This window comes from Anolis sagrei, chromosome X (genome assembly GCF_037176765.1).
Source record: "Anolis sagrei isolate rAnoSag1 chromosome X, rAnoSag1.mat, whole genome shotgun sequence".
In the NCBI taxonomy this organism is placed as follows: Eukaryota; Metazoa; Chordata; class Lepidosauria; order Squamata; family Dactyloidae; genus Anolis; species Anolis sagrei.
Genome location: NC_090034.1, coordinates 100,700,840 through 101,199,125, shown reverse-complemented (window position 1 = coordinate 101,199,125; position 498,286 = coordinate 100,700,840). Strand labels below are relative to the sequence as shown.

The following is a 498,286-nucleotide window of genomic DNA, read 5'->3' as shown; positions in this document are numbered from 1 at the left end:
GAAAACAAGCTTGCTCCCTCATCCCTGTGCTTTTCATCTTAAGAACGGACAAGCATCTCGAGCTCTGAGGATGACCTGGGAAGGAATCTCACTGAAACATTGCAGCACACCCAAATACTTGGGAGTTACCCTGTGGACTGCACTGCTTGAATATCAAGCAAAAAGTGGGCACTAGAAACGATATCATACGAAAGCTGACTGGCACAACCTGGGGATAACAGAGAAAAATACATGTAATAACATCGAGACATGCTAGCCGATTTCATCAGTTGCTTTTTTAAGGAAGAAAGGGGGAGTTCGTTCTTTTTCCGGACGAAGCTGCTTCTCCATATTTAGAGGAAACGGCACGGAGGTGGGCCTCATCCAGAGAGCGTCTATTCACGTTCTATTCTAAATATGTGCTGAAAATGTTCTAAATTACCACTGACACATCCAGCAGTAAGTCGAGTGGCCCCAGAGACATTCCAAAACCGGAGTCTGGCGTAGACAACCTTCCAGTAGGAACCAATTAATTCCATCCACCTGGACAGAGGTTCAGGGCTGGAGCAGCACATTCCTTTCTCCTGGCTCAGGCATTCCATTTTGAGGGATCACACCATCCATCGATTACTTGGACGGGACGGATTCACAAGGAAGAGACTGCAAAGCTTCCCATGCCTTCCAGATCCAATCACGTCTGCAAGGAGCTGTAAAGCTTGAGTGTTTTAGATGCTTATGAGAATATTGGTTTGATTAATCCTGCGGTGGAAGGCATTTAGGAACAGGGCGTAACTCGATTTTTGTGCAAAAACAAAAACATCCAAATTCTAGAGTAAACCAGATATTTTGCCAAGATGTTATGCAAGGTGCATGCAAGATGCAATCTAAAGGCCTATAAGCCCATGTTTTGTTTTGAGTATTTGTAGTAAACCCCAAAGATCTGGGGATGTTCCCAGAACTTCTGACAACTGGAAATAGTTGCATCTATGGCAGGCATCCTCAGAGGTTGTGAGGATGCCTGCCATAAATGCAGGGGAAATGTCAGGAGAGAATGGGTTGTTGTAGGTTTTTTCGGGCTATATGGCCATGGTCTAAAGGCATTCTCTCCTGACGTTTCACCTGCATCTATGGCAAGCATCCTCAGAGGTAGTGAGGATGCTTGCCATAGATGTAGGTGAAACATCAGGAGAGAATGCCTCTAGACCATGGCCATATAGCCCGAAAAAACGTACCACAACACAGTTATTCTGGCCATGAAAGCCTTCGACAATACGTCAGAAAACAATGCTTCTGGAACATGGCCATAAAAGCCAGAAAACACACACCAACCCGATGGAAATCTAGAAGGTGAGCTTGAGCCTGGCCCACTCTCTCAGCCTCAGGAAAGCAGTGTCAAAACACCACTGAAATACATTTTGCGTATTTATTTATTGTGTCAGGAGCAAACCAAACAGTTGTATTGCATTTTTAACAAACAAACAAAACACAAAGTTTGCAAGCTTGGTAGTTGATTAGATGTCCTTTGACCAGTAGCTGGCTACTTGGAGTGTCTCTGGTGTTGCTATAAGGAGGTCCTCCATTGTGCATGTGGCAGGGCTCAGGTTGCATTGCAGCAGGTGGTCTGTGGTTTGCTTTTCTCCACACTCGCATGTCGTAGATTTCACTTTGTAGCTCCATTTCCTAAGGTTGGCTCTGCATCTCGTGGTGCCAGAACGCAGTCTATTCAGCGCCTTCCAAGTTGCCCAGTTTTCTGTGTGCCCAGGGGGGAGTCTCTCATTTGGTATCAGCCATTGATTGAAGTTCTGGGTTTGAGCCTGCCACTTTTGGACTCTTGCTTGCTGAGGTGTTCCAGCAAGTGTCTCTGTAGATCTTAGGAAACTATTTCTTGATTTAAGACATTGGCATGTTGGCTGATACCCTAACAGGGGGCGAGCTGGAGATGTCACTGCCTTGGTCCTCTCACTATTGGCTGCTACTTCCCGGCGGATGTCAGGTGGTGTAATACTGGCTAAACTGTGTAATTTCTCCAGTGGTGTGGGGTTCAGACACCCCGTGATAATGCAACATGTCTCATTAAGAGCCACATCCACTGTTTTAGCATGGTTAGATGTGTTCCATACTGGGCATGCATACTCGGCAGCAGAGTAGCATAGCGCAAGGGCAGATTCTGTAAACCACTGCCTCCTGAGAAAAATGTATAATATCAGCTACCTCATAGGAAGGCTACTACAAAACAGGAGCTTTTTGGTTGAGTTCCAGGTCCAGAGAAGCAGGTGGCGAAAACAGAAGAACAGCTTGCCTCAGGGGAGCATGCTTGCTCCATCCATGTTCAACATTTACACAAATGACCAGCCACTGCCAGAAGGGACAGAGAGCTTCATCTATGCTGATGATTGTGCCATTACTGCTCAAGCAGGGAGCTTTGAGATGGTTGAACAGAAGCTCTCCGAAGCTCCAGGTGCTCTTACTGCCTCTTACAGGGAAAACCAGCTGATCCCTAATCCTTAAGAACAGACAAGCATCCCAAGCTCTGAGGATCACCTGGGAAGGAATCCCACTGGAGCATTGCAGCGCACCCAAATACCTGGGAGTCACTTTGGACCGTGCTCTGACCTACAAGAAGCACTGCCTGAATATCAAGCAAAAAGTGGGCGCTAGAAACAATATCATACGAAAGCTGACTGGCACAACCTGGGGATCACAACCAGACACAGTGAAGACATCTGCCCTTGCGCTATACATTTTTCTAAGAAAGCACCTTTGTTGCTGTCATAAGTGAGAAATGACAGCAACAAAGCATCTAGTTGTATTCTAGCTTCTGAGGTTTCATTTGGCATTATCCAAATACTTTTAAGATCATCTCCTCTTAAGAACTAGAAACTCGCACTGTTGTTGTTGTTAAGAGAGAGAACACCATAAAATAATCTGGGTTTTTGTTATTATTGTTGCTGTGTACCTTCAAAACAAATTATTACTCAAGACCACCAAGTGCATAAAAACTCTGAGAACAAACCTTACCATGTAAGTGAGAGGTTGCCCTAAGTTGGAAAAAAAACAATTTGAAAACACACAAAACCAATAATTTAATAAGGTCTCATCTTATAATTGTACATGTCATTTTACACTGAGGTATCACTCAGTTATAACTGTAGTGATTCTCTCATTATTAGACGAAAATATGGCAATTATGCATCCATAACTCGTGACTTCAACCTCTGAGCTGCTTGCCCACCCAGTGTGAGTATCTGCTGTAAGCGCCTAAGCTGTCAGTTCTTGTTCCATCTCAACGGAGACAAAACTATCATTCCTTTGGGTGGTTAGTTTTGATAGACTGCATTCCACAGTGACTTTCCCTGGGTGTTGCTGCTCGTCTTGCAACACCCATCTTGTGTGCTGATGGATCAATGCAGCATGTGGGTATCGTATGGAATGCTAGCTGATGACGCAGCACTGCCCATAACTACCCCATACGCCCTCCTCTGCCTTGTCTTTCTGGATATTTCTGTTCACTCCCTAACTCCTGTCGAAGGCAAAACACACCTGACATGGCAGTGTCAATCTCAAATAGGCAAGTCACCGGCATATCATCACAGGTTTCCTGTGATGATGTATAAAGCTGATATATGGACTCTAGTGGGGGAGGAAGAAGTTGGGGGAAAACATCAGTCTAGAGTCTGCCCCCAGTAGTGCAGCAGGTTAAACTACTGAGCTGCTGAATTTGCTGACCAAAAGGTTAGCGGTTCGAATCCAGGGAGCGGGGTATGCTCCCGCTGTAAGCTCCAGCTTCTGCCAACCTAGCAGTTCGAAAACATGCAAATGTGAGTAGATCAATAGGTACTGCTTCGATGTCTATGGACAACAGCAACTTTTTGGCTTAGAAATGGTGATGAGCACCACCCCCTAGAGTCGGACACAACTATATATCAAGAGGAAACCTTTACCTTTACCTTAGAACAATGATGGGCAATCTTTTGAGCTTGGTGTGTCAATACTCGCCAAAAAACTGAGCATAACTCGAGTGGGGTGTCACTTCGAGAAAAAAACCATAAATTCATGATATTTATAGTTTAATAACAAAAAATATTATTTTAATATATAACTGTATTTAATAATCCAAAAACTAATTATTTAACTTCCCTGCTTTTTCTATAATGCCACATATCTCGGCATTATAGAAAAATGCTGGTGTAGGAGCCAAGGATGAAATGTCCTTCTTGGGATGCAGCCCCATCTTCTCTGTATGTGGCCGCATGCGGCTCTGTGTCATCGAAAATGGCTACGCGTGTCAGTGCTGACACACGTGTCATAGGTTTGCCATCATGGCCTTAGAGTCTACCATGATTAGGGTTACTATCCAAGAGAACATTCACTACCACCAAGGTCTGGGTTTCGACTTAGGCTTATATGAAAATCATGGACCATCAAGTTCAACCCCTTCCTGCCATGCAAGAAAAGCACAATCAGGCACCCCAGGCACATGACCATCCTCTGCTCAAAAGCTTTCAAAGAAGGAACATCATCCACCCTCTGAGGCAGAAAGTTCCATTGCTGAACAGCTCTCACAGCCAGGAAGTTCTCCCTAAAATTCAGGTGGCATCTCCTTTCCTGTAATTTGAACCCACCGCCCCAAGTCCTAGACCTCAGGGCAGCAGAAAACTAGCTTGATCCCTCTTCCTTGCCATCATTTAGGGCAGTGGTTCTCAACCTGGGGTCTCTAGATGTTTTTGGCCTACAACTCCCAGAAATCCCTGCCAGTTTACCAGCTGTTAGGATTTCTGGGAGCTGAAGGCCAAAAACATCTGGGGACCCCAGGTTGAGGACCACTGATTTAGGGTCTTCACTGGGCCTTAAGTTTGGGCTGGGAAACCTGAGTCTGGGATGATCCTGAACTGGCAACCCAGTAGACAATGAGGACTTTGGCACTGGTATAAAACTAAAGTTGCCATACTTTGGCCATATCAGGAGACTGGAAAATAGAATAATGCTTGATAAAGTATAAATCAGTAGGGAGAACATGGAGACTGAACGAAGTAAAAGTGGATTGATTCAGTCAAAGACCTCGAGTTTGTAAAATCCGAGCAGGGCAGTTGATATCTAGGCATTAGTGGAGGTGTCTCATTCATGAGGTTACCATAAGTCAAAATCAACTTGACAGCCAATAACAAAAAAAGCACAAAAAGAATATCCCCCACCATTGGTTTCCAATAGATCAGTGGTTCCCAACTGTTTTGTTTACAAGGGACCACTTGACCAGGGACCACTTTGCCCAGGGGCCACTTGAACACTTTGACCAGGGTCTACGCTCCAACATTAGTAGCAAAAGGTTTATGAATCAGTTTTTGGTCAACTTTAGAGTCAATGTATTGTCGAAGGCTTTCATGGCCAGAATCACTGGGTTGACTGGGTTGTTGTAGGTTTTTCAGGCTATATGGCCATGTTCTAGAAGCAGTCTCTCCTGACATTTCGTCTGCATCTATTTCAAGCATCCTCAGAGGTTTCACAACCTCTGAGGATGCTTGCCATAGATGCAAGTGAAACTTCAGGAGAGAATGCTTCTAGAACATGGTCCTATAGCCCCCAAAAGACCTACAACAACCCAACTTTAGATTCGGTTTGGTTATTTAGGGTGCTGATTCAGAAAACTGCATTGGATAGATTCTGATACAGAACATAGACCATCCAGTAGTCTTCATCTGCTTGTCCACAGAAAACCATATGTAATCATCTAGATCTGATGTGGAAGTAGTAAGCATTTGTGGGTAGTTAGCCTCTCCTCTCCCAACATCCCCATTGCTTTGGCACTATAAGAGGGTTTTGCGAGATCAGTCACTCTCGTTGTCATCCATGTCTTCATCATTACTACACAGGCAACTGTGTAGTAATGATGAAGACATGGATTAAGTTGTTGAACGTAGAAGTCAGACTTGACATGCCAACTAATTTAATGCATTGTCGAAGGCTTTCATGGCTGGAATCACTAGGTAGTTGTAGGGTTTTTTCGGGCTATATGGCCGTGTTCTAGAGGCATTTTCCCCTGACGTTTCGCCTGCATCTATGGCAAGCATCCTGAGAAGTAATGAGGTCTGTTGGAACTAGGAAAACCCACCAGCTAATTTAATTTGCACTATTTTAAATGGTTTTTAATCTAATTTTAATGTTTAATATTTTTACTTATTATGTATTATCTTGTATATGGGGGCATCAAATTGTTGCCGGTTGTAAGCCACCCTGAGTCCCCCTTCAGGAGTGGAGAAGGCCGGGGTGCAAATATTTGAAATAAATAAATACATAATGTACCATATTTTTGTTCTTGTGGACCATTGGCGGTCCACGGACCACAGGTTGGGAACCACTGCAATAGATCCTCATAACTCTTTAGCAGTCCCAAGGCATCCTCAAGTAGATGGTAGCTGAAGTATCTAGGTGACAGCCGCTCGTCTATGGAATCTGGTTCCAGCTCCCAGTGCATTTTTGAACAAGGAAAATAGCCCCCTGCATTGAAGGATGGGTGAAATCCCAGTCAACATCTAAATATCCGCACACAAATCTCTGGAATGTTCAGTATCTCCGTGGACAGGAAAAGAGAGGGCACGACCCTGGCTGGACCACTAAGTGGAAAACAGCAAAAGGGAGGGGAGAGCGGCGCAGGAAAGCAAAAATGTTGCTGGAATTACAAGCAGCGAAGAGGGAACGAGGACCGGCAGCCAAGTTCAAAATGGCCCAAGATGTGCACATCTGGTCGGCTGCCAAATTCCCAGCCTTACACTGGAGAATCTCTGCATCTGGAGTCGGGCTTTATATGGCCGCCTTCTGGAACTCGGCTTCCCTTTTGTAATCGGCGGAAATTTCAGACACACAGCTCCGACAAGCCAGACGGTCTGGGCCTGCACAAAGCAACCCAGGGGGTGCAGCAGCGGCATGTGTGCCTGGATGGCTGCATCTGATCTATGGCCATTTGGCTGCCGGCAGCAGACCCCCTCCCCACATCCAGAGGCACTGCATTCACACAGATACAAGGGGGAAAGCGTTGCATTCACAGGCAGCAACCTTCATAGGAAAGAAGCAATTTTTCCACTTCGCTTTCAGCTTGCATACCAAGGACATGTGTGGCCAAAGAACATCAGAGTATGCCCAAGATTGCAATAGTTTGCTTTTTCCTGGACCTACAGAGAAAGGTGGATTTCAGCGGTGCCTCTCCTCTTCTCCTTGATAAGTTAATCGAGAGCAAAGTTGTGCTGTCGCACGCCGGGCCTGTGCATCAGACTGTAGACAGGACATAAATTCTGTGTGCCCAATGGGACGCCGGGGCTGCCTCAGATTAAAGGCCTTTGGATTTCCTTAAAACAGAGTCTCTAGATAGCTCAAAGGTTCAACAAAGTTCTTTATTAATGAAAACGAACAGGTACTTTAAGGCTTTCTTAACAGTCTATTGGCTCTCTCTCAATCTTGTCCACAGGGAACAGGCACTATCTTCACAACTGTAACTAATGGGGAAATCCTTAACTTCTAATCTGAGCAGTCTGTCTTTGCTTCTGTTGGCGTGGAGCCCCTGCACCCGGTACCAACTGCTTCTGGCTTCTGCGAGTGACCCTTACCAAGCAGAGCTTTGTAGACTTCCAGGGGAAAAAGAATTCAGGTTTCCGTGATGGCTGACTGAAGTCCTTCAGCAAAGAAGCTGTAGGGCTGTATAACCCCGGTCAAGCTGTAGGCTGTATATCTCCCCGGCCAAGCCGTAGAAGACGGAGCTTTCTACAGGAGCTCTTGGTATTATGTCCTGCATGAAAGGCTTCTCTGTGTGGACTGAACCCAAACAGGCTCCTATTCCCTCCAAAACCCAAAAAGGGGGCGGGACCAGGGAGCCTAACTATAATTGACAGGTGGCTTGCCCTATGATTGCAGCCAAAAGAAGCCACCTATCTGCAGAATCCCTGAAACTTAGGACTATAACAAACATTCAATGCAAAGCAAACAAAATTGGAGCTCCTGGTACAACTGTACCTGCACAAAAGTACTTCTACATGTTGAACTTAATTTAAAGCAATTTAAACAGATTGAGGATAAATGGGGAAAGTGGAAAAGGGATGCAACTGTTAAAATTTGGAAAAGGACGCCATGATATGGTGGGTTACCTGGAGAGAGATGTGTCAGCAGCCGATTGGCTGAGTGAGCCAGGGACCAGGGTTCTGATTGGCTGCAGCCTCTGGCTAGCTGCTGAGGCCAACGGTTCTAACTGTCATTCTGCCATTTGTTCTCATTTAGGACAGTGAAGAGAAAGTGCTGGCTGCCAACTATCTTAAGGACTGATCATTTTATGGCATGAGGCAATATGCCCTCAAAATGCACTTTACCACTAATTTAGGACTGACTGTGTTCCCTCATTTCTCTTTGAAAACCCTATACCAGTTATATCCTACCTTTTCCATGCCCAGCGTTATTTTTTAAATTTTAAACTATTACATTTGGCCCAGCCATAGGTTTTTAAATCCTTGTGTGTTAATGTTTATTGTTTATTGTTTATGTGATTTATATTAATTGTATTGTATGGAGCTCCTGGTGGCGCAGTGGGTTAAACCCCTGTGCCGGCAGGACTGAAGACAGAGAGGTCGCAGGTTCGAATCCGGGGAGAAGCGGATGAGCTCCCTCTATCAGCTCCAGCTCCTCATGCGGGGACATGAGAGAAGCCTCCCACAAGGATGATAAAAACATAAAATCATCCAGGCGTCCCCTGGGCAACGTCCTTGCAGACGGCCAATTCTCTCATACCAGAAGCTACTTGATCCTGACACGACAAAAAAAATTGTATTGTATTGATTGTTTTTGTTATTGCTTTTGTTATTGATGTATTGTGGGCTCGGCCTCATGTAAGCCGCACCGAGTCCCTTGGGGAGATGGTAGCGGGGTATAAATAAAGTTATTATTATTATTATTATTATTATTTCAAAGACTATTTAAGAAGAGTATTTTATTCCTCTGCTCCCTGCCTGAATTCAAAGAGCCCGATGTATATATTGTTACCATGTTTGAATCTTTGAACTAAAGTAAAGATACTGTTGCTTGTTTCTCAAGCCTGAGTGACATTTTATTATACAGAAGGATATACCTTGGTTTAAATACTGTGGTGAAGCTTCTACTTATTCTTCTTATTCATATTTACCAACCCTCACAATAACAACAAATGATAGACATCAGATCTCTTTTTTTGATTGGGTAGATGCAAGGAACGCCGTGGATGTGGCATATTTGGATTTCAGGAAGCCCTTCGAAAAGGTCCCCCATGACCTTCTGGCAAGCAAACTAGTCCAATGCGGGCTAGGCAAAACTATGGTTAGGTGAATCTGTCATTGGCTAAGCGAACAAACCCAGAGAATGATTCTCCCCAAGGCTTCCTCTTCATCCTGGAAAGAAGTGATGAGTGGAGTGCCATCAACAGGGCTCCGTCCTGAGCCCGGTCCTGTTCAACATCTTTATTAATGACTTAGAGGAAGGGTTAAAAGGCAGGATCATCAAGTTTGCAGGCGACACCAAATTGGGAGGGAGAGACAATACTCCAGAAGACAGGAGCAGAATGCAAAACGATCTTAACAGATTAGAGAGATGATTGACCAAAACTAACAACAGGGACAAATGCAAGATACGCCACAGGCAGAAAACATGAAATGCAAAGATATGGAATAGGGGACGATGCCTGACTCGACAGCAGTACGTGCGGAAAAGATCTTGGAGTCCTTGTGAACAGGAAGGTGAACATGCGCCAACAATATGATGCAGCCGCTAAAAAAGCCAATGGGATTTTGGCCTGCATCAATAGGAGTCTAATGCCTAGATCCAGGGAAATCTATTCTGTCTTGGTCAGGCCACACCACACCTGGAACCACACTGTGTCCATTTCTGGGCACCACAATTGAAGGGAGATGTTGACAAGCTGGAATGTGTTGAGAGGAGGGCAACTAAAAGGATCAAGGATCTGGGCAACAAGCCCTATGAGGAGCAGCTTAAGGAGCTGGGCATGTTTAGCCTGCAGAAGAGAAGACTGAGAGGAGACATGATGAGGGCCATGTATAAATATGTGACAGGAAGTCATAGTGAGGAGGGAGTAAGCTTGTTTTCTGCTGCCCTGGAGACTAGGACATGGAACAATGGCTTGAAACTACAGGAAAGGATATTCCACCTGAACATTAGGAAGAACTTCCTCACTGTGAGAGACAGCTGTTTTCCAGTGGAACTCTCTGCTCCGGAGTGTGGGTGAAGCTCCTTCTTTGGAGGCTTTTAAGCAGAGGCGAGATGGAACAATGGCTTAAAACTACAGGAAAGGATATTCCACCTGAACATGATGAAGAACTTCTCCACTGTGAAGGAGAGCTGTTTATCAGTGGAACTCTCTGCTCCGGAGTGTGGTGGAAGCTCCTTCTTTGGGGGATTTGAATGCAATATTCCTGCTTCTTGGCAGAAGGGGGTTGGACTGGATGGCCCATGAGGTCTCTTCCAACTCTAGGATTCTATATTATGCGTTAGCTTCAGTATATATTTAACCTCTTATATTTTAAAAATGTGTACTAGTACAAACTCAAATGAAACAACCACAATACTTTTTTGACACAGCCTTAACTCATAGGAGACAATTGGATATGTACCGAAGCTTAGGTTGAAGTGTATGAAGCCTTCCAGATATTGTTTTGCCACTGAGACATAGTCAAAATAGACCTCACTACCTCTGAGGATGCTTGCCTGGAATTCCCCTGTTTATTTATCTGTGGAATGTTCTGGGTGGGAGAAATCCACATTTGATGGCCTGGCAGTGCCTGGGGCAATCTTTTGTTGAGGTGATTAGATGTCCCTGATTGTTTCCTCTCTGTTGTTTTGCTGTTGTGATTTTATAGTTGTTTTTAAAATACTGGTAGCCAGATTTTGTTCATTTTCATGGTTTCCTCCTTTCTGTTGAAATTGTCCACATGCTTGTGGATTTCAATGGCTTCTCTGTGCAGTCCGACATGGTGGTGGTTAGAGTGGTCCAGCATTTCTGTGTTCTCAAATAATATGCTGTGCCCCCATCATTCACACCTACCTCCAACAGACAAGAGTTCTTTGTCCCACCCTGGTCATTCCACAGATATATAAACCCATTTTCCTAGTTCCAACAGACCTCACTACCTCTGAGGATGCTTGCCATAGATGCAGGTGAAACGTCAGGAGAGAATGCCTCTAGAACATGGCCATATAGCCCGAAAAAACCTACAACAACCCAGTGATTCTGGCCATGAAAGCCTTCGACAATCGTCAAAATAGCCCATGCTCAGCAATGCTGGGAGCTGCAATACAAAAGCATTTGCACAATGCACAGCATCATCTGAGAGCACCGTCCCTTTTTTTTTTTCATAAGCGACTGACAAAGCAAAGTTAAAAATAAGTGTTACTCCATGGTGTCACAGAGAGGCTGCCAACACCGAGAAAACATGCGCACACATATCACAGAACTGTCAGTAGGATCAAAAATGTGTCAGTGTGTTCCGTGACTGCTGACACAGCAGGGTGGGAAAATGCTTAGGTCAGATGGGCAGCACTCATAAACCAACTTGGGACTTTTCCCCTGGAAGCCTTTCTGAAAGGAGTGCCTTCATCCTCTCTTGCATTGGCTCAGGTAGAGTTATCTTACAAGAACAGTGAAGTGTTTCTTTCCTATTCCTGGAGGGATTCACAAAGTTCTGGGCCCAGTTCCCAGTAGCATGGCCAGCCAGAGAGAAACTCTATTCAGGCGAGTTCCCAGACAGATTACAAAATGAGTTCGACGGGAGGGGGGGGGGGGGTAGGGAGAGCGTGTCTTTGATTTCCAGTCCAAGAGTTGAGCTATCCAAATGGACTTGAGAGGGAAGGGAAAAGGGACAGATCAACAAGAGACAAGAGAACTTTGTTGGAGCATGCAGGGAATCAGTTAGTGTGTGTCAACTGTAAAATAAGATGCATGAAGCTCATTGCTTGGGCAATGTCAGGAAGATGGCTGAGCCTGGGACTTTTGGAAACTGTTACATTTTTGCTCAGGCTTGAGCTACGCAGGTGCAGAGAGAGATAGTTTGAAGAGAGAAGCAGAGACAACGTTTGGAGTGTGCTAATTGTTTAAATTGATATATCTATGTTTATTTTTATGTGTGTAGTGCGGCATTGTATGCCATGGTCTGTAAGCCGCCCTGAGTCCCCCATTGGGGAGAGAAGGATGGGGGTATTAATGTAGTATAATAATAATAATAGTAATAATTCATCTACATGAAGAAAGAAAGACCATTTTAGATCTATATAAATAAAAATGTAATGTTAGTTTGTGGGATTAACATAACTAAAAAACCACTGGATGAATTGACACCAAATTTGTACACAATACATCTACCAAGCCAATGAGTGACCATCACCCATAGAAACAATGAAAAACACAACAGAAGAGACTTTAAAAGCCAAAAAACAAAAATTACATTGCAACGCATGCGCAAAACCACATATATATACGCAAACACACATATATGCATATAGGTAAAGATAAAGGTTTTCCCCTGACATTAAGTTCAGTTGTGCTCGTCTCCATATGTGCACTGGGACTGTGGGACAGCTGGCTGGGAGTCAGCTGCATTAAGATCACTACTGACCAAAAGATCATGAGTTCGAAGCCAGCCCGGAAGTGAGCTTCCGACCAATTTGTGTAGCTTGCTGTCGACCTTTGCAGCCTGAAAGACAGTTGGATCTGTCAAGTAGGAAATTTAGGTACCGCTTATGCATGGAGGCTGTGGTGAAGCATAAATTTTTATCTACAGTTATGTATTGTTATAGATAAGTGTTTGTAAGGGTAAGTATATAAAGTATTGCATAATATTGGGGGATGGTAGCCAGGTTAGCTCGCTTTGAGCTGAGTTGCTATGGAGATAGGGGCGGAGCCAACTGCCACTTGGCAGAACAGCCATTTTAAAGCAGTCAGTCTGTGGTTGGTGAACTGCAGAAGTGGCTGGTTCTGTTGTGTCTGTTGAACCAGTGAGGTATCCTGTAGTTAAAGAACTTCAGGGGAAGGCTGATTATTTGGTATTAAGAATCAGGAAGGTTTGGGTTTGAGCCAATATAGTTTAGATAAGTTGAGTGACTTATTTATATTAAAAGTAACGTTGTGGAAAAAGAGGGGAAGCCCTAGTAAGCATCTTTATTGTAACAGAACCATCATAAAGGAAGGGTAAGCATGTGCCTGACACAATCTGTTAAAGAAAGAAACATCTTTTTGAAGGAACTAAGTTTGAGACCTGTTTGTTAGAAGAATTAGACCTCCTGAGAGTTATTTAAGAACTGTTATGAATGTAACCATTGAAGATCTGTACCTCTAAGAGAAAGGAAACTTTGAAACCATCAAGCTTCTGTATCTCAATAAACTTGTTACAGTTTCTTATGTTACCATTCCTTTCCAAGTCAAGTCACCCTACATATTGAAGAAAGACCAAAGCAACATTACAAGCTCTTGGTTGTGTCATCAATATAATAAGCCCTCACAAAGAAGTGGCTCCTTTTACCAACTCTCTACATATTGATAGTAGTTATAGTTATTCATCCTTACAATTTGGTGGCATCATTACAAATTAGTGGCCAAGCCTTCACAGTTAGTAGCAGTAATATACGGGCTCCTTGACAGAGGCTAATTTATGATGCCATAAAAATCTCCAGCAAGCATGCAAAGAATGAGGAAGTACTTCACAAATGACGGTGAAGCGACAGCTCCCCTGGTGGCCAGAATACCCTCATTAAAAAGCTGGAATGTTAAATAGCCTCTGTGTGTCTGTCTATATATGTTGTGTCTATGGCATTGAATGTTTACCATGTATATGTACATTGTAATCTGCCCTGAGTCTCCTGTGGGGTGAGAAGGGCAGCATATATGTACTGTAAATAAATAAATACACATATACACAAATATATACACACACAAAACACATATACACAGACTAGGCCACAGCAACGCGTGGCAGAGGATGGCTAGTCTCTCATAAACGGTCATTATGTGAGTTGATACAACTGATCACATTGTATATATGTTGTTCTGAGCTACAAAGAGTAAACTATTTGTTCTTTACCATTCACCTGCGTGGCATATTTTCTTTCTCTGGCAAGGCAGTGTGCAGGCTGATCAAATGTGAACTACTTTTCACCTTATCTACCTCTTTTTTTAATGCTTTCCTTATATTTTGCTAATTACATCTCCTGTTTCTTTCTTTGGCTCAGTCTTTGAAGTATTTAAGCTCAGTTCCTCTTCTGAATCGACTCTGGACTTGCAGAGGCCTCTTGCTCCCATGTCCCTCCCTTGCATGAAAGCGCACAAGATACTCAAGTAAACAACATGGCTCTAGGATTATTAGCAAAGATAACTGCAGCTGTGGGTATGAAAGCAACATCCCAGGCCAGAACAGGATACCTGATTCCTTCCTTGACCATCGTAAAGGTGGGAAATGGAAGCGAAGCCGTAGCCAGAGCTATTACAAGCCAGGGAAGGGCAAACTGACTCACCTACAGCCTCAAAGCTCACCAAATGAAGGCAGGTGCAAAGCAGGGCTTGGAAGGTGGAGTCCGTTTATGCCTACATCCAATGAGTCATATGTTTAAAGAGCAAAAGGCAAATATAAATTTGTATCTGAGGATCTACAAATTAGAGACGCTTCTAATTTGTGAAATGATGCTGCTAATAGAAGATGTTGTAACACAGCCCCTCTTTTTTTTCCTGCTGTCTTCTTCTGTTGTCTTTTTCCAATGTGAGTCATCCTTAATGCGCCCAAGGCATGATAGCCGCGGTTTAGTCGCCTTCATTTCTTAGAAGAGTTCAGGTTTCATCAGTCCTAATATCTATTTATCTGTCTTTTTAGCAGCTCGAGGTATTTGTAGAACTCTTCTCCAGCCCATTTCAAATGCAGTTTTCTTCCTGTCAGCATTTTTCACTCTCCAGTTTTCATAATAGACCAGGCATGGGCAAACTTGGGTCCTCCAGGTATTTTGAACTTCAACTTCCACAATTCCAAGTAGCCTCAGGCCCCTTCCTTTTCCCCCTCAGCCGTCTTTCATCTGTGGCAGGCTAGACGGCTTTTTTTTTCCGTGTCAGGAGCGACTTGAGAGACTGCAAGTTGCTTCTGGTGTGAAAGAATTGGCCGTCTGCAAGGACGTTGCCCAGGGGATGATTCGATGTTTTTATCATCCTTCTGGGAGGCTTCTCTCATGTCCCCGTATGAGGAGCTGGAGCTGATAGAGGGAGCTCATCCGCCTCTCCCTGGATTTGAACCTGCGACCTGTCGGTCTTCAGTCCTGACGGCACAGGGGTTTAACCCACTGTGTGGTGCTGGCCCCCTACTAGACAGCTGGCCCCCTACTTGTCCAGGGTTGACCTAGCTACGGTGATCCAGGCCACGGTCATCTCAAGACTAGACTACTGTAACAACCTCTACATTGGCCTTCCTCTGTTGGTGATCCGGAAGCTCAAGTTGGTACAGAATGCAGCTGCTCAGCTTCTTACAGGAATTCCAATGAGATGCCACATCACACTAATCTTCCTGCAGCTGCACTGGTTACCAATTGAGCACCGGATCACTTTCAAAGTGATAGTACTCACCTTCAAGGCCTTGCATGGTCTGGGGCCAATGTACCTGAGGGACCGCCTCACCCCCTACCAACCCCAGAGATCCCTCCGTTCAGAGGACCAAGATTTATTGGAAATTCCCAATGTTGAGACCTTGTGTCTAACAGCAACCAGACGCAGAGCCTTCACAGCAGTGGCACCATCACTCTGGAATACTCTGCCACCTGAAGTCTGTGCCTTGCGGGACTTATCAGCTTTCCACAGTTCATGTAAGACATATCTTTTTTGACAGGCCTTTGAGCTTTGATATTGTTGTTTTTTCATTGTTTTAAATTGTTTTTAAATTGTGTTAGATTTTAGCCTGTTCTTGTAAGTCCCTCCGAGCCCCAGGGGAGTGGCGGCATATAAATTTGAATTATAAATAAATAAATAAGTCCAAAACACCTGGAGAGAGGGTCAAAGTTTGCCCATGCTTGCCATAGATGGTGGCAACACTATAGCAGAGACTATCCTGACTTTATCAATAACATTACGTAACACAATTTTTGTCCCTAGGTTATAAATGTAATTTCTTAATTGGTTCTGTCATAAAAACATGGGGGAAAAAGTTTATTAAACTGCAAAAAACTGTTTCTGTGGGACATCCTGCAACACATTTTGCTCTAGTTTTTCCAATGAGTCTCAACTAATTCAACCTAGTTTGTGGCAGCCACAAAAACTAATTTTCTGGAGTAGAACAACTACTTTCACATTAAGTACCACATAGTTAAACAGGAAATCACACTTTCAAACCGAGAACAATTTTTTTCCAAATGTTATTACATAGTGTAATCTAACTTTACATAGAACACATTAAAACAGGTATGGGCAAACCCTGTCATGGGGGCCAAATGTTGCCTGTTGGGCACTTTTCTCAGGCCCTCCTCGCTCACACTATCCTTTCCTTCCTCCCTTTTCTCTTTCCTTCTTTCTTCCTTACCTCCTTTTCTCCTTCCATCCTTCCCTCTGACCCTTTTAGTCCTTCCTTCCTTCTTTCCTCCCTCCCTCCTTCTCTCCCTCTTTCTCCTTTCTTCTCTTCCTCCCTTTCTTCCTTCTTTCTTCCCTTTCTCCTTCCCTCCCTTTCTTCCATCCTTCCCTCCTACCCTTTCATCTTTCTCTTTTTCCTCCCCCTTCATTCTCTTCTTCCTTCTCCTCGCTCCCTCCCTTCCTTCTATCTTTCCTTCCTCCTTCCGTCCCTCCTTTTCTCCTTCCATCCTTCCCTCTTACCCTTTCATCCTTCCCTCTTTCTTCCATCCTTCCTTCCTTCTCTCTCCCTTCCTTCTCTTCCTCCCTTCTTTCTCTCTTTCCTTCCTTCCTCCTTCCCTCCCTTTCTCCTTCCATCCTTCCCTCTTACCCTTTCATCCTTCCCTCTTACCCTTTCAGCCTTCCCTCTTTCCTCCCTCACTCCTTCCTTCTCCCACCCTCCCTTCATTCTCCTCTCCCTTCCTTCTTTCTCTCTTTCCTTCCTTCCTTCCTTCCTTCCTTCCTTCCTTCCTTCCTTCCTTCCTTCCTTCCTTCCTCCTTCCATCATTCCCTTATCCTTTCATCCTTCCCTCTTTCCTCCCTCCCTCCTTCGTTCTCTCCCTTCCTTCCTTCTCTTCCTCCCTTCTTTCTCTTTCCTTCCTAATTCCCTCCCTCCCTCCTCCCATCATTCCCTCTTACCCTTTCATTCTTCCCTCTTTCCTCCCTCCCTCCTTCATTCTCTCCCTTCCTTTCCTTCTTCCCTTCCTCATTCCTTCCCTCCCTCCCTTACTTCCCTCTCTTTCTTCCGATTGCACCTAGATTAAAGTCAATGTATGGACCCCCCCCCCCCCCCCGGGTGTGTGGTGGAGTCTCCTTCTCTGGAGGCTTTTTAGCAGAGGCTGTCTATTGGGAGTGCTTTGATTGTGCCTTCTTGCATGGCAGGGGGTTGGGTTGGATGGCTCTTGGGGGTCTCTTCCATCTCTAGGATTCTATATCAGGAGTAGGCAATACAAAGTCTCGTGAATACACTTTCTCCTTTCCCATCCACCATCTCATCCTGACCAAGGCCAACCCTTTTGGGATCCAAACGTTTCCATGTTCCCCTAACTTCCTGCTTCCTATTTATCCTCAATCTGTTTAAATTAATTTAAATTAAGATCAACATGTAGAAGTACTTTGCTCCTGATTACTTACTTACTTTACTTACTTTTACTTAGGCGATACCTCGTTGGACAAGTAAGATGGTCTTCCATGATGGGTTTCCTTGTGGATTTGTAGGTGGCTGTGAAGCCCTATTCTTGACCTGCATCTTCTCCCGCAGTGAGGGCATTGGTTTCCAGGTGGAAGGCGGTCTTGGTCGGGGTTGGCTTGAATCGTCTTCCTCTTGGCACGTTTCTCTCTTTCACCCTCCATTCGCGCCTCTTCAAATTCTGCAGCACTGCTGGTCACAGCTGACCTCCAGCTGGAGTGCTCAAGGGCCAGGGCTTCCCAATTCTCAGTGTCTATGCCAGAGTTTTAAAGGTTGGCTTTGAGCCCATCTTTAAATCTCTTTTCCTGTCCTCCAACATTCTGTTTTCCGTTCTTGAGTTCGGAGTAGAGCAACTGCTTTGGGAGATGGTGGTCGGGCATCCGGACAACGTGGCCAGTCCAGCAGAGTTGATGGGGAGGACTATCGCTTCAATGCTGGTGGTCTTTGCTTTTTCCAGCCCACTGACGTTTGTCCGCCTGTCTTCCCAAGAGATTTGCAGGATTTTCTGGAGGCAGCGCTAATGGAATCGTTCCATGAGTTGCATGTGACATCTGTAGACAGTCCACGTTTTGCAGGGATATAGCAGGGTTGGGAGAACAATAGCTTTATAGACAAGAACCTTGGTATTCCTTTGAATGTCCCGGTCCTCAAACACTCTCTGCTTCATTTGGAAAAATGCTGCACTCGCAGAGCTCATGCGGTGTTGTATTTCGGTGTCAGTGTTGACCTTGGTGGAGAGGTGGCTGCCAAGGTAGCGGAAATGGTAACTTTTATTATAACCAGAGGAAAACCTCTGGAAATGTCTAGTGCTTAATCTCTGCAGCATCAGGTGGGGAAGGGTCCAGGCAACACCTGCTCACATCTCCAGTGAGGGAAAAGAGATAAGCACATCATGGGCTAGGAATCTCAGTAACCTGTGCAACACCTGATGCCACCTGGTGTGGAAAGTCAATAAACTAGTATAGAATTCGGCTTCCTGTGTTGACTCTTGAGCACCACCTAGTGCTCAAGATAAGAACAGTTTTCTAAGATCTGAGTTTCCCATTTATGACTCTGTATGCAAATCCATAGCATTTTAGTTTGGCATGGATGGAGAAGCTTCACTCTCTCGTTCAGTTACTAATTCCGCTGAAGATTTTAAACATTTGTATCGGCATCACATATTGGGAAATGCTCCCCATCACATATTTGCAAAAGGAAAGCTACAATGTACATAGCTTGAGCAAGAAGCTCTCCCAAGGAATTTGCTAGGTCCTCCAGGCAATTCTTCCATTGAAAGGTACCATCGAGTTGTACACGAGGACCCAGCAAACTTCTAGAGGATAGCTTTCTAGGTCCTCCTGAGAGCACACAATAGCACGTGCCTGTTTTGCTGGAATTGGAAGCAAGCTAGTTTAATGTTGGTTGATTTGGCTTTGGTTAGACCACACCTGGAATATTGTGTCCAATTCTGGGCACCACAATTCAAGAAAGATATTGACAAGCTGGAATGTGTCCAGAGAAGGGCGACTAAAATGATCAAGGGTCTGGAAAACAAGCCCTATGAGGAGCGGCTTAAGGAGCTGGGCATGTTTAGCCTGAAGAAGGGAAGGCTGAGAGGAGACATGATAGCCATGTATAAATATGTGAGAGGGAGCCACAGGGAGGAGGGAGCAAGCTTGTTTTCTGCTTCCTTGGAGACTAGGACGCAATGGAACAATGGCTTCAAACTACAAGAGAGGAGATTCCACCTGAACATGAGGAAGAACTTCCTGACTGCGAGAGCCGTTAAGCGGTGGAACTCTCTGCCCCGGAGTGTGGTAGAGGCTCCTTCTTAGGAAGCTTTTAAACAGAGGCTGGATGGCCATCTGTCAGGAGTGATTTGAATGCAATTCTCCTGCTTCTTGGCAGGGGGTTGGACTGGATGGGCCATGAGGTCTCTTCCAACTCTTTGATTCTATGATTCTATGATTTTAGGTAACTGCATTCAGTTTGGGAACACATACTTACTTAGGTGATCCCTCGTAGTCCAAGGATGATGGTTCTGGTGGTGGGTCCGTAGGTGACTGTGGAGCCCTGTTCCTGATCTGCATCTTCTCCCACAGTGAGGGCATTGGTTTCCAGATGGGAGGTGGTCCCGGTCGGGGTTGGCTTGATGCGCCTTCCTCTTGGCACGTTTCTCTCTTTCACCCTCCATTTGCGCCTCTTCAAATTCTGCAGCACTGCTGGTCATAGTTGACCTCCAGCTGGAGCGCTCAAGGGCCAGGGCTTCCCACTTCTCAGTGTCTATGCTGCAGTTTTTAAGGTTGGCTTTGAGCCCATCTTTAAATCTCTTTTCCTGTCTTCCGACATACTGGTTTCCGTTCTTAAGTTCAGAGTAGAGCAACTGCTTTGGGAGACGGTGGTCGGGCATCTGGACAATGTGGCCGGTCCAGCAGAGTTGATGGTGGAGGACCATCGCTTCAATGCTGGTGGTCTTTGCTTCTTCCAGCACGCTGACATTTGTCCGCTGGTCTTCCCAAGAGATTTGCAGGATTTTTTGCAGTCAACGCTGATGGAATCATTCTAGGAGTTGCATGTGACGTCTGTAGACAGTCCACGTTTCGCAGGCATATAGCAGGGTTGGGAGGACAATAGCTTTATAAACAAGCCCCTTGGTTTCCCTATGGATGTCCCGGTCCTCAAACACTCTCTGCTTCATTCGGAAAAACGCTGCACTCAGAGCTCAGGTGGTGTTGAATTTCAGTGTCACACATTCCCAATAGGAAAGGGTGCCTTACTTTATATATTAGCTGCCTTAAAATTGGCCCATTCACGGAATGAGGGACACTCTAAATGAAGAGCCAGCTAATAGCAGCACTGGATATCACTTTTGCCAATTGTCAGGTCTATTTGTGTTGTGGGAAGATTTGGCAGGCTTTGGAGGGTCAGTGGAAGCAGACTATTTTGAATTGAGAATGTTTTTGGAAATTTTGTTGTTAAACTTAGTTTATAAACTTTGGCGGCTCTCAGAGGCTGCATTTTGGATACCCCCGATGTACACTCACACTCAAAAAATTATGCATAAACAACATTGGCAATAGGCTTGACAAGAGGGCCATTCCAGTGTGTGGCATTCAGAACATTTAAATAATTAAGAAATGTGTTATTGAAGGCTTTAAAGACCAGAATCACTGGGTTGCTATGAGTTTCCCAGGCCATATGGCCATGTTCTAGAAGCACTCTCTCCTGACGTTTCACCTACATCTACAGCAGAGGTTGTGAGGTCTGTTGGAAACTAAGCAAGTGAGGTTTATATATCTGTGGAATAATGACCAAGGTGGGAGAAAGAACTCTTGTTTGCTTGAGGCAAGTGTAAATGTTGTGACTGGCCACCTTGATTAGCATTGAATAGCTTTGCAGCTTCAAAGCTTGGCTGCTCCTGCCTGGGGGAATCCTTTGTTGGGAGGTGATTAGCTGGCCCTGATTGTTTCCTGTCTGGATTTCCCCTACTTTTTGAGTGTTGCTCTTTATCTACAGCCCTAATTTTAGAGGTTTTTTAAATTAAAAAAATACTGGTATCCAGATTGTGTTCATTTTCATAGTTTCCTATCGAAATTGTCCACATGCTTGTGGATTTCAGTGGCTTCTCTGTGTAGCCTGACATGGTGGTTGTGAGAGTGGTCCAGCATTTCTGTGTTCTCAGATAATATGCTGTGTCCAAGTTGGTTTATCAAGTGCTCTGCTATGACTGACTTCTCTGGTTGAAGTAGTCTGCAGTGCCTTTCATGTTCCTTGATTCGTGTTTGGGCAATCCTGTGTTTGGTGGTCCCTATGTAGACTTGTCCACAGGGATGTGGGTGAAACATCAGGAGAGAATGCTTCTAGAACATGGCCAGACAGCCTGAAAGACTCACAGAAACCCATTAAGAAATCTTCTCTGAAATCATCTCCTTCCTTTAGTGGCAAACCCCATAGTGATAAGTGATGGGGAGGATGAGGGGAAACGTGTTCTTCCCACTGAAGGCAACCTTCATTTTGTCAACCTGCTGTATTCTCATTTTTCTCTAGCCATAATACTTTCAAACTCCTAAGTGGCAGTGACCTCTCTCTGCTGTGTCATGGCACTTCTCAAAGTTGCAAATGATTGGTAGATACCATAGGTGAGACTGACTGGAGCAAAGCAAAATCACAGGGCATGTTAGAGTCTTTTATTGACCAATGTTTTGAAAATATTTCAAATAAATCCAATGAGCAACAAGTGAGAATCTGTGGAAGGTGCTTTCTTACTGCGAAGATGCCATGATACTCGAGACACCTGGAAGAAAACAGGCAAAGATTCAGAAAAGGTGATGCTAGCTCCAGTTGAATTCAATAGAGCTTGGAAAAGTTACATTTTGGGAGTATATTTCCCAAAATTCTCAGTTAGTTTGGCCATGCTGTTTGGAACATTTCGGAGTGATACACCAAACCTCAATTAATCTTAACAGCAGTGGGCAAATTGCAGCTTGCAGGCATTAAGATATATATATTTTTGCTCAATCGTGCCCTTTATAATAATAATAATAATAATAATAATAATCCTTTACTTATACCCCACTACCATCTTCGCAGGACTTGGTGCAGCTTACAATAGGGCCGAGCACAAATACATCAATAAAACACAACAACAATACAACGATAAATAACTCATAACAAAGCAAAACAATAACAATAATTTTACAATGAGCAAACTCAGGTCTGTGTGCATGCTTTATATGTAAAACACAGAAGCTGGGTTTCTTTGATATTCAGTTTTCAACTGCAGGAAAGACAATACTGTTTGCAAGTCAACTCCTGTTTTGTTTAGAGAAGGCATCAAAATACAGAAACAAACATGGCTGCCAAGGATGTTTAAAAAGGGTGAATGAGGGGAGACACTTACTATCAAAGTCTATCTTCTCCACAATGTTTTTGGGCTTGATGCTCTCCTCCTGGTTGCAGATAAAGATCGTCCCAGGCTCTGACTCTGTCCAGCCATATTTGCTCATCCAAGACTTGAGTTGGTTGTCTGCAACAAAGAGAAGGAGTTGTGGGTCAGCCTGTGATTGTATCTGATCTTCTTGCTGATGCTCATGGTGGAAATGATGTTCATGATTGGAATGGGGATGGCGTTCCTGATGATGGGCCTGGGGATGAGGGTTTGCTCAGACCTGAGTTTGGTCGTGTCAGGAGCAACAAGTCGCTTCTGTTGTGATAGAATTGGCCGTCTGCAAGGACATTGCCCAGGGGACGCCGGGATGATTTGATGTTTTTATCATCCTTGTGGGAGGCTTCTCTCATGTCCCCGCATGAGGAGCTGAAGCTGAAAGAGGGAGCTCATCCGCCTCTCCTCAGATTCGAACCTGCAACCTGTCGGTCTTCAGTCCTGCCGGCACAGGGGTTTAACCCACTGCGCCACCCGGGGGCTCAGACCTGAGTTAAGTTCAGAAGAGAGGCCTGAGCAAGGCCACATTCCTGGGAGGACCTTTCACCACTTTTCTCAGAACAACAGTTTGAAAACGATGCTGAGATTGATTTGCCAGGTGCAGGAGTTAACGAGGGAGAGGATAGTGAAATCTTGGACAGAAAGCAAAGTTTTAGTAAACAAGAGGCAGAGCTTTCAGAGACTGAGGCAATCGGTTCATCTACAGCAAAAGAAAGATAACAAACGTTTGGTGCAGTGTTTCTCAACCTTCCTGATGCCGCGACCCCTTAATACAGATCCCCATGTTGTGGTGACCCCCAACCATAATATTATTTTCGTTGTTGCTTCATAACTGTAAATTTGCTACTATTACGAATTGTAATGTAAATATCCAATATGCAGAATGTATTTTCATTCACTTGACCAAATTTGGCACAAATACCCAATACACCCACATTTGAATACTACTGGGGTTGGGCGAGGGGTTGATTTTGTCAATTGGGAGTTGTAGTTGCTGGGATCTATAGTTCACCTAAAATCAAAGAGCATTCTGAACTCCACCAATGATGGAATTGAACCAAACTTGGCACACAGAAGTCCCACGACCAACAGAAAATACTGGAAGGGTTTGGTGGGCACTGACCTTGAATTTGGGAGTTGTAGTTCACCTAGATCCAGAGAGCACTGTGGACTCAAACAATGATGGATCTGGACCTAACTTATTATGCCCAAATGTGGCATGTGGGGAAAATAGATCTTGACATTTGGGAGTTGTAGTTGCTGGGATTTATAGTTCACCTACCATCAAAGAGCATTCTGAACCCTATCAATGATAGAATTGGCCCAAACTTCCCACTCAGAACCCCCATGACCAACACAACATACTGTGTTTTCTGATGGTGTTTGGCGACCCCTCTAACACTCCCTCGCGACCCCCTCAGGGGTCCCGACCCCCAGGTTGAGAACCACTGGTTTGGTGGGAAAGTCAAAAAGAATGCTTTCCTTTCAGTTTTGGGTTCTGGAAAAGGTTTATAATGATTCATGGGAGTCAGTTGCCTCAGTTGAGTCAACGTTGTTATTTTATCATGGTCTTGCTTTCAAGTGCTCTGTGTTTCATGTATTATTTATTTATTTATTTACATTTATATACCTCCCCTCTCAGCCCAAGGGCGACTCGGAGCGGTTAACAACAGGCAACAATTTGATGCTAGTGCAGTGACAGCAAAATTTAAAAAATTAAAACAATCATTAAAACTTTAAAATACTAAGAGCAATATAAAACATAAAAATTGTACACAGCATTTAAAAACATTATCAAAGCTTCTCCATATCAAATCATTGCCCGGTTGCATCGTCACTTGTCCGTAATATTATATATCCATGCCATATCTTCGAAAGGACAGGAGGGAGAGGGCCAATCTTATCTCTCTAGGCAGGGCGTTCCACAGTCGAGGGGCCACCACTGAGAAGGCCCTCCCTCCCGTCCCCACCAAACGCATCTGTGAGGAAGGCAGGAGCGAGCAGGGCCTCCCCAGAAGATCTTAGCGTTAGCAACCTGCCTACCGCCCGTTGGACCATTTGAAGCTTCCGAGCAGTCTTCAAAGGCAACCCCACGTAGAGAGTGTTGCAGTAATCTATTCGGGATGTAACCAGAGCGTGGACTACCATGGCCAAGCCAGACTTCCCAAGGTACGGGCGCAGCTGGCGCACAAGTTTTAATTGTGCAAATGCTCTCCCGGCCATCACCGAGACTTGGGGTTCCAGGCTCAGCGATGAATCCAGTATCACACCCAAGCTGCGGACCTGCGTCTTCAGGGGGAGTGCGACCCCATCCAACACAGGCTGTAACCTTATGTCCCGTTTGGCCTTGCGACTGACCAGGAGTACCTCTGTCTTGTCTAAATTCAATTTCAATTTGTTCGCTCTCATCCAGACCGTCACAGCGGCCAGGCACCGGTTCAGGACCTGGACAGCCTCCTTAGTAGCAAGTGGGAAGGACTGATAGAGTTGGACGTCATCTGCGTACAAGTGACACCGTACCCCAAAACTCTGGATGATCTCCCCCAGCGGCTTCATGTAGGTGTTAAACAACATGGGAGACAGCATTGAGCCATTAGAAACCCCACAAGACAACGTACCAAGTTTTTGCCAAGTTTTAGTTTTGCCTATGGAATTTTCCTGCTGTTTGCTTCGTGGTTTCAAGTGCCTTGTCTCATGGATTTCTATGTACTCATGGACCTTGCTATCCTTTGAAGCTTATGGATTTTGGGCTTTTACTGTTTTACTATTTTTACTGCTTTGCCTACATATAACCTACAATAAACTGCTTGCTGATCTTACCAAGCTGGTGTGGTGTTTGAGGTCAGAGGTGTTCCTGCTCTGGTACACGACAGAAGGTCAAGATGGGGGCAGGAAGGGGAGACAGAGGCAATTCTGTGTATTGTCAAAGGCTTTCATGGCCGGAATCACTGGGTTGTTATAGTTTTTTTCGGGCTATATGGCCATGTTCTAGAGGCATTTTCTCCTGACGCTTCGCCTGCATCTATGGCAAGCATCCTCAGAGGTAGTGAGGTCTGTTGGAACTAGGAAAATGGGTTTATATATCTGTGGAATGACCAGGGTGGGACAAAGAACTCTTGTCTGTTGGAGCTAGGTGTGAATGTTTCAATTTGATTAGCATTTGATGGCCTGGCAGTTGTTTGGTGTGGCTTGTTGGTGCCTGGGGCAATCTTTTGTTGAGAGGTGATTAGATGTACCTGATTGTTTCCTCTCTGTTGTTTTGCTGTTGTAATTTTAGAGTCTTTTAATACTGGTAGCCATAGGCAATTCTACTTCACCCTTCAAGGAAGTTACTGTGATAGGAAAACTTAAACACTGTTTCTTGATATCATACAGACTGTTCAAGTCATGAGCTTATACAGGAACAGTTTAGAAAGGGAAGCAAGCAAACACCTGACCCATCACATTGTGTACCCCCTTGCAAACAGGGGTGGATCAGTGGGGTGTGCTTACATACAGAAGTCACTCACCTGTGAGGTCACCCAACATCTTGGCTAGAAGCCAGTGGTCGATGTGTTGGTACGTGATTCCAACTACGTGACAGATAACTGCAAAAAAAAAAAAAAAAAAACAAGACAATAGATACTGGCATTTCAGAGTCTGAAGAAGGAGAAAGAATCATACAATTGTAGAAGGAAGTACACTTACATTTCCTAACAGAGTCCTCAAATCCCGTGATCCCATCCAGGAGAGCTATGTTCTCATCCAATGCTTGCTACCAAACAACAATAACAAATATTTATAAGCATCTAAAATCAAGAACAGAGCATCATATTTGCTATAATTCAGGGCCTTGGAATGAGAGATAATGCCTTTCACTCCACCTTGGTATCACTGAGGGTAACTCTGTTTTATTTTATGAATTAGGGAGTCTTTCTGTATTTTTTTTACTTCCTTAAAAATGACAATCCTATTGTCGAAGGCTTTTATGGCTGGAATCACTGGGTTGTTGTAGGTTTTTTCAGGCTATATGGCCATGTTCTAGAGACATTTTCTCCTGACGTTTCGCCTGCATCTATGGCAAGCATCCTCAGAGGTTGTGAGGTCTGTTGGAAGTAGGAAAATGGCTTTATATATCTGTGGAATGACCAGGGTGAGACAAAGGACTTTTGTCTGCTGGAGCTAGGTGTGAATATTTCAACTGACCACCTTGATTAGCGTTTAATGGCTTGGAAGTGCCTGAGGGGAATCTTCCAAGGAAGAAACCATGAAAATGAACAAAATCTGGCTACCAGTATTAAAAAAACTCAAAAATCACAACAGCAAAACAACAGAGAGTAAACAATCAGGCACATCAAATCACTCTTAACAAAAGATTCCCCCCAGGCACTTACAAGCCATTTAATGCTAATCAAGGTGGTCAGTTGAAACATTCACACCTAGCTCCAGCAGACAAAGGTCCTTGGTTCCACCCTGGTCATTCCACAGATATGTAAACCCATTTTCCTACTTCCAACAGACCTCACTACCTCTGAGGATGCTTGCCATAGATGCAGGCGAAACGTCAGGGGGAAAAAATGCCTCAAGAACATGACCATATAGCCCGGAAAAACCTACAACAACCCAATGACAATCCTGCTTGTTGGAAAGAATCTAACTTCTAATTTCAGAGGAATGCCCTTTCATCTGAACAAAAATAAAGGAAAACACATACAAATGTGATTTTAGAAATTCATCACTCAAAAGGTAAGGCAGACAGCACTGTCTGTGCACTTACTGAAATGTAGAGATCCTTAAAAAGACAACTGTAAAGGGTGGCACTTTTGAGACCGAGCAAACTGAATGAGACAGACATCATTAGGAGTGTGTGGTGTCTAAAACGGTTATAAATGCAAAGAACTTCTGGTTAGAGGTAGAGGCTTGGCTTACCCAGAAAGCCTGAAAGTGGCATGTCTCCAACAGCTCACCCAAGTATAAGATTTGACGGATTGGTTTCTCTTCTTGCTGGAAGAAATGGCATTAAGGAAACTGGATATAAAAGAATTAGGTTTCGTAGAACTTCCGATGGAAAAAGATAATTCCGGGGATTACAGGAACTTTTAAACTGCTTTTTGGTGTTAACTGTTGGTCCTAATCAGTGCTGCCATTATCTACTGTTACCTTTAGTAGCTTCCTAAACAGATAGCCTAAACCAGGAGTCCTCAAACTTTTTAAACAGAGGGCCAGGTCACAGTCCCTTAAACTGTTGGAGGACCTGATTAAAATTAGAAGAAAAAAAATCAATGAATTTCTGTGCACACTACACATATCTTATTTGTAGTGCAACAAAAACCACTTAAAAACAATACAATAATTAAAATGAAGAACAATTTTATAAATATAAACTTATTAGTATTTCAGTGGGAAGTGTGGGCCTGCTTTTGGCTGATGAGATAGGATTGTTGTTGTTGTGTGCTTTCAAGTCGTTTCAGACTTAGGTTGACCCTGAGTGAGGGCTGTTTAAATGACCTTGGAAGGCTGTATCTGGCCCTTGGGCCTCAGTTTGAGGACCCCTGATCTAGAAACTTAAGATCGTCTGGGGATGCCCTGCTCTTGATCCCGCCTTCCTCGCAGGTGCGCCTGGCGGGGACGAGAGATAGGGTCTTCTCAGTGGTGGCCCCTCGGCTGTGGAACTCCCTCCCTAGGGATATTAGATCGGCCCCCTCCCTCCTGACTTTTCGAAAAAGTAAAAACTTGGCTCTTCGAGCAAGCGTTTGGAAATACAGCGCAATAAATAATTATGAACTATGAAGAATGAACATAGAACAGCTAGACCAGGGGTCCTCAAACTTTTTAAGCAGAGGGCCAGTTCACAGTCCCTCAAACTGTTGGAGGGCCAGATTATAATTTGGAAAAAAGAACACTTTAAAACCATATAATAATTAAAATGAAGGACAATTTTAATAAATGTAAACTTATTAGTATTTCAATTGGAAGTGTGGGCCTGCTTTTGGCTGATGAGATAGGATTGTTATTGTTGTGTGCTTTCAAGTCATTTCAGACTTAGTTTGAGCCTGAGTGAGGGCCGGATAAATGACCTTGGAGGGCCGTATCCGGCCCCCGGGCCATAGTTTGAGGACCCCTGGCCTAAACTAATCCTGCTGAGTAGAGATAATGTTCATCACAACCCTTTAAGCTCCACTGATTTTGCTATAATAATAATATATTTTATTTCTATTCCGGGCTATCTCCCCAAGGGGACATCTACGGCAAATACTCAATGCCATTATACAATTAACAAAGACAGACAATACATAAACAAAGGCAAAGACTTTCCCAATTTTTTCCATTTCTGGCACCTGGAGGCTGTGCTCAACTCTGGCCATGGGGAGTTGGGGGGTGCTGCCACTCTATCTTCTAGGCTGAGGAGCTTTGTCCTTCCAAGATGGTCTCCCAATCAAAACCACCGGTACATCCTTAAGGGCACCTTTTATTACCTCCCCGCTTTAAAGTGATACCTATTTATCAATTCACATTTCTGTTTTCGATCTGTTAGGTGGTCAGGGAACTGGGCTGATGGCAGGTGCTCATCCTGACCCGAGCTTGAACTGCCAACCTTTCGATCAGCAGGATTTTCTGCAGCTCAGTAGTTTAGCCCACTGTGCTAAGCAGCGCTAACGTGTGTTCCTGCTTGTTAGGGTTGTGCAGCTTAAGGGTAATGATGATTCGGAGGTCCTAACATTGGAAGATTTACTATGGTAGGATGGTAACAACCTGCTCTTCCCTTCAGCTTTCTCTGCTATGGAATACTTTCTCTTCGGGGGCCTAAAGTGCGCTGCTCCCCTTATTCCAAGACCACGTGAAAATATTCATCAAAAGTTTTTGGAGTCTAACTGTTTTTATATCAAACCTTCATTTTAAACTATTTAACCTGTTTCAATCTCTATTTTTTTAAAGTTCCTAAGTATCAAAGTTTGTCTGAAGTTCATGGTTGAGTAAAATTGAAAGCCAGCCACTATTGGCACACTGCAGTGCCTTCCCCTTGGATCAAGGATACATGCGCTTGGTCAATCATACATTTGCAGAGTGTGAAGTCTGTGTGGGGCAGGTTGGTCAGGGCCTTCAGGAGGATCTGGGCAGTCACTGTGGTTTGGAATAAGGCAGGGTTAAACTGATACCTGGAAGAGAAAGAGAGTATCTTGAGACTCCAAGAAGATGGGATAGGAACAATTCCGTAGATCTTTTGGCCCAACAGGTATGGCTTTTCCACTTCAACTGCACTTGTAATCAGATATATACTAATAAGTTTTCCAGCCTCTACAGTTTTGTACCACAGCTGTGAGGCTGTCATTCATAGACCCACTTTATAGGAGAATCACTAAGCTCAAACAAACCACAGCTGGGCCAAGACTAGAATATGACAGTCCACCTTCTGTAGCAAAATTGGCAAACAGTACAAATATCTGTCCAACATCTAGTGTGCCTTGAGCAGCATCATTCTGAGTTTTTGCAATGTCAGGGAAGCATACAGTAACACTTACAGTTTGAGCACAGCCAGGTTGGCCTCCAAGTCATAGGCGTTCTCTTTGGCCTGGGTCTCCACATAGTGCTCCAACGTGGCCAGGTTCTCTGGGTTATATCTGAGGAAAGGATGACAACAACATGAAGAAGCATCTAGAGCAAAGTACTGAAGAACGCCAAACAAACTTTGTTCTAGAGTTATGGAAAGGTTGGGTCCTGCTGCAAGAGAGACCCTGGGGCCTGAGTACTGCCATCCAGCTTTGCTACCTGCTCAGCCCTAGGTTTACCCAGGAGACCTGCAGCCACACCCTCATTCCAGCCAGCTGGCCCAGCAGCCTCCAAGGAGAGAACATGGCCCCCGCAGCCTCACCGCATGGCTACTTTAATGGCCGTGCCACCCATTGCCCGGCTGCCGGGACACCTGCGTGGGGTGCCTCCATGGCCACGGCGCCCATCATTTGGACATTGGAACACATGTGCCAGTTCTCAATTTCGGGGTTCCCCTGCCTCGCCTGTTGCTTCTGGTCACTTATTCCATCAGCCCATTTTGGCTGGGATTGAATGTTTACTTTTAAGCTTTTTCAATGTATTTATATTTGAATTGTTCAATTATATGTCATGTTTATTACTGTATGTTTAAATTGATATGTCATGTTTATTATTATACTAGCTGTGCCCTGCCACGCGTTGCTGTGGCCTATAGTAAAACTTATCAAAGTTGAGGTAGATATCTGGACTATTATGAAAGAGAGGTCCCTACCCATTCCTTCCCCCTTTTCCTCCCCCTTTCTCTCCTTTCTTCCTTCTCTACCTCTTTCTTTCTTTCCTTCTTTCACTCCTTGGTTTCATCCTTCTCTCTTTCCTTCATTCCCTCCCCCTTTCTTCCTTTGCCTTCCTTCCCTCCCTGTTTGCTTCCTTCTTTCTCTTTTTATTTCCTTTTATTTCACCACCATCATAACAATAACAATAATGCAATGCATTGCCTCTGGGACCTGACACCTCTCCCATTCCCCCTAAAAGGGTCTCAGAGGAAGAATAGCATGATAATAATCATAGAAATAACAACCTTTACCCGCCACGTGTTGCTGTGGCCAATCTTCCCTCTTTCTCTCCTTCTTTCCCTCCCTCCCTCCTTCCTTCCTTCCTTCCCATCTTTCCTTCTCCTCTTCTTTCTCTATCTCTTTCCTTCCTTCCCCCTTTTTCTTTCTCTTCTGCTGTCTCTCTTTTCTTTCCTTCCATCTTTCCTTTTCTTTCCTTTTCTTCTTCCTCTAACTTTCCTTCCTTCTCCCTTTTTCTTTACCTCCCTTTCTCTTTCTTCCTTCTTTCCTTCCTTCCTGTCTTTCCTAGATTTTGACAGGGCGGGAAGGGGCGGGGTGGGGTTTGGAGGTGGCCTGAAGTAAAAGGAGGTAAGATTGGGGCAGGGGAGTGATGGAGCGTGGGGTTGCGTGTGTGTGTGCGGCAGCGGGGGGAGTGATGGAGCGTGGGGTTGCATGTGTGTGTGCAGCGGCGGGGGGAGTGGGGTTGCGTGTGTGTGTGCAGCGGCGGGGGGAGTGGGGTTGCGTGTGTGTGCGGCGGTGGGGGGAGTGATGGAGCGTGGGGTTGTGTGTGTGTGTGCGGCGGCGGGGGGAGTGATGGAGCCTGGGGTTGCGTGTGTGTGTGCGGCGGCGGGAGTGGGGTTGCGTGTGTGTGCGGCGGTGGGGAGAGTGATGGAGCGTGGGGTTGCGTGTGTGTGTGCGGCAGGGTGTGTGTGTGTGTGCGGGAAGCGGCGCGGCTTGGAGTGGGCATGGTTTCCGCAGAGGGAACGTTGGCCGGAAGGCCATGTGCGCGCGCAATGGAACTTGCGGCTGGGCGCCAATGCACATGCTCAGTTGTTTTGCCGTTTTGTGAGTGTGTTGTGTTGTTTTTCATTTTGAGTAGATATGTTTGTACCTTGTGGGTTGTGTTATGGGCATGGGAATTTTGGTTAAGTTTCGTTGGGGTTTTTTTGAGTTTTGTTCTTTTGCCGTTTTGTGAGTGTGTTGCTGTGTTGTTTTTCATTTTGAGTAGATATGTTTGTACCTTGTGGGTTGTGTTATGGGCACGGGGATTTTAGTTAAGTTTCGTTGGGGGATTTTTGAGTTTTGTTGTTTTGCCGTTTTGTGAGTGTGTTGTTGTGTTGTTTTTCATTTTGAGTAGATATGTTTGTACCTTGTGGGTTGTGTTATGGGCACGGGGATTTTGGTTAAGTTTCGTTGGGGGATTTTTGAGTTTTGTTGTTTTGCCGTTTTGTGAGTGTGTTGTTGTGTTGTTTTTCATTTTGAGTAGGTATGTTTGTACCTTGTGGGTTGTGTTATGGGCATGGGGATTTTAGTTAAGTTTCGTTGGGGGATTTTTGAGTTTTGTTGTTTTGCCGTTTTGTGAGTGTGTTGTTGTGTTGTTTTTCATTTTGAGTAGATATGTTTATACCTTGTGGGTTGTGTTATGGGCACGGGGATTTTAGTTAAGTTTCGTTGGGGGATTTTTGAGTTTTGTTGTTTTGCCGTTTTGTGAGTGTGTTGTTGTGTTGTTTTTCATTTTGAGTAGATATGTTTATACCTTGTGGGTTGTGTTATGGGCACGGGGATTTTAGTTAAGTTTCGTTGGGGGATTTTTGAGTTTTGTTGTTTTGCCGTTTTGTGAGTGTGTTGTTATGTTGTTTTTCATTTTGAGTAGATATGTTTGTACCTTGTGGGTTGTGGGCATGGGAATTTTGGTTAAGTTTCGTTGGGGGGTTTTTGAGTTTTGTTTCCTCGTTGGATGCCCCTAACAAATTTATATATATAGATGTGTAATGTGGCATTGTATGCCATGGACCCCATTGGGGTGAGAAGAGCGGGGTATAAATGTATTATTATTATTATTATTATTATTATTATTTATCATCCAGAATATGTCATCTCATATTTTCACTAAAAAAAACTACCATGTCTACAAAGTATGTACAATATGTCATTACGGTTGCCACATAAATGTTCATTATCTTTTTTTCCTGTACATCTCATGTTCCATTTCCCCCCTTTTAAAAACAGACTATAAGTGATAGCTTATTAACTACAAACAGGCCCTGAGTTTCAAACATCCAATTAAATTTTTCAAAATCCAATTCTCACAGGGACAGAAAGTGAGGTAGAATCTTCACAACAGGGACACAGACAGCAAAACAAACAAAACAGCGGTGTTGACCCTATACTAAACAAAGTTATATATATATTTGGATGGAGTTACACTTTAAAAATGTACCTGTTCTGACTTATATGCAAATTCATCTTAAGAACAAACCTACAGAACCTATCGTGTTCACAACTTAGGGACTGTCTAAGTCAGGGGTCCTCAAACTTTTTAAACAGAGGGCCAGGTCACAGTCCCTCAAACTGTTGGAGGGCCGGATTATAATTTGAAAAAAACATGAATTAATTCCTATGCACTCTGCACATATTTTATTTGTAGTGCAAAAACACTTAAAAACAATACAATAATTAAAATTAAGAACAACTTAAACAAATATAAACTTATTAGTATTTGAATGGGAAGTGTGGGCCTGCTTTTGGCTGATGAGATTGTTGTTGTTGTGTGCTTTCAAGTCGTTTCAGACTTAGGTTGACCCTGAGCAAGGGCTGGGTAAATGACCTTGGAGGGCTGCATCCGGCCCCCGGGCCTTAGTTTGAGGACCCCTGGTCTAAGTTATGAACAAGATTAAAAAAAACAGTTTAGTGTGAGAACCTCCAATGCAAAATTAATAAAAAAAACAGTCAAAAGGGTCAAGTAACATGGAATCAGAGCTGGAAGAGATTCCCCCAGGGCTATCCAGTCCATTCCCATTCTGCCAGGCAGGAAGACATAATACAAGCATTCTTAACCTCTTCCAACTCACATACAAATTCAACTTAAGAACAAACCTATAGTACCTATCTTGTTTGTAACTTGGAAACTGCCTGTATTCTAAAGAACCACAGTTTAGCGTCAGAACCTCCAGTGCAAAAAAACCAAACCAAACCAAAAACAGACAAAAGCATCAGGTAACATAGAATCAGAGCTGAAAGAGACCCTTGGAGTTATCCAGTCCACTCCCATTCTGCCAGGCAGGAAGACACAATAGCATTCTTGACAGATGGCCATCCAGCCTGTTCAAAAACCTTCAGAGGAGACTCCACCAGGCAGCCTCTTACAAGTCTTTCTAATGCTTAGGTCAGGCATGGGCAAACTTTGGCCCTCCAGGTATTTTGGACTTCAACTTCCACAATTCCTAACAGCTGGTGAACTAGGTTCTTGTGGGGGTTTTTTCGGGCTATAAGGCCATGTTCTAGAGGCATTTCTCCTGATGTTTCGCCTGCATCTATGGCAAGCATCCTCACTACCTCTGAGGATGTTTGTCATAGATGCAGGCGAAACGTCAGGAGAAATGCCTCTAGAACATGGCCCTATAGCCCGAAAAAAAACCCCACAAGAACCTAGTGATTCCAGCCATGAAAGCCTTCAACAATAAGTTGGTGAACTGTTGGGAATTGTGGGAGTTGAAGTCCAAAACATCAGGAGGGGAGGCCGAAGTTTACCCAACCTGTTTTAGCATTTTGATCGCCCTCCTTTTAATCAATTTCCTTCTTGAAACAGAACAGTGTAAGACTGTAACTACCCGGTAGGCTGTTAGGAATTGTGGGAGTTGGAGTCCAAAACACCTAGAGGAAGGGGCGAAGTTGGCTCATGCCTGGCTTAGGTAGAATCTCTTTTCCTATAACTTGAATCCATTGCTGTGTCCTAATCTCTGAAGCAGCAGAGAAAAAGCTTCCATATCTTGTATTGTTGAAGGCTTTCATGCCCGGAATCACTGGGTTGTTGTAGGTTTTTTCGGGCTATATGGCCATGTTCTAGAGCAGAGTTTCTCAACCTGGGGGTCGGGACCCCTGGAGGGGTCACGAGGGGGTGTCAGAGGGGTCACTAAAGACTATCAGAAAACACAGTATTTTCTGTTGGTCATGGGGGTTCTGTATGGGAAGTTTGGCCCAATGCTATCATTGGTTGGGTTCAGAAGGCTCTTTGATCGTAGGTGAACTATAAATCCCAGCAACTACAACTCCCAAATGTCAAGTCTGTTTTCCCCCAAACTCCACCAGAGTTCACATTTGGGCATATTGATTTTCATGCCAAGTTTGGTCCCAACCCATCATTGTTTCGATCCATCATTGTTTTGAGTCCTCTCGGGATGTCGATGAACTACAACTCCAAAACTCAAGGTCAATGTTCACCCAACCCTTCCAGTATTTTCTGCTGGTCATGGGAGTTCTGTGTCCCAAGTTTGGTTCAATTTCATTGTTGGTGGAGTACAGAATACTCTTTGATCGTAGGTGAACTATAAATCCCAGCAACTACAACTCCCAAATGACAAAATCAATCCCTTTCCCCATCCCACCTGTATTTAAATTTGGGCGTATTGGATATTTGTGCCAAAATTGGTCCAGTGAATGATAGCACATCTTACATTATGCTTCATAACAGTAGCAAAATCACAATTGTGAAGTAGCAACGAAAATAATTTTATGATTGGGGTCACCACAACATGAGAAGCTGTATTAAGGGCATTAGGAAGGTTGAGAACCACTGCATTAGGAAGGTTGAGAACCACTGTTCTAGAGGCATTCTCTCCTGACATATCGCCTGCATCTATGGCAAGCATCCTCAGAGGTAGCTATCATTCAACTTTGAGTCTCGGATAACAGAATCAAAGAGTTGGAAGAGACCTCATGGGCCATCCAGTCCAACCCCATTCTGCCAAGAAGCAGGAAAATCACATTCAAAGCACTCCTGACAGATGGCCATCCAGCCTCTGTTTAAAAGACTCCAAAGAAGGAACCTCCACCACACCGCAGCAGAGACTTCCACTGGTGAACAGCTGATTCAGGGGAAGGGAAGGGGAAAGATGTAACCACAGCAACCACAAACTAAAGCCCACCCCTTCCAACCCGTCAATCACTCCCTCTTCCCCTCTCTCTCTCTCAGGACTCTACCTATCGATGCCCTTCAGCAGCTTCCCCACATTCGCTCGCATTTGCTCGAAGAGCGCCATGGCACGCGGAACCGGGAGAAGGAGGAGGAGGAGGAGAAAGGATGCAACAACCACGTCGGAAGCGGAAGAAGCCGGAACGCAACGCACTTCCGGCCCGTTTTCCGCCGAGACATCTCTATGGTCAGTCGGCCATAGAGATTCGGAAGGAGAAGTGCGCATGCGTTGGGAAGACCGCTTTACGTCATCAAAGGGGGTGGAGCTTCTCTTGGGCCAGCTCATTGAGCAGGAAACACAGTGTGCTCGAAAGGCCACCTGGTGGTGCTTTTGAGACAAAGTGTAGTATTATATTTTTAAAAAAATATTTTAGTAATATTAAAATTAAATGCAGTATTATATTTTTCAATAATTTTAATATTTTTTAATAATTATTATATCATCATAATCACGCCTTCCTCTTGGCACGTTTCTCTCTTTCGCCCTCCATTTGTTCCTCTTCAAATTCTGCAGCACTGCTGGTCACAGCTGACCTCCAGCTGGAGGCTTTCCAGTTCTCAGTGTCTACGCCAGAGTTTTTAAGGTTGGCTTTGAGCCCATCTTTCAATCTCTTTTCCTGCCCAACAACATTGCATTTTCTGTTCTTGAGTTCGGAGTAGAGCAACTGCTTTGGGAGACGGTGGCCAGGCATCCGGACAACGTGGCCGGTCCAGCGGAGTTGGTGGCGGAGAACATTGCTTTGATGCTGGTGGTCTTTGCTTCTTCCAGCACGCTGACGTTTGTCTGCTTGTCTTCCCAAGAGATTTGCAGGATTTTACAGAGGCAGCGCTGATGGAATCGTTCCAGGTGTTGCATGTGACGTCTGTAAACAGTCCACATCTCGTAGGCGTACAGCAGGGTTGGGAGGACAATAGCTTTATAAACAAGCACCTTGGTATCCCTACGGATGTCCTGATCCTCAAACACAAGACCAAGAACAAACCATGAGCGTAAAGATGAAGATCCACCCAGAGGAAAAGTGTTCCTGTCATACATCAAGGGAACCACTGACCGCATAGGGAAGCTGATGAGGAAACACAACATACAAACAATCTACAAACCCACCAAGAACATCCAACAAATGCTACGTTCAGCAAAGGACAAGAGGGATCCTCTCACCTCTGCAGGAGTCTACCGTGTACCATGCAGCTGTGGACAAGTCTACAGAGGGACCACCAAACGCAGCAGCATTGCCCAGACACGAATCAAGGAACATGGAAGGCACTGCAGACTACTCCAACCAGAGAAGTCAGCCATAGCAGAGCACCTGATGAACCAACCTGGACACAGCATATTACTTGAGAACACAGAAATACTGGACCACACCAACAACCACCATGTCAGACTACACAGAGAAGCCATTGAAATCCACAAACATGTGGACAATTTCAACAGAAAGGAAGAGACCATGAAAATAAACAAAATCTGGCTACCAGTATTAAAAAACTCTAAAATTACAACAGCAAAACAACAGAGAGGAAACAACCAGGCACAGATTAACACCTCCCAGCAAGAGATTTTCCCAGGCTCAGCCAGGCGTTCAAATGCTAATGAAGGTGATCAGCTGAAACATTCACACCTAACTGCAGCAGGGAAGAGCTCCTTGCCCCACCCCAGCCATTCCACAGATATATAAACCCATTGTCCTAATTCCAACAGACCTCTACCTCTGATGATGCTTGCCATAGATGCAGGCAGAACGTCAGGAGAAATGCCTCTAGAACATGGCTCTATAGCCCGAAAAAATCCACAAGAACCTACTCTCTGCTTCATTTGGAAAAATGCTGCACTCGCAGAGCTCAGTCGGTGCACCATCGTAGGTACAGTTAGTGAAGAGTCAGGCCTATCTATTTTGGGGTTTACACTGATGTCTATGCAACCTGCCTTCAGATCTTAATATAGGGTGATACGTAGTTCTATAAACAACTCAACTAAAAGGTACATATTGAGGCATTGTTGAAGATGCACAAACCCTGTGTCATCACAACATTCACGCTAATGTAGATCTTGTGGTTTGTTGGCTCCTCTACTTTTGATTAGCATAGAATCACAAAATCCTCAAGTTCGTAGAGATCCCCGAAGGTCATCCAGTCCTTATTTTCTTAGGAATATAGGCGAGATATAAATCTATATAAATAAAAATGTAATGTCCGTTTGTGGGATTAACATAACTCAAAAACCACTGGGCGAATTGACACCAAATTTGGACACAAAACACCTAACAATCAGACGAGTGTCTATCGCTCATAAAGACACACACACACACAACCCCAGCGGAACAGACTTAAAAAATCCCAAAATACACCCCATATATACACACACACATACATTCATATACATATACACATGCACACATTCATACACACGTGTATATATATGCACAAACACACACAAATATACACATATACATACATATACACATGCACACATACATGCACACATATATATATACATATCCACACACACAAATATGGATATAGACAAGCACACACATATACATATACACAAATATACATATACACATGCACATACATATCCACATACACAAATATTCATATAGACAAGCACACACATATACACAATATGCATGTACACATATAAACACACAAATACACAAATATATACACACACATATATATACACACATATATACACCCACACACACACATATACACGCAAACACACATATATACACAAATATATACAAACACATATACACACACACACATATATATATATGCAAAAACACACACAAATATACACATATATACATATACGCATGCACACATACATGCACACATGCATATATACATATACACATGCACAGACGTATACATTTCCACATACACAAATATGCATATAGACAAGCACACACATATACACAATATGCATGTACACATATACACACAAATACACAAATATATGCACACACACATATATATATATACACATACATATATATATATATATATATATATATATATATATACATATCCACATACACATATATGCATATAGACAAGCACACACATATATACAATATGCATGTACACATATAAACACACAAATACACAAATATATACACACACACATATATACACACACACACGTATACACGCAAACACACACATATACACAAATATATACAAACACATACACACACACACACATATATATATGCAAAAACACACACAAATATACACATATACATACATATACACATGCACACATACATATATACATATACACCTGCACACACTTATACATATCCACATACACAAATATGCATATAGACAAGCACACACATATAGACAATATGCATGTACACATATAAACACACAAATACACAAATATACACACACACATATATATACCCCCCACACACACATATACACGCAAAGATATATACACAAATATATACAAAATGTTGTGTGTGTGTATATATATACACACACATATATATACACACACATAACACATATACACTGACTGGGCCACAGCAACGTGTGGCAGGGGATGGCTAGTAGTTCAATAAATAAACAACTCCACTAAAAGGTACCCATTGAGGCATTGTTGATGCACAAACCCTATGTGATTACAACACACACACCCCAGTATAGAATCACAGAAGGTCAAAGGTCATCCAGTACAACCCTCCCTCAACAAAAACACAATCCAATCCTTCCCGACAGATGGCCCTCCAGCCTCTGCTTTAAAACACAGAAATGGAGACGCCACCAAATTCTTTTTGGGGTGTTGTGTGATTTCCGAGCTGTATGGGTGCATTCTAGAGGCATTTTCTCCTGACGTTTCGCCTGCATCTATGGCAAGCATCCTCAGAGGTAGTGAGGTCTGTTGGAACTAGGAAAAAGAGTTTCTATATCTGTGGAAAGACCAGGGTGGGACAAAGGACTCTTGTCTGTGAATGTTTCAACTGATCACCTTGATTAGCATTTGATGGCCTGGCAGTGCCTGGGGCAATCTTTTGTTGAGAGGTGATTACATGTACCTGATTGTTTCCTCTCTGTTGTTTTGCTGTTGTAATTTTAGAGGTTTTTTTTTTTAATACTGGTAGCCAGATTTTGTTCATTTTCATGGTTTCCTCCTTTCTGTTGAAATTGTCCACATGCTTGTGGATTTCAGTGGCTTCTCTGTATGGTCTGACCTGGTGGTTGCTGGTGTGGTCCAGCATTTCTGTGTTCTCAAATAATATGCTGTGTCCAGGTTGGTTCATCAGGTGCTCTGCTATGGCTGACTTCTCTGGTTGAAGTAGTCTGCAGTGCCTTTCATGTTCCTTGATTCGTGTTTGGGCAATGCTGCATTTGGGGGTCCCTATGTAGACCGTATACCATGCAGCTGTGGACAAGTCTACATAGGGACCACCAAACGCAGCACCCAATCTGGGACATCTAATCACCTCCCAACAAAATTGCAACAGCACAACAGAGAGGAAACAATCAGGGACATCTAATCATCTCTCAACAAAAGTTTGCTCCAGGCACAGTCAGGCCATTGTATGCTAATCAAGGTGGTCAGTTGAAACATTCACACCTAGCTCCAGCAGACAAGAGTCCTTTGTCCCACCCTGGTCATTCCACAGATATATAAACCCATTTTCCTAGTTCCAACAAACCTCACTACCCCTGAGGATGCTTGCCATAGATGCAGGCGAAATGTCAGGAGAGAATGCCTCTAGAACATGGCCATATAGCCCGACAAAACCTACAAAAACCCAGTGATTCCGGCCATGAAAGACTTCGACAATACAAAGGCCTTTTTATTGAAGCAGGCCTATTTATTGGATTAAATTGGGATATAAACAACTCCATTAAAAGGGACCAAAAGAGGAAGAGCCGAAGGTGCACAAGCCCAATATGAACTCCACATCCCTCTCATCGAGATCTTGCGCACTCCTCTCGGGGCTCGCATAAAACCAATCATGCTTCAAATCAGGAAGCAGAGCACTGAGAAATTTATCAGCGGCTCTGACCACATTGCTTCTGACGCCTACGCCCGAAAAGGCATCAGCCCTGCAGCCTCCGCTTCGTCAAGCTGAAGAATGGATGCCCAAGAACGAGCCGCTCTAGATATTTCCACCAGAAACCCTCAAGAAGACTTTGAACTTCTGCAGAGAGTTGGCGGAGGGACCTATGGGGAAGTCTTTAAGGTAACCACACACCCTTCTTGCCTGGAAAGTTTGTCTCAGGTAGCACATTGGGGCACACTGGGCTGTATCGTTTTCTTTATGGGTTAATCAAACTCACAACCTCTGAGGATACTTGCCATAGATGCAGGCGAAACGTCAGGAGAGAATGCTTCTAGAACATGGCCATATAGCCCGAAAAAAATCTACAACAACCCAGTAATCAAACTGTGTTTCATTGTGGGACATTGGAGCACATTGGACTGTATCGTTTTCCTTGTGAGTTAATCAAACTCACAACTTCTGAGTATTCTTGCCGTAGATGCAGGCGAAATGTCAGGAGAGAATGCTTCTAGAACATGGCCATATATACAGTAATGGCCATATACACAGTAATCAAACTGTGTTTCATTGTGGGACATTGGAGCACATTGGACTGTATCGTTTTCTTTATGGGTTAATCAAACACAACCTCTGAGGATTCTTGCCGTAGATGCAGGCGAAATGTCAGGAGAGAATGCTTCTAGAACATGACCATAAAGCCCGAAAAACCTACAACAACTCAGTAATCAAACTGTGTTTCATTGTGGGACATTGGAGCAAATTGGACTGTATCATTTTCTTTATGGGCTAATCAAACTCACAACCTCTGAGGATTCTTGCCATAGATGCAGGCGAAATGTCAGGAGAGAATGCTTCTAGAACATGGCCATATAGCCCGAAAAACCTACAACAACCCAGTAATCAAACTGTGTTTCATTGTGGGACATTGGAGCACATTGGACTGTATCGTTTTCTTTATGGGCTAATCAAACACACAACCTCTGAGGATTCTTGTCATAGATGCAGGCGAAATGTCAGGAGAGAATGCTTCTAGAACATGACCACATAGCCTAAAAAACCTGCAACAACCCAGTAATCAAACTGTGTTTCATTATGGGACGTGGCAGATGATAATAAATAAATATGAGGTTTAAAACAAAGGAGAGTAAGAAAATACATTAAAAAAACACACACAATGTGTGCCGTGGAACTCACAGCCACATGATAAAAGCTGAAAAGTGAGTTTGCGATCACATTTCTTTGTGTTGTCTTTGTGTTGTTGGACACTTTTATGGCCGGAAGCACTAGATTGCTGTAAGTTTTTCGGGCTGTATGGCCATTTTTTTGTCGTATCAGGAGAGACTTGAGAATCTGCAAGTCGCTTCTGGTGTGAGAGAATTGGCCGTCTGCAAGAACGTTGCCCAGGGGACGCCCGGATGATTTGATGTTTTATCATCCTTGTGGGAGGCATCTCTCATGTCCCTGCATGAGGAGCTGGAGCTGGTAGAGGGAGCTCATCCGCCTCTCCCAGGATTCGAACCTGTGACCTGTTGGTCTTCAGTCCTGCCAGCACAGGGGTTTAACCCACTGCGCCAATGGGGGTTGTATGGCCATGTTCCAGAAGCATTGTCTCCTGATGTTTCGCCCACATCTATGGCAGGCATACCTCAGAGGTTGTGGGGTACGTATATTGGAAACTAAGCAAAGGAGTGGGTTGTTGTAGGTTTTTTCGGGCTGTATGGCCATGCTCTAGAAGCATTCTCTCCTGACGTTTCGCCCACTTCTATGGCAGGCATCCTCAGAGGTTGTGGGGTACGTATATTGGAAACTAAGCAAAGGAGTGGGTTGTTGTAGGTTTTTTTGGGCTGTATGGCCATGGTCTAGAGGCATTCTCTCCTGACGTTTCGCCCACATCTATGGCAGGCATCCTCAGAGGTTGTGGGGTACATATATTGGAAACTAAGCAAGGGAGGTTTATATATCTGTGGAATGTTCTGGGGGGGAGAAATCCACAGATATATAAACTGCTGAACTTGCTGACCAAAAGGTCACAGGTTCAAATTTGGGGAGTGGCGTGAGCTCTCATTGTTAGCCCCAGCTTCTGCCAACCGAGCAGTTCCAAAACATGCAAATGTGAGTAGATCAATAGGTACCGAAGGTAACTGCACTCGATGCAGTCTGCCAACCTAGCAGTTCCAAAACATGCAAATGTGAGAAGATCAATAGGTACCGCTCCAGCGGGAAGGTAACAGCGCTCCATGCAGTCATGCCGGCCACCTGACCTTGAAGGTGTCTATGGACAACGCCGGCTCCTCGTCTTAGAAATGGAGATGAGCACCAACCCGCAGAGTCAGACACAACTAGACTTAATGTCAGAAGGAAACTTTTACCTTTACCTTACTCACATGCATGAAATGGAAGGGCTGTGGGCCAAATGCAGCCCACCGTGTCCTTTTATGTGTCTCTCCAAATGGTGGACTTCAACTCCCCTAATCCTCATCATTAGACATCATGACTAAAACTGATGTACGTTGGGATGGAGGGACATCTGGAAGTTTGCAGTTTATTGAGGAGAGTGAGATTTGAATGTTGATTCAAAGCTTGTAGATTGGATGCCTGACTTTAAAATGTCCTTTCAACTTTTCCCAACTTCAGAGCCACAAGGGCTGTTGGGTCGCAATTATGATCCCCAATCCACATAATTAAAAGTGATGGGAGTTGTCATTCAATAACATCTGGGGACCCAAAACTGGGTAAAATCTAAATAATACCAAGCACTATGTATCTCCATTATTATTTAGTAAAGAGGCCTGGAAATAAACAAACAAACAAACAAATACATCTATTTATCTTTAGGTCTATTTAATAATTCATAATAATAGTAATTATTATTTTTATTTTGCAAACAATACTTATGTTAATACATAAATAATAGTTGTCATTATTATTATTATTATTATTATTATTACTAGCGGTCCCCTGCCACACGTTGCTGTGGCCTGGAAAATAAAGTAATGAGAAAGTGTTGGTTTCTAATATATGTAATTTATTTATGCTTGTGGGTAAACAGTATTTCTTGCTGTTTCTTTGTCAGTGTTGATGTGGAGATTGTCTGGTTTGCCCACCCTGGAACATGCAACATATCATTGTCCTTCTTTAAGGGTCCCTTTCAAATCTATGATACTATATCTGTCTCTGTGTGTGAGGATCATATCTATCTATCTCTATCTATCTATCTATCTATCTATCTATCTATCTATGGCTGAATGGCTCTTTGTCAGGAGGGCTTTGATTACGTTTTCTTGCCCTGATGAAGGGAATTGGACTGGATGGACTTAAGTATTTTCTGTTGGACATGGGGGTTCTGTGTGGGAAGTTTGCCCCAATTCTGTCATTCATGGGGTTCAGAATGCTCTTTGATTGTAGGTGAACTGTGAATCCCAGTGACTACAACTCCCAAATGTCAAAGTCTATTTCCCCCAAACTCCATCTGTGTTCATATTTGGGCGTATTGAGTGCTTGTGCCAAGTTTAGTCCAGATCCATCATTGTTTGAGTCCACAGTGCTCTCTGGATGTAGGTGAACTACAACTCCCAAACTCAATGTCAATGCCCAGTTTCTAGTGTTGTCTATTGGTCATGGGAGTTCTGTGTGCCAAGTTTGGTTCAATTCCATCGTTGATGGAGTTCAGAGTGCTCTTTGATTGTAGGTGAACTATAAATCCCAGCAACTACAACTCGCAAATGAAGAAATCATAGTTTTTGAGTGATGGTCACTCCTTGTGTTGTGAGATGTTTTGTTGCCAAATTTGGTGTGATTTCGTTCATTGGTTCTTTTGTTTTTAAGGTACTAATTATGCACTGAACATTTTAATATATATAGATTATTATTATTTAGCAAAGAGGCCTGGAAAGAAAGAAAGAAATTTATTTATTTATTTTTATATCTCTTTGTCAAATATTATTATTATTGTTTTGCAAATAGTAGCAATTATCTTGGAGGATCACATTATTTTCAAGCAAATCATAGTAATTATTTTTGTAATAGCAATTATTATTTAGCAAATCATACTCATTGTTATATAACAAATAATAGTTATTATTGTAATAGTTGTTATTATTAAGCAAATAATAGTTATAATTATTATTTAGAAATTATTATTATGTTATGTAATAGTAATTATTATTATTATTATTATTGAGCAAATAATCATAAGTTTTATAATTACTTAGCAAATCATAGTAACTATTATTTATTTATTTATTATTTGCACTTGTTAACCGCCACTCTCAGCCCGAGGGCGACTCGTGGCGGTGTACAAAACATAGAACATAGAAAGGACAACGGTTTACAGTAGATCAAGACCATAACACAACATCTTACGAATACACAACTAATTAAACTAAAAATCCGCTTCGTCTTGTTTGGGGTCATAATCAATCTCATAGTCATAGTCCATTCCGGTGGTCATTCCAAAAACATAGCACTTAATTGAAGGCCTTTTCGAAGAGCCAGGTTTTCAGGCCCTTGCGGAAGGCCATGAGGGAAGGCGCCTGTCTGATTTCAGCAGGGAGGGAGTTCCATAGCCGGGGGGCCACCACCGAGAAGGCCCGCTCTCTCGTCCCCGCCAGGCGTGCCTGTGAGGCAGGTGGGACCGAGAGAAGGGCCTCCCCAGATGATCTCAAGGTCCTCGTGGGCTCGTAGGCCGAGATGCGGTTCTCAAGGTATTTTGGGCCGGAATCGTTTAGGGCATTGTAGGATAACACCAGCACCTTAAATTGGGCCCGGTAGCAAATCGGCAGCCAGTGGAGCTGGGACAGCAAGGGCGTTGTGTGCTCCCTGCGTCCCGCTCCGGTTAACAACATGGCTGCCGCGCGCTGGACTAGCTGGAGCTTCCGGGCCGTCTTCAAGGGCAGCCCCATGTAGAGAGCGTTGCAGTAGTCAAGGCGGGATGTGACCAAAGCGTGTACCACCGTGGCCAAGTCAGACTTCCCAAGATACGGGCGCAGCTGGCGCACGAGCCGAAGCTGTGCAAATGCTCCCCTGGTCACCGCTGAAACCTGGGGATCCAGGCTCAGCGATGAGTCCAGGGTCACACCCAAGCTGCGAACCTGCGCCTTCAAGGGGAGTGCGACCCCGTCCAGCACAGGCTGTAACCCTATATCCCGTTCGGCCTTGCGACTGACCAGGAGTACCTCTGTCTTGTCTGGATTTAATTTCAGTTTGTTTGCCCTCATCCAGACCGTCACAGCGGCCAGGCACCGGTTCAGGACTTCGACAGCCTCCTTAGTAGCAGGTGGAAAGGAGTGACAGAGTTGGACGTCATCTGCGTACATTATTATTATTATTGACACAAAAGCACAGTATGTCATAGCAAATGAGATCTATATGCTGGATTTCGTATCACAAAATCACAAGTCGAACCCTTCCCAAGCGTCTAGGACTGTGTGATGTATTTTTGAATGATACGCGCAGATCCAAGTCAGGTAGCCTTTTGCAATTGACAGATTGCGATTTTGTCATTGTTTATTGTTTCCAAATGCCGGCTGAGATCTTTTGGCACGGCACCCAGTGCGTCAATGACCACTGGGACCGCCTGTACTGGTTTATGCCAGAGCCTTTGCAGTTCAATTTTGAGGTCTTTATAGGGACTGAGTTTTTCCTGTTGTTTTTCCTCAATGCTACTGTCACCCAGAATGACGACATCAATAATCCAGATTTTTTTCTTTTCCACAATCGTGATGTCTGGTGTATGGTGTTCCAAAACTTTGTCAGTCTGGATTCAAAAGCATTATTATTATTGTTATTATTATTATTATCACAAAAGCACAGTATGTCACAGCAAACGAGATCTATATGCTGGATTTCATATCACAAAATCACAAGTCGAACACTTCCCAAGCGTCTAGGACTGCGTTATTATTGTTATTATTATTATTGTTGTTATTGTTATTATTATTATTATTATTATTATTATTATTATTATTATTATTACTATTTAGCCAAGAGGCCTGGACTATATTTTGGAGGATCGCCTTTTTTCCTATTTCATAGGAATTTAGCTTTCTTTTCCTATTTATATTTTGTATGTTTTTAATTATATATATAAATAGAGATTGAGTTGGCCTTTTGTGTCTGTGGCTTCAACGGCTGATATGGCTTTCAATGAAAGCAAATTTTGACAGCCCTGTCCTAGCGGATAACGCTCACTTGGGTTAATGGGAAGAAAAGAGGAGAGAAATATGATGAATGCAAAAGATAAATACAACCAGCTGGTGAATCCTGAGGGGACCAAGTTGAGGGAAACCCTTTTGTGGCTTTTATAGGAATATAATTCTCAGGAAATGTCGTTTGCCTACATGTCATTGACATTTCGTCTTTCTTTTCTGAAGAAAGGAAGTTTGGGCAGAGTGGGTGGCTATTAAACAAATGTGTCAGCTATTTAAAAAAAAGGAAAATATCTTGCTTTAAGAGAGCACATCTGGACGATAAATTCAAAATATGCTGACGGTACGATCTCATTACTGTCCAGGTTTCCCTTTCCCCCATTTCCTTATTCTATCTTGTGGAGATAAAAAGCAGGGTATATAGAAACAATATATAGAAACTAGTCCAATGTGGGCTAGGCAAAACTACGGTGAGGTGGATCTGGAATTGGTTAAATGGACGAACCGAGAGGGTGCTCACCAATGCTTCCTCTTCATCCTGGAAAGAAGTGATGAGTGGAGTGCCGCAGGGTTGCATCCTGGGCCCGGTCCTGTTCAACATCTTTATTAACGACTTAGATGAAGGGCTAGAAGGCAGGATCATCAAGCTTGCAGATGACACCAAATTAGGAGGGATAGCCAATACTCCAGAGGACAGGAGCAGGATTCAAAACGATCTTGACAGATTAGAGAGAGGATTGGCCAAAACTAACAAAATGAAGTTCAACGGGGACAAATGCAAGATACTCCACTTAGGCAGAAAAAAACGAAATGCAAAGATACAGAATGGGGGATGATGATGCCTGGCTCGAGAGCAGTATGTGTGAAAAAGATCTTGGAGTCCTCATGGACAACAAGTTAAACATGAGCCAACAATGTGATGTGGTGGCAAAAAAAGCCAATGGGATTTTGGCCTGCATTAATAGGAGCATAGTGTCTAGATCTAGGAAAGTCATGCTACCGCTCTATTCTGCTTTGGTTAGACCACATCTGGAATATTGTGTCCAATTCCAAGCACCACAATTCAAGAGAGATATTGACAAGCTGGAATGTGTCCAGAGGAGGGCGACTAAAATGATCAAGGGTCTGGAGAACAAGCCCTATGAGGAGCGGCTTAAGGAGCTGGGCATGTTTAGCCTGAAGAAGAGAAGGCTGAGAGGAGATATGATAGCCATGTATAAATATGTGAGAGGAAGCCACAGGGAGGAAGGAGCAAGCTTGTTTTCTGCTTCCTTGGAGACTAGGACGCGGAGCAATGGCTTCAAACTACATGAGAGGAGATTCCATCTGAGCATGAGGAAGAACTTCCTGACTGTGAGAGCCGTTCAGCAGTGGAACTCTCTGCTCCGGAGTGTGGTGGAAGCTCCTTCTTTGGAAGCTTTTCAACAGAGGCTGGATGGCCATCTGTCAGGGTTGATTTGAATGCAATATTCCTGCTTCTTGGCAGAATGGGGTTGGACTGGATGGCCCAGGAGGTCTCTTCCAACTCTTTGATTCTATGAAATAAATATCTGATATGCAGGATGAATTTTCATTCACTGGACCACTTTGGCACAAATACCCAATACGCCCAAATTTGTATACTGGTGGGATTGGGATGGGGGATTGATTTTGCAATTTGGGAGTTGTAGTTGCTGGGATTTATAGTTCTCCTACAATCAAAGTGTATTCTGAACTCCATCAATGATGGAATTGAACCAGACTTCGCACAAAGGTGTCCCATGACCAACAGAAAATACTGGAAGGGTTTGGTGGGCATTCACCTTGAGTTTTGGAGTTGTAGTTCACCTACATCCAGAGAGCACTGTGGACTCAAGCAAGGAGTAAGTATTTACTTACTTAGGCGATCCCTCGTTGGCCGAGTAGGATAGTCTTCCAGGATCAGTATTTTTGTGGGTCCGTAGGTGACCGTGGAGCCCTATTCTTGATCTGCATCTTCTCCCGCTGTGAGGGCATCAGTTTCCAAATGGAAGGGGGTCTTGGTCGGGGTTGGGTGAACATGCCTTCCTCTTGGCACGTTTCTCTCTTTCACCCTCCATTCATGCCTCTTCAAATTCTGCAGCACTGCTGGTCACAGCTGACCTCCAGGTGGAGCGCTCAAGGGCCAGGGCTTCCCAGTTCTCAGTGTCTATGCCAAGAGTTTTTAAGGTTGGCTTTGAGCCCATCTTTAAATCTCTTTTCCTGTCCTCCAACATTTCGTTTTCCGTTCTTGAGTTCAGAGTAGAGCAACTGCTTTGGGAGATGGTGGTCAGGCATCCAGACGATGTGACTGGTCCAGCAGAGTTGATGGCAGAGGACCTTCACTTCAGTGTTGGTGGTCCTTGCTTCTTCCAGCACGCTGATGTTTGTCCGCTTGTTTTCCCAAGAGATTTGCAGGATTTTCTGGAGGCAGCGCTGAGGAATCATTCCAGGAGTTGCATGTGACATCTGTAGACAGTCCATGTTTTGCAGGCATATAGCAGGGTTGGGAGGACAAGAGCTTTATAAACAAGCACCTTGGCATCGCTACGGATGTCCCGGTCCTCAAACACTCTCTGCTTCATTCGGAAAAATTGTGCACTTGCAGAGCTCAGGCGGTGTTGTATTTTGGTGTCGATGTTGACTTTGGAGGAGAGGTGGCTGCCAAGGTAGCGGAAATGGTCAACATTTTCTAATGTTACACCATTAAGCTGTATCTCTGGCATTGGAAAGGGGATGGCTGGTGACTGCTGGAACAGCACTTGGTTTTCTCAATGTTCAATGACAGGCTGAGCTTCTCGTAAGCTTCTGCGAAGGTGTTTAGAGTGGCTTGTAGATCTTCTTCTGAATGCACACAGACAACATTGTCATCAGCATACTGGAGTTCTATAACAGATGTTGTAACCTTAGTTTTGGCTTTCAGTCTGCTGAGGTTAAACAGCTTGCTGTCTGTCTGATAGAGTTCAGAGTGGGAAGTGGTGGGAAGTGTCCCATCAACAAGGTGAAGTATCATAGCGATGAAGATGGAGAACAAAGTTGGCGCAATAACACATCCCTGTTTGACACCTGATTCCACCTTAACTGGGTCACTGCTCTCCAAGACTGTTGCCATCATGCCATCATGGAGGAGCTGCAGGATGTTCACAAATTTGTTTGGGCCCCCGATTTTTTGGAGGATGGTCCAGAGAGCGCTGCGATTCACTGTGTCGAATGCCTTTGCAAGGTCAATGAATGCCATGTGCAGAGGTTGATTTTGTTCCTTGCATTTTTCTTGGAGCTGTCAGATATTTACATCCTGCATATCAGATATTTACATTACGATTCATAACAGTATGAGATAGCAACAAAAATAATGCTATGGTTGGGTGCAGGGGCGGCTCGTCCTTTACGCGAAGTAAGCGGTCGCAGAACACATTTTTTTGCCAGGGGCGCAGAGGCGCCTCTGTAAATGCCCCTCGACTGCCACTTGAGGAGCGCCCCCTCATCTTACAACAGCCCTAGCAGTCCAGGGGGAGCCTCGGCTTTCTTGCCTCGCTGCCGGGCGATCCTCTTCCCAAAGGGGCCGGGCCCTTGAGCCTCGCCTAGCCCCTCTCGTTCCTGCTCCACTCGGCCACCGGGTGCGTGAGCAGAGCCGGTGCTCAATCGTCCTCCGCGTTCGATCCCTTCCCCATGACCGGCTCCCTTTCCCGATCCCCCGGCGCTCCACCCGCCTCCTCTCCTCTCCCCAATCCGCGGGTGGGCCAAGGGGCGGAGCCACCACACCTGGCCCGCTTCGGGTGCGGAGGCGTGTCTGAAGACCCCAGCGTGCACACCAAAAGGCGCCTCTTCTCCTGACTTTCTCTTCAGCCATTGGGACCAAGAGAGAGAGAAAGAGAGAGAGAGCCCCTCCGGCTGGAGGTATCTCCCACCTCCGCTCCCTCATTTGTTTTTGCACCTACCTTCAGGAAAGGTTGACATCTCCATCTTCAGCCATTGGGACCAAGAGAGAGAGAAAGAGAGAGAGAGCCCCTCCGGCTGGAGGTATCTCCCACCTCCGCTCCCTCCTTTGTTTTTGCACCTACCTTCAGGAAAGGTGGGCATCTCCATCTTCAGCCATTGGGACCAAGAGAGAGAGAAAGAGAGAGAGAGCCCCTCCGGCTGGAGGTATCTCCCCCCTTCGCTCCCTCCTTTGTTTTTGCGCCTACCTTCAAGAAAAGTGGGCATCTCCATCTTCAGCCATTGGGACCAAGAGAGAGAGAGAGAGAGAGAGAGAGAGCCCCTCCGGCTGGAGGTATCTCCCACCTTCGCTCCCTCCTTTGTTTTTGCGCATACCTTCAGGAAAGGTGGGCATCTCCACCTCTCTCTCTCTCTCTCTCTCTCTTGGTCCCAATGGCTGAGGAGAAAGTCAGGAGAAGAGGTGACTTCTGGTGCACACGCTGGGGTCTTCAGGCACGCCTCCGGACCCAAAGCGGGCCAGGCAAGGGAGCAAGTGCGGCAAGTGTAGTTACTGGGATGTATAGTTCACCTACAATCAAAGAGCATTGTGAACTCCACCAAGGATGGAATTGAACCAAATATGGCACACAGAACTCCCACGACGAACAGAAAATATATATCAATGATTGGTTGGGGGGGGGGGGGCGGCGCCAAAATACTGTTTGCTTACCTTTGAAAATTACCTAGGGCCGCCTCTGGTTGGGCGTCACCACAACATGAGGAACCATATTAAGGGGCTGCGGCATGAGGAAACGTGAGAAACACTGATTTAGGGGTTAGGTCACAATATAACTAAAAAGGGAAATTTTGTTTCAAAATAGTATCCTGGCCGCTGGTGGCTTTTGCAGGGCTCCTCCAGACCGTCGATCATCGACAAAAATGGATTTTAAAATAGAAAAGGATTTTGCTGGTGACATCTTGTCCCCATCACTATCCCAGGGAGAGAATTAGACATATTTCGAACTTGCCTTTCTTCATAATTGTGAAGGAATTGTGAGATTCCTGTCAGCCATTTTTACCTCAGAATTTTAACTCAAATCCATTTTTTCTAGTGAAATTGAGTTCTGTTTTGACAATTTTAGACACACAACTGGGTCAAAACCTCTCTTTGTGAATATATTTATGATGAAGCATGCTTTTCTTTTATGTATTTTTCAGGCAAAAAACAAAGAAAGCGGGAAATTGGCTGCAATTAAGATTGTCAAGATGGAAGCTGGTGAGTTGAGAGGAAGAAGAAGCCACAAAATAACAACAACGACAGAACACAATTGGAAAATATCCAGAGAATTGGGTTTAATGGGAATCTTTATTTACATGAAAAGTACAGAAAGTGGCCTCATGGATCGTTTTTACCACAAAAATTCAAATTTTGTTTGAAAACACTGACTGGAAAACTCCATATATTTGCCACAGATCTAATTTGAGTCTCTTCATGTACAAAATGGAAGTGTTTTGAATATGTTCAGGAGAATATTAGAGGCAGCAAACATTATTTTTGGGTGTCATACTCTATTGAATTTTGAGTTAAATTATTATTATTATTATTATTATTATTATTATTATTCTGCTTTTTCCCTAAGGTTTGCATCCCAAAGTGGTTAACAACCTTAAAACTATACTATTAGAAACATGCAAAATATGAAAATAGAATTAAGTGTTACAATTATTAAAATAATTCAGTTAAATTGTTATTAAATAAGTAAAAAAATGTGAGGATTTCCCCCCCAGAAGCAATGTAGAAGAAACTGTGTTGTTGTAGGTTTTTTTCAGGCTATATGACCATGTTCTAGAGGCATTTTCTCCTGACGTTTCTCCTGCATCTATGGCAAGCATCCTCAGAGGTAGTGAGGTCTGTTGGAACTAGGAAAAAGGGTTTATATATCTGTGAAATGACCAGGGTGGGACAAAGGACTCTTGTCTGCTGGAGCTAGGTGTGAATGCTTCAACTGACCACCTTGATTAGCATACAATGGCCTGACTGTGCCTGGAATAAACTTTTGTTGAGAGGTGATTAGATGTCCCTGATTGTTTCCTCTCTGTTGTTGTGCTGTTGCAATTTTAGAGTTTTTTAATACCGGTAGCCAGATTTTGTTCATTTTCATGGTTTCCTCCTTTCTGTTGAAATTGTCCACATGCTTGTGGATTTCAATGGCTTCTCTGTGTAGTCTGACATGGTGGTTGTGAGAGTGGTCCAGCATTGAACAAAATGGGCATACCAAATCACCTTATCTCTCTCCTGAGGAATCTGTATAAGGACCAAGTCGCAACAGTCAGAACTGACCATGGAACAACAGACTGGTTCAAGATTGGGAAAGGCATACGGCAGGGTTATCTACTCTCACCCAACCTATTCAACTTGTATGCAGAACACATCATGCGATTTGCGGGAATTGTCAAATGCAAGGCTGGGGTGAAAATTGCTGGAAGAAACATTCACAACCTTAGATATGCAGATGACACCACTTTGATGCCCAACAGCGAGGAGGAGCTGAGGAGCCTTCTAATCAAGGTGAAAGAAGAAAGCGCAAAAGCTGGGTTGCAGCTAAACATAAAAAAAAAAACCTAGATTATGGTAACAAGAATGACTGACAACTTGGAAATAGAGGGAGAAAACGTGGAGGCTGTGACAGGGTTTGTATTTCTAGGTGTGAAGATTACTGCAGACGCAGACTGCAGCCAGGATATCAGGAGACGATTCCTTCTTGGGAGGAGAGCAATGTCCAATCTCAATAAAATAGTAAAGAGTAGAGACATCAGACTGGCAACAAAGACCCGCATAGTCAAAGCAATGGTATTCCCTGTAGTCACCTACGGATGTGAGAGCTGGACCTTAGGGAAGGCTGAGCGAAGGAAGATCGATGCTTTTGAGCTGTGGTGTTGGAGGAAAGTTCTGAGAGTGCCTTGGACTGCGAGAAGATCCAACCAGTCCATACTTCAAGAAATATAGCCCTACTGCTCATTGGAGGGAAGGATAGTAGAAGCCAAGATGAAGTCCTTTGGCCACATAATGAGAAGAAAGGAAAGCTTGGAGAAGAGAATGATGCTGGGGAAAAAGGAAGGAAAAAGGAAGAGGGGCCGACCAAGGTCAAGAGGGATGGATGGCATCCTTGAAGTGACTGGATTGACCTTGAAGGAGCTGGGGGTGGTGACGACCTACAGGGAGCTGTGGCGTGGACTGGTCCATGAAGTCACGAAGAGTCGGAAACGACTGAATGAATGAACAACAATTTTTCAAAACATATATAAAAGGTGAAAACAAAGTGTCACTTTGTAGTCACTTTTAAAGCTTACTTTATATGGCATGTTTAGAGGCACCTTGAGGTGGGTTGTTGTTGTTTTTGCTATTCTATACATCCTAAGAAAGGAGCTCCTGGTGGTGCAGTGGGTTAAAGCGCTGAGTTGCTGAACTTGCTGACCGAAAGGTCACAGGTTCAAATCCGGGGAGCGACGTGAGCTCCCGTTGTTAGCCCCAGCTTCTGCCAACCTAGCAGTTTGAAAACATGCAAATGTGAGTAAATCAGTAGGTACCGCTCCAGCGGAAAGGTAACAGCACTCCATGAAGTCATGCTGGCAACATGACCTTGGAGGTGTCTATGGACAACGCTGGCTCTTTGGCTGAGAAATGGAGATGAGCACCAACCCCCAGAGTCGGACACGACTGGACTTGGTGTCAGGGGAAAATCTTTACCTTACATCCTAAGATGTCTCATCTCTGCTTTTAAATATAATGAAACAATGAGCAACGAGTGAGTTATTTTTTAAAAATAGTGGAACAAATGATGAGTGATAAACATAATACCAAGTCAGAGGGGAAAATTACTTTTAAGACTTTCCAGGCTCTGGGAAATAACTAGCAAATAACAGGGGGGAAATTTAACATTTCTCAGGCCTGGTGTTTCTTACAGAACAGGGCAAAATACAGCTACATTCAAGAGAGATATTGACAAGCTGGAATGTGTCCAGAGGAGGGCGACTAAAATGATCAAGGGTCTGGAGAACAATCCCTATGAGGAGCGGCTTAAGGAGCTGGGCATGTTTAGCCTGAAGAAGAGAAGGCTGAGAGGAGATATGATTGCCATGTATAAATATGTGAGAGGAAGCCACAGGGAGGAGGGAGCAAGCTTGTTTTCTGCTTCCCTGGAGACTAGGACGCAATGGAACAATGGCTTCAAACTACAAGGAAAGGAGATTCCATCTGAACATGAGGAAGAATTTCCTGACTGTGAGAGCCGTTCAGTAGTGGAACTCTCTGCCTCGGAGTGTGGTGGAGGCTCCTTCTTTGGAAGCTTTTAAACAGAGGCTGGATGGCCATCTGTCAGGGGTGATTTGAATGCAATATTCCTGCTTCTTGGCAGACTGGGGTTGGACTGGATGGCCCATGAGGTCTCTTCCAACTCTTTGATTCTATGATTCTATGGTTTATGGAGGAAAGATGGGTATACCTTAATTAAGTAAATAAACACACATTTTCTCCAACTGTGGCAATGGTACATTTCATAGAAATCTAGAGTAAAGCGCAATTGTGAGAGCAAGTTTTGTCTCAGAATAATATGTTTCAGAGTCATCCTATCTGCCCTTTTCTCCCTTTTTAAATATCATTTCCTTTCTTTCCCTTTCGCGCGCACACACATATGCTTGTTAATTTCCTCTTTTCTCATTTTTCTAAATTAAGAAAAAGGAAGAAGAAAGATACCCTCTACTTTCCAAAGAAGATACTTAAAATGTTTATGTTTGAAAAGATGTGCACATCTATAACAATTTATGCCAGGATTAGTTTGGCCCGAAAAATATAATTGAACTAAAAATATAATTTCAATATTCTTCTTTTTCCTATTCAGATGATGATTGTGCCATTATTCAGCAGGAGATCCTGATGGTGAAAACGTGCAAACACCACAACATCGTTGCCTACTATGGAAGCTATATCCGGTGAGAAAAGAAAAAAAATCCCTCTGAATGGGGCCAGCCTGTTTCATGGCACCATTCCATTTTAATGTTTGTATTTTTTATGTTTTAATTGCATTGTGTTGATTTTTATTGTATACTAGCTTGGGAACCTGGCGGGGCCCGGGTTATTTGAGAAAGGCATTTTCTGTTTTGAGAAGTTTGGTAATATCAGTTTGGGAATGTGGTCTTTGGAAGTGAATGAAGGTACTGCAAGTCCCATTATCCATGGCAAGTTTGGTCCAGATCCATTATAGAATCATAGAATCATGGAGTCAAAGAGTTGGAAGAGACCTCATGGGCCATCCAGTCCAACCCCCTGCCAAGAAGCAGGAATATTGCATTCAAATCACCCCTGACAGATGGCCATCCAGTCTCTGTTTAAAAGCTTCCAAAGAAGGAGCCTCCACCACAGCAGAGAGTTCCACTGCTGAACGGCTCTCTCAGTCAGGAAGTTCTTCCTAATGTTCAGATGGAATCTCCTCTCTTGTAGTTTGAAGCCATTGTTCCGCGTCCTAGTCTCCAAGGAAGCAGAAAACAAGCTTGCTCCTTCCTCCCTGTGGCTTCCTCTCACATATTTATACATGGCTATCATATCTCCTCTCAGCCTTCTCTTCTTCAGGCTAAACATGCCCAGCTCCTTAAGCCGCTCCTCATAGGGCTTGTTCTCCAGACCCTTGATCATTTTAGTCGCCCTCCTCTGGACACATTCCAGCTTGTCAATATCTTTTTTCAATTGTGGTGCCCAGAATTGGACACAATATTCCAGATGTGGTCTAACCAAAGCAGAATAGAGGGGTAGCATTACTTCCCTGGACCTAGACACTAGGCTCCTCTTGATGCAGGCCAAAATCCCATTGGCTTTTTTTTGCCGCCACATCACATTGTTGGCTCATGTTTAACTTGTTGTCCACAAGGACTCCAAGATCTTTTTCACACGTACTGCTCTCAAGCCAGGCATCCCCCATTTCGTATCTTTGCATTTCGTTTTTCCTGCCAAAGTGGAGTATCTTGCATTTGTCACTGTTGAACTTCATTTTGTTAGTTTTGGCCCATCATCTCACTAATCTGTCAAGATCATATTGAATCCTGCTCCTGTCCTCTGGAGTATTGGCTCTCCCTCCCAAATTTGGTGTCGTCTGCAAACTTGATGATCCTGCCTTCTAGCCCTTCATCTAAGTCATTAATATAGATGTTGAACAGGACCGGGCCCAGGATGGAACCCTGCGGATGGCACTCCGCTCGTCACTTCTTTCCAAGATGAAGAGGAACATTGTTGGTTGTGTTCACAGTGCTCTCTGGATGTAGGTGAACTACAACTCCTATAAATCAAGGTCAATTCCCCCAAACCTGGTCATGGAGGTTTTACATGCCAAATGTAGTCCAGGTGTATTATCAAAGTGTCTTGGACCTGCTGGACCACATCAAGTGCTCTCTGTGTCTTGATGTAGGGTGAACTACAACTTCCATCCTGTTTATTATTTATTATTATTTATTTAGAGCTTTTATAACCCGGTCTTCTCAACCTCCGAAGAGGGACTCAGGCCGGCTAACAGCAGAAAATTAATACACAAATAGAATAAACATAATAGCAACATAATACATTAATGCAAAAATACATTAAAATACAGATCATACAATTACAAAAGCCAGGTCGTCAAAGTAAAATCACAAATTCATCACCATCCGCCAGTGTGGTCAGCCGTTATTGACTTGATCATCATTCTGCAAATGCTATGTTCCAAAGCCAAGATTTTACCAGCTTTCTGAAAGTCAAGAGGGAAGGGGCAGATCTAATCTCCAACGGGAGAGAGTTCCATAGCCAAGGGGCCACCACCGAGAAGGCCCTGTCCCTTATCCCCACCACACGCGATTGCGAAGGTGGTGGGACTGAGAGCAGGGCCCCTCCAGAAGATTTCTGGGAGTTGTAGGCCAAAACACCTGGGGACCCACAGGTTGAGAACCACTGGTTTAACCCATTGTGCTACCGGGGGTCTCCAATAATAATGATGATGATGAAGGTTCAAATCTCTGCTCTGCTGTGAAACCCATGGGATGATTTTGGGCAAGTCACACACTCTCAGTCTCAGAAGAAGGCAATGGCAAACCTCTTCTGAACATATCTTGCCAAGATAACCCTGTGATAGGGTTGCCATAGTCCAGATGTTGCTTGTAGGCATACAAGAAGAAGAAAAGCGGAGTTATGTCAGAGTCAGAGGAACCTACAATGTCATAGGGAGCATTGTGTGCTAAAATGATTTTAGCTTGGTGCAGCTGTTCAAGCCTCGTTTCCCTCCTTGCAGTCTTATCCTATACACCTGGCCCTTAATTCAAAGCATTTCCTCTGTTGTTTCACCAGATCGAACAAACTGTGGATTTGCATGGAGTTCTGTGGGGGAGGCTCTCTTCAAGATGTCTACCAAGGTAAAGCTGATTTTGTACTTCCTTCCTGTGAATGGACAGATTTGGATGCTCAGTCCTTCCTATCCTTTCTACCATACTCTGTAACATTTTGCACATGATGAAGTGTGGCCAAGGTAACAAAAAAAATTTAATGAGGACAGCAAGGAAAGAGTGCAGAGGTTTGCTTTTGCTGAGTCTGTCAGGAAGGACAAGATTTTGTGTGTCACATGATCCCAGGCATATTGGGATATAAAATTGACATAAAAATCAGTATTTACTGATAATAAATCATAAAGAAATGTATTTGATGTTGCAGCACATAAATCGTGCCTGCTGGCATGCATGGTTTGCAGTCTCAAGTGCTAGAATATACCCCATTGCCTCTCCTTTTTTTCTCCACTCAAGGTGGCAAGCTTCACAATTTTTCGTAACTCCCACATTCAGTTAGGGAATCCCAAATGGGATCGCAACCCACTGTTTCAGAAGCTTTAGAATCATAGAATCAAAGAGTTGGAAGAGACCTCCTGGGCCATCCAGTCCAACCCCATTCTGCCAAAAAGCAGGAATATTGCATTCAAATCACCCCTGACAGATGGCCATCCAGCCTCTGTTTAAAAGCTTCCAAAGAAGGAGCCTCCACCACACTCCAGGGCAGAGAGTTCCACTGCTGAACGGCTCTCACAGTCAGGAAGTTCTTCCTCATGTTCAGATGGAATCTCCTCTCTTGTAGTTTGAAGCCATTGCTCCGCGTCCTAGTCTCCAAGGAAGCAGAAAACAAGCTTGCTCCTTCCTCCCTGTGGCTTCCTCTCACATATTTATACATGGCTATCATATCTCCTCTCAGCCTTCTCTTCTGCAGGCTAAACATGCCCAGCTCCTTAAGCCGCTCCTCATAGGGCTTGTTCTCCAGACTCTTGATCATTTTAGTCGCCCTCCTCTGGACACATTCCAGCTTGTCAATATCTCTCTTGAATTGTGGTGCCCAGAATTGGACACAATATTCCAGGTGTGGTCTAACCAAAGCAGAATAGGGGGGGGGGGGGTAGCATGCCTTCCCTAGATCTAGACACTAGGCTCCTATTGATGCAGGCCAAAATCCCATTGGCTTTTTTTTGCCGCCGCATCACATTGTTGGCTCACGTTTAACTTGTTGTCCACGAGGACTCCAAGATCTTTTTCACACGTACTGCTTTCGAGCCAGGCATTGTCCCCCATTCTGGATGTGGAGCAAACTAGAAGTTTGGATGTAGGAGGCAGAGGCTTGAGGTTATACTTTTGGGTGGTTGGCAAGGAGGTGTGATATTGGGCAAGATTTGTGTTTGTGATCTTCAGTGTGTGCATATGTTGGAAGGGTTTGATGCTGCTTTCAAGGCTGGTCTTATGCAGGTGCTGCAGAGAGCAGCTGTTTAAAGCATGGCTGGACCTAAGGCAGACTGTTAAGCGGGCCTATTCAGGCTTGCATCCTGCTTGCTTCCAGATCAGTAAATGAGAGGCAAAAACATCCCCTGGGCTTGTAGAGATGCAAATATAGGCTTAGTCCTTCCTTCTCTCGTGTGATGGACTCCGTTTGTGGTGCATTTGATTAGTGGGGCAAAAGAGATTTGGAGTGAGTAAAACCTCCAAAAAGTCTCAAGTTGGAAGTCCTGATTAATCAGTCTTTCATCATCCCATTTTCTGTAAAAGGGGAAAACCTGTGCCTTTGGTCCTGATTTGATGGGGACGATCTTGATTACTCCTTCACTTTCCCTGCTTTTTCAGTAGTTTTAACATGTCCCAGTTTCTTTGTTATTTTCATCTTAATAACAACACTTTATTTATATTCCACCCTTCTCCCTGAGGGGACTCAGAGCGGTTTACAAACACAGGCAAACATTCAATGCCTTGGGCTGTTGTAGGTTTTTTCGGGCTATATGGCCATGCTCTAGGAGCATTCTCTCCTGACATTTCACCTGCATCTATGGTAAGCATCCTCAGAGGTTGTGACCTCACATATGTGAATATGTACAAGATTTTTGGCAGATTATACAAAATGAGTCAAATCAAATACTAGGAAATGAGTGGGTCATAACAAAGGAAATGGCGGTATTAGGGAAAAGAGAGGAAATGGGAAATAAAAGGGAAATAAAAGAAGCAATAATAGAATGTGCACAAGCAGTAATAGTATTAGGGTGGAAAGATAAATCAAAATGGACAGTAAATAAATGGTACCAATATGTGGTGGAGCAAATGGAATTTGAAATTATGAATATGAAATTAAATGATTTAAAAATCAATGAAAATAGAATGAGAGAAATAGAAGATAGATGGAAAAGGGTAAAGAACTATATTATGAATCATTCCGGAGATCAAGCCATAGAAAATAAGATACAAATGTTATATAGTATGCAGGACGGAAATGTATAAAAAAGATATAATGATTGTCTCAAAAAGAAATGAATATGTGAAAGAAAATAATCCTCGAGTTGGTGGTGGGAATGGTAAATGTTTTGTGGGTGCACGGTATGTATTTTTTGTATTGTAAAAATAAAAATTCGTTTAAAAAAAAAGACCTAACATATAGCCCAAAAAACCTACAACAACCCAGGGATTCCAGCCATGAAAGCCTTCGACAATACATTCAGTAACTTGTTACAATGAAATACAATGACACAGAAATGCACAGGAAAAGGCTTCTCCTTTCATTTCCGGTTCTGGAGGTAGTGCTCATCTTCATTTCGAAGCCTATGAGCTTGCGTTGTCCATAGACGCCTCCTGGTTGTGTGGCCAGCATGACTGCATGGAGCGTCTTTTGCCTTCCCTGCCAAGGCGGTAGCTATTGATCTACTCACATTTGCATGTTTTCTGATTGCTAGGTTGACAGGAGCTAGGGCTAACAGCAGGAGCACACCCCGTCCTGCGGATTTGAACTGCCAACCTTCAGGTCAGCAGTTCAGTAGCACAAGGGTTTAACCCAGTGTTTCTCAACCTTCCTGATGCCGCGACCCCTTAATACAGTTCTTCATGTTGTGATGGCCGTCAACCATAAAATTATTTTTGTTGCTACTTCACAACTGTAATTTTGCTATTGTTATGAATCATCATATAAATATCTCATATGCAGGATGTATTTGATACAAATATGTGATATGCCCAAATTTGAATACTGGTGGGGTTGGGGGGGGGGGGAACTCCCATGATCAACAGAACATACTGGAAGGGTTTGGTGGGCATTGACCTTGAGTTTTGGAGTTGTAGTCCACCTACATCCAGAGAGCACTCAAACAATAATGGGGCTGGACCAAACTTGGCACAAATACTCAATATGCCTAAATGTGAACAGTGGTGGAATTTGGGGGAAATAGACCTTGTCATTTGGGAGTTGTAATTGCTGGGATTTATAGTACACCTACAATCAAAGAGCATTCTGAACTCCACCAACAATGGAATTGAACCAAACTTGGCACACAGAACTCCCATGGCCAACAGAAAATACTGGAAGGTTTTGGTGGACACTGACCTTGAGTTTTGGAGTTGTAGTTCACTTACATCCAGAGAGCACTGTGGATTCAAACAATGATGGATCTGGACTAAACTTGGCACAGATACTCAATATGCTCACATGTGGACACTAGTGGAGTTTGGGAAAAAGAGGCCTTGGCATTTGGGAACTGTAGTTGCTGGGACTTATAGTTCACCTACACTCAAAGTGCCCCTTGAATCCCACCAATGATAGAATAGGGCCGAACTTCCCACATAGAACCCCCATGATCAACAGGAAATACTGCAGGGATTTGGGAGGAATTGACAGTGATTTAGGGGAGATGTAGTTCACCTACCTCCGGAGAGCACTGTGTTCCTAAGACCATTAGAAATATGTGTTTTCCGATGGTCTTTGGTGACCCCTCTGACACCCTCTCACGACCCCCTCAGGGGTCCCGACCCCCAGGTTGAGAAATGCTGGTTTAACCCATTACACCACCACAATGCATTAGTTGCTTACATGAGCTGAAAACGCAAACTAATTTGCACCTTGGTAACTCAGGAGATGGAAGAGAAGGGGAGAGATGCTGAATTCTGGCTTTTCCTATTACTAAACTGTTGCATCCTCTGCTAGCTTGTGGGTTATTTCTCGTGGATAACTTTTGCTATTTTGATTTCACTCTGGTATCACTCTGTGCCGCAGTGTTCATCTGTGAAATGTTGAAAAGTGTGAAAAAAGCTTTACTTATTTCTCTTCAAAGGTTGGGGAAAATAGTTGAGAATTTACATCCGTAATCCTTCTCCTCTTCCACTTTTATACGCTCTTGATGAAGTCTTGTGTGGTTGGAAGTGAGGAGGTTGAATACCAGACAGACAATTTGGAAATGGAGAAATGAAGCTGTGTGTGGTCAAATCACATTCTCTACCAAATCAGGTGACACCTATCTCAAAGGAAGGAATGCCTCTGCCTAGAGTCCTGTTCCGTCTTCCAGGAGCATAGTTTGCATTACCTTTTAGTTGCATGGGATAGTGTTCCTTTGCATTTCCCCAGGGCTGCTACAGAGCCAGCAGCACCCTGGAAGTTAAACAGTATCAGAGTCTGCAAAGCCAGCCTGCAGGCCCCTTTGCAGCTATTGGTTTAGAAAAGTATCTCTTTGGGTCTAGGGACCGCCTTTTTTCCTGGGTTGAGATCTCCATTTTGGAATCTCCCCTGCCTCTTTCAGTGTAGAGAAAGAAAGCTTCAGATGTGCTGTTGGTCAGGCAGGGAGCTCTGAAAAAATCATTGTAAGTACAATTGAGTCTTAATTGAGGATTGAGTTATATAGATAAAGAAGCTAATTGAGATACTATAGAAAGAGAGGCAGATGTGGAACAAAAAGTTAAAATATACGTATGCTATGGACTTGAAGGAGAACTGGTTTAAAATGTTCCACAGATGGTACATCACTCCAAAAGAATTAAGCCATGTGTATAAAAATACATCGGACAAGTGTTGGAAATGTGGTGGAGAAGTAGGTACATTCTGTCACATGTGGTGGACTTGTATGGAAACAACCAAATATTGGTCTTTAATCCATGAGGAAACACAAAAAAAATTAAACAAAAAGTTTAAGAAAAAATCAGAATACTATTTGTTGGGCTTTACTGACTCAGAACTACAATTGGATGAAAATGAAGATAAATTACTGACTTATGTTACAACAGCGGCTAGAATTATTTTTTGCAAAGTTTTGGAAGAAAGAACAAATTCCCATGGTGGATGAGTGGGTGGACAAGGTAAAAGAAATAAGAGACATGGATGAGTTAACTTTTTTGTTAAAGAAAAATACCGGGAAATCTATAAAAAAGACAGACTGGGTTCTCTTTTATGACTATGAAAAGAATAGAAAAGAAACAAAGAAGAGGTAAATAATAATGAAACAAAAGACAACAAGATCCTGAGATTGGAATGGAAGTCATTTTATTTTATTTTTATTTTTTTGTATTTTTGTATTTTTTTTTCCTTTCTTTTCCTGCTGTTTTATTTTTTTCTCTTTTTTCTTTAATTAACTGTATTTCCTACTTTTCTATCTTTTTCTTGAATATTCTCCCTCTTTCCATGTATGTATGTTTTAAACTGTTTAATAAAAATCTATTTCAAAAAAAAAAAAAAGAAAAGAAAGAGAGGCAGATTGAGTACATTGTTTTAAATTGTTTTCAATTGTGTTCAATTTTAGCCTGTTCTTGTAAGCTGCTCTGAACCCCAGGGGAGTGGCGGCATATAAGTTCAAATAATAAATAAATAAATAAATAAATATTGGGTCTAATTGAGAACTGAGATAAAGAAAAGCCATTGAGATATAATTGAGTTATAGATAGCAACTGAGATATAGAAAAGTTAATTGAGTAACTAAGTCATATAGATAGAAAGAAAGATAGAGAAGCTTATTGAGTCATAGATAGATATTGAGTTATTGAATATTATTGAGCATTACTTCCTCTCCAAAGCTAACCTTGAGCTGTAGATAGGGAAAAACCTGTTTTTTCTAACCATAGCAGCTCAGTGTTAGGGTGAAAGGATCCCAGGATATTTTCTACCATTTGGGGAAGAGTTACCTCAGTAACTGAAGGAAAAAGAAAGAAAGATCATCTCTATGGTTTCACCAATTGACTGTTTTGTTTGTAACTTTGATAAGCTGTGCCAAGTCTGCAAGGACTTTGAGAAATAAATATTCTGTTTTGATGTTCCAAACCTGAAGTGGCCTCATTTGCTGAGAATCTTTGAGCTTCTAAAGAAAGACCACCGCAGTCCACCCAGACAAAGAGAGAAGCACGTCTTAGTTTTAATTTTATAGGATCTGGGTGTGACGTCACAAGTCCCCTCCCACCTCCATTTGCTGATATGAGTTTGCACTGTTGAGTCTGTTTCTACTACTTGCAGAAAATCCCATAATATCTGCTTTGAACTGGAATATATGGCAGTAATTTGAGTGTGTTGGCTCCCATCTCCCTTCCGTCTCATATAACACAAGCAGAGTATCAACAGCATCACAGTAACCCACCAAGAACCAAACACTGACCACAAACCTCTTTTCTCATTTTCATTTGGGTGGTCTGTTACTTATTTACTTCCTCCTTTCCGTTTGCAAGCTTCTTCTGTCCTAGGTGATCAGTAAAGATCAAAATACGTGATTGTGGCTGCTGTGACCTTCTAAGCACAAAACATGTAATGTTGCACTCAGCTACTGTTAATTTCCTATGAGAAAAGCATCACCATTTGCTTACTCTTGTGTCATTTGCCTCTATAGCTACTGGACCCTTGACAGAGCTGCAAATCGCTTACGTATGTCGAGAAACATTGCAAGTGAGTAAGACAATATCGATCTGCCTTGTACAAGTCAGAATTATGATCTAACTAGTCCAGGTAGGGGCTAAATGTGACCAAGGGATACATGAATGCATATAATGAAAAGTATGGGACAGACAAAGTGTGTTTCAGAATTGTAGCAAAACATCTCACATCATAAGACAGACCTTGGCCATTGTACGAGGCTTGAATGAAAAGTAATGCCTCCACCTTTGTAACTCCTCAACAGATGGCACTACTGGTATGCGTCAGGTACTGGTTTGTTCAGTAGACTCTCCTCTACAGTTCCATTTTGGTGGGAAGCCTTAGCATTGAATGGCTGTGTAGTTAAGGTAGTAAAGATAAAGGTTTTCCCCTGACATGAAGTCCAGTCGTGTCCAACTCTGGGGAGTGGTGCTCATCTCCATTTCTAAGCCGAAGAGCCGGCATTGTCCATAGACACCTCCAAGGTCATGTAGCCAGCATGACTGCATGGAGTGCCGTTACCTTCCCGCCGGAGCGGTACCTATTGATCTACTCACATTGGCATGTTTTCGAACTGCTAAGTTGGCAGAAGCTGGGGCTGACATGGAAGCTCACGCCGCTCCCTGGATTCAAACCTGCGACCTTTCGGTCAACAAGTTTAGCAGCTCAGTGTTTTAACCCACTGCGCCACTGGGGGGCTCCTAATCCAATTCAAATCAGATAATGTTGATTTTTTTTCAGCTTTGAGAAATTATTTGGCAGTCTCCCTGGGATCTCTCCGGGGCAGAAAACCTGTTGATCCCTAAATAGCCTCTCGGGCACATAGGGGGCATTTTGGCCAAATTTTAAATCCCTTTCTTCAGGTCATTTTAGGTCTGGAAAAGGCCTGTGAACAAGAGGGTGCCCCCCCCCCCCAAACCCACCTCTCATTTCATGGTTGGTAGAATGTGTGGTGTGGTAATGAAAATCATGCATAGTTCACATTTTATCAGTCCACACACTGTCTTGCCAGAAAAAGAAAAGCCTAGAGAAGACAATGATGCTGGGGAAAGTGGAAGGTAAAAGGAAGAGGGGCCAACCAAGGGCAAGATGGATGGATGGCATCCTTGAAGTGACTGGACTGACCTTGAAGGAGCTGGGGGTGTTGACGGCCGACAGGGAGCTCTGGCGTGGGGTGGTCCATGAGGTCACGAAGAGTCGGAGACGACTGAACGAATGAACAACAAAATGCAGAGCAACACATACAGCCATGTGAACAGTTACATTGACTCACACAGTGTCCTTTTGAGAGAGATTCAAAATGGTCTTTTGGTGTCCATGTGGAAAATCCCCTTCCAGAAGCTCATGAAGCAAGAACTGTCTCTCTGTGCAAGTACCTGCACAGATCAAGCCTAAAAATGTAACTGTTGCCAAAACTCCCAGGCTCAGCTAGCTCCCCAGGCTTTGCATTTTACAGTTAACACACTCACCAAACTGATTTCTTTATATGCTCCAACAGAGTGAGCTGCAGGTAAGTATGTAGTCAGCTCTTTTCTTATAACTAGACTCAAAAGTAGTGACATTATTTGCAGGAGCAAGAAGGTCCAAGCCATATGAAGGGTATTGGGTCTAGGAAATTTGTAATAACAGTTTCCTTGACTGTTTCATCAGGTGGATTTTAAGAGCAGTTGGATACATGATGTTCTTTTTCTTCTAGGGTCTTTCTTATCTTCATAACCAAGGGAAGATCCATAGAGATATCAAGGTAAATAAGAAGATCCTTGGAAATTTCATAATTACTGTATATACTTGAGTATAAGCTTAGTTTTTCAGCCCCCTTTTTTAGGCTAAAAAATCTCCCCTCGGCTTATACTCGAGCCAAGGTTATTTATTATTTTACTCTGCTATTAGTATTATTTTTATTATATTTATTTTATTACTCTATTATTATTTTATTATATTTATTTTATTATTCTATTGTTATTATTATTTTTTTTACTCTATTATTATTGATATTATTGGGCTGAAAAGGCTCACCTCGGCTTATACTCGAGCCAAGGTTATTTATTATTTTACTCTGTTGTTAGTATTATTTTTATTATTCTATTATTATTTTATTATATTTATTTTATTACTCTATTGTTATTATTACATTTATTATTTTACTGTATTATTATTGATATTATTACATTTAAATTATTTTACTCTATTATTTTTATTACATTTATTATTTTGCTCTCTTTATTATTATATTATATTATATTATATTATTATATTATTATATTTATTTTATTACTCTATTATTATTGCCTTTATTATTTTACTCTATTATTGTTGATATTATTACATTTATTATATTACTCTCTATTATATTTATTATTTTACTCTATTTATTATTGTTACATTTATTATTTTGCTCAATTATTATTAGAAGGCTACGTAAGCACATTTACATTGAAGAAGGCTAGAATAATGGTTTAATCAGAGTTGGGCAGTCGTATGTAAATATTCAAATACTGATGCCTCAATTAATGTAATTTTATTGGTATCTATTTTTATTTTGAAATTGACTAGTATCTGCTGCATTTCCCACCCTCGGCTTATGCTCGGGTCAATACATTTTCCCAGGTTTTTTGGTAAAATTAGGTGCCTCAGCTTATATTCGGGTCGGCTTATACTCGAGTATATACGGTATGTCTCTGCTTACTGAAGTGGTTTCCAGACCACTCCAGACCAAATGCATCCAAGCATTTTGGTCTTCAGAAGCCCTTGCTAGTCCTACCTTTCAAAACATCTGGAGGACCAACGTTTGGCTTCTTACACTTTCTCAGTAACACTAGCAATTGGAAGGGGACCTTGGTCACCCAATTAAGTTGATTAGCCCACCCTAAAGTTGATGACAAATGAAAACATCCGTTGTTGTTTACCCTTTACAGGGGAATTAGTTTCTGTGGTTTGCCACATGAGATGAGGCAGTGGCAGCCACACGGTTGTTTTTGGAGTTTTCAAAAGAGAACTGAATCCAGAAAAGGGAGAACTAGCAACGAGCGTGGAGAAGAACCTTGTTAGATTCCACAATCTTAATTAAAGTAGTCATTTTGCACCTCCGCAGTGTCAAAGCAAGCTGAAACATACTTCACCTTAAAAATTGTCACATTTAATTTGGAGACACGATGATGTGTATCATATAATGTGGTCATAGTGGTTCACGCCCTTGTTACATCTCGAATAGACTACTATTTATTTATCGTGTCAGGGACAACCAGACCATTGTATTACATTTCTAACAGAACAAAACAAACAAACAGATTAAAAAAAACACAAAGTTTGCAAGCTTGGTAGTTGATTAAATGTCTTTTGACCAGTATCTGGCCACTCGGAGTGCCTCTGCTGTTGCTGCAAGGAGGTCCTCCATTGTGCATGTGGCAGGGTTCAGGTTGCATTGCAGCAGGTGGTCAGTGGTTTGCTCTTCTCCCCACTCGCATGTCGTGGATTCCACGTTGTGGCCCCATTTCTTAAGATTGGCTCTGCATCTCGTGGTGCCAAAGCGCAGTCTGTTCAGCGCCTTCCAAGTCGCCCAGTTTTCTGTGTGCCCAGGGAGGAGTTTCTCATTTGGTATCAGCTATTGGTTGAGGTTCTGAGTTTGAGTCTGCCACTTTTGGATTCTCGCTTGCTGAGGTGTTCCAGCGAGTGTCTCTGTACATCTTAGAAAACTATTTCTTGATTTAAGTCGTTGACGTGCTGGCTGATATCCAAGCAGGGGATGAGCTGGAGATGTCACTGCCTTGGTCCTTTCACTATTGGCTGCTACTTCCGGGCGGATGTCAGGTGGTGCAATACCTGCTAGGCAGTGTAATTTCTCCAGTGATGTAGGGTGCAGACACCCCGTGATAATGCAGCATGTCTCATTAAGAGCCACATCCACTGTTTTAGCATGGTGAGATGTGTTCCACACTGGGCATGCGTACTCAGCAGCAGAGTAGCACAGCGCAAGGGCAGATGTCTTCACTGTGTCTGGTTGTGATCCCCAGGTTGTGCCAGTCAGCTTTCGTATGATATTGTTTCTAGCACCCACTTTTTGCTTGATGTTCAGGCAGTGCTTCTTGTAGGTCAGAGCACGGTCCAGGGTGACTCCCAGGTATTTGGGTGCGCTGCAATGCTCCAGTGGGATTCCTTCCCAGGTCATCCTCAGAGCTCGGGATGCTTGTCTGTTCTTGAGATGAAAAGCACATGTCTTTGTTTTAGATGGATTAGGGATCAGCTGGTTTTCCCTGTAATAGGCAGTAAGGGCACCTAGAGCTTCGGAGAGCTTCTATTCTACCATCTCAAAGCTCCCTGCTTGAGCGGTAATGGCACGACCATCAGCATAGATGAAACTCTCTGTCCCTTCTGGCAGTGGCTGGAATAGACTACTGCAACGCGCTCTATGTGGAGATTTACTTATTTAGGGCTTTTATATCCCGTCCTATCTCAACCTCCGCAGAGGGACTCAGGACGGCTGACAAATGGGCATCTGTGGTGCCCGCATCAAAACATGAATATACAATTTAACAACAATATAATAAAACAGCAATATAAGCAGTATAAACAGTATAAAACCATATGAAAAAATAAAAGCAGTATAAAAACAGACAGCAGTCAATGGTCACCGATTTAAACATTATCCAGGGGCAGTTCATCAGTTCTATATAGCTCAGCACGTTAGCAAGTCAGCCTACTCTCCAAAAGCCTGATCCCATAACCAGGATTTTACATGTTTCCGGAAGGACAAGAGGGATGCATCCGATCTAATTTCACTCGGGAGGGAGTTCCATAGCCGAGGGGCCACCACAGAAAAGGCCCCGTCCCTTGTCCCCGCCAAACGGGATTGCCACAACGGGAGGACAATGAGCAGGGTATCCTCAGATGATCTTAGGGCCCTAGGTGTAGCGTAGCGGGAGATAAGTTCGGACAAGTAAACTGGGGGGACTCAAAGTGGTTCACAACATAATAAAAGGCAAAAATTCAATACAAGACATATATAAAAGTAATACATAACATATTGCAGTCAGACTTCTGGAAACTATAATTATAAAAAGACCAAACTTTGAAAGGTTTTGCTCAATTTATTGTAGAGGAAGATAAAAAAAAAGAATACTCTCTGCTTTGCGAGAGAGACTCCTCTCCCCAGATCACGCCACCTGACTGCTTCTCACTTTCAATTTGCGTATGTGTGTCACACACAGTTCACCAGTTGAATATGTCTTTTTGTGTTTCAGGGAGCCAACATTCTCCTCAATGACCATGGGGAAGTAAAACTGGGTATGTATAAGTATGTGAGCCATGTATACGTATAGGAGAGGAAGTCATAGGGGGGAGGGAGCAAGCTTGTTTTCTGCTGCTCTGGAGACTAGGACGTGCTTTGAACTACAAGAAAGGAGATTCCATCTGAACATTAGGAAGAACTTCCTAACTCTGAGAGTTGTTCAGCAGTGGAACTCTTTACCCCGGGGTATGGTGGAGGCTCCTTCTTTGGAGGTTTTTAAACAGAGACTGGATGGCCATCTGTCAGGGGTGCTTTGAATGCAATTTTCCTGCTTCTTGGCAGAATGGGGTTGGACTGGATGGCCCACGAGGTCTCTTCCAACTCTATGATTCTATGTTTCACAGGGCTGATGCACATTTGGGTGCTTCCTTCATTCACTCACCTAAATATTGTGAGGTCTTGATTGTGGGCTGAATGAAGCCTCTAGGATGCCTTTGTACATTTGACACCCTGCCCCCTTCATACACAGAGTGATTCCCCAAATAAAGCATCCATCCTGCTCAATACACCTCAATACTCTCCAACAGGTGGAACTGATTCACGTCCTGTACGAAAGGCTTCTCTGTGTGAACTGAAATAGAGGTTCCCTTTTCCCCTCCTTAACCCAGAAAAAGGGGCGGAACTAAAGAACATAATGATAGTTGATGGGTCATTGGCCCCATTATTGCAAACCAAGGGAAGCCACCTTATTGCAAAATGCTTGGAACTTTGGAATACATGCGAACACTCAATAGAAAGGAAAAGAAGTTGGAGCTCCTGGTACAGCCGTACCAGCACAGTGCTTCTGAGGCCATTTGTCCTGAGGCCATTTTCTGAGGCAATTTATGCAATGCTTTTGATAGGAAATAAATAAACAAATCCACAGTATCTGCTTTGAACTGGGTTATTTGAGTCGACACTGCCATATAACCCAGTTCAAAGCAGATAATATGGGATTTTATACAGCTGTGTGGAAGGGGCCCCAGTGCACTCAGGCAAAAGCAAACAGCTGTTGCCTTTCCTAGCTTTTGTGTCCTTTCAAATTAATACCTTTTGCACTCATGGCTACATGTGCCTCTCTAGGCATGGGCAATCCATGGTTCTATAGTACTTACAAAACTAAAGTTCTGGTGGTGAAAACTAGGGGGCGCTGCTGCTTTGCTTCCACAGTGTTGCTAAAGTTCTGGTGGTGAAAATTTCAGAACTCGAACAAAACTTTCAAAATTTCATTATTTTGTTATTTGCAATTTTTATGATAGAATCAATTAGGAACTGACATTAATAATGACATTTTGAAAGTTTTGTTTTGAGTTCTGAAATTTTCACCACCAGAACTTTAGCAACACTGTGGAAGCAAAGCAGCAGCGCCCCCTAGTTTTCACCACCAGAACTTTAGTTTTGTAAGTACTTTAGAACCACAGATTGCCCATGCCTACTATTTACCATATTTATATCCGTCCTTTTTCAACCCTGGAGGGGACTCAAGGTGTCCTTACAACAGGCAGCAATTTGATGCCATACAGACATATAGCAAATAAACAATTACAATTAAAACCAATTATTATTAAAATCACGCCATCCAAAACAGTTCCATTTGTCAATCACATTGATTCGTAGTCACATATTGCACTTTTCAAATCAGTCTTGTATTTTCATAGGTTTTTTTTCAGGGCCACGATTGAGTTGTTTCAGTGGAAATGGGGGTGGCGATGCTTCTGTTTTTGTATAAAATATAGACAGATTAAGTATGTCAAAATGCAGTGTTTCTCCATCTTGGAAAAGCTACCTTTTTGAACTACAACTACCAGAATTCTCCAACCAGTATGGTCAGATTTGTTGGGGGATGTTCTGGGAGTCATAGTCCAACCTGATAACTTTTCCAAGCTTTTGAGGCCTATCTTTGACATCTAACACTGTTTTGTGTTGAGAGGTTTCCCCAATCTTTCTCATGTTCTCTGTTTCTCCTTACATGCCAGCTGACTTTGGTATCTCAGCTCAACTCAGTGCTACCTTTGCCCGGAGGATGTCTTTCATCGGTACACCTTACTGGTAAAAAAAATAAGAAAAACATCCAGCTATTTGTTTCCTTTTCCAAACTTAGCAAGTGCTGTCTGTAAATCGGGTGTGATCATTGATATGAGGGCAATCTTGAGATTGGATGTTTCCAAATTGATTATTACCTTTTGCAAATATTAGAATCTCATCGCACTAGAGCAGTTTCTCAACCTTCCTGTGCTGTCACGCGCTATTATCTATTAACAGGACGTGCTCTCTATATGCCCAGCAGGATGCCGGGGTGCCTCGGCTGAGAGGCCCTATGAATTTCCCCATACAACGTCTTTAGAAGCTTAGAAAGTTTAACGAAGTTCTTTACTGGTGCTTAAATCTTCAACAAATCAATCAAATACTTCTTCGATCTTCAACATACAGACTAAACACTTTAAAACTCCGGAAAATTGGTGGCTTTCTTAACTTGCCCACAATGGACAGGCAACTTGCTTCATGAACTGTTTCTTTCTTCTATAAGGGAAATCCTTTGACCCCTCCCTGGGCAATCTGATTTTTTGGCTTTACTGGTGTGGGGGCCCTACTCCGGTTCCAATTTGCTTTATGGCTAGCCCGAGTGGTCCTTACCAGGCAAAGTCTCTGTGTAGATTTTCCAAGACAAAGGAAGTCCTTTTCCTTCCAGCAAGGCTGGCTGTTGAGCTGTGGAACTGTATTCCCCAGCAAAAGCTGTAGGTCTGCTTTCCCCAGAAGCTGTGAGAAACTAAGCTTTCTACAGGTGGGAGAAATTCACACATCCTGTAAGAAAGGCTTCACTGTACAAACTGAACTAAAGGTCCCTTTCCCCCTCCAAACCTGGGAAAAGGAGGCAGAACTAAACTTAACAATCATTGATGGGTCGTTGGCCCTATGATTGCAACCTGGAGGAAGCTGCCAGATTGCAAAATGCATGCCCTAAAGGAATTCATGCAAAAAAGCAAAGAAAGGAAAAGGGAATTCAAACCCCTGGCACAGCCATGCCAGAACACTTCCTAATGCCGTGACCTCTTAATACATTTACCCATGTTGTGGTGACCCCAACCATAACATTTTCATTGCTACTTCATAACTGTAATTTTGCTACTGTTATGAATCATAATGTAAATATCTGATATGCAGGATGTATTTTCATTCACTGGGCCAAATTTGGCACAAACACCCAATGCTCCCGAATTTGAATATTGGTGAGTTTTGGGTGATTTTGTCATTTGGGAGTTGTAGTTGCTGGGATTTATAGTTTGCCTACAACCAAAGAGCATTCTGAACTTCACCAATGATGGAATTGAACCACAGAACTCCCATGACCAACAGAAAATACTGGAAGGATATGGTGGGCATTGAGTTTGAGTTTTGGAGTTGTAGTTCACCTACATCCCGAGAGTACTGTGGACTCAAACAATGATGGATCTGGACCAAACTTGGCATGAGTACTCGATGTGCCCAAATGTGAACACTGGTGCAGTTTGGGGAAAAGAGACCTTGACATTTGGAAATTGTAGTTCCTTGGATTTATAGTACACCTCCAATCAAAGAGCATTCTGAACCCCACCAATGATAGAATTGGGCCAAACTTCCCACACAGAACCCCCATGACCAACAGAAAATGCTGCATTTTCTGATGGCCTTTGGAGACCCCTGTAGCACCCCCTCGCAACCCTCACAGGGGTCGCGACCCCCAGGTTGAGCACCACTGCACTAGAGAGTGAATTCACTTTAAATCTGGTTGCTGCCTCCTGCAGAATGTTGGGGTTTGTAATTTAGGGAGGAGCCTTTAACAGCCTCATTAAACTCTAAACCCCAGAATTCTGCAGAAGGCAGAAATCGGATTTAAAGTTGATTCATTCTTCAGTGTGATGAAGTAGTAAGTCAACATTCAAGGAATATTTGAAGAGTCAGGATGGTGTAGTGCAATGTTTCTCAACCTGGGGGTCGGGACCCCTGGGACGGGTCATGAGGGGGGTGTCAGACGGGTCGCCAAACACCATCAGGAAACACAGTATTTTCTGTTGGTAATGGGGGTTCTGTGTGGGAAGTTTGGCCCAATTCTATCATTGATGGGTTTCAAAATGCTCTTTGATTGTAGGTAATCTATAAATCCCAGCAGCTACAACTCCCAAATGTCAAGGTCTATTTTCCCCAAACTCCACCAGTGTTCATATTTTGGCATATTGAGTATTCATGCCAAGTTTAGTCCAGATCCATCATTATTTGAGTCCAGAGTGTTGTCTGGATGTAGGTGAACTACAACTCCTAAACTCAAGGTCAGTGCCCACCACATATACCTTCTGTCATGTCCTGAGAGCTTATAGAGATCCTATAGGACACAATGGAAGGCATGCATTTTTCATAAGATGTGTTGGGTTGAGGGCACTTCACCAAGGACATTTTCTCACTGTTTCAGGATGGCTCCAGAAGTGGCAGCGGTGGAGCTCAAGGGAGGATATAATGAACTGTGTGATGTGTGGTCAGTGGGGATCACGGCCATTGAGTTGGCAGAGCTTCAGCCTCCTCTGTTTGATACACACCCTTTACGGTAGGTTGTTTTGCAGAAAAGTTATTCACTCCTTGCTGTTGCTTTGCCCATCTAAGAGCAGTGTAGAATTGTAGAATCATAGAGTTGGAAGAGACCTCATGGGCCATCCAGTCCAACCCCCTTCCAAGAAGCAGGAAAATTGCATTCAAAGCACCCCTGACAGGTGGCCATCTGTTTAAAAGCCTCCAAAGAAGGAGCCTCCATCACACTCTGGGGCAGAGAGTTCCACTGTTGAACAGCTCTCACTGTCAGGAAGTTCTTCTTAATGTTCAGATGGAATCTCCTTTCTTGTAGTTTGAAGCCATTTTTCTGCGTCCTAGTCTCCAGGGAAGCAGAAAACAAGCTTGCTCCCTCCTCCCTGTGACTTCCTCTCACATATTTATACATGGCTATCATATCTCCTCTCAGCCTTCTCCTCTTCTTCAGGCTCTTTAAGCCAGTCCTCATAGGGCTTGTTCTCCAGACCCTTGATCATTTTAGTCGCCCTCCTCTGGACACATTCCTCTGGACATATACTGCCTTTCTCACCCCTGAGGGGACTCAAAGTTTTCACTCCAATGGAATCTGCTTTGTGCCTGTTACTAAGGACTCAGTTCATTTCCTGCTGCTTGATGGAAGACTGATGTTTCTTTTGGGGCTTTGTAAGAGACTTTAATTTGTGTCTGGATTAAGACTTCCTTGTTTTCTTTGCACTTTTCAATTGCAGTTACTTATCCTTTGTGTTTGCTGAAGTAAAGCATTTTTCTTTTCACCTCACTACCTCTGAGAATGCTTGCCATAGATGCAGGCAAAACGTCAGGAGAGAATGCCTCTAGAACATGGCCATATAGCCTGAAAAAACCTACAACAACCAATTTTTCTTTTATTTTCAACATTGGCCAAATGCTGTTTTTGGAGGGCAAGTCAGGACAATATTTGATTTATATTCCATGTTATTCCTTGGATTGGAGACTGCCAATAGCAATGGCATGTAAATCTCCTCAGTGGGTTCCAAGCTTTGAAAGCTTGCGGGGATGTCCAAAGTTGGCATATTGCAGGTGAAATATAACCTCTGGTGGTTGAAGAAGGGGCTTTAATCTTTGGGCCCTATATCCCAGAATATCAAGGCAGAAAATCCCACAATATCTGCTTTGAACTGGGTTATCTGAGTCTACACTGCCATATATACCAGTTCAATGCAGAAAATGTGGGATTTTCTGCCTTGATGTCCTGGGATATAGGGCTATTTGGAAAGGTCCAAAGTCTTACCTTACAATTTGTTGACATCATGTAAAATAGAGGAAGTGGCATAAATCCGTAGTCTTTATATGAATTACGCAGCTCTATTTTGTCTGTATGTAATGTAGAATGTTTAAATGGTTAGCGTGGTAGAGTTACATGGCGTGGAGGCTGCTCAGCAGTACATGTGTTGACTACTTTGCCTCTTTCTCCTGCCTTCCAGGGTCTTGGTCTTGATGACAAAGAGTGGCTACCAGTCTCCGAAGCTCAAGGAGAAAGGCCGGTGGTGAGCCCCGCTAATGAGTTGGCCTTCTGTCGAATGGGTTTTGGAGTCATTGTTTTTATCACGGGCAAATGTTGAAGTTTATCCAGGGCTATAGAAAGAGTAAATTGGGTTGTCATTATTATTGATGATGATAATAGGTTGAGTATCCCTCTTCCCAAAGCTTAGAACCAGAAATGTTTGGGATTATGGGGAAAATTTTGGAATCCCATCTTGGAGATGGAACCCAAATTTAAACATGAAATGTATCTCTGTTTCCTATATACCTTATTTATACATACAGCTTGAATTTTATAGCCAACTAGCTTGGGTACCTGGCGGTGCCCGGTTTTTTTTTTAAGGCATTGTTTGTTTTGGGATGTTAGGTAATATCATTTAGTTAATTAGTAACACTATTTATTAGGAAAAAGCCAGAATGTAATTTTGTTTTTTGTTAATGCTCCCATTAGAAAATATATAACGATATGGAGGAACTACAATTCCCAGAATCGTGGGTCAGTCCTCCTCAAACCAGGCCTGTATGCACAGTTGACCATGTTGGGTCTCTGTGCCAAGTTTGGTCCAGATATGTCATCGACTGGGTTCAGTGCTGTCTGGATATGAGTGAACTATAACTCCCAGATTCCTTGGGTAATTACCCCCAAACCCAGCCAGGTGGGTCAGGGTACCAAGTGTGGTCCAGATCAGTCATCAGCTAGGTTGGGTGCTCTCGGGTGCTCTTGGGATGCAGGTGAACTACATCTCCCAAAACCAAGGTCATCACTCTCAAATGTTGAATTTTGTGGAGAGTTGGCTTCCAAGGGAGCGGAAATGGTCAACATTTTCTAATGTTATACTATTAAGCTGTATTTCTGGCATTGGAGAGGGATTGGCTGGTGACTGCTGGAAATGCACTTTGGTTTTCTCAGTGTTCAATGACAGGACGAGCTTCTCGTATGCTTCTGCGAAGGTGTTTAGAGTGGTTTGTAGGTCTCCCTACCAATGAACCTACAGACCTCACTACCTCTGAGGATGCTTGCCATAGATGCAGGCGAAACGTCAGGAGAAATGCCTCTAGAACATGGCCCTATAGCCCGAAAAAACCCACAAGAACCTAATGAACCTACTGTTCCCACAGGACACCAGCTTTCCACAACTTTGTCAAGGTGACACTAACCAAGAACCCCAAGAAGAGACCCAGTGCCTCCAAGATGCTTACTGTGAGTATCAGAATCTCTCTCCTTTCTGCCTCTACTCATCAGACAACCCATGCCAGGATGTATTGTTGAAGGTTTTCATGGCCGGAATCACTGGGTTGTTGTAGGTTTTTTTGGGCTATATGGCCATGTTCTAGAGGCATTCTCTCCTGACGTTTTGCCTGCATCTATGGCAAGCATCCTCAGAGGTTGTGAGGTCTCAGACTGAGGATGCTTGCCATAGATGCAGGAGAAACGTCAGGAGAGAATGCCTCTAGAACATGGCCATATAGCCCGAAAAAACCTACAACAACCCATACCAGGATGGTTGGGGAAATGCCATCTTCTGGCCGGCACTGTCCCCTAAGTCCTGTGGGTCTGGCCACCTCTTTGTAGGCATAATTAGGGGGCAATGGTTCTTAAACTGCTCTGAATTAAAAATTTGGTTGGTTTGCCTCCTGTTTGTGAACTACCCCATTTTCTTTAGAATGCGGAGATTGAAAAAAAAAGTCAAAATGCACATAGAATCATAGAATCAAAGAGTTGGAAGAGACCTCATGGGCCATCCAGTCCAACCCCCTGCCAAGAAGCAGGAATATTGCATTCAAATCACCCTTGACAGATGGCCATCCAGCCTCTGTTTAAAAGCTTCCAAAGAAGGAGCCTCCACCACACTCCGGGGCAGAGAGTTCCACTGCTGAACGGCTCTCACAGTCAGGAAGTTCTTCCTGATGTTCAGATGGAATTTTATATTTTATATTTATATTTTTCTATATTGGCTTTGTTTTATGGACATTCTTTTATATTTATTGTTAGCTGTCTTGAGTCCCTATATCTGGGGAACGGTGGGATAAATATAAAGGAAATACTGGCTTGTGAGTTTTCTGGGCTGTATGACCATGTTTCAGAAGCATTCTCTCCTGACCTTTCCCTGCATCTATGACAGGCATCCTTAGAGGTTGTGAGGTCAACATAAGGCATTGAATGTTTACATATATATTTGTATACTGTAATCTGCTCTGAGTCCCCTTGGGGAGATAGAGCGGAATACAAATAAAGTGTATTATTATTATAATTATTATTATTATTACCATCATCATTATTATTATTAGACCTCACAACCTCTGAAGATGCCTGCCATAGATGCAGGTGAAACGTCAGGAGAGAATGCTTCTCCAGCACGGCCATAAAGCCTGGAAAACTCAAAACAAACCAGTGATTCTGGCCATGAAAGCCTTCAACAATACATAAAGGAAATAAATAAATAAACAAGAAATAAATGTGCAAGCCGCAATCAGTGGAGATCTTTCTTTCATGTTTCTCTTGCCATGCTCAAGTGACAAGCAACATTTTCAGTTTTATGGCTTGCCTCTTCAGCATTTGCTGGGAAGAGAACTCACCACTATCACCGTAGCATCTCATGTGGCTCTGTCACCAGGTCAGAATCTAGTCACTTCCAGTTGATCCCTTCTTTCCTCAGCATCAGTTTGTTGCCCAGCAAGGCCTCGGCCGCAACCTGACCCTTGATCTACTTGAGAAGCTACGCGATCCTGACAAACTCTCCACCTGCCGATGTGAGACAGAAGAAGAGGAACAAGAGGTGAGAGCTGATAAACTGAGATTTGAGAAAGGAGATGGGTGAAGGAACTTGTATTGGGTTGTTGTAGGTTTTTCAGTATGTATGGCCTAGAAGCATTCTCTCCTGACGTTTCACCTGCATCTGTGGCAGGCATCCTCAGTGGTTGTAAGGTCTGTTGAAAACTAGGAAAATTGGGTTTATATATCTGTGGAATATTGTCCAGGGTGGGAGAAAGAACTCTTGTCTGTTGGAGCTAGGTGTGAATGTTTCAGTTGACCACCTTGATTAGCATTTGATGGCCTGAGCTTTTTTTGGTGTGGCTTGTTACTGCCTGGGGGAATCCTTAGTTGAGAGGTGATTAGCTGTCCTTGATTGTTTCTTGTCTGGAGTTCCTCTGTGTTTGAGTGTTGTTCTTTATTTACTGCTTGGGGGAATCCTTAGTTGATAGATGATCAGCTGTCCTTGATTGTTTCTTGTCTGGAGTCCCAATGTGTTTGAGTGTTGTTCTTTATTTACTCTTATCATTTTAGAGTTTTTTTTAAACTGGTAGATTTTGTTCATTTTCATGATTTCTTCCTTTCTGTTGAAATTGTACTCATGCTTGTGGATTTCAATGGCTTCTCTGTGTAGTCTGACATGGTGGTTGTGAGAGTGGTCCAGCATTTCTGTGTTCTCCAATAATATGCTGTGTCCAGGTTGGTTCATCAGGTGCTCTGCTATGGCTGATTTCTCTGGTTGAAGTAGTCTGCAGTGCCTTTCCTGTTCCTTGATTTGTGTTTGGGCAATGCTGTGTTCGGTGGTCCCTCTGTAGACTTGTCCACAGTTGCATGGTATACGGTAGACTCCTGCAGAGGCGAGAGGATCCCTCTTATCTTTCTCCCACCCTGGACATTCCACAGATATATAAACCCAATTTTCCTAGTTTCCAGCAGACCTCATAACCTTTGAAAATGCCTGCCATAGATGCAGGCGAAATGTCAGAAGGGAATGCTTCTAGAACATGGCCATACAGCCAGAAAAACCTACAACAACCCAGTGATTCTGGCCGTATTATTTCTTTATTTATCATTTCAGGAACGAACCAAAACAGTTGTATTGCATTAAAAAACAAACAAACAAATAAATAAAACACAAAGTTTGCAGACTTGGTATTCTATTAAATGTCCTTTGACCAGTATCTGGCCACTTGGAGTGCCTCTGGTGTTGCCGCAAGAAGGTCTCCATTGTGCATGTGGCAGGGCTCAGGTTGCATTGCAGCAGGTGGTCTGTAGTTTGTTCTTCTCAACACTCGCATGTCGTGGATTCCACTTTGTGGCCCCATTTCCTAAGGTTGGCTCTGCATCTCGTGGATCCAAAGCGCAGTCTGTTCAGCGCCTTCCAAGTTGCCCAGTCTTCTGCCTGCCCAGGAGGGAGTCTCTCATTTGGCATCAGACATGGATTGAGGTTCTGGGTTTCAGCCTGGCAGTTTTGGATTCTCGCTTGCTGAGGTGTTCCAGCGAGTGTCTCTGTAGATCTTAGAAAACTATTTCTTCATTTAAGTTGTTGGCGTGTTGGCTGATACCCAAACAGGGTGTGGGCCAGAGATGTCACTGCCTTGGTCCTTTCACTATTGGCTGCTATTTCCCGGCGGATGTCAGGTAATGCAATACTGGCTAAACAGTGTAGCTTCTCCAGTGGTGTAGGGCGCAGACACCCCGTGATAATGTGGCATGTCTCATTAAGAGCCACATCCACTGTTTTAGCGTGGTGAGATGTGTTCCACACTGGGCATGCATACTCAGCAGCAGAGTAGTATAGCGCAAGGGCAGATGTCTTCACTGTATCTGGTTGTGATCCCCAGGATGTGCCAGTCAGCTTTCGTATGAAGGCCGTGAAAGCCTTCGACAATACATTGAACTTTGTCATTATGTTTGATTTCTATGTTTTATGTTTTTACTGATGGGTCTATGGACCGTAATAAAGGTTGTTGTTTGTTGTTTGTTTGGTCTATATATGTAGGGGAAGCCTATTTCCATATATGTAGGGAAAGCCATACATGATTGGGAAAGGCGTACGACAGGGTTGTATACTCTCACCCAACCTATTCAACTTGTATGCAGAATACATTATGAGACGTGTGGTGCTTGATGAATGCATGGCTAGGGTTAAAATTGCTGGAAAAAACATTAACAGCCATAATAATAATAATAATAATAATAATAATAATAATAATAATAATATAATACTTTATTTATACCCCGCCACCATCTCCCCAAGGGGACTCGGGGCATCTTACATGAGGCCAAACCCAACAACACATAAGTAAAACAACAAAGCAATAAGCAAATAAAACAATATATATAGAGAGAGAGATTGGCTGGAGTTACACTTAAAAATATACCTGTTCTTACTTACAAACAAGTTCAACTTAAGAACAAATCTACAAAACCGACTTGGCGGGTGCCTGTACTCAAGTTTGTAGAAGTTGAAGTAATCCAGGATGGGAGTGAGTGGAGTAGTTAGAAGAGATAGAAACCTGGACATTTAAAAAGCAGCTGGAAAAGTAGAATGACAGGATCCTCCAAAATCAGGATGACAGGATCCTCCAAAATCAGAAGAGAGCACCAATGGACAATAACACGGGTCAACACATTCCTCCTTTAGTAAAGTATTATTTCTTCCTTTTAGCCCCCTCCTCCTGTTCCTCGAAGAATTCGTTCCAGCCAACGACAAGCTGTATCCTCTCCTGGGTATATTGAACCCCAAGGTATGCCTGGCCTGTTCTCTCCCCACTCTTGTTTCTTGCCCAAGTTTTTGTAGCTGCCCGTCTTAAATGAAATCAGCCTTTCTCTTTATTGCCTTTCCTGTTATCATAAGACACTCTAGAATCTATCTCTCTTTGAAAGCGGAGTCACAGGGACTGTTATGAACCCCTTTCTTCTAATCTCATTGCAGCTCATCATTTTGGCCTTGATCGCAGAAACCGGCGGAGTCTAGAGTCTCCAAATTTCACGGTATTTCCTTGCCTTCTCATTTCTTCCTGACATGGTGCTCCTGTACCTTCCTCTCCTCAACCTCTTCGTTCTGCTCCCACTGCAGCAAGGAGGTTGCTGGATTGATAATTTATACTTGTGTTTTGTCAAAGGGTGGCTGAAGCATTAGGCGAATAACGCATTTGTGTAGAGCGCCAATCCCCAAGGGGCGCTCTCGCTAAGTGTTGCCTTTCCTTGTCTGGGCTCCGGGGGAAAGGGAGCTTTGCAGCCCTTGGCCTTGCTGGCCCCTGCACAGAGTGGGTGGGAGGCGCTTTTCAAGTTGGACCTCACTCGTCCTGCATCGGCCCCTTCTTTTTTTCTGCCGCGGCCGTGGGACACCTTCCTGCCTGTTTGGCAGGTGGGCGCACAGGCGGGGTCACGTGAAAGGAGTTTGTTAATTAAATGTGCCTTTCACACACCCTGTTTGCACGCCCACCTGCCAAACACACGGGAAAGCAGAAAAAAGTATGGACCTGCACTGGTCTTGTCCTTCTGTATGATTCCTCTGCATTCTCAAATTTTGCAATATTGCTCAATCTGCGGTGTAGCTTCAGCTTATAATAAAGGTAAACATTTCCTCTGAAGTTAAGTCTAGTTGTGTTCAACTCTGGAGGGTGGTTCTCATCTTCATTTCTAAGTTGAAGAGCCGGCGTTGTCCGTAGACACCTCCTAGGTCATGTGGCCAGCATGACTGCATAGAATGCAGTTACTGCAGAAGTAGTACCTATTGATCTACTCACATTTGCATGCTTTCAAATGGCTAAGTTAGTAGAAGCTGGGGCTAAAAGCAGGAGCTCACCCCACTCCCCGGATTTGAACTGCCAACCTTTTGGTCAGCAAGTTCAGCAGCTCAACGGTTTAACCTGCTGCTCCACCAGCGGGCCCTTTAGTTTATAATAATATATATAAATAAAATGTAATGTTCGTTTGTGGGATTAACTTAACTCAAAAACCACTGGACGAATTGACACCAAATTTGGACACAATACACCTTACAATCCAATGAGTGACCATCACTAAAAAAATGATTTTGTCATTTGGGAGTTGTAGTTGCTGGGATTTATAGTTCACTTACAATCAAAGAGCATTCTGAACTCCACCAACAATGGAATTGAACCAAATTTGGCACACAGAACTCCCATGACCAACAGAAAATACTGGAAGGGTTTGGTGGGCAATGTCCTTTGGTTTTGGAGTTGTAGTTCACCTACATCCAAAGATAACTGTGGACTCAAACAATGATGGATCTGGACCAAACTCTACAAGAATACTCAATATGCCCAAATGTGAACACTGGTGGAGTTTGGGGGAAACAGAATCTTGACATTTGGGAGTTGTAGTTGCTGGGATTTATAGTTCACCTACAGTCAAAGAGCATTCTGAACCCCACCAATGATAGAATTGGGCAAACCTCCCACACAGAACCCCCATGTGGCCACAGCAATGTGTGGCAGTGGACGGCTAGTATATGTATAAATGTAGTAAATGGAAAGCAATGGGATTCAGAGAGCTGTTGCATACCAGAGAGTTTCAGAAGTTTTATATTTTCCATATATCCCTCCAAAGAAACCCAAGAATGATATTTCACTGAGGATGAAGAAAATTCCATGTTGAAGATCACTAGGCATGCCCTGTGTTTCCTGCACATGACCCTGTTTTTTAGGGGGGGGGGGTGTCAAAACTATAGGAGAGGTTTACAGTATATACAATAGTACATCGAAAGTGCCCTGGTATCAAATGCTAGACTCTAGGAAAGGCGTGGGCAAACTTCGGCCCTCCAGGTGTTTTGGACTTCAACTCTCTAGATAGGAGCTAGAGCAGTGTTTCTCAATTTGGGGGTCGGGACCCCTGAGGGGTTGTGAGCGGGTGTCAAAGGGGTCACCAAAGACCATCAGAAAACATAGTATTTTCTGTTGGTCATTGGGATTCTGTGTGGGAAGTTTGACCCAATTCTATTGTTGGTCAAGTTCAGAATGCTCTTTGATTGTAGGTGAACTATAAATCCCAACAACTACAACTCCCAAATATCAAGGCCTATTTTCCCCAGACTCCACCAGTGTTCGCATTTGGGCATATTGAGTATTCGTGCCAAGTTTGATCCAGATCCATAGCACTCCTCTGGATATAGATGAACTAAAACTCCCAAACTCAAGGTCAATGCCCACCAAACCCTTCCAGTGTTTTCTGTTGGTCATGGGAGTTCTGTGTGCCAAATTCGGTTTTAATCCATGGCTGATGAAGTTCAGAATGCTCTTTGATTATAGGTGTACTATAAATCCCAGCAACTACAACTCCCAAATTACAAAATCAATCCTCTCCCCAACCCCACTAGCATTCACATTTGGGCATGTTGGGTATTTGTGCTCAATTTAGTCCAGTGAATGAAAATCCAACCTGCATATCGGATATTTACATTATGATTTATGACAGTAGTAAAATGACACGTAAAACAATATTATGGTTGGGGGTCACCACAACATAGGGAACTGCATTAAGGGGTCACAGCATTAGCAAGCTTGAGAACCACTGAGCTAGAGCAACCTCCCTCAACCAGTAGGTAACCATTGGTCACCTTCAGCTAATAACACTGTTATCACTATGGCTTTTCCTTTGGAACAAAAGCAGGTAAACAGTTCCTCAAGGTATTGTCGAAGGCTTTCATGGCTGGAATCACTAGGTTCTTGTGGGTTTTTTCGGGCTATATGGCCATGTTCTAGAGGCATTTTCTCCTGACGTTTCGCCTGCATCTATGGCAAGCATCCTCAGAGGTAGTGAGGTGAGGATGCTACCTCTGAAGATGCTTGCCATAGATGCAGGCGAAACGTCAGGAGAAAATGCCTCTAGAACATGGCCATATAGCCCAAAAAAACCCACAAGAACCTAGTTCCTCAAGGCCCAGATGCTTCTCTAGTAATGGATTTTCCCTTACTCTCTTTCTCCTTCTCCTACTTTTATTTTGTTTTATTTTATTATTATTATTATTATTATTATTATTATTATTATTATTGCTATTATTGCTTTCTGGCTGCAGGAAAGCTCCACAGACCCTGGTTATGGGACTGGCAGCGACCTCTACAGCTCTCCATTCAGCAGCAGGTAAGGGTCCTTGGAGAGAGCCTCATCTCCGTGCTAGCTCACCTTAACAACCACCAGATAGGTCTCTTGAATGAGAACATTTGCCGTTGTCAGTGCTCTCAAAATGTGTAATTAGACCTTTCGGTAATTAGCTAGTGATTCCCAGATGCAGAATGAGTTTTATCCATGCTGCTCTGGGGTGGAGGGGGGCAATATCTAGCCATAATTTTCAATTATATTTATTGTAAATTCATTTATCTCTGTGTGTGGGCTATATAGTACTGTGGGTATGTAGAAAATTAGAATCATAGAATCAAAGAGTTGGAAGAGACCTCCTGGGCCATCCAGTCCAACCCCCTGCCAAGAAGCAGGAATATTGCATTCAAATCACCCCTGACAGATGGCCATCCAGCCTCTGTTTAAAAGCTTCCAAAGAAGGAGCCTCCACCACACTCCATGGCAGAGAGTTCCACTGCTGAACAGCTCTCACAGTCAGGAAGTTCTTCCTCATGTTCAGATGGAATCTCCTTTCTTGTAGTTTGAAGCCATTGTTCCACGTCCTAGTCTCCAGGGAAGCAGAAAACAAGCTTGCTCCCTCCTCCCTGTGGCTTCCTCTCACATATTTATACATGGCTATCATATCTCCTCTCAGCCTTCTCTTCTTCAGGCTAAACATGCCCAGCTCCTTAAGCCACTCCTCATAGGGCTTGTTCTCCAGACCCTTGGTCATTTTAGTTGCTCTCCTCTGGACACATTCCAGCTTGTCAATATCTCTCTTGAATTGTGGTGCTCAGAATTGGACACAATATTCCAGGTGTGGTCTAACCAAAACAGAATAGAGGGGTAGCATGACTTCCCTAGATCTAGACACTAGGCTCCTATTGAGGCAGGCCAAATTCCCATTGGCTTTTTTTGCCGCCACATCACATTGTTGGCTCATGTTTAACTTGTTGTCCACGAGGACTCCAGGATCTTTTTCACACGTACTGCTCCCGAGCCAGGCATTGTCCCCCATTTTGTATCTTTGCATTTCGTTTTTCCTGCCAAAGTGGAGTATCTTGCATTTGTCACTGTTGAACTTCATTTTGTTAGTTTTGGCCCATCTCTCTAATCTGTCAAGATCGTTTTGAATTACCTGTGGTTCATAACATTAGGAATACAGACACCCTTCTTGGGGATTTTTTTAATCTTATATGGGACACGAATCAACCCCAATTCTGAACTGCAATAGAGTTTACTTTGTGTTGTCGAAGGCTTTCATGGCCGGAATCACTGGGTTGCTGTGAGTTTTCCGGGCTGTATGGCTATGTTCCAGAAACGTCTCCTGACGTTTTGCCCACATCTGTGGCAGGCATCCTCAGAGCTTGTGAGGTCTGTTGGAAATTAAGCAAGTGAGGTTTATATATCTGTGGAATAATGTCCAGGTTGGGAGAAAGAACTCTTGTCTGCTTGAGGCAGGTGTGAATGTTGCAATTGGCCACCTTGATTAGCATTAAATGGCCTTGCAGCTTCAAAGCCTGTCTGCTTCCTGTCTGGAGGAATCCTTTGTTGGGTTGGGAGGTTTTAGCTGGCCCTGATTGTTTGAAGCTGCAAGGCCATTCAGTGCCAATTGCAACATTCATACTTGTCTCCAACAGACAAGCGTTCTTTCTCCCACCCTGGACATTATTCCACAGATATATATACCTCACTTGCCTAGTTTCCAACAGACCTCACACCCTCTGAGATGCTTGCCACAAATGTGGGTGAAACGTCAGGAGAGAATGTTTCTGGAACATAGCCAGACAGCTCGGAAAACTCTCAGCAACCCCTATAGTGTTCTCAATGGACTTTTTAAATGAAGTGCTCCCACATTAAACCAGAGTTTACTTTGTCCACCTCTAATCATTAAATATAGTTGTCTGCTGTTTTTGTCTTTCTTTTTAGAGAAGCGACAACAGACTCGGACAATGATTATGATGACGTGGACATGTAAGTGGCGACATGGAAAGAGCCAGTCCGCTCTACCATGTGTCATAAACACACCCTTTGATGGCATAAAACACTGCCTAATCTCTTCAGTTTAATTATTTTTAACCTCCTGGGACTCTACAGATTAGATTCTTTCAGTTTCATCTGGCTGTGGCCGAGAGGTCATGTGCCCAGCTACATTAAATCACTACTGATCGGAGGTCATGAGTTCGAAGCCAGCCCGGGTTGGAGCGAGCTCCTGACCATTAATAGTCTAGCTTGCTGTTGACCTATGCAGCCCGAAAGACAGTTGCATCTGTCAAGTAGGAAATGTAGGTACCACTTTACGTGGGGAGGCTAATTTAACTAATTTACGACACCATAAAACCTTCCAGCAGCGTGCGGAAGAATGAGGAAGTACTCCTCATAGTAAAATGTCTCAGGGGCTCTTAACTCACTCTTCGTGAAAATTTATTTTATAATGATGTCTCCTTGAGTTCATTCTCTCAGCTTATCCCTATTTTCCTTTTTTTTTTTTTTTTTGGCGTGGGACATATCTTCATTACTGTCTTCTAGCCCCAGCAGATGTCACGCAAGCAGGTAACTCTTCTATTTTTTTTTTAAAAAAAATATATATATATAAATATAGACCCAGAAGACACAATTTCCCCTCCAGGCAAGTCAAAGATCAGCATCTCAGGGTCAGATTTTCTTTTGTTGGTGTGTGGGATGAGGCTCGTTGCCACTTTGTCTCTGGAAGTGGGTAGGTCAAGGTTAAGGTTTTCCCCTGACATTAAGTCCAGTTGTGTCCGACTCTGGGGTTGGTGCTCATTTCCATCTCTAATCCGAAGAGCTGGTGTTGTCCATAGACGCCTCCAAGGTCATTTGGCCAGCATGACTGCATAGAGCACCGTTACCTTCCCGCTGGAGCGGTACCTATTGATCTACTCACATTTGCATGTTTTCGAACTGCTAGGTTGGCAGAAGCTGGGGCTAACAGCGGAAGCTCACACTGCTCCCCATATTCGAAAATGTGACCTTTCGGTCATCAAGTTAAGCACTTCAGCGGTTTAACCCACTGCGCCACTGGGAGCTCCCTTAGAAGTGGGGAGGGGGCTATTTCAATTTTATACTTTTCTTTGCAATGTGGCATTTTACTGGAAAAGTTACGCTAGTCTGGAGAGAAAGGCTGGCAATGTATTCATGATTTTGACCTCTTTTCCCTCCCAGTGAATCTTTATCTGTGAATGTCCCGCCTCCACTGCCTCCAAAAGTAAGTAACTGTTGGGAGCCAAGTGAGATATATTAATTGAAGTCCAAAACGCCTGGAGAGCCGAAGTTTGCCCATGTCTGTCTTAGAAGCATGGGAGTGTTTCACCATTGTTTGAAATGAACCATCTCTGTTTCCATGTTTGCAGCCTAAACTCCGGACCACATCAGATGAGACAGTGGCGGGGCGATCGGCCGCAAGGTGTCCTTCCAAGCCCATATTCCGGGGAAGATGTTCCAGTGGACCTGTCACAAGCAGGCCTCCACAACTAATGTCTCCAATGGCAGCCGAGGGATCCCACATCTCTGCCAGATCAGGTACAATGTCCCCAAAGGCAGCGGAAAAAGTACCATTGTTGTTAAACATTGATCAGGGTTGTAATTCTCATATATCGGTAAAAGTATGATAGCTGGGACCCAGTGCGCAACGCAGCTCTGAATTAGAGAAGGCAACACGTGCGTGAGACAGCGCACCAAGTGATAGACGCAATGATAGACCCAATTTATTTGTCGTGTCAGAGCGACCAGTCCATTATATTACATTTCTAACAGAACAAAGCAAACAAACAGAAAAATACAAAACTTGTGAGTTTGGTAGTTGGTTAAATGTCCTTTGACCAGTATCTGGCCACTTGGAGTGCTTCTGGTGTTGCTGCAAGAAGGTCCTCCATTGTGCATGTGGCTGGACTCATGTTGCATTGCAGCAGATGGTCAGTGGTTTGCTCTTCTCCACACTCACATGTCGAGGATTCCATTTTGTAGCCCCATTTCTGAAGGTTGTCTCTGCATCTTGTGGTGCCAGAGCGCAGTCTGTTCAGCGCCTTCCAAGTCGCCCAGTCTTCTGTGTGACCAGGAGGGAGTTTCTCATCTGGTATCAGCCATTGGTTGAGGTTCTGGGTTTGAGCCTACCACTTTTGGACTCTCGCTTGCTGAGGTGTTCCAGCGAGTGTCTCTGTAGATCTTAGAAAACTATGTCTAGATTTAAGTCGTTGACGTGCTGGCTGATACCCAAATAGGGGATGAGCTGGAGATGTCTCTGCCTTGGTCCTTTCACTATTGGCTGCCACTTCCCGGCCGATGTCAGGTGGTGCAATACTGGCTAAGCAGTGTAATTCCTCAGTGTAATAGACCCAATGAAGTAATGTAATGCAAGTGGGACAGGATAACAGTGAAGTAATGTAAGAGTGAGTGGATTTGATTCATTTTTCACCACTCCTTGTATTTCTCCTCTCCTTTTTATCCTTCCTTCCAATGCAACGTTTTTGAATATCTCCAGATAGCCTACATCAGTATGCTTGGCTGTCCCCCCCCCCCCTTTCTACTGAACTACCTTGTCGACTCTGTCATAGCTGTGTCTCTCACTGCGTGTGGTCTCTTGCGCACGTGGTGCTGTCTCTGGCACACGTGTTCCCTTCTCTATTTCAGAGCCGCGTTACGCAACCAGTGTAACACTACCGCCACTGGGTCCCAGCTATCATACTTTCACCAAACTATCTTTGATCTAAAGCAGTGGTTCTCAACCTGAGGGTCGCCAGATCTGGCCTACAACTCCGATAAATCCCGGCTAGTTTACCAGCTGTTAGGATTTCTGGTAGTTGAATGCCAAAACATCTGGGACCCACAGGTTGAGAATCACAGATCTAGAGTCAATGGTGTGATAAATCTGGGCTAGCATTGTTCTAGGAACCAATACCTTGGGAGGTGACATGATTTCTTGTTGCTACTAGAGCAGTGGTTCTCAAGCTGTGGGTCCCCAGGTGTTTTGGTCTACAACTCCCAGAAATCCCAGCCAGTTTACCAGCTGTTAGGATTTCTGGGAGTTGAAGGCCAAAACATCTGGGGACCCACAGGTTGAGAACCACTGTACTAGAGGTTTACAACAGGCCTTCTCTAAGTAACAGGGAGGATCAGAACCTTTTCTGTTTCAACTGCCACAAGTTAATTGGGTGTGTTATCTGCTTCAGCATATAACAAGGTACTAGGTTTGCAAGCTTTGAGCATTTGCAAGCTTTGCATTTGGTTTAGCTTGATGGCTTGCTTGAGCTGAAGAAACCTTTGGCTGTTGCTGGGAGCGGTTACGCAGTGTCTTGAAGCTGAAAACTGAAGCTGTTTGGAGTGGCAAGGAAGCTGCTTGTTTATGGCAAAATATTTATTTGTTGTGTCAGGGCAACCAGTCAATTGTATTACATTTCTAACAGAACAAAACAAACAAACAAACAGACAAAACTCAAAATTTTCAAGTTTGGTAGTTGATTAAATGTCCTTTGACCAGTATCTGGCCACTTGGAGTGCTTCTGATGTTGCTGCAAGAAGGTCCTCCATTGTGCATGTGGCAGGGCTCAGATTGCATTGCAGCAGGTGGTCAGTGGTTTGCTCTTCTCCACACTCGCATGTCATGGATTCCACTTTGTGGCCCATTTCTTGAGGTTGGCTCTGCATCTCGTGGTGCCAGAGTGCAGTCTGTTCAGCGCCTTCTAAGGCTTCCAGTCTTCTGTGTGCCCAGGAGGGAGTCTCTCATTGGGTATCAGCCATTGGTTGAGGTTCTGGTTTTGAGCCTGCCACTTTTGGACTCTCGCTTGCTGAGGTGTTCCAGCGAGTGTCTCTGTAGATCTTAGAAAACTATTTCTAGATTTAAGTCGTTGGTGGGCTGGCTGATACCCAAACAGGGGATATGGCAAGATAAGGACATTTTACTGGTCACTAAGTAGAGAGACTGTATTTGTTTGCATATTCCCATGTAAAGAAGAGGACTCACCGGAGATATTGTGTGTTGTATATTGGTGAGAACAATTCTTCTGTTTTGCTTTGTGTTTTTGATCTACAGTGAATAGAAATATATTTTTTGTTTCTACTTAAAGCAACAGACTCGTGTAGTTTTTGAGTTTTTATCACATTGAGAGTAAAAGGGGCTGAGACATTCTGTGGGCTACTAACGCTATTCTGACATTTCTTACTTTGTCCCTTTCAGTCCCTGAATTGCGCCCCATTCCCCCAACTGAAGAGCCGCCCATCCTTCCACCCAAACCGGAGAAGAAAGAGAAAGCAGTGAGTGTATTGAGCATCCATATTTGTATTTATCACACATCTGTTCTGAAAGGGAGCATCCTTTCCTTATCAGCAAAATCAACTAGCAACAGAAGGGCATTTTACTCCAGTAGCCCAACAGGTTATTTCAAGGACAACTTTGCAAATATAGTCTCCAAAGTTACAGGCTGTGGTTTGTTTGTTTGACTACTCTATACAGAAATTTGCAGTAAGTTGTGGTTTTCTGCTGATTGCAAAAGCGAAGGAGCCCAAACCTTCTACTCTATGTCTGCATAGAAATGTAGGGAGGAGAGCAATGTCCAGTCTCGATAAAATAGTGAAGAGTAGAGACATCAGACTGGCAACAAAGATCCTCCTAGTCAAAGCCATGGTATTCCCTGTAGTCACCTATGGATGTGAGAGCTGGACCTTAGGGAAGGCTGAACGAAGGAAGATCAATGCTTTTGAACTGTGGTGCTGGAGGAAAGTTCTGAGAGTGCCTTGGACTGCGAGAAGATCCAACCAGTCCATCCTCCAGGAAATATAGCCCGACTTCCCTCATTGGAGGGAAGGAGACTAGAGACAAAGCTAAAGTACTTTGGCCACATCACGAGGAGACAGTAAAGCCTGGAGAAGACAATGATGCTGGGGAAAGTGGAAGGCAAAAGGAAGAGGGGCCGACCAAGGGCAAGATGGATGGATGGCATCCTTGAAGTGACTGGACTGACCTTGAAGGAGCTGGGGGTGGTGACGGCCGACAGGGAGCACTGGCGTGGGCTGGTCCATGAGGTCACGAAGAGTCGGAGACGACTGAACGAATGAACAACAACAAAGTAACATAAGGAGAGCATGTGTTTAAAACCTTTTGCTAACTAGACTGAAGAAGAGGTCTAATATTGAGATCTTCTTTAATCTAGAAATGGCTCATCTCAAAAAAAATTATTATTATTATTATTATTAACTTAATAATAATAATAATAATAATAATAATAATAATAATAATAATAAATGCAGTTACGCAGGTAGGATGGTCCCAAACCGCTCAGGGCTTTGTAGGTAAGCACCTGCACCTTAAATTGGGCTCGGAAAATAAACGGCAGCCAGTGGAGCTCCTTGAACAGAAGGGTTGACCTCTCTCTGTAAGGAGCACCAGTTGCCCATTGGACCAGTTGAAATTTCCGAGCCATTTTCAAGGGCAGCCCCACGTAGAGCGCATTACAATAGTCCAATCTAGAGGTCACCAAGGCATGGACCACCACGGCCAAATCAGCCTTCGCGAGGTACGGTCGCAGTATCTCGCGAAGGCTATGCAATATTTACAAATTGCATAGATTTCAAAGATTGATTGCAGTTTAGGACTTATTCTGCACAAAAATTTCATGTAGGTATTTTGTGCAGAAAATGATTTTGTGCAGAAAACGATTTTGTGTGCATGAGATTGTCTCCTGTGAAAACAGAACATCATGGATTAAGAGTCAAGAAACAACACATAACAAAATCAGCATCACAATCTGCAAGTTATCGATTTATGTAACAATGCAAGGTGTCAGATAATGAGATGGTGGTGGTGAATACAATAGGGTGGTGGTGGTTGGGTGCGTCCATCTTGGACACTCTCTTCCCTTGTATGACTGTCGCCTTCCTCTCTTTGTAGGACCGAGCACTGTTCAAGAAGGTGTTTAATGAATGCCCTTTACACATCACCTCAGCTACTACTTGGACACATCCAAACACCAACGGTAAGGGGAGGCAAGGCAAAGAGGGAAAAGTCAGTTTTGAGACGTTTTCCCCAGGACAGATGTTGCTCTACTTCTTGTTGTTTTGGTATACCTTCAAATCACTTTGGACTTGTGGTGATTCCAAGGCAAACTTTTCATGCTGTTTTCTTGGCAAGATTGTCTTCCTCTATTTATTTATTTATCGTATCAGGAGCAAACCAAGGGTACAGTTGTAATGTATTTTAAAAAACACAAAGTTTTAAAAACTTGTCATTATATTAAATGTCCTTTGGCCAGTAGTTGGCCACTTGGAGTGCCTCTGGTGTTGCTGCAAGAAGATCCTCCCTTGTGCATGTGGCAGGGCTCAGATTGCATTGCAGCAGGTGGTCAGTGGTTTGCTCTTCTCTACACTCACATGTCATGGACTCCACTTTGTGGCCCCATTTCTTAAGATTGGCTCTGCATCTCGTGGTGCCAGAGCGCAGTCTGTTCAGCACCTTCCAGGTTGCCTGGTCTCCTGTGTGTCCAGGAGGGAGTCTCTCATTTGGTGTCAGCCATAGATGGAGGTTCTGGGTTTTAGCCTGCCACTTTTGGACTCTGGCTTGCTGAGGTATTTCTTCAGGTATCTCTGTAGATCTTAGGAAGCTCTTTGTTGATTTAAGGTAGTGCTTCCCAAACTTATTTGGCCTACCTCCTGGAAATCAACTCTAATGAACCACCGCGGAGATTAAGCTCTTCTGGGGAGGCCCTGCTCTCAGTCCCACCACCATCTCAGGTGCGTTTGGTGGGGATGAGAGACAGGGCCTTCTCAGTGATTGCCCCTTGGCTATGGAACTCTCTTCCTAATGAGATCAGGTCAGTCTCCTCCCTCTTGTCCTTTAGACAGATGACAAAAACGTCTCTGTGGGACCGAGCCTTTGGGATTGTGCAATGAGGCAGTGATAGGAACTCTTAGTATGCCAACCAAATTGGATATGGTTGTTGAGACACTTTTAACTAGAGGATTTTAACGTCAAGATAAGTGCTTTTAATACTTTTATGTGTGTATGGTCTAGTATGTTTTGGCATTGAAAGTTTGCTGTTTATATGTCGTGCTCCGCCCTGAGTCCCCTTAAGGGTGAGAAGGGTGGAATATAAATGCTTTAAATAAATAAATAAGTAAATAATGTCTTTTGATGTATTGTCGAAGGCTTTCATGGCCGGAATCACTGGGTTGTTATAGGTTTTTTAGGGCTATATGGCCATGGTCTAGAGGCATTCTCTCCTGACGGATGCTTGCCATAGATGCAGGCAAAACGTCAGGAGAGAATGCCTCTAGAACATGGCCATATAGCCCAAAAAAACCTACAACAACCCAATGTCATTTGAGTCAAAAATAATGGCCAATGTGATGTCCACTTCCCTTGCCAACACAACCTGTATTTCCTCCCTGCTTTACAGAACTGCATTTAATTCTGGGTGCAGAAGAAGGGATCTTTGCCTTGAATCGGAGCGAGCTTGAGCCCACCCTAGAACTGGTGAGAACAATAGATCTATGCGAAGTGTATGAAGGACACAAACAATCAGGAAATTAATTCTAACTTTAGGTGGAACTCTTACATTACTGTGAAGTCTGTGGATCTGATCTTGTGTATAAAGGGTATGATTAGATTCCATGCTGTTTCGAAATATAAATAATCTATACGGCTCTGGCCCAGCGTATCTGTCCGAACGCATCTCTCTCTACGTCCCGCCTCGGAGTTTAAGATCTTCTGGGGAGGCCCTGCTCTCGGCCCCACCTCTATCACAAGTGAGATTGGTGGGGACGAAGAGCAGGGCCTTCTCGGTAGTGGTCCCTCACCTGTGGAATTCACTCCCCGGAGAAATTAGGTCATCGACATCCCTCCTCTCTTTTAGAAGGAAATTAAAAACATGGATTTGGGACCAGGCGTTTGGGTAACCTGGCAGACAGATAAAGGGCAATGACGACTAGAATTGATAGGAACTGACAATGTGGAATGAATTTACGGATTCTGAGCTGACGAACGTTGAGCATGAGATTGATTTTATTGATTGTGACATATAATTGATTGTTTTAAATGTTTATAATTGTTTTAACTGCTGTTTATATATGTTTTATTTTTATTGTTTGTGTAGGCATCAAATTGTGCCTTTTGTAAGCCGCCCTGAGTTCCCCCTCGGAGGTTGAGAAGGGCAGGGTAGAAATACGCGAAATAAAAAAATAAATAGTTTCATTATGAATTTGGGGTAGATGGGTGCAATATGAAGGGGTCTAGGAGAAAAACCCACCCAAGTTTAGTGGGGGAAGAATGGGCTCACCCGAGTCTGTAAAATGGCCTTAAAGCAGCATTTCTCAACCTGGGGGATCGGGACCCCTGAGGGGGGTCGCGAGAGGGTGTCAGAGGGGTCGCCGAAGACCAACAGAAAACACAGTATTTTCTGTTGGTCATGGGGAATCTGTGTAGGATGTTTCGCCCAATTCTGTCGTTGGTGGAGTTCAGAATGCTCTTTGAGTGTAGGTGAACTATACATCCCAGCAACTACAGCTCCCAAATGTGAAGGGAGCAAGCTTGTTTTCTGCTTCCCTGGAGACTAGGACGCGAAAGAATGGCTTCAAACTACAAGAGAGGAGATTCTATCTGAACATGAGGAAGAACTTCCTGACTGTGAGAGCCGTTCAGCAGTGGAACTCTCTGCCCCGGAGTGTGGCGGAGGCTCCTTCTTTGGAAGCTTTTAAACAGAGGCTGGATGGGGTGATTTGAATGCAATATTCCTGCTTCTTGGCAGGGGGTTGGACTGGATGGCCCATGAGGTCTCTTCCAACTCTTTGATTCTATGATTCTAAGGTCTTTTCCCCCCAAATTCCACCACTGTTCACATTTAGGCATATTGAGTATTTGTGCCAAGTTTGGTCCAGCCCCATTATTGTTTGGCTGCTCTCTGGATGTAGGTGGACTACAACTCCAGAACTCAAGGTCAATGCCCACCAAACCCTTCCAGTATGTTCTGTTGATCATGGGAGTTTTGTATGCCAAGATTGGTTCAATTCCATCATTGATGGAATTAAACCAATCTTGTTCAGAATGCTCTTTGATTGTAGGTGAATTATAAGTCCCTGCAACTGCAACTCCCAAATGATAAAATCAATACCCTCCAACCCCACCAGTATTCAAATTTGGGCATATCTGGTATTTGTGCCAAATTTGGCCCAGTGATTGAAAATACATCCTGCAGATCAGATATTTACATTATGATTCATAACAGTAGCAAAATGACAGTTATGAAGAAGCAACGAAAATAATGTTATAGTTGGGGGTCACCACAACATGAGGAACTCTTATTAAGGCAGTGGTTCTCAACCTTCCTAATGCCGTGACCCCTGAATACAGTCCCTCATGTTGTGGTGACCCCCAACCATAACATTGTTTTTGTTGCTACTTGATACTTGTCATTTTACTATTGTTATAAATCATAATGTAAATGTCAGATATGCAAGATGTATTTTCATTCACTGGACCAAACTGGGCACAAATACCCAATGCACCCACATGTAAATGCTAGTGGGGTTTATTATTTATTTACTTACTTTATTTATATACCACTTTTCTCAGCCCTCGGGGTTGGGGGAGGGCTGACTTTGTAATTTGGGAGTTGTAGTTGCTGGGATTTATAGTTCACCTACAATCAAACAGAATTCTGAACTCCACCAGCGATGGATTTGAACCTAATTTACCATACAGAACTCCCATGATCAATGGAAAACACTGGAAGGGTTTGGTGGGTATTGACCTTGAGTTTGGGAGTTGTAGTTCACCTATATCCAGAGAGCACTGTGGACTCAAACAATGATGGATCTGGACCAAACTTGGCATGAATACTCAATATGCTGAAATGTGAACACTGGAGGAGTTTGAGAAAAATAGACCTTAACATTTGGGAGTTGTAGTTGCTGGGATTTATCGTTCACCTACAATGAAATAACATTCTGAACCCCAGCAACGATAGAATTGGACCAAACTTCCCACACAGAACCCATGACCAACAGAAAATACTATGTTTTCTGATAGCCTTTGGTGACCCCTCTGACACCCCCTCGCGACCCCCACAGGGGTCCCAACCCCCAGGTTGAGAAACACTGTATTAAGGGGTCATGGCATTAGGAAGGTTGAGAAACACGGCCTTAAAGAGAGTCTGCACTGAATGAGCCTGGCAGTCTTCCCTTGGGAAAGAGAGGTAGGAGGCAGAAACCATTACAGAGAAATCTACGAAATTATTTTGTAGGGATTTTGACTTCTTTCTCTTCATTCCTCCCTCCCTCAAGCTCTATCACAGCCGCACAACATGGGTATACTGCATTGGGAATGTCCTCATGTCACTTTCTGGTGAGTTGATCATATTCAGGGCCGGGGTTTAGCATGTTGCGCTAAGCGTATTTCAGTCAAGTCCAATGCAGAAGACACAATAACATTGCACCCAGGCAAGAGGAAAAAGAACAGAACTTTCCTCTTATCAGCAGAGTTAAAACATAAACTTGCAATGTTGCAAATGTTACATAAACTTGAAATGTTGCAAATGTTGCAGCAGTGCAACAAACTTACACAGTCCTTGTAAGCAATACAGAATAAGGCTTCTTGATCTTCATCCAAATGAGAGAGCAGAAGAAATGGTTGAGCAAAATGCCTGAGCAAAGGCTCCTCAGAGAAAAAGCTAAACTGTATTCCAAAACCCATACAGTTATACCTCACCGGTTGTGGTCCAAACTTACTAGTTGACATACCTTAGCAGCTGCACATAATAATCAACAGTATAAGGTTTTCTTTAACACACACACACATACTTGATCCTGTTGCAACTTACTGTAACATAGCACAGCTGGTAAATCACCAGCAATGATGAGATCTACCAAATCAAAAATTACTAGTTCGAAGCCCCGGGTTGGCGTGAGCTGCTGACTGTCAAGCCCAGCTTACTGTTGACCTAAGCAGTTCGAAAACAGCTTGTGCTGTAATTAGAGAAATTAGGTACCGCTAAAACAAATGGGGAAGGTATTTTATGACACCACTAGCTGTTCCCTGCCATGTGTTGTTGTGGCCCAGTCTGTGTATATGTGTTTTTTGTGTGTATATATTTGTGTATATGTGTATATATGTAGTTTTGTGCATGCGGTGTTATGCATTTTTTATTTTTTGGCCTTTAAAGTTGCTTCTGCTGTATTTTTCAGTGTTTTTATGAGTGATGGTCACTTGTTGGCCTGATAGGTGTATTGTGTCCAAATTTGGTGACGATTCGTCCAGTGGTTTTTGAGTTATGTTAATCCCACAAACGAACATTACATTTTTATTTATATAGATAAAGAAAAAGATCAGAAAATACTGGGTGGCCAAAAGGGAGGAGGAAGTCCTGATGGCTCTTTGTGATGGAGCGACAGTACCTCGCTCCTCCCCCGTGGCTGGATTTCGAGCACAAACCTTCCAAGGCACCAAAAAGTTGGGTGTTGGTCAACACAACATCCCTCCTTCTGTTCTGTCTGTTTCTGTATTGTCTGTCCAAAAATGGCATTGAATGTTTGCCGTGTATGTGTATTGTGATTCAACCTGAGTTCCCTTGGGGAGACAGGGCGGAATATAAATAAAGTGTGATTATTATATTAGTGGAAAATAATAATAATAATAATAATAATTCAAAAATACATCACACAGTCCTAGATGCTTGGGAAGTGTTTGACTTGTGATTTTGTGATACGAAATCCAACATAGAGATATCATTTGCTGTGACATACTGTGCTTTTGTGTCGTAAAATAATAATAATAATAATAATAATAATAATAATAATAAACAACAACAACAACTTTAGGTTCTTGTGGGGTTTTTTGGGCTATAGAGCCATATTCTAGAGGCATTTCTCCTGACGTTCCGCCTGCATCTATGGCAAGCATCCTCAGAGGTTGTGAGGTCTGTTGGAAGTAGGAAAAATGGGTTTATATATATCTGTGGAATGGCTGGGGTGGGGCAAGGAGCTCTTCCCTGCTGCAGTTAGGTGTGAATGTTTAGCTGATCACCTTCATTAGCATTTGAAGGCCTGCCTGAGCCTGGGAAAATCTGTTAGGTGTTAATCTGTGCCTGGTTTTTTCCTCTCTGTTGTTTAGCTGTTATAATTTTAGAGTTTTTTAATACTGGTAGCCAGATTTTGTTCATTTTCATGGTCTCTTCCTTTCTGTTGAATTTGTCCACATGCTTGTGTATTTCAATGGCTTCTCTGTGTAGTCTGACATGGTAGTTGTTGGTGTGGTCCAGCATTTCTGTGTTCTCAAATAATATGCTGTGTCCAGGCTGGTTCATCAGGTGCTCTGCTATGGCTGACTTCTCTGGCTGGAGTAGTCTGCAGTGCCTTTCATGTTCCTTGATGCGTGTCTGGGCAATGCTGCGTTTGGTGGTCCCTATGTAGACTTGTCCACAGCTGCATGGTACACGGTAGACTCCTGCAGAGGTGAGAGGATCCCTCTTGTCCTTTGCTGAACGTAGCATTTGTTGGATTTTCTTGGTGGGTTTGTAGATTGTTTGTATGTTGTGTTTCCTCATCAGCTTCCCTATGCGATCAGTGGTTCCCTTGATGTATGGCAGGAACACTTTTCCTCTGGGTGGATCTTCATCTTTACGCTCATGGCTTGTTCTTAGTCTTGCAGCTCTTTAACAACAACTTTAATTATAACTCACCCTATCTCCACAGAGGGGCTCAGGGCAGTTTCCAAACAAAAAGTGGGAAACATTCGATGCCCTCATAAAAAACAAACACATAGATGGCTGAATTAGAGGAGAATCGGAAAAACTTGTGTGAGGATGGGAGGGTGGGAGCATCAGATTTAATACATGAAGTCATTGAGATAGCAGTGAGCTGAGATTAAGGGGCTGCTTTATTCTGCATCCAGCAGCCCTTGTCTGTCTGTGATAGGCAGTAGTCCCTTTAAAGAGGAGGGGGAATCTAGATCTTCCCAGGAGACTCAAGCAATAACAAACTGCTGCCTCTTTCCCTCGTTTGTGTGTTCTTCATTGATAACATTTGCCATGTTGATCGCACGCTGATTTTCTTGACTGCATGTATTCTGTGAAATGGGAGCTGGGCGGTATATTTGTCCTTTCAAGTGGGACACAGAGGCAGTGGGGCTCAGGATGAAGGAACAATCCTCTATGAGCCATTATTCATTTATTTATTTATTATTGACGACATTTATATGCCGCCCTTCTCACCCCGAAGGAGACTCAGGGCGGCTTACAAGATATATATACACATACACACACATACAATATATTATATTATTAGCATAGTACAATATCAGTATTAAATATTACTATATTGTACTATACCATTATATTGTAATATTATTAGTAATATTACATGTAATGTAAAATATGTAATTATATTATCATATTATTATTAGTATTATATTGTATTACATTATAATATTATAAATATTATATGTATATACAATATATTACATTACATTATATTATATTACTAGCCGTCCCCTGCCACACGTTGCTGTGGCCCAGTCTGTGTATATGTGTTGTGTGTGTGTGTATATATGTGTGTTTGCGCATGTGTGTGTGTATATATATGTGTGTGTTTATATGTGTACATGCATATTGTGTATATGTGTGTGCTTGTCTGTATGCATATTTGTGTGTATATATGTGTGCATGTTGTGTATATATGAGTGTATGTATGTGTATATGTGTGTATATATGTATATTTGTGTGTGCATGTGTATATATGTGTGTATGTATATGTATGTGTGTATATGTGTATATTTATGTGTGTTTGTGCATATATATATGAATGTGTGCATGTGTATATGTATATATGTGTGTATATATGTATATTTGTGTGTGCATGTGTATATATGTGTGTATGTATATGTATGTGTGTATATTTGTGTGTGTTTGTGCATATATATATATGAATGTGTGCATGTGTGTATATATATGTGTTTATGTATATGTATGTTTGTATATTTGTGTTTGTGCATATATATATATGAATGTGTGCATGTGTATATGAATATGAGTGTATGTGTGTATATATATGTGTGTGTATATATGTATATTTGTTTGTGCATGTGTATATGTGTGTATGTATATGTATGTGTGTATATTTGTGTGTTTGTGCATATATATACAAATGTGTGCATGTGTATATGTATATGTGTGTATGTGTATATGTATATATGGTGTTGTTAAGCTGTTGTTAAGCTGCACTCTTCCCTTGCTCTGTCTCTCCCAATGACTCCTGTTTTTCTCCCATTCAGGAAAGTCCTCCCAGCTTTTCTCGCACAGTTTGCTGGGCCTCTATGAGCAGAGCAGACGAGACCAGCGGCCCGGGATGGCCATTTCTCCCCACAGACTGTTACCTAGGTAAACCCATTCTACTGGTTGTTAGGAATTGTGGGAGTTGAAGTCCAAAACACCTGAAGGACCTATTCGTTGGCCCATGCATGTCCTAACAGGACCACAGCTTTCAAACCATGTTACCAAAAAGACACTCTGGCATCCCATCATGCATCTTCCCTCTATACACCTAGCTAATCGTGTTTTTCTCTGCCATTCAGGAAAAACATCATCACCACAAAGATCCAAGATACCAAAGGATGCCAGAAATGTTGCACAGGTGAGTGCTATTCCTACCCAGACCTGCAGAGGGAGGGGCAGTTCCCGCATCCCTTTGGCTTTCTTTTGGCCACCCAAATATCCACTCCGAATGTGCTAGATCAGGAGTCGTCAATTTTTTTAAACAGAGGGCCAGTTCATGTCCCCCCAGACTGCTGGGGGGCTAGACTATAGTTTGAAAAAACATGAACGCTTTGGGTTGTTGTAGGTTTTTCGGGCTATATGGCCATGTTCTAGAAGCATCCTCTCCTGACGTTTTGCCTGCATATATGGCACGCATCCTCAGAGGTGTGACCTATTTGCCCTTTCCTCGCAGCCATGAATGCACAAAGCAACTGCCACTATCTATGTGGGGCACTGGAGGCTGGTGTGGTGCTGCTGCAATGGTATGAACCCATGCAGAAATTCATGCTGGTCAAGGTAAGGTACCCCTTTTCTCTGATGAACCCTTGCCTCATCAAGGTCAATGTGTGCATCCCCAAGGAAAGAGGAAATGGCAAAGGAAATGAGTCTGGTAACATCCACTAATTGGCTGTGTGTGTGTGTTCTGGGATAGGGGAAGGATCCCGAACTTTGTTTCTTAGGGGCACATGGCTGCCATAGTTCTCTCCTACACGTTGCTTTGGCTGGAGCTGAATTATTGAATTTTATTTATTATTTATTTGTTTAGAACTTTTATATACCAGTCTTCTCACCTCCAACGAGGGACTCAGGCCAGTTTACAACAGAGGAATTCATACACAAGTTAAAACATCACATCCAATAATACATTAATAAAACACATTAAAATACAATCCTATAATTACATAAGGCCAGAATAAAAATCACAATTCATCCCCATCCGTCCGTGTGGTCAAGAGTTATTGACTCACTCATCAAATGCCAGATTCCAGAGCCAGGTTTTCACCAACTTTCTAAAGGTCAGGAGGGAAGGGGCAGTTCTAATCTCCAATGGGAGAGAGTTCCAGAGCCGAGGGGCCACCACCGAGAAGGCCCTGTCCTTCGTCCCCACCAGACGCGATTGCGAGGGTGGTGGGACCGAGAGCAGGGCCCCTCCAGAAGATCTTAACAACCTTGATGGTTCATAGGGGAGAATCCGTTCGGACAGGTAAACTGGGCCGGAGTCGTTTAGGGATTTATAGGTCAACACCAGCACTTTGAATTGTGCTCGGAAGCTAATTGGCAGCCAGTGGAGCTGGCGCAACAGAGTAGTATGCTCCCTGTACCCCACTCCTGTTAGTAATCTGTCTGCCGCGCATTGGACTAATTGCAGCTTCCGGGCAGTCTTCAGAGGCAACCCCACGTAGAGAGCGTTGCAGTAGTCTATACGGGATGTAATTTTGTCTCTCTCTCTCTCTCTCTCTCTCTCCCCTGCCTTCCCTTTGCCAGTATTTTGACTTCCCACTCCCCTCCCCACTGCCCGTCTTCGAGATGCTTGTGGCCCCTGACCAGGAGTATCCTTTGGTTTGCATTGGAGTGAGCAAGGGACCCCCAGGGCAGGCGGTCCAGTTCCAGATCATCAACCTCAATTCACTTACCTCCTGGTTCATTGACGACAGCAGCGGTAAGGCCACTCAAGAGTGTCTCGATGGGTTTGTGGACAGAGGTTACGCAGAGTTATCCTCAAAGAGGAAAAGCTGGATGACAGAAAGTGATGCTGCATTGGCAAGACCAAAGGTGGTCCAGCTCCTGCCATTTATAAAAGTATCTTTCCAAGCACATCCTTGGATGTACAAATAACAAGTATGCCCTGCTCCACATGCTGCATTTCAATGGGGATAAGAAACCTCAACCAGTCAAAATTCTCAGCTGGGATCCTGCATGGGAGATGTAACTATAATGATGTAGATGTAATCCATCCTCTGAGCTGGCCCCTCAAAGCCCACACCAAGCAAAGGAGTCCAGCATCGGTGAAGGAGGTGCTGAGAGATGGTGTGTATAAGCTGTGCCGCTAGCACTCTGGCACAACATTCATGAAGTTAGGGGGTCTGAAAATAGGCACCCAAACCTTGAAAAAGAGGAAAGGTAGTTTAGCAACAAATTGGGAGGGAGAGCCAATACTCCACAGGACAGGAGCAGGATTCAAAACGATCTTGACAGATTAGAGAGATGGGCCAAAACTAACAAAATGAAGTTTAACAGTGACAAATGCAAGATACTCCACTTTGGCAGGAAAAACAAAATGCAAAGATATAGAATGGGGGACAATGCCTGGCGTGTGAAAAAGATCTTGGAGTCCTTGTGGACAACAAGTTAAACATGAGCCAACAATGTGATGTGGCGGCAAAAAAAAGCCAATGGGATTTTGGCCTGCATTAATAGGAGTTTAGTGTCTAGATCTAGGGAAGTCATGCTCCCCATGCTCTATTCTGCTCTGGTTAGACCACACCTGGAATATTGTGTCCAATTCTGGGCACCACAATTCAAGAGAGATATTGACAAGCTGGAATGTGTCCAGAGGAGGGCGACTAAAATGATCAAGGGTCTGGAGAACAAGCCCTATGAGGAGAGGCTTAAGGAGCTGGGCATGTTTAGCCTGAAGAAGAGAAGGCTGAGAGGAGATATGATAGCCATGGATAAATATGTGAGAGGAAGCCACAGGGAGGAGGGAGCAAGCTTGTTTTCTGCTTCCTTGGAGACTAGGACGCGGAACAATGGCTTCAAACTACAAGAGAGGAGATTCCATCTGAACATGAGGAAGAACTTCCTGACTGTGAGAGCCGTTCAGCAGTGGAACTCTCTGCCCCGGAGTGTGGTGGAGGCTCCTTCTTTGGAAGCTTTTAAACAGAGGCTGGATGGCCATCTGTCAGGGGTGCTTTGAATGCAATATTCCTGCTTCTTGGCAGAATGGGGTTGGACTGGATGGCCCAGGAGGTCTCTTCCAACTCTTTGATTCTATGATCTTCCTGTTCTAAAAATAATGATGCATTTCTCCACAGAACCTGCATGCTCTGACCCTGTTCAGGTGACCCAGCTGGACAGCAAGAGAGTGCTGGTTCTGATGCACAGTAAGTGTGAATGAATTGGTTGAGGGTGTGTCAAGGTTGAGCAGGAGTGCAACTTTTTGTTGGTGCCCAAACAATTGGTTTTTGTTTCCTAGAAAGCATCCAGTTTGTCACCCTCCAAGGGCTGCTGCTTCAGTGCCCTCCGCAACTGACCTGTGATGTGGAAGTGGAGTCACTTGGTGAGTTCCTTTGGCTTGTTCTTCTCAGCATTCACATCTCATAACCTCTGTTTGCTGCAGCCCAGGCCTCCCTCCCCGTATTATTGCAAGCTATTGTGCCCTCCAGTTGTCCTGATTTAGCAGCAGCAGTCCCGGTTGATCCTGTCATTGTATTGTCGAAGGCTTTCACGGTTGGAATCACTGGGTTGTTGTAGGTTTTTCGGGCTATATGGCCATGTTCTAGAAACATTCTCTCCTGACGTTTTGCCTGCATCTATGGCAAGCATCCTCAGAGGCTGTGATGTCTGTTGGAAACTAGGAAACATTTTCCTAGTTTCCAACAGACCTCACAACCTCTGAGGATGCTTGCCATAGATGCAGGCAAAACGTCAGGAGAGAATGCTTCTGGTACATGGCCATGCAGCCCAGAAAACTTACAACAGCTCAGTGATTCTGGCCATGAAAGTCTTCGACAATACATCTCTGCTGAAATTGGAAAGCTCCGCTAAATTCATTCTTGTATTTCAAAGGCTGATTACTTTGTGCACAGCATGCATGTTTTGTGTGTATGAGGGTTGAATGAAAAGTAATGCCTCAACCTTCGTTATTTGGATTTGGATAGGAATATTTTAATAAATCAAACGCAGAAATAATCCTCAGAATATGCTCTTTAACTACCACTATTCGCTTTTCCACATAATCACCAGACAATTGGATACATTTCTGCCAACGATGAACAAAACCGTCAGAGAAGTCGACACTCTGTTTCCGCAACCAGTGTCTCACAGTTCTCTCATCCTGGGTACCCATCATGCGCAGATCTTCCAATAGCCAAGCAAAGCAATAATGTGACCCACACATTCTTGTGAAATGTCAATTATGCTTGAAATTTCTCTCTTGAGTGATACGACGATCGTCCTGAATCAGTCTGTCAACCTTTTGCTTGTGAAACTCGGTGGTTGCTGTCACAGGATGTCCAACTCTTTCTTTGTCACACAAGTCAAATGTTCCCACCTCAACATCTTTAAACATACTCACCCAATGACACACATTACTCACACCAACACAGTCATCATAAACAGCTTGCATTCTCTTTGGGGTGACACCTTCTGCTGTCAAGAATTCAATGACTGCACGTTGCTTAAGCTGCATTGACTGACCGTCTGCACAGGGTTCCATACTTCATACTTTAACAACACAACCATTAAATGCTAAGGCTTCCCGCCAAAATGGAACTGTAGAGGAGAGTCTACTGAACAAGCCAGTACCTGCCACATAACAGTACTGCCATCTGTCGAGGAGTTATGAAGGTGGAGGCATTACTTTTCATTCAACCCTCGTATATTGGAAGCTTGTCTGTGTAAGATTTGGATGTGGGATGGCCATGTTGGATTTTGTCTGGGCTGAAGGATTAAGTCCCCCTTTCGCCAAAGAACACATGTCTATTTTTTTGAAGGATTTGCATCGCCTGGCTCGAGAGCAGTACGTGTGAAAAAGATCTTGGAGTCCTCATGGACAACAAGTTAAACGTGAGCCAACAATGTGATGTGGCGGCAAAAAAAGCCAATGGGATTTTGGCCTGCATCAAGAGGAGCATAGTGTCTAGATCTAGGGAAGTAATGCTACCCCTCTATTCTGCTTTGGTTAGACCACATTACCTGGAATATTGTGTCCAGTTCTGGGCACCACAATTCAAGAGAGATATTGACAAGCTGGAATGTGTCCAGAGAAGGGCGACTAAAATGATCAAGGGTCTGGAGAACAAGCCCTACGAGGAGCGGCTTAAGGAGCTGGGCATGTTTAGCCTGAAAAAGAGAAGGCTGAGAGGAGATATGATAGCCATGTATAAATATGTGAGAGGAAGCCACAGGGAGGAGGGAGCAAGCTTGTTTTCTGCTTCCTTGGAGACTAGGACGCGGAACAATGGCTTCAAACTGCAAGAGAGGAGATTCCATCTGAACATGAGGAAGAACTTCCTGACTGTGAGAGCCGTTCAGCAGTGGAACTCTCTGCCCCGGAGCGTGGTGGAGGCTCCTTCTTTGGAAGCTTTTAAACAGAGGCTGGATGGCCATCTGTCAGGGGTGATTTGAATGCAATATTCCTGCTTCTTGGCAGGGGGTTGGACTGGATGGCCCATGAGGTGTCCTCCAACTCTTTGATTCTATGATTCTATGTCTGGCAAGGGCCTTCTGACTGCTCTTCATTATATATGGGGGAAAGGGGAAATAACACCACCCCATGTTCTGAATTTCCTCTTTTCTTTGCAGCGGTAGTGCACAACACTGTGTATGCATTTTGGCGGCATGGAGTGCAGACGTGGCTTATTGGATCACGACAGGTAAAGGGGGACCTTCTTCCTTTCCCTTGGGTTGTCATGTCAAAGACAGGATTGGTATTGGGAGACTCAGAAGGGATTTTGCAGATTCCTTCGAAATGTAGCCTACAACACATGGAGGTGAGCTGCCATCCAAGTACCAATCAGACATCCTGTTTAGCTCCTAAATTTCGATGCAAACTGATACCTTTAGAGGCGATTCCCATTTTATAGCGCCCAATACAAATATGGTTGACAGATTTGGGTGCCTATCTGTAGGAGGAGAGGGCTGGCCGGCCCTTTGTTGCAACTCATCCTTTCCTTAGGTGGCACAGGATCTGCGGGATCAGCGATGGACCTTCCGTCTACTGGGAGCCTCCAGGTATGAACAGTGATTTCCAAGTTCTTTTCAGTTCTCTTGTTTTCAAGACATTTTTGGGGGGTTTTTTGGCCTTTGCTTTGCACCTCGCTTTATCCATCCTGAATCCCCCAGGGGAGATAGAATGGAATATAAACAAAGTGTTGTTGTTGTTGTTATTGTTGTTGTTATGTTCTGACACCACCTCTAAAAAATTGGTCATGGCCAGTGTGCCCTCTCAAACTGATATCATTGTATTTTTGGGCTTGGCCTCATGTTAGCCCATTGGGGAGATGGTGGCGGGGTATAAATAAAGGCTGTCCAAGTCCTGAACCGATGCCTGGCTGCTGTGACGGTCTGGATGAGGGCAAGCAAATTGAAGTTGAATCCAGACAAGACAGAGGTCCTCCTGGTCAGTCGCAAGGCCGAGCAGGGTATAGGGTCGCAACCTGTGCTGGATGGGATCACACTCCCCTTGAAGGCACAGATTCGCAGCTTGGGAGTTCTCCTGGATTCATCACTAAGCCTGGAATCCCAGGTTGCAGCGGTGGCCAGGGGACCATTCACACAATTAAAACTTGTGCGCCAGTTTGCCCGTACCTTGGGAAGTCAGATTTGGCCACGGTGGTCCTCACTCTCGTTACATCTAGAATAGACTACTGCAATGCACTCTACGTGGGGTTGCCTTTGAAGACTGCTTGGAAGCTTCAAATAGTCCAATGAGAGGCAGCCAGGTTAATAACTGGGGCGGCATACAGGGAGCACTCAACTCTCATGTTACACCAGCTCCACTGGCTGCCAGTTTGCTACCGGGCACAATTCAAAGTACTGGCTTTGGCCTATAAAGCCCTAAATGGCTCCGGCCCAAATTACCTGTCCGAATGCATCTCCCCCTATGAACTATCATGGAGATTAAGATCCTCTGGGGAGGCCCTGCTTTCCGTCCTGCCATTGTCACAGGCACGATTGGTGGGGACGAGAGACAGGGCCTTCTCGGTGATTGCTCCCCGGCTATGGAACTCCGTTTCTGGTGAGATCAGGTCGGCCCCCTCCCTCCTGTCCTTTAGAAGGATGGTAAAAACTCGGCTGTGGGACCAAGCTTTTGGGACAGGGCAATGAAGTGGCAGTGGGAAAGATGACAGGGCCAATTGGATTTGATGCGGATGGCTAGGACGGTTTTAAATGGTGTATTTTAATATTTTGATAAATGTTTTTTAATGTTTATGTATTGTATGTGAATCTGTGTCCTGGCATTGAATGTTTGCCGTGTATATGCTGTGCTCCACCCTGAGTCCCCTTCGGGGTGAGAAGGGCAGAATAGAAACGTTTTAAATAAATAATAAATAATAATAAATAAGATGATTACTACTACTACTACTATTGTAAGTGACAGGAAATGTAAGTTGAGATTTGTGCTGTTCATTGTTCTCTTCCTTCCTTCCGCCAGCACTGTTGTATTAGAGACGCGGCCTGTGGATGAACCCAACTCCACCAGCAACCTCTATGTGCCAGAATGACCCTCGCCCAACGTTTACCTACAAGGCATTTGTACATACAGACTCTGGCAATTGTAGCCCTCTTTTTTGAGTCCCTTGGGCTGCCTCTGTATCTTCAACACGGACAGCCTTGCAGGAGGCATGGGAGGACTAAGAGCAACGCACCTGTCACATCCCTCGGTGGTGCCACAAAAACAGTAAGAGAAGGACTGGGTTGGAACACCCACTCTGCATTTCAATTGGTTCGGCACAAGTCCAGAGAGGTGTTGGTTTCCTGGTTTCCCTTTACATGCAAGCTTCACCTTAGTAAAGAATGTGCTCATTTCTCCCTGCCCTCCTTTTCAGTTAGTTCTTTGCTCTTTTTACATGTGTGTCTGAAGCACCTCTTGGTGTGGCTAAGCTCTCTTATCAGTGCCTGGTTTATTATCCTGGTGCTGGCTTGGGCTTAATGAAAGCAAAGCTGTTCAATACAACCAAGAGGCATTTGGATTGAGAGTATACGGACTGAGCAATTGTGCACAGTGCCCCAGAGAGGAAAGCTTTGAAAAAGATCTTGGAGTCCTCGTGGACAACAAGTTAAACATGAGTCAATAATGTGATGCGGCGGCAAAAAAAGTCAATGGGATGTTGGCGTCTAGTGTCTAGATCCAGGGAAGTCATGCTCCCCATGCTCTATTCTGCCTTGTTTAGACCACACCTGGAATATTGTGTCCAATTCTGGGCACCACAATTGAAGAGAGATATTGACAAGTTGGAATGTGTCCAGAGAAGAGCAACTAAAATGATCAAGGGTCTGGAGAACAAGCCCTATTTTGGTTGGTCGTGTCAGGAGCAAATCGCTTCTGGTGTGAGAGAATTGGCCGTCTGCAAGGACGTTGCCCAGGGGACGCCTGGATGATTTGATGTTTTTATCATCCTTGTGGGAGGCTTCTCTCATGTCCCCGCATGAGGAGCTGGAGCTGATAGAGGGAGCTCATCCGCCTCTCCCCGGATTTGAACCTTCATTCCTGCCGGCACAGGGGTTTAACCCACTGCGTCACCGGGGGCTCAACAAGCCCTATGAGGAGCGGCTTAAAGAGCTGGGCATATTTAGCCTGAAGAAGAGAAGGGTGAGAGGAGACATAATGGCCATGTATAAATACATGAGAGGAAGTCATAGGGAGGAGGGAGCAAGCTTGTTTTGTGCAGCCCTGGAGACTAGGACGCAATGGAACAATGGCTTCAAACTACAAGAAAGGAGATTCCATCTGAACATGAGGAAGAACTTCCTGACTGTGAGAGCTGTTCAGCAGTGGAACTCTCTGCCCTGGAGTGTGGTAGAGGCTCCCTCTTTGGAAGCTTTTAAACAGAGGCTGGATGGCCATCTGTTGGGGGTGGATCGAATGCAATTTTCCTGCTTCTTGGCTGGGGGTTGGACTGGATGGCCCATGAGGTCTCTTCCAACTCTATGATTCTGTGTTGCCCCTGCATGTACAGATTGGAATGAGAAACGTGCGCATCCCTAGGTATAAGGTAAAAGAGGACACCAACACAATGGCTGCAGCAGTCTATGGTTTTATTGGCAGGTAACCAAGCTGTGCTCAGAGAGGATGCGGGGAAGCACAGAGGTGTTTGGATCCAGCTGTCCCCATAGCAGGCCCCACTTATGATTTTGTATGGAAGTAGGACACGGTGGCGGACAGGACAGGAGTAGAACGGAGCATAATGCTCGCTCCGTTCTGGCTCCTTATGCACACACAAACACACATGAGGTTGGATGGGATGGGCTTCACCGGTGCCTCCCCAGCTCCACAGAAAAATTGTAGCACAGAGAAGTCCCACCATCACCATCACACAAAACCCCAAGCCCCACAAAATGAGACACAGCTTGGAGCGGAGTAGGCCCATACTGCAAAGGGGATTGATTGGGGGGGGGGGCGCATTAGTACCCCCCCCCCCCCTTTTGGGACTGGCTCTAGAAGGCCAGCACCTTTCTCCCTCTGCCTGCCCTCCTTACAAGCCAATGTGAGATAGCAGCAAAATAACTCTCCTCTTCCTCCTTAACCCAAAATAGCATCTAGCTCCCACCCACAAAGGGCCCTCTTGTCCTAGGGCTAAGAGTCTATGAAAGGCACTTGAAACTGGGGGGGTCCTTTGTCCCAGGAAGGGAAGTATTGCATGGACACCCCCACGGGACAGGGAAGGGGCGGGAAGAGTTACTGGCCAAGCGTTACACTTAATTGCCGCCGTCCAGCCATCAACCATCAAGTCATTTTTCCTAAGGGTGGGTATTCCACCTCTTTCGTCCAGGGTTGGGTTGCATGGGTGTTTTTTTGGGGGGGGGGGGGGAGAAGAAGCAGCAGGACACACAAGAGACGGCGGCAACGACAGGGGGGCAGGTGGACAAGGCAGCTTCTCCCACTGCTTTCCGAAAGAGAAAAAGCCAGATCCGGTTTGCCACCCTGCATTGGCTGTGCCCCCATCTGCCCAGGGCCAAAGAAAGAGGGCCAGGAAGGTGGAGGCTGGGCAGGCACTTCCCTCCTTCAGACACCACCACAGGAAGCACCTAGCCGAGCTGATCCTCGTATTGCTTGCGGAAACAGTCGCCGGCAGGGAAGAAGTCCCAGCAGCGCTCTTGGTACATCTTCCAGACATAAGACTCCTGTGGGGGTTGGAGAGACAGAAGGTGGGTGAGAAGAGGACAGACTATGGGCTGAATCTAAGCACCAAAAGGAGAATGGGTGGCTCCATCCCACCAGAGTTGCCTCTTTATTCTACCGCTAGCTGTACCCGCCACGCTTTGCTGTGGCCAATCTTCCCTCCCTCTTTCTCTCCTTCCTTCACTCCCTCCTTCCTTCTTTTCCTTTCCTTCTTTCCCTCCTTCCTTCTCTACCTCTTTCCTTCCTTCCTTCACTTTTTGTTTTCATCCTTCCTTCTCTCTTGTACCCGCCATGCTTTGCTGTGGCCAATCTTCCCTCCTTCTTTCTCTCCTTCCTTCACTCCCTCCTTCCTTCTTTTCCTTTCCTTCCTTCCTTCCTTCCTTCACTTTTTGTTTTCATCCTTCCTTCTCTCTTGTACCCGCCATGCTTTGCTGTGGCCAATCTTCCCTCTCTTTCTCTCCTTCCTTTGCTCCCTCCTTCCTTCTTTTCCTTTCCTTCTTTCCTTCCTTCCTTCTCTACCTCTTTCCTTCCTTCCTTCCTTCACTTTTTGCTTTCATCCCTCCTTCTCTCTTGTAACTGCCACGCTTTGCTGTGGCCAATCTTCCCTCCCTCTTTCTCTCCTTCCTTCGCTCCCTCCTTCCTTCTTTTCCTTTCCTTCTTTCCTTCCTTCCTTCTCTACCTCTTTCCTTCCTTCCTTCACTTTTTGCTTTCATCCTTCCTTCTCTCTTGTACCCGCCACGCTTTGCTGTGGCCAATCTTCCCTCCCTCTTTCTCTTCTCCCTTCACTCCCTCCTTCCTTCTTTTCCTTTCCTTCTTTCCTTCCTTCCTTCTCTACCTCTTTCCTTCCTTCCTTCACTTTTTGCTTTCATCCTTCCTTCTCTCTTGTACCCGCCATGCTTTGCTGTGGCCAATCTTCCCTCCCTCTTTCTCTCCTCCCTTCACTCCCTCCTTCCTTCTTTTCCTTTCCTTCTTTCCTTCCTTCCTTCTCTACCTCTTTCCTTCCTTCCTTCACTTTTTGCTTTCATCCTTCCTTCTCTCTTGTACCCGCCACGCTTTGCTGTGGCCAATCTTCCCTCCCTCTTTCTCTCCTTCCTTCACTCCCTCCTTCTTTTCCTTTCCTTCTTTCCCTCCTTCCTTCTCTACCTCTTTCCTTCCTTCCTTCACTTTTTGCTTTCATCCTTCCTTCTCTCTTGTACCCGCCACACTTTGCTGTGGCCAATCTTCCCTCCCTCTTTCTCTCCTCCCTTCACTCCCTCCTTCCTTCTTTTCCTTTCCTTCTTTCCTTCCTTCCTTCTCTACCTCTTTCCTTCCTTCCTTCACTTTTTGCTTTCATCCTTCCTTCTCTCTTGTACCCGCCACGCTTTGCTGTGGCCAATCTTCCCTCCCTCTTTCTCTCCTCCCTTCACTCCCTCCTTCCTTCTTTTCCTTTCCTTCTTTCCTTCCTTCCTTCTCTACCTCTTTCCTTCCTTCCTTCACTTTTTGCTTTCATCCTTCCTTCTCTCTTGTACCCGCCACGCTTTGCTGTGGCCAATCTTCCCTCCCTCTTTCTCTCCTTCCTTCGCTCCCTCCTTCCTTCTTTTCCTTTCCTTTCCATTTCTTCTCTCCTTCCTTCCTTTCCTTTCCTTTCCTTCCTTCTTTTCCTTTCATTCTCTACCTCTTTCCTTCATTCGCTTTTTGCCTTCATCCTTCCTTCTCTCTCTATTTCTTTCTCCCCTGCAGTCTTATTTCAGGCTCTTAAACCAGGAAGATCTCTGTGTGACTCCCAGGCTACTCTTCCCACTGCCCCATCTCCAGGGTGGCTTCTTACCTGGCCAGTGTGCTCCGTTTCGTCTTTGTTGATGAGATACATGAGGAAGAACCTGTAAAGGGGAAAGAGGCAGACGATGATGTAGGACCAGAGGCTTTGATAATGGGAGCCTCTCTTCCTCGCTTGAGGCAGGAAGTGGGCTGTATTAAAAAAGGAAGGGTCTCTCTGATCCCACTCAAATGTTATAGGAGAGCTGTCACAAAAAGGTCAGTGGAGAGGCTACCAGTTCATGCTAAGCCTAAGCAAAACAGAATATTGAACAGAGAGGGTTAACTGCATTTTCATAGTGGCTATCCTGTGCTCCTTATCATTGCTGCCTTCATCCCGCTCTGGGTGGATGATATGGGCATCTTCTGGGTAGCATGTGCTTAACATGTACTTGTTTGTTTTTTGGCATGTCCCTTGGCAACTTCACATCCTGAGTCGCCAGAGGGCTGAGAAAAGCGATATATAAATATCGTAAATAATAAATAGTAAATAATATCGAGGGGAAATCTAATCCAGTTCAAAGCAGATAAATCCAGATTTTATATGGTAGTGTCACTGAGGTTCCAGGTCTCCCAGGTCCCTTCTATACTGCCACATGATCCAGATTATTAAATCAGATAACCCGCATTATCTCATTTGAACTGGATTATGTGAGACTACACTGCCATATAATCCGGTTCAAAGATGGCAGTGTGGTAGAAGGGGCCTCAAACCACACTGAGCGTTATATACACTTCAAAGCCAGGCAACAAAATGTCCACCAAAGCAAGTCCTTCGTGAGCATCAGTGCTCTGCTGTTTGTGTAAACCCCATCCCAGCTTCACACTGGTTTTCCTATGTAACCATCCACACACACAGCGAAACCGCTTTGAAACTGCATGAAATGATCAGTGTGGCTGTTTTCCTCCCTGGCTTCAGACCAATGCCCTAAAGCGAAAGCCTTCAGAGATACAAATATCTGTTGGTTTTGATCCCAGCAGCGCATATTCCCTGCTCCAAATCGGATGGCAGTTCTACAATTCCAAATGTGGTGGAAAACAGTTATGTAGTATTTACAACTCCCAGAAGAGCCCAGTCCCAAGCAGCGAGGATGAACTGCATTAAATTGAGGGGCGACTGAAGCAATAGGCAAGTTACGCATTTGCGTATAGTGCAAAATCCTTGAGGGGTGCTTACACTTAAAAATGTCCTAGGGCCGGCCCTGAAAATCTGCTGATGAGAATTCCCACAATAGATGGCTTTTATATCAACCTCAGGGACAACACTGTTATTGGAAGGCAGACAGGGCACTCAGCATCATGGCAGCATGACAATAAGCATCTTGGCAGCATGACTCATAGAGTTCTCCCACTGTAATCTGCATCTCAGAGGGATTCACACAGGTTTATATAGATCATGCCATGGTTTTCAAGTGGTCTGTATGACTTGAAAACCATGGCATGACCTTTATAAGCCTTTATGAATCCCTTCCCATCCCTCTGAGATGCAGATTACAGTGGGAGAAATCTATGGGTCCTTTAGAACATGACAACAAGCAGTGGGTCACCCAATTCCCAGAAAGTTGCTTACATATAATTCGCCAGGTTGTGCTCCTCCAATGTGTGGGTCTCAAAGCCGTGCGGCGTCGTGTCAAAATAGTCACTCCCGATTCCACAGATGAAACATTTGGTCTGTCAGGTCAAAATGGCCATGAGAAAAAATGGTAACACCAACTCAGAGCTTGATTTCTAGTTCCTCCTGAGAGCCTCCATCTTGGTTCCCCTCCCAGCCCTCAAACCAGTGCCAGACAGACCTCTGCAGCATTGATCAGCCACCCAATGTTTTGATTAATTTATCAATTACAGTTGGCAACATAGAGTTGGAGAGTTCTTGGACTAGAGAAGGAGGTGGCAAGGATCTGAGCCAGCTTACCTCCATGTCTTCCTTCACCTGCTCCTGCTGGTCTCTCAGCTCCCCAAAGGCATCAATGATTAAACCTGGGGAGAGGGGAGAAGGTCACAGAGAGAAAGGAGAAAATGCCCTCAGTAGTGATGCCCACCTCCACCTCCCACTGAAACACCTCCCTGAGTGTCCTATAAGAGGTACCTGTCCAAGTGAGGAGATCACATGACTCACCTTGTATAATGGCCAGCAGGATAACAATGACAAAGAAGAAGAAGGTGATATCAAAGATGACGCGGTACAGCTCGTATTCATCACCTGCTGGGTCCTCAATCTCATCACCGATGCCCCCACCAGCCCGGACCCCAACATACATGTGAAACAGGTAGCACTGTATTGTGGAGAGAGAGGGGGAAAGATTCAGGGGGAATACAAGACAAAATCAGGGATCAATCCCTACAACAAATCTTCCAAAATAACTTAATGTTTTCCCCTACCCTTAATCATTGGTGTTATTAAGTGCCATCTACTCATAAAACCTGAAAAGCCCAAGGAGAGGGAGAACTGCTCTATTAAACACCCCTAGTCACAATGGGTAGCTGGAAACCCTGTCTTTAGACATAAAATATATTTATGAGGATCAGAGGCTGGGAGATATAAGTTGAAAAAGTTATTCTTCCAAGCTATTTTTATCTCGCTCCTTCACCTTGAATCTGACAGGACAGGACATCTCCTGTCAGCAGCCTATGATACTGTGAACCACCGCCTCCTCCTGAGAAAAATGTCTAATATCACAAAGGACGACCACCTCACCCGCCTCATAGGAAACCTGCTACAAAACAGGAGCTTTTTTGTTGAGTTCCAGGTTCAGCGAAGCAGATGGCGGAAACAGAAGAATGGCCTGCCTCAGGGGAGCATGCTTGCTCCTTCCATGCTCAACATCTACACAAATGACCAGCCACTGCCAGAAGGGACAGAGAGTTTCATCTATGCTGATGATCGTGCCATCACCACTCAAGCAGGGAGCTTTGAGAACAGAAGCTCTCCGAAGCTCTAGGTGCTCTTACTGCCTATTACAGGGAAAACCAGCTGATCCCTAATCCATCTAAAACACAGACATGTGCCTTTCACCTTAAGAACGGACAAGCATCCCGAGCTCTGAGGATTACCTGGGAAGGAATCCCACTGGAGCATTGCAGCACACCCAAATACCTGGGAGTCACTCTGGACCGTGCTCTGACCTACAAGAAGCACTGCCTGAACATCAAGCAAAAAGTGGGCGCTAGAAACAACATCATACGAAAGCTGACTGGCACAACCTGGGGATCACAGCCAGACACAGTGAAGACATCTGCCCTTGCGCTGTGCTACTCTGCTGCTGAGTATGCATGCCCAGTGTGGAACACATCTCACCACACTAAAACAGTAGATGCGGCTCTTAATAGACACGTTGCATTATCACAGGGTGTCTGCGACCTACACCACTGGAGAAATTACACTGCTTAGCCAGTATTGCACCATCTGGCATCTGCAGGAAAGCAGCAGCCAATAGTGAAAGGACCAAGGCAGAGACATCTCCAGCTCATCCCCTGTTTGGGTATCAGCCAGCACGTCAACGACTTAAATCTAGAAATAGTTTTCTTAGATCTACAGAGACACGCGCTGGAACACCTCAGCAAGTGAGAGTCCAAAAGTGGCAGGCTCAAACCCAGCACCTCAAGCCGTGGGTGATACCAGATGAGAGACTCCCCCCTGGGCACACAGAAGACTGGGCGACTTGGAAGGCACTGAACAGACTGAGCTCTGGCACCACGAGATGCAGAGCCAACCTCAAGAAATGGGGCCACAAAGTGGAATCCACGACATGCGAGTGTGGAGAAGAGCAAACCACAGACCACCTGCTGCAATGCAACCTAAGCCCTGCCACATGCACAAGGGAGGACCTTCTTGCGGGAACACCAGAGGCACTCCAAGTGGCCAGATACTGGTCAAAGGACATTTAATCAACTACCAAACTCACAAATTTTGTATTTTGTCTGTTTGTTTGCTTTGTTCTGTTAGAAATGTAATATAATTGACTGGTTACCCTGTCAATAAATAACCTTGAATCTGGGGAGAAGATCACTGAGAATAGACAGATGTTCTTTCAGAGTTTATGGAGGGATGGTCATTGTTTTTATGATATCACACTTTGGCTGCAGTCCTTGTGTCAAAAAACTTTATCAGCAACAGTGGGATACAGTAAATTTTGGATGTGCAAAAGAAGACCACATTGAGCTTTCTCCGAAATTGTTCCATGCTCCAGCCTGTCACAACATCTCTCTCCCTCCGTCTCACCGTCATCATGTCGTCACATTTCATGTCAGGCTCGTCTTCATCCTCGCTCTTGTTGTAGAACTTGCGGAAAAAGTTGAAGGCGACTACAGTATAGAGGTACACAACCACCGCCAGCAGCCCCACCGTCATCATCAGCTAAGGAAAAATGATATATGCACAAAAGGAGTTTAGTGGAATTTCTTGGCACCATTTGTTGAGAGGGGGGTTTGCCTTTGTTCTCCTTCTGCGGGATGAATTTTCATTCACTGGGCCAAATTTGGCACAAGTACCTGATCTGCCCAAATTTGAATACTGGTGGGGTTGGGAGGGGGATTGATTTTGTCATTTGGGAGTTCTAGTTGCTGGGATTTATAGTTACCACAATCTACAATCAAAGTGCATTCTGAACCCTCTTGCGGCAGAAAGAATACGACTTGCCTAAAGTCACTCAAAGTTTCCTTTGGCTAAGCAGGAATTTGAACCCTAGCTTCCTAGTATCTTATGCCAGTGTTCAAACCACTACACCTACCTGCGTGACTGCATCTCTGTATACGAACCCACATGATCTCTTCGATCATCTGGAGAGGCCCTGCTCGCGATCCCACCTGCATCGCAAGCGCGATTGGTGGGGACGAGGGACAGGGCCTTCTCAGTGGTGGCCCCTCGACTCTGGAACTCACTCCCCAAGGACATCAGGCATGCCCCAAAGGCTGGCAGTCTTTAGAAGGAGCTTGAAAATGTGGTTGTTCCAGTGTGCCTTCCCAGAATAAGGAAACTCCAAGCAATATGTCCCAAATGCACTTTACTAGAGATCTAGAATTGCTTGCATGCCCCACCTATCCCTAAAATATTTATCCTATTTCACCTGATCATGCCCAGCACTTTTAAAGATTTTAAGCACTACATTTGGCCCTGCCACAGGTCTTAATGCACCACGGTGTTATTGTTTATGTTTTTTGCTTTGTTTATGAGTTTTTTAATTATTGTATTGTTGTCATTGTGTTTTACTGATGTGTTTGGGCTCGGCCTCTTGTAAGCCGCACCGAGTCCTTCGGGAGATGGTAGCGGGGTATAAATAAAGGTTTATTATTATTATTATTATTATTATTATTATTATTATTACACCAAACTACTAGAATACATTTGCTTCAACCCAGCATGGTTTTCTAAAGTTCCTATGGTTTGCTTTTTCAATTTTCAAACCATGGATGCAGAATTTGTGGATACAGAGGGCCAACTAAAATCCAAAAAAACAACTTTCCTGAACACTGTTCCAGAGTGCTTCTCAAAGATGACCCAAGTTCACCTTTTGGCATTAAACAGCAAAGGGTTAAGGGTGCTCCCCAATCGCATCCTACCTGTTTGCCATTGTGAGTGACAGAGGAGAGGATGGTCCGCAGTGTCTTGACCCCCATGGCGATGTCCAGGAGGTGGCAAGCAAAGAAGAAGTTGTTGTAGTGGCCGAGGGCAGACATCACCATATACCAGAAGAGATACAGGAAGGACTGCAACGAGAAAGGGAGAGGATGTTGCAACGGAGGCCAGGTGGACAGCCAAGTGAGTTCATCAATGGCGTATTTGTGTGTGGAGGATTCTTCAGTGACACAAGTCAGAAGGTTCCTCAGAAGGTCATCATATGTCAACAGAGCAGGTGACACTGAGAGGAATTGTCATCCTTCAGAAATCAGCAGCCAGACAAATCTGGATGATGTTATCTGGACCCTCAACTGCCAAGTCCCAAGGAAAAGAGGATGAGTGAGTATCACTTGGGACAGTAAGTCATAACAGGAGGCCACTGAGGGGACTGGCTTCCTCTACATGCCAATTTGCTAAAATGAGGCACCAACTCGTATAAGTAAAGGTAATCCCAGTGCTTGACGTCCTACATTTAAGCAGCTATCTGGCCTTCAGCTGCATCTTTCCACTCACGTTGTCTGTGAAGATCACTCCAAACTTCCAGATCTTGTATTTGAGGTCAATGGAGGTGATCCTGAGGGAAAGAAAGGAGATGGGTGAGGCGGAAAGCCCATGTATACAAGCACATATACATATGTATGTTTTATTATGTACTAGCTTGGGGACCCGGCGCTGCCCAGGTTATTAGAGAAAGGCATTGTTTGTCTGTGCTCCAAGTTTAGTCTAGATCCAGTGTCAACTGTGGTCAATCCTCCTCCAAACCATAATAGGATGTAGAGTGGGTCATAGAGGCTCTGTGTGCCAAGTTTGGTCTTTATTGGTCATTGGATAACAGTCACAGTGCTCTCAAGAAGTGAGTAAAGGTACTCCAAGTCCCATCATCCATTGTCCATCCTCCCCCAAATGGTACCAGGATGTAGAGGGGTCATGGGGGCTCTGTGTGCCAAGTTTGGTCTTTATTGGTCATTGGATAACAGTCACAGTGCTCTCAAAAAGTGAGTAAAGGTACTCCAAGTCCTATCTTCCATTGTCCGTCCTCCCCCAAATGGTACCAGGATGTAGAGTGGGTCATGGGGGCTCTGTGTGCCAAGTTTGGTCTTTATTGGTCATTGGATAATGGTCACAGTGCTCTCAAAAAGTGAGTAAAGGTACTCCAAGTCCCATCAACCATTGTCCATGCTCCCCCAAACAGTACTAGGATGTAGAGTGGGTCATGGCGGCTCTGTGTGCCCAGTTTGGTCTTTATTGGTCATTGGATAACGGTCACAGTGCTCTCAAGAAGTGAGTAAAGGTACTCCAAGTCCTATCATCCATTGTCCGTCCTCCCCCAAATGGTACCAAGATGTAGAGTGGGTTATGGGGGCTCTGTGTGCCAAGTTTGGTCTTTATTGGACATTGGATGAGGGTCGCAGTGCTCTCAAGATGTGAGTGAAGGTACTGCAAGTCTCATCATCCGTGGTCCACCCTCCTCCAAACTCCAATAGGATGTAGAGTGGGTCATGGGGGCTCTGTGTGCTACGTTTGGTCTTTATCGGTCTTAGTTGGAGGCCACAGTGGTCTGTGGGAACCAAAGGGTTTGAAAGTACGACAAATCCCATAATCCATTGTCCATCCTCCCCAAACCTTACCAGGAGGTAAAGGGAGTCATGGGGGTTATGTGTCAAGTTTGGTCCAGGTCCGTCACCCTTGATGGTCACAGTGGGCTGTGAAAGTGGCAGCCAATCCGAAAGCTGCCACATAGACCTCCCTACGTCTGCCCTCCACATACATACATACATACAAACATTCACTTTTATTATATAAATAGATTGACCAAAAATGCAGCACAGAGGCAAGGGGCGTTGGATATGATTTGGGACAGAGATCATGGTTCAAGTCCCTACTGAGCTGTGAAACTGATTGGTGATCATTTAATCTGGCCTGGAAGTGGCTCTCTGCTGATTGGGCTTTTGGGCGCAAACCAACATGTGCATGTAAAGAACCTATAGTTAGGTACATGTGTAACTTAAAGCTATGACACTTTTTCTGCTTAACTAAGAATGGGACCAAGATTTTTGCTGTGCTCAAACAACCTCTGCCCACCCACTTTCCCCAGGTGTGCCGTCGCACCTGGGGGCTATAGCTCTTAGTGAAAGAGGCATGGACGTGGCATCTTTCCCCGGGGATTGCTTCTTGCCCTCCTATAGGAAACTAGAACTCTCAAAGACCCAAAACACTGAAAATAACTCAAAATAAGATGTATTGTTCACAAAGAGTTATTTCTTTAAAGAAGTGAGCTGGAAGCTTCAGAGGGGTGAAGGAAAATATATGTTACAGTCTCAGTTAGTCCTGGGTCCAAGGAGTTTGAAGCTGAGAAGCTTTTCCAAGTTTCCTCAATGGCTGTGAATGCCGGAGCAATCCACAACCCCAGTTCAAATGGCCTATGTTTGAAGACTCAGGATCTTCCTCTGGTGCCAAAAGAACCGGTTTGAAGGCGCTTGAGACTTCCAACGTCGTTCAGGTTGGTCTGAACATGAAGTATAAGTCTCAAGGGTAAAAACCTCAGAATTGGTGCTGAGAGGTAATTTAATCAGGGTCTTTTAGAGTCAAGTCTCTTACTCACATCCATCTGATAGAAACTGATGGCAGAATGAAAAAGGGAAGCACTCCCCTCCCCCAGGAAGAGGTGGGGCCAAACAATTGAGCTGAGAAAGCAATTCAACTGATGCAAACCACATTGATTGACAGCTATAAATAACCAATCAATCCAACTATACATAAGCAGGGTAAAAAGGCAGGATTAAGCATGATATAACAGTTTAAATCTTGCAACTAACAGTTCTAGACATAGGTGGCGCCACTCGCGCCGTCACACCAGGGGTATCACTAATTTTGCCCATCTTTCTCACCAAGTAAGAAAAGACTTGTCCGGCTCCGTTTTTTTCTCGTTCTGTGCTGAGATTTCCAGACTGGCCAAATCCATCCCCAGCAGTTCTGCAATTCTCTCCCGTCCGTAGATGTCTCCGTACTTATCAAGCACCTGCAGAGACAAAACACTTGGGATTTTGGAAAAAGCTCTCCTTGACTCCCCAAGAGAGGCTCTTGATTAGATTAACTACCTAAACATGAACCATTCCCTCCACCCCACTTGTCCACACATTCCTCACTAAAGATGCGGATGAAGGCAGAAGGGTTGGACTAGATGGCCCTTGTGGTCTCTATGATCTCACCTTTCTCTTGATGAATTTATCCCAATAATTGCTCGGGAATGACCTGGCAAAGGAAAGAAATGGAAAAAAACATCAAAGAAGGTATATTACCACCTTCCACTACCATCTAGGTATGCCATCCTGCCAAGAGCTTGTTCCGCCTCAAGAAGAGCATCTTTCCCTTCTATGAATCCAGGTAGTTTCCCTTCCTCATCCCTCTGCAGATATCCACAGCTGAGTTTCATACAAGACATTCACATGCTATGGAATTACCTTCTCAAAACACACACAGGTGGATAGCCATTTGGATAACTTTGGATAAACCTATCAACAGCCCCTAACCATGATCACATATGTAATCAATATCGACAAAGGTGTATTGTCGAAGGCTTTCATGGCCGGAATCACTGTGTTGTTGTAGGTTTTTTCGGGCTGTATGGCCATGGTCTAGAGGCATTCTGTCCTGACGTTTCGCCTGCATCTATGGCAAGCATCCTCAGAGGTAGTGAGGTCTGTTGGAACTGGGAAAGTGGGTTTATATATCTGTGGAATGACCAGGGTGAGACAAAGGACTCTTGTCTGCTGGAGCTAAGTGTGAATGTTTCAACTGACCACCTTGATTAGCATTAGGAGACTACACAGAGAAGCCTTTGAAATACACAAGTATGTGGACAATTTCAACAGAAAGGAAGAGACCATGAAAATGAACAAAATCTGGCTACCAGTATTAAAAAACTCTAAAATTACAACAGCACAACAACAGAGAGGAAACAAACAAGGACATCTAATCACCTCTCAACAAAAGATTGCCCCAGGCACTGCCAGGCCATTATATGCTAATCAAGGTGGTCAGTTGAAACATTCACACCTAGCTCCAGCAGACAAGAGTCCTTTGTCCCACCCTGGTCATTCCACAGATATATAAACCCACTTTCCTAGTTCCAACAGACCTCACTACCTCTGAGGATGCTTGCCATAGATGCAGGTGAAACGTCAGGAGAGAATGCCTCTAGACCATGGCCATATAGCCCCAAAAAACCTACAACAACCCATTGACAGAGATGGTTGGCTTTCAGTTCCAGGTGTAGCTTTTTTTTTTTGGTCATGTCAGGAGTGACCTGAGAAACTGCAAGTCGCTTCTGGTTTATTTTGGTCATTTATTATATTTCTTTGCATTTGATATATTTATGTTTTGGTATTGTTATGTTTTTGTATTACAATGTATGTACTGCACTGATGGGCTTGGCCTCATCTAAGCTGCACTGAGTCCCCTTGGGGGAGATGGAGCGGGGTATAAATAAAGATTATTATTATTATTATTATTATTATTATTATTATTATTATTATTATGGCTCCTCAGCTCCTCCTCGCTTTTGGCCATCAAAGTGGTATCATCTGGTATATCAGTTTTATACTAATTTATGCAATGCTTTTGATACGAAATAAATAAAATCTGCATATCTAAGGTTGTTCATGTTTCTTGCAGCGATTTTAACCTCAGCCCTGCATTTGTCAAGCCCCGCAAATCGCATGATGTGTTCTGCATACAAGTTGAATAGGTTGGGTTATTTTATTTATTTGTCGTGTCAGGGCAACCAGTCAATTATATTACATTTCTAACAGAACAAAGCAAACAAACAGACAAAATACAAAATTTGTGAGTTTGGTAGTTGATTAAATGTCCTTTGACCAGTATCTGGCCACTTGGAGTGCTTCTGTTGTTGCTGCAAGAAGGTCCTCCCTTGTGCATGTGGCGGGGCTCAGGTTGCGTTGCAGGAGGTGGTCTGTGGTTTGCTCTTCTCCACACTCGCATGTCGAGGATTCCACTTTGTAGCCCCATTTCTTGAGGTTGGCTCTGCATCTTGTGGTGCCAGAGCGCAGTCTGTTCAGCGCCTTCCAAGTCGCCCAGTCCTCTGTGTGTCCAGGGGGGAGTCTTTCATTGGGTATCAGCCATTGGTTGAGGTGCTGGGTTTGAGCCTGCCACTTTTGGACTCTCGCTTGCTGAGGTGTTCCAGCAAGTGTCTCTGTAGATCTTAGAAAACTATTTCTAATAGGTTGGGTGAGAGGATACAACCCTGCCGTACGCCTTTCCCAATCTTGAACCAGTCTTCCACTACTAGTTCTTAGTCTTTCTTTCTGCCCCTGTTAGCCTCTCAAGGCCTGGATCCTCTTTGCCATTTCTGAAAGTAAGGATTCTGAGGGCAACACTCCTGCCTTGAAAGTGTGTGTCTGTTTGTGCCTCATTTAGTGTTGTTGTTGTTGTTCATTCGTTCAGTCGTCTCCGACTCTTCGTGACCTCATGGACCAGTCCACGCCAGAGCTCCCTGTCGGCCGTCACCACCCCCAGCTCCTTCAAGGTCAGTCCAGTCACTTCAAGGATGCCATCCATCCATCTTGCCCTTGGTCGGCCCCTCTTCCTTTTGCCTTCCACTTTCCCCAGCATAATTGTCTTCTCTAGGCTTTGCTGTCTCCTCATGACGTGGCCAAAGGACTTCCAGTTTGTCAACTTTGCCTCATTTGGTGGCCTTAGTTATTTAAACATTCGAATGCTCCTTATAACCCCACCAAGCCTCATTTCCCACGACATCATATAGGGTTGTCTCTAGGTCTCCACATCTGTCCCTGAGCTCCCAGGGTCTTGACCCGTCCCCCCTTCCCTTCCCCATCCCGCAAAGGGACTCACGGGGCGTTGAGCACCAGGCGGTCCCACTGGCCTTTGATATCGTCGTCTTCGGGCTGCTCCGTGATGTAGAGCCCATCAAACTCCAGCTTGCGCGCCAGCTCCTTCTCCCGCTTGAAGATGACCAGGGGCACTTTGAGGCAGTTGTAGCCGATGATGCAGAGGAAGGCGACGAGGGTGTGGACGATGGACAGGAACTGCAAGGCCGGCTGCATGTAGCCCGTGCTCTCCTCCAGGAAGTAGTAGACCACGCTGTCCTCATCGTCTTCATCCCCGTTGCCGTTCCCATTGCCATCCCCACCATCATCGTCCCCGCCAAAGCCTGAGCCGCCGCCTGAGCCTCCATCCAGGTCTCCTTCAAGGCCAGAGCCTTCAAACTCCTCCTCGCCTGGAGGCGTTTCGGATACCTGAGCAATACAAGCAAGAAGAGAGGAAGTTAGGCCAGAAAGGAGACTATTTTCAAGCCTGATTGATCCACTGAGTTGAAAAATCCTGACTCCCCCCCCTCTTGTGGCTACCGGATTCCCATCATTGTCATGAATGCCCTCCCAGAGGTGTCACTTTCCCGCCTGGCAATGGTTTCATTCACAGATTCCAACCAGCCTCTTTGGTTTGGCATGTTTGTTTACAAAAACGCTTTGCTATAAAGTGCAATCAATGGGCTGCACGTGCTCCCCCCTTGCATCATGTTTGTGGCCACCAAGGATAAAAAAATATTGGGTTGTTGTAGGTTTTTTCGGGCTATATGGCCATGTTCTGGAGGCATTCTCTCCTGACGTTTCGCCTGCATCTATGGCAAGCATCTTCAGAGGTAGTGAGGTCTGTTGGAAGTAGGAAAAGGGGTTTATATATCTGTAGAATGACTAGGGTGGGACAAAGGACTCTTGTCTGTTAGAGCTAGGTGTGAATGATAAACAGAGGCTGGGTGGCCATCTGTCAGGGGTGATTTGAATGCAATATTCCTGCTTCTTGGCAGGGGGTTGGACTAGATGGCCCATGAGGTCTCTTCCAACTCTTTGATTCTATGATTCTATGATAGCCATGTATAAATATGTGAGAGGAAGCCACAGGGAGGAGGGAGCAAGCTTGTTTTCTGCTTCCCTGGAGTCTAGGATGCGAAACAATGGCTTCAAACTACAAGAGAGGAAATTCCATCTGCACATGAGGAAGAACTTCCTGACTGTGAGAGCCGTTCAGCAGTGGAACTCTCTGCCCCGGAGTGTGGTGGAGGCTCCTTCTTTAGAAGCTTTTAAACAGACGCTGGATGGCCATCTGTCAGGGGTGCTTTGAATGTAATATTCCTGCTTCTTGGCAGAATGGGGTTGAACTGGATGGCCCATGAGGTCTCTTCCAACTCTTTGATTCTATGATTCTATGAACTGACCACCTTGATTAGCATTTGATGGCCTGGCAGTGCCTGGGGCAATCATTTGTTGAGAGGTGATTATATGTCTCTGATTGTTTCCTCTCTGTTGTTGTGTTGTTGTAATTTTAGAGGTTTTTTTTGTATTAGTAGCCAGATTTTGTTCATTTTCATGGTTTCCTCCCTTCTGTTGAAATTGTCCACATGCTTGTGGATTTCAATGGCTTCTCTGTGCAGTCTGACATGGTGGTTGTTGGAGTTGTCCAGCATTTCTGTTTCCTCAGATAATATGCTGAGTCCAGGTTGGTTTATCAGGTGCTCTGCTATGGCTGATTTCTCTGGTTGAAGTAGTCTGCAGTGCCTTTCGTGTTCCTTGATTCGTGTTTGGGCAATGCTGCGTTTGGGGGTCCCTATGTAGACCGTATACCATGCAGCTGTGGACAAGTCTACATAGGGGCCACCAAACGCAGCACCCAATCTGGGACATCTAATCACCTCCCAACAAAAGATTGCCCCAGGCACTGCCAGGCCAACAAATGCTAATCAAGGTGGTCAGTTGAAACATTCACACCTAGCTCCAATAGACAAGAGTTCTTTGTCCCACCCTGGTCATTCCACAGATATATAAACCCATTTTCCTAGTTCGTGTTTGGGCCACGCTGTGTTTGGTGTTTCCTATGTAGACTTGTCCACAGCTGCATGGTACACGGTAGACTCCTGCAGAGGTGAGAGGATCCCTCTTGTCCTTTGCTGAACGTAGCATTTGTTGGATTTTCTTGGTGGGTTTGTAGATTGTTTGTATGTTGTGTTTCCTCATCAGCTTCCCTCTGCGGTCAGTGGTTCCCTTGCTGTATGGCAAGAACACTTTTCCTCTGGGTGGATCTTCGTCTTGACTCTCATGGTTGGTTCTCGGTTGTCTTGCAGCTCTTCTGATGTCTGAGGTGGAGTCTCCATTGGCCTGGAGAGCCCAGTTGAGGTGGTTCAGTTCATCTTGGAGGAGGTGGGCTTCGCAGATTCTTTCTGCACGGTCTGCCAAGGCTTTAATGGTGCTTCTTTTTTGACTTGGGTGATGGTTGGAGTTTTTGTGTAGATATCTATCTCTGTGTGTGGGTTTTCTGTAGACGGTGTGACCCAATTGTTGATCTGGTTTACGGATGACTAGGACGTCTAGAAAAGGCAGTCTTCCTTCCTTTTCTTTTTCCATGGTGAACTGGATGTTTGGGTGGATGCTGTTCAGATGGTCCAGGAACCTGTTGAGTTCTTCTTCTCCATGGCTCCAAATGGTGAAGGTGTCATCCACATATCTGAACCATATCATGGGCTTTTTTGTTGCTGTCTCCAGGGCTTGTTTTTCAAAGTGTTCCATGTAGAAATTAGCTATGACTAGAATGCCTCTAGAACATGGCCATATAGCCCGAAAAAACCTACAACAACCCAATGATAAAAATACCTCCACTCCTTAGAGGACATTGTTATAACATGGCACATTTCCCCAAACTATAGCAGAGGGGTTAATGGCCTGACCTTCACTTTGGAAGTAGCCAGACTTTACTGAATATTTACCCCCCTTTTAACTTTTCCGTTCCACCCACAACCCTGCTCTTTTTCCCCCACAACACATTTTCAAGTTTATTACCTTGTAGAAAAGCAAGATGAAATTGATCGCGAAGGCCAAGAAGAGGGCAAGGAAGCGGAGGTTGTAGAAATTCCTAGACAGATAGTTCTGAAAAGAAGGGTGAATCACGGTAAGATGGACCATCCTTCGACACACTCAAGACCAAAAACTTTAGGGAAAGAAAACCTGCGTTTTGACTCTTCCCAAGGAAAACTAGGTCTCACAATACATAAAAGTGTGCCATGGTTGCTGACTCTGCAATGAATATTACAGAAAGGGGAAAATGCAATAGGCAATCGACTAGGTCTAATGGGTGTACCTGTGCTCATTCAGTATCCTGGCTTTCTAACAGTAGGAACATCATAGCTTCTTCCCATGTATTCTGGAAATTGCAGTTTGGTGGGGTTGCTGATACCCACAGAACTAATAATAATCTATATAAATAAAAATGTAATGTTCGTTTGTGGGATTAACAGAACTCAAAAACCACTGGACGAATTGACACCACATTTGGACACAAGACACCTAACAACCCAATGTATGTCCTTCACTCAAAAAAAATGATTTTGTCATTTGGGAGTTGTAGTTGCAGGGATTTATAGTTCATCTACAATCAAGGAACATTTTGAACCCCACCAACGATGGAATTGAACCAAACTTGGCACACAGAACTCCCATGGCCAACAGAAAATACTGGAAGGGTTTGGTGGGCAGTGTCCTTTGGTTTTGGAGTTGTAGTTCACCTACATCCAGAGAGCACTGTGGACTCAAACAATGATGGATCTGGACCAAACTCCACACGAATACTCAATATGCCCAAATGTGAACACTGGAGGAGTTTGGGGGAAAATAGAATCTTGACATTTTGCAGTTGTAATTGCTGGGATTATAGTTCACCTACAATCTCAGAGCATTCTGAACCCCACAAACAATAGAATTGGGCCAAACCTCTCACACAGAACCCCCATGTGGGCCACAGCAACGCGCGGCAGGGGACGGCCGCCACCATCTCCCCAAGGGGACTCGGGGCAGCTTACATGAAGCCAAACACTGGGTTGAGAGGGCATGGTAATGTATCTGGATAGGGAATCCACTCTTCCCAGGGCGATTTGAGGGAAGAGAGGAATAGCCAAGTAATGCCTACTCTGGATTCCCACATTTTCCAAAGTTCAATAGACCCTACCAGAAATTTTATCCTCTGGATTTCCAGCTCGTTCCAAAATTCTGAGCCTGCTGCCTCGGACTCCTTCTTCTCCCGCTGTGTCACCTTCTTCTTCTCCTTCACTGGTTCTGTGGGTGTTTCTTCTTTGGGCTCATCTTCTTTCTCCTCCTCTTTCTTCTTCTCCTCTTCCTCCTCCTTTGCTGCCTTTTCACCATTCTCAGCACTAGATGGGAAGGGAAATAGTCATGATTCACCTACTCCCATAGCGTTTTTGACCACAGCATTACATTTACAGTGAAAAATCCTGTTAGAACTTCAAAAAGTTGGTGTTTGGAGCAACTTCATAGGAACTCCCAGCCAGTGTGAGCAGCTTTGACTCTCCTATTCCATCTGGAATTGAAATTCTGGGCACCACAATTGAAGAGAGATATTGACAAGCTGGAGGGTGACTAAAATGATCAAGGGTCTGGAGAACAAGCCCTATGAGGAGCAGCTTAAAGAGCTAGGCATGTTTAGCCTGAAGAAGAGAAGGCTGAGAGGAGACATGATGAGGGCCATGTATAAATATGTGAGAGGAAGTCATAGGGAGGAGGAAGCAAGCTTGTTTTCTGCTGCCCTGGAGACTAGGACGCAATGGAACAATGGCTTCAAACTACAAGAAAGGAGATTCTATTTGAACATGAGGAAGAACTTCCTGACTGTGAGAGCCGTTCAACAGTGGAACTCTCTGCCCTGGAGTGTGGTGGAGGCTCCTTCTTTGGAAGCTTTTAAACAGAGGCTGGATGGCCAACTGTAGGGGGTACTTTGAATGCAATTTTCCTGCTTCTTGGCAGAATGGGGTTGGACTGGATGGCCCATGAGGTCTCTTCCAATTATATGATTCAATGATTCATCATTAGGAGCTTTTCTAACGAGGTTACCCATACACTTCCAATAATCAGGGCTAGACACTTAATAGTTTTCAAAATAAACAATAATATTTTTGTTCCTACTATTTGTGGGCTTGTAGGATACACGTAAGAACCACGAAGGCTCTTCCCACTGCGTTCTCTCTCATACGTACACACCACCCTCACTCACTCAGCTTTCTCTGCTTCTACAGGAGGCTCTTCAATCTTCTCTGGCTCCACTATTTCTTCCTCTCCGTCCACCTGCAGAGGAAGAAGAAGTCAAGTCAGGGATTTATTACAGCAAGAGAGGGGAGGACAAAACACATGCACATGTGCTCAGCCAAGAAGGGGAAATACTGTAAACTAGCTGTACCTGCCACGTGTTGCTGTGGCCAACCTTCCCTCCCTCGTTCTCTCCTTTCCCTCCTTCCTTCACTCCCTCTTTCCTTCCTTTCCTTTTTTCTTTCCTTCTCTACCTCTTTCTTTCCTTCTCCCCCTTTTCTTTTCCTTCCCTCTTTCTCTCCACTCTTCCTTCTCTAACTTTCTTTCCTCCCTTTGCTTTTTGCTTCCATCCTTCCTTCTCTCTTTCCTTCCCTCCCTTTTGTTCTCCTTTCTTCTCTCCTTCCTTCCTTCCCTTTTTTCTTTCCTTCTTTCCTTCTCTACCTTTCTTTCCTTCTCCCCTTTGTCTTTTCCTTCCCTCTTTCTCTCCTTTCTTCCTTCTCTAGCTTTCTTTCCTTCCTTCGCTTTTTGCTTCCATCCTTCTGTCTTTCTCTCCTTTCTTCTTTCTCTACCTCTTTCCTTCTTTCACTTTTTGCTTCCATCCTTCCTTCTCTTTTTCCTTCTTTCCTTCCCTCCCTCTTTTTCTCCTTCTGTCCCTCCTTCCTTTGCTCCCTCTTTCCTTCCTTCCCTTTTTTCTTTACTTCTCTCCTTCCTTCCTTCTCTACCTCTTTCTTTCCTTCTCCCCTTTTTCTTTTCCTTCCCTCTTTTTCTCCATTCTTCTTTCTCTAGCTTTCTTTCCTTTCTTCGCTTTTTGCTTCCACACTTCTGTCTTACCTTCTTTTCTCTCTCTCTCTCTCTCCATTCTTCCTTTTCTAACTTTCTTTCCTTCCCTCGCTTTTTGCTTCCATCTATCTTTCCTTCCCTCTGTCTTTCTCTCCTTTCTTCCTTCTCTACCTCTTTCCTTCCTTCCTTCGCTTTTTGCTTCCATCTTTCCTTCTCTCTTTCCTACTTTCTTTCCCTACCCTTTTCTCCTTCTTTTCCTCCTTCCTTCACTCCCTCTTTCTTTCCTTCGCTTTTTCTTTCCTTCTCTCCTTCCTTCCTTCTCTACCTCTTTCTTTCCTTCCTTCGCTTTTTGCTTCCATCTTTCCTTCTCTTTCCTACTTTCTTTCCCTACCCCTTTCTCCTTCTTTTCCTCCTTCCTTCACTCCCTCTTTCTTTCCTTCGCTTTTTATTTCCTTCTCTCCTTCCTGCCTTCTCTGCCTCTTTCTTTCCTTCTCCCCTTTTTCTTTTCCTTCCCTTTCTCTCCATTCTTCCTACTCTAGCTTTCTTTCCTTTCTTCGCTTTTTGTTTCCATCCTTCCGTCTTTCCTTCCCTCTCTCTTTCTCTCCATTCTTCCTTCTCTAACTTTCTTTCCTTCCTTCACTTTTTGCTTCCATCCTTCTGTCTTTCTCTCCTTTCTTCTTTCTCTACCTCTTTCCTTCCTTCCTTCGCCTTTTGTTTCCATCCTTCCTTCTCTCTTTCCTTCTTTCCTTCCCTCTCTCTTTTTCTCCTTCTTTCCCTCCTTCCTTCGCTTCCAACTCAAAATGTGTATAATATGTCTAGTTGGAGACAATGAACATTGCAGACTAAACATCTGAAGGCCACCAAGTTAAGGAAAGCTGATCTCTAGCCCAAAGCATAAGAATTCCTGCCACCACCCAGATACCATCTCAAGCCCCAAACATACTCCTAGTTTCCTCTTAAGGATGGGCGATCCTTCAGGCGTAGGTGGTTCCACAGGGGTCGTATCTCCCATATCTCCAAGCCCACCAGGTGGGTCAGCACCCATGGGCCGGAAATGCTCTTTCTTGTCGCCTTCTCCTTCGGCAGGTGCCTCCTCCGTGCCAGGTTCAGCCATCTCTATTTCTTCCCCTTCTTCTGCCGCTTGTTCCACCTCTTCAGACGGAGCTACGTCTCCATGCACCTCGTCCTGCGTGGGATCAGGCATGCTGGCCAGCAGCTCCGTCACCGTGATCTTCTTGGCCTCTTCCACCAGGCCACCTCCGAAAAGCGTGTTCCAGATGAGGAGGAAGATGCCCTTGAATATGTTGTAGAGGAAGAAGAGGATGCCCATCAAAATGGTGTAGACGAAGGTGGCAATGCCCATGGCCATCTCCTTCACCGTCATCTTCTTGACTTTACGGAACTGCCGGCGGATGTTGCGGTACGTGAACATCCGGAAAAAGTTCAGGACACTTTCCAGAAACTCCCCAAAAGCCGAAGAAGCCTCTGCCGGCGTCGATGCCTTCTCAGCTTCCCCTGCGTCGGCCCCTTCTTCTTCATCCTCCTCTTCCTCCTCCTGCCCTTCCTCCTCAGAAATTTGTGCTGCGATCTGCATCTCAAAGATGGTGTCCTCACAGAAGTTGATGAAGAGCTCCATCTTCTCTGACTCTCCTCCTTCATTGACCACATCGAAGATGAACTGCCGCTTGGACTCCTTGACTTGTGGCATTTCCCACTGGGTCTTGTTGGTCTCGCTGATCTCAAAGTAGATGCGCTCAATGCGCTTGCTGGCCCCCATGATCTCAATGCGGCCAAGGTAGGGGCTGAAGTAGTTGATGATGCACTCCGCCAGTTCCAAGAAGGTCTTGAGGCGGTTGTCGTGAGGCATGTGCTCAGAGAGGTTGGTCAGCAGCACAGCGATGTTGAAGCCAATGTCTTTGGCAGGCTCCTGGAAGCGGTTGGCAAACTCCTCGTAATCAATCATCTCATTCTCATCGGCCTCCGAGCAAGAGAGCAAGAACTGGATCTCAGATGGGGTGTACTGCTTCTGACTGTCCATAGCTTTCTGGAAATCCTTCTTTGATATGAGCCCGCGAGGATCTGTAATGTAATCCCGGAAGGCGTCCGAGGCCACAATATCCTTCAACTTCAGGAACATATCAAAGAACTTGAGAATCATCTCTACGTTGCTAGAGGATTCTACCAACATGTCCACCATCTGCCGGGCGATGGTGCCATTCACCACATTTCCTGAGTAGATACACAAAAGAGTAAGAAATTAGGCATGGGAAAGAAGAATGAGGAAGAAAGAAATACAAGTGGCAGATGGGATGGTGTTGAGCCTCATGAGATGGATGCATGGAAAGATGGGTAGTGTGTGTCCCTTAATTGGACATCCTGAGAATTAGTCCTCAGACCTTACAGATGTCAAACATGTCAGGATTATTGAGTTATGCATGTGTGTTTTTCAATGTGTTTCTACATAATTCAAGATGGATTAAGATGTATTTCAAGATGGATTCTATTCTGTTCAATTGTGTATTAGAAATACTGTGAGAGGCAGTGAAAATGTAACCTTGACAGAAATGAGATAACATGTTCTCTGGCTGGGAAGAAGAGGGAGGATCTGGTCTCAGCCAGAAGTCAGATAAGCAGATGTTCAGAGACTGTTTGTAGTTCCTGTCTGTTGCTCGATGTGAATAGACGTGTGTAGATGTACTTAGTAAACTTAGTTTTCTGTTGTAACTAAAAGCTTGCAGAATCCTGATTTTTGAAAACAGTGTCTGCTGATCTAGCAATCCTTCCGCTGGCAGAGTTTCAGTACTCTGAGATGTGAGATGGATGCATGGAAAGATGGGTAGTGTGTGTCCCTTAATTGGACATGATGAGAATTAGTCCTCAGATCTTACAGATGTCAAACACATGCAACACTATTGAGCTACGAGTCTCCCCTGAGAAGCTGCCATGGGATATGGAGACCACAGTTCATTCAGACCAGTATATAATAATAATAATAATAATAATAATAATAATAATAATAATTCTTTATTTATATACCGCTCCATCTCCCCGAGGGGACTCAGAACGGTTCCCAGGTAACATCACAAAACATACAGAGTAAAAACAACATAACCATAAGATTAACAAACAAAATATAAGCATAAAAAATTGTCGCCATAACACACATATATTAAAAGTAATCCTGCCTGTTCAAGGCAATTAAAAATTTAAAAGGCCAGGCCAAGATTTGTGCAAGCCCAAAAATTCTAGGGGCCCTGGGAATTAAGTGCAATGCTATGGCAGGAAACAATCATATTAGGAACTGGTCTGTGGCTGTTCATTCCGGGGCCGATTAGAGGAAAGAATCTGGGTAATTGGTAGGAAGAATAAGGCCGTATTTGACAATGTGTGGGGCTGAGTTAGAACTGGTCATTTTCAAAGGTTTGTTGAAACCACCAGGTCTTCAAGCTCTTACGAAAGGAGGGGAGGGATGGGGCCTGTCTTATTTCCCTAGGAAGGGCATTCCAGTGATGGGGGGCCACCACTGAGAAGGCCCTTTTTCTCATCTCCACCAACGGCGCTTGAGACGGTAATGAGACTGAGAGGAGGGCCTCCCCAGAAGATCTTAGAGCTAGTGCCGGTTCATAGAAGGAGATGTGATCGCGGAGATAGGTGGGGCCTGAACCGTTTAGGGCTTTATAGGTCATGACCTGCACCTTGAATTTGGCTCGGCAACTTATCGGCAGCCAATGAAGCTGTTTTAATAGGGGTGTTGTATGCACCCTAGAGTTTTCTCCAGTAATGACCCTGGCTGCCGCCCGTTGTACCAGTTCAAACTTCCGGGCCGTCTTCAAGGGCAGCCCCACGTAGAGCGCATTGCAATAGTCCAGTTTGGATGTAACCAAGGCGTGGACCACCCTGGCCAAGTCAGACTTCTCGAGGTATGGTCACAGCTGGCGCACAAGTCTGAGTTGTGCAAAGGCCCTCCTGGCCACCGCTGACACCTGAGCATCAAGCGATAGCATTGAGTCCAGGAGGACCCCCAAGCTATGGACCTGCATCTTCAGGAGGAGTGTAACCCCGTTGAGCACAGGTTGCCACCCAATACCCCGGTCAACCCCGCGACTGACCAGAAGGACATCTGTCTTGTCTGGATTAAGCTTCAACCTGTTAGCCCTCATCCAGTCCATTACAGCTGTCAAGACACTGGTTCAGGGTCTGGAAGGCTTCCTTGGATTCGATGGAAATAAGTAGTAGAGTTGGGTGTCGTCTGCGTACAGATGGCATCCAACTCCAAAACTCCGGATCACCTCACCCAGCAGTTTCATGTAGATATTGAAAAGCATGGGGGATAGAATGCAACCTTGCGGGACCCCACAGGTCAAAGGCCAAATGCTCACCTTCCAATAGGGACAGCAGCATTACTACCATGTCCTTCTGCAGATCCAGCAGCTCCTTCAGGAGGCCAATTTGGCTTGCATCCTGGAGTGTAGGGGAGCAGGAGATATTGAGCATCACGAGACAAATCCACATCTCCTCTCATGACTTCCTAATCATCATTTGAAGGCCTATCTCACCCTTCCCCAACCTGGAGTCTACTTTTCAGCCAAGGTAAGGGTGGCCTCCATGCACACCTCTTCCCCTTTCAATTACACCCCACATCCATATCTATGCTCTTCCTCCCTTCCCTACTATGCTTTCCAACAGAGATAGGAAACCAGGCCCCAGTTAAGGAAGCTCCTACTTCAGCCTACTATAGGGTGAAGTTCTCCGCTTGCAATGTACAAGGGAAACATGACAGTCTTAATATAGCTAGCCTCCATTTCTAGCCCTCCATCCTCTTTGGAGGAGAACTAGCTGACTGAAGATCTACTCCAAAGAGCTGTGGAACGGGTTCAGAGACGAGGCATGTTTCCTTCCGTTGGAGAAGGGGGTGACTCCCGTCTTACCTCGGGGTAGGATTCACTCCGAAATTGATCCTCATGGGCAGCGCAACAAAGAGATAATTTTGGTGAGGGAAGCAAGTACATCCATCGTGCTTCCAACTGTTGAGACCCAAATGCTAGATCTAACTTCACCCCAGTCTCACCTCCTTGTGAGCTAAGAGAAAGCTGTAGTAGAAGACCTCTCCCTACTTCAGACCATGGAAAAGTTACAGCTGGCTTGGACGGTTGGGAGATTCTGGGGTCTACGGTTCAAAAAACAACATCTCCCAGCTCCATAGTTCACTTCCATTCCTCTCCGGTCTCCAGGAACCAATATCCTTGGTATACCCACCCTGCAAACTCCTAATGGGCTTAAGCCAGTCCTGTCTTTCCCCCAAAGATTTTTGGGAACTGTAATTTAGTTAAAATATTCTGCTCAGATCCCTTCCGAGAGAACTACAGTTCCCAAGGTGCCATGGGAGAGACAAGGACCATTGAACCAGTTCAGTTCTGGAGTACAGAAATGCTTCAACTATCAATATAAGTAGTAATCCTATTGTCTTTTGTTTTGTTTGTCTTTTGTTTATTGAACAGGGACTTTACCAGCTGCAACTCCCAAATGGTTTGAGTTGAGAATCAGGCTGACCTCACGTATCTAGACGCACTCCCTCCCTCTTGGCCCCCCAACATCCACAGTATGACAAAATGAGCTAGGATGGGGCATGAGCCAACAAACTAAAGCAATGGCCATGCGTGGCGCTTTTGACAACCCGCTTAATGAGGATGGTCATTGGAGTAGGTGGGACAGAGAGTTGGAAGAACATGGAGAATCAGAAAGGAAAGGAAAAGAAAGGAAAGGAAAGTCTGGGAGATGAGCAAGCACCAGCCATGGCAGCGACAGAGAAGTAAACAGACCAGACCAATGGCTATGTTTCTATGCTGTGAAGAACCTATGGCTCTTGTTTTCCTAGCTCTCCCTGCAGGGATGAAGGCAAGAGGCCATAAAAGGTCCTGCAGAAGGTATTGAGCAACCACCCTCTCGATTACCAGGCATGCTGATGTGACTTGGGATCCCAGTAACTGTCAGGATTATGTGTGTTTTTCAATGTGCTTCTATGTAATTCAAGATGGATTAAGATGTATTTCAAGATGGATTCTATTCTGCTCTATTGTGTATTAGAAAATACTGTACTGAGGCTGTGAAACTGTAACCTCGACAGAAATGAGAGAACGTGTTCTCTGGCTGGGAAGAGAAGGGAGGAACTGGTCTCAGCCAGAAGTTAGATAAGCAGATGTTCAGAGACCGTAGTTTTTGCCACGGAGTTCCTGTCTGTAGCTTGCTGTGAATAGACGTGTATAGATGTACTTAGTAAAACGTAGTTTTCTGTTGTAACTGAAAAGCCTGCAGAGTCCTTATTTTAAACACAGTGTCTGCTGATCTAGCAATCCTTCCGCTGGCAAGCGTCAATACTCTGATAGTAACATCTGGAGAAAAACAAATTTCACACCTCTGATCGAATACAACCTCTCTGAAGCCACGGAGCTCTGTGTGTGTTTGTGAGATATCCAGCAGTGGGGGAACTAGTGGAGGGTTTCATTATTCTCCATAGCTTTTTGCCTTTCTCATAACTGGGAAAGCTATAATAATTAAAATTATTCCACATTCAATAAATTATAGACACTTGCAGTCTTTAAAATTATGCAAATCTACCTCATGCTCATGATTGATACTGGTCATAAAATCCATCTCTCGCACTTCCATCTGTGCTGAATTTGGACTGCCTGGCTGAAATTTTTTAATTTGGCCTGGCCTTAGAGGGAACTTTGGTCTTCATCACACTTGAACATTTATTTATTTATTTGCAGTATTTATATTCCACCTTTCTCACCCCGCAGGGGACTCAGGGCGGATTACAATGTACATATACATGGCAAACATTCAGTGCCATAGACACGCAACATATATAGACAGACACACAGAGGCTATTTAACATTCTAGCTTCATGAGGGTATTTATTATTATTATTATTATTATTATTATTATTATTATTATTATTAGCTTTATTTCTATACCGCATTTTTCAGCCTGATTAGGTGAAAAATGGCCACCAGGGGAGCTGTTGCTTTGCTGTCCATTTGTGACACTGATGGAGTACTTCCTCATTCTTTTGCTTGCTTGCTGGAGATTTTTATGACGTTGTAAAATTTGTTAAATTAGCCTCCCTGCATAAGCTGTACCTAAATTTCTTACTGACAGATGCAACTGTTTATTGGGCTGCAAAGGTGGACAGCAAGCTATGCAATGGTTGGAAGCTCACTCCGACCTGGGCTGGCTTCGAACTCATGACCTTTTGGTCAGTAGTGATCTTAATGCAGTTGACTCCCAGCCAGCTACACCACAGTCCCAGTCGACTGTGCACTTTAATCCACTTTAAATGCTATGATTGCCTCCTGCAGAATTATGGGGCGTGTAGTTTAGGGAGGGGCCTTTAAACTGCTCACCCGGAGAAGCCCTGGGCCTCCCTAAACTACAAACCCAAGAATTCTGCAGAAGGAAGTAACAGCATTTTAAGTGGATTCAAGTGGAGAAATGCTCAAGTGTGATGAAGCCTAATTTATTTTGGCACTAGTTTTCCAGGATGTAGCTATCATAGTCTTGCTTTAATACCATAAGGAAATGGGAGAAACTGTTAGGGATTCCTCATCTTCGGAGGAGGAAGGGGAGCAAGGAAGTGCTCAGGAATTGGAGGGAGAAGAAGAATCAGATGATGAGGGTTTGAAAGTGCCCATGTTTCTAGAGAGACGAAAAGAGAGAGCACAGACAGCGTTCTGCTAGGATAGCTGCTACAAACACTGAGCTAATTGGGAGAGGCCCTAGCACCTCCTGCATGGGGAATCAGGGCTATAAATCAGTAGCAGGAGTAGTCAGCTTTTTCTGGTAACAACAACCCTGATACTGATGCTTTCACTCCAATGGAATGTTTTGTTTCAGCTGCAAAGAACTTAGTTCATCGTCCTTGCTTCCTTGCTCCCCTTCCTTTGGAGGAGGAAGGGGATCAAGGAAGTGCTCAGAAATTGGAGGGAGAAGAAGAACCAGACGATGAGGGTTTGAAAGTGCCCACATTTCTAGAGAGACGAAAAGAGACAGAGTACAGGCGGCGTTCTGCTAGGATAGCTGCTAAAAACACTGAGCTAATTTGGAGACTCCCTAGCACCTCCTGCGTGGGGAATTCAGGGCTATAAATCAGCAGCAGGAGTAGTCAGCTTTTTCCGGTACCAACAACCCTGATACTGATGGTTTCACTCCAATGGAATCTGCTTTGTATCTGGTGCTAAGAACTTAGTTCATTCTCCTTGCTTCCTTGCTCCCCTTCCTTCGGAGGAGGAAGGGCATCAAGGAAGTGCTCAGGAATTGGAGGGAGAAGAAGAATCAGACGATGAGGGTTTGAAAGTGCCCACATTTCTAGAGAGATGAAAAGAGACAGAGAACACACGGCGTTCTGCTAGGATAGCTGCTAAAAACGCTGAGCTAATTGGGAGACTCCCTAGTACCTCCTGTGTGAGGAATTCTGGGCTATAAATCAGTAGCAGGAGTAGTCAGCTTTTGCTGGTAACAACAACCCTGATACGGATACTTTCACTCCAATGGAATCAGCTTTGTGTCTGCTGCTAAGAACTTAGTTCATCGTCCGTTGTCTGATGGAAGACTAGTGTTTCTTTTGGGGCTTTGTAAGAGACTTTAATTTGTGTTTGGATTAAGACTTCCTTGCTTTCATTTGCACTTTTCAATTGCATTTGCTTATCCTTTGTGTTTGCTAAAGTAAAGCATTTTTCTTTTACTTTCAACGCTGTGTAAAGGCTGTTTTTGGAGGGCAACTTAGGACAGAAACAAATACACAAAATGGAATCTGGCACAACCTTTGCATTAGCAATACATCTGTTTCCCAAAAGCCAGTTCTCTTGAAGTTATTCTTATAGGTAACACTAGATCCCACCTCTCCAATTTTTGTTTTTGTTTTGTCACTGTTGACATCTCCTCGTCATTACACCCAAATGTTGGAGACCTAACCTAAATGCGACAGCAGGAGAGAGAAGACGGAAACAAGTTACTAAGTTAAATCGCAAAGGTTGCAGTGCATGGCTTTATTTTTTGGAGAGAGGGCTGAGGAGTGTGTTAAGACTGGTCTGGTCCAATCAAGAGGAAGGTAGAGAAAGTGGGTGGGAAAGCAGTAAAGAGTAAGCAAGAGAGAAGAGGAAGAGTTAGAAAGGAAGGAAGGAGGATGGAAGGGAAGGTGGGCGCAGCCAGAGTGCGTTGGCGTGGGATGGCCACATACTACATAAAAGGTTCTTACGCCATTTCGAAGTCCTGGGGGTTGGGTCATCTGTCACACATCAGAACAAAAATGTTATTTAGAAACATTTTCCAGAACATTTTTGTATTTTTGCCAGGTTTACCATCCAGCACATTCCTTTATACGGTTCGGAGTGGGGCTTGGCTGCCTTCCCGCTGTGGGAAGGAATAGCGTGGACAGGTGGCAATAGGATTGGATCACAGCAATGGGATGTATTGTCGAAGGCTTTCATGGCCGGAATCACTGGATTGTTGGTTTTTTCGGGCTATATGGCCATGTTCTAGAGGCATTCTCTCCTGACGTTTCACCTGCATCTATGGCAAGCATCCTCAGAGGTCGTGAGGTCTGTTGGAACTAGGAAAATGGGTGTATATATCTGTGAAAAGACCAGGGTGAGACAAAGGACTCTTGTCTGCTGGAGCTAGGTGTGAATGTTTCAACTTACCACCTTGATTAGCATGTGGTGGAGGCTCCTTCTTTGGAAGCCTTTAAACAGAGGCTGGATGGCCATCTGTCAGGGGTGATTTGAATGCAATATTCCTGCTTTTTGGCAGGGGGTTGGACTGGATGGCCCATGAGGTCTCTTCCAACTCTTTGATTTTATGATTCTAATGGCCTGGAAATGCCTGGAGCAATCTTTTGTTGAGAGGTGATTAAATGTCCCTGATTGTTTTCCCTCTGCTGTTTTGCTGTTTTAATTTTAGAGCCAGATTTTGTTCATTTTCATGGTTTCCTCCTTTCTGTTGAAATTGTCCACATGCTTGTGGATTTCAACAGCTTCTCTGTGTAGTCTGACATGGTGGTTGTTAGCATGGTCCAGCATTTCTGTCTTTTCAAATAATATGCTGTGTCCAGGATGGTTCATCAGGTGCTCTGCTATGGCTGGAGACCATGAAAATGAACAAAATCTGGCTACCAGTATTTAAAAAACCCTCTAAAATTAAAACAGCAAAACAGCAGAGGGAAAACAATCAGGGACAGCTAATCACTTCTCAACAAAAGATTGCTCCAGGCACTTCCAGGCTATCAAATGCTAATCAAGGTGGTAAGTTGAAACATTCACACCTTGCTCCAGCAGACAAGAGTCCTTTGTCCCACCCTGGTCATTCCACAGATATATAAACCCATTTTCCTAGTTCCAACAGACCTCACGACCTCTGAGGATGCTTGCCACAGATGCAGGCGAAACGTCAGGAGAGAATGCCTCTAGAACAGTGGTTCTCAACCTGGGGTCCCCAGATGTTTTTGGCCTTCAACTCCCAGAAATCCTAACAGCTGGTAAACTGACTGGGATTTCTGGGAGTTGTAGGCGAAAAACATCTGGGGACCCCAGTTTGAGAACCACTGCTCTAGAACATGGCCATATAGTCCAAAAAACCTACAACAACCCAGAGCAATGGGATGTTTGCACTGACCTCTTCTTCCAGTGGAAGGATCCCCCCACAAGAGGAGCAAGACCATCAGGGGCCTGTCTGGTTGTTGCTGGTCCACGAACCCCGTGAAGCCTGGGCTTACAAGACCTAGAACCGTGTGGCTGTATAATCAAGAGAGCATTTGAATTCTCTCCCTTAAGCTCTGACACTTCTCTCTCCTACGGAGTATATGCAGAGGACACTATCTTGCAGCCTATATCCCAGCAGGTGGAAAGCTTTGGCAGGAATGCTGCTGCATTTCGCCCTTGCTTCCTTCCTTCCTTCCTCTGTTTAGATTTTGTGCCTTTTGTCAAAACAACAGAGGTCTGGAGCCCACGTTTATCCCCTGGTGCCTCCCAAGGGCCTCACAGACAACCCGAATTTTCTCAAAAATTAGTATGTTTGATGTTAAAACAGTACAGGGAAGATTTAAAAGGTAAATTGTGGCACATGGAGGCTTTCGGAAACCGCGTTTGGGACAAAAGGGGGATTCTGGAGGGGGTCGGGAGCCACAAAAAAAAAACATCATGCTTTGCCTGCCTCTGCTTTAGCATCACAAAAAAGGTAAAGGAACAAGAAACATCTGCATTCTTTGTGAAATTCCAGGTGTTTTCCAGGGTGGAGGGGAAGCATTCATAATAGAGGGGGAAGGAACGAGGGGAGCACTTGCGCTGGTTCGGTCAGGTTGAACGGTAGAGTTGTGGAATAAAGGAAGGCCAGATGGTGAAATACAAAAATGGTCCTTTTCAGGGGAAATGCCCAAAGCCGTTGCTAAGGTCGGGAGGAGGGCAAGGACGGGGAGGCACAGAGCAGGCGAGCCTGAGGTTAGTGCAGAGATTAAAAGGGAGACCGCACCCCACACGACCCTCTTTCCCAGCTCATGCTTCCGGGTATCTCTGACCTCTCTGCTTGTCACTCTCCCAATAATTCATGAGAAGACAGGAAGAGCTTGGACCCAGATCCCAATCGCCCTGGGGCTACATAAGAGTGAGCAACTCTGATGACAGGTCCAGATTTTGACCCCCCAGTTGGAACATATTCCATGGTAAATGCTTGGTTTCCAAATTAATGGCATAGCAACACAATGCACAACCTTCTTGCAGCAACACCAGAAGCACTCCAAGTGGCCAGATACTGGTCAAAGGACATTTAATCACCTACCAAGCTTGCAAACTCTGTGTCTTTTGTATGTTTGATTGTTTGTTCTGTCAAAAAATGTAATACGACTGTTCGGTTGCCTGACACGATAAATAAACACAATGCGTACGTTCTTAGTTTTCCCCTACTTCATGGCTGTTGGGTAACCACTCCATTCCCGATACCTGGAGTTTCTTGGATGCCGTTTTAGAAAAGCTAACCCTTAATAACGCATTTACGGGAGGAAACGTGGCACAACTTTTCCTCTGTAAAGACCAATATCCACTAGTTTCAGTAATGCAAATGTATCTAAACAAACCCAATGTATGCATACAAATACAAATGACAATACTAGATAACAAGGACTTGTTGTGAGTATTATTAATCATTTTTGTTTAAGAGCTGACTAGCACAACCTGGGGATCACAACCAGACACAGTGAAGACATCTGCCCTTGCGCTATGCTACTTTGCTGCTGAGTACGCATGCCCAGGGTGGAACACATCTTACCACGCTAAAACAATGGATGTGGCTCTTAATGAGACATGCCGCATTATCACGGAGTGTCTGCGCCCTACACTTTTTTATTTATATTAAAAGTAACGGTTGTGGAAAAAGAAGGGAAGCCTTAATAAGCATCTTTATTGTAACAGAACCATAATAAAAAAAGGATAAGCGTGTGCCCGAAACAATCTGTTAAAGAAAGAAACACCTTTTTAAAGGAACTAAGTTTGAGACCTGTTTGTCAGAAGAATTAGTCCTCCTAAGAGTTATTTAGGAACTGTTAGGAATGTAACCATTGAAGATCTGTACCTCTAAGAGAAAGGAAACATTGAAACCATCAAGCTTCTGTATCTCAATAAACTTATTACAGTTTCTTTTTAAAATCAAGCTTATGTTACCATTCCTTTCCAAGTCAAGTCACGCTACATATTGAAGAAAGACCAAAGCAACATTACAAGCTATTGGTTGTGTCATCAATTTAATAAGTCCTCACAAAGAGGTGGCTCCTTTTACCAACTCTCTACATATTGGTAGCAGTTATATTTATACATCCTTACAGTTTGGTGGCATCACTGCAAATTAGTGGCCAAGCCTTTACAATTAGGAGCAGTATTATACGGACTCCTTCACACTGTGTTTGTTGTACTGATTGGCGTGGCTTCATGTAAGCTGCCCCGAGTCCCCTTGTGAGAGATGGAACGGGGTATAAATAAAGTGTTATTATTATTATTATTATTATTATTATTATTATTATTATTATTTCTGTTTAAGGTGAATGTAACAATCCTATGTTTTATTGTCATTTGTATTTGTATGCATACATTGAGTTCGTTTAGATACATTTGCATTACTGCAATGAGTGGATATTGGTCTCTTCAGTTCCAAGGGAACCCATTTTTCTTTTCAGTATTGCACAACTTTTCCGCCCTCAGCTCTCCTTGTGTTCTCGTGAATTATTGGAAGCGAAGCTAATCCTGACAAACCCATTAATGGAGGAAACGTGGCATTGTTTACAGCTCTCCAATAAGTCTGCCTCCTGGTATTCCTCTCCTCAGTGATGTGATTCCCCGCAAAGAGGGACCTCCGAGACCCTCCCTTCCACCCTTTGCTGGGGCACAGCCTCTTCACGCTTATTTTTACCTGAGCCAATTTCATCATCATGTGAGCAAAGACATGAAGAAAACCAATGACAGCGTCCCACAGTCTGCTATGTGCTAGGCTCTGCTGGTTCCCAGTGCACGGTCCCTGAGGAAGAAGGAAGGAAGAAACACAAAGTGCACACTTTCATATCAGGCAATTATTGCTGCATTTCCAAACTGTTTGTTTGGACTGTTTTCGCAGCATGTATTGTCGTGTTTTTATGCACGCGGATGTGATTCCAAATCGTTCGTAGACTTATGGCAAACCCATGAATCTCATAAAGGTTTTCTTAGGAAGAAATACCTGGATATACTCGGTAAGGCTGTTGAAGACCTGCTTGGCCACCGCCATGGCTTTGGAGAAGTTACGTTTGCCTTGCTCATCGATCACATCCTTGCCAGAGTAATACCAGTAGAAGTCACTGATGGACTCCTGAGGAGGGAAGAGGTCAAGAAGTAACTTTGCCTGCGCTGCTTTCATTTCATTTCAGCAATGTTACATACAAAGATCTTAACTCCCGATGGAGAGTGTGACCCAAGAGCAACCCCTTGCCAATTCCCATTTTACGAGGGTTGAATGAAAAGTAATGCCTCCACCTTGGTTACTTGGGTTTGGATGGGAATGTTTTAATAAATCAAACACAGAAATAATCCTCAGAATGTGCTCTTTAACTACCACTATTCACTTTTCCACATAACCACCAGACAATTGGATACATTTCTGCCAACGATGATTCTGAAGCCATCACAGAAGAAGTTGACACTCTGTTTCTGCAACCAGCGTCTCACAGTTCTCTCAATGTCTTCATCAGTAGCATAATGATGTCCCCACAGATCTTCTTTCATTATCGGGAACAGATGAAAGTCAGATGGTGCTAAATCTGGACTGTATGGAGGATGTCGTATGGTGGTGAGATCCAGTCCCTGAAGTTTCCAGTCTGTGCGCTTCCATTTCAGGCATCAGCATCCTGGGTACCCATCGTGCACAGATCTTCTGATAGTCAAACAAAGCAATTCTTGTGAAATGCCAATTATGCTTGAAATTTCTCTCTGAGTGATATGATACAGCTAAGCTTTATACCTTAATTGTTCCAGTTCTCTTAAATAAACATCATTGTTTTGTTGTTCACAACAAATGCCTCACGTGTGCCTCTGTGGATGAAGTTTTAAAAACAGTTCTGCTTTTGGGATTTTTTATTTTTCTCAAATAAATCCTCACTCCTTTATACTGTCACAGGACATCCAACTCTTTGTTGGTCACGCAAATCAGATGTTCCCACCTCAACATCTTTAAACTTGCCCATGCAACGATGCACAGCACTCACATCAACACAATCCCCATAAACAGCTTGCATTCTCTGATGAATCTCCTTTGGGATGACATCTTCGGCTGTCCAGAATTCAATGACTGCACGTTGTTTAAGTTGCATTGACTGACCGTCTGCGCAGGGTTCCATACTTTTCATTTTAACATCACAACCGTTCGATGCTAAGGCTTCCCGCCAAAATGGAGCTGTAGAGGAGAGTCTATTGAACAAGCCAGTACCTGTCGCATACCAGTACTGACATCTGTTGAGGAGTTACGAAGGTGGAGGCATTACTTTTCATTCATATTATGTATGCCAGGGATACACAACCTGCAGCACAGGGGACAGAATGTGCCTTATGGGATCCCTGCAAGTTTCTTCTACTATTATCTCCAATCAGTATAAGAGGTATTTAATGCCCTGCATACTGGACATACTGACCACTTTGCCCTCGAGAAAGGAATCAGATCCTGATCTAAAAGCAGACTTTCAGGACACAGAGGTACCAAGGGCACCATGGATGGACTTCTGGACAGAAAGCCACCTTATCTCCAGAATTGGGTTGGTGTGAGGCTTTGCCCATCTCCTGTGCTCAGACCAGCTCACCTGAAGACGCAGAAGGTAGTCAACAGTGCAGATGATGATGTTGATTGTGGTTGTGTTTCCCGTCTGTGTCCGCAGGTAGTTTTGAAAATCTGGGATAAAAGGCAGCATTGTGAGAAGCTGGTATTGGATTCTACTGACCTCATTTCCCAGGCTCCCTTTGTTCTAGGCTATCCTTACTAGGCTAGGCTTTGTTCTAGGCTGTCCAAGGCTATCTTCACAATAGCCTTGGGTTGGGTGGGGAGGGGGTTGATTTTGCCATTTGGGAGTTGTAGTTGCTGGGATTTATAGTTCACCTACAATCAAAGAGCATTCTGAACTCCACCAATGATGGAATTGAACTTGGCTCACAAAACACCTATGACCAATAGAAAATACTGGAAGGGTTTGCTGGGCATTGACCTTGAGTTTTGGAGTTGTAGTTCACCAACATCCAGAGAGCAATGATGATGGATTTGGATCAAACTTGGCACAAATACTCAATATGCCCAAATGTGAACACTGGTGGATTTTTGGGGAAAATAGACCTTGACATTTGGGATTTGTAGTTTCTGGGATTTATAGTTCACCTACAATCAAAGAGCATTCTGAACTCCACCAATGATGGAATTGAACCAAACTTGGCTCACAGGACTCCTATGACCAATAGAAAATACCGGAAGGGTTTTGTGGGCATTGACCTTGAGTTTTGGAATTGTAGTTCACCTACATCCAGAGAGCACTGTGGACTCAAACAATGATGGATCTGGACCAATTTTGGCACGAATACTCAATATGCCCAAATGTGAACACTGGTGGGTTTTGGGGAAAATAGATCTCTCTGGGGAGCGAATTCCACAAGCTGGGGGCCAACACTGAGATGGCCCTGTCTCTTGTCCCCACCAGATGCGTTTGTGACGCTGGTGGGACCGAGAGCAGGGCCTCCCCAGTAGATCTTAAATTATGAGGTGGAATGTAGAGAGATATACATTCGGATAAGTAAGCTGGGCCGGAGCCGTATAGGGTTTTATAGGCCAAGACCAGCACTTTGAATTGTGCTCGGAGGTGGACCGGCAACCAGTGGAGCTGGCATAACAGGGGGGCTGGTGTGCTCCGGTGAGTAATCTGGCTGCTGCCCGTTGGACTAGTTGAAGTCTCCGAACAGTCTTCAAAGGCAACCCCACGTAGAGTGCATTGCAGTAATCTATTTGGGATGTAACCAGAGCGTGGACCACCATGGCTTTGCTGTCACCCACATCACAAACCTACCGTTGTTGTGACCTTCACATAGGAGCTGCAGGAACCGAAAGAGGTCCTGTGTGAACAAATCGTCGGCCATCACCTTCTCTCCTAGAGCAGGGAAAGGGTCAAGGGAAGAGACAGAACTGGCCAACATTAGCAGGAACAACATAAGGGCAAAGGAGAGACAGAGAGAGAGAGAGGAAAGAAAAGGGGGTTCGGGTTTCCAGGGTGAAGCAGAAGGAGAGTGTGCGTTTAGTACACAATTAGGATCTCCAAAGCCCACAAGAGCAGGAGAAAGGCAAACCCACACAGCAAAACGGTTGCGGCACACAGGGCACGGTGAGCTCCTGCAGGCCTCATTCGGGACCAAGCTCTCATTCGGTTGTTCCAGACCCAAACTGAAACCAAGGGCTGAAATCCTTTGTCTCATCTGGGCAAAAGCAAAGGAAGAGCCAATAATATTCATTACACAGAACAAACTGGGAAGATGTGACAGAATTCCAGGACTTATCTCTCGTTTAGTGAATTCTGGAGAGAGGGCAAGATATGTCTCTGCAACCAGACACAGAACAACAAAAGTATCGTCAGAGTTTTCTAGAGGATGAAGTCCTTGTTGTGCATCTGGTGACAGGGGCATGGACATCAAATTTGGACACTATACCCCTAACAGACCAACGAGTGACCATCACTCATACCTCCCCCCCCCCAAAAAAAAAAACACCAGAAAGGACTTAAAAACCCCCAAAAGCTAAATGACAATACAGAAAAAAGGGAAGGAAGGGGAAAAGGAAAGAAGTTCTTGTTTTACATCTGGTGACATGGACATAGCCAGACACCCCACTGCTCTCATTCTCCATCAGCCACTTTATGGCTTGTGGTGGAAGGTGAATTCTGAGAGGTGTGTCATACATAAGAGTTGTGTGATATGTCTCCTGATGCAGGATCTCAGCCAACATTTGGGAATGCTCTTCAGCATTATAAGCAACTCAAAAGTCAACTCCAGGCATTTAGAAATCTAGCACAACAGGGAGAAGACTTTAGTCTCGTCCCATCTGCTACATGGAAGGAGATTTTTTTTACACTTGGTACCAAATTTGGACACTATACCCCTAACAGACCAATGAGGAACCATCACTCCTAACCACCCCCCCCCAAAAAAAACACCAGAAAGGACTTAAAAATCCAAAAAAGCTAAATGATGAAAAGCTAAATGATGATACAGAAAAAAAGGGAAGGAAGGGGAAAAGAAAGAAGGGGGAGGGGAGAAAAAGAAAGAAGGAAGGAAGGAAGGAAGGAAAGAAGGAAGGAAGCATGGAAGCAAAGAGTAAAGAAAGGAAGGAAAGAGGTAGAGAAGGAAGAAAGGAGAGAAAGAGGAAGGAAAAGGAAAGGGGAAGGAAAGAGGGAGAAGAGGAAGGAGGGAAAGAAGGAGAGAAAGGGAGGGAAGGAAAGAAGGAAAGAGAGAAAGAAGATGGAAGCAAAAGGCGGAGGAAGGAAGGAAAGAGATAGAGAAGGAAGAAAGGAGAGAAAGAAAAAGGAAAAGAAAAGGGGAAGGAAGGATAGAGGGAGCGAATGAAGGAGGGAAAGAAGGAGAGAAAGGGAGGGAAGGGAAGAAGGAAAGAGAGAAAGAAGCATGGAAGCAAAGAGTGAAGGAAGGAAGGAAGAAGGGAAGGAAGGAGGGAGCAAAGGAAGGAGGGAAAGAAGGAGAGAAAGGAAGAGAAGAAGGAAAGAGAAAGAAGGATGGAAGCAAAAGGCAAAGAAAGGAAGAAAAGAGGTAGAGAAGGAAAAAGGAGAGAAAAGAGAAGGAAAAGAAAAGGGGATGGAAAGAGGGAGCGAAGGAAGGGGGAAAGAAGGAGAGAAAGGGAGAGAAGGAAAGGGAGAAAGAAGGATGGAAGCAAAAGGTGAAGGAAGGAAGGAAAGAGGTAGATAAGGAAGAAAGGAGAGAAAGTAGAAGGAAAAGAAAAGGGGGAGGAAGGAAGGAAAGAGGTAGAGAAGGAAGGGAAGGAAGGAAGGCAGGAAAAAAGGAGGGAAGGAAGGAAGGAAAGAGGGAGCGAAGGAAGGGGGGAAAGAAGGGAAGAAAGGGAGGGAAGGAAAGAAGGAAAGAGAGAAAGAAGGATGGAAGCAAAAGGCGAAGGAAGGAAGGAAAGAGGTAGAGAAAGAAGAAATGAGAGATAGTAGAAGGAAAAGAAAAGGGGAAGGAAGGAAAGAGGTAGAGAAGGAAGGAAGAAAAGAGAAAGTGAAGGAAGGGGGAAAAGGGGAGAAACAGGGAGTGAAGGCTGGCCACAGCAATGCGTGGCGGGTACAGCTAGTCAGTTATATGTTTCAGAATTCTGCACCTTCTTGTGTGTAATATATTAGTTGGCTCTAAAGTTCACGAGAGGAGAACTGGTCAGCACTTTATTGGATTTCCAAAGATAATTGAACAGAATGGACAAAACAAGGCAAGAAATGCTATTTAGTAGCAATTCTTCCATTGCAATCCAAACGCCACCAGTAGTTGTTGCTATGTTTACATGATGAAAAGCAGAAAGGACACAGATGAAGAGTCAACATTGGAAGTTTCCATCATATGCTGAAAAGGCATGTCTTTCAAACATGAAGTTGAAAAGCAGCTTGCCTCTTCAGCAGCCCAAGAGTGGAAATGATAAAGAAATCATTGAGGGCACTACAGATTTCTCTTCCATGGGCGTGCTTCATAGCTCCATTGGAACGAATGAAGACAAATGCAGCAGTTGACCTTTCATGTAAAACTTTTCACCAATATCCCTTATCTCCAACCTGGTGGTCATAAATATCAGGAAGGGACATATGGTGGGATATAATACAAGCAAACTAGAACTGGACGAAGGTCAATAAGGTCTTCCAAATTTGAAATATTTTCAGAGCAAAGGGGAATTGACCAGAGGAAAGGATACTGGTGTTGCCCCTTAACGTGGGAGCTGAGCTGGAATGAGGACTGCAGTAGTTGACCCAGAGTTAATAAGACAACAGACATGCCATGCATTTAGTTCCTGGATTATATGGCTCCATTGGGATTGTAGATATTCTTGGTCAGGAAAAAAATATTCCCTCTAAGATTCAGCATCAAATGTTTTCTAAATACTTATACATCTAATGATAGAATTACAGTGGGGGAAACAAAAAAGACTAATCAAATATAAGTAGACTTGAGTTTTAACTGATTATTATTATTTTGTGTCAGGAGCGACTTGAGAAACTGCAAGTTGCTTCTGGTGTAAGAGAATTGTCTATCTGCAAGGACATTGCCCAGAGGATGCCCGGATTTTTTTGATGTTGTGGGAGGCTTCTCTCATGTCTCCACATGGGGAGCTGGAGCTGACAGAGGGAGCTCACCCACGCTCTCGCCAGATTCGAACCTCCGACCTGTCGGGCTTCAGTCCTGCCAGCACAAGGGTTTAACCCACAGCACCACCCGGGGCTCCAATATTATTATAATTATTATAATATATTATTATGGCTGGAATCACTGGGTTGCTGTAGGTTTTTTTCGGGCTATATGGCCATGTTCTAGAGGCATTCTCTCCTGACGTTTCGCCTGCATCTATGGCAAGCATCCTCAGAGGTAGTGAGGTCTGTTGGAACTAGAAAAAGGGGTTTATATATCTGTGGAATGACCAGGGTGGGACAAATGACTCTTGTCTGCTGGAGCTAGGTGTGAATGTTTCAAGTGACCACCTAGATTAGCATTTGATGGCCTCTACAAAAGATTTCCCCAGGCACTGCCAGACCATCAAATGCTAATCAAGGCTGTCAGTTGAAACATTCACACCTAGCTCCAACAGACAAGAGTCCTTTGTCCCACCCTGGTCATTCCACAGATATATAAACCCATTTTCCTAGTTCCAACAGACCTCACTACCTCTGAGGATGCTTGCCATAGATGCAGGCGAAACGTCAGGAGAGAATGCCTCTAGAACATGGCCATATAGCCCGAAAAAACCTACAACAACCCATTATATATTATTATTAGAATAGTATTATTAACAACTAGTTCCTTCTAATGTATACAAATGCTATAGTTCAAGGCAAAGATCTAAGGAAGGGAGGGATAATGGAGATCGAATCTATGCAAAATACAGGTAGTGTGTGAAGGAGGACTTGGCACGGTACATAGAAATTCCAAATATTACGTCCAAGTAACAAACAACAGAAACAGAAGAGGTAAATCTAGAATACGACAATCAGCCGGTGGCCCTCTAACTTGGAAGGTTAACGGATTAGTTGCAGAAGGGTCATCATTCCACTGATCGGTTCACACCATCCGTTTTGCGGCATTGGTCATTAATGAAGATATGAATCCAGCGGTGTTAGGGAGGCCAAGGAGGATAAGTGAATGGGGTCGGCCCATTCGCAAGAACCCGGGTGGATCCATATTGTCTTCGCCTGGCATTAATGACCAGCCCCTTTTCCATTGTAGGTCCGCTTCGTGGACGAAGCCCAATCATCCCCTGATCGCTTTCCCCTCTTGCTTTGTGGAGGAGTGCAAGCGTTGTCGAGGGGGGTGGCTGTGGTGCTTGGGAAGGACGGGCTCGGGGAACGCACAGGGAAGGGAAGGGAACGATGCTGCCCAAAGTCATCGCAGTAAGATCTGTTTTGGTCTAAGACTTACAGCTGGAATTAGAACTCTTCTAGAGCATTGACCTGGAACAGAAGCAGCGACACAGAACGACACAAGGATACGAGAAGGAAGGCGCATGCGTGGCAGAGAGACCCGGGAGGACAGAGCAAAAGGAAAGTACTACAACAGGGCTGGGCAACTCATTACCCTACACAACTGATTTACCCAGAATTTCCACTTCTGAATTTGGCACGACACCAATGAATTCATAGAATCATAGAATCATAGAATCAAAGAGTTGGAAGAGACCTCATGGGCCATCCAGTCCAACCCCCTGCCAAGAAGCAGGAACACTGCATTCAAATCACCCCTGACAGATGGCCATCCAGCCCCTGTTTAAAACCTTCCGAAGATGGAGCGCCCACCACACTCCGGGGCAGAGAGTTCCACTGCTGAACGGCTCTCACAGTCAGGAAGTTCTTCCTCATGTTCAGATGGAATCTCCTCTCTTGTAGTTTGAAGCCATTGTTTCGCATCCTAGTCTCCAGGGAAGCAGAAAACAAGCTTGCTCCCTCCTCCCTGTGGCTTCCTCTCACATATTTATACATGGCTATCATATCTCCTCTCAACCTTCTCTTCTTCAGGCTAAACATGCCCAACTCCTTAAGCCGCTCCTCATAGGGCTTGTTCTCCAGACCCTTGATCATTTTAGTCGCTGAATTTGGTGTCATTCAGCTTGTAAAGGCTACATATTCATTCAAAACCAATGCAGGTAGAAAGCCTTTGTCTTTGTTTATACCAGAATCACACAAGATGATTCTGATTCATGACTTCTTTTCTCCTGTGCTATTCTAATAATAGAATATAATATTTATTTATTTACAGTATTTGTATACCTCTTTTCTCACCCTGACGGGGACTCAAAGTGGTTTACACATAAGCAATGGCAAAAATTCAATGCCAGTACAAACAAATACAATTATACACTACAATTAGACATAAATCAAATTAAAAAATACATCCATGAGCAATAAAACAATCGTTAAAACAATAAAACTGTCTATATATACCTATAATATTGTATATACATATAATATTTATAATATTATAATGCAATGGAATATAATAATAATATGATATTATGAGTATTATATTTATATTACATGCAATATTATTAATAATATGATATAGCGTTATGGTGCAATATAACAATGTTTAATGCTGATATTGTACTATGCTAATAATATAATATATTGTATGTAATATATGCCTTTGGGGTGGGAAGGGCAGCATATAAATGTTGTAAATAAATAAGTAAATAAATAAGGTGGATAATATGTTTTTGAAAGCGATAGAATCATAGAGTTGGAAGAGACCTCATGGGCCATCCAGTCCAACCCCATTCTGCCAAAAAGCAGGAAAATTGCAATTAAAGCACCCCTGACAGATGGTCATCCAGCCTCTGTTTAAAAGCTTCCAAAGAAGGAGCCTCCACCACACTCCAGGGCAGAGAGTTCCACTGCTGAACAGCTCTCACAGCCAGAAAGTTCTTCCTAATATTCAGATGGAATCTCCTTTCTTGTAGTTTGGAGTCATTGTTCCATGTCCTAGTCTCCAGGGAAGGAGAAAACAAGCTTGCTCTCTCCTCCCTGTGACTTCCTCTCACATATTTATCATGTCTCCTCTTAGCCTTCTCTTCTTCAGGCTAAACATGCCCAGCTCTTTAAGCCGCTCCTCATAGGGCTTGTTCTCCACACCCTTGATAATTTTAGTCATCCTCCTCTGGACACATTCCAGCTTGCTCCCTCCTCCCCATGACTTCCCCTCACATATTTATACATGGCTATCATGTCTCCTCTCAGCCTTCTCTTCTTCAAGCTAAACATGCCCTGCTCTTTAAGCCGCTCCTCATAGGGCTTGTTCTCCAGACCCTTGATCATTTTAGTCACCCTCTTTCTCTGGACACATTCCAGCTTGTCAATATCTCTCTTCAATTGTGGTGCCCAGAATTGGACACAATATTCCAGGTGTGAGGCTTCCAGATAAGTTTCACTGAAATGCAATGATGCTAAACTTAACAATTATAGCAGTGGACATTGTCCCCTGGCACCCCTCTACCCCTTGACATTGTCCACACAACAATGATATCACATTGAGGACAGAAGGACCGGGATAACAGGACGCTAAGCCACAAAGAGAGGAGCTAGAAAGAGAAATACAGTTGAAACTGACTGCACGGATATTTTCCAATGACGTCTCCAAGAGCATTAAACATGAATGAAGCAAGCGTATTTGCAAGGCTTCCCAGTAGGACAGTCCCATCAGTGAAAGAGAATCGCCAAGACAGACCTGACAGCATGAAGCAAGAGTTTATGATCGATAAGAATGTCTACAAGCATAGTAGGTGCAAGACTAGAAGGAAGCAAGTAGTTATACAGAAGCACATCTCGTTGTCCTTTTCTGGAATACCTTTCACATTCCTTGTATATGTGGTCTAGGACGGGGTGGGCAAAGTGTGGCTCTGGGGCCAAGGAAAGATATTTGGGTGGCTTTCAGGGCTTCCCATATCCCCGAACCAAAGTAAGACAATGAATTGCTGCTCATGGAAGAATCTCAAGTGCAACTTGACCTGTTAAGTAGGTGTATCATTTAGCATAATAAAATATCAATATATTGTTGAAGGCTTTCATGGCCGGAATCACTGGGTTGTTGTAGGTTTTTCGGGCTATATGGCCATGGTCTAGAGACATTATCTCCTGACATTGTGTCTGCATCTATGGCAAGCATCCTCACTACCTCTGAGGATGCTTGCCGTAGATGCAGGCAAAACGTCAGGAGAGAATGCCTCTAGACCATGGCTATATAGCCCGAAAAAACTTACAACAACCCAAAATATCAATATTTGAGAACTCAAAGGGAGCATCCATCCACTTTGGGATTTTTGCTTTAGTGTTTGGGAGTTCAGGTGGCTCCCAGACCTGCCACCCTTTGCCCGTCCCAGCTCTAGAATGCATTCGAAAAATCATTAAGGCCTTCCTTACAAAATGGCCACATTGCTCATAAAGCTGTTCCCATTACCAGTTATTCTAAATGCACATCGAAGTATGACTTTGAACACCTTTACTCAAATCTAATGCTCACTTTTTTGGCTAAATTACCTCACCAAATTTAGGGTGCGCATTATTGATTTATTTTATTTTTATTTACGATATTTATAACTCACCTTCTCAGCCATACGGCGGCTCAAGGTGGGTTACAGATTGGCATTCATAAAATTGCCATTAAAAACATTGCCCAGAGGGATCTAAAATCCTTTCCTTGTCTCATATAAAGCTTTTCCTATCTCATGAAGCGAAAGGAAAACATTCTGTTTACCTTTTCAACCAGATAACGATTGCTTTTCTTTTCTAATAAATGGGCTTGGGAACTCTCTCTTAGTTTATTTATTTATTTTATGATATTTATAGCCCACCTTTCTCAGCCATACAACGACTCAAGGCGGGTTACAGATTGGAACTATTCGAAGTCAGGCATTCATAAAAGTGCCACTGAAAACAATCAATATTACAATATAAAACATATATAAATACCATTAAAGCATATAATCATTGGTGTCATCTTGTTAAAAACGTTATCCCAGTGGTTCTCAACATGGGTCCCCAGATGTTTTTGGCCTACAACTCCCAGAAATCCCAGCCAGTTTACCAGCTGTTAGGATTTCTGGGAGTTGAAGGCCAAAAACATCTGGGGACCCTAGGTTGAGAACCACTGCGTTATCCAGTAGCATTGTCTGGCCATTCCATGTCCATCATTCATAGTTCCGTGTTATCTATCCCGCTGCATTCTCAAAAGCTTGCTCAAAGAGAAAGGGCTTTACTTTTTTCGGAAAGTCAGGAGGGAGGGGGGCAATCTAATATCCCTGGGGAGGGAGTTCCATAGCCGGGGGGCCACCACTGAGAAGACCCTGTCTTTCGTTCCTGCCAATCGCACTTGCGAGGCAGGCAGGATCGAGAGCAGGGCCTCCCCAGACGACCTTAAGTTCCTAGATCAGTGTTTCTCAACCTTCCTAATGCCACAACCCCTTAATACAGTTCCTCATGTTGTGGTGACCCCCAACCATAACATCATTTTCATTGTTACTTCATAACTGTAATTTTGCTACAGTTATGACTTGTAATGGCCATTTAGTCCAGTCCATTCAACAATGTGAAATATGCAGTGTTTCTCAACCTTCCTAATGCCACGACCCCTTAATACAGTTCCTCATCTTGTGGTGATCCCCAACCATAACATTATTTTGTTGCTACTTCACAACTGTAATTTTGCTCCCGTTATGAATTGCAATGGAAATATCTGATATGCAGGATGCATTTTTATTCACTGGACCAAATTTGGCACAAATACCCCATATGTCCAAATTTGAATACTGGTGGAGTTGGGGAGGATTGATTTTGTCATTTGGAAGTTGTAGTTGCTGGGATTTATAGTTCACCTACAACCAAAGAGCATTCTGAACTCCACCAACAATGGAATTGAACCAAACTTGGCACACAGAACTCCCATGACCAACAGAAAATCTTGACAGGGTCTGGCGGGCATTGACCTTGAGTTTTGTAGTTTGCCTACATCCAGAGAGCACTGTGGGTTCAAATAACGATGGATCTGGACCAAACTTGGCACAAATACTCAATATGCCCAAATGTGAACACTGGTGGAGTTTGGGGAAAATAGATTTGACATTTGGGGGTTGTAGTTGCTGTGATTTATAGTTCACCTATAATCAATGAACATTCTGAACCCCACCAACCATAGAATTGGGCCAAACTTCCCACATAGAACTCCAATGACCAACAGAATATACTGTGTTTTCTGATTATCTTTGTTGACCCCTCTGACAACCCCTCGTGACCCCCACAGGGGTCCTGACCTCCAGGTTGAGAAACACTGTCCTAGATGGTTCAGAGGAGGAGATACGTTTGGACAGGTAAGCTGGGCTGGAATCGTTTAGGGCTTTATAGGCTAAAGCCAGCACTTTGAATTGTGCTCGGTAGCAAATTGGCAGCCAGTGGAGCTGACGCAACAGAGGAGTAGTGTGTTCCCTGAGTGCCGCTCCTGTTAGGAACCTGGCTGTCACCCTTTGGACCATTTGAAGCTTCCAAACAGTCTTCAAAGGCAGCCCCACATAGAGCGTGTTGCAGTAATCTATTCGGGATGTAAAAAGAGCATGGACCAAGTCAGACTTTCCAAGGTATGGGCACAGCTGGATTAGATTCACAGAATACGGTAAGCTTAGTACTGCTTCAAGAGATACACCAATAGACCTCACTACTTCTGGGGTTGCTTGCCATAGAAGCATGCGAAACGTCAGGAGAAAATGCCTCTAGAAGATGGCCATATAGCCCGAAAAAACCTACAACAACCCCAAGTTTTATTTTTCCATTACTGAGAGCTTTGGTGTTGTGACTGCACCTTTAATGTCCAAATTATAGAGTGCACATTTTGCTGCTGCGCATTATATACTTTTTTTTTGGCTTCAGGGTTTTGAAAATTGAGGTGCGCATTAGATTCGATGGTGCATTAGACTCGAATAAATGTGGTTATAGATACATATAAATCGCACAAATACAAGACTGTGCTATAAATACTACATTGCCACAAGATTGCGACGTTTTCATAGCAAATTGTTACAAAAAGGCCACATTGCTACCAAAGAATTCATTGCAACAGTGCAGCAACAGAGTTACACTTACATCCTGAATGGTTATTGTTTCACAGTGTTACTACACAGATAATATAAAGACAGAGGTCACATTTTGAGGGATCATTGTGCTTGTGACGAAGCGTGAGGGCATGTGGCCAGGTGTCAAGTGGTGCGTCTACACTCGAGACTTGACTGAGGATCCACAGGGAGTGCTTCCTTAATTTGATGCTGGTGGTGCATGTTTGCATGTCTAGAGAAGTGTAAGCTGTCTTTCCATCCAATGGGCAGAAGCCCACCAAGCCCCTTTCGTGGAGGGCTCTGCAAAAGGATGTGGGAGGCAGCACCACCTGCAAGAGCATAGCTCTGGAGACCAGAATTGAAACCTTTGGGTGGGTGAACGGTATGCGGTTAGTGTGCTCAGCACCAGCCTGACAGCTTGAGGGCAGGGCAATAAGATATAGCTCTGAGGAGGGCTTTTTAAAAAGCTGAAGGTCATGCGCCAAAATGGAGTTGAAGACTCTTTGCCAGGCCCACAAATCTACCCCCTCCCCCAAAACTGATCAGAACCCCGTCCAATGAAGCAGGCGGAATGGAGCCTGAAATGGTGCAGTTGGTACTATCAATACCTGCAACTATCTTATCAAGGGGAGCGTTTGCTCTAAGTATAATGGAGCATAAATTCGTCTTTTCCCATACTCTGCTTTTAGTTAAGAAGAAGAGGAGACAAATTCAGGACTGTGGCGCAGCTGGCTGAGTGTCAGCTGCATTAAGATCCCTTCTGACCCAAAGGTCATGAGTTCGAAGCCAGCCCTGGTCGGAATGAGCTTCCGACCAATTGTTTAGCTTGTTGTCGACCTTTGCAAAACAAAAGACAGTTGCATCTGTCAAGTAGGAAATTTAGGTACCACCTATTTTACGAGGCCATAAAGCATGCGGGGAATGTGGAAGTACTTCATCAGTGCCACAGATGGACGATGAAAGCGACAGCTTCCCTGGCGGCCAGAAAAGTGGAATGTTAAATAGCCTCTAACTAGGTTCTTGTGGGTTTTTTCGGGCTAAAGAGCCATGTTCTAGAGGCATTTCTCCTGACGTTTCGCCTGCATCTATGGCAAGCATCCTCAGAGGTGTGAGGTCTGTTGGAATTAGGACAATGGGTTTATATATCTGTGGAATGGCTGGGGTGGGGCAAGGAGCTCTTCCCTGCTGCAGTTAGGTGTGAATGTTTAGCTGATCACCTTCATTAGCATTTGAGGGTCTGCCTGAGCCTGGGAAAATCTGTTGCTGGGAGGTGTTAATCTGTGCCTGGTTTTTTGAGAACACAGAAATGCTGGACCACACCAACAACCACCATGTCAGACTACACAGAGAAGCCATTGAAATCCACAAGCATGTGGACAATTTCAACAGAAAGGAAGAGACCATGAAAATGAACAAAATCTGGCTACCAGTATTAAAAAACTCTAAAATTATAACAGCTAAACAACTGAGAGGAAAAAACCAGGCACAGATTAACACCTCCCAGCAACAGATTTTCCCAGGCTCAGGCAGACCCTCAAATGCTAATGAAGGTGATCAGCTAAACATTCACACCTAACTGCAGCAGGGAAGAGCTCCTTGCCCCACCCCAGCCATTCCACAGATATATAAACCCATTGTCCTAATTCCAACAGACCTCACACCTCTGAGGATGCTTGCCATAGATGCAGGCGAAACGTCAGGAGAAATGCCTCTAGAACATGGCTCTTTAGCCCGAAAAAACCCACAAGAACCTAGTGATTCCAGCCATGAAAGCCTCTAACTGTCTGTCTATATGTGTTGAGTGAGCTCCCGACCAAAATTGCGTAACTTGTTGTTGACCTTTGCAGCCTGAAAGACAATTGCATCTGTCAAGTAGGAAATTTAGATACCACTTATGTGAGGAGGCTAATTTCCATAAAAATCTCCAGGAAGTATGCAAAGAATGAGGAAAGTACTTCATCAGTGTCACAAATGGACGGCAAAGCAACAGCTCCCCTGGTGGCCAGAAGCTGGAATTGTAAATAGCCTCTGAGTGTCTGTCTATATATGTTGTGTGTCCTTGGCATTGAATGTTTGCCATAGATGTGTACATTGTAATTTGCCCTGAATCCCCTGCGGGGTGAGAATTGCGGAATATAAATACTGTAAATAATAATAATAATAATAATAATAATAATAATAATAATATAAAACTTTATTTACTCCGACCCGGGCTGGCTTCGAACTCTTGACCTTTCGGTCAGTAGTGATCTTAATGTAGCTGACTCCCAGCCAGCTGCGCCACAGTCCCGATGCTGTGCACCGACTACCACATGTGTGCATTTCACAGAGACCACGAAGGAGAAAAATGAGAATCCCTCTGCTAATACTCTAGGAATTCAATCCCACTATTAAATCTTTCTCAGGTTCTTGTTCCAAAAAATGCCAGACAGACTGTTCATAGAGTTGCCATTGAAAGGAATGCGACACCCCAGTCATTACAAGGCAACATTAACATAGTTCTTCAGGTAAAGCTAGGAAGTTGGACTGGTCATTTGTTTCTCAACTGAGGTCCCATCCACTTTGTCATATAATATAGTTTTTATTGTTTGTATGGTTTGTATATGTATTATGATGTAATGATGAGATATGTATGTATATATTAGGCATGTGCAACCCATGGTTCTAAATGGTTCTAAAGTACTTACAAAAACTCAAGTTCTGGTGGTGAAGACTAGGGGGCGCTGGTGCTTTGCTTCTACAATGTTGCTAAAGTTCTGGTGGTGAAAATTTCAGAACTCTAACAAAACTTTCAAAATTTCATTATTGGTGATTTTTATGACAGAACCTATTAGGAATTCCCATTTATAATGAAATTTTGAAAGTTGTGTTAGAGTTCTGAAAGTCTGAAGTATTTCTCTAGCACAGGGGTCCTCAAACTTTTTAAACAGAGGGCCAGGTCATAGTCCCTCAAACTGTTAGAGGGCCGGATTATAATTTGAAAAAAATAAAAGAATTAATTCCTATACACACTGCACATATCTTATTTGTGGTGCAAAACCACTTAAAAACAATACAATAATTAAAATGAAGAACAATTTTAACAAATATAAACGTATTAGTATTTCAATAGGAAGTGTGGGCCTGCTTTTGGCTGATGAGTAGGATCATTGTTGTTGTTGTGTGCTTTCAAGTCATTTCAGACTTAAGTTGACCCTGAGCGAGGGCCGGGTAAAAGACCTTGGAGGGCCGCATCCGGCCCCCGGGCCTTAGTTTGAGGACCCCTGCTCTAGCAGATCAATATATCCGCAGGGAGATGATATTATGGCTGTTTCCGGCAATGCAAACCACCTGCCTCCATCCCTTTCTGCAGCCTTTCTGATTCCTGGCCTTCATCCTTGCCTTGTATCCCCTCAAAGACCACAGCCCTGGATACGCAGCCCATTCCCCAAGCCTTGTGGTGCTAAGCCAGAATGGGGGGTTCTGATCAGTTTTCAGTCTTAGGACCCGTTGGGTTAGAAAGAGCCATTAAAATAAACAAATACAGTAGCTGACCATTAAAGAAAAGGAAAAAAAAGATTAAACTGAACCAAAGCAAACAGATTATTTACCATTTTCACGACTGATGACTGAGGGAAGGGCATCAGTGAGACCAGGAGAGGGGGAGGGAAGGGAGGAGAAGAAGGAGGGAGGGAGGGGAGAAAGGAGGTGAGTGCAACACATCACAGCAAAGAAGGAAAAGGAGATGATTAACAACAACAGAAAAGGAAAAAAAATCCAAAAACCCAGCATGTATTAACACAACATTAATGTGGAATGAAGAAACGGATGGGACCAAAAAAAAAAAGGCAAAAAAAGGTGGAGAGCATGAGAATCCATTATTGATTTTTAGGAATATCAATGAATCCACGTCTCACCAGGAGGAAGCTGTGAACACAAAAAGAAGAGGCAGAGCACCAGGGGAAAGGAAGCCATGACGTGGTCCGTGTGATCTATGGCCAGGATTGTGGCAAGGGAAGCCCTGTTTACAAGCAGCCTTGGACTGCAAAGCCCCTCTTCTGCTCCTTCCCAAAGAGGGAGGAAGAGAAGCCAAACTATGCATCCCACTGTGGCCAAAGGTCAAGAAAGGACCCAGAAAGCTAAGTTCCCAAACTGCCCCATTTCTTGGAATCATAGAATCCTAGAGTTGGAAGAGACCTTGTCTTCTGCAGGTTAAACATGTCCAGCTCTTTAAGCCACTCCTCATAGGGCTTGTTCTCCAGATCCTTGATCATTTTAGTCACCCTCCTCTGGACACATTCCTGCTTAGAGTAAATATCTCCTTTAAAATGCGGTGCCCAGAATTGGACAAAGTATTCCAGGTGTGGTCTGATCAAGGCTGAATAGGGGGGTGGCATGACTTTCCTAGATCTAAGCACTAGACTCCTATTTATGCGGGCCAAAATCTCATTGGCTTTTTTAGCTGCCACATGATGTTGTTGGCTCATGTATAGCTTGTTGTACACAAGGGCTCCACATGTACTTCTATCGAGCCAGCGCCCCCCATTCTTTACTTTTGCATTTCATTTTTTTTCTGCCTAAGTGGAGTGTCTTGCATTTGTCACTGTTGAACTTCATTTTGTTAGTTTTGGACCATCTCTCTAATCTGAAGCAGGGAGAAAGTGGAGATGAGGAGGAGAGTTGATAGAACTGAGCATTGACTTTGTGCCTGGACCACTATCACTCTAGAGCAGTGGTTCCCAACCTGTGGGTCCCCAGATGATTTGGCCTTCAACTCCCAGAAATCCTATCAGCTGGTAAATTGGCTGGGATTTCTGGGAGTTGTGGGCCAAAACACCTGGGGACCCACAGGTTGAGAAGCACTGGCCTAAGTGGAGTATCTTGCATTTGTATCTGTTGGACTTCACTGTGTTAGTTTTGGTCAATCATCTCTCTAATCTGTTAAGATCGTTTTGAATTCTGCTCCTGTCTTCTGGAGTCTTGGCTCTCCCTCCCAATTTGGTCCTGTCTGCAAACTTGATGATCTCTTCCCACATCATTCACAGCTTGCCCTGTTTCCAGAGGCAGAGAAGATGGAAAGAGATCTCTCCAGCAGCTTATTTGGAAATTAAGTCAGATTTCGGTAATTGGCTTCAAAGTGGTATTGGAAAAATACCTGGCAGCTGGACAGCCTCACTGTAGGAGGCAAACAGACAGGTAAACATCTTTAGGGCAACAGTGAGAGGGACAGGATGGGCTGAACTAGAGGGTAGGAGAGCTGATAGGGACAACATGGGCCTAGAGGACTCCTCACAGAGGCTCAAAATGGGGCAGAAGGAGACTTACTCGTTCCATCTTCTGTCACCATTCCCAGTCCTTCGGCTTTGTTTTGTCGCTCAAAGGCGTTGAGATCCAGCACACTGTTGAGTGAAGGAGAGGATGGAAAACAGGGCCAGGAGAGCAAAGGAACAGAGCTTAAGAGGGGATAGAGCAGGTATGGGCAAACTTGGACCCTCCTAGTGTTTTGGACTTCAACTCCCACCATTCCTACCAGAACTCCCACCATTCCTATCAGAAGCGTGTCCTACTTGAGTTCCTCCGCCCACACCCTGACATCCACGCCCTTAGTGTCAAGCCCTTGGCCCTGAGCCCCACTTCTTTGACTGCGGATACAGGAAGGGGCTTACCTGGTACAGGTGAGGAGGAGGGGGCATGCAAGACTGGCCAAGGAAGCCAAGGAAGGCACACAGGTGGGGGCGCCTCAAGAGCACCCCTCAGGGATTTGCGCTATATGCAAATGCGTATCTTGCCTATTGCTTCAGCCGTCCCTGGATAGCAGGACAATGGAAGGCTGAAGGTGCAAATGGTGAAGTGGCCCACAGAAGAAGCCCCCGATTCTTATTTCTCTTGGCCAAGAAAGATGCAACTTCCCACCTGTCAGTCATAATCACCCCCAGAAGTGGAACCAGTTCGTCTTCACATCAGATCAGCACTCCAACAGGGTAGTATTGATGCCAGCCCTAGAGCCCCATTATCCCCCCCCCCCCCAATTTAGGCTGAGTGACTATATTGATTTCCTACAATGTCACAAATGGTGCTGGTTCTGGGAAATGTAAAAGGGGAGCTTCCCAAGACATCCAGTGCAAGTGGCCCTGCATTTAGGACAGTGGTTCTGTGGGTCCCCAGATGTTTTGGCCTTCAACTCATAGAAAATCCTAACAGCTGGTAAACTGGCTGGGATTTCTGGGAGTTGTAGGCCAAAACACCTGGGGACACACAGGTTGAGAACCACTGGTTTAGGGTAACTCATGCCAGAGTCAAGTCTGAATGCAAAGCAACAGCTTTGCTCAAAAGTGCCCTTTGGCAACACAAAGTAACCCATGGTGGAATGTCCCATCAATTGCCTTCAAAGCCAGGAGGATCCAATATCTTACTGGGTTCTGATTGCCAAACGTAAGAAGCAAGGATGAGAAGGTACAACAGAAAGCAGAAATATAGAGAGGGGGAAGAACAAGATTGTCGCAGCTACAAACCTGCATGTCTGCATTAGTGCTTGGATGCTCTGGAAGAACCCCACTTCACGTTTCTCCTTCAGATAATCCAGCATTTTCTGAAGACACAAAGAAATCAATTATCAGTAGGGAAGATAGCCTCATTGCTATTTATTTATTTACTGTATTTATATTCCACCCTTCTGACCCCGCAGGGGACTCGGGGGGGGGGGGGGGGTTACAATGTACATATACATGGCAAACATTCAATGCCATAGACACACAACATATATAGACAGACACACATTCCAGCTTTTTCATGAGGGTATTCTGGCTGTTGCTTCACTGTCCATTTGTGGCACTGATGAAGTACTTCCTCATTTTTTGCATGTTTGCCTGCTTAAGCTCCAAATTATTTACAGCCACATCACATGGCACTTCACGCTTTGTTTGCTAATGAGCTGAATGCTCTGCCGTTTTAGTATCCTGTTTGATTTTTGGATGCTTTGCATGCTCTGCCCTAACAAGAGCAACTTCCCAAGAATTATTTTTTCCTTTCCTCCATACCTGCTGCACTTCCTCGTTGCCGCCATTCAGGATGGAGATGCCCAGTTTCAACGTGGAAGACACCATGGCACCAGGCTCCCCTAACAAGATTCAAAGAGAGGAAAAATTATGGCTTCTATCTTGAACTTGAACTTCGTAGCTAGTATTAGTCTAGGTATCTCCTTTCCCCATTGAATGATTCAAGCTGTACAGTCTAAATTGGGAGTTGATACAGCCTTCCCACATCTGTTCCTCCTTGAGATACAGTGACCTACAATCCCCACAATCCCAGCCAACACAAACCAAGGCATGGGGAGAGAAAGGGTTGTCTCTACCTTTGCAGGCGCTGATCATCTGCAGAACCATCTCGGCTGCCCCTCGGTTGTGCAACCGGGATTGTTGATACAGAAGCTTCTGTTTTTCCATCTCCTTCTCCTGCAAGGTGGCAAAAAAACATGAAGTGATGGCTAGGAATCAATGACAGGTTACCTAGCTATATATTACCTGCAGGAGGAGAGTGCTAGGATAGTTACAGTGGTACAACATGCACTTTTGGCACTGTTAAAATAGTGACAAAGATTTCAGTCTGGAGCATCTACATAGCAACTCATTCTCTCTCTGGTCTGGGAAATCATGTGACCTAATGATTTATATCTCAGCCCGTGATGTAAAGCTTCTACAGTTCTGCCAGCCTTCAGGCCCAGCTGCCTTCAGTTCTAATTCTACCTTCTTTTTAAAGTACTAATGAATGGTGTGTACTGCTCTGGGATCCATAACACAACTTTTGAAATGTACGTATAGCATCTATCTATCTTGAAACTCAGGGCAAGTTTGCATGCTGCAAGTCACTTCTGGTCACTTCTGGAGTGAGAGAATCAGCTGTCTACGAAAACATTGCCCAGGGGACGCTCGGATGTCTTGCAATCCTGCGAGGAGGCAACAGATCACAGGAGCTGTCTTCATAGACCTGTCAGTGGCTTATGATACTGTAAACCACCACCTCCTCCTGAGTAAAATGTATAATATCACAAAGGACTACCACCTCACCTGCCTCATAGGAAACCTGCTACAAAACAGGAGCTTTTTTGTTGAGTTCCAGGCCAGAGAAGAAGATGGCGAAAACAGAAGAATGGCCTGCCTCAGGGGAGCGTGCTTGCTCCATCCATGTTCAACATTTACACAAATGACCAGCCACTGCCAGAAGGGACAGAGAGCTTCATTTATGCTGATGATCGTGCCATTACTGCTCAAGCAGGGAGCTTTGAGATGGTAGAACAGAAGCTCTCCGAAACTCTAGGTACTCTTACTGCCTATTACAGGGAAAACCAGCTGATCCCTAATCCATCTAAAGCACAGACATGTGCTTTTCACCTTAAGAACAGACAAGCATCTCGAGCTCTGAGGATTACTTGGGAAGGAATCCCACTGGAGCATTGCAGCGCACCCAAATACCTTGGAGTTACCATGGACCGTGCTCTGACCTACAAGAAGCACTGCCTGAATATCAAGCAAAAAGTGGGCGCTAGAAACAATATCATATGAAAGCTGACTGGCACAACCTGGGCATCACAACCAGACACAGTGAAGACATCTGCCCTTGCTCTGAACACACTGCGCTCTGGTACCACGAGATGTAGAGCCAACCTTATGTAGAGCCAACCTTAAGAAATGGGATTACAAAGTGGAATCCACGACATGCGAGTGTGGAGAAGAGCAAATCACAGACCATCTGCTGCAATGCAACCTGAGCCCTGCTACATGCACAATGGAGGGTCTTCTTATAGTAAGACTAGAGGCACTCCAAGTGCCCAGCTACTGGTCAAAGGACATTTAATCAACTACCAAGCTTCCAAACGTTGTGCTTTCTTTGTTTCTTTGTTTGTTTCTTTGTTAAAAAATGCAATACAACTGTTTGGTTTGCTCCTGACACGATAAATAGGGCAAGTTTGCAAAGAAAAGACGCACAAATGGCTAGGTTTTATGGACAGGAAGAAAGTTTTGACGAAGGATGGACATAGCTACGCTGAAACATTGGAAGAAGCTGTATGCAGACGCCGTACTTACCTCAAAGGAAAGTTCGGATTCTTCCCCTTCTTCTCCCTCTTCTCCCTCTTCACCTTCATTTAAGTGGCAACTCTGGAGTTCGGCACCAACATATGTGGCAGGACATTAAAAAATCAACAACATATTGTTACTGATGGAGAAGAAAGTGTCCCTGCCCTCCACACAGTTGCCCATCTCTGCTTTATTGGCTCTACTTGCACACAGCTAACAACAGGCTTGTACATAGAAAGAAAGCAAGAGCAGCATGTCCTCTCCAGCCTCAAAAGGAAAGGCTTTGGTTTTGTGTGTTAAGATACCGTACATACTCGCGTTTAAGTTGAGTTTTTTGGTCCTTTCTTAAGGCTGAAAAAGCCCCCGTAGCTTATATTCGAGTCAAAGTTATTATTTTACTCGTTCTTGTTGTTGTTCTTATTATTATTGTTACATTTCTTATTTTACTTTATTTATTATTGTTATTATCACATTTATTATTGTACTCTATTATTATTATTATTATTATTATTATTATTATTATTATTTTACTCTGTTATTACTTCAAACACGACAAGATGAGTCCATAGCAGACAAGATCACTCTGCTGGCTGTTATATTGGATCACACATCGGACACTTCCCAAGTGTCTAGGACTGTGTGATGTATCGGCAAATAATGCATGCAGATCCCAGCAGGATGGCCTTCTGCAGCTGGCAGATGGTAATCTTAACAGCGTTGATTGTGTTCAAGTCCAGGCCAAGGTCTTTAGGCACTGCACCCAGTGTACCAATCACCACTGGGACCACCTTTACTATTATTATTATTACATGTATTATTTTACTTTATTATTGTTGTTATTATTACATTTGTTATTATAACAATTATTATTTTACTCTATTATTATTGTTATTATTGGAAGGATACGTAAGCACATTTACATTGGAAAAAGGTTAGAATAATGGTTTAATCAGAGTTGGACAGTCTTGTCTTCAATTACAGTTTTATGTAAATATTCAAAAACATTTAACGTATGGATGCCTCAATTAATATAATTTTATTGGTATCTATTTTTATTTTGAAATTTACCAGTAGCTGCTGCATTTTCCACCTTTGGCTTATACTCAAGTCAATTCATTTTCCTAGTTTTTTTGTGGCAAAATTAGGTGTCTCCGTTTATATTCGGGTCAGCTTATACTCGAGTATACTGCAGGAGATTGAACTGTGTGGCAGTCCAGACCCATTTGAATTGCAACTTGCAGAATTTTTACCATGTTGGCTAAGGGGCTGTTGGAACATACAATGCCACTATTTTTATTTATTCATTTATTTATTTTATTTAGACCATTTATACTATTTAAACCCTATCCTTCTCAACCTCTGAGGAGGCACTCAGAGGGTTCAGAAAAAAAAGTGGCATCCCCATTATGTATATATATAATATAAAAAGTACAGTAGATTCTCGCTTATCCAACATAAATGTGCCAGCAGAACACTGGATAAGCAAAAATGTTGGATAATATGGAGGGATTAAGGAAAAGCTTATTAAATGTCAAATCACGTTACAAATTAAGCACCAAAACATCATGTTTTACAACAAATCGACAGAAACAGCAGTTCAATACAAGGTAATGTTATGTAGTAATTACTGTATTTACGAATTTAGCATCAAAACATAGCAATGTATTGAAACAGCAGTGGATCTAGGCAGGAGGCAAGCTACGTTGGATAATACAGAATGTTGGATGGGAGAAGGTTGGATAAGCAAGACTCTATTGTACAGATTTTTTTTTGTTGCGTCGGGAGTGACTTGAGAAACTGCAAGTTGCTTCTGGTGTGAGAGAATTGGCCGTCTGCAAAGACGTTGCCCAGGGGACGCCCAGATGATTTGATGTTTTTATCATCCTTGTGGGAGGCTTCTCTCATGTCCCCGCATGAGGAGCTGGAGCTGATAGAGGGAGCTCATCTGCCTCTCCCCGGATTTGAACCTGCGACCTGCCAGCACAGGGATTTAACCCACTGCACCACTGTACATCTACTGTACATAGAATCATAGAATCAAAGAGTTGGAAGAGGCCTCATGGGCCATCCAGTCCAACCCCCTGCCAAGAAGCAGGAATATTGCATTCAAATCACCCTTGACAGATGGCCATCCAGCCTCTGTTTAAAAGCTTCCAAAGAAGGAGCCTCCACCACACTCCGGGGCAGAGAGTTCCACTGCTGAACAGCTCTCACAGTCAGGAAGTTCTTCCTCATGTTCAGATGGAATCTCCTCTCTTGTAGTTTGAAGCCATTGTTCCACGTCCTAGTCTCCAGGGAAGCAGAAAACAAGCTTGCTCCCTCCTCCCTGTGCCTTCCTCTCACATATTTATACATGGCTATCATATCTCCTCTCAGCCTTCTCTTCTTCAGGCTAAACATGCCCAGCTCCTTAAGCCGCTCCTCATAGGGCTTGTTCTCCAGACCCTTGATCAGATGTAGACTGTATGATGAGGGCTCTGAAACTGCTTGCGTAACACAATATTTAAAATGAGAGCGACTAAAATAGATTTCCCAGGGATAAGCCCCCATCTCTTGCTCACCTTTGCCATGATGTCAGCATAGGCCATGTACAGATAGTCTACCTCCAATTTGCTGAAAGAAAGCAGAGTGGGGTCAGGATTTAAACAATGCTGAAATTCTCTCTTCTACACAATAATAGAACACACAGTCTATCGTTTTTGCTTTAGCAATCCTAGGTCTCTAAGAAACAAACATGCCTCTCTGGTGAAAAAGTCAGAATGGTCTCTGCTTGGTGTTTTTCGAGTGTGTTGTACTACTTCTATCACCTCCACCTCCCTGACGCTGCATCTGAGAAAAAAGAGTTGCTCCACGTCCTCACTACCTCTGAGGATGCTTGCCATAAATGCAGGCAAAACATCAGGAGAGAATGTCTCTAGAACATGGCCATATAACCCGAAAAAACCTACAACAACCCAGTGATTTCGGCCATGAAAGCCTTCGACAATACAATTCTTGCATCTATGGCAAGCATCCTCAGAGGTAGTGAGGCCTATTGGAGGTTGCAATAGACCTCACTACCTCTGAGGATGCTTGCCATAGATGCAGGTGAAACGTCAGGAGAAAATGCCTCTAGAACATGGCCATACAACCCGAAAAATCCTACAACAACCCAGTGATTTCGGCCATGAAAGCCTTCGACAATACAATTCTTGCATCTATGGCAAGCATCCTCAGAGGTAGTGAGGCCTATTGGAGGTTGCAATAGACCTCACTACCTCTGAGGATGCTTGCCATAGATGCAGGTGAAACGTCAGGAGAAAATGCCTCTAGAACATGGCCATACAACCCGAAAAATCCTACAACAACCCAGTGATTTCGGCCATGAAAGCCTTCGACAATACAATTCTTGCATCTATGGCAAGCATCCTCAGAGGTAGTGAGGCCTATTGGAGGTTGCAATAGACCTCACTACCTCCGAGGATGCTTGCCATAGATGCAGGTGAAACGTCAGGAGAAAATGCCTCTAGAACATGGCCATACAACCTGAAAAATCCTACAACAACCCAGTGATTTCGGCCATGAAAGCCTTCGACAATACAATTCTTGCATCTATGGCAAGCATCCTCAGAGGTAGTGAGGCCTATTGGAGGTTGCAATAGACCTCACTACCTCCGAGGATGCTTGCCATAGATGCAGGTGAAACGTCAGGAGAAAATGCCTCTAGAACATGGCCATACAACCCGAAAAATCCTACAACAACCCAGTGATTTCGGCCATGAAAGCCTTCGACAATACAATTCTTGCATCTATGGCAAGCATCCTCAGAGGTAGTGAGGCCTATTGGAGGTTGCAATAGACCTCACTACCTCTGAGGATGCTTGCCATAGATGCAGGTGAAACGTCAGGAGAAAATGCCTCTAGAACATGGCCATACAACCCGAAAAATCCTACAACAACCCAGTGATTTCAGCCATGAAAGCCTTCGACAATACAATTCTTGCATCTATGGCAAGCATCCTCAGAGGTAGTGAGGCCTATTGGAGGTTGCAATAGACCTCACTACCTCCGAGGATGCTTGCCATAGATGCAGGTGAAACGTCAGGAGAAAATGCCTCTAGAACATGGCCATACAACCCGAAAAATCCTACAACAACCCAGTGATTTCGGCCATGAAAGCCTTCGACAATACAATTCTTGCATCTATGGCAAGCATCCTCAGAGGTAGTGAGGCCTATTGGAGGTTGCAATAGACCTCACTACCTCCGAGGATGCTTGCCATAGATGCAGGTGAAACGTCAGGAGAAAATGCCTCTAGAACATGGCCATACAACCCGAAAAATCCTACAACAACCCAGTGATTTCGGCCATGAAAGCCTTCGACAATACAATTCTTGCATCTATGGCAAGCATCCTCAGAGGTAGTGAGGCCTATTGGAGGTTGCAATAGACCTCACTACCTCTGAGGATGCTTGCCATAGATGCAGGTGAAACGTCAGGAGAAAATGCCTCTAGAACATGGCCATACAACCCGAAAAATCCTACAACAACCCAGTGATTTCGGCCATGAAAGCCTTCGACAATACAATTCTTGCATCTATGGCAAGCATCCTCAGAGGTAGTGAGGCCTATTGGAGGTTGCAATAGACCTCACTACCTCCGAGGATGCTTGCCATAGATGCAGGTGAAACGTCAGGAGAAAATGCCTCTAGAACATGGCCATACAACCCGAAAAATCCTACAACAACCCAGTGATTTCGGCCATGAAAGCCTTCGACAATACAATTCTTGCATCTATGGCAAGCATCCTCAGAGGTAGTGAGGCCTATTGGAGGTTGCAATAGACCTCACTACCTCTGAGGATGCTTGCCATAGATGCAGGCGAAACGTCAGGAGAAAATGCCTCTAGAACATGGCCATATAGCCCGAAAAAAACCTACAACAACCCAGTGATTTCGGCCATGAAAGCCTTCGACAATACAATTCTTGCATCTATGGCAAGCATCCTCAGAGGTAGTGAGGCCTATTGGAGGTTGCAATAGACCTCACTACCTCAGAGGATGCTTGCCATAGATGCAGGCAAAACGTCAGGAGAGAATGCCTCTAGAACATAGCCATATAACCCAAAAAAACCTACAACAACCCAGTGATTTCGGCCATGAAAGCCTTTGACAATACAATTCCTGAATTGTGAGTCATCCCTGAAAAGTGACATCTCCAGGGACTTTCTCAAAGCAGGAGAAGATGGCAAAAATGACATTGTTGCTCCGATCCGTCCCTCTCTTCCCATGACTCACATCTTCTCTGTCAGGGCTGTCCTGCTGAAGTGCAGGATGAGCTGGTGCAGGGGGTCAGGCTTCTTTTCGGCCTCTTCCTCTTCTTCCTCCTCCTCCTCTCCTGGTTTCTACATCCCATTCGCCAACACAGGAAAGAGAGAGAGAGAAGCATTGCCACATTATACATTAGCTTGGACTCACGGGCAATGGCTGCATTCGGTTCAGTTGCAACCTGTTCAGACCTGTGCATCACTGCAAAGCAGGTATGGGCCAACTTGGGGCCAACTTGGGGCCTCCAGGTGTTTTGGACTTCAACTCCCACCATTCCTAACAGCCTCAGGCCCTTTCCTTTTCCCTCTCAGCCGCTTAAGCGGCTGAGAGGGAAAAGGAAGGGGCCTGAGGCTGTTAGGAATGGTGGGAGTTGAAGTCCAAAACACTTAGAGGTCCCAAGTTGGCCCATTCCTGCTTCAAACCCTTTCTGATCTCTACCAGGTCCTCCAATACTTACAGACAGGTCGTCAATCATCCTGTCTTCAAAAGGATGCTCTTCAGTCAGGATCCAGGAGATCTTGTAGCTCTCCAAGAACATATTGCAAGCCCGGTGCCTGGAAAACAGACCATCCGTTAAACCAGTCACCTGGTGGTCTTTGTATCGGTGTTGAGGGATGTGTAGATGGATGAAACCAGAGACAAACTGGTGGACTGACAGGTAAAACCTTCCCCTTCACCTCCACTCACCTGGGCAGGTTGTATAGAGGTGTCATGCGGAAGCAAGCCACCACGGCACGCCGGCGTTGCTTGGAGAGCAGTTTGTGCCACACGGCCTTCTTTGACTTGTATGGGTGCTCTGTCTGTGGGGCACAGGAAATGAGGCTCATTGAGGAGGGAAGGTGATGTGTGGGCCACTGCTTGAGCTTCCCATCCAATTCCCCCACCCTTCTCCTCCTCTCTGAACCTACACTATCTATCTATCTATCTATCTATCTATCTATCTATTTACAGTATTTAAATTCCACCCTTCTCACCCTGTAGGGGACTCAGGGCAGATTACAATGTACACATATATGGCAAAGATTCAATGCCAAAGACACACAACAGATATAGACAGTCAGAGGCTATTTAACTTTTTCTTTCGAAGAAGCATTTTGAGTCTCTCAATTCTAGTGTTTCCCAGTTCCTACTGCGAGGAGGTGATCAGAGTGGAGAGAAAGCACACGCTGCTGTCGTGTGACAGGAGAGTAGAGGGAGATTTATTGTTTATTTCTCTGAATTCTGCCACCAACTGGTATAGTGGAGGCCAATTGTTATATGTAATCTATGGTAACTGCCACCAACGTGAGATATGAGGTATTACTGTGAGATATGGCAATGCAGATGCAGAATGGATGGAGATAAGACTGTCTCCAACAAAAGATAACTGGTTTATTGAGTACAAAGCGTGTGGTTACAAGTTGTAACTTAATTTATAGAACTTGGAATAATACTTGGTTAGTTAAACATTTCACTCTTCCAGGTTACACAGTATCTCACTGAGGTGAAGCTCTTATTACTAAACAATGTTTCAGTACAGGAATATCTTCCCTATTTGATCTTTCCTTGATCAAATAAATTAACAAGCTTATCCTTTAGCCTTTTCCTTGACTAAAGAAAACTGGCTATGTTTCTCCTTTCAGCCTCCTTAGACTGAGGAACCTCCAGTAGCTATTCAGGCTCCCCAAAGCCACAATTCTTTGCTTCACACTTCACTCTCCCACTCTACTCTTCACTTCCACTCTTTTACTCCTCTCAGATACAAAATCAACTCCTAACTGACTCTCCAACTGTCTGTTTTCAAAACTCTCTCCACTTGGCTCCTCCCACTCCTCCTTCTGCCAGCTTGCCTTGGTCTCCATGGTAACGCTGATTGAGGATCTCTGAAATAGGCTGCTCCAGTATTACTGTAGCTAACCCAAACACATATATATACAGTTTAAAACATGCAAAGTATTAATAACTTCTGCACACCTACGTTTTAAAATGCTAAGTGTCTCTCCCCTTCTCTGCTCTAATCTCCCCTGATATTGGTATAATCAGTGGGATATATTTCATCAATTAAAATAAAGAGAAATTTAAATATACATCTGTTTCAACAACCATACTCCCTCTTCCTTTTGATGGCTTTATAATTTTATTGAGCACGCGTTCATATTTTAGGTGGTGCCTGTCGTTATAGGGTGCAATTTGAATGAACTCCTCCATAAGGACAAGACTGTGACTGTAGTGAAGACCCCCAACAGGACTGGGGAAGATCGTCCTGCTTGTTAGCCCGGCTTGCTCCTTTTATTTACCAGCTCCAAGTGGTAGAGTACAGCGGAAACCTCCTGAACCCGCTTGACAATCTTCTCTGGGTTGTTTGAGTCCTCAGCTTTGCCAGACATCTCTTTGTAGAGAGCCATCTGCCAGCGCATGGACGAGGAGTTCTCACACTGCAAAGCAAAGGCGAGCATCAGTGCAACAGAGAAATATAGAGAGCAGATTTCCCACCCTCCCATTCCCTCTGGCACCAGGGCACACACTTGGCAAACTCAATGAACTCCTTGAACAACAACAAAACTACAAAGGAAGACTGGGAAGAAAAACGATTCAGGTCCCGCCTATCACCATTGGGACCACCTTGACTGGCTTGTGCCAGAGTCTTTGCAGTTCGATCTTTAAATCCTCATATTGTGTCAGCTTTTCCAGTTGTTTCTCTTCTATTATTATTATCTCCTTCTATGAACCAGTGCAAACTCTAAGATCCTCCGGGGACGCCCTCCTCTTGCTCCCACCTCCATCACAAGCACAGTTGGTGGGGACGAGAGAGAGGGCCTTCTTGGTGGTGGCCCCTCGCCTCTGGAACACCCTTCCAAGGGAAATAAGACAGGCCCCATCCCTCCCCCCTTTTCGTAAACGTTTGAAGACTTGGTGGTTTCAACAAATCTGCGAGAGTGACCAATGCTAGCTTAGCCCAGATACTGTCTGGACACAATCTAGCCCCCTATATACAGCCCCCTGGTCATTCTCCTAACAGGCCCCTGGAAATAGTCCAATCCCACTTTTGTCATTTACCTATTACAGTACTGGGCAGTTCAAAATGCCCTATCCAGTAGTAAAGCAATAATTCGCTTTTTTTACACCAAAGGTGGCCAGTATATACCAGCTGCAACAAAGGTCTTCCAAGCAAAGGTAACAGCCCAATTATTATACGCAATTCCGGTATGGATCACAGGCTTCACATCTAAAGTAGAACAAGTTCAATCAGGGTTTCTTAGAAAACTGTTTGCTGTCCCCAGTTGTGTTCCATCTGCTGTTTTAAGACTGGAATCAGGAACAGCCTCACTCAAATCACTGGCTTGGAGAAGGGCCCAGGGATACTGGATGGAGAGGGTGCACAAAGGGCCTGAAGCGGGATATACATATCTGATTCAAAAAGACCTCTTCAAATCCCACCGAATCAAAGCGCTAAATCAGAAACTCAGGCAGATGGGCCTCTCAGAGAATATACTGAGCAGTTTTGAGCATAAAAAGAGAATGCAGATCTTAGCGGAACGAATCAGTGACATAGACAAACAGGACTCAATGACTCTGGCGTGCTCCACATGCTCTCCATTGAGTTTAGGCCTAACATTTAATTCTTTGGGAGGTGCCAAATACTTAGAAAATTTAAACATCCCAAAATTTTGCCTTGCTTTCAGTTGGGCCAGATTCAATACCCTCAAATCAGCCATACTAGAGGATAGAGGGACTGATTACGAACACAGAGTTTGCCCATGTGGGGAGGGTAAAATTGAGACTGTAATACATGTACTTTTTATTTGCACAATTTACAAGGATGACAGCCTAAAGTTAATATCCCCTCTACTCACCAAGTGGCCAGGAAGATCCCTAAGTTGGTACTACACTTATTTGCTGTCTGATCTTGATAAAAGGGTAACGGAACAGGTGGCCAAATTTCTGTTTGCAGCGGCAAAAAGCCGCAAGTGCTTCATGAATAACTTGTAAAGGCTGAGTGTAACAAAGAGTACTCGGGAGACTTATTACTAATTTGCAATCAGTTCCTGTTTTAGATTATATAGACAGTCATTCATCCGATAGCGAATGGTGATACTTGTTTTTATTAATTATAAGCCAAATGTGATGTTATTAATTGTTCAGGCTGAGAGGAGATATGATAGCCATGTATAAATATGTGAGAGGAAGCCACAGGGAGGAGGGAGCAAGCTTGTTTTCTGCTTCCTTGGAGACTAGGACGCGGAACAATGGCTTCAAACTACAAGAGAGGAGATTCCATCTGAACATTAGGAAGAACTTCTTGACTGTGAGAGCCGTTCAGCAGTGGAACTCTCTGCCCCGGAGTGTGGTGGAGGCTCCTTCTTTGGAAGCTTTTAAGCAGAAGCTGGATGGCCATCTGTCAGGGGTGATTTGAATGCAATATTCCTGCTTCTTGGCAGGGGGTTGGACTGGATGGCCCATGAGGTCTCTTCCAACTCTTTGATTCTATGATTCTATGATTCTATGATTCATTGTTGTATTTCATCATCCTACTTTCACTTGACTTAGCCGATGGTTTGTTTACCGAAATAAAGGCTACTGACTGACTGACTGACTATTACAGTACTGTACCCAAATGCTGGTCCCATCTTATTTCAATTTGTGTCTTTTAATTGTTCTGACCCATTCCTTTTCCATGCCCTAACACAGGGATCCTCAATCACAGGGGTCCTCAAACAGAGGGTCAGGTTCCAGTCCCTCAAACTGTTGGAGGGCTGGATTATAATTTGAAAAAAAATAATGAATGAATTCCTATGCACACTGCACATATCTTATTTGAAGTGCAAAAACACTTAAAACAATACAATAATTAAAATGAAGAATAATTTTAACAAATATAAACTTATTCGTATTTCATTGGGAAGTGTGGGCCTGCTTTTGGCTGATAAGATAGGACTGTTGTTGTTGTTGTTGTTGTTGTTGTGTGCTTTCAAGTCATTTCGGTTGACCCTGAGCGAGGGCCGGGTAAATGACCTTGGAGGGCTGTAACCGGCCCCTGGGCCTTAGTTTGAGGACCCCTGCCCTAACAAATAGATACGAAGAGCAGGCAGGATTTTTCCCTTTAATATTATGTGTTGTTGGGTAATTCCATGCTTATGTTGCTGTTACTGTTATTTTTTGTTCATGTTGTGACTCTGTATGTTTTGATGTTGTTGCTTGGAAACCGCCCTGTGTCCCCCCGGGAAGATAGAGCAGTATACAAATAAGGTTTATTATTATTATTATTATTATTATTATTATTATTATTATTATTATTTTAAACACAACAAGATTATCCACAGCAGACACTCTGCTGGCTGTTGTATTGGATCACACGTCGGACACTTCCCAAGTGTCTAGGACGGTGTGATGTATTAGTGAATAATGCGTGCAGATCCCAGTAAGGTGGCCTTTTGCAGCTGGCAGCTGGTCATTTTGTCAGCGCTGATTGTGTTTAAGTGCAGGCCAAAGTCTTTAGGCACTGCACCCAGTGTGCCGATCACACCTGGGACCACCTTGACTGGCTTGTGCCAGAGTCTTTGCAGTTCGATCTCTAAATCCTCATATCGGGTCAGCTTTTCCAGTTGTTTCTCTTCGATTGTTGTTGTTGGTTATTATTATTATTATTATTATTATTATTATGAAAAACGGCCAAACTGGAATACATCCACAATCTCCAGTATGTGGAGTTTGTGGAGACAATGGTTTTCTGGCAACCTACACATTTTGTAACACTAGCTAACACCCCAGCCTCTTGCGTGCCCTCACGGCCCATTTGTCACATCTCCTGAAAGCTGAGAGCATTGACAGATTTGGAATTGACACCCAAGATCTCATCACCACATTGGCCCAGAAAGTACAAACTAGCTTGGTTTGTATAGTAATCTCATTAGCATATTATCAAATCGCTCATGTATTCCTTTACACAGCACCAGCACCCACCTTGTCCTGAAGGTGTAGGTTGTTGTTGAGGAACTCACGCACCTCCTCATCGGTGTCTTTCTGAAGAGAAAAGAGCATTCACTTGAGCAAAGGAACATGACAACCGTCCCACCTGAACTAAGCTGTTCACAGGACCCCTGGTTAAACCGCTGAGCTGCTGAACTTGCTGACCAAAAGGTTGGCGATTCGAATTTGGGGAGCAGGGTGAGCTCCCACTGTTAGCCCCAGCTTTTGCCAACCTAGCAGTTCGAAAACATGCAAGTGTGAGTAGAACAATAGGTACCGCTTCTGTGGGAAGATAACGGTGCTCCATGCAGTCATCCTGGCCACATGACGTTGGAGGTGTCTACGGACAACGCCGGCTCTTCGGCTTAGAAATGGAGATGAGCACTACCCCCAGAATCAGACACAACTAGACTTAATGTCAAGGGGAACACTTTACCTTTACTAAGTTGTTCACAGAAGTGTTTGAAATTGTTGGCTGGTTTTTTATTTATGGACACTGTTATTACTTTAGAAAGTCACCGTGGAAAGAACGATATCCTAAAGAGGTGGTCTAGAACCAAACGAAATATCCTGTTAACTCAAATCTAATGCTCACCTTTTTGGGCTAAATAACTTCACCAAAATTAGGGTGCGCATTAGATTCAGATAATACGGTAATCTTAGTGCTGGGCCAAAGCAAAAGGGGAAGCATTTGGATTTCTTGCTTGAGGGATGTCATCTCTAATTTAATGGCCAGGGCTTAATGCAATGCAATCCTGGCATTTGCAGTTTGGTGAGGCATTTGTCAGGGAAGGCTCAAGACCTTGTAAAACTACAGTCCCCATAATACAATAGCATTAAGCCACCCCTGCAAATCTCTTGGGAAGACAGGGACAAACGTCAGTGTGCTGGAAGAAGCAAAGACCACCAGCATTGAAGCTCCGCTGGACTGGCCACATTATCCGGATGCCCGACCACCGTCTCTCAAAGCAGTTGCTCTACTCCGAACTCAAGAACGAAAAACAGAATGTTAGTGGGCAGGAAAAGAGATTTAAAGATGGGCTCAAAGCCAACCTTAAAAACTCTGGCATAGACACTGAGAACTGGGAAGCCCTGTCCCTTGAGTGCTCCAGCTAGAGGTCAGCTGTGACCAGCAGTGCTGCAGAATTTGAAGTGGCATGAATGGAGGGTAAAAGAGAGAAACATGCCAAGAGGAAGGCACGTCAAGCCAACTCTGACCGAGACCGCCTTCCATCTGGAAACCGATGCCCTCACTGTGGGAGAAGATGCAGATCAAGAATAGGGCTCCACAGTCACCTACGGACCCACCAAAACACTGATCCTGGAAGACTATCCTACTCGGCCAACGAGGGATCGCCTAAGTAAGTAAGTAAACCACCCCAAAGTTTTCTTTTTCATCTTTTTTTTCATGTCAGGAGCGACTTGAGAAACTGCAAGTCACTTCTGGTGTGAGAGAATTGGCTGTCTGCAAAGACGTTGCCCAGATGTGTTACCATCCTGTGGGAGGCTTCTCTCATGTTCCTGCACAGGAAGCTGGAGCTGACAGACGGAGCTCACCCCACTCCTCAGATTCAAACCAGTCTTGGGCAGGACTTGCTGCCTATTGTGTTGTGTGACTTTATAAAGAGCCACGTAAACAGATGTCAAGAGATGGTGCTACATTCATCTATAATGCAATCTATGCCCAAGCCCCCTCACCAGGGAGTAGCGTATCTTGGCCAAGTTGATCAGCTCCTGGTCAGTTGGGGAGCACATGTTCAGGCCGATGGGCAGCATCTTCTTCAGAGTGGCCACAATGAGCGAGGTCTGGACAGAGTAGCGGTCCCCACGACGCTTCTTCTTCGTCCTCTCCTGGTCTGAGCCACCCGACTGGAAGAAAGGTGTTAGGAGAGAACAAAAGACATCAGTACAAGGGAGGGAAGTCCTCCTGCTCGGGCCATTCCACAGCAGAGCAATAGGTCAGCTGGGCAGAAAGGTAATGGCCAAACACCCCCTTGGCTTGGGAGTCAGCCATGTGAGGGCAAGGGAAGGGTAGACTTGGAAAGATTACGGGAAGGTTCCTTTGAAGGAAAGAAGAGGATGAATAGTCAACTGTTGGGTCCAACCTCCAGGGAAGCATCCAACGAAGCTGAGTTGTGACTCTTAATACAGGCATGGGCAAACTTTGGCCGTCCAAGTGTTTTGGACTTCAACTCCCACAATTCCTAACTGCACACTGCACCTGGGGTTGCTTACAAGAAGGGTACGTCTTGGCCAGATGAACTGATGGGCTTGAACCCAACCCAACAATCCTTTAACACAGGCATGAGCAAACTTGGGCCCTCCAAGTGTTTTGAACTTCAACTCCCACAATTCCTAAGAGCCTCAGGCCCTTTCCACTTAAGTGAGAAAAGTAAGGGGCCTGAGGGTGTTAGGAATTGTGGGGGTTGAAGTCCAAAACACCTGGTGGGCCCAAGTAGACCCATTCCCGCTTCAAACTCTTTCTCATCTCTACCATGATCTCAAACACAGATCATTGATCATTCTGTCTTCAAAAGGATGCTCTTCTTTAGGATTCAGGAGATCTTGTAGCTCTTTAAGAACATATTGCAGACTTCAATACCCACAATTCAGGATTTGTGGGAGTTGAAGTCCAAAATACCTGGAGGACCCAAGTTGGCCCATTCCCATTTCAAACTCTTTCTGATCTCTACCATGTTCTCCAACACTGACAGACAGGTCTTCAAAAGGATGCTCTTCAGTCAGGATCCAGAAGATCTTATAGCTCTCCAAGAACATATTTCAAGCTTCAACGCCCATGATTCAGGATTTGTGGGAGTTGAAGTCCAAAACACCTGGTGGGCCCAAGTAGACCCATTCCCGCTTCAAACTCTTTCTCATCTCTACCATGATCTCAAACACAGATCATTGATCATTCTGTCTTCAAAAGGATGCTCTTCTTTAGGATTCAGGAGATCTTGTAGCTCTTTAAGAACATATTGCAGACTTCAATACCCACAATTCAGGATTTGTGGGAGTTGAAGTCCAAAATACCTGGAGGACCCAAGTTGGCCCATTCCCATTTCAAACTCTTTCTGATCTCTACCATGTTCTCCAACACTGACAGACAGGTCTTCAAAAGGATGCTCTTCAGTCAGGATCCAGAAGATCTTATAGCTCTCCAAGAACATATTTCAAGCTTCAACGCCCATGATTCAGGATTTGTGGGAGTTGAAGTCCAAAACACCTGGAGGGCCCAAGTTGGCCCATTCCCACTTCAAACTCTTTCTGATCTCTGACACTTACAGACATGTCATCAATCATCCTGTCTTGAAAAGGATGTTCTTCAGTTAGGATCCAGGAGATCTTGTAGCTCTCCAAGAACATATTGCAAGCTTAAACACCCACAATTCAGGATTTGTGGGAGTTAAAGTCCAAAACACCTGGAGGGTCCAAGTTGGCCCATTCCCACTTCAAACTCTTTCTGATCTCTACCATGTTCTCCGACACTTACAGATAGGTCTTCGATTATCCTGTCTTCAAAAGGATGCTCTTCAGTCAGGATCCAGGAGATCTTGTAGCTCTCCAAGAACCTATTGCAAGTCCTCAGCGCCCACAATTCAGGATTGTTGGGAATTGAAGTCCAAAACACCTGGAGGACCCAAGTTGGCCCATTCCTGCTTCAAACTCTTTCTGATCTCCACCATGTTCTCCGAAACTTACAGATAGGTCATCGATCATCCTGTCTTCAAAAGGATGCTCTTCACTTAGGATCCAGGAAATCTTGTATATCTCTAAGAACATATTGCAAGCTTCAATGCCCACAATTCAGTATTTGTGGGAGTTGAAGACCAAAACACCTGGAGGGCCCAAGTTGGCCCATTCCCACTTCAAACTCTTTCTGATCTCTACCATGTTCCCTGACACTTACAGACAGGTCTTCAAAAGGATAATCTTCTTCAGGATTCAGGAGATCTTGTAGCTCTTCAAGAACATATTGCAAGCTTTAACACCCACAATTCAGGATTTGTGGGAGCTGAAGACCAAACACCTGGAGGCCACAAGTTGGCCCATTCCTGGTTGAAACTCTTTCTGATCTCTCCTATGTTCTTCGACACTTACAGACAGGTCATCCAAGAACATATTCCAAGCTTCAATGCACACAATTCAGGATTTGTGGAAGTTGAAGTCCAAAATACCTGGAGGGCCCAAGTAGGACCATTCCTGCTTCAAACTCTTTATGATCTCTCACACTTACAGATAGGTCATCGATCATCCTGTCTTGAAAAGGATGCTCTTCAATTAGGATCCAGGAGATCTTGTAGCTCTCCAAGAACATATTGCAGACTTCAATGCCCACAATTCAGGATTTGTGGGAGTTGAAGTCCAAACACTTGGAGGCCACAAGTTGGTCCATTCCCGCTTGAAACTCTTTCTGATCTCTACCTTGTTCTCTGACACTTACAGACAGGTTGTCCATCATCCTGTCTTCAAAAGGATGCTCTTCTTCAGGATTCAGGAGATCTTGTAGCTCTCCAAGAACATATTGCAGACTTCAATGCTCACAATTCAGGATTTGTGGGAATTGAAGTCCAAAACACCTGGAGGGCCGACGTTTGCCCGTGCCTGCTCTAACTACAGTATCTTATTTCTATCCTGCCATTCTCCCAGAAATGGAACCCAAGGCATCTTGCATTGAATAATGAAAAGTACAACAAAAAGATAATGAATAAAAAGCATGACAAATTCAAAAGCCTTTTAGAAGACATGAAACACAAAAGTGCATTAAAGAAGGTCTTCTAGGTGTATTAAAAACATCTTTAATACACATGTAAACACACAGAATCTTGCACTAGGAAAGAAAGAAAGGATCTGTTCATTGTCACTTCTGAGATATTTCTGCTGGAAGTACACAGATCCAAACCACCATCATGCACCAGCTACTGGCTCCACTAACTGAAGACAAAAATAAATACCGGACTTCAGAAGCAACAATACACATGTTTTTCCTATAAAGAGTTCTCTCTGTAACAGCCTCCAGAAATAATACTTTTAAAAATAGCTGTGGGATGGGAAGAAGAAAAGATGATGAGATCCAAAGCATGGCAGCAAACAACTGGAGGACAAATGTGAAGTGGATGGATGATGGTGACATGGAAGGGGAAGTCCAAAAAGGGGATGAGGCATTCAGTTGAGGAAAGAGTTATGTTTTTGAGGGATTTTTGAGAAGGCGGTAGAAGTCAGCAGACCTCAGACTGTGCTTGGAAAACTTACTTTTGGCGGTTACAGTTCTTTGAATCCCCCAACCAGCATGGAGGATGGCTGCACTGAGGGGAGGGATGTGGTTCAAAACCACAATTTTTCCAAGTACGAGTCTTGGAAAAACAAGACTTGTGCTTGTTAAAAAATATTAGGAGGCCCGCTCGAACTATCAGGAAAGGCGGGTAATAAATACATTATTTTTATATTTTTACTAGTATTGGGATCTGGCGGTGCCTGGGTTATTTGAGAAAGGCATTGTTTGTTTTTCAGAGTTTAGTAATATCAGTTTGGCTGCCGATCAGCTTCCGAGCACAATTCAAAGTGCTGGTTTTAGTCTTTAAAGCCCTAAAAGATTCTGGCCCAGATTACCCGTCCAAACGTATCTCCTGTTATGAACCATCACAAGATCTCCAGAGGAGGCCCTGCTCTTGATCCCACCACTCTCACAAATGCCGTTGGTGGGAACGAGAGACAGGGCCTTCTCGGCAGTGGCCCCGTCTGTGGAATTCCTTCCCTAAGGACATCAGGATGGCCACCTCCCTCCTATAATAATAATAATAATAATAATAATAATAATAATAATAATAATACCTTTATTTATACTCTCTACCATCTCCCGCAGGACTCGGTGCGGCTTACAAGAGGCCGAGCCCAAATACATCATAAAACAAAACAACAACAATACAATAACTCATAACATAGCAAAACAATACAATAATGACATGACGCAATTAAAAACCTGTGGCAGGGCCAAATGTAAGAATTAAAATTTTGAAATGCTGGGCATGTCCAGGGAAATAGGTTGGATATTTTAAAGATAGGTGGGCGTGCAGACAGTACTAACTCTCTCATAAAGTGCGTTTGGGACATATTGCTTGGGAGTCCTTATTCTGGGAAGGCACACTGGAACATCCACGTCTTCAAGCTCCTTCTAAAAACTGCCAACGTTGGGGCCTGCCTGATGTCCTTGGGGAGGGAGTTCCAGAGTCATGGGGCCATCACCGAAAAGGCCCTGTCCCTCGTCCCCACCAATCGCGCTTGCGATGCAAGTGGGATCGAGAGCAGGGCATCTCCAGATGAATGAAGAGATCGTGTGGCTTCGTATACAGAAATGTCCTTTAGAAGACAATTGAAGACTTGGCTGTGGAGCCAGGTATTCGTCTAACGGATAGCAACAATTGGAGTCAGGACATATGCGACATTGGATTTACCCAACTTGGTCATGGTTTTAACTAGAATCTATAATTTATTGTTTAATGAACTTGGTAATATATCTGTATATTGTGTTTTAATGATTTTTTTACTGTTTTAATTGTAACCCTTGTTGTTTATATGCTGACAGCATCATATGATGCTGATGTGAGGCCGCCCTGAGCCCCCCCTTGGGGGGAAGAAGGGCGGGGTAGAAATGCATGAAATAAATCAATTAATCAATAAATAATAGTACAACAATGCCTGGAGTGTAGCTGAAATCTAAAAGAAGCCAGGGCTAGAAAACCTTTGCTGGTTTCTTGGACTGCAAATTCTCAGGTGCCCGAGTGGCCAAGCACCTGGGATTCTTGCGGCCGCATGAAAGGCAACGAAACATGGAATCTCATGAGGAAAGAGAGGCTTGGACTAGTATAAAGTTGGGTTTCCCTCCCTCTTCCCCACCCCTCCTTAGAAGGAAAAACAAACAACAATAAAACCACAACCAAGACATTTCCCACTCAGCACGGTCTAGGCCCTCCCTCCCCGAGTCAGCCTTGCAAGAGAGAGCCTTTCTAATCGCTACGACATAAACCACACACGAGACACACAGCGCCATTGGTAGCCAAGGCACATAATCTGCCACATGTGGCATCGCGGGCACCTCCTCCCTCCCGCAAAAGATGTCACAGCAGTTGGATTATGGGCTCTGGAGGGGAAGGGTGGAGACTGGGATGGCCGACAGAGAAAGGAACCCAGACAACGTGGGTCCAGGTTATAGGGAGGGGGTTCTAAGGCATGCTGGGAGAGGAATGGGATGTACAAGACAGAAAAGGTCAGTTTTCAAGGTGGGCCTCCAAAAACCTGGGGCCCTAAAGCAACCCAGTCCGATAAGGAGAACGTAGTGTTGCCAAAAACAATAATCTTACAATTCATAATATGGACTGGCAAGTGGGAAATAGCTATTAACAATGTCATGTTCTACCTATGGACCAAATGAGAAGTACGGATTGAGTATCCCTTGTCCGAAATGCTTGGGGCCAGAGATGTCCTGGGTTTCAGATCTTGACTGGGAGTCAAGTCAAAAGATGACATTCATTTACACTTCATATACATCTTATAGACATAGATAGAAGGTAATTTTATGTATTATATATTCACAATAATTTTGTGCATGAAACAAAGTTTGTATCATGATCTCGGCCATCCATGTGGACAATGTTGGAGCATTTCAGATGTTGGGAGAAGGGATACTCAGCCTATATTGGTATCAGTTAACTTGGCCATGTATCTGTAAAATTAACATTTTGTTTATACTCATAACTTACTGTATATACTTGAGTATAAGCCAGGTTTTTCAGCCCCCCTTTTAAGACTAAAAAAGCCTCCCTCAGCTTATACTCGAGTTAAAGTTGTTTATAATTTTACTCTGTAATTATTATTATTTTATTACATTTATTATTTTACTCTATTTATTATTATTGCATTTATTATTTTACTGTTATTATTCTTATTGTTATTACAAGGGTTGAATGAAAAGTAATGCCTCCACCTTCATTACTTGGGTTTGGATGGGAATATTTTAATAAATCAAATACAGAAATAATCCTTAGAATGTGTTCTTTAACTACCACTATTCACTTTTCCATATAATCACCAGACAATTGGATACATTTCTGCCAACAATGAACAAGTTTTCTGAAGCTGTCACGGAAGAAATCGACACTCTGTTTCCACAGCCAGCGTTTCACAGTTCTCTCATCCTGGGTACCCATCGTGCACAGATCTTCAGATAGCCAAGCAAAGATAATGTGACCCACACGTTCTTGTGAAATGCTGATTAGGCTTGAAATTTCTCTCTGAGTGATATGATGATCATCCTGAATCAATTTGTCAACCTTTTGCTTGTGAAACTCGGTGGTTGCTGTCACAGGACGTCCAACTCTTTGTTTGTCATGCAAGTCAGATGTTCCCACCTCAACATCTTTAAACTTATTCGCCCAAAGACGCACAGTACTCACATCAACACAATCACCATAAATAGCTTGCATTCTCTGATGAATCTCCTTTGGATGACACCTTCTGCTGTCAAGAATTCAATGAATGCACATTGCTTAAGTCTCATTGATCGACCGTCTGTGCAGGGTTCCATACTTTGCACTTTAACAATACAACCATTCAATGCTAAGGCTTCCCACCAAAATGGAACTGTAGAGGAGAGTCTACCGAACAAGCCAGTACCTGCCGCATAAAAGTACTGCCATCTGCTGAGGAGTTACGAAGGTGGAGGCATTACTTTTCATTCAACCCTCATATTACATTTCCATTATTCTACTCTATTATTATTTTTATTACTTTTATTATTTTACTATATTTATTATTATTTTACTCTATTATTACTGTTATTATTACATTTCCATTATTTTACTACTACTACTACTACTATTATTATTATTATTATTATTATTACATTTATTATTATTTTGCATTATTATTGGAAGGACATGTAAGCACTAGGGCTGGGCGGTTTCGTTTCGTTAATTCGTAATTCGTTAATAATTTGTTAATTTTTTTAATTACAAAACGATAACGAACCATTCTGGAGCAATTTTTTAAAAAAACGAATTTTTAAACACGTTTTGTAAATGCTTCGTATTTTGTTATTGTATTCGTTTCGTTATTGTTCCGAGGTCGTTTCGTTATTATTTCCGCATGTCTGGGCCAGTTTTATGGTTTAATTAGTGAAAAAAAATTATAATATCACACCAACAGTCAACAACAGAGGGAAGCTTCAGAAGTTTTTGGAGGTTTTTTAGCGTATTTCGCGGTCGCGTCCGCCATTAACGAATCGATTCGTTATTGTTTCGGAAATCGATTTGTTAATGTTTTGTAATTTTTTTTCACATTTACGAAATTTCGTAAATATCGAACTTTTTAAGAGGAAAATTTTGTAATTATTTTAAATAACGAAACGCCCAAAAAACCCCCAAAAAACGAATCGATTTTAGAAACAAATTTTTCCGTTGTTACCCAGGCCTAGTAAGCACATTTACACTGAAGGAGGTTAGAATAATGGTTTAATCAGAGTTGGACAGTCTTATCTTAAATTACAGTTTTATGTAAATATTCGAAAACATTTAACCTACAGATGCCTCAATTAATGTCATTTTATTGGTATCTATTTTTATTTTGAAATTTACCAGTATCTGTTGCATTTCCCACCCTCGGCTTATACTCAAGTCAATACGTTCTCCCAGTTTTTTGTAGTAAATTTATGTGCCTCGGCTTATATTTGGATCGGCTGATACTCAAGAATATACGGTATATATGGTGCACACATTTCTGTCTTTATGAAGGGCTCACATACTTAAATATGGGATTTTTAGGCATCTTGTTTGGAGTGTAAAAAAGGAAAAGCTTTCCAGCCATCATAATCAGACATCTCTTATATGAAAAGACAAACTTTCTGCCCCTTAAATAAAGGACAGCCCTTGTAACAAGGAACAAGCTTCCCATTCCTCAAATAAAAGGCATCCCTTGCAATAAGGGACACCTTTCAATGCTAAGGGAATGGCATGAGAGACTCCAAAAACGCAACGTTGCCATCTACACAACGGAGTCTTGTTTAAGTGCGTGAGAGAAAGTCAGCCCTGCCAATGGGGTGCTTGATGGCTCATTGGTGCCAACCCATCGGATGCATGATGCGTTGCTGCCAGAGCTGCGGAAAGCCATTGTGCTCTCGCCATGGTTCATGCAGCCACGTCCCCTTCCCTCTCCCCCTGCCTCGGAGGGTTTCCCGCTTCATTTTCCAGCAAGGAGAGAGGGGAGGGTCCCGGCAGAGATGCGCATTGCGCCATGCGGTCTCCACGTGGCCCAAAGGACGACAACAAAAAGGGCCGTTGTTTCTCTAACCTGGCCTTCTCCAGACTAAACTCACACACGGTGCAGGGGAGAAGAGGGAGACAAGACAGAAGAGGAGAAACAAAAGGTTAGATGGAGTTGTACACCCAGGATGGATGCAGAACAAAGAACCCGCAGGCCCAAGATGGTATCAAGATCCCCACCACCAGCTTCTTCCTTCTCTTCCCTGCATTTCAGCTAACCGATCAAAGGAGTAAGAAACGCTGCTCACACAAAGAGGTTAAGCACTGGGCAGAATTGGGCTGATACAGAACATATGTGTTGCTTACCTGTAACCGTAGTTCCCCAAGTGATCACCTGTGAATTCGCACGTATGGTAATTTCTGCGCCTGAGCAGACATATGTGCAATTCACAGGGACCACGATGGAGAAATACAGGCTGCTTACCTGTAACTGTAGTTCCCTGAGTGGTCACCTGTGAATTCGCACATATGGTAATTTCTGTGCCTGAGCAGACATATGTGCAATTCACAGGGACTACAATGGAGAAATACAGGCTGCTTACCTGTAACTGTAGTTCCCTGAGTGATCACCTGTGAATTCGCATATATGGTAATTTCTGCGCCTGAGCAGACATATGTGCAATTCACAGGGACCACGATGGAGAAATACAGGCTGCTTACCTGTAACCGTAGTTCCCCCTAGTGATCACCTGTGAATTCACACATATGGTAATTTCTGCGCCTGAGCAGAAATATGTGCAATTCACAGGGACCACGATGGGGAAATACAGGTTGCTTACCTGTAACCGTAGTTCCCCGAGTGCTCACCTGTGAATTCGCACATATGTCTGCTCAAACGCAGATATTACCATATGTGCAATTCACAGTGACCACGATGGGGAACCTGTCATTTCCACCCAGTGTTCACAAGGGGACAACTAAGCTCCTAGTTTTCGTTCCTTGGAAGAGTTTAAAAATATGTAGGCGGTCATCTGAAACCAGTTGGCATTAAGAACATTTTAGTGGTTTTGCCCCTGATCTGCTATTTGCTCCTTTATCCCACCATTCCCTCCTCACTCCCTCACTCTCTACCACTGCCAATCCTGACCCACATCTCTGAATGCTGCAAAGAAATTAAAGAATAATGAATTATGCACATGTTGCATGAGATGAGGGGATACACTCAATGATGGGCCAAAGACCGAGCCTGTTCTTCTCAGATATTCCCAACTGGTCAGCTGCAAACCAGGTTTCAAAAGATGGGTTGTTAGTCTCTCAATTGATTATGAATGGGGTGGTAGAGTTGGAGGGTTGAGTGAAATGGATTTGGGTCTTGCAAGCTGGCTTGGGTAGAGGCCACCTTCATTCAAGAAGAAAAGAAACACCCCACAAGGAAAGGCAAAGAACAGTGCTAATAATGTTACTCAGGAAATACTCTAGGGAGTTTTCACACAAAGCATTTCACAAACAGTACCGTAGCAATTCATACAAGTACTGTTCAGAGTAGGCCAGCATGACTACTGTTATGTTAGCTATTAGACAGAGTGAAAATTGAGCAATAAGGGCTTGCCCAAAAACACCCAAAATAGTTCCTAATTGTGTTGGGATTGGAACTGAGGACGTTCTACCTCACAAGCTCAAACTCTCACTCAAGTGCCATGCTCGTTTATAGACCAATGTCCTGAGGAACTCAAACTTAATAGCTGTTGGTACAAAGGTTCTTCTGTCCTGGAGGGATATTATGGCTCCTGGCAAGAGAAGACTTGTGTCCTCCATCCCATCCATCCCTGGCTAAAGGGTGTCCCTCACACACTCTCTGGCACGCCTCTTACCTTGGACATTTTGCTCTTGCTGTCGGCTGTTAGGAAAGACATGTTGTTGATTTCGTTCTGCACGACAAAGTTTTGCTCTTCTCGTTTGAAGTTCTACCGAATAAAAGGAAAAAAATAAATTGAGTCCTGTGCAGCAGGGAAGCGGGAGATCCGATGAGAGGAATGAGTTACGCCTTATTTACCAAAAAGGGAAGAGACTGGGGCCTCTTCTTGGAGCCTAAGTAAGGAAGGGATGTTCTCCCTCCTAGCAAGGTTTTCTTTGTAGTAAAATAATATGGTTGCACTAGTTACAAGAACAAGGTTTCCATAACACAAATAAAGTTCTTTATGTATTGTCGAAGGCTTTCATGGCTGGAATCACTGGGTTGTTGTAGGTTTTTTCGGGCTGTATGGCCATGGTCTAGAGGCATTCTCTCCTGACGTTTCGCCTGCATCTATGGCAAGCATCCTCAGAGGTAATAAGGTCTGTTGGAACTAGGGAAAAAAGGTTTATATATCTGTGGAATGACTAGGGTGAGACAAAGGACTCTTGTCTGCTGGAGCTAGGTGAGAATGTTTCAACTGACCACCTTGATTAGCATACAATGCCCTGACTGTGCCTGGAGCATACTTTTGTTGGGAGGTGAACAAAACGAACAAAATCTGACTACCAGTATTAAAAAACTCTAAAATTGCAACAGCACACCAACAGAGAGGAAGCAGGCAGGGACATTTAATCACCTCTCAACAAAAGTTTGCTCCAGGCACAGTCAGCCCATTGTATGCTAATCAATGTGGTCAGTTGAAACATTCACACCTAACTCCAGCAGACAAGAGTCCTTTGTCTCACCCTGGTCATTCCACAGATATATAAACCCTTTTCCTAGTTCCAACAGACCTCACTACCTCTGAGGATGCTTGCCATAGATGCAGGTGAAACGTCAGGAGAGAATGTCTCTAGACCATGGCCATACAGCCCGAAAAAACCTACAACAACCCAAAGTTCTTTATACTTCCTTCTTTGCTTCCACACTGGGCTTCTTTCTCATGAAGATAAATAGCGTCACTCTCACACTGAAGTAACACAGGAGCTTCACACAGTATTTTTTTACACACAGCAGCCTTCACACAGGATGGTGTTCAATCTGGAGCTTCTCTCAACAAAGCTTCTCACACCAGATCTACTCACACTGAGGCCTACCTCACACTGAGACCTTTCTCCCACTGAGGGCTCTCTCATACTGAGGCCTTTCTCCCACTGAGGTAAACTAACACTGAGGCCTTCTCATACTGTGGCCCTTCTCCCACAGGGACCTCTCATAGACCAAGGCTACTAAGCTACAGGCACACCTGCTTATATTTAAATGCAGCTTTTGCTGAGCCATTGCATTCATTTAACCTTTTCAGTGCTTGACTCACATTTTTGTAATTAAAAATACCTAGCTAATTTTTAATATTTCTGACTATTGCTGATGTCATTGTTGGAGTACAAAAGCATGTAGTCTTCGGCCTGTGCAACACCTCAAGGGGTTCCAAGTTCCACCTGTGAGATAGCTTGTTTCACGAGAACTCACCTAAACACTATCCTCTATTAAAAAGTTCACTCACGTGTGACTTTGACCAGTAAATGAACACTTCCCCAACCATCCGAAACAGCTCCTCGGCGTCCGAGTTTGGTTCCGTCAACCAATTGGCTCTGAAAGTGCAAAGAACTGTAAGTAGGTATCTTTACCTGCTAGCATACGTCAGGCATATAGGGCCAATTCTGTCTGTTTACTCTTCTCCCTCCACTTTTGGTAATCTCCCATTCTTAAAAAATATCTTATTGTCAGGTTTTACAATGTATTGTAATGTAATATAGCTGAGTCATGCACTGCTAATAGGCTTCTATTGGAAATGCTGAATCATGCATTAACTGTATATAGGGAATCATTTGGGGAATGTGTTCTGGCCTAGTCCAGGTGATTGTGAATTATGTAATCCTGGGTTTGAGTTAAGTCAATGAGTTGGGAACCAATCAGAGATTGCTATGTGTAAATGTATAGAATTGTATATAAGGAAGTCATGTAGAGTGTATACTCTCTCCTTGTGCTGTGATGCTGTTCGTCGAAGGCTCTATGTTATTGATTAAAAGAACCTGTCTGCTAAGACAAGATATAACCGTGTGCTGTGGTAAGTTTGTAGTGTCATCTAGATTGGAGGGGAAAACAATAATAAAACTGACAATGGCCGGGCATGTGCTCAAGTGTCTGTAAAAGAGTTCCAGAGTGACTGCAGTTTGTGGGAGCAGTTGACTGAAAATACTGTGCAGGAAGAAGCTATTGGAAAGCGTTGAAGTTGTGCGACTGATCTGCTGCTGAATTGTGAAATTAATCTCAACACTTATTATAAGAAGGAGAGAGTGACAGCAGCTAAGGACACTTTGATCTCCACAATACCTGTTGTTGTCAACGTATCGGATGAGCAAGGGGTAGAGGGCATAGAGGTCCCGGCAGAGCACCGAGAACTCGTCCCGAATAAGCATCTCAGCATCCTCAGACTCTGTCTTCGCCTCCAGCCGCAGCTGCTCCTCCTCGGCTACTACCTTCCCCGAGCGCTTCTTCAGCTTCTCCATGGTGGGAATGAAGTGGGAGCGAAGCAGTTCAGGCTTTGCCTTGCTGACAATGGGCTGTGCAAAGACTGCATGGAAGAGATTGTGAAGGAAAGGACATCAGTCAAGAAACAAAATAATCAACTCTCCCTCCAGTGCTGCCAACATGCACTTCCTAAGACTTTTTGCCAGAAACTCATCATAGAATCATAGACTCCTAGAGTTGGATGAGACCTCATGGGCCATCCAATCCAACCCCATTCTGCCAAGAAGCCGGAAAATCGCATTCAAAGCACCCCTGACAGATGGCCATCCAACCTCTGCTTAAAAGCCTCCAGAGAAGGAGTCTCCACCACACTCAGGGGTTTAATTGTTCTTGCGGGGCCTGTAATGTCCACATTGGGAAACTTAAATGAGTTCTGGAACCTGCGGATCTAACTCCTTGGACTTCGATCATCCAGAGAGGCCTTTCTCGCACTCCATCGCAAGTGTGACTTGTGGGTATGAGGGAAAGGGCCTTCTCTGCGGTGGCCCCTTTGCTCTGGAATGTGATCCACAGAGAAATTAGGCAAGCCCCCACCGTGGCAGTCTTTAGGAAGAGCTTGAAAACTTGGCTGTTCCAGTGTGCCTTCAAGGAATGATGAACTGATTTATAACCCCTGACCTGACCAAACCTTGCAAAAAAAATGCCCTCGGATGGTGGCGGGGTATAAATAAAGTGTTATTATTCTGATTCTGATTCTTATTATTCCAGGCCTATGGGAGCAATGATCCTACATCTCCTCAGTAAAGGGTAAATATCTATACACTGCAATATATTAGGCCAGCACTGAATAAATCCCATGCTGTAAAACAACACTGCACAACACATATTGATGACTAAGGGCTACTCTGTTGCAGATGCAACTTTGCTTCTGCAGAATCTATCCACTGCACAATAGCAAATATTTCACTCTGAATACGTAATGCAACTTATACATAACAACAGCAATAACAACAATTCTTTATTGATTAGTCAATTTTGACCATATCAAAACATGCAAAACATACAAAACATACACATACAGTAAAACCATATATGAATACAAGGCATCATGGCCTACTGGCCTGTCGACCCACTCCTAAATAATTGAGCAACTACAAGATAAAGAGTTTAAAAGATTAAAAATTGATTAATTCCTTAAAATAAGGTTAGGGTGGGGGGCAAGGGTAGGTAAAACTAGTGGCGTGTCCATATTAAGTTTTTAAGTTTGAGTTTTGTTGATGGCAGCAAGGTCGCCTCTCTCTGCTTCCATCTTCTCACGGATGGCCAGCGCTTTTTGGGTAAAAAGGGTCAATTTTAAAATAGAGTTTTTATCTGAACCCCAAAGAAGGATGTGCAATTTCTCCTTATTCTCTGAATAAGTATGGTTCTCCAGCAGGGGCTCTAGGTAGTAAGACCGGATCCTGTTGTACTGCAACTTATACATGTGTATGTCAGGACTATGGCGCAGCTAGCTGGTAGTCAACTGCATTAAGATCACAAGTGACTTCGAAGCCAGCCCGGGTCAGAGTGAGCTTCCGACCAATTTGTGTAGCTTGCTGTCGACCTTTGCAGCCTGAAAGACAGTTGCATCAAATAGGAAATTTAGGTACCGCTTACGTGCGGAGGCTAATTTACAACGCCATCAAAATTCTCCAGCAAGCATGCAAAGAATAAGGAAGTACTCTATCAGTGTCACAAATGGATGGTGAAGTGACATCTCCCCTGGTGGCCAGAATACCATGAAAAAACTGGAATGTTAAATAGCCTCTGTATCTGTCTATATATGTTGTGTGTCTATGGCACTGAATGTTTGCCATGTATATGTACATTGTAATCCGCCCTGAGTCCCCTGCGGGGTGAGAAGGGCGGAATATAAATACTGTAAATAAATAAATAAATAAATAAATAAATAAATAAATATGTCACTATTTATTTATTTATTTATTTATTATTGGCATTTGTTAACCGCCACTCTCAGCCCGAAGGTGACTCGTGGCGGTGTACAGAACATAGAACAAAAAGACAACAGTTACAATAAATTCAGGGCTAAACATACATCATACTAACACATAATTAATTAAACTAAAACTAAAAATCCGCTTCGTCTTGTTTGGGTCATAATCAGTCTCGTAGTCCTAGTCCATTCCGGTGGTCGTTCCAAAGCATAGCACTTAATTGAAGGCCTTTTCGAAGAGCCAGGTTTTCAGGCCCTTGCGGAAGGCCATGAGGGAAGGCGCCTGTCTAACTTCAGCAGGGAGGGAGTTCCACAGCCGGGGGGCCACCACCGAGAAGGCCCGCTCTCTGGTCCCCGCCAAACGTGCCTGTGAGGCAGGCGGGACCGAGAGAAGGGCCTCCCCGGATGATCTCAAGGTCCTCGTGGGCTCGTAGGCCGAGATGCGGTACTCAACATGATGCCAATGTAAGGATGCATTGGACTGAACCCTATGCTGGTAAAAATAGGATACAATCTTTTCTGTATTTCCCAGGATTCCTTAAGGATTCTATTCCTTGGCAGTTCCATTAGTTTAGCCAAGATCTGTCAATTACTGGCCAATCGAAGTGTTACTTATGGGACCTCATTGAAAATGACCATATTGACGGCTGATCAATGTGAGGTACTAACAATTGCATCACAAAGAAGACTGGGGCAAGGGAAACCCCCAATTTGCCACGGTTTCGCCACTCCAATAGCAATTCTTCACTACAGCAGACTAGAAGCCCAGGCTATATGTCGACCTGTCCTTTACTTAGTCTCCTTCTATCCAGGCTTCAGTACTCCTTGGAAACCGATCCCTCCTTCAAAGATAAAAGCTCCTCCAAATCTATCCTCACTCTGACCGTTGACCCTTTGTACCTGCCAACCGCTTCATCCAGGAAGCTTCATCTATGCCCAGGTTGTTGACAATGATCTTCAGGATGTTGCCTAGCAAGGTGTTGAGTTGATCGGACGTCACATCGGTGCACCAAGGGCCCTGGGGGTTGGTTTCAGGGCCCCGCTCCCACCAGCGAGGGAGGTAGTTGCAAAGCATTGGCAAGGTGATCTCGATGACATGGGGCATCTCAGTGTAGCGGGCTCCCGACTCAGCCAGTCCGCTAATTTCCTTCATGAGCTTCTCCAGGACGGGGATATCTGGGCACATCTCCTCCACTCGGTTTGGTAGGCCCAAGACTGGGGATATGAAAGAGAAGGCATGTATGACAAAACACGTGCTACGCTCACCAAAATATAATAACGCTCACAGTGAGGAGTAGTAGAGAAGAATAAGATTTTAATTAAACTATTTTAGTCAGGGAAATATATAAAATAATCCCAAATGCTCGCTGCTCAGCCAAAATTAAGAAGCTCACAAAAGGTAGAGGGAGTATGGTTGTTGAACCAACTGTATATTTAAAAGTGAGGAACTGGGAACCACTGGAACTGAGAGTCTTAAAATGATTCTTCAAAAGATTTCCGCTGCCACCATTTCTGTATTAATCAAACAGGCTGAGGTAATATTTGAGAGTTTCTTCTGTGACACACACTGTGCCACTATTTTCTTAAAGGCTGTTGTGAAGCTGACTTTAGCAATGCTTTGACCACAAAGGTATTCACACTGAGGCTGGTCTAAGTTGATGAAAATAACTAGAATGTTTATTGAGCAGGCTTGAATAATTCAGGTACAAATGCTTAATGGTTTCAGTAAAATACTGGCATAAAAAGCTTATGTTTGCGTTAGAGTCAAGATCTTAAAAGCTTCTGGGTTACAAGTCTTCAAAGTTCCACCACAGAAAATTACTTCAGGAAATGACTCTCTGAAAGTAACTCCCAAAAATGCTCCTTAGGAATCTAGCCAAAAACCCTGAATTCCTTAGGAATTGAACAGTCCACTAACGCGGTACTGCTCCACACAGTATTCTAGCTATATTCTCAATATTTACCCTGAATACTTCACAAAAGACTGACCCAATCTTCTCAAACCCAAACCTGCCTCTGACTAACACCCACACTTCTTCTCTCTAACAGTTCCAAACTCCAACTCCAACTGACTAAAAAGGGACCAAACCTCAGATTAAAAGACACTTTCCCCCCCCTCTAAACCACTTAGGCTCCATCCCCATCTTTCTAGCCAATCCTAGCCTTCTGATTTTCCCTCTAAGACTGGAACACGCACCCTCAAGGCAAACCTACCTAAGATGGCTTCTCCCTGTTTCCCTTTCCTAAAATGGATGCCATGGCTTCGCCAGGCCCACTCCCTTAGGCTAGCTAAAGTAAGGGATTCATTACAGCACGCCATTTAAGCTTTGTAATCAAGCAACAGCAATCTTAAGATAATGTTCCCACAACACCCCGAAGGTGCAAAATTCTGCCTGGTTTTGGGCATTAAACAGGATCACCTCTTGGAGGGAAGACCACCAACCAATACCAGGTGCTGCAGGGTATATTTCAGATGAAGGAACTGGCAAACATTAGCTTTAGAATTAAGGAGTAGCAATCTTAAGATAATGTTCCCACAACACCCCGAAGATGCCAAATCCTGCCTGGTCTTTCTATATGTTTTATATGAAGGATCAGCTCTTGATGGGAGGCCACCAACCAATACCAGGTGCTGTAGGGTATATTTTAGATGAAGGAACTAGCAAATCGACCTCTAAGGAAACCCTATAATCTCCCCCCATTCCTTCTGAACTCACTGGCTCGCTCTCTGGGTGATTTGGTGGTGTAGACAGAGTACGGGTTGTATTCGTTGATGTGGGGCTCCAAGAAGGCCACAGGCATCGCTGCTGCTAGTCGTGCCAAGCATTCCCCAAGTTGTGGCCGTTGCCTGCAGAAAATGGACAAAACATACAAAGCAGTGACTGCCACGGCATGCATATAGCCCGAAAAAACCTACAACAACCCATGCTAAGGAAGCCCTGCTGGCATGGCATCTAAGTATCACATCCTCCATCACTTTAAATAAATGCTATTACTCTGATAAACATGGAATACATAGAGCTAGGAAGCATTACTTTTGAGGACATCATGTACTAGAATCAGGGCTAGCAGAGAATCATGGAAGCACTGAATAATGGACTCTGGAGTCACCGGTAAAAAGCAGGATTCAGCTTTACTTGAGCAGTTCATAAATCCAACATACACCATGAGCAGACAGACATTAAGAACACAGAACAAAGAGATAGACTCTTGAAAGCAAAACTGGAGCTGGAAGGGAGTTATCTCAGACACTCCCTAACTCTTCACACACCAAGAACTCAGGGTCACAGGGCCACATTCTCACAGCTAGTTACTTTGCTGTTTTCAACTCTATTGTGTAAACATACATCCTGGCAATACAAATCTATTTCAATTACTATTCTTCTACATGAAATTACATTTAAACATACATCATACATGAAATACACACTGACACCCACCATATCCAAAAATAGAGAATTCTCAGAAGAGTTGTCCAAAATTAAGCTTTCCAAACTCTGGAAAATGTAACTCTTTGAAAACAAAAACAAGAATGAATCTTCCTTTTGTTGGAATTGCCCAAGTCTCAAATCCTCAACAAGGAGCGGTTAGTTAGTTTAGTATAGTTTAGTTTAATATAGTTTAGTATATATACACAGGTGGAGTCTATCAACTTTTGTATCCTGTATGATTTTTGGACACTCTGTTATATATTTTAGAGTAGTTTTCCCCTAACACGTTTAAATCTCCCATTTTCTTGCACTCACCTCTCCACATAAGGATTTTTGGTTGTGCCCAGGGAATAGATACTGCACAGAGTTCGGTAGCAAGAGACCTGGACATCATCCACTGTAGAGAAGCAAAAAAATAAAATAAAAATAAAATAAGAGGGGTTGTTCACACCGAAAACATACATTTCCTTCTTTACATAGTCTTGTGGTAGTTGGCACTGCTCTGTATCATTGGCTAGTAGGCATGTGCAATCCATGCTTCTAAATTATTCTAAAGCACTTATAAAACTAAAATTCTGGTGGTGAAAACTAGGGGGCGCTGCTGCTTCTCCAGTGTTGCTAAAGTTCTGATGGTGAAAATTTCAGAACTCTAACAAAACTTTCAAAATTTCATTATTATTTCATTACTGATAATTTTTATGACTGCCATTTATAATGAAATTTTGAAAGTTTTGTTAGAGTTCTGAAATTTTCACCACCAGAATTTTAGCAACACTGTAGAAGCAAAGCACGAGCGCCTCCTAGTTTTCACCACCAGAACTTTAGTTTTCTAAGTACTTTAGAACCATTTAGAACCATGGATTGCACATGCCATTTGGCTAGTATGTGTCCCTCCATTATCTCAATGGAGCGCTAGAAACAATATCATACGAAAGCTGGCTGGCACAACCTGGGGACCATGACCAGATACAGTGAAGACATCTGCTCTTGTGCTATGCTACTCTGCTGCTGAGGATGCATACCCAGTGTGGAACACATCTTACCACATTAAAACAGTGGATGTGGCTCTTAATGAGACATGCCGCATTATCACGGGGTGTCTGCGCCCAACACCGCTGGAGAAATTACACTGTTTAGCCAGTATTGCACCACCTGACATCCGCTGGGGAGTAGCAGCCAATAATGTAAGAACCAAGGCAGTGATATCTCCAGCCCAACCCCTGTTTGGGTATTAGCCAAAAAGTGGGTGCTAGAAATAATATCATACAAAAGCTGACTGGCACAACCTGGGGATCACAACCAGACACAGTGAAGACATCTGCCCTTGTACTATGCTACTCTGCTGCTGAGTATGCAAGCCCAGTGTGGAACACATCTCCCCATGCTAAAACAGTGGATGTGGCTCTTAATGAGACATGCCACATTATCACGGGGTGTCTGCGCCCTACACCATTGGAGAAATTACACTGTTTAGCCGATATTGCACCACCTGACATCTACCGGGGACTAGCAACCAATAGTGAAAGGACCAAGGCAGTGACATCTCTGGCCCATCCCCTGTTTGGGTATCAGCCAACATGTCAATGACTTAAATCAAGAAATAGTTTTCTAAGATCTACAGAGACACTCGCTGGAACACCTCAGCAAGCGAGAGTCCAAAAGTGGCAGGCTCAAATCCAGAACCTCAATCCATGGCTGATATCAAATGAGAGATTTCCCCCTGGGCACACAGAAAACTGGGCGACTTGGAAGGTGCTGAACAAACTGAACTTTGACACCATAAGATACAGAGCCGACCTTAAGAAATGGGGCTACAAGGTGGAATCCACGACATGTGAGTGTGGAGAAGAGCAAACCACAGACCATCTACTGCAATGCAACCGGAGCCCTGCCACATGCTCAATGGAGGACCTTCTTGCAGCAACACCAGAAGCATTTCAAATGGCCAGATACTGGTCAAAGGACATTTAATAGAATACCAAGTCTTTGTGTTTTGTTTGTTTGTTTTTAATGCAATACAACTGTTTTGGTTCGCTCCTGACACGATAAATAAATAAATCCCAATGAGAACTCCGCTTCGACATGTTGCAGCTCCTTTCAGGTATTATTGCAGTGCAAAAATTTCCAGACCACCTTGGCTTGCTAATTCAAACAATAGCAAGTCTAGACACAAACTGAGGCACCATCCCATTCCATCCCACTTTCCCCTTGCTTGCTTACACATGACGTCGTCCCCAAACTGGTGCTGGGCGATGTGCTCGAAGAGGGATGTGAGCACGGGCAGCAGTGCCACGGTAGTATAGGTGATGTTCTGGCCCACACCCTTGACCTGGGTGCGTGACTGCGACACTTTGCCCAGCTTGAGATTCTCTACCATCTTCTCAATGTCGTCTGAGGCACCTTCAAAGAACGAACGCAGCCCGGCCTTCACAATCTCAGGGCCAGACTTCATCACAGTCCTAGTGAGTGGGACAAAGAAGAAAGATGTCCAAGCTTCTGCCAGTTGATGCAAATGGAGGGAAAGCAGAAAGGGAAGCTACTTTCTCCCTCCTCTTTTTGGGTGTGGAGATGGTTTGGAAGACGGTCTTGCTCTCTCTTCTGCACGAGAGGAAGGAATATTTGGGTGATCTACTCACCTGGCATCCAAAGAGCGGGCAAGGATATGCAGGCAGTTAATCACGGCAGCAGCATCTGTGCCTGGAGAGAAAGAGATGATCATAGAATCATAGAATCAAAGAGTTGGAAGAGACCTCATGGGCCATCCAGTCCAACCCCAGTCTGCCAAGAAGCAGGAATATTGCATTCAAATCACCCCTGACAAATGGCCATCCAGCCTCTGCTTAAAAGCTTCCAAAGAAGGAGCCTCCACCACACTCCGGGGCAGAGAGTTCCACTGCTGAACGGCTCTCACAGTCAGGAAGTTCTTCCTAATGTTCAGATGGAATCTCCTCTCTTGTAGTTTGAAGCCATTGTTCCGCGTCCTAGTCTCCAAGTCTTTGCTAAAATCTTTGCTAAAAGACGTAACGTGCCATTGTGAAAAGCTACAGGCATACATTAATTCCCTGCAGGAGAACTTGGATGGCCACAATCCCATCACACCTATCCACTGGCAATTTTTAAAAGTGACCTCCTAGAACGTATGGGGTATTTTTGCCAGGTATTTAATCCATCCCTCTGAGCATTTCAGGACCAGAAAAAGTCTTTAAAAAGAAGCAAAAAGTGATTGAAGTTACCGTATATACTCGAGTATAAGCCAAGTTTTTCAGTACTTTTTAAGGCTGAAAAAGCCCACCTTGGCTTTTACTCGAGTCAAAGTTAGTGATTATTTTACTTTGTTATTATTATTATAATGACTACATTTATTATTTTATTCTATTTATTATTATTTGAAACACAACAAGATGAGCCCACAACAGACACTCTGCTAGCTATTGTATTGGATCACACGTCGGACACTGCCGAAGTGTCTAGGACTGTGTGATGTATCGGCGAATAATGTGTGCAGATCCCAGTAAGGTGGCCTTTTGCAGATGGTAATTTTGTCAGTGCCGATTGTGTTTAAGTGCAGGCCAGGGTCTTTAGGCATGGTGCCGATCACCACTGGGACCACCTTGACTGGTTTGTGCCAGAGTCTTTGCAGTTCGATCTTTAAATCCTCATATTGTATCAGCTTTTCCAGTTGTTTCTCTTCAATCCTGCTGTCACCTGGGATTGCGACATCGATGATCCATACTTTGTTTTTTAACACGATTGTGAGGTCAGGAGTATTATGCTCCAAAACTGTCTGTCTGTCTGAATCCGGATAATAACTATAATAATAATAAACTCTATTTATTATTATTATAGGTATTATTTTACTCTATATATTATTAAATTTACATTAATTAGCTCTATTATTACATTTATTTCACTCTATTTATTATTATTATTATTATTATTAAATTTACATTACTCTATTATTATATTTATTATTTTACTCTATTTTTGTTATTACATTTATTATTTTACACTTTTATTATTGTCATTTATATGCCGCCCTGAGTCGCCTTTGGGCTGAAATGGGCGGGATAAAAGAGATGTAAATAAAAATAAATAAATAAACAAATCTACATAATTATACTCTATTATTATTAATTTATTATTTTACTTTTTATTGTTATTATTAATGCAACTAGTTTATTATTGTTATTATTACATTTATTATTTTACTCTTTTATTATTGTTATTTGTATGCCGCCCTGAGTCACCTTCGGGCTGAAATAATAAAAATAAATAAATAAACAAATCTATATCTATATTCTACATTTCCATTATTTTACTCTATTATTATTACTTTTATTATATTTATTATTTTACTCACTTTATTATTATTAGAAGGATATGTAAGCACATTTACATTGAAGAAGGTTAGAATAATTATTTAATATTACTTTTATTACATTTATTATTTTACTCTCTTTAGTATTATTGGAAGGATACATAAGCACATTTACATTGAAGAAGATTAGAATAATTATTTAATCAGAGCTGGAAGTCTTATCTTAAATAATGTAAATATTAAAAAACATTTAACTACTGATGCCTTAATTAATGCCATTTTATTGGTATCTATTTTGATTTTGAAATTTACCAGTAGCTGCTGCATTTCACACCCTTGGCTTATACTCGAGTCAATACGTTTTCCCATTTATTTGTGGTAAAATTAGGAACCCCGGCTTATATTCAGGTCGGCTTATACTTGAGTATATAAGGTATTCTGGGCCTAAAATGGCCAAGGTGAGAAAAAGTGGTGAAAATATCCCCAAAGGATATAAATGTCGTAAATAAATAAATAAGGCCCTCTTATGCATATTTGAGGAGGGAATATGATTTTTACAAAAAATAACATTTCACTTTTTTTTAAAATCCTTGGGCTTCACAAGCAGCTCAGGTGTCCATTGCTCACCCTTGGTTGAGAGAAGACCTCTTCAACCTGCCGCCCTCTAGGTGTTTTGGACACCTGAATCCCAGAATTCCTGACCAATGAATGAGCTGGCTAGAACTTCTGGGAGTTGGAGGCTGAAACACCTGGAGGTCCACACGTTGAAGAGGTTTAGGTCAAGGAACACAAAGTATGTCTACAGCAGTGGTTCTCAACCTGTGGGTCCCCAGATGTTTTGGCCTTCAACTCCCAGAAATCCTAACACCTGGTAAACTGGCTGGGATTTCTGGGAGTTGTAGGTAAAAAACATCTAGGGACCCAAGGGTGAGAACCACTGGTCTACAGGATAAGAGAAATACAGTTTGGTGGCAGGAAGGAGGCGTAGAGGGGAAGCAGGTTGGTCCATGGCTAAGGAGGCACAGTCAGGATGCAGGATGGACAGAGGTTTGTGGGGCGCTCGGACCCCACTGAAACAGAGACAAGGGGTAGAAAATAAGAGGTAAGGGAGACACACAGAGACACAACAAGGACAGAAGTCGAGGAAAGATGCTGCTTACCAAAGAGAGAGACCCGGTGCCTGACCAAGGCTGCCAATTTGCAGAAAAGGCTGAAGGATGGAAAAGAGAGGCACAGAGAGAGAATGAAAGATGTCGTTGGAAGGAGTAGGGAAACACAATGGAGCAAAGGGACTAGGTAGGAGCTGGGTGAAAAGGGCATCTGGGTCTCACAAAGGATATGAGAAACAAGGAAGTGTATGGCAGTCCTTCCTAAACTGGTACCCTTCAGATGTGCTGGACTAGAAATGTCAGGAGTTCTCAGCTATATATCTTGGGGGGAATCAGGCTGTTGTTGTTCCTGCTCTTCTCTTATTCGCACATACAGTGTTCTCTCACTTTATCGTGGGTGTTCCATTCTGGTGCTAGAAAAAATATCATACGAAAGCTGACTGGCACAACCTGGGGATCACAACCAGATACAGTGAAGACATCTGCCCTTGCGCTGTGCTACTCTGCTGCTGAGTATGCATGCCCAGTGTGGAACACATTTTACCACACTAAAACAGTGGATGTGGCTCTTAATGAGACATGCCGCATTATCACAGGGTGTCTGCACCCTACACCACTGGAGAAATTACACCGCTTAGCCGGTAATGCACCACTTGACATCTGCCGGGAAGTAGCAGCCAATAGTGAAAGGACCAAGGCAGAGACATCTCCAGCTCATTCCCTGTTTGGGTATCAGCCAGCACAGCCTGTTCTTTCCCTCCTCTTGTCCCTCTCATTCGACTCGTGCTGCTTCCTCAGGAGCTGCCGCACTTCAGCCAGGTCTCCTCCGGCGGCAGCCCAGTGCAGCCTGGCCAGCTTTTTGCACTGGACTTTTATGCCCCCGCCAGCCCCAAGGGCAGTGGCTCCATCCGTTTCCTCCCCAACCCCAGCATCTTTTTCTTCCTCCTCCTCCTCTTTCTCCCACAGCCTCAGGAGGGAAAGCGGCAGAGGAAGGAAGGCAAGGAGGGAAGGATGGCGGGAAGGAGAGGAGGAGGAGTAGGGTCCTGCAAGCAAAAGAATCTACTGGCTTTACTGGTAGGTCCACTCGGTGCTCAAGACGCAGTTCGACCCGGTAGCAGAGCCCACATCAGTAAGGCTTAGATTACAGTCAGCCTGGGAGAAGTTAAGGGAGGAAGGGAGGGGAAAGAGGAGAGGAAAGAGAAGGCAAAGTGAGAGAGAGGGAGGAAGGGAAGGGAAGGAGGAGGAGGGCTGTTCAGGGAAAACCGCGAAACAGCAAGTCCGCGATAAGCGAACCGCAAAGGAGCGAGGGAACACTGTATACACAACACCCTACACCAGTGGTTCTCAACCTGGGGTCCCCAGGTGTTTTTGGCCCAGAAATCGTAACAGCTGGTAAACTGGCTGGGATTTCTGGGAGTTGTAGGCCAAAACACCTGGGGACCCACAGGTTGAGAACCACTGCCCTTCATTTTGAGCAAGAAGCAGAATTTCAGAACAATGGGGAGAACTTTCTAGAGAGGAGATCCAGAGGGCATCTGGGTACTCAGGTGAGGTCCAGGCTATATTATAGCATGAACCATATGCAGCCCTTGAACTTTGTAACAAAGCAACTTGATCTCAATCTTAAGAGTCTGTTTACATTTTGCAGGCAGTCAAATCTGTCCCTGAATACAGGATATTTCAGAGAGACTGTAGGGAACCACAGGTCATTTTTGTCTCCTTGTGTAACAAACATGTTTGCAAACAGAGATTTGTTCCCATTTCCTTCTTGCAACATACTGGTGAAGGAATATAATTAAAAATGTAATCTGCACAGCCCTTTGTGGGGAGCTCCTGGTCCTCACCTGGTTATCATCTCCTTCTCCTTGTTGGAAGCATGGCCCCCACTGCCCAGGACTTTGGCTGGTGTGGACAAGAAGTAGAGGCAGTGGTTGGTGAAGTACTGGTTGATGAGAGGCAACAGGATCTGGAAAGTGAAAGAAAATTAGCAGAGCTAGAAAGGTCGTTATCTCAGATTCCTTGGGATACAGGAGAATATAGCCAAAGGAAATCCCCCAAGAGCTATCCTTCTCTTCCTTTTTTGTGCCACAGCATCTCCATTTAGGGAAGTCTTCTCTGATAATCTTGTGCATTCTAGGTAAACTGATCCATTTTGGTGTCCCAGATTTCAGTGAGGTTCTTATCCATTTTTTGGGAGCCCCCTGAATTTGGGATGGCATATATATTTTTTTGCTCTGGGGTGCCAAAAGATTTGTTTTCTATCAAGCCCATTATGGGGAGGAGGGGCTTCCACTTCCCATCATTTAAGCTGTTTCTACTCTAGAGGAGAATGGGGGAGGTACTGCAGGCAGGCGCACACACTTTAAGGAGGATTTAAGGCTCTTTACTCTAGAGGAGACTGGGAGAGGAGCTGCAGGCAGGCATGCACGCTTTCAGGAGGCTTTAAAGCTCTTTAGAGGAGACTGGGAGAGGTGCTGCAGACACGCAGGTGTGCTTTAAAGATGCTTTAAAGCTCTTTACTCTAGAGGAGACTGGGAGAGGAGCTGCAGGGAGGTGCACACACTTTAAGGAGGGTTTAAAGCTGTTTACTCTAGAGGAGACTCACAGAGTTGCTACAGGCACACATGCGTGCGCTTTAAGGAAGCTTTAAAGCCATTTACTCTAGAGGAGACTGGAGAGGCACTGGAGGCAGGTGCACGTATTCTCTCCAGGACCTGCACCACATCACACATTACAGCTGTTTCTACTCTCTACTCTAGAGGAGAGGCAATTGGTAGTAGTTTTCAGGGAATGAGAGTTTTCTTTTAGTTTGCATTGCTAGGATTAATAAAAAAGATTAAACTGTGATACCGAGGAGGAGCCGAGATCAGCTTCCGCTTGTTTTTACTGCAAGCCCTTACCATTATGTGGTAATAATAATAATAATAATAATAATAATAATAATAATCTTTATTTATACCCCGCCACCATCTCCCCCAAAGGGGACTCGGGGCGGCTAACATGAGGTCAAGCCCAACAAATTACAACAGATCAAAATCCTCAGAGGTGGTGAGGTCTGTTGGAAGTAGGAAAATGGGTTTATATATCTGTGGAATGACCAGGGTGGGACAGAGGACTCTTGTCTGCTGGAGCTTGGTGTGAATAACAACAGCAAATAATAACATCGAATAATAACAACATAATAATAATAAACAGCAACATTAATACAGAGTCACACACAGGAAATGAAAATAAAATATAACAGTAAAGTACTGAAGGAAAACAGCCTATTCTCTGATCCATGTAGGAAGCCCTCCCCACCTCGGCCCATTCCTACCACAATAAATAGCAGTACACAAACAGAAGTTGAGACCGACCTTGGCAAAGAACTTGATTTCTTGCTCATGGGGAGATTTTTCTACCCGTCCGCTGCTAACCACAGCCTCTGAGGTAGAAGAGAGTTCCAGTGAACACCACCAAGAAATGGAAAGTGTGTGTTAATTACACAAATACACACTCTGTCCTTTACCTAGCCTGGGCAACTGAGGATGTGGCTGTTTGATCTTTGTCCAAGCTCAAACCCTTCACTTGCATTTGACAGTGGAAGCCTGGAGTCCTGAGTGCTATTTAGCCACTAGGCTTTCCCACACACGCAAAAGTTCTAGTTCAATTGGCTGCTACTTTACTTGGTTGACCATCCCTCAACCAAGTGTATCAACCAAAGAAGGGGTCTGAATCCCAAACCTCCTCCTTTCCTCTGCTACAGTTCCCTCCCTGCTCCCAGGGTCTTCAGAGGAAGGAACTGTGGAACTCCATGCTGAGCAGGAGAAAGAGCAATCCCTTTACCTAAATGGGCAATGAACTCTTGAGAGATGTCCATCCACTTCAGCAGCTGTAGCAGGAACCCATAGGCAAAGCGTTTCTCAATGGACGATGTGTCCAGCTCCATGTCCTTCAAACCCCTGTGAGAAATAATAGCAGTGGATGAGTAAAATAGGTTAAAATCCGCATTCGAGTAGACTGATTTGAGACTGTGTGTTTTCAGAATGTGCAAGGCCATGTAGGTCCTAAATACTCAAACGCAATAAGATAACAATGGGGAGAACTTTCCAGAGAGGAGATCCAGAGGGCATCTGGGTACTCAGGTGAGGTTCAGTCCTGTCTATATTATAGCATGAACCATATGCATCACTTGAACTTTGTAACAATACAGTTTGAAGTAACATACTCTCAGACAAAGTTGTAGAAATTATATCCTAGTTACATCATTTACTAGTAACATACACCCAAAGAAGTTTACAACGAAACAAGGGAAACACTGGAACTGCGGCGCAGCTTGCTGGGAGTTAGCTGCATTAAGATCACTACTGACCAAAAGGTCATGATTTCGAAGGCAGCCCGGATCGGAGTGAGCTTCCGACCAAAATTGTGTAGCTTGTTGTCGACCTTTGCAGCCCGAAAGACAGTTGCATCTGTCAAGTAGGAAATTTAGATACCACTTATGTGGGGAGGCTAATTTAACTGATTTACGAGGCCATAAAATTTTCCAGGAAGTAGGCAAAGAATGGGGTAGTACTTCATCAGTGTCACAAACGGATGGTGAAGCGACAACTCCCCTGGTGGCCAGAAGCTGGAATGTTAAATAGCCTCTGAGTGTCTGTCTATATATGTTGTGTGTCTATGGCATTGAATGTTTGCCATGTATATGTACATTGTAATCTGCCCTGAGTCCCCTGCGGGGTGAGAAGGGCAGAATATGAATACTGTAAATAAATAAATTGTGCAGCAATTACTATATGTGCGAATTTCACAGATGACTACTCAAAGAAATATGATTACAGGTAAGCAACCATCATTTTCAAGCCATGGGTTGGTTAAGTATGCATAGGTTGGTGCTCCCCTGGTGGCCAGAAGCTGGAATGTTAAATAGCCTCTGAGTGTCTGTCTACATATGTTGTGTGTCTATGGCATTGAATGTTTGCCATGTATATGTACATTGTTATCCGCTCTGAGTCTTCTGCGGGGTGAGAAGGGCGGAATATAAATACTGTAAATAAATAAATAAACAACTCGGGAGACTTTGTTGTGTTCTGGTTCTTGATTTTGCAAGCTTTATGAAGATTCTTTTTTGATGGAGTAGTCGTTATTTGGAGAGCTGCATTTCTTTACTACAATTGTATTTGGTCTCAAGACTTCAGGCAGCTTAAGCGGCTGAAGGGGAAAAGGAATGGGCCTGAGGCTGTTAGGAATTGTGAGAGTTGAAGTCCAAAACACCTGGAGGACCCAAGTTTGCCCATGCCTGGTTTACACAGACTCCCTTAGTTGTGTGTTGGCATCAAAGCTAGTGTGCTTCCTGCCCCATTCATGGACCCCTTCATGTTCTGTGCATTCTCCCACATCTTCCAGGCGCACCTTGTCACCGCATAGCCATTAAGCTGCAAGAACTTCAGCAACTCCTGGGCCTTTTCTCGGTCCCGTGCCTTCTCTTTTGCTGTCAGAGTATCGTAAGGCACCAGAAGAGGATGGGTTCCTCCACCTTCAGGAAGAAGAGAGAGAAAGCTTGCAATGTGATTTTGAAAAAGGGAGAAATGTCAGTACTGTGCAATGAGAAGAGAAGAAAGATGCACAAAGGAAAGAGGCACAAATTCACCTTTGGCTTCTAGCTCTAGCTTCTTCTTGCGTCCCCAGGTGTTGTGGTAGTTCTCAGCCAGCTGCTCTGCCATGGCCTGCGGAGGAAGAATAGGTAAAGGTAAAGGTTTCCCCTGATCCTTAAGTCTAGTTGCGTCTGACTGGGGGTTGGTGCTCATCTCCATTTCTAAGCCGAAGAGCTGGCGTTGTCCATAGACGCCTCCAAGGTCATGTGGCCAGCAAACACATGTCCTATCTTATAGTTTATTCTGATGTCAGCATTTTACTTTGCAATTCTTCTAGGAGGACAAGTTTGTTGCAGTCACATCCCATAGGCTGAGTTATGTGTTTGCTTACCTGCAGTTCTCTAGAGAGGGTTACTCCCGAGATATCTATGGGCTGAGGATTGTAGCCATGGCTAGGGTCGTACGTCTGCAAGAGAACATAAAAAGAGAGACTGGTGTCAGTTGGTTTCCATGCCTGCCACAATATTTCTTTTGCCTGGGCCTGCAATTCCTCTCTGAATGGTTTTCTAAGTGAAATTGCCCTTCCCACAAATTCCTTTTGCAGTTTTAGAAGCTGTGATCTTGCTAAAATCAGGATGCACTTGCAAACCTATATGTGGACAGCAAGCAGGAAAAGACAACAAAGATAGGTAGCAGAAAAGATGCAAAGAACACCTTCCTGCTCGAAACCACAGTCTCCAAAGCTGCTTTTGATTAAAAACAAGTCCCTAATGGGGCACGCCATGAGCCATTCCCACTCCAAACCTGTGTCTGTGAGATCTTGCGGGTCTTTTTCTTCTCAGTCTTCTCCTCCTCAGCCTCACGAGCCTTTTCCATTGTCCACTCCCAAGCAATCATGGCCTTCAGTGATTCCTTGATGGGCCACCGGTAAATTTCCTTATCCTGCAGGAAGAAAACAAGTACTTTGGGAAGTCTGATCTGGCTAGGGTTGTCCACGCTCTGGTTACACCCTGAATAGATAGATTACTGCAACGCACTCTACGTGGGGCTGCCCTTGAAAACAGTTCAGAAACTTCAACTAGTCCAACGGGCGCCAGCCAGATTACTAACTGGAGCGACATACAGGGAGCATACCACCTCCTTGTTATGTCAGCTCCACTGGCTGCCGATCCACTTCTGAGCTCAATTCAGATAATAATAATAATAATAAAACTTTATTTGTACCCTGCTACCATCTCCCCAAGGACGCGGTGCGGCTTACATGATGCCAAGTAAACAAAAGCGATAACAAATAATCAATGTTTTTTATTGTTCATTCGTTCAGTCGTCTCCGACTCTTCGTGACCTCATGGACCAGCCCACGCCAGAGCTCCCTGTCAGCCGTCACCACCCCCAGCTCCTTCAAGGTCAGTCCAGTCACTGTTGCTACTTGGTCCTTGTACAGATTCCTCAGGAGAGAGACAAGGTGGCTTGGGATGCCCATCCCACCAAGAACTTGCCACAATTTATTATGATCCACACAGTCAAAGGCTTTAGAATAGTCAATGAAGCAGAAATAGATGTTTTTCTGAAACTCCCTGCCTTTCTCCATTATCCAGCGGATATTGGCAATCTGGTCTCTCGTTCCTCTGCCTTTTCTAAACCCAGCTTGAACATCTGGCAACTCTCGCTCTATGTGTTGCTGGAGTCTTAATCAATACAAAACAGTTAAAATAAAACTCAAAAACAGAAAACACACAATAAGCAATAAGCAATAAACAATAACAATAACATACATGCATGCACAAAGTGCTGGTTTTGACCTATAAAGCTCTATACGGTTCTGGCCCACCTTACTTGTCTGAAAACGCATCTACCTCTATGTTTCACCTCATAATTTTAGATCATCCAGAGAGGCCCTGCTCTTGCTCCCGCCAACATCGGAGGGAATGAGAGACAGGGCCTTCTCGGCTGTGGCTCCCTGCCTGTGGAACACACTTCCAAATGAACACACTTCCACAGTCACCTACAGACCCACCAAAATACTGATCCTGGAAGACTATCCTACTCGGCCAACGAGGGATCGCCTAAGTAAGTAAGTAACCGGAAATAAATAAATAAAATAAAATAAACCTGAATGAAAGCTGAAGAAGGGTTAAAAATCAGGCCTAAAGTTGGATATCTTGGGTGGGATATCCTTTCTAGATTTGGAGGACCTAAAGATGGTTGTGCACGCATGGTAACCTCGAGGTTGGATTCTGCAATGTGTTTTACGTTGGGCTACCTTTGTACCAAGTTTAAAAACTCCAGCTAGTTCAAAATCCAGTAGTCACATTGGTTACAGGAATGTTATAGATTGGTTACAGTTATGTTTCCCTTCTTTTATGGAGGGAAGAGTAGAATGAGAGCATTACCTTTTCTGAGAACGTTTTATATGGCCGCAACATGGGGCTCGTCTTGGCCTCCTCGTCATAGGCCTCTCCAAAAGACCAGTTATTCTGAATCTGGAAGAAGAAGAAGAAGAGAGCATGATTTCTGTTTCCTGTGACAAACTAGGATGCAAAAGTTTATGGAAATCTCCTGGTCATGGGACTATGCAGTTTTAGTCCAATACATCTGAAAGTCACCATCTTGGAAGAGGTGAGTCTTTGTGAAGGGATTCTTGAGAGCCACTTAGGCATGACACATCAATCCAGAAGGTCAAGTGGAGGCTCCTTACCTTATCAAAGGCCCATTTCTCATGAGTGTATTCAGCATACTTGTTGATGAAAGCATCCAGTCTCTCTGGAATTATGACACTGCAAGGAGAAAAAAAAAAAACAGGCTGCCCATCAACAGGAAGATAGTGTTGTAGTACAGACTGAGGCTGATGGGTCCACTGATAATTTAGAGAATTGTGGGATTTTCTAGGGCACAAAGTCATGAAGATTCAAGTCAGGGAAATGATGCTTCTCTCTGGGAGGAACCTGACTCAGAAAGTGCAGGGCTTCAAGGTCAGTCAGAGGAGCCAGAAACTGCAACATTAGATAAGGAGTTTGGTGAAGATCTAAGTGATACGGAAGGCTCCCTGGGAAAAACACCTGGAGCTACGTAGATCACCAAAAGTCTTTGTTTACAGATTAGAGCAAAAAATAGGCAGAGTTGGTCAGAGCAATTATGTGGGAAAGTTAGGGAGAAAAATCATGGTGACCATAAGTTCTTGCTCTACCTTAGCAAACAACATCCTTCCAAAATGCATTCAGGGGACTTTAGGTTCCTAGCTTATGTGGGAAAATTGGGGAGAAAATTCATGGGAAAAGAAATGACTACATGGGTGTCTATTAATTAGCAAGTAATTTACCTAAGGGTTAGTTCAGGCAACGTAGTGTTTGAGTAAGAAGCAAGGCCTGAGTTATCTGGTTTTTGTTTCAAGTCAAGCCTTGGTTTCGGATTTAAGTATCCTGGAAACTTTCTATGTTCTTGTTTTTGTATTCCAGCTCAAGTTTTACTAAATATACCTTTTGCTTGTGGACTTATGTTGCTCCTCCAAACCGCGGATACGGAAACCCCTCGGGTCCCCGTATCTGCAAGATGGCGGATCGCCTCCATTTTGATGGCATATTTTTCCTGGCTAAATTCTAACACTATCTGCTATCTCGCATTTTGTAATTTGGGCTTCTACGACTGCAGGCCTTCTTGGAATGCCTTTTTTTGCTATTCATGGGCTGTTTTACTTTGGGATCTGCATGAGACATTTGTTTTACAGTTTGGTTATGACCTTCTGCTAACCCTTTTTTGGATCATACATCTTCTTTCTTTATTTTTCATATAGTTTCATGTGCTTTTACAATAAACTGTTTGCTTGTACTCTGGACTCTTGTGTGGTGCTGTGGTCATAGGTGTTTCCAGGCCTGGGGTGCAACAGATTAGTGCTCTGCTGAGAACTATTGATCCAGTTTAAGTTTTCAATTCCATCGTTGGTGGAATTCAGAATGCCCTTTGATTGTAGATTAACTATCAATCCCATCAACTACAACTCCCAAATGACAAAATGGCATTAGGAAGGTTGGGAACCACTAACCCAAAGGACCTGCAAGTATCACTCACTTGAGTATCTCCACAGGTTTGGGGTCAACTATAAATCTCAGCAACTACAACTCCCAAATGTCATGGTCTATTTTCCCCCAAACTCCACTAGTATTCACATTTGGGCATATTGATTATTCGTGCCAAGTTTGGTCCCGATTATCATTGTTTGAGTCCGCAGTGCTCTCTGGATGTAGGTGAACTACAACTCCAAAATGCAAGGTCAGTGCCCACCAAACCCTTCCAGTACTTTCTGTTGGTCATGGGAGTTCTGTGTGCCAAGTTTGGTTCAATTCCATCGTTGGTGGAAATCAGAATGCCCTTTGATTGTAGGTGAACTATAAATCCCAGCAACTACAACTCCCAAATGATAAAATGGCATTACGAAGGTTGGGGACCACTGACCGAAAGGATCTGTAAGTATCACTCACTTGAGTGTCTCCACAGGCTTGGGGTCAAAGTTGCCTTCAGCATCCACAGATGCCTTCTTCTCAGTCTTGGAGGAGTAGCTGGCATCCACATAGTCAGGTGGGATGGCCCCTGCAATTGCGCACAGGCAGGGCATGGCGAGCTTGTACAGCTCAGAGTCATATTTCTGGGCAGCAGGATAGAGAAAATTGGGAAGAGAAATGGGTTAGAGAGAAAAAAACCTCAATGAGATAAAACACTTTGGCATCGGAAAGCTTGGTGCCTAGTCATCTTGAAGGCTGTCTATCCAACAGTATAGAAAAGAGGAGTGGTCTGTCTTGCAAACTGCTTTTGGTCTATAGTTCCAAGATTCAACTAACTAGAACTAGAGTTGATATGCTGGTTTGGGGATTTTGGATTTGTAATCCAGACAGAGACATCATACTGGCAACGAAGATCCAGATAGTTAAAGCAATGGTATTCCCCGTAGTCACCTACGGATGTGAGAGCTAGACCATAAGGAAGGCTGAGTGAAGGAAGAGAGATGTTTCTGAACTGTGGTGTTGAAGGAAAGTTCTGAGAGTGCCTTGGACCTTCAGAAGATCCAACCAGTCCATACTTCAGGAAATAAAGCCCGACTGCTCATTGGAGGGAAGGATGTTAGAGGCAAAGAGGAAGTATTTTGGCCACATCATGAGAAGACAGGAAAGTTTGGAGAAGACAATGATGTTGGGGAAAATGGAAGGAAAAAGGAAGAGGGGCTGACTAAGTGGAGGATGGTATCTTTGAAGTGACCGGCTTGACCTTGAAGGAGCTGGGGATGGTGACGGCTAACAGGGAGCTCTGGCGTGGGCTGGTTCATGAGGCCATGAAGAGTTGGAAACAACTGAACGAATGAACAACAACAATCCAAACAGAATGTAGGTGACCATAAGTCCTTCCTCTACCTTAGCAAACAACAGCCTCCCACAATGCCTTCAGGGGACTTTAGGTTCCTAGTTTCCCTTTCCCAATGATTAAGGTCTACAAAAAGAGACCAACTTCCAAAATACTGTAGGCCCACCCTCTTTCTCCTATGCCTAGCTGATCCCGGATGATTTACTTGGGAATTAAAAGTAAAGTGCATGGCTTACCTTGTGGGACAATGACTCAAAGATACCCCAGAACAGTTTGCGGGTCAGGTGAAGCTCTTCCTCAGAGGAGATCCCATAGTTGGCCCACCCAGTAGGAAGGCAATAATACTTCCAGCAGCGTTCATAATGGTTAGTCAGCAGCTGGGCAAGAGGAATTGAGAGAAGAGTTTAGCTAGCCAGAAGACTGGCCATTGCAGAGACACACACATCCATGCAGAGAAAGAGGGAGAGATAGGGATGGAAACAGATATAAACAGATAGAGGCTTCCTGGCATGAACACAATTCTGACATCCTTGGAAATACTACAGTGACTGTGAGTCCCAGAATTCTCCATCCACCATGATAATAACCATACTGATAGGGAATTCTGGGCATTCTAGGAGGGAAAAAAGATTACATTTTCCAATGCCTGGTTTGGAAAATTGGGAAAAACTTTAGGAAGAACTTCCTCACTGTGGGAGCAGTTCAACAGTGGAACTCTCTGCCCCAGAGTGTGGTGGAGGCTCCTTCTTTGGAGGCTTTCAAGCAGAAGCTGGATGGAATACTCTGAATGCGATTTTCCTGCTTCTTGGTAGGTGGTTGGTCTGGATGGCCCATGAGGTCTCTTTCAACTCAATGATTCTATGATACAATCTGACATATTCCACATGAAAAAAAATGCCTCCCTCCACGTCAAATACAAACACACATGGCTCACCTTCAGGGACATCTTGGCAAACTCATTCAAGATGGGCACATCAAACACCAGCCGGCGCAAAAGGTGTTGCAGCATGGAGGGCCGGATGTATCTAGAAGGGCAGTGAACCAAAACGTGAACAGAAAGCCACAGATGCAGGCGAAACACTAGGAGAGAATGCTTCTAGGACATGGCCATACAACCCGAAAAACCTACAACAATCCATTATTTATTTATTTAACACAGACTGGAAGTGATGCTCCATCACTTTTGGTTGCCATTTTGAGAGGGGACTCAAAGAAAAACAAAGGCGTTGAGAGTAGAGGTGGATGGCAGATGGAAGTTGTGGCAATTGTCATGTGTTTGGGTGGCAATCTATTTTGGGTGAAATTGCTCCAAATTGTGGATATTGGGGGAATGTCAGGGGGCTCCAGGAGTCACCTGCTGCCTGCAGGCTCTATTTCCCTCGGTCTATGTTTGCAGTCCTCCTGAGTACCTGCACAGTGCCATGAGGCACTCTTCAATGACGTCACGCTGAGCCTTGGTGAGGGAGCGTCCGCGAGACAGCCGGTAGACCGTGTGCAGCATGGAGTCCACCATGATGGCCCGGTGCTCAGTGCCAGCAAAAAGAGGGGCGCACTTGGTGATGAGCGGCAACACAGCCAAACAGAGGTAGCGATTCATGGCTAGAGCCATCTCAGTGGTACTGAAGGCAGCCTGCGGTAGAAGGAACAAGTAGGAAGGTTTGAAATACAGTAGAGTCTCACTTATCCAACCTTTGCTCATCCATCGTTTTGTATTATCCAACGCAATCTGCTTCCCGCTCAGATCCACAGCTGCTTCAATACATTGCAATGTTTGGGTGCGAAATTTGTAAATACAGTAATTACTACATAACGTTACTGTGTTCTGAACTGCTTTTTCTGTTGATTTGCTGTAAAACGTGATGTTTTGGTGCTTAATTTGTAAAATCATAACGTAATTTGACGCTTAATAGGCTTTTCCTTAATCCCTCCTTATTATCCAACATTTTTGCTTATCCAACATTCTGCTGGCCCGTTTATGTTGGATAGGCGAGGCTCTACTGTAAGAAGAGGAATCATGGGCCACTTCATTCCACCTGAAGCATACACTGATGCAAGTACAGGTTGAAAGCCTGAGAGGTATGTCCTTTGGGTAGTGAGCCTGCATAGTTAGCCCACTGGTGGGTGGACCATTCCAGACAGTTGAGAAAGATAGTCTCCAAACCTGAGACCCAGCAGAGATACTGTCAGTTAAAGGAGATAATTCTAGGCAAGAAGAGCAGATAAAGTTGGCTTTCTCTATTTCCTGAATGACACTTTGCCAGAGGGTGTTTCTACACTAAGAAACTAAAGTGGGGAAGTCAGAAAGTGATCCCCAAAGCAGCAGTTCTCAACCTGGGGGTTGCGACCCCTAGAGGGGTCTATTAACCATTCAGAGGGGTCATGTCGCTGCCTTTTTGGGCCCCACCCCTCTGCCTCCCTGGAATGGCTACCGGGCCCCTGGTGCCTAGCTCTCGCCGCCTGCCAAGCTTCTGACAGATAAAATCATTATGAGAATGTACATCAGATCTATGCTATAGTACTACAGCATAGATCTGACGTACATACTCATAATTATATAACTGCATTACTTTTTGTGTATAGTGGCCTTTTGCCCTTGTACTTCAGGGAATCCTTTCTCTCTATAGATAAAATAATGAAACAATAAATAAAAGAAGGATATTGCATTAATTGTTTTGCTTGGACCATCAAAATTATGCATGTCTCTTCCCGTCATGTCCCAGCACTCACGGTGTCCAACGAAGCAGCAGCTCTCATGTCAGGCAAGAAGCCCACTTCCAGCACGTGGAGAAGGAAGTCCTGGTTGTCAATGCCATACACCCGGTCCAGGAACAACACCATGGGGGCCTTGTGGTCCGGCACAAAGCTGGCAGACATTTTGGGCTCGACAACACTGCCATCTAATGTAGGCAAAAGGAGACTTAGCTTAGGAAATGCAATATCCTAGAATGCTACTCTGCTCGGTCCCTGTCCACTTGCCATACCTTTGCCAAATGAAGGGATCGCCAACGGGAGGCTAATGACTCCAACAAGGTCTTCGATGGGCACCAAAGAGCGCAAGATGGCTCTGATTCGGAGGGCTTCACCTTTCCCGGCCTGGATGAGCTGCGCAAAGGGAGCCAAGGTATAAGATGTGAGATACCTGGAAAGATACCTCAACCAAATGCCAGTTAGGGAGAAAAGAAAGCAGCCAAAGACTGCTCTGGAAAAAAAGTGGTCCCAGTGCTGGGTGAGATGCACCAAATGATAATAGTCATGCAAGGGTTTTTTTTTCTACAGTGAAGGGAGTGGAGTGGTGCTTACATGCATTTCGGGGGCACAACGCCCCAGCAAATCGATGAGGGCGGCATAGAAGGACATGATTGCATTGCCCAAGTGAACCCGGTTCTCTTCGTGAGTTTCTTCTCCCCCAAACCTGGGAGAGAGAGAGGGAGAGAGAAGGAGGGGAAAGGGAGCATCAGCCATCCATGCAGCAAAGGTAGAGGATCATAGGGAACTAATGAGGTCCTATCCTGAAATACAATGGGGAGAGAAGGTAAAGGGAACATGTGCCAGGAAGTGTAAAGTGCAGCTATAATGAGGGAACGTAAAGAACTGCTTCTGTTGGGCTTCATCCCTGGATTGCACAGGTTTCTTGTGTCATCAAGTTTCCAGACCACAATGAGTAGCTACGCTAGAGACAGGGCCAGGCTGAGGGATTCCTCCCCCTACATTCCTATGCATATCTATATAAATAAAAATGTAATGTTCATTTGTGGGACTCTGTGTGCTCTGTGGTGGTGTTGGGATAATAGTTCCAAGCCTTTTCACATATCTATATATATAAAAATGTAATGTTCGTTTGTGGGATTAACAGAACTCAAAAACCACTGGGGAAATTGACACCAAATTTGGACACAAGACACCTAACAACCAAATGTATGTCCTTCACTCATAAAAACACTGAAAAACACAGCAGAAGGGACTTAAAAAGCCCCAAAAAGCTAAATGACAATACAGAAAAAAGGAAAAAAGTGGGAGGGAAGGGAAGAAGAAAAGGGAGACGGAAACATGGAAGCAAAGAGAGAAGGAAGGAAAGAGGTAGAGAAGGAAGTAAGGAGAGAAAGAGGGAGGGAAAGAAAAAGGGGGAAGGAGGGAAGGAGAGAAGTAAAGAAAGGGAAAGAAGGAAAGAGGTAGCGAAGGAAGTGGGGAAGATGCAGAGAAAGAGGGAGGGAAGGAAAGAAGGAAAGAGAGAAGGAAGAAAAGAGAGCAGAAGAGAAAGAAAAAGGGGGAAGGAAGGAAAGAGATAGAGAAGGAAGAAGAGAAGGAAAGAAGGGAAGGAAGGAAGGAAAGAGGGAGTGAAGGAAGGAGGGAAAGGAGAGAAAGAGGGAAGGTTGGCCACAGCAACGCGTGGCGGGTACAGCTAGTATATAAATAAAAATGTAATGTTTGTTTGTGGGATTAACATAACTTAAAAACCACTGGATGAATTGACACCAAATTTGGACACAAGATACCTGTTAGGCCAACGAGTGACCATCACTCATAAAAACAACAACAACAAAAAACAAACGCACAACTCCCGGCGGCGATCTTTCTTGACTGTGGGCCCATCACGGGCAGGATCCTGGGAGATCTGGATGGCCTCCTCTATGGCAGCAAGTAGGCCATTGCCACCTTCACCCCGTAGGGCTGGGCCGAAGCACTCGGGCCGCCGGATCAACAGGCGCACAACCACATTGGCATTCTCTTCCACGCTCTCCCCTATGGAGAGAGAGAAACGGCAGATTATGAAGACAAAAGAGTTATCTGTGTTTGTTTATTTATTTATTTACAGTATTTATATTCCGCCCTTCTCACCCCGCAGGGGACTCAGGGCGGATTACAATGTACATATACATGGCAAACATTCAATGCCATAGACACACAACATATATAGACAGACACAGAAGCAATTTAATATTCCAACTTTTAATGGGGGTATTCTGGCCACCAGGGGAGCTGTCGCTTCACCGTCTATTTGTGACACTGATGAAGTACTTCCTCATTCTTTGCATACTTCCTGGAGATTTTTATGGCATTGTAAATTAGTTAAATTAGCCTCCCTGAGTAGGCGGTACCTCAATTTCCTACTTGATAGATGCAACTGTCTTTCGGGCTGCAAAGGTCGACAGCAAGCTACACAAATTGGTCAGACACTCACTCCGACCCAGGTTGGCTGCGAACTTATGACCTTTCGGTCAGTAGTGATCTTAATGCAGCTGACTCCCAGACAGCTGCGCCACAGTCCTGGTGCTATGTTGGGGTTCAGCTCCACATTGTCAAGTCTCAAGTCCTCAATGAGGAATAGTTTAGTTAGCTTAATATAGACTAAGGGTTTCCCTTTCCCCATGTCTCCTGAATGACGTTGGGAATGTATCTTTTTTTTCTCTCTTTCTTCTCATTCTGATTTGATTTTTAAAATTGATACCTTATTATTATTATTATTATTATTATTATTATTATTATTTCATGCATTTCTACCCGTTCCAGGGCGACCTCACACAAGCATCATATGATGCTATCAGCATATAAAAATTAAAAATTATATTTAAATCATTTAAAATAATTAGAAACACATTATAGAATTTATTAAACAATAAATTAAACATGTCAATTAAAACCAAATCCAAGTGAGGGTAAATCCAATGTCGCAGACATCCTAAGTTTTCTTTCCAATTGCCACTGTCCACTAATCGGACGCCTGGTCCCAAAGCCAAGTCTTCAACTGTCTGCTAAAGGATAGGAGGGAGGTGGCCAACCTGATGTCTTTGGGAGAGACTTCAACAGACGGGGGGCCACTGCCAAGAAGGCCCTGTCTCTCGTCCCCACCAAACGCATTTGCGAAAGTGTTGGAATCGAGAGCAGGACAATCTTAAGCTTCATGATGGTTTGTAGCAGGACATATGTTCAGACAGTTAATCTGGGCCAGAACCATTTAGAGCTTTAAAGGTTAGAACCAGCACTTTGAATTGTGCTCGGAAGCTGATCGGCAGCCAGTGGAGCTGGAGTAACAGAGGAGTCGTACGCTCCCTGTACATCGCTCCAGTGAGTAACCTGGCTGCCAACCATTGGACTAATTGAAGCTTCTAAGAGGTCTTCAAAGGCAGCCCCACGTAGAGAGTGTTGCAGTAGTCTATTTGGGATGTAACAAGAGCGTGGACCACCGTAGCCAAGTCAGACTTTTCTACTGCAAACTTTTTGAATCTGACTTCTGCCTTTTTACACTTTAGTATGGAGAGTATGCGCTGTGTGCTTTGAGATCTCTCTCTGCTTGTGTGTCAGGAGAGATGTCGTGATTGGTTTTTTCCCTTTCTTTGAAACCTTAGAAGAGATGGGTGTTAGAGTAGTTCAGACCCAGTTCTTCTGCTTGTCTGCCTTCTAAGCTCTGAATTCTTTACAGCCACATCACAGGGCACTTCACGCTCTGCTCGCTAATGAGCTGATGCTCAACTTTTGTATCCTGTTTGTTTTTGGATGCTCTGCTTTATTTTAGGGTAGTTTTCCCTAACAATCTGGATGGCCAGGAAATGGCTTCAGGAAAGTACAGTGCTAAACTCACCATTGACAAAGACAGTGAATCGCAGGAAGTCCAAATAACGCTCGCCTCCACAGGGGTTCCAGCCAATGTCAGGATAACCCTTGGACAGCAGCATAGGGCAGCTCTGGAGGCCAGCTCCGGCCAGATAGGTCACCACCTTGGAGGCAAAAAAAGAAGCTTTCTAACTGCAAAAGCAGCTCCAGGCAATTCCTATAAAGGCCAAATCCCATTGCTCCTCTCTTTCAGGTTCCTCTTTTATTATTATTATCATATTTGTTCTGGTACAGCTGTATCAGGAGCTCCAATTTTCTTTGCTTTGCACTGAATGTTTGATTGCAGGGTTTCAGGGACTCTGCAGATAGGTCCCTGCAGTCTTTTGGCTGCATTCATAGGGCAAGTCACCTGTCCATTATCATTAAGTTTGGTACCGCCCCTTGCTCAGGGCAATTGGGAAGGGAAGGGAGCCATTTTTAGTTAGTCTCAGCAAGGAAAGCTATGTACAGGATGTGTGCAAGCTTCCCCTGTACAAAAGCTTCAACCTTAAAGAATTTCTGGGGGAGAACAGTTTCAAGAGTCTCCTAAGAACTTCCAGGAAAACAGCCCTAAAGACCAAAGAACTCCAGCTGGAGAACATCTAAGCCTTTACTGGTAGGTCCACTTGGCGTTCGAGAAGCAGTTCGACCCGGTAGCGGAGCCCACATCAGTAAGGGTTAGATTACAGTCAGCCTGGGAGAAGTTAAAAAGGGGATTTTCCTTTAAAGAAGAAGTTATTGAAGACAGTTGCCTGTCCTTCGTGGGCAAGATTAGGAATTCACCAGTTGCCTAAAAACTTGGAATCATTTGCTGACTTTTACTGAAGACAAGAGAAGTTTTGTTTGATTGTTCGTTAATAAAAGACTTTGTTATACTTCACAAGCCATCTATTCGTGGTGAAACCCTCTGAGAAGTTCTCTTTGGGCCCCCTGGCATCCCGCTGGGCAAAGGTTGCACATCCTGTTCTAAAGACAATTATTTACAGGCCCAGCGCGCAACAGAATAATATTACTGATAAACCAGCATTTGCAAGGATTGCTAACCTAGCTGATTTTTGTTTTATGAAGAGCAATGGAAGCATTTTTTGCAGAGTTTCTTATAAATACTGCAGGTTGCTGTCAACAGATTTGTGTAAATGTCTAGGTGGTTTTCAGAAATGTTTTACTATTTTTAACGACCCCAACATTGAGCTAAGGAGACTGCCTCTGGGGTCAGGACCCACATTTTAAGAAGCAGTGCCTTAGACCAGCAATTCTCAGCATTACACTATTTGCGATACCTTTTCCAGGTCTTGTTCCTGCAAGGCCAGGGCCAGCTCATTGTTATCGATGACAGAAGCAGCAGCCACGTCCAAGGGAGTGGATCCACGCATCCCTGCAGAGAAGCAAAGCAAATGGTAAATGGACAGCACAGAAAGTTCTAAAGGCAGACAAGCTGTTATCCATAAATCAAGAGCCTCAGCAGTGCCCCAGAGACTGATAGTGTCCAGAGGAGGGCGACTAAAATGATAAAGGGTGTGGAGAACAAGCCCTATGAGGAGCGGCTTAAGGAGTTGGGCATGTTTAGCCTGAAGAAGAGAAGGCTGAGAGGGGATATGATAGCCATGTATAAATATGTGAGAGGAAACCTCAGGGAGGAGGAGGGAGCAAGCTTGTTTTCTGCTTCCCTGGAGACTAGGACGCGGAACAACGGCTTCAAACTACAAGAGAGGAGATTCCATCTGAACATGAGGAAGAACTTCCTGACTGTGAGAGCCGTTCAGCAGTGGAACTCTCTGCCCCGGAGTGTGGTGGAGGCTCCTTCTTTGGAAGCTTTTAAACAGAGGCTGGATGGCCATCTGTCAGGGGTGATTTGAATGCAATATTCCTGCTTCTTGGCAGAATGGGGTTGGACTGGATGGCCCATGAGGTCTCTTCCAACTCTTTGACTCTATGATTCTATGACATGAGTGGTCTGTGCTGGAGGCAACATTTAATGTCAACGTAGGAATAAATCAATTCAAATTTTTAATTTGGCAGTGCTGGATTTCAGGTCATTCCTTTCTGGCTACATCTCAGGTTGACATCAATATATTTTACATAGCTGTCATTCAAAATTTCACAGCAGATCTACCCAGATCTATTCCTTAACAGAAACACCAGACTTCTAAAAACAGGGGAATGTATTTTATCTTTATGAAAAGAACATTTCTATCCCCTATTCTTTAAAGGTTAAATAAATCTGCCTTCTTTTCCTATGATATAAATTTCTTTTGTCCCATAGAGCATACAACACCCCTATTAAAACAGCTTCATTGGCTGCCGATAAGTTGCCGAGCCAAATTCAAGGTGCAGGTCTTGACCTATAAAGCCCTAAACGGTTCGGGCCCCGCCTATCTCTGCGATCGCATCTCCTTCTAAGATTTTCTGGGGAGGCCCTCCTCTCGGTCCCACTACCGTCTCAAGCGTGGTTGGTGAAGACGAGAGAGAAGGCCTTCTCGGTGGTGGCCCCCCGCATCTGGAACGCCCTTTTAAGGGAAATAAGACAGGCCCCATCCCTCCCCTCCTTTTGTAAGAGCTTGAAAACCTGGTGGCTTGAACAAGCCTTTGAGAATGACCAGTTCTAACTCAGCCCTATACATTGTCGAATACGGCCTTATTCTTCCTACCAATTACCCAGATTCTTTCCTCTAATTGGCCCTGGAATGAACAGCCACAGACCCGTTCCTAATATTATTGTTGCCTGCCATAGCATTGCACTTAATTCCCGGGCCCCATATAATTTTTGGGCTCGCACAAATCTTGGCCCGGCCTTTTAAATTTTTAATTGCTTTGAACAGGCAGGATTACTTTTAATATATGTGTGTTTTATGGCGACAATTTTTATATTTTGTTTGTTAATTTTATGGTTATGTTGTTTTTACTCTGTATGTTTTGTGATGTTACCTGGGAACCGCTCTGAGTCCCTTCGGGGAGATGGAGCGGTATATAAATAAAGTTTTGTTATGGGTTGTTGTTGGTTTTTTCGGGCTATATAGCCATGTTCTATAGGCATTCTCTCCTGATGTTTTGCCTGCATCTATTGCAAGCACCCTCAGAGGTAGTGAGGTCTGTTGGAACTAGGGAAAAGGGTTTATATATCTGTGGAATGACCGGGGTCGGACAAAGGACCCTTGTCTGTTGGAGCTAGGTGTGAATGTTTCAACTGACCACCTTGATTAGCATATAATGGTCTGACAGAGCTTGGAGCAAATTTTTGCTGAGAGGTAATTAGATGTCCTTGTTTGTTTAGTTCTAAACTAAACTTTAGTTTTATTATTATTATTATTATTATTATTATTATTATTATTATTTGCCAAGCCATTTTGGCAGGTCTTCGAAACACTAACAGCAACTTGGGAAACTCATGTACCAATAACAAAATTAAGATACTACTGTGAGTATCCACCTTTCAAACTGCCTGCAGTCTACAGCAGTGGGTTCCCAATTTTTTTTTTTTGACCAGGGACCACTCTCCAGCATTAGTACCAAAAGAGTTAAGAATCAGTTTTTGGTCAACTTTAGATTCGGTTTGGTTATTTGGGGTGCTGATTCAGAAAATTGCATTGGATAGACCCCATCAGCTCTAGTTTTGGATACAGAACATATGCCATCCAGTAGTTGCCATCTGCTCGCCCACAGAAAACAATATTTAATAATCGAGATAATAATTCCTGCCCTCCCTCTATGTCTTGCCTCGCAGTTTAAGATCTTCCGGGGAGGTCCTGCTCTCGCTTCCGTCAGCGCCGCAAATATGTCTGGCGGGGACGAGAGACAGGGCCTTCTTGGCGGTGGCCCCCTCGTCTATGGAACTTGCTTCCCAACAAGGTAAGATCGGTTTCATCTCTCCTATCTTTTAGGGCCCTGTGGAATGTTTTGTGTTTGATGTTTGATTTTATATTGTTGTGTTGTTTTTATATTGGTTTTTGCATTTTATGTTTTGTGTATAGCGTGTCTATTGTGTTGATGGGCGTGGCCTCATGTAAGCCGCCCCGAGTCCCCCTGGGGGAGATAGAGCGGGCTATAAATAAAGTATTATTATTATTATTATTATTATTATTATTATTATTATTATGCGGTCGTAGTAATCTTTCATGGGTAGTCAACCTCTCTCCTCCTGACATCCCAGTTGCCTTGGCACTACAAGAGGGTTTCGTGAGACTAGTCACACTTGTGCCGCATGGTTTCGAGGCAACAGTGTAGTAATAGTGAGGCTGTGGACCATATTTTTGTTCTTGTGGACCACTGGTGTCCACGGACCACAGGTTGGGAACCACTGATCTAGAGGAAAGTGCTATCACTCAGGCTATGGGTTGTCACACCTAGGTTCTGCTGTCTACTCTTCCTCACATGGATAATGCGTACCCTTAGACCCGATGTGTTTGTGCGGGACTGTGTCCTTCTTCTCATGAGCTGGTCATTGACCAGATCATGAGAAGTGAACTTGAACTAATGCATATCAGTTTATGGGCTCTGGTCCCTTTTGGAGATGAGGCATTTGCTGTGACCAATCCCACCCCAAACTTCCCTGTAAGCACATTGCTTACCCAACCCAATGCCACTGTTCTCCAGCAAATAGCTCAGGTGGTCAAACATGGAGCGCTGATTCTGGCGGCTGATACGGCAAAAGTAACACAGGAAACGACAGCAGTTGGTCACCATCTTAGGGAAGCGGATCTCCTACTCAGAGACAACAAAAGGTTTTCTCACATTTTTGCAGGGAACATATGTGTCACATTAACAGACTTTGAATGGACCTTTGCTGACAGAAGGCCAAGCTTGCTTACCTTTGAATCTCCTCCTCCCAACACATTCACCATCACTTCCATGACGGTTTCATGCATGCCGAGGGCTCTCATCAGGTTGGGATGCTGATAGAAGACTTTGTTGTTCATAATGTTGCTGCAGGAGGAGACATATTGATTACAAATTGTGTTAGAGAATAGGACGTGCAATGTGAAGGCTTTAGGAGACTGAGTACAATTTAGGAAATTCCAGATAAATACTTCGTTGAGCAAGGAGGATACAAGTTTGAGAAGAACCCCAAGATGAAACTTGCAGGTAACTGATATCTATCACTTTGGGTTGGTGCCAGGTGGTGGAGGAGAGAAGTGGTTAACATTCTTCCTCCACCACCTGGCACCAACCCAAAGTGGTAGATATCAGTTACCTGCAAGTTTCATCTTGAGGTTCTTCTCAAACTTGTATCCTTCTTGGCCAATACTAGGCAGCAATATGGGACTCTGAACTCCCTTAACAATATGACACATACTTTGTCAAGAGCTCCCAAAGATAGAAACACTAAAGCAAAGAAAAAGAAGAGGGCAGAGCAAAACATTAAGCAGAACTGGCAATCTGAAGATGTTTGTTGTCCAGCCTATGAAGTTATGGGGCATAGTTAAGCCGTACGAACAGATGTGCTGGAGACAGAAACTTCAATTCACAGCATCTCAATGCAGGGGAACATTTGATAGCAACTTTGTCTAGGGCAGCATTTCTCAACCTGGGGGTTGGGACCCGTGGGGAGGTCACAAGGAGGGTTCAGAGGGGTCACCAAAGACCATCAGAAAACACATTTCAGATGGTCTTAGGAACCCCTTTGGCAGAGAAAACTGAAGATCTCTCCACCTGTCATTCTCTTCTATTTTTGAAACAGATTGTTCATTCCAGACCAGGAAAAGCACTCTGACTTTAAACACCATGCAGTTGAACAATCCTTTTATTGAAGATAATTAAAAAGCAGTAAAGTAAAAAAGCACTTTAAAGGAATAGGTAAATCCAATTAGGTACGAAGATAAGCCGGAACAAAATAATCCAGGGTAATAGTCCATCAAAGTCATGAAAACAAAGGCAAAAACTTCTCTAATAAAACCCAAGAAACAAGGAAACATGGATCCAAGGCATGAATATAAAATCCTAGAATCCAAGAATCAAAACCATGAAACAAAGGCACTTAAGCATTAATCTTTCCAAGCAAAGCTTCCAAGAAACAAGGACGAGAACTTGACTTGATTCCAAACGATGCTTCATCTGACAACATATCCTGTACTTTTATCTCCTCGTTAAGGTATGTCCCAAGCACTCAGAAATTGGTTTCGCTTTAGCTTTGAGTCTCTTATCTTTCTCTCTCTGAGCCTGGTAGAACGCTGAAGCCACGGTTCTGTTTTTACTAATCTCCTCACGTCAATCTATTTGCTCATTAATTTCTGCAGCTGGGCCAGGTGCCGAGCTGTTTTCAAGCTTCAAATCATGGGAATTCTCTGGTAGAAATTCAGGGAGCACACCATCATCCCCACACCCTTCAGGGACATTCTCATGAGATACCCCACTCCATCTCCCCCAGGGGGACTCGGGGCGGCTTACATGAGGCTACGCCCATCAGTACAATAAACACAATATTACACAAAAACATAACAAAACCAGAAAATAAAATACATAAAATGCAAAACCAATATAATAGACGACACAGCAATATAAAATTAAACATTAAAACACAAAGGAATTACACTGGTGGGGGGGCAAATTCAAAGATAAAAATTTTAAAACACTGGGAGATAGGGCAATATAAAATTGTCGGGAAGGAGGATCTGGGGATGAGGAAGGATTTAATTGCACGAACCATAAAATAAAGTGCTTTTGAGGTCATTTATGCAAAGTTTGGTCAGGGAGTGTCTTACATTCAATCATTGAAGGCACATTGGAATAACCAGGTTTTCAGGTTCCTCCTGAAGATTGCCAGTGTGGGGGCTTGCCTAATATCTCTGAGGAGTGAATTCCAGAGCCGAGGGGCCACCACAGAGAAGGACCTCTCTCTCGTCCCCACAAGTCGCACTTGCGATGTGGGTGGGAGCGAGAGAAGGGCCTCCCCGGAAGATCGAAGAGGTCATGTGGGTTTGTAGATGGAAATGCGTCGCGCAGGTAGGCGGGTCCCAAACCGTTCAGGGTTTTGTAGGTCAAAACCTGCACCTTGAATTGGGCCCGGAAAATAAATGGCAGCCAGTGGAGCTCCTTGAACAGGAGGGCTGACCGCTCTCTGTAATTCGCACCAGTTAATAATCTGGCTGCTGGACGTTGGACCAATTGGAATTTCCGGGCTGTCTTCAAGGGCAGCCCCACGTAGAGCGCACTGCAATAGTCCAATCTAGAGGTAACTAAGGCGTGGACCATCATGGCCAAATCCGACTTCACGAGGTACGGTTGCAGCTGGCACACGAGCTTTACTTGTGCAAAGGTCCTCCCAGCCACCGCCGAAGCCTGAGCTTCAAACACTGAGTCTAGGAGGACACCCAAGCTGCGGACCTGTGATTTCAGGGAGAGTGCAACCCCGTCAAGCACAGGTTGCCACCCTATACCTCGATCCAGCCTACAATTGACTTGGAGGACCTCAGTCTTGTCAGGATTGATAGAAAACAGGCTTACAATTGCATGAATAAGGAAACCACGATTCAGAGAGAGAAGGAGAGGAGCGTTGAAAGAGTCCTGTGGAATGGAAGCACATACATACCCAATGCTCTGGATCATCAGGTTCTCCTCCTCGGGCCCCATTTGGACGATGAGCAGTGAACGGATCTGGCCCAGGCACTCCAGCAGGCTCATGGTATCCTCAACAGAATTGGCATTGATGGTGTAGGCCTTAGGCATGGCACGGATTAACTCCCCAAGGCCATCATACTGCCGATGGAGAAGGCTGAACATGACCCGCACCAGCTCAGGACTTTGAATGAAGGACTCTTGGGCCCAATGAATCATGGTGTGGGAGATCAGCTCCTGCAGCGTGCCTATGCAGTTGCGGAAAGCAAAAATGGCATTTCAAAGAGAGCTATAACAACAATTGCTACTGGGTTTAGATCAGGGGTGACAGCTACATATTTTTCTGCTACCTGCCCAGTGAGCCACATAGATGTGTTTTGTCACATCCAAAATACTGCAATGCCATTTCTGGCTGCCACTTTGGCCAATTTTTTTGGTTGATTTCTTTTCTTTGGCTTTTTTGTGCATAATGTGGGGCTGTAGGAGGTATGAGAAGGCAAACCACTGTACTTTCAGGCAGTTTTGTGGCAAAGAAAACCACCTATATGTCTAGAGAATGCCTCTCCTGACGTTTAGCCTGAAAAAACCTACAACAACCACCTAAGTTGTTGTAGGTTTTTTTGGGCTAAACGTCAGGAGAGGCATTCTCTCCTGATGTTTCACCTGCATCTATGGCAAGCAGGTCACAACCTCTGAGATTGCTTGCCATAGATGCAGGCAAAATGTCAGGAGAGAATGTCTCTAGAACATGGCCATTGTAATGATTCTTACCTAATAGGCCAGAACAGAAGCCTGGGAAGACAGTAGGGCAAACCTCCATTTTGAGAGTGTATGCCAGGGAAGCAGCCATCTTGAGGGTAGATGGATAGAAGATGGGAGGAGTTAGAGGTCTCCTGGGATTGGCTAGAGTTGAGGAGGAGAAGCCAAGTCTTGAGAGGGAAAAAGATTTCAGCTTTTGAGAGAGAGGAGATTTGGGAACCGAAGGGAGAAGAAGTGGTTTGGAGACTGGGTTTTTTCTGAGAGAGAGTATTTGAGTCAGGAAGGGCTGGATAGTTGATAAGAAAGGTCAAGCAGCATCCTGATTACTTGTGGGAGACAGCACAAGGGATTTGCTCTCTAATTTGAGTAAGTTAGCCGTAAGGACTCTGGGGAGAGTTAGCTGATTACTCAGTAGACAGCCTGGGTTAGGTTAGTCAAGAACTCATTGCTATTTCGCTGAAGTAGAGTGAGGGTTTGTTTTTGTTTTTTGTATCCAGTAGCTATATCGGTGATATTAGCTCTGTTTGTAACCAAGTCAAGAAACTCTTTTTAAGCAACCATTAAGATACTGTGCTATAGTAACAAGTCAAGTGTTTGTGCCTCTCAAAAGAAGAAGTCAGTTGTCTGTTTGTTTTTTATAAATAAATATTTTCTCTGTTTGACTTTTAAGAAGCCTCTATCATTCCTCAATCTATCTGTAGTCCTTTGTGATATTTCTAGTATCTTTAACATCCTAATACCACAGAAAGGTCACTTATCCAAACAGTCATTTTGGGAGCTAAGGGAAGAGCTGTGTTGGCAGAGAAGGGGAAAAGTTTACCTCAGAAACTCACTTTAAAAATCCTAAGACATCTTGGGTTGGTGGCAGCATTAAACCAAAAGACTGAAGCAGTGTTCACTCTACCATTACACATTCTATCTAACATCAACTCGCTACCATACTAGTGTCCAGTAGTATGATATTACATATAATCCTTTATAGTGGTGTTCAGCTGTGGGATATATTATAGTATATCGTTTGATCTTTTATATTGGTGTCCAGCGGCGCGATATACATATTTGGTGTTAGATAATTTTGGGGGGATCCTTTCCTTTCCTTTACAGTCATATAGCACAAAAAAACCTACAACAACCCAGTGATTCCAGCCATGAAAGCTGTGAAGATCCCTTACCTTGCCAAACTGGGTGGCAGGGCCTAGGAGAGGCAGGCTAGTTAGTTTCAGCCTTAGAAGGCCTGGCAGAGGGCAGCAGGAGCCATCTTAGTTTAGGGAAAACTCCAGTTCAGAGAGGGGGAGTGGCCTAGGCCTGAGCCAGCCTTGGAGCAGCCAGGATTGGTTTGTTAAAGGGGGTCGGAGTTGGACTGTTTGGAGGGAAAGAAAGCAGCTTCTTTAGTCAGAGGGAGTCTGGTTGATGTTAGAGTTAGAGCAGGATTACAGTTTTAGGAGTTCGTGATTAGAATAGGCAGTTTGCCTGAAGTTTGCCAGCCAAGTGAGCTGTGGCAAACTGATTATAGCTATTTAGGGAAGAAATAGCTGGGGTTTGTAGGAGTAACTGTAACAAAGAAAGAACCATTCTCATGCAACCGTTACGCTTTTAAGTACAAGAACCTTTTATCTGTAACAGCCAAGCTTATTAAACTGCATTCACTTCATTCTGTACTTCTATCAATAAACTTTCTTGTTTATTTTGAAACTTAAGCCTGAGTCAAGTGCACATTTGTGGATTTAGTCCCTTTTCCTTTTAAAACAACCTCACCTGTTTTCTTTCAAATTAGCCATTTAAAAGAAACACAGTGTTTGGTGGTCCTAGAAGCCCTTTTCAATAGTTTAACCAGCTAGAGGGTTCCTGTTCATTTGGTTTATGGTGGCAGCGAAAGTTTAAAGAGAGAGACATCTCCTCAAGAGTTATATAGGTGCCAGTGAATTCTTTATTAAAGGAGGGACAGTTGGTGGGATCTGTTGGCCCCCCTGCCCAGACAGCCGTAAAGAAGTTATTATAAAAGCCTTCAACAATACATTAAAACCAGCTAAAATTGACCTGGAATTTTTAAAAAGTTTTTTTGAGGAGTCTGTGGGCTTTTGAAGCACTTTTAAAGGTTTTCTTTGGGCAAAGGGAAAAGTCCCTTTGCCCATCATGATCTAGATGGTTTTGCCTGTTGCTGAATCTCTCAGTGGAGAAACTCTTAAATATTCTCTTTCCCCTGCAGCTCTTCTGTTGCACCTACTAGGTTTTGGCTCCTCTTCTGGAGGCTGATCTTCTTCGGTTTCTTCCTTCTTCTTACGGAAGCTCACCACCTTTTCCACCAAACACATCAAACGTCGTCGGAGGGACGTCTCTTCCTCCTCCTCTTCTTCCTCACCCTCTGCCTGGATACCTATTAGATTTGTAAAGCAAACAAGCACATGGTTTAAAAAAATGAAAGCACCTTGCTGTTAGATTTCGTGTTTGAGGACATATTGTGCAGAATGTAGTTACAGTTATGGAAAGCAAACATTGTTGTACTCCAGACCTAGAAACACCTATGACCACCACACCATACAAGAGTCCAGGAATATAAGCAAACAATTTATTGTAAAAACATATAAAAGGCATATAAAAATCAAGAATTGGAGCAATATATGAGAACCAAGAAGCTAAAATAATAATAAACAGACAAGAAACTAAAACAATAGAAATACAAAAAGGAACAAGACAGGGATGCCCCCTCTTGCCATTAATTTTTATTCTGACATTAGAGGTATTGTTAAACAAGATAAGGGAAGAAAAAGAACTCAAAGGTGCAACCTTAGTACATTTGCGGATGATATAATCTGTATAATTGAAGACCCCACTAAGAATCTATAGAAATTGATAGAAAGAATAAGAAAATTTGGAGAAGTCTCAAGAGTTTCAGGATTCAAAATAAATATGGGAAAAACAATGGAAGAATGGGAAGACATTTGGAATAAAAAGCTAAAATATACATATGTGGCCGATGTAAAAGAGAATTGCCTAAAAATGATGTAAAGATGGTACATGACACCACAGAAATTGGGAAAGTGTTACAAAAATATAAATACAAATTGTTGGAAATGTGAAGAGAAAGAAGGAATTTTTTACCACATGTGGTGGTCATGTAAAAAAAAAGAAAGTGGAGAAACTCTTAAATATTCTCTTTCCTGGAAAGAAATCCAGGAACAGATACAGAAGGTGTTAAAAACCCAGATTTCAATGAGCCCAAAAACGTTCTTACTAGGGATGCATGAACAAAAATTAGATAAAATAAGAACAAACTCTTATTCTTACTGATGACAGCAGCAAGGTTATGGAAAAGGAAAGAAATCCCTGAAGTAGAAGAGTGGCTGATAAAATTTTTTAGAAATAAGAAACATGGATAGACTTACATACCAGAACTCCAAAAGCAAGGAGAACCCATTGTAAGAAATGGATTGGAGCCTAATTACGGAATACTTTAAACCAGATGATAGGATGATACTGATATGAACAAGAAGAGAATATACACTTGAACAGAGCACTAGAGAACACGAGGAGAACTAAATAAGAATATATAAAGAAGGAAAAGCAGAAACCTCAAGGAAGTTGATCAGAAGTCAAGACCAGACAAAACTATTTTTGCTTGTTCTGTCTTTTGATTTTCTTCCTTTTTTCCTTTTCTGTTTCTTATTTTTTTCCTGTTTTTATCTCATATGAAAATATTTAATAAAGATGCTTTTTTAAAAAAATCAGGAATAAGAAAGAAAAATATATATTCCAAAAAGGTTTAGCAACAGTTGATAACCAGACAATAATCCAAATGTCTCATAAAGTTCCAGAGATGACAAAGTCAAGGAACAGCCAGAAATCACAGGTACAGCATAAGTCCACAACCCAGAAGGTATAACTAGTAAAACCTAAATGGGAGTACATGAACAGAAACATAGTAAATTCCAGAATATATTAAATCCAAAATCTAAACTTGACTTGAACCAGGAACAAGAGAACTCAGGCTTAACTTCTCACTCTAATGCAGCATTGCCTGAACTGACCTTAAGGTAAACAACTTCTTGTCTAATAGACACCCATGAAATCATTCCACTTCTTGTGAATTTCTTTCCCACCTTTCCCACGTAATCTCCCTGAACAACACAATCTATTTTCGGCTCTAATTTGTAAATGAAGACTTTTGTTGATCTCTGTAGCTACAAGTGGATTCTCATGGGAACCCTCCTTATCACTTAGCTCTTCACTCGATTCCTTATCTGCTGTTGCTACTTCTGACTCCACTTAATGCCCTTGAGGCCCTGCACTTTCTGAGCCAGTTTTCTCTCAGAGACATCCAGCGTTTCCCAGACTTGAATTTAAAAGACTTGAGAGCCTATCACTTTGTACCACAGGAAAGCACACAATCCTCTCAAAATCAACAGTTATGTCATCGGCTTCTGGTTGATCTACAACAAACATAATATGAAGCAAGCTCACTCATAATTTCCTTGTACACTTACTACTTTCATCTACTGCAGAGATACGGAACAGAAACCCTCATTAGCCTTAGCCAGGTCAGGGATGATGGAAACTTCAGTCAAACAACACCGAGAGAACCAGATGTTCACTACCTTTGACCTCTTTATCATATCATGCTGTGTAATGTGCAAAGCAACCCTCAGTACATGAATGTGGTGGTGCTCCTTACCACAGTGAGTCAACAGGTCAGCATGAAACTCCAACAGCTCATCTCGGACCTCCTCTGGAACAGGGCATTCCTCCTGATCAGCCCCGTTCTTGAAGTTCAGCAGCATGTTAATCTATTGTGAAGGCAAGGCACAGGTCAGAAGATGCAGGTTATAGACTGAATTCCCCCCCTCCCAAAGTGTTCTTCAGAAGGGTCTCTCAGAACAGCAGTAGTTTATAAAATGTGGGCACATGAAAATGCTGCAACTGCTTCATTACTTATAGTCCTTCTGAGCACCTTTTCTTCTTGTCCTCGTAGCTGCCCTGAATACCTGCTCTTGTGGTGGGGATCGGAACTCCCTGGTGCGGCGCGCTGTCTCAGCGGCTGACATGGTGAAGGCCAGCATCAGTGTGTTGTAGCGCTGACGCTGGTTGGTCTGCAGGTTGTCCATATAGCGCTCTGAAAAAGCGATGATGGCTTCCACACGGTGCTGCAGCTCCCGGTCACAGAAGAACTGCAGTAAGTGGCACATCTGTGGAGAAATGGGGAAGAGGAGATGGGCAGCATTTTTTGGATCAATCCTGTCCAGTCTTGGGAGGAAGGACCTGAGAAAGATGGCTAACCTTGACAATGGGGTTCTGTCATACATTTTTTTTTGGAGCTGCCCTGAGGGGGCTTCTGTCATGTATGTTGTTCTGCAGTTGATTGTGGTTGGTGATGGAAGGGTTAATGTATTAATTCTAAAGGGTTGAGTAATCTGTAAGTAAGAGTTCATGGGTGAAAGCAATTAAGGGTAGAGGTATACAAGAGATAGGTTGTTTCTGGATATAAAGAACTAGCCTTGGGACTGATTTTTGGGAGAAAAGTATTTGTTTTATCTTGGTGGTAGATGCTGCTGCTTTTCCCCCAGGCTTGTGGATTTTTGGTATCTTGACCTGCCTCCTGAACCTTTGGAATCCTGGAACCTTGAATCTTTGGACTGGCTTTTGACTACGGTAAAGAATCTTGATCCCTGGACTTTGCTCATTGAACTCTCGGCATTTGACCATTGGACTGGACCCTTTGATTACGGTGTAGCGTTTGCTATCAGTTTTTGTTTATTCTGTGGTTGAGTGCTATCTTTATGTTTTATATTTTGGACTATTAAAATAGCCAGAAAATAAGTGCTGTTTTAATTAAATTGTTTATACAAACTGGGTTTTTGTTTGGTTCATCTCTGCCTCTGTAAAGGCAGAGCACTGGCATCGTGACAAAGCTTCAAAGCTGCAGCAAGCACGGAATGTAGCAATAAGGACATTGGCTGGGTTGCTTTACAAATACTGGTTAAATTAGAGATGTCTCTACTCCAGCCCTCTGTTTCCATGGCACAAGTACAGAAACCAGGCATAAGTGTATTAGCACCTGTTATGAAATATGATATATTGTTTGAATGGAATTGTATGAAAGATTAATGAATGAGAGCTAATAATTTTGAAAATGCCATTCTAAAAGGAATGAGGCCTGGAAAACAACTACACTCAGGAACTGTAATTAAAAGTTGCTGAACTGCTGATATTGATGAACTGTGACAATGATTAACTGCTGAACTTTTGGGGGAAAATGTGTTTACATTATGAGAGACAATGGTTCTTTCGGTTAAGGAAATGTTTACAAGGTCCTTTACGTTAAAAAGGAAGTCAACAGAAGCCTTACATTTACCAACACCAATTATGCAAAGTCAATATCTGTCCAGGAACTTGAAATGAAGCCAAGATGTTTCAGGCTCGAAAAACATCTATCATTTATTTACAACTTTGGAACAACATCAGCAGAAATATTCCTATAAAAGACTCAATCTAATAATTCTCAAGTGTGACAGACAGCAGTGCTGTTCGACCGCCATGCTTTGCTCCTTAGGAAGGAGACAGATGGTGTATGTATTTGGGAGTGACAGATCTGCAATGGAACAAAGTCCTTTCACTTGCCTCCTATTCTCAAGAGAAGAGAAAGGAGTGCGTTTTGGAGTCATGGTACATTTGGGAGTCAGTTTCTGCTGTAGAGGAAACTGTGATCTGATCCTTAGCATTGTTCTTTGAAGTTTTAGAAGTTTTGGGGACTATGCATTGACAGATTTGTAAGGAAGTGTTGCTACTAGGGGATTGCAATGGGCTTTTTCTACGTCTTAGAAAGGATCAGGGTTTTTTTTTCTGTTACAGTTGTTATGGATTGAGTGTGATATTGTTTCCTGTGTATAGTAAAGCACTAAGTGTTGGAAACTTTGAGCACTGCATTCTAAGCTTTGCTTGAGGGCTCGTTTTGAGCTGAAAAGCCTTTGTTTGATGCCGAGAGCAGTTCTGCAGCGTCCTGAAGATAAAGTTTGTTTACTGCAAGACAAGATCACTCTATGAACAACTAAGTAAGAGAGACGGTATATTATTTTGTTACAAGTCTGCATATTGCCGTTGAATGAAGAGGACTCATTGAAGATATTGTTTTTGTTATGTTTTGGTGAGAGCAATTCTTCTGTCGTGTTTTGTATGCAGTGAATAGAATAGAGTGTGATATTGTTTCCTGTGTATAGTAAAGCACTAAGTGTTTGGAAACTTTGAGCACCTGGTTCTGAGCTTTGCTTGAGGGCTCATTTTGAGCTGAAAAGCCTTTGTTTGATGCCGAGAGCAGTTCTGCAGTGTCCTGAAGATAAAGTTTGTTTACTGCAAGACAAGATCACTCTATGAACAACTAAGTAAGAGAGACGGTATATTATTCTGTTACAAGTCTGCATATCGCCGTTGAATGAAGAGGACTCATCAAAGATATTGTTTTTGCTATGTTTTGGTGAGAGCAATTCTTCTGTCTTGTTTTGTATGCAGTGAATAGAACTTCATTTTATTTCTACTTAAAGCGAAAGACTCGTGTGTTTTTATGAGTTATTTTTATCACACTTAAGAGTTAAAAAGGGCTAAGTCGTTATGTGGGCTACTAACACTAACACTGACAGGAAGCAGTCTGGACTAAGAGATGTTCTTCTCCAGGAGATAGCGGGAGAAATGGTGATGAAGGAATGAAGATGAGTGAATGTTTATATGGGTAATATGAATGCTGAGTAAAAATGTAATTCCCCTTTGTTTGTTTGTTAGCCAATGTAATTGTAGTTATTTGTGAATTACATAGAATCTGTATGTCTGCATGTCTAAATGTTGTTCTGTGAAAGTTCTGATACCCTTTCTCTTACTGGGAAATTGCAATAAAAAGAACAAATGCGTCAAACTTAATGAAAAGCTATTCATAATACACCCTCTTGTTCATGTTTCCTTGTAACTGGTATTGATGTGGAAATGTCAGGGGTTGCCATACGACCAGGTAACCCAGCCGACTCCTGAGTTATATGTTGTTTTATGCTGGACAGATTTTCCAAAAGTGCAGGAAGTGGTTAAGCTATAGGTTTGCTTCAATGTCCTTTTGCTCCCTCTGAATGCTAGACACCTGGGTTTGCATGCTATTGAATAAACAGCTCTTTTCAGTTCACTAACATTTCCATTCTTGAGCCAAAAACAGCAGGGGGCAATTTTCTGCTACAGTATTCTGAAGCACATCGCCTTTGAAGCTATGGGAAGCAAAACATATAATGTATGAGGGTTGAATGAAAAGTAATGCCTCCGCCTTCGTTACTTAGGTTTGGATGGGAATATTTTAATAAATTATACACAGAAATAATCCTTAGAATGTGCTCTTTTAACTTGCTTGAAATTTCTCTCTGAGTGATATGATGATTGTCCTGAATCAATCTGTCAATGCTTGTGAAACTTGGTGGTTGCTGTCACAGGACATCTAACTGTTTGTCACACAAGTCAGATGTTCCCACCTTAACATCTTTACACTTACTCACCCAATGATGCACAGTACTCACATCAACACAATCACCATAAACAGCTTGCATTCTCTGATGAATCTCCTTTGGGGTGACACCTTCTGCTGTCGCTCCCAAATACATACACCAAATACATACAAGTACATTCAATGGATGCATGTTGCTTAAGTCACATTGACCGACCATCTGCACAAGGTGCCATATTTTGCGCTTTAACAATACAACTATTCAAGGCGAAGGCTTCCCGCCAAAATGGAACTGTAGAGGAGAGTCTACTGAACAAGCCAGTACCTGATGCATACCAGTACTGCCATCTGTTGAGGAGTTACGAAGGTGGAGGCATTACTTTTCATTCAACTCTCGTATCTCCGTTATAATGAGTTGCCTCACTGAATTTGTTTAATCTCTCCTTTTTAAAGTGAGAGCTGCTACTAAAGGATTTCTGTAACCAGATGATCACCACATCTTTTACCTGTAGTTTGACAGATTCGGGAAGCTTCATCTGTAGCAGGCCTTCCTCCAATCCCTCCTCGTCTTCCTTTGCTTCTGCCTCTCCAGCCTCGATGGCTTTCAGCTCCCTCTTGTCTCCTTCCTCCTCCTTCTGTCCCCCTCCAGCCTCCTTCTCCATTCCGTCACCTTCTTCCTCCTCCTCCGTAGCCACCATCTCCTCCTCTTCCTCTTCCACCGGTTCTTCCCCTTCTTCAGCGCCCTCTGGTGCTTCCTCCTCCCTGGACTCCCCAAAGACATAGGGCTCGATCATTTTGAGGATGTGTCTCACATCCTCATCTTCAAAGATGCCCATGATGAGGAGGGTGCAGATCAACTTGAGGACGGGCACAAATTGGAACTCCACGCTGCCTCCGACGGGGTCCCTCGTGTGCTGCCCACCATCTTGGACGGCCTCGGTCAGCATGGTGATGGCCTTCACCTTGAGGATATCCAAGGGGATGGAAGGGCTCAGCTGGTACAGCTCAGAGTTGGTGCTAACAAAGAAGGTGTCTGAAAAGTGCAGAGGAGGACGCAAACAGGTGCTCATGCCCACGCCAGGCAAGCCAGGCTTTTTGGTGTCATCCGGGAACAGAGTGATGCTCTTAGTTTGATCCGTCATGGGGACAATGAACTCGCTGTTCATCATGAGGCGGGAGCGTTTGGCAGACTCTAAATGCATGCCGATGAGCAGGTCATAGTAACCGCTGCGCAGCAAGCCCGGCAGGTGATTGCTCTCTATGGCGTACAGGAGTTGCGATTCATCCACATGGCTACACAGGGCATGTGCCACCCGGTTGTTGCCCAAGGCACACACCGCACAATAGAGCTTCAGGGAGTGGGAGTGGAACTTCAGGAGGTCCAGGCGCTCTGAAAGCTCCAGGATGTCGATACATCTGAAAGAATGCAGAAAGGTGACACAGATGGACATTTAGACACAAGTAGATAGTTTGTGGGCCCTCAATTCAAGTTTAAATGTCAGCATTCAATTTTTTTGGCTTCCTGAGATTTGCAATTTAGGGAAGGAATATTTAAAATTCTTAGCCAGAGCACTCAAAGTACAAAACTCAGCTTTCCACAGATGCTACCATGGCAGTTAATGTGGAACCCTAATGCTATAATTGTAGGTAAGTGCAGGTAACGACCTATAAAGCCCTAAACGGTTTGGGCCCCACCTATCTTTGCAATTGCATCTCCTTCTATGAACTGGCACAAACACTAAGATCCTCCAGGGAGGCCCTCCTCTTGCTCCCACCGCCATCACACGCACGGTTGGTGGGGACGAGAGTGCCTTCTCGGTGGTGGCTCCTCACCTCTGGAATGCCCTTCCAAGGGAAATAAGGCAGGCCCCATCCCTCCCCTCTTTTTGCAAGAGTTTGAGGACTTGGGTGGTTTCAACAAATCTTCGAGAGTGACCAGTGCTAGCTCAGCCCAGACACTGTCCAGACATGACCTAGCCCCTTATATATAGCCCCCTGGTCATTCTCCTAACAGGCCCCTGGAAATAGCCTGTCCCTGCTTTTGTCATTTTACCTACTGCAGTACTGTACCCAAATGCCAGTCCTATCTTATTTCAATTTGTATCAGTCTTGACCTAGCCTTTTAATTGTCCTGACCCATTCCTTTTCCATGCCCTAACAAATAGACACGAAGAGCAGGCAGGATTTTTCCTTTTAATATTATGTGTTGTTGGGTAATTCCATGCTTATATTGCTGTTACTGTTATTTTTTGTTCAATTTGGGACTCTTTATGTTTTGATGTTGTGGATTAGAAACTGCCCTGAGTCCCTCCGGAGAGATACAGCAGTATATAAATAAAGTTGTTGTTGGTATTTTTATTATTATTATTATTATTATTATTATTATTATTATTATGCAACAGTGGGGACAATCAGGGACAAATACTGTTATGGACCCATGTCAGTCACCTAAGTTCCTTTTCTAATGCAGTGAGATTTTGTATAATTTCAAAATAATGAAGACAGATAAGAAACTAATACATGAAGCTATACCAAAAACAATTAGAATGGTCAACAGAAACAGAACAAGTTAAGGACTGCGTGGTCAAATTGGCTACAAACATTGGACATCCAATCAAACTAGAAGAATGGGAAAAAAGTATGGAACCAGAAATTAAAATATACATATTCATATGATTTCAAACGAAATTGGTATAAAATGATGCACCCCGCCACAAACACATGCACACTTTTTCCAGGGGGAGTGTGTGTGTGGCATGGGGTGTGCAGGCACTGACAGGTGTGCACACGTTTTCCAGGCCTGCCTGCGCCCCCACCACACACACACACTCTCTTTCCAGGGGGAGTGTGTGTGTAGCATGGGGTGTGCAGGCACTGACAGGTGCACACATGCTTTCCAGGCCTGCCTGCACCCCACCACACACACACACACACACTCTTTCCAGGGAGAGAGAGTGTGTGGCATGGGGTGTGCTGGCACCGACAGGTGTTCACACGCTTTCCAGGCCTGCCAGTGCCCCACCACACACACACACTTTCCAGGGGGAGTGTATGTGTGGCATGGGATGTGCAGGCACTGACAGGTGCACAGAAGCTTTTCAGGCCTGCCTGCGCTCCACCACACACACACTCTCTTTCCAGGGGGAGTGTGTGTGTGGCATGGGGTGTTCAGGCACTGACAGGTGCGCACACGCTTTCCAGGCCTGCCTGCGCCCCACCACACACACACTCTCTTTCCAGGAAGGAAGGAAAGAAAGACAGAAAGAGGGAGGGAAGGTTGGCCACAGCAATGCGTGGCAGGTACAGCTAGTAGTACATAAATAATAAATAAATAAAACGGAAAAGGTTTGATTTCTCTTTCTAAAAGGGGGGTGCAGGAAACTCACCGACTTTCTTCTGGGATGTGAAGGGCCATCATAATATTGGGATCTGTGCACTCCACCATCCAGCCGTGCCGATCACTGAAGCGAGCCACATCCACCCGCAGGAACTCGTTCGGCATTCGGCTCCAGGTCATTGGCGTCAGCATCTGGATAGCAAGCCGAGGCGGGCACTGGGGTTCCGGGTTCTTCCGCTCACTGCGGAACATGGCGGCTGAGATGGGCATGATGTTCTGTCAGGGCAGAAGTGGAAGAAGAACAAAGACTTTCTGAGTCATGACTGCAAGCTTCTCTTCATTCGAGGATGCTGCTAGGACGGTCCTTACCTTCAGTTTGCCCAGCTCAAACTGGATTACATTCTGGCTCGTTGGGAGAGCAAAGACAGCAGGAAACAGCTTTGTGTTGGGCTCCACCTGGAATGGAACAGGTGGAAAACACATAGAAAGGTCATGTCCTCTAGCAAAACAGTGACTTTTACTTTTGGGGTTCGAATCATCATGTTTTAACGACTTCTCAAGCTCATATGAAAACTACAATTCTTCCCTTCCACTGGTCCCATGCCTCACTGTTTAGATGTCGACTGTCTCTAGATATGGAAGTTTGATTTAGAATAATCATGTTTGAAAAGTAGAAAAAAGGGGGACCTTTTAGAAAAATAGTTTCAAATTAGGTAAAAGTCAACTTTTTGCAATTAAATTGTAATATACAACTCTTATGGAACGAATTTTTACAACACCACAAGTGTTTCTCAACCTTCCTAATGCTGTGACCCCTTAATACAGTTGCAATTGTTAGGGAAAACTACCCAAAATATAGCAGAGCACCCAAAAACAAACAGGATACTAAAAATTGAGAATTTAGCTCGCAGCAAACCGAGCATGATATGCCATTGGTTGTGGTTGTAAATCAGTGTTTCTCAGTCTTCCTAATGCCTCGACCCCCTAATACAGTTCCTCATGCTGTGGTGACCCCCCAACCATGAAATTATTATTTTCGTTGCTACTTCATAACTGTTATTTTGCTACTGTTATGAATCGTAATGTAAATATCTGATCTGCAGGATATATTTTCATTCACTGGACCAAATATGGCACAAATACCTGATACACCCAAATTTGAATACTGGTGGGGTTGGAGGTGGGGGGGGGGTTGATTTTGTCATTTGGGAGTTGTAGTTGCTGGAATTTGTAGTTCACCTACAATCAAAGAGCATTCTGAACTCTGCCAGCAATGGAATTGAACCAGACTTGGCACATAGAACTCCCATGATCAACAGAAAATGCTAGAAAGGTTTGGTGGGCATTGGTCTTGAGTTTGGGAGTTGTAGTTCACCTACACCCAGAGACCACTGTGGACTCAAACAATAATCAATCTGGACCAAACTTGGCACGACTCCTCAATATGCCTAAATGTGAACTCTGGTGGAGTTTGGGGAAAATAAACCTTGACATTTGGGAGTTGTAGTTGCTGGGATTTATAGTTCACCTACAATCAAAGAGCATTCTGAACCCCACCAAGGATAGAATTGGGCCAAACTTCTCACACAGAACCCCCATGACCAACAGAAAACGTATATTATGACGGTCTTCAGTGACCCCTCTGACACCCACTCGCGACCCCCCCCCCAGGGGTCCCGACCCCAGGTTGAGAAACACTGGTTTAGATGGAAGTCACCAGGACAATTATTATTATTATTATTATTATTATTATTATTATTTTACTTGTATTTTTATTTCTATTTCTCTCTCTCTCTTTTTCTATTTTTAATTATTCTATCTCTTCCATTATATCCTACTTTTTCTTCATATTATTGTTCCACCACTTTACATATAAAAACAAAATACTTTTCTTTTTCCTCCCCCCTCCCTTATCCCAAATTAAATATATATAAGAAAAAAAAAACCACAATGGTAACTGGTCATTTTTAGTTATAATATTTAGTGGTTATTTAGACCGCCTCTACTAGTTTGAACTTTGTAAGAATACCCAGACATTAAAAATTCCGACCTGGACAAAATTTTAGCTCTTAGAGTACATGCCTAGGAAAAGATGGACATATGGTAACCTTAACTTAGTAATCACAGTTAATATTAATTGCCATATACTGCCCAAGTCCATTTTTAAATAATGTGGCTGTTGCCATATCTCATGACAAGGGATGTCTCATAATTATGTCTTCTGTGAACTTGGTTTTTTTTTGTGATGTGGGACCTACACAGACCACAGACTCTAGGGAAATGTGCTCTACCTGGAAGAAAGTGTTGACCTCTTTCCCGTTGGCTGTGAAGGTCATGAGGCCTGTTGCCAAGTCAACAAGGCAACCAATTACCAGATCCACAGTGCTGACACGAGTCTGCTGTGTGTTGCTGACAAAGTCTCCTCCCCAGACCATGTAGCAGTTGCTTCTCTTGATGCTGTCAAAGGGAGAAACATGGTTGAAATTTTAAATAAACAAAGTCTTTCCTAAGGTACTCACATCTTCCGGAACAGGAGTGGGTTCCCTGTGGCTTTCCATATCTTCTCAGGTTGCAATTCTCATCCATTCCAGCCAGTAGAGCCAATGATGATGAGAACTTTGGCTCAATGATATCTGGAAGGTCACAAGTTGTCCATGCATACCCTAGAGCACATCTCAAGTACCTCCCCCCCCCCCCCCCCCAGTTAGGGATTTATTTTAACTCCTGTCTACTTCCAGTCATATCTGGAAGATAGCAAGTTGTCCACGCCTACTCTAGAGCACGTCTCAAGTGCCTTCCCCCCAGTTTAGGATTTATTTTAACTCCTGCCTACTTCCACTCATATCTGGAAGATCACAAGTTGTCCATACCTACTCTAGAGAACATTTCAAGTGCCTTCTCCCCAATTTAGGATGTATTTTAACTCCTGCCTACTTCCAGTCATATCTGGAAGGTCACAAGTTGTCCATACCTACTCTAGAGAACATCTCAAGTGCCTTCTCCCCAATTTAGGATGTATTTTAACTCCTGCCTACTTCCAGTCATATCTGGAAGGTCACAAGTTGTCCATACCTACTCTAAAGAACATCTCAATGCCTTCTCCCCAATTTAGGATGTATTTTAACTCCTGCCTACTTCCACTCATATCTGGAAGATCACAAGTTGTCCATACCTACTCTAGAGAACATCTCAAGTGCCTTCTCCCCAATTTAGGATGTATTTTAACTCCTGCCTACTTCCAGTCATATCTGGAAGGTCACAAGTTGTCCATACCTACTCTAGAGAACATCTCAAGTGCCTTCTCCCCAATTTAGGATGTATTTTAACTCCTGCCTACTTCCAGTCATATCTGGAAGGTCACAAGTTGTCCATACCTACTCTAGAGAACATCTCAGGTGCCTTCTCCCCAATTTAGGATGTATTTGAACTCCTGCCTACTTCCAGTCGTATCTGGATCGTCATAAGTTGTCCATACCTACTCTAGAGAACATCTCAAGTGCCTTCTCCCAATTTAGGATGTATTTTAACTCTTGCCTACTTCCAGTCGTATCTGGATCGTCATAAGTTGTCCATACCTACTCTAGAGAACATCTCAAGTGCCTTCTCCCAATTTAGGGTGTATTTTAACTCCTGCCTACTTCCAGTCGTATCTGGAAGGTCACAAGTTGTCCATACCTACTCTAGAGCACGTCTCAAGGGCCTTCTCCCCAGTTTAGGATTTATTTTAACTCCTGCTTACTTCGTCATATCTGGAAGATCACAAGTTGTCCATGCCTACCATAGAGCACATGTCAAGGGCCTTCCCCCAGTTTAGGATTTATTTTAACTCTTGCCTACTTCCAGTCATGCAAGATTTAGGTCTCAGAGACCAATTTCAAGAGCACCACAATGCCAAGTCAGGTTTTTTTTCAGTTACATCTGGAAAACGAAAAAAACCACACTTGCTCCAGAGTATGTCCCAAGTGTTCCCATTCCTGGTTAGGCCACATTTAAACTTTCTCCTTCGAGTTAAAGAAGACAGGCTTCACAGACCACACTCAAGAGATCCAGAATACAGCAGAACGGGCTCTCACCTGTCGTGGATGTTTCCCTTGTCGTCACCCATGGTTACTGTGACATTGCGCACTTTGGTGAGGTCAAAGTTCATATCGTATTGATGGTAGTCAGGTGTGACCCAGCCTACCCATACACAAGTGGGCTCCTGGCCTGCAAAGATCCGTACTGAGTAGTAATACTATGAGGATTGGAGGGAGAGAGAAAAAAAGTATTAATATCTTGTGGCATATGTCAGAAAAGAGATCTCTGCTCCCTATCAGACTCAGTTGTTCACAACTGGTTTATGATCCAAACTTGATAAACAAAACCATGTATATGATTTTTTTAAGGTGAAGCAAGATTTTTTTAAGCTATACATATTTCTCAGTTCAAACTGTGGGGGGAAAATGATACACCTGATACTTATCAGCGTCATCCTCTGAATGGGTTTGGTTAGATACTTCCTAACACACAACGGTAAAGTCTCTTCTGCTGTGTTTTTCAGTGTTTTATGAGTGATTGTCACTCATTGGCCTAATAGGTGTCTTGTGTCCAAATTTGGTGTCAATTCATATAGTGGTTTTTGAGTTATGTTAATCCCACAAACGAATATTACATTTTTGTTTATATAGATACTAGCCATCTTCTGCCACGCGTTGCTGTGGCCTTGTCTGAGTATATGTGTTTTGTGTGTGTATATATGCGTTTATGTGAGAGTATATATTTGTGTATATGTGTGTTCGTATGTATGTATGTATGCATATAAATATATGTGGTTGTATAAATGTGTGTGTATATATTTGTGTATTTGTGTGTTTATATGTGTACATGCATATTGTGTATATGTTGTGCTTGTCTATAAGCATATTTGTGGGTATATGTGTATATGCATGTGTATATGTATATGAGTGTGCAAGTATAAGTAAGTGTGTATATTGGTATATTTATGTGTGTTTGTGCATATATATACATGTGTGTATGAATGTGTGCATGTGTATATGTATATGAGTGTATGTGTATATGCATATATGGTGCAATTTTGGGGTTTTTAAGTCTGTTCCGCTGGGTGTGTGTGTGTGTTTAGGGGGGATGGACACTCTTTGGACTGTTAGGTGTATTGTGTCCAAATTTCATGTCAATTCTTCCAGTGGTTTTTGAGTTATACTAATCCCACAAACAAATATTACATTTTTATTTATATAGATTACACTAAGCCTTCCAAATAGCTCCCTAGTACCGTTGTGGTGTTGATGATGATCTCGGGATCATCTCGGTCATCTGGGACCACTTCTTCTTCCAGGCGGGGTACTGTGGGAACCACAGGCTGTGGGGTAAGTAAAGTGGTGGCCTTCTTGGCTTTGAACAGGAACCTGGAGAAAAGAATTCGTAAGGGGTCAGAAAGTGCACCTCATGCTCTATTGAAAGCAACTGGGTCTCAGTTTCTCTAATTCAGAATCAAGTGATTCTGGAAAGCTAAGCAGATGGATTAGGCCCAAAGGAGACCTTAAACTACTTATTTACCTGCTCTAGTGGACAGGAGCAGAAGCATTTTCACTATGTGTCTGGACCTTCATTTGAGGCCAGGGACCTTCATTTTAGTCCATTTTATGCTCAGAGAAGGCCTTTTTAGCACTCGGAAGTGAGCAGAAGTGACATCTTATTTCAAAAAAGGCCTTCTCTGAGCATAAAATGGACTAAAAGGTGGTCAAAATGCTTTCCACACTTCCTAGAGAGTATTTGGGGTCAGAGACTTACTCTTCCTAATTGTAGTACCAGCTTTCCTTGCCTCTAAGACAGTAGTTCCCCACCTTTTTTTTTTGACCAGGGACCACTTGACCAGGGAACACATTGACCACTCTCCAATATTAGTACCAAAGGGTTACGAATCAGTTTAGGTCAACTTTAGATTCAGTTTGGTTATCTGTGGTGCTGATTCAGAAATTTGCATTGGATAGACCACATCAGCTCTAGTTTCTGATGCAGAACATATGCCATCCAGTAGTTGCCATTTGCTCACCCACAGAAAACCATATTTAATAAGTCTCAGCACTATAGGAGGGTTTCACGAGACTAGTTGCTCATGTTGCGACAGTGTAGTAACAGTGAGGCTGCAGACCATATTTTGGTTCTTATTTATTTATTTATTTATTTGGTACGCTTATATACCGCTAATATCTCAGCCTATGCGGCGACTCATTGCGGTTTACAGCATATTTAAAACTACAATATTCCAATTTCAAATATAAAGTTAAAAATATAAAATACATACATATACATACATAAAAGTATTGGGCCACCAATACAGACCAGAACATCTCATAATTAAAGTCACAATCCAAATTCGTTGTCCGAGATTGCTAATCCATGATCAAAACATCATCAGGTCGGGTTAGCCGAAAACTTGCTGGAACATCCAGGTTTTCAGTTTTTTCCGAAATGCCATTAGCGAGGTGGCTGATCTTATTTCAGTAGGGAGGGCATTCCAAAGCCGCGGGGCCACCACAGAAAAGGCCCTATCTCTCGTACCCGCGAGCCGCACCTGTGAAGCAGGCGGGATGGAGAGAAGGGCCTCTCCCGAAGATCTTAGGGTCCTGGTGGGCTGATAGGGCGAGATGCGTTCGGATAGGTATGTAGGGCCAGAACCGTTTAGGGCTTTAAAGGTCAAAGCCAGCACTTTGAATTGGGCTCGGTAGCTAATCGGCAGCCAGTGGAGCTGGTACAGCAGAGGAGTTGTATGCTCCCTGCGCCCTGCTCCTGTTAATACCATGGCTGCCGCCCGTTGAACTAGTTGGAGCTTCCGGGCCGTCTTCAAAGGCAACCCCACGTAGAGAGCGTTGCAGTAGTCAAGGCGGGATGTAACCAGAGCGTGGACTACCGTGGCCAAGTCAGACTTCCCAAGGTACGGTCGCAGTTGGCGCACGAGTCTTAACTGTGCGAATGCTCCCCTGGTCACCGCCGAACCAGTGGTTCTTGCGGACCACTGGTGGTCCATGGACCACAGGTTGTGAAACACTGCTCTAAGACAACAAATGTTAGATCAACCATATAGGGTTGATCTACAAAAAGTCAACATTGACACTGACATACAACACTGCCTGAGCTCTGCGAGTGCAGCATTTTTCCGAATGAAGCAGAGAGCGTTTGAGGACCGGGACATCTGTAGAGATACCAAGGTGCTTGTTTATAAAGCTATTGTCCTCCCAACTCTGCTATATGCCTGCGAGACGTGGACTGTCTACAGACGTCACATGCAACTCCTAGAACGATTCCATCAGCATTGCCTCCGAAAAATCCTGCAAATCTCTTGGGAAGACAAGCGGACAAATGTCACCATGCTGGAAGGAGCAAAGACCACCAGCACTGAAGCGATGGTCCTCCGCCATCAACTGCACTAGACTGGTCATGTTGTCCGGATGCCCAAATATCACCGTCTTCCAAAGCAGTTGTTCTACTCTGAACTCAAGAATGGAAAATGGAAAGTTGGTGGGCAGGAAAAGAGATTTAAAGACGGGCTCAAAGCCAGCCTTAAAAACTCTGGCATAGACACTGAGAACTGGGAAGCCCTGGCCCTTGAACGCTCCAGCTGGAAGTCAGCTGTGACCAGCAGTGCTGTAGAATTTGAAGAGGCACGAATGGAGGGTGAAAGAGAGAAATGTGCCAAGAGGAAGGCGTGTCAAGCCAACCCCGACCAGGACCACCTCCCACCTGGAAACCAATGCCCTCATTGCGGGAGAACATGAGGATCAAGAATAGGGTTCCACAGTCACCTATGGACCCACCGCCAGTACACTGATCTTGAATGACAATCCTACTCGGACCACGAGGAATCGCCTAAGTAGGTAAGTATCAGTGATGCTGCAGACCATATTTTAGTTCTTGTGGACCACTGGTGGTCTACGGATCACAGGTTGGGAAGCACTGCTCTAAGACAACAACTAGATCAACCATATAGGGACTGTCAAGACACGTACCAGGCCTGGTACTCCTTGGACTAGGGTCCTTCTCTTCCAACTTAAGCCAGTTTCTTCCCACTTGGCCTGCTGTCATGTATCATGTTCTACAGTTGATGATGGTTGGTAGTGGCAGGCCTAGCAGTTGGTGATGGAAGGGTTAATGTAAGTCTTAGTTCTAAAGGGTTGAGTAATCTGTAAGTAAGAGTTCATGGAGCTAGCCTTGGGACTGATCTTTGGGAGAAAAGTATTTGTCTTATTTTGGTGGTAGGTGCTGCTGGTTTCCCCCCAGGTTTGTGGATTTTTGGTATCCTGACCTGTCTCCTGTACTCTTGGAACCTTAAATCTCTGGTCTGGCTTTTGACTACAGATTAGACACTTTATCCCTAGACTTTGCTCACTGAACTCTCAGCGTTTGACCACTGAAATGAACCTTTTGACTACAGTGTTATCTTGAACCTGCAACAGTGTTTGCTGTCAGTTTTGTTTTATATTCTGTGGCTGAGTGCTATCTTTATGTTTTATGTTTTGGACTATTAAAACAGCCAGAAAGTAAGTGCTGCTTTAATTAAATGGTTAAGCATAAACTAGATGTTTGGTTCATCTCTGCCTGAATACAGCAGAGCCCTGGTATCGTAACACCTGCTACAAGACAATCCATAGTCAAAAAAGCTAGTCTCCATGGAATGTTGCCCATAAAAATACTCTATGACACACATCTAAAGATCTTTCTCATGATGTGGGTTGTGTGCAGTAACTCCATGGGTCTTGCCCATTTTCTCCACATGGTCCCGAATTCTTTCCAGAGGACACCTGGTGCATGTAAAGGGAGAGATCCCACATATCTTTATCCCATGAGTCCCTCACCCTCGTTTCTTGCTTTTTTCTGTGGAGGCATCCTTATCGTTCTCAGCCTTGGGGGGCTCTTTGGGAGGCTCCTTGGGAGTGCCAGGTGGGGGAGGGCCTTGTTTCTCTTTCTCGGCCTCCTCGGCCTCTTTGCGGCTGGCAGTTTTCTTCAGCTGTTCAAACTCCGAATCCAGGTCAATGTCCTTGACCTCGTCTTCAGGGATGGTGAGGGCGTGGGTGAGAGGGGTGGTGCCAGCAGTGATTTTGAACTTCTCATGGAACTCCACTGGCATGCTAAGGCGCAGGAAGAGGAGCTCCACAATGGCATTCTGCGAGCCAAATGTCCGGTGCGTCAGTTTGAGACATGGTGGGTTGTCTACGGTGCCATCAATCCTTGACACCTGTAGAGGAAGGGGGAAAAGTTGGGGTGGATCAAGGTCAAAGCTTCACAACACTTCTGGAAAGTTGAGCCATGACTACATTCTTAGAAATTCTGGGGTTCTGTGGACATTCATCAGACGTTCTTATATATTAAGAGATCATTAACTCTAGATAAACTTCCTTGAAAGACTGCTTGCTCACTACTACTGATCTTTCTTTGAAAACACCAGACAGAAGAGCACTGGATACAAACTCTCAGAAGGCAGGAAGTTTGAAAAACCACTGTCCTAGATAGCAAGGGTTCTTCATTGCCTCATGAATATGCATCGCTCTGAATTAATTTCTCATCACAGGTGTCTTGCTCTTAACCACAGCACCCCCCCCCCCCACCACGACTACCCATTATCACACAGACCACTATTTGTTTGTCTGGCTCCATAAAAAGTAATCTCCTTTATTATCGAAGGCCCTGACCTCTCTTCACTGTGATGGACCCAAATTAATAAGAACATCAGCCCTAGCCTTGTCTTACTCCACTGCTGAGTATGCCAGCCCTGTTTGGCATAGGTCTGCCCATGCAAAACAGGTGAACATAGCATTGAATGAAACATGCAGAATAATCACAGGATGTCTTAAACCTACACCTATCCGAACGCATTTCCTACAAACCCACCAGGAACTTGAGATCGGAGGAGGAGGCCTTGCTCTCGATCCTGCAGGGACGAGAGACAGGGCCTTCTCTGTGGTGGCCCCTCGGCTGTGGAACTCCCTGCCTAGGGATATTAGATCAGCCCCCTCCCTCCTGACCTTTCGAAAAAGAGTAAAAACTTGGCTCTTTGAGCAAGCATTCCGAACCTTGGAATAAATAGACAAACTTGAATCGGAAAATGACCCAGGAATGGCCAAGACGATGGAACGGATGAGGATTTGAATGAGAGGGCATAGTGTTTACATTTTTATTATTCACTAGCCGTCCCCTGCCATGCGTTGCTGTGGCTCACATGGGGGTTCTGTGTGGGAGGTTTGGCCCAATTCTATCATTGGTGGGATTCAGAATGCTCTGTGATTGTAGGTGAACTATAAATCCCAGCAACTACATTTCCCAAATGACAAAATCAAAATTTTTGAGTGAAGGACATACATTGGGTTGTTAGGTGTCTTGTCTCCAAATTTGGTGTCAATTCATCCAGTGGTTTTTGAGTTCTGTTAATCCTACAAACGAACATTAAATTTTTATTTATATAGATTGTCTTTATGTTTAAATGTATTGTAATGTTTCTTTTTGCTTTATCAATGTATGTATTGTATGGCATCGAATTGTGCCGACTGTGCATGCCGCCCTGAGTCGCCTTTGGGCTGATATGGGCGGGATAGAAATAATGTAAATAAATAACAAATAATAAACTCTACAAGCTAGCTGGCACTGGCCCCCCGATGTGCGATGGGAAGTTGCTGCTAACTGACTGATTGTTCCTTGGACGATGACTTAAACTGGCGACTGTTGACGTTTGATTGTTTTATACTGTTTTATACTGTTTTTACTGTTTTATTGCTATATTGTTATTTAAACTGTATATTTATGTTTTGGTTGTGAGCACCATGGGGTGCCGGTTTGTTAGCCACCCTGAGTCCCTCTGCGGAGGTTGTGAGCTTGATTTAAACTCCAAGGTCATCCAGAGTCCGACATCAAATCTATTGTTTTCCACCAAGCTATTCCTTGCAAATATCTTTCTAAGTCAGGGGTCCTCAAACTTTTTAAACAGAGGGCCAGATCACAGTCCCTCAAACTGTTGGGAGGGCCGGATTATAATGTGAAAAAAAACATGAATCAATTCCTATGCATACTGCACATATCTTATTTGTAGTGCAAAAAAAAACCCTTAAAAACAATACAATAATTAAAATGAAGAACAATTTTAACAAATATAAACTTATTTGCATTTCAGTGGGAAGTGTGGGCCTGCTTTTGGCTGATGAGATAGGGTTGTTGTTGTTGTTGTTGTTGTTGTGTGCTTTCAAGTCATTAACTTCAAGTGCTCTTCAAGTGCTTTCAACTTAGGTTGACCCTGAGCGAGGGCCGGGTAAATGACCTTGGAGGGCCGTATCCGGCCCCGGGACCTTAGTTCGAGGACCCCTGTTCTAGATCTTTCCATAGAACCACCACTTTTTCTTATTCTCAGAGCTCCGCTCTGTGGTGATGTTCACCTCCTTCTAGTCTCTTTTTCTCTTTCACACACAAACTTTCCACACAGGCATCAGGAGCCACTCTACTATGTCATATTTTACAGGGGAACGCCTCCTCTATTTACCTCGTAATGCTGATGTTCTGTCGGCACCAGGGAAAACTGTGGCAGGCTCTTGCTGAACCACATGGTGATGTCCCGCTTCATGTTGATGGCGAAGGGCTCAAAGCCCTCCTGTAAGCCACAAATGGTGAAGTAGCGGAGGCTGCTGACATCCTGGCCCAAGTTGAGACGGCCAACCTGGGACAAGCCCAAGCTGCATACTGGGATAAAGCCTGCAAATGACCAAAAAGAGAGAGAATAGGAGATGAGTCTTCCGTTTGCCTTAAATTCCCAGTTACGTTCTGCTAGAGCCCTTCGATCTTGCTACACGTCATGTATCATGTTCTGCTGTTAATGGTGGTTGGTGGTGGCAGGCCTAGCAGTTGGTGATGGAAGGGTTAATGTAAATCTTAGTTCCAAAGGGTTGAGTATTCTGTAAGTAAGAGTTCATGGGTGAAAGCAATTAAGGGTGGAGGTATGGTGGGTGTTTCTAGATATAAGGAGCTAGCCTTGGGACTGATCTTTGGGAGAAAAGTGTTTTATCTTGGTGGTAGATGCTGCTGGTTTTCCCCCAGGTTTGTGGATCTTCAGTGTCCTGACCTGTCTCCTGAACCTTTGCAATCCTGGAACCTTGAATCTTTAGACTGGCTTTTGACTACGGTATAGACTCTTGATCCCTGGACTTTGTTTACTGAATTCTCAGCGTTTGACCACTGGACTGGACATTTTGACCACGGAACCTGCAACAGTGTTTCCTGTTTTTGTTTTGTATTCTGTGGCTGAGTGCAATCTTTTTTTTATATTTTGGACTATTAAAACAACCAGAAAGTAAGTACTGTTTGAATTAGATTGTTTAGTACAAACTGGTGGTTTGGTTCATCTCTGCCTAAATATTGGCAGAGCCTTGGCAACATGACACTACACTTGTTCTTTTCTAGAGCACTCCATAGTCTTTGCAGTCAGTGATGGAACCCATGCATTCCCACACCTGGGCATCCCTTATTTGCTTTTATCCTCACACATCCAATGTTATGATGGTTGGGGTGAGGGACCCCAACTGTATCCTCAACAGCTTACCATCTCCAATCTCAATGTCTTTAAAGGCCAGCTCTGATCCAGAATCACTGATCAGCATCTCCCCATTGAGCGTGAACATGATGTTGTTGTCGATGAGATCGATCATGCAGCCAACCACGTCGCCTGGTTGCCAGGGGCGGCCAAAAGGCTCACTACCTATGTGCCAGCGCTGACCCTAAAAGGCAGGAAAGACAAAGAGGTACATCAAAGAGCAAGAATTAAGGGAGTTGGTCAGTGAAGTGGGAATATGGGGTTTTAGCTCATCCAAGGTGCTTCTAGGATGTGTAATGAGACTTACCCGATGTCCGTTGAAGACATAACCAAGCTCATCTGCTCCCAGCTCCACGTCAGGACGCACATTTGGTCGTGCCCAGCCCACACGCATCTCACCAGTGGTGACCGCCTCGAACTCAAAGTACCATTTCCCGGATTTTATTGCATAGAACTGTTCAGCGCGGAAAATGCGGACCTTTTCTGACCGACTTTTGGTCAGATCTTGACCTGCTTTGGAACACAGAAAGAAGGGTGGGTGAAAAACATGGAGGCAACTTCTGTGGGCCTGGGGACCCACAACAAACTCTTCCTGGAGACTATTTCTAAAAATAGGGTGTCACTATCAAAAAGAAGCAGAAGGGTACTTACTGGTTTCCTGATCTGGTGGCTCAATGTTGTAGCCATAGCCAATGAGCGTGCGCACCGCTTCACGCAAGCTGTCCCGGTTTGTTTTCTTGGTCCGTTCATCTAACAGGCTGTAGGGCACTAGGCGGGGGTTGCGTTTGTTTTTTATGTCCTACGGCAGCAACGAAAAAATATCTTTTGTAAGGTAGCTAATAGATATGTGCAATCCATGGTTCTAAATGGTTCTAAAGTACTTACAAAACACTGTAGAAGCAAAGCACCAGCACCCCCTAGTTTTCACCACGAGAACTTTAGTTTTGTAAGTACTTTAGAACCATTTAGAACCATGGATTGCACATGCCTAGTAGCTAAACTGAGTACACCTGGCTAGAAAACAGACAGAAACAGTGGAAGGACCTCACAACCTCTGAGGATGCTTGCCATAGATGCAGGTGAAACGTCAGGAGAGAATGCTTCTAGAACATGGCCATATATCCCGAAAAAACTACAACAACTCAGTGGAAGGATCTCCTTCTGTGCTAAGCCACAAGATCTCTCTCCTGTGCTTCATTGGTGTAACATAATAATAATAATAACAATAATAATAGTTAAAGGTAAAGGTTTTCCCCTGACATTAAGTCCAGTCATGTCTGACTCTGGGGGTTGGTGCTCATCTCCATTTCTAATCTGAAGAGCCGGCGTTGTCTGTAGACACTTCCAAGGTCATGTGGCCGGTATGACTGCATGGAGCACTGTTACCTTCCTGCCAGAGTGGTACCTATTGATCTACTCACATTTGCATGTTTCTGAACTGCTAGGTTGGCAGAAGCTGGGGCTAACAGCAGGAGCTCATGCTGCTCTTTGGATTCGAACCCACGACCTTTGGGTTAGCAAGTTCAGCAGCTCAGCGGTTTAAGCCACTGAGCCACCGGGGGCTCCAATAATAATAATAATAATTATTATTATTATTATTATTATTATTTATACCCCACAACCATCTTCTGGAGGGACTTGGGGCGGCTCAAAAGCACTCGAGGTGCAAACACGCAAAATACAAACAATGGAAAGACAGTAACACAAAGCAATAACAACTAACATAAACATCATAAAAAACCCTTAGTCAAGATCAGTAAAATGCAACAATAGCTGCAAAACAAAACAAACTGCAATCAATATCCGTCTCATAAAGTGCACCGTGACATAATGTCTAGGTCCTTGAATTTCTGAACATGGTCAAAGGCTTGTCTAAAAAAGCTATGTCTTCAATTGTATATGGGAGGCTTGGAAAATGGGGGACAGTCTTATTTCTCTGAAGAGGACATTCCAAAGCCGGGGGGCCACCACTGAGAAGGCCCTCTCTCTTGTTCCTACCAACCGCACTTGAGACGGAGGCGCATCTCCTCTTCTGTTACACAGAAGACTGCAGATTGTGGCTTCTAGCCTTCATACAAAGAACCTCATCAACACCAATCTCATGTCAAATGTTACCTCTCTCTGGAATCCCTCACCTGCACCATACTATAGGTCCACCCCTGTTGGACACGATCCCTTGCCCAGACATTGTGCCCATTCTCAGCCAGTTTGTCCACCAAAGTATTTTGGGCTGGAGTCAGCTTGATGTGGTTGAGATCCAATGGTGCAGGTTTATAGCCATTTGACATCATGTACCTGTCAATGGAAAGCACAAAATCAGGAACTGATTACAGAGGCAAGGACTCAGTATCCTGGCTGTACTTTCAAAAGCCCGCTGCAAGTGATACGCTCAGAGCTCTGGCAAGAGTACTATATATATACTTGAGTATAAGCCTAGTTTTTCAGCTCTTTTGTTTAGGCTGAAAAAGTCAGCCTCGGCTTATACTCAAGTCAAAGTTATTTATTATTTTACTCTGTTGTTGTTATTATTATATTTATTATTTTCTATTTATTATTATTATTATTATTTGAAACACAACAAGATGAGTCCACAGCAGACACTGCTGGCTGTTGAATTGGATCACATGTCGGACACTTCACAAATGTCTAGGACTGTGTGATGTATCGGCGAATAATGCGTGCATATCCCAGTAGGGTGGCCTTTTGCAGCTGGAAGATGGTAATTTTGTCAGCGACGATTGTGTTTAAGTGCAGGCCAAGGTCTTTAGGCACTGCACCCAGTGTGCCAATCACCACTGGGACCACCTTTACTGGTTTGTGCCAGAGTATTTGCAGTTCGATATTTAAATCCTCATATCGTGTCAGCTTTTCCAGTTGTTTCTCTTCAATCCTGCTGTCACCTGGGATTGCGACATCAATTATCCATACTTTGTTTTTTAACACGATTGTGAGGTCAGGAGTATTATGCTCCAAAACTCTGTCTGTCTGAATCCGGAAGTCCCAGAGGAGTTTGCCGTGTTCATTCTCTATTATTATTATTATTATTATTATTATTATTATTATTACTACTACTACTACTACTACTAGCCCGTCCCCTGCCATGTGCTGCTGTGGCGCAGTCTATGTATATGTGTTTTGTGGCCATGGTCTAGAGGCATTCTCTCCTGACGTTTCACCTGCATCCATGGCAAGCATCCTCAGAGGTAGTGAGGTATGTTGGAAGTAGGAAAATGGGTCCAACAGACCTCACTACCTCTGAGGATGCCTGCCATAGATGCAAGTGAAACATCAGGAGAAAATGCCTCTAGAACATGGCCATATAGCCCAGAAAACCTACAACAACCCAGTGATTCCGGCCATGAAAGCCTTCGACAATATATGTGTTTTGTGTGTATATAATATATGCATATATGTCTATATATGTGGTTTTGTGCATGCATTGTCATGTTTTTGGTTGGATTTTTTTGCTTTTTAAGTCCATTCCGCTGTGTTTTTCAGGGTTTTTGGTCACTTGTTGGCCTGATAAGTGTATTGTGTCCAAATTTTGGGTCAATTTGACCAGTGGTTTTTGAGTTATGTTAATCCCACAAAGTAACATTACATTTTTATTTATATAGATGCTGATGATGATGCTGATGCTGATGATGACTATTATTATCTGTATAGTTGGAGAAGACTACCTTGCTGGTCCTATCTGGGAAAATCACTACACCCTGTTGCATACAGATAAGAATTTTGGGGTCTGCAGGTTGACGGGAGTCGTGTCACTTACGTTTTGGGAAGCTTTGTTTTCTTGAGGTTCTCTTCAGCCTTCTCATCTGCCATCCCCACATGGCAGCCCAGAGCAAGTAGAGTCCTGGAGAAGGCAGAGGGCTAATTAGATAACATTCCTTAACTCGAGTCAAAATCTTCTCCTCTCATTCCTTCACTAGACAGCTATTAATCAGTGATGATACAAACCATTCATCTGGAAAAGGCCGGATCTGATCTAAGGATTTTTAAAATTTTGGTTCAATTTCTCTGTATGCTATATTTCTGAAGAAAGAATTGGCAAAACCACTCTGCGTATTCCTTCCCAAAGGAAACACTACAAAATCCATGTGGTTGCAATAAAGCAACATGCAAATATTTACAATAAATAAGGAGCTGCATACTGTCTTAATGTGTGCCATGATTCAGACACAGTGGGATTCAGAGACCTCTCAAACAAATCTGGTAAAAGCTCCCAAAGTCCCCGGTCAGTATGTCTACTGTCAATGCAGATGGGGAATTGCACAGGTTGTAGTTTGAAAAAAAGTTGACTTTCCCCCAGGAGTGCTCAAAATATAGTGAATAGTGAACCAGCTTTGATTTCACCAGATTCCCATGGCCAACTCACTTGAGTGTCTCTCCTGACATCTGCAGATTGTAGTTGCGTTCTGGCTCAGGCAAGCTGTGGAAATCTAGCAAACACGGATGTAAGCGCCTGTTGTCATCCCGGATCTGAAAATGGCCAAAGGAATACAACATGCAGTTTAAATGTATCTGTCAAAGTCCTAACTCACTCATAAGAGGTTAAAATTCAGAAATCTAACTCTGGTTGAGTCAACTCAATAGATTTGAAGGAAGTGGCATTTTTGCAGACTCAATACCAAAGTAGAGGAAAGGATCGGTGGGTCCCAAATGTCCCATTGCTGACCAGGAAACACTCACAGATCCATAAGTCCATCCTTGTTCAATGCGGGTCAGGGCCCAAAGTTCATGGATGTTCTCTGCCAATTTCTCCCGGATCCGCTCAAGATGTGGGGGTAAGACAATCTGTGGAGAAGATAAAGACAGTAGTAGAGGTATCTCCGTGACCCAAAAAAGGAAAGGCAAAGGGAGAGGATGTTCTCATACAATAGTGCAACTGTTGAAGAATTATCTAGCCATCAATGCAACCCTTTACAACAGGGGTCCTCAAACTACGACCCAAGGGTCGGATATGGCCCTAGCAGAGCACCATAGCAGAGCACCTGATGAACCAGCCTGGACACAGCATATTATTTGAGAACACAGAAATGCTGGACCACACCAACAACCACCATGTCAGACTACACAGAGAAGCCATTGAAATCCACAAGCATGTGGACAATTTCAACAGAAAGGAAGAGACCATGAAAATGAACAAAATCTGGCTACCAGTATTAAAAAACTCTAAAATTACAACAGCAAAACAGCAGAGAGGAAACAACCAGGCACATCTTAACACCTCTCAACAGAACGTTTTCCCAGGCTCAGCCAGGCCTTCAAATGCTAATGAAGGTGGTCAGCTGAAACATTCACACCTAGCTTCAGCAGAGAGCTCTTTGCCCCACCCTGGTCATTCCACAGATATATAAACCCATTGTCCTACTTCCAACAGACCTCACTACCTCTGAGGATGCTTGCCATAGATGCAGGCGAAACGTCAGGAGAAATGCCTCTAGAACATGGCCCTATAGCCCGAAAAAAACTACAAGAACCTAGTGATTCCAGCCATGAAAGTCTTCAACAATACATCTTTCGATTTTATTACAAAAGTCTGGATTTTGTCTTTGAACTTTGATGAACCCGACCTTGGAATACTTTGTTCCTGCTTATCTTCCCACCTAATTGGATTTATCTATTCCCTTAAAGTGTTTTTTTTTTTACCTTGCTGCTTTTCCTTATCTTCAATTAAAAAGGATTTTTTCCTACTCAATGTGTGGTGTTTTAAAGTCAGAGGGTTATTGCTGTTCTGGAGTGTAACAATTGGGTTTCTCCTGTAGGGTCTGAAGACCAAATTCCTGAAGGGGGCCCAGAGCACCCATTCTCTAGGGAACTGTCTCCTGAGGATGAATTGTCAGGTGCAGAGGTTAATGAGCCAGGAGATAGAAGACAAAACTTCTATAAACTTAGGATGAATTCCTAAGCTCGCAGAAAGTCATTGTGCTTATTAGAGAAGAGGCCCTTATCTGGTTGTAAAGGTAAACAAAATAATTTCTTGACAGTTTATGAGACAAGAAAAGCTTTATATGAGCGGGGAAAAGATTTTAGATTAGTTTGGACAACACTGGAGTTTAAACAACATCTTGCATCAAGCCTTTGCCAAGGGAATTTCTAGTTTTGTGTTTTAAGTACACCAAGTTCCTGTTTCCAAGACTAAAGGATTATTCTGGAGTTTTGTGCATTGGATTTCCACGCTGTCTTGCTTACCTGCATTTTGCATCCTTGAATTTTGTATTTTACTTTTGTACCTTGAAGTTAATGAACTATTTCACATCTCTGGGATGTTTTTATCATTTTTATTACTTTGCTTTTATAGATTCTTCAATAAACTGCTTGCTGATTTTATTGAACTGGTGTGGTAGTTAAATACAGACGTGTTTCTGTTCTGGAATACAACACTGTTTTTCATGTATAATTGTTTTTTTTTTGTAACCAGTCTCTCAGTTTATGGAGCAGGTGTTGAGCGTATAGCTTTGAGGTGATGTTAAGTAAGCTGATTGGGAAGTAGTTTTCTGGGTCGTTTCTACCACCTTTATTGTAGATTTGAAATATAATGCTCATTTTCCACCCATATGGCATTTGTCCTGAGTGATTTATGCTGCTAAAGAGGCTTCAAATCTTGCAAAGAAATCCCGAGAGTAGGGTCACTTGACTGCCAACACAAGGCACCAAACACTAGCAAGAAGAAATAACAACACCATCTTTCATTGCTCCCAAACGTATCTCCAAAGGCAGCATGACCATGTTAAAAGACCCTGAGCCACTTTACCTGGATGGTATCCACAGGGTATGGAGTGAAGGCAGTGTGGGACAAAGACTGTGTAGGGCCCAAAAGATTTCGGACCCCGTTGAAGTCATGCTTGTACTCCTTGATGGGCTCCACACGCATCTTCTCACGCGGGAGGAGGGCCTCGTAACATGGAGCGTAGCCTGGAGGAGGCAGGAACTTGAAGTCCCCATGACGCCCTCCCAAGAGGAACCGCACCCTGACAAAGGGGAGAAAAAAGAGAAAATTCAGTGCTGTGCCCTTCCCAGTGGGAAAGGAACCCAGATACTTATATTGCAAGGCACTTTTGTGGGTCTCTTAATGAAAAAGCAGCCTAGAAGTATTCATACAGATAAATAAATAAGATCATTCTCATTAAAAAATGAAAGTACAGTAGACTTTTGCTTATCTGACCTAAACGGGCCGGCAGAACACTGGATAAGTGAAAATCTTGGATAATAAGGAGGGATTAAAGAAAAACCTATTAAACGTCAAATTACGCTATTATTTTACAAATTAAGCACCAAAACATCAAGTTTTACAGCAAATCAACAGAGAAATCAGTTTATAATGATAACATTGTGTAGTAATTACTATAATGGTTCTGGCCCAATTTACTTGTCCAAACGTTATCTCCCTTATGAACCATCTAGGACTTTAAGAACGTCCGGGGAGGCCCTGCTCTCGATCCTGCCCTCATCACAAGTATGTTTGGCGGGGACGAGAGACAGGGCCTTCTTTGTGGTGGCCCCTCGGCTAAGGAACGCCCTCCCTAAGGAGATTAGATCGGCTCCCTCACTCTTTAATGTTTCGGAGACAAGTTAAGACATGGTTATATGAGCAAGCGTTTACAAATGCAGAGTAACTAACATAGGAAAATGGAATCACTTGACAATGGAACTTGGACAACGTTATTTAACTAGGAGACACTGATGATAATGATGTTGGTTTTTATTGTTTTTATTGCTGCTATTGTGGTTTTATACTGTTTTAATGTTCAATTTGTATTTTGTTGTTATGCGTACCGACTTGTAAACCGCCTTGAGTCGCCGATAAGGCTGAGAAAGGCTGTATACAAGTATCGCAAATAAATAAATACATACATACATACATACATAAAATATATGAATTTAGCACCAAAACATTGCAATGTATTGAAACAGCAATGGATCCTGGTGGGAGGCAGACTGCGTTGGATAATACCGTTGGATAATACAGAACATTGGATGAGTGAAGGTTGGATAAGCGAGACTACTGTATTACAATCAGTGATAGGAACTGAATTCATCAATAAGTTATGTATGAATTGTCTTGATGTTGATTTTGTGATTGTGTTTTTTTGGGGGGGGGGAGATAGGACACGGGCACTAGTATGATAAAATGGCACATCACATAAAGCTATAAAGAAAAGGTGGTGATTTGGTAGGTTCACATGCCTAATATATCAGTGCGCTGCAAGAAAACATGTTTCTCAGATAGTGCTACTATTTAATATTTCTCAAAGAAGTCGGAATTTTCTACAATATAACTAAAAATAGAAGAAACTTATAAAAAGAAGAAAACCATGGGTTGCTGTGTCCCAGTCGGTGTATATGTGTTTTGTGTGTGTGTGTATATTTGTGTATATATGTATATATGTCGTTTTGCTCATGCACTGTAATGTATTTTTAATTTTTGGGTTTTTAAGTCTCTTTTGCTGTGGTTTTCAGTGTTTTTATGAGTGATGGTCACTCGTTGGCCTGATAGGTATATTGTGTCCAAATTTGGTGTCAATTCGTCCAGTGGTTTTTGAGTTATGTTAATCCCACAAATGAACGTTACATTTTTATTTATATAGATAGACTAGCCACCCCCTGCCACGTGTTGCTGTGGCCCAGTCTTGTGACCTGGAAAATAAAGTAATGAGAAAGTGTTGGTTTCTAATGTATGTAATTTCTTTATGCTTGTGGGTAAACAGTATTTGATTACGTTTTCTTGCCCCGATGAAGGGAGTTGGACTGGATGGCCTTACGTATTTTCTGTTGGTCTTGGGAGTTCTGTGTTGGAAGTTTGCCCCAATGCAGTAGTTGGTGGAGTTCAGAATGCTCTTTGATTGTAGGTGAACTATAAATCCCAGCAACTACTAATCCCAAATGTCAAGGTCTATCTCCCCCAAACTGCACCTGTGTTTATATTTGGGTATATGGAGTATTCGTGCCAAGTTTGGTCCAGATCTATCATTATTTGAGTCCACAGTGCTCTCTAGATGTAGGTGAACTACAACTCCAAAACTCAAGGTCAATGCCCACCAAACCCTTCTAATGTTTTCTGTTGGTCATAAGAGTTCTGTGTGCCAAGTTTGGTTCAATTCCATCGTTGATGGAGTTCATAATGCTCTTTAATTATAGGTGAACTATAAATCCCAGTAACTACAACTCTCAAATGACAAAAACGTATTTTTTTTTCAGTAATGGCCACTTCTTGTGTTGTGAGACGTTTCGTTGCCAAATTTGGTGTGATTTCGTTCATTGGTTCTTTTGTTTTTAAGGTACTCATTACGAACACAGCATTTTTATATATATAGATTGTGTGTGTGTTTATGTGTATATGTGTGTTTGCGTATATATATGTGGTTTTGTAATATAATTTTTTTTGCTTTTAAGTCCTTTCTGCTGTGTTTTTCAGTGTTTTTATGAGTGATGGTCACTCACTGGCCAGATAGATGTCTTGTGTCCAAATTTGGTGTCAATTTGTCCAGTGGTTTTTGATTTATATAGATGAGGAGCTACTGCAGCAAAGCTAGGAGATTATGGGAAGAGCAAGCCCAAAAAGGAACTTTTCCTAGCTCAGAAACGCATGTTTACTCAGAGATAAGGGTGAACTGATTTTTGTAAGTCATATTTTTTTTATGCCAACCCAGTTGCACTTACTTGATGCCTGCAGAAAAGCTGACCACAGGGAAGAAGAGCCCGTCCAAGTTGAAGTTCTCAAACATGCCCTGGACAGGGAAGCCATTGATGCGGAAGGAGATGCTGGGCACGCTCAGATCGAGGCAACAGCTCACCACATCATCTGCTCCCAGCGTGTGCTGCCCAGGTGATGTTACTGGTCGAGCCACACGGCCTGAATGGAGGCAGCAGAAGATATTAAAAATGCAGCATGAAGAGGAAAGACCCTTCCCAAGGCCCATGCATTGATATAATGATATTCAAGCATGCATATTGATAATAATTTCAAAATAGACCAAAACTGGCAGCAGGCTCTGATGGCTGTTTCCATCACTTTGTAATTTTAATTGGAGTGGTGGGGACGGAATCTTTATGAGTTATTACTATTATATTTATTTACTAGCTGTACCCACCACGCGTTGTTGTGGCCAACCTTCCCTCCCTCTTTCTCCCCTTCCTTCCCTCTTTCCTTCCTTTCCTCTTTTTCTTTCCCTATTTCTCTTCTTTCTTCCATCTCTACCTGTTTCTTTCCTTCCTTTCTTTGCTCTTTGGTTACATCCTTCCTTCTCTCCTTCCTTCCTTCCTTCCTTCCTTCCTTCCTTCCTTCCTTCCTTCCTTCCCTATCTTTTGTTCCTTCTTTCCTTTCTTCCCTCTCTTTTTCCTTTCACTTTTTTATTTCCTTCTCTCCTTCCTTGCTTCTCTTCCTTCCTTCCTTCCTTCCTTCCTTCCTTCCTTCCTTCCTTTCTTTCTTTCTTTCCTTCTTTTCTCTCCCTCCCTCCTCTCTTTCTTTCCTTCCCTTTTCCCTCCTTCATTCCTTCTCTCATTACTTCTTGACTGTCCCATTTAATATTGTATTTATATCTTACATAGAAAGAAGGAAAGGAAGAAGGAAGGAGGGAGGGATAGGAAGGAAGGAAAAAGAAAGAAAGGGAAGGAAGGAAAAGAAAGAAGGAGGGACAGGAAGGAAGGAAGGAAGGAAGGAAGGAAGGAAGGAAGGGAAGGAAGGAAGTAGGGAAAGGAAGGAGGGGATGAAGAAAGGAGGGAGGGGAGGAAATGAAGGGGAAGGAAATGAAGGGAAAGAAGGAGGAAAGGAAGGGATGGAGGAAGGAAAGGAAGGAAAGGAAGAGGGAAGGAAGGACAGGAAGGAAGGGAAGGAGGGAAAGAAGGAAAAGAAAGAAGGAGGGACAGGAAAGAAGGAAGGAAGGAAGGAAGGAAGGGAAGGAGAATGAAGGAAGAAGGAAGAAAGAAAGAACGAAGGAAGGAGGGAAAGGAAGGAGGGGAGGAAGGAGGAAAGGAGGGAGGGAAGGAAATGAAGGGGAAGGAAATGAAGGGAAAGAAAGCAGAAAGGAAGAGGGGGAGGAAAAAAAGGAAAGGAAGAAGGAAGGAGGGACAGGAAGGAAGGGAAGGAGGGAAAGAAGGAAAGGAAGGAGAAGGAAGGAAGAAAAGGAAAGAAAGGGAAGGAAGGAAAGGGAGGAAAGAAGGGAAGGGAGTGAGGGAGAGAAGGAAGGCCCTTCACTCAAGCACGGTTGACCTTCCTCGCCTCCTCCTCCTCCTCCTCCCCTTCTTCCTAGTCTGGGGGCTCCGCTGCGGCCGCTGCCACTCATCCGCCCCTTCCTCTTCCAACAGGGAAAGGACATACATTGGGTTGATAGGTATATCGTGTCCAAATTTGGTGTCAATTCCCCCAGTGGTTTTTGAGTTCTGTTAATCCCACAAACGAACATTACATTTTTATTTATATAGATATCCTAGAAGAAACTAAAAGTGGCTAACAATATTTTAAAAAGGTAAAATCTTGTATGTTTAGGACACAAATGAGGTCTGCTACCATTGATCTATAACAGTCTTTCTCCAGGTCTGTGTAGAACACGAAAGCCTCATTTAATTAAATCTATTTGGGCTCTATTAATCTCACTCTTTTTTTCCCTTCCTACTTACGGGGGCCACTGTGGCATAATGGGTAAAACCGTTGAACTCTTGAATCTGCTGATCTAAAGGTTGGCAGTTCAAAGCCATGGGTTGGAGTGACCTCCCGATGTTAGCCCTAGCTCCTGCCAACCTAGCAGTTCGAAAACATGCAAATGTGAGTAGATCAATAGGTACCACTTTCCAGGAAGGTAATAAAGGCACCCATGCAGCATGCAGGCAACATGACCAGGTGTCTACAGGCTCCTTGGCTTGGAAATGGAACAAGAGCACCTCCCCATGGCCAGAGTTGAGCAACTACTCCAGAAGCCGGAAATGAAAGGGGAAGCCTTTACCTTTGTTCTGTGTATTTGTGCGCCATTGTTATTCTACTGTATTAAAGATATTGAATGTCTGCTTATCTGTGTATGTTGTAATCCACTCTGAGTCCCCTCGTGGAGATAGAGTGGAATATAAATCAAGTGTTGTTGTTGTTGTTGTTGTTATTTTGCCACTTTGGTCAAAGGAAACAGTTCCATGCAAGAATCATGCAAACATACATATATGAGCCACACGATTCAGGTTCCCTACCTGACCAGAGGTGCAAGCCGTCAAAGCCGAAGGAGTAGAGGTCGTCTCCCACGCCATTGCCTCCCCAGCCTTCTCCACCCCCAGGATAGGGGCTGTAGCCTTCGGCCATGGCCCAGCCCACTCTCAGGTGCGTGGACTGTGCAGACATAAATGGCTCCACGTAATCCACAATCAACTCATAGTACCACTTCTTATACTGGGTGGAGCCTTCGTGAGTTCCCAAGAAGACATTGGGACGCATGCTGTTGGAAACAGGAGAGAGACGCGGAGGTGGACAAGCCCGAAAATTACAAATAGAACACAAACCAATTAAAAACATCAGATAAAATATAAAAACAACCACAATTGTAAACAACATCAAAACAATATGGCTGAGAAAAAGAACATAAATAGGATGGCTGGCCATGTTTTTTAATGAAACCATAAGTTCTTAGGAAGCCCAATTCCACCTTCAGCATTGACTCTTTTGCTTTTTGTTTTCTCCTCACTACAGCAGAATTACAACATATGTAAATGCCAAAATATAGCAACATGCTAACCTGGTGACATAGTTGATCAGTTTGGTCTGCAAAAGCAGGTCCCTCCCTGGAAGCAAGTTTTCAGTGATGAGATTTTGGTTGGAACGGACAGCAACACCGTTGCAGACGCACAGAGAGCAGAGGACGTCCAGGACCTGTCAAGATGGGAGGGTGAAATAATTTAAGATTAAGTATGGATGGCCACACCATTGCAAAATGCACATCTGTGAACCCCAGTGTGCTTTGAGTGTTACCACAGAAAAAACACCAGCATCTTCAACAACCAAAAAGACATGTTCAGTTGAGTTGAATTTATGTTTTACATGTGTCAACAAGATTGGAGTCTGTTGCTCAGCAGGTTAGCCTTACTTTACTTACTTAGATGATCCCTCATTGTCTGTGGATGATGGCCCTCCAAGTGTTGTGTCTTGGCGGTGGATATGTAGGTGGTTATGGAGCCCTATTCTTCATCCGCATATTTTTCAACCATGAGGGCATCGGTTTCCAGGTGGAAGGCAGTCCTGGTCAGGGTCGGCTTGACATGCCTTCCTCTTGGCACATTTCTCCCTTTCATCCTCCATTCATGCCTGTCCGAATTCCACAGCACTGCTGGTCACAGTTGACCTCCAGTTAGAGCACTCAAGAGCCAGGGTTTACCAGTTCTCGGTGTCTATGCCACAGTTTTTAAGGTTAGCTTTGATCCCATCTTTAAATCTCTTTTCCTGTCTACGAACATTCTGTTTTCTGTTCTCGAGTTGGGAGTAGAGTAACTGCTTTGTGAGACAGTGATCGGGCATTCGGACAACGTGGCCATTCCAGCGGAGTTGATGGCAGAGAATAATCGCTTCAGTGCTGGTGGTCTTTGCTTCTTCCAGCACGCTGACATTTGTCTGCTTGCCTTCCTAAGAGATTTGCAGGTTTTTTCGGAGGCAGCACTGATGGAATCATTCCAGGAGTTGCATGTGACGTCTGTAGACAGTCCATGTTTCGCAGGCGTATAGCAGGGTTGGGAAGACAATACCTTTATAAACAAGCACCTTGGTATCCCTATGGATGTCCCAGTTATCAAACACTCTCTGCTTCATTCGGAAAAATGTTGCACTCACAGAGCTCAGGCAGAGTTGTATTTTAGTGCCAATGTTGACTTTTGTGGAGAGGTGGCTGCCAAGGGAGTGGAAATGGTCAACATTTTCTAATGTTACACTATTAAGCTGTATTTCTGACATTGCAGAGGGATTGGCTAGTGACTGCTGGAAGAGTACTTTGGTTTTCTCAATGTTCAATGACAGGCCGAGCTTCTCATATGCTTCTGCAAAGGTGTTTAGAGTGGCTTGTAGGACTTCTTCTCAATGTGCACAGATGACATTGTCATCAGCATACTGGAGTTCTATATTATATATACACACACACACATACCGTATATACTCGAGTATAAGCCCACCCGAATATAAGCTGAGGCACCTAATTTTACCACAAAAACTGGGAAAACGTATTGACTTGAGTATAAGCTGAGGGTGGGAAATGCAGCAGATACTGGTCAATTTCAAAATAAAAATAGATACCAATAAAATTACATTAATTGAGGCATCAGTAGGTTAAATGTTTTTGAATATTTACATAAAACTGTAATATAAGACTGTCCAACTCTGATTGAACCATTATTCTAGCCTTCTTCAATGTAAATGTGCTTACGTAGCCTTCTAATAATAATAAAGAGAGCAAAATAATAAATGTAGTAACAATATTAAATAGAGTACAATAATAAATGTAATAATAATAGGGAGTAAAATAAATGTAATAAAAATAATAGAGTAAAATAATGTAAATGTAATAATATCAATAATAATAGAGTAAAATAATAAATGTAATAATAGAGTAATAAAATAAATATAATAAAAATACTAATAACAGAGTAAAATAATAGATATCCTTGGCTCGAGTATAAGCCGAAGGGAGCTTTTACAGCCTAAAAAAAGGGGCTGAAAAACTAGGCTTATACTCGAGTATATACAGTATATGTATCTACACACACATATATATACTATATAACTATATATATAACTATAACTATAGGTTAGTCCATGTTTTTCGCACTCCCCACATCCACTCAGCTCTCTCTTGCTGACACAAAGGCTCTCATCACATTATTTACACCTATTGCATGTCTCTTTGGAAAGGATCCACTAGAGTATGGCTAATTTAACATACCTTATGATTGCGTCCATGTTTGTCCAGTAGTGAGATGATGGACTTGATGTGGTTCTCCTGGATGATATTTAGCACTTCGGGGCTTTCAATCAACACACAGTACAGAACCTCCAAGATACCTGGTGAACAAGAGCAAGGAAAAATGGGTATTGGTGTGAGTTACATATACAGCTCCCACAACATGCAAAGGAAGATAAAGAAGGGAAACGGGACTCTGGAACCGGGCACGTTGAATCCAGTATCAATACTACTTTGCTAGCTTTCCATTATACTATAACACTTTGTATAACTTTCTGTAAGGAAACTAAAGGAAGCAAAAGAAATTGCAAGGCAGGTCTAGATACTTCTAGGAACTGTTTGAGAAACATATTAGCTGGTAGGTCAGCCAAAAAAAGACACTCGTACAATTATCCACATTCTAGCTACCACTGAGCCATGAAATTTATTTATTTATTTATTTATTTAAAACATTTATATTCCGCCCTTCTCACCCCGAAGGGGACTTAGCGCAGAGCACAGCATATATATGTATGTTTCCACAAACCGCCCCATCACTTTTTCGCCCATGTCCAGCATTATTTTTAATTTTAATTACATTTGGCCTACCAATAGATTTTAAAGCGTGTTGTCCTATTGATAATGCTTATGTTGTTGTTTTATTGTTTTGTTGTTTCTAAATTGCTTGTATTATTGTTGTTATTGCTTGTATTGTTATATTTTGGGCTCGGCCTCATGTAAGCCGCACCGAGTCCCTTGGAGAGATGGTAGCGGGGTATAAATAAAGTGTTGTTGTTGTTGTTGTTATTATTATTATTATATGCAGCAAACATTCAATGCTTGGACATGAACTCATATACGCATACATAAACATTAAAAACATTTGTTTCAATATTAAAATACACCATTTAAAACCGTCCTAGTCATCTACGTCAAATCTAATTGTGGGTTGTTGTAGGTTTTTTCGGGCTATATGGCCATGGTCTAGAGGCATTTTCTCCTGACGTTTCGCCTGCATCTATGGCAAGCATCCTCAGAGGTAGTGAGGTCTATTGGAACTAGGGAAAAGGGTTTATATATCTATGGAATGACCAGGGTGAGACAAAGGACTCTTGTCTGCTGGAGCTAGGTGTGAATGTTTCAACTGACCACCTTGATTAGCATATAATGGCCTGACTGTGCCTGGAAGAAACTTTTGTTGAGAGGTGATTAGATGTCCTTGTTTGTTTCCTCTCTGTTGTTGTGCTGTTGCACTCTCACAACCACCATGTCAGACTACACAGAGAAGCCATTGAAATCCACAAGCATGTGGACAATTTCAACAGAAAGGAGGAAACAATGAAAATGAACAAAATCGGGCTACCAGTATTAAAAAACTTTAAAATTGCAACAGCACAACAGCAGTAGTCTATCCTAGATGTAATGAGAGTGTGGACCACCGTGGACAAGTCTGACTTCCCAAGTCTGAAATTCCCTGCATGACTTCAGGCAGCCCCACACTCTTTCTCTCTCTTTGTGGATAACCTATCTTTCAAGGTTGCTATTGCGGATCAAGTGAGATGGGGAAGGAGAGCCATATATGCTCCTTCATTGGAGGAAAAGCAGGATATAAGTGTAATAAATCAATTTTTAAACTAAAAACATAAAATAAAACCCTGCTCACCAGAGGAGGCTTCCAGTCGATCCAGCTTGCTGACCAGCCAGTCCAGATTGTTGGAGAAAAGAGCACAATTGGCACGGTTCCCACGGATCAGGGAGGCTATGGAGCAGGACAAAAAAGAGAAAGGGAGGGGGTTATTGTGGCTATTCCCTGGTCTGTCACTGGCATAAAAGTACTGTATAGGATTTTCCTAAAGAGTAGAGACATCACACTGGCAACAAAGATCCGCCTAGTCAAAGCCATGGTATTCCCTGTAGTAACCTATAGTAACGGATGTGAGAGCTGGATCTTAGGGAAGGCTGAGCAAAGGAAGATCGATGCTTTTGAGCTGTGGTGCTGGAGGAAAGTGCTGAGAGTGCCTTGGACTGCGAGAAGATCCAACCAGTCCATCCTCCAGGAAATAAAGCCCGACTGCTCATTGGAGGGAAGGAGACTAGAGACAAAGCTGAAGTACTTTGGCCACATCATGAGGAGACAGCAAAGCCTAGAGAAGACAATTATGCTGGGGAAGGTGGAAGGTAAAAGGAAGAGGGGCCGACCAAGGGCAAGATGGATGGATGGCATCCTTGAAGTGACTGGACTGACCTTGAGGGAGCTGGGGGTGGTGACGGCCGACAGGGAGCTCTGGCGTGGGCTGGTCCATGAGGTCACGAAGAGTCGGAGACGACTGAACGAATGAACAACAAGCACAACAAAGTCACTACAGCTCTGGGAATCCCCTTACCAGCATGGTCCCTGGGACTTATCAAGCTTTGTTTACAAAGCTTTGTTTACAAAGTTGAGTGCTCAGGGGTCTGTGAGAATTCCAACCCAATCTAAGTTGATTCAGAATGAGAAATTAACCATTCTCTCTACCCCAGTTTTTAGTTCAAAACACCTCACTGACTGGGTTGCTGTGAGTTTTCCGGGCTGTATGGCCATATTCCAGAAGCATTCTTTCCTGATATTTCACCTGCACCTATGGCAGGCATCCTCGGGGGTTGTAAGGTCTGGGCAAGTGAGGTTTATAGATCTATGGAATAATGTCCAGAGTGGGAGAAAGAACTCTTGTCTGTTTGAGGCAAGTGTGAATGTTGCAAATGGCTACCTTGCTTAGCATTTAATGGCGTTGCATCTTCAAAGCCTGGCTGGTTGCTGCTTGGGGGAATCTTATGTTGGGAGGTGTTAACTGACCCTAATTGATTCTTGTCTGGAATTCCCTGCTTTTTGAGTGTTGCTCTTTATTTACTGTCCTGATTTTAGATTTTTTTTTTAATACTGGTAGCCAGATTGTGTTCATTTTCATGTTTTCCTGCTGTTGAAATTGTCCACATGTTTGTGTGAAACTGTCTATTTGCCTTCAAACAGACAAGACTATGAACCATCGTGGAGATTAAGATCCTCCGGGGAAGCCCTGCTTTCCATCCCGCCATTGTCACAGGCATGATTGGTGAGGACGAGAGACAGGGACTTCTCGGTGATTGCTCCCCAGCTATGGAACTCCCTTCCTGGTGAGATCAGGTCGGCCCCCTCCCTCCTGTCCTTTAGAAGGATGGTAAAAACTTTGCTGTGGGACCAAGCTTTCGGGACAGGGCAATAAAGCGGCAATAGGTAAGATGACCAGGCCAATTAGATTTGATGCGAATGACTAGGACGGTTTTAAATGGTGTATTTTAATATCTTGATAAATGTTTTTTAAGGTTTATGTATTGTATGTTATGGTATGATAAGAAACAAAGATGGCAGGGACCTAACAGAAGCTGAAGAGATCAAGAGAAGGTGGCGAGACTATACAGAAGATCTGTATAGGAAGGATAATAATATTGAGGATAGTTTTGACGGTGTGGTGAATGAATTAGAACCAGACATCCTGAGGAGTGAGGTGGAATGGGCCTTAAGAAGCATTGCTAACAACAAGGCAGCAGGAGACGACGGGATTCCAGCTGAACTGTTTAAAATCTTAAAAGATGATGCTGTCAAGGTGATGCATGCCATTTGCCAGCAAATATGGAAAACACAAGAATGGCCATCAGACTGGAAAAAATCAACTTATATCCCCATACCAAAAAAGGGAAATGCAAAAGACTGCTCCAACTTCCGTACAGTGGCCCTTATTTCTCATGCCAGTAAGGTAATGCTCAAGATCCTGCAAGGAAGACTCCAGCAATACATGGAGCGAGAGTTGCCAGATGTTCAGGCTGGGTTTAGAAAAGGTAGAGGAACGAGAGACCAAGTTGCCAATATCCGCTGGATAATGGAGAAAAGCAGGGAGTTTCAGAAAAACATCTACTTCTGCTTCATTGACTATTCTAAAGCCTTTGACTGTGTGGATCACAATAAATTGTGGCAAGTTCTTAGTGGGATGGGCATCCCAAGCCACCTTGTCTCTCTCCTGAGGAATCTGTACAAGGACCAAGGAGCCACAGTCAGAACTGACCACGGAACAACAGACTGGTTCAAGATTGGGAAAGGCGTACGGCAAGGCTGCATACTCTCACCCAACCTTTTTAACTTGTATGCAGAACACATCATGCGATGTGCGGGGCTTGATGAATGCAAGGCTGGGGTGAAAATTGCTGGAAGAAACATTAACAACCTCAGATATGCAGATGACGCCACTCTGATGGCCGAAAGCGAGGAGGAGCTGAGGAACCTTCTAATCAAGGTGAAAGAAGAAAGCGCAAAAGCCGGGTTGCAGCTAAACGTCAAAAAAACCAAGATTATGGCAACAAGAATGACTGACAACTGGGAAATAGAGGGAGAAACCGTGGAGGCCGTGACAGACTTTGTATTTCTAGGTGCAAAGATTACTGCAGATGCAGACTGTGGCCAGGAAATCAGAAGACGCTTACTTCTTGGGAGGAGAGCAATGTCCAATCTCGATAAAATAGTAAAGAGTAGAGACATCAGACTGGCAACAAAGATCCGCCTAGTCAAAGCCATGGTATTCCCTGTAGTCACCTACGGATGTGAGAGCTGGACCTTAGGGAAGGCTGAGCGAAGGAAGATCGATGCTTTTGAACTGTGGTGCTGGAGGAAAGTTCTGAGAGTGCCTTGGACTGCAAGAAGATCCAACCAGTCCATCCTCCAGGAAATAAAGCCCGACTGCTCACTGGAGGGAAAGATACTAGAGACAAAGTTGAAGTACTTTGGCCACATCATGAGGAGACAGGAAAGCCTAGAGAAGACAATGATGCTGGGGAAAGTGGAAGGCAAAAGGAAGAGGGGCCGACCAAGGGCAAGATGGATGGATGGCATCCTTGAAGTGACTGGACTGACCTTGAGAGAGCTGGGGGTGGTAACGGCCGACAGGGAGCTCTGGCGTGGGCTGGTCCATGAGGTCACGAAGAGTCGGAGACGACTGAACGAATAAACAACAACAACAATTGTATGTTAATCTGTGTCCTGGCATTGAATGTTTGCAGTGTATACTCTGTGCTCCGCCCTGAGTTCCCTTTGGGGTGAGAAGGGCGGAATATAAATGTTTTAAATAATAAATAAATAAACAAATAAATAAGAGTTCTTTCTTCTACCCTGGTCAATCCACAGATATATAAACCTCACTTGCCTAGTTTCCAACAGACACCTCAACATCTGAGGGTGCCTGCCATAGATGTGGGTGAATTGTCAGGAGATAATGCTTCTGGAACATGGCCAGGAAAGCTCACAGCAGGAAAGCTCACAGCAACACAGTGATTCTGGCCATGAAAACCTTCAACAACACCTAAATAACTCCTACTATATTCTCAGAAGCACTTCAGAAGTGTGCCTGAAAGTGAAATCCTACAGCCCAGGTCTTCGCCTCCATACCGAGAAGCTCATACAACAGGTTGACAATCTCCTTCCAGGCCTCCGCTGCTTCCTCGCCCGCAAACTCAGCAAAGTGCGCGGCAGTGGTGTACACATTGAGACGGTCAATGCAGTTCAGAACGAGGGTGATCATCCCCTGCAAAGCAACAGAAAAAACGCTCAGGCCGCGTAGTGATGCTGCAAGCCCACCTGGGAGATTGCAATCTGTCCAGTGTGTTGCTGTGTTTAGCACCCCATTGCTCACCTCCTCCTGGAAGAGGTTTTGCCTGTTTTTGAGAGAGCGGAGCTTGGTCTGTTTCTCCTCATGCTGAAGCTCTTCTTCCGGGTGCTGGAAGTAGTTGATCAAGTCCTGCAAGCTGAGAATCATCCCATCGATGGGAAGATTCACTGGCGTGCTTGATTTAATTTTTCCGCTCAGTGTGTCCAGGCCCCTAGACAGAGGGAAAGAACAGCAAGAATGAGAGAGGATCAAAGGCTGTGGAGACTGGGAATAATTGTCCTTTCCAAGTGATCGCAAACAAGTACAGTCAGCCTTCACATTTGCCGGTCTAACTTCTGCAGATTTCATAAATATATGAACTCTAGGAATCTCCTGTTTCCTTCAGGGTGATTCTACGGCTGGAGGTTGACCATGGAAATTTGCTGGAGAACCTAGAACGGTGGTTCTCAACTTTCCTAATGTCTCAACCCTTTAATACAATTCCTCATGTTGTGGTGACCCCCAACCATGGGGGTCTACAATGGAGAGCACCTTGGATAGCTCTACAATGGATTTGCCACTAGTTGCAATTGTTAGGGAAAACTACCCAAAATATAGCAGAGCACCCAAAAACAAACAGGATACTAAAAATTGAGCATTCAGCTCACAGCAAACAAGCATAATATGCCATTGGTTGTGGTTGTATGACTTCTAATAAGGTCATGCCTTTCCAAAGATCATAAAATCTCCAAAAGGTTATGGAGATTTTCATTTAACAAAATGCACTGACTTGGAAAGCTATTGTCCATGTTGTCGGTGGTGCCCAGAACATAGTCTGTAGCACAAGGGCTAACATTTTACTATACTGAGGAGTACAAATATCCTCAAGACCTACTTGATGAATTGGTTATAGAGTCCAGAGGTGCTGTAGATCATCCGGGCCGCCTGAGACTCCTCATGCTGGCAGCGGGTCAGCGAAAGTGCATCATCCATGTGCCCTTCTTGATGCAAGATGGCCTGGGGAGGATATGAAGGCAGACAGATAAGGAAGGGTATCTTCTCAATCAACACTACTACCAGAGCCAAACTCCACAATGCCACTACAGCAGATTCGAGAAGCTGGCTCTACGGCTACCAACATGGAAAGAATCGGGCTATGAAGTTGAATTAATCTAATGCTGAAGTTGAGCTGCTAAAGCAGGTATGGGCAAACTTGGGCCCTCCAGTTGTTTTGGACCAACACTCACAATTCCAAACAGCCTCAGACCCTTTCCTTTTCCCTGGCTGAGGGGGAAAAGGAAAAGGCCTGAGTGTTAGGGATTCCTCTTCTTCAGAAGAGGAAGGACAGCAGGGAAGAGCTCAGGAATTGGAAGAGGAATCAGACAATGATGGAGAGGCGAAAGGAGAGGCGAAAGGAGACAGAGCACAGACAGCGTTCAGCTAGAATAGCTGCTAGAAACACTGTGCTAATTGGGAGACTCCCTAGCACCTCCTGTATAGGGAATTCAGGGCTATAAATCAGAAGCAAGAGACGATGAGGTCTTGCAAGTGCCCACATTTCTGGAGAAGCAAAAGGAGACACAGCACAGACAGCATTCAGCTAGAATAGCTGCTAGAATCGCTGTACTAATTGGGAGAAGCCCTAGCATCTCCTGTATGGGGAATTCAGGGCTATAAATCAGAAGCAGGAGACGATGAGGTCTTGCAAGTGCCCACATTTCTGGAGAAGCAAAAGGAGACAGAGCACAGACAGGGTTAAGCTAGAATAGCTGCTAGAAACGCTGTGCTAATTGGGGGACTCCCTAGCACCTCCTGTATGTGGAATTCGGGGCTATAAATCAGAAGCAGGAGACGATGAGGTCTTGCAAGTGCCCACATTTCTGGAGAAGCAAAAGGAGACAGAGCACAGACAGCGTTCAGCTAGAATAGCTGCTAGAAACACTGTACTAATTGGGAGAAGCCCTAGCATCTCCTGTATGTGGAATTCAGGGCTATAAATCAGGAGCTTTCGCTGGTAACAACGACTCTGATGCTCCAATGGAACCTGCTTCAAGTCTGCTTCTGAGGATTTAGTGGTCATTGCCCGTTGTCTGATGTAAGACTACTGTTTCTTTTGGGATTTTATGTTGTTGTTGTTCATTCGTTCAGTCGTCTCCGACTCTTCGTGACCTCATGGACCAGCCCACGCCAGAGCTCCGTGTCGGCTGTTACCACCCCCAGCTCCCTCAAGGTCAGTCCAGTCACTTCAAGGATGCCATCCATCCATCTTGCCCTTGGTCGGCCCCTCTTCCTTTTGCCTTCCACTTTCCCCAGCATAATTGTCTTCTCTAGGCTTTCCTGTCTCCTCATGATGTGGCCAAAATACTTCAACTTTGTCTCTAGTATCTTTCCCTCCAGTGAGCAGTCAGGCTTTATTTCCTGGAGGATGGACTGGTTGGATCTTCTTGCAGTCCAAGGCACTCTCAGAACTTTCCTCCAACACCACAGCTCAAAAGCATCGATCTTCCTTCGCTCAGCCTTCCCTAAGGTCCAGCTCTCACATCCGTAGGTGACTACAGGGAATACCATGGCTTTGACTAGGCGGATCTTTGTTGCCAGTCTGATGTCTCTACTCTTCACTGTTTTATCGAGACTGGACATTGCTCTCCTCCCAAGAAGGAAGCGTCTTCTGATTTCCTGGCCACAGTCTGCATCTGCAGTCATCTTTGCACCTAGAAATACAAAGTCTGTCACGGCCTCCACGTTTTCTCCCTCTATTTCCCAGTTGTCAATCATTCTTGTTGCCATAATCTTGGTTTTTTTGACGTTTAGCTGCAACCCGGCTTTTGCGCTTTCTTTTTTCACCTTGATTAGAAGGCTCCTCGGCTCCTCCTCGCTTTCGGCCATCAGAGTGGTGTCATCTGCATATCTGAGGTTGTTAATGTTTCTTCCAGCCATTTTCATCCCAGCTTTGCATTCCTCAAGCCCCGCACATCCTCGCATGATGTGTTCTGCATACAAGTTAAAAAGGTTGGGTGAGAGTATGTAGCCTTGCCGGACGCCTTTCCCAATCTTGAACCCGCCTGTTGTTCCGTGGTCAGTTCTGACTGTTGCTACTTGGTCCTTGTACAGATTCCTCAGGAGAGAGGGAAGGGGGCTTGGTATGCCCATCCCACCAAGAACTTGCCTCAATTTATTATGATCCACACAGTCAAAGGCTTTAGAATAGTCAATGAAGCAGAAGTAGATGTTTTTCTGAAACTCCCTGCCTTTCTCCATTATCCAGCGGATATTGGCAATCTGGTCTCTCGTTCCTCTGCCTTTTCTAAACCCAGCTTGAGCATCTGGCAACTCTCGCTCCATGTATTGCTGGAGTCTTCCTTGCAGGATCTTGAGCATTACCTTACTGGCATGAGAAATAAGGGCCACTATACGGAAGTTGGAGCAGTCTTTCGCATTTCCCTTTTTTGGTATGGGGATATAAGTTGATTTTTTCCAGTCTGATGGCCATTCTTGTGTTTTCCATATTTGCTGGCATATGGCATGCATCACCTTGACAGCATCATCTTTTAAGATTTTAAACAGTTCAGTTGGGATCCCGTCGTCTCCTGCTGCTTTGTTGTTAGCAATGCTTCTTAAGGCCCATTCAACCTCACTCCTCAGGATGTCTGGTTCTAACTCATTCACCACACCGTCAAAACTATCCTCAATATTATTATCCTTCCTATACAGATCTTCTGTATAGTCTCGCCACCTTCTCTTGATCTCTTCAGCTTCTGTTAGGTCCCTGCCATCTTTGTTTCTTATCATACCAATTTTTGCCTGAAATTTACCTCCAATGTTTCTAATTTTCTGGAAGAGGTCTCTTGTCCTTCCTATTCTGTTGTTGGGATTTTATAAGAGACTTTAATTTTGTGTCTGCCTTAAGACTTGCTTATTTTTGTTTGCATTTTTCAACTGCCTTTGATGTTCCTTTGTGTTTGCTGAAGTAAAGCATTTTTCTTTTACTTTCAACATTGTATTAAGGGTGGTTTTTGAAGGGCAAATCAGGACACTGAGACTGTTAGGAATTGTGGGAGTTGAAGTCCAAAACAACTGGAGGGCCCAAGTTTGACCATGCCTGTGCTAAAGGGTTGCACATATTTTGTGTATCTGTTAGGTTCAAGCCCATCAGCTCAGCTGGCCAAGACTTACCCTTCTTTTAAGCAGCCCCAGGCGCAGTGCCTTGGCATCAGCCGCCGCATACGTCACCCAGAGACCACTGTCGACATGCTGCACAAAGCACATGGACTCGCCATACTTGATTTCTGGAGCTCCCATTCCTTCCACATCCCGTTTGGGGGCAACATCTAACTTTTCCTAAAAGGACAAGAAATAAACGGGGAGACCACTGTAAGCTGATGAAGCGTATTCACAATCAAGCTGAAACTCAAGGGAAATTAAAAATAAATGCTTCAATGTGGTAGTCATTGCTTATAGGGGAACTCTTCTCACCTTCGAGGCCCGGAAGCAAAAAGCGGTGGCTTTGGTGTTGGCTTTCTCCGCGTCCACTACAACCAGCCCCTTTTCCTCTGTCAAGGCCAAGTAGTGGCCTGTGGTGACGTGACGGACACGGAAAGGCTGGCCCCACTTCATGTGGCTACCACTCCAGCTATTGGGACAGAAAGTAACTTCTTATTCAAAGAAATATGGCATGTTCCCCATCATAATTACTTCTTAGGTTATAAAGAGAACCATACTGTGTTGTCGAAGGCTTTCATGGCCGGAATCGCTGGGTAGCTGTGAGTTTTCCGGGCTGTATGGTCATGTTCCTGAAGCATTCTCTCCTGACATTTCACCCACATCTATGGCAGGCATCCTCAAAGGTTGTGAGGTCTGTTATGACATTTATTATTTTACTCTATTTTTATTATTTTACTCTATTGTTATTATTACATTTGTAATTTCACTTTATTATTATTATATTTGTTATTTTACTCTATTATTGTTGCTATTATATTTATTATTTTACTCTATTTATTTTTATTACTACATTTGTAATTTTACTTTATTATTATTATTATTATATTTGTTATTTTACTCATTATTGTTGTTATTATTACATTTATTATTTTACTCTATTTATTGTTATTATTACATTTGTAATTTTACTTTATTATTATTATTATTATTATATTTGTTATTTTACTCATTATTGTTGTTATTATTACATTTATTATTTTACTCTATTTATTGTTATTACTACATTTGTAATTTTACTTTATTATTATTATTATTATATTTGTTATTTTACTCATTATTGTTGTTATTATTACATTTATTATTTTACTCTATTTATTGTTATTATTACATTTGTAATTTTACTTTATTATTATTATTATTATATTTGTTATTTTACTCATTATTGTTGTTATTATTACATTTATTATTTTACTCTATTTATTGTTATTATTACATTTGTAATTTTACTTTATTATTATTATTATTATTATTATTATATTTGTTATTTTACTCTATTATTGTTTTTATTATTACATTTATTATTTTACTCTATTTATTATAGTTTCCAACATTTCACAGATATATAACCCTCACTTACCTAGTTTCCAACAGACTTCACAACCTCTGAAGATGCCTGCCATAGATGTGGGTGAAACGTCAGGAGAAAATGCTTCTGGAACATGGCCATACAGCCCGGAAAACCCCCAGCAACCCAGAACCATACTGGTTCAGACTAAAAGCCTATCTTATCCAGTAACCTGTTCCCACAGCAGTCAACCAGAGTCTGATATGAAAGCTTCACGAAATAGGAAAGCTGCTGTTCTGGTCCATAACTCACAGAAATCATCTGTAAGATATGGCCTCAAATACTAATTCTGTGAAGTTCTGGAAATCCCATTAGCAAGACACTCTGGACAAGGTCTCATGATGCTTTGGCACATGCTGGGGTTCTGACAAGGCCATCCTTTCCAAAATACTTGGACTCAATATAGCTCACAACGTAATTAAAACACAGATACAACTGAAAATGTCACAAATGATATTATTAAAATAGACTCAAACCAGTACTCACGTGATTCTTAAGGGCTCCAAACGCCAGAGCGACCGAGCTTGGGAACAAACAGCTCCACCTTCATAGTTCACCACTCTGTAAAAGTTAATTGGGGAAGAGAGGAAGGTCAATGGGGACAGTTTTAGGAAGTACATACAACTGCATTTGTATCTGTTCTTCCCTGTTATCCAATCCCATCTCCCATTTCAGCTATAAAGCTCCCTAAAGATTACCGTATATACTCGAGTATGAACCGGGTTTTTCAGGGGGTTTTTAGGCTGAAAAAGCCCTCCTTGGCTTATATTTGAGTCAAAGTTTATTATTTTACTTTATTATTGTTATTATTATTATTACATTATTATTATATTTACATTATTTTACCCAATTATTTTTTACTACATTTATTATTTTTCTCTATTTATTATTAATAATAATAATAATAAATTATTTTCCTCTAATTATTGTTGTTATTATATTATTTTACTCTACTTATTGTTATTATTACATTTATTATTTTACTCTATCATTATTATATTTATTATTTTACTCTATTTATTTTTTATTACTTTACTATATTTATTATTATTGTTCTTACATTTATTATTTTATTCTATTTATTATTGTTGTTGTTATATTTATTATTTTACTCTATTTATTGTTATTATTACATTTATTATTTTACTTTATCATTATTATCTTTATTATTTTACTCTATCTATTTTTATTATTTTACTATATTTATTATGTTGTTGTTATTACATTTATTATTTTACTCTATTATTATTAAATTATTATTATTATTATTATTTACCGCATTTATATACCGCCTTTCTCAGCCTGAGGCAACTCAAGGCGGTTCACAGTCGGCAGCGATTCAATGTCATAACAATTATCAAAATACAGTTAAAACCATTTTAAAAGCAATTCAACATTTAAAATGTAATATAAAAGAAACAATAATGTCTATCAAAACAAAATCCTCGGTGTCTCCTTACTAAAATCGCTGTCCAATTGCATCATCAGTCATTCCATATATTTGTTTCTATCTAATGATGCTCCATTAGCAAAAGCTTGCTCGAAGAGCCAGATCTTAACCATTTTGTGGAATGTTAGAAGAGAGGGAGCCTATCGTATATCCCTGGGAAGGGCGTTCCATAGCCGAGAGGCCACCACTGAGAAGGCCTGTCTCTTGTCCCCGCCAAACACATCTGCGAGGAAGGTGGGATTGAGAGCAGGGCCTCTCCTTTATTTATTATTTTACATTATTATTATTATTATTATTATTATTATTACTATTTTACTCTATTTATTTTTTATTATTTTACTATATTTATTATTTATTTACTTACTTTGCTTGTATACCACAGTTTCTCAGCCCGTAGGCGACTTAACGCGGTTCACAAGAGCAAAAAGTCAATCCAACAACATACAGAATTTAAAAACCATTAACAACATAATATACAGGATAATGACACATCAATAACAACACATTAACGTCTCGTAACTAGAATCGTGATCCAATTCGTCATCCATAATTCCGTTTCCTATATTCATCGCTATTACTGTTGTGGTTCAGCACCAACGTGATGGGAATGGGAGTGCAGATGGGATTGAGAATAGTGCAGATGTGGGCTCTCAGCTTTCTTCCCATGAATTTAGAGACAGGTCTGTGTCTTCAATGTCTTCACAAGATCGGAATGTGAGTGATAAGGCAGTTGCTGGGAAGCAAGGTCAGACAGTCGGTGGGATGCAAGGCCGGCAAGGCCGCGCAGGCCAGGTGGTGAGAAGGAGTGCACGGCTGGCAGAGAAGGGTTGACCTCATCTGTGGGAAAACTGCTCGTTAAGGCTTGTTTGATGTTTGCTGTTTTGCTGTGAAACGTGTAAGTAATCTGCCTGGACAGAGATCCTGTGTTAGTTCAACGTTGCAATATGGCTTGCAGTAGCCCAGTTCGGGGCTAAGGATTTAGCAACAGCCTGCTTCGTGTAACCTTAAGCTGCTTCCTGGTTTGGGGCTTCTGGTTTTGCTTCATGTCTTCTGCTTAAGCTTCCAAGGAACATATTGGACTTATTATTTTGTAACCACTGAATCTTTTACTGCTTTTACTTTGATTGTTTTCAATAAACTCTTTTACTTCTCAAGATTGGCTGGTTTTGTCTGAGTAAGCAAGGTGAATCTATTCTGAGGTACAACAGTTTGAACTAACCACCAACAAAGTCCTTGCTTCTCCCAGCCACTATGAATCCCGCTGAAGCTCAAGCGATGCAACAACAGCTGGTGACCCTTCAGCAGCAGATAGCAACGATGCAAGGGCAAGCAGCAGCCAACCCTCCGGTTCAACCGCTAAGGACTCCCATGGCGTTGCCTAACAAGTTCTCTGGAGACAGCCAACGGGTCAAGGACTTCCTGGGGCAGTGTGATGCCTATCTCACAGTGCGGGCAGCGGAGTTTCCAGATGAAGCCGCCAAGGTGGGCTTTGCCTACAGTCTGTTGGAGGGCCCGGCCCTCTCCTGGGCCACCGCGTTACGTGAGGCTGCTTCCCCTGTGTGCAACACCGCCAAGGCTTTTATGGATGAACTGCACAAAGTATGGGGAGGCCAAGTGCACCGGGAGATGGCGGATCGTAAGTTGCGAGCGCTCAAGCAGAAAGAAGGACATTTGGCCGAATACATTTCAGAATTTCGTGTTTTGCAGCGGGAGCTTGCCTGGAATGATGCCGCCTACATGAGTGCTTTCAAGGCGGGGCTCACCCAGGAGATGCAGTTGGAGGTGGCCCGTTCCGCTGTCCCAGCCGATTTGGAGGAGTTGATGTCCCTGTGTATCCGGGTAGATGGGACTATGACTACCCAACGCCATATCCTCGCCGGCTCTCGGCCAGTTGGTCGAAGGGGGGCCGATGCAGGGATACCACGTCGCTTGGGACCGCCGCCAGCTCATGTGCTTGACGCAGAGGAGCCCATGCAGTTGGGTTCCATGCGCCCCAAAATCGATGCGGCGGAAAAGGCGCGGAGACAACGGCTGAACCTGTGTTGGTATTGTGGGGGCAGTGGACATTTCTCTCGGGAGTGCCCCGTAAAGAAGAAGATGACCCCTCGCCTGGCGGGGGCCTCTGGTTCAGCGGAGGCCGTGGCGCCCCCGGCCCAGAGTTCGGGTGAGCAGTGGGCCGAACAGCCGGCGGGGGAAGGCAACGACCGAGTTTAGCTGGGCTCGCTGACTCGGTCTCCATCCCGTTTCCAGAGCCCGCCACTGGGATGCTGTTCTTTCTGTTGGTTTCGTTTTGTGTGGCTCAAAAGACTCCCACAGCGGTGCACGCCTTGGTCGACTGTGGGGCCACTAACAATTTCATGGACAGTCGGTTTGTGGAACACCTTGGATTACAATGCTTAGACCTTCAGCCTCCCCGGGATGTACAAAACTTTGATGGGCGCTCGCTGAAAGCCGGGCCGGTCGCTCGCTATACGGCGCCCGTACAGATGAAGGTCGGGGACCATATGGAAGAGGTCTCCTTTTTGGTCACGGACCTTCCACACGCTGTGGTGCTGGGAATCCCATGGCTGGCCAAGCACAACCCGACCATTTGGTGGTCCCAGAAACAGTTACGATTCACTTCGGCCTTTTGTAAAGACCATTGCGGCGGGGAGCGGAAGTGTCGGCTCGCAGAGGTTGCCGCACAGGCTACGGGCCAGCTGCCCGCCAAATATCAAGATTTCTGGGACGTTTTCAGCGAAAAGGAGGCGGAGAGACTTCCCCCCCACCGTCCGTACGACTGCGCTATTGACTTGATTCCGGGCGCCCCGATTCCGCGTGGGCGGTTGTATTCTCTCTCGGAACCGGAGCTGGCAGCTCTCCGGGAGTTTTTGGATACCAACCTACGTAAGGGGTTCATTCGTCCTTCGCAGTCGCCGGCCGGCTCCCCAGTTTTGTTCGTCAAGAAGAAGTCAGGGGAGCTGAGACTTTGTAATGACTATCGAGCATTGAACAACATTACGATCAAGAACCGCTATCCGCTTCCCCTCATCCCGGAGTTGCTCAACCGGTTGCGAGGAGCTCGGATTTTCACCAAATTGGACCTAAGGGGGGCTTATAATTTGGTGCGTATCCGGGAAGGGGACGAGTGGAAGACAGCCTTCCAGACCCGTTTCGGGAGCTTTGAATACAGAGTTATGGGTTTCGGACTCTGCAACGCTCCAGCCACGTTCCAGCACTTCGTCAACGACGTCTTCCGCGATTTTTTAGACCGTTTTCTAGTCATTTACCTGGACGACTTCCTGATTTACTCGACGAATCCCCGTGACCACACTCAACAGGTGCGTGCGGTGCTTCAGCGCCTGAGGGATCATGGACTGTACGCGAAGCTGGAGAAGTGCGCTTTCGACCTAGAGGAAGTAGACTTCCTGGGACACCGCATCTCGGCGGAGGGAATCTCCATGGACCCCACTAAAGTCTCCGCCGTGTTGGAATGGAAATCCCCTGGGAGCAAAAAGGACATCCAAAGATTCATGGGGTTCGCCAATTATTACCGCAAATTCATCCCCGACTTTGCTCGCTGGGCGGACCCTATTACTCAATGCCTGAGAGGTAAACGGCCGTTCCTATGGACTGAGGCGGCTGAAAGAGGGTTTCAGCGGCTCAAAGAACTTTTCACTTCCCAGCCTATCCTGCAACATCCGGATCCTACTAAGCTGTTTGTGGTGCAGGCCGACGCGTCGGATGTGGCGGTCGGGGCAGTGTTGCTACAACCTGCGGGGGATCATCTCCAGCCCTGTGCATATTTTTCTCGACAGTTGACTGCTCCAGAAAGAAACTACACCATTTGGGAAAAAGAGCTCCTAGCCATCAAGTCCGCGTTTGAGACTTGGAGACATTGGCTAGAGGGTGCTCCCCAACCAGTGGAAGTTCATACGGATCACCGCAATCTGGAATATCTCCGTACGTCCCGGAAGTTAAACCAACGACAGCAGCGTTGGGCATTGTTTTTTGAGAGATTCAACTTCCGAATTTGCTACGTGCCGGCGGCCCAAAACAAACAAGCAGATGCTTTGTCGCGCAAGCCGGAATATACTCGGGGCCAAGAAGACTCCTCAGAGTCCTGTATTTTGCGGCCAGAAAACTTTGCATTTACCAACACAACGAGGCCCCCTTCGACTTTGGCTGAAAGAATCCGGGCACGGCAGCAAGAGGACTTGTGGGTGCAAGAACAACTGGAGGCCGGATTAAAGTTCCCATTTCAAGAAATAGATGGGATGCTGTGTCATCGTTCACAGGTCTATGTGCCGCTTGGCCCCGAGCGGGAGGAAATCTTAAAACTATGCCATGATACCAAGCCGGCGGGACATTTTGGGATTTTTAAAACACTGCAGCTAATACTGAGGGACTTTTGGTGGCCCAAGATCCGGCGAGAGGTCGAGAAATATGTCAACGGCTGTCCTGTTTGTCACCGCGCCAAGAATCCTACTGGCAAACCGGCTGGTTTGCTACAACCTCTGCCTACTCCGAGTCGGCCCTGGGAAATTGTGTCGGCCGATTTCATCACGGATTTACCGGAATCCCAAGGTTTCACTACCATTCTGGTGGTGGTGGATCTGTTTACCAAGATGGGACACTTCATTCCCTGTGGGGGAGTGCCTACTGCCAAAGAAACTGCCGATTTATTCCTAAGCCACATTTTCCGTCTTCATGGACTTCCAAAGAGCTTGGTGACCGACCGTGGGGCTCAATTTACTTCGCACTTCTGGAAGGAGATACAACGACAGTTAGACATCGCGAGTCGGATGTCGTCGGCGCATCATCCACAGTCTGATGGCCAGACCGAGAAGACCAACGCCACCCTTGAACAATACTTGAGATGTTTTGTCAATTATCAACAGGACAATTGGGCCTCGCTTCTTGCTGTAGCCGAGTTTGCCTACAACAATGCTACTCACGGGTCGACTAAAGAGGCCCCGTTCTTTGCTAACTATGGATACCACCCCCGGTTCTTTCCCTCCGTGATTGGGCCTGGGGAGGTCCCTGCTGCTACCACTTGGCTGCAGGAGCTCTCAGCGATTCAAGAGATCTTAAAGACTCAGCTTGAACAGGCAAAAGAGGATTACAAACGGATGGCAGATACCCATCGTCAATCAGGTCCACCGATTCAAGTGGGAGATCGTGTTTGGCTGTCCACTAAACATCTGCCTATCCAACGCCCCTCTCGGAAGCTGGACGCACGGTTTGTGGGACCATACCCAGTGGTGGAACAGTTAAATCCTGTGACCTTTAAACTAAAACTTCCGCACGGCATGCGGATTCATCCAGTTTTCCATCGATCTTTGCTGCGACCCGCCACGGAAGTCCGGCCGGATGCTGGCGGGGCTCCTCCGCCCCCCCCGATTCTACGCGATGGCGAGGAGGAGTTCGAAGTAGCGGACATTTTAGACTCTCGTCGTCATCACCGCAAGTTACAGTACTTGGTGGACTGGGTGGGCTATGGGCCTGAGGAGCGCTGTTGGGTGGATGCTCGGGATGTTCATGCTCCTCTCCTAGTGTCCCGTTTTCACCGGGCCTACCCGGCCAAGCCCGGGCCGGTGGGGGGCCCTCGGGGGGGCCCTAGGGGGGGGGATAGTGTTGTGGTTCAGCACCAACGTGATGGGAATGGGAGTGCAGATGGGATTGAGAATAGTGCAGATGTGGGCTCTCAGCTTTCTTCCCATGAATTTAGAGACAGGTCTGTGTCTTCAATGTCTTCACAAGATCGGAATGTGAGTGATAAGGCAGTTGCTGGGAAGCAAGGTCAGACAGTCGGTGGGATGCAAGGCCGGCAAGGCCGCGCAGGCCAGGTGGTGAGAAGGAGTGCACGGCTGGCAGAGAAGGGTTGACCTCATCTGTGGGAAAACTGCTCGTTAAGGCTTGTTTGATGTTTGCTGTTTTGCTGTGAAACGTGTAAGTAATCTGCCTGGACAGAGATCCTGTGTTAGTTCAACGTTGCAATATGGCTTGCAGTAGCCCAGTTCGGGGCTAAGGATTTAGCAACAGCCTGCTTCGTGTAACCTTAAGCTGCTTCCTGGTTTGGGGCTTCTGGTTTTGCTTCATGTCTTCTGCTTAAGCTTCCAAGGAACATATTGGACTTATTATTTTGTAACCACTGAATCTTTTACTGCTTTTACTTTGATTGTTTTCAATAAACTCTTTTACTTCTCAAGATTGGCTGGTTTTGTCTGAGTAAGCAAGGTGAATCTATTCTGAGGTACAACAATTACATACATTATTTTACTCTATTATTATTATTATTATTATTATTATTATTACATTTATTATTTACTCTATTATTACTGTTATTATTACATTTCCATTATTTTACTCTGTTATTATTATTTTATTACATTTATTGTTTTACTCTATTATTATTGGAAGGATACACGAGCAGATTTACATTGAAGAAGTTTAGAATAATGGTTTAATCAGAGCTGTTCAGTCTTATCTTAAATTACAGTTTCATGTAAATATTCAAAAACATTTAACCCACTGATGCCTCAATTAATGTAATTTTATTGATATCTATCTTTATTTTGAAATTTACCAGTAGTGTTGTATTTCCCATCCTCGGCTTATTTATTAATAGAGTAAAATAATAAATGGAGTAATAATAAATAGCATAAAATAATAATAATAATAATAATAGAGTAAAATAATGGAAATGTAATAACAGTAATAATAGAGTAAATAATAAATGTAATAATAATAAATAGAGTAAAATAATGGAAATGTAATAACAGTAATAATAGAGTAAATATTAAATGTAATAATAATAAATAGAGTAAAATAATGGAAAGGTAATAACAGTAATAATAGAGTAAAATAATAAATGTAATAATAACAATAATAGAGTAAAATAACAAATATAATAAAAATAAAGTAAAATTACAAATGTAATAATAACAATAAATTGAGTAAAATAATAAAAATAGAGTAAAATAATAAATGTAATAACAACAATAATAAATAGAGTAAAATAATAATAACAGAGTAAAATAATAAATGTAACAACAACAACAATAATACGTTTTCCTAGTTTTTTGTGGTAAAATAGGCACCTTAACTTATATTCAGGTCGGCCTATACTCGAGTATATATGGTACATCTGTTGCTGCAAACAGAGTTCAAAATATATGTACAATTAACTCAGCAGGGGAGGGGGAGATGTAGGAATAAAATCCCATTTTTCCCTGTAGATTCAAGCCAGAGCAAACTCCTAGTTTGTGTGTGTGCTTCCTCATTAATAACTTTTGCCATCTCGACCACATTCTGATGTTGCTTGACCATATGTGTCCCTGTTTTCACCTGTGAAATGTTGGAAGGTACGACACAGCCCCATATGTCGTGCTTACCTGCGCTGCTCTTCATTTGGATCTGTCGTAGCGATAGTAAGGCACTCATCCATGTGGCCATGGAAGAGACGCATAACGTGGCCTCCCGTTACATACCCTGTACACATAGGAAAGAGAAGGAGAAGTGAACAAGTGGCCACAGGAAGGAAATCCAGTAACCAAGTGTACAAAGGTTGCTTTAATAATTTTACATGTAATATCGCAGTAAGGTAGGGATGGGCAACTATGGGAGGCTACTCAACACCTTGAACAATTCCATCAGCCTCCGAAAAATCCTGCAAATCTCTTGGGACGATAGGTGGACAAATGTCAGTGTGCTGGAAGAAGCAAAGACCACCAGCACTTAAGCGATGCTCCTATGGCATCACCTTCGCTGGACTGGCCATGTCGTCTGAATGCCCAATCGCCATCTCCTAAAGCAGTTGCTCTACTCCAAACACAAGTACGGAAAATGCAATATTGATGGACAGGAAAAGAGATTGGACGATGGGCTGAAAAAGTGGCATAGACACAGAGAACTGGGAAGCCCTGGCCCTTGGGCACTCTAACTAGAGGTCAGCTGTGACTAGCAGTGCTGTGGGATTTGAAGAGGCACGAATGGAGAGAGAAAGAGAGAAATGTGCCAAGAGGAAGGTGCATCAAGCCAACCCTGACCGGGACCGCCTTCCGTCTGGAAACTGATGTCCTCACTATGGAAGAATATGCGGATCAAGAATATGGCTCTCATAGCCACCTATGTATCCACCGCCAAGATCATACACTTGGAAGGCAATTATACCCAGAGAATGAGGGATCACTTAAGTAAGTCTGCATTAACTCTGTATGGCTTGCCACCACATTCTCCCCTATAAACTAAAATAATCTTATTTTGCCCACAAATACTCCTGAACTCCTTCTAGGAGACACAAGGAGCATTTACATCATGTTTTATGGGCTTCCTGAGACTTTTTTTTCAGCTACACAAAGTAACTAGAAATTAATTGTGGTGGTGAGAAGACAAAAAAGTGGTGAAGATACTCCCTCCGCACCACCTGAGAGCCGTTCAGCAGTGGAACTCTCTGCCCCAGAGTGTGGTGGAGGCTCCTTCTTTGGAAGCTTTTAAACAGAGGCTGGATGGCCATCTGTCAGGGGTGATTTGAATGCAATATTCCTGCTTCTTGGCAGGGGGTTGGACTGGATGGCCCATGAGGTCTCTTCCATCTCTTTGATTCTATGATTCTCTTGGAGGGTGTTTGGGACAAGAGAAGAAAAACCCAAGCCTCAGTTCTGATTCATAAAAGTGGTCACCAGACTTGCCACAGTTGCCCACCCCTCATGACAGACACACCTTCTTCACAGCAGGAGCAGATGGGGTTCATGTTCCAAAGAGTTTGCATGAAGGATGCGTCGGCTTGAAGCTCTCCACTGGCTGTGGACAGGTGCTGGAAATGAAGAAAGAAACCACTGAGAAAGAAAACATATGGGAGCAGGGTGCCAAAAGTGAGGAAGGGAGAGAATGAATGGGAAACTTTCAAGTTCCAAAACCTCACAACCTCTGAGGATGCCTGCCATAGATGCAGGTGAAACATCAGGAGAGATTGCCTGATGACAACAGTGGTTCTCAACTTTTCTAATGCCGTGACCCCTAAATAAAGTTCCTCATGTTGTGGTGACCCCCAGCCATATTTTTGTTGCTACTTCATAAATAATTTTGATACTCTTATGAATTCTAATGCAAATATCTAATATGAAGGATGTGTTTTTATAGTTACAAATTGAACATAATTAAAGCATAGTGATTAATCGCAAAAACAATACATTTGGGGGAGTATGGACAACGGATGATGGGATTTACAGTACCTTCAACCAATTCAGCTGTGACTTCCACAGACCACAGAGATCCTCCACAAATTACAGACCTGGACCAAACTTGGCACATAGAACTCCCATGACCAACTGGAGGAGTTTGGGAGGAATTGACAGTGATTTATGGGAGATGTAGTACACCTACATCCTGAAAGCACTGTGAACAAATGACTATGGATCTGGACCAAACTTGGCATGAATACTCAATATGCCCAAATTTGAACAATGGTGGAGTTTGGGGAAAATGGATCTTGACATTTGGGAGTTGCAGTTGCTGGGATTTATAGTTCCTCTGCCATCAGAGAGCATTCTGAACTACAACAAAAATGGAATTGAAGGAGCTTGGCATACAGAACTCCCATAACCAACAGAAATTACTGGAGAGTTTTGGGGTTATTTTCCTGACATTTGGGAGTTGCTGGGATATATAGTTCCCTCCAATCCAAAAGCATTCTGAACTCATGCAACCATGGAATGGACTCAAACTTGGCACAGAGAACTCCCTCCACCCATTCCTTGGAGGGGGCGGGGCAGCCAAGGCAGTTTTGCGACCCCTCAAAAATGGCCTAACAACCCCCCCAGGGGTCGCGACCCCCAGGTTGAGAACCGCTGCTCTAGAACATGGTCCAAAAAAGCTACAACAACTCAATTTCCAAGTTGCCACTGATTTTATTTATTTACTTATTTATTTACAGTATTTATACCCCACCCTTCTCACCCCGAAGGGGACTGAGCAGCTTACAGAACATACGGCAAATATTCAATGCCAATTATACAATTAACAAGGACAGACAACACAAACAGGTAAAGGCAGAGTTTCCCATCTTGTACCGAGGAGCTTTCCTCCGATCGATGTTCTTAAGGGCATCTTTATTACCTCCCCGCTAAAAGTGGTACCTACTTATCTACTTGCATTTCTGCTTTCGACCTGCTAGGTGGAAACGTGAGATGGGGTTAACGGTGAGTGCTCACCTTGACCCAGGCTTGAACTACCAACCTTACGATCGGCAGGATTTTTCTACAGCACAGCAGTTTTGCTTGCTATAGCCAGTTATGAAGTAGCAACTCCCACAAAAAGTGGTACCTATTTATCTATTTATCTTCATTTACTTATGAAGTAGCAATTCCCACAAAAAGTGGTACCTATTTATCTACTTGCATTTCTGCTTTCGACTTGCTAGGTGGGCAGGTGAGATGGGGTTAACGGTGGGTGCTCACCTCGACCCAGGCTTGAACTACCAACCTTATGTTCGGCAGGATTTTTCTACAGCACAGCGGTTTTGCTTGCTATAGCCAGTTATGAAGTAGCAACTCCCACAAAAAGTGGTACCTATTTATCTACTTGCATTTCTGCTTTCGACCTGCTAGGTAGGCAGGTGAGATAGGGTTAACAGTGGGTGTTCACCTCGATCCAGGCTTGAACTACCAACCTTATGTTCAGCAGGATTTTTCTACAGCACAGCGGTTTTGCTTGCTATAGCCAGTTATGAAGTAGCAACTCCCACAAAAAGTGGTACCTATTTATCTACTTGCATTTCTGCTTTCGACCTGCTAGGTAGGCAGGTGAGATAGGGTTAACGGTGGGTGCTCACCTCGATCCGGGCTTGAACTACCAATCTTATGTTCGGCAGGATTTTTCTACAGCACAGCGGTTTAGTCTGCTCTAGCCAGTTATGAAGTAGCAACAAAATCATTTTATGGTTGGAGGTCACCACAACATGAGGAACTGTATTAAGGGGTCGCAGCATTAGGAAGGTTGAGAAACACTGCCCTAAGCCATTAAACCTCCTGATCAGAGCATCTCTGAGTGAGAGTCTATATGGAACATACACACACGCACATTATTAAAATGAAGTTCTCCTGCATGAATTGACCACTCCACCCGACCCAAGAATACACTCACCAGGTACCGCTCAGAAGAGACGCTCACAAGGATGAGGTCATCACCGACGCGCACCTTCTCCCCTTCTGATCGTTGCTTTGAGGCTGGATGGATGGTCCACCAACAGGCTTCTCCTGATAGTAGCAGGAGAGATGATTTATGGATAAGTATGTATAAGAAAGAGAGAGAGAAGAGCATGGTAGGCAGTTTTGGCAGGTTTTTTGAAATAACAAAAAGGTATTGTGAATCAGCCTGTGTTTGTGTTTCAGGATCCTGATGTGGGAAATGAGGAGGGAAATGATGAGAGAAATGATGGTGTCGAGGCTGAGGTACAAGATGGAGATGGTTTGGTCAATGATTTTCATGCAGACAATGACAGAGAGGCCCCAGTGCAAAGGGCAGTTTCTCATGGGAATATCCCTGCTGGGCCTAGCAATGATGGTTCACTCCCTCTCTCTGTGAGCTCTCAAGATTTGGGTTTGGAAAACAATCTGACACCTGGGAATTTTAATGAGCAGCCAGATAGGGGGCTGAAGAATAGGCGGCTGGAGATTAGCCAGGATCGACAGCAAACTCAGTGTTTACGTCACTCTGAAAGACTTTGCCTGATAAGGGAGTAAATGTGGGGGAAAGAGAAACCAATTTCTGAGTTTTGGGATATAAGGTTTGCCTCAAGTGGAAACCTATTAGATCAGGCATCGTTTGGAAATCAAGTTCATGTGCCATGGAAATCCTGTTCAAGGGGTCTTGTTCTTGTGGAGTTTTTTTAGCCTTATGGATTGTTTTTGCATCCTGTTGATTCCTATCTGGATAATTGCTGTCTTGGATTGCTTTTATATCTGTTTCTTCACTCTTCGTGTGGTGTGTTTCAAAGTCAGAGGGCTTTTTCCTGATCTGGAGTGCAACAAAAGGGACAACAGCTCTTAAGAAGTGTGTGTTCTATCTAAATTCCAAATGAAAGGATGCAGTTCGCTTACCCACATATTCCTCTGTAAAATTAATGCATTGTTTATTTATTTATTTATTCATTTATTTACGGCATTTCTACCCTGCCTTGCTCATCCCGGAGGAGACTCAAGACGGCTTTACATAGAGGCAACAATTCAATGCCTTAAAACATTGATGTGTTGATGTGGAGGGTGTCTGGTTTGCCTACTCTGGAATAAGCAACATATAATTGTCCTTCTTTAGGGGTCCCTTTCAAATCTATGATACTATATCTGTGTGTGTGTGAATCATATATATCTATCTATATCTATGGCTGGATGGCTCTTTGTCAGGAGGGCTTTGATTACATTTTCTTGCCCTGGTGAAGAGAGTTGGACTGGATGGCCTTTAGTATTTTCTGTTGGTCATGGGGGTTCTGTGAGGGAAGTTTGCCCCAATTCTGTCGTTCGTGAGGTTCAGAATGTTCTTTGATTATAGGTGAACTATAAATCCCAGTAACTACAACTCCCAAATGTCAAGGTCAATTTTCCCCAAACTCCTTCTGTGTTCATATTTGGGCATATGGAATATTTCTGCCACGTTTGGTCCAGATCCATCATTGTTTGAGTCCACAGTGCTCTCTGGATGTAGGTGAACTACAACTCCCAAACTCAAGGTCAGTGCCCACCAAACCCTTCCAGTGTGTTCTGTTGGTCATGGGAGTCCTATCTGCCACGTTTGGTTCAATTCCATCATTGGCGGAGTTCAGAATGCTCTTTGATTGTAGATGAACTATAAATCCCAGCAACTACAACTCCCAAATAACAAACTCAATTTTATGAGTGAAGGACATACATTGGATTGTTAGATGTATGCTGTCCAATTTTGGTGTCAGTTCGTCCCGTGGTTTTTCAGTTATGTTAATCCCACAAACGAGCATCCTACCGACTGTTAGGAATTGTGGGAGTTGAAGTCCAAAACACCTGGAGGGCCAAAGTTTGCCCATACCTGCTATAAGCTATCAGACCTCCAAAGAAGGGACATCCCATCCGTGCACAGCCACCTACCAGTTGCATCTTCCTGCAGGCCCACGTCAAAGGCGAGTTTATCCGTCAAGGAGCGGGATGTGGTTAAGCAGCTTAAATACTAACAATTGGAATGGAAAGAAGATAAAATAGTACTTTTTGAATTCATTGACATCACATAGATGAAAAACAAACCTGAAGAATTCTCCTCTTTATATCACAGCCTAAAATTAGTTGTTTGCTTAAACTCAGAATAATCAAGTATCAACCAGGGCTAACCAAAATATCCAAAAAGTATTTGGTGGATAGAGAGGCCATCTTGATCCAATGCAGTGAGGAAATCTTTGACTGAAATATTAAAAATTAGCTAGAAAATGTTAATTACAAGCACTGAAAGGGTTAAATGGATACATTGACTCAGCAAAAGTTGTAGTTCAATATACGTAGATGTGCCTGTAGCTTAGTAGCTGTCAGTCTGTGAGAGGTCTCTGTGGGAGAAAGGCCTCAGTGTTAGTAGGCCTCAGTATGAGAACCTCTCAGTGTGAGAGCGGCCTTGGTGTGAGAAGACCTCAGTGTTAGTTTGCTTCAGTCTGAGGGAGGCCTCAGTGGGGAAAGGCCTCAATGTGAGGTAGGCCTCAGTTTTAGTAGGCCTCAGTATGAGAACCCCTCAGTGTGAGAAGGCCTCAGTGTTAGTTCACCTCAGCCTGAGAGAGGCCTCAGTCAGGGAGAAAGGCCTCAGTGTGAGGTAGGCTTCAGTGTTAGTAGGCCTCAGTATGAGAACCCCTCAGTGTGAGAGCGGCCTCAGTGTGAGAAGACCTCAGTGTTAGTTCACCTCCGTCTGAGAGAGGCCTCAGTGGGAGAAAGGCCTCAATCTGAGGTAGGCCTCAATGTTAGTAGGGCTCAGTATGAGAACCCCTCAGTGTGAGAGCGGCCTCAGTGTGAGAAGGCCTCAGTGTTAGTTCACCTCAGTCTGAGAGAGGCCTCGTGGGAGAAAGGCCTCAATGTGAGGTATTATTATTTCGTATCAAATAATATAACAATTAAATAATTAAATATAATAATAATGTGAGGTAGGCCTCAGTGTTAGTAGGCCTCAGTCTGAGAAGGCCTCAGTATAAGAAGTCCTTAAGTGTGAAGTGTCAGTGAAGTGTCCACACTTTATCTGCGTAATGTAAACCTTGTTTTTGTAAAGGGGGCAACCATATTATTTTGATATAAACAAAAGCCTCATATGGAAGAGGTAATATTGCCCTGTGTTTTTGTTCTTTTGGCTACTCATGCTGGGTCATGCTTCTAATATGTTACTCTCCTGTATGTGTATGAGAAGGGTCTTTTGTTAATAAGCCCACTCACCCAACAGGGATGACCACCAATTGCGAGTTAAAATTATTGTGGTTACCTTCCTACCCCTAAGAGAAGATTTGAAAAGTAGGATTTGGGCCGGGGGGGGGGGGGGGGGCTTTCAAATTTACCTAGTTAAATTTCAATTAACTAGGTAATTTTATTACAAAAATGTGAGTCAAGCACTGAAAGGGTTAAATTGATACAATGACTCAGCAAAAGCTGTAGTTCAATATACGTAGATGTGCCTGTAGCTTAGTAGCTGTCAGTCTGTGAGAGGTCTCTGTGGGAGAAAGGCCTCAGTGTTAGTAAGCCTGAGTATGAGAACCTCTCAGTGTAAGAAGGCCTCAGTGTTAGTTCACCTCAGTCTGAGAGAGGCCTCAGTGGGAGAAAGGCCTCAATGCGAGGTAGGCCTCAGTGTTAGTAGACCTCAGTATGAGAACCCCTCAGTGTGAGAGCAGCCTCAGTGTTAGTTCACCTCAGTCTGAGAGAGGCCTCAGTGGGAGACAGGCCACAATGTGAGGTATTATTACTTCGTATCAAATAATATAATAATTAAATATTATAATAATGTGAGGTAGGCCTCAGTGTTAGTAGGCCTCAGTCTGAGAAGGCCTCAGTATAAGAAGGCCTCATGTATGAAGCTCCAGTGTGAAGGTTGTGTTATGTAAACCTTGTTTTTTTTAAATAATTAAATATAATAATAATGTGAGGTTGGCCTCAGTGTTAGTCTGAGAAGGCCTCAGTGTGAAGCATCAGTGTGAACGTTGAACTTTATTTGTATTATGTAAACCTTGTTTTTGTAAATAGTGCAACCATATTATTTTAATATATATTTTTTGGTCTGTGTTTCTTTGTTCTCTTGATCACTTTTGGCTTCTGGTGCTGGGTCACGCTGCTGCTAACAAGTTACTCTGCTGTACATTTATGAGGAGGGTCTTCTGTTAATAAGCTCACTCGCCCAACAATTTTAACGTTCTTATTGTGATAGCTACCATCTGCAATTTAATCCTGCAGTCACACTGATCAAATTAAAAGCAGACATAACCGAATCACATCAAGCAATCAGTTCAGTAGTAAATCAGCTGTCAGAAGCCCATGTGAACACAAACTCTGGTTAAAGAGCGATCTATTGCTCTTATTTGACTCACACTCTCATAGTCCTCCTAGGAATGTTGGCGTAGAAGGAAAGGACATCGCCCCACCCTAGATGACCTCAGTTGCTTGACTTAGAAGTGAGATTCAGCCTCCAGAACTCGCAGACCTTTCAATGTTTGACACCTCCTTGGCTGAGAAATGTGCCCACTGCTCATAACCCCTTTCGGGATTCCTTGCAATTTCTGCATCCCAGGAAAAGAACATATGACGTACGCTTGAAAATAAATCTGCTTAGCTCAGGGTTGAGGACGGCAACACGAAATGGCTCTGCTGAGGCTGTAGTAAAATACTCACCCTACCTCTAGAGCAGGCATGAGCAAACTTGGTCCCTTCAGGTGTTTTGGATTTCAACTCTCACCATTCCTAACAGCCTCAGACCCCTTCCTTTTCCTCCTCAGCTGCTTAAGCAAGAAGGCCTCAGTGGGAGAAAGGCCTCCGTCTGACAGAACCCTCAGTGTGAGGTAGCCCTCAATGGGAGAAAGGAAAAGGAAGGGGTCTGAGGCTGTTAGGAATGGTGGAGTTGAAGTCCAAAACACCTGGAGGGACCAAGTTAGCCCATGCCTGCCTTAGAGTCACCCATTATTGTATCAAATCCACCTCATTTCGGGGATTTCACCCTTCTTTCCATCAAAATACACATCTTTTCTGAACTCTCTTCTCCTTACCATGCCGCTGTGGGAATGCCGGAGAAGAATAGCATGTCCATATAGCAGAGTCCGGTGTCCACCACCTTGAGAAGACTGAGAACAAGAAGGCAAAACATTAACCAAATCAATCTCTGAATTTAGGAGTCCGAACTATGGAATACCTATTCTGGAGTTCCCTCAATCTCATTCCTCATCACACGATATCTTCCTTTAAGACAACTGGAAGGTTCTCGGCAAAACAAAAGCTGTGAAACATGGACTGGTGCAAGACGCATCGGAGTCCTAACAATTTATCTAGGGAACAACAAAACGATGGCCATAAGATATATTAACAGATCTACCTCATAGTCGAGTTTTCAAATAATCCCACAAGGTAGAGTTTGTTTGTTTGTTTGTGGTTTTTTTGTTGTTGTTTCAGGCGCAACTTGAGAAACTGCAAGTCGCTTCTGGTATGAGAGAATTGGCCGACTGCAAGGACGTTGCCCAGAGGACGCCCGGATGTTTTGATGTTTTACCATCCTTGTGGGAGGCTTCTCTCATGTCAAGATAGCAGCTCGGGGTTAGGGTAAAAGATCCCAGGATTTTTCTACCGTTGGGGGAAAGGGAAAGTTAACTCGACAACTGAAGGAAAAGGGAAAGAAGGAACATCTATATGGTTTCCTAAATTGACTGTTTGTGTTTGTAACTTCATCAAGCTGTGCCAAGTCTGTCAAGGACCTAGAGAAATAAATGTTCTATTTGATGTTCAAATCTGGACTGGCCTCAGTTGCTGGGAATCTTGAGCTTCTAAGAAAGACACCCGCGATTCACTCGGATAAAGAGAGAAGCACATCTTAGTTTTAACTTTATAGTGTCTGGGTGTGACGGCACAGGTACAGTTCAGTTATTTCAACAGTATTTTACTGTACACAGCAAATAGTAAAATTATTTACACCCTGGTATGTTCTGACTTGCTCAATCGTCACTCAGCTCCTCACAATGACCGTAAGGCATTATATAAACCGACTGAAGAATTTCCTTTGAGAAATTTACTGCAAGAGAATGTGGAAGAACATGGCAAAATCGCATTTGTAGGATTTGTTCAGTGGCCTCCAAAAGGACAAGCAAATAAACCCATAAAAATTGATCTAAACAGGCTTCCTGGCAATTGTAGTCGGGCAGTCGTACTTGAGAATTTTGCAAAGACTTTTCACAAGTCAAAATATTACTTATTACAATATATACATGTTGGCAGCTTCCTACATGATATTCCTAGGTATCTAGTATTTTTTTCCACCTGGGTGATTTCACAATAATTAAATACAGCCATTGTTAGCTAAAATATGTACAAAATATGTAACACATCACACAATTATAATATAAACAGTCCTAACTTGCATAGGCTAACTAATGCAAATGCAGGAATAACTACATAGATCATTGTCACTGTCCTATTTATCAACAATATAAATAACTGTAATTACCCAAGTCATATTCTTACAGAATGCAGTCATTATTGGATGATTACAGCTGTAACCAATATGGGCATAATACTTAGATCACATTGCTACAGTGTATATATCAGTGGTTCCCAACCTTTTCTGACCAGAGACCACTTGACCAGGGACCATTCTCCAACATTAGTACCAAAGGGGTTACGAATCAGTTGTCAACTTTAGATTCGGTTTGGTTATTTGGGGTGCTGAAAATTGCATTGGATAGACCACATCAGCTCTAGTTTCTGATACAGAACATATGCCATCCAGTAGTCACTATCTGCTCGCCCACAGAAAACTGTCAGAAATATTAAAAATTAACTAGGTATTTTTCATTACAAAACTGTAAGTCAAGCACTGAAAGGGTTAAATGGATGTAATGACTCAGCAAAAACTGCCGTTCAGTATAAACAGGTGTGTCTGTAGCTTAGTAGCCCTCAGTCTGGGAGAGTTCTCTGTGGGAGAAGGGCCTCAGTGTGAAGTAGACCTCAGTGTGAGGTTGGCCTAAGTGTGTGAGAAGGTTTCAGTAAGAGAAGCCCCAGGTTGAAGGCTTCATGTGTAAAAGGCTACTGTGTGAAGCTCCTGTGTAGCTTCAGTGTGAGAAGAGGCTCTGTGAGAGTGAAACTGTTTAATCTGCATGAGAAAAAAGCCCAGCATGGAAGCAAAGAAGGAAGTGTAAACGGCTTAACTTTATTTCTGTTATGGAAACCTTGTTCTTAGGCTGCTGTGTGTAAAAGGCTACTGTGTGAAGCTCCTGTGTAGCTTCAGTGTGAGAAGAGGCTCTGTGAGAGTGAAGCTGTTTAATCTGCATGAGAAAGAAACCCAGCGTGGAAACAAAGAAGGAAGTGTAAATGGCTTAACTTTATTTCTGTTATGGAAACCTTGTTCTTAGGCTGCTGTGTGTAAAAGGCTACTGTGTGAAGCTCCTGTATGGCTTCAGTGTGAGAAGAGGCTCTGTGAGAGCGAAGCTATTTAATTTGCATGAGAAAGAAGCCCAGCGTGGAAGCAAAGAAGGAAGTGTAAATGGCTTAACTTTATTTCTATTATGGAAACCTTGTTCTTAGGCTGCTGTGTGTAAAAGGCTACTGTGTGAAGCTCCTGTATGGCTTCAGTGTGAGAAGAGGCTCTGTGAGAGCGAAGCTGTTTAATCTGCATGAGAAAGAAGCCCAGCATGGAAGCAAAGAAGGAAGTGTAAATGGCTTAACTTTATTTCTGTTATGGAAACCTTGTTATTAGGCTGCTGTGTGAAGGGCTACTGTGTAGCTTCAATGTGAGAAGAGGCTCTGTGAGAGTGAAGCTGTTTGATCTGCATGAGAAAGAAGCCCAGCATGGAAGCAAAGAAGGAAGTGTAAACGGCTTAACTTTATTTCTGTTATGGAAACCTTGTTCTTAGGCTGCTGTGTGTAAAAGGCTGCTGTGTGAAGCTCCTGTGTAGTTTCAGTGTGAGAAGAGGCTCTGTGAGAGTGAACCTGTTTTAACTGCATGAGAAAGAAGCCCAGCGTGGAAGCAAAGAAGGAAGTATAAAGAACTTTGTGTTATGGAAACCTTGTTCTTGTAAATAGTGTAATCATATTATTTTACTATAAATAAAAGTCTCCTATGGAAGAGATAACATTCATCTGAGTGTTTTTGCTTTTTTTATCACTTTGGGCTACTGGTGCTGGGTCATGCTGCTGCTATGCTGTGCATTTATGAGGAGGGTCTTTTGTTAATAAGCCTACTCGCCCAACAAAACCCATAATTAATAATCTAGAGCTGATGTGGTAGTAGTAATCTTTTGTGGAAGGTCAGTCTCTCCCCTCCTGATATCCCCATTACCTTGGCAAGAGGGTTTCATGAGACCAGTCACTCTTATTGCCGCATGATTTTGAGGCAACGGTGTAGTAATGGTGAGGCCGCGGACCACATTTTTGTTCTTGCGGTCCACTGGTGGTCCATGAACCACAGCTTGGGAACCACTGGTATATGATTGTTAGCGGAGAGATGATATCACAGCAATAGATATGGTAATGAATATTTGCACCATGCCATTGCGTGATATTCTGTATGGACATAATTCCCAAACATCTGATAGCTGAGGCACACTATAGTTTTCTGAATTAAAACTGGAAGTACATTCCTTTCTTACAGCTGGAAAGATGGACTCTTAGGGTGTAAGAATAACAAATGCTGTCAATTTCAATTCATGATTAAATGTGATTAAAGTCTGATTCTTGTGAGTTTCCATAATGTTCTCATTGTGTCTGCCTAAACGCAAACCTCGAGATGTAAGAGATAACCCATCCCTAGAAATCATCTGTTGGGTCAACCTCCAGGCATTTCTGTGGCATCTCTACAATAGCGATGACTGCCGAAGGCTTTCATGGCCGGAATCACTTGGTTGTTGTAGGTTTTTTCGGGATATATGGCCATGTTCTAAAAGCATTTTCTCCTGATGTTTTGCCTGCATTTATGGCAAACATCCTCAGAGGATGCTTGCCATAGATGCAGGCGAAACGTCAGGAGAAAATGCCTTTAGAACATGGCCATATATCCCGAAAAAACCTACAACAGCCCATCTATGACTGCATTGTTCATTTTGCTTCAAATGCAGAAGCTGGTTAAGTCAAGGCGAGTCTGAAATTCTTCTGGAAACTCAAATAGTTTAATCAATTTACTTCTCAATGCAATTATCTCAAATCACACTAGTGTGCACAGAGTTTGGGAACATCTGCTGGAAAGACACTACAGCAATCCTTTGGTCCATATTACTGTGACATGGTCCTTAATCCTAAGGGTCTTAATAATAGATCATTGATGGTCCATATGACTGCAGTGCATAAGGTACTTACCATAAAATTCAAATTACTGCAGTATATACAGCCATGACATTCCAATCGAACCATGTACAGAAACAATGTATGGTCACTACTATGCATTAAACTTTTATGGAGTTCAAGCAGTGTACCGGAGGCCGAGAGGAGAAAATGCCCCAGTGCTCAGCATGACCAACATCTGTGACTTTTGGCCCAAATTTTCATGGGCACTCTTATCACAATACTCTACAAAGGAGTCACAAGATAACTGTCAAACAGGTTGCATTCCATGATCATTACAATTCCCTTAGAAGCATTGTGAGAAAACACCAATTCCCAAAAAAAAAGTATACCAACAATGCGGCAGCTGTGAACATTTCAGAGGGTGAAGGCACTAAAACACAAGATGTTAACGCAAGGTGGGTGGAGAGCCACAGAGGGAGAAACAGCACCGGAGATACGTAGAAAATAAGAGGGCCAAGGTTGAATGCAGTCAGATAATAATTAATTACTATTAACAAAGACATATTGCAGGGAAAGCACTCCACTTCTTCATGAGGAAGAAAAAGCTCTACTAGTTAGATCCACAGAGATTTTGGTCAATATATTTACTGTATATACTCGAGTATAAGCCTACTTTTTCAGTTCTTTTTTTAGGTTGAAAAATTCTCCCCTTCCCCTTGGCACGATGCCATGCGCTTCCTTCTGCCGTACTGGAAGGTCATTACCAGAAGACCCCATACTCTGAGAGGCTATGTCCCTGTGACTCAGGTCACATAGAAACAACGGAGCACGTGCTTCTGCAGTTCCTGTTTTATAGAGATATTCAATCTCGTCTCATCTCGCCATGGACAATTAAATACACAGGGCGCTCTGGACAATTCTATGTAGCTCTGCTGCTCTCAGGCACAAACTCGGCTGTGACGTACACTGTCGCTAAGTTCTGCACAGCTGCGATTAAAATTCGGCGGACGATGATTGAGGGTTAAAAGACCTAAGCTTCTTGCCCAGCATTCTTAATTTTAACTCTTGCACTTGGCCTTGCCACAGGTTTTTAAATGTGTTGTGTCACTACTGTATTGTTTTTTGTTTTGTTATGAGTTATTTATTGTTGTATTGATGTTGTTATGTTTTTATGATGTATTTGGGCTCGGCCTTTTGTAAGCCGCACCGAGTCCTGCGCGAGATGGTAGCGGGGTATAAATAAAGGTTTATTATTATTATTATTATTATTATTATTATTATTATTATTATTTATAAGCTTCACCTCTGGAATATAGATGGGAAATCAGATATAGACTAATATTTACAGGGTTGGATAGTCCCCCCCTCCCCGGTGCTATCCCCATTACCTTTCTTTAGACTGCGTTAGGATAATCTCATGGGTTGAGTTAGGTTTTAATAACTACTTGTCTGACTTGGCCACGGTAGTCCATGCTCTGGTTACATCCCGTATAGATTACTGCAATGCGCTCTAAGTGGGGTTACCTTTGAAGACGGCCCAGAAGCTTCAAATGGTCCAGCATGTGGCAGCCAGGTTGTTAACAGGAGCGGCGCTCAGGGAGCACATAACTCCTCTGTTGCATCAGTTCCACTGGCTGCCAGTTAGCTACCGGGCTCAATTCAAAGTGCTGGCTTTAGCCTATAAAGCCCTAAACTGTTCTGGCCCAGCTTATCTATCCGAACGCATCTCTTCCTACGAACCCTCCAGGAACTTGAGATCGTCCGAGGAGGCCCTCCTCTCGATCCCACCTGCTTCGCAAGCACATCTGGTGGGGACGAGAGACAGGGCCTTCTCTGTGGTGGCCCCTCGGCTGTGGAACTCCCTGCCTGGGGATATTACATCAGCCCCCTTCCTCCTGACCTTTCAAAAAAAGAGTAAAAACTTGGCTCTTCGAGCAAGCATTCGGAACCTCGGGATAAATAGACAAACTTGAATCAGAAAATGACCCAAGAATGGCCAAGACGATGGAACGGATGAGGATTTGAACGAGAGGACATAGATTTTTAAATTGTTATTATGCACTGTCTTTATGTTTAAATGTACTATAATGTTTCTTTTTTGCTTTATCAATGTATGTGTTTTTTATGGCATTGAATTGTGCCGACTGTGTATGCTGCCCTGAGTCACCTTCGGGCTGATATGGGCGAGATAGAAATAATGTAAATAAATAAATAAATAATTTTTTAGCTTAGATTTTAAAATTTGTTGAAGTTTGAAGTCTATAACCCCTTGGGTTTGATGTGGATGTACGGGACTAGGTCCCCCTGTTATGATCTGGTCATCGGCCGTAATAAACTTTACTTATTTACTGCCATTTTCCAAAAAGGTTATGACTCTTAACAGGTCATGCTTTTACCAAGATGTAATGGCAATATTTTTGGGAAGTAGTATCTCCTTCATCTCTCATGAAGAAGATGGGTCAATTAAAATAAATCTGTATCTGATTGTATTCACACCACCTTTGTCCTCTTAGATTTCATGTGTAGGTTTGATATTATACCCGCTGCCCACCGTAGATCCATGGTGGCTTATGAGACCATTCCATCAAACACATTTGGAAGAAAGTCTTTTCTCAACACAAAGCTCCATCTCGTGGTGCAAAGGCCATGTCACGTTTCATCCCAATGTGGCTCTACCACCAACTTGCAGGAGGTGCACTCCCTATTCACGTGGAGGGACCATGCGGTGAAAAGAGAATAGGGTGGGCTGGGTGGAGGCAAAGGAAACCACAGCCAAGGATGGGACGTCTAGCAGGAAAGGAGGAGTGTGGGAAAGATGGAGCGAAGGACGGAGAGTCTGAGTGGGAGAAGGAAGGATGGAAGGATTATTTAGGGGGTCAAGGGGGTTCCACCAAGTTTCAGAGGCGGAAAGACTTGGAAAGACCTGGAATCATTTTGTCTTTCATTAACCTTAGTGAATGACGTAATCAGATATTTGACAAGTCTAGTTTGTCCACCAAACTATATGGAATTGATATAAACCAGGTATGTGCAAACTTGGGGCTCTCCCTTGAGTTCTGCTATAATTTTCTGTGATAACCTACTATGAGGCTCTCAAACGTAAGAGAAAAAAATAATACCCAACTAATTATTTTCCTATTTATATGAGGGAGGGAGTTGTCAGAATTATTAAAAAATCACTGAAATGGTTAAATGAATGCAATGACTCAGCAAAAGCTATAGTTCAATATAAGCAGGTGTGAATGTAGCTTAGAAGTCCTCAGTGTTAGTTCACCTCAGTGTGAGGTAGGCCTCAGTCTGACAGAACTCTCAGTGTGAGGTAGCCCTCAGTGGGAGAAAGGCCTCAGTCTGACAGAACTCTCAGTGTGAGGTAGCCCTCAGTGGGAGAAAGGCCTCAGTCTGACAGAACCGTCAGTGGGAGAAGGCCTCAGTGAGAGAAGGCCTCAGTGTCAGGCCTCAGTCTGACAGAGTCCTCAGTGTGAGAAGGCCTCAGTGGGAAAAAGGTCTCACTGACAGAACCGTCAGTGTGAGGTATGCCTCAGTGGGAGAAAGGTCTCAGTCTGACAGAGCCCTCAGTGTGAGAAGGCCTCAGTGGGAGAAAGGCCTCAATCGGACAGAGCCCTCAGTGTGAGAAGGCCTCAGTGGGAGAAAGGTCTCACTGAGAGAACCTTCAGTGTGAGGTAGGCCTCAGTGGGAGAAAGGTCTCAGTCTGACAGAGCCCTCAGCGTGAGAAGGCCTTAGTGGGAGAAAGGCCTCAGTGGGAGAAAGGCCTCAGTCTGACAGAATCCTCAGTGTGAGGTAGCCCTCAGTGGGAGAAAGGCCTCAGTCTGACAGAGCCCTCAATGTGAGACGGCCTCAGTGGGACAATGGCCTCAGTCTGACAGAACCCTCAGTGTGAGGTAGGCCTCAATGAGAGAAAGGCTTCTGTCTGATAGAACCCTCAGTGGGAGAAGGACTCAGTGGAAAGAAGGCCTCAGTCTGACAGAACCCTCAGTGGGAGAAAGGCTTCAGTATGAGAAGACCTCAGTGTGAGAGAACACTTAGGTGAGAGAAGCCCCAGGTTGAAGGCCATTGTGTGTAAAGCTCTAGTGTGAAGGCTGCTGTGTGTAAAAAAGTTACTGTGTGAAACTTCTGTGTAAGTTCGGTGTGAGAAGAGTCTCTGTGAGAGTGAAGATGTTTATCTACATGAGAAAGAAGCCCAACGTGGAAGCAAAGAAGGAGGTATAAAGAACTTTGCTCGTATTGTGGAAATATTGCTTTTGTAAATAGTGCAACCATATTACTTTACTATAAAGAATAGCCTCCTAAGGAAGAGATAACATTGGTATGTGTGTGTTTGTTCTTTTTATCACTTTGGGCTACTGGTGGTGAGTCACACTGCTGCTAATAAGTTACTCTACTGTGCATTTATGAGGAGGGTCTTTTGTTAATAAGCCCACTCGCCGAACAGGGATGACCACCAATTGAGAGTTAAAATTATTGTGGTTTCCTTTCTACTCCTAAGAGAAGATTCCAAGAAGTGGGATTTGAGGGGGGGGGGGGGGGGCTTTCAATGTCCAATTCATGCTAAAGATATAATATGCCCTTGTGTCTAAACCTATCACATGCATTCATTTCTGTCTAAAAGAGACTTCTCTATTATGATATTCAGTGTGTGAAATCATCTTCCCGGTGAGATCAGATGGCTTTCCTATTCTTTGACCATTCACTAAAAGATGTTGCAAAACTTGGGGTGTGAGGAACCCCCAGGAGAGGGAGATGGGTACGCACACCAAAACAAGGTAAGGAGATGGAAGAGGGTTTAAGAAAGGAAGGATGTGGACAGGATCACGGCACTGAAGACGGCAACCTACCCACTTGTCCAAGTCAACACCCTAGAGGGTCGGCCGGCAGAATTGAGAAGCCAAAGGAAAGAAGAGGAAGAAAAGATGAACCACTCTTGAAATTTCAGGCCATATGCAAACAGGGCTATCAGGAATATTTGGTAGCGGTCAGCTATCCCAGTCGGCACCCCAGAGAAGTAGTTCCACCCACTCACACAAGCATACGTCCCTTAGATACTTCCCCTTTCACTGCTCATCCCCGATTACCACTGGCTTTCCCCTTTCTCGTTCAGAATAAAATAGTACTGTTCCTATATACACAACAACAACCCTCACAAAGAAAGAAAACCCAGCAAACTACCGTATATACTCGAGCATAAGATTAGTTTTTCAGCTCTTTTTTAGGCTGAAAAAGTCCCCCTTGGCTTATACTCAAGTCAAAGTTATTTTTTATTTTACTGGGTTATTACTATTATTTTTATTAAATTTATTATTTTCTCTATTTATTATTATTACTACATTTATTAGTTTATCCTATTATTACATTTATTATTTTTCTCTATACTATTGTTATTATTACATTTATTATTTTACTAAATTTGTTATTATTACATTTATTATTTTACTCTATTATTGCTACTATTACATTTATTATTTTACTCTATTTATTATTGTTATTATAACATTTATATTTTACTATTACATTTATTATTTTACTCTAATTATTATTATTGTTATTATTACATTTATTATTTTACTCTATTGTTACTATTATATTTATTATTTTACTCCATTATTATTACATTTATTATTTTACTCTATTTATTATTGTTATTACATTTATATTTTACTATTATATTTATTATTTTACTCTAATTATTGTTGCTATTATTACATTTATTATTTTACTCTATTATTACATTTACATTTATTATTTTACTCTATTATTGTTGTTATTATTACATTTATTATTTTACTTATTCATTATTACTATTACATTTATTATTTTACTCCATTTGCTATTATTACATTTATTATTTTACTCTATTATCGCTATTACTTTTATTATTTTACTCTATTGTTATTATTACATTTATTATTTTATTCCATTTGTTATTATTACATTTATTATTTTACTCTATTTATTATTACTATTACATTTATTATTTTACTCTATTATTATTGCTACTATTGTATTTATTATTTTACTCTATTTATTATTGCTATTACATTTATTTTACATTATTATTACTATTACATTTATTATTTTACTCTATTTATTATTACTATTACATTTATTATTTTACTCTATTATTATGACATTTATTATTTTACTCTATTTATTATTGCTATTACATTTATTTTACATTATTATTACTATTACATTTATTATTTTACTCTATTTATTGTTACTATTACATTTATTATTTTCCTCCATTATTATTACATTTATTATTTTACTCCATTTATTATTGTTATTATTACATTTATATTTTACTATTATATTTATTATTTTACTCTAATTATTGTTGCTATTATTACATTTATTATTTTACTCTATTATTATATTTACATTTATTATTTTACTCTAGTATTGTTGTTATTATTACATTTATTATTTTACTCTATTTATTATTACTATTACATTTATTATTTTACTCCATTTGCTATTATTACATTTATTATTTTACTCTATTATTGCTATTACTTTTATTATTTTACTCCATTTATTATTATTGCATTTATTATTTTACTCTATTTATTACTATTACATTTATTATTTTACTCCATTTGTTATTGCTATTACATTTATTATTTTACTCTATTATTATTGTTATTATTACATTTATTATTTTCCTCTATTTATTATTACTATTACATTTATTATTTTCCTCCATTATTATTACATTTATTATTTTACTCTATTTATTGTTATTATTACATTTATTATTTTACTATTACATCTATTATTTTACTCTATTTGTTAGTATTACATTTATTATTTTACTCCATCATTATTACATTTATTATTTTACTCTATTATTGCTACTATTACATTTATTATTTTACTTCATTATTATTACATTTATTATTTTACTCTAATTATTATTGTTATTATTACATTTATTATTTTACTATTACATTTATTATTTTACTCTAATTATTACTGTTATTATTACATTTATTATTTTACACTATTATTGTTACTATTACAATTATAATTTTACACCATTATTATTACATTTATTACTTTACTCTATTTATTATTGTTATTATTACATTTATATTTTAATATTACATTTATTATTTTACTCTATTTTTGCTACTATTAAATTTATTATTTTCCCCTATTTATTATTGTTATTATTACATTTATATGTTACTATTACATTTATTATTTTACTCCATTATTATTACATTTATATTTTACTCTATTTATTATTACTATTAAATTAATTATTTTATTCTATTATTATTGTTATTATTACATTTATTATTTTACTCTATTATTGTTACTATTACGTTATTTTACTCTATTTATTGTTATTATTACATTTATTACTTTACTCTATTTATTATTACTATTACAGTTATTATTTTACTCTATTATTGTTGTTGTTATTACATTTATTATTTTACTCCATTTGTTATTATTACAAGTATTATTTTACTCTATTATTGCTACTATTCCATTTATTATTTTACACCATTATTATTACATTTATTATTTTTCTCTATTATTATTTTTATTACATTTATTAATTTTACTCTTTATTATTATTGGAAGGCTACATAAACACATTTACCTTGAAGAAGGTTAGAATAATGATTTAATCAGAGTTGGATTGAAGTCTTACCTTAAATTACAGTTTTATGCAAATATGCAAAAAACATTTAACTATTGATGCCTCAATTAATGTCATTTTATTGGTATTTGGAAATTTACCCATAGCCACTCCATTTCCCACCCTCAACTTATATTCGAATAAATACGTTTTCCCAGTTTTTTGTGATAAAATTAGGTGCCTCGACTTATATTCGGGTCGGCTTATACTCAAGTATATACGGTATATCCCTGGCAGATAATGAAATCCCATTAAATAAGGAACAATTAGAGGCAATTCATCACTGATTAATCACCCAGTTGTACAGAAAAGACTTAAGAAGCAAGTTCTAAAAAGTTTTAAGAGTGTTTTACCAGTTCACATTGAAGTTGTAAACAAACCAGGTTTGGGAGAAGGGTCACAGGTGAACGAAAACACATAGAATGCAATCATCTGTGAATCCCATCACCTGGATCTTCCATTTTAAAAGGTGATTTCAATGCAGATAGATATATGGGTGGAATGATTTCTTGTTGCCTAATTCCAGAGCTCAGAAAAAGTTACTTCTTCTACTATCATGCCCAGAATCCTCCAGTCATGGCTGCCTGGGGAACTCTGGGAGTTGTAACCATGGGTTTCCCAAGGTCTGGCTTGCAGGCTTGTTGACATGTTCCAAGCGTGTCCCTTCCTCCACGCATCCTCTCTTGCAGTACGGTCCCAAAAGAAAGTCCACAGCGCCTACCTCGGAGCCTACCTCTACTGTGTTGGCCAGCATCTCCTGCAGCGCACGCACTGACAAGGACTGCTCCAGGCTGAAGCAACATATCGCCAGGTCCGGAGGGACTTTCTGTACGTAGGGAGAACACAAGAGTTGTTTCATTATTTCAGCATCCTCATACAAAATTGTCTTATACAGTGTATTAACTAACAAAGGTTGCATTTATTGAGTTGCTATGAGTTTTCCGCTCTGTCTGGCCATGTTCCAGAAGCATTTCTCCTGATGTTTCACCCACATCTATGGCAGGCATCCTCAGAGGTTGTGACATCTGTTGGATATATCTGTGGAATGATGTCCAGTGTGGGAGAAATAACTCTTGTTATACAGATATATAAACCCTTTTTCCTAGTTCCAACAGACCTCACTACCTCTGAGGATGCTTGCCATAGATGCAGGCGAAACGTCAGGAGAGAATGCCTCTAGACCATGGCCATATAGCCCGAAAAAACCTACAACAACCCAGTAATTCTTGTCTGTTTGAGGCAAGTGTGGATGTTGCAACTGACCAGCTTGGTTAGTATTGAATAGCCTTGCTGCTTCAAAGCCTAGCTGCTTCCTGCCTGGAGGAATCCTTTGTTGGGAGGTGTTAGCTTTTTACTGTCTGGAATTTTCCTATTTTCTGAGTGTTGCTCTTTATTTACTATTCTGATTTTGGAGGGTTTTTTTAAACTCTTTGCAGCTTCAAAGTCTGGCTGCGTCCTGCCTGGGGGAATCCTTTGTTGGGAGGCATTAGCTAGCCTTGATTGTTTCCTATCTGAATTTCCCGTTTTCTGGGTGTTGCTCTTTATTTGCTGTCTTGGTTTAGGAGTTTTTTAACTCCTTGCAGCCTCAAAGCCTGTCTGATTCATGCCTGGAGGAATCCTTTGTTGGGAGGTGTTAGCTGGCCTTGATTGTTTCCTATCTGAATTTCCCGTTTTCTGGGTGTTGCTCTTTATTTGCTGTCTTGGTTTAGGAGTTTTTTAACTCCTTGCAGCCTCAAAGCCTGTCTGATTCCTGCCTGGAGGAATCCTTTGTTGGGAGGTGTTAGCTGGCCTTGATTGTTTCCTATCTGAATTTCCCGTTTTCTGGGTGTTGCTCTTTATTTGCTGTCTTGGTTTAGGAGTTTTTTAACTCCTTGCAGCCTCAAAGCCTGTCTGATTCCTGCCTGGAGGAATCCTTTGTTGGGAGGTGTTAGCTGGCCTTGATTGTTTCCTATCTGAATTTCCCGTTTTCTGGGTGTTGCTCTTTATTTGCTGTCTTGGTTTAGGAGCTTTTTAACTCCTTGCAGCTTCAAAGCCTGTCTGATTCCTGCCTGGAGGAATCCTTTGTTGGGAGGTGTTAGCTGGCCTTGATTGTTTCCTATCTGAATTTCCCGTTTTCTGCGTGTTGCTCTTTATTTGCTGTCTTGGTTTAGGAGTTTTTTAACTCCTTGCAGCTTCAAAGCCTGTCTGATTCCTGCCTGGAGGAATCCTTTGTTGGGAGGTGTTAGCTGGCCTTGATTGTTTCCTATCTGAATTTCCCGTTTTCTGCGTGTTGCTCTTTATTTGCTGTCTTGGTTTAGGAGTTTTTTAACTCCTTGCAGCCTCAAAGCCTGTCTGATTCCTGCCTGGAGGAATCCTTTGTTGGGAGGTGTTAGCTGGCCTTGATTGTTTCCTATCTGAATTTCCCGTTTTCTGGGTGTTGCTCTTTATTTGCTGTCTTGGTTTAGGAGATTTTTAACTCCTTGCAGCCTCAAAGCCTGTCTGATTCCTGCCTGGCGGAATCCTTTGTTGGGAGGTGTTAGCTGGCCTTGATTGTTTCCTATCCGAATTTCCCGTTTTCTGGGTGTTGCTCTTTATTTGCTGTCTTGGTTTAGGAGTTTTTTAACTCCTTGCAGCTTCAAAGCCTGTCTGATTCCTGCCTGGAGGAATCCTTTGTTGGGAGGTGTTAGCTGGCCTTGATTGTTTCCTATCTGAATTTCCCGTTTTCTGGGTGTTGCTCTTTATTTGCTGTCTTGGTTTAGGAGTTTTTTAACTCCTTGCAGCCTCAAAGCCTGTCTGATTCCTGCCTGGAGGAATCCTTTGTTGGGAGGTGTTAGCTGGCCTTGATTGTTTCCTATCTGAATTTCCCGTTTTCTGGGTGTTGCTCTTTATTTGCTGTCTTGGTTTAGGAGTTTTTTAACTCCTTGCAGCCTCAAAGCCTGTCTGATTCCTGCCTGGCGGAATCCTTTGTTGGGAGGTGTTAGCTGGCCTTGATTGTTTCCTATCTGAATTTCCCGTTTTCTGGGTGTTGCTCTTTATTTGCTGTCTTGGTTTAGGAGTTTTTTAACTCCTTGCAGCTTCAAAGCCTGTCTGATTCCTGCCTGGAGGAATCCTTTGTTGGGAGGTGTTAGCTGGCCTTGATTGTTTCCTATCTGAATTTCCCGTTTTCTGGGTGTTGCTCTTTATTTGCTGTCTTGGTTTAGGAGTTTTTTAACTCCTTGCAGCCTCAAAGCCTGTCTGATTCCTGCCTGGAGGAATCCTTCGTTGGGAGGTGTTAGCTGGCCTTGATTGTTTCCTATCTGAATTTCCCGTTTTCTGGGTGTTGCTCTTTATTTGCTGTCTTGGTTTAGGAGTTTTTTAACTCCTTGCAGCTTCAAAGCCTGTCTGATTCCTGCCTGGAGGAATCCTTTGTTGGGAGGTGTTAGCTGGCCTTGATTGTTTCCTATCTGAATTTCCCGTTTTCTGCGTGTTGCCCTTTATTTGCTGTCTTGGTTTAGGAGTTTTTTAACTCCTTGCAGCCTCAAAGCCTGTCTGATTCCTGCCTGGAGGAATCCTTCGTTGGGAGGTGTTAGCTGGCCTTGATTGTTTCCTATCTGAATTTCCCGTTTTTCTGGGTGTTGCTCTTTATTTGCTGTCTTGGTTTAGGAGTTTTTTAACTTCTTGCAGCTTCAAAGCCTGTCTGATTCCTGCCTGGAGGAATCCTTCGTTGGGAGGTGTTAGCTGGCCTTGATTGTTTCCTGTTTGGAATTCTCCTGTTTTCTGAGTGTTGCTCTTTATTTACTATTCTGATTTTGGAGTTTTTTTAACTCATTGCAGCTTAAAGTCTGGCTGCTTCCTGCCTAGAGGACTCCTTTGTTGGGAGGTGCTAACTAGCCTTGATTGTTTTCCTATCTGAATTCCCCCTGTTTTCTGAGTGTTGCTCTTTATTTACTATTCTGATTTTGGAGGGGTTTTTTGATTCCTTGCAGCTTCAAAGCCTGGCTGCTTCCTGCCTGGGGGAATCCTTTGTTGGGAGGTGTTAGCTGGCCTTGATTATTTCCTGTCTGGAATTTCCCTGTTTTCTGAGTGTTGCTCTTTATTTACTTTCTGATTTTGGAGTTTTTTAATTCCTTGCAGCTTCAAAGTCTGGCTGCTTCCTGCCTGGGAGAATCCTTTGTTGGGAGATGTTAGCTGGCCTTGATTGTTTCCTATCTGGATTTCCCCTGTTTTCTGAGTGTTGTTCTTTATTTACTGTCTTGATTTTGGAGTTTTTTAACTCCTTGCAGCTTCAAAGCCTGGCTGCCTCCTTTTCATTTTCATGGTTTACTCCTTTCTGCTGAAATTGTCCACATGCTTGCAGATTTCAGTGGCTTCTTTGTGTAGCTACATAAACCACACTTGCCTCATTTCCAACAAACCTCACAACCTCTGAGGATGCCTGTCATAGATGCGAGAGAAACATCAGGAGAGAATGCTTCTGGAACATGGCCAGACAGCCCGGAAAACTCATAGCAACCCAGCGATAATAATAATTTATTTCTACCTTGCCAACAACTCCCCAAAGGGACTCGAGGTGGCTCACAAAAGCACTGAAGGTGCAAATATAAAATACAATAAATGCATGACCAATATCACAATAACAATAACAAACCACATAAAATTATAAAATCCCACTAGTTTTTTTAAAAAAAGACAACAGTAGCTGCAGTTTTAAACAAATTCCAATAAGTATCAATATAAGGATAAATACAAGTAATCAAAATAAGGATAAACAGTTGCTAGATTTAATACTGGACATTTTTTTTTGGATTTCTACAACTCACCTTTCAAGCACCTACCACAGGTCATTGTCTTCTATATCAGCAGGTGTGCCTGTAGTGCAGTAGCTGTTAGCCTGAGGTAAACCTCAGAGGGAGAAAGGTCTTGGTGTGAGAGAAGGCCTCACAGTGTGAGGTATACCTTAGTCTGTGAGAGGAGGCCTTACAGTGTGAGGTAGGCCTTAGTTTGTGAGAGAAGACCTCACAGTGTGAGATAGTCTGTGAGAGAAGGCCTCACAGTGTAAGGTATACCTTAGTCTGTGAGAGAAGGTCTCACAGTGTGAGGTAAGCCTTAGTTTGTGAGAGAAGGCCTCACAGTGTGAGGTAGGCCTTAGTCTGTGGGAAAAGGCCCCACAGTATGAGAGAAGCCTTTGTGAGAGAAGCCTCTGTGTGAGGAAGGTCTTAGTCTGAGAGGGCCTCAGAGTGTGAGAGAGGCCTTATATTGGAAGAAGACCTCAGAGTGTGAGGTAGGTCTTAGTCTGTGGGAGAAGGCCTCACAGTGTGAGATAGGTCTTAGTCTGTGTGAGAAGGTCTCATAGTGTGAGGTAGGTCTTAGTCTGTGAGAGAAGTTCTCATAGTGTAAGGTAGGCCTTCGTCTGTGGGAGAAGGCCTCAAAGTGTGAGGTAGCTCTTAGTCTGTGGGAGAAGGCCTCACAGTGTGAGGTAGGCCTTAGTCTGTGGGAGAAGGCCTCAAAGTGTGAGGTAGGCCTTAGTCTGTGAGAGAAGCCTCTGTGTGAGAAAGGTCTTAGTCTGAGAGAGCCTCAGAGTGTGAGATAGGCCTTAGTCTGTGGGAGAAGGCCTCAAAGTGTGAGGTAGGCCTTAGTCTGTGAGAGAAGCCTCTGTGTGAGAAAGGCCTTAGCCTGAGAAGGCCTCAGAGTGTGAGAAGACCTGGTATGAGAAGTTTTGGTAAGACAAGCTCCATGTTGAAAGCCTTGTGTGTAAAGTTGTGTGTAAAGCTCCTGTGTGAAGCTCCTGTGTAAGTTCAGTGTGAGAGGAACCTCTGTGAGAGCGAAGCTGTTTATCTATATAAGAAAGAAGCCCAGTGTGGAAGCAACGAAGGAAGTATAAAGAACTTTATTTGCATTATAGAAACCTTGTTGTTGTAAATAGTACAACCATATTATTTTACTCCAAAGAAAAGCCTCCTATGGAAAACACAACATTGGTCTGTGTGTTTTTGTTATTTTTTTTTAATCTTTTGGACTACTGGTGCTGGGTCACACTGCTGCTAATAAGTTACTCTGCAACACATTTATGAGGAGGGTCTTTTGTTAATAAGCCCACTCTCCTGACATATCATCCCATTACAAACTATGAACATTAAAACTTGAGGCAGTCTTCAAAGTGTAAATAATGTTATTTAAGATTTTCCTGCATTCTACTGGTCCCCCATCATACAATCCATAAGGTCTGGTCCAGGACTTTCTGAAAAGGATAGGGCCCATTTTCTGACCCTGGTGACAACAAGCCAACCAATAAGGCCTCGCTATCCATGAGCCATAATCTGTCTTTCTCTGCACTCTACCTGTGCATTGGAGGTAGGTTCCAGGTAACAGAGGCGGTTCCCAAAGCCTTCGGTAGCGAGACATAACTTCAACTGTTCCTTCAAGATTGTGGCTGAACATTGAAGGACAACTTCATCATCCTGAGGGAAAGAAAAATATCTTAGAAAAATATAAACTGAAGACCAGATCTTGCAAACCATCTGGTCATAGGTATACGCACGCACACATATATGTATATGTTCTGGTACAGCTGTACCAGGAGCTCCAATTTTGTTTGCTTTGCATTGAATGTTTGTTTGTAGTCCTAAGTTTCAGGGACACTGCAGATAGGTGGCTTCTTTTGGCTGCAGTCATAGGGCAAGCCACCTGTCAATTATCATTGGGTTCCCTAGTTCCGCCCCCTTTTTGGACTTTGGAGGGAAGGGAGCCATTTCTTAGTTAGTCTCAGCCAGCTTAGCTTTGTATAGGATGTGTGTAACTTCCCCTGTACAAAGGCTACAAGCTTTAAGAATTTCCAGGGTTACAGAAATTCCAACAGAAACAGAAAGGAAAGAAATCCAGAGGAGAACAGCTTTAAGAGTCTCCTAAGAACTCCAGGGAAGCATTCCCACAGCTTTGGTAATTTCCAGGAAAACAGCCTTAAAGACTAAAGAACTCCAGCTGGAGAATATCCACTGCCTTGCTGGTAGGTCCACTTGGCGTCCAAGAAGCAGTTCGGCCCGGTAGCGGAGCACGCATCAGTTGAGGGTTGGATTTCAGTCAGCCTGGGAGAAGTTAAAAAGGGGAATTTTCCTTTAAAGAAAACATTATTGAAGACAGTGCCTGTCCCCTGTGGACAAGATTGAGAGAACCAATACATTATCAAGAAAGACTTGAAGTTCCTGTTTGATTTCATTAATAAAAGACTTTGTTGTACTTCTATAGCCATCTGAAGATTCTTTTGTAGTGGAAACCTCTGAGAACTTCTCCTTAGGCCCCTGGCTTCCTGCTGGGCAAAGGTTACACATCCTATTTTTAAAAGTCAACTAACTATAGGCCCAGTGGTGACAGAACAGTATATGTATTCAAATACCAAAGTGCTCTCCCAGCAGTCACCAGCTAATCCCTCTCTAATGCCAGAAATACAGCCTAATGGTATAACATTAGAAAAGTTGACCATTTCCGCTCCCTTGGCAGTCACCTCTCCACCAAAGTCAACATTGACACTGAAATACAACGCCACCTGAGCTCTGCAAGTGCAGAATTTTTTCCGAATGAAGGAGAGAGTGTTTAAGGACTGGGACATCCATAGGGAGACCAAGGTGCTTATTTACAAGCTATTGTGCTGTCACACGCTGGGCCTGTAGCAATTGTCTATTATCAAGACGTGGTCTCTATATGCCCAGCGGGTCACCCAGGATGCCTCGGCTGAGAGGCCCTGTGAATTTCTCTATACAAAGTCTTTAGAAGCTTAGAAAGTTTAACAAGGTTCTTTAATAATTCTTAAATCTTCAACAAACCAATCAAATGCTTCTTAACTTGCCCACAATGGACAGGCAACTTGCTTCATGAACTGTTTATTTCTTCTATAAAGAAAATCTTTTGACCCCTCCCTGGGCAATCTGTTCTTAGGCTGTTAGGAATTCTGGGAGTTGAAGTCCAAAATACCGGGAGGGCCAAAGTTCGCCCATGCCTGCTATATACTGTTAGCTCTTAATCCTTCTCTTCTACTAGCCACTTGCCAAGTCATAGGACGTGAAATTTTCTTAACGCTTTCCATAATGCATTCTTCTGATAGGTTCTGCTAAACTCCCAGCCCATATTTCTGCAGCCAGAGAGGATCAGGAAGGACACAACAGATCCTTTTGCATAACAGACATAAACAGGTGGCTTAATGCCTTGTTTATGTTCAAACCAAAGCAGAGAGGAGCATGTAAGCCCGGGTCCTTGGGCAGAAGACTGCTTTGATCGATCCCATGGGGAAAGAGAGAAGTATGAGCCAAGGTTTTTAAAGGCAGGGTGCAGTTCTGTCCTCGAAGTTTTCCAATTCTGATATTTTTCTGCTTCCAGTTCTACCTTTCTGCTTCCAAACCACATAATGTAGAAATCCAGAGCACACTGACTGTCGAAGCAAAGCAAACCGACCCTAACCTAAGCAAGGTAAGAAAATAAACTCCTGTATGCTGATGACAACGTCGTCTGTGTGCATTCAGAAGACCTACAAGCCACTCTAAACACCTTTGCAGAAGCATACGAGAAGCTCAGCCTGTCATTTAACATCGAGAAAACCAAAGTGCTCTTCCAGCAGTCGCCAGCCCATCCCTCTCCAATGCCAGAGATACAGCTTAATGGTGTAACATTAGAAAACGTTGAGCATTTCCGCTCCCTTGGCAGCCACTTCTCCACCAAAGTCAACATCGATACCGAAATACAACACCTCCTGAGCTCTGCGAGTGCAGCATTTTTCCGAATGAAGCAGAGAGTGTTTGAGGACCAGGACATCCGTAGGGATAGCAAGGTGCTTGTTTTTAAAGCTATTGTCCTCCCAACCCTGCTCTATGCCTGCGAAACGTGGACTGTCTACAGACGTCACATGCAACTCATAGAACGATTCCATCAGTGCTGCCTCCGGAAAATCCTGCAAATCTCTTGGGAAGACAAGCGGACAAACGTCAGCATGCTGGAAGAAGCAAAGACCACCAGCATTGAAGTGATGGTCCTCCGCCATCAAGTCCGCTGGACCGGCCACATTGTCCGGATGCCCGACCACCGTCTCCCAAAGGCAGTTGCTCTACTCCGAACTCAAGAACGGAAAACAGAATGTAGGTGGGCAGGAAAAGATATTCAAAGATGGGCTCAAAGCCAACCTTAAAAATTCTGGCATAGACACTGAGAACTGGGAAGCCCTGGCCTGTGAGTGCTCCAGCTGGAGGTCAGCTGTGACCAGCAGTGTTGCAGAATTTGAAGAGGCACGAATGGAGGGTGAAAGAGAGAAACATGCCAAGATGAAGGCGTGTCAAGCCAACCCCAACTCAGACCACCTTCCACCTGGAAACCAATGCCCTCACTGCGGAAGACAATGCAGATCAAGAATAGGACTCCATAGTCACCTACGGTCCCACCCTGGAGGATTATCCTACTCGGACGACGAGGGATCGCCTAAGTAAGTAAGTATAAACATATATGCATTATCCAAGGGTTTAGAAAGTGTCTCTGCGTCTTAAAAAAAAAAAACACTGTGTAAACAGAAACCTCTTTCTCCCAGAGCTGGGCGGCTGCCGAACTGTTTCTTGACAACTTGGTGACAGGTGGACCATCTTAGGACATTGGGGGCCATGTCTAAGAAGCTTTTGGGGGATGATATTATAACCAGAGGGAGTGCAGCCCAATGGGATATCTTACTCCCAAATAAATCCTTGTCCCTCATTTGACTCCCTATGGGCTTCTTGAATTGATGCACTGCATTTTTTTGCTTCTTCTCCCAGGAATAATGTTTATGTTTTGCATACAGAAAGGTCCTAAGGTCCATCCCATGGCCTCTCCAGCTAAAATTGGACAATAACATCAAGCAGCCATGTTGGTTGCAGAATCCCAGCCCTTGCTCCTTAAGATTTTCTAGGGCAGGCATGTGCAAACTTCATCCCTCCAGGTGTTTTGGACTTCCAACTATCACAATTCCTAACAGCCTATTGTTCTAAGGTATGTCTCAAACTCAAAGCCCGAGGGCCGAATCCAACCCGTCATGTCCTTTTATGTGGCCCTCTTCCAGATAAAATCATAGAATCAAAGAGTTGGAAGAGACCTCATGGGCCATCCAATCCAATCCCATTCTGCCAAGAAGCAGGAATATTGCATTCAAATCACCCCTGACAGATGGCCACCCAGCCTCTGTTTAAAAGCTTCCAAAGAAGGAGCCTCCACCACACTCCGGGGCAGAGAGTTCCACTGCTGAACGGCTCTCACAGTCAGGAAGTTCTTCCTCATGTTCAGATGGAATCTCCTCTCTTGCAGTTTGAAGCCATTGTTCCGCGTCCTAGTCTCCAGGGAAGCAGAAAACAAGCTTGCTCCCTCCTCCCTGTGGCTTCCTCTCACATATTTATACATGGCTATCATATCTCTTCTCAGCCTTCTCTTCTTCAGGCTAAACATGCCCTGCTCCTTAAGCCGCTCCTCATAGGGCTTGTTCTCCAAACCCTTGATCATTTTAGTCGCCCTCCTCTGGACACATTCCAGCTTGTCAATATCTCTCTTGAATTGCTGAACTGCAACTCCTGTATTCCTCCTTATTAGACAGCTCTTTATTTATTTATTTACTAGCCGTCCCCTGCCATGCGTTGCTGTGGCCCAGTCTGTGTATATGTGTTTTGTGTGTGTATTTGTATATATGTGTGCTTGTGTATATATGTGGTTTTCCACATGTATTTTAATGTATTTTGTTTTTGTTTCTTGGCTTTTTAAGTCTCTTCTGCTGTGTTTTTCCATGTTTTTATGAGTGATGGTCACTTGTTGGCGTGATAGGTGTATTGTGTCCAAATTTGGTGTCAATTCCTCCAGTGGTTTTTGAGTTATGTTAATCCCACAAACGAACATTACCTTTTTATTTATATAAACCTAGCCTTAGAATCATAGAATCATAGAATCAAAGAGTTGGAAGAGACCTCATGGGCCATCCAGTCCACCGCCCTGCCAAGAAGCAGGAATATTGCATTCAAATCACCCCTGACAGATGGCCATCCAGCCTCTGTTTAAAACCTTCCAAAGAAGGAGCCTCCACCACACTCCAGGACAGAGAGCTCCACTGCTGAATGGCTCTCACAGTCAGGAAGTTCTTCCTCATGTTCAGGTGGAATCTCCTCTCTTGTAGTTTGAAGCCTTCCCCTGCCATGTGTTGCTGTGGCCCAGTCTGTGTATGTGTGTTTTGTGTGATATATATATGTGTGTATATATTTGTGTATATATGTGTTTGCGTATATATATATATATATATGTGGTTTTGCGCATGCGTTGTAATGTATTTTTTTGGTTTTTTTGCTTTTTAAGTGTCTTCTGTTGTGTTTTTCAGTGTTTTTATGAGTGATGGTCACTTGTTGGCATGATAGATGTATTGTATCCAAATTTGATGTCAATTCGTCCAGTGGTTTTTGAGTTATGTTAATCCCACAAACTAACATAACATTTTTATTTATATAGACTAGCCGCCCCTGCCACGTGTTGCTGTGGCCCACATGGGGGTTCTGTGTGAGGTTTGGCCCAATTCTATTGTTGGTGGGGTTCTGAATGCTCAGTGATTGTAGATAAGATAGATAGATTAGATAGAGATAAATAGGTAGGTAGGTAGATAGATAGATGAGGACTGCTGGGAGTTGCAGAAGAATAGGTAGAGAAGGAAGAAAAGGGAGAAAGAGGAAAGGAAAGAAAGGAGGGGAGAGAAGGAGGGAAGGAGAGAAGGAAAGAAAAGAGGGAAGGAAGGAAAGAGGGAAGGAAGGAGCGCAAGAAAGGAGAAGAGAAATGGGGAAGGAAAGAAAAAGGGGAAAAGGAAGAGAAGGAAGGAAGAAGGATAGAAAAAGGCAAGGAAGGAAAGAAAGAGGGAAGGAAGGAAGGAGTGAAAGAAAGGAGAAGAGAAAGAGGGAAGGAAAGAAAAGGCGGGAAGGAAGAGGATGAGAAGGAAGGAGAGAAGGAAAGAAAAAAGACAAGGAAGGAAAGAAAGAAAGAGGGAAGGAAGGAGTGAAAGAAAGGAGAAGAGAAAGTGGGAAAGAAAAAGGGGGGAAGGAAGAGGAGGAGAAGGAAGGAAGAAGGAAATAAAAAAGGCAAGGAAGGAAAGAAAAAGGGAAGGAAGGGGCGAAAGAAAGGAGAAGAGAAAGAGGGAAGGAAAGAAAAGGGGGGAAGGAAGAGGAAGAGAAGGAAGGAGAGAAGGAAAGAAAAAAGGCAAGGAAGGAAGGAAAGAAAGAAAGAGGGAAGGAAGGAGTGAAAGAAAGGAGAAGAGAAAGAGGGAAGGAAAGAAAAGGGGGGAAGGAGAGAAGGAAATTAAAAAGGCAAGGAAGGAAAGGAAGAGGGAAGGAAGGAGCGAAAGAAAGGAGAAGAGAAAGGGGGAAGGAAAGAAAAAGGGGAGAAAGAAGAAGAAGAGAAGGAAGGAAGGAAGAAGGAAAGAAAAAAGGCAAGGAAGGAAAGAAGCCAGAATGGATGTCCAAAGAACTTCTAACTGTGCTAAGACACAAAAGAGACATGCACAAGAAGTGGAAAAAGGGAGAAATCACCAAAGAAGAATTCAAACAAATAGCCAACACCTGTAGGGAAAAGGTCCGCAAAGCTAAAGCAAAAAACGAGCTCAGACTTGCCAGGGACATTAAAAACAATAAAAAGGGCTTCTATTCTTATGTCAGTAGAAAAAGGAAAAACAAGGAGGCGATAGGACCTCTTCGAGGAGAAGATGGGGCAATGCTGACAGGGGACAGGGAAAAGGCAGAACTACTTAATGCCTTCTTTGCCTCGGTCTTCTCACAAAAAGAGAGTCTTCAACCTCAGCAAGATGGAGTGGATGAGGGATTGGAGGACATCCAACCCCAAATTGGGAAAGAAGTCGTCCAGGAATACCTGGCCGCTCTTAATGAGTTCAAGTCCCCAGGGCCAGATCAACTACACCCAAGAGTACTGAAGGAACTAGCGGAAGTCATTTCGGAACCATTGGCAACCATCTTTGAGAGTTCTTGGAGAACGGGAGAAGTTCCAGCAGATTGGAGGAGGGCCAATGTGGTCCCAATCTTCAAGAAGGGAAAAAAGGACGACCCAAACAACTACCATCCGGTCAGCCTCGTCGATACCGGGCAAGATTCTGGAAAAGATTGTTAAGGAAGCGGTCTGCAAACACTTAGAAACAAATGCAGTCATCGCTAATAGTCAACATGGATTTATCAAAAACAAGTCATGCCAGACTAATCTGATCTCTTTCTTCGATAGAGCTACAAGCTGGGTAGATGCGGGGAATGCCGTGGATGTAGCGTACCTGGATTTCAGTAAGGCCTTCTTTGACAAGGTCCCCCATGACCTTCTGGCAAGGAAACTAGTCCAATGTGGGCTAGGCAAAACTACGGTGAGGTGGATCTGTAATTGGTTAAGTGGACGAACACAGAGAGTGCTCACTAATGCTTCCTCTTCATCCTGGAAAGAAGTGACAAGTGGAGTGCCGCAGGGTTCCGTCCTGGGCCCGGTCCTGTTCAACATCTTTATTAATGACTTAGATGAAGGGCTAGAAGGCATGATCATCAAGTTTGCAGACGACACCAAATTGGGAGGGATAGCCAATAGTCCAGAGGACAGGAGCAGAATTCAAAACGATCTTGACAGATTAGAGAGATGGGCCAAAACTAACAAAATGAAGTTCAACAGTGACAAATGCAAGATACTCCACTTTGGCAGAAAAAATGAAATGCAAAGATACAGAATGGGGGACGCCTGGCTCGAGTACAGTACGTGTGAAAAAGATCTTGGAGTCCTCGTGGACAACAAGTTAAACATGAGCCAACAATGTGATGTGGCAGCAAAAAAGCCAATGGGATTTTGGCCTGCATCAATAGGAGCATAGTGTCTAGATCTAAGGAAGTAATGCTACCCCTCTATTCTGCTTTGGTTAGACCACATCTGGAATACTGTGTCCAATTCTGGGCACCACAATTCAAGAGAGATATTGACAAGCTGGAATGTGTCCAGAGGAGGGCGACTAAAATGATCAAGGGTCTGGAGAACAAGCCCTATGAGGAGCGGCTTAGGGAACTGGGCATGTTTAGCCTGAAGAAGAGAAGGCTGAGAGGAGATATGATAGCCATGTATAAATATGTGAGAGGAAGCCACAGGGAGGAGGGAGCAAGCTTGTTTTCTGCTTCCTTGGAGACTAGGACGCGGAACAATGGCTTCAAACTACAGGAGAGGAGATTCCATCTGAACATTAGGAAGAACTTCCTGACTGTGAGAGCCGTTCAGCAGTGGAACTCTCTGCCCCGGAGTGTGGTGGAGGCTCCTTCTTTGGAAGCTTTTAAACAGAGGCTGGATGGCCATCTGTCAGGGGTGATTTGAATGCAATATTCCTGCTTCTTGGCAGAATGGGGTTGGACTAGATGGACCACGAAGTCTCTTCCAACTCTTTGATTCTATGATTCTATGATTCTATGAAAGAAAGGAGAAGAGAAAGAGGGAAGGAAAGAAAAAGGGGGAAGGAAGAGGAAGAGAAGGAAGGAAGGAGAGAAGGAAAGAAAAAAGACAAGGAAGGAAGGAAAGAAAGAAAGAGGGAAGGAAGGGGGAGTGAAAGAAAAGAGAAGAGAAAGAGGGAAGGAAAGAAAAGGGGGGAAGGAAGGAGAGAAGGAAAGAAAAAAGGCAAGGAAGAAAGAAGGAAGGAAGGAAGGAGAGAAGGAAAGAAAAAAGGGGAGAAGGAAAGAAAAGGGGAAAGGAAGGAGAGAAGGAAAGAAAAAAAGCAAACAAGGAAGGAAAGAAAGAGTGAAGGAAGGAACAAAAGAAAGGAGAGAAAGGAGGAAGAAAGGTTGGCCACAGCAACGTGTGGCGAGTACAGCTAGTATAATATAAATATATAAATGTTATATTTATGTAACATTATATTATATTTAATAATAATAATATATGGTCAGGACTTAGTTTGGTAACCATACTCAGCTCAGAATAGGGTATAGATCAAGGGTCTGGAGAACAAGCCCTATGAAGAGCGGCTTAAGGAGCTGGGCATGTTTAGCCTGAAGAAGAGAAGGCTGAGAGGAGATATGATAGCCATGTATAAATATGTGAGAGAAAGCCACAGGGAGGAGGGAGCAAGCTTGTTTTCTGCCTCCCTGGAGACTAGGATGTGAAACAATGGCTTCAAACTACAAGAAAGGAGATTCCATCTGAACATGAGGAAGAACTTCCTGACTGTGAGAGCCGTTCAGCAGTGGAACTCTCTGCCCCGGAGTGTGGTGGAGGCTCCTTCTTTGGAAGCTTTTAAACAGAGGCTGGATGGTCATCTGTCAGGGGTGATTTGAATGCAATATTCCTGCTTCTTGGCAGGGGGTTGGACTAGATGGCCCATGAGGTCTCTTCCAACTCTTTGATTCTATGATTCTATTCTATGTGAGGGAGAAATGCCTCTGTCCATGTACAGAGTGCCTTCAGTCAACCAAAGCTTACATCTGACAAAAAGATGGAGCCCATAAATTAAAAGATATGTTTTCCCATCTTGTTTGTCCTCCTTCTCCCTCTTGTTGGAGATGGATTGCTGTACAATTTTGGGTGCTTATAACCTTAAAGAATTACTCTGCATTAATCTCAAATCAGGAGACGCCGAGATCAGCAGGCTTGATCTCATTGCCACTTGTCATTCCTTACAGCCGACATCCATCAAGGGCAGGGAAGCATGACAGGGCAGCCCTGATGCCGGAAATGAGCTGTAGAAAGGACACGTCGGCCAAAGAAACGGAGAATAGATGGAGAGGACGAAAGGAAGCCGTGGCGTATTGCCAACCGGGGGGAGAATGCGTCAGAAATATTCAGGGGAGGACGGTCTCCATGACTTTCTGCCCGTCAGCTGCTTTTTTGGCAACGGCCAGCATTGGCACTGCCAGGGCTGGCACAGAATCGGCCAGGGCATTTAGGACACCTGGGTTCATTTCCATCCACAGAGAAGCAAAAGGTGTTAATAGGATTGCATGGTCAAGGCAGGAACAAGCAAGGTCTAGGATTCAAGGAAGTCGTCCCCAAAGTTGTTTGTCTTCAAGTAAAAGCCCAGTCCTATAGGATCCATTAGGCTCTAAATTTCAAAAACGGATTAAAAGGAAACATAGCAGGCACTCTAGCAGGAATAGTCCTTGCCCATCCCATGTTTACAGTGGCTTGTAAAATGTCCTAGTTTCTCTTTTCCTCTTTGTCCTCAGCTTACTTCAATTGCAGCAAACGTGTTCCAAAGTTCAAAGACGGTTGTTGTTTTTTAATCGTGTCAGGAGCGACTTGAGAAACTTCAAGTCGCTTCTGATGTGAGAGAATTGGCCATCTGCAAGGACGTTGCCCAGGGGACACCCGGATGATTTGATATTTTTATCATCCTTGTGGGAGGCTTCTCTCATGTCCCCGCATAAGGAGCTGGAGCTGATAGAGGGAGCTCATCCGCCTCTCCCCGGATTCGAACCTGCGACCTGTCGGTCTTCAGTCCTGCCGGCACAGGGGTTGTTGTTATATTTATTTATATCCAGCTTTTATCTCTCGATTGAGAAGGCAACACTTTCCAAACTGCTGTAGGCTCTCCTAGCTTTTGTGGGTTTTTATTTAAAACTTTTGTATCCCGATCTTCTCTACCTCCGTAGAGGGACTCAGACCGGTTAACAGCAAGGATTCAATGCTCACAAACAACCTTGAAAACATCATCTATAAACATAAGTTAAAAATACATATCAAATAAAAAGTACACTAAAACATTCGCCAGGATAAAAACAACGTCCAACTCAGTCCGCACATTGTGGTCAATACCTTAGTCAATTACCTGTCTCAGCCATCACTCTGCAAACGCACAACCAAGACTTCACTTGCTTCCTAAAGGACAGGAGGGAGGGAGCAGATCTAATTTCCTTCAGGAGAGAGTTCCATAGCTGGGGAGCCACCACAGAAAAGGCCCTGTCTCTCATCCCCACCAAACACGACTGCGAAGGTGGCGGGACCGAGAGCAGGGCCTCTCTGGAAGATCTTAATGCCCTTGATGGTTTGTGGGGGAGAATATGTTCGGACAGGTAAACTGGCCTTCATTAAGAGTATTCCACAACTAAGAAGGTTAATGTTGTCGTTCAACCCGTGATTGTGTCTGATGTCAATGAAGGTGATGGTTTTCCTGAGTCTGAGCTTTCAAGTCCTGCCTTTGCTGAAAGGCCTAGTCCTGGCCTTGTTGAAAGGACTGAGGTTTCAAGTCTTGGAAATGAGTGGAGTGTTTCTTCTGTAGATTCTGAAGGTTAAATTCCTGAAAGGGGCCCACGGCAGTCTTTCTCTGGGAAACTGTCTTCTGAGGATGAATTGTCTGGTGCAGAACTTAATGAGATAGAAGATAGAAGGCAAAACCTTTGTACCTTGGGAAGACTGACTTGGCCACGATTGTCCATGCTCTTGTTACATCCCAAATAGATTACTGCAATGCGCTCTACATGGGGTTGCCTTTGAAGACTGTTTGGAAACTGTTGGGTCAAATGACCCAACAGGCGGCAGCCAGGTTACTAACAGAAGTGGCGCTCAGGGAACACACAACTCCTCTGTTTCGTCAGCTCCACTGGCTGCCAATTTGCTCTTGTTACATCCCGAATAGATTACTGCAACGTGCTCTATGTGGGGTTGCCTTTGAAGACTGTTCGGAAGCTTCAAATGGTACAAAAGGGCAGCAGCCAGGTTACTAACAGCAGCGGCGCTCAGGGAACACACTACTCCTCTGTGGTGTCAGGTCCACTGGCTGCCAATTTGCTACCGAGCACAATTCAAAGTGCTGGCTTTAGCCTATAAAGCCCTAAACGATTCCGGCCCAGCTTACCTGTCCAAACTATCTCCTCCTATGAACTATCTAGGAGTTTAAGATCGTCTGGGGAGGCCCTGCTCTCAATCCCGCCTGCCTCACAAGTGTGATTGGCAGAGACAAAGGACAGGGCCTTCTCAGTGGTAGCCCCCCGGCTATGGAACTCCCTACCCAGGGATATTAGATTGGCCCCCTTCCTCCTGACTTTCCAAAAGAAGTGAAGACCTGGCTCTTTGAACAAGCTTTTGAGAAAGCAGTGGAATAGATAACATGGTAGTATGAATGATGAACATGACGATATTACTGGATAACATGTTTAACAAGATGACACCAATGATTATATGCTTTAACGATTTTTATTTATGTTTTATATTGTAATGTTGATTGTTTTTAATTGCACTTTTATGAATGCCTGACATCGAAGTGTGCCAATCTCTAACCCGTCTTGATTCGCCGTATGGCTGAGTAAGGCGGGCTATAAATATCATAAAATAAATAAATAAAGTAAGTGAGAGTTCCCAAGCCCATTTATTAGAAAAGAGAGAAAAGAAATCCTTATCTGGTTGTAAAGGTAAACAAAATGTTTTCCTTTCGCTTCATGAGATAGGAAAAGCTTTATATGAGACAAGGAAAGGATTTTAGATCAGTCTGGGCAATGTTGGAGATTCATGAACATCTTGTTTCCAAGGGGATTTCTAGTTTTATGTTTCAAGTTTACCAGGTTCTGTGTCTTGGATTTCCATACTGTTTTGTTTCTTTGGATTTTGCATCCTTGGATCCTCTGTTTTCACCTTTATACCTTGAAGTTCATGGACTATCTAGAATCTTTGGACTATATTGTCTTGGAATATACTGTTTCTACCATGTTTACTGCTTTGCTTACATATATCCTTCAATAAACTGCTTGTTGATTTTACTGAACTGGTGTTGTGATTAAATACACACGTGTTCCTGCTCTGGGATACAACAGTCAAAGCCAGAAAGTTGGGGCGGGGGGTGGCGACTAGAAACTGGGAAAATGGAATGACATTGGAGGGTATGGAATCTGAAGTGTTGAAATATAATTGCTCTGACGTCCTTGGAGTGATTTTGTGCCCCCTTCTCTTCCCCTTCCTCTAGCTCCCACCCACTCTCCTCTTCAATAACAGCCACTTACTTGAAACGAAAAATTATAGGTATGTGGCCATTACCTTCGTCCAGCGGCACAGTTGCAAAAAGCAAAAAGCCACGTATTCTAAGGACTTTTGTTACAGGGAACATTGCAAAATGGGGGGCCGAGACTCGACTCAAGTGGAAAGCTCTGGTTTACCTCCTCCACTATAACCTTTCTGTGGTCTATTGAGACCAATCATCTACGGCAGGGGTTCTCACACTTTTTAAACAGAGGGCCAGGTCACAGTCCCTCAAACTGTTGGAGGACCAGATTATAATTTGAAAAAAGCATGAATGAATTCCTATGCACACTGCACATATCTTATTTGTAGTGCAAAAGATACTTACAAACAATACAGTAATTAAAATGAAGAACAATTTTAACAAATATATAAACTTACTAGTATTTCAATAGGAAGTGTGGGTCTGCTTTTGGCTGATGAGATAGGGTTGTTGTTGTTGTTGTTGTGTGTTTTCAAAGACTTTCAGACTTAAACCACACTTGGAATACTGTGTCCACTTCTGGGCACCGCAATTGAAGGAAGATGTTGATAAGCTGGAATGTGTCCAGAGGAGGGTGACTAAAATGATCAAGGGTCTGGAGAACAAGCCCTATGAGGAGTGGCTTAAAGAGCTGGGCATGTTTAGCCTGAAGAAGAGAAGGCTAAGAGGAGACATGATAGCCATGTATAAGTACGTGAGAAGAAGTCATAGGGAGGAGGGAGCAAGCTTGTTTTCTGCTGTCCTGGAGACTAGGATGCCTAACAATGGCTTCAAACTATAAGAAAGGAGATTCCACCTAAACATTAGGAAGAACTTCCTGACTGTGAGAGATGTTCAGCAGTGGAACTCTCTGCCCCGGAGTGTGGTGGAGGCTCCTTCTTTGGAGGCTTTGAAACAGAGGCTGGATGGCCATCTGTCGAGGATGCTTTGAATGAAATTTTCCTGCTTCATGGCAAAATGGGGTTGGACTGGATGGCCCATGAGGTCTCTTCCAATTCTGTGATTCTATGATTAAGTTGACCCTAACTTTGGAGGGCCGTATCCAGCCCTCGGGCCTTAGTTTGAGGACCCCTGATCTATGGTTATTTATTTATTTATTTATTTATTTATTTATTGTGTCAGGAGCAACCAGGCATTTGTATTACATTTTTAACAAAACAAACGAACAGGCAACACACAAAGTTTGCAAGCTTGGTAGTTGATTAAATGTCCTTTGACCTGTATCTGGCCACTTGGAGTGCCTCTGGTGTTGCCGCAAGAAGGTCCTCCATTGTGCATGTGGCAGGGCTCAGATTGCATTGCAGCAGGTGGTCTGTAGTTTGCTCTTCTCCACACTCGCATGTCGTGGATTCCACTTTGTGGCCCCATTTCTTAAGGTTGGCTCTGCATCTTGTGGTGCCAGAGCGCAGTCTGTTCAGCGCCTTCCAAGTCGCCGAGTCCTCTATGTGCCCAGGGGAGAGTCTCTCATTGCGTATCAGCCATTGATTGAGCCTGCCACTTTTGGACTCTCGCTTGCTGGGGTGTTCCAGCGAGTGTCTCTGAAGATCTTAGAAAACTATTTCTTGATTTAAGTCACTGACATGCTGGCTGATACCTAAACAAGGGATGGGCTGGAGATGTCACTACCTTGGTCCTTTCACTATTGGCTGCTACTTCCCGGCGGATGTCAGGTGGTGTGATACCGGCTAGGCAGTGTAATTTCTCCAGTGGTGTAGGGTGCAGACACCCCGTGATAATGCAGCATGTCTCATTAAGTGCCACATCCACTGTTTTAGCGTGGTGAGATGTGTTCCACACTGGGCATGCATACTCAGCAGCAGGGTAGCATAGCGCAAGGGCAGATGTCTTCACTGTGTCTGGTTGTGATCCCCAGGATGTGCCAGTCAGCTTTCGTATGATATTGTTTCTAGCACCCACTTTTTGCTTGATGTTCAGGCAGTGCTTCTTGTAGGTAAGAGCACGGTCCAGAGTGACTCCCAGGTACTTTGGTGTGCTGCAATGCTCCAGTGGGATTCCTTCCCAGGTGATCCTCAGAGCTTGGGATGCTTGTCTGTTCTTGTGGTGGAAAGCACATGTCTGTGTTTTAGATGGATTAGAGATCAGCTGGTTTTCCCTGTAACATGCAGTAAGAGCACCTAGAGCAGTGGTTCTCAACCTTCCTAATGCCGCAACCCCTTAATATAGTGGTTCTCAACCCTAATGACCCCTTAATACAATCCCTCATGTTGTGGTGACCCCCAACCATAATATCGTTTTGTTGCTACTTCATAACAGTCATTTTAGTGCTGTTATAAATCATATTGTAAATATCTGATATGCAATATGCATTTTCATTCACTGGACCAATCTGGGCACAAATACCCAATACACCCAAATGTGAATTCTAGTGGGGTTGGGGGAAGATTGATTTTGTAATTTGGGAGTTGTAGTTGCTGGGATTTATAGTTTACCTATAATCAAAGAGCATTCTGAACTGCACCAGTGATGGATTTGAACCAAACTTGGCTCCCATGACCAATGGAAAACACTGGAAGGGTTTGATGGGTATTGACCTTGAGTTTGGGAGTTGTAGTTCACCTATATCCAGAGAGCACTGTGGACATGCAATGGTGGATCTGGACCAAACTTGGCACGAATACTCAATATGCCCAAATGTGAACACTGGTGGAGTCTGCGGAAAATAGATCTTGACATTTGGGAGTTGTAGTTGCTGGGATTTATAGTTCATTACAATCAAAGAAGGAGCCCCCGGTGGCGCAGTGGTTTAAAGCACTGAGCTGCTGAGCTTGTTGATCGAAAGGTCGCAGGTTCAATTCCGGGGAGCAGCGTGAGCCTCCGCTGTCAGCCCTAGCTTCTGCCAACCTAGCAGTTCGAAAACATGCAAATGTGAGTGGATCAATAGGTACCGCTCCGGTGGGAAGGTAACGGCGCTCCATGCAGTCATGCTGGCCACATTACCTTGGAGGTGTCTACGGACAACGCTGGCTCTTCGGCTTAGAAATGGAGATGAGCACCACACCCCAGAGTCAGACATGACTGGACTTAATGTCAGGGGACAACCTTTACCTACCTTTACCTTACAATCAAAGAACAGTCTGAACTCCACCAGCGATAGAATTGGCTCAATCTTCTCACATGGAATCCCCATAACCACCAGAAAATACTGTGTTTTCTTATGGTCTTTGGTGACCCCTCTGTCACCCCCTCGCGACCCCCTCAGGGGTCCCGATCCCCAGATTGAGAAACACTGGCCTAGAGCTTTGGAGAGCTTCTGTCAATCATCTCATCTAAAGTGTGGGGAGGCAAAAATGAAGGAAGGGGAAAGAACTGGAAGCCGATGGGAGCTGCCTCCATTCTTCCCATTCCGCAGATTCTAGACCACAAGGATCCAAATTAGTGCTTCGATCTCTAGGGCAGAGGCAGCTGTTTGAAAGAGGGCTCCTTTGACTGGGCTTGCAAGGCAGCTGCCTCTGGGAGGGAGGAGAAGCATTCAAAAAAAACCCACCAAGGATCATTTGCCAAGTCTTAAAGTGCCTCCAGGGATGGAGGATACATTTAATACAATGCTAGGGAAGATAAGAGTTGGCAGCGGATACAGACATTCCCTTTGCCCACTCTCCAAACGTCTGCATTAATTTAATATAGACATTTAAGGCGTGGGGAAAGGAGAGGCCTATTTTTAAAGAAGCTGTTCAGGAAAGCAGGGGTGGGTTTTAGGAAGGTCCTGCCGCTCAGCACTCATGAGGTATACGTAATGCTGACGGTCCCCAGTTCCATTACTGGCAGATCTATTTAAAATACACTCATTTAAAGAGAGAAATGGGTGAGGAGTTTATTCAGACTATTGAAATAGTGACAGGCAAGGCTTTCCCAAGTTGTGCTCATCTATCTATATAAATAAAAATGTAATGTCATTTGTGGGATTAACAGAACTCAAAAACCACTGGATGAATTGACACGAAATTGGGACACTATACCCCTAACAGACCAATGAGCGACCATCACTCATAACCCTCCCCCCCCCCCCCAAAAAAAGCAGAAAGGACTTAAAAACCCCAAAAAGCTAAATGATGAAAAGCTAAATGACGATACAGGAAAAAAGGGAGGAAAGAGGGAGGAAAGGAGAGAAAGGAAGGAAGGAAGGAAGGAAGGAAGGAAGGAAGGAGAAAGAAGGAAAGAGAGAAGGAAGCATGGAAGCAAAGAGTGAAGGAAGGAAGGAAGGAAAGAGGTAGAGAAGGATGAAAGGAGGAAAAGAGGGATGAAAAGAAAAAGGGGGAAGGAAAGAATGAGGGAGAGAAGGAAGGAAGAGAAAGTAAGAAAAATGGAAAGGAAGGAAAGAGGTAGAGAAGGAAGAAAGGAGAGAAAGAGGGAGGGAAGGAAAGAAGGAAAGACAGAAATATGGATAGAAGGAAAAAGTGAAGGAAGGAAAGTGGTAGAGAAAGAAGGAAAGAGAGAAGGAAGCATGGAAGCAAAGAGTGAAGGAAGGAAGGAAGGAGAGAAGGAAAGAAAAAAGGGAAGGAAGGAGAGAAGGAAAGAAAAAAAGGGAAGGAAGGAAGGAAGGAAGGAAGGAAGGAAGGAAGGAAGGAGCAAAGGTAGGAGGGAAAGAGGGAGAGAAAGAGGGAGGGAAGGCTGGCCACAGCAACGTGTGGCGGGCACAGTTAGTCTATACAAATAAAAATGTAATGTTAGTTTGTGGGATTAACAGAACTCAAAAACCACTGGACGAATTGACACCAAATTTGGACACAAGACACTTAACAACCCAATGTATGTCCTTCACTCAAAAAAATTGATTTTGTCATTTGGGAGTTGTAGTTGCTGGGATTTATAGTTCACCTACAATCAAAGAGCATTCTGAACCCCACCAACGATGGAATTGAACCAAACTTGGCACACAGTTCTCCCATGACCAACAGAAAATACTGGAAGGGTTTGGTGGGCACTGTCCTTTGGTTTTGGAGTTGTAGTTCACTTACATCCTGAGATCACTGTGGACTCAAACACGAAGACTCAATATGCCCAAATGTGAACACTTGGCGAAGTTTGGGGAAAATAGAATCTTGACATTCAGGAGTTGTAGTTGCTGGGATTTATAGTTCACCTACAATCACAGAGCATTCTGAACCCCACCAACGATAGAATTGGGCCAAACCTCCCACACAGAACACCCATGTGGGCCACAACAACGCGTGGCAGGGGATGGCTAGTATATAAATAAAAATGTAATGTTCGTTTGTGGGATTAACATAACTCAAAAACCCCATCCACTGTTTTAAGGTGGTGAGGTATATTCCACATTGGACATGCATATTCAGCAGCAGAGTATCAAAACGTCACCAGTTAATCCCTCTCCGATGCCAGAAATACAACTTAATGGTGTAACATTAGAAAATGTTGAGCCTTTCCGCTCCCTTGGCAGCCACCTCTCCACAAAAGTCAACATTGACACTGAAATACAACACCGCCTGAGCTCTGTGAGTGCAGCATTTTTTCCAAATGAAGCAGAGAGTGTTTGAGGACCAGGACATCCGTAGAGATACCAAGGTGCTTGCTTATAAAGCCACTGTCCTCCCAACCCTGCTATACGACTGGACGTGGACTATCTACAGACGCCACACTCAACTCCTGGAATGATTCCATCAGTGTTGCCTACGAAAAATCCCGCAAATCTCTTGGGAAAACAAGCAGGCAAATGTCAGCGTGCTGGAAGAAGCAAAGACCACTAGCATTGAAGCGATGGTACTCCGCCATCAACTCCGCTGGACTGGCCACGTTGTCCGGATGCCCGACCACCGTCTCCCAAAGCAGTTGCTCTACTCCGAACTCAAAAATGGAAAACAGAATGTCGATGGGCAGGAAAAGAGATTTAAAGATGGGCTCAAAGCCAACCTTTAAAACTCTGGCATAGACACTGAGAACTGGGAAGCCATGGCCCTTGTGCGCTCCAGCTGGAGGTCAGCTGTGATCAGCAGTGCTGCAGAATTTGAAGAGGCATGAATGGAGGGCAAAAGAGGGAAACATGCCAAGAGGAAGGTGCATCAAGCCAACCACGACTGGGACCGCCTTCTATCTGGAAGCCAATGCCCTCTCTGTGGGAGAAGATGCAGATCAAGAATAGGGCTCCACAGTCACCTACGGACCCACCGCCAGTACACCGATCTTGGATGACAATCTTACTCGAACTACAAGGGATCGCCTAAGTAAGTAAGTACCAAAACGCAAGTGCACATGTCTTCCCTGTGTCTGATTGTGATCCCCAGGTTACAGATGTTCAAGAGAGCTAAATACATAACTAGAAAAAGCAAAACCAAGCAAGGACACACACACCATTCAAACTCCCCTTCAGGCACACTGGAAGCTTCAAGGTTTCAAAATTAATTCATTTTCGGTGGCGCACGAGGATGCCCCGGCCCAAAGTCTGGAAATTACTGCATTAACCCCTCCAAGTGAGAGCAATTAAGCGAGATTTGAAAGATGACGAAAATAGCCAAGCTGACAGCTTCGGAAAGATCCTCAGAGGATTGTGCCAGCCGCTCTGAGAGTTGGGTTTCAATCGTTAGTTTTATTAATAAGCAAGATTCATCCCAAGAAGCTAATATGCAAAATTTATATTTCATTTAGCTAATGAGATGGCATATGGCCATTTGCACTCGCGTTGTGCCTGGAAAGGAATTCATATGCATGTTTGCAAACATAGAGAACTGGGAAAGACTGGGGTGAAAGATGTACCAACGTGAGTTTGAGTTATTGTAGGTTTTTTGGGCTATATGGCCATGTTCTAGGGGCATTCTCTCCTGACGTTTTGCCTGCATCTATGGCAAGCATCCTCAGAGGTAGTGAGGATGCTTGCTACCTCTGAGGATGTTTGCCAAAGATGCAGGCAAAACGGCAGGAGAGAATGCCTCTAGAACATGGCCATATAGCCTGAAAAAACCTACAACAACCCAGTGATCCAGCCATGAAAGCCTTCTCCTGACGTTTCGCCTGCATCTATGGCAAGCATTCTCAGAGGTAGTGAGGTCTATTGGAACTAGGGAAAAGGGTTTATATATCTGTGGAATGACCATGGTGGGACAAAGGACTCTTGTCTGTTGGAGGTAGGTGTGAATGATTCAACTGACCACCTTGATTAGCATTTGATGGCCAGATATTAAATTAATTCATGCTTTTTTCAAATTATAATCCGGCCCTCCATCAGCTTGAGGGACTGTGACCTGGCCCTCTGTTTAAAAAGTCTGAGCAGCCCTGGCCTAGATGGTTCCTAGGGAGAGAGTTGCTGGGATTTATAGTTCACCTACAATCAAAGAACATTCTGAACTCCACCAACGATGGAATTGGCACACAGAGCTCCCATGACCAACCGAAAATACTGGAAAGGTTTGGTGGGCATCGACCTTGAGTTTTGGAGTTGTAGTTCACCTGCATCCAGAGAGCGCTGTGGACTCAAACAATGATGGATCTCGACCAAACTTGGCACGAATACTCAATATGCCCAAATGTGGGTACTTTTGGAGTTTGGGGGAAATAGACCTTGACATTTGAGAGTTGTAGTTCACCTACAATCAAAGAGCATTCTGAACCCCACCAATGATGGAATTGAACCAAACTTGGCACACAGAACTCCCAAGAGCAGCAGAAAATACTGGAAGGCTTTGGTAGGCATCAACCTTGAGTTTTGGAGTTGTAGTTCACCTACATCTAGAGAGCACTGTGGACTCAAACAATGATGGAATTGAACCAAACTTGGCACACATAACTCCCAAGACCAGCAGAAAATACTGAAAGGCTTTGATGGGTATCGACCTTGAGTTTTGGAGTTGTAGTTCACCTACATCCAGAGAGCCCTGTGGACTCAAAAAATGATGGATCTGGACCAAACTTGGCACGGATACTCAATATGCCCAAATGTGGGCACTGGTGGAGTTTGGGAAAAATAGACCTTGACATTTGGGAGTTGTAGTTCACCTACAATCAAAGAGCATTCTGAACCCCATCAACGATAGAATTGGGCCAAACTTCTCCCACAGACCCCTATGACCAACAGAAAATACTGTGTTTTTTAATGGTCTCTGGCGACCCCTTCGACACTCCCCCCCCCCCCCCAGGTTTCCAACCCACAGGTTGAGAAATGCTGCACTTGGTGAACAAGTTGTATTTTTCAGAGAGCTACATCAGGGTTTGAGCAGCTACAACAGAGACTCTTAGTGTGGATGGGGAGTGGCAAATCCCCTTCCTCTGGCATTATCTCCCTGCTCTCAGATGTCCATGCTTCAGCGCACCTTTCTCTGCCTCTCTTTCCAACGCCCGGACTAGTTGGGCTGCTGAACCAGGCCATCTCCCACCCTGCCCTAGCTTGCTTCATCCCTCTTTGGAGCTCAAGTTTCACAGCAAGCCTATTTCTGCCCGAAGAATGTTGCAACATCAGCTCCAACTTAAGCTCATGCTCCGCTTGCGTAAAGACCACAACTCCTTTGCAGCCTCTCTCGCCTCCAAGGGTGAGAATGTGGCTAAGTCCCACTAACCCAAAACCCCACAGAGCTGGAATGAGACGAGGGGCACGCAGACCCCCAAATCAGCCCAGGACTACCTTGCCAAGAAGAAAGACTTGATAATTCGACAGTTATTGGGGTCCCATAGAAGAGAGGAGGAATCCCTCGGTGGCGCAGTGTGTTAAATCACTGAGCTGCTGAATTTGCTGGCTTAAAGATCAGCAGTTCGAATCCAGGGAGTAGGGTGAGCTCCCGTTGTTAGCACCAGCTTCTGCCAACCTAGCAGTTCGAAAACATGCAAATGTTAAACCGGATTTCCCATATTCCTCTTTAGTAAGGAAGTTAATATGTCCATGTCTTTAATTTCATTTATCTTTTTTATCCATTGGTCTGGTTAAACAAACAAACTGGTTACATTCACACCTAGCTCCAGCAGACAAGAGTCCTTTGTCTCACCCTGGTCATTCCACAGATATATAAACCCATTTTCCTACTTCCAACAGACCTCACTACCTCTGAGGATGCTTGCCATAGATGAGGCGAAACGTCAGGAGATAATGCCTCTAGAACATGGCCATATAGCCCGAAAAAACCTACAACAACCCAAACTGGTTACAGGTGGAAGAATACATAGAAAAGAGAATTAAAGAAATTTAACTGTGAATATGTGTGTGTGTCTTTAGTTTCCTTTTAATTAATATGGGTTACAAGAGTGGACAATCAAGAAAAAATCAGGGATATCATATAGACAATAAAGTTGAACCCGTGTAGGATTAGAAGGAAGTCACAAGATTTTATTTTTATTTTTTATTTTTATTTTCACTTTTATCTTTAATATAATTTATATATGTGTATGTGTGTGTGTCTTTAGTTTCCTTTTCTTTTCTTTCACCTCTGTTCTCTTGCTTTCCCATTTTTCTTCAAAATACTATCTTCCCCCACTTTACTTCGAAACTATATAATTTTCTTTATACCAAATAAAAATGTATTTAAAAAAAAGAAAACATGCAAATGTGAGTAGATCAATAGGTACCACTCTAGTGAGAAGGAAACAGCGCCAGATGCAATCATCCTGGCCACTGGACCTTTGAGGTGTCTATGGACAACGCCGGCTCTTTGGCTTAGAAATGGAGATGAGCACCAACTCTCAGAGTCAGACATGACTGGACCTAATGCCAGGTAGGTAAAAGGTAAAGGTTTTCCCCTGACATTAAACATGCAAATGTGAGTAGATCAATAGGTACCGCTCTGGTGGGAAGGAAACAGCGCTCCATGCAATCATGCTGGCCACCTGACCTTAGAGGTGTCTATGGACAACGCCGGCTCTTTGGCTTAGAAATGGAGATGAGCACCAACTCTCAGAGTCAGACATGACTGGACCTAATGCCAGGTAGGTAAAAGGTAAAGGTTTTCCCCTGACATTAAACATGCAAATGTGAGTAGATCAATAGGTACCGCTCTGGTGGGAAGGAAACAGCACTCCATGCAATCATGCTGGCCACCTGACCTTAGAGGTGTCTATGGACAACGCTGACTCTTCGGCTTAGAAATGGAAATGAGCACCAACTCCCAGAGGCGGACATGACTGGACTTAATGTCAGGTAGGAAAAAGGTAAAGGTTTTCCCCTGACATTAAGTCCAGTCGTGTCCGACTCTGGGGGTTGGTGCTCATCTCCATTTCTAAGCCGAAGAGCCGGCGTTGTCCGTAGACACTTCCTAGGTCATGTGGCCGGTATGACTGCATGTTGCGCCATTCATGTCAGAGGAAAACCTTTCTAGAAGAGAGGAGACTGGGACATACACTATTTTGCTTTTGGACTGGTGATCTGCACAGGACAGGGAATGGTTATTCCCTCACCATCTCCTTTACTTCCTGCCTGAAAATTTTGTCTTTGGTAAAGAAGACATGGCTTTCCAATACAACAACGTGATGTAACAGCTTAAAAAGCCAATGGGATTTTGGCCTGTATCAATAGGGGTCTAGTATCTAGATCCAGGGAAGTCATGCTCCCCATGCTCTATTCTGCCTTGGTTAGACCACACCTAAAATACTGTGTCCAATTCTGGGCACCACAACTGACGAGAGATGTTGACAAGCTGGAATGTGTCCAGAGGAGGGCAACTAAAATGATCTAGGGTCTGGAGAACAAGCCCTATGAGGAGCGGCTTAAAGAGCTGGGCATGTTTACCCTGCAGAAAAGGCTGAGAGGACACATGATGGCCATGTATAAATATGTGAGAGGAAGTCATAGGGAGGAGGGAGGGAGTTTGTTTTCTGCTGCCTTGGAGACTAGGACGCAATGGAACAATGGCTTCAAACTACAAGAAAGGAGATTCCACCTGAACATTAGGAAGAACTTCCTGGTTGTGAGAGCTGTTCAGCAGTGGAACTCTCTGCCCTGGAGTGTTGTCAAGTCTCCTTCTTTGGAGGCTTTTAAACACAGACTGAATGGCCATCTGTCGGGGGTGCTTTGAATATGATTTTCCTACGTCTTGGCAGAATGGGGTTGGATTGGATGGCCCACGAGGTCTCTTCCAACTCTAGGATTCTATGATTCTATGAGTCAACTGAGATTATTTTGACCACAAAAGACAAAAGCTTCTCATTCCTCAAGCTGAGTTTGAAAACTTTACTTTTTGGACTACATTTCCAGAATCCACAATCCAACTGTGCTAAGGTTTCTGGAAGCCACAGTCCAAAAACATCTGCTCGTACCTTTATTACATCTGGGGAATTGTCCTCTTAAAACAACATGGCTATAAGAATGTGTTCTTTGTCAAGTCTAATCTACAACCTTGTTTTCACCGACCCACACACACACATACACAACCCATCCTGAGAAAGAGTTTCTCAAGACATACAAATTCAACTCCTGATACAATGTTCTATTGCACGGGGGACAACCTGCTAAAATTGCACTACCTAAAAGAATCTCCCACCTTGTACGGCTGTGGAGCAGAACAGACAACTCTGCATCTGTATGCTTGTCCACTATGCCCTGCCTCATGCACAGAGGAAGAATTGTTGGAGGCTACAGACAAGGAAAGAAAGAAAGAAAGAAAGAAAGAAAGAAAGAAAGGAGAGAAAGAGAGAGGAAAGGAAGGAAAGAGACAAGGAAGGATGGAACCGAATAGTAAAAGAAGTGAGGAAAGAAACAGGAAGAAAGAAGAAGGGAAAGAAAAAGAGGGAAGGAAAGAAATAAAGGAGAGAAAGAGGGAGGGAGGAAAGGAAGGAAAGAGACAAGGAAGGATAGAACCAAAGATCAAAGGAAGTGAAAAAAGAAACAGGAAGAAAAAGGAAGGGAAAGAAAAAGAGGGAAGGAAGGAAAGAGGGAGGAAAGGAAGGAAAGAAAGAAAGGAGAGAAAGAGGGAAGGAAGGAGGGAAGGAAAGAGACAAGGAGGAGTGGAACCAAATAGTAAAGGAAGTGAGGAAAGAAACAGGAAGAAAGAAGAAGGGAAAGAAAAAGAGGGAAGGAAGGAAAGAAATAAAGGAGAGAAAGAGGGAAGGAAGGAAGGAAGGAAAGAGACAAGGAAGGATGGAACCAAAGATCAAAGGAAGTGAAAAAAGAAACAGGAAGAAAGAAGAAGGGAAAGAAAAGGAGGGAAGGAAGGAAAGAGGGAGGGAAGGAAGGAAAGAAAGAAAGGAGAGAAAGAGGGAAGGAAGGAGTGAAGGAAAGGAAGAGTGGAACCAAATAGTAAAGGAAGTGAAGAAAGAAACAGGAAGAAGAAAGGAAAGAAAAAGAGAAAAGGAAGGAAAGAGGGAGGGAAGGAAGGAGAGAAAGAAAGGAGAGAAAGAGGGAGGGAGGGAGGGAGGGAGGGAAGGAAGGAAGGAAGGAAGGAGACAAGGGAGAATGGAACCAAATAGTAAAGGAAGTGAGGAAAGAAACAGGAAGAAAGAAGAAGGGAAAGAAAAAGAGGGAAGGAAGGAAAGAGGGAGGGAAGGAAGGAAAGAAAGAAAGAAAGGAAAGAAAGAGGGAGGGAAGGAGGGAAGGAAAGAGACAAGGAAGGGTGGAACCAAAGACCAAAGGAAGTGAGAAAAGAAACAGGAAGAAAGAAGAAGGGAAAGAAAAAGAGGAAAGGAAGGAAAGAGGGAGGGAGGGAAGGAAGGAAAGAGGGAAGGAAGGATGGAACCAAAAAGCAAAGGAAGTGAGAGAAGAAACAGGAAAAAAGAAGGGAAAGAAAAAGAGGGAAGGAAGGAAAGAAAGAAAGGACAGAAAGAGGGAAGGAGGGAGGGAAGGAAAGAGACAAGAAAGGCTGGAACCAAAGAGCATAGGAAGTGAGAAAAGAAACAGGAAGAAAGGAGAAGGGAAAGAAAAAGAGGGAAGGAAGGAAAGAGGGAGGGAAGGAAGGAAAGAAAGAAAGGAGAGGAAGAGGGAGGGAAGGAAGGAAGGAAAGAGACAAGGAAGGATGGAACCAAAGAGCAAAGGAAGTGAGAAAAGAAACAGGAAGAAAGAAGAAGGGAAAGAAAAAGAGGGAAGGAAGGAAAAGGGAGGGAAGGAAATAAAGGAAGGAAGGAAGGAAGGAAGGAAGGAAGGAAGGAAGGAAGGAGGAAGGAAGGAAGGAAGGCGAGAAAGAGGGAGGGAAGGAAGGCAAGAGACAAGGAAGGATGGAACCAAATAGCAAAGGAAGTGAGGAAAGAAACTGGTAGAAAAGGAAGAAAGAAGAAGGAAAATAAAAAGAGGGAAGGAAGGAAAGAAAGAAAGGAGAGAAAGAGGGAGAGAAGGAAGGAAGGAAAGAGACAAGGAAGGAAAGAACCAAATAGTAAAGGAAGTGAGGAAAGAAACAGGAAGAAAGAATAAAAGAAAGAAAAAGGGGGAAGGAAGGAAAGAGAGAGGGAAGGAAGGAAGGAAGGAAAAAATAAAGGAGAGAAAGAGGGAGGGAGGGAAGGAAGGGAAGAGACAAGGAAGGATGGAACCAAATAGCAAAGGAAGTGAGAAAAGAAACTGGTAGAAAAGGAAGAAAGAAGAAGGAAAATAAAAAGAGGGAAGGAAGGAAAGAAAGAAAGGAGAGAAAGAGGGAGAGAAGGAAGGAAGGAAAGAGACAAGGAAGGAAAGAACCAAATAGCAAAGGAAGTGAGGAAAGAAACAGGAAGAAAGAATAAAGGAAAGAAAAAGAGGGAAGGAAGGAAAGAGAGAGGGAAGGAAGGAAGGAAGGAAGGAAAAAATAAAGGAGAGAAAGAGGGAGGGAGGGAAGGAAGGAAAGAGACAAGGAAGGATGGAACCAAATAGCAAAGGAAGTGAGAAAAGAAACAGGAAGAAAGAAGAAGGGAAAGAAAAAGAAGGAAGGAAGGGTAGAAAGAGGGAGGGAAGGAAGGAAGGAAAGAGACAAGGAAGGATGGAACCAAATAGCAAAGGAAGTGAGAAAAGAAACAGGTAGAGAAGGAAGAAAGAAGAAGGAAACGGAAAAGAGGGAAGGAAGGAAAGACAGGAGAGAAAGTAAGGAAGAAAGAAGGAGCGAAGGTTGGCCACAGCAACACATGGTGCGTACAGCTAGTTACTCATAAAGACACTGAAAAACACAGCAGAAGAGACTTAAAAAGCCAAAAAATAAAAAAATACATTACATAAATGCACAAAACCGCATATATACATGCAAACACACATATATACACATATACACAAATATATACACACACATATATACATATACACAGATTGTGCCACAGCAATGCGTGGCAGCACAGCTAGTGTTATCCATAATTCTCTGCCACAGAGCTCTAGAAACTCACAAACTCCAAACACTGTCATTATGGTTTAAGGATGTTATCTTAGTCTTCTCTGTCAGAGAGTTTGAGAGAGTCACCAAACTACAAATCCCCAAATAATGTAGAACGGAACCATGGCAGTTCAAAAGGTATATCAGTGCTAAATTGCGCAGTGTGAAAGGACTCAAAAGAAGCTCTCTGGGCTGTCACTGGGGAACATTTATGGATGTTCGAAGAGCCCAAAATAGCAAAAAGAAGAAGAAAAATGCGACATGGTCAACCGAGTAAAGAGAAGACATTTGACAGCGAAGGGAAATAAATCTGACGAAGAGAAACTTCCCATTGTCTATCCGTGTCACATCCAGTGGTTTCTGCAACCGAAAGAGCAATCTATGGGGAATCTCCCTCTTTCTCTGTAACGCATGCCCTTTATTTTTCAGCATTGGGAAATTCACACTTGAATGTATGAAGCAAAAACACTGAAAATATTGCATTGTCAAAGGCTTTCATAGCCGGAATCACTGAATTGTTGTGTGTTTTCCGGGCTATAAGGCCATGTTCTAGAAGCATTCTCCCCTGACGTTTCACCTGCATCTATGGCAGGCATCCTCAGAGGTTGTGAGGTCTGTTGGAAGCTAGGAAAAAGGGGTTTATATATCTGTGGAATAACGTTTAGGGTGGGAGAAAGAACTCTAACTTTTGGAGCTAGGTGCGAATGTTTCAATTGGCCACCTTGATTAACATTTGATGGCCTGACAGTTTTTTGGTGTGGCTTGTTACTGCCTGGGGGAATCCTTAGTTGAGGTGTGATTAGCTGTTCCTGATTGTTTCTTGTCTGGAGTTCCCCTGTGTTTGAGTTTTGTTCTTTATTTACTGTTATAATGTTAGAGTTTATCCTAGCAGTTTTCAAAGTGTAAACAAAGGAGAGAAAGGATTCCCCCAGGCAGTAACAAGCTACATCTAAAAACTGTCAGGCCATCAAATGCTAATCAAGGTGACCAATTGAAACATTCATATCTAGCTCCAAAAGTTAAGAGTTCTTTCTCCCACCCTGGACATTATTCCACAGATATATAAACCCAATTTTCCTAGTTTCCAACAGACCTCACAACCTCTGAGGATGCCTGCCATAGAAGTGAGCGAAACATCAGGAGAGAATGCTTTTGTAACATGGCCATACAGCCCGGAAATCTCACAAATGTGACAAAACTTTTGTGACAAAACTTTTGTCACATTAAGTGTTGGTTCCAGAATGCTTCTGGATTCTTTGACGGGAGGTGTTAGCTGGCCCTGATTGTTTCATGACACTCCAACAAAAGTTTTCCCCAGACAGGAAGCAACCAGGCTTTGAAGCTGCAAGGCCATTCAGTGCTAATGAAGGTGGCCAATTGCAACATTCACACCTAGCTCCAAAAGTTAAGAGTTCTTTCTCCCACCCTGGACATTATTCCACAGATATACAAACCCCATTTTCCTTGTTTCCATCAGACCTCACAACCTCTGAGGATACCTGCCATAGATGTGGGTGAAGCATCAGGAGAGAATGCTTCTGTAACATGGCCATACAGCCCGGAAATCTCACAGCAATCCAGTAAAACTTTTGTCACATTAAGTTTTGGTTCCGGAATGCTTCTGGATGGATTTTTATTTTATTTTATTTTATTCCCTCTCTTTCTTTTTCTCTGTCTATTCTCTAATACACTATTTTTGTAATTTTTAGTAATTTTTTGCAATGTTTTTCTTTTTTTTTTTCTTTTTTTTCACTCCCCCCCCCCCTTTCTCTGTACATATATATAAACACAAGTGGTGGCCAATTGCAACATTCACACCTAGTTCCAAAAGTTAGAGAAGTTTTTTCTCCCACCCTGGAGATATATAAACTAGGCCTGGGTAACAATGGAAAAATTTGTTTCTAAAATTGATTCGTTTTTTGGGGTTTTTTGCGTTTCGTTATTTAAAATAATTACAAAATTTTCCTTTAAAAAAGTTCGATATTTATGAAATTTCATAAATGCGAAAAAAATTACAAAACATTAACGAATCGATTTCCGAAACAATAACGAATCGATTCGTTAATGGCGGACGCGACCGCGAAATACGCTAAAAAACCTCCAAAAACTTCTGAAGTTTCCCTCTCCCTCTGTTGTTGACTGTTGGTGTGATATTATAATTTTTTTTCACTAATTAAACAAAAAACAACCATAAAACTTGCCCCAGACATGCGGAAATAATAACGAAACGACCTCAAAACAATAACGAAACGAATACAATAACGAAATACGAAGCATTTACAAAACTATTTAAAAATTCGTTTTTTAAAAAAATTGCTCCAGAACGGTTCGTTATCGTTTTGTAATTGGAAAAATTAACGAATTATTAACGAATTACGAATTAACGAAACGAAACCGCCCAGCCCTAATATAAACCCCATTTTCCTAGTTTCCAACAGACCTCACAACCTCTGAGGATGCCTGCCATAGATGTGGGTGAAACGTCAGGAGAGAATGCTTCTAGAACATGGCCATATAGCCTAAGAAACCTACAACAACCCACTGAAAATATTGCATCTGGGTGTTGTTAATTGCATTTTGCTACTCAGTACACTACTGTACCCTTCAAATAGAAAATATGCATCTGTGAAGCTGTCTTGAGAAACCAGTTGGCATAAATATATATCCCTAATTCAGCGGTTCTCAACCTGGGGGTCGCAACCCCCCGAGGGGTCACCTGCCCATTTCAGAGGGGTCACGACCTTGCGTCCTTTGGTCCACCCCCTCTGACTCCCTGGAATAGTGGCCGGGCACCGGGGGCACCCTCTTCTCACTCCTTTCGAGTCCTCCACCACTGGTGGCGAGAGGAGTGTGGGGCAGCATGAGCAGTGAAGCTTGGTGTTCAGAATGCTCTTTGATGGCAGGCGAACTATAACTCCAAGTAACTGCAACTCCCAAATGTCAGGGTCTATTTTCCCTAAACTCCACCAGTGTTCAAATTTAGGCATAATGAGTATTCGTGCCAAGTTTGGTCCAGATCCATAGTTGTTTGGGTTCTCGGTTCTCTCCAGATGGAGGTGAACTACATCTCCCCTAAATCACGGCCAATTCCTCCCAAACCCATCCAGTATTTTCTGTTGGTCAAGGGAGTTCTCTGTGCCAAGTTTGGTCCAGTTCTGTAATTTGTGGAGATCTCAGTGGTCTGTGGAAGTCAGAGCTGAATCAGTTGAAGGTACTGCAAATCCTATCATCCGTTGTCCATACTACACGGAGCAAATCTCATGGTCAATGGCTTCGGCACATGTACAAATCTCCCACCCCAGCCTACCAACTTTCCTTGTTAAGGACACACCGCTGGCTTAAAATAGGAGACTTGCTCTCCTCCGAGAGGAGTAGTTAGCTATTCATAGTGCTCCAAAAATGCAATTAGAGAAGCAGCCGGCCTTTTCCTTTCTCCTCCGAGATGAGAGCGCACCCTCAAAGAAAAGGTTTTAAGGACACGGCGGCAAGCGCCGAGAAAAGAGATTGAAGTGTCTTCCCCGCCAGCGACCTTGGAAAGAACAGAAAGACCCACAGGGCCTTGGAGAAGAAGTAACTCGGGAGGCAATTTCCCACCTGAGTTTGGGCAGGAAACAGAGGGGAAGATCCCTCCGTACTGTTTTCCCCTCCACTCGGGTCAACCCTCGCTCGTCTCATCTGCCAGAGTCCCACAGGCCTTGAGAAGAGGGGTATTTTTGGAGGGTGCACCTGTTCAAAGCATTCCTGCAAACTCCGGGTAAGCACATAGCTTAGAGCCGGAGAACTTGCTGACACACACACAGCCACACACGCCTTACCGACAGGCTAGGAATGCCTTTTGAGCAAGCGGCACACACACCCTCCAATATTTCAGAGATGAAAACGGGGACATGGGGTGGGAAAGAGTGGTCAAGATGGCTAAAGTTATAAAGGAGGAAGGAAATTCCCAAATTAGCACAGGATGCAGCAGTTTGCTTTAGCCCACTGGTTCCCTATCTTTTTATTATTATTATTATTATTATTATTATTATTATCAAGGACCAGTTTGACCAGGGACCACTCTGACCAGGGACCACTTTGACCAGAGACCACTCTGACCTTGGACCACTTTTGACCAGGGATCACTTTTGACCAGGGACCACTTTGACCAGAAACCGCTTTAACCAGGGACCACTTGAACAGACATGACTTGACCAGGAACCACTCTGACCAGGGGCCACTTTGACCAGGGACCACTTTTGACCAGGGACCACTTTTGACTAGGGACCACTTTTGACCAGGGACCACTTGAACAGGGAACACATTGACCAGGGACCACTTCTGACCAGGGACCACATTTGACCAGGGGCCACTTGACCAAGGACCACTCTGACCAGGGACCACTTTGACCAGGGACCACTTTGACCAGGAACTGCTTGACCAGGAACCACTTGACCAGGGACCAGCTTGACCAGGAACCAGTTTGACCAGGGACCACTTGACCAGGGACCACTTGGACCAGAGACCACTTGGACCAGGGACCACTTTTGACCAGGGACCACTTGAATACGGAATACATTGACCAGGGACCACTTTTGACCAGGGACCACTTTTGACCAGGGACCACTTGAATACGGAACATATTGACCAGGGACCACTTTTGACCAGGAACTGCTTGACCAGGAACCACTCTGACCAGGGACCACTTTGACCAGGAACTGCTTGACCAGGAACCACTTGACCAGGGACCAGCTTGATCAGGGACCAGTTTGACCAGGGACCACTTTGACCAGGGACCAGTTTGACCAGGAACTGCTTGACCAGGAACCACTTGACCAGGGACCACTTTGACCAGGGACCAGTTTGACCAGGAACTGCTTGACCAGGAACCACTTGACCAGGGACCAGTTTGACCAGGAACCACTTGACCAGGGACCAGTTTGATCAGGGACCACGTTGACAAGTCAACTCAGAAGGCAAAATAAGCAAACCAAACCTGTCGTACTTTGGACATATCTTGAGGTGACACCATTCATAAGAAAAGATGGTAACGCTTGGTGAAATGGAAAGCAGTAGGAAAAGTTTAAGACCCCATTATATGTGGAAGACTCTATTAAGGCCCTTGAGTGCTCTAACTGGAGGTCAGCTGTAACCAGCAGTGCTGCAAAATTCGAAGAGGTACGAATGGAGGCTGAAAGGGAGCAACATGCCAATAGGAAGGTGATTCAAGCCAACCTTGAGCGGGATCGCCTTCCGTCTGGAAACCAATGTCCTCACTGTGGGAGAACATGCGGATCAAGAATAGAGCTCCATAGCCACCTACACACCCACCACCAAGACGCCACATCTGGAATATTATCATCCTTAAGCTATGAGGGATACCTAAGTAAGTTCTGAGATTTCAAAACCCGAGCACGGCTGATGACCAGGAAGTTTCTCATTCATTGTGTCCCCATCAGTGGACAGACTCTATGAAGGCCCTTGACCGCTCTAACTGGAGGTCAGCTGTGACCACCAGTGCTGTAGAATTCGAAGAGGCACGAATGGAGGGTGAAAGGGAGAAACATGCCAAGAGGAAGGTGCGTCAAGCCAACCCTGACCGCGACTGCCTTCCATCTGGAAACCGATATCCTCACCATGGAAGAACAGGCGGATCGAGAATAGGGCTCCACAGTCACCTACAGACCCACAGCCAAGCCACTACACTTGAAGAACCATCATCCTCGAGCTACGAGGGATCACCTAAGTACATAGGGACCACCAAGTGCAGCACTGACCAAACATGAATCAAGGAACACGAAAGGCACTGCAATCTAATCAAACCAGAGAAGTCAGCCATAGCCAACTGGAGGTCAGCTGTGACCAGTAGTGCTGCAGAAATCAAAGAGGCATGAATGGAGGATGAAAGGGAGAAACATGCCAAGAGGAAGGTGCATCAAGCCAACCCTGACTGGGACCGCCTTCCATCTGGAAACTGATGTCCTCACTGCGGGAAAACATGGCAATCAAGAATAGGGCTCCACAGCCATCTACACATCCATCGCCAAGACACCGCATCTGGAAGATTATCATCCTCGAGCTACGAGGGATCACTTTTGGTCCGCCAATATTTTCCATTATGTTATTTTGTACTGTTTATTTTACTTGATTGGTTTATTTATTTTATTGTGATGTTATTTTGCTGTTTATATTTTATGTTGCTGTACTGTATCGTTGGGCTTGGCCTCATGTAAGCCGCTCCGAGTCCCCTTTGGGGAGATGGTGGCGGGGTATAAATAAAGATTATTATTGTTGTTGTTGTTGTTGTTGTTGTCGTCGTCGTGTCAGGAGGGACTTGAGAAACTGCAAGTCGCTTCTGGTGTGAGATAATTGGTCATCTGCAAGGATGTTGCCCAGGGGACGCCCGGATGGTTTTTGATGTTTTTATCATCCTTGTGGGAGGCTTCTCTCATGTCCCCGTATGAGGAGCTGGAGCTGATAGAGGGAGCTCATCCACCTCTCCCCGGATTCGAACCTGCGACCTGTCGGTCTTCAGTTTAACCCACTGCACCACTGGGGGCTCCGGCATTATTATTATTATTATTATTATTATTACCTAAGTAAGTCCTGAGATTTCAAGACCTGAGCACGGCTGATGACCAGGAAGTTTCTCATTCATTGTGTCCCCATCATATGTGGATAGACTCTATTAAGGAAGCCACAGTCCTAAAACTTCAAGACCTGAGCACGGCTGCTGATGACCAGGAATTTGGAAAATTTATCATTCATTGTGTTCCCAACATTCAGAGTTGACATGATGGCAACTGACAACAACAACAACAGACCTCACTACCTCTGAGGATGCTTGCCATAGATGCAGGCGAAACGTCAGGAGAAAATGCCTCTAGAACATGGCTATACAGCCCGAAAAAGCCTGCAACAACCCAAATAACTTAATATCCAAGCATGAGGTTCCATCTTTCCACAGAACACTTGCCTAGCTCTGTAATACGTACCTCACCCCAAGGAAATAAAATCTTATGTAGGACAGCTCTCCAGAATTCCCCGCTGGAGTATTTTATTTCAGAGAGCATGAAATACAGAAATGTGCTCCTGCCATGAGAAAAGGAGCAACACAGTGAGAACATCGGTTTCCAGGTGGAAGGCAGTCCCGCTTAGGGTGGCTTGACGCACGTTCCTCTTGGCACGTTTCTCTTTTTTCTCCATTCATGCCTCTTCGAATTCCGAAGCACTACTGGTCACAGCTGACCTCCAGTTAAGCGTGCTCAAGGGCCAAGGCTTCCCAGTTCTCAGTGTCTATGCCACAGTTTTTAAGGTTGGCTTCAAGCCCATCTTTAAATCTCTTTTCCTGTCCATCAATGTTACGTTTCCCATTCTTGAGTTGGGAGTAGAGTAACTGCTTTGGGAGACGGTGATTGGGTATTTGGACAACATGGCCAGCGGAGTTGATGGAGTAGATAAAGAGCAATATGCAAAAAACAGGGGAATTGCAGACAAGAATCAATCAGGGCCAGCTAACACCTCCCAACAAAGGATTCCCCCAGGCAGTAACCAATATGGTGGTTGTCAGAGTGGTCCAGCATTTCTGCAGTTTGACCTCCTTGAACTGCCCCAGCTGTTAGGGATTGTGGGAGTTGAAGTCCAAAACACCTGGAGGGCCGAAGTTTGCCCATGCCTGGAATAGACTGTACCACTGACCTTTCTTTCCCCCAAGGAAGACTCAAAAGCACAACCAGTAAGTGAGGAAAATAACATCAGATATATCTCTCCCTAATAAAAACGATGAATTCATCAAAACTGAGCACAGAAGTACCATGTACTTCACATCACCCTATATATTAGCATACAGTAGTGTACTGTATATCAGGCATGGGCAAACTTCAGGCCTCTGGGTGTTTTGGACTTCATCTCCAACAATTGTGAATATAAAATAAGTTCTAATTTTTATATTGGGAAGTGCTTATTGTACTTTTAAAGGCCGTATTTTATTTGATCTCATCATGGCTTGTGGGAGTTGAAGCCCAAAACACCCGGAGGGCCGAAGTTTGCCCATGGCTGCTGTACATGATATTGGGGTTATCTATTCCATCCATGGATACAGCCACCCACAGCTTGAATATATATACACATACATACACACACTAGCCGTCCCCACATGGGGGTTCTGTGTGAGAGGTTTGGCCCAATTCTATCATTGGTGGGGTTCAGAATGCTCTTTGATAGTAGGTGAACTATAAATCCCAGCAACTACAACTCCCAAATGTCAAGGTCTATTATCCCCAAATTCCACCAGTATTCACATTTGGGCATATTGAGGATTCGTGCCAAGTTTGGTCCAGATCCATCATTTTTTGAGTCCAAAGAGATCTCTGGATGTAAGTGAACTACAACTCCGAAACTCAAGGTCAATGCCCACCAAAACTCTTCCAGTATTTTCTCTTGGTCATGGGAGTTCTGTGTACCAAGTTAGGTTCAATTCTAATATTGGAGTAGTTCAGAATGTTCTTTGATTGTAGGTGAACTATAAATCCCAGTAACTACGACTCCCGAATGACAAAATCAATCCCCTCAACCCCACCAGTTTGGGCATATTCGTGCCAAATTTGATCCAAAGAATGAAAATACATCCTGCATATCAGATGTTTGCATTATGATTCATAACAGTAATAAAATGAGAGTTATGAAGTAGCAATGAAAATAATGTTGTGGTTGGAGGTCACTACAACGTAAGGAACTCCCCTGACCACAGATCTCCGATGACTAAGAGTAAATACTGGAAGAATTTGGTGGGCATTGAGCTTGAGCTTTGGAGTTGTAGTTCCCCTGACCCCAGAGAGCACAGTGGATTTAAACAATGATTGATCTGGACCAAACTTGTTACAGATACTCAATATGCCCAAATGTGAACACTGGTGGAGTTTGGGGGAAAACAGACCTTGACATTTGGGAGTTGTAGTTGCTGGGATTTATAGTTCACCTACAATCAAAGAGCATTCTGAACCCATCAACAATAGAATTGGGCCAAACTTCCCACACAAAACCCCCATTGCCAACTGAAAATACTGTGAAAATACAAGTTCGGAAAGAAGCAGGGAACATTAAAATGGGCATTTTCTCACTGAGTTTTATTATTCGCTTTATTAAACCAGCCAAGTGCTGACTCTGGCTTTCTTTGGAGGAGAAGGGCGGGAGAGAGCATCTTTCTGGACAGGGATTCTAAAGATGAGTCAACAATGCAACAGATCCTTGGCCTGCAACAGAAAGCCTGGAATATTGTGTCCAATTCTGGGCACCACAATTCAAGAGAGAAATCGACAAGCTGGAATGTGTCCAGAGCAGGGTGACGAAAATGATCAAGGGTCTCGAGAACAAGCCCTATGAGGAGCGGCTTAAGGAGCTGGGCATGTTTAGCCTGAAGAAGAGAAGGCTGAGAGGAGACATAATAGCAATGTATAAATATGTGAGAGGAAGCCACGGGGAGGAGGGAGGAAGCTTGTTTTCTGCTTCCCTGGAGCCTAGGATGCGAAACAATGGCTTCAAACTACAAGGAAGGAGATTCCATCTGAACATTAGGAAGAACTTCCTGACTGTGAGAGCTGTTCAGCAGTGGAACTCTTTGCCCCGGAGTGTGGTCGAGGCTCCATCTTTGGAAGCTTTTAAACTGAGGCTGGATGGCCATCTGTCAGGGGTACTTTGAATGCAATATCCCTGCTTCTTGGCAGAATGGGGTTGGACTGGATGACCCATGAGATCACTTCCAACTCTGATTTCATGATTCTATGATTCTATGAAAGCAATGTTTTCCCAGATTCGGGACATTCACAGCTTTGGTTCAATATTGGTATTGTTATCAAGACCAACAACAAAAACCTTCATTAAGGGTACAGTGATGTGCAAAATGTATCGTTTTTTCTCCTCACTCCTTATTAATTAGCTATCTGTCCCTTGCCACGCTTTGCTGTGGCCCAGTCTGTAAACATGTGTTTGTGTGTGCATATATTTGTGTATATTTGCATATATATGTGTGGTTTTGTGCATGCGTTGTAATGTAATTTTGGTTTGTTTGTTATTATTGTCGTTGTTGTTTTGCTTTTTTCATCCCTTCCGCTGTGTTTTTATGAATGATGGTCACTCCTTGGCCTGAGAGTTGTATTGTGTCCAAATTTGGTGTCAATTCGTCCAGTAATTTTTGAATTATGTTAATCCCACAAACGAACATTGCATTTTTATTTATATAGACTAGCCGTCCCCTGCCACGCGTTGCTGTGGCCCACTCTGGTGGTCATGGGGTTTCTGTGTGGGAGGTTTGGCCCAATTCTATCGTTGGTGGGGTTCAGAATGCTCTGTGATTGTAGGAGAACTACAAATCTCAGCAACTACAACTCCCAAATGTCTAGATTCTATTTTCCCCACCAGTGTTCACTTTTGGGCATATTGAGTATTCGTGTAGAGTTTGGTCCAGAACCATCATCGTTTGAGTCCACAGTGCTCTCTGGATGTAGGTGAACTACAACTCCAATACCAATGGACACTGCCCACTTGGCAGGAGGTTGGACTGGATGGTCCATGAGGTCTCTTCCAACTCTATGATTCTATAAAGTCTGAAGCATACTGTTCCTACTGAGGTGTGAAGGCATACAGTTCTAAAATAGAGTCTTAGTCCTGAACAAGCCCAGACCTCTGGAACAAGCCCAGACCACTGTGAGAGCCGTTTAGCAGTGGAACTCTCTGCCCCAGAGTGTGGTGGAGGCTCCTTCTTTGGAAGCTTTTAAACAGAGGCTGGATGGCCATCTGTCAGGGGTGATTTGAATGCAATATTCTTGCTTCTTGGCAGGGGGTTGGACTGGATGGCCCATGAGGTCTCTTCCAACTCTTTGATTCTATGATTCTATGATTCTATGATCTCTGGATGTAGGTGAACTACAACTCCTATACCAAAGGACACTGCCCACCAAACCCTTCCAGTATTTTCTGTTGGTCATGGGAGTTCTGTGTGCTAAGTTTGGTTCAATTCCATCGTTGGTGGGGTTCAGAATGTTCTTTGATTGTAGGTGAACTATAAATCCCAGCAACTACAACTCCCAAATGAAAAAAAATCATTTTTGAGTGAAGGACATACATTGGGTTGTTAGGTGTCTTGTGTCCAAATTTGGTGTCAATTCGTCCAGTGGTTTTTGAGTTCTGTTAATCCCACAAACGAACATTACATTTTTATTTATATAGATTCAAATATTGAGATCCCATCCTATACTCAATAATCTCAGTATGGCTTATGCAAAATCAATTGAAAACAATAATCCCTAGCAATATTTTAGAAGGCTAAAAATATATCAAATTATCAGTTAAAAACCAGACACATTAAAATTGGTTTAAACAATTTGATACAATGCCAAATGAACATAATGCCAACACTAGCACATGTGCTAGGGATAAAATCAATGAGGCCTAGAGAAAGCCAAGCTTTGACTTGTCACTGAAATGATACCAGCTTTGCATTGTCGAAGGCTTCCATGGCCAGAATTACTGGCTTGTTGTGAGTTTTCTGGACTGTATGGCTATGTTCCAGAAGCATTCTCTCCTGACGTTTCACCTGCGTCTATGATAGGCATCCTCAGAGGTGCCTGGCACAACCTGGGGATCACAACCACATACAGTGAAGACATCTGCCCTTGCGCTGTGCTACTCTGTTGTTGAGTATGCATGCCCAGTGTGGAACCCATCTCACCACACTAAAACAGTGGATGTGGCTCTTAATGAGACATGCCGCATTATCACGGGGTGTCTGCGCCCTACACCACTGGAGAAATTACACTGTTTAGCTGGTATTGCACCACCTGACATCTGCCGGGAAGTGGCAGCCAATAGTGAAAGGACCAAGGCAGAGACATCTCCAGCTCATTCCCTGTTTGGGTATCAGCCAGCACGTCAACGACTTAAATCTAGACATAGTTTTCTAAGATCTACAGAGACACTCGCTGGAACACCTCAGCAAGCGAGAGTCCAAAAGTGGCAGGCTCAAACCCAGCACCTCAACCAATGGCTGATACCAAATGAGAAACTCCCTCCTGGGCACACAGAAGACTGGGCGACTTGGAAGGCGCTGAACAGACTGCGCTCTGGCACCACGAGATGCAGAGCCAACCCTCAGAAATGGGACTACAGGGTGAAATCCTCGACATGCGAGTGTGGAGAAGAGCAAACTACTGACCACCTGCTGCAATGCAACATGAGCCCAGCCACATGCACAATGGAGGACCTTCTTGCAGCAACACCAGAGGCACTCCAAGTGGCCAGATACTGGTCAAAGGACATTTAACCAACTACCAAACTCACAAGTTTTGTATTTTTCTGTTTGTTTGCTTTTTTCTGTTAGAAATGTAATATAATGGACTGGTTGCTCTGACACGACAAATAAATAAATCCTCAGAGGTTGTGAGGTCTGTTGGAAACTAGGGAAATGGGGTTTATATATCAGTGAAATGATGTCCAGGGTGGGAGAAAAAAACGCTTTAAGTTTTGGATTTAGGTGTGAATGTTGCAATTGGCCACCTTGATTAGCACTGAATGGCCTTGCGGCTTCAAAGCCTGGCTTGAAGCTGAACTCTTGCCTGTTTGCAGCAAGTGTGAATGTTGCAATTGGCCACCTTGATTAGCATTGAATGGCTAAATAAAGAACACTCAAAAACAGGGGAATTCCAGACAAGAAATAATGAGGGCCAGCTAATCACCTCCCAACAAAGGAAACTCCCAGGTAGTAAGAAGCCAGACCTTAAACCTGCTAGGCCATTAAATGCTAACATAATACTAGTGGATATATACCACTAAAGAGAAGATAGACTCAAACGAGTTTTTTTTAGCTCATCTCGGGAAGATCATACTTTACAAAAGAGTTATGATTTTCCAAAAACCAAAACATCCAACTGCGCTTCCAGCAGGCACCAGCCAGTCCCTCTGTAATGCCAGAAATACAGCTTAATGGTGTACCATTAGAAAATGTGGACCAAATGTGGCAGCCACCTCTCCACAAAAGTCAACATTGAGACTGAAATACAACACCGTCTGAGCTCTGCGAGTGCAGCATTTTTCCAAATGAAGCAGAGAGTGTTTGAGGACCAAGACATCCGTAGGGAGACCAAGGTGCTTGTTTATGAAGCTATTGTCCTCCCAACCCTGCTATATGCCTGCGAAACATGGACAGTCTACAGATGTCACATGCAACTCCTGGAACGATTCCATCAGCATTGCCTCCGAAAAATCCTGCAAATCTCTTGGGAAGACAAGCGGACAAATGTCAGTGTGCTGGAAGAAGCAAAGACCACCAGCATTGAAGTGATGGTCCTCCGCCATCAACTCCGCTGGACCGGCCATGTTGTCCAGATGCCCGACCACCGTCTCCCAAAGAGTTGCTCTACTCCGAACTCAAGAACGGAAAACGGAATATTGGAGGGCAGGAAAAGAGATTTAAAGATGGGCTCAAAGCCAACCTTAAAAACTCTGGAATAGACACTGAGAACTGGGAAGCCCTGGCCCTTGAGCGTTCCAGCTGGAGGTCAGCTGTGACCAGCAGTGCTGCAGAATTTGAAGAGGAACAAATGGAGGGTGAAAGAGAGTTAACATGCCAAGAGGAAGGTGTGTCAAACCAACCCCAACGGGGACTTGTTTCCACCTGGAAACTGATGCCCTCACTGCGGGAGAAGATGCAGATCAAGAATAGGGCTCCAAAGTCACTATGGACCCACCGTCAGGACACCGATCTCGGACAACGAGGGATCGCCCAAGTAGATTTTCCAAATGGTAGTGAATGCCAATTAATCTCCAAAAGGGTCACACTTCCAAAAGGCTTTGGAGATTCTGGTTTTCCAAAAGGTTATGATCTCAAAGATCATCCTTTCCCCAAAAGTTTACACCTTTCCAAAATTAAGAGAATTCCTGGCAGTCCTTTGTTCATCTAATGCAGTAGTTCTCAACCTGGGGTCCCCAGGTGTTTTTGGCCTACAACTCCCAGAAATCCCAGCCAGTTTACCAGCTATTAGGATTTCTGGGAGTTCTGGGAGCCAAAAACATCTGGGGTCCCCAGGTTGAGAACCACTGATCTAATGTATATATAAATGTTGTTGTCTCAACCTCTTTTATCTCCTCCAAGAAACCCCAACTTTCTCAATCTGCCATTGGCCAGTCTTACACAAATCCCAGATACACCTGCTGGGCCAGCATTTCTCAACCTGGGGATCAGGAACCTGAGGGGGGGGGGTCGTGAGGGGGTTTCAGAGAGGTTGCCAAAGACCATCAGAAAACATAAATTTATGATGGTCTTAGGAACGCCATTGGCAAAGAAGGTTGAGGATCTCTCCACCTGTCCTTCTCTTCCTTTTTGGAAACAGGCGGGGAATCCTCCCATCAAAAGCCCCCCTCCACTGTAATTGGCCAGCCTCTCAGCCAAGGGGGGGCTGTTTCTGAGATTCCAAGCAGGGAGGGGAGAGCAGGCGTGATTGGCGCATGGCAGCATGGTGCGCATGTGCGGACGAGGGGGAGCATGCAAGGCTAGAGGGAGGCTTGCGCCAAAGAGTCCCTTCAAGGCATGAGGGTTCTGTGACCCCATCATTGGTGGGGTCAGGATGCTCTTTGATTGTAGGTGAACTATAAATCCCAGCAACTACAACTCCCAAATCTCAAGGTCTATTTTCCCCCAAACTCCACCAGTGTTCACATTTGGGCATATTAGGTAATTGTGCCAAATTTAGTCCACTGAATGAAAATCCATCCTGCATATCATATATTTACATTACGATTCATTACAGTAGCAAAATTATGAAAATAATGTTATGGTTGGGGGTCAGCACAACATGAGGAACTGTATTAAGGGGTCGTGGCATTAGGAAGGTTGGGAAACACTGTTCTAGGCCAACTGAAGGAAGCAAGGAATGGTCTGGGTTGCCCCTCACCCCATATGCTGAGTTTGTGACCCCAAAGGATTCCTCGTCCCACCTCTGCAGACCTGGTGTAACCCTCTGAGTGTGGGACATTGAGGAAGTAAATCCCCCCAAAGCAATCACCTCTGCTTGACCCCTGAAGCTGAGAACAGAGGTGCTTACCGCTCCCTCCCTAAAACCTGAGATGCCGACCCTATGATGAATGGCACTCAGCTGTTACCCCGGGATAAATAAAGGTTAGTAACTGGAGAGGCTGCCCAGGGAAAGGACTGGCATCAAATCCTCACTCTCAAGAGCATACGTACACAAGCGAGCACATTAACACGGAGAGGTCCTGCTTCCACTGCCTACACAAACCACACAGTAAGGCATATGCACACAAACCACACTGTGAGGCATATGCACACTTTGCTCACTAGGAGAACCCCGGTGGTGCAATGGGTTAAACCCTTGTGCCGGCAGGACTAAAGACCAACAGGTCAGAGATTCGAATCTTGGGAGAGCGTGGGTGAGCTCCCTCTGTCAGCTCCAGCTCCCCATGTGGGGACATGAGAGAAGCCTCCCACAAGGATGGTAAAACATCAAAACATCCCCTGTTCAACGTCCTTGCATACGGCTAATTCTCTCACACCAGAAGCAACTTGCAGTTTCTCAAGTTGCTCCTGATACACACACACAAAAAACTTTGCTCACTAACTCTCTTGCACTGTTAATATGTGCAATGGTATAACCGAGGCTCTGGCCGTAGTGGTCCGTCAGAGCCAAACAGGGCAATATCCTTGCAGACAACCAATTCTCTCACACCAGAAGCGACTTGCAGTTTCTCAAGTTGCTCCTGATATGAAAAAAAACTTTGCTCACTAACTCTCTTGCACTGTTAATATGTGCAATGGTATAACCAAGGCTCTGGCCGTAGTGGTCAGTCAGAGCCAAACAGGGCAACGTCCTTGCAGACAACCAATTCTCTCACACCAGAAGCGACTTGCAGTTTCTCAAGTTGTTCCTGATACAAAAAAAAAACTTTGCTCACTAACTCTCTTGCACCGTTAATATGTGCAATGGTATAACCAAGGCTCTGGCCGTAGTGGTCAGTCAGAGCCAAACAGGGCAACGTCCTTGCAGACAACCAATTCTCTCACACCAGAAGCGACTTGCAGTTTCTCAAGTTGCTACTGACACACACACACAAAAACTTTGCTCACTAACTCTCTTACACTGTTAATATGTGCAATGGTATAACCGAGGCTCTGGCTGTAGTGGTCAGTCAGAGCCAAACAGGGCAATGTCCTTGCAGACAACCAATTCTCTCACACCAGAAGCGACTTGCAGTTTCTCAAGTTGTTTCTGATATGAAAAAAAACTTTGCTCACTAACTCTCTTGCACCGTTAATATGTGCAATGGTATAACCAAGGCTCTGGCCGTAGTGGTCAGTCAGAGCCAAACAGGGCAACGTCCTTGCAGACAACCAATTCTCTCACACCAGAAGCGACTTGCAGTTTCTCAAGTTGCTACTGACACACACACACAAAAACTTTGCTCACTAACTCTCTTACACTGTTAATATGTGCAATGGTATAACCGAGGCTCTGGCTGTAGTGGTCAGTCAGAGCCAAACAGGGCAATGTCCTTGCAGACAACCAATTCTCTCACACCAGAAGCGACTTGCAGTTTCTCAAGTTGTTTCTGATATGAAAAAAAACTTTGCTCACTAACTCTCTTGCACCGTTAATATGTGAAATGGTATAACCGAGGCTTTGGCCATAGTGGTCAGTCAGAGCCAAACAAAAAACGGTGTCTCCAGACCAAATCAAAATGAATGGAGGTGCTTCGACTATTTACTTATAGATACCATGAGGTCTGAATTCAGATACAGAACTTATTTAGACACTAAATAGCCAAAGCTCGTATCAAATAAACATTATGTGCAATGGGTTGTTGTAGGTTTTTTCGGGCAATATGGCCATGTTCTAGAGGCATTGTCTCCTGACGTTTCGCCTGCATCTATGGCAAGCATCCTCAGAGGTAGTGACGTCTGTTGGAACTAGGAAAAATCTGGCTACCAGTATTAAAAATAATTACAACAGCAAAACAACAGAGGGAAAACAATCAGGGACATCTAATCACCTCTCAACAAAAGATTGCCCCAGGCACTGCCAGGCCATCAAATGCTAATCAAGGTGGTCAGTTGAAACAATCACACTTAGCTCCAGCAAACAAGAGTTCTTTGTCCCATCCTGGTCATTCCACAGATATATAAACCCACTTTCCTAGTTCCAACAGACCTCACTACCTCTGAGGATGCTTGCCGTAGATGCAGGGGAAACGTCAGGAGAGAATGCCTCTAGCACATGGCCATATAGCCCGAAAAAACCTACAACAACCCAGTGATTCCGGCCATGAAAGCCTTCAACAATACATTATGTGCAATGCTAGCGGTCAATCAGAGCCAAATGAAAACAGTGCCCACAGACCACATCATAAGAAATGGACGTCCTTGGGTTGTTTACTTTTAGATACCATGAAGCCTGAGTTTGGATACAGAACTTATTTAGACACTAAATAGCCAGAAGCTCGTACCAAAGACACACAAAGGAGTACTTTTAACCAGTTCGTTAGCTGTCGACTGCCCAATGAGACCTCCATGGTCAAACGTTTTGATGAACACAGGAGACAGGTTATAACAGGAGAGAACGTCACATACAAACAGCCAGCCAAGCTCTACCTAGTTGACTGACTTTGGAAAGAATATGCTAGAGCGGACCCGACATCTGATCCAAGACTTGGGGACTTTTTCCCCCTTCGTATGTCTTGTCTCCATATGGAGGGGAGGGGAGGAATGGGGGCCTAATCCAATCTCCTCCCCGCCTCTAAACTCGGCAGACGCCACCTGTTCCCAGGCAGTTTGATGGCGAATGTCCCGCACCGACAACAGAACCGATCTCTAATTTTAGACCCTGCTGAGCTTGGTCAAGGGAGAAAGAGGAGAGGCCGAGCTCCCCATCCCCACTATGCACCTCCTCAAAGAGATCCAGAGCAGATTCAAGGTATCCGTCTAGCAAAGGCATGGGCAAACTTCAATCCTCCAGGTGCTGTGGACTTCAACTCTCACAATTCCTAACAGCCTCAGAACTCCTTTCCCCCCTCAGCAGCCTCAGTCCTCTTCCTTTCCCCCCTCAGCAGCCTCAGTTCCCTTTCTTTTCCCATTCAGCTGCCTCAGTCCTCTTCCTTTCTCCCCTCAGCAGCCTCAGTCCCCTTCCTTTTCCCCCTTAGCAGCCTCGGTCCCCTTCATTTCCCCCCTCAGCAGCCTCAGTCCCCTTCCTTTTCCCCCTCAGCAGCCTCGGTCCCCTTCATTTCCCCCCTCAGTAGCCTCAGTCCTCTTCCTTTTCCCCTTCAGCAGCCTCAGTCCCCTTCCTTCCCCCCCCCTCCACAGCCTAAGTCTCCTTCCTTTTCCCCCTCAGCAGCCTCAGTCCTTTTCCTTTCCCCCCTCAGCAGCCTCAGTCCCCTTCCTTTCCCCCCTCAGTAGCCTCAGTCCCCTTTCTTTCCCCCCTCCGCAGCCTCAGTCCTCTTCCTTTTCCCCCTCAGCAGCTTCAGTCTCCTTCTTTTTCCTCATCAGCAACCTCAGTTCCCTTCCTTTCCCCCCCTCAGAAACCTCAGTCACCTTCCCTTTTCCCTCAGCAGCCTCAGAACCGTTCTTTCCCCCTCAGCATCCTCAGTCCCCTTCCTTTCCCCCCTCAGCATCCTCAGCCCCCTTCCTTTTCCCCCTCAGCAACCTTAGTCCCCTTCCTTTGCCCCCTCAGTAGCCTCAGAACCATTCCTTTTCCCATTCAGCAGCCTCAGTCCCCTTCCTTTCCCTCCTCAATATCCTCAGTCCCCTTCCTTTTCCCCCTCAGCAGCCTGTCTGCTTCCTTTTCCCCCTCAGCAGCCTCGGTCCCTTTTCTTTTCCCCCCTCAGCATCCTCAGTGGCCTCAGTCCTCTTCCTTTCCCCCCTCAGCAGCCTCAGTCCTCTTCCTTTTCCCACCTCAGGAGCCTCAGTCCCCTTCCTTTCCCCCTCAGCAGCCTCAGTCCCCTTCTTTTCCCCCCTCAGCATCCTCACTCCCCCTCCCTTTCCCCCTCAGCAGCCTCAGTCCCCTCCTTTTTTCCCCTCAGTAGCCTCAGTCCCCTTCCTTTCCCCCCTCAGCAGCCTCAGCCCCTTCCTTTTCCCCTCTCAGCAGCCTCAGTCTCCTTCTTTTTCCTAATCAGCAACCTCAGTCCCCTTCCTTCCCCCCTCAGCAACCTCAATCCCCTTCCTTTTCCCCTCAACAGCATCAGAACCATTCTTTTCCTCCCTTAGCATCCTCAGTCCCCTTCCTTTTCCCCCTCAGCAACCTCAATCCCCTTCCTTTTCCCCTCAGCAGCCTCAGAACTGTTCTTTTCCTCCCTTAGCATCCTCGGTCCCCTTCCTTTTCCCCCTCAGCAGCCTCAGAAGAACTGTTCTTTTTCCCTCTCAGCAGCCTCAGTCTCCTTCTTTTTCCTCATCAGCAACCTCAGTCCCCTTCCTTTTCCCCCTCAGCAGCCTCAGTCCCCTTCCTTTTCCCCCTCAGCAGCCTCAGTCCCCTTCCTTTCCCTCCTCAGCAACCTCAGAACCGTTCTTTCCCCCTCAGCAGCCTCAGTCTCCTTCTTTTTCCTCATCAGCAACCTCAGTCCCCTTCCTTTTCCCCCTCAGCAGCCTCAGTCCCCTTCCTTTTCCCCCTCAGCAGCCTCAGTCCCCTTCCTTTCCCTCCTCAGCAACCTCAGAACCGTTCTTTCCCCCTCAGCAGCCTCAGTCTCCTTCTTTTTCCTCATCAGCAACCTCAGACCCCTTCCTTTTCCCCCTCAGCAGCCTCAGTCCCCTTCCTTTCCCTCCTCAGCAACCTCAGAACCGTTCTTTCCCCCTCAGCAGCCTCAGTCTCCTTCTTTTTCCTCATCAGCAACCTCAGTCCCCTTCCTTTTCCCCCTCAGCAGCCTCAGTCCCCTTCCTTTTCCCCCTCAGCAACCTCAGAACCGTTCTTTCCCCCTCAGCAGCCTCAGTCTCCTTCTTTTTCCTCATCAGCAACCTCAGTCCCCTTCCTTTTCCCCCTCAGCAGCCTCAGTCCCCTTCCTTTTCCCCCTCAGCAGCCTCAGTCCCCTTCCTTTCCCTCCTCAGCAACCTCAGAACCGTTCTTTCCCCCTCAGCAGCCTCAGTCTCCTTCTTTTTCCTCATCAGCAACCTCAGTCCCCTTCCTTTTCCCCCTCAGCAGCCTCAGTCCCCTTCCTTTTCCCCCCCAGCAGCCTCAGTCCCCTTCCTTTCCCTCCTCAGCAACCTCAGAACCGTTCTTTCCTCCTCAGCAGCCTCAGTCTCCTTCTTTTTCCTCATCAGCAACCTCAGTCCCCTTCCTTTTCCCCCTCAGCAACCTCAGTCCCCTTCCTTTTCCCCCTCAGCAGCCTCAGTCCCCTTCCTTTCCCTCCTCAGCAACCTCAGAACCGTTCTTTCCCCCTCAGCAGCCTCAGTCTCCTTCTTTTTCCTCATCAGCAACCTCAGTCCCCTTCCTTTTCCCCCTCAGCAACCTCAGTCCCCTTCCTTTTCCCCCTCAGCAGCCTCAGTCCCCTTCCTTTCCCTCCTCAGCAACCTCAGAACCGTTCTTTCCCCCTCAGCAGCCTCAGTCTCCTTCTTTTTCCTCATCAGCAACCTCAGTCCCCTTCCTTTTCCCCCTCAGCAGCCTCAGTCCCCTTCCTTTTCCCCCCCAGCAGCCTCAGTCCCCTTCCTTTCCCTCCTCAGCAACCTCAGTCCCCTTCTTTTCCCCCTCAGCAGCCTCAGTCCCCTTCCTTTTCCCCCTCAGCAGCCTCAGTCCCCTTCCTTTTCCCCCTCAGCAACCTCAGAACCGTTCTTTCCCCCTCAGCAGCCTCAGTCTCCTTCTTTTTCCTCATCAGCAACCTCAGTCCCCTTCCTTTTCCCCCTCAGCAGCCTCAGTCCCCTTCCTTTTCCCCCTCAGCAGCCTCAGTCCCCTTCCTTTCCCTCCTCAGCAACCTCAGAACCGTTCTTTCCCCCTCAGCAGCCTCAGTCTCCTTCTTTTTCCTCATCAGCAACCTCAGTCCCCTTCCTTTTCCCCCTCAGCAGCCTCAGTCCCCTTCCTTTTCCCCCCCAGCAGCCTCAGTCCCCTTCCTTTCCCTCCTCAGCAACCTCAGAACCGTTCTTTCCCCCTCAGCAGCCTCAGTCTCCTTCTTTTTCCTCATCAGCAACCTCAGTCCCCTTCCTTTTCCCCCTCAGCAACCTCAGTCCCCTTCCTTTTCCCCCTCAGCAGCCTCAGTCCCCTTCCTTTCCCTCCTCAGCAACCTCAGAACCGTTCTTTCCCCCTCAGCAGCCTCAGTCTCCTTCTTTTTCCTCATCAGCAACCTCAGTCCCCTTCCTTTTCCCCCTCAGCAGCCTCGGTCCCCTTCCTTTTCCCCCTCAGCAGCCTCAGTCCCCTTCCTTTCCCTCCTCAGCAACCTCAGAACCGTTCTTTCCCCCTCAGCAGCCTCAGTCTCCTTCTTTTTACTCATCAGCAACCTCAGTCCCCTTCCTTTTCCCCCCCCCCCCCAGCAGCCTCAGTCCCCTTCCTTTCCCTCCTCAGCAACCTCAGAACCGTTCTTTCCCCCTCAGCAGCCTCAGTCTCCTTCTTTTTCCTCATCAGCAACCTCAGTCCCCTTCCTTTTCCCCCTCAGCAGCCTCGGTCCCCTTCCTTTCCCCCCCCCCCAGCAGCCTCAGTCCCCTTCCTTTCCCTCCTCAGCAACCTCAGAACCGTTCTTTCCCCCTCAGCAGCCTCAGTCTCCTTCTTTTTCCTCATCAGCAACCTCAGTCCCCTTCCTTTTCCCCCTCAGCAACCTCAGTCCCCTTCCTTTTCCCCCTCAGCAGCCTCAGTCCCCTTCCTTTCCCTCCTCAGCAACCTCAGAACCGTTCTTTCCCCCTCAGCAGCCTCAGTCTCCTTCTTTTTCCTCATCAGCAACCTCAGTCCCCTTCCTTTTCCCCCTCAGCAGCCTCGGTCCCCTTCCTTTTCCCCCTCAGCAGCCTCAGTCCCCTTCCTTTCCCTCCTCAGCAACCTCAGAACCGTTCTTTCCCCCTCAGCAGCCTCAGTCTCCTTCTTTTTACTCATCAGCAACCTCAGTCCCCTTCCTTTCCCCCCCCCCCCCAGCAGCCTCAGTCCCCTTCCTTTCCCTCCTCAGCAACCTCAGAACCGTTCTTTCCCCCTCAGCAGCCTCAGTCTCCTTCTTTTTCCTCATCAGCAACCTCAGTCCCCTTCCTTTTCCCCCTCAGCAGCCTCGGTCCCCTTCCTTTCCCCCCCCCCCCCCCCAGCAGCCTCAGTCCCCTTCCTTTCCCTCCTCAGCAACCTCAGAACCGTTCTTTCCCCCTCAGCAGCCTCAGTCTCCTTCTTTTTCCTCATCAGCAACCTCAGTCCCCTTCCTTTTCCCCCTCAGCAACCTCAGTCCCCTTCCTTTTCCCCCTCAGCAGCCTCAGTCCCCTTCCTTTCCCTCCTCAGCAACCTCAGAACCGTTCTTTCCCCCTCAGCAGCCTCAGTCTCCTTCTTTTTCCTCATCAGCAACCTCAGTCCCCTTCCTTTTCCCCCTCAGCAGCCTCGGTCCCCTTCCTTTTCCCCCTCAGCAGCCTCAGTCCCCTTCCTTTCCCTCCTCAGCAACCTCAGAACCGTTCTTTCCCCCTCAGCAGCCTCAGTCTCCTTCTTTTTACTCATCAGCAACCTCAGTCCCCTTCCTTTTCCCCCTCAGCAGCCTCGGTCCCCTTCCTTTTCCCCCTCAGCAGCCTCAGTCCCCTTCCTTTCCCTCCTCAGCAACCTCAGAACCGTTCTTTCCCCCTCAGCAGCCTCAGTCTCCTTCTTTTTCCTCATCAGCAACCTCAGTCCCCTTCCTTTTCCCCCTCAGCAGCCTCAGTCCCCTTCCTTTTCCCCCCCAGCAGCCTCAGTCCCCTTCCTTTCCCTCCTCAGCAACCTCAGAACCGTTCTTTCCCCCTCAGCAGCCTCAGTCTCCTTCTTTTTCCTCATCAGCAACCTCAGTCCCCTTCCTTTTCCCCCTCAGCAGCCTCAGTCCCCTTCCTTTTCCCCCCCAGCAGCCTCAGTCCCCTTCCTTTCCCTCCTCAGCAACCTCAGAACCGTTCTTTCCCCCTCAGCAGCCTCAGTCTCCTTCTTTTTCCTCATCAGCAACCTCAGTCCCCTTCCTTTTCCCCCTCAGCAGCCTCAGTCCCCTTCCTTTTCCCCCCCAGCAGCCTCAGTCCCCTTCCTTTCCCTCCTCAGCAACCTCAGTCCCCTTCCTTTCCCTCCTCAGCAACCTCAGTCCCCTTCCTTTCCCTCCTCAGCAACCTCAGAACCGTTCTTTCCCCCTCAGCAGCCTCAGTCTCCTTCTTTTTCCTCATCAGCAACCTCAGTCCCCTTCCTTTTCCCCCCCAGCAGCCTCAGTCCCCTTCCTTTCCCTCCTCAGCAACCTCAGAACCGTTCTTTCCCCCTCAGCAGCCTCAGTCTCCTTCTTTTTCCTCATCAGCAACCTCAGTCCCCTTCCTTTTCCCCCTCAGCAGCCTCAGTCCCCTTCCTTTTCCCCCCCAGCAGCCTCAGTCCCCTTCCTTTCCCTCCTCAGCAACCTCAGAACCGTTCTTTCCCCCTCAGCAGCCTCAGTCTCCTTCTTTTTCCTCATCAGCAACCTCAGTCCCCTTCCTTTTCCCCCTCAGCAGCCTCAGTCCCCTTCCTTTTCCCCCCCAGCAGCCTCAGTCCCCTTCCTTTCCCTCCTCAGCAACCTCAGAACCGTTCTTTCCCCCTCAGCAGCCTCAGTCTCCTTCTTTTTCCTCATCAGCAACCTCAGTCCCCTTCCTTTTCCCCCTCAGCAGCCTCAGTCCCCTTCCTTTTCCCCCCCAGCAGCCTCAGTCCCCTTCCTTTCCCTCCTCAGCAACCTCAGAACTGTTCTTTCCCCCTCAGCAGCCTCAGTCTCCTTCTTTTTCCTCATCAGCAACCTCAGTCCCCTTCCTTTTCCCCCTCAGCAGCCTCAGTCCCCTTCCTTTTCCCCCCCAGCAGCCTCAGTCCCCTTCCTTTCCCTCCTCAGCAACCTCAGAACCGTTCTTTCCCCCTCAGCAGCCTCAGTCTCCTTCTTTTTCCTCATCAGCAACCTCAGTCCCCTTCCTTTTCCCCCTCAGCAGCCTCAGTCCCCTTCCTTTTCCCCCCCAGCAGCCTCAGTCCCCTTCCTTTCCCTCCTCAGCAACCTCAGAACCGTTCTTTCCCCCTCAGCAGCCTCAGTCTCCTTCTTTTTCCTCATCAGCAGCCTCAGTCCCCTTCCTTTCCCCCCTCAGCATCCTCAGTCCCTTTCCTTTCCCCCCTCAGCTGCTTAGAAAGGGCCTGAGGCTGTTAGGAATTGTGAGAGTTGACGTCCAAACCACCTGGAAGGAGGGCCAAAGTTTCCCCATGCCTGGTCTAGCACAAACCTTTGGATCCCCACTTTAGTCATTTCTTTCCATATTCAGTTTTTTAGAAATCCTTTCGAAGACTTTCTTAAAACCAGTAATTCCATTCCTCCTCAGGAAAGGGGTCAAGAAAGAAAGGGGTCAAGAAAGAAAGGGGTAGCAAAAGAGGAATCTCACGGAAAGTTGTGGGACTGATTGCATGAACATAAAAAGCAATGGCATCAAGAAACAAGTGGCAGGCTTTGTTGCTCACACAAAGGCTTTGTTGCTCTCAGCCTGGCACCTGTTCACCTGCATTCGACAACACACCTTGGCATGACCTCTCTAAAGACCCCAGTAAGTCTGAAACTTGAATCTCTCTCCTCATCCAAAGCCCACCTTGCTTTCCCTTCATCTCTCCCCTCACCAGGTTTGTCCTTCAGCTCTTGTCCCCCCAAATCCCACTGACTCAACCCTTCCCTATTTTCTTCTCTTCCTTCTACTTCTCCAAAGTATTTAGGCCCCTTTTCAACCTCACTCTTTCTTCTACTTCATGGACTCTCCTCTCACCTCAGACCTGCTCCCCTCTTTTTTTTTTCAGTTGCATTTCCTGCATTCCTGTTATCCTCTTTGCCCTTTCCATCTTCCCATTTTCCTTTCCTTTCCCCTTCTATCTCCTCTCTTTCCTCCCCTGTCCTTCCCCATTTTCTCCCTCTTGTCCTCCTGCCCCTCCAGTTCCTTTTTTCCTCCTTCCTTTCATCCTGCTTTTCTTGTTGCATCTCTCTCCCTTCTCCCTCTCCCCTTCCTCTTTCTCCCTCTCATTTTGCCCTCCAATTCCTCCTTTCCTTTCCACCTGTTCTTCTCTTCTCTCCTTCCTTCTCTCCCCTCTCTTCTCCTCTTACCCTCCAATTCCTTTTTTCCTCCTTTCGTTTCCATCTCTTCTCCTCCTCCTTCTTTCCTTCTCTCCCCTCTTATCCTCTTGCCCTCCAATTCCGCTTTTCCTCCTTTCCCTTCCATCTGTTCTTCTCCTCCTTCCTTTTCTCCGTCTTGCCCTCTTGCCTTCCAATTCCTCTTTTTCTCCTTCCTTTCCACCTGTTCTTTTCCTCTTTCTTTCTCTCCCTCTCTTGTTCTTTGGCCCCTCCAATTCCTCTTTTCCTCCTTCCTTTCCACCAGTTTTTCTCTTTCCTTCCTTCCTTCCTTCCTTCCTTCCTTCCTTCCTTCTCTCCCCTCTCTTGTCCTCCTGCCTTCCGATTCTTCTTTTCCTCCTTTCCTTTCCACCTGTTCTTCTCCTTCTTCCTTCTCTCCCTCTTGTCCTCCTGCCCTCCAATTTCTCTATCCCTCCTTCCTTTCCTCCTGCTTTTCTTTTTGCTTCTCTTCCTTCTACCTCACCAGCCTGGCCCCCTTTCCCCTTCATCTTTCTCCCTCTCCTTTTGCCCTCCAATTCCTCTTTTCCTTTCCACCTGTTCTCCTCCTCCTTCCTTCCTTCTCTCCCTTCTCTTGACCTCCTTCCCTCCAATTCCTCTTTTCCTCCTTTCCTTTCCACCTGCTCTCCTCCTCCTTCCTTCTCTCCCTCTTATCCTCTTGCCCTCCAATTCCTCCTTTCCTTTCCACCTGTTTTTCTCCTCCTTCCTTCCTTCTCTCTCCTCTCTTGTCCTCCTGCCCTCCAGTTCCTCTTTTCCTCCTTTCCTTTCCACCTGCTCTTCTCCTTCCTTCTCTCCCCTCTCTTATCCTCTTGCCCTCCAATTCCTCTTTTCCTTTCCACCTGTTTTTCTCCTCTTTCCTTCCTTCTCTCCCCTCTCTTGTCCTCCTGCCCTCCAGTTCCTCTTTTCCTCCTTTCCTTTCCACCTGCTCTTCTCCTCCTTCCTTCTCTCCCTCTTGTCCTCTTGCTCTCCAATTCCTCTTTTCCTTTTCACCTGTTCTCCTCCTCCTTCCTTCCTTCTCTCCCTTCTCTTGACCTCCTGCCCTCCAGTTCCTCTTTTCCTCTTTTCATTTCCACCTGTTCTCCTCCTCCTTCTTTCCTTCCTTCTCTCCCCTCTCTTATCCTCTTGCCCTCCAATTCCTCTTTTCCTTTCAACCTTTTCTCCTCCTTCCTTCCTTCCTTCTCTTGCCCTCCTGCCCTCCAGTTCCTCTTTTCCTCCTTTCCTTTCCACCTCTTCTTCTCCTCCTTCTTTCACTTCTTCTCCTCCTGCCCTCTAGTTCCTCTTTTCCTCCTTTCTTTTCCACCTACTCTTCTCCTCCTTCCTTCTCTCCCGTCTTGTCCTCTTTCTCTTTCTTTCCACCTGTTTTTCTCTTCCTTCCTTCCTTCCTTCTCTCCCTTCCCTTGACCTCCTGCCCTCCAGTTCCTCTTTTCCTCCTTTCCTTTCCACCTGCTCTTTTCCTCCTTCCTTCTCTCCCTCTTGTCCTCTTGCCCTCCAATTCCTCTTTTCCTTTCCACCTGTTCTCCTCCTCCTTCCTTCCTCCTCTCCCTTCTCTTGACCTCCTGCCCTCCAATTCCTGTTTTCCTCCTTTCCTTTCCACCTCTTCTTCTCCTCCTCCTTTCCTTCCATCTCTCCCCTCTCTTATCCTCTTGCCCTCCAGTTCCTCTTTTCCTTTCCACCTGTTCTTCTCCTCCTTCCTTCCTCCCTCCCTTCTCTCGACATCTTTCCTTTCCTGTCTGCCTCCTCTTCTGTCCTTCCCACCTTTAGTCCCTTCCTCCTTCCCCCTCTTGCCCTCTCTCTCTCTCATTCATTCCTTCCTCTTTCTCTCCTGACTCACAGTCCGGACGAACTGGACGTCGTCCTCTCCTTCTCCGCCTCCTTCGGCCATGGCTGGGCGGCTGGCTGCTGGGCGATGGATGGGAGGAAGGAAGGAGGGAGGGAAGGCGGCCCGGTGGGGAGCTTGCTTGGCCGCCGGAGGGAGAGACACTCAGGCTGGGCGTCCCGGCTGAGCCAGCAGCAGGCAGGAGAGGAGAGGAGAGGACCGCCCCCGAGGAGGGAAAAGGGGAGGCAAAGCTGGGGATTGGGGCGGAGAGACAGAGAGGGAAGGAGGGAAGAAGAGAGCAGGGAGAGCAGGCAAGCTGGCAAAGAAAGAGAAAGAACCATTGCTTCTTATGGGGAGAAGCTTCCAGAGCCGCCCCAGCCAGGTGCAGTCTATCTCAAGGTGCAGCTAACCCCAGGCAGGATCCTAGAGCTGGAAGAGACCCTCCTGGGCCATCCAGTCCAACCCCATTCTGCCAAGAAGCAGGAAAATCACATTCAAAGCACTCCCGACAGATGGTCATCCAGCCTCTGTTTATCATAGAATCAAAGAGTTGGAAGACACCTCCTGGGCCATCCAGTCCAACCCCATTCTGCCAAGAAGCAGGAATATTGCATTCAAATCACCCCTGACAGATGGCCATCCAGCCTCTGTTTAAAAGCCTCCAAAGAAGGAGCCTCCACCACACTCTGAGGCAGAGAGTTCCACTGCTGAACAGCTCTCACAGTCAGGAAGTTCTTGCTCATGTTCAGATGGAATCTCCTCTCTTGGGCCATCCAGTCCAACCCCATTCTGCCAAGAAGCAGGAATATTGCATTCAAATCACCCCTGACAGATGGCCATCCAGCCTCTGTTTAAAAGCCTCCAAAGAAGGAGCCTCCACCACACTCCGGGGCAGAAAGTTCCACTGCTGAACGGCTCTCACAGTCAGGAAGTTCTTCCTCATGTTCAGATGGAATCTCCTCTCTTGTAGTTTGAAGCCATTGTTCCGCGTCCTAGTCTCCAAGGAAGCAGAAAACAAGCTTGCTCCCTCCTCCCTGTGGCTTCCTCTCACATATTTATACATGGCTATCATATCTCCTCTCAGCCTTCTCTTCTTCAGGCTAAACATGCCCAGCTCCTTGAGCCGCTCCTCATAGGGCTTGTTCTCCAGATCCTTGATCATTTTAGTTGCCCTCCTCTGGACACATTCCAGCTTGTCAATATCTCTCTTGAATTGTGGTGCCCAGAATTGGACACAATATTCCAGGTGTGGCCTAACCAAAGCGGAATAGAGGGGTAGCAAAAGCCTCCAAAGAAGGAGCCTCAGCTGTACCACACTCCCGGGGCAGAGAGTTCCACTGCTGAACAGCTCTCAGTCAGGAAGTTCTTCCTCATGTTCAGGTGGAATCTCCTTTTCTTAAAAAAAATCTTTATTGAAAATTTTCCTTAAAAAGAGAATATATATATATTCAAAGCACCCCATCCAGCCACTGTTTAAAAGCCTCAGCTCTACCACGCTCCCGGGTCAGAGAGTTCCACTGCTAAACAGCTCCCACAGTCAGGAAGTTCCTCCTCATGTTCAGGTGGAATCTCCTTTTTTAAAAAAAAAATCTTTATTGAAAATTTTCCTTAAAAATAATATATATTTATATATATTTAAAGTACCCCATCCAGCCTCTGTTTAAAAGCCTCCAAAGAAGGAGCCTTGCTACCACACTCCGAGACAGAGAGTTCCACTGCTGAACAGCTCTCACAGTCAGGAAGTTCTTCCTCATGTTCAGGTGGAATCTCCTTTTTTAAAAAAAATAATCTTTACTGAAAATTTTCCTTAAAAACAAAATATATATTTATATATATTCAAAGCACCCCATCCAGCCTCTGTTTTAAAGCCTCGAAAGGAGCCTCCACCACACTCCGAGCAGAGAGTTCCACTGCTGAACACCTCTCACAGTTAGGAAGTTTTTCCTTATGTTCAGGTGGAATCTCCTTTTTTTAAAAAAAAAAATCTTTATTGAAAATTTTCCTTAAAAACAGAATATATATATATGTATATATATATCTTTGGATAGCAAAAAAGAAACAGATAATAAAAAACAGGGGACAGAAGAGAGGGAAGAGAGAAGAAAAGAAAAGAAAGAAGAAGGAAGGAAGGAAAGAAACAGATAGGGGAAAGAAGAAAGGGGAGAGAGAAGAAAAGAAAAAAGCAGAAGGAAAGTATATATATCTATATATATATATATATATATACACACACTTATTGACTTCCTATCATCCATGTGGGTTCTTCCTTTTCTTTTTTGTATCTTTGTGTTACTATCGTTTCCTCTCTTCTTTCTATATTCTGTTTTTTGTTTCAGACGAGGGACAGGGCCTTCTCTGTGGTGGCCCCCTGACTCTGGAACTCTCTCCCCAAGGACATCAGATAACCCCCAACGTTGGCAGTCTTTAGGAAGAGCTTGAAGACCTGGCTGTTCCAGTGTGCCTTTCCAGAATAGGAAACTCCCAGCATCATGTCCCAAATGCACTGTACCAGAAATTTAAGATTGCCTGCACATCACACCTACCCTAAAATCCTCACATTTCACCTGTCATGTCCAGCACATTTTAATTTATTCATTACATGTGGCCCAGCCCGAGTTTTAAATGTGTCATGATGTATTGTTTTGATGTTTTACTGTTATTGCTTTAATGCTTATTGGTTGCTTTATGAGTTAGAATCATAGAATCAAAGAGTTGGAAGAGACCTCATGGGCCATCCAGTCCAACCCCATTCTACCAAGAAGTAGGAATATTGTATTCAAATCATCCCTGACAGATGGCCATCCAGCCTCTGTTTAAAAGGTTCCAAAGAAGGAGCCTCCCCCACACTCCGGGGCAGAGAGTTCCACTGCTGAACGGCTCTCACAGTCAGGAAGTTCTTCCTCATGTTCTATTGTTGTCTGTTTTATTGTTGTATTTGTTATGCTGTTGTTTTATTGAGGGCCTTGGCCTTTGTAAGCCGCACTGAGTCCTTCGGGAGATGTTAGCGGGATACAAATAAAGATAATAATAATAATAATAATAATAATAATAATTCACACTTTAACAATACAACCGTTCAATGCTAAGGCTTCCCGCCAAAATGGAACTGTAGAGGAGGGTCTACTGAACAAGCCAGTACTAGCCGCATAGCAGTACTTCCATCTGTTGCGGAGTTACGAAGGTGGAGGCATTACTTTTCATTCAACCCTCATATGTTTCCATGAAATGTGTTCTTATATGCCTTTACATTAACTCAAAACCCTAATTCTCGCCTTTTGATAGCAGGATTTCTACAGAGGCAGTTTGCCATAGCTTTCCTCTGAGCTGAGAGAGTGGGACCGTTGGCTTTCCTTGGATGAATTTGGATCCGGGCCAAAAGCTAGCCTTTTGTTGTGCTAGCTTTCCAGATCCTGGCCCACCGCCAGCAGCAGAGAAGTTTCCAACTGGCAGTGTGAAAAATTCCAAGGAAGCACCCAATTCCCCAGCTCTGATAAGTGTTCATTTTGGGAAACACCGAAGGGGAGGCTTATGAGACGTATGCACACAGCCTTCGTTTGGAGAGCGGCAGCCGATGTATCACTTGCGAAACCAAACAAGACCAAAAACAGCAAGGAGAATAATATTTTTTCCACCTTCTTTTCAATTCTGCAGAGTCATTCCAGTGGCAGAGTAGCAAACAGCAGCATATGTCAAAGCAATGGAGTGATTTTGGCATCCCTTCCAAGGTTGCAAACCGTAATGCATGAGGCCAGACAACGTCAGAGTGTCGTCAAGGGGGCCAAAGTTATGAAGAAGGAAGGAGGAGACACAAGCCAGGAGAGGATGCAGCAGTTTGCTTTTGCCTGAGTCAACTGGACTCAGGCTAAAGATTCCGTCCCCAATTCTCCCATTAATTAATTTATTTATTTAAAAGTTTTCTATACCGATCTTCTCACCTACAAGAGGGACTCAGATCCGGTTCACAACATGTGTTCATATACAAAAATACAAACCACACAATGCTTCATCATTACACAATTAAAAACATATTACATTACAACATCGTCATCATCACACTTATATAGCCACGTCGTCAAAGCATTCCTGGTCATAATTCACAGTTATTCACTCTCCTTCCATGTGGACCAAAGTTGACTCAGTTATCAAAGGCCGCATTCCATAGCCAAGTCTTTGTTAGCTTCCTGAACGTCAGGAGGGAGGGAGCAGTTCTAATCTCCTGTGGGAGGGAGTTCCAAAGCCAGGGAGCCACCATTGAGAAGGCCCTGTCTCTCGTTCCCACCAACCGTGATTGTGACAGTGGTGGGATTGAGAGCAGCCCCCCCCCCCCCCCCGGAAGATCTTAAAGACCTTGATGGTTCATAGGGGAGAATCCGTTCGGAGAGGTAAACAGGGCCAGAGCCGTTTAGGGCTTTGTAGGACAAAACCAGCACTTTGAATTGTGCTCGGAAGCTAATCGGCAGCCAGTGGAGCTGGCGTAACAGAGGGGTTGTATGCTCCCTGTACCCAGCACCCGTTAGTAATCTGGCTACCGAGCGTTGGACTAGTTGCAGCTTCTGGGCAGTCTTCAGAGGCAGCCCCACGTAGAGAGCGTTGCAGTAATCTAAACAGGATGTAACCAAAGCGTGGACCACCGTGGCCAAGTCAGACTTCCAACAAAAGCAAAAATTGCTGTTTCACATAGAGCTCAGTTTGCAGCAATTTAAGTAAGCTGTAAAGCAGTATTTCTCAACTTGGGGGTCGTGAGGGAAGTGTCAAAGGAGTCACCAAAGACCATCAGAAAACACAGCATTTTCTGTTGGTGATGGGGGTTCTGTGTATGAAGTTTGGCCCAATTCTATCATTGGTGGGGTTCAGAATGCTCTTTGATTGTAAGTGAACTATAAATCCCAGCAACTACAACTCCCAAATGTCAAGGTCTATTTTCCCCAAACTCCACCGGTATTCACATTTGGGCATATTGAGTATCCGTGCCAAGTTTGGTCCAGATCCATGATGGTTTGAGTCCACAGTGTTCTCTGGATGAAGGTGAACTACAACTCCAAAAATCAAGGTCAATGCTCACCTAACACTTCCAGTACTTTTTGTTGGTCATGGGAGTTCTGTGTGGGAAGGTTGGCCCAACTCTATCATTGGTGGGGTTCAGAATGCTCTTTGATTGTAGGTAAACTATAAATCCCAGCAACTACAACTCCCAAATGTCAAGGTCTATTTTCCCCAAACTCCACCACTGTTTACAATTGGGCATATTGATAATTTGTGCCAAATTTGGTCCAGATCCATCATGGTTTGAGTCCACAGTGCTCTCTGGATGTAGGTGAACTACAACTCCAAAAATCAAGGTCAATGCCCACCAAACCCTTCCAATATTTTTTGTTGGTTACGGGAGTTCTGTTAGGCAAGTTTGGCCTAGTTCTATCATTGGTGGGGTTCAGAATGCTCTTTGATTGTAGGTGAACTATAAATCCTAGCAACTACAAGGCCAATGTCAAAGTCTATTTTCCCCAAACTCCACCAGTGTTCACAATTGGGCATATTGGTCATTTGTGCCAAATTTGGTCCAGATCCATCATGGTTTGAGTCCACAGTGCTCTCTGGATGTAGGTGAACTACAACTCCAAAAATCAAGGTCAATCCCCACCAAACCCTTCCAGTACTTTTTGTTGGTCATGGGAGTTCTGTAGGCCAAGTTTGGTTCAATTCCATCGTTGGTGGAGTTCAGAATGCTCTTTGATTGTAGGTAAACTATAAATCCCAGCAACTACAACTCCCAAATGATAAAATCAACCCCCCCCCCTCCAACCCTACCAGTATCCAAATTTGGGGGTGTCGGGTATGTTACAGTAAGTTGTAGCAGGACCAAGTGTGTGTGTTGAAGAAAAACCTTATGACTGTAATTCTTATGTACAGCTGGTAATGTAGGTCAACCAGCAATCTTCCCACTCTTCCCACTCTCCGCCTTTGTCCTCTTGCTTGGCCATACGCATATCCAGTTTTCATCACTGAGTTGGTTCAAGATTTAGCAGCGCAGTACGCACTTCCTATAAGGATTTCTCTGAGCATGCCTTGGGACCACTTCTGAACACTCAGAAAGATCTCTATGGAAATGCTCAGCTATTATTGCTGTAGTAATCATGGAGAAATGAACTAGCGCTCCTATATATTATGTACTGCGGGGGCGACTTTGCCCACCCATAAACTAAAAAGCATAAACTCTTTGGGTTCATATGCTGCATAATTTGACTTAACAAAAGAATAATCGTTCTGCAAATAAATTACTGTTGATGGGTTGTTGTAGGTTTTTCGGGCTATATGGCCATGTTCTAGAAGCATTCTCTCCTGACGTTTCGCCTGCATCTATGGCAAGCATCCTCAGAGGCACAGCAATACCTGCAACACAGTCTTAAGGTATTTTGATTTATGAGTGTTGTATATTTTTATTAGGGCTCCCTGGTGATGCAGCAGGTTAAACCGCTGAGCTGCTGAACTTGCTGACTGGTTCGAATCCAGGGAGTGGAGTGAGCTCTCGCTGTTAGGCCCATTTTCTGCCAACCTAGCTGTTCGAAAACATGCAAATGTGAGTAGATCAATAGATACTGCTTCTGCAGGAAGGTAATGGAGCTCCATGGCTTAGAAATGGAGATGAGTGCCACCCCCCAGAGTTGGACCCAATCAGACTTAATGTCAGGGGAAACCTTTACCTTTGCCTTATATTTTTATTGATGCCAGCCATAATTATTATTGAGCCATTATAGCATAGTAGTTTGAATATTGGACTACCACTGTGGAGACCGGGGTCCAATTTGCCACTCAGTCATGGAAATCCTGGAAACTCAACAATCACACTCTCTCAACCTCAGAAAACATCACTATAGGTTCGCAATAACTCAGAAACAACTTGAAGGCCCACAACAGTATCAAGCGGGGATTGTTGTATCTCCAAGGGTTAGAGTTAGAGTTACCTGTCCGAACACATCTCCCCTTATGAACCATCTAGGACCTTAAGATCATCTAGGGAGGCCCTGCTCTCGATCCCGCCTTCATCATAAGTATGGTTGACAGGGACGAGGGACGGGGCCTTCTCGGTGGTGGCCCCTTGGCTATGGAACATCCTCCCTAGGGATATCAGATCAGCTCCCTCCCTTTTAATATTTCAGAGGAAAGTTAAGACATGGTTGTTTGAGCAAGTGTTTACAAATGCAAAGTAATTGATATAGGAAATGGAATGACTAGACGATGGAATTGGACAATGTTTTAACAAGGAGATGCTAATGATGTTGGTTTTTATTGTTTCTGCTGTGGTTTTATATTGTATTTTAATGTTTTTATTTGCATTTCAATATTATGTATATTGACTTGCTGCCTGTAAACCATCTTGAGTTGCCGAAAGGCTGAGAAAAGGTAAAGGTTGTCCTCTGACACAAAGTTCAGTCGTGTCCGACTCTAGGGGTTGGTGCTCATATCCATTTCTAAGCCAAAGAGCCGGCGTTGTCCGTAGACACCTCCAAGGTCATGTGGCCGGCATGACTGCATGGAGCGCCCTTACCTTCCCACTGGAGTGGTAATAATCTATATAAATAAAAATGTAATGTTCGTTTGTGGGGTTAACATAACTCAAAAACCACTGGACGAATTGACACCAAATTTGGACACAAGACATCTACTAACCCAAGGAGTTACCATCACAGTCATGTGGCCAGCATGACTGCATGGAGCGCCGTTACCTTCCCGCCTGAGCGGTATCTATTGATCTACTCACATTGGCATGTTTTCGAACTGCTAGGTTGGCAGAAGCTAGGGCTGACAGCAGAAGCTCCCCGCTCTCTGGAATAGAACCTGCGACCTTTGGGTCAACAGGCTCAGCAGCTCAGTGCTTTAACCCACTGTGCCAGGCTGAGAAAGGTGGTATACAAATACAGTAAACAAACAAACAAACAAACAAACAAATAATTTACAGTACCTTGATTTGGGGGCTGATGCCTATCTGTTGTTGCCTTCAGGGAACAAAAATATCTCAGCAATGTCCCTTTCATACTCCAGGAATGCCCTTTTTCCTGATGTTAACCATACTGGCCCTGAATAATGAAACTAATGAAACTGTAGGGCCATTAAAATAATAACTAATACTTAAAAATATGGTATATATTCCTACAGTGATGTAAACGAGAAAGATGTCATTCAAGCAGAGGTGGCTCAATCCAGTACGCAAATTACGCTTTTGCGTATAGCGCGCGTCTTGGGGGGGGCGCTCTTGAGGCGCTCTTGAGGTGCCCCTGCCCCGAAGAACACCAAGAGGCAGCTCGCTCTCCCTCCCTCCTTCCCTCACAAGTGCACAAGTGCCCATTGGGCCTCTCCTCCTCTTCCTCACAGAGCAAGGGAGACAAAAATGCCAGTGTGTGTCCCTCTCCAGGTGTTAGGAAGTGCGCGGAGAAGGAGGGGCGATGCAGGGTGCGCACTTCCTAACGCCAGGAAAGGAACGTGCAGAGGTGTCGCTGGGCACGTGGGAAAAGAGGCATGCATGAGGCCTACAATTCCAAACAGCCAGTAGGAAGTTCCAAATACCTGGAGGGCCAAAATTTGTCCATGCCCCTATATATATATATATATACACACACACATGTCCCTATATATATATATGGTTGGGGGGGGGGGGCAAAAACTGTTTGCTTACCATTGAAAATTACCTAGGGACGCCTCTGCATTCAAGAGAAGACCAATCATGTGATTTTTCTTGCTTTTAATTATTTTGTGGTAGGTTTAAGAAAAGGCACATGAGAGACAAACACACCAATCATTATAAAATGTACAGAGTATATTAGAAATGTCAGGGGCACTTGACACCTTTCTAAAGGAGGATTGAAGAAATGAGGTGCATACAAACACCAGATCCATTTCTTTCCCAACCTGGTGAAGTCCTTCAGTTGTATTGGACTATAGGTCTCTTTTATTGTGGTGCAACACATTTGGCAAACACCAGGTTTGAGAAAAATTATTCTGTCGTATGCATAACATAATTGATTTATATTTTTGTCTTAGTATCCCTTTTGCGATCACTGTAATTTGGGGAAGAATACATGTCAGGAGTTGAAATTATATTCCCTTTTACCTTTGCTATAAACTGTCCGAGGAGCCAAACAACTTGTTCTCACTGGCTGTAAATCATATGCCCAATAGCAAAATAATATTATTGCGGATACAATAATTCAAAATAATTCAAAACAAAAACACACAGCCGTGGTCATTCAAGGCCACTAGAGGTAGCTTATTTGGATGGAGAGCAGGATGGCGGAAGGATGACTAAATATATTATTTTTTTCACATCAACAATCAAAATATGTATTGTCGAAGGCTTTCATGGCCGTAATCGCTGGGTTGTTGTAGGTTTTTCTGGGCTACATGGCCATGTTCTAGAAGCATTTTCTCCTGACGTTTCGCCTGCATCTATGGCAAGCATCCTACCTCTGAGGATGCTTGCCATAGATGCAGGCGAAACGTCAGGAGAAAATGCCTCTAGAACATGGCCATATAGCCCAAAAAAACCTACAACAACCCAATCAAAATATGTATTGTCGAAGGCTTTCATGGCCGTAATCGCTGGGTTGTTGTAGGTTTTTCTGGGCTACATGGCCATGTTCTAGAGGCATTTTCTCCTGATGTTTCGCCTGCATCTATGGCAAGCATCCTACCTTGCCATAGATGCAGGCGAAACGTCAGGAGAAAATGCCTCTAGAACATGGCCATATAGCCCGGAAAAACCTACAACAACCCAATCAAAATATGGTTTGCTAGACACTGATGTTGTACAAGAGCACAAAGTGAAATGGGAGGAAAAGGAAAGGATGGACTTAAGGGCCACAGAATGGACCATGTGAAGGACCAGGGAATGGACCAGGGCCAACATCGGTCTCGTCTTAAGAGAAGGATTATTTATTTTGGAGAAAATAGCTGTTAGCAGCACTTCTCTTTCCAGAAACCTACCACCCTTACGAATTCCTGCTACCCAAAATTGTGCCAAAAAGCTACAAGGAAATGCAATGAAGTTGGGCCGTGCAAATTAAACGTTCCACCTGTAATAGCAGCCAGAAATAGAACTCTAATCCCAGCAGGCAAAACGGATGAGTACATTGGGCCAAGTTTTGCTACACATCTGTTTTTATTACTATTATTGACAAAGATCTATGCTTTACCCAAGGGCAGAGTCTGGGAGACTATTATTACTATCTTGTTTTCCTTCCTAGTTAGGGTTTTGGTGTGGCCACTGTTGGTCCTTCAGTGTCCCGAGGGCATGGCGCCTCCTTTTTGCTTCGAAGCCCAGCAAAAGACATCATGATCTGTTTGTGGCTTATGAAGATTTGCCTCCCGTAAGCCTTGAAGGTCTGCAAGGGGCTCCTGGGAGACTGGACCGAGGCTCCCTTCTTGGCATAGCCGCTCTGTCCTGTGGGCAGCTCTTGTTCAGCTTGCAAGGGCAGGCCACTTTCATGGCTGATCGAGCGACCAAATCGGCGCCCACCTTTACGTTTGGGAACCTTGGCTGTCTCGTTGGCTTGAAAATTGAGGGTCAGGTGCTTGAGCCTGCTTTTGGGCACCTCGTTGAGTTGATGGAGGCCTTCTCCAAGAGGGATATGGCTATCACACAAGTTTGGTGTGGAGGTAAGTGGATTGCGAGGCCCATTCTCTGGGCAACCGGGTTCACCGCTCTCCATTGGTGTTACACACACAGCAGGGATGCCCAGCCGCCTCACGCCAGCCACTAAGACTTCCATATCGAGTTGAGCTGCATCTGGTAGGTCAAATGGGAAGGCCTCACCTTGCCTAGGTTTGAAAGGAATTTCGTCTGGAGAGAAATCTGTTTCTTCGGTGGGGATTTTCATTGACAGACCTTCAGACCAACTCAACGACCGACGGATAGGCTTGTCTTGCTTGACCGGAGGAGCCAACGGCTGGGTCTTCCTTACCAAATAGCCTGCCTTGTCCAATATCCCTCTGTTTTCAAACCCGTCGTCCAAACCCAACTCTTGGCATCCAGAGATGACGTAATCAGAGCCCGGGCTTGGCACCTTACAGTTTTTACATTTCACAGCCACATGTGGAGTCTCCGGTTTTGTAGCGATAGGGGTGCAATTGCTTCCTTTGGCCAACTCTCTTGGAAAGCCCAAATCTATATAAATAAAAATGTAATGTTAATGTATTGTCAAAGGCTTTCATGGCCGGAATCACTGGGTTGTTGTATGTTTTTTCCGGCTATATGGCCATGTTCTAGAGGCATTTTCTCCTGACGTTTCACCTACATCTATGGCAAGCATCCTCAGAGGTAGTGAGGTCTGTTGGTACTATTTTATTATTTATTTATTTAAAAGTTTTGTATACCGACCTTCTCACCTCTCTTGAGGGACTCAGACCGGTTTCCAACCATAATATCACATACAATCAATAAAACATCATAATACATATTACAGTAAAACATTAAAACAGCAATTACAATCAATAACTATAATGGTCAGTCGTCACACTAAAATCGTTGCTCATCATCCTCCATCCATATCTCAGGGTGTTGGCTCACTCGTCGAATGCCTGTCTCCATAACCAAGTCTTCACCTAAATGTCAGGATAGACGGGGCGGTTCTGATCTCGAGTGGGATAGAGTTCCAGAGTCGAGGGGCCACCACCGAGAAGGCCCTGTCCCTCGTCCCCACCAGACGCGCTTGCGAGGCCGGTGGGACCGAGAGCAGGGCCTCTCCAGACGTTCTTAATAATCTTGATGGTTCATAGGGGAGAATACGTTTGGAGAGGTAAACAGGGCGGGAGTCGTTTAGGGCTTTATAGGTTAATACCAGCACTTTGAATTGTGCTTGGTGTGAACTAGGAAAAAGGATTTATATATCTGTGGAATGACCAGGGTGAGACAAAGGACTCTTGTCTGTTGGAGCTAGGTGTGAATGTTTCAACTAGCTTCTGCAGGAGTCTACCGTATACCATGCAGCTGTGGACAAGTCTACATAGGGACCACCAAATGCAGCATTGCCCAAACACGAATCAAGGAACATGAAAGACACTGCAGACTAACTCAACCAGAGAAATCAGCCATAGCAGAGCACCTGATGAACCAACCTGGACACAGCATATTATTTGAGAACACGGAAATGTTCGACCACTCTCACAACCACCATGTCAGACTACACAGAGAAGCCATTGAAATCCACAAGCATGTGGACAATTTCAACAGAAAGAAGGAAACCATGAAAATGAACAAAATCTGGCTATCAGTATTTAAAAACTCTAAAATTAGAACAGCACAAAAACAGAGAGGAAACAAACAAGGACGTCTAATCACCTCTCAACAAAAGATTGCTCCAGGCTCTGCCAGGCCTTCAAATGCTAATCAAGGTGATCAGTTGAAACATTCACACCTAGCTCCAACAGACAAGAGTCCTTTGTCTCACCCTGTGCATTCCACAGATATATAAACCCTTTTTCCTAGTTCCAACAGACCTCACTATCTCTGAGGATGCTTGCCATAGATGCAGGTGAAGCGTCAGGAGAGAATGCCTCTAGAACATGGCCATATAGCCCGAAAAAACCTACAACAAACCAATGTAATGTTAGTTTGTGAGATTAGCATAACTCAAAAGCCACTGGACGAATTGACACCAAATTCAGACACAATACATGTATCAGGCCAACGAGTGACCATCACTCACAAAAACACTAGAAAATACAGCAGATGAGACTTAAAAGCCAAAAAATAAAAAAAATACATTACAATGCATGTGCAAAACCACATATGTACTGATATACACAAACATATACAGAAATATAGATGCACAAAACACATACACAGAAAGGGGAAGGAAGGAGAGAAAGAGGGAGAGAAAGAGGGAAAGAAGGAGAAAAGGAAAGAAAGAAAGGTAGAGAAGGAAGGAAGGAAGGAGAGAAGGAAATAAAGTGAAAAAGGGAAGGAAGGAGAGAAGGAATGAAAGAGCGAAAGAGGGAGGGAAGGAAGGAAGGAAAGAGACAAGGAAGGATGGAACCAAAGAACAAAGGAAACAAGAAAAGAAACAGGTAGAGAAGGAAGAAAGAAGAAGGGAAAGAAAAAGAGAGAAGGAAGGAAAGAGGGAGAGAAGGAAGGAGCGACAGAAAAAAGGAGAAAAAGAGGGAGAGAAGGTTGGCCACAGCAATGTGTGGAGGGTACAACTAGTCTATATAAATAAAAATGTAATGTTCGTTTGTGGGATTAATGTAACTCAAAAACCACTGGACGAATTGACACCAAATTTGGACACAAGACATGTATCAGGCCAGCAAGTGACCATCACTCATAAAAACACTGAAAAACACAGCAGAGGAGACTTAAAAAGTAAAAAAAAAAACACATTACAACACAAAACCACACACACACTGTGCTGTCGCACGCTGGGCCTGAAATAATGTCTGTTTACAGGACGTGCTCTCTGTATGCCCAACGGGACGCCGGGGTGCCTCAGCTGAAGGGCCCTTTAGATTTCCCAACACAAAGTTCTATTGAAGCTCAAGATAGATTCAACAAAGTTCTTTATTTGGGCTTAAATCTTCAAACAAATGAATTAAACACTTTGTAACTTTGGAAAACCGGTAGTTTCCTCAATCTGCCAACAAGAGGGCAGGCAACTGGTGGTAAACTGTTCCTTTCTTCCTTATGGAAACCTTTTGACCCCTCCCTGGGCAATCTCTCTTTGCCTTGGGTTGTTGTAGGTCTTTCCGGGCTACATGGCCATGTTCTAGAGGCATTTTCTCCTGACGTTTCGCCTGCATCTATGGCAAGCATCCTCAGAGGTAGCATCCTCTTTGCCTTGCTGGCATGAGGCCCCTACTCTCAGCTCCAAGCTGCTTTATGGATAGCCCGAGTGGTCTCTTACCAGGCAAGGTTCCTGTAGATCTGTCAAGCTGAAAAAGTGTCCTTTAGTTTCTCCACGAAAGCTGTAGGAACTGTCCTGTTGCTCCAGCAAAGGCTGGCTGTATTCTCCCAGCAAAAGCTGTGAGAAATGAAGCTTTGATGCAGGTGGGAAAGAGAATCCCACACATCCTGCTGTTAGGCTTCAAAAAGCGAGACTGAACAAAAACCCTCCTTTCCCTCCAAAACCCTGGGGAAAGGGGGGGGGCCTAAAGGCTCTAACGATGATTGACAGGTTACTGAACCTATGACTGCAACCTGGGGAAGCTACCTGCTGTTGCTCCAGCAAAGGCTGGCTGTATTCTCCCAGCAAAAGCTGTGAGAAATGAAGCTTTTGTGCAGGTGGGAATCTCACACGTCCTGCTGTTAGGCTTCAAACAGTGAGACTGAACAAAAGCCCTCCTTTCCCTCCAAAACCCTGGGGAAAGGGGCGGGCCTAAAGGCTCTAACGGTGATTGACAGGTTACTGAACCTATGACTGCAACCTGGGGAAGCTACCTGCTGTTGCTCCAGCAAAGGCTGGCTGTATTCTCCCAGCAAAAGCTGTGAGAAATGAAGCTTTGATGCAGGTGGGAAAGAGAATCCCACACATCATGCTGTTAGGATTCAAACAGTGAGACTGAACAAACGCCCTCCTTTCCCTCCAAAACCCTGGGGAAAGGGGCAGGCCTAAAGGCTCTAGCAATGATTGACAGGTTACTGAACCTATGACTGCAACCTGGGGAAGCTACCTGCTGTTGCTCCAGCAAAGGCTGGCTGTATTCTCTCAGCAAAAGCTGTGAGAAATGAAGCTTTTTTGCAGGTGGAAAAGAGAATCCCACACATCCTGCTGTTAGGATTCAAACAGTGAGACTGAACAAAAGCCCTCCTTTCCCTCCAAAACCATGGGGAAAGGGGCAGGCCTAAAGACTCTAACGATGATTGACAGGTTACTGGACCTATGACTGCAATCTGGGGAAGCTACCTGATTGCCAAATGCATGGCTTAAATAGATTCATGCAAATTAGCAGTGCAAGAAAAGGAATTCAAATCTGTATTGTCGAAGGCTTTCATGGCTGGAATCACTAGGTTCTTGTAGGTTTTTTCGGGCTATAGGGCCATGTTCTAGAGGCCTATCTCCTGACGTTTCGCCTGCATCTATGGCAAGCATCCTCAGAGGTAGTGAGGATGCTTGCCATAGATCTACCTCTGAGGATGCTTGCCATAGATTCAGGCGAAACATCAGGAGATATGCCTCTAGAACATGGCCCTATAGCCCGAAAAAACCTACAAGAACCTAGGAATTCAAATCTCCTAGCACTACCGTGCCAGCACACACACATATATATGCAAACACACATATACACAAATACACACACACACACACACATATATACACACACACACACAATCAGAACACATATACGCTGACTGTGCCACAGCAACACATAGCAGGGGACGGCTAGTATACAAATAAATAAGTAATCAGCAGCTAAATACTGCGACATCTGCTGTGATTGTTATTATTCCAGGGGGAATAGTTTATTAACTAATTATTTTTTAGAAGCAGTTATTAATAGTTTCTTTTGATACCAGGATCCAAAAGGAGAATAAATCAATAGATATGAAAACATGATGCAAAACCAATAAATAACTATATCACGGTTCCTATAACTACCTCCAGTGATGCATCATTCCACACCTGCTGAGCTTCTCCTTTTGCCATTTAAAGATTAAAAATCCAGAAAACCTTAATGTTCAGGAAACAGCAGGTTCTGTGAAATGGCCTTACCTGTTGCACTTTCTCTGAACCTGAATGACTGCAACTGAGCCCATTTCTGTTGGGAAGTGGGACTGTCAATAGTCTCTGGGACCATCTTCTTCATCAGAAGCCAGCTGCTTGGTTCTCCTGCCTTGGCAGAGGTGGAAGGAAGTGTCTGGGTGAGTTTTAAAAATATACTCCTATTTTCCACAACCGCTCAGTAAAATCTGTCCTTCTGGAGGCACGTGGAAACTTTCTAATTGTGATGACTCTCTGGGAATTAACTGTCAGATATATTAAAAATTAACTAGGTATTTTTAATTACAAAAATGTGAGTCAATCACTGAAAGAGTTAACTGGATGCAATGACTCGGCAAAAGCTACAGTCCAATATACGAGGGTTGAATGAAAAGTAATGCCTCCACCTTCGTAACTCCTCAACAGATGGCAGTACTGGTATGCGGTAGGTACTGGCTTGTTCAGTAGACTCTCATCTACAGTTCCATTTTGGCAAGAAGCCTTAGCATTGAACGGTTGTGTTGTTAAAGTGAAAAGTAATGTCTCCACCTTTGTAACTCCTCAACAGATGGCAGTACTGGTATGTGGCAGGTACTGGTTTGTTCAGTAGACTCTTCTCTACAGTTCCATTTTGGTGGGAAGCCTTAGCATTGAACGGTTGTGTTGTTAAAGTGAAAAGTAATGTCTCCACCTTCGTAACTCCTCAACAGATGGCAGTACTGGTATGTGGCAGGTACTGGCTTGTTCAGTAGATTCTCCTCTCCAGTTCCATTTTGGTGGGAAGCCTTAGCATTGAATGGTTGTGTTGCTAAAGTGAAAAGTAATGTCTCCAACTTCGTAACTCCTCAACAGGTGGCAGTACTGATATGCGGCAGGTACTGGCTTGTTCAGTAGACTCTCCTCTACAATTCCATTTTGGCAAGAAGCCTTAGCATTGAACGGTTGTGTTGTTAAAGTATGGAACCCTGTGCAGACAGTCGGTCAATGTGACTTAAGCAACGTGCAGTCATTGAATTCTTGACAGAAGGTGTCACCTCAACATCTTTAAACTTACTCACCCAATGACGCACAATACTCACATCAACACAATCACCATAAACAGCTTGCATTCTATGATTAATCTCATTTGGGGTGACACTTTCTGCTGTCAAGAATTCAATTACTGTACATTGCTTAAGCCGTATTGACCGACCGTCTGCGCAGGGTTCCATACTTTGCACTTTAACAATACAATCGTTTGATGCTAAGGCTTCCCACCGAAATGGAACTGTAGAGGAGAGTCTACTGAACAAGCCAGTACCTGCCGCATACCAGTACTGCCATCCGTTGAGGAGTTACGAAGGTGGAGGCATTACTTTTCATTCAACCCTCATAAGCAGGTGTGCCTATAGCTTAGTAGCCTCAGTCTGTGAGAGGTCTCTGTGGAAGAAAGACCTCAGTATGAGTAGGACTCAGTGTTAGTTCGCCTCAGTATATGGAAGGTGTCAGTCTGAGAGAGCCCCCAGTGTGAGAAGACCTCAGTGGGAGAGAAGCCTCAGTGTGAGGTAGGCCTCAGTGTGAGTAGGCCTCTGTATGAGTAGGCCTGGTGTGTGAGAAGCTTCGGTGAGAGAGAGGCCTCAGTGTGAGGTAGGCCTCAGTGTGAGTAGGCCTGGTGTGTGAGAAGCTTCGGCGAGAGAAGCCCTAGGTTGAAGGCCTGGTGTGTGTGAAGCTCCAGTGTGAAGGCTGCTGTGTGTAAAGCTACTATGTGAAGCTCCTGTGTAACTTCGGTGTGAGAAGAGGCTCTGTGAGAGCGAAGCTATTTATCTGCATGAGAAAGAAGCCCAGCGAGGAAGCAAAGAAGGAAGTATAAAAAACTTTGTGTTATGGAAACCTTGTTGTTGTCAATAGTGCGACCATATTATTTTACTACAAAGAAAATCCTCCTAAAGAAGAGATAACATTCGTCTGTGTGTTTTTGTTCTTTTTATCACTTTGGGCTACTGGTGCTGAGTCACACTGCTGCTAATAAGTTACTCTGCTGTGTATTTATGAGGAGAGTCTTTTGTTAATCAGCCCACATGCCCAGCATTGACCATTGATGGAAAAAATGTGCTGTATTTGTTAATTCTGTACAAGGAGTCTTAAAATGTCTTGCCCATTATATATGAATATATAAAATAGTCATAGCGATATGAGTGATTACATGATAAATAGTTATATGAGAAGTTAAATTACAATTGCATTTATTGTAGAGTCTAATTATATTAATTTTTGTTTAGCATCTGGAAGGCTAAAGGTTGCATTCTTTTGAGATCAGCCATTTGCTGCCCTCTGCTGGTTGGAGTGGGATGTGCAGAGATCATAACCAGATAATATATATTTCTCAGTGAACAACAAAGGAGAAAATTTGGTCCTAGAGGGAAAAAAACATGGAAATAATAGAGATAGGTGCCTGCATTGCAAACAACGAAGAGCTTCTGCAACATGTTTCAGCAAGCCCCCCCCCCCCCCCCCCCCAAATTAATATGCACGTGTGAAATGAAACAACCTGGTAAGTTAAGCCATTCATCAGATCATTTGAAGGCTTCTTCCAAAATGCAGCCAGGGCTGAATTTTATTTTTATTAGCATTCACTGTTCTTATGATTTCAATTTTGTTGAAATTTTTTCAATTTTGTTGAAGGCTTTCATGGCCAGAATCATTGGGTTGCTGTAAGTTTTCTGGGCTGTCTGGCCATGTTCCAGAAGCATTCTCTCCTGATGTTTCACCCACATCTATGGCAGGCATCCTCAGAGGTTGTGAGGTCTGTTGGAAACTAGGAAAATGGGGTTTATATATCTGTGGAATGTCCAGGGTGGGACAAAGGACACTTGTCTGTTGCAGCTAGGTGTGAATGTTTCAGCTGATCACCTTGATTAGCATTTGATGGCCTGGCAGTGCCTGGGGCAATCTTTTGTTGAGAGGTGATTAGATGTCCCAGATTGTTTCCTCTCTGTTGTGCTGTTGCAACTTTAGAGTTTTTTAATACTGGTAGCCACATTTTGTTCATTTTCATGGTTAAAATTGTCCACATGCTTGTGGATTTCAATTGCTTCTCTGTATAGCTTGACATGGTGGTTGTGAGAGTGCTCCAGCATTTCTGTGTTCTCAGATAATATGCTGTGTCCAGGTTGGTTCATCAGGTGCTCTGCTATGGCTGACTTCTCTGGTTGAAGTAGTCTGCAGTGCCTTTCATGTTCCTTGATTTGTGTTTGGGCAATGCTGTGTTTGGTGGTCCCTATGTAGACTTGTCCACAGCTGCATGGTATACGGTAGACTCCTGCAGAAGTGAGAGAAGTGTCCTTTGTCCCACCCTGGTCATTCCACATATATATAAACCCATTTTCCTAGTTCAAATAGACCTCACTACCTCTGAGGATGCTTGCCATAGATGCAGGCAAAATGTCAGGAGAGAATGCCTCTAGAACATGGCCATATAGCCTGAAAAAACCTACAACAACTTCCGGCCATGAAAACCTTCTACAATACAGAAAATATTTTGTTTAATTGATGGTCTTTGGTGACCCCTTTGGCACCCCCTCACGACCCCCCCCCCCGGGGGTCCCAACCCCCAGGTTGAGAAACACTCATCTAGACAGAGGATGGGGTGACAAAGTTGGGGCGAAACTGGCTTTGAAAGCCTCTGCATGGAATGAGCTTTGCTGTCATGGCTTTGTGAAAAGGCCCTGTAGGTTGCAAGAGGCCCTTCCATCCAACAAAGAACTTACCAGATCTTTACTCTGGCGGGAGAAGATGCGTAAGGATTTGCGTCCTGTGTCCTTTTGCTCAAAAAAGGTTGGGGAGTAGCCGGGGGAAGTCTGAACAGGGTGTTTTCTGAAAGAAAAGGGAAAACTGGGATGGGGTCCTGGCACTGTTGCCCAGGTTACGATGTATATGTAGTCTGTGCACATTCAGAAGAAAACCTACAAGTCACTCTAAACACCGTTGCAGAAGCATACGAGAAGCTCAGCCTGTCACTCAACATCAAGAAAACCAAAATGCTCTTCCAGCAGGCACCAGCCAATCCCTCTCCAATGCCAGAAATACTTTCTAATGGCGTAACATTAGAAAATGTTGACCATTTCCGCTCCCTTGGCAGCCACCTCTCCACCAAAGTCAACATTGAAACTGAAATACAACACCGCCTGAGCTCTGCGAGTACAGCTTTTTTCTGAATGAAGCAGAGAGTGTTTGAGGACCGGGACATCAGTAGGGAGACCAAGGTGCTTGTTTATAAAGCTATTGTCCTCCCAACCCTGCTCTATGCCTGCGAGCCGTGGACTGTCTACAGACGTCACATGCAACTCCTAGAATGATTCCATCAGCGCTGCCTCCAGAAAATCCTGCAAATCTCTTGGGAAGACAAGCTGACAAATGTCAGCGTGCTGGAAGAAGCAAAGACCACCAGCACTGAAGCGATGGTCCTCCACCATCAACTCTGCTGAACTGGCCACGTTGTCCGGATGCCCGACCACCGTATCCTCTACTCCAAACTCAAGTATGGAAAACGTAATGTTGGAGGACAGGAAAAGAGATTTAAAGATGGGCTCAAAACCAAATTTAAAAACTATGGCATAGACGCTGAGAACTGGGAAGCCCTGGCCCTTGAGAGCTCCAGTTGGAGGTCAGCTGTGACCAGCAGTGCTGTAGAATTTCAAGAGGCACAAATGGAGGGAGAAAGAGAGAAACGTACCAAGAGGAAGGCGTGTCAAGCCAACCCCGACTAAGATGCCTTCCACCTGGAAACCGATGCCCTCACTGCAGAAGAAAATGCAGGTCAAGAATAGGACTCCACAGCCACCTATGGATCAACCGCCAGGACACTGATCTTGGATGACAGTCCTACTCAGACAACGAGGGATTGCCTAAGTAAGTAAGTACGATGTATACTAGGCATGAGCAAACTTGAGCCCTCCAGGTGTTTTGGACTTCAACTCTCACAATTCCTAGGCTGTTGGGAATTGTGGGAGTTGAAGTCCAAAACACCTGGAGGGCCCAAGTTTGCCCATTCAGGATATATACTGTAAAGTAGGAATATTAGATGGCCTTTGCTGTCTGGGTAAGAGATCTCAAATATGGCATCTTCCCATTTCCATCTCCACCACAAAACCCCTTCCTCCCCAATCCCATAGAAAAACCCATTTCATATACACTGTACCTCTGAGCGTGTTTTTTCTTGCTGCTGCTCCGTTTCCTTTGGATTTTTACTGTTGAGCTTGGTGGGCTGAGTGCCTCTTTTCCTGTATTGGTGACAGACAATAAAACTACAAATTGAAATTCAGTCCTCACTCCCTCTGAGGATGCTTGCCATAGATGCAGGCGAAACGTCAGGAGAGAATGCCTCTAGAACATGGCCCTATAGCCCGAAAAAACCCAAAAGAACCTTGAAATTCAGTCGCTTTACAAAAAGAAAATCAGTATGTGTTGTCGAAGGCTTTCATGGTCGGGATCACTGTGAGTTTTCACATTCCAGAAGCATTCTCTTCTGACGTTTCACCCACATCTGTGGCAGGCATCCTCAGAGGTTGTGAGGTCTGTTGGAAACTAAGCAAGTGAGGTTTATATATCTGTGGGATGTTCAAGGTGGGAGAAAAAAAAACTCTTGTCTGTTTGAAGTAAGGTAATGTTGCAAGTGGCCACCTTGGTTAGCATTGAATGGCCTTAAAGCACTTGTTCTCAACCTGTGGGCACCCAGGTGTTTTGGTCTACAACTCCCAGAAATCCCAGCCAGTTTTCTAGCTGTTAGGATTTCTGGGAGTTGAAGGCCAAAACATCTGGGGACCCACAAATTGAGAACCACTGCCTGGGGGAATCCTTTGTTGGGAGGTGTTAGCTGGCTCTGATTGTTTCTTGTCTGGAATTCCCTTGTACTGGCTACCAGTATTAAAAAAACTCTAGATGTTTTGCCCCACGTCTATGGCAGGTATACTCAGAGGTTGTGAGGTCTGTGGTAAACTAGGCAAGTGGGGTTTATATATCTGTGGAATGTCGGGGGGGGGGAGAAAGAACTCTTGTCTGTTGGAGGCAAGTGTGAATGTTGCAATTGGCTAGCTGGATTAACACTCAATAACCTTGCAACTTCAAAGATTGGCTACTTCCTGCCAGGGGGAATCCTTTGTTGGGAGGAATTAGCTGGCCCTTATTGTTTCCTGTTTGGAATATTCCTGGTTTTTTAGTGTTGTTCTTTATTTACTGTCTTAATTGTGGAGTTCTTTTTAACTCAGCCCCCTTCCTTTTCCCCCTCAGCAGTCTCAGGACATTCAAAGCCAGTCTTTGAAGCTGCAAGGCCATTCAATGCTAATCAAGGTGGCCAATTGCAACATTCAAAGCCAGTCTTTGAAGCTGCAAGGCCATTCAATGCTAATTGCAACATTCAAAGCCAGTCTTTGAAGATGCAAGGCCATTCAATGCTAATCAAGGTGGCCAATTGCAACACTCAAAGCCAGTCTTTGAAGCTGCAAGGCCATTCAATGCTAATTGCAACATTCAAAGCCAGTCTTTGAAGCTGCAAGGACATTCAATGCTAATCAAGGTGGCCAATTGCAACATTTAAAGCCAGTCTTTGAACCTGCAAGGCCATTCAATGCTAATTGCAACATTCAAAGCGAGTCTTTGAAGCTGCAAGGACATTCAATGCTAATCAAGGTGACCAATTGCAACATTCAAAGCCAGTCTTTGAACCTGCAAGGCCGTTCAATGCTAATTGCAACATTCAAAGCCAGTCTTTGAAGCTGCAAGGCCATTCAATGCTAATCAAGGCGGCCAATTGCAACATTCAAAGCCAGTCTTTGAACCTGCAAGGCCGTTCAATGCTAATTGCAACATTCAAAGCCAGTCTTTGAAGCTACAAGGCCATTCAATGCTAATTGCAACATTCAAAGCCAGTCTTTGAAGTTGCAAGGCCATTCAATGCTAATTGCAACATTCAAAGCCAGTCTTTGAACCTGCAAGGCCGTTCAATGCTAATTGCAACATTCAAAGCCAGTCTTTGAAGCTGCAAGGCCATTCAATGCTAATCAAGGTGGCCAATTGCAACATTCAAAGCCAGTCTTTGAAGCTACAAGGCCATTCAATGCTAATTGCAACATTCAAAGCCAGTCTTTGAAGCTGCAAGGCCATTCAATGCTAATCCAGCTGGCCAACTGCAACATTCACACTTGCCTCCAACAGACAAGAGTTCTTTCTCCCACCTTCCACAGATATATAAACTCCACTTGCTTAGTTTCCTACAGACCTCACAACCTTTGAGGATGCTTGCCATAGATTTAGTGAAATGTCAGGAGAGAGTGCTTCTGGAACATGGCCACATAGCCCAGAAAACTCATAGCAACCCAAAACCAATATGGTTCCACCTGTGGAGCAATCACAAATAGACCAGCAAACCATGATTAATATATTGTCGAAGGCTTTCATGGCCAGAATCACTGGGTTGTTGTAGGTTTTTCGGATTGTATGGCCATGTTTTAGAAGCATTCTTCCCTGACATTTCGCCTGCATCTGTGACAAGTATCCTCAGAGGTTGTGACAAGCAACCTCTGAGGATGCTTGCCACAGGTGCAGGCGAAATGTCAGGAGAGAATGCTTCTAGAACATGGCCACACAACCCAAAAAATCCATAACAACCCAAACCATTATCAGATGATACTACAGTGATTCCTAGATTCTTAAACAGAATTTGAATGATTGATTTCCAAAACGACAGCTGTTAATTGCTGCACTTTTAACTGCTTTTAATCTAACAGTGCTTTGGCATTACAATTAAGTTGATTTTTAATCATGATCACTTCTCGTGTCTTATCTGCACCTGTTTTTAATCTCATGATACACTTTGGGTCTCAGCTTTGAAAGACAAACAAGGCACAAAGCAAACACTGAACAGACAAACACAAATAGAAAAGGTAGCATGCTCTCAGCTGGGGGGGAAATGATCACCTTGGATGGGACCCCAATCCGCTGGTTGAATACATGGCTCCCCAGCATCATCCGCAAAGGTATTAAAGCTGAGTGAATCCAAGCCAGATCTCCTGCAATGAAATAATTCATTAAGGTACAGTCAGCCTTTGGTATTTCATGGGGTTTTGTTCCAGGATCCCTTGTAGATACCAAAATCCATGGAAGCTCAAATCCCAACACAAGCAGTTCCATCTAGACCAGATATGGGCAAACTTTGGCCCTCCAGGTGTTTTGGATTTCAACTCTCACAATTCCTAACAGACTCAGACCCCTTCCTTTTCCCCCTCAGCAACCTCAGTCCCATTCCCTTTTACCGCTCAGATCCTCAGTCCCCGTCCTTTCCCCCCTCAGCAGCCTCAGTCCCCTTCATTTTCCCCCTCAGCAGCCTCAGTCCCCTTCATTTTCCCCCTCAGCAGCCTCAATCCCCTTCATTTTCCCCCTCAGCAGCCTCAGTCCCCTTCCTTTTCCTCATCAGCAGCCTCAGAACCCCTCCCTTTCCCCCTCAACATCCTCAGCCCCCTTCCTTTTCCTCATCAGTAACCTCAGCCCCCTTTCTTTTCCTCATCAGTAACCTCAGTCCCCTTCCTTTTCCTCATCAGCAGCCTCAGAACCCTTCCCTTTCCCCCTCAACATCCTCGGCCCCCTTCCTTTTCCTCATCAGTAACCTCAGTCCCCTTCCTTTCCCTCCTTAGCAACCTCAGAACTGTAACTTTCCCCCTCAGCATCCTCAGTCCCCCTTCCATTTTCCCCTCAGCAGCCCCAGACCCTTCCTTCCCCCCCTCAGCAGCCACAGTCCCCTTTCTTTCCCCACTCAGGAGCGTCAGTCCCTTTCCTTTTTCCCCTCAGCAGCTTCAGTCCCCTTCCTTTCCCCCTCAGCAGCCTCAAAACCATTCCTCCCCCCCCCCATCATCATCAGTCCCCTTCCTTTCCCCCCTCAGCAGCCTCAGTCCCCTTCCTTTTCCTCATCAGCATCCTCAGTCCCCTTCCCTTTCCCCCTCAACATCCTCGGTCCTCTTCCTTTTCCCCCTCAGCATCCTCAGTCCCTTTCCTTTCCCTCCTCAGCAGCCTCGGTCCCCTTCCCTTTCCCCCTCAACATCCTCGGTCCTCTTCCTTTCCCCCCTCAGCAGCCTCAGTCCCTTTCCTTTCCCTCCTCAGCATCCACAGTCCCCTTCCCTTTCCCCCTCAACATCCTCGGTCCTCTTCCTTTTCCCCCTCAGCAGCCTCAGTCCCTTTCCTTTCCCTCCTCAGCAGCCTCGGTCCCCTTCCTTTCCCCCCTGAGCAGCCTCAGAACCATTCCTTCCCCCCCTCATAATCATCAGTTCCCTTCCTTTTTCCCCTCAGCAACTCAGTCCCCTTCCTTTTGCCCCTCAGCATCCTCAGTCCCCTTTCTTTTCCCCCTCAGCATCCTCAGTCCCCTTCTTTTTCCCGCTCAACATCCTCAGCCCCCTTCCTTTTCCCCCTCAGCAACCTCAGTCCCATTCCCTTTTACCGCTCAGATCCTCAGTCCCCGTCCTTTCCCCCCTCAGCAGCCTCAGTCCCCTTCATTTTCCCCCTCAGCAGCCTCAATCCCCTTCATTTTCCCCCTCAGCAGCCTCAGTCCCCTTCCTTTCCCCCCTCAACATCCTCAGTCCCCTTCCTTTTCCTCATCAGCAGCCTCAGAACCCCTCCCTTTCCCCCTCAACATCCTCAGCCCCCTTCCTTTTCCTCATCAGTAACCTCAGCCCCCTTTCTTTTCCTCATCAGTAACCTCAGTCCCCTTCCTTTTCCTCATCAGCAGCCTCAGAACCCTTCCCTTTCCCCCTCAACATCCTCGGCCCCCTTCCTTTTCCTCATCAGTAACCTCAGTCCCCTTCCTTTCCCTCCTTAGCAACCTCAGAACTGTTCCTTTCCCCCTCAGCATCCTCAGTCCCCCTTCCATTTTCCCCTCAGCAGCCCCAGACCCTTCCTTCCCCCCCTCAGCAGCCACAGTCCCCTTTCTTTCCCCACTCAGGAGCGTCAGTCCCTTTCCTTTTTCCCCTCAGCAGCCTCAGTCCCCTTCCTTTCCCCCCTCAACATCCTCAGTCCCCTTCCTTTTCCTCATCAGCAGCCTCAGAACCCCTCCCTTTCCCCCTCAACATCCTCGGCCCCCTTCCTTTTCCTCATCAGTAACCTCAGTCCCCTTCCTTTTCCTCATCAGCAGCCTCAGAACCCTTCCCTTTCCCCCTCAACATCCTCGGCCCCCTTCCTTTTCCTCATCAGTAACCTCAGTCCCCTTCCTTTCCCTCCTTAGCAACCTCAGAACTGTTCCTTTCCCCCTCAGCATCCTCAGTCCCCCTTCCATTTTCCCCTCAGCAGCCCCAGACCCTTCCTTCCCCCCCCTCAGCAGCCTCAGTCCCCTTCCTTTCCCCCCTCAACATCCTCAGTCCCCTTCCTTTTCCTCATCAGCAGCCTCAGAACCCCTCCCTTTCCCCCTCAACATCCTCAGCCCCCTTCCTTTTCCTCATCAGTAACCTCAGCCCCCTTTCTTTTCCTCATCAGTAACCTCAGTCCCCTTCCTTTTCCTCATCAGCAGCCTCAGAACCCTTCCCTTTCCCCCTCAACATCCTCGGCCCCCTTCCTTTTCCTCATCAGTAACCTCAGTCCCCTTCCTTTCCCTCCTTAGCAACCTCAGAACTGTTCCTTTCCCCCTCAGCATCCTCAGTCCCCCTTCCATTTTCCCCTCAGCAGCCCCAGACCCTTCCTTCCCCCCCTCAGCAGCCACAGTCCCCTTTCTTTCCCCACTCAGGAGCGTCAGTCCCTTTCCTTTTTCCCCTCAGCAGCCTCAGTCCCCTTCCTTTCCCCCCTCAACATCCTCAGTCCCCTTCCTTTTCCTCATCAGCAGCCTCAGAACCCCTCCCTTTCCCCCTCAACATCCTCGGCCCCCTTCCTTTTCCTCATCAGTAACCTCAGCCCCCTTTCTTTTCCTCATCAGTAACCTCAGTCCCCTTCCTTTTCCTCATCAGCAGCCTCAGAACCCTTCCCTTTCCCCCTCAACATCCTCGGCCCCCTTCCTTTTCCTCATCAGTAACCTCAGTCCCCTTCCTTTCCCTCCTTAGCAACCTCAGAACTGTTCCTTTCCCCCTCAGCATCCTCAGTCCCCCTTCCATTTTCCCCTCAGCAGCCCCAGACCCTTCCTTCCCCCCCTCAGCAGCCACAGTCCCCTTTCTTTCCCCACTCAGGAGCGTCAGTCCCTTTCCTTTTTCCCCTCAGCAGCTTCAGTCCCCTTCCTTTCCCCCTCAGCAGCCTCAAAACCATTCCTCCCCCCCCCCCCATCATCATCAGTCCCCTTCCTTTCCCCCCTCAGCAGCCTCAGTCCCCTTCCTTTTCCTCTTCAGCATCCTCAGTCCCCTTCCCTTTCCCCCTCAACATCCTCGGTCCTCTTCCTTTTCCCCCTCAGCAGCCTCAGTCCCTTTCCTTTCCCTCCTCAGCAGCCTCGGTCCCCTTCCCTTTCCCCCTCAACATCCTCGGTCCTCTTCCTTTCCCCCCTCAGCAGCCTCAGTCCCTTTCCTTTCCCTCCTCAGCATCCACAGTCCCCTTCCCTTTCCCCCTCAACATCCTCGGTCCTCTTCCTTTTCCCCCTCAGCAGCCTCAGTCCCTTTCCTTTCCCTCCTCAGCAGCCTCGGTCCCCTTCCTTTCCCCCATGAGCAGCCTCAGAACCATTCCTTCCCCCCCTCATAATCATCAGTTCCCTTCCTTTTTCCCCTCAGCAACTCAGTCCCCTTCCTTTTGCCCCTCAGCATCCTCAGTCCCCTTTCTTTTCCCCCTCAGCATCCTCAGTCCCCTTCTTTTTCCCGCTCAACATCCTCAGCCCCCTTCCTTTTCCCCCTCAGCAACCTCAGTCCCATTCCCTTTTACCGCTCAGATCCTCAGTCCCCGTCCTTTCCCCCCTCAGCAGCCTCAGTCCCCTTCATTTTCCCCCTCAGCAGCCTCAATCCCCTTCATTTTCCCCCTCAGCAGCCTCAGTCCCCTTCCTTTCCCCCCTCAACATCCTCAGTCCCCTTCCTTTTCCTCATCAGCAGCCTCAGAACCCCTCCCTTTCCCCCTCAACATCCTCAGCCCCCTTCCTTTTCCTCATCAGTAACCTCAGCCCCCTTTCTTTTCCTCATCAGTAACCTCAGTCCCCTTCCTTTTCCTCATCAGCAGCCTCAGAACCCTTCCCTTTCCCCCTCAACATCCTCGGCCCCCTTCCTTTTCCTCATCAGTAACCTCAGTCCCCTTCCTTTCCCTCCTTAGCAACCTCAGAACTGTTCCTTTCCCCCTCAGCATCCTCAGTCCCCCTTCCATTTTCCCCTCAGCAGCCCCAGACCCTTCCTTCCCCCCCTCAGCAGCCACAGTCCCCTTTCTTTCCCCACTCAGGAGCGTCAGTCCCTTTCCTTTTTCCCCTCAGCAGCTTCAGTCCCCTTCCTTTCCCCCTCAGCAGCCTCAAAACCATTCCTCCCCCCCCCCATCATCATCAGTCCCCTTCCTTTCCCCCCTCAGCAGCCTCAGTCCCCTTCCTTTTCCTCATCAGCATCCTCAGTCCCCTTCCCTTTCCCCCTCAACATCCTCGGTCCTCTTCCTTTCCCCCCTCAGCAGCCTCAGTCCCTTTCCTTTCCCTCCTCAGCATCCACAGTCCCCTTCCCTTTCCCCCTCAACATCCTCGGTCCTCTTCCTTTTCCCCCTCAGCAGCCTCAGTCCCTTTCCTTTCCCTCCTCAGCAGCCTCGGTCCCCTTCCTTTCCCCCCTGAGCAGCCTCAGAACCATTCCTTCCCCCCCTCATAATCATCAGTTCCCTTCCTTTTTCCCCTCAGCAACTCAGTCCCCTTCCTTTTGCCCCTCAGCATCCTCAGTCCCCTTTCTTTTCCCCCTCAGCATCCTCAGTCCCCTTCTTTTTCCCGCTCAACATCCTCAGCCCCCTTCCTTTTCCCCCTCAGCAACCTCAGTCCCATTCCCTTTTACCGATCAGATCCTCAGTCCCCGTCCTTTCCCCCCTCAGCAGCCTCAGTCCCCTTCATTTTCCCCCTCAGCAGCCTCAATCCCCTTCATTTTCCCCCTCAGCAGCCTCAGTCCCCTTCCTTTCCCCCCTCAACATCCTCAGTCCCCTTCCTTTTCCTCATCAGCAGCCTCAGAACCCCTCCCTTTCCCCCTCAACATCCTCAGCCCCCTTCCTTTTCCTCATCAGTAACCTCAGCCCCCTTTCTTTTCCTCATCAGTAACCTCAGTCCCCTTCCTTTTCCTCATCAGCAGCCTCAGAACCCTTCCCTTTCCCCCTCAACATCCTCGGCCCCCTTCCTTTTCCTCATCAGTAACCTCAGTCCCCTTCCTTTCCCTCCTTAGCAACCTCAGAACTGTAACTTTCCCCCTCAGCATCCTCAGTCCCCCTTCCATTTTCCCCTCAGCAGCCCCAGACCCTTCCTTCCCCCCCTCAGCAGCCACAGTCCCCTTTCTTTCCCCACTCAGGAGCGTCAGTCCCTTTCCTTTTTCCCCTCAGCAGCTTCAGTCCCCTTCCTTTCCCCCTCAGCAGCCTCAAAACCATTCCTCCCCCCCCCATCATCATCAGTCCCCTTCCTTTCCCCCCTCAGCAGCCTCAGTCCCCTTCCTTTTCCTCATCAGCATCCTCAGTCCCCTTCCCTTTCCCCCTCAACATCCTCGGTCCTCTTCCTTTTCCCCCTCAGCATCCTCAGTCCCTTTCCTTTCCCTCCTCAGCAGCCTCGGTCCCCTTCCCTTTCCCCCTCAACATCCTCGGTCCTCTTCCTTTCCCCCCTCAGCAGCCTCAGTCCCTTTCCTTTCCCTCCTCAGCATCCACAGTCCCCTTCCCTTTCCCCCTCAACATCCTCGGTCCTCTTCCTTTTCCCCCTCAGCAGCCTCAGTCCCTTTCCTTTCCCTCCTCAGCATCCTCAGTCCCCTTCCCTTTCCCCCTCAACATCCTCGGTCCTCTTCCTTTTCCCCCTCAGCAGCCTCAGTCCCTTTCCTTTCCCTCCTCAGCAGCCTCGGTCCCCTTCCTTTCCCCCCTGAGCAGCCTCAGAACCATTCCTTCCCCCCCTCATAATCATCAGTTCCCTTCCTTTTTCCCCTCAGCAACTCAGTCCCCTTCCTTTTGCCCCTCAGCATCCTCAGTCCCCTTTCTTTTCCCCCTCAGCATCCTCAGTCCCCTTCTTTTTCCCGCTCAACATCCTCAGCCCCCTTCCTTTCCCCCCTCAGCATCCTCAGTCCCCTTCCTTTCCCCCCTCAGCATCCTCAGTCCCCTTCCTTTTCAGTATCCTCAGACCCCTTCCTTTCTCCCCTCAGCATCCTCAGTCCCTTCCCTTTCCCCCCTCAGGAGCCTCAGTCCCCTTCTTTTTTCCCCATAGCAGCCTCAGAATGATTCCTTTTCCCTCTCAGCTGCTTAAGTGGTTGAGGGGAGAAAGGTAAGGGCCTGGGACTATTAGGAATTGTGGGAGTTGAAGCCCAAAACACCTGGAGGGCCCAAGTTGGCCCATGCCTAATGTAGACAAACCAATGTGTTGTACTGTCTGGATCAGAACACATAAATTATAATCCTCAGTGAGCTAAAAAAAACTCATTAGAGGACCTTAGGCCAATAATATGGTATCCTTGAAGTGACTGGACTGACCTTGAAGGAGCTGAGGGTGGTGACGGCCGACAGGGAGCTCTGGCATGGGCTGGTCCATGAGGTCACGAAGAGTCGGAGACGACTGAACGAATGAACAACAACAGGCCAATAATACCCTTTTTCTCACAGTCTGAAACTATCTCACAGGATTTGAAGATAAACTTAGTGGTAGGAGCCAAATATGTGATTCTAAAACTCAGAGCAAGAAAGGTTAGACAGAAAATAAATAAATTAAAGAGCCAGCTATAATATGCAGGAATCCCTACCTCTTCTTGACCGAAAGTTCAGGAGCCCAGGCAGCATCTTCAGAAGCTTTCCGCTTGGAATTGAAAGACGTTCTCAGTGCAGTATCTGTTGAGGAGCCTGTGATAAAAGCATAGTTTCAAGGCAACCACACATCAAGTCAGTGTAAATTTGGGTTTTTTTCTGTACTTTCTTGTCAGTGGTCACTGCACTGTACCCCCCCCCCCCCAAATTGATAAGAGAACAGAATAACTACATCATGGGTTGTTGTGAGTTTTCCGGGCTCAGAGAATGCCTGCCATAGATGTGGGCGAAACGTCAGGAGATAATGCTTCTGGAACATAGCTATACATTCTCTCGCTCCCACCCCTGTCTCACGTGCAACTTGTGGGGACGAGGGAGAGGGCCTTCTCTGTGGTGGCCCCTCGACTCTGGAACTCGCTTTCTGGAGAGATTAGGCGAGCGCAAAACCTGGCAGCCTTCAGGAAGAGCCTAAAAACCTGCCTTCAATGAATGAACAATAATCCCTGACCTTGACCAAACCCTCTAGTGCAATTAAACCCCATTGTTTCATCCCATCTGAACCTCCTTGCTTTGATGTAACTGTTGGGCTTGGACTCATGTAAGCTGCCCTGAGTCCCCTTGGGGAAATTTTTTTTTGTCGTGTTAGGAGTGAGTTGAGAAACTGCAAGTCACTTCTGGTGTGAGAGAATTGGCCGTCTGCAAGGACATTGCCCAGGGGACACCCAGATGATTTGATGTTTTTATCACCCTTGTGGGAGGCTTCTCTCATGTCCCCGCATGAGGAGCTGGAGCAGACATAGGGAGCTCATCCGCCTCTCCCCGGATTTGAACCTGCGACCTGTCAGTCTTCAGTCCTGCCGGCACAGGGGTTTAACCCACTGCGCCACTGGGTCTCCTTCCTTGGGGAAATGGTGGTGGGGTATAAATAAAGTATTATTATTATTATTATTATTATTATTATTATTATACAGCCCAGAAGACTCACAGCAACCCAGTGATTCCGGCCATGAAAGTCTTCAACAAGACAATTCCATCATGACTTCTGACACTAGTTTTCTACTCACCTGTCTTAATCTCCTGGTAAGGAGAGGCGTAAAGAGATCGGCTTGCCTTGAATTTGCTCAGGGTTTCAGTTACAAAGTCTGCAAGTAACAGAAGGACATCTTAGAGTTCTGAATAGTGGAGATTGATGGCATCTAAACCTGTTGAATAATGAACCGATTCCAAGTTCGATACTCCAATCCCAAGTATGTAGCTCTCCAAAGAGGCTGAAGCACCTCCAAAACTGCACTCACTGCTCACACTTCGCCGCCGGCGCCTCCTCCTCCCTTCCCCTTCCTTCTCTTTTTGTTCTTCAGATTCTGATGAAGGTTGTCTCTTCCCGTCCAGGTCAGAAAATGCAGCTTGCACTTTTCCCAAGAGAGACTTGGGGACAATGCCTGAAGCCAAGAAAGCACAAGAAAAGAAATGTCGTGAATCAACACATATGTAAACGTCATTGCTCAAACTTCATGGGCTCCAAGCCAACCTTAAAAACTCTGGCATAGACACTGAGAACTGGGAAGCCCTGGCCCTCGAGCGCTCCAGCTGGAGTTCAGCTGTGACCAGCAGTGCTGCAGAACTTGAAGAGGCACGAATGGAGAGTGAAAGAGAGAAACGTGCCAAGAGGAAGGCACATCAAGCCAACCCTGACCAAAACCACCTCCCACCTGGAAACCAATGCTCTCACTGTGGGAGAAGATGCAGGTCAAGAATAGGGCTCCACAGTCACCTACGAACCCACCCCCAGGACATTGAACTTGGAGGACCATCATCCTCGGACTATGAGGGATAGCCTAAGTAAGTAAGTAAACATCATTGCATTCATGTATCTATTTGACTGAGCCTAAGAATTGGATTCTTGGGAGAGGGAGAGGGAGAGGGAGAAAATGTGGAGGCCGTGACAGACTTTGTATTTCTAGGCGCAAAGATTACTGCAGATGCAGACTGTGGCCAGGAAATCAGAAGACGCTTCCTTCTTGGGAGGAGAGCAATGTCCAGTCTCGATAAAATAGTGAAGAGTAGAGACATCAGACTGGCAACAAAGATCCATTGCCTAGTCAAAGTCATGGTATTCCCTGTAGTCACCTACGGATGTGAGAGCTGGACCTTAGGGAAGGCTGAGCAAAGGAAGAGAGATGCTTTTGAACTGTGGTGTTGGAGGAAAGTTCTGAGAGTGCCTTGGACTGCGAGAAGATCCAACCAGTCCATCCTCCAGGAAATAAAGCCCGACTGCTTACTGGAGGGAAGGAGACTAGAGGGAAAGTTGAAGCACTTTGGCCACATCATGAGGAGACAGCAAAGCCTAGAGAAGGGAATGATGCTGGGGAAAGTGGAAGGTAAAAGGAAGAGGGGCCGACCAAGGGCAAGATGGATGGATGGCATCCTTGAAGTGACTGGACTGACCTTGAAGGAGCTGGGGGTGGTGACGGCCGACAGGGAGCTCTGGCGTGGGCTGGTCCGTGAGGTCACGAAGAGTCGGAGACGACTGAACGAATGAACAACAACAAGAATTGGATTCAGACCTTGGCCAGGCATGGGCAAACTTTGGCCCTCCAGTCGTTTTGGACTTCAACTCTTACAATTCCTAACAGCCCATGCCTGGCCTAGATATTCCAATTCCTGATGTCAGATTCATTGTTGCACTTGAAATTGTTGTTTTTTTTGGACAAAACATATGTAGGAAATTCCTAGTTGTTCAAATCAAAAAGTGAGCCTCCTGAACTGAATGTGTCACAAAAAAATAGCTTTTGGCTGATGATATAGGATTGTTGTTGTTGTCATGTGCTTTCAAGTCGTTTCAGACTTAGGTTGACCCTGAGCGAGGGCCAGGTAAATTACCTCAGAGGGCCGCATCTGGCCCCTGGGCCTTAGTTTGAGGACCCCTGGCCTAGAACAAAAACAACCTCCCAAAATCCTGCTGAAAGAGCAACCACAATGAACTGCTATTTGAGCTCCATCCAGCAGAGGGGAGCATGGATGCTTCGGTGAATGAGCAAAGTCCACTGCACTCCTTTTGGTTTTTGGTCTTCATCTCAGTATTTACTTGTAGTTGTGCTCTCTCTGAAGCCACTTTAAACATCATGGAGGCATTCTATGGAATCTTGCATTTCGTAGTATTACAGAGTATTCAAAATATCTCAGGAAACTACAAAACCTACTATTTCATAGGCAGCTAAAGTGCTCCCCAAGTGCTATTCATTGGCTGTCATGTATAAAAATGGAGCCCCTGATGGCGCAGTGGGTTAAACCTCTGTGCCAGCAGAACTGAAGACCAACAGGTTGGAAGTTCAAATCTGGGGAGAGTGTGGATGAGCTCCTTCTGTCAGCTCCAGCTTCCCATGCGGGGACATGAGAGAAGCCTCCCACAAGGGTGGTAAAACATCAAAACATCCAAGCGTCCCCTTGACAACATCCTTGCAGACGGCCAATTCTCTCACACCAGAAGTGACTTGCAGTTTCTCAAGTCGCTCCTGACACAATCTATATAAATAAAAATGTAATGTTCGTTTGTGGGATTAACAGAACTCAAAAACCACTGGGCGAATTGATACCAAATTTGGACACAAGACACCTAACAACGCGATGTATGTCCTTCACTCAAAAAAATTGATTTTGTCATTTGGGAGTTGTAGTTGCTGGGATTTATAGTTCACCTACAATCATAGAGCATTCTGAACTCCACCAACGATGGAATTGAACCAAATTTGGCACACAGTTCTCCCACGACCAACAGAAAATACTGGAAGGATTTGGTGGGCAAGTGTCCTTTGGTTTTGGAGTTGTAGTTCACCTACATCCAGAGATCACTGTGGACTCAAACAATGATGGATCTGGACCAAACTCTACACAAATACTCAATATGCCCAAATGTGAACACTGGTGGAGTTTGGGGAAAATAGAATCTTGACATTTGGGAGTTGTAGTTGCTGGGATTTATAGTTCACCTACAATCAAAGAGCATTCTGAACCCCACCAACGATGGAATTGAACCAAACTTGGCACACAGTTCTCCCATGACTAAACAGAAAATACTGGAAGGGTTTGGTTGGCAGTGTACTTTGGTTTTGGAGTTGTAGTTCACTTACATCCAGAGAACCCTGCATGATGGATCTGGACCAAACTTGGCACGAATACTCAATATGCCCAAATGTGAACACTGGTGGAGTTTGGGGAAAATAGAATCTTGACATTTGGGAGTTGTAGTTGCTGGGATTCACAGTTCACCTACAATCACAGAGCATTCTGAACCCCACCAACGATAGAATTGGGCCAAACCTCCCACACAGAACCCCCATGTGGGCAACGCGTGGCAGGGGACAGCTAGTCTATATAAATAAAAATGTAATGTTCATTTGTAGGATTGACATAACTCAAAAACTACGTGACGAATTGGCACCAAATTTGGACACAATACACCTATCAGGCCAACGAGTGACCATCACTCATAAAAACAAAAAAAATGTATAAAATATGTATTATATTATGAAGATCAGTATGGTGTCATGGGGCCCTTACACACAGCCCTATATCCCAGTATATCAAGGCAGAAAATCCCACATTATCTGAGTGTGGACTCAGATAACCCAGTTCAAACCAGATATTGTGGAATTTTCTGCCTTGATATTCTGGGATAGAGGGCTGTGTGGAAGGGCCCATGGTTAGAGTGTAGGGCTATAATTCTGGAGATCAGTATTATAATCCCTGCCTAGCCATGGAAACCCACTGGATGAACTTGGGCAAATCACACTCTGAACGCTGCAAAGGAAGACAAAGCCAAACCTGCTCTGAGTAAAGCTTGCAGAAATAAAAAGCAATTACATCAATTACATTATTGTAATTCCTTTAAAAAACGCTATTATACATTACAGTGGCCTAATGGTATCCACTGGGGTTGGTTTCAGAACCCCAAGATTGCAAATAATAACAATAATAATCTCTTAATGTTCAAAGTCCCTTTATATACAGTGGCATCGTTTGGCTTTTGGAATTAAAAAAAAATCAACCCATGGATGGTTAAATCTATGGATGTAGAATCTGTGGATATGCAGGTCCAACTGTATATCAAAGTATATCAAAGTCATAAACCTTGTTTATATTTCAAAGGTAATATTACATGAGAAAACTTTGGCTCTCCAGGTGTTAGAATCATAGAATCATAGAGTTGGAAGAGATCTCATGGGCCATATAGTCCGACCCCCTGCCAAGAAGCAGGAAAATTGCATTCAAAGCACCACCGATAGATGGCCATCCAGCATCTGTTTAAAAGCTTCCAAAGAAGGAGCCTCCACTACACTCCAGGGCAGAGAGTTCCACTGCTGAACGGCTCTCACAGTCAGGAAGTTCTTCCTAATGTCCACATGGAATGTCCTTTCTTGTAGTTTGAAGCCATTTTTCTGCGTCCTAGTCTGGGAAGCAGAAAACAGGCTTGCTCCCTCCTCCCAATGACATCCTCTCACATATTTATACATGGCTATCATGTCTCCTCTCAGTCTTCTCTTCTTCAGGCTAAACATGCCCAGCTCTTTAAGCCGCTCCTCATAGGGCTTGTTCTCCAGACCCTAGATCAGTTGAGTCACCCTTCTCTGGACACATTCCAGCTTGTCAATATCTCTCATCAGTTGTGGTGCCCAGAATTGGACAGAATATTCCAGGTGTGGTCTAACCAAGGCAGAATTGAGGGGTAGCATGACTTCCCTGGATCTAGAAACTATACTGCTATTGATGTAGGCCAAAATCCCATTGACTTTTTTTGCTGCTGCATCACACTGTTGACTCATGTTTATCTTGTTGTCAACAAGGACCCCAGGCATCCCTCATTCTGTATCTTTGCATTTCATTTTTTTCTGTCCAAGTGGAGTATCTTGGATTTGTCACTGTTAAACTTCATTTTGTTAGTTTTGGCCCACCATGAATCCTGCTCCTGTCCTCTGGAGTATTGGCTATCCCTCCCTATTTGGTGTCATCTGCAAACTTGATGATCCTGCCTTCTAACCCTTCATCCAAGTCATTAATAAAGATGTGGAGTATCTTGCATTTGTGGGAGTTGAAGTCCAAAACACCTGGAGGGCCAAAGTTTGCCCATGCCTGCTAAAGATAAATTAATTATAGCCAAACTCTGGCAGCAGAGAGCATGTGCATCTACAGAAACACACTGTCTGGGCAGGGCCAGGCAGAAATCTCTTGCGGGTGACTCAGACTCACCAATCTCAGAAGCGTGGGAAATGAGAGTCTGAACCACAGCGGCCTGGCTTCGCAGCTGCTCCTCTACTTGGCTGTTCAGCTGGCTGCAGGGCTCACTGAGGAACAGGTTGGGTGCAAAGACGACAGCCAAGTTGCCCAAATCCATTTTATTCTGAGCGCACCTGAATGAAGGCCCAAAGGAGGAAGAATTAAAGCGTGGCTTTGGAATCAGGAAAGGCTCATGAAAGGAAAGAGGAAAGTCTCTAAAACCCTAATTTAGGTTGGTTTCTGTTCAGTTATTCATCACCTTTTGCGGATCACTCATTTTAACAGGTATTGGAGTTGAGCTCTAGGACAGATGTTCTCAACCTTTCTAAAGCCATGACCCCTAAATACAGTTCCTCATGTTATGGTGGGACATACAACTCCTCTGTTGCGCCAGCTCCACTGGCTGCCAATCTGCTACCGAGCACAATTCAAAGTGCTGGCTTTAGCCTATAAAGCCCTAAACGGTTCTGGCCCTGCTTACCTGTCCGAACGTATCTCTCCTTCCGAACCCTCTTCTGGGGAGGCCCTGCTCTCGGCCCTGCCATCTTCACAGGTTTGATTGGCGGGGACGAGGTATAGGGCCTTCTCAGCGGTGGCCCCTTGGTTGTGGAATGCCCTCCCCAGGGACCAGCATGACTGCATGGAGTGCCGTTACCTTCCCACCGAAGTGGTACCTATTGATCTACTCACTCATGGTTCTGGGCCAATTTACCTGTACGAACGCATCTCCCCTTAAGAACCACTGAGGACATTAGGATCATCTGGGGATGCCCTGCTCTCAGTCCCGCCTTCGTCACAAGTACACCTGACGGGGACGAGAGACAGGGCCTTCCCAGTGGTGGCCCCTTGGCTTTGGAACGCCCTCCCTAAGGAGATTAGATTGGTTTCTTCGTTCCTAATGTTTCGGAAAAAACAGAAGACATGGCTGTTCAAGCAAGCATTTGCAAATATTGAGTAATGAACATAGGAAAACGGAATAACTATACGATGGGATTGGGCAATGTTTTTTTATTGAGGATTTACTGACATATGTTTTTACTGCTGTTGTTTTGATTTTTTTATTTTATTTAAGTAAACATACATTTGCAAGTGTTTGTTGCATATAGTGCAATACTTTCTATCTATTAATGTTCTATAACCCTTTATCTCATAATATATTTCTATTAAGGGGTCACAGTCTATTATCTAAATATTACACAGAAAGATCTCATAGATTCTTACTTTACATCCACTTCTTCCTTGTCTACAGTCTTATAGGATCCTCTATATACATTTTAAATTTAACTTTACATTAAGGTGTCGAATCATTGGTTGCCATTCCTTAACGAAGTTGTCTAATATTTCTCCTCTTAATAACACAGTTATTTTGTTTACTGCTGTTGTTTTGATTTTATTGCTGTTAACGTTTTGAAATTGTACTCTGTTTTTTTGGCATTGAATTTTGCCTTGTAAACCACCTCGAGTCGCTGGAAGGCTGAGAGGGGAGGTATACAAATAAAGTAAATAAATAATAAATAAATAGGTTCTTGTGGGTTTTTTCGGGCTATAGAGCCATGTTCTAGAGGCATTTCTCCTGACGTTTCGCCTGCATCTATGGCAAGCATCCTCAGAGGTTGTGAGGTCTGTTGGAAGTAGGAAAAATGCTGGGAGATTAACACCTCCCAGCAACAGATTTTCCCAGGCTCAGGCAGGCTCAGGCAGGCCTTCAAATGCTAATGAAGGTGATCAGCTAAACATTCACACCTAACTGCAGCAGGGAAGAGCTCCTTGTCCCACCCCAGCCATTCCACAGATATATAAACCCATTTTTCCTACTTCCAACAGACCTCACAACCTCTGAGGATGCTTGCCATAGATGCAGGCGAAACGTCAGGAGAAATGCCTCTAGAACATGGCTCTATAGCCCGAAAAAACCCACAAGAACCTAGTGATTCCAGCCATGAAAGCCTTCGACAATACAATAAATAAATACATTTGCATGTTTTCGAACTGCTAGGTTGGCAGAAGCCGGGGCTAACAGCGGGAGCTCACCCCGCTCCCTGGATTCAAACCTGTGACCTTTCGGTCAACAAGTTCATCAGCTCAGAAGTTTAACCCACTGCACCAGTGAAAGATGTGTGGATATCAAAAGACTATGTAAAAAGGAGCTTCTTTGTTAACTGCACATCAAATTTTCCAAACATCCCTGAGCACAAGATGGTTCCCATATGATGCCCCCCTTGACCCACCTGGCTGCCACATCCTGCAGAAAGTTGAAGAGGTAGCGGAGAATGTCCACATTTCTTGGAGGAAGAAGCGAGGTGACCAAGAGCATCAGCAAACCCCGATGATCCTCGCTGCTATCTTCTTGTTGCTGGACCTGGCAGAGGAGCCTCTGAAGTCTGGCTGGGATCAAGGGCTCAGGCAAGGCTCTCAGGAACTGCTTGACCAGAGTCGCGACATCACAAGGGAGAGCCATCTCCAAGCAGTGTTCCCCAGCCTCCAACCGGGTCTGGAAGGATGCAAATTCATGCAGGAGGCTGTCAGTGAACCACCATCAGCAGATGATCAATACTTTGGGTTTACATTCATAAGCTCTAAGTGACAGAACTAAGAACACAGAGCTTGGGTGCTTAACTGTGCCACCAGGGAGATGGATTTTAGAGTCCTTGTAAGCATCATATATATATATATTTATCGTGTCATCAGCAGCCATTGTATTACAATTCTAACAGAGCAAAACAAACACACAGATTAAAAAGAAAAACCCCCCACAGATTTTGCAAATTTGGTAGCTGGTTAAATGTCCTTTGACCAGTATCTGGCCACTTGGAGTGCCTCTGGTGTTGCCGCAAGAAGGTCCTCCATTGTGCATGTGGCAAGGCTCAGGGTGCATTGCAGCAGGTGGTCAGTGGTTTGCTCTTCTCCGCACTCGCATGCCGAGGATTCCACCCTGTAGCCCCATTTCTGAAGGTTGGCTCTGCATCTCGTGGTGCCAGAGCGCAGTCTGTTCAGCACCTTCCAAGTCGCCCAGTCTTCTGAGTGCCCAGGGGGAGTCTCTCATCTGGTATCACCCATGAATTGAGGTGCTGGGTTTGGGCCTGCCACTTTTGGACTCTCGCTTGCTGGGGTGTTCCAGCGAGTGTCTCTGTAGATCTAAGAAAACTATGTCTTGATTTAAGTTGTTGACGTGCTGGCTGATACCCAAACCGGGGATGAGCTGGAGATGTCTCTGCCTTGGTCCTTTCACTATTGGCTGCTACTTCCCGGCAGATGTCAGGTGGTGCAATACCGGCTAAGCAGTATAATTTCTCCAGTGGTGTGGGGCGCAGACACCCTGTGATAATGCGGCATGTCTCATTGAGAGCCATATCTACTGTTTTAGTGTGGTGAGATGTGTTCCACACTGGGCATGCATATTCAGCAGCAGAGTAGCATAGCGCAAGGGCAGATGTCTTCACTGTGTCTGGTTGTGATCCCCAGGTTGTGCCAGTCAGCTTTCGTATGATGTTGTTTCTAGCGCCCACTTTTTGTTCAGGCAGTGCTTCTTGTAGGTCAGAGCACGGTCCAGAGTGACTCTCAGGTATTTGGGTAAGCATCATGACCAAACATTAATAATAGTAATAATAATAGTAATAATAATAATAAGCAGATGAAACAATAGATCACATCCTCAGCTGCTGCAAGAAGATCGCACAGAAAGACTACAAGCTGAGGCATAACACTGTTGCTCAGATGATTCATTGGAACCTGTGCCACAAAGACCATCTGTGTGCAACAAAGAACTGGTGGGATCACAAGCTGGAAAAAGTTACAGAAAATGAACACGTATACTCCTCTGGGACTTCCAAATTCAGACAGACAGAGTTCTGAAGCACAATTGTGTTAAAAAGCAAAGTATGGATTGTCGATGTCACAATCCCAGGTGATAGCAAGATTAAAGAGAAACAACTGGAAAATCTGACACGATATGAGGATTTTAAGATCAAACTGCAAAGACTCTGGCACAAGCCAGTCAAGGTGGTCCCAGTGGTGATCGGCACATTGGGTGCAGTTCCTAAAGACCTTGGCCTGCACTTAAACACAATCAGCACTGACAAGATTACCATCTGCCAGCTGCAGAAAGCCACCTTACTGGGATTTGCATGCATTATTCGCCGATACATCACACAGTCCTAGACACTTGGGAAGTGTCCGACGTGTGATCCAATACAGCAGCCAGCAGAATAGAGGGGTAGCATGACTTCCCTGGATCTAGACACTATGCTCCTATTAATGCAGGCCAAAATCCCATTGGCTCTTTTAGCCGACGCATCACATTGTTGGCTCATGTTTAACTTGTTATCCACAAGGACTCCAAGATCTTTTCACATGTTCTGCTCTCGATTCACATGTCCCCCATTCTGTATCTTTGCATTTCATTTTTTTCTGCCTAAGTGGAGTATCTTGCATTTGTCCCTGTTGAACTTCATTTTGTTAGTTTTGGCCATTCATCTCTCTAATCTATTAAGATCATTTTGAATTCTGCTCCTGTCTTCTGGAGTATTGGCTATCCCTCCCATATAGGGATAGACAATGGAAAGCTTATGTCTTGACAACGTTGGCAGAGAAGAGCTTGGAAAAAGTGCTTCTAAGTGAACTGTAGCCTCCAGGTTTGTCAACCCAGTAGAGCCACTGGCTGTGGGACACTGGGAGCTGTAGTCCAAAATATTAATGTTTTCCTGAGTTCTGGCCTTGCACTAGGACGCGGAACAATGGCTTCAAACTCCAGGAGAGGAGATTCCATCTAAACACGAGGAAGAACTTCCTGACTGTGAGAGTCGTTCAGCAGTGGAACTCTCTGCCCCGGAGTGTGGTGGAGGCTCCTTCTTTGGAAGCTTTTAAACAGAGGCTGGATGGCCATCTGTCAGGGGTGATTTGAATGCAACATTCCTGCTTCTTGGCAGGGGGTTGGACTGGATGGCCCATGAGGTCTCTTCCAACTCTTTGATTCTTTGATTCTATGATTCTAAAGAATTAACAAAAGCAATGAGTGTGCCTTTTGGCATGCAAACCAAATCGTTACTGTCATGGCAGACTGATTAATGAACGTTTAGACATGTGAAATCAATTGTGATACGGTATTTACATATGTGTTCGTTCAGACTTGTTAGGGAAAAATATACTTGTCCCAGGATATATTTTTTTCAAACAAGAAGAAAAAGAATTACTGGCAAGAGGATTGCTCAAGTTCCTAGCTTTTTAAGCAACGGTTCCATCCATCTGTATTTCAACACCCTTCCCCGTCCTCTGCTGTCATGATGAGGAAGGAGACAGATGGCATGACTCTTCAGAGCAAAGAAAGAAACAGATCTACCTTGAGTCTGAGAGTCAGAAGTGGGTGGATCCTATTTCAGAGATCTGCCTCTGATCTGGCAAAAGGTAAAGGTGTTCCCCTGACATAAAGTCCAATCGTGTCCAACTTTGGGGTTGGTGTTCATCTCCATTTCTAAGGTGAAGAGTTAGCATTGTCCATAGACAACTCCAAGGTCATGTAGCCAGCATGACTGCATGGAGCGCCATTACCTTCCCTCTGGACCGGTACCTATTGCTCTACTTGCATTTGCATGTTTTCGAACTGCTAGGTTGGCAAAATCATAGAATCATAGAATCAAAGAGTTGGAAGAGACCTCATGGGCCATCCAGTCCAACCCCCTGCCAAGAAGCAGGAATATTGCATTCAAATCACCCTTGACAGATGGCCATCCAGCCTCTGTTTAAAAGCTTCCAAAGGAGCCTCCACCACGCTCCGGGGCAGAGAGTTCCACTGCTGAACGGCTCTCATAGTCAGGAAGTTCTTCCTCATGTTCAGATGGAATCTCCTCTCTTGCAGTTTGAAGCCATTTTTCCTTGTCCTAATCTCCATGGAAGCAGTAAACAAGCTTGCTCCTTCCTCCCTGTGGCTTCCTATCATATATTTATACATGGCTATCATATCTCCTCTCCTCTGAAGCTGGAGCTAACAGCGGGAGCTCATGCCACTCCACAGATTCAAACCTGCTACCTTTCTGTTAGCAAGTTCAGGAAGTTTATTCTTCCTGGGCTCCCCTCACTTACAATTTTTCTATTCCTACCTCACCCAGGGTTTTATCATTTTATCTCGTCCATTTGGCCTGCCCATCCTGTTCAATTTTATATTGCGTTAATTTGCTTTATTGTTTTGTCTTGTGACTATAATTATTTTTTGCATTCTGCATTTTATTGTGGTGTATTGTATTTTTTGGGTTTGGCCTCATGTTAGCCGCCCCGAATCCCCATTGGGGAGATGGTGGCGGGGTATAAATAAATATTATTATTATTATCTCCCCGGGGGGACTCAGGGCGGTTTCCAAACAACAACATCAAAACATACAGAGTCACAACATGATAAAAAAAAATAACAGCAACAGCAACATAAGCATGGAATTACCCAACGACACATAAACCTTAAAAGAAAAAATCCTGCCTGCTCTTCATGTCTATTTGTTAGGGAATGGAAAAGCAATGGGTCAGAACAATTAAAAGGCTGGGTCAAGATTGATACAAATTGAAATAAGATGGGACCAACATTTGGATACAGTACTGTAATAGGTAAAACGACAAAAGCGGGGACAAAAGCTATTTCCAGGGGCCTGTTAGGAGAATGACCAGGGGGCTATATATAGGGGGCTAGGTCGTGTCCGGACAGTGTCTGGGCTGAGCTAGCACTGCTCACTCTCAAAGATTTTCTGAAACCACCAAGTCTTAGGAAAAGAGGGGAGGGATGGGGTCTGTCTTATTTCCCTTGGAAGGGCGTTCCAGAGGCAGGGGGCCACTACCAAGAAGGCCCTCTCTCTTGTCCCAACCAACTGTGTTTGTGGCGCAGGTGGGAGCGAGAGGAGGGCCTCCCTGGAGGATCTTAGAGTTTGCGCCGGTTCATAGATGGAGATGCAATTGCAAAGATAGGTGGGGCCTGAACCATTTAGGGCTTTATCAGGCATGTAGTCAAGGGAGGGGCTTGAGGGGCTTCAGCCCCCCCCCCCGAAATTCTCAGGGTGGTCTGCGAGAAGGCCTTACTGGTACATTATTTAAACTGTACCAGTTTTTTCATATCATGATCTGATCACCATGTTCAATATATCCCGTATGCATGGGGATATTGGGATAACGATACAAAAGGTCTGCTAGGGTAGATCCTCAGCCTCCCCCCGAATCAAACTCAGCCCCCCCCCCCCGAATCAAACTAAGCACCCCCCAAATCAAAATCCTGGTTATGGGCCTGGGCTTTATAGGTCATGACCTGCACCTTGAATTTGGCTCGGCAACTTATCGGCAGCCAACTTATTGGCAGCCAATAATAGGGGCATTGTATGCTCCCTATAGTTTGCTCCAGTAACGAGTTCTTCCATCTGAACATGAAGAAGAACTTCCTGACTGTGAGAGCCATTCAACAGTGGAACTCTCTGCCCTGGAGTGTGGTGGAGTCTCCTTCTTTGGAAGCTTTTAAACAGAAGCTGGATGGCCATCTGTCAGGGGTGATTTGAATACAATATTCCTGCTTCTTGGCAGAATGGGGTTGGACTGGATGGCCCATGAGGTCTCTTCCCACTCTATGATTCTATGATTCTGGCCACCGCCCATTGTAATTTCTGGGCCGTCTTCAAGGACAGCTCCATGTAGAGCGCATTGCAATAGTCCAATCTGGATGCAACCAAGGCATGGACCACTCTGGCCAAATCAGACTTCACGAGGCATGGTTGCAGCTGGTGCACAAGTCTGAGTTGTGCAAAGCCCCCCCCCCCCCCCCCCCCCCGGCCACTGCCGACACCTGAGCATCAAGCGACAGCGTTGAATCCAGGAGGACTCCCAAGCTACGGACCTGCGCCATCAGCGGGAGTGTAACCCCGTCGAGCACAGATTGCTATCCAATACCCCGATTGGCCCCAAGCCTGACCAGGAGGACCTCTGACTTGTCTGGATTAAGTTTCAATTACAAAAACTGTATATTGCTAATCACAATTTCTATGTTCCCAGAATTTCTACATTGAATGTAACATGAGAACATTCACATGATTAATTAAAAACTGTTTATAAATAGAAGATAATTTTTCAATACTTTGTCAACACAGTGAAACTAAAGCTTCCAAAATAACAATTAAACAATGTCAGGCAAGTCACACAAAATAACACTTTCTATATTGTCGAAAGATCTTCTTCCATAAACAACATCAGAGACAGTGACACACGGTTTATCAATACTTTGTCAGTACAGTGAAACTAGAGCTTCCAACATAATAGTTAAGCAATGTCAGGCACAGTGGCACAAAATAACACTTTCTATGTTGTCGAAAGATCTTCTTCCATAAACAACATCAGTGACAGTGACACACAACAAGGTCTCCCGGGTTGTTTCCCTTGTTTCGCAATGTCTTCATCAGGTGTTATGATGTTTTAATTCAATTCTAATTGGTAGCTATCGGTTCTGTTTTGATTTCTTATCAGCATTTATAGTCTTTGGATTCAATTCCTGTAAACAGCCTGGGCTCTGAGTGAGGAGTTCTGAATTGAGCTTAATTAAAACACCATAACACCTGATGAAGACATTGCGAAACAAGGGAAACAACCCGGGAGACCTTGTTGTGTGTCACTGTCACTGATGTTGTTTATGGAAGAAGATCAAGAGAAACTACTCCGCTTGAAATTCAGGACAGTTCATATAGGAAAATATTGTTTATCTCCATATTTTGGGGAGACAGACTAAAGGTTAAATCCAGCTTTCTGAGAACTGAAGCCCAAATCAGTGACCTTTCAAGTCTCTTATTCACTGCAGAGTTTGGGAAAGTCCTCTTCTCCCTCACCCTTTCCTATCCACACCTCCAAAATTTTCCACATTTGAGGTATCAGTTACTTAATGAAAGAGTTTGTGTGAAGTCCGTCAAATGTAAACAATGCTCTCTCCATAGGAAGAAGCAGTATACTAACTTAACTAATGATTATCTGTATATGGACTGGGGCAGGATGCTGAAAGCAGACACCGAGATATGGACACACCACATCTCAAGCTTCTGCTGATCTGCAATTCCACTCCTTGTCATTGGGGCAATGAATCCAATCCATATTTTAATCTAAGCTTCAAGGATGCTCTCCAAGGTGATGAACCTTATGCACAAATAGATTCAGCACCGCGGAGATCTCCTTTCAAGATACTACAGTGCAATTCCCAAATTTTACCTTTAACGCCTTGATGCGTGTCATTGAGCCACATTTCCGGAAAAGTCCTTCAACATGAAGATGTGGTCGGAGCAACTCGCAAGCATCCACAAGGAACCTGAAAATCACAAATACAAAGGGCAAGATTATTCCCTTCTTTTCTCCCTCTGCTGAGTCAATTGAGAGCAAACTACTTGTGACATTTCAGATTAAGTTTGCTGTAACTGAAATAGGCTGAGCACAGAGGAGGAGACAAACTGGGACATCTTAAATGTATTTATTATATTTACTAGCTGTACCCGCCACGCGTTGCTGTGGCCAACCTTCCCTCTTTCTCTCCTTCTTTCCCTCCTTCCTTGACGCTCTCTTTCCTTCCTTCCCGTCTTTCCTTCTCTTCTTCCTTCTCTATCTCTTTCCTTCTTTCCCCCTTTTCTTTCTCTTCTGCTGTCTCTCTTTTCTTCCTTCTCTTTCCTTTTTTCATTCCCTCCCTTAATCTACATCTTCCCCCTTTCCTTCGCTCCCTCTTTCCTTCCTTCTTTCATTTTTCTTTCCTTCTCGCCTTCCTTCCTTCTCTAACTTTCCTTCCTTCCCCCTTTTTCTTTCCCTCCCTCTTTCTCTCCTTTCTTCCTTCGCTACCTCTTTCCTTCCTTCTCTCTTTGCTTCCATGCTTCCTTCTCCCTTTCCTTCTTTCCCTCCCTCCCTTTCATTTCTTTCTTTTTTTCTCCCCTTCCCTCCCTCTTTCTTTCTTTTTTTCTGTATTGTCATTTAGCTTTTTGTCATTTCGCTTTTTAAGTTCCTTCTTTTGTGTTTTTCAGTGTTTTTATGAGTGAAGGACATACATTGGGTTGTTAGGTGTATCGTGTCCAAATTTGAGGCCAATTGCCCCAGTGGTTTTTGAGTTCTGTGAATACCACAAACGAACATTACATTTTTATTTATATAGATTTGCATCTGAAGAAGTCTTTTTTCGTGTCAGGAGCAACTTGAGAAACTGCAAGTTGCTTCTAGTGTGGGAGAATTGGCCGTCTGCAAGGATGTTGCCCAGGGGATGCCCAGATGTTTTACCATCCTGTGGGAGGCTTCTCTCATCTCCCCTCCAATTGGAAGCTGGAGCTGATAGACAGGAGCTCACCCCACTCCCCGGATTCGAACCACCGACCTTTCGTCAGCAGTCCTACCAGCAACTGGGGACTTCTAAATGAAATGATAGGATTAATCAGGAATGTCCCCAACAAACTAGAAAAGTAGGAGAGTATATGACAGGGAGCTGGTGATCTAGGGCGAGTGAACGCATTACAAAGTACTCACTGTGGCACACCGGCTACCTGCTTTGAAATGGGCAGAGCGTGCAGTGGGACACCAAACAGACCACCGGCTACACAAGGCACAGTGTTATTCTCCTAGGGGGGGAAAAGCAAACATGAATTTCATTGCTCAGCTCTCCTTCCAGCATTAAGATTGTCAACCTCTATGTTTCACTCCTTTGCAGTGCAGTTACTCCGTCAGGAATGAGAAATAGTGGTGGTGCATTAAAGAAGAACTTATTTACTGTTAAAACTGCTAACTACAGAAAAATCTGTTGACTAGAGGGTTAGCCGTTCGAAGCTGCAAGTCGGGGTGAGCTCCCGACTGTCAGCCCTAGCTTCTGCCAACCTAGCAGTTTGAAAGCATGCAATGCGAGGAGATCAATAGGTACTGCATCGGCAGGAAGGTAAAAGGGCAGACATACAGACAGGCCAGCAAAAAAGATCAGAGATGTCTACGGACAGCAAGGCTCCTCAGGCATGGAAAATGGAACAAGAGCACCTCCCCATGGCAGGAGTTGAGCATCGCCTCCAGATGCCAGAGGAGAAAAGGGGGAAGGCCTTTACCTTATCTATGCATTGTATGTCATAGTTCATTGCATCAAAAGGCATTTAATGTTTGCCTTATTTGTATACTGTAATTCGGTCTTAGTGTCTTTGGAGAGATAAAGCAGAATATAAATAAAGTGTATTATTATTTGAAACACAAGATGAGTCCACAGCAGACAAGATCACTCTGCTGGCTGTTGTATTGAATCACACATCAGACACTTCCCAAGTGCAGGCCAAGGTCTTTAGGCACTGCACCTACATAATAATAATAATAATAATAATAATAATAATAATAATAATACAGACAGCAGAGTGATCTTGTCTGCTGTGTACTCATCTTGTTGTGTTTCAAATAATAATAATAATAATAATAATAATAATAATAATAATAATAATAGAAACACAATAAGATGAGTCCACAGCAGACAAGATCACTCTGCTGGCTGTTGTATTGGATCACACGTCGGACACTTCCCAAGTGTCTAGGACTGTGTGCTATATTGGCAAATAATGCATGCAGATCCCAGTAAGGTAGCCTTCCGCAGCTGGCAGATGGTAATTTTGTCAGCGCAGATTGTGTTTAAGTGCAGGCCAAGGTCTTTAGGCACTGCACCCACTTAATAATAATAATAATAATAATAATAATAAATAATAATTAATAATAATAATAATAATAATACAGCCAGCAGAGTGATCTTGTTTGCTGTGGACTCATAGACTCATAGACTCATCTTGTTGTGTTTCTAATAATAATAATAATAATAATAATAATAATAGAAACACAACAAGATGAGTCCACAGCAGACAAGATCACTCTGCTGGCTGTTGTATTGGATCACACGTCGGACACTTCCCAAGTGTCTAGGACTGTGTGCTATATTGGCAAATAATGCATGCAGATCCCAGTAAGGTAGCCTTCTGCAGCTGGCAGATGGTAATTTTGTCAGCGCGGATTGTGTTTAAGTGCAGGCCAAGGTCTTTAGGCACTGCACCCACTTAATAATAATAATAATAATAATAATAATAATAATAATAATAATAATACAGCCAGCAGAGTGATCTTGTTTGCTGTGTACTCATCTTGTTGTGTTCCAAATATTATTATTAATAATAATAATAATAGGTATAGTAATAGTAATAATAATATTTGAAACACAACAAGATGAGTCCACAGCAGACAAGATCACTCTGCTGGCTGTTGTATTGGATCACACGTTGGGCATTTCCCAAGTGTCTAGGACTGTGTGATGTATTGGCAAATAATGCATGTAGATCCCAGTAGGGTGGTCTTCTGCAGCTGGCAGATGGTAATTTTTTCAGCGCCGATTGTGTTTAAGTGCAGGCCAAGGTCTTTAGGCACTGCACCCAGTGTGCCGATCACCACTGGGACCACCTTGACTAGCTTGTGCCAGAATCTTTGCAGTTCGATCTTTAAATCTTCATATTGTGTCACCTTTTCCAGTTATTTCTCTTCAATCCTGCTGTCACCTGGGATTGCAACATCAACAATCCATACTTAGTTTGTTAACTTGATCGTGAGGTCAGGAGTCTTGTGCTCCAAAACTCTGTTTGTCTGAATCCAGAAGTCCCAGAGTAGCTTGAAGTGTTCATTCTCTGTAACTTTTTCCGGCTTGTGATCCCACCAGTTCTTTGTCGCAGGCAGATGGTATTTATGGCATAAGTTGTTGTTGTTGTTGTTGTTGCGAGTGTTTTATATCAATGGAATAGACTGCCTTAAAGGTTGATGAAGTCTCTTTCTTTGAAGGTCTTTCAAAGGAGATTATATGGGCATCTTTAGAGAGTGCTTTAGCTGTGTATCCCTGCCTGGCAGAATGCAGTTGGGCTAGACAGCCTTTGTGGTCCTTTCCAACTATAAGGCTCTACATTTTTCTGAGTCCACTTGGAGGCAGACAACAAAAGCATTTGTAAAGTTTCCAGCCTGAAAATGTAACTTTACCATGAGACAAATGACGAGATAACTTTCACCCATGACAGAGTAATGGTGGTTCGTGGCTGCCAGTCCATGGCAAATTTCCAGGAAAGTATGCAAATCTGATAGTAATACAGAACAAAAAATGGTTCCAGTTCCTGGTACTTGAGATAAAAAAGGCCAGTCTACCACATCAGATAGCTTGAGCAGCACTGACTCAGAAAGCACACGTCACAAATGGAACACAGCTCTCCCAATGCCACATACTGAGCGAGGGCCCTTACACACTACACAATTATAGCACAATCTATTTATCATATCAGGAGCGAACCAAGGGTACAGTATTTAAAAAAACACAAAGTTTTAAAAACTTGGCATTATACTAAGTGTCCTTTCACCAGTAGCTAACCACTTGGAGTGCCTCTGCTGTTGCTATAAGGAGGTCCTCCATTGTGCATGTGGCAGGGCTCAAACTGCACTGTAGTAAGCAATCTGTGGTTTCCTCTTCTCCACATTCACACATCGTGGACTCCACTTTGTGGCCCCATTTCTTAATATTGGCTCTGCATCTCCTGGTACCAGAGTGCAGTCTGTTTAGCTCTTTCCAAGTCATCCAGTCTGTTGTGTACCCAGGGGGTAGTATCTCATTCGGTATCAGCCATGGGTTGAGGTTCCAAGATTTAGCCTGCCACTATTGAACTCTCGCTTGCTGAGGTGTTCCTGCAAGTATCTCTGTAGATCTTAGAAAACTATTTCTTGATTTAAGGCATTGGTATGCTACTGCCAGAAAGAACAGAGAGTTTCATCTATGCTGATGATTGTGCCATTACAGCTCAAGCAGGGAGCTTTGAGATGGTAGAACAGAAGCTCTCCGAAGCTCTAGGTGCTCTTACTGCCTATTACAGGGAAAACCAGCTGATCCCCAACTCATCTAAAACACAGACATGTGCCTTTCATCTCAAAAACAGACAGGCATCCCAAGCTCTGAGGATCACCTAGGAACGAATCCCACTGGAGCATTGCAGCGCACCCAAATACCTGGGAGTCACTCTGGACCATGCTCTGACCTACAAGAAGCACTGCCTGAACTTCAAGCAAAAAGTGAGTGCTAGAAACAATATCATACGAAAGCTGACTGGCACAACCTGGGGATCACAACCAGACACAGTGAAGACATCTGCCCTTGCGCTATACTACTCTGCTGCTGAGTACGCATGCCCAGTGTGGAACACATCTCACCACGCTAAAACAGTAGATGCAGCTCTTAATGAGACATGCCGCATTATCACGGGGTGTCTGCGCCCAACACCACTGGAGAAACTACACTGTCTAGCCAGTATCACACCACCTGACATTCGCCGGGAAGTAGCAGCCAATAGTGAAAGGACCAAGGCAGTGACATCTCCAGCTCATCCCTTGTTTGGGTATCAGCCAGCATGTCAACGACTTGAATCAAGAAATAGTTTTCTAAGATCTACAAAAACACTCGCTGGAACACCTCAGCAAGCGAGAGTCCAAAAGTGGCAGGCTCAAACCCAGAACCTCAACCAATGGCTGATACCAAATGAGAGACTCTCCCCTGGGCACACAGAGGACTGGGCGACTTGAAAGGCGCTGAACAGACTGCGCTCTGGCACCACAATATGCAGAGCCAACCTCAAGAAATGGGGCCACAAAGTGGAATCCACGACATGCAAGTGGGGAGAAGAGCAAACCACTGACACCTGCTGCAATGCAACCTGAGCCCTGCCACATGCACAAGGGAGGACCTTCTTGCAGCAACACCAGAGGCACTCCAAGTGGCCAGATACTGGTCAAAGGACATTTAATCAACTACCAAGCTTGGAAACGCTGTGTTTTGTCTGTCTGTTTGTTTTTGTTTAAAATGTAATACAAATGTCTGGTTGCTGATGACAAGATAAAATTATTATTATTATTTATTGATATCCAAAAAGAAAATATCAGAATTATTCCACTTGAATGGACATGGTTGTTGTGCTCAAGCAGGTTTCAGTCAGATCCAATGCAGAAGACACAAACATTGCACACAGGCAAGAAGAAAATGAACAGAAAAAACTTTGCTCTTATCAGCAGGGTTAAAACATAAACTTGCAGTGTTGCAAACAAAACCAACAGTGCAACAAATTTACATAGTCCTTGTAGCAATACAGAATAAGGCTTCTTCATCTTCATCCAAATGAGAGAGCAGTAGAAATGGTTGAGCAAAATGCCTGAGCAGAACACTACACTTGGAGGACCATCATCCTTGGACTACGAGACATCGCCTAAGTAAGCACAATTCAAAGTGCTGGTGTTGACCTATAAATCCCTAAACGACTCCGGCCCAGTTTACCTGTCCGAACGGATTCTCCCCTATGAACCATGAAGGTTGTTAAGATCTTCTGGAGGTGCCCTGCTCTTGGTCCCACCACCTTCGCAATCGCGTTTGGTGGGGATGAGGGACAGGGCCTTCTCGGTGGTGGCCCCTCGGCTCTGGAACTCTCTCCCATTGGAGATAAGATCTGCCTCTTCCCTCCTGACTTTCAGAAAGCTGGTAAAAACCTGGCTTTGGAATATAGCATTTGCAGAATGATGATCGAGTCAATAACGGCTGACCATACCGGCGGATGGTGATGAATTTGTGATTTTATTCTGACGACTTGGCTTCTGTAATTGTATGATATTGTATGATCTGTATTTTAATGTATTTTGTATTAATGTATTATGATGCTATTATGTTTACTATATTTGTGTTGAATTTTCTGCTGTTAGCCGGCCTGAGTCCCTCTTCGGAGGTCGAGAAGACCGGCTTATAAAAGCTCTAAATAAATAAATAATAATAATCTAAGTAAGGATATTGCTGTGGTCGTTAAAGTGGCATCACACAATACTACAATTTGAGGGCCTTAAGTCTTAATGCACAGTTATAGCATTACGATTCTACTTGCAGAATGATGATTCCAGTGCATGGCTCCACCCCATGAAATCCCAGGTTTGGGATGGATGAAGAATTCCCTGCTAGAGAGCATTAGTGCCTTGCTAATGCGCGCTTCCCGGAAAGGGACGGTTTCTTTTCAGACACTTTTGAAGGTTTTGGTTGAGACAAGAATGCTTCCAACCACAGAGTGCTTTGAGAATTGGGGGGCAAAAGGCCCCTCTGAGATTGCAAAGAGAAAACATCCTGATTGAGCTCACAAGGTACATCACCACAAGAAAGGGCGTACCTTTGAAAAACCCGTCTTGGTGCAACAACAAACATGTTGCTAGTATTTAATCTTCAGGGGGTTTGTTGTTGTGTTTCTTCACATTTTATGTTCTGTTGGTTGGCTTTACATTTTGGTTAATGCTTTGCACTTTCTCATAGTGATAGAGTTTATACATCTGAAGCCCAGAGGTAAAGGCACTTTGTCTAAGCTCACAGGTAAGGACCTTTATTAGTAAATGTTCTAAAAGTTAACTCCTAGAACATGGTCTTTGAGCAGACTAAGAACTATAGCCTGAAAAAACCTACAACAACCCAGTGATTCCAGCCATGAAAGCCTTCGACAATAGAGTCGAAGCCTTAGACAATAGATCAAGGGTCTGGAGAACAAGCCCCATGAGGAGCGGCTTAAGGAGCTGGGCATGTTTAGCCTGAAGAAGAGAAGGCTGAGAGGAGACATGATAGCCATGTATAAATATGTGAGAGGAAGCCACAGGGAGGAGGGAGCAAGCTTGTTTTCTGCTTCCCTGGAGACTAGGACGCAATGGAACAATGGCTTCAAACTTCAAGAAAGGAGATTCCATCTGAACATTAGGAAGAACTTCCTGACTGTGAGAGCCGTTCACCAGTGGAACTCTCTGCCCCGGAGTGTGGTGGAGGCTCCTTCTTTGGAGGCTTTTAAACAGAGGCTGGATGGCCATCTGTCAGGGGTGATTTGAATGCAATATTCCTGCCTCTTGGCAGGGGGTTGGACTGGATGGCCCATGAGGTCTCTTCCAACTCTTTGATTCTATGATTCTGTATGGGGCTTGGTCAATTTGAGATCTTGGAGACTGTAGTTTCCAACTAGCAAAAAAAGAAGAAGCTCAAAGCAGCTTGAGTGGGGTGAGCTCCTATCTGTCAGCTCCAGCTTCTCATGTGGGGACATGAGAGAAGCCTCCCACAGGGTGGTAAAATATCCGGATGTCCCCTGGGCAACATCCTTGCAGATGGCCAATTGTCTCACACCAGAAGCGACTTGCAGTTTCTCAAGTTGCTCCCTAGGGGGACTCAAAGTGGTCATTGCACCTGCCTACATGTTAGAAAAAAAGTTTGTTTTACTTTGAATTTCGGCTATCACTTGCAGCTGCTAAATGTAGGGGATGGGAAGGAGCTTTTAAAGATACAAAGTAAATTTGTATTGTCAAAGGCTTTCATGGCCTAAAAAAAAGTAAAAAACTAACACTAAACAATACTAAAAAAACCAGGGGGATTCCAGACATGAAATAATCAACCTCCTAACAAAGGATTCCCCCAGGCAAGAGGCAGCTGGACTTGAAGCTGCAAGGCTAATCAAGGTGGCCAATTGCAACATTCACATTTGCCCCAGACAGACAAGAGCTCTTTCTCCCACTCTGGACATTACACAGATATATAAACCCAATTTTCCTAGTTTCCAACAGCTTTATAAACTTTATAGAAAGCTATTGTCCTCCCAACGCTGCTATACGCCTGCGAGACATGGACAGTCTACAGACGTCACATGCAACTCCTGGAACGATTCCATCAGCATTGCCTCCGGAAAATCCTGCAAATCTCTTGGGAAGACAAGCGGACAAATGTCATTGTGCTGGAAGAAGCAAAGACCACCAGCATTGAAGCGATGGTCCTCTGCCATCAACTCTGCTGGACTGGCTACGTTGTCCGGATGCTGACCACCGTCTCCCAAAGCAGTTGCTTTACTCCAAACTCAAGAACAGAAAATTGAATGTTGGTGGACAGGAAAAGGGATTGAAAGATGGGCTCAAAGCCAACCTTTAAAACTCTGCGATAGACACTGAGAACTGGGAAGCCCTGGCCCTTGAGTGCTCCAACTGGAGGTCAGCTGTGACCAGCAGTGCTGTAGAATGGGAAGAGGCATGAATGGAGGGCGAAAGAGAAACGTGCCAAGAGGAAGGTGTGTCAAGCCAACCCCAACCGGGACTGCCTTCCACCTGGAAACCAATGCCCTCACTGCTGGAGAACATGCAGATCCAGAATATTTATTTACTTATTTACGGCATTTATATGCTGACCCTTCTCACCCCGAAGGGGACTCAGCATGGCTTACAATATATATTTTCATACAATATATTATATTATTAGCATAGTACAATATCAGTATATATTACTATATTCCACTATACCATTATATTGTAATATTATTAGTAATATTACATGTAATGTAAATATATAATTATAATTATAATATTGAATTATTATTACTAGTATTATATTATATTATATTATATTATATTATATTATATTATATTATATTATAGAATAGGGCTCCACAGTCACCTATGGACCCATCAGTAGTACACTGATCTTGAAAGACTATCCTACTCAGACAATGAGGGATTGCCTAAGTAAGTAAGCTTACAACAGACCTTGCATCCTCTGAAGATGGATGCCATAGATGTGGGTGAAACTTCAGGAGAGAATGCTTCTAGAACATTGCCATACAGCCCGGAAAACTCACAGCAACCCAGTGAGTCAGGCCATGAAAGCCTTCGACAACACATTAATCGAGCATTTCCAGAAGACAGAAATCAATACTAAAAGAAGAGTTCTAATAACCAACCAGGACAAGAACATTTGGGACATCTATATGACTCAGAAATATGGAAAATGTGCATCAAATCTCCCAGAATCCATCATTTGACTATGGTATAGGCTGTGAGCACTGGGAGTTGTAATCCAAAACAGTAACATTCCTGTGGCTCTTTAACAAGACCTAATTAAGAGTTTACTCTTGCCCTACTCACCTCGCTAGGGTTGGTCTTCCAAGGATGGAGATGAATCCCAAGACTTCTAAGATAGTGGACAATTGCATTGGAGAGTTCTTCTTTCTCCAGGTTGGACATGACTTGCTAAACGTTGGCCAAATTCAGGTGGAGTTTAGTACATTTCAGATGAAGTCTCGCAGTCTTTCAAGTTGACTAAACTCAAAGTGAAGAACGTTGGCAACCAACCTCAACATTTCTTTCCCCATCAATAAATAGCGAGTAGAAAAGGCAAGCAGTGGACAATTTAAGAGGACCTAAACCCACCAAGAACATCAGCCCACAGCCCAGTCCTTTTTAGTATAGGAATGTTTAACTATTTCCCATTAATTGATCCCTTAAATTGCATATTAGGGGCCAAATAGAACAAAAAGCTATATTTTTTAAGCTTATTTCTTTGTGTTTTTAATTCTTCCCCTCCCCTATACTCAATGCTGATTCCTCCGACTTTATCAATTAGCAACTCTCCTTTATCCCTGTCCCTTTAAAAAAAGGAATAATAATAATAATAACCAAGGAACTATTTTACTTTAAAATCTTATTCTATGAATTTGCTGAGCTCATTGGAGATATTTATCTAGGTCTCCTTTCTAACCATCTCGTCTCTCCCCAACCAAACGGAAACCAAATATTCGATGCAAAAAAACCCCCTTTTTCTACCTACAATAACCCACTTCAGACAGTAAAGGAAATTTTAAAAGAAATTAGAAGGAGGGCCAAGGAGGAAAAAAGTGGTCCATTTATAAGTTCCCTTTGGGAGGGGAAGACAGGAGTTAAAGGGACACACACCTTTTCTACAGGTGCAGATAAGAAAGAAAGGGGGAAGGTGGATGGAGTTATGCATAGTGGTTAAAGGAGGCATGGGAAAACTTTGGCCCTCCAGGTGTTTTGGACTACAACTCCCACAATTCCAAATATCTGGGGGTCACTACAACACGAGGAACTGTATTAAGGGGTTGTGGCATTAGGAAGGTTGAGAACCACTGCCATAGGGGGACATTTGCAGCTTCTAGATCAGTGATTCTCAACCTGTGGGTCCCCAGCTATTTTGGCCAACAATTCCTAGAAATCCCACCCAGTTTGCCAGTTGTTAGGATTTCCATGTAGGTAGTGTGGCAAGTTTGGTGCAGATCCATTGTGAGCTGGGTTCAGAATGCTCCTCGTGGACAACAAGTTAAACATGAGCCAACAATGTAATGTGGCGGCAAAAAAAGCCAATGGGATGTTGGCCTGCATCAATAGGAGCATAGTGTCTAGATCTAAGGAAGTCATGCTACCCCTCTATTCTGCTTTGGTTAGACCACATCTGGAATATTGTGTCCAATTCTGGGCAATACAATTCAAAAGAGATATTGACAAGCTGGAATGTGCCCAGAGGAGGGCGACTAAAATGATCAAGGGTCTGGAGAACAAGCCCTATGAGGAGCGGCTTAAGGAGCTGGGCATGTTTAGCCTGAAGAAGAAAAGACTGAGAGGAGATATGATAGCCATGTATAAATATGTGAGAGGAAGCCACAGGGAGGAGGGAGCAAGCTTTTTTTCTTCTTCCTTGGAGACTAGGATGCGAAACAATGGCTTCAAACTACAAGAGAGGAGATTCCATCTAAACACGAGGAAGAACTTCCTGACTGTGAGAGCCGTTCAACAGTGGAACTCTCTGCCCCGGAGTGTGGTGGAGGCTCCTTCTTTGGAAGCTTTTAAACAGAGGCTGGATGGCCATCTGTCAGGGGTGATTTGAATGCAATATTCCTGCTTCTTGGCAGGGGGTTGGACTGGATGGACCATGAGGTCTCTTCCAACTCTAGGATTCTATGATTCTATGATTCTGTGATTGTAGGTTAACTACAAATCCCAGCAGCTACAACTCTCAAATGACAAAATCAGTGACCACCCCAACCTCACCAGCATTACAATTTGGGCGCATTGGGTTTTTGTGCCAAAGTTGGTCCAGTGAATCAGATATCTGCATTATGATTTATAACAGTAGCAAAATTACAGTAATGAAGTAGCAATGAAAATGGTTGGGGGTCACCACAACATGAGGAACTATACTAAGGTTTAGTGGCATTTGGAAGGTTAAGAACCATTGCCCTAAACCTTTCTAGGAAACTATTTAAGCACACCATATGCTTCATACATCTCGAATCCAGGTATGGGCAAACTTCAGCCCTCCAGGTGTTTTGGACTACAACTCCCACTCTCTTTGCCATTAGAGAGTTATAGTTGCTGGGATTTATTGTTCACCTACAATCAAAGAGCATTCTGCACCCCACCAATGATGGAATTGAACCAAATTTGGCACACAGAACTCCCATGGCCCACCAAATCCTGGAAACATTTGGTGGGCATTGACCTTGAATTTTGGAGATGTAGTTCACCTACATCCAGAGAGAACTGTGGACGCAAAAAATGATAGATCAAGACCAAACTTGGCACAAATACTCAATATGACTAAATGTGAACACTGTTGAAGTTTGGGGGAAATAGATCTTGACATTTGGGAGTTGTAGTTGCTCGGATTTATAGTTCACCTACAATCAAGGAGTATTCTGAACCCCACCAATGATAGAATTGGCCCAAACTTCCCACACAGAACCCCCATGGCCACCCTAAAATAATGGAAGGCTTTGGTGGGCATTGGCCTTGACTTTTGGAGTTGCAGTTCACCTACATCCAGAGAGCATTGTGGACTCAGACAATGATAGATCAGGACCAAACTTGGCACAAATACTCAATATGACTAAATGTGAACACAGATGAAGTTTGGGGAAAATAGATCTTGACATTTGTAGTTGCTGGGATTTGTAATTCACAGAACCCCATGACCAATAGAAAATACTGTGTTTTCTGATGGTCTTTGGCGACCCCTCTGACACCCTCTCGTGTTTGGAGCTAGTACTCAAAAATACAATATTTCCAAACTCCTGGGGACTATGGGGATTATGGAAACGGTACTTTCCCCAAAGTGGAATGTTTCCAATGGCACCAAACACGCACACACTATTGCTTTAATGCTGCTATTATTTGAATGTATGTTGTAAACTTCCAGGAAAACAGGCATTGCGTTCTGAATTCTGACTGGGTGAACAGGATTGCCAACTGCCCAGGATTACAACAGCCACTTTTTCTGCTTTTCACAGCAGCCAGATATGCAAGGGAGTCATCGGCTGAAGCTTTAAATGACAGAATGGGAAAGCATTCTCTCCTTCCTCAATTCTACAGATGAAAACAAACGGCAAAAACATAGGGTTCAATAGGTAATGCTGGCCGCAGCACTAAGCAACTCACCTATCGCGGTGAAGGGATTAGAGAAGGGAGGAGGCAACTGTATGTACTTCCCAATCCACCTTTCTCTAAACTGGTGTCCTCTGGGTGTCTCACACTGCAATTCCCATCATCCCCAGTGGTACAAACGATTTAGGGACTATGGGAGCTGCAAGCCAACATTTCTGCAGGATCGCAGTTGGGGGAATGCTTGGTTTCTGGGAACACTTTACCATCTCAAAATTTTAAAAACAGCATTTGTGTCCTAAAATTAAAACATATCTTAGTATTTGTATTTTGGCCATATAATGAAAAGATAGGAAAGCTTGGAGAAAACAATGATGCTGGGAAAAATGGAAGGAAAAAGGAAGGGTAAGATGGACTGATAGTATCCTATCCTTGAAGTGACTGGCTTGACTTTGAAGGAACTGAGGGTGGCCACAGTCAACAGGAAGCTCTGGCCTCGTCTGGTCCATGGGGTCACGAAGAGTCAGAAGCAACTGAATGAATAAGCAACAACAACATCTTAGTATTTAACAGATGAAAACTGGGACATTGGTGGCCAAGCAACATCAGAGTGTTGTCAAGATGCCGAGAGGTATTCATGAAGAAGAACGCTTGATTTGCATGCTGCAGCAGTTTGCTTTGCCTGAGCATATTGGGAAGGGTAAGATTTTCCCCCTGCTTACTGGAGTTAAAATTGTTGGAAGAAACATAAACAACCTAGATATGCAGATGATACCACTTTGATGGCTGAAAGCGAGAAGCTGAGGAGCCTTCTAACCAAGGTGAAAAAAGAAAGTGCAAAAGATGCTTGCAGCTAAACATATTGCCTGTAGCAACTTATGGATGCGAGAGCTGGACCATAAGGAAGACTGAGCAAAGGAAGATAGATTGTTGTAGGGTTTTTTGGGCTATATGGCCATGTTCTAGAGGCATTCTCTCCTGACGTTTCGCCTGCATCTATGGCAAGTCCTCACTACCTCTGAGGATGCTTGCCATAGATGCAGGCAAAACATCAGGAGAGAATGCCTCTAGAACATGGCCATATTGCCCAAAAAAACCTACAACAACGCAGCGATTCCAGTTATGAGAGCCTTCAACAATACATTGAAGAAAAATGGTTTTGAACTGTGGTGCTGAAGAAAAAAATTCTGAGAGTGCCTTGGACTGCAAGAAGATCCAACCAGTCCATACTCCAGGAAATAAAGCCCGACTGCTCATTGGAGGGAAGGATAGTAGAGGCCAAAATGAAGTACTTTGGCCACATCATGAGCAGACAGGAAAGCTCGGAGAAGATGATACTGGAGAAAATGGAAGGAAGGAAAGGGGAAGAGGGGCCAACCAAGGGCAAAATGGATAGAGGTTATCCTTGAAGTGACTGGCTTGACTTTGAAGGAGCTGGGGGTGGCCATGGTTGACAGGAAGCTCTGGGTGAGCTGGCCTATCATGAGAAGACAGGAAAGCTTGGAGAAGATAATGATGCTGGGGGAAAAGGAAGGAAAAAGGAAGAGGGGCCAATCAAGGGCAGGATAGATAGATGTTATCCTTGAAGTGACTGGCTTGACTTTGAAGGAGAGGGGGTGGCCATGGTTGACAGGGAGCTCTGGGTGAGCTGCTCTACCATGAGAAGACAGGAAAGCTTGGAGAAGATAATGATGCTGGGGAAAATGGAAGAAAAAAGGAAGAGGGGCCAATCAAGAGCAAGATAGATAGATGTTATCCTTGAAGTAACTGGCTTGACTTTGAAGGAGCTGGGGGTGGCCATGGTTGACAGGAAGCTCTGGGTGAGCTGGTCTATCATGAGAAGACAGGAAAGCTTGGAGAAGATAATGATGCTGGGGAAAATGGAAGAAAAAAGGAAGAGGGGCCAATCAAGAGCAAGATAGATAGATGTTATCCTTGAAGTGACTGGCTTGACTTTGAAGGAGAGGGGGTGGCCACCATTGACAGGGAGCTCTGGGTGAGCTGGTCTATCATGAGAAGATAGGAAAGCTTGGGGAAGATAATGATGCTGGGGAAAATGGAAGAAGAAAGGAAGAGGGTCCAATCTAGGGCAAGATAGATAGATGTCATCCTTGAAGTGACTGGCTTGACTTTGAAGGGGGGGGGTGGCCATGGTTGACAGGGAGCTCTGGGTGAGCTGGTCTATCATGAGAAGACAGGAAACCTTGGAGAAGACAATTATGCTGGGGAAAATGGAAGGAAAAAGGAAGAGGGGCCAACCAAGGGCAAGATAGATGGATGTTATCCTTAAAGTGACTGGCTTGACTTTGAAGGAGCTGGGGGTGGCCACGGTTGACAGGGAACTCTGGTCTGTTGTTGTTCATTCGTTCAGTCATCTCCGACTCTTCGTGACCTCATGGACCAGCCCACGCCAGAGCTCCCTGTCAGCCATCACCACACCCAGCTCCTTCAAGGTCAGTCCAGTCACTTCAAGGATGCCATCGATCCATCTTGCCCTTGGTCGGCCCCTCTTCCTTTTGCCTTCCACTTTCCCCAGCATCATTGTCTTCTCCAGGCTTTGCTGTCTCCTCATGATGTGACCAAAGTACTTCAACTTTGTCTCTAGTATCCTTCCCTCCAATGAGCAGTCGGGCTTTATTTCCTGGAGGATGGACTGGTTGGATCTTCTCGCAGTCCAAGGCACTCTCAGAACTTTCCTCCAGCACCACAGCTCAAAAGCATCAATCTTCCTTCGCTCAGCCTTCCCTAAGGTCCAGCTCTCACATCCGTAGGTGACTACAGGGAAGACCATGGCTTGGACTAGGCAATGGATCTTTGTTGCCAGTCTGATGTCTCTACTCTTTACTATGTTATCGAGACTGGACATTGCTCTCCTCCCAAGAAGGAAACGTCTTCTGATTTCCTGGCCACAGTCTGCATCTGCAGTAATCTTCCCACCTAGAAATACAAAGTCTGTCACAGCCTCCACATTTTCTCCCTCTAGTTTCCAGTTGTCAATCATATTTGGTTCTGGTCTATGAAGTCACAAAGACTCAGAAGCGACTGAACGAATAAACAACAAACTGAACTGAGCACAAATTACTTTTGCACATTGAACTTGATTTGCTGCAATTGTCGTAAGCTGAAGACAAAAGGAGGAAGTGGAAGAGTAAAACTGGGGCATCTTGAAAGCAGCTGAAAATATTTGAGGATAGAGGTTTAAGCAGGACTATTACTACCAAAGAATGGGAAAACTTCACCTGTTGAATTGATGTCTGCCAAGATAGTATTTCTCAAACTGTGCTCCTCCAGGTCTTTTGGATACCCGCTCCCAGAAATCCCAGCCAGCTTACCAGCTGTTAGGAATTGTGAGAGCAGAAGTCCAAAACATCTGGAGAAGCACAGTTTGAGAAACTCTGGTCCAAGACATCCAAATCCTGAGGATGAAAAAATAAAGACTTCCAATGGCAATGGAATCTTGGTCAGAAGTCAGTTCTGCCTTTTGAAATAAAAACCCAACAATCTCTTCCTGACACACAAGTCCACACACACACCTCACGCATAACCCAGTTCCTTTTAACCACACATCAGCATATGACCCACCCGTTTTGACTCAGCTGGTTCACAGAGGCTGTGTTGTGCTGCGCTGCATACAGGTTGGCTTTTGCATGGATTCAGGTGGTGCCAGGAGCAAAAACCAGACCCAGCAACAGAACCATTGGAACTAAAGGAGCTGGAAGGACCACAGAGGACAATCCCACCCAAAAGAAGCAAAGTGGAGACTCTCAATTCGGGGAAGCGATGATTCGGAGAGAGAGCAAGCGGTAAGCAGAACTTCTCAACTCTTCCTTTTCTTGAATGTCTTGGGGATTTTGCTGGTGTTTGTTCACCCAGTTTGACATCTTTATGAATCAGGGGACTTTATTTATGTTTTGTTTGAGTTTTCCCCTCTGTTGCAATATAGGAAAGCACTAGATTTCACAGGTTAAAATTGGGACAGGTGTGGCCAAGCAACATCAGTGTGTGTTTTGAGGATGGCAATGGTTATTAAGGAGCAGAAAAAGACAGAAGGTGCATCTACATTTTAGAATTAATGCGGTTTGACACCAATTTAACTGCCATGGCTCAATGCTATTGCATATTGTAATACTGTATAATCTATATCAATAAAAATGTAATGTTCGTTTGTGGGATTAACAGAACTCAAAAACCACTGGACGAATTGACACCAAATTTGGACACAAGACACCTAACAACCCAATGGATGTCCTTCACTCAAAAAAATGATTTTGTCATTTGGGAGTTGTAGTTGCTGGGATTTATAGTTCAGCTACAATCAAAGAGCATTCTGAGCACCACCAACGATGGTATTGAAGCAAACTTGGCACACAGTTCTCCCATGACCAACAGAAAATACTGGAAGGGTTTGGTGTGCAGTGTCCTTTGGTTTTGGAGTTGTAGTTCACCTACATCCAGAGAGCACTGTGGACTCAAACAATGATGGATCTGGACCAAACTCTATACGAATACTCAATATGCTCAAATGTAAACACTGGTGGAGTTTGGGGAAAACAGAACCTTGACATTTGGGAGTTGTAGTTGCTGGGATTTATAGCTCACCTACAATCACAGAGCAATCTGAACCCCAACAACGATAGAATTGGGCCAAACCTCCCACACAGAACCCCCAATGTGGGCCACAGCAACACATGGGAGGGGACGTCTAGTATTGTAATACAATATATTGTATATGCATATAATGGGAGCCCCCGGTAGTGCAGTGGGTTAAAGTGCTGAGATGCTGAGTTTGTTGACCAAAACGTCGCAGGTTTGAATCCGGGGAGCTGTGTGAGCTTCCGCTGTCAGCCCCAGCTTCTGCCAACCTAGCAGTTCGAAAACATGAAAGTGTGAGTAGATAAATAGGTACTACTCCGGCAGGAAGGTAACGGCACTTCATGCCGTCATGCCGGCCACATGACCTTGGAGGTGTCTACGAACAATGCTGGCTCTTTAGCTTAGAAATGGGGATGAGCACCAACCCCCAGAGTCGGACACGACTGGGCTTAATGTCAGGGGAAAACCTTCACCTTTACCTTATATGCATATAATATTTATAATATTATAATGTAATGCAGTACTATACTAATAATAATATGATATTATAATTATATATTTATATTACATGTAATATTACTAATAATATTACAATATAATGGTATAGTACAATATAGTAATATTTAATACGGATATTGTACTATGCTAATAATATAATATATTGTGTATATATATATGTGTGTGTGTGTGTGTGTGTGTGTGTGTGTGTGTATATCTTGTAAGCCACTCTGAGTCCCCTTTGGGGTGAGAACAACACCTGCAACAACTGCACCGGCTACCAATAGAACATCGGATCTCTTACAAGATACTGATCCTGACATTTAGAGCTCAAAATGGCCAAGGACCTTTCTATCTTAGGGACTGCCTCATTCCTTTTCTCCATCCGTGGTCACCTTGATCCACCCAGGAAAATCTCCTATACATACCGGGCCCTAGAGAGGGAGGTACACCTGGAAGCTACAAGGCGTAGAGCTTTTTCGACCTATGCTCCAATTCTGTGGAACTCATTGCCTCCATACATTAGAGCAATGTCGAAATTGCGACCTTTTGTAAAGGCACTCAAGACGTGGCTGTTTGGTTGTGCATTTAAGTAATCAGATCTAATTTGCCAAATAGTCACTGCTGAATGTTTTTATGTTGAATGTTTTTATATTGTGAAATGCTATTTTAGATTGTAAGTCGCTCAGAGCACTTTGGTGGAGAGCGACTAATTAAGAAATAAAGTGAAGTGAATGTCGTAAATAAATAAATAAATGTTGGGATTTGTAGTTTGGTGAGGCACCCAAATGCTAAACATTACAAATTCTCATGATTCCATAGCTTTGAGTCATGGCAGTTAAAATGATGTCAAAATGCATGAATTTTGCAGTGTTGATATACACTGGAAAGGCAGCAGCAATTTGCTTTTGCCTGAGCCTCCTGGAAAAGGTGGATTCCTCTCCTTAAATGACTGCAAACTATTTTTGCTTCTGTTTACAACAATAGAAATAAGCTGAGGGAAAACTCAGAGGAGGAGTGAAAAGTATAGGTTATTTATCTGTAACCGTGTTTCTCCGTGTGTTTACCTGTGAATTTGCATGTATGGCAGAAAATACCATATGTGCGAATTCACAGGGACTACAACGGAGAAGTAGATGCTTACCTGTAACCATGTTTCTCCGAGTGGTCACCTGTGAATTTGCACATATGGCAGAAACCCAGAAAGTACCATATGTGCGAATTCACAGGGACCACAACGGAGAAGTAGATGCCTACCTGTAACCATGTTTCTCCGAGTGGTCACCTGTGAATTTGCACATATGGCAGAAAGTACCATATGTGCGAATTCACAGAGACCACAACGGAGATGCTTACCTGTAGCCGTGTTTCTTTGAGTGGTCACCTGTGAATCGCACATATGGCAGAAAGTACTATATGTGCGAATTCACAGGGACCACAACGGAGAAGTATATGCTTACCTGTAACCGTGTTTCTCCGAGTGGTCACCTATGAATTTGCACATATGGCAGAAAGTACCATATGTGCGAATTCACAGGGACCACAACGGAGAAGTAGATGCTTACCTGTAACCGTGTTTCTCCGAGTGGTCACCTGTGAATTCATACATATAGCAGAAAGTACCATATGTGCGAATTCACAGGAACCACAACGGAGAAGTAGGTGCTTACCTGTAACCGTGTTTCTCCGAGTGGTCACCTGTGATATTGCACATATGGCAGAAAGTACCATTTGTGCGAATTCACAGGGACCACAACGGAGAAGTAGATGCTTACCTGTAACTGTGTTTCTCCGAGTGGTCATCTGTGAATTCGCACATATGGTACTTTCTGCTATATGTGCGATTCACAGGGACCATGACGGAAAAACTGGAACATGTTAGATGCAGCACACACAGTGGAATAACAAGAGTATTCTCAGTTCTTGTGGGTTTTTTAGGGCTATATGGCCATGTTCTAGAGGCATTTCTCCTGACGTTTCGCCTTGCATCTATGGCAAGCATCCTCAGAGGTGAGGTCTGCTGGAACTGGGAAAAAAGGGGTTTATATATCTGTGGAATGACCTGGGTGAGACAAAGGGCTTTTGTAAGTTGGGCTAGGTGTGAATCTTTCAACTGACCACCTTGATTAGCATACAATGGGCTGACTGTGCCTGGAGCAAACTCTTCTTGAAAGGTGATTAGATGTCCCTGCCTGTTTTTCTCTCTGCTGTTTTTGCTGTTGCAATTTTAGGATTTTTTAATACTGGTAGCCAGATTTTGTTCATTTTCATGGTTTCTTCCTTTCTGTTGAAATTGTCCACATGTTTGTGGATTTCAATGGCTTCTCTGTGTAGTCTGACATGGTGGTCAGACTTCAAGGATGCCATCCAAGAGTATTAATTGGGACAGTCCCTGTCAAATTGAGACAGTTGAAAGGGGTTTGCTTCTCCTTCCCCACGTATGTCTTTGAAAGAGAGAGAGAGCTATTGTTGGATGTCTATCACGCTCCTCAAGATGCAAAGGTGACGCCTGAATGCTGGGATACTGTCAACTTCCACACGCTTCCTTTACTGCCTTTAGTTGAGATGCGGAACAATGGCCCTGCGTAGGTGGCACATTTCCATTTCTTGTGTCCCTTGGCAAAGGTCACTTCTGCGCCGAGAGACGCAAGGCTGTCAAATCTGACAAAGGGAGAGTTTTGCAACCAAAGACTCTGCATATTTGAAGTGCCCAACCCTGAATTCAGAAGAACTAAGGACAACTTTGTATGACTAGGAGTCCTTTTTTTAATTTTTTGCAATAATAAAGTCTCCAGTTGCCTCATTCTGTCGATGTCAAAGAAAAGTGAGTTTGTGTGAGGTCAGCATTATACTGAATACTTTTCAAGTACAACTTGCAAAAGTTTTTCTTTCTCAATATAATACTGGTAATTGCTGGGAGATTGTGAAGGGTTTAATTCAAAAATGGATGTTTTTTCCTAAGCTTTGGTTTAACATACAATCCAAGTGTCCCAGAAAGGATGGTCCTAAAAAAGATTAGACTCCCCTTTTGGCTTCAGTTTGGTCATATATACCCTCCAATGTGGCAGAGAGTCCTAGTTGTTTGTTGTTGTTCATTCGTTCAGTTGCTTCCGACACTTTGTGACCTCATGAACCAGCTCACGCCAGAGCTCCCTGTCGGCTGCCACTACCCCCAGCTCCTTCAAGGTGAATCCAGTCATTTCAAGGATGCCATCCATCCATCTTGCCCTTGGTCGGCCCCTCTTCCTTTTTCCTTCTATTTTCCCCAGCATCATTCTCTTCTCTAAGCCCTGGTTAGTTCTCTGTCATTCCGCTTTTTCAACTGATTTTGAAGTGTGCTCTTTCCTCTTCCCGTTATCCCCTTTTGCCTCAGTTTACTTGAGTTTAAAGTGTAGAAGTAGTGGGTTGTTGTAGGTTTTTTCGGGCTATATGGCCATGGTCTAGAGGCATTCTCTCCTGACGCTTCGCCTGCATCTATGGCAAGCATCCTCAGAGGTAGTGAGGTCTGTTGGAACTAAGAAAAAGGGTTTATATATCTGTGGAATGACCAGGGTGAGACAAAGGACTCTTGTCTGCTGGAGCTAGGTGTGAATGTATCAACTGACCACCTAGAGCAAACTTTTGCTGAGAGGTGATTAGATGTCCTTGTTTGTTTGCATTCAACTCAGAAGGAGTGAGAGAAGAGGAGGAAACTCAGTACAGAATGTTCCAAAAGTTTTCTGCTTCAAAGTGTATTTTTGCCCATATTTCCCCAGTAGTAACTTCTGCTCTTTTGTCTAGCCCAGTGTTTCTCAACCTTCGTAATGCCGCGACCCCTTAATGCAGTTTTTCCTGTCGTGGTGACCCCCAATTTTTATTTTATTTATCGTGTCAGAAGCGAGTTGAGGGTACAGTTAAAATGTATTTAAAAAGAAGCTGATACATTGCAATGCCCTTTGTGTGCATGTGTGCAACTGCACAATATATATATATATATGCATGGAAGGAAGTTGAGCAAGAGGAAGGAACATTGCTTCTGGATTTGTGGTTTATTTACAGATGTACAGAAAGGAGATGGAGGAAATGCAGAAGAGTCTGTGGACTTCATCAGACATGCAGGAGGGATGCAGGGAAAGTGGGGGAGAGTGTTGGGAAGAGTGGGGAAATCATCTTACCCCGTTCTCTCCCGGCAAGGTCCGTCTTCAGGGATGGCCAGACATCCCATGACCTTTCCCAGTCTTCTTCCCACATCCCTTCACTTTCCTTGCCTTCTAGAATCAGGAGTCCCAAAAACACCATCCTCATGCAATGATAGATCAAGGCCGAACTTGGCACAGAGAGCCCCCATGGCCAACTCAACATTCCAGTGTGGTTAGGGAGAGGATGTGCTATGGATAATGGGACTTGCAGTACCTTCACTCATTTTCTCAGTCCCCTGAGACTCTCATCCAATGACTGATCAATACCAAACTTGGCACACAGAGCCCAGACTTTTGAAAATGGAGTCTTCTCTCACTGGCAAGACGGATTCCCATGGGTGGCCTCTAGAAGTGGCTGTGTCGCCTTTGTTTATTGATGTGCTGTGGGCTTGGCCTCATGTAAGCCGTACCGAGTCCCTTGGGGAGATGGTAGCAGGGTACAAATAAAGTATTATTATTATTATTATTATTATTATTATTATGGGATGGCCTCCGTGGGACTCCGTTTTGCCAGCGTGCTGCAACGAAGAAAGTACAACTCCCAAATAACAGGGGGGAATATCTATTCATTTATTCATTTACAGTATTTATATTCTGCCCTTCTCACCCCGCAGGGGACTCAGGGCGGATCACAATGCACATATACATGGCAAACATTCAATGCCATAGACACACAACCAGGGGCGGCTCAACCTATTACGCAAAGTATGCCTTTGCAGTAGAGTTGATTTTGCCCAGGGGCGCTCTTGAGGTGCTCTTGGGGGGAAATAGACCTTGACATATGCAAGTTGTAGTTACTGGGATGTATAGTTCACCTACAATCAAAGAGCATTCTGAACTCCACCAATGATGGAATTGAACCAAATATGGCACAAGGAACTCCCATGAGGAACAGAAAATATATATCAGTGATTGGTTGGAGGGGGGGGGGGGCACCAAAATACTGTTTGCTTACTGTTGAAAATTACCTAAGGCCACCTCTGCACACAACATATATAAACAGACATACAGAGGCTATTTAACATTCCAGCTTCGTGAGGTTATTCCGACCACTGGGGGAGCTGTCACTTCACTGTCCACTTGTGACACGGATGGAGTACTTCCTCATTCTTTTGCACGTTGCTGGAGATTTTTTTATGGTGTCATAGATTAGTTAAATTAGTCTCCCCGCATATTTTTTATTATTTATTTATTTTAAAAAATTATATCCCGATCTTCTCACCTCCGTAGAAGGACTCAGATCGGCTTACAGCAAGGATTCAATGCTACTAATACAAGTTAAAACATCATACAACAATACAAGATTAAAATACATATATACCAAATCGCCAAGGTAAAATCATGTTCAACTCAGTCCGCATATGTGGTCACTCACTTTGGTCTGTAACCAGTCTCAGCCATTATTCTGGGAATTCTTCGTTCCATGACCAGCATTTCACTAGCCTCCTGAAGGACAACAGGGAGGGGGCAGATCTAATCTCACTCGGGAGAGAGTTCCATAGTCGAGGGCCCACCACAGAGAAGGTCCTGTCTCTCGTCCCCACCAAACACGCTTGCAAAGGTGGTGGGACCAAGAGCAGGGCCTCTGTGGAAGATCTTAACATCCTTGATAGTTCATAGGGGAGAATACGTTCAGACAGGTAAACTGGGCCAGAACCATATAGGAATTTATAGGTTAAAACCAGAACTTTGAATTGTGCTCGGAAGCTTATTGGCAACCAGTGGAGCTGGTGCAGCCAGGGAGTTGTGCGCTCCCTGTACCCAGCTCCTGTCAGTGGCCTGGCTACCGAGCGCTGGACTAATTGCAGCTTCCGGGCAGTCTTCAGAGGCAACCCCACGTAGAGAGTGTTGCAGAAATCTATATGGGATGTAACCAGAGCGTGGACCACTGTGGTCAAGTCAAACTTCTCAAGGTACGGGTGCAGCTGGTGCACAAGTTTTAACTGTGCAAAAGCTCTCCCGGCCACCGCTGAGACCTCAGCGATGAGTCCAGGATCACTCCCATAAAGAAGTACCTAAATCCATGTGATGAGGTCCCTATGTGATGAGGTTTTAATTATGTTTTGGGGAATGGTTGAGTGACGTTAATTAGCGAAACATCAGTGGAAATGTCTAAAATGTTTAATTTCTCCTTGCCGATGCCACCAGACCCACACTCTAATATTTCATAGATGTAAATTGGAACGTGTGTGGCCAAGCAACATCAGAGTGAGGTGAAGATGGCAGAAGTTATTAATGAAGAACTCATAAGTTAACAGAGGCTGCAGCAGTTTGCTTTTGACAGAGTCTTTTGGGAAGGACAAGTCCCCCCACCCACCCTACACACACACACTTTTTCCACTCTGCTGAATAAACTGAGCACAAACCTTTTTCATTTCGATATGAGTTTACAGCAAAGGAAGTAAGCTGACCTCAAAGGAGATAAGTGAGAGCCAAAAGGCATAGAACTTTGCTTGAGAAGTTTGATGCCTGAAATGTCTTTTAACATCCACGATGAAGCATGAGTTTGACAGTTTGTTCAATGTACGAGGGTTGAATGAAAAGTAATGCCTCCACTTTCGTAACTCCTCAACAGATGGCTGTACTGGTATGCGGCAGGTACTGGCTTGTTCAGTAGACTCTCCTCTACAGTTCCATTTAGGCAGGAAGCCTTAGCATTGAACAGTTGTGTTGTTAAAGTGTGAAGTATGGAACCCTGTGCAGACAGTCGGTCAATGCGACTTAAGCAACATGCAGTCATTGAATTCTTGACAGCAGAAGGTGTTGCTTCAACATCTTTAAAACTACTCACCCAACAAAGCACAGTACTCGCATCAACACAATCACCATAAACAGCTTGCATTCTCTGATGAATCTTCTTTAGGGTGACACCTTCTGCTGTCAAGAATTCAATGACTACACGTTGCTGAAGTCGCATTGATCAACCGTCTGCACAGGGTTTCATACTTCGCACTTTAACAACACAACCATTCAATGCTAAGGCTTCCTATCAAAATGGAACTGTAGAGGAGAGTCTACTGAACAAGCCAGTACCTGCCGCATACCAGTACTGCCATCTGTTGAGGAGTTACAAAGGTGGAGGCATTACTTTTCATTCCACCCTCATATTTTGCTCTTTGCATTTTTCATCACCCCCAAGAGAAGGCTGTGTCCTACCTACACTGAAGCACCTGCCATGTTTCCAGCCTTGTACTCGGCTTCCTTCGATGCAGGATACTATAGTTGTAATGGATGTCTCTAAAGTATTGTCGAAGGCTTTCATGGCCGGAATCACTGGATTGTTGTAGGTTTTTTGGGCTATATGGCCATGTCCTAGAAGCATTCTCTCCTGATGTTTCGCCTGCATCTGTGGCAAGCATCCTCAGTGCTTTTCAGGCTGTATGGCCATGTTCTAGAAGCATTCTCTCCTGACGTTTCGCCTGCCTCTGTGGCAAGCATCCTCAGTGTTTTTAGGGCTGTATGGCCAAGTTCTAGAAGCATTCTCTCCTGATATTTCACCTGCATCTGTGGCAAGCATCCTCAGTGTTTTTTGGGTTGTGTGCCCATGTTCTAGAAGCATTCTCTCCTGACATTTCACCTGCATCTGTGGCAAGCATCCTCAGTGATTTTCGGGTTGTATGGCCATGTTCTAGAAGCATTCTCTCCTGACATTTCACCTGCATCCGTGGCAAGCATTCTCAGTGTTTTTTGAGCTGTATGGCCATGTTCTAGAAGCACTCTCCTGACGTTTCACCTGCATCTGTGGCAAGCATCCTCAGTGTTTTTCGGGTTGTATGGCCATGTTCTAGAAGCATTCTCTCCTGACGTTTCACCTGCATCGGTGGCACGCATCCTCAGCATTTTTCGGGCTGTATGGCCATGTTCTAGAAGCATTCTCTCCTATGTTTCACCTGCATCTGTGACAAGCATCCACAGTGATTTTCGGGTTGTATGGCCATGTTCCAGAAGCATTCTCTCCTATGTTTCACCTGCATCTGTGGCAAGCATCCTCAGTGATTTTCGGGTTGTATGGCCATGTTTTAGAAGCATTCTCTCCTGACGTTTCACCTGCATCTGTGGCAAGCATCCTCAGTGTTTTTCGGGCTGTATGGCCATCTTCTAGATGCATTCTCTCCTGACATTTGATCTGCATCTGTGGAAAGCATCCTCAGTGGCAAGCATCATCTGAGGATGCTTGCCACAGATGCAGGCGAAACGTCAGGAGAGAATGCTTCTAGAACATGGTCATACAGCCCGGAAAACCTACAACAACCCGTTGTCTCTAAAGCTTTTTCCAATGGTCTGTTTAGCCTAATTAGGCAAGGACCATCCCCATTAATCATCTGCTATCGCACTTGATCTCCTGCTTTTAAAATGATCCAGTTTCTTTTCTCCTCCTGCTTTCCCCCTTGGTTTATTTCAGTTGCTGCAAACTGGATTCAAACTGCAAAAGTCAGTTCAGTAAGGGAAATAGAAGAAGTGGGCTAAAGACTTGCTATCAACAGTATGCTCATTTAGGTTTTTCCCAGCTCTCTTAAACTATGTGCGTAAATACCTAGGTTTCTCTGCCCACAATAGTAGTATTTGCCTTCATTAATAACTTTTGCTCACTTCTTGCCTAAATGCACCCTGATGTGGCTTTGCCACATATATCCTATTTTACCACCTGTGAAATGTTGAATGCTTTTGTAGGAAATCCCGGGCAGAGGCTCCCAGCATGACCAACACCGGGACCATCCCAGGCACCGGCAAGATCTACCGGAGGAAGAGCAGGCGGCGCATGACTTGCCCTAACCCCAGGGAAATCAATCAGGCCATAGCCTCCCTCACCCTGGGAGAACTGAACCGGTCCTGCACTTTGGAGGAGCTGATTGAGAAGTGCCTTCGCTCTTTTGGTAATTTATCTCTGGCCAGGGCTGGATTGGGCTGGTGGTCGTAGAAGCCAAGGGATTGGGGCCCTTTGGGTATCAAGACTTAGCTATCATGACTTGTTTTCAAATCAACCTGGGACTAATCCAGGTATTGAATAGGGAAAGCTTTGTTAAGTACCACTTTCCCCTTAAAACTGTGATAGGCAACTTGGGGCCCCCAGATGTTGCAATTCTCCAACTCATCAGACACAAATAGAAAAGCCAATGGTCAAAGATAATAGGAGCAGAAGTACAACAATGACCGAATAGCACATGTTCCCTAAATGTCCTTAATATTAATATCTGACCATCTTATGATTCCTTCTCTATCCCACCTGTTAACTTTGAGCCAGTGTGGTATATAGGGTGGAAGGGAAAGCAAAATTAGCTTTTGAATACCAGATGCTATAGGGTATCTTTCATAGAATACAGAATTATAGAATCACTAGCTGTCCCCTGCCATGCGTTACTGTGGCCCAGTCTGTGTTTTGTGTGTGTGTGTGTGTATGGCTTTGTGCATGCATTGTAATGGGTTTGGGTTTTTTTGCTTTTTAAGTCTCTTCCACTGTGTTTTTCAGTGTTTTTATGAGTGATGGTCACTTGTTGGCCTGATAGGTGTCTTGTGTCAAATTTGGTGTCAATTTGTCCAGTGGTTTTTGAGTTATGTTAATCCCACAAACTAATGTTACATTTTTATTTATATAGACTAGCCATTCCCTGCCACGCGTTGCTGTGGCCCACATGTGGGTTCTGTGTGGGAGGTTTGGCCCAATTCTATCATTGGTGGGGTCTGTGATTGAACTATAAATCCCAGCAACTACAACTCCCAAATGTCAAGATTATATTTTCCCCAAACTCCACCAGTGTTCACATTTGGGCATATGGAATATTCGTGTAGAGTTTGGTTCAGATCCATCATTGTTTGAGTCCACAATGCTCTCTGGATGTAGGTGAACTACAACTCCAAAACCAAAGGACACTACCCACCAAACCCTTCCAGTATTTTCTGTTGGCCATGGGAGAACTGTGTGCCACGTTTGGTTCAATTCCATCGTTGGTGGGGTTCAGAATGCTCTTTGATTGTAGGTGAACTATAAATCCCAGCAACTACAACTCCCAAATGACAAAATCAATTTTTTTGAGTGAAGGACATACATTGGGTTGTTAGGTGTCTTGTGTCCAAATTTGGTGTCAATTCTTCCAATGGTTTTTGAGTTCTGTTAATCCCACAAACGAACATTACATTTTTATTTATATAGATTTCAAAGGTACCCTGGGGTCATCTAGTCCAACTCTGTGCCAGTAGAGAAATCTATAGCTAGTCTCCTTGACAGGTTCTCACCTTTAGTGACACATCTTCAACAAAGGAGAGTTTCCACCATCCAAGACAGTGTGGTCTACTGTCAAACAGCTCTTACTGTCAGGAGGTTCTTCCTAAGATTTAACCAGAACTGACTTTCTTGTAATTTGAATCCACTGGTGCAGACTCCAGAGCAGAAAGCCTTCTTCTTTCCACTTTCTACTTTTGACAGGCCTTCTCCATTTCCACTTTGCAGTCCAGTTCTACTTCCCCTTTGCTTGCAAATAAAATCAGCTTAACTCTTTCCCTCCTCCTCTAGATTTGGATGGGAACCTGTGCACCAGCGACTTCACGGTGAACATGACATTGACAGTCCACAGTTGGGTGGTCCCGTCTGCAGAGCTCGCACGGCACCTCCTGAAGTTATATCCTTTTGGAGCGGGTAACTCTGGATTGCTTTGGGGGAAACACCTCATTTAGTGCTGTGGGCCATGGCGTTTGAATCTGAGATCTTTGAATCTGAGATCTTAACTTTGTACCCAGCTATAAACCCAAAGCATGTATGGGACAGAAAAAGTGGCATCAAACTGCTATAATTCTGCATTTTCCTCTTTCTGAGAAAGAAAGAGGAAAGGATCAGAATGCATTGGAGAATTCCAAGATTTGCATAACTTACTTACTTAGGCGATCCCTCGTTGGACGAGTAGGATAGTCTTCCAGGATTAGTATTCTTGTGGATCCGTAGGTGGCTGTGAAGCCCTATTCTTGACCTGCATCTTCTCCCGCAATGAGGGCATTGGTTTCCAAGTGGAAGGCGCTCTTGGTCGGGGTTGGCTTGACGCGCCTTCCTCTTGGCACGTTTCTCTCTTTCGTGCCTCTTCAAATTCGGCAGCACTGCTGGTCACAGCTGACCTCCAGCTGGAGTGCTCAAGGGCTTCCTAGTTCTCAGTGTCTATGCCAGAGTTTTTAAGGTTGCCTTTGAGCCCATCTTTAAATCTCTTTTCCTGCCCACCAACATTCAGTTTTCCGTTCTTGAGTTTGGAGTAGAGCAACTGCTTTGGGAGACGGTGGTCGGGCATCCAGAGAACGTGGCTGGTCCAGCCGAGTTGATGGCAGAGGACCATCACTTCAATGCTGGTGGTCTTTGCTTCTTCCAGCACACTGACATTTGTCCGCCTGCCTTCCCAAGAGATTTGCAGGATTTTCCGGAGGCAGCGCTGATGGAATCGTTCCAGAAGTTGCATGTGACTTCTGTAGACACTCCACGTTTTGCAGGCTTATAAGCATTTGCATAACTGGGATAGTCCTTAAAAAAGAAGGATTCAGGGACAAAATTCCATTAAAAATTAGTGTCAGCTTTATTTAGTAAGACAGTAACCATAGAACGTTGACACTCAGTTGGGATGGAGTAATGGAATAATGTAGCCTTCCAAGTGTTGCTGGACTGCAAATCCCAGCAACACCAGTCAGCATGATCAGTAATGAGGAAGCATCAAAACATCTGGAGGGCCACTTGATTCCCAGCTCTGATATAGAGTTTAGTTACTGGTAACGTTTGAAGGAGAAAAGGAGATTATTTAGAGCAGTTACTAGTAACTCTTGAGGGAGCAGAGGAAAGGAGATTGCGGTAAGCATGTGGGTTGTTTGTTTTGCTCAAAAATTTGAAATAACTCTTAACTCAACTTGCTACATACCAAAAAGCATCCAAGGAGAAGCTGCAGGCACGCCAGCTGAGGATCTGCCACTTCATCCGGTCAGAATTATTTCACCATAATTCCCTTTTTCTCCCCAACATTTCTGTAAAAATGCAGGGGTGGGCAAAGTGCAGCGTATGGTATGTAGGCTGGGTATGTTTTTGAGCACCAGCTACATCTTCCCCAAGATTAGCACCGGGACTGTGGCGCAGCTGGCTGGGAGTCAGCTGCATTAAGACCTCTACTGACCAAAAGGTCATGAGTTCAAAGCCAGCCCGGGTCGGAGCGAGCTTCCAACCAATTTGTGTAGCTTGCTGTCGACCTTTGCAGCCCAAAAGACAGTTTATTATTTATTTATTTATTTATTTACAGCTTTTATATTCCGCCCTTCTCACCCCGCAGGGGACTCAGGGCGGATTACAGTGTACACATATATGGCAAACATTCAATGCCAACATATATAGACACACAACATATATAGACAGACACTCAGAGGCTATTTAACATTCCACCTTCTGGCCACCAGGGGAGCTGTCACTTCACCGTCCATTTGTGACACTGATGAAGTACTTCCGCATTCTCCGCATGCTTTTGCTGGAGTCTTTTTTATAGCCTCATAAATTAGTTAATATAGCCTCCCCACACTTTAAGGTGGTACCTTATTTTCCTACTTGACAGATGCAACTGTCTTTCGGATTGCAAAGGTCAACAACAGGCTACACAATTGGTTGGAAACCCACTCCAACCCGGGCTGGCTTCGAACTCATGACCTTTTGGTCAGAGTGATCTTAATTCAGCTGACACTCAGCCAGCTGCGCCACAATCCATCTGTCAAGTAGAAAATTTAGATACTGCTTATGTGGGGAGGCTAATTTACGACACCATAAAAATCTCTAGCAAGCATGCAAATAATGAGGAAGTATTTCATCAGTGTCACAAATGGACGGTGAAGCAACAGCTCCCCTGGTGGCCAGAATACCCTCATGAAAAAGCTGGAATGTTAAATAGCCTCTGTGTATCTGTCTATATATGTTGTGTGTCTATGACATTGAATGTTTACCATGTATATGTATGAGTCCCCTGCAGGGTGAGAAGGACGGAATATAAATATTTATTTATTTATTTATGACATTTATATGCCGCCCTTCTCACCCCGAAAGGGGACTCAGAGCGGCTTACAAGATACATATACATACAATATATTATATTATTCGCATACTACAATATCAGTATTATATAGTACTACATTGTACTATACCATTATATTGTAATATTATTTTTGTCGTGTCAGGAGCGACTTGAGAAACTGCAAGTCGCTTCTGGTGTGAGAGAATTGTTCATTCTCAGGTATGAAAATGATTTATCATTTGTGTAAAGGACTCGAGGAATGTTCTGTCCATCCCATCACATTCAAATACATGCCTGTTGGGAATATAAAAGGTCTTCTATGTCTCTGAGTGCAGATGGAAAAGTGGGGTGGCAGAGGAAGATCAGGATTGTCCCTACCGAGTTGTGACAGTCGTCATGATCTCAGGCTTAATCTCTGCCTCTGGCTTCAGGTATTGGCTCATTAAATATCCCGAGGCCTTCCATCTGGATCCGCATTTAGAAGAGGCTATTGCTGAGATTTTGGAAGTGGTGAAGAAAGAAGGCCATAAGGAATGCTGCAATCTGCTTGACACATCCACCGTGTGAGTCTGATTTCTTTTTGGTTCACAAAATACTGACCTAGAGAATATTAGTTTTGGATCACTTTCCTCGTCTGGATGCTAGAAGTTCATTCTAGACATTGATTTTGTTCCCCTCCCATAAATCTTCCAGGTTGTAATCCTAAAATGGGGTGACGAAAGAGGAGAAAGACCTTAATTAAAGCCTTTCCAGAACTGTTTTCAAGGTGGGAGAAGGCTCAACATGGGGAAGCAGGTTAATTTTGCCTGCCTGCAACTATTTGCAAATTACTGTATTTTTTGGCTGTGTATACAAGACGACCCCCAACTTTTCCAGTTAAAATATAGAGTTTGGGATATACTCGCCGTATAAGGTTACCCCTCTTCCAAAGTAAACCAAATAAAATTTTTAAAAACATCAGATTTGATTTCAGTATGGTAATTTTCCTATTACCATACTTCCTTCTTTGCCTCTCAGATCTCGCATGTGCGCCCCTGCGCCACTTCATTGCAATCTTCAGGAGCGAGATCTGAGAGGCAGAGAAGGAGGTATGGTAACAGGATACAAGGGTGGACCAGATGGGTGAAAGAGGTGTGTTTTTCGGGGCACAGTGCTGCTCTATCTCTTTTTTCCATATCCCTCCTTCCTTCTCCCTTCCTCCTTCCTTCTCTCTCCCTCTATCCTTCTCCCTTCCTTCTCTCCCTTCCTTCTTCCTTCTCTCTCCTTCCTTCTATCTCCCTCCTTCCTTCTCCCTTCCTCCTACCTTCTCTCTCCTTCCTTCTCTCCTTTCCTCCTTCCTTCTCTCTTTCTCCTTCCTTCTCTCTCTTCCTTCTCTTTCTCTCCCTCCTTCCTTCTCCCTTCCCCCCCTCTCTCTCCTTCCTTCTCTCCCTTCCTCCTTCCTTCTCTCTCTCCTTCCTTCTCTCCCTTCCTCCTTCCTTCCCTCTCCCTCCTTCCTTCTCTCTCCCTCCTTCCTTCTCCCTTCCTCCTTCCTTCTCTCTCTCTCCTTCTCTCCCTTCCTCCTTCCTTCTCTCTTTCTCCTTCCTTCTCTTTCTCTCCCTCCTTCCTTCTCCCTTCCCCCTCTCTCTCCTTTCTTCTCTCCATTCCTTCTCTCTCTCTCCTTCCTTCTCTCTTTCTCCTTCCTTCTCTCCCTTCCTTCTCTTTCTCTCCCTCCTTCCTTCTCCCTTCCCCCCTCTCTCTCCTTCCTTCTCTCCCTTCCTCCTTCCTTATCTCTCTCTCTCCTTCCTTCTCTCTTTCTCCTTCCTTCTCCCCCTTCCTTCTCTTTCTCTCCCTCCTTCCTTCTCCCTTCCCCCTCTTTCTCTCCTTCCTTCTCTCCCTTCCTCCTTCCTTCTCTCTCTCTCCTTCCTTCTCTCCCTTCCTCCTTCCTTCTCTCTCCCTCCTTCCTTCTCTCTCCCTCCTTCTCTCTCCCTCCTTCCTTCTCCCTTCCTCTTTCCTTCTCCCTTCCCCCCTCTCTCCCTTCCTCCTTCTTTCTCTCTCTCTCACCTTTCTTCTCTCCCTTCCTCCTTCCTTCCTCCTTCCTTCTCTCTCTCTTCTTCCTTCTCTCTCTCTCCTTCCTTCTCTCTCCCTCCTTCCTTCTTCCTCCTTCCTTCTCTCTCTCTCCTTCTCTCCCTTCCTCCTTCCTTCTCTCTCTCTCCTTCTTTCTCTCCCTTCCTCCTTCCTTCTCCCTTCCTCCTTCCTTCTCTCTCTCTCTCCTTCTTTCTCTCCCTTCCTCCTTCCTTCTCTCTCTCTCCTTCCTTCTCCCTTCCTCCTTCCAGCTGTCAGGAATTGTGGGAGTTGAAATCCAAAACACCTGGAGGGCCCAAGTTTACCCATGCCTCCTCTAGAGCTAGTAATTTTTAATCCCCAGTTTTTCTGTGTTTCGTTTACTAAATGTGAAAGACTGTGGGGCTGTAGCTCTAATTCTTCTCTTAATTGTAAAACACTATTTCTCATCGGTTGAAGGGTCTTAACTCTTGATTTGTCCTTTTCCTTAAAATCCTCTTTTTATACCAGAGCTATAAATGGAATCTGTCTGTTGGTTGTTTAGTGTCTCCACATACCCATACCCCCCATGTACACTTACTTTGCTAACACATCTACCATGTTTCCCAGGAACCTTCTGGCAGACAAAGGTTCTAATGTGCATGCAAAGGGATTTTCAAGTCCAGCACATGTCCTAGCTTTCTGACTCTTTCCCTCCAGAGTAACCCAGACGTGGGACCATTCTCTCAGTTGCCAAAGCAGCCCCGGTTGTGGCAAGAAACGGAAAGTTTCGCTGCTTTTTGACCACCTTGATGCAGATGAGCTAGCCAGCCACCTCAGCTACCTGGAATTCAAGGCCTTCTGCCACCTCTCGGTATGAACTGCCCAAACCTCAGGCTCATATGTACATGTATTCACCTTGTTTTTAAAGTATATTGTTCTAGCCGTCCCCTGCCACGCATTTCTGTGGCCCAGTCTGATGATCTGGAAAGTAATGAGAAAGTGTTGGTTTCTAATATATGTAATTTATTTATGCTTGTGGGTAAACAGTATTTCTTGCTGTTTCTTTGTCAGTGTTGATGTGGAGATTGTCTGGTTTGCCTACTCTGGAACATGCGACATATCATTGTTCTTCTTTAGGGGTCCCTTTCAAATCTATGATACTATATCTCTCTCTGTGTGTGAATCTATCTATATCTATGGCTGGATGGCTCTTTGTCAGAAGGGCTTTGATTACATTTTCTTGCATTGATGAAGGGAGTTGGATTGGATGGCCTTAAGTATTTTCTGTTGGTCATGGGGATTCTGTGTGGGAAGTTTGCCCCGATTCTGTCGTTCGTGAGGTTCAGAATGCTCATTGATTGTAGGTGAACTGTGAATCCCAGCAACTACAACTCCCAAATGTCAAGATTCTATTTTCCCCAAACTCCACCAGTGTTCACATTTGGGCATATTGAGTATTCATGTAAAGTTTACTCCAGATCCATCATTGTTTGAGTCCACAGTGATCTCTGGATGTAGGTGAACTACAACTCCAAAACCAAAGGACACTGCCCACCAAACCCTTCCAGTATTTTCTGTTGGTCATGGGAGAACTGTGTGCCAAGTTTGGTTCAATTCCATTGTTGGTGGGATTCAGAATGCTCTTTGATTGTAGGTGAACTATAAATCCCACCAACTACAACTCCCAAATGACAAAATCAATTTTTTGAGTGATGGTCACTCCTTGGGTTAGTAGGTGTCTTGTTGCCAAATTTGGTGGCAATTTGTTCTGTATGGGAAGTTTGCTCCAATTCTGTCATTCGTGGGTTTCAGAATGCTCTTTGGTTGTAGGTGAACTACAACTCCCAAACTCAAGGTCAATTCCCACCAAACCCTTATAGTGTTTTCTATTGGTCATGGGAGTCCTGTGTGCCACGTTTGGTTCAATTCCATCGTTGGTGGAGTTCAGAATGCTCTTTGAGTGTAGGTTAACTATAAATCCCAGCAACAACAACTCCCAAGTGACAACACTTTGAGTGATGGCCACTCCTTGGTTTAGTAGGTTTCTTGTGGCTAAATTTGGTGGCAATTTGTCCAGCGGATTTTGAGTTATGATGTCACTCAAAACAAACAGTGTATATATATATATACACACACACACACACACACACACACACACACACACACACAAATAAAAATTCTGGGGGCCAAAAATTGTCCCAAGGGGAAATGTTTAAGAAGCCCTGGTATAGAAGAAGGAATTTCAATGGATTTTGCTTGCTATTTGGTTGAATGATAAGCAGCACGTGCTAAAATTCCCTGTATTACACAACCATTAAATGGTACATTCCATTATCAAATGTCCAAAATCTAGCCATCTACTTGGAATGGACAAAGATGTGTGAAAGCATTTAGAGTGGCCTGATCCAGTAGAACATTATTTTTATTGTATTATTCTTATATTGGTCAGTACCTGGACTTCCGGAATTACGTACTTTGTGGGTCAGTGCGGGGCAGTCCAGCGCTAGAGCGTGCTATCACCTTATGCAACAGCATCTCTCAGTGGGTGATGGTCATGGTCCTCAACAGGCCCACACCCCAACAGCGAGCCGAAGTCTTCACCAAGTTCATCCGTGTTACGCAGGTAAGGTTGCCAATTGCAGCAAACAACTTTCCTGGAAGAGAAATGTAAAGTAGTGGATGGAGGTGGGAACTGAGTTAACCAGGATCTCCTGTTTTACCCCTTTCTGTCTTTTCCCCAATTCCATTGCAGAAATTAAGACAATTGCAGAATTTCAGCACCCTGATGGCAATCGTGGGAGGACTCTGCCACAGTGCCATAGCTCGGCTCAAGGACACGCATGCACTCCTCCCGTCTGAAGTCACAAAGGTAAGGAACTGGTGAGGAGGGAGAAGCTTTAGCCCCAAAGTGCTATGAGATGGGGGCTATCTTCTTGGCAACTGTACACTGTGCTGCCCAAAAGCACCAGATTTGATGGCCAAAATTACACTTGGGTTTGTTTTGGCAGCCATTTAGAAAACTTCTCCAGGTCTCGCTCCCTTGGTAGTTTTGCCAGATTGAACTACACCGGATTCCATACCAAAAATGTGACACCTAGAAATGATTCCTGGTGATTTTGCAAGTGGCAGTCCCAGTGATATAATTTAGAAAAGAGGTTAAGCCTCAATCACAGTTGTACAGAATATACCATTTAAATAAACGAACCAAAAATACACTCACACAGATCTAACAAACTGGAAATACATATGCACACAATTACCCTAAAGACACATGTAGAAGTCTAGTCAAAAATCAACTCAAGAAAACTGGGTTGACTTTTTCACTGGTCAATGTGAGTACTGTACCTTGAATCTTATCAATAAAGAACCATACCCTTCTCTGATTACGTTGTCGAGCAATTTAGAATGGCTGTGGATAGGCCCAAGCCATTGTGGGTTGCCTGGTGAGAAAGAGTAGCCAATATTACAGAATAAATCTCACTAAGTTGAAGAGAAAGCCATCGAGGGTTTTTTTTTTTAATTTCATTCCAGCTGGAAAGGATGACGATTGCAGTAATCTGCCAACAAAATCAACATGCCCTCTGTGCAAAAAGATACAATATTTATAGCATTCAGATTCAAAAGTTCCCATGCCCCCCTCCCCCCCCTTCTGAGCTGGCATTGTTATGATTGGCTGTGATGTCAGCAAGCCAGCAGGAGAGCCAATGGTGGCCTGAGCCCTGCTTTGGCCTCTCAGGCAATGAGGTGGAAGGGAGGTGGGCAACAGGGAGACAATGAAGAAATGTCTAGTTGACTGGATTAAGATGACCAGTGTTTGCTAAATGGCTGGGCGATGACCTTTAGGCTCTCAAGCCTAGCCAGGGTTATTGTTTGACTTCTTGAATTCACTTTTTTGGTCTAGCCCCTAGAGGCTGTTTAGGATTGACACAATGGAGAGGCTGTAGCGAACTTCCTGGTTCCTCGCAGTCAGCAAGATGCCTTTTGTGTTGGGCGATTAAAATGCCCATTGATCCTATCACTCCAGGTGGTCTGGCCTTGCCCTCCGAGGCCTGGTTTTGATCAGAGCCATTTATTTATTGTCCATGCAAATGGGCTTGGTGAAACCTTTTGTTAAGGGATTACCAACTCAGGGGTCATGGAAGGACTTCCTGAGCCACGAGAGTTGCTGGTCTTATGAAACAGAGGCTTTTCCTTCATTTTTCAAAATATAGACACACTCACATATAATGATATGGGGAAGGGGGACATACAAGAAATTCATGAGGGATAGATCATGCAAAGTCAAAGGGGAACCATGTCAGCCCTCCATCCCTCCAAAGTTCATCAAAAATCCATAAAGATTGGTGAAAATCATATGAATTCATAGGGTTTTGGCAAGAGGGTTCCCAAGAGTTCCAAAGTCCTTTAAAAGTTGATTTAAGTTCCATAAAGTTTATGAAAGTGGGGGAAAGTTCATAATAGTTGGGCCATGGAAAAAGCCTTAGATTCCCACATGTGGGAGAGATAGGGGATTACGGGATCATTTCAGCCTGGTGTCCTTGGCAAAACTATGAATTCCCTGATTTTGAACCATCTTTTGAAGAGTCCTGGGGGTGGGTGGGTGAGGGGGTTACCTTCAATCTCAATTAGAGTGTTGAAAGGAAAGAAATCAGCCCATCCCAGAAAATGACCCTAAAAAAGAACAAAATCCCTGAGGCAGCATTGGTACTTTCATATCTCTACAGAATGACTCTCGACTTATTCAGGGGTTAAATCAAAATCTGTAATTTTGGCTGCAAAATATGCCCTTGATTTATATACCAAGTTGACATATACATGAATATATATATTTATATTTATTTCTGAAGTCAGTGCTTTTGCCCTGAGATTCATCCCCTTCACACTAAGGACTGGAGAAGAGGGTCCAGGCTCTGAGACCTGCTAACTCTATGGCCCCTTCTACATTGCCATATAATCCAGATTATCAGAGGAGATCCATATCTGTTTTTGTTGTGGATTCCAATAGAAGCCTATTAGCAGTGCATGACTCATCTATATTACATTACAGTACATTGTAAAACCTGACACCCCTCCTCATGCACTGACAAAACACAGACAATCTAGCTCAAAGACTTGCAGCAGAGACCACTGAAGACCATAATGGCAGAGACGGCTTTCTGGTTCTGGGCCCATAACCTGTTGAGATTAATTTCACAATTCAGCAGCAGATCAGTTGCACAACTTCAGCGCTTTCCAGTAGCTTCTTCCTGCACAGTATTTTCAGTCAACTGCTCGCACAAACTGCAGTCACTCTGGAACTCTTTTACAGACACTTGAGCACATGCCTGGCCATTGTCAGTTTTGCTATTGTTTTCCCCTCCAATCTAGATGACACTACAAACTTACCACAGCACACAGTTATATCTTGTCTTAGCAGACAGGTTCTTTTAATCAGTTACATAGAGCCTTCGATGAACAGCATCACAGCACAAGGAGGGAGTATACACTCTACATGACCTCCTTATATACAATTCTATACAATCACACATAGCAATCTCTGATTGACTCCCAACTCATTAACTTAACTCAGACCCAGGATTGCATCATTCACAATCACCTGGACTAGGCCAGAACACATTCCCCAAATGAAGTTCTATATACAGTTAATGCATGACTCAGCATTTCCAATAGAAGCCTATTAGCAGTGCATGACTCAGCTATATTACATTACAATACATTGTAAAACCTGACAGTTTTGAACTGGATTATGAGTCTAAACTGCCATGTAATTCAGTTCTGGATTTTATATGGCATTGTAGAAGGGGCCTATATCTGAGGAATGAGGTGAAATCCATCCATGCCTGTCATATACCAACCGTACTCTCTTCTCAGATAAGGCTTGCTTCTCTTTTCCTTGCACAGGCACTCTCCGAAATGACAGAGTTGCTTTCGTCGAGTGGAAATTACGGATCGTACCGACGGGCATATGCCGATTGCTCCGGCTTCAAGATTCCCATTGTGGGCGTCCACCTCAAGGACCTGGTCATGTTGCACGAAGCCATGCCGGATCGCGTGGAAGGTGGACAACTCAACCTGAGCAAGTTGCAGAGCCTGTTTGAGCCGGCGTGGGAACTCAGGATGCTCCAGCAAAGCCAGCCGCCATTCCAAGCCAATAAGGATCTGATCCGTCTGCTCACTGTGAGAAAGATTCTTTGATGGAAAAGGAGAAGGGACCACAAGGGTGGGATTGGGGGTGCATGCTCTACAACAGGCATGGGCAAACTTCGGCCCTCCATGTGTTTTGGACTTCAACTTCCACGGGCTATTAGAAATTGTGGAAGTCCAAAATACTTGGAGGGCCAAAATTTGCCCATGCCTGCTCTACAAGAAGAGTGCTCACCTATGAAATGCCCTGAATTGTGGATATAGCAACTGGATGGGCAAACATCAATGGGTCAGTGTTGACTGTGTGAAATCCTTAGCAGGCATCTCATATCATGCTCATGTTTTGGGGGGCCCTTCCACTGCACCATTATAACTCCATGATATCCTTAAATCCTATGGAATCCTAGTTTTCACAAGGGATTTAGAATTATGTTGTCAAAGACATTTATGGCCAGAATCACTGGGTTGCTGTGAGTTTTCTGGGCTTTATGGCCATGTTCCAGAAGCATTCTCTTCTGATGTTTCGCACACATCTATGGCAGGCATTCTCAGAGGTTGTGAGGTCTGTTGGAATCTAGGCAAGTGAGCAAATACTTTTTTGGGTTTCAGGATTTTGAAATTTGTGATATGCATTACATTCAATGGCACAGTATTTATTTATTTATCGTGTCATCAGCAACCATACCATTGTATTACATTTCTAACAGAACCAAACAAACAGATAAAAAAACCACAAATTTTGCAAACTTGGTAGTTGAGTAAATGTCCTTTGACCAGTATCTGGCCACTTGGGAGTGCCTCTGGTGTTGCCGCAAGAAGGTCCTCCATTGTGCATGTGGCAGGGCTCAGGTTGCATTGCAGCAGGTGGTCAGTGGTTTGCTCTTCTCCGCACGTGCATGTCGTGGATTCAACTTTGTAGCCCCATTTCTTGAGGTTGGCTCTGCATCTCGTGGTGCCAGAGCGCAGTCTGTTCAGCGCCTTCCAAGTCGCCCAGTCTTCTGTGTGCCCAGGAGGGAGTCTCTTATTTGGTATCATGCACGGATTGAGATTCTGGGTTTGAGCCTGCCACTTTTGGACTCTCGCTTGCTGAGGTGTTCCAGCAAGTGTCTCTGTAGATCTAAGAAAACTATTTCTTGATTTAAGTCGTTGACGTGCTGGCTGATACCCAAACAAGGGATGGGCTGGCGATGTCACTGCCTTGGTCCTTTCACTATTGCCTGCTACTTTCCAGCGGATGTCAGGTGGTGCAATACCGGCTAAGGAGTGTAATTTCTCCAGTGGTGTAGGGCACAGATACCCCGTGATAATGTGGTATGTCTCATTAAGAGCCACATCCACTGTTTTAGCGTGGTGAGATGTGTTCCACACTGGGCATGCGTACTCAGCAGCAGAGTAGCATAGCGCAAGGGCAGATGTCTTCACTGTGTCTGGTTGTGATCCCCAGGTTGTGCCAGTCAGCTTTCATATGATATTGTTTCTAGCGCCCACTTTTTGCTTGATATTCAGGCAGTGCTTCTTGTAGGTCAGAGCACGATTCAGAGTGACTCCCAGGTATTTGGGTGCGCTGCAATGCTCCAGTGGGATTCCTTCCCAGGTAATAATCCTCAGAGCTCGGGATGCTTCTCTGTTTTTGAGATGAAAGGCACATGTCTGTGTTTTAGATGGGTTAGGGGTCAGCTGGTTTTCCCTGTAATAGGCAGTAAGAGCACCTAGAGCTTCGGAGAGCTTCTGTTCAACCATCTCAAAGCTCCCTGCAACCAGAATGGCACAGTAGACTCGAGTAAATATGGCACTTATTGGGTTGTTGTAGGTTTTTCCAGGCTATATGGCCATGTTCTGGAGGCAATTTTTCTCCTGACGTTTCACCTGCATCTATGGCAAGCATCCTCAGAGATAGTGAGGATGCTTGCCATAGATGCAGGCGAAACGTCAGGAGAAAAATTGCCTCCAGAACATGGCCATATAGCCTGGAAAAACCTACAACAACCCAGTGATTCCGGCCATTAAAGCCTTCGACAATACTTCAGATGTTGTCGAAGGCTTTAATGGCCGGAATCACTGGGTTGTTGTAGGTTTTTTACTTATTGGGTCGCTGTGAGTTTTCCAGGCTGTATGGTCATGTTCCAGAAGCATTCTTTCCTGACATTTCATGCACATCTATGGCAGGCATCCTCAGATGTTGTGAGGTCTTTTGGAAACTAGGCAAGTGAGATTTATATATTTGTGGAATGCCCAAGGTGGGAGAAAGAACTCTTGTCTGTTGGAGGCAAGTGGGAATGTTGCAGTTGCCCACCTTGATTAGCACTGAAAAGCCTAGCAGCTTCAAGGCTGGGCTGTTTCCTGCCTGGGGGAACCCTTTGTTGGGAGATGTTAGCTGGTCCTGATTGATACCTGTCTGAAATTCTCTGGTTTTTTGAGTGGCCAGTTACAACTGTTTGGTTTCATCCCTGACCACACAAGTCTCCAGCCCTCAATGAGTAATTAACCTAGATAGATTAGAGTGAAGGATTCTTTCCCTAAATTCCTTTTGCATGGCCAAGAATGATATGACATTCACCCCAAGCTAGGCCGGGACAGCGTTGCTTTGATACAACCGCATCGAGAAAGGCCAGAAACTAGGAAATTGCATAATTTGGGATGCGAAATAGCAGGCTGGTGTGTGTGAAAACGGAGCCACAACCACAGCATTGTGAAGCAACCGCCTCACTCATAGGCAGAGTGCCCGGCCTAGCAGTCGACCTGCAAGTGACTCAGTCAGGACTATCTCTGGGTTGCTTAGCAACCACAACTACTACGATTGGGAAATTGAATCACGGGCCTAGTTTAGGCATGGGCCAACTTGGGCCCTCCAGGTGTTTTGGACTTCAACTCCCACCATTCCTAACAGCTTCAGGCCCCTTCGTTTTCCCCATCAGCCTCTTAAGCTGGAAAGAAGAGACGAGCGGAGTGCCGCAGGCTTCTGTCCTGGGCCCGGTCCTGTTCAACATCTTTATTAATTTGGTATCAGCCATTGATTGAGGTTCTGGGTTTGAGCCTGCCACTTTTGGACTCTCGCTTGCTGAGGTGTTCCAGCGAGTGTCTCTGAAGATCTTAGAAAACTATTTCTTGATTTAAGTCGTTGACGTGCTGGCTGATATCCAAACAGGGGATGAGCTGGAGATGTCTCTGTCTTGATCCTTTCACTATTGGCTGCGACTTCCCTGCGGATGTCAGGTGCTGCAATACCGGCTAGACAGTGTAATTTCACCAGTGGTGTAGGGCGCAGACACCCCGTGATAATGCGGCATGTCTCATTAAGAGCCACATCTACTGTTTTAGCATGGTGAGATGTGTTCCACACTGGGCATGCATACTCAGCAGCAGAGTAGCATAGCGCAAGGGCAGATGTCTTTACTGTGTCTGGTTGTGATCCCCAGGTTGTGCCAGTCAGCTTTCATAGATTAGAGATGAATGGCCAAAACTTACTATATGAAGTTCAACAGGGACAAATGCAAGATACTCCACTTAGGCAGAAAAAACGAAATGCAAAGATACAGAATGGGGGACAATGCCTGGCTCGAGAGCAGTACGTGTGAAAAAGATCTTGGAGTCCTTGTGGACAACAAGTTAAACATGAGACAACAATGTGATGCGGTAGCAAAAGAAGTCAATGGGATTTTGTCCTGCATCAATAGGAGTCTAGTGTCTAGATCTAGGGAAGTAATGCTAGCCCTCTATTCCACCTTGGTTAGACCACACCTGGAAATTGTGTCCAATTCTAGGCACCACAATTCAAGAGAAATATTGACAAGCTGGAATGTGTCCAGAGGAGGGCGACTAAAATGATCAAGGGTCTGGAGAACAAGCCCTGTGAGGAGCGGCTTAAAGATCTGGGTCCTTTTATTTATTTTGGTCTCTCTTCTGGACATGTACTATCTTGTCAATATAGAATCATATCGTTAGAAGAGACCACATGGGCCATCTAGTCCCACCCCTTGCCATGCAAGAAAAGCACAATCAAAGTACTCCTGACAGATGGCCATCTAGCCTCTGTTTAAAAGCCTCCAAGGAAGGAGCTTCCACCAGACTCTTGTGGTCAGGAAGTTCTTCCTAATGTTCAGGTAGAATCAGCATCATTATCTGTACAATACCATTGGAATTGGCTTTGGATTGATGAATATGATTATCTGGTTTTGGATCGATGTACAATAGTTGTCTAATATTTACGTAGGGTGGGGTAGAAATGTACTAAATAAATAGATAAATAAATAAAGTCCTAGTTTCCAGGGCAGAAGAAAACAAGCCAGCTCCCTCTTCCTTATGACACCCTTTCTCATATTTATACATCGCTATTATGTCTTATCTCAACCTTATCTTCTCCAGGCTAAACAGGCGCAGCTCTTTAAGGCGCTCCTTCTTGAATTGTGGTGCTCAGAAGAGGTCTGACCAAAGCCTTTAAATGCCATCTACATAATATTTGAATTATGTGCACCTTTTTTGATATGGAGTCTCTTAAACAGGTACATTTGAGAGCTAAAACCTATCCAAATCCATGAGTGGTAACTTTTGAAACTAAGCAGAGTCAACCCTGGTTAGTAATTAGATTAGTATTGTAGTGTACCACAATTCTGGGCACCACAATTGAAGAGAGATATTGACAAGCTGGAATGTGTCCAGAGGAGGGCGACTCAAATGTTCAAGGGTCTGGAGAACAAGCCCTATGAGGAGCGGCTTAAAGATCTGGGCCTGCAGAAGAGAAGGCTGAGAGGAGACATGATACCCATGTATATATATGTGAGGGGAAGTGGGTGCAAGCTTGTTTTCTGCTGCCCTGGAGACTAGGACGTCGAACAATGGCTTCAAACTACAAGAAAGGAGATTCCATCTGAACATGAGGAAGAACTTTCTGACTGTGAGAGCCGTTCAGCAGTGGAACTCTCTGCCCTGGAGTGTGGTGGAAGCTTTTAAACAGAGGCTGGATGGCCATCTGTCAGGGGTGCTTTGTATGCAATTTTCCTGCTTCTTGGCAGAATGGGGTTGGACTGGATGGCCCATGAGGTCTCTTCCAACTCTATGATTTTATTATTCTTTATCCTTTAAATAAAGGAGGACCTCAATAGGATTCTTTATTTATTATTATTATTATTTATTTAAAACGTTTATATCCCAATCTTCTCAACCTCCATAGAGGGACTCAGAGCGGCTTTACATATACCTTTCTTCACCTCTTAGCTCTCCCTAGACCTCTACTACACAGACGAGGAGATCTACGCACTCTCGTACGCCCGTGAGCCCCGCTGCCCAAAGACATTGGTAAGAGGATGAGTCAAGTCAATACCAGGAAACCAGAATAGTGAAACGTCTATTTGAAAGACTTGCATCCCTTAAATGTGACTATTGTTCTTCTTTCTTCGCAGCCACCTATACAATTCAAACCACCCATAGTGTTGGAGTGGGCGCCTGGAGTCACCCCCAGACCTGACCGCGTCACCATCAAGAGGCATGTCCAAGAAATGGTTGAGGTATGAATGAAAAGCCAAAGATATGGGGTGTTGCAGGTCGTTAAAACAGTCTTAAAATAGGGTTGCTGTCCCAGAGATACCTCCTTTAGAAGAATGGGAAAAATATACTATAGATATCCTGATAATGGACAAAATAACTGTATTATTAAGAGGAGAACTATTAGATAACTTTGTTAATGAATGGCAATCAATGATTCAGCATCTTAATGTAAAATTAAACTTAAAATGCATATAGAAGATCCTATAAGATTGTAGACAAGGAAGAAGCGGATGTAAAGTAAGAGTCTATGATATTTTTATATGTATTATTTATATAGTAGACCAGTGTTTCTCAACCTGGGGGTCGGGACCCCTGGAGGGGTCGCGAGGGGGTGTTAGAGGGGTCACCAAAGACCACCAGAAAACACAGTATTTTCTGTTGGTCATGGAGGTTCTGTGTGGGAAGTTTGGCCCAATTCAATCCTTGGTAGGGTCCGAATGCTCTTTGATTGTAGGTAAACTATAAATCCCAGCAACTACAATTCCCAAATGTCAAGGTCTATTTCCCCCAAACTCTACTAGTGTTTACATTTGGGTATACTTAGAATTCGTGCCAAGTTTGGTCCAGATCCATCATTGTTTGAGTCTACAGTTCTCTCTGAATGTAGGTAAACTACAACTCCTAAAACTCAAGGTCAGTGCACACCAAACCCTTCCAGTATTTTCTGTTGGTCATGGGAATTCTGTGTGCCAAGTTTGATTCAGTTCCATCACTGGTGGAGTTCAGAATGCTCTTTGATTGTAGGTGAACTATAAATCCCGCAATTACAACTCCCCCAGGACAAAATCAATACCCTTCCCCAATCTGTTACTATTCATAACAGCAGCAAAATGAGTTATGAAGTAGCAACGAAACTAATTTTATGGTTGGGGGTCACCATAAAATGAGGAAGCGTATTAAGGGGTCGTGGCATTAGGAAGGTTGAGAAGCACTGTAGTAGACCGTGACCCCTTAACGGAAATATATTATCGGATAAATGATTATAGAACATTAATAGATAGAAAGTATTGCACTGTATGCAACAAACACTTGCAAATGTATGCCTACTTAGATAAAATAAAAATAATTAGAAAATAAATAAATAAATATTATAATATCCCCCAAAAAATAGGGTTGCTCTGAGTTTTCAAATTTTAACTGTGTCATTGTGTGTTGTTAATGTCATTGCTTTGTTTTTTTTGAGTTATTTTACTGTTGTTGTTATTGTTTTTACTATTGTATTGGGCTTGGCCTCTTGTAAGCCACACCGAGTCCTTCGGGAGATGGTAGTGGGGTACAAATAAAGGATTATTATTATTATTTTTATTATTATTATTATTATGGGCTGTATGGCCTTGTTCCAGAAGCATTCTCTCCTGATGTTTTGCCCACATCTATGGCAGGTATCCTCAGAGGTTGAGAGTCTTAAAACACCCTATTTGCTCAAATCTAATGCTCACCTTTTCGGTGGGCTGAACTACCTTGCCAAATTTAGGATGCGCGTAATATGGTAATCTTAAATGCTGAGCCAAAGCAAAAGGGAAAGTTGCTTCAGGAGCGTCTGGAGTTCCTATTTGAGGGATGTCACCTCAAATATGGTGGCCACAGCTCAATGCTATGCAATCCTAAAATTTGTAGCTTGGGGAGCTACCAGCATTCTTTGGCAGAGAAAGCTCAAGACCTTGTAAAGCTACATGATTTCACACCATTGAGCCAGGACAGTTAAATACAGGAGAGTCTCGCTTATCCAACATAAACGGGCTGGCGGAACGTTGGATAAGCGAAAATGTTGGACAATAAGGAGGGATTAAGGAAAAGCCTATTAAACCTCAAATTAGGTTATGATTACATTATAATTTTACAAATTACGCACCAAAACACCAGGTTTTGCAACAAATTGACAGAAAAAGCAATTCAATACATGGTAACATTATGTAGTAGTTACTGTATTTATTTATTTATTTGCGACATGCCGCCCTTCAAGCGGCTTACAAGATATATATACATACAATATATTATCTTATTAGCATAGTACATATCAGTATTAAAACACCCAAACTCCACCAGTGTTCACCTTTGGGCATATTGAGTATTCGTGTAGAGTTTGGTCCAGATCTTCTACTCCCACCCCCATTAGTAGGGAAACCTCTGTACCCTTTTTACCATAGTTAACTTCTTTCCCTTTTCTCTTTCCTACTCGTTAAACTTTCCTACCCCCTTTTACCCCCCTTTTTTTCCTTCCCTTTTTTTTCCTTTTCCCCTAAAAATTCAATTTTTTTTTTTAAAAAAAGGAAAACTAGGCAAGTGAAGTTTATATATCTATGGAAAGTCCAGGGTGGGATAAATAACCCTTTTCTGCTTGAGGCCAGTGTGAATGTTGCAAATGGCCAGCTTCATTACCATTTTAATGGCCTTGCTTCTTTTTTGTTTACTATCCTGATTTTTATTTACTGTCCTGATTCTAAAAAAGGAGAGTAAGCAAAGAGCAACACTCAATAAAACAGGGGGATTCCAGACATGAATCAATCAGGGCCAGCTGATACCTCCAAACAAAGGATTCCCCCAGGCAGGAATCAGCCAGGCTTTGAAGCAGCAAGGTGATTAAATGGTCATCAAGATGGCCAATTGCAACATTCACACTGGTCTTAAGCAGACAAAAGTTCTTTCTCCCACCCTGGACATTCCACAGATACATAAACCTCACTTGCCTAGTTTTCCAACAGACTCCTCAACCTCTGAGGATGCCTGCCATAGATGCAGGCGAAACATCAGGTGAGAATGCTTCTGCAACATGGCCATACAGCTTGGAAAACCCACAGCAATCCAATAATTCTGGCCATGAAAGTTTTTGACAACAAATGGCACTTATTGCCATTCCAGATGGATATCTAAGACGGGTGGAAATTCTGTTGTTCTCCAGATCTTGTTGAGACTTTACCACTCTGTGTTCCTCAACATTCACTATCCTGACAGTCAATTCTTTGGGTCCTGAAGTTTCTGGGCCAAACCCAGAGACTTTAGTGATGTCTTTAAGCATTATATGATTAACATCAACCACAGCTTGACATTCAAATGCACAGAGATATTTTCCTGTTTCGAGAGTAAGAGAGAAACCTAGAAGAGCTGTTGTCTCATCAAGATGAAATTAGATTGCTCTTTCCAAAGTAGAGGTTGCTACAACTGAAAGGAGGAAGCAAAGTAAATAAACACAGAGATGTAACTGGAGCGTCATGTATTGTTGAAGGCTTTCATGGCCGGAATCACTGGGTTGTTGTAGGTTTTTCAGGCTTATGTGGCAATGTTCTAGAAGCATTCTCTCCTGACGTTTCACCTGTATCTATGGCAAGCATCCTCAGAGGTAGTGAGGTCTGTTGGAACTAGGAAAGGGGGTTTATATATCTGTGGAATTACCAGAGTGGGACAAAGGACTCTTGTCTGCTGGAGCTAGGTGTGAATGTTACAACTGACCACCTTGATTAGCATATAATGGCCTGGCAGTGCCTGGAGCAAACTTTTGTTGAGAGGTGATTAGACGTCCTTGTTTGTTTCCTCTCTGTTGTTGTGCTGTTGTAATTTTAGAGTTTTTTAATACTGTAGCCAGAAAAAAATACTCTAAAAAAAACCATATTTAGCCTGAAGAAGAGAAGGCTGAGAGGAGACATGATAACTGTGTATAAATACGTGAGAGGAAGTCATAGGAAGGAGGGAGCGAATTTGTTTTTTGCTTCCCTGGAGACTAGGAGGCAATGGAGCAATGGCCTGCATCTATGGTAGGCATCCTCAGAGGTTGCGAGGTCTGAGATGCAGGCGAAACGTCAGGAGAGAATGCTTCTAGAACATGGCCATATAGCCTGAAAAAACCTACAAGAACATAACTGGAGTGCCTTTGCAAGTTGCAGCGACCAACCAAGACGCACATGTTCTAGCAAGCTTCTTAGGTGAGCTGGAGGTTTATAGGTAGCCCTATCCTTTTGGCTGAAGCTGAGCCCCGTTTTCTCTCTCTTCTCTATCACTTCCTCCTTTTGTCCTCAGCTTACTTTCACTGCGGCAAAATGAGTTTAAAGGGCTAATGGCCTCTTCCCTCCTCACCTTTAAGAAACAGCTGAAGATATACTTCTGCTCATTGGCTTACAAGGAGGAGGAGGTGGAGGAATGCAAAGATACAGAATGGGGGATGCATGGCTTGAGGGCAGTACGTGTGAAAAAGATCTTGGAGTCCTCGTGGACAATAAGTTAAACATGAGACAACAATGTGATGCGGCGGCAAAGAAAAACCAATGGGATTTTGACCTGCATCAATAGGAGTCTAGTGTCTAGATCTAGGGAAGTCATGCTCCCCATGCTCTATTCTGCCTTGGTTAGACCACAACTGGAATATTGTGTCCAATTCTGGGCACCACAATTGAAGGGAGATGTTGACAACCTGGAATGTGTCCAGAGAAGGGTGACTCAAATGATCAAGGGTCTGGAGAACAAGCCCTATGAGGAGCGGCTTAAAGAGCTGGGCATGCAGAAGAGAATAATAGAATCATAGAGTTGGAAGAGACCTCATGGGCCATCCAGTCCAACCTCCTGCCAAGAAGAGAAGGCTGAGAGGAGACATGATGGCCTTGTATAAATACGTGAGAGGAAGTCATAGGGAGGAGGGAGCAAGCTTGTTTTCAGCTGCCCTGGAGACTAGGACGCAATGGAACAATGGCTTCAAACTACAAGAAAGGAGATTCCATCTGAACATTAGGAAGAACTTCCTGACTGTGAGAGCCGTTCAGCAGTGGAACTCTCTGTCCGGGAGTGTGGTGGAGGCTCCTTCTTTGGAAGCTTTTAAACAGAGGCTGGATGGCCATCTGTTGGGGGTGATTTGAATGCAATTTTCCTGCTTCTTGGCAGGGGGTTGGACTGGATGGCCCATGAGGTCTCTTCCAACTCTATGATTCTCTTCTGCATGCCCAGCTCTTTAAGCCGCTCCTCATAGGGCTTGTTCTCCAGATCCTTGATCATTTTAGTCACCCTCTTCTGGACACATTCCAGCTTAGAGTCAACACCTCCCTTCAATTGTGAAGCCCAGAGAGGAGGAGGAGGAGGAGGAATAGATAATAACATTACTAATATACCTCTGAGTAACATCTGCAATCTATACTTGGGTCTTGTCTGGCCTGTTGACATTTTGAGCAATGACCAATTTATATGACCCCAAGGAACTCTGTTGACTCTGGGAAATCGACACTTCTGCCTTTATGTTTGCTTTATGTCTGATATAATAGGTTGTGTTGAAATGTTATTCTAATTGGCTAAGTTATACTTTGTTTTTTATACACATACATACACACATATTCATAGACACATTCATATACACATATACACACAAATATGCATATAGACAAGCACTGACATATACACAAGATGCATGTACATATATAAATACACAAATATACACAAACATATATATATACACACACGCACATATATATACACACAAATACACATATATACACAAATATATACACACACATAACACATATACACAAACTGGGCCACAGCAACGCGTGGCAGGGGACGGCTAGTAGATATATAAATCCCATTTTCCTAGCTTCCAACAGACCTCACAACCTCTGAGGATGCCTGCCATAGATGCAGGCGAAATGTCAGGAGAGAATGCTTCTGGAACATGGCCATACAGCCCGGAAAACTCACAACAACCAAGTGGATGGAGCCTTGACTTTCCCAGGAGGCTCAGGCAAAAGCAAACTACTGCATCATCTCCTTGCTTGTGTGTTCTTCCTCATTAATATATTTTGCTTGACCGCACCCTGATGTTGCTTGGTTACATATGTGCCTTTATATGTGAAATTTTAGTGAGTATGTAACATTTTTTGGGCCCGTGACTAATGTCATTTTTGCTGTCCTGTGGTCACTACCCAAGAATTGTGTCAAGCCACACTGTTTGCCCAACCTGCGTCATGGTTGTCCTGCCATTACAAGGGAGTGGTGTGGTTTTGTAGCTCATTTTTTTGGATGCTCTTTTGACCCCCGGCAGTGTGCATGGGGCCCCCTCAGCCCTGCCTTTTCCCGCTTTTCTCCTCCCCTTCCACAAACGCACACCTCCTTCTGTGAAGGCAGAGGCTCAAATCCGACCACTTCAACCACTTCCTTTTCTAGAAATAACGTTTGCTGCCGAGACGAGCCCTGCGTGCTTTGTGGGGGAAGAGGCGGAAAGAGATACCACATACCCTTCACAGGTTTCACACAGGAGAACAACAAAGGAGTGGCTGAACATAGCTCTGCATTAAAGTTTGGGGGGCCTCATTTACCTTTAAGAAGGTGCATGGTTTTCAGGTCAACATTTCAAATCAAACCCGAAATGCACGTATACGAACAACATCAGCGTGTGGTTATTTATATTATTTATTTACAGTATTTATATTCCGCCCTTCTCACCCCGCAGGGGACTCAGGGCGGATTACAGGGTACACATATATGGCAAACATTCAATGCCAATTTTGACATACAACGTATACAGACATACACAGAGGCTATTTAACTTTTTCTGGTCGCCAGGGGAGCTGTCGCTTTCATCGTCCATCTGTGACACTGATGAAGTACTTCCACATTCCCCGCATGCTTCCCTGTTGCTGGAGTCTTTTTTATGGCCTCATAAATTAGTTAATTTAGCCTCCCCACACTTTAAGGTGGTACCTAATTTTCCTACTTGACAGATGCAACTGTCTTTCGGGTTACAAAGGTCGACAACAGGCTACACACAATTGGTTGGAAACCCACTCCAACCCAGACTGGCTTCAAACTCATGACCTTTTGTTCAGAGTGATCTTAATGCAGCTGACACTCAGCCAGCTGTGCCACAATCCCGGTGCTGGTTAGGATGACCAAGGTCAGTAATGAGGAAAAACACACAACTAAGAGATTTTTTAAATTTATGGGATGCAGTTAAAATGCATTTAAAAATACAAAGTTTTTAAAACTTGGCATTATACTAAATGTCCTTTGACCGGAAGCTGGCCACTTGGAGTGCCTCTGATGTCGCTGTCAGAAGGTCCTCCATTGTGCATGTGGCAGGACTCAGGTTGCATTGTAGGAGGTACTTACTTGCTTAGGCGATCCCTCGTTGTCCAAGGATGATGGTCCTCAAAGATCGGTGTCCTGGTGGTAGGTCCGTAGGTGACTGTGGAGCCCTATTCTTGATCTGCATCTTCTCCTGCAGTGAGGGCATCTGTTTCCAGGTGGAAGGTGGTCCCGGTTGCAGTTGGCTTGAGCGCCTTCCTCTTGGCATGTTCCTCTCTTTCACCCTCCATTCATGCCTCTTCAAATTCTGCAGCACTGCTGGTCACAGCTGATCTCCAGCTGGAGCGCTCAAGGCTTCCCAGTTCTCAGTGTCTATGCCAGAGTTTTTAAGGTTGGCTTTGAGCCCATCTTTAAATCTCTTTTCCTGCCCACCAACATTCCGTTTTCCATTCTTGAGTTCGGAGTAGAGCAACTGCTTTGGGAGACGGTGCTCAGGCATCTGGACAACATGGCCAGTCCAGCGGAGTTGATGGCGGACAACCATTGCTTCAATGCTGGTGGTCTTTGCTTCTTCTAGCACTCTGACATTTGTCTGCTTGTCTTCCCAAGAGATTTGCAGGATTTTTCAGAGGTAGCGCTGATGGCATCGTTCCAGGAGTTGCATGTGACATCTGTAGACAGTCCACGTTTCGCAGACATATGACACGGTTGGGAGGACAATAGCTTTATAAACAAGCACCTTGGTCTCTCTATGGATGTCCTGGTCCTCAAACACTCTGCTTTATTTGGAAAAATGCTGCACTCGCAGAGCTCAGGCGGTGTTGTATTTCAGTCTCAATGTTGACTTTTGTGGAGAGGTGGCTGCCAAGGTAGTCCTTTGGGGAGATGGTAGAGGGGTATAAATAAAGTTTATTATTATTATTATTATTAAAGTAGTGGAAATGATCAACATTTTCTAATGTTACACCATTAAGCTGTATTTCTGGCATTGGAGAGGGATTGGCTCATGACTGCTGGAAGAGCACTTTGGTTTTCTCAATGTTTAAATGACAGGCCAAGCTTCTCGTATGGTTCTGCAAAGGTGTTTAGAGTGGCTTGTAAGTCTTCTTCCGAATGCACACAGACAACGTTGTCATCAGCATACTGGAGTTCTATATTAGATGTTGTTGCAACGTGGTTTTGGCTTTCAGCCTACTGAGGTTGAATAGCTTGCTATCTGTCCGATAGATGGTTTCCACTCCGGTGGAAAGCTTCCCGTCAACAAGATGAAGTATCATAACAGTAGCATAACAGAATAGTATGAGCAAGCCTTATAGATGTTTTCCCATTTGTGATCTTCTTTGCCCCCCTCATTTTCTTCCTTCTTTCCCGCATCAGACTGTATTCAAGAATTATGATCCTGAACAACGGGGCTGCATCTCTCAAGAGGATTTTGAAACCATCTCTACAAGTTTCCCCTTCTCCTTCTACGGGCTTGAAAGAGACCGGTAAGGCTTTAACCTTTGGAAAGTTACTAAAAAGCTTTATTTAGGGTGTGATAACAACTTTTGGGGAGTCAGAACCATGAAGCTTATTGAGACCTCTCAACAAGTCATCTTGTATAAGGTGATTGAGTCTTTTCCAGAATCCTCTCCAAGACAAATTTCAGCAAACTCGGTCTGAGTCAGAAATTCAGCAAGCAGATGTGCTACCTTGGAGAGGATTCTCCATTGCCTGCAAAAAGGACCTAGATCTAAATAATTCAGGGTCAAGACTCACTGTGTCTTCTCTCTTTCTGCACAGTGAAGGAGCCTGGAGTCGGGAAGAGTTGGCGGAATACTTCATGCGAGCCTGTGCCATCGTCTCCAAACTTGGTCTTGGCTACCTGCATGATTTCCACGAAGCCACCTTCAAGAAGCCCACTTTCTGTGACAGCTGTAATGGTTTTGTAAGTTTACAATTCCTTTCCCTCCTTTGCCATCAAAATGCCCAGTTTCCAGCATGAAAGCAATGGCATCTCCTAGAATGCAGTGGACATTATGCTGCTAGGATCCAATTCTTGTGGTTGGCCTTAAAGCTATCATTTTTAAAAGTGTCCTTGCTCTTGCGTTTGCCCAGAAGTAACTGGAGGTGGCCAATGGCAAAATGACTGAAACTACCATATATACTTGAGTATAAGCAGAGTTTTTCAGCCCTTCTTTAGGCTGAAAAAGCCTCCCTCGAGTCAAAGTTATTTATTATTTTACTGTGTTGTTATTATTATTACATGCATTATTGTTCTCTATTTATTATAGTTATTGTTACATTTATTATTTTCCTCTATTATTGTTATTATTACATTTATTATTTTACTCTATTATTATTATTACATTCATTTTTTCCTCTACTATTGTTATCATTACATTTCTATTATTTTACTCTATTATTATTATTACATTTATTATTTTCTCTATTTATTCTTATTACATGTATTACTTGTCTCTGTTATTGTTATTAAATTGATTCTTTTACTCTAATATTACATTTACATTACCCTATCTATTGTTATTACATTTATTATTTTACTCTATTTATTATTATTATATTTATTATTTGTCTCTGTTGTTATTACATTTAATATTTTACTCTAATATGATTACATTTTCATTACTTTACTCCATTTATTATTGATACTAAATTTATTGTTTTACTCTATTTATTATTATATTACATTTACATTACTTTACCCTATTTATTGTTATTATTACATTTATTATTTTACTCTATTATTACATTTATTATTTTTCTCTTATTATTATTACATGTACATTACTTTATTATTATATTTATTATTTTACTCTATTTTTATTATTACATTCATTTTTCCTCTACTACTGTTATTATTACATTTTGATTATTTTACTCTATTATTATTTTTATTAAGTTTATCTTACTCTATTTATTATTACATTTATTATTTGTCTCTCTTATTGTTATTACATTTAATATTTTACTCTAATATTATTATTACATTTACATCACTTTATGTATTATTATTAAATATATTATTTTACTCTATTATTATTACATTTACATTACTTTACCCTATTTATTTTTATTATTACATTTATTATTTCACTCTATTATTGTTGTTATTACTACATTTATTATTTTACTCTATTATTATTACATTTATTATTTTCTCTTATTATTATTGCATGTACATTACTTTATTATTATTATATTTATTATTTTACTCTAGTATTATTATTATTATTGTTATTACATTTCAATTATTTTACTCTAGTATTATTATTTTTATTACATTTATTATTTTACTATTTTTATTATTATTGGAAGGATACATAAACACATTTATATTGAAGAAGATTAGAATAATGGTTTAATCAAAGTTGGGAAGTCTTAACTTAAATTACAGTTTTATGTAAATATTCAAAAATATTTAACCTACTGATGCCTCAATTAATTTAATTTTATTGGTATTTATTTTTAAATTGACCAGTAGCTGCTGCATTTCCTCGGCTTATACTCAAATCAATACGTTTCCCCAGTTTTTTGTGGTAAAATTAGGTGCCTCGTCTTATATTCGGGTTGGTTTATACTTGAGTATATACGGTAATACATGGGTTCTTCTCCCATTTTTTTTCTAGCTCTGGGGAGTCTCCAAGCAGGGATATCGATGTCGAGGTAAGCACGCCCTCTACTGGAAACGAAAGAGTGGTGTAGACAGGAATCCAATACTTCCAAATAAATCTGCATATTGCAAAGCCTATATTATTTACTATATCCATATGCAAGTCATTTGTGGCATGCTTTTGCATGGGGAAGAAAAATAACACCTTTTGTGTTGAATAATAATAATAAACAATGGGGACTCGGGGCAGTTTACATGAGGCTAAGTTTAGACCCAGACTTTGATGTAGTTTGGAGGAGGACAGGGGCACAAACCTGCTTATCTTCCAATGCAATCAGATTTTTCTTTTGTTTGCTTGCAGACTGTGGCATGATCTGTCACAAGCAATGCAAAGACCAGGTGGAAGTCGAATGCCAGCGGCGCCTCCACTCCTGCACCTCTAACGGCACCACGCCACGCGCTGCCACACCAGCAGCCACCTCGACGCATCCCTCTTGCTCTGGTAACGAGTTCACAGGCAAAGATAATAAGAATAAGAATAAGAATAATAACACTTTATTTGTACCCCGCTACCATCTCCCCGGAGGAGCTCCCGGTGGCGCAGTGGGTTAAAGCACTGAGCTGCTGAGCTTGTTGATCGAAAGGTCGCAGGTTCGATTCCGGGTAGCGGCGTGAGCTTCCGCTGTCAGCCCTAGCTTCTGCCAACCTAGCAGTTCGAAAACATGCAACTGTGAGTAGATCAATAGGTACCGCTCCGGCGGGAAGGTAACAGCGCTCCATGCAGTCATGCCGGCCACATGACCTTGGAGGTGTCTACGGACAACGCTGGCTCTTCGGCTTAGAAATGGAGATGAGCACCACACCCCAGAGTCAGACATGACTGGACTTAATGTCAGGGGACTACCTTTACTTTTACCTTACCATCTCCCCAAGGGACTCGGTGCGGCTTACATGAGGCCGAGCCCAAACACAACAATACAAGCAATAATAACAACAATACAAGCAATTAAAAAGCATAGACAAGAAAATACACAACATTATCAATAAAAACATAATTAGAAACAGTGGGAAGGCCAAATGTAGAGTTAAAAATGGAAATAATGCTGGGACATGAACGAAGGCTGTATTAGAAGGCGGTATTTCACACATAATAATACTAATAATAATACTAATAATAATAATAATACTTTATTTGTACCCTGCTACCATCTCCCCAAGGAACTCGGTGCGGCTTACATGAGGCCGAGGCCGAACACAACCATACAAGCAATAATCACAACAATACAAGTAATTAAAATAAAAACATATAACACATAACATTATCAATAAGACAACATACAATTAAAAACTGTGGGAAGGCCAGATGTAAAATTAAAATTAGAAATAGTGCTGAACGTGGATGAAAAGTGATAGTAGCGTTTGTGGAAAGACATACGAGCAGACCTAAAAAATGTAAAGTGCTTAGAGAGACAAAGTGCTATGGGATCGTTAATCCGGGAAGGCACATTGGAACAGCCACGTCTTCAAGCTCCTCCTGAAGACTGCCAGAGTTGGAGCCTGTCTGATGTCTTTAGGGAGTGAGTTCCAGAGTCGAGGGGCCACCACCGGAAAGGCCCTCTCTCTCGTCCCCACCAGTCTCCAGGTTGGGACTATAGTTAGGACACATCTGAGAAGCCTGCATTATCTGATGAACAGCAGGAATGAAGGAAAAGGCCCTGAAATGGTAGCATTTCCAGATAGGACAGAAAGAATGCCTAAAAAGCAAAAAACAGCCCTTCACATGTTGGACTAGAACTCCCATTAGTCCTAGCTACTGTGAAAGATTGCTGGAAGTTGCAGTTTGACTTCTAGAAGGCTGCATTTTACACATACGCCACAAGAAAGAATTTGAATCATTAACTTCTGTTTTGTAAAAAACAGTCCTTTCCCAGTTGGTTCTCTGTCCAACACTACCACTAATGCCTCCTAGGCCTGAGTAATATGTAGAGCAGTGGTTCTCAACCTCTGGGTCCCCAAATCCTCCAGAAATCCTAACAGCTAGCAAATTGGCTGGGATTTCTGGGAATTGTAGGCCAAAAACATCTGGGGACCACTGATCTAGAGGCTGCAATGTCCCCCTATGGCAGCGGTTCTCAAGCCTCCTAATACTGCAACACCTTATTTATTTATTTACAGTATTTATATTCCACCTTTCTCACCCCACAGGGGACTCAGGGCAGATTACAATGTACATATACTGTACATAGTAAACATTCAATGCCATAGACACACAACATATATGGACAGACACAGAGGCAATTTAACATTCCAGCTTTTCATGAGGGTATTCTGGCCACCAGTGGAGCTGTTGCTTCATCGTCCATTTGTGACACTGATGAAGTACTTCCTCATTCTTTGCAGGCTTGCTGGAGATTTTTATGGCATCGTAAATTAGTTAAATTAGCCTCCCTGTGTAGGCAGTACCTAAATTTCCTACTTGACAGATGCAACTGTAAGCAAACAGTATTGTGGCGTCGTCCCCCCCCCCTCCCCCAACCAATCACTGATATATATTTTCTGTTCATCGTGGGAGTTCTGTGTGCCAAGTTTGGTTCAATTCCTTCCTTAGTGGAGTTCAAAATGCTCTTTGATTGTAGGTGAACTACAAATCCTAGCAACTACAACTCCCAAGTGACAAAATCAACCCCCCCCCCTCCCAACTCCACCAGTATTTAAACTCAGGCGTATTGGGTATTTGAGCCAAATTTGGTCCAGTGAATGAAAATACATCCTGCCTACCAGATATTTACATTATGATTCATAACAGTAGCAAACCACTGAACTAGACAAAAAAGCTGCCTCTTTGCTGTGGCCTCAGAGCATTTGAACCCACAAAAGGCAATAGGAAGTACCCCAATTCAAGGTTTAAATCATGCCCTATTTTCTCTCCACCATTGCACTTTAGGGACAGAGGAAGAGGCGTTTCTCTTCCCACCAAGACAGGAACAGAGCAGGAGCCCCTTCACTGTGTCACCAAGGGCCACTGGAAGCCACCGAATGAAGCACGCCAGCACCCAAACCGAGGCCACCAGCCCTGAGACTGGGAGGAGAGAGGAGTCACCCACAGCAGCAAATGACCACAGCAGGAGTCAACACCAGCTAATGGAAAAGCTGAAGGAGTTGGAAAGGGTGAGAATGTCTATACACTTCACAATAGGAGGGTTGGGTTGCTGTGAGTTTTCCAGCTGTATGGCTATGTTCCAGAAGCATTCCCTCCTGATGTTTCACCCACATCTATGGCAGGCCTTCTCAGAGGCTGTGGGATATATTGGAAACTAGACAAGAGAGGTTTATATATCTGTGGAAGGTCCAGTGTGGGAGAAACTCTTGTCCATTGGAGGCAAGTGTGAATGTTGCAATTAATCACATTGATTATCATTGAATGGCCTTGCAGCTTCATAGCCTGGCTTATTCCTGCCTGGGGGAATCCTGCCTGGGGGAAAGCATCACCTCAACATCTTTAAACTTACTTGCCCAACAACGCACAGTACTCACATCAACACAATCACCATAAACAGCTTGATGAATCTCCTTTGGGGTGACACCTTCTGCTCTCAAGAATTCAATGACTGCACGTTGCTTAAGTCGCATTGACCAACTCTCTGCACAAGGTTCCGTACTTCGCACTTTAACAACATAATCGTTCAATGCTAAGGCTTCCAACAAAAAAGGAACTGTAGAGGAGAGTCTACTGAACAAGCTAGTACCTACTGCACACCAGTACTGCCATCTGTTAAGGAGTTACGAAGGTGGAGGCATTACTTTTAATTCAACCCTCGTAGCTAAATAATACAATTGCACTATTTACAAGAACAAGGTTTCCATAAAACAAAGAACATACTTTATACTTCCTTCTTTGCTTCCATGCTGGGCTTTTTTCTCATGCAGATAAACAGCTTCGCTCTCATAGAGCCTCCTCTCACACACAGTAGCCTTCACACTGCAGCTTCACACACGATGGCCTTCAACCCCTCACCAAAGCATCACACAACAGGCTTTCCTCAAACTGAGGTCTACTAACACTAAAGCCTTCTCATACTGAGGTGTCTCACAGACTGAGGCCTCCCTCACACTGAGGCAAACTAACACTGAGGCCTTCTCACACTGAGGCCTACTAACATACTGAGGCCCTTTTCTCACAGAGCCTCCTCTCACACCAAAGTTACACAGTAGCTTAACACAGGAGCTTTATACACACAGCAGCCTTCACACTGCAGTTTCACACACGATGGCCTTCAACCTCTCACCGAAGCTTCTCACAACAGGCTTTTCTCAAACTGAGGTCTACTAACACTGAGGCCTTCTCGTACTGAGGTGTCTCATGGACTGAGGCCTCCCTCACACTGTGAGGCGAACTAACACTGAGGCCTTCTCACACTGAGGCCTACTAACATACTGAGGCCCTTCTCCCACAGAGCCTCCCCTCACACCAAAGTTACACAGTAGCTTAACACAGGAGCTTTGTACACACAGCAGCCTTCACACTGCAGCTTCACACACGATGGCCTTCAACCCCTCACCGAAGCAGCACACAACAGGCTTTCCTCAAACTGAGGTCTACTAACACTGATGCCTTCTCGTACTGAGGTTTCTCATGGACTGAGGCCTCCCTCACACTGAGGCAAACTAACACTGAGGCATTCTCACACTGAGGCCTCTCAAAGATTGAGGCAAACTAACACTGAGGGCTCTCAAAGATTGAGGCCTACTAACACTGAGGCCTTCTCACACTGAGGGCTCTCAAAGATTGAGGCAAACTAACACTGAGGCCTTCTCACACTGAGGGCTCTCAAAGATTGAGGCAAACTAACACTGAGGCCTTCTCACACTGAGGGCTCTCAAAGATTGAGGCAAACTAATACTGAGGCCTTCTCATACTGAGGCCTACTAACACACTGAGGACTTTCTCCCACAGAGGCCTCTCACAGACTGAGGGCAACTAAGCTGCAGGCACACCTGCTTATATTGAACTGCAGCTTTTGCTGAATCATTGCTTCCAATTAACCCTTTCAGTGCTTGACTCACATTTTTGCAATTAAAAATACCTAGTTAATTTTTTAATATTTCTGGCATGTCTTGCAGGAAAGGGACAAACTCATCCTGGCAAACCAGCAGCTCCAAAAGTGCAACTCACAGCTGGAAGCAGAGAACAGCCGGCTGCTGAAAGAAGGCGCAACCAGCCTTCCCTCCCTCGCTTGTTGGAAGGCCTGGGCAGCCTGCAACTACAGTCCTCCCAAGCCAAACTGAACAAGAGGAGAGACAACGTGAAAGGTTAAACCCCTGTGCCGGCAGGACTGAAGACCGACAGGTTGCTGGTTCAAATCCGGGGAGAGGCGGATGAGCTCCCTCTACCAGCTCCAGCTCCTCATACGGGGACATGAGAGAAGCCTCCCACAAGGATGATAAAAACATCAAATCACCCAGGCGTCCCCTGGGCAACGTCCTTGCAGATGGCCAATTCTCTCACACCAGAAGCGACTTGCAGTTTCTCAAGTCTCTACTGACACGACAAAAAAAAATCTTATTTAAAAACATGTAAAAAATGGGGTTGGGGCCCCCAGAACGGACTAATAGCATTTCCGCATTTTGCTTTGAGATAAGAGCATTTTTGTCAAGAGCTGTCACATTAAACTCTTATGTGTGTGTCTATGTTTATCAATGTAATTTAGTAATTTATTGTATTTTTACGTTCATTTGTTTTGGAATTTGTTGTACTCCACCTCAATCCATCAGTAGAGGTGGGTAATAAATAGAAATTATTATTATTATTTGAAACACATTATTATTATTATTATTATTATTATTATTATTATTATTATTAAGAACACGAAGGAGTCAGTGAAAGTGGGAACAGCCTTGGAAATGTATTTATTTTTAATCTATAAAATGTATAGTATAGTAGAGTATGGTTGGGAGTCAGCTGCATTAAAATCACTACTGACCAACAGGTCATGAGTTCGAAGCCAGCCCAGGTCGGAGGAAGCTCCCGACCATTTGTCTAGCTTGCTGTCAACCTTTGTTGCCCGAAAGACAATTGCAACTGGGCACCACAATTCAAGAGAGATATTGACAAGCTGGAATGTGTCCAGAGGAGGGCGACTAAAATGATCAAGGGTCTGGAGAACAAGCCCTATGAGGAGCAGCTTAAAGAGCTGGGCATGTTTAGCCTGAAGAAGAGAAGGCTGAGAGGAGATATGATAGCCATGTATAAATATGTGAGAGGAAGTCACAGGGAGGAGGGAGCAAGCTTGTTTTCTGCTTCCTTGGAGACTAGGACGCGGAACAATGGCTTCAAACTACAAGAAAGGAGATTCCATCTGAACATGAGGAAGAACTTCCTGACTGTGAGAGCCGTTCAGCAGTGGAACTCTCTGCCCCGGAGTGTGGTGGAGGCCCCTTCTTTGGAAGCTTTTAAACAGAGGCTGGATGGCCATCTGTCAGGGGTGATTTGAATGCAATATTCCTGCTTCTTGGCAGAATGGGGTTGGACTGGATGGCCCATGAGGTCTCTTCCAACTCTTTGATTCTATGATTATTATTGTTGTTGTTTTCAACCATTCCCACTTTGGCATCACTTCCCCGACTGTGTTTGCACATGAGCACTCTGAACTCCACCAATGATGAAACTGGACCAAACTTGGCACTCAGAACCCCCATGACTAGCAAATAATACTGGAGGTCTTTGGGGGACATTCACCTTGATTTGGGGGAGTTGTAGTTCACCTGCATCCAAAGGGAACTGTGAACCCAAACACCAATGGATCTGGACCTTACTTAGGCGATCCCTCGTTGTCCAAGTACGATAATCCTCCAGGATGGGTCCGTAGGTGACTATGGAGCCCTATTCTTGATCTCTATCATCTCCCGCAGTGAGGGCATTGGTTTCCAGGTGGAAGGTGGTCCTGGTCGGGGTTGGCTTGACGCGCCTTCCTCTTGGCACGTTTCTCTCTTTCGCCCTCCATTCGTGCCTCTTCAAATTCTACAGCACTGATGGTCACAGCTGACCTCCAGCTGTTGCGCTCACAGGCCAGGACTTCCCAGTTCTCAGTGTCTATGCCCGAGTTTTTAAGGTTGCCTTTGAGCCCATCTTTCAATCTCTTTTCCTACCCGCCAACATTCCGTTTTCCATTCTTGAGTTCGGAGTCGAGTGGACCAAACTTGGCACACATACCTGATATGCCAAAATTTGAGGGGTTTGGAGTGAACTGATCTTCCTTTCTGGGAGTTATAGTTCACCCACAAGCAGAGAAACTGTGACTTTCACCGATGATGGATGTGGAGCATTTTGGTACACAGAATCCCCTTAACTAACACAACAACCTACTAGAGGGGTTTGAGGGGACTAACTCGCCATAATGGGACTTGTAGTTTACCCTATATAGCCAGAGAGCACACTGAACCCCACAGATGATGCATCTAGAGCAGTGGTTCTCAACCTTCCTAATGCCGTGACCCCTGAATACAGTCCCTCATGTTGTGGTGACCCCCAACCATAATATTGTTTTCATTGCTACTTCATAACAGCCATTTTACTACTGTTATAAATCATAATGTAAATAACTGATATGCAGGATGCATTTTCATTCACTGGACCAAACTGGGCACAAATACCCAATACACCCAAATGTGAATGCTCGTGGGGTTGGGGGAGGATTGATTTTGTAATTTGGGAGTTGTAGTTGCTGGGATTTATAGTTCACTTATAATCAAAGAGCATTCTGAACTCCACCAGCGATGGATTTGAACCAAACTTGGCTCCCATGATCCCATGATCAATGGAAAACACTGGAAGGGTTTGATGGGCATTGACCTTGAGTTTGGGAGTTGTAGTTCACCTATATCCAGAGAGCACTGTGGACTCATGCAATGGTGGATCTGGACCAAACTTGGCACGAATACTCAATACACCCAAATGTGAACACTGGTGGAGTCTGGGGAAAATAGATCTTGCTATTTGGGAGTTGTAATTGCTGGGATTTACAGTTCATTGCAATCAAATAACATTCTGAACTCCACCTACGATAGAATTGGCTCAAACTTCCGACATGGAATCCCCATGACCATCAGAAAATACAGTGTTTTCTTATGGTCTTTGGCGACCCCTCTGACACCCCCTTGCAACCCCCAGGTTGAGAAACACTGATCTAGAGCAAACTTGCCCAACATAAACAAACTTTTGTTTGTACTGATTGAGTTTTTCGGGGTTAACCTGGCATGATGTGAATTGTAGTCCACCCAAAACCTTATGCATTTGACAACCCCGACAACGCTGGGTACCCAAGCTAGTGTAAATCATAAAAACGACTACAGCTTGTGTCCTATGAAACATAAGACAGTCTGAATTCTTTTATTAAATACTGCTTCCACCAACTTGAAAAAGAAAAGTCTACCCGACATTGAAACCCGTTAAGCAAAAGTCCAAAACATTTGATTACAACTTCCTACATGCTTGTACATGTGTGGTATTAATTTTACCCTGAACAGGAATAATTGTACTCCATCCAATGGCTTTCTGTCCCTTTGAGTGCAACTTGTTATTATTTTTAAACAGAAAGTCAAATACTTAACAAATATTTAGGACCTTGGGTTCTTGTAGGTTTTTTTCGGGCTATATGGCCATGTTCTAGAGGCATTCTCTCCTGACGTTTTGCCTGCATCTATGGCAAGCATCCTCAGAGATTGTGAGTTCTCACAACCTCTGAGGATGCTTGCCATAGATGCAGGCGAAACATCAGGAGAGAATGCCTCTAGAACATGGTCATATAGCCCGAAAAAAACCTACAACAACCCAGTGATTCCGGCCATGAAAGCTTTCAACAATATATTAAGGATCTTCCCTCGTTTTGAAAGCAATTTGAGAAATACAATCCATATAGTACCAAACTATTCTGCTCGTAAGACAAACGTCTGGGTCCGGCAGCTGAAAGGCAAGCTAAAAGAAGGGGAGACTTATGCCCATCAAAGCCACAGGGCTGCCCTCTTAGTTGCGAGACTACAACAATGTCAAACTGATTTCAAAGTGGTATTGCCTCCACTGTGAGGAGAGACGACACAGAATCACCTCGGGGAAGCCTATATAACTGGATTCCTATTCAATGAGAACTGAAGGGAACCCAGAATCGGCTGCTCCCCTTTGTAGAGGTAACTTATCGAAGCCTCCAAACCGTGCTGGAAAAGGCTATTGTTTTCTTGTCATTTTTTCTTCTTCTTGCTCCGTTTGCCCCAACGCTGGTGCCCTCCTCCTCCTCCTCCTCCTCCTCCCTCTCGCCGCTTTTCCCAAATGGGCATCGGGGGCTCGATCTCGCCCGGGCGCCCACCACGGTCCGGCACATCACCAATCATCAGCACCTGCCAGGAGGAAAGACAGTGACAGTTTAGGAGCTGACCAGTGCAGGACAAAGAGGAGTTAAAGCCGGCATGGGCAAACTTGGGCCCTCCATGTGTTTTGGGCTTCAACTCCCACCATTCCTAATCAACTCAGGTCCTTTCCTTTTCCCTCTCAGCCGTATAAACCCAATTTTCCTAGTTTCCAACAGACCTCACAAACTCTGAGGATGCCTGCCATAGATGCAGGCGAAACGTCAGGAGGGAATGCTTCTGGAACATATCTCCTGAATATGCCATCAGCTGGACACCCCTCTCCCCAGCAACAACTGTCACTCTGGGCAAGAGCGAAGGGAGAGGGGGCCAGGGGACAGTTCCACCTTGTCTACACACACACACACCTTATCTGTGTGTGTGTGTGTATATATATAATTACAATACTTTATATATTACTATTATATATATTGCTATATAATATATATATATTATATATAATATTGTTATATATACTACTATATAATATAATGTTACTACTATATTAATATATTAAATAGACTCATAGAATAGAGTTAGAAGGGACTCTACCATGGTATTGGGGGAGAACAGACAGGAAGAAAGGAGAGAAGAAAGCAAGGAGGGGAAAAGGGAGGGAATGAAGGAGGGAAAGGGGGAAGAAAGGAAAGAGAAGGAGGGAGGGAAAGAAGGAAAGAGGGAAGGAAAGAGAGATGGAAGGAAGGAAAGAGAGAAGGAAGGAAGGAAAGAAAGAGGTACTGAAGGAAGGAAGAGAAAGTAGTAAGGAAAGAAAAAGGGAAGGAAAGGCAGGAAAGAGGCAAAGAAGGAAGGAAGGAGAAAAGGAAATAAAAAGTGAAAGAAGGAAGGAAACAGGGAGGGAAGAAAGGAGACAAAGGAAGAAGTAGAGAAAGGGGGAGGGAAGGAAGGAAAGAGAGAAGGAAGGATGAAACCAAAGAGTGAAAGAAGGAATGAAAGAAAGAGGTAGAGAAGGAAGAAAGGAGAGAAAGGGGAAGAAAAAGGGGGAAGGAATAGGTAGCCCATAGTAGTCCAGATATCTACCTCTACTTCGAAAATTCTTACTATAGGCCACAGCAACGCATGGCAGAGCACAGCTAGTGCAATATAATAATAATAATAATAATAATAATAATAACAACAACAACAATAACAATAACATGATATTATAATTATATATTTATATTACATGTAATATTGCTAATAATATTACGATATAGTGGTATGGTGCAATATAGGCATGTTTAATGCTGATATCGTACTATGCTAATAATATAATATATTGTATGTAATATATACCTTGTAAGCCACTTTGAGTCCCCTTCAGGGTGAGAAGGGCGATATATAAATATCGTAAAGAAATAAATAAACAAACATAGCTATACAGCCCGAAAAACTTACAACAACCCAGTCTGGAAGGAATGCTTCTGGGACATGTCCAGACAGCTTGGAAAACTCACAGCCATGAAAGCCTTCGAGTACACAATACCTTGTTTATTGCACAGCTGGTCTTGTCTCGCGAGGCTCCGCTGCTGGTCTTGATGATGCGCGAAAAGTCCTCCCTAGCCGCCAGCAATTGGGCAAGGGTGATCTGGGAGCTGTCCAGCAGAGACTGCCGCAAGGGCTTGAAGACGGCCGTCATGGCTGTTCGATGCTTCTATGGTACGGACAAAAGAAAGGAAAGAAAGGGCAATGCCAACGAGACAACAAGGGAGCTTTGGGGATGTTGCCAGGGCTGGGCTTTCTCTTCTTACCTCGGCCCTCTCAGACCAATGGAAAGACGCAACCGTGACATCGAGGCGGGTGGCCATCATCTGCTTCCGCTTCTGGTACTCCGCTTGCAGGGCTTTGTGGATGTTTGCCAACATCTCCTAGAGATTTGATTTGAGGTGGAAGGACAAAAAGGGCAAAGTGGATCAATCACAAACATACCCATCTATGGGGTCTTGGGGAAAGACAATCCATCCCAAACAATGTGTTGTCGAAGCCTTTCATGGCCAGAATCACTGGGTTGATGTGAGTTCTCCGGGCTGTGTGGCCATGTTCCGGAAGCATTCTCTTCTGACGTTTTGCCCACATCGATGGCAGGCATCCTCAGAGGTTGTGAAGTCTGTTGGAAACTAGGCATCCTCAGAGGTTGTGAGGTCTGTTAGAAACTGTTGGAAACATTCGCACTTGCCTCAAGCAGACAAGAGTCCTTTCTCCCACCTTGGGCATTCCACAGATTGATAAACCCCACTTGCCTAGTTTCCAACAGATCTCACAACCCCTGATACCTGAGGATGCCTGCCATAGATGTGGGGGAAACGTCAGGAGAGAATGCTTCTGGAACATGGCTATACAGCCGCAAAACTCGCAGCAACCCAAATATCTAGCAGTTTATCTACAGAGCATCACAGGCAGTAGTGCGTCTTACCCATTCTGCGGAGGAAAGCGGGACCTTCAGGAGCGGCGCCATCTGCTGGTGCTCAGCTGGTAGTGTAGAAAGTGCCTCCAAGATCTAAGGAGTAGACCACAAGTTTAGCTGTCCAGGGAAGAGAAAAAGAAACAGGCCATTTGCACTTGCTGGTAGATCCAAAGCAAGGGAAGGCCAGACACAGAGAAGGACGAGGGGAAAACACACTCCTAACCTTCTATCCCAAGCACGGGCAAACATTGGCCCTTCAGTTGAAGCCCAAAACATCTGGAGAGCCGAAGTTTGCCCATGCCTGTTCTAGGGCTACACATGGATACATGCAAATCTATAGGTGAGATTAACATAACTGAAAAACCACTGGACGAATTGACACCAAATTTGGACACAAGACACCTATCAGGCCAACGAGTGACCATCATTCATAAAAATACTGAAAAACACAGCAGAAGAGACTTAAAACGCCAAAAAACAAAAAAATACATTACAACGCATGTGCAAAACCACATATATACACAAACACACATATATACACACATACACAAATACACACACACATATAAATATAACATATGTGTATAACATATACACATAATGTAAACATACAAAACACATATATACACACAGGGCCACAGCAATACATGGCAGGGGAGGCTAATATATATATACTAGCCGTTCCTTGCCACGCGTTGCTGTGGCCCACATGGGGGTTCTATGTGGAAGGTTTGGCCCAATTCTATCGTTGGTGGGGTTCAGAATGTTCTGTGATTATAGGTGAACTATAAATCCCAGCAACTACAACACCCAAATGTCAAGATTCCATTTTCCCCAAACTCCACCAGTGTTCACATTTGGGCATATTGAGTATTCGTGTAGAGTTTGTGGTCCAGACCCATCATTGTTTAAGTCCACAGTGATCTCTGGATGTAGGTGAACTACAACTCCAAAACCAAAGGACACTGTTGGTCATGGGAGTTCTGTGTGCCAAGTTTGGTTCAATTCCATCGTTGGTGGGGTTCAGAATGCTCTTGGTTGTAGGTGAACTATAAATCCCAGCAGCTACAACTCCCAAATGACAAAATCAATTTTTTTAGTGAAGGACATACATTGGGTTGTTAGGTGTCTTGTGTCCAAATTTGGTGTCAATTCGTCCAGTAGTTTTTGAGTTCTGTTAATCCCATAAACGAGAGAGCACTGTGGACTCAAACAATGATGGATCTGGACCAAACTTGGCACGAATACTCCATATGCCCAAATATGAACACAGATGAAGTTTGGGGAAATTAGGCATTCACCTTTGGGAGTTGTAGTTACTGGGATTTATAGTTCAACTACAACCAAAGAGCATTCTGAACCCCACCAATGACAGAATTGGGGCAAACTTCCTACACAGAACCCCCATGACCAACTGAAAATGCTTAATGTCATTCAGTCCAACTCCCTTCACCAGGGCAAGAAAACGTAATCAAAGCCCTCCTGACAAAGAGCCATCCAGCCATAGATATAGATAGACATATATGATTCACACACACACAGATATAGCATCCTAGATTTGAAAGGGACCCCCAAAAAAGTATAATGATGTGTTGCGTGTTCCAGAGTAGGCAAACCAGACAATCTCCACATCAACACTGACAAAGAAACAGCAAGAAATACTGTTTATCCATTGCATATATTAGAAACCAACACTTCCTCATTACTTTATTATCCAGATCACCAGACTGGGGCACAGCAACGCCTCGCAGGGGACGGCTAGTTGAATATATAACGTCCAGAGAGAGCAAGCCATTACGTCACACTGGTGGACCTACAGCATGACCCACTGTAACTCGCTGGCCATTGCTAGATCCTCCAGCATGACTCTATAGTCAACTTCTGGCAAAAGCATACCCTAGAATTGCCTGGAACCTCTAGAACAAAACTATGGCAAAACTATGGCACGTTGCCCACCCCACATCCGCCATTCATAATCAGAGGTTCGAACCTTGGACTCTATGTCAGTCATGAGCTGATGGATGGAGCAAGTCGGATCAGGTTCCTCCATTCCCAGGACCTTACAGATGTGGTGGAGCTCACACACGGCTTCGCCAGCTCTGTCTTCTTGCTCAGGTGAGTGGGCTGCTTTCCGTGCCTGGAGTCGGGCCGCAAGGAGCTCAGAGCTCAAGAAATCTGGAAATGGGTGGGATTAGGGGACAGGGAAGAGGATAGCTAACATTAACCTTTTATTATAATAATAATAATAATAATAACAACAACAACTTTATTTGTACCCCTCTACCATCTTTCCAAGGGACTTGGTGCGGCTTACATGAGGCCAAGCCCACAACACATCAATAAACAAAGACGATAACAAATAATCAATACAAAACAATTAAAATAAAACAAAATAAAAACTCAAAAACAAAAAATACACAATAAGCAATATCAATAACAATAATATGTTTATGTTTCCTTTCTTCTGTTTATATCTCATTGTGGACATTTTTTCCCAAATTGATTGGCAGGGAAAGATTAAAATCATTTAAAAAAATCAGTACCCAAAAATGAAGAGCATGCCAGTATCAGTTTATTTAACCCCATCTGTATTTCAGAATAAAATAAGAGCAAACATTAAAATTAAGTTACAGCTCTAAAGAAACACAAACACAGAGGTATAATGGTAATACTACCATTATACCTCTGATTAATAGTTGCCATCCGTATCCGTGCCCTGCTCACCCCACCAGCTCAATAGATATCTTGAGCAACGATTAATCGATTTGCCCCAAAGAAACGGGAAATTAATGTTTCCATTTGATGTTTTGTCTTATGTCTGTTATAACAGGCTGTGCTTTTTATTTAATTTGAATTTGTTAAGATATAATTCGCATTTATATGTTGGGTTGTATAAATTTTGCTAGTATGACTGTATTGTTGTTGTATTTGGGCATTGAATGTTTGCCTTTTATGTTTAGAATCTGCCCTGAGTCTCCTCAGGGAGATAGAGCGGAACATAAATAAATATTATTATTAATTATTATTATTATTTGAAACACAACAATATGAGTCCACAGCTGTGTTATGTAGTATATTGCTTACTGTATTACTGGGCTTGGCCCTATGTAAGCCACCCGAGTCTCCTTCGGAAGATGGTGGCAGGGTAAAAATAAATTTTATTATTATTATTATTATTTGAAACACAACAAGATGAGTCCACAGCAGACAAGACCACTCTGCTGGCTGTTGTATTGGATCACACATCGGACACTTCCCAAGTGTCTAGGACTGTGTGATGTATCAGCAAATAATGTGTGCAAATCCCAGTGGGGTGGCCTTCTGCAGCTGGCAGGTGGCAATTTTGTCAGTGCCGATTGTGTTTAAGTGCAAGCCAAGGTCTTGAGGCACTGCACCCAGTGTGCCGATCACCACTGGGACCACCTTGACTGGCTTGTGCCAGAGTCTTTGCAGTTTGATCTTTAAATCCTCATATCGTTATTATTATTATTATTATTATTATTATTATTATTATTATTATTATTATAAACACCACAAGATGAGTCCACAGCAGTCTGCTGGATGTTGTATTGTATCAAACGTCGGACACTTCCCAACTCTCTAGGTGATGTATCGGTGAATGATGCATGCAGATCCCAGTAAGGTGGCCTTCTGCAGCTGGCAAATGGTAATTTTGTCAGCGTTGATTGTGTTTAAGTGCAGTTCAAGGTCTTTAGGCACTGCACCCAGTGTGCCGATCACTACTGGGACCCCCTTGACTGGTTTGTGCCAGAGTCTTTGCAGTTAGATCATTTAAATCCTCATATCATGTCAGCTTTTCCAGTTGCTTCTCTTCAATCCTGCTGTCACCTGGGATTGCAACATCGACAATCCATACTTCATTTTTTAACATGATCATGAGGTCAAGAGTCTTGTGCTCCAAAACTCTGTCTGTCTGAATTCAGAAGTCCCAGAGTAGTTTGACATGTTCATTCTCTGTAACTTTTTCCGGCTTATGATCCCACCAGTTTTTTGTCGCAGGCAGGTATTTGTGGCACAAGGTCCAATGAATCATCTGAGCAACGGTGTTGTGCCTCTGCTTGGAGTCTATCTGTGAGATCTTCTTGCAGCAGCTGAGGATGTGATCTATTGTTTCATCTGCTTCCTTGCAGAGTCCACATCTGAGATCTGTTGCCGACTTTTCAATTCTGGCTTTGATGATGATGATGATTATTATTATTATCAAAACATAATTATAATAAATAAATAAATATAATGATAATAATTATCATTATCATTATTATATGTTTTAATTACACGATTTTAAAGTATATGTTATTTTTATATGTACTTAAGGCATAAAATTGTACCTTTGCTTATTATCATAATTAAAACATAATTATAATAAATAAATAAATATAATGATAATAATAATTATTATCATTATTATTATTATATGTTTTAATTACATGATTTTAAAGTATATGTTATTTTTATATGCACTTAAGGCATCAAATTGTGCCTTTGCCGTGAGCCGCTCTGAGTCCCCTTTGGGGTGAGAAGGGCGAGATATAAATATAGTAAATAAATAAATAAATATTATATGTCAGTGTAGAGCAGGCCCAAGACAAGGAATATTCAGAGGTAGGTTTGCCAGTTGCTTCATCTTAAGCATACCCTTATTTGTTGGCAGGTATTTGTTGGTAGTCTCTCATCAACGTACTAACAAAGGCTGATCCTGCTTAGATTCCAAGATCAGGATGGATCTGGTGCCTGTTTTACTTTTTGTAAGTTGCCTCGAGTCCCTGACTTGGGAGAAAGACAGGATATAAAAGAATGATGATACCAAGAAGATGAAAAAAGGAGAAAAGCAGCAGCAGCAATTCTATTTATTTACAGTATTTATATTCCGCCCTTCTCACTCCTCAGGGGACTCAGGGCGGATTACAATGTACACATATATGGCAAACATTCAATGCCAAAGACACACAACAGATATAGACAGACAGTCAGAGGCTATTTAACTTTTCTGGCCACCAGGGGAGCTGTCGTTTTCATCGTCCATCTGCGACACTGATGAAGTACTTCCGCATTCCCCGCATGCTTTTGCTGGAGTCTTTTTTATGGCCTCGTAAATTAGTTAAATTACCCTCGCCACACATAGGTGGTACCTAATTTTCCTACTTGACAGATGCAACTGTCTTTCGGGTTGCAAAGGTCGACAACAAGCTTCACAATTGGTCGGAAGCTCACTCCGACCTGGGCTGGCTTCGAACTCATGACCTTTTGGTCAGAAGTGATCTTAATGCAGCTGACACTCAGCCAGCTGCGCCACAGTCTTAGTCAGTTCAAATCTTGGGAGTGTCTTAATTCTAATTGCGTCTTGTCTGGACTTACACAGCAGCTGGAGGCAATTCTCTGGAGTACCGAGTCTGGCTGTGACATCCCCTTTGGTCAGTGAGGGATAAGGGCAGTGGAGCTCGTTCAGGAGACCGCTCACTTCAATCTGGAACGTCTCTGCATCCTCAGGGCCTGAAAGAAACCAACCACTCGTAAACATCTTCACATCAGGCTTGGCATTTATTCCCTAACTGAGGCCCTTATACATTTTGAACATCATCACTCAGTTTGAGGAAAGAACAGGAGCTTGTGGGTTACAGAACATGAGAGAATGTACCTGCCTTCTTCGGGTCTTCCATAGTTTTATGATATCCCTGTGAATTTCATACAGTTTCCTTAGACATTTTTTTTTCATGTCTGCAAGGACATTGCCCAGGGGACACCCAGATGTTTTGATGTTTTACCATCCTTGTGGGAGGCTTCTCTCATGTCCCTGCATGGGGAGCTGGAGCTGACAGAGGGAGCTCATCTGCGCTCTCTCTAGATTCAAATCTCCGACCTGTTGGTCTTCAGTCCTGCTGGCACAAGGGTTTAATCCACTGTGCCACCGAGGGCTCCTCCTTAGGCAAGGAAGACTCAGTAAAGGAATATAACTTACAACATCTGGTATTAGAATAGGGTTGGACTGGATGGCTCTTAGGGCCACTTCCAACTGTAGGATTCTAGTTCAAATTGCAAAGTGCGTGCACCTACCCAGCATTGCCTTGTAAAAATGCTCCCTCTTCCTTATAACACCCTTTCACATATTTATACATGGCTATTATGTTTCTTTAAGATGCTCCTTCTTGAATTGAGGTGCTCAGATGAGGTTTGACCAAAGCCTTTAAATGCCATCTATACAATATTTGAATTATGTGCACTTTTTTTGATATAGAGTCTCTTAAACAGATATATCTGAGGGATGAAACTTATTTATTTTTTATTTATTTGGGGTTCTTGTACCCCGTCCTTCTCACCCCGAAGGGGACCCAGGGCGGCTTACAGCTGCAAGGCGCACTTAGACGCCTGCTACACAAACAATCATCACAAAAAATATAACAGTACAAATTCCCACAATTCAACATTATCCAATAAAATCAGTAAAATGATAAAATCAGTAAAAACAATACAAACCTGGATCTTCCTCCTACCCATCAGTGTACAATTAACTCAAAGATCTGTTTTGGTTCCATTTCGACAATCCTGCCGATCTTACACATCTGATTGTCTTATTTGGTTGTCATTGTCTAATTGCCTGGTTGCCCAAAGGCCTGGTTCCACAGCCATGTCTTCACCCTCCTCCTGAAGGAGAGGAGGGTTGGTGCTGTTCTGATTTCCCCCGGGAGTGAATTCCACAGGTGGGGGGCCACCACTGAGAAGGCTCTGCTTCTCGTCCCCACCAGCCTCACTTGTGAGAGTAGTGGGGTCGAGAGCAGGGCCTCCCCAGATGATCTCAAACTCCGAGGTGGGACGTAGAGGGAGATACGTTCGGACAGATACACTGGACCAGAACCGTATAGGGTTTTGTAGGTTAAGACCAGCACCTTGAATTGTGCTCGGAATTGAACCGGCAGCCAGTGGAGCTGGCACAACAGGGGGGTGGTATGCTCCCTGTATGTCGCTCCGGTGAGCAATCTGGCTGCCGCACGCTGGACTAGTTGGAGTTTCCGAACAGTCTTCAAGGGCAACCCCACGTATCCAAATCCATGAGTGGTAACTTTAGAAACTAAGCAGAGTCAACCCTGGTTAGTAATTAGATTACTATTGTGGTATACCACAATTCTGGGGACCACAATTGAAGAGGGAGATTGACAAGCTGGAATGTGTCCAGAAGAGGGCAACTAAAATGATCAAGGATCTGGAGAACTAGCCCTATGAGGAGTGGCTTAAAGAGCTGGGCATGTTTAGCCTGAAGAAGAGAAGGCTGAGAGGAGACATGATGAGGGCCATGTATAAATATGTGAGAGGAAGTCACAAAGAGGAGGGAGCAAGCTTATTTTCTGCTGCCCTGGAGACTAGGACATGGAACATTGGCTTCAAACTACAAGAAAGGAGATTCCATCTGAACATGAGGAAGAACTTCCTGACTGTGAGATCCGTTCAGCAGTGGAACTCTCTGCCCTGCAGTGTGGTGGAGGCTCCTTCTTTGGAGGCTTTGAAACAGAGGCTGGATGGCCATCTGTCAGGGGTGCTTTGAATGCAATTTTCCTGCTTCTTGGCAGAATGGGGTTGGACTGGATGGCCCATGAGATCTCTTCCAACTCTTGGATTCTATGGTAGACAGTCTAGAAAAATGTCAAATGATTTCTCGGGGAGGATTGTTTTCATCCAAGGAAATATTTCATTCTATCTATTTCCTTCATTTGAGATCTAGAAGCCGCAATGATGCAATGAGTTAAACCCTTGTGCTGGGTGAATTGCTGACCTGAAGGTTGGTGGTTTGAAGATGTGGGATGGGGTGAGCTCTTGTCTGTCAGCTCCAGCTTCCCATGTGGGGACATGAGAGAAGCCTCCCACAGGATGGTAACACATCTGGGCATTCCCTGGGCAACATCTCTGCAGATGGCCAATTCTCTCATACCACAAGAGACTTGCAGTTTCCTAAGTCACTTCTGACACAATAAAAATGTCTGGCTTCCTACCTTGAGTAGGATTCACATCCTCTTCCAGCGGGCAAAAGAGGCGGAGCTCTGAGACCAGCCAAGAGCAGAGTGCTGTGAACTGTGGACTGGAGACACCTCCTTCCGCCACTTGGGCAAAGGCTTCCATGGAGAGGCACCTGGGAGCAAAGGGCAAAGAAGGCACACCATTCGATGGAAACATCATTATAGACAGTCCACGAGTTGCAAACAAGCTTCCGGGACAGGGCAATAAAGCAGCAAGAGGAAATATTACCAGGCCAATTAGATTTGATGTGGATGACTAGGACGGTTTTAAATTGTTTATTTTAATATTTTGATAAATGTTTTAGCACCCGGACTGTGGTGCAGCTGGCTGGGTGTCAGCTGCATTAAGATCACTACTGACCAAATATCATGAGTTTGAAGCTAGCCTGGGTCAGAGTGAGCTTCCGGCCAATTTGTGTAGCTTGTTGTCGACCTTTGCAACCCAAAAGACAGTTGCATCTGTCAAGTAGGAGATGTAGGTACCACCTATGTGTGGGGAGGCTAATCTAACAAATTTACAAGGCCATAAATATCTCCAGCAAAAGCATGCGAGGAATGCGGAAAGTACTTCATCAGTGTCGCAGATGGATGGTGAAGCGACAGCTCCCCTGGTGGCCAGAAAATCAGAATGTTAAATAGCCTCTGACTGTCTGTCTATATGTGTTGTGTGTCTATGGCATTGAATGTTTGCCATGTATGTGTACATTGTAATCCACCCTGAGGCCCCTGCGGGGTGAGAAGGGCGGAATATAAATACTGTAAAGAAATAAATATAAGAATTTGTGTCCCGGCATGGAATGTTTGCCGTATATATGCTGTGCTCCACCCTGAGTCCCTTCGGAGAAGGGTGGAATATAAATGTTTTAAATAAACAAATACAAATGACTCATTGTTAAGAGCAGAGGTGAGACAATAGGAAGTGAGAGAAATCTACCCCTCAGGAGGGAAATCCACTTTAGTGCCTCACATATAGAACGATAATAACATACAATTATCGATTAAATAATAAAACCCAACATCATTTAACCTTAAACCATGGAATTAAAAACATCTCAATATAAACATTAAAATCACACAATCCTGATCTTGGCCACAATCTGTTATCTGAGATGACCTGTTCCTATGACTGTTGTTTTTCATTTAGTGATGGTAGTCTAATGGTAAACTACATTCTACAACCCAAGGATGGCATCCTTGAAGTGACTAGATTGGCCTTGAAGGAGCTGGGGGTGGTGACGGCCGACAGGGAGCTCTGGCGTGGACTGGTCCATGAGGTCACGAAGAGTCAGAAACGACTGAACGAATTAACAACAACACAACCCAAATACATTGTATTGTCACTGAAAAGATGTCTCTACTGAAGCTTTGTCACCAAAGCTTTGTCAAGGGGAAACCTTTACCTTCACCAAACTCTGGTTTTGGACTTCACTTCCCAGAATCCCTGATCCTTGGCCAAGACAGCTGAGGCTTCTGGAAGTTGATGTCTAAAAAAAATCTAGACTTTGGGAATTACTTTAGTAAGAGATACCTGACAACCCTATATATTACTTTATTTATTTGTTTTTTTGTTTACAGCATTTATATGCCGCCCTTCTCAGAGCGGCTTCGAAGACATATTTTCATACAATATATGATATTATTAAAAAGGTAAAAGTTGTCCCCTGACATTAAGTCCAGTCATGTCTGACTCTGGGGTGTGGTGCTCATCTCCATTTCTAAGTCGAAGAGCCGGCGTTGTCCATAGACACCTCCAAGGTCATGTGGCCGGCATGACTGCATGGAGCGCTGTTACCTTCCCGCCGGAGTGGTACCTATTGATCTACTCACATTTTCATGTTTTTGAACTGCTAGGTTGGCAGAAGCTAGGGCTGACAGTGGAAGCTCACGCTGCTCCCCGGAATCGAACCTGCGACCATTCGGTCAACAAGCTCAGCAGCTCAGCACTTTAACCCACTGCGCCACCGGCGCATAGTACAATATAGTAGTACAATTAGCATAACATAGTACAATTATTTATTTATTTATTTACTTTATTTGTATATCGCTGTTCTCAGCCCTTAGGCGACTCACAGCGGTTAACAACAAGAACAGCAAAAATTCAATGCTACCATGACACAGTATAAAAAACAGTTAACATCATAACATATTATAGAAAAGTATACAATTAACAACAATATACAATTAACACCAATAGCCATTCACTAGCGTCTCATCACTAAAAACATGATCCAGATCCATTATCCGTTGTTCCATTCCTATGTTCCTTACATTCATTGCACTGACTATTCGAACGCCTGCTCAAACAACCAGGTTTTCACTTTTTTGCGGAATACCATTAATGATGGAGCTAGTCTAATGTCCGTGGGAAGGGCGTTCCACAGCCGCGGGGCATTCCACAGCCGTGGGGCCACCACCGAGAAGGCCCTATCTCTCGTCCCCGCCAGTACAATTAACATAGTACAATATCAGTATTATATATTACTATAGTGCACTATACCATTATATTGTAATATTATTAGGAATATTACATGTAATGTAAATATATAATTCTAATAATAATATTGTATTATTATTACTAGTATTATATTGTATTACATTATAGTATTATAAATGTTATATGTATATACAATATACTATATTATATTATTATACATTATATATATTATATTGTATTATATTATATTATTATATATACTATATTATATTATTATACATTATATTATATATATTATATTATATTGTATTATATTATATTATATATATTATATTATATTGTATTATATTATATTATTATATATACTATATTATGTCTATACATTATAATATTATAAATATTATATGTATATACAATATATTATATTATTATACATTATATTATATATATATTATATTATATTGTATTATATACTATATTATATTATTATACATTATAATATTATAAATATTATATGTATATACAATATACTATGTTATAGTATTATACATTATATTATATATATTATATTGTATTGTATTATATTATTATATATACTATATTATATTATTATACATTATAATATTATAAATATTATATGTATATAGAATATACTATATTATATTATTAGTAAAGACATCCCCTTTTGGTATAGGGTCAGGGAGCCCCTAATTCCCCCCCAAAAATAATAATTGCATCACCTGCTCCCTTCCTTACCTTTCTCCTCCATTCCCCTCCATGGTCCCTGTGTAACTCAATCACACTTCCTGGTTTCCAAACGCGCATGCGCCACAGAAAGAACAACTCCTGCAACTCCTTGACTCCCCCCGCCCTCAAAGCGGGAGGGCCTTTTTCATTGGTCCTAACTTCACCCAATGAGAGGCTTCCCTGGTGGAGTTTCTGCTCCTCACTCACGCATGCGCACTCGAAAAGGTTCTTCACCTCACAGAGCCTCGGGTTGGCTGGATGCTCTCATAGCAACAAGGAACTCGCTGTCATCTTTGGCCGACCAATGAGGAGCGCCCTCTTGTATTACAGTGTAGTTTTTAGCCAATCAAGGCCCACAGTTACCTGTTTTCCATGGCAACCGGACACCTTGCTGTCCAATAAGAATTCCGCTCGGATTTCTGCTTGTCAAACAAGCGGGGGCGGCTGCTGTGTAGAAACTTTCTCCTCTCACGCCGGCCTGCTAATCACACGGCACGATTATAGCGCTATTATTCTACCCTAATTGCCATGTATGTTCTTGAAAAGGCCCAGATGGGTTTGTCCCACAAAGGCTCCTCCACGGCTGGATGGATCTGGACCAAACATGGCAGACAAACCCTTCAAGTAGGAGGGTTGAATGAAAAGTAATGCCTCCACCTTTGTCAGCCATCTACACAAATGACCAGCCACTGCCAGAAGGGACAGAGAGCTTCATCTATGCTGATGATCGTGCCATTACTGCTCAAGCAGGGAGCTTTGAGATGGTAGAACAGAAGCTCTCCGAAGCTCTAGGTGTTCTTCCTACCTATTACAGGGAAAACCAACTGATCCCTAACCCATCTAAAACACAGACATGTGCCTTTCATCCTAAGAACAGACAAGCATCCCAAGCTCTGAGGATCACCTGGGACGGAATCCCACTGGAGACTGCAGCACACCCAAACACCTGGGAGTCACCCTGGACCGTGCTCTGACCTACAAGAAGCACTGCCTGAACATCAAGCAAAAAGTGGGCGCTAGAAACAACATCATACGAAAGCTGACTGGCACAACCTGGGGATCACAACCAGACACAGTGAAGACATCTGCCCTTGCGCTATGCTACTCTGCTGCTGAGTATGAATGCCCAGTGTGGAACACATCTCACCACACTAAAACAGTAGATGTGGCTCTTAATGAGACATGCCGCATTATCACAGGGTGTCTGCGCCCTACACCACTGGAGAAATAACACTGCTTAGCCGGTATTGCACCACCTGACATCTGCCGGGAAGTAGCAGCCAATAGTGAAAGGACCAAGGCAGAGACATCTCTGTCCCACCCCCTGTTTGTGTATCAGCCAACACGCCAATGACTTAAATCAAGAAATAGTTTTCTAAGATCTATAGAGACACTTGCTGGAACACCTCAGCAAGCAAGAGTCCAAAAGTGGCAGGCTCAAACCCAGAACCTCAATCAATGGCTGATACCAAATGAGGGACTCCCCACTGGGCACACAGAAGACTGGGCGACTTGGAAGGCGCTAAACAGACTGCGCTCTGGCACCACAAGATGCAGAGCCAATCTTAAGAAATGGGGCTACAGGGTGGAATCCTCGGCATGCGAGTGCGGAGAAGAACAAACCACTGACCACCTGCTGCAATGCACCCTGAGCCCTGCCACATGCACAAGGGAGGACCTTCTTGTGGCAACCCCAGAGGCACTCCAAGTGGCCAGATACTGGTCAAAGGACATTTAACCAAATACCAAATTTGCAAAATCTGTGTGTTTTTTTCCTTTTTCTTTTTAATCTGTGTGTTTGTTTTGCTCTGTTAGAATTGTAATACAATGGTTGCTGATGACACAATAAATAAATAAATAAATAAATAAACCTTTGTCAGCTATCTGTCATGGCTTTTGTGAGAAGCATGTCACGGTGGTCTCTGGCCACCCATGAGTGGCCAGAGACCACCGTGACGTGCTTCTCACAAAAGCCATGACAGCTGACAAAGGTGGAGGCATTACTTTTCATTCAACCCTCGTACTGGAAGGGTTTGTCTGCCATGTTTGACCGGGGGTGCTTCCATAATGTCTTGTTTTTCTGGCGGAAGAGAGTGTTATAGAACTCCAGTATGCTGATGACAACGTTGTCTGTGCGCATTCAGAAGAAGACCTACAAGCCACTCTAAACACCTTCGCAGAAGCATACGAGAAGCTCGGCCTGTAATTGAACATCAAGAAAACCAAAGTCCTCTTCCAGCAGGAGAGCGTGTTATAGAACTCCAGTATGCTGATGACAACGTCGTCTGTGCGCATTCAGAAGAAGACCTACAAGCCACTCTAAACACCTTTGCAGAAGCATACGAGAAGCTCGGCCTGTCATTGAACATTGAGAAAACCAAAGTCCTCTTCCAGCAGGAGAGCGTGTTATAGAACTCCAGTATGCTGATGACAACGTCGTTTGAACGCATATCAGAAGAAGACCTACAAGCCACTATAAACACCTTCGCAGAAGCATACGAGAAGCTTGGCCTGTCATTGAACATCGAGAAAACCAAAGTCCTCTTCCAGCAGTCACCAGGCAATCCCTCTCCAATGCCAAAGATACAGCTTAATGGTGTAACATTAGAAAATGTTGACCATTTCCGCTCCCTTGGCAGCCACCTCTCCACCAAAGTCAACGTTGACACCGAAATACAACACCGCCTGAGCTCTGCGAGTGCAGCATTTTCCCGAATGAAGCAGAGAGTGTTTGAGGACCGGAACATCCGTAGGGATACCAAGGTGCTTCTTTCACACCGGGATTGTGGCGCAGCTGGTTGAGTGTCAGCTGCATTAAGATCACTCTGACCAAAAGGTCATGAGTTCGAAGCCAGCCCGGGTTGGAGTGGGTTTCCAACCAATTGTGTGTAGCCTGTTGTCGACCTTTGCAACCCGAAACACAGTTGCATCTGTCAAGTAGGAAAATTAGATGTTCTCTTGTTCATTCGTTCAGTCGTCTCCGACTCTTCGTGACCTCATAGACCAGCCCACGCCAGAGCTCCCTGTCAGCCGTCACCACCCCCAGCTCCTTCAAGGTCAGTCCAGTCACTTCAAGGATGCCATCCATCCATCTTGCCCTTGGTCGGCCCCTCTTCCTTTTGCCTTCCACTTTCCCCAGCATAATTGTCTTCTCTAGGCTTTCCTGTCTCCTCATGATGTGGCCAAAGTACTTCAACTTTGTCTCTAGTATCCTTCCCTCCAGTGAGCAGCCGGGCTTTATTTCCTGGAGGATGGACTGGTTGGATCTTCTCGCAGTCCAAGGCACTCTCAGAACTTTCCTCCAGCACCACAGCTCAAAAGCATCAATCTTCCTTCGCTCAGCCTTCCTTTTGATCCAGCTCTCACATCCGTAGGTTACTACAG

The 498,286-nt window shown here is 44.2% G+C and overlaps 5 protein-coding genes across 19 annotated transcripts; 2 read left to right on the top strand and 3 right to left on the bottom strand.

The window, feature by feature from the left end:
* Window positions 1-21,954: 21,954 nt before the first annotated feature.
* LOC132782182 (eukaryotic translation initiation factor 3 subunit K) lies at window positions 21,955-36,352 on the bottom strand. Its single transcript, XM_067460986.1, has 8 exons — window positions 36,228-36,352; window positions 30,231-30,329; window positions 29,747-29,867; window positions 27,640-27,714; window positions 26,419-26,485; window positions 26,241-26,318; window positions 22,690-22,815; window positions 21,955-22,083 (listed from the first exon to the last, which is right to left on the bottom strand). The coding sequence occupies exons 1-8, from the start codon at window positions 36,284-36,286 to the stop codon at window positions 22,052-22,054; spliced, it is 657 nt and encodes a 218-aa protein (XP_067317087.1). The 5' UTR covers window positions 36,287-36,352; the 3' UTR covers window positions 21,955-22,051.
* A 4,574-nt stretch (window positions 36,353-40,926) lies between these two features.
* On the top strand, window positions 40,927-109,945 carry LOC137094955 (mitogen-activated protein kinase kinase kinase kinase 1-like). The gene is made up of 32 exons (XM_067460985.1): window positions 40,927-41,426; window positions 52,523-52,580; window positions 56,203-56,293; window positions 58,668-58,732; window positions 65,458-65,513; window positions 67,177-67,224; window positions 70,718-70,760; window positions 72,720-72,792; window positions 75,188-75,319; window positions 76,761-76,823; window positions 77,938-78,019; window positions 79,476-79,595; window positions 82,242-82,320; window positions 82,509-82,567; window positions 85,617-85,681; window positions 87,587-87,631; window positions 88,187-88,210; window positions 88,841-88,883; window positions 89,029-89,197; window positions 91,848-91,924; window positions 93,558-93,642; window positions 95,062-95,138; window positions 97,943-98,003; window positions 101,925-102,030; window positions 102,225-102,283; window positions 102,599-102,702; window positions 103,672-103,846; window positions 105,222-105,290; window positions 105,383-105,466; window positions 107,713-107,783; window positions 108,086-108,141; window positions 109,565-109,945. The coding sequence occupies exons 1-32, from the start codon at window positions 41,319-41,321 to the stop codon at window positions 109,632-109,634; spliced, it is 2,517 nt and encodes an 838-aa protein (XP_067317086.1). The 5' UTR covers window positions 40,927-41,318; the 3' UTR covers window positions 109,635-109,945.
* Window positions 109,946-111,151: 1,206 nt separating this feature from the next.
* LOC137094954 (ryanodine receptor 1-like) lies at window positions 111,152-370,499 on the bottom strand. Of its 15 annotated transcripts, none has more exons than XM_067460970.1 (105): window positions 370,311-370,499; window positions 316,411-316,530; window positions 310,836-310,940; window positions 307,299-307,319; window positions 298,230-298,304; window positions 295,108-295,186; window positions 293,135-293,247; window positions 290,714-290,807; window positions 289,387-289,483; window positions 281,047-281,121; window positions 279,468-279,624; window positions 279,168-279,332; window positions 275,890-276,011; window positions 275,040-275,226; window positions 274,796-274,931; window positions 271,010-271,105; window positions 269,350-269,468; window positions 267,163-267,296; window positions 266,624-266,865; window positions 264,110-264,302; window positions 261,204-261,420; window positions 259,139-259,243; window positions 258,825-258,928; window positions 258,219-258,302; window positions 256,582-256,741; window positions 255,098-255,245; window positions 254,754-254,959; window positions 254,456-254,630; window positions 253,403-253,611; window positions 250,734-251,113; window positions 247,154-247,286; window positions 245,955-246,115; window positions 244,173-244,338; window positions 242,251-242,337; window positions 241,931-242,157; window positions 239,051-239,960; window positions 235,063-235,263; window positions 234,753-234,864; window positions 232,308-232,457; window positions 229,299-229,572; window positions 226,582-226,696; window positions 226,342-226,474; window positions 223,057-223,151; window positions 221,766-221,901; window positions 219,742-219,928; window positions 218,489-218,600; window positions 218,170-218,290; window positions 217,916-218,085; window positions 216,598-216,818; window positions 216,123-216,213; window positions 215,425-215,565; window positions 214,315-214,478; window positions 212,538-212,616; window positions 212,233-212,322; window positions 210,644-210,781; window positions 210,231-210,305; window positions 209,896-209,971; window positions 209,658-209,781; window positions 208,092-208,207; window positions 207,623-207,690; window positions 206,111-206,232; window positions 204,318-204,367; window positions 201,476-201,536; window positions 201,060-201,298; window positions 199,155-199,236; window positions 198,126-198,256; window positions 196,309-196,623; window positions 193,278-193,518; window positions 192,448-192,535; window positions 190,861-190,953; window positions 189,078-189,092; window positions 180,435-180,605; window positions 178,731-178,790; window positions 175,067-175,204; window positions 173,478-173,590; window positions 173,248-173,344; window positions 172,761-172,867; window positions 170,046-170,097; window positions 167,494-167,565; window positions 165,765-165,864; window positions 165,451-165,530; window positions 164,926-165,002; window positions 163,739-163,812; window positions 162,025-162,042; window positions 148,167-148,247; window positions 146,922-147,010; window positions 145,313-145,441; window positions 145,010-145,114; window positions 140,817-140,846; window positions 135,940-136,021; window positions 132,504-133,789; window positions 130,749-130,819; window positions 129,690-129,891; window positions 128,528-128,614; window positions 125,532-125,935; window positions 122,870-122,912; window positions 122,549-122,679; window positions 120,174-120,234; window positions 119,603-119,749; window positions 118,266-118,400; window positions 116,163-116,319; window positions 115,959-116,023; window positions 115,617-115,717; window positions 114,060-114,111; window positions 111,152-112,254 (listed from the first exon to the last, which is right to left on the bottom strand). In XM_067460970.1, the coding sequence occupies exons 1-105, from the start codon at window positions 370,359-370,361 to the stop codon at window positions 112,159-112,161; spliced, it is 15,192 nt and encodes a 5,063-aa protein (XP_067317071.1). In that variant the 5' UTR covers window positions 370,362-370,499; the 3' UTR covers window positions 111,152-112,158. The 15 variants fall into 15 exon arrangements, with proteins under 15 accessions (XP_067317071.1, XP_067317072.1, XP_067317077.1 ...); XM_067460971.1 differs by having other exon boundaries at window positions 254,754-254,956; XM_067460976.1 differs by lacking the exon at window positions 140,817-140,846.
* A 62,351-nt stretch (window positions 370,500-432,850) lies between these two features.
* On the top strand, window positions 432,851-477,641 carry LOC137094953 (RAS guanyl-releasing protein 4-like). The gene is made up of 17 exons (XM_067460965.1): window positions 432,851-433,107; window positions 443,245-443,447; window positions 445,082-445,187; window positions 446,453-446,515; window positions 448,016-448,147; window positions 450,324-450,477; window positions 452,056-452,229; window positions 452,359-452,475; window positions 455,508-455,783; window positions 460,962-461,042; window positions 461,147-461,251; window positions 469,665-469,774; window positions 470,070-470,214; window positions 471,917-471,953; window positions 472,262-472,402; window positions 474,845-475,068; window positions 477,022-477,641. The coding sequence occupies exons 1-17, from the start codon at window positions 433,085-433,087 to the stop codon at window positions 477,184-477,186; spliced, it is 2,256 nt and encodes a 751-aa protein (XP_067317066.1). The 5' UTR covers window positions 432,851-433,084; the 3' UTR covers window positions 477,187-477,641.
* Window positions 477,642-480,944: 3,303 nt separating this feature from the next.
* On the bottom strand, window positions 480,945-495,003 carry LOC137094952 (protein FAM98A-like). The gene is made up of 8 exons (XM_067460964.1): window positions 494,912-495,003; window positions 491,698-491,834; window positions 489,074-489,208; window positions 485,688-485,872; window positions 483,707-483,790; window positions 483,045-483,161; window positions 482,780-482,947; window positions 480,945-481,287 (listed from the first exon to the last, which is right to left on the bottom strand). The coding sequence occupies exons 1-8, from the start codon at window positions 494,932-494,934 to the stop codon at window positions 481,132-481,134; spliced, it is 1,005 nt and encodes a 334-aa protein (XP_067317065.1). The 5' UTR covers window positions 494,935-495,003; the 3' UTR covers window positions 480,945-481,131.
* Between the last annotated feature and the right edge of the window lie 3,283 nt (window positions 495,004-498,286).

Bases quoted from the DNA above. Each gene is read 5' to 3' on its own strand.
- LOC137094952 (XM_067460964.1), bottom strand. From the start codon at position 494,934: ATGGAGGGGAATGGAGGAGAAAG. The intron at 489,209-491,697 runs GTAGGAAGCCAG...GGTTTCTTTCAG, and splicing joins GGATGTGAATCCTACTCAAG to GCCCTGAGGATGCAGAGACG. The intron at 482,948-483,044 runs GTAAGAAGAGAA...TCCGTACCATAG, and splicing joins ATTGGTCTGAGAGGGCCGAG to AAGCATCGAACAGCCATGAC.
- LOC137094954 (XM_067460970.1), bottom strand. From the start codon at position 370,361: ATGGCCGAAGGAGGCGGAGAAGGAGAGGACGACGTCCAGTTCGTCCGG. The intron at 165,003-165,450 runs GTATGGAGGAAA...TTGTGTCTTCAG, and splicing joins GCAACGAGGAAGTGCAGCAG to AAAATGCTGGATTATCTGAA. The intron at 133,790-135,939 runs GTGAGCATTTGG...GTATCTACTCAG, and splicing joins GCTGCTGTCCCTATTGGAAG to GAAATGTGGTGAATGGCACC.
- LOC132782182 (XM_067460986.1), bottom strand. From the start codon at position 36,286: ATGGCGCTCTTCGAGCAAATGCGAGCGAATGTGGGGAAGCTGCTGAAG. The intron at 27,715-29,746 runs GTATCCTTGATC...CATTTCTTCCAG, and splicing joins GTATGATTGACCAAGCGCAT to CAAGAAGAGAAACCAATCCG. The intron at 22,816-26,240 runs GTGAGTGACTTC...TCTTTGTTGCAG, and splicing joins GATGTTGGGTGACCTCACAG to ACAACCAACTCAAGTCTTGG.
- LOC137094953 (XM_067460965.1), top strand. From the start codon at position 433,085: ATGATTCGGAGAGAGAGCAAGCG. The intron at 455,784-460,961 runs GTGAGAAAGATT...TTCACCTCTTAG, and splicing joins ATCTGATCCGTCTGCTCACT to CTCTCCCTAGACCTCTACTA. The intron at 469,775-470,069 runs GTAAGGCTTTAA...CTTTCTGCACAG, and splicing joins TACGGGCTTGAAAGAGACCG to TGAAGGAGCCTGGAGTCGGG.
- LOC137094955 (XM_067460985.1), top strand. From the start codon at position 41,319: ATGGATGCCCAAGAACGAGCCGCTCTAGATATTTCCACCAGAAACCCT. The intron at 75,320-76,760 runs GTAGGTTGTTTT...CCTGCCTTCCAG, and splicing joins TTTGATACACACCCTTTACG to GGTCTTGGTCTTGATGACAA. The intron at 102,284-102,598 runs GTGAGTGCTATT...CTTTCCTCGCAG, and splicing joins ATGCCAGAAATGTTGCACAG to CCATGAATGCACAAAGCAAC.